The sequence below is a fragment of the Delphinapterus leucas genome, chromosome 1, assembly GCF_059928025.1.
Source record: "Delphinapterus leucas isolate spDelLeu-1000000601 "Yukka" chromosome 1, BTC_Dleu_Yukka2, whole genome shotgun sequence".
In the NCBI taxonomy this organism is placed as follows: domain Eukaryota; kingdom Metazoa; phylum Chordata; class Mammalia; order Artiodactyla; family Monodontidae; genus Delphinapterus; species Delphinapterus leucas.
This window is the reverse complement of record NC_143129.1, coordinates 95667811-96244526: the sequence shown is the minus strand read 5'-3', so window position 1 is coordinate 96244526 and position 576716 is coordinate 95667811. Positions and strand designations below refer to the sequence as shown.

The window sequence follows — 576716 nt, the reverse complement described above, 5'->3', positions numbered from 1 at the left end:
TATCATTCACTTAACAAATAGTACAATACTAGTTATGTGTCAAGGATTGTGCTAAATTTGAGCACCAAGAGACAAATAAAATGTGATCCCTGCCCTCTAATAAGGGCTGACAGTACAAGAGAGGTGTCAAATCTGACAGTGCCTCACTCTTGTTGAAATCTGAGAAGACTGACTTCCAGTACCACTTTTCTAGCTCACTTTTCTGATCTTCGGTACCTCTGCTTTGACCTATAACCTTAGAATCTTATATCTGAGTTGGCGTCTCAGAGATATCCTAGTTTAGCACTGAGGTCATAGGTTAGCTCTCCTAATTGCAATGAGGACAATGGTCACTGTTTATTAAGTGCGTGCCATGTGCCAGGAACTGTGCCAAGCCATTTATACTGCCTTGTTTAATCTGCATAAACCCCATTAGCAGTTATCCCCATTTTACAGATAAATGAACTGAGGCTCAGAGAGGCTAGGTAACCTGCATACAGTCATCTAGCTTCTTACAACTTAAATGTGTGATCCTTCAACCAGTAGCATCAGCACCACTTAGGAATTTGTTAGAAATGCAGAATCCCAGGTTGCACCCTAGACTTACTGATCTGCATTTTAACAAGATATCAGGTGATTCATATGCACATTAAAGTTTGAGAATCAAAGGATGAGGTAATACTTATGGACTTAACCTAGGAGGCTGACTTCAAAGTCCAAGTTTTTTTGTTTGTTTTTGTCACTTATTGTTCATAGAATAATGGTGGCTGGGAAATCAAGGGCATACATATGCCTTGGAAAAATTTTATAAGGGGCAGGAACTCATACAATATCTCATGTCATCAGTTTTTACCCGCATGTATTCTACAAATCCAAATCATATTAAAATAAGGAGAACCATGAAAACTTAAACAAGTAGCCTATCTGTTTTCTTTCATCCATATAATTTAAAAGTGGTTAATATTTGATAGGTTAATAATAAATATTTTAATACAGTATATTGCATTTGGTTATGAATATATCAAAAGGAAATACAAAGTGAGTTCCAAAAGATAAACTTTTATTGGGCACATGAAATAATAGAACATAAAATTTGATAGCAATTACCATCTAATCTATTCATGTTTGGAAACGTATTGAAAGAGAAAGTCATAACTCAGTTAATTGTTATGAATTATTAATTGCTCATTTGAAAAGCGATGAGCAGAACTGCACTTGTTGAAAAACTTTCTCAGTGGCTTTAACCTTTGTGTCATTGGTTTTATGAGAACAAAAGGGAAAGAATGACAGCAAGATTCTAATCATCCAAAACTAGAAAGTGAACATCTCAGTGACTATATAAAGGTTAATTGAGATTGAAATGAAAGAGTTATCACTGGCCCCACTCCAGCATACTTAAGTGTGATTCTCTGGGGGGTGGACCCTGGCATCGGTATTTTACAAAACCCTCTAGGCAATAACAATATGTAGCCAGGATTGAGGACCACACTTTCATTAATTATACATTATCAAAGAGATTTAAACCACACATGAATTTGACTCAGGATATTCTGAACCCCAAGTGAGATGCAAGCTGGGCTCCAGTCTGCCATCCCTAGTTAGACTTTGAGGCAGGAGGGCACACAAATAATGCTGATGCCAAAGTGCACCAGTGCCAAATCGAATCTCAGAGAGAGAGTTTGGGGTGAAGTAGAAAAGAATAGCTTTGCCAGGCACACAGCAGAGCTCCTAACCTCATAAACTGTGTGTCCCAACCCGGGAGGATTTGGTGAGGGGTTTTATAGCAATAGTTCAAGGGTGGGGTTGCTGACAAGATTAGGGTGTGTGCAGAGCCTTTAATCTGGTCTTGGGTAATCTCTTGATGAGCTTCTCTGGTTCCTTTAATCTGGCCTCAGGTGGTCTTCTCTGGAATTAAGAATGATGACATCTTCCATTTGTTGTGTTTTAGTTCTGAAAAGAGCTCAAAGATATTGTTATGTGTATCCCTGGAGGTGGAACTAGGACCCTGCCCCAAGGCTGCACTATTGTTTCTTGGCTGTTCCTCCTTTGTCTCTGTCTCCTCCTCCTTCCCTGATTAGCAACTGTTGTCATAGTGTCAGGACGGCAGTGGTCTAAGGTGCCAGACTCAAGCTTCTGTCTTCCCTGATTAGCAACTGTTCGGATCTTTGGAACTCAGGGGAGGTCATGGAGGCTGGAGTCTGTTCCCTACAAACAAGAAACAGGGGATATGGGATGGCTTTCATACCCAGGAACCCCACAGGGTCCTACTTGGTTTCAATGCCAGGAGTGTTGTAAACCTTGGGTGGCTTTATAAAGATGTATTTCCTAGGTGGCAAGTGATTTCTGACTCAAGCAGGCAGACAGATCAAGAATACATCTGGATTTAAAGATACCTGATGTAAATAGCCCCTTCTTTCTCAAAAAGAATCAATGTGATGAGTTTCTTTTGTTGAATGAAAAAAACAAACCTTCAAAAAGTGGAAGCTTTTTTTTATTAACTAAATCCAGGGATTTATTGTTTACTGTCAGCAGCGTAACTGCTTTATAATTGATTTTTCTGAAGAGAACTGAAAACTTAAGCCACCTTAATTTCCTTTATCTTGACACACGTGATTAGCATTACTCTGAAATATATTTTGCCAGGTTACCAATTACCATTTTTTTTAATGGTTTTACTGTTCTCTCCAATTATGTTGAATTTCTTGAACTCAATGCAAGCCTTTTAAGCCCAAGGGATTTATTTTTAATTTTAATTTTTTATTTTATTTATTTTTGGCTACATCAGGTCTTCATTGCTGCATGTGGGCTTCCTCTAGTTGCAGCGAGTAGGGGCTACTCTTCATTGCAGTGCAAGGGCTTCTCATTGCAGTGGCTTCTCTTGTTGTGGAGCATGGGCTCTAGGTGCACAGGCTTCAGTAGTTGTGGCACAAGGCTCAGTAGTTGTGGCACACAGGCTCAGTAGTTGTGGCTCGTGGGCTCTAGAGCACAGGCTCAGTAGTTGTGGCACACAGGCTGAGTTGCTCTGCAGCATGTGGGATCTTCCCGGGCCAGGGCTCGAACCCATGTCCCCTGCATTGGCAGGTGGATTCTTAACCACTGCGCCACCAGGGAAGCCCCCAATTACCATTTTTTAAAATCTACTTCCTTGGGCTTCCCTGGTGGCACAGTGGTTAAGAATCCGCCTGCCAATGCAGGGGACACGGGTTCAAGCCCTGGTCTGGGAAGATCCCACATGCTGCAGAGCGGCTAAGCCCATGAGCCACAACTACTGAGCCTGAGCGTCTGGAGCCTGTGCTCCGCAACGGGAGAGGCCGTGACAGTGAGAGGCCCGCGCACCGCGATGAAGAGTGGTCCCCGCTCACCGCAACTGGAGAAAGCCCTCGCACAGAAACGAAGACCCAACACAGCCAAAAATAAATAAATAAATTTATTAAAAAAAAAAAAAATCTACTTCCTCACTGCATACTTGTCTTGATAAAATATTTCTAAGACAGAGAGAAAGCTAGTGTATAAAGATAAAAATATGGCTGCTTTATTCCTGTTGATAGCTTTATCCTCTTCAAAAATATTTTTGTATTCAGTTATGTTTTTAAAAATGAATGGGATTATTAAATGTATTAACATCTGTTAATTTTTAAATCTTGGGATAAAGAAGTAAGAACATTATGGGCAATGACAGAAATTTAAAGATAATGAAACAAAAGTAATATGTGCAACTTAGACTAATGTGCCTAAATCCTTATAGATGCAATCAAATATTTTGTGTGCCAAAACGTCAGTCCTGTACCAATAGTTACTCTTATTTAGCCTCAACTTGCTCATGTAAAATGAAAATAAGAATTGTATGTACCTCACTATCTGTGAGAATTAAATAATATAACAATATTTAACCCAAGTTCTGTCACACAGTAAGGGCACATAGTGAGATAATAAAATTATAAATGATGGTACCTGCCCTCAAAGTTTCATTGAAAATGCTGGGGATTGGGTCAGTGAATTTAAAAAAGCAATCAAATTACAAACAAATGACATGATAAAGTGAAAACTATGATCACCATGGCTGCTTCCTTTAAAAAAAACAAAAAGTCTAAAAATGAATGGCATTTAACACTTGTTGTGTCATTTTTTGTGGTTATTTTAAGTTGTAGTTGCCATGTGCAAATGCAAAATTTCAGTTAAGAGTTTGTCTAAAATCAGTAACTTTTATTTTGCAGCTTCCAAAAAGGGAAATAAAGCCCTTACAGTAAACTTTTATCCATTAAATTCACCCTAACCTTGGCAGCACTTCATCAATTTTAGGATCATCCTAAATCTTGGAAATTACCCTGTAATATTAAAATGCCTGCCTGCTAGCTGGGTCTTGAATTATGGTGACCCCTAAACAAACTGAAAGCTAGAGCAGGTTCTGTACTTGGACATAAACCAGTATCTCAGGAGTGGTGAGTGGACAGTTATAATACACTGAGTCACCATCAGACCTACTGGATACTTGACTATTTTCAGCTTGGTGACTGTTGACACCCTTATGGATTTGTATGTCAGAAATGTATTAAGCTCCTTCTTTTTTTTTTTATCTTTTTATACTAAAAAGATACTCAAATTGAGGTTCTTACTTTGAAGGAAATAAGGTCGTTAATTTCTGCAGAAGATTAAAAAATAATAAGATGAGTAACAATTTAACCACACGTCACCCTGCCCTTGAAGAAGGAAGGCTAAATTCTATAGTGAACCAAAAGACACTGAGGAACAGAGGATATGTTAATATTTCTGCAGCCCTAATAATGTCACTACAACATGTGAAAATGAGAAGGAAACATAACCTCCAAAGAGTAAGGAGAGTATGAGGGAAGTGTGACTGTCACTAGCTTACAAAGGGCTCATTGTCAGGGTCAGCCAGTCTTGGTTTAGTCTGTTCATTTGAAATGTTCTGTCTCTCTACACACTGTATTGTCATATTACTTTATGTTTTAATATGAATGTACTAGTCATTGCAACTACATACTGAATGGGGAATCACCAAGGGAGAGAGAAATGGTGTAAGAAGTACCACTCTGATGGAACATGGCAGGAGAGACCCTGGGTCGAGGGATTCATTAATAAATAACCAAATATTTATTGACCATTTTTTATGGACTTCACACCATGATAGTAAAAAAAAAAGAAGAAAGAAAAAAGGAAAGTTTAATACAGCCTGCACCCTCAAGGAGTTTACGAAACTTAAGGAGATTGGAATAAAGCAGATAAAATCACAGAGTAAAGCAGAGGTTTCCTGTCCAAAGTATGTAAGGTCCTCCTAATGGCTCTGGCTGTGAAAAGAAACTGGAAACTATTCTAGGTCTACTCTAGCTGAGTAACTCTCACTTGTATAGTGGTTGGAATCCTGGCTCTGCTTCTTCCTGTGTACCTTGTTAAGCAAATTATATAATCTCTAAAACCTAAGATTTTACTTCTCTAAAAGAGATGATTTCACCTCACAGAGTTGTCAGGGAATTAGATGAAATGCTTATAATCTACTGAGCACTGTTCCTGGGACGTGGTAAGCTCTATACGTGATCGCTGTTTATTGGTACTGCTCTACTGTAAGCAAACCCCAGTAGGTAACAGGGAACCTTTATGAAGAGCTGGGAAGGATTTGCAACTGGCAATGAGCCATTAAACGTGTAAATGGAGATCCCAATCATAAATGTTGTTTTTTAAGCAATATTTGACATTAACTTTTGTCTGTCCAGTAGCCATCAGGGGAATGTGGGAAGTCTCTAATTATGGACAGACCTTAATATGGATTCTCTGATGCTCTAAGATTCAATAGGGAATGGAAGTGTAGGAAAGATAAAAAGCTGAAAGTTCTTCCCATATTCAGAGATACCTGACGTTGCAGGTCTGCTGGTCCTAGGGAAACGACTAAGATCTAGAGAGTACCTGAGTCCCCAGCCTTGCTCAGGGTTTGTGAACACTTCCCTCTGGGTCCTCGGAGTGAGAAGATGATGGAGCTTCCATTAACTGTGTCTCACTTCTCTGATACTAGTTTCTGTTGCAAAACAATGGTCAGCATTAGCCATTTGTATAGTAGAAGACAAGTTCTCGCTTGTGTCCGCTTTCAAATTAGAACTGTATTGTTTTGTAAGACATACAGTGAACTTCAAATTTGGTAATGAATCTGAAGGTAAAGTTAGTATTTTCATTTCTCTTTAATCAAGAAGACAAGGCACTGCCTGTTCCTAGCCCCAAATTTAACATTAACACAGGAAATAACAATGATTTAGACATGGATTTCTGTCTAAAACTTCATCCCAAAACTGACAGTACAAAAGGATACTGCAAACACATTTCTTTTCAAGAGAATACAGGAGTTCACTGGGGATCTTTTCTTTCCTTTAGCAGGTTCCTAGTTTCCAGCTACAAAAGTATGCATTACTCACCAAAGAATACATTTGAAAACACAGCTAGAGATCATGACTGAAACCCCCCAGGTGATCTCTTCAGTTCAGCATAAATCTATTTCTGTTCCTCCGGTGTATTGAAACTTTTCCCGCTGACCATGTCTTTCTTTTCAAGCTGCCATGCCTTTAATAAACAGGAAAGATGAATGCCATATATGCAAGAGTCTTACAAATAAACACAGCCATAATATAAACACTTCATAAATTAAATTGCATTCAAAAATATTTCAATAATAAATATACCATATGCCATAAGCGTGCCTGGACATTTCACACATATTATTTCATTTATTCTCCCCAATAACTCTGCAAGGGAGTGCTAGTATACCCATTTTATAGATGAGGAAACAAACTCAGAGAGTTTGATTTGTTCATAGCAAACAGCTAGTAGGTGATAGAGCTGTTATAAAACCAAGATATAGATCTGACTCCTTGCCCCAAATACCACGCAAACTCAATGAAGTGCGTTCAAAATAAACCCACTTTAAGCTCAATCCTCCTTTAGAGCTGGGAGGGTAATTGGAGCTTGCAATGTTCTAGTCTTGGACCACAGCCCAGCTACAGGATCCGTTTGCTTTCATGAGATGGAAACAAGCCTCAATACTTATTAATAGGAGTGTTCAACAACACAAACACCACCACACAACAGAGAAGGAGACTTCTGGATAAAAACAAGCATCACTTGAGAAAGGTTACCAACTCTCTCTCATCATCCCTTTATCGTCTGCCAACAGGAGCAAATTTATTCAGTGCCCTCTATGTGCAGTGAATTTATTTCTCAGAATCAACAACTGGTCTAACCATGCACACTTGGAACAAGCAAGCTATACTCTCAGGTTCCCAGCTCACAAGGTCAATGCTTAGATGCATACAGAGGAGAGTTCCTGCTGTAATGTACAAACACTGCTGAGACTTAGCATCTTATATAGGCCTAGGATGTTAGAAAGAATGTGCCATCTTTTGAGGATGCAAGTCATGTGATTCAAGACAAAAACCCTGTGCCTTTTCACACAAAAATATCACCCAAAATAGCCATTAAAATATTTTCTAGGGGCTTCCCTGGTGGCGCAGTGGTTGAGAGTCCGCCTGCCGATGCAGGAGACACGGGTTCGTGCCCCGGTCCGGGAAGATCCTACATGCCGCGGAGCGGCTGGGCCCGTGAGCCATGGCCGCTGAGCCTGCGCGTCTGGAGCCTGTGCTCCGCAACGGGAGAGGCCACAACAGTGAGAGGCCCGCGTACCGCAAAAAAAAAAAAAAAGATTTTCTAACCAATTCTTCAAGCCTGTCAAAACTTTAAATCAATAGACATCAAACTGTGGCCTGATTAGCGGACCCTATGTCACCTCACAAGTTAATACCCCAAAGAAGGAAATGGCGTACATAAACAACTATCAGATATTTAGTCACTGGATCATATATGACATCTTAATAATCTTCACAATGTCCCTATAATAGAAGGTGTCACTTTCTGCATTTTCATATGAGGAAACTAAGAATTGGAGAGGTGACACAAATGGTCTAAGGTTACAAAATTAGAGGAGAAAAGAACGGGACTCAAACCCAGCTCTCTTCCTCTCCAGGTCTCTCCAACATGTATTCATCATTCAGGTGCTGTGCACAGAGCACTGAGCTACAGCTACTCAGTACTGAGCCCCGTAGGGAAGCCCAGGTGAAAAGTGAGGTGTGATGAGGAAGACTGCTGAACATCAGACACTTGCATAATGATTCTTAGAAGCAATAAAAAGTCATTATTCCCGATGTTGTCCATTAGCCTAGCCCCTCAGGATCAAACAAAACAGACTGTCGGATGCTAGAAACAGGAAGGTGTCCATCTTCTCTCAAGCAGCAGGCTTGTTCTTCACCAGCTGTGTTAGTGCTTGTGAAAAGTAATAAATGCCTGACTCACTCTTAGGGTCCAATATTCTCAGCCAGGCAAGGCGACTACAAAGTGACTCTGCTGGGCAGGAATCTGGTGAAATGGGAAGTGACTGCCATTGCATTGCAGCCATTCTTATGAAATGAGGTGACAGCATGGCAAGAGCAATACGTTGCCATATCAACTTTCTTGATGTCATGTCAGTACTATATGGTCAGGCTCCCTCTGTTGCCCTGGAGACAAGAAATGGCAAGAATTCTCTTCATTTATCAGATCATTAGCTGCTGGTGGCAGACACACTGTCTCAGCTCTCGTGTCCTGTGCCTGTCATCCCTTTGGAAGAGTGTATAAGGAGGTGTGGAGATGGCTCCATAGAGTGGCTACAAATACTATTAACAGGATCTTTGAAAACTTGGCTAGGTGTCACAGAATAGTCCCCAGTGAGGTTTGGAAAGATGCATCTATTTCTAGAAAGGATAAGAATATTCCCCAGGCCATAACACAGTGACCCATCCTGATGGGAGACAGGTCATTTTATCTTAGAAAGTGAAAACCATCTCATGGAAAAGGGAGATGAGCAATGAAGGACAAGGAGATGAAATAGGGCAGTGGAAGTCACCCTGGAATCACTTTGGGCTTTAAGTGGGATGAATGGGTCTGCCTACAGTAAGTAGAAGAACAATAATGTGACCCACAGGAAGCCTTGATGCCCTCCATGGGCTGGTCTGATAAGCTATAGGCTAACCTGACTGTAAGCTACTTGAGTTTAACAAAAATGAAACTCCTTGGACATCAAGCAGATGTCCACATCCCTGCTTTCAAACTTTAGGAGAGAGAGCAGGATTTGGGCACAGTGGGCACAAGCAAGTGTCCTCTCAGCCAGACTAACTTTGGAGTCTGTTTTAAGTCTTGATCTTGACTTGATCACTCTCGGTCAAGTAAATCAGACAGACCTCTCTGAGAGCTCCCACCAGAAGCAAGTGGACCCACCAAGGGGCCCAGCCTACTTGCTTACTGGGACTTCTGTCTGGATCTGAGAAAGCCTTTGATGTGGCTGCTGATAACACACTGCTCTTCATCCAGCTCTTCACTCCCGAAGTAGATTCAGTTACCTGGTACTAACCAGGGGACCCTATAACCCAGGGTTAGAGGTTGCATTTTGTTTTTATGTTGGCCAGCAAATACCTCTGTCTGGCTACACTTTGCAATACTGTTGCTTACATAACATGATGTAAGACTTTAATCCCCAGTTGGATGACATGTGTGTTTTGATATGCCATTAGCTATCAGACCACCGTGAAACCAATCTCCATAAGACCATACTGGAATGCTAGGTCTTAGGCCCATGGAATCATACATTTGCAGTATGATGTGTCATGTAACTCAACATATAAATGAATTAGTGATTATTCTGCACAAGTTCTACATACAACACCATCCACACATTTAGGAAATGGCTTCCTTTTTGTTTCATTATGAATCTAATTACAGGCACATCTAAGTTGTATTATTTGAAGAAAATATAAACCTCAAGCCTCAGATTTGTGTGGCTAACACCATCCTTTTTGTATTGCTTTTTTTTTTTTAATTTTTTCCCACAGTTTTATTGAGATATAATTGACACACAACGTATTTGTCCAATGTGTACTACACAATGATTTTATATATGTATATACTACAAAATGATTACCACAGTAAGTCTAGTTAACATCCGTAACCTCACACAGTTACACATTTTTTCTTGTGATGAGAAATCCCAAGATCCACTACTCTCCCAGCCACTTTCAAATATATAACACAGTATTGTTAACCATAGTCACATGCTATACATTAATCCCCATAACCTATCTGTCCTGTAACTGGAAGCCCACACTCCCTGACAACCTTCATTCTCCCCACCACACACACACACACACACACACACACACACACACACACACACACACACATTATTTATTATTTGGGTCATCTGATTTAGTCCTGACAACAATTCTTTGAAGTAAGTATTATCATGCCCATTTTACAGATGAAGAAAGAGAGTCTCAGAGAGGATAAGTACTTTCTCGAATGTCTTGCCTCTAAGTTGTTTCGGTAGGAATTCACATGTAAATTAGATGTGTACACATAGAATTGTTCCAGTCTGTTTTCCTTCATTAGAAAAACATTTGTGTAAAAAAAAAAGAAAAAGAAAAACATTTGTTAGGAGAAATAAAGGCCAGCTGGCAACATACCCATGTTGGAAGGAAACACCATACATGCACCTATCGTTTGGCTTATTTTCCAGCATGAATTTCTGGGCATTTTGGTACCAAATTCCCAATCCAATGCTTTAACTACAAAGAGCAATATATATTTGGAAAAGTCTGGAAGCAATGGGTTTGAATTCCATTTGCACCTTCCACGTGTACCCATGTGCATGGCACTCTGCTCAGTGCTGAAGATATACATGGATACAAGCACTCATCCAGCATAGTTACAATGAATGTGTTACACTCAACTAACAGAGAATTTGAGAGTATTATTTAATATTGTGCTTAAGTATAACACACACGTGTCTATCAGATAGTCATGTAATGTTCTAAGAGGCAAATAGATATTTTGTTTAAGGGTTTATCTAATGATAATTTATTTTTTATTAAGATTTTTTGTAACAAGAAAATTGCAACATTCTTTTATAAATATTACAGTTTGAATCCTACATAAGCTGCCAGAATAAATTATTAATATCAGTAGACTTACGGGTTCATAGTTTGAGGATGTGTTTGCCTCCTAAAGTAATAGAAAATTATGAATCTAATACTTTGCCATAATATCTAAGAAGAAGAACATTAATTTCTTGGCTTTTTGTGTAATGAGTAGCGTGAGGAAGTTTTGCTGAAGACTTTTTTTTCATTTATATATCCCAGACTCCTTAGTTAGTGATATTAGAAAATGGACCCATCCTCCAGATTATATGTTTTTATTCATTATATTAAAGGGAAAGGCTTGGTTTCCCGTTAAAAGTTGATCTAAAATTTGCTCTAATAGCCCAAGTGCAGATAAATTCAATTCTGACATGTTCTCATCTGAAAGTTTGGGAATGTTATTCACCATATGTCTAATGTCAAATATTAAAACACACAGTACAATAAAAAGCTAGTTCAAAATCCCCTTACTTTCAATCTGTTAGTCAGATTAATGCAGATGACACATTAGTTCCACTGTGATACCACTCCGTTGGCAATCTTCTAAAATTAGGAACTGCCAATCTGGGGAAGCAAAAGAACTCTATATCATTTTAAATTTAACTTCAGCCTACTCTGAAGTCGTTAGAGACAATTAAAGGAGATATCTAGCCATTATATTCAGCCCAGAGTTCAAAAGGTGAAAAGCACTTTTCACGATAAATAAACTGAGAGACAAAATCGTTTTCAATGAAGTTTCAATTTTAGTGAAAATAAAGTATGTAATTACATTGTCCATTACTGAGGTCACTGCCTTCATTGACCATCTGGCTTAAAACTAAAAAATAGGTATCATTTGTGACATGGGCAGAAGTGAGCAGTGTCCACAGCTTCCTTTTTAAAGACCTGCAAATTCAGTTAATTCACACATTAATGGTCCTCATGAAACAGTTACCAGAAAATAGCCTGATGGCCCTTTGAAGCTGAACAACTCAGGGAAAAGAAAAAAATATGTAACGTCTTAACATTACCATACCTATTGTTGCCGTTTTCCATATGATGGATCTTTGCATAATATTTTTGCATGCCAAAACCTGGTAGGCCAAATTTATCATTCCAATTACTGTAGTTCACCTATAAATGGAATCCCATTTGTTGAATATAAACTTTGTTTTTAAGTTGGAAGTGTTATTCCCCCAGTAAGAAGCATAATCTAATTTTTGCCTAATTTTGTCCTACTTCCCACAATCTCAGAAAGCATCAAAATAGTTTGGAAAGCTGGATGGATGCTGTTTTAAAATCATTTTCAATGCATATTTTCTATTTTATTTCTTTTTATTAAACTCTTTACCTCTGAAAAAACGTTATTATTGGATTATTATATAGCATCAGTTCACACTATTATTACCTAAAGCGTATCAAAGAGAAACAAGTTAGAGCAGTTCATTGCTTTTTGCTTTGGCAACTTTGAAAGGACTTCTAAACATATCGTTCAAGAAGACAGAGAAAGAAATTGCATTAATTTAGTTTGAGTCTTAAACCTAGGATAACTTTATTCCTATATTCTTTGTAAAACCCAGGTTCTGTGGTGTTATGTCTTGTTTTCCTAACACAGAGGCCACTAGCTTCAGGTTATGCTATTCATTCAGCCTCAAAATAGAATACATTCTTTCTGAAGATCCCATTCTCTGCATTCATTGCTGTTAGGGAGTCTTCGAAAATACCCTTGCCAGTATATATAGATGTCAGCCTACATTAAGGAAAGGAAAGGAAGAGGCGGGAGCGAGGCAGGAGTCGCCAAGAGAAAAAAACTGTATTTTCAATTTGAGGTTATTTCTATTCAGTCAAGTCTTTTGAAATTATTCACAGTAAAGATTAATGATTCCTTACAGGTAGGGGTAGGCCTTAGCATCCCCACTAGTTTCTCCTGACAAAACCCATTATGCAGTGATGCTAGCAGGAAACCAGCAGGGGAGAGTTTGTTAAAACACCTTCCAAAGGAAGTTCTTTAACCTAGAATCTGGCACAAAGGAGCTGTTCCAACACAGGGTTTTGGAATGTTGAAGAGACGTGCCCACAGCAGTGTTTTCAGACGTAGCACACCAGGTACTCCCAGAGCAAATGATTTGCTTGTGGATTTACCAGTGGGGGATTTTAAATTACAAATCAGTATCCCTCCTTCCCCAATAGCCAGATGAGCACTGAGGGAGTGCAAATGAATTGATGAGTTAAAGTACAACCGTGGATCCTCTTGTCTGATTTCTGTCTTTGTTCTTTTCCGTTTCTTTCGAACATTAAGAGTAGAAAACAGTTTGCTCTGCTCAAAACACTTCTCAGCACAATGAGTGTGCAGGCTGAGACCCACCCCAGAGTTGCAGATGGCTAGTCCTGGCTCTCATCACAGCACTCACATCATGCCTAGTGCTACACGACTAAGTGGTGTCCCTGCACAGTTCCGTGATGACAGTTCACCAGAAGCACGCTCTCAGGCCATTATTGGCCTCTTTTACCATGACATCATTCCTCTGCTCTTTCACTCAGAAAGAGGTGAGCTGATAATATTTTATCAGGCAGGACAGATATTTCGAATCTGGAAAAACTCTGCCAATTAAATCTCACAGAGAAATCCAATAGTTCCTGTTTGTGATATGAAATTATTTCTTCTATGGCCCATGGTTTAACACTGACTTCTTATGAATATTTATATTCCTAGCATCTTAGCTGCACTGCCAGGGAAAAAGGCAGTTCTGTTGAACTAATAGTTGTAATTATTTGATAGGTTCCTTTTTTTGACAGCAGTACATCCTTCAGCTTTCACTTTTATACCAAACTAAAAATTAGGAGGTAACCTAGCTGTGGAAACCGATGCTGGAAACTGTCCATCCATCATGAGGAACGATTCTTTCTCTGAGGGGAATTTTCTGCTGGATTGCCAAGTGCATAATATTCCCCTGGAGCAAGTCTGCATGAAACAACACTGCTGTGACACGTCCCGTGATATTTAACTCTAAGGGTCTGGCAGCCAATGCATTGGGGTGCTAATTGTATTCTCTAGTTATCATCACGGCTTAAAGACCAGAAGGTCAGAAGAGTTTATCTAATCCTGGGGTAGAAAAGCAATTAAAATCCATCCCAGCTAGGAAAGCTTCCACACAATCCATTATCCCTGCCCTATTTTTAGGCCCATAAAGGAAGGATGCTGGGTGAAACAAGCCATAGAAGGCTTCAGTTTATTTAATAAATGTGCATTGAGCATGAACTCTGTGGCAGGCGCTGTTCTGGGTGGCACATTCTCTGGGTGAGAATATGGTGGTAAGAAGACAAACATAGACCCTGCTCTCAAGAGCCCATGGGCTGGTGGGAGGCAGGTGGGAGACAAGGAAAGGAATAAACAGTGGGCAGGCGGACACCGCTTGAGACTGGCAGTCAGCCAACGCTTTTCTGAGAAGTTAACACTTTGGCTGAGACCTGAGTATCAAGCAAGAGCCCACCATGGAAAGTTGTGGAGGAAGGGTATTCCAGGCAGAGGAAACACCTCCTGAAAAACCCAGAAGGCAGAAAGGAGCTTGGCCAGTTCAGAAAATGGAAAGAAGCGAGTGTGACTGGAACACATTGAGTGACAGGGAGGTGGCATGAGATGAGGTAAAAGAAGGAGATGGATATGCACCAGATCACAGGTCCCTGATGGCTAGGACGAGAGGTGTGCATTTATTCTAAGTGCAGTGGAAGTCAAGCAGGAGAGTGGCGTGATATGGGGGTTTAAGTTTAAAAATAATAATTCTGGCTACTGTGTGGACAATGGGTTGTAGAAGGGGCAAGGGAGGGAGGATAAGAATGGGACTAACAAGACTACAGTAGTCCAGGTGAGAGGTGTTAGTGGCTTGGACTAGGTTGGGAGCAAAGTAGGTAAGAAAAATGGATGGATTAAGGACCTATTATATAGTCTGTGTCTGCCTTTGCTGAGACACTCAGTATTAAATCTAAATTTTGAGGCATCTGCAACAGAGATGTGCTTTTTCTGTTTTCTATTGCCCTTACCACATGGATGCCTTATAATTGATTAGTATTTGATTCTCTTTGGTAGAGAAGGAAGCAGACAAAAAGTAGTAGTCTTCACAGCATTTCAATAGGTGAGAAGGGCTTCCCTGGTGGCGCAGTGGTTGAGAGTCTGCCTGCCGATGCAGGGGACACGGGTTCGTGCCCCGGTCTGGGAGGATCCCACATGCCGCGGAGCGGCTGGGCCCGTGAACCATGGCCGCTGAGCCTGCGCGTCCAGAGCCTGTGCTCCTCCAGAACGGGAGAGGCCACGACAGTGAGAGGCCCTTGTACCGCAAAAAAAAAAAAAAAAAAAAAAAGAATAGGCGAGAGACCAACTATACCAGGCTAATTCCAGTTCTCTTAGCTTCATCATCAAACAAGCCAGGAAATGAGGTTCTCCCTTGCTTTCCCACTGCCAGCTCAAGTCTTCATTTGTGCCTTGACTGGTTTCTATTCAAGAATGTTCCCAGCTAGATTCCTGGTCTAGTTAGCATGTATTGATAATACATTTTGATGTCACTAGGAAAGTACCCATCATCAACATGAATTCACTATGTGCTTCTTAGGAAATAAACTGATGAAGGTTGGAAATCACTGCAAATCCTTTACTTTTTTCATTTGGTCATTCGATTTTTTCCCATTATTCTCACAAGATTGCTCTTGGCAGTATAGTTAAGAATCTATTGATATTAGCATTCGAAAACAAATCTATCTCTTGTCATTTATAACTTGGTCATACCAATTCATTTACCTCAAAATTTTGGCATTATTCTTCTTCCCTGACTGAATTTTTGCCATAAACTTTCATCACATTAGTTATGTAATGCTAGGAAAAATAATTCACAATCTCAGTTCATGGTACCTTTGTTTCTTTTTTTTTACACTTGTTCTCAGAAAATAAAATGGATGAATTTAAAACAGTAAATGAATAATCTGTAATATTAATTAAAACATTTTTAGGTAGTTAAGCATTCTATCAAAAGAAAGTCTAAGAGTTCTCATCAGAAAATTTTCAAGAACCAAAATCTACTTGTGTTTTGAGAGAATTTTTTCAGGCAGTTTGCTACCTCGTCTATACAAGAGCCTGGTTATGTCCTTAGGAGTCACTTCCAAATCATAGGACTTATTTATTCTTCACGTCATCAGTAACCCTAAAAATTGCCAAATGCCCACAATACAGTAAAAATGCAATGTATTCATTTTTAGATACATTTCCATTTTGATGGATTTGGGAGATTTAGGGTTATTTTGAAATTATATACTTCCTTCTTAAACTATGAAAAAGAGGCTTCTCATCATTATTTTGGAAATATGAAAGCAATGAGTGGCAGCAAGTTAATGGCTTCAGTATTCAAGTTTAAAGCAACTTAACTTACCTTCAACTTAACATCCTGTGAATTGCATTTCTTCTCTTCTCCTTAACGTAAGCAGAGACATCATCCTTCCACACTCTAAAAACCTCATTGCCCACCCGTACCTCTGTGAGTCTTTCCTTTCTTTGCAGTCTGTGAATAAACTGGCCTGCTTTGTCTTGACAAAGCTAGGCCAGACACAGGCTAGCCTTTTGACTAGAGCATTTAAACATTGTAGGTTGATTTAAGAGGCATAAAAATGTATAACCAGCAACATCGTTGGCACAAAGGAATTGCCTGGTTGAACAGGTTGGAGATGTATCTGAAACAGACCTCAATAGGCTAGAGTGATATTCAAAAGATCTGACTAGTTAGGGACACCTGGTGTAAAAAGCAAGCACTGCATAGAAATGAGTGACTGGACACAGATAAAAGGTCTAATGCATTAGTGATAGGTAGCAGGAATCCAGGGAAAGAGGGGTGAATGAGAGCATAGAACTTTAGATTAACCAGAGGCCTACATGGAACAAAACAATTAGAACGCTAGAACATAAAACCAGATAAGACGGTCCATGTGGGATCACACGGCATACCAAGCAGCACAGCCAGTGACAAGAAACGTTTTCGTTTGAATCAAGGTCTTAGCTTTGGCCTCAGGACAAGTCTGAATGTGAATTTGTGGGGTGGCCTGTTCACCCTTCTGTGCTCTTTTATGGGGAGCACATGGGAGTCATTCATCCTTCTGATCCTTGGAGTGAAATAGCCTGGATAGGAGCTAAATCCAAGAAACAGTTCAGCTTAAGATCTTGAAGGTTTTAAACTTCAAATGTGATCCATAGCTCCAAAACAGAGCTGGAGACAGCCCCACTTGGCGCCGCATCTCCAGGTAGGTTTCTGTGGGTATTTCTCTCCCAATCGACCCAATTCCATGATTCCCCTCCTTCCCTGTCCTCCTTGCCCCTCTTTCCCAGCTGCTCTCCTTAGCTCCATGACAAAAGGAACAGAAACAAAAGGTGTTAAAAGCTAAGCTAAGGGACTTGTCTGAAGCCACTACTTGGAGTTAGTAATGAAATTCAGATTTGTTTCAGTTCTATTCTCAGGACCGATTTAACTCTTACATGATCTTAGGAATGCAGAAACCGCTAGAAGAAACATTATGAAGAATTTCCTCTTATGTACCAGAAAATAGTATAGATGCTTAGAATACAAAGACAAAAGATGGCTGAGTGCACAAAGTGATGTCTGCTACCCTCAGGAAGTAATGTTTATAGATTGCCCACCTGCTCTGCACAAAGCACCACGGTGCTCAGTGCAGACAATGAAACGAGGCACAAGAAAAAAATAGCCCTGCCCTCACATTGCTTATGCTTTAGTTGGGGAGATAAGAAATACACATGAAAAAGGAGTGTTTCTTGTAGGTTTTGGAGAGTCAAATAAAACTTAACATTTACTGAGGGACTTTGTGTCATGCATTATTGCAATTGCCTTATGTGTCTTAATTAATTTATTTAATCAACGTAACAGTCCTATGAGGTTATCTCCATTTTATAAATGAAGCAAAGGTAGGTCGAGTGATTTGCATGGGCTCACCCAGCTAGTGTTTGGTGGAACCAAGATTTAAATCCAGGCCATCCAAATTATATTTACCTTTATATCTATGCCCAGATCTAGATCCAGATCATCTGCCATAAGGTTTGAAAGGCAGAACTGGTGTCTGAAGGCTGGAAGAGTCAGAGAAGCCATGGGTGTTGTCCATGAGTTAGACATTCAAAAATACGTGGGGAGTTTAGGGAAGGACAGGCCAGAGCAGAGGCACCAACTCAGGGGCCAGGATACAGCATTCGAGGGACAGGAAGGCACCAGGGACTGACAGTGCTTTGGTGTCAGAGTATTTTAAGTTCTAGTCCTACTGCTTTGCTCAGTCACTGGTGGGGCTTGGATCAGATCCACAGGTTTCCTATAAAGTGGGAATGGTAATAATAATAATAAGTACCTATCCTGCCAGGTTAGTGGAAATAGTCTCCAAGATGACATGTAAAAGTGTCTAGCCTCTTATTTATAATTTATTTTAATTTTGTGTGTGTATGTGTGTGTGTGTTTAAAATAGTGAATAGATTAGCCAGGAGTAGCAAGTTCATACTGGGGAGTGAAAGCAGACAGTGGGGAGATTCTGATCTCCCCACATTGTGGAGGATTCTGACTTCAGAATTATCCATTTAGCAACCATTGAAGGCTATGAGTGAGCACTCAATCTGGCTATACCACTTCTGTGCAATAGAAGTGCTATAAATAAATAAATCCCTTTGATTTAGGGGATAGAGAGTAAACACCATGGGAAAGCATTCTAGGAGAAGAAACGAAGCAATGGATACGGAATATGTGAATTTTTTCTATAAAATTCACTTGCTCATTCACTCAAAAATACTCATACTCATTGGATATTGGATACTAGGCACTCTTCAGGGCTTGCACATACAACTGGGAACAACACAGTCAAAATCCTTATCTTCACAAAGCTTATATTCTATAATAACTCTTTATTAATATAAAGATTATATATATTCAAAGGTAAGAATTAGAGATGTCGAAGAAAGTGAAGCGTGTTAGAACAAGATATTTTCAAAGCACGTCATATGATTTCTCTTTAACCAGCCACCCAAATCTTATTCATCCCTGCTTCATCTAACCTTGCTATGCCTTAGTCTGCTTCAAACAGAAGCACTAACATCTTTTTACTGTTTTAAATAATGTTCACAGCCTCCCAGTTGTATCCAAACCAATTTATAATGTTTTTTTTTTTTTTTTTCTGCCGCTGGATCTGAAAGCTCCCACACATTGCTTGCTAGCCTCTTGACGCCCATCTAACTAGCTCTCCTCTCTCCTGAGATACAACAGCCTTGCTCTTCTTAGGAAAAGCCTTAAAACACCCTTCTACATACTTGCAGTGACTTCATTCCCTCCTTTTTATGTCATCTACTGTATAGGTTTATTCTCATCCCTATACCATTTTCTTAATCAATTATGAAAGGATTCCTTTGAATGTTGAGAAAGGACTCTGAGTACCTCTTTCTAATGCCTCATGTTTGAAGTTTAGTTTCAGTAAAAGTTATGTTGCATAGAATTACTTAATGTTACTCCTGAGCTAGTCTAGCATCCCTGTCTTTTTTAAACACTTTCTTTAATAAGGACTTTTGTCTGTTTTCCTCTTCATTAAAGAAAACTAAATAAATTGCCGTTGTTTTTTCATGTAAGGGACTATAGTATTGAAAGATGATATTTTTTCAAATCAAAGAGTATTTAAGCACCAAAGAAGCTGAACTTATTAATGATGAAAATGAACTAAAAGACACAAGAGCATCCACTTTGTGAAGTTACATTATCTAATGAGACATAAATACATGAAGTTATAAAAATAAACACTATTTCTGTGGCTCTTCCATTCTGTCTTTTTATTTTAGGACTTTGAGCAATGCCTGGCACTTAAAAAAGCACTTCATAATAATCATTGAGTTGAATGATCTCTCATGCTCACAACAGCCCTGTAAAATGGCCTCTGTTACAGATAAAGAAACAGAGGCGCAGAAATTCAGATTGGAGAGCCACGAGTGGTGATGTCAGTGTTCGAACCCAGACTTCTGGATACCACCACAGTAAATAATTAAGTACTAAACTTTGCAGTTCAAATTTTGAGTGTCTCAGGAATTTAACAATGGGGAAAGACAATGTGAGTGTCAGTGGTGCGATGTGACTTTATTGAAAAGGTATGCTTATGACTTGTCTGTAATTGTAACCCCTTTGTCCTTTCCTAACCTCACTAATGTATTTTAGATTACTTAAATGTCTGGTCCCCAGTGCAGTGACAAATGCATTTTTGAAAATTAGCAGCCATTTTATTTGGATCCTGGCATCCCTAAATGACTCATCATCATTTTGCACATTCTCTTCATTCCATAATGTTGTTTTCCTCACCTTGAATTTATTGACACCAATTCATTTTGCCTTGACATTGGCATTAACAGGGAAATGGCTTTGTTTCATCCTGACATTATAAAATCACCTCCCAAGACTTGGTTTGACATTGTCAGGAGGTGGTTATGGTGACAGCAAGGCCACAGAAGACAAGAGTGAGTTACAGTGATTCCCGGGGAAAAAAAATCATTAAGAAATTTACTGCTGTGTGATTTCAGTAGCTATTTTTCATACTTAAATATCCCTGCTGTTTAAAAATCCTAAGGGGGCTTAGACCGTAGTTAGAACACTCCTGCCAAGTATATATAGGAAAAATTAAGTCTCTAAGGAGACATTTGGCTATAGCTCGACAAACAGGAACCCCAAATTATATTTTAGCTTTACAAAGTGCTCAAAGGCATTGAAATTGTCTCCAAAAAAAAAAAAAGAAAAGAAAAAAAACCCGCGCATGTGAATTAATGACACAATTATCTCCTTTCAGCCACAGATACTTGAATATCTTAATGCCGAATATCAAAGGCCTGTAGTATGGCTCTTCCTCCTCCTCAGAATGTGAACTGTTTTACAGATCTGTCTTCAGCATTGAATGGGGCTGTATGGATTGTCTTTTACAATTCTTAAAGAACACCAAGTCCTTTTTCTTGCATTCTTCTAAGTGCCATGATGATCTCTCACCTCCACCCCAGTGCCACATAGAACAGCTCCATCTGCACTTTCCTTTAGCCTGTTTTCCAAATTTAACTAGTCACGTTCCAATTAAAGAAAACATGTCACTAAGTTCCTTCAGGGCCATGTTTCTTTACCTTCATATTACCCACAATGCCAAGATTGTGAGAGGTAATACGTTGTGACTAATGAAACATGAAGGGAATGCTTCTGATCTTTTAACTCATCTGCCTACCCTTGCTTCTTCCCCTCCCTCCATCCCTTCCCAAAGCATATATTGTATCATTAAAGGAAAGAAACCCAAACTAATCACCATTCTCTTCTAGCTAATATTCTTCATTTTGGAATCACTTATGAGAAGCCCTGACAAATCATGACATACAAGCTGAGCTGCAATGTCAAAGCTGACCAGCGATTTTTCGGTGTGTCCCTAGATAGCTTCCTCCCATTCCCCACCAAATATCTATCCCTTCCCTTAACTCCAGAGCATGAGTTAACCCCAGCTTAACTCTGCCTCTCATGCTCAGCAGAAGCCTTACCTCCCACTCCACGGAAACTGAAAGGAAGCCACCAAGGAAAAGTTCCTTCTACTTCCTGCTCTCCAACCTATGAGCTGTATATCCACTTGTATTGATAGCAGTCTACTAATAATAGATTTGTATCCACCACTCAGAAGGAGGCAGAGAACAAAGGATGAATTTTATTTACTTGCTTAATAAATATTTATCAGGCATCTATTTGTGCCAGGGACAGGGCTGAATATTCATGATACAGCCACAATGAACAGGTCACAGATATAGTGCAGACATGTACAAGTGTAGCAGGTATGAGTCTCCCACAAACTCAAGTAGTATGAAATATGCTTTCTTTAGGTTAAATCTGACTATGACCCCCTCTACTAGAAAGGTGGTGGGAAATTCAGTTACAGTCCTCACTATGGCTTGATCTTCAAATGTAAAAATGTCCCCTCATTTTGCATCGGTCTGCAGTAGTTCACAATGAGATGGCCCTTGGGCTACAGATCACTTTAGCTCAGGAGACCCTGCTGGTTCCATTCACACCTGAGGCTGTACAGTGTTCTGCAAGGCAATGAATCCTTGTGTCTAAGTCTCTCTTATGAGTATAGGATTGTGTATGAGTGTAGGATTGTGTATGAGTGTAGGATTGTGTATGAGTATAGATTGTGTATGAGTATAAGATTGTGTATGATTATAGGATTATGCCTTTCCTGAGGTAGTTTTTGTAGATATTTAAGATAATTGGTAGTTTGACTAGAAATACATATTAATAACAAGTACTGAAATGTGGCAAAATGTGGTCACATGATTCATTTATTGAAATTACCTTTATCATCTCAGTAAAAGATACTTTTATTTTCTCAAGTAAAATTCTTTTTATTAACACTTTTAATATTTTCAAAGGATTATACATTTATTCCAGGCAATTTGGAAAGAGTAAAATGTATAAAGATGAAAATTAAAGTTACTGAAATCACTTGCACGCCTACCAGACAGAGATGAACACTGGTCACATTTCGTTAGACTCTGTCCCAGTACTTTCTCTAAAGTTTATTTTACAAAAGGCACATGGAGAGGTATATATCTGTACTTTTGGGGATCACACTAGATAAATATTTGTACTGCTTTCTCTTCTGACATAATGACATGTACTTTGAAATGGTGGTTTATACCCTGATGTATGTTGCCATCGTGTGTGACTACGCCTCCCAATGAATGCCATCTTTCGCCTTGAGCAAAAGAGTAGAGGTTGCACCTTTTTATTAAACTAGACAAGTGCATTTTCTGATACCAGATGAGAAACTCTGTGATTTCTCAGCACCGTTTTCATGAGCACCTTGCCTGCATCTGTGTCTGAAGGTGTTGACCTAAATAGGATTTCAATACATCATTAAAGATCGCTTTAGGAAAGGTGCCCAGCCTTTGGCTTGTGGGATTCTCAACGAATTAATTATTTCTCAACACCAGCAAAGGTTTTTTTTCAGTTTGCAACAGCTAAAAACTCGGGGGGTGTTTGGGCAGTGCCTCTAGCTCCTGCATTCGAGTCACCTGTTATCGCATTCACGCTAGCTGGGTTACTGCATACTGCAGGCATAGGCTCCTTCAAATGAATATGGCTTTCTTATGATGTTTTGAGTAGAATTTCCTTTGATTGGACAAAAGCAAGTGTCACTCCCATAATCAGTGCTTTGTTATTAGATGAATAAGAATAGAATAGCTGCTCTCTAATGTCAGAACCTGCTGTACTAGATTACCCAGACATGCCTGACCACCTGCTGACAGCTCCACATTGTTCCCTTCAGCCCCTTTAGTTCTGCTCCTTGGCCTCATTACACTGAAACAAAGTAGGCTGGATGCTGTCACACGGGGATCATGCCACCGGCATCACTGTCCCATGATGGATACAGGCACAGACAGGAGTATAGGTTGAGAGCAGGAAAGCAAGGATGTTTTCACTGAATGGCTCCCAGGTTTCAGTCTAGATAGGTACTGTATCCCCTGCTTTACCATCGCAGAAGCTAAAGGTTGGCCAAGGGGCAGTACCCGCCTGGTATTCTGAAAACACACCTTATGTACTCTGATTCATACAGGAGAATGCTCATTGAATGCAAGTATACAAGTCACCTTTGAGAAAACAGGCACTGCTGGTCCAATCTGACCTTGCAAGTACACAGCAGTTGAATTCAAATATTCAATAACTGCATGTTTGACCCCATGCTGTCTCAAGATTCATATCTACAGAGGACATATAGAGATGATGTCTTTGAGTGAGGAAATTTGCTTCCTTTTCACTTCAAGTACCTTGCATTAGATACGTAGTGATTAATTCATTATTCTGGCAGATGTAAAACTAAGCACCCTGCTCTTCCACTCTGAGCTTCTAGCATTAGGAGAGATTGCGAAGGTATTGAACATTAACAAAGTATACTTAGGTTGTGTTTTATATTTTTTAAAGCACCACCACATAATTCTTCTTGAAGCTCCCAACAACTGTGAGGTCGGTGAATAGGACAAGTGTTATTATCCTTGCTTTAGAAGTGAGGAAAGAGAGGCAAAAGAGGTTAAACGATTTCCCCAAGTTCACCCAGCCCATTAACCACAGAGACCAGACTTGAATCACAAGTTCTTCACCTAATTCTCTTCATACCACCTCATGCTTTTAGTGAGGAGAAAAACTATCTCTGTTCAGTGGGGCACCAGCAGGCAAAACCGATCAAGCCAAGCAACCACCTAAGTCATCACCAAGACTATAATACTGGAGAAGTCCACCCGTTATCATGTATTTAATGAAAAAGAGAAAGAATTCCTCACTCTTTGCCTTTTAAGATGATAGGCTTTCCATGAGAAATATTCATGCAAATCACAGAGCTCAAGAGAACTTTAGAAACACCTACTTCAAACTCTTTCTCTAACTTTATAGCTGTCACTAGAATGTGAGCTCCACAGAAGCATCTGCATGGCCCATCTGGCTCACACTGTGGGCCCAGCATCTAGAACAGTACCTGATTGGATGATGGATGGATGGATGGATGGATGGATGAATGGATGGATGTCACTAAGTGGTTTCGTGTTATGTCCAAGGCCTTACAGCAAAGTGATGACTAGAACTCAGGTTTTATAACTCTTAATCAGTGTTTTTTACCACTAAGCCATATCCCCAATCATGGCCAGACATAAGTAAGAAAAGATAGGAAAAATGTACCTAGAATTCCCCAAAAGGCCATTAGACAACAGTCTATAAAGTTTCTTCTATATACTAGGAGCTAACCTGTAGGTTCAGTTTTACCTCTCACATCTCACAACTTAGCAAAACAGCCGCCAAGGCTGAATAAATGGGCCATAATCACAGCTCTTCATCTCCCTGCCACAGACTCTCAAATGCCTAAATCAGAACTGAATGTTGCACACATGCCTTTGTTATTAGCCTGTTTCGTGGAGGTTATTTGCTCTTTGACGTTTCTTTGAAAAGGACGGGAACATTTGGAACATCTTTCCCTCAGCAATCCTAGGCTTGTTTCAGGTGGTGAAGGTAGAGGTCACTTTATTAATACAGCCATCAAGGAAGGCTGTCATGGTAACACATTGCCTCAATTCCTTGAAGTGCAGGAGACAAAGCCAAAAAGAGAAACTTTCAAGTCTATAAATACAGACCCAGCATTGCTCAAGCCTAGCAGCTCACTGACAGGGCAAACCTAAATGTATAGCTTTGAACAAGACCGAAAGAGAAGAAAGAAACCTTCCCTGTGGTAATGTAATGGGTTATCGTGACTATAACAGGAATAAGTGACCCTTCAGGTCATAAAAGAAAAGAAGAATAGAACAAGTAGCTATACTAAGTCCTGGCTTGTGCCCTCTTTGCACATTTTGGTTCCCTCTCTAAGTCTGCTTTTCCATACCTTCCAGAAAGGACTAATAGAGGGAAAAGGAATCAAGGTCTTATAATTCACATTTTAACAATAGTTTGCAGTTTAGGAAGAAGCAAAAATGAATGGCAATCAAGAAACTTACCAAAAAAAGTTGAAGGAGCAAATGATTTAGCCACATCCCTGTGACTCTCATTATCCAACCTAGAAGAAAAATAAAAAGAAGTGAAAGAAGGAGGAAGAAATGCTGCTTGTCCCTATTCTTTCACTGTGAAAATTCCTAGTGTTTTTATAAACTTGTAGCAACTGTGGGAGTTTATTTGTCTACTATAGTGGCTTGCTTACTGAAGCTATGATCAGAGCTATTAGAACACCTTGCTGACTTCAGCCTTTCCATCAGGGTTCCACACTTCATCTTTTTGCAACATAACTCTGTTTGGGTCTAACATTAATACTATAACCTTATCTATCAAGGGCCACAGATTATCTTGGTTTGAAAGCATTCCTAATATTGAAACATCATGGGATTATAGGATATATGGTGTGATATTGGACACACCATAATGAATTTATTTCTATCAATAGTAAAATGATCCTTTAGAATATAGTCAAGCTATTACCAAAGTAGTATTAGCTTTTTCTGTATCTAAGGATTATATTTTATTATAATAAAAAGAATTGTGTCTAGCAAATAACAATTTGTATCCAATACTAGATCAAGTTTTGTGTAAGAGATTTAAAAATGAACCTTCACTATTTATTGAGATAGCACATTGTTAATTTGTCAAAAGCAACGTAGAAAGAATCGGGACATGCTTAATGTAAATACTTAACAAAATAAGGTCAGCGTTTTCAGTTTGAGGCAAATCCACACTGAAGGGCACCAAATAAAGAAGTGATAACTGCAAAGTGCTTATTGGGTAGAAATTCCTAGTTGGATTTTTAATCTGTAATGCTATGCAAGATGAAATGGAGATAATGCCAGGATTTTGTAAATGGGTGTTTATCCTCATGCCAGTTCTATCAACTGGTGGTAAATGCCTGAAACTGTTACCAAGTCCAAGCTCATACTGCTTGCTACACAACAGGCCAATAAATCGAGAGAGGAGCTGTTGGGGCAAGGAATAGCAACTTTATTCAGAAAGCTAGCAAACTGAAAAGATGGTGGACTCATGCCCCAAAGAACCATCCTGCCTGTGTTAGAATTCCGGCTTCTTTTATTCTAAAAGGGGAGGGAGTAAAGTCAATTATTTCCTGGTTCTGGTCAGCCTCTGGAACGGATGTGTTAGTTTCTTCCTCCCTGCGGTCATTCACAGGTGGGCCTGGTCAGGATGTTTCCTGCGAGCTAAAAAAGGTATTTTAGCTTAACGCTCATTACCTGGGAGGCAGGGTTCCCAGAGATGGGCCATTATGTATAACTTCAGCTTATAGGCGACATCCCTTTAGTGATTAGCTTGTAATAGAATACAAAATGTTCTTATTACAAAACCTTGTGTTGAAAGGAATTCTGAAGTTTAGTGCAAGAGAATGCCATGATTAAGTAGCTATGTTTTCTACATAGAGGAAGGGGAAATCAAAGCATATGCAACATATTTGCCTTTCCCAAGCTAGACCTTGATATTTTTGGTATTTTATGTATGAGCTGATTTGTATTTGGAGCTCTGCCAGAATGTGTTGGAACTCTAGAAGATGTGAAATTTAATGCTATCAACAAAGCCCTCTGCCCAGTGTGGTATGAAAACAGATCAGTTGGTCAATACAAATGAAAGTCTACTGAGGAGCTACAGAGGAGTTACTTATGTTGTCTTGGGGAGCATAGAATGCATTTCACAGTGTGCAGCACATTCACTGCATTTCTCCTGACTGTTCTCTTCTATGTGAAGAGCAGTAATCTGTAAATTGGGAGACCTGGATGCTAGATCTAGAGCTACCCTTGTTTTCGGTTTCCTCGTCTAGAGCTTGTCTAGATAGTTTTTGAAGTTTCCTCAAGCTTTGATTTTACTATTTCTATCAGAGCAAGGTAGGATTAATTACATGACAAGGGTGATTTTGGTTCCTCTTTAATTGTGAGCAATATTAAATGGTCTGTCTTAGACCATTTAGATCTCAGTCTTCTGATTTAACTCCCCCAGGAAGATAATCTGCTCTTATATTTCAGCTTTGAGTACTACGTTCGTCTTAATTCCTATGGTTCTACACCTGAAAACTCACTCTCTCTGATCTAAAGTCACCAAGGCCTCTTCATTCTCCTTTCCCCAATATACATAAGGACAACTGCCTATCTTCTTTGCTGTGGCTGATACCCTGATCCAGACCTTCAACCTTTTATCACCAACATTAATTGAGGAGTAATTCTTTGTTTGGCAGGGGAGGAGGCTGCCCTGTTTATTGCAGGATATTTAGTAGCATCTCTACCCACTAGATGCCAGTAGCATGCCCTCCCCCGAGGTGTGACAACCAAACACATCTCCAGACATTGTCAAATGTCCCCTGGAAGACAAAATTCATCCACTGTTGAAAACTACTACTTTAGACTGACAACCAAAGACCTCTATTAAATGTTAATTCCTCAAATTCTTCCAATCCTTTCTCTATTCTAAAATCCCTTCTGCCAGATTCTATCAAGAGCATGCAATGCTTATTTTGCGTATTTCCTTTATCCAGCTCAAAGTGCCCTTCCTCTCATACTCTTCCCGTCTATTTATTCCTAGATACAGCCAACCACAGCAGGAAGACTTCTATGATTAATTTTATAACCTCATTTCATCACTGCATTTTGTTGAGATCTTTTTTTCTCAGCATCATTCCTGGTCTTTCTTTCTCTGCCTATGGCTTAAATGCTGATATTCTTCAGGGTTCTGGCTGCAGTCTTCATTTTGACTTAGTCTATATTCTAGCAGGATAAGGTCTTCTATTCCTTTCTCTTCACTTTTTGTAACAATGACCACCATCACCCCTGCTCCAAATCTGTATCTCCAAGATGAACTACCTCCTGAACTGTTAACTAGTTTTTCCAGCTAATAACAAGACCCCTGCAGAAGAGCCTACAGATCCTTCCAAGTCAATAGGTCCAAAAAAAAGTTTATTTTCTTTTCTGACCAAACATTTCCTCCAATCTTCTTTTCTTAATAAATTGCATTATGATGCATCCAAATGCCAATAACAGGAACCTCAGACTCTCTCTTACCTATTTCAAATAACCTGTCTCCAAATCTGTTCCTTCTTCCTTCTCCCCATTGCTCTAACCCAGACCAAGCCTATTCTATTGAAGTATCTGGTCACCTTGCCTCCAGCCTGTCCTTTCTCAGGTCTAGCCTCACCTTTTCTCCCCCTTTAAATCACCACCCTGCCCATAGGTCTTTGACAGCTTCCCACTGCCTATTATCTAAACTCTGTAGAATGTTACGTAGAACCTTCAGATCCAGGCCATGCCATTCCTTCCTCATTCATCATTCACCAATATTTTCCATGTGTCTCTCAGGCTCCAGTGAGAAAACTGAACCCACACTATGTGTTTCAACGGAGAGAGAGAATTTACTAAGGGGAATGGTTAAACAGGTGCTTTAGAATTTAAACATGAGAAGAGGACACTGAAATAACACAGAGATAGTAACTGTGTAAGTAGGGAGCAGTTATCTCTCTTGGGCTGAGGAATTACAGGAAAGAGGATGGGGTTATTAGAAACTAACAGTTTGCGTATGGACACCAAGGGGGGAAAGCAGTGGGGGGGGTGCCGCGGGGGGGGTGGTGGGATGAATTCGGAGATTGGGATTGACATATATACACTAATATGTACAAAATAGATAACTAATAAGAACCTGCTGTATAATAAATAAATAACATTTAAAAAGAAAAACAAAACAACAACCACAAAAGACCTCATGGATAATCCTCTCACTTCTATCTATAAGTGATTTATCAATAAATAACCACTGATTAATGATTAAAAAGAGAAAGAAACTAACAGTTTGGAGGAGAGACCCCACAGGTGTGGGACCTGTACCTCTTAGGAGGGGTAATGCCTGGCTGCTGCTATTACCTCTGAAATGCTAGGCAGGGGCCCCTTGGAGCTGGGGCTCTAACCTCTAGAGAAGGAATGCTGCCAGGTTGGTGTAGAAACCTCTAAGGGTGAGATTGAAACTGGTTCTGAAAAGGCTGAGCCCCAGAACCAACTGCTGCTTTGGGGATGTAGGGCCATTGGTGGGGCAATACTCTTAGGAAGAGCCATGAATCAGGAAAAGGGAAATCTCTGCTTCCTTCCTCCTACCATCTCTGTTCCCTCTAGTGCACCCTGTTGGCAGAAACCAGGAGACAGCTTGCAGGGTTTCAGCCTCAACAACAGAAGGAAAGGTGGATTTAGAGTTGAGAGACAAGTGGTTAATAACCAGCACAATGTATTTTCACGTCTTCTTGCCTTTACTGATACAGTTTCCCCACCCATAATGTTCTTTCTACCAGTATCTGCCTGATGCATGTCATCGTTCAAATACAATCTCCTTTCTATAGTCTTCTCTAGTCTTCCCCCAAATAATTATTTATACCAGCATCTGAGTTCCCCTAGCAGTTGGCAAATACTTCCTTTATAGTTTTTTTTTAATAGTATATCATAACTACTTCCGTGTATGTTCATTTGTTTGTTTTCTGCAAAACTGTGAGCTCCTTTAGGGCAGGCAGTTACAGCCATACAGTCTAGCAGGGCACCTGGCACACAGCAGATGTTGATTGAGCTGGATGGAAATGATGAAAAGCATTTTAATGAAATTAATATTAGATTATTTCTTGTATATATTTTATCTTCCCAACCAGATGTGAACCTTATAAGAGCAGAGATCATGCTTTCTATTTCTTTTATTTTTTTCATGGTGGTCAGTACAAGGTTTCATATGCTGAAGAAGAGCTCGGTGATATCTGTTAACCACCTAGTTTATTCATTAAGCACCACAAATTTGATTCAAAATGACATGAAGGTGGAGCATAAGTTTATGAATAGCAGGTAAGATTTGTAGTTAGGTTTAGACGTACTTCTAGGACATGATTCCAACAGAGAGATCGGTGCATATGGTAAAGTTCTGTATTTGTTGAATAGCACAATCAAGAGACCAAATGTAGTGTGTCTTAAAGTGAACTCTAAAGTAATTAAATATATTCCAGGTTTCATTTTTTCTGCTTATCTCTTACAGAAAACATATTACCCCAACTGATGTGATTATTAATCCTGGGTTACATCTGGTCCTTGAATATTTATTAAATTTCTCACAGTCATCAACATCAAGTAGTAGATTATTTAAATGTAGGAAAGGTATTGAATTTTAACTTAATCACAAGCTTCTTGAAAAAAACAAACCTCTGTTCAACAACTGATTTACATTCAGGTCCAAGAAGAAGAAAAATAGCTTTTTTTTTTTTCTTAAGGGGAGTGATATTTAATTAACTATCGATTCCTTCTCAATTATTCAAGACAAGCAATTATCGATATTGATGGAAACAATACTTCCCTATGTGTAGTGCCCAAATGAAAGGAAATATCCCATTCAGCTGTCTGCTGCCTGGAACAAGAAACGCTGAGAATCTTTAACTTTAAATGGAAACAGTTATTTGGATCTGTTTATTCCATGTTGCCCCAATTAAACAGATATTTCCTAAAGTGTAAGCAAAACAAAATCCTGAAAACCTATGTATGCTTTCCAAATTAACAGCCACCAAAAAAAGAGGCTTTTTGTCAGTTTTGACCATGAATTTAACCACTCTACCCTCGTACACTTTGCCTCAAACCTACAGATCTTGACATTTTAAACCATGACTCATAAAATACTATAATTTGGGTCTAATATTCATGGTTTCTAAGCCACCCAATGAGAAGTAGCTTACATAATCATTAGAACCCCTGGAACACTACCTTGTATATCAATATTTTGAGCCTGAAGGATTTATAGGCCTTAATAGTCACTTCTAACATTTACAGATAGCAAATGTGGGTACGTTTGTTAATTATACCAATCCATTATGCAACTATATTAGAGGTCGCCAAGGAATTGTTGTGGAAGGTGGGAAAACAGGGCCCTGTTTAGGGCACTTTGTTATTAACCCTGTGAGCATCCACCACCATCTTTTTTCAGCTCATTTGCACACAGAGCATTAGTACGTTTGCATTTAAGAAGCTTCTTTTGAAGGTGACATACCATTGAACATAATTAATGGACAAGGCAATATTCTCTATTGAATTATTACTTGGGAGATGAGGGTTTTTTAAGTACTTTACACTTGATAGTAATAGTAAGTGTGTGTGTGTGTGTGTGTGTGTGTGTTTGATTCATGTGGTATCCCTGGGGAAATTTGACTATGACATTTTTAAAAAATGAAGAATGTTATAATTTATAAGAAGCTACTTTTTCTGCTCTGTGCCCTGCCCCCCCCACCCCTTCCGGAGTGGTTCTACATATTAAGTGCTTAAGCAGCATATGTTGCTGGCAAGTGTTCTTGGCTTTTTTGCTCTTTGGTGTTGTTTTAATTTCTCTGTGTTCTATTTATCATTCTGCTAAATCAGTGAAACCTTGATTATCTAAAATAATAGGAGACATTGAATTAATGAGGGTAACTAGTTTTTTGAATGAATAAGAAATTATTAGAGATGGAAGTTACATGACAGGGACTGTGAATGAATTTTAGTATCTGAAATTGCTTGCTTGATTTATTCCAACTGATTCTGTAAGTTGATGGACACAGTGAAATTTTGATAATCAGGGTTTCACCATTGCATTTATTATTATTCCTGGAAATCAAGGTAACCTTGGACTCTACTTGCTATATTTACAAGGCAATAAATATCCTAATAGGCTGTTAGGGGCAGATGGGACTGCTCTTCCTCACATTCCTCCCATGAAAAGCTTTTTCTCTTCGGATCTGCCTGCTGCCTCACCGGGAGCATGCTGCCTGCCCCCTGCCCCGTGCTTGTCCGTGGGCTCCTCCTGCCTTCCTGCATGCAGCCCTGGAATCACCTGCAGGGAGAATGGCCCGCCCCTTAGAGGTTCTCGGTCATTTTAGCAATACTGCTTTGCATTTTAATTCCATTCATCTGGCCTCAAAGTTCTGCATTCTTGTATCAGGCACTATCCTTGAAACACCCTGGAGGTCACAACAGGTCCCGGTTCCATGAAGAGAAGATACTGCCAAACCAGGAGTATCACGTTGCTTTGTATTTGATAGCCTGAAATGGACAATGATAATATCCAAGATTGCAGCAAAAATCTATATGAAAAGAATTAATATGATCAAAACAAAGGCAGCAGACTACATTTGTTTGGAAATTGGAGTCATGCTTAGTTTGCGGAGGGGAGGGGGGAGCACAAGATCGATAGAGATTTTTTTTAAGCTGAAAACATGATGTAGCAGATGAACTTAAATTGATTCTGCTTCTCCTCCCCGCGCCCCCCTCCCTCGTTCTGCAGCGAATGTCTGCGACAACGAGCTCCTGCACTGCCAGAACGGAGGGACGTGCCACAACAACGTGCGCTGCCTGTGCCCCGCCGCGTACACGGGCATCCTGTGCGAGAAGCTGCGGTGTGAGGAATCGGGCAGCTGCGGCTCCGACTCGGGCCAGGGCGCGCCCTCGCGCGGCTCCCCCGCGCTGCTGCTGCCGCTGGCCGCTCTGCTGGGGACAGCCGGCCCCCTGGCGATCTAGGCGGCGCATCCAGCCACCAGACGGGTCCGGCAGCGGGGAAGCAAACACAGCCCCAGCATTTGCTACTAACATAGGAAACCCACCCTCAGACCCCCCCACTCAAACACAGTGTACAAACTAAGAAGGCCCAACTGAACTAAGCCATATATAACAGCCGTGGACAGCACACCGGAGTCAAGACTGATAATTTCTGACTCCAGAGGCGTTGGCAGCTGTTGATATTATCCCTGCAAATCACATTGCCCGCTGCAGAGCTTATCGCCGATTGGAAAGGCTGTGACAGCCCCCCAAAAGGAACGACAAAAAAACAACAAATCAACCAACCTAAAAACATTTGCTACTCGCACGTGGTGTGCCCCCCGCACCACCCGGCCCCGTGTGTGAACCAACCAGACTGAAGCATCCTTTGCCGGCAGTGCATTGTGGGTCTAAGGAAGTGTGTTACAAGCTGCCATATTGGCCTGCTTCAGTCCCTGAACCCCTTCCAACCTGTGCTTTGGTGAACGTTGCTCTGTAACCCTCGTTGGTTGAAAGATTTCTTTGTCTGGTGTTAGTAATGCACATGTGTAACAGCCCCCCCTTCAAAAGCTCAAGCCAGTCGTACCCCGTATATCTTAGCAGCATTGGGTCCACCCAGTGCTAGCACACATCCGCTGTCCAAGAGTGGCTGTAGGAAAAAAGAGAAAGTGTATCTATCCTTTTGTATTCAAATGAAGTTATTTTTCTTGAAATACTGTAATATGTAGATTTTTTGTATTCTTGCCAATTTGTGTTACCAGACAACCTGTTAATGTATCTAATTCAAATCAGCAAAGACTGACATTTTTTTTTGTCCTCTTTCCTTCTGTTTTGTTTCATTGTGCAGAGATTTCTCTGTAAGGGCAACGAACTTGCTGGCATCAAAGAATATCAGTTTACATATATAACAAGTGTAATAAGATTCCACCAAAGGACATTCTAAGTGTTTTCTTGTTGCTTTAACACTGGAAGATTTAAAGAATAAAAATTCCCGCATAAATGATTTCAGGAATTTGTATTGCGATTTCTTAAGATGAAAGGAGCAGCCACCAAGCAGATTCACACTCGCTTTACTGATTTCTATGTGGACTGAATACATTCAGCTGATGAATTTAGTAACCAGAAAGGTGGATTGGTGTTCACTAGCTTGGACAACTTCTGCAAAATATGAGACTATTTCTACTTGGGAAAAATTATAACAGAAAAAAACAAATCTAAGTGATTGCCAAGATTATGCCAAAGCCTGTTGGCAGAGTACTAAGAGACTTTTATTTTTAAGTCATGCTATTTTCACAGATTGATGTGATCATGTGACTCTAGGGATGCTGATCTATGTATCTTTCCAATTACAGTGTTTACATGGAGTATCATAAGAGGCAACCTGGGGAACCAGGAAAGTCGCAGGGAAATTGAGTGATTAGCAATTTGACTTTGAATGTATTCAGACTAAGTATTTACAGAAATATCAAAATATACAGCAGCAAGTAGACATAACTGCTGTTCCTGAGAATAAAGTTTGTTTTAAGTACTGCCCAAGGTGTAATCAATCCTTGTTTCTGCCTTTTATTAGGCCAATTACTGTGCAAAACAGCAAGGCAGGGAGAGGAGGGGAGAAGCACTGCAAAGTTTCACAGTGACTAAAACATTGTGCATTCCATTCCCAGCACACTGTGGTCCTACAGGTTACAAATGTGTTAGCAGCAGCATCTTCTGGCATCAAAAACAATTAACAGCCCAAGCCAGAGTCTGAAGGACAGTGAAGTCTTACATGACTTGGTAGAGCAATAGCCTATGATGGTGTTAGGTCAGAAGCCCACTTCCAGTCTGAATTCTTCACCCTCCTGCCACCCTTTGCTGAAATTGGGGTAGGGGGAGTCTTCTGATAAATATCCTCGGTGAAAACTAGACTAAGGAACGGTGTGTCTTATTGGTTTTGTTCCCAGAAAAACCAATTCAAAGAAGGCAATAAAAGGTAAACAGGTAACGCCTGTGCTGCCTGCCATCCCACGTCTAAGTCGATTGAATGTTTGTTATTCAAACCCACAGTCTCTTTTGATGTAAGAAATAAGAAAAGATAGAAATAAATTAGAGCTCTGGCTTAGTGCCGGCGTGGCCAACCAGAAACTGGAGATTTACAGTAGAAGCATAAACAGCAAATTATATTTCAGGCTCACCAAAGACTACACATGAAAATGCCGATAACATACAGTTTGAGATTACTTATAATGAGGTGGATTTCTAATATTAAAATTGGAGTTGTCTTACAGTTTATTAGCACAAACCAAAGGTAGACTGTGTTATTTCCAGCAATGATGCACTTTATCATTACCCACTCATGGCTTTGTCACTATGCTCAGGAATCAGACTGCACATTTCAATACATGGTATTTGAAAGCTAATTCTAACATTTAATGAAGGCCTGATCTAAATCAATTCATCTGCCTTTTATCTTTATGAAGCTATAAGAATCTAAATTGATGAGGCCTATCTTGCATTCAGTGTATTTAGATATAGTTTTCTGAATTTCCTAAAGTGATGTGATCTGCTTTTAATAAATTCACTTTTAGGTATATAACAAATGGAAATGAAATGTTCTTTTTAATCTGGATTCTCAAATTCTTCTAAAGGGTGTATTACTTTGGTGAAACCCCAAATCAGTAGATTTTATTCGTCTGCTGTTTTCTAGCATTCTTGCAAAGCTGGTTCCATCTACAATATTATGTCTAAGGACAGGATTGGGGTGAAAACTGGATACTAAGTTGTTCACATATTTAAGGTCCTAATTCTTGCTTTGTCTCTACTTGGATTAGCCCTTAGGATTGGTTAATCTATCAACTTTACCACAAATACAATTTCTTCCATCAACACCTCTGATGAACATAAAACTTCAAAGAAATCTTTGTCCCAAGGTTCAGCTATATAGAAAGTGTTGGTATTTATAGGAACGTAATTAGACTGCCCTGTGATGATGTGGGATTGACTCATTTCTGAGCCTGTGCACAGGGTAGAGGGGGAACTTTAGTCCCAGAAAAGAGCAGCCCTTGCTTAGTGGGGCCCATTCTGACCCTCCTCCCATTTTGTCTCAGTAGCCAGGAACCTAGAATTCTGTCCTCCACCTACTTTTAGGGTGTATACGCCTCTTCTGGGGGTCCAAACTCCTGAAGGCAGCCAGCATAATGAGTGCACATCCTTGAGTGCAAGAGGTGGCAAAGGGTGAATATGTATGGATAGATGAGTGACTTGGGCCTGGGAGTATATGCTGGGGAATTCACACGCGAGTGAGAAGAGGCTCCTTGCAGTGAAACCCAGAGCTCAGGGCTAGAAAAGAAGGAGCTAAGGGGTGGGAGAGAGAGTAGGGCTGCCTCAGGGCCAGGGTCCAGTACAGAACTCTGAGCAGCCTAAAAGATTCTAAACCTATACCTGGGTTTCCGATTGTTATGAAGGTATTTGTGTTAAAACAGCAGAATGGAATGTAGTGTTATTTAACACTATGTTAGCTTGATGTATAACTTTTAAATATTTAGACATGTGGCCTATGGGCTTCCATTGGTACTTTTGTCCTGGCCCCTGCCTGGTGGGTCTGCCTGGAGATGAACACTGCATGAGGTGCCCTTGAGTCAAATGACTAAATGGGTCAAATCACTTACCCAGGTACAGGTTGGGAGAAGGCATACCGGTCACAGTTCAACAATTCCTATAGTTAATGCTCCACTTCACTTTTTCTCCAACCTGTGGCCTTACTGAATATAAGAACGTTTGGAGGGACTGGGGGCAGCTGTGAGGAAACCCTGAAATCAGATCTTTTGTCCCATCAGCTTCACTCCCCGCCATCAATAATCCAGTATTATTGGGATGTAAGGACCCCATATTCTGAGATGGGATGCTCTGTGTTATATGGGAAATGGGTTGTTGCACTTCACCTGTTGTTAAATACTAAATAAAATACCTATTTAACAGTTTATCTGCTCAGAGAGTTACACAGAATATGTGAGAACTTTGAACTACATGTTCTATATATTTGTTATGCATTGAATTCTGTCTGTTTAATGATCTGATGCAATTTAGAACTTCAGCTTCTGAACTAGAATTTCTTACCCACCATTTTGATTCCCAGTCTTTACCAAGAAAGATGACGATGGTGACAGCAACTAAGCTGCATCTTAGAACAATCTGAATAACTAGGTAAAACTCTAGGATTTTTTTTTTTTTTAGAAAATCTAATTGGGCACCCTTAATGGCATATAGGAATGAAAAACACAGATAAGGAACACCCCTAGAGTGTGGATCCAAATATGTGGTTGTGAAAATTTCTTTCTTTGCCTCAGGAAATCAGGACTAGATTCTACTCAATTTTCTTTCCAAGAAATATCAAATGTCCACTTGGCATAAATATTCTGACAGTTCTGACCATTTCCATATGGAAGAATTTTTTACTTTTAACTATGTTTTCCCTTTTTTTACACTAAAAGTAGTTTTTTCCTTTAGTTTCCTAAAACAGTTGCCAATAAATTCTCAGCATAAACTTCACATAAACATAATGTCAGAAAGAGTTAAGAATGCCAGTTATCATATTTTGAAGTTTCACCAACAATCTTGGGAACATGGAGAATTTTTATTCTTTACAACACCTGGTAAGGTGTGACTCACATATTATCATCTTCATTTTGCATCTGAAGAATCAAATAACTAAGAAACAGACATATCCCTTGTATAAATCATGTTATTGCGTTTAACTAGAAAAGAGAAAATAACATCTGGGAAAACTTTATATTAATATTGAAAAATGCAGTTATTTGAGATCTATTATGGCAGAAAAATTCTACCCCTAATACATTTTTAGAGTAGGTCCTGGAATATGTCTACCAAGAAGACTTAAATGATTTTAGGGGGTGTTGTTTAGATTAATACAGTTGAGCATTTAACTATTGCTGGAATCCCCTCTCTGCCTTTTCCCATCACCCAAGAGCTCTTTTTAATTGATGATTGAATTAAAATGGAGTAGTAACATTTAAAATTATGTGATGTTTTTATTAACCTGAAATGATAGCTGGTAAAATGGGCCATTATTCTGCAAGACCTAATTATGTTAACACTAAAGATTTAGCTAGGCTGGCTGGAGCAAACTGCCGCGAATTGGAAGTAAAAAATAGTATCATTTTCTTAACCTAGTCTCATTTTTTCAGAGGTGTCGCTTTTAACTATTATTTAATTAGTAAACTATGAAATCTATGGGAAAAAGAACCTGACTGGAAGAGAGAAAAATAATAATTACTACCCCTCCTACATCTGTCTGAATAGACGCCAAAATTCCTGTGTGGCGAGAATGTGTCATTATGTTAAAGACACAGTGTACCATGGTGTGTATCCTCTAGCCACCCTGCCCTGAGAGTACCACATCACAGCTTTGCTCTTACCGGGAGAAGTCATTCAAATCTAATAAAAGAAAGAAAATGGCAGGAAATCACACACCGGAAGTCCTGTTAAGAATAGGTGATTTTTTTTGCCCCAGACAGGAAAGAACACAATGTCATCTTTGTTTATTTGTATTTTGCTCTGAAGGAGGGGTCACTCCTGTAGGGGTATGATTTTCCCTCTACGCATGTGAAACGTGGCAAGAAAACATTCTCCAAGGAAATAGCATTTTGCTATTTACCAGTCGTGCCTACCCCATGAAGCCCTTAGTAATCGTTTTGGCTTTCATGGCGTGATAAACACCTAAAGGCAGGAGATTAGTGGCATCACTCTTCGTCTCTTTTTCTCTCCCTTTGGAAAAAAAAAAAAAAAAGGGTCCAAATATAGAATGATGCCATTTGCAAGAATCCTTCAGTTAGTTGATGCCTAATTATGAAGACTCCAGCTAAATATTTAGTTTATTAAATTAATAGTGTGGCAAGTATTGGAGCAGCTTTACAACCACTTAAACTTGTGTTTACATCCTGTGTGATTACAATTCATAATTGGGAAAGCAGTCAAAACTAAATGTATTCTGATCAATGGTTCCCATTCTGCAAATAGACCCAGCACAACACGTTGCAGTGAGTGACTTAAAAGCGGGACTTCTGCATCTAGAGTTCCAACTAGACTTGGGAAAGACAATGGAGGGATTCCAGCACTGAAGTGCTTTCACTTAGGTGTAAGATTTTCTGTATAAGTGATTTTTTTTTTTCTGGGCAGAGGGTCTATTATACTCTCTCTCTCTTTTTTAATTTATAAAAGGCCTGAAAATATAAGGATAACTGCACTAAAACCTCAGGTTAAGATTTACCCTAACTATGGAAGTTTTTTTTTTTTTAATAATAAACTGTTGAAAGGGGATGGGTGAAAATAACACGTTGGTACTTGAAAGCACGTATCTTCCAGCAATTGGCTCTTTTTTCATCTCTTACTGACCTTATCTCTCCTGAGCTGCTAAGGGCATCTATATTCTCCTTTGTAGATATATATTTTAACATGTTCACGTTTGTTCTGGAAGCCACATGAAGTAAAAGTGAAAATAACCTAGGTCAGGAGTGTAGTGTGAGTGGCAAATGATGAAAATGTCTCGGCAACTCTGCTATATTTCTCACGGCAGCATGTAGTATCAATGGACACTCACTTCCTCTGGGGCCCTGGGTCAACCTTCCTTTAAACTTTGAAGAATATTGGTTCCAATAGAGAGTCCCAAATAAAGCTCTTGGGAGAATCTGAATGATATAAATACCTGCATTAATATGTTGATAATAAAAGCCTCAAACCTCATAACCAGTTCCAATTAAGTGGTAACTAAATTCTGGCAATTGGATATATATCATTTTTCATTCAATCTGAATACGTACATATTTCTATGTAAATTCTCGCTTTAATGCACACAACATATTTTCATTTACAATCACATACCTGTATTATTAAGTGTGGGCTACCTCTAATCAAAGGCAGATATCACTAGGTTGATTTGAGACTTGTCTATTCGAAGATGTTGCCACTGAGACTTAAATCCCTCCGCATTAGTCCGTTTCTGTCACCTGAAATATGAGCACACTCTGAAAAAGTCAGAAATAATGTGGGTTCTGATGCTGTTCTCAGGGTTGTGAGAAACACAACCACTCTGACTTCTCTGTTGCAGACATTTTACTAGAAAGGGCTCAAACTTGTACACACTTGTACATTTTTAAAAAATAAAATATGTGTGACACTGGAACACACTCAGGTTGAATGGCACAAACTTATTTTCCTTTTGGCTGGTTTGTTTCATTTTTATGGTGACTCTCGCTACAAGCATCAGATCAGGAGCAAATGTCTTTCTAATTGTCTGTATGGTTCCCTGAGTTGTGAGCACTATTCTCTCTGTTCTGTTTGGGGGCCCTGATTTACATTCCCACCCTGTGCCCTAGACCTGTGCTATCCAAATCGGGAGCTACTAGCCACCTATGGCTTTTGAGCACTTGAATGTGGTTAGTCCAAGCTAACATGTCCTGTGAATATGAGATACTCACCGGATTTCAAAGAGTACAAAACAAATGAGAAAAGAATGTGAATTATCTCTTTAATCATTTTCATATTGATTACATGTTGGAATGATAATATTTTGGACACACTGTGTTAAATAAAATATATTATTAGAATTGATTTTAACTGTTTCTTTTTCCTTTCTAACGTGGCTACCAGAGACACTTTAATCACATAAATGGCTCACATTATATTTTTATTGGACAGCTCTGCTCCAACCACCTAATTTTCCCATCTCTAAAATAGGGCTAATAGTATTCACTCTCCAGATTTAATGTGAAAATCTAAGTGAACTAATGAACGTGAAATTATTGGCCAATTGTAAAGTGTAGGAAGTGTCTAAGACTGTTGATGACCATGATGGTGATATTTTCAAGCTGTAGTTCCACCTTTCTAGATTTCTTTGGAAATTTTCAGACAGAGGTCTCACCAAAACTTTCTCTAAAAGTGCTCCAGGGCAATGAATGCAAGGTTTTAAAAGTTTTGAATGTGACATATGACCTGAACAAGAAGCTTACATTTGTAACAATATCAACAAAGAGAATACTAATGGTAGTAAAAAAATCATAGTAAGAGCAACCACACAGCTAATCTTTGATGAAAGCCTTGAGCCAGGAACCGTGTTAAGTATTTTTACCGCCTTTATTCTAAATAATGCACTGCGTTTCTATTAGTGCCGTTTATGAGCATATTGCTGACTCACTTTCTTTCTGCACACTTAATTGTTTCTAGGTTCTGTATGTAGACGATGAATGAAAGATGGCAAAATGTGACTTAGCAACAGCAACTCAGGGGACAAAGGCAAAATGTGAGTCGACAATACGTGCATAAACTTGCATAACAGGTCTAGCATCATACCGTGCACGGTGTTAGGATTTCTATACAGGCGTTCTTCATTTTACTGCACTTCACTCTATTGCTCTTTGCAGATGGTGAATTTTTTTACAAACTGGAGGTGTATGGCAACCCTGAGTCAAGCAAGTCCATCAATGCTGTTTTTCCAACAGCGTTTGCTCACTTCGTGTCTCTGTATCCAATGTCGGTAATTCTTGAAATATTTCACATTTTTTCATTATGATTATATGTGTTATGGTGACCTGTGACCAGTGATCTTTGATGTTACTATTTCAGAAAAATTACAACTCACAGAAGGCTCAGATGATCGTTAGTGTATTTTAGCAATAAAATATTTTTAATTAAGGTATGTACATTGTGTTTTTAGACATAATGCTATTGCACACTTAATAGACTACAGTGTAGTGTAAACATAACTTTTATATGGACTGGGAAACCAAAAAATTTGTGTGACACTTTATTGTGATATTCGCTTTATTGTGATGGTCTGGAACCAAACCCGCAAGATCCCCAAGGTATGCCTTATAGTTGGATTCAAGTGTTGACCCTCTCGTTAATTTAAATTCTGTCTGCTTAAAGGATGGTTTTCATGAGAGAACACTTTTGTTATCTCACCGCTCCATTCATAGCCTCTTGAGATAAACTGCTCACTCCGTAGCCTTGAACTCAAACCCCACCTTCATATTGTCCTCAGTACACCTCTCTAATCCATGAAGTCTGAAAATGCCCTGCGCGTTATCATCTTCTTGACATGTTTAGGTCTTTTTTTTTTTTTTTTAAGATGTTGGGGGTAGGAGTTTATTAATTAACTTATTTATTTTTGGCTGTGTTGGGTCTTCGTTTCTGTGCGAGGGCTATCTCTAGTTGTGGCGAGCAGGGGCCACTCTTGATCGCGGTGCGCGGGCCTCTCACTATCGCGGCCTCTCTTGTTGTGGAGCACAGGCTCCAGACACGCAGGCTCAGCAGTTGTGGCTCACGGGCCTAGTTGCTCCGCAGCATGTGGGATCCTCCCAGACCAGGGCTCGAACCTGTGTCCCCTGCGTTAGCAGGCAGATTCTCAACCACTGCACCACGAGGGAAGCCCCATGTTTAGGTCTTTTTAAAAACCTGGAATGCCTTTCAACATTCTTCACCCATAAAAATCCTACCCCAAGTCAAGTTCCACCTCTCCAAGAAGCCTTGTCAATCATCCTCACTACTTCTACTCATGCTTAACGATCTGACTCACCACTTAGCTCTTGTTACATGTGATTTACACTGATTTACTTGTTATCTCTCCTAATAGATTATCATTGTTAATACTAACATTACACATATAGACACACACACACACACACACAGAATCTTGCTTATAACAGGGCTCCGTACATTCATTCACAAATATTTATTGAGCACCTATTCTGTGCCTGGCACTGATCTAGATGACTGAAGCAACAGAGTCTAATACAAATTTGAGTGTGTCCCTCTCATTATATTTAAATAGTGCAATTTAAGTAAATTACTATATTAAATAATATAAAATAAACTGAATTTCTGAAGAGAAAATGTGTATACATTAGATTTACAGATTGAATATCATTTTAAATACTTTAGGGGAGTATTCCTAATTAAAACCTGTGATGTATGCTTCTTAAAAAGCAAGCAGTCCTTTATAACATCATCAGTGTATCCCAGTTTACCTTTTCTAATTTCGGATTTTGATATACATTGCTTTTTCTTAAAATAGAAACATCTGTATTCCTCATTCTTTGTTGTACTTTGCCCTTGAGCAAATCGTTCTCGACTTGAGCGTGCACCAGAATCGTCTGGAGGGCTTTAGTAAAACCGTGTGCTAGAGCTAACTCCTGAGTTCTGACTCAGGGATTCTGAGGTGAAGCCCAAAGGTTTGATTTGTAACAAGTTCCCAGGCAAGGCTGTTGCTGCTGGTCAAGACATCAACCTTTGAGAAACATTGCTTTAAGCTAATTAAAAACCTGATGGCAATTTCCTGAGAAACTCACAGGGCTTAACCTAACTCCCCTTCCTTGAGACTCAGTGACCTAACATTAAAATGGGTATCATGATTTTCACCCCACAGGCTTGCGATGAGGATTAAATGAAATAATGTACATGAAACTGTCTTATCTGAGGTTCACATTCAGGAAGTGTGATTTGAAACCACATACTTTCAATTTAGCCATAAAATAAGGCAAAGGCATTTATTTCACTAGATTCTCTCACTCCAGCAATTCAAGCTATCTATTAGGAATTCTGGCCTCTAAATTCAACTGATTTCACCTACAAAATGATAAAATAATAGGATCTTACAGTCGACAAAGACCTTAGAGATTTTCTGGAGATGAATGAGGCCTTTCTGGTTTGAAGTTAGTAGGGAGGCCTTTAGTTGAATGGAGGCTCTGGTTTTTGGTAGAATAGTTTCTGTCCAGGTTAGGTCTAGTAGAGAAGTTGCGAGTTTGTTGCGAAGTTGCGAATGTTATAGCATTCATAATGGAGCAGTTAAATGTTTTGGACCAGGTAAATCGTCAAAACTTTTTTGTTTACTTTCTTGATTCAATAAAGCAATCAAAACAATTGAACTGGTTGCTTGCATCATTCCTCAACTTGAATATTTGGTTCTTCCTAAATTGAATTATTTGACCGAAACAAGCTCCATCCAGACTAAAAGAAAAAAAATAAATAAGATTCTCGTTTTTCTTGTCAGCTCACGGTTGTAGCTTCCACACGGAAGCTCTGCGGCCCTTAATTAAAGCCCAGTTCCTTCTGACTCCGGCTTGCCCTCTAACTCACTCTGTGGCCTCGCTCTGTGATGCTTCTCTACCCACTGGAAGGGCTCAGAGGGCTATTAATGCAAGGAATCAATGATCAAAAATTAATTTTGAAGCCTATGTTAAGAGCCCATTAACAGTGCAGCTTGCCTAACCAAGAGCCTGAGCAGTGCAGCCGAGATCTTCCAAAGGATTTGAGAGCAAAATTTTGCAGGTACAATGTATCTTGAGAATAATGATGCATGTCCCTAACAGCCTAGTGCTAAGTTATAAGCCTAAATTGGAGACTTTAAAGAGGAATACGCAGCCTCTGTAATTTCCAGTTTGGTGTAATAATATGGAAATGGCTTTTGATGCCGGGATTGGATCAGCCTAAATGAGCTGGAATTGATAGATGCCTGTAATACCAGGGGCAGGAGAGAGGGATCACGTCTGTGTCCTTGCTGACTTATCTAGGGCTCTCCAGACGTGACGGTTTTAAGGAGTGAGACTTTAAATGTGTTACGGGAACGCACTACAGTATCCTTCAGTACAGAGCAAGGTACTTCTAAAATTGCCTCAACGAGAATACAGAATGGGGAGGCTCCTTTCCAGGAAGGGAAAAGGGCTTTTGTTCCCTGTAAAAAGTAAAAGGAGATGGTAAATTCAGAAAAAATGTGATGGAGGTGTTCTGAGGGCACAGAGAATTAGCTCTTCCTCTAGGAGACCCACAAGCCCAGTCCACCCACCCTGTCCCCTTGAAGTGATAGCATTCCAAAAGGCAGACGCCTGCACCCTTTGCGGGGGGGCAACGTAAGGGACACTCAAGGGCAAGACAGTTACACTCGTGATTAACATGTTAAAACAGCAAAATTCAAAGCCTGTGGTGACATAGGAAATAAGGAGCTTCTTTAGTTTCTGTATAATCGATAACATCTAAAGTATTACCTAACAGTTTCACTAAGAAGTTGTCACGGCATGGATAAATCATCAGGATTTGTGGAACAGTGGCAATTTTAGACTAGCCCAAATGGAATCAAGGCACATAAGACTTCCTATTATTTGTTTGCTTCAGCCTCATCTTCTTGCCAACCTGTGCTCCAGCTGAGTGCGGTGATGGCAATTCCCTGAAGGCACCAGACTCGGGTGTCCCATGCACCTTTGCACTTGTTGCCCCTTCCATCTGATGGGCGCCTCTCCATTGTGTCCATCTAGTGAGCTCATCCCTTAAGACCCAGTGGAGCTGCCTCCTGTTTCATGTACCGTTCCAGTTATTTGCTGTGTACCAACCACCAAAAAACTTATTGGGATAAAACAAGACCAGAAAGGATGGTTTGTCCCTCCTCCACAATGTCTGGTATCTCAGTTGGGAGTGACTCAAATGTTGGAAGACTGTCAGCTGGGACTGGGGGATCCACTGAAATATCTGGCATGTTTTCAGGGAGCTTGAATGCCAAGCTCAGCTGGGCCCATCAACCAGACTACCTACACATGGCCCCACCGGCATACCAGCCATAGGGTTGTCAGGTGTCTTATATAGAGGCTCAGTATTCCAGCAAACAATATGGAAGCCAGAGGCCTTTTAAGACCCAGCTTCAGAACAGATATAGTATTACTTTTTTCACATTCTATCACTCAACACAGTCACAAGATTCAAGAGGAGGGGACAGGCTCTGTTTCTCATTGGGAGAAGTGTCAAAGAATTGGGGACCTTTTTTCTTCTCTGATCCTCCCAAATAGGGTGGTACTTTCTCCTTTACCCACCCCTGTACCGTGGGCTCTCTATCAACACCTGCTTCTGGCTGTACTGTGTGGCTGTACTGTGTGCTGTACACTGGCTTCCACACTAGACCCTGATATGCTAGCAGCATCGTATTTGCAAGGCCCGGCAAAACTCACATAAGACATTGGACAAAAAGTGCTTAATGAGTACTTCTCAAATGGAGGGTCTGTTTTACATTTAGATTCCAAACAAAAACTCTTCCACCAAGGGGTGTGTAACCCCTGCCCCAAGCGCAGCCCCACTGTGCTGTGTGGAAGAGCAGTGTTTGTGAGCAGAGGGCATGGTGGCCAGGAGAATGTAGACTCAGACTTCTCAGTGAGAGGGACCACCAGAGGCCACAGCCCACAACCTTTTTAGGGCGAGTTATCAAAGGCAAATGCCAGTAATGATCAAACACCCACCAGGGCTGTCAGAGGCACAGTCTTGCTGTTATTCTCCTCTGCTATTGCCATCTCAACCTTCCCCTGGAATCCAGCCTCATGTGTCCAATGGCCTATGGGACATCTACCTGGATGTCTAATAGATGTGCTCTACCAGCATGTCTCAAATACCAAACTCTCATGTGCCCACCTCCTGCAACCCCCATCTGCTCCTCCTAAGCTTTCCCATCTCAGGTCGTGGTACCTCCTTCCCCACCCCAGTTTCTCAGACCCCAAGCTTCTGATCTTCTCATTCTATCATACCTGCAGTCAGCAAGCCCTTCCAGCTCCACCTTCAAGTTCCATTCCAAACTCAGCACCTATCCCGCCTGGGCTACTGCAACAGTGTCCTTACTGGTTTCCTTTCTTCCAGGCTCACCTCTCTTCAGATCTCCCCTCAGCAGGCAGAGTGACCCTTTTTACGAGGAAATATGGCCGTGTTTCTCCTCAGCTCAAACCCACCAACAGCGTCTCCTCACATGGAAAGTCCAAAGGGATTACTAAGACTCAAAAGGCCTACATGGATAGCCCTCAGCTACATCTCTGCCCTAACTTCCCACCACACCACGCCTCACTCTTCCCACTTCACACGCACTCTGCCTTTCCCTCCAGCATACTGCGAATCAAACCTCTCCACTTGTTGCTCCCTCTTCCTGGAATCTTCTTCCCTAGATATTCTTCATAATTCATTCAGGACTTGGCTCAAATGTCTCCTTGTTGGAGAGGCCCCTCTTCCTCACCAGTCACCTTTTTTATTGTTGTTGTTGTGGACCAATTTTAAAGTCTCCATTGAACTTGTTACAAAGTTGCTTCTGCTCTATGTTTTGGTTCCTTGGCCGCAAGTCATGTGGGATCCCAGCTCCCCAACCAGGGAGCGAACCTGTACCCCCTGCATTGGAAACCGAAGTCTTAACCACTGGACCACCAGGGAGGTACCACCAGTCACCTTCTATTCCTTCATCCAGCTTTATTTGCCTTCTTACCGCTTATCACTACTGACGTTATATTTACTATCTGTTTGTTTATTGTCTATCTCCTTCCACGAGAATGTATGCTGTGTTTACTGCTGCATTCCAAGCATTCAGAACAGTGCCTGGCATTATAGAAGGCACTAAATAAATATCTGTGGAATTAATGAAGAAATTAATGAATGCTCCTGGAAGACATGGATCACAGTGCTCTTGCCTGCTGAGCCCAGATAAGGCCTTAGGACTCCTCTGATCTGTGCTCCAAGTGACCACTAACAATCTAAAAGTATTTTGGTTCAAGAAATGAAAAGGATATGCCATCCCTGAATGAAACTGTGGGATGCTTTTGTTTTTGTTTTGTTTTCTTTCTTTACAACAAAAACAGTTTTGTCTCTATATTCCCAGTACCTAAGAGTGTCTGGAACTAACAGTACTTGATAAGTGTTCGCTGAACTCATGCTCGGTAGACTAGAAGTACACAGGATGCCTTGATGACTTACCATGTGTAAAAATTAACCGGTGAAATGGTAGCCCCAATTTAACTCTGCACATACTTCATTGACACCAAGTATGTATCAAGCATAGTGCCTCCGGCACCGTGTTACTCCCCTCTCTGCTCCGTGGCTCATTTGAGGGTTTGGAAGAAAGGAGGCGGTCCTCGCTGCTAACCAGCTAGTTCCAGAGAAAAGTGTACCTGGATCCTCTTACCTTCGTTAGCACAGCCTCTCTCCCAGCACAGGCTAGAGTGATGTGGCTGGTCACTCCATGCTGGCATCTCTCCCTGAATTTCAGGGAGATAAGAAATAGTGCTGTCTTTATTCTGTGCTTACATATATAGGATAACTTTTAAGGAAATTAATGCTTGAGTTTGGACAAAAGCCCTTAATTTACATTTGACATTTCCCGTCTTCGGATGTTAACATTCAGTCACTCAGGTGGCGTGATCTTTCAATAGGTCCCAAGACACTGTGCTTTCTGCATTGCTTTTTGCCAGAATGGCCCTCTTGCGATAGGTGCTAAATAAGGACAAAGTGAGACGGGGATGCTGCTTTGTGTTTGTAAAACTTCTTTCAACCCAGGCTTTCCAAGCATGGTACAAACATTAAGAGAAATTATTATCCCCACTTGACAGAAAGAGGAGAAATGTTTGATTTCTTTAGTAATAGCCTCTTATAACAGTTTCCAAATGTAATTACATTGGTTGGAAACGCCAACTTGTGCAATGAAATTATCAGCACATTATGTGAAACAAGTAAAGGGAAACAATACTTCCTAGGACATATCACGTACAAGAGGAGTCTCCTCTAGATCCTGACTCCCACTCTAACTGGGGGTAAAACACCAGCATCGCCATAATGAAGAAATCTGATTCATCTTTTTAGGTCATGGTCGAATGTTCTAGCATTATCATTTGAACATTATTATTTGGGCCCTGACTAAACCTTGCTGTGCCTCAGTTTCTTCACTGCTAAATGGGTTTAATAATTCTACTTCACACTGTTATCACAGGAATTGAATGTATCACTACAGATTCCATTATGGAGGTGCTATTCAATCAGGAGAAACAGAACCAAAGGAATGACCATGGAAAGGTTTCCAATACTACCTTAATTTCCCAATTATAGGCAGAGTTCAACATTCTAAGTAAAATACAGTCATAATCAATGACACCTGGGTCCCTTTGCTTTCCAAGCCTTCCCCTCCTTTTCTCAAGACCTCTTTCTCCTTGGTATAGCTGCCTACAGATAAGACCAACTCACAGTCTCTAGATGATATTCCATCCCTGACCTACTCTTGTCGCTATGAGATGGGAAATTGTTCTCTGAAGACAGAAATGTGCTTACAGTACATATACACATTCTCATCCCCTTTGGCAATAAAGCCTTAAGGAAAAAAAAAATGTGTTTTTGAAGATGTGGCCATAAAACTATCTGGTAGGACCTTATCATCTCAGGGCCAAGAGAAAAAAAAATAGCACAAAAAGGGAAATTTCAATCAATGTTACAGAACCACAGCAGTAAAGAAGCTGTTTCCGGAACAACATAATTGCTGAGCCATGTGACCTTCGCTGCCACGTGACCTTTGCTGCCACGTGAAGAGCAAGGAAATTCTCTAAATTAAATCGGTCAGAATGGTGAACCCGAGAGGTGCCTCCTGATTGAGACCTCCGGCGGCAGGGCAGAGGGCCAGGCTCGGAAATCAAGCAGAATTGAAGTTTCCCTGAGAGAGCAGTAAAGAGCCAAATGGTAGGTGTTTATAAGCTTTGCCAAGTCGTCTCTTGCTGACAGACTGTTGCTTCTCAATTGAGTATTCCACTTCTGTTCTATGCTTCTGCTTCTGTGCCATGGCCTTGCAAATACCATAATGTAATCGCAGCTTGTTTCCATCCTCTGAACCTGTACCAGAAGGTAACTCCCAGCTATGTGTGTGTGTTGGGATTAAAGACAAAACAGGCTCATAGCCTCGCGATACTCAGATACACTTCTTTTGAAACAAGGCATTTGGGCTGAGCAGATCTGGGCTTCATATGTACCTGGGAGGAAGAATAGGTGACGTCTCCCTGACCTTATTTACATATGGCCGAGCTGGAGCTCAGGTGCTGCTCATTAATAGTGTTAAGAGGAACCTTCCCCCACTCAGCCAAGAATGTTTAGGGCTCAGATACTACCAAGGAGTGGGGTAAGGCAATGTCCTCCATTCTTGTCCCTCCCCACCCCCATGTACCAATTTGAGTCTCCAATTTATTAGAATGCTAACTTGGAATGGATCACACCCAAAATCATATTCCAAAAAAGGACATAAGGGTCCATGGGAGGAAAATGACTTTGGAGTCAGTATCACAGCCTAAGATGCAGGGGAGAGGTTTGGAGTCCAGTCCAGTCAACCTCCTGCCATGGGGGGTGCCTTGGAGAAATGGCTCTGGGTATAGTCAGAGTTCCAACAGGAAACAGACGTCATGCTCTAGGAGGGGGCAGTTGAGGAGAATTTAATGAGGTGACTATGTTCACAGACTTGAGCTAAGAGAAAAGGAGTGGTGAAGTATCTGGGTTTGGGGAAGAAGCTACCACCCCTGGGCCAGAAGGGCAAAGGTAGTGAGCCATCCCCAGAACCTGGAGAGACTGGTGGCTTCGGGAGAGGTGTGGGCTTCCATAGAGGAACCAGCCTCTGCCAACCTGCATCCTGTGAGAGGGGATCCTGGGGAAAAACTCCAATTCTTCTCTGCCCTTGAGTTTCTGTCAGTGAGAAGCTCTGTCAGTGGCCAAACTCAATAGGGATCAAGAGGGCAAAGGAGCCTATATGATCCATGAAGCATTACCCAAGGCAGAAAGAAAGCAGAGAAGAGTGGTGGGTAGGTCTGTAGGTGCACATGGAGAACATGCAGCATCATTCTTCTCGCCCCCCCAAGGTCCTGGCCAATTGGGGAAATCTGAGACTCTTCATGGAAGTCAAGCCAAGTGACTTGATTAGGCTTATCTCTGAGACGCTGTCAAGGCCTGTTCTGTCTTGGTTGGCAGCACCCCAGAATGTTGACAAGTTTATGGTTCTAACAATAGCAACTAGGACATTTTGCAACACGGTAACCAGTGCAGAGGTGGGTGGTGAAAACTATGGCCAGCAGGAGTGGATGATCCTGCTACAGTGGCCCCTCTGCAGGATGACTGGAGGCCAGCAGTTTCTGAGCCTGGCCTCAAAGGACACATGCAAACTCCCAGTTCCCCAAAATGGACATCTGTAGAGCAATGACCAGAGCCGACATGTAAGCACCCTAGGGGAACCTCAAAGATTCTGGAGGCGTGGGAATAGGGCTCAGCAAACTTTTCCGTAAAGAGTCATATGGTAATATTTTAGGCTTTGTGAGCTATATGTTTTCTGTTGTAACTATTCAATTCTCTCATTGTAGCACAAAAACAGCTACAGTACAGCTACTTTACAGACAAGTAAACAAATGAACGTGGCTGTGTTCCAATAAAACTTTACAAAAATAGGTGGCAGGCTAGATCTGACCTTCAAGTAGTAGTTTGCAGACTACTGGCTTAGAACATTGAGATTTAGGGGGTTCATGTAATCCTGACCTCATTTGTACCTGCAAGATGGCAAGGCTGGGGTCATATCTGTTTTATGTATTTACATATCTGATTTCTATTAGGTCGTAAGCCTCATGAAAACAGGAGCCATGTCTTATCGTTCTGGGCATCCTTAATACCCAGAATGACACAAATGAATGAATGAATGAATGAATGGATATCCACAAAAGGGTTACTATAATTTGTAGTTCCATTGCAGTTCTTGTTAAGTTAAACCTCCTGCCTCGTTCATATATTAAAATATTGAATGGTCAGAAGATAGGTAGAGAAAAAAAACTTTGTGTGGGTCCTAAATCTCTCATAAAATTGAGACATAGTTTTATGTGCTGACTGGTGCTGCTTTACGTTAATGAAAGTGGAATAGGTTAGCTCAAACAAACAACTGTTGACAGTAGAAAAGTAAACAGGATCCTAATTAATGCCTTTGCTAATGAGACTCCCTGGATGGGTGCTTAACCATGACACATGAATTAGGTGTTTATTCCTAACATATGCTTAACTTACGGGGTTGGGTATTTGGTGCTTTATTTATCACACATGGCCTTCAAAAACTCCAGAAAAAAAATCCTTGCAACTGTGTTTTTTTTAATTTTTATTGGAATATAGTTGATTTACAATGTTGTTTTAGTTTCAGGTATACGGCAAAGTGAATCAGCAACTCTCTTTTTATGATCTTGCATAAGTTCCCTTTCTATTTTCCCTTCCTCCCACCCCAGGGTACTTATGGTGCACCTGCTATCATTAGTGCTCTCATAAAAGATAACTTTGGAACTGCCTGTGAGACACTAGTCTTAGCATCCCAACCACTAGTGCAGATCCAGGACTATATAAACCCATTTGCAGTGAGGTGGAAAGAGCTGGAGAGGAGAATAGCAAATAGTTTATGCAGTATAAGGCCTCACCACCACCCTCCTTCCCAAGTGAAAAGCAAAAGCACATATGCCTTCCATGTAGTCTGATTCTTCTTTGTGATGAATGGAATACAGCCAACAAAGAAATGGAAGAGTGCTTTTGCTTTTTACTTAAACAGTAGTTTGAATCATTTGACCATAAAATCTTGAAATAAGGGAGTTCTTATCTTTCCCACAGCAGAAACAAACTTTTGGGGATGGTGGAGTTTAGGGAGCCCAAAGACTCTAGTAAATGTGTTTTGACATGAGTGGTTGGAAATGTCTATGATCAAGCATCAAGAAAGAGATATAACCTTCTAGGTCACTGAATTCATTCAATAATATTTATTGTGCATTCACCAAGCACCCAGCAGAGATGAATCCATATCTGGATGCTGGTACTTCATCCAGTCCTTTGTTGAGCCTACCTACAAACTGTTTTGCAAACTTCTTAGAAGGTATGTATTTGATACTTGTTTGATAGTCATCACAGAATCAGAAACAAGTTCCCTGGACACTGACACTCTTGTGTCTGTGTTTATGCCATGTTTTGCCATGCCTTGCCTTGACATAGCTAGCCAAGGGAATGCAAAAAAGAAAAATTGTAGTTTATTGACAGGCAATTGATAAAGTATTATTCTCATTTGTTGGTGAAAACAAAAAAAACTTTTGTAGTTTATTTCAATCTAAGTAAAATGTGAATTTCATCTGTTTATTTTTTAAAAGGGCAACATTTAATTCTTCATAAAACCTGTGGTCCAAGTATTCCTATTTTGATAAATTATAAAATGACTTTCTCTTCTCCCACCTTTTCCTGCTGAGACCTGGCACTACCTAGATCTTCCCTTCTGCCCTTGCAACCCCTGGTGTATGTCTATTACTCAGAGCGCCAAGTGGAGGTCAACAAGTTACTGAAAAAGGCCAGAACTAATGAAAGAAATCCTACTGCTTCTCAGTGAGTGTTGGCCTGAAAGCACAGTGATTTGTTTTACACTGGGGGGGACAAGTTATTGTATGTCAGCCTATGTATGGCAATACATACAGTAAATGAGCCAGACTAATAGGAATATTAAATTGTTTAGGTGCAAATATATTTAAAACTCTATGAAATAAAAAAGGTACCATCCTCACTCTTCTGCTAAAATTAATTCTTATGAATAGTATGCATGAACACAGACCATGAAAAACACTGGAATTTTAGATCAAATAACTAATGTAACTAGAGCTGACTGGTGGTAGATAGTTACATATTGAAAGGCAAACTTAAATCAACTACTTTCACGCTGTTTCTGGATTTCTCATTTACTTTGAAAAATAGTTGTTTGGTTCTAAAGGAGCTATAGGTGTAAATAGTAGAAGACATACTCAGCTGTGGGTGCTGAACCATCAATGAACAGCATTATTGATACCATCAATGAACAGGATTATTGAGCCATCAATGAACACCATTACTGATACCATCAGCTGTGAATGAAAAGCTCTTTTTGTAAGAAAACAGGCATATTTTCAATTCAGATCGACACTATTCAAGATACAGGCACAACTGACATCTCTTAAGTAATACTGTACTAAGATATATCACAGGATCTGAGAAAGTGTCTGATACTTAGAGGAAGCATTAAGTCAAACACTGGGAAAAATACATTCCAACTGCCACAGATGTTCTCAGCAAAAGTGTGTAGGATGTTCAGCTGATGGAAAATTCAACATAAAAGGACTATTTGATGAATTATATTATGTTCTTCAAAAAAATTATCCAGGTTTCTGTGTGGTGTGATTCTTTGTTTTGAAATTGCTAATTGGAGATAAGATATAAATGCTAGTCCTCGTTCAGCTGTTATATCCCTCTGGGTCATCTTTAAGAGAATTATGTGGGAGAGAAGGGGTTTTTAGATGCCATTTTAAACTCTCTTTGGGGAAATGAGGCAGTGGACTAAAGATATGGATTTGACAAAAGTGTTTGAGAATTAGAGAGCTCAAAATCTGATCCTGTGATTGCATGAGAGCATTCTAGTTTGAGTGTGATAGTAATAGAAATATTGAATAATGTAGTCACACAGCACAAAAATTGTTTGATTTGGGTAGCAGGTTAAGACACTAAAATAGAGACCAGAACTCAGATGATCAGTCAAGGGGCAAAGATTGCACAACCAAACTCAGCACATGGAATGTGATTCCTACTTGCCAAAGAAAATGCCAAACCCTAAATTGGAAGCATCAGCAACTGAAAGAATGTTGGTTATATATCACCTCCAGCCCTCTTACCCTAGATCCATTATTTTGCAGATAGAGAGACCAAGGTCCAAAGAAGAAAAGTGATTCCTCTGGTCATATTTTTGTATTCATTCATTCACTCAATAAGTATTTAATGAACATCTATGATGAGCCAGGAACCATGCTAAATAGTAGGCAGGAGTAGATCTGTTACTGAACAAAACTTGGGTCCACCTGCCTACACACAGTAAAGCCAATCTACTGACACCAGGTTGTGGTGAAGGAAAGTGCAGCGTTTATAGCAGGGCACCAAGCAAGGAGTACAGACAGCTAGTGCTCAAAAGGCTCAAACTCCTTGATGGCTTTCAAGGAAAGGTTTTTAAAGACAGGGTGAAGAAGAGGGTTGTGGGGTGTGTGATCAGCTCATCTTCTGATGGTTTGGTGGTGATGTAATCAGGAGTCAACATCATGAGACTTCTGAGGTCTATGTGCTTGTGGGTAGCATGTAGTTAACTTCTTCTACCTAGTGGGGGTTTCAGTATCTGCAGAACAGCTCAAAGGACATGGCTCAAGATATTATCTATAGCCCTTGAGGAGGAACTAAATGTCCTTGACTTTGTTTAATTGCTAATCTATTATTATTTTGTCTTGCTTGACTATTTTCCTCTCTTTCTGCATTTTTTCACTTCTCTGATTAAATTTATTCTTTGGAACTCAGGGAAAGCCTTGGAGGCTAAAGTTTTCTTCATGCAAAAGGCAGGTGGAGGACATGGGGGGATCTGTCCCAGGAAGGCCCCATGGGGTCCTGCTTGGTTACAGATCCAGCTTTGTGAATCCTGAAGCTTATATAGTTTTAAGAAAATAATGTAACTAATACAAATTGTAAATCAACTATACTCCAATAAAAATTTTTTAAAAAGGAAAAGAATGTAAAATTATGTCAGAAAGTAGGTACTCATGTAGAATAATAGAAAAATACAAATGAAAAAAAGTTAAAGCCAACAATCAATCATCACAAAATCCAGAAAAACAGAAAAATATTTTTATTAATTGCCTAGCACACTTTTTTCTTTTTTTTAATTTTTATTTTATATTGGAGTATAGTTGATTAACAATGTTGTGTTAGCTATCACACTTTTATAATATCTTTTCCTGATAATTTTGGCTGCATATTCATTGATCACCTTTTCAATGAAAATAATTTTATAATATTTTCTATAGACAGAAAGGAAAAATATTTTAGTCTTTCCTTCGACATCATTGACCAAAATTTGTTTCTGATAATTGGCAATTTGAAATGATTTTTTTCAGCTTTACAACTCATTATTGGTTATATAATATAAAATTTCAAAATTGCCATCAAATTGGGGAAAACATTCATCAAGGAGAGAACTTCTCATTTGATTTGGTTCCAGCAATGAGAACAAAACCCTCTATGACTTTATACAGCTAGTGATTGGAAGAATTTTTCATAGACTAACTTCTGGCGCCATATAGTTCAAACCTTGTTTCTCTTCTACTACCCCCTTACTCCTCTGCTTGAAGCTATAAGAACACAATCATTTCAAACCACAACCTCTGGTCCTTCATCGTTATATCCCAACCCCAGATGAGTGAGCTCAGAAGGCAGTAGGATCCTGTCTGGAAGCCGTTCTTAGACTGGATCAGCAAGCAATAACTTAATGATACAAAAAAGTGAATATGAACCACATAAATATCTCTCATTAAACCAAAATTAAATATATATGCAACTCAGCTCTTTCTTAGCTGAATTCAAAAATCACTGCTGGACCTACTAGAGAATGGGCTTGAGGACATGGGGAGGGGAAAGGGTAAGCTGGGACAAAGTGAGAGAGTGGCATGGACATATATACACTAACAAACGTAAAATAGATAGCTAGTGGGAAGCAACCGCATAGCACAGGGAGATCAGCTCGGTGCTTTGTGACCACCTAGAGGGGTGGGATAGGGAGGGTGGGAAGGAGGGAGACGCAAGAGGGAAGAGATATGGGGATATATGTATATGTATAGCTGATTCACTTTGTTATAAAGCAGAAACTAACACACCATTGTAGAACAATTATACTCCAATGAAGATGTTAAAAAAAAAAGGTCACTGCTCGTCACATAAACACTTCTCAACATGAGGAAGGTGTGACAGAGGGGAAGTCAGTGGGGAAAGACCTGTAAGTTTAACTGATTGTGTTTGAAATATTTTACTTATGCAAAGTTTACCAAAAATAAATGGCCATGTGAACTTTTGTTAAAGACCCCACAAGTAAAGAGACAATGCAAGTTGGGAATCTGAAGCCTAAACCACACTAGCTTTATGGTAAACGCACTTCAGGTGGTAGTGATTCAATAATGAACATCAGGAAGCCATTTGAAAACCATCCAGTGGCTCTCAGTCTAAACCAGTAAATCGGCAATTACCACACAATGTGTTATTTGCTGACATGGAGAATAAGCATGTGGTCTACTTATAAAAACACTAGAAAACATATCTGTTCCTCAGACCTGTCAGGGAACAAGGGAAACTGGTTATAATTGAAAGTAGAACCCAGTCCCATTTCACTTTAACCAGTGCCTAGAGCCAGATAAAAGATATTTTCCAAAGGCTGTATGCTATTCTTTTTTTTAATATAAATTTATTTATTTATTTATTTATTTTTGGCTGCATTGAGTCTTTGTTGCTACGAGCGGGCTTTCTCTAGTTGCAGCGAGCAGGGTCTACACTTCGTTGGGATGTGCGGGATTCTCATTGCGGTGGCTTCTCTTGTTGTGGAGCACGGGCTCTAGGTTCGTGGGCTTCAGTAGTTGTGGCACACGGGCTCTAGAGTGCAGACTCAGTAGTTGTGGCGCATGGTCTTAGTTACTCCGAGACATGTGGGATCTTCCTGGACCAGGGCTCAAACCTGTGTCCCCTGCATTGGCAGGCGGATTCTTAACCACTGCACCACAAGGGAAATCCCCCAAAGGCCGTTTGAGCTTATGATGAGCAGAGTTTTAGTTTATGATCCACATGATGGCCACTAACGAAGGACACAGTGAAGCTAATTGATAAAGGAGTCTTGTTAGATTTTCAAGAAGTGATAAACTAGATAGAGCAGCCGCCAAATTATGTATCATCTGCCAAGCAAATTTTCCAAGAATTACAAGTTAGAGATCAGCATCTTGTCCCTTAGACAACTTCTATAGCCCCTGGAACCCTGGCACCCATCTATAACGCACCTATAACTGCTTTGTATTGACCACTCACCATCAACAGGCTCTGGGCTAAGGGCTATATACGTGGTGTGCTACATTTCATCCATTTGAAAACCTTCATGTTTGGGATTCTTAGTCTCTTTCCAAATATGGAAACTGATGCTTCAGGAAGTTTAAATGCTTTGCCCAGGATATACAGATAGTAAGTTGTGAAATGGGATTTGCGATAAAGACTTTCTGACTCCAAAGCCTGTTTTGGGCTTACTATGTGTCAGGCACAGTTACCACCACAGGAGATAAACAGGTGAAAATAACAGTCTCTGTCCTCACAGAGGACAGACTAACAAGGAACAACAGCAAAACCCCAGGCATGTCGTATCTCATGGGTGATAAGGGCTGTGAGAAACTCTGTTCATCCCCAGCTATCACTGCCCCCCCTCACTCATTCTGCTCTATCACTCTAGACTCCTTACTTGTTCCTTAAATACACAAATATTCACATCTCAGGGCTTTTGTGTTCGATGTTTTCTTTGTCTTAGAACAATTTCCTCCTAGTTTCCATATAGTTTATTCCTTACCTTGCTGAGGTCTCTGCTCAGGTGTCATTTCCTTAGAGAGAAGTTTGACCAAACTGCCTGCCTTTCACTATCTTCTTCCTCTGTTTTATTTTTCTTCATATCACTTAGCATTACCTGTATGCATGAGTTTACGTACATTTACTCATTTATCTGCATTGACTTTCCCACTAGCATTTGAACTTCATGAGATCAGGGCTTTTTTTTTTTTTTTTGATAAATTTATTTTTATTTATTTATTTTTGGCTGTGTTGGGTCTGCCTTGCTGTGCACGGGCTTTCTCTTGTTGCGGCGAGCGGGGGCTACTCTTTGTTGCGGTGCACAGACTTCTCATTGCGGTGGCTTATCTTGTTGCAGAGCACAGGCTCTAGAGCACAGGCTCAGTAGTTGTGGCACATGGGCTTAGTTGCTCCACAGCATGTGGGATCTTCCCGGACCAGGGCTCGAACTCGTGTCCCCTGCATTAGCAGGCGGATTCTTAACCACTGCTCCACCAGGGAAGCCCCAAGGCTTTGTTTTATTGTCTCTCTGTCTCCAGTGCTCAGAACAGCATCCAGTCTATTGTAGGTGACTGGTGAATATTGGTGAATAAATGGATGTGCCTCCTGTGTGGCCTGATATCATGAATGGTCAATGAGATAGTCTGTCCCTGAAAAGCAAAAGCAAAAGAAAGATACAAGTGCCTATAGACCTGTCTTTCCACTAAAGGTCTGGATCTATAGTCTGAGTTGTTAAGAGTCCCAGAGAAGCCTCCTGCTTCTACAAGACAACATTCTTTTTCTTGGTCAGGTAAACTCTTTTCCTGTGAGAGGGCCAGATTTAAGACCAAAATTGAGATTCTTGGCAACACATTTGCTCCTCACACGGACTTTAGTTCCTTGCCATGAGTCACACGTACCTCTACTTGACAACAAGTCTGACTCTTAAGATATACTTATTGTGTTTCTCTGGGAAGCTGTTTGTGATATTTAGAACAACTTTGTCTGCCATGTTATAAAGTAGACACGTGCTATGGAAAAATGGCTAAAGTTAGTCATATATGCCTAGTGGAAGTGGGACTAAGGATTTACTTGGCAAAAAAGCTGGCTTTGAAACTATTGTTCCTTGGGCCCTATAATGATAGCCTCCTAGTAATAACGCATTTAATGACGAGGATGCATTCCAATGAAACCCTTAAATGCAACAATTCATCAGAGGAGTAATGACCTAGAAAGTGGCAGGGTGTGCTCCAGCTTTGGTGACTAGTAAGTTGCTTCCATTTTCCTAAATTGCCTAAGAACAGAGTGGGTTCAGACAGGCCAGTGTGTACAGAAGCATCACTGCAGCTCCATTCCCCAGTTGAGGCCTCAGCCTCATCCCCTATAGCCATGGCTACCAAGAATTTGTGTTATTAAAAAAATACCATTACCTTTTAGAACAATGATGTACTTTATAGATACCGGATGCTCCTGAAATCTTTGCTGGTGAAACCTCATCTCTTGCCATTTGACCCAACCCTGGACACATAGTATGGTGGGAAAATGCATTTATACTCCATAGGCATAGATATTGATTTAAAGCCTTAATTTTGGGGAAGGATTGCCATCATGCCACAGCAGTACAGGAACACCTCCATGCCCTGCAGTCGTCAGGTATGATTTACGAGGTCAGAGGTAGGGCTGGGGAGATAAGGTCCCCTCTGCTCCTGGGGCTGTACCACATTCAGTCATAAGGATGGAAACAGCAAGTTGTGCCTTGCCTGCGCTCACCTATTCTCATGACTGGGCAAGGACCTATCTTCTTCTCGAGATAAATTCCCTGCATCTTCAGATGCTGCCTTGTCCACCATCACCTCAAAACATAGACATTAACTGGAATTGAATATTCAGTAAATTCTTTGAAGTCTGAGACCAGAAATTCTCTAAGCCCACTCCAAACTCTGGTCAAAGGATCTTTGCATCTAAAGGTCTATAGGCAACTCTTATTAATTGAGCCCTTTACTATTTGCCAGTGACGTTGATGCGTAGTAGGCAAAGGACAGAAACATACCAGGTGAGGGCAAACAGGTAGTTAAGGGCCAGATCAAGAAGAAACTGTTCATGAGGATTTGGGACACCTCCTTTTGCACTAGGTCACAAAACTTGTTATTGACAAAGCTGGGACAAATATCCAGGCCAGTCTGATCCCACGGCCCAAACTTTTAACAATGATGATGTATCCCTAACTGTAGTTATTACCGTTATAAGTCAATTGCCTATAGCAATTTCAGTCTTATTTGTATTTTATCTTATTTCTGTTTCCAGTCTAATTTCTCTTTTTTTTTTACATCCTTTCATTGATGAATTTCTTAAAATAGCTATCTCTACCCATTGCCTCTCAATTCTCACCACCTCTTGCTCTCTGTCTCTTAAAATCTGTTCTCTGCTCTCAATAATCTTTCATGAAACCCCTTCCTCAAAAAGTTTTAGTGTGGTTATTGAACTTCAGCTCTAATGGGATTATTTTTGTCCTCATTTTTCTCAGTGTCTCCACAGTGTTTCATACCCTTTCCTTCCAGAAAGCCCCTTCTCCTTTCGCTTCTGTGACACAGCAACACCCCCTCCTTTGCTCCTTTACTGTCTACTCTTCCTTTCCTGCCCCTAAATGTGTGATTGAGCTTCTGTTCCCAGTCCTCTTCTCTAGGTCATCATTTTCTTCACTTCAGTTACCACCTAGACATAGGTGATGCCTATGCTCTGAACTCTATCCTGAATTCTTCAATTTTAATTGGCCCCAGGACCAAATTCTTCTTTCCTCTCCAACTCATTGTTCCTACTGCATTTCTTATTTCTGCTAAAGGCAATTTAATTCTTCTAGTACCCCAGGCTGGAAAACCTAGTCATCCTAGACACTCTGCTCACCTCTCACAGGTAACCATTCAACGAGTCCTGTAGATTCAGCCATGACAATATTTCTCCTATCATCTCTCTTCTATTCCACTGTCAGCATCCTAATTCTTGCTCTCACTATCTCTGGCCTGGATTATTGAACATATTTTCCTGCTTTCCAATAAACTGACGTGAGAGTAGTCTTTCAAAAATGTAAGTTCTGAGCCCATATGCCACTCCCCTACTATTTAAAAAATAACACTCCAATTAGTCCTCATTGCCCTCATAACAATATTGAGACTCCTAACCACGACTTGTGTATCAATCAGGACAGGATACAGTCTGCTGAAGTAACAAACAATCCCCAGTGTCAGAGCCCTTTAAAATAATGCATTTATTTCTCATTCACACAAAGTCTGATATGGGTTCAAATGGCCCTCCAGGGACACCATCCTACATGTGATGGCCCAGTGTTGAATTTTCATGTCAACACATGTTTTTGTAATCTCATAACAACCGAACCAGATATAGAGTTAGGCACCAGTAATTAAATGTTTCTTCCCACACGCCTCCCATTAGCCAAAGGCGATCATGTGGCCATGCCTATCTTCCAGGAATGCTGATGGACAGTCCTCCCATATTCCCAGAAAAAGAGGGCAACAAGACTTCAGTGAACACTAATGAGGCTGTCCACACCTCACAAACATTTGCATGGTCTGTTCCCTGCTTATCGAGCTAAGCTCATCTTTGGCTACTCCATCTCCCTTTGACAATCTAAGTTCCAGCATTCCTGAGATAATTTCAGTTTTCCCAAATATGAGATGGCTTCCATATATTTTTTTAAATTCTCAGGCCTCAGAGTTAAGGTCATCTATCCAATAACCCTTTTCTGACCCCTAAAGAATATGTTAGGTACCCTAGTAACATGTCTGCATAGACCCTGCATTTATTGTATTTCCATGAAGTTTTCCTTTTGTACTATAACTGCTTTTTGCATTGTGATATTATCCTCAGAAAACTGAAATTTCCTTGAAAGTAAGTAGCATATCTTATTCATAGGGCCACCCATTTAATAGATGCTCAGTAAAAATTGGCTCAATAACAGCATCGTCTATCACATAAAGTCCAAGATTTTTGGCTTAACCAGAATCTGACTCGTACCACCTTTCCAGAGTTATCTGCATTACATGCCTTCATGAACCTTATTTTATCACACAGTTATGTTACTCAATATGTCCACTACATGCCCCACATTTTCCCATCCTTGTATCTTTGTTCACACTGCTTCATTATCCTGGAAGCTTTCCTAACCACATTTTTTTTTTTCAAGTCCTACAGATATTTCAAAGACCAGCTCTAAAGACAATTCTCTTTCCATCCTGAAATAATGTCTCCCTCCTCTGAACGCCCATCAAATTTTACTCATAGCCTGTAATACCACTTTATCATACAAAGTGCTCAATAATGGTTTGTGGGATGAATGTTGAATGCTTTAAGTAGTATAAAATCCTTTCCATTTTCTCCCCACCTCAGAAACAAGACATGGACATCAAAAATCTATGAAATATTCAACACCCTATTCAGTCCCTATTAACAAGCTGCTGGAACAATGACCCTAGAGTGCAGAATTATCTGTGAAACTTTAAATGAATTATCAACAATCAACATTTTGCCAAGGAAGACCAATAGGTATATCGTATTTGTCATTTTGCCTATTCTTTCTTCCTGTTGGACTTATTAATGCCCATATCATCAGAGATATAATAAGCCTTAAAATTAATGTCTGATGTCTTTTATAGCTTAAGACTTAATTTATAGCCCAAGCCTTAGACTCTGGCACAATTAGGTTTTGATACATGGGCATTTCTGCTTACGCGGGACTTAGTAGTAAAGGACTCCACATTTTGAACAGCCTCATAAATATATATTGAATCTAACTTTCTAACATGCAAAACCCATTTTTCTGTTGTTTGGAGGTTTTTCTGGCTTGGGGTAGAGCAAGTTTCTATAAGTATTTTTGTTGTGTGCCATTAATTAGTTCATAAATCAAGGTGTCTTAGAATCGCACAGATTACCCTAAAGCCAATATGGTTAGCATCGCAACGTACACCTGCACTCTTCGATCTCACCTAGGTCTTGCAAAGGTTTTGTCCCAAGCAATTAAGATTGCTAGGGTCACTTGGACATTAATAAGAAGTTAGTGATACTTCAACAGTTTCTACTGAATTCCTTTTTCTTAAAAAAGATTATTTTTTGTTATAAAATTTTATCTATGAAATTATGAGCCACTAATTTTCCAAAGACTAATGAGCAAATGTTACTATCTTAAATTACACAATTACATAAGTTTTCCCAAAAATCGGTGGAGAAAAATAGAGAAAATACTGATGAACTAAAAGATAAAAAGTTGAGTTAATGTCTCCTAAGCTTCTCCTACCCAGAAACAGCCACAATCAATATACATATATTTTATTACATCCCTTAGGCCTTTATTTGTGGGTTTTTTTCTTTCTCATTTATGGTCAAAATGCCTTATCTGCTTTGTTGCCCACACTCATCTGTTGGTTGTCATGCATATTTTTGATGAGGCTGTGAAACTGAATTCTCTCACTCCGCGATAGAGGCAAATAGGAGCAAGACACTCAGAGGATAAGAACTCTCTTACACTGGATATTCTCCAACACTTCTGGTTTCACCAAAGCAGCAAATGGGTCTGGCTCCATTACATCCTTCCTTGGTGTAGCCACTCTACCCTCACCTGGCACATGCAAGGAGTATGCCCAGAGGCCATGCACTACCATTCCTGGCCTGATTTTCACTTCTGACTTTGGAATTGATAACTTCAATGAGGAAGCAAAGCCACATGACGGAGAAAAATAACAAAAGATTGAAAAGTGACTTTGGCTGAAAGCAGGTTAGCCTAGAGATAGATTCATTTATTTTTCTTCACCTCCAGCTCCCAAGCTCTTAAAGAGTTAAATAAAATCAAAGTGATCATCACTGATCATGCTTCAGGGTAGTGGTCATTAAAAAACAAGTATGCACGTTATCCAGATACTGTGTCTGGTTAACTACCCCAGCTCCCCCCAACCCTCCTAGAGTGTGATTGCACAGAGGATCTTTAGATGGGCCTGAAAAGCTCAATAATACACCCTGTGTAATATATTCCTGTATAGACTATTCCTATATTCTATACAGGAATATAGAAGAGTAGGCCCATTCTCATTTCAGGTCATCCCCAAAATACAGCCCCAAGCTTTCTTGACATCTAGACCCACATAAACCTTACTTTCTAATTTATGAGGTAAATTCAAAAACTTATAATACTTATTCTTTTCTCAGAGATGGTAAGACTGATATTTTCTCTTCAATCATCCACTAAAATAGATTAGTCACGTTAAGGATTAAAAACAAAAGGAAGCAGAAAACAGAAACATTTGAAATAAAGATTTACCAAATATGGGCAACAGAAACTTCTTTATGAGAGATACTGGCAAGTATGGCTGCAGTACAGGGTTTGGTAAAAGAGATTAGCGTGCAAAACTGTACAGGAGAATAAAGAATGGAGAAGAATTGCAGGGGAGCAGAGCAAGAGACATTTAGAGGTATTCAAACAGGTCAAACAGATACACACAGGGGAGTCTTCAGGAAAAACAAAATAAGCTGATCTACCTTGGGGGGAAAATATTATAGCAGAGCATGCCATATGTCAATAATTAAAAGAAGAGGAGAGAGAAGGTGAAGAGGCAGAGTGAAGGAAGAGGCTGAAGAGGAAGAAGTGAAAGTGAGAAGGAAGTAGATGGGGGGAAACTCCCAAGCATTCTGCATGCTTCCGCATGTGAGAAATGGACTCGAAGCTGCCTTTCACATTCTTACCAAGGCCTTGAAAAAGGAACTTCATTGAGGGAGAAAAGCAGTGGCCATGTCTTCAGTTCAACTTGAAGTATAATTTTCTATGTGGCCTACTATGAAATCTGTAGTGCAGATGCTGTAATGTCTCCTCTTATGTTTTTCCATATATTCAGCATCTATTTTTTTAAAATCATTCTCACTCTTTAAGTAAAAAACAATTTTCTAGGCCAGAGAGGCCTCCTTAAGTGACGACACTATGACCATGGAGAATCATGAATCCATCCATCCATTTATGCAGCCATTCTTTATTCATTTATCACCTGTTCAATTATTCTTTATCAACTCTTATTTATCCATTCTTTATTCCCTAAAGGCCCTGATATTAGGCATGAATAGATCAATAAGACGAAGACCTTAAGGAGTTTACTCTCTAGGATACCATTACATTTCTATTCTGGTAAAAACACACAAGTGCCTTGTTTTTGTCTTAATCCTGAGGTTCCTAAGATTATATTGCACACGCACGTGTGCACACACACGCACATACACACACAGCCCTCTTCAGAGCAATAACCTAATAATTTTCATCAACTTAAGGGAAAAAATTATATTTGTACATTTTTCAGAGTTCAACAGGTTTTCTTTTACTAGAAGAAATAAATCATGCCAAGCTCCCAGCCTTACATTGCCTGGCATGCAGTGAGTAGCTGACTTTTACTTCCCTTTCCTCTTCCCCCTGTAAGAGCTGTCTTATGGGATGTTCACATCCACCCACCCTGTGAGTTAAGCTGAACAGGGTTTGATCACTCTCATTAACATATGCAGAAAAGAAAAATCTAAGAATAACCAAAGTGACAGAATTGGGAAATCCGTGACTGCTGACCCCTAATCCAGTATTCTTTACACTCAACATGAAACAGCTATTGCTAGGACAATTATAGGGGGGAAATTGCAGTGCAAAAGAAAATCCGGTTTGGAGTTGAATAGTTAGAGCTGTTACATCACAGTGATTTTTCTGAGCCTGCTTCTACATAACCGACCACTATCAGCTCATTCTCACGTTGACCTCTCCAGCATATGAAGTCCTCTACTGCGACAGCAGCAAGAACTTTGGTTTGCTGTCATCTCAGAAATCCCATGTCAGGTAGAAAAAGAGCACTTTCTCAGTGACAACCACTGCCATTCCCTTCTTATGCCATCAGCATAAAAACCAAAGTTTTCATGATGAGCTTAAGGTGAGATGCCGTGAGGCCCTCAATCTTCTGCAACACCCCCCTTCTCTCTGCTCCAGCCACACAGGCCCCCTTGCTGTTCCTCAGAACAAGCTAGGCCTACTCCTGCATTCGAGCTTTTGCTCTCCTCTTTTCTCTGCCTGGAACACTCTTTTCCGAAATATCCTCATGGAATCCTTCCATACTGCCTTCAAGTCTTTGCTTAAAGTCACCTTTTCCATAAGCCTCACCCTGTCCATTATACTGCAAATGTCAATTACCCCACCCCTGCCATTCCCCTTCCTCTACTTTTTTTCCATAGCGCTTATCATCTTCTGAAGTATATATTTACTTACTTAATATATTTATTATTTATCATCTGTCCCCACGTCCTTTGCCAATCTTATTCAAAGATACATCTAAAGTGGCACAGAGGAAGTGCTTATTAAGTTTTTGTTGAACGGATGAATGAACACATCCCTAAACACATCCCTGAAGAAATCAAGGATTTGATTAAGATGGATGCATGGGAGATATTGTTCATATACTGAGATTCATAGGAGGACTCAAGCCTTTCAAACCTTACTTTTTATAACTATTACAGTTACTTAAATATCTTTGGTTCTGTTTTTTTCCCCTCATGAAAATAATTCCCAAGGGGATCCGGAGTTCCCTTAATCCTGCGTTGTCTCCCTGTAGGAGCCATTTCCCCCAGGGCTGCCAGCGCTGTCGAAGCAGCATGGGCGTTGCACTAATTGGCGCTCGTTCCTGCCCCCACCTGAGACAGCAAACGCCTTTAATCTGCACGCAGTCTACTTGCAGACACACTTCAGCGCCCAGTCAAAGCTGGTACACCTGGGCTTGCCTTGCCAGCAGCATGTTTTCCCATTCAATCCGTGTTAACATTCAGTGCAATCTGTCCTAACTGGCACGTATTCTGTCTGATAAACCTCATCCTCCCCCTTCTGGCTTCTGGCTTCTTTTCTCTTATAGAAACATTATTTACTTATAACATTTGTAACAGACATCTCTACAGCCAAGAGGGAAGTGTACTTCTCCCTAACAATCCCCACATAAGATACTAAGGGTGATATTTCCACTTGCAAGATATAGGCTAGGAAAGTAGCATAGGTTTGACAGGAACTGGAGCTGGAAGGAGAAGAGATGGAGATCCGAGGAAGCCCCTGCATCAGGGTAGGTTTGCTAAGCCATCTCCTCACAGAGACAGCTCCGCGTGCCTCAGCCTCCCAAAGCACTCAGAGTGCTTCTTCCTTCACGTGACTCTGATGAACATTTGGAAGTGGACAACGCTGACCTCTGATCTGTTTCAGCCATACCCTACAGAATATATCTTGCCGGGAAAGGAGCAAAAAAAGCGTTTAATTTTCTTTAATTTTCCATGGTTTTCATTTCCATTTGAATGGTAGGTGTCAGAAGACCTCTGTGTCTTCCCCTTGTCATCACATCCTCTCCACAGTCAGCCTCATGCCCATGAACTACACCCTGGAGTCACTTCTGGCAGGAACCCATCCTGCCTGAACTGCCTGGAGATCACTTACTAATTCACATTTGTTAGTGTTATAACAAAGCTCCTGTGTGAACATTTTTAAGGGAGGGGGACATGTGCTTTCAGAATGGTGCTTTGCTTGGCACACAATAAATAATTATTGACCAAATGCTTAACCACATAAGACGTTTGTAATCTTGCCATTATGTTGCACATCTGGAAGGCCACACGATCCATTATTGGAGAGAATCCAGTCTTACACTTAGCCAATCACAAACATGATTGGGAGCCAGAGAAGGGTGCAAACAGTATCTTTATTGCTCTCCTTGGAAACAGAGGGAAGCCTTCCATTCCTCCTCCCTCCTTTTTCCTTTAGGTCTCTCTGCTCCCCAAGGTCCTGGCTTCATCTAGTTGTGGCTCCCACAGCACAAATCTATGGGATGCATTTCTGGCTTCATTTATAGAAGTGAAAACTAGGTAGATAATCACACTCTTCAGCATAAAACATCCAAAAGGTGGACTTTCATTTGCTAATATCTATCATCTCTCAAGCATAATATTAAAAGCTACAAATCAATGGAGTTCAGACTATATGCCAGGCATTGTGCTAAGCCCCTGACATGTACTATCTCCTTTAAAGTTCATGAAACCTATGGGTTGAATACTATCATTTTTCTGATGATTTCCTAAACTAAAAATGTGAGATGTGGAGATCATACAGCTAAGTATTAGTAAAGAATTCAGAATCCAAACCCAAGCCGTCTAATTCTAGAGCTGGCATGCAGTAGGGTCTAGAGCAGTGCAGAGGAGATTAAAGGAGCTGAGACATGCAAAGAACTTAAAACATTGCCTGGAAATCGTGAGACTCAATGCAAAGACGTGCTTCCCATCAGGGACAAACGTGGAATGGAAGCGAATGTTGCCACACACTCATTATTTGGAGAGTGTATGTAAAGAATGAAGGTGAAAAAAAAGTTGCATTGGGAAGATTTCTTTCCCTTACCAAATATATATAGAGTAGCTCTCATACTAAGGGCAAGGCCCTGTGCTAAGTGGAAAGATTCAGCCTAATTTTCGCCCCAAAAGAGACAGAGGAAGAGACTGATAAATGGATAAGCCCATGAAGTGACATAGGCCTTATTAGAACAAGATTTATAGAGAAGGAGGGGTTGATTCCTCCAGGGGCAGGACTCAGGTAAGGAAGGACTTCATAGGAGTGCCACTGGCCAGAATAAAGACCTCCAATTTGTAATACAACTGCCATAACAATAGGGGTATGGAAATCAACATTTTCCTCAATTCCATCTGCCAAGACTGGAAGCACCCAGAAGCCACTCACAGAAGTCTGAAGGGTATTCCTGGTCACATTCCCCCTCATCAGTACAGTGGGAAGCAGACATTTGCTACCATATGCTTAATGAAGGGTAGAGATTAAACAGGCAGTCACATAAACCTGCTTCAGCTTCGATGACTAAATCATCTCTTTCTTTTGTTCTAGAAAGGTCATGTTCACTGTAGATATAAAGAGGGTGTTAGGCAATGAACTTGGTTTTACATTTCAGTGTTGTTTTGTGTACATAGCCCCCAAATTCTAATAATTTTCTATTATACCCATATTATCACGTTTTCCTGTTGTTGATATACTAAGTTAAACTGACTTATTTCCCTGTCTAAATTTTATACTTACACAGTTGGAATAAACTCAACAAAATGTGACACAGTGGAAAGGATACTGGACCTGGAGTTGGATGGTTTGGCATCCAATCTCTGCTTTTCCATTTACCAGCATCACTTTAACTTGGATTGCTCATCTATAAAATGGGTTTTATAGATTCTCTCTTTTGAGAGCACCAGATCACAACTAACTGCTGAACAGTCATCGACAGGAAGACACTGGAACTCACCAAAAAAGATACCCCACATCCAAAGACAAAGCAGAAGCCACACTGAGATGGTAGGAGGGGCGCAATCACAATAAAATCAAATCCCATAACTGCTGGGTGGGTGACTCACAAACTGGAGAACACTTATACCACATAAGTCCACCCACTGAAGTGAAGGTTCTGAGCCCCACATCAGGCTTCCCAACCTGGGGGTCCAGCAATGGGAGGAGGAATTCCTAGAGAATCAGACTTTGAAGGGTAGCAAGATTTGATTGCAGGACTTTGACAGGACTGCGAGAAGCAGAGACTCCATGCTTGCAGGGCACACACAAAGTAGTGTGCAAATCTGGACCCAGGGGAAGGATCAGTGACCCCATAGGAGACTGAACCAGACCTACCTACTACTGTTGGAGGGTCTTCTGCAGAGATGGGGGTGGCTGTGGCTCACTGTGGGGACAAGGACACTGGCAGCAGAAGATCTGGGAAGTACTCCTTGTTGTGAGCCCTCCCAGAGTCCACCATTAGCTCCACAAAAGAGCCAGTTAGGTGCCAGGGTTGAGTCACCTCAGGCCAAACAACCAACAGGGAGGGAACCCAGCCCCACCAATCATCGGACAAGTGGATTAAAGTTTTACTGAGCTCTGCCCACCATAGCAACAGCCAGGTCTACCCACCACCAGTCCCTCCCATCAGGAAATTTGCACAAGCCTCTTAGATAGCCTCATCCACCAGAGGGCAGACAGCAGAAGCAAGGAGAACTACAGTCCTGCACCTGGTGGAACAAAAACCACATTCACAGAAAGATAGACAAGATGAAAAGGCAAAGGGCTATGGACCAGATGAAGGAACAAGATAAAACCACAGAAAAACAACTAACTGAAGTGGAGATAGGAAACCTTCCAGAAAAAGAATTCAGAATAATGAAATTGAAGATGATACAGGACCTCGGAAAAAGAATGGAGGCAAAGATCAAGAAGATGCAGGAAATGTTTTACAAAGACCTAGAAGAATTAAAGAACAAACACCTAGAAGAACTGAAGAACAAACACCTAGAAGAATTAAAGAACAAACGCCTAGAAGAATTAAAGAACAAACAAACAGAGATGAACAACACAATAACTAAAATGGAAACTACACTAGAAGGAATCAATAGCAGAATAACTGAGGCAGAAAAACGGATAAGTGACCTGGAAGACAGAATGGTGGAATTCTCTGCCATGGAACAGAATAAAGAAAAAAGAATGAAAAGAAATGAAGACAGACTAAGACACTTCTGGGACAACATTAAACACAACAACATTCGCATTAGAGGGGTCCCAGAAGGAGAAGAGAGAGAGAAAGGACCCGAGAAAATATTTGAAGAGATTATGGTCGAAAACTTCCCTAACGGGGAAAGGAAATAGCCACCCAAGTCCAGGAATCACAGAGAGTCCCAGGCAGGATAAATCAAAGGAGAAACATGCCAAGACACATGCTAATCAAACTGACAAAAATTAAAGACAAAGAAAAATTATTGAAAGCAACAAGGGAAAAACGACAAATAACATACAAGGGAACTCCCATAAGGTTAACAGCTGATTTCTCAGCAGAAACTCTACAGGCCAGAAGGGAGTGGCATGATATATTTAAAGTCATGAAAGGGAAGAACCTACAACCAAGATTACTGTACCCAGCAAGGATCTCATTCAGATTTCACAGAGAAATCAAAATCTTTACAGACAAGCAAAAGCTAAGAGAATTCAGCTCCACAAAACCAGCTCTACAACAAATGCTAAAGGAACTTCTCTAAGTGGGAACAGCAAGAGAAGAAAAGGACCTACAAAAACAAATCCATTACAATAAAGAAAATGGTAATAGGAACATACATACTGATAATTACCATAAACATGAATGGATTAAATGCTCTAACCAAAAGACACAGACTCACTAAATGGATACAAAAAAAAGACATATATATGTTGTCTACAAGAGACCCACTACAGACCTAGGGACACATACAGACTGAAAGTCAGGGGTTGGAAAAAGATATTCCATGCAAATGGAGATCAAAAGAAAGCTGCAGTAGAAATACTCATATCAGATAAAATAGACTTTAAAATAAAGAATGTTACAAGAGACAAGGAAGGACACTACATAATGATCAAAGGATCAATCCAAGAAGAAGATATAACAATTATAAATATATATGCACCCAACATAGGAGCACATCAATACATAAGGTAACTGCTAACAGCTATAATAGAGGAAATCGACAGCAACACAATAATAGTGGTGGACGTTAACACCTCACTTACATCAATGGACAGACATCCAACCAGAAAATTAATAAGGAAACAGAAGCTTTAAATGACAAAATCGACCAGATAGATTTAATGGATATTTTTAGGACATTCCATCCAAAAACAGCAGATTACACTTTCTTCTCAAGTGCGCACGGAACATTCTCCAGGATAGATCACATCTTGGGTCACAAATCAAGCCTCAGTAAATTTAAGAAAATTGAAATCATATCAAGCATCTTTTCTGACCACAACGCTATGAGATTAGAAATCAATTACAGGGAAAAAAACATAAGAAAAACAAACACACAGAGACTAAACAATACATTACTAAATAACCAAGATATCACTGAAGAAATCAAAGAGTAAATCAAAAAATACCTAGAGACAAATGATGATGAAAACGTGATGATCCAACACCTATGGGATGCAGCAAAAGCAGTTCTAAGAGAGAAGTTTGTAACAATACAAGCCTACCTCAAGAAACAACAAACATCTCAAATAAACAATCTAACCTTACACCTAAAGGAACTAGAGGAAGAACATATAAAACCCAAAGTTAGCAGAAGGAAATAAATCATAAATATCAGAGCAGAAATAAATGAAATAGAAACAAAGAAAACAACAGCAAAGATCAATAAAAATGAAAGCTGGTTCTTTGACAAGATAAACAAAATTGATGATATATTAGCCAGACTCATCAAGAAAAAGAGGGAGAGGACTCAAATCAATAAAATTAAAAATGAAAAAGGAGAAGTTACAACAGACACTGCAGAAATACAAAGCATCTTAAGAGACTACTGCAAGCAACTCTATGCCAATAAAATGGACAACCTGGAAGAAATGGACAAGTTCTTAGAAAGGTATAACCTTCCAAACTGAACCAGGAAGAAATAGAAAATATGAACAGATCAATCACAAATAATGAAGTTGAAACTGTGATTAAAAGTCTTCCAACAGGGCTTCCCTGGTGGCGCAGTGGTTGAGAGTCCACCTGCCGATTCAGGGGACAGAGGTTCGTGCCCCGGTCCGGGAAGATCCCACATGCCGCGGAGTGGCTGGGCCCATGAGCCATGGCCGCTGAGCCTGCTTTTCCGGAGCCTGTGCTCTGCAATGGGAGAGGCCACAGCCGTGAGAGGCCCGCGTACCGAAAAAAAAAAAAGTCTTCCAACAAACAAAAGTCCGGGACCAGATGGCCTCACAGGTGAATTCTGTCAAACATTTAGAGAAGAGCTAACACCAATCCTTCTCAAACTCTTCCAAAAAATTGCAGAGGAATGAACACTCCCAAACTCATTCTTTGAGTCCACCATCACCCTGATACCAAAACCAGACAAAGATACTACAAAAAAAGAAAATTACAGACCAATATCACTGAAGAATAAAATCCTCAACAAAATACTAGCAAACAGAATCCAACAACACATTAAAAGGATCATACACCATGATCAAGTGGGGTTTATCCCAGGAATGCAAGGATTCTTCAATATATGCAAATCAATCAAGGTAATACACCATATTAACAAATTGAAGAATAAAAACCATATGATCATCTCAATAGATGCAGAAAAAGCTTTTGAAAAAATTCAACACACATTTATGATAAAAACTCTCCAGAAAGTGGGCATAGAGGGAGCCTACCTCAACATAATAAAGGCCATATATGACAAACCCACAGCCAACATCATTCTCAATTGTGATAAACTGAAAACATTTCCTCTAAGATCAGGAACAAGACAAGGATGTCCACTCTTGCCACTATTATTCAACATAGTTTTGGAAGTCCTAGCCACGGCAATCAGAGAACAAAAAGAAACAAAAGGAATACAAATTGGAAAAGAAGAAGTAAAACTTTCATTGTTTGCAGTTGACATAGAGGATCCTAAAGATGCCACCAGAAAACTACTAGAGTTAACCAATGAATTTGGTAAAGTTGCAGGATACAACTTTAATACACAGAAATCTCTTGCATTCCTATACACTAATGATGAAAAATCTGAAAGAGAAATTAAGGAAACACTCCCATTTACCATTACAGCAAAAAGAATAAAATACCTAGGAATAAACCTACCTAGGGAGACAAAAGACTTGTATGCCGAAAACTATAAGACACTGATGAAAGAAATTAAAGATGATACCAACAGATGGAGAGATATACCATGTTCTTGGATCGGAAGAATCAATATTGTGAAAATGACTATACTACCCAAAGCAATCTACAGATTCAATGCAATCCCTATCAAATTACCAATGACATTTTTTAGAGAACTAGAACAAAAAATCTTAAAATTTGTATGGAGACACAAAAGACCCTGAATAGCCAAAGCTGTCTTGAGGGGAAAAAAACAGAGCTGGAGGAATCATCCCTGACTTCAGACTATACTGCCAAGCTACAGTAATCAAAACAATATGGTACTGTCACAAGAACAGAAATATAGATCAATGAAACAGGATAGAAAGCCCAGAGATAAACCCACACACCTATGGTCAACTGATCTACAACAAAGGAGCCAAGGATATACAATGGAGAAAAGACAGCCTCTTCAATAAGTGGTGCTGGGAAAACTGGACAGCTACATGTAAAAGAATGAAATTAGAACACTCCCTAACACCGTACACAAAAATAAACTCAAAATGGATTAGAGACCTAAATGTAAGACCAGACACTATAAAACTCTTCGAGGAAAACATAGGAAGAACACTCTTTGACATAAATCACAGCAAGATCTCTTTTGATCCAACTCCTAGAGTAATGGAAATAAAACCAAAAATAAACAAATGGGACCTAATGAAACTTAAAAGCTTTTGCAAAGCAAAGGAAACTACAAACAAGACGAAACAACAACCCTCAGAATGGGAGAAAATATTCACAAGAGAATCAACGTACAAAGGATTAATCTCTAAAATATATAAACAGCTCATGCAGCTCAATATTAAAGAAACAAACAACCCAATCTTATTAAAAATACATTTCCCTGCCTCCCCATCATCACTTGGTAGGCTCCAGTTCACCATTTTTGTGAAGAACCACGATGCCCTCAGGACGAAGCAGAATTAATCCTTCCTTGCCTATGCACTCCACAGCTCATTTACTTGATTATATCACCAACACCAGCCTGCTGTAATTTGATTTTTGACAGTTCAGATATACATATATATTTTTTATGGCTGCGCCGTGCAACTTGCAGGATCTTAGTTCCCTGCCAAGGGATCGAACCCAGGCCCTGGCAGTGAGAGCACCGAGAACCAACCACTGGACCCAGGGAATTCCCTGTAATTTGATTTTTGGCTTGTCTGCTCCATAACCATACTCTCCCATCAGCAAGGTGAGAACCATTTTTAGTTCATCTTTGAATCTTTAAGCCAAAGTTTAGCATGTGGTAGGAAGTCAATATGTTTTAAAAAGTAAATGAATAAAAGCTCATCTCCTCATCTTCTAGCTCAGCAGGAAGGAGCATTTGAAGGGCCAAGAAGCAGAAGACAGCAACTAGAGAAAGAGGGTAAATTAGAAGGAAGGAGTGAAGGGTGAGGCATAGACCCTTCCCTCCAGGTCTTCTGCATCCTCACCAGCACCCGGCCCTCCGTAGGACACAATAACCACTTATTGATTGGACCCAATCTTTGCTTGTCATTATTGCTTCCTTCTGTCGGATACCAAGGAAGCTGTTATAGGAAGTCACTCAGGAGACTAAAAGAATAGTGGGGGCAGGGTGTCAGATTGGCTGTTAATTAACAACACCCATCACTCAAATCATTGAGTAAGCACATCTACCTTAGATGTACGCATGTGTTTGGACATATGGCTTTATTTAATTCAATATATTTCAGTTTATAACATGTTTCACAATTACATGAAAGTTATTAAAACCCGTTTCTTTATACAATATCATCGGATTTTCAGACAGAAACTTTCAAAGGAGATTTCTTCTCTAACTGATCCTATTTCTTTCCTATAGTCATGTCCACTCATGATACTCTGTAAATACAGCACATGTTGGTTGTATTAACACATGCTAGTGAAAGAGCTGGGAAACTCAGTGGCCTTTAATTATTCAGGATTTAATCATGCAAGCATGTACAATCAATATTTGTTCACCTTAATCTGATTACCAGCTAGTGGTGTTCAGTACCTCCATCAACAGGATAACAGTATGACACATCTCATAGACTTTCCCTGGACTCTTCTAACAAGCTTATTGGGAGGATTTTAATCAGCTAATGAACTCATCAACGGCATTTTCAGGAACCAGTGCACCTTCCTGCACTTCCATCCCATGACCATATCTTCCTGACATCTTGTGGCCACAAGGAACATGACAGTCTATAAACCCAACATCTGTACCCAGTGCGAGCAGCATCTTTGAATGCTAATGTCAGAATTACAGTTAGAGCAAATACGAAACTGCTTAGAAGATGTGTGACATGTAATTGTTTCATCTAATTAAAATGGAAACTAGCCTCTTTGTTTTATATTTATGAGTCAAGTTGGAACACGTGGTTCAATTCTTCTATAGGAAGGAATGGGGCCTCTACCCAGGCTATACATCTGGCTTGATGTCAGCTGCCTTGGCCACAGAACATTTCTCCTGTGAAAGATCCACCAAAACAGAATGTGGCTCACTGGGCTGAGGAAAGAAAAAATGCCTGCAGTCAGCTCCTCTGGGAAAGAGGATTTCAAGCGGGGATTGTTGGAACAAAGACTGAAGAATCCTCTGAAAGAGGAGACTGATAAAAGGATTTATTTTCAACATATATGGTATAATTTCGTGGCTCACAAACTTTTCTTTTTAGCACTAGAAGCACTTTGTTTAAAACCAAGTTTAGTGTGGAGTCCTATAATATAAAGCCGGGGGGAAAAAAAGGTGCTTTGATTGAATCAGGGGTTCTGAGCTCCACTGGCTTAGCTTTCCTCACCCCCCTGAAAGACCTCCCCAAATCCATACCTTTAAGGGAACAGCTTGATAACCAATGGAAAGATGGAAAGAGTTTAGATTTGAAATTGGGACTCCTAGCTTTGTATCCCAAATCTATTCCTTAGTAGCTGGAGCATCATTTAATAAGTCATTAACCTTTCTGAACCTCAGGTTCTTCATCTATAAAACAGGGGAAATAATATTTATTCCACAGGGTTATTGGGAACATGAAAAAGAGGCAGTAAAATGAAAGCGCTTTGTAATTACTAGACAAATGATCATGTTGTCATCATTAGGCAACCATAATAGGCAGTCACACAACCAAGAGGAGCAGGCGCCAGACAGTGCCTGGCCTTGTCCTCTTGCCAAGCTCCATGGAAATCCGGAGGAATCTATTGGAAGTCTTGATTGATGAATATGTGTCTGAATAGCTTAAAATAGCTAAGACACAGCAGAATGCTCTGAACACTAGTATATAGGGTCTCCAAACACATGTTGGTTCATTGTCATCACGTTGTTTGTGAAGGATAGCTTTCCCTGAATCTGTTACCCACTCCCACCTTATGTGATAATCAAATCAGAAGATCTATACTTATATGTCTTAGAAGAAGGTACAGATACAGAGTCACAGAGAGGATGTAACTTGTCTCTGAGCATTCAGCAAGCTTTTGACTGAATTGGGACTAGGTTGCATTTCTCTTGTCACTCCAGTGATCATTCACCTGCCTAGGACAGCCTGTTTTATAAAGAATACGTGTCTATGTCAGTGAAGGAAGGGAGGCGAACTAGTCCTGCCCTGGAAAAACCCAGTGATGATAACCACTAAGTCAATTCCAGAATCACCTCTAGGAGCTGGGAGCTGGCTGAGGATAGCAGATAAAACAGCATTGAAACATAGCATTTGCTTCCCTTGTGAATTTAATGAATGGGGGATGGAATCTGTTCTCTCTGCTGGGAAAAGGACCAGGAGATATTTCTAAGTGTTTCCAAGGGAGGAACACTCTTCACTGATCAGCAGTAGGATGTCAGCCCTTGGAGCCCATGACTCTGGGCACACAGCACCATGAGTGTGTGATACCAGGTGAAGAGATGAAAGGAGGCGTCACTATCATGACAGCCAGCTGGGTGTTACCGGTGAGCTAGGATGTGGTCAAACACATAGGACCTGGCTTATCCCCCAGCACACCTTGAACACTTTAGAATAAATTCCCAAGGAAAGGTATATAATTTCCAGTGGAGAACTTTACAAATAAGCTGTCTGATGTGTGATCCTGACCCCAAAAAGAAGACATAGGCAGAATCAGCTTAACACCTTCCTTTTAAGCTGAAAATTATATGGTTGTATTGTGCCATTAAAGATAATTTTAAAGAAAATGGATATTTAATTTAAAGATCATTTCTGGCAAGGCTGACCCCTATCTTCACCAGCATTTGAAGCTATTATATAAACCAGCAAAATCAGAACCACGGCAATCCTGTCTATTAATGGTCCACGCACTAGTGCCTTTTCTCTCATGCTCTTTAATATTTGCTATTTCCTTTATTTGAAGCAAAAGGAGAAAAATCTCAGTCGCAGAAATAGAACATGTCACACCTGAATTCAGTAGAGTCTTTTTTTTTTAAAGACTCTTCCGAGGCAAAATGATAAATGGCTAATAAGAAACAGGGGTGCCTGCGGGCTGGCGAGGAGGGGCTAAGTGCACATTAGAGAATTCAGGATTCAGTGATAGGGAGATGCTGTTTGTACCCTTGAAGAAGGAGCTATTGATTCACTTTTAAGGAGAACAATTTGGATCCTGGGCACTGCTGAAGGTGGAGCAGCCGCTTCTCTGAGGCTGCCACACTGAGTGACCTTTGCACAGGGCCGCAGCAAGAACAATGGAGAGGCGCCACTCCGAAATTAGTCACTGGGGCTGTTTGATTTGTTTCTGTGCCAGATGTTTTCTCGTTGATCCCTGCCTGGCCCATATGTCCTCTGTGAACAAGAGAGCAAGCAGAGCCAGCGGCCACCACTTCAGAAGCAGCCACCAGAGCGGGCTAATGGAGTCCTTGGCAGGAGGTTACCGTCTGATTGGTTCTTCAAGCGTTTCTCTTAGAGATCAAGGGTGTTATGTAGACAGCACACCTGCCCACTCCCGGGGCCAGGCTCAGGGCAGCTAGGCAGCCTTGATTCCCACTGAGCTCTAGTGAGCGTCACAGAGCCCCTCAGCTGTGTCCCTGGACCGGAGGCTCCCTCTTTTCATCTCCTTCACAAGAAGCCCCTGTGGAATTTAATAAACAGTAACTGCCATGTTCAAAGTGGGACCTAATCTGGCCAGCAGGTTTTCTGTTCCCACTAACAATATCCATCTGCTGTTCACTGAGCTGAAGATGGGGGGTGCTCTGCCATCCTCCGAGTGAAGGGGGGAGGGGGCATTACCATTTTAAACTGGCAGGTAGAGACAAGAGACTTGAGGGCTTGTTCATTTGGGGAGTAGGCTGGGTTTGTCCTTTGTATCAAGAACGGCATTGTGGTGTAAAAGGCAAATGCACCTTTCCCAGCTTCTCACAAGGCCTGTAAGGGACATCGCTTTTGTCTGCTCACCTCATCCCCTTCTGGAATATCTGCCTCCCCCTGTTCTTGGGCACCTATCTCATGCTGGAAATCGAAGAATTTCTCGGCAGTTTTCAAAACTAAACTGGGCCGAGAGTCAGTCCTGCTCCAGGAATGGGAACTGTAGGATGTGAGTCTCATGGCAGAAGCCAGAGTGCCATGAACAAGCCTGGGTAGACACCAGCAGTGGGCCGGCCCATTCCCAGCCAGCGACTCCTGAGGCCCCGCTGCAGCTCTGTCCTTCCCGTTTAGCTGTCCGATCCTTCTTTCAATTACACAGGATAGTCCCATATCCTTCTAGTAAATTACTATCTTTGCCAAAGCCATTTTGAGTCTCTGCCCTTGAATCTGAAAGAGTCCTAACCAGTAAATTGATCACATCAAATGGAAAAACAGGACAGTACCCTGAAACACCACATTTTTGAAAGCCAACTCTCTGATTAACCAATTTGCCAAAAATCAGTTCCTCAAATAATCTATCAGTATTTACTGGGAGACCTAGTCACAAAGCTGAGGACTTCCCCAGACTTTGGCTTAGCAGTGGCTTCTTTGAGGCTGTCACTAACTTTTAGCTATGATGTCATTCAGACTCTTCTAAGTCTGAATGTCAGTTTCCTATGGATTTCATATCTTGAATGCCCAGGATGTTTTGAAGAGTAGAAGTTTTATATGCAAGTGAAATGTTTCCCTTAAATACAGTTTGCCAACTTTCTAAGTTAAGACCTTATACCCCTATTTCTGCCTGTTTCTTTTCTTCATCTTCTACTGCTGCTGCCTTGTACCTCATCCGCATCCATGCCCACAAAACAGTTGTGACGAACTGTTTGAGATCCAGCTAAAGATGGCATCTGACCAATTTTAGTAATTTGATCATTCACAAGTTAGTCTTCAGGTGAAGTGTGAATAATTTATTTCCAATGACTTGACCATGATCCCAAACAACTTACCATTAGGATAGGCTGGAAATCCAAGAGGAACCTACATAACCCAGCTTTTATTTACTCATTTACCCTTCCTGTTCAGTAGTCTAGTTCATTTACCTCGGTAGTATGTCTCCCCATCCTCCAAGATAAATTCTAAGCCTGTCCTGTAGGATCTGTCCTGTTGCTTTGAGAGGGCCATGGCTCCCTCTTGGACTGGGCAGGGTGATTGCATTACCTATACCCTCATTATAGCTGCTACTTCTTCACAGCACATCAGTCAGCTGCATTCATTAATTTTTAGTTATAGCTATTTGCTTACTATATCCTTCCCCACTAAACTGCAAGTCCTTGGGTGCAAGAACAAATTCAGTCCGGCGTCATCAATGTATCCCAGGTGCCTGGCCAGTCGATGGCACCATTTGGAAACTATCCTATCTTCAGCTTCCTATACCGACTCTGCCGTTGCTCACTTAAACCTTCTGTCTTCAGCAGACTGAGGATCAGACCCCAGTCATCCATGCCTTCTCTAGCAATCCTGGCTCTTCTGATGGCCATGTGACTGGAAGAGCCTGGTCTCACCTGCTGGACAAGCCCAGCCTAGCCTTCTGCTTCCAATTATTTGACCTGAGCAACTGTTTCCTTCACCTGTCAGGTAAATCTTTGCCACTTCTGGGTCTACCCAAGAGAGGAGAAAGAGACACCTGACAGCCATTATCTGCCATGACAAGAGAAGGGGACTCAGGGAGATGCTTCAGAAAGAGCAGGGACTGCTCCTGTTGAATGAATTGAGGTTAATATCAGGTTCTATCATTTTGCGTGATGTGACGTGTTGTGAAGAAGAGTTAATAATAACAACTGTTTCACAGTGGCTGTTGTGAAAATAAATACAGGAGCAAATAGAGAATGCCTGGCCCAGAGTAGATGCTCATTAGTATCCTCTCCCCCTCTGCCCCCTGTTGGGTCACACTTACCAGCTAGCTAAAGAGATTTCACACTTAAGAGTCTCTGCCTGAGCTCACACCTTTGGCCCCTAGGACTTCCTACCCTTCTCTTGCTTTAAGGGAAAATTTAAAAGCCCTGGAAAAAGTGTGACTGGTTTTAAAATTACCATCCAGTCTATACTCACATCAGGCCAAAGTCGGGCTGGACACAGAGGTGCTGCCTACAGCTTCCCCCCGGACCCTGGTGAAAGCCAGTTTCCTGATTTCCCCACTGACTGAGGGGTCTCTGCAGCTCTGCACAGCAAGCCTACTTCCTGAGCAGAGCCTATGTGTCCTGTGCAGCCCACCTCCTCTAGGCTGCTGCCCACCTGCTTTATCTGACCTTGACCTCTTAATTTAGGGTGGACAAATTTAGCAAAGAAAAATATAGAAATACAGAGTATCTATTTAAATTTCAGATAAACAACAAATACTTATTTCATGTATGTCCCAAATATTCATTGTTTACCTGAAATTTGCATTTAACTGGGTGCCCTGTATTTTTTCTGGCAGCATGTGACTTTGCTGGTTTCATTCTCTTATGTGGCTTCCTAAATACTTCCTACCCCGCCTCTCCACCCCACCACCCCGGGTCTCTCTCTGTCTCTCTCTCTGTCTCTGTCTCACACACAGACAGACACACACACACACACGCACACACACACACACACACACACACACACACACTCTTAACCCAAGCAGATCCATGGAGAGAGCTCAATAAAGTGAATCCTCTCCCCACCCTTGCCTGTCTGCCTCAGTCAGGAGTCTCTAACAACAGTCCTGTTCTTACTTGTTTATCCAGCTGCTAGCCTCACTTTTACATGTCTGATCATTTACACTGGGCACTAGCCTGGCTCAGGCCCATAACAAACCATGCCCTTGGCCCAATACCAGCTGTTTCTCTAGCCAGAATGGGTACCGTTTTTCCTTATGCGCTAAAATGTAAGAAGAATAACTTAACCCTTTCCATTTCAAGTCTCTGTTTGCATCTCCCTCTAAAAAAGTCATCACCCAGCAAGCAAGGAATCATTCAAGGTCCTGCACTATTTCATTTTCCCCCTCTTTTCTAGGCACCAGTGATATATTCCAGAAAACCTCTCTGGCCCTCACTTTAGTTTCTGCTGAGCTCTTTGTACTGCTTTCTTAAGGTGTTTTTGTTGTTGTTTTGGCTTGTTTGCATGAAGCTACACTCCAGAGTGCCTCCCTGAGGTAAAATTAAGGAGGGGCAGACTGTATTTGGAATTCTCAAGTTTGAGAGTTGATAAGTCTTGGATCTCGGACCAGAAGAATGCCGAGGTCTGGTAGTATATCCAGAATTCTTTCATTTGACTTTATGATTCCCAGAAGCCACAGATTTTCATCTGAGACTAGAAGAGCTACAGTTTAAATTGTCAGAGATCCCCAAAACACAAAGCAAGCCCCAGGCCCTATGACCTCATGATTCTGAAGGGAAAGAGTGAGAAGAAATCAGAGAATCTGAACCAGTGCAGCCTGCCAGATATCAGAGAGAAAGAAACACCTACTCCAGCCACATTGAAGACAAAACAAAGCAGTGCTCAAACTAGAGAAAGAAGGAAAATCTTTTGTCATCGCACACGAAATGTTTGGCAACTGAACGAACTTACGCATCAAGCTCATTTTGGTAAGGGTTATAAATACAAACATCAAAAGATTTTTTTCAGCGTGCCCAAGAGAGAGCAGGTGTTAATGAGAACGAAATTGTAGCAAGGCAGGCTGAATTTTGTTTTGTCCTGGTGTTGCCTTATTAGTTCATCACATCCACTTAGCACTCCAGCCTGTGCAGAAAAGAATCTATGCAAATAGTCTGGGCTATAGAAGCCATGATCAGAGTGTGGTCCTGGGCCACAGGCATCAGCACAGCAGAGGAACGTGTTAGAAATGCAGTTTCTTGGGTCCCCTGTCAGGCCTGCTGAACTCAGGCAGTGGAGCCCAGCAAACCCTGTTGCGAGCCCTCCAGGTGACCCTGATGTACTAGAACAACCACTCAGACATCACCTCCATGGTTCATGGTGATTGCCTGGAAACTCACACTCTCTAAGGCTTTGGGACAAAAGAAACGGCTAGTGGTTTTTTTGCTGTTTTTTATTTTGTTTTTGTTTTAAATACGGCAGGAGTCTAACTTGGTCCCTACCTTGCTTCGCATCAATATCAAAGTCCATGTGGTGTTAATTCCGGACACAAAGAGTTATTTATTTAGTTACCCACAAATAACAAAAGCATTGTTTTCTTACTCCTTACCCTTGTCTGGAGTTCTGAAGAGGGGGAACCAGAGGTAGAGAGAGAGAGAGAGAGAGAAGGGTCCAAATTCCTGTCTGTCAATATGGAGCAACAGTAAATGAAAACAGGTCTCTTAGGGGTTGCAAAACTGCCTTTACATATTTTCCCTGACCCTGAATACAACTGACGTACCAGTCAGTTTACTTAAGAAAAGCAAAAGGGGGACTTCCCTGGTGGTCCAGCGGGTAAGACTCCGCGCTCCCAATGCAGGGGGCCCAGGTGCCTCCTTGGTCGGGGAACTAGATCCCACGTGCATGCCGCAACTTAAGAGTTTGCATGCCACAACTAAGACCCGGTACAGCCTAGATAAATAAATAATAAATAAATATTTGAAAAAAAGAAAAGCAAAAGGGAGACAGTGAAAGGGCACCTGGCCACTCACAAGTTTTTAAGCCAATTTCCCACTGTGATGGCAAAATAACTCTAGGTTTCTCTTGAGGCTGATTGATATTTAACGTAAATTTGATAAAGTGCTTACAACTTCTACACCATCTACTTTTCCCCTACATACTTCACTATGATATTTCTGAGACACTCTTTACATTAGAAAAAAGATTCGAATTATGATTTTTTCAAAGACATGATATTCATGAAATGACTCGTAATTGTTGCCAGCTGGGCGGCCCCTTTCCCACAAGGTGAGGGCTCCTAAAATGATGAGGAAAGCATCCGAATTTTCTTTTGCAGTCAGTGAAAATCAAACACTTTCGAATGAGAATTAAGCTGGCATTCTAGAATGTCTAAATGTCTCCGTTTTCACAGTGGAAGACTTGTGGCTTTGGTCTCTGTCTCAGAGGTCAAGAGGGGAGAGTGAGGTTGCTGCGCTTGAGATCTGGTAGATGGCTCATTGCCCCTGACTCAAGCCCCATCTCAGCACATACAACCTCCATCTAGATTATTTTTGCCCTGTTATATGGCTCTTAATTAGAAGCCCATACATTTTTAAACCTTGGGTAACTGTGCTGATCTTAAACAACGATTCTTGGTACGGGCCTGACAGTGAATGAGTCATATCATACTCTATGGCCTTCCCAAATATAACGTTGCGTTAAAAGCATGCTCACAAGGTCCTAAACTTCAGTGTGTTTATCAAATATTAAACACACACGCAGTGATTAGTGAGATTTGGGGGTTTTGTCTGTGAGATTGGTGAAACTTAGGCTTTCTGCCTTACATTTACTTTTGTGATCAGGAAAAAAAAGTCGATTTCATTTTAAAATAATAAAACTATTTGGCTTCACAGGAACTCCCCCCAAGTATTTCTTAATTTCTGTGGTGGTTTTAGCGTATGTTCACCTTCCTCCTCCCCCAAGTGTGGGCTGGAGTAAATGTTTCTCTTCAAAGGAATAAAGCAGGGAAAGGGAAGAACAGTAACTTTACAGTGGAAGGTCCTGGAAAGTACCACCTTAACCAATCCAAGGAGAACATCACCAATAATAAGCCATGGTGATGTCATGTTGATATCATGTGATGGGAAGGCCAACTCAGTGGCATTCTACCCTGAAATCCAAAACCCCAGTCTAACCATGATAAAGCATCAGACACACACAAATTGAGGGACATTCCTCAAAATACCTGACCAGTACTCTTCCGAAGTATCAAGGCTGTAGAAAACAAAGAAAGACTGAGAAAATATCACAGATTGGAAAAGACCAGCCAACTGAATGCAGTGCGGCATCCTGAACAGGATCCTGGAACAGGTAAAGGACATTGGTGGAAACAGTAGTAAAATGTGAACAAAATCTGTCTCAGTGTGAATTTCTGTGTTTTGAAAAATGTACTGTGGCTGTGTAAGGTGTTAACATTAGGGGGAAAGTATATGGGAACTCTCTGTACTGTCTTTACTTCTCAAATGATTTCAAAATAAAAAGTTAAAAATATAATAAGGCTGGGGGCATTTATAAAAACACTAAGCCATCCCTCTGCCAACCACAGCTTATGTACCTAGGCAGCTATTATCTGAGGGCATTGCAGTCAGTCCTTACAGACACAAGAGCTCTCATAACTTTGAGCATCCTTTTGACCATCTCCCACAGGAACAGCACATCCTAAGAAGATGTGAAATCACCCTCTGCTTGGGGAAGAGAGGAGTTGGGACAGGAATTCTGCTCACAGCATGCCCTGCACGGCTCCACTGTGGCACGCCCTGCACCTTTCTTGTGGCTGCCCTGGAAAAGAAAGGGTGCATCTGAATATTCAACCATTTCATCTCTTCCAAGCGAAGCCCAACCAGCCAATCTGCTTAATTCTCCATTTGCCATAAACACGAGACTAGGACATTTTAAATGCACTTTTTGCTTGGTTTTGTTTTTTCCTCCCAGCATGAAAAGAGCTCTTTTACCTCTGAGGGTTTATGTTCCGTCATTTCATGGGCATTGATCTCTTTGCCACATAGCCCAGTATTTCAAACGCCTGAAATCTCTCCTCACTATACTTTGCCACTGGATTTCATTTTCTATACTAGTTCCCAGGGGTAGCTTCTCTTTTTTGAAAAACAAAGGATCCTGCCAGTACAGCAACCTTGCTCACAACCTATTTCAGGATGACATCTGACCCAGGAGGTTTGCGTTTTAGCTCAGCTGTTGCTGGTACTGTCATCACACAAGATTCTCCCGTGAGCAAAAACCTTCCTACGTCCCTGTGGATCGCAAAGGGCGTAATTGAATAGACAAGAATGGTAACAACGGGCATCCGGTATCTACAGGGCACTTCACCTTTGGAGACCACTGGCACTTCATCTTTATGATCATTTGCAAATATACACCGAGGAGACTTTGATGAGGAGATAATGAAAACATTGAACCAGACAAAGGAGAACCTGTCTCAAAGGTTCTGGCCATGAATTCTTACTAGGTTCCTGAGGCAAGTCAGGACCAGAGGAAAAGAATGGGAAGAGATTAATCATGTAAATATTTGGTTCCCTAGTCTCCACCTAGTCTCAGTGGAGACTCACATGTGCTCCAAGGAGCTCTGACTTCTTTTTGGGGGGGCGTGGGGCGGGCGGGCGGAAAATATTAGGACATGCTCAGAAATGAGACTCCTGAGTCATTGTGGGTTGATCTGGGAGATGAGATCCTTGCTGACAACGTCCATTGAGCCATGCACAAGTATTGAACTCCAGCTCTGCAACTCAGCAAGATAGTGCCTATGATTATATAAGACGGAAACTCATTTGCTTCAAAAACAAGAACAAAACCATATTTATCTTACTTGTTTGCATGCTTAGTTTACAAGTAACATTTTCACAATATTTTTTTTTTTAAAAAACACCTTAATTCCAACATTTAGCAAGTCAACTCTTTGTTTATTCAAGTGCCCTTCTAGGAGTTGTTCACGTATGGCCATGTTTTACAAAATTGTAATCATAGCATAAACAGATTTTTAAATTTTGTTGTTTAGCTTTAAATGACACAGCACTTTTCTAAGCTCCTATAAAATATACCTAATTACTGTTTTTTAGTAACTGTACAATATTCTATTTTGTTGGTATACTGTAACTTATTTAACTAGCCCTTCTTACTGGGTATGAACTGCTTTCCAGTTTTTTGCTATTATAAATCAGAATTCAATATGTGTGGCTTTTCTCTTTTTCTGGATAATTTATTTGGGATAACTTCCCAGAGGTTGAATTTAGAGGCTAAGGAATACTTTTTAATTTTCATTTTTATAGCTCGTCAGTAATTTTCCAGAGGCATTATCTATAATATGTTTCCTTGTCTAAATGAGTCGAGAAGACTGGAGATAAAAGTGGAATAGACATGCAGCCTTGTTTCTGTTGAGCACCGGAGCCATATATCAAAGTGTCTACTGGACATCTCTATTTGGATGTTTTGTAAGTATTTTAAATTCAACATTTCCACAACTACAGTTGTCGTATCCTTCCCACCTCCTCAAACCTGCCCTCCTCCGGTGCACCCTGGCTCAGAGAAAAGCATCACCATCCACCCCATTGCTCAAGCCAGAAGCCTAGGAGTCATCCCTGATTCCTTCTTTGCCCTCACCTCTCCCTCCATCTAATCAATCATTATGTGCTGTGGGTTCTGTCTCCTGGGAATCCCTTGAACCTGACCATTTCTCTAAATATCCACAGATCCTATTCTAGTCCAAACCCCGTTGTCTCTCACCTGAACTACTGCACCAGCCAAGTAACTGGACCCCATGCCTCTGGTCTTATACCCTTCTAATCATTCTTGTTGCACACAGGCAGATCTTTCTAAAGCATTTCATTCCTGTGCTTAGAATTCTTTGTTTTTCCATTTCCCTTTGCATGATTCTAAACTCCTCAACCAGATTCACAGGGCTATGTGGGATCTGACCCTTTCCAATCTCTCCAGTTTCATTATGAGTCATTCTCCTCCTTGTTTCCTCGGCACTAGCCATTCTTGTCTTATCTTTGTTCCTGAAATGTCCCTTGCTCCATCTTGCCCTGGGGCTTACACATGTGCCTTTCTCTCTTTTACCGCCCCCTGACCCCCACCTCCTAATCCTCCTAAATCCTGCCCACCCTTTGTATCACATCTTAAATGTGTCTTCCTCAGAGAGGGCCCCGGCATCAATCACTCCCACCACCTGGACTGCCGTAGGGGAGTGATAAGCTCTCGTAACACTCTATGCCTCTCCTCCAGTAACGTTTATCTCACTCTGTTATTAAACATCTGTCTCCGCCCCCAGATTGTTAGCTCCATGAAGGGAAGAACTGGTTTTTGCCTTGGTCATCACTGCATCCTCAGTGACCAGCATGCATTTGAGACATAATATGTACTCAATCTATATTTGTTCAATGAATGAACAAATGAATGAAGGGCCTAACCCTATTCTCAGACCCTATTTTTAAGATGTTTCCCATCACATTAAACAGGATATTCCGAGAATCCTACTCCCAAATATATTGCTTATGATTCACACCTCCACATTTTATACTGAATGTGCACTAAACTGCAATAGGAATATTTTAACCGTTGATTTTTCTCCCCCCAAGTGGATAGATTATTAATACAACAGCAGACCAGTGACTAAAGGCAAGGCTAATCCTACGTATTTTCTCCTCTTCCCTGCTTCTCAGACTTGTCCTTTTGGAGAGGAGTGATAAAGTGGATGGATTTAGTTTTTATGTCAGTCGTCATCCGCTGAGTGGAGGTTTTCTGTGTGAAAGGAAAGGCTAGCATTAAATTGATTGATGGTTCATTTTTCCTATTTGCTCCTTGGCCACTGGAGTGACACAGGGAGGGCTGTCTAGTTAGAAGTGTGCGAGACAATGGCTCTGACAAAGGCTGTTACACACACAGAATTCATTGCTTATAACCGATCCCTGGAAATGAGCATATTCACACGTAGTCACCTGCATGTTGAACTGCTTGGGAAAATCCACCCTGCACTTATTCAAGGGCTATAAGAAATTAACATTAGCATGTAATCTCACAAGGAATATTTGTAATTGTATTTCTCTAACAAATGGGAGATGACAAATAATTCATATGTATATTAATAATTTCACCTTTGAGTTTTCTTCATTTCTCGTCACACCAGGTCCCGTAAGATATGCAAATATGTGATTTCCATGCACTGCTCTAGTTTATGCGGCACAGGTGCTGTATGATACCAAACTTCAGCCTTAGAGCCTATTGCTGTTATCACTTCCCTTATTAAAACATCCACGGTTTTTGCCCTAGAAGGTGAAGCTCCAGGCAGAAAGAATTCACCAAGTGGATCCAATATTGTCTACCAGGGTTTATTTTCCCCCTGGGGTTTGCTCACAGAAAATTCCTCTGCCACCAGCCTGCCACCGGAAATGGCTGCACCCTCTTGAATGCTCCAGCACAAGTGGGGACAAAATCTTCTGCCTCTGGCTGTCCTTAGCACAGCTAAGGCTGGCTGGGCCTGTCAAAAAAATTAAAGTACAAAAGGAGCACACAGGAGGGATAAACACAAAGAAAGCAAGAATGATAAAATGCCCTGCTTAGAAAGTGCAGATTTCTGAGCCTGCCTTAGCCACCTTGCTCTGGAGGCTTAAAGGCCCTTCTATTTCTGTAATTTTCTCCTGAGGATGATGTTATGCTTTAACCTGAAAAGGGAGCAGTGCACCTGACTTCCTGGCTTCTCAGCAGTGGTGTCACTAGTTCCAGACGAGCCTCCATCCGAAGTCCAAGTGAGTTCTCCCCTTGTTCCTCCTATGCAGACAGTATAAGAGTATCTCACCCCCTCTCCTTCCAGCAGGGAATGTGAATATATGAATAAGAGCAACCATCTGTTGGATTCTGGTTCTGGGCCCAGCATCGCAATAAGAGAAGTTTCTTAGGGTTAGGGGCAGGGGTAGGGTGAGAGGCAACAGGGGAGAACTTGTTTTGTGATTCACAGGAAAGCGCAAGTTCACAAGAAATGGAACATGAGTCCATGGGGATCATTGGTAACCAGGTCTCTTGTTTCTCTCTCCCTCTCCTTTTCCCTCACCTTCTCTGTCTCTCTTTCTCCCTATCTATCTATCTATTATCTATCTATCTATCTATCATCTATCTATCTATCTATCTATCTATCATCTATCTATCTATCTACCTATCTTTGGAACTGCTAATGGGAATGTATACAGATGCCAAATGTGGCAGTTATCTTATGCCATACCTACTGGCCTGCTGGTGAGAAACACGCTCTAGACCAGTGCTGTTTGCAGTGATGGAAATAGTCTGTACCCAATGGTGCTGCCCAAGATGGTAGCCACTAGGCTCATGTGGCTACTAAGCACTTGAAACGTGTGACTAAGAAAGTAAATTCTAAATTTCATTTAATTTTAATTAAAGTTAAATAGGCACACATGGCTGGTAGCCAATGTTTTAGGCAGTGCAGCTCAAGAGGCTAAATGTGTCAGGGACACAAATGAAAGTAGGTACAGCATCTCTGCCACAGAGGTGAAGTCCCACACCCACCAATCCACTTGTCAAGCCATCTGGCCCAACAAAAGAGACACTTCAGGAACCCCTGTTTATTTCATGAGACCTGCACACATCCTTGATGATGTGCTCCCACAGCACTCTGTGATTTTTCCTTTGGGGCACTTTTCACAGCTGTAATTTAGAAACCATTTGTGAGGTTCATTCATTATTTATTTTGTTTAACAAACAGATATTTATCCAGTGTCCCAGGCACTGTTTCAGGCACTGGAAATGCAAAGTGATCAAAGTAGGTAAAGACCCTCTCAGGAGCCTGCTTTCCAGTTGGCAGAGCCAGACCATAAACAAGTAAAGGAATAAATGTATTTATTTACCACTTCACTCAAGAAATTCCAAGAGTTTTATGCATTTTGTGCCAGGAACCAGGGATGAGAACCATATATACATTACTAATATTACAATGTCACATCATTCTTTTACCACCATTACCATAGAGTAAGTAGTCAATAAATATTTGTGGGCTAAATGATTTGCAGATAGATGATGGCAGGGGCAGAGTTAGGGGAGACTTTGCACCTTCTAGCCCACCCTCTGTATTCACTGTTGCCTTCACACTGACCTAGCCGCGGTCAGGTTTTATGAGTCATGGCCAACCATGCAAGGAGGCAGGTGAGTTGCTATGAGCGAGGTAGAATGGCAGGAGTGCCCCTTGGCCACCCTTCCCATCAATTGACCCCGTGCCTAGTTGACTGAGAAGCTGGAACAGTATGGTGAGGAAGCAGATGGAGGGCGCAGTGGAAGAGGTGGTGTCATGGCTCGCGCTGGCTGCTGAGCTCCATGGGGAAATGGATGCTGACGGCTCAGGTGGGTGGTGGCAGGAGAAGCCGTGTACGTTATGAGCTTGCTCCGCATTTCTGTAACAACAACGATGAGGGCAACTGTATCCCTATCCTCCCCCAAGGAGAAAGGTTGGTTATGCTCCCGCGCCCCACTTTCACCTCTTCCTCCCGGGCAAGACAATGCCCCCAGTGTGCCTGGGTCTAGCAGGTATATGGGGAGACTTCACGTGGGGATGAGACCTGTACATCCTCTGGTTCAGGATGGGTGGAGGGGGGCACCCTTTTCCCAGGAGCCTGAGGTAAGCACAGGACTGAGGAAGCAGAGCTGCAGCTGCTCTCCCTTTCCTGTCCCTCCTCCAGGGAGAACCAGGTGCTGCCCCTTCTGCTGCCGCTGCTCTTACATCCCGGCTCCTCCGCGGCTGTCCACTTACTAAAGGCCCGGCCCGAGCCCCGCATGTGACGCACACTGAACACACAACAACTTCAGCCGTCTGAAGGGCCCATCCTCCACCTGCAAGGGGTACCTGAGTTACCAGTTACGTGGAGATCACAATGACCCCCAGTGATTTGTATGCACCGCCCTCTCGCCACCACCCTACTCCGAACCAGAAGCGACCAGAGAGTGAGACACAACTTCTCACGTGGCAAACGTGGATTTGAGACATGCAAGACCAGACTGAAACCCTGGGGAAGGGCACCGTGACCGCTGCTCAGGGCTGGCCCTTCAGCCTACACCTGGACTCTGGACTGAAAGGTGAGAAGTTCCCAGGCAGCAGCGCAGGGAGGAGGGGGAGGGGCAGCTGAGATGGAGGCAGGGCTGGAAGGAAGAGAGCAGACCAACAACAAAGGCGCCCGCATGCCAGGCGGGGAGGGTCTCCTTCCAACCTCGGGGCTCTCGGTGAAAATCCAGCAGAAGGCAATGTGTGAAACTCCAACTTCTCCTAGGGGTCCGGCCCTCCTGCAGCTCTCACGCACCCCTACCTTTCCCCTGTCACGTGGCCTCACTGCTCCCTGCCACGTGGCCTCCAATCCTCTCCTGTGCTTTGCACCTGCTGCCTAACTGAGTGATCATCCAGGGCTTTAGGGTCCCCAGAGGAAGGCTCCTCTTCTATTTTACCTCCGTTTCTAGAACCTGCTGCATCATCGCGGTGGAGACCAAGAGCTAGACCCTACACCTGGGGAAGTAGGCTGGGTGGAAAGGGTGGAGGATTGACTGTGCCCCACCACCTCAGTTCTTACCACGTTCCCTGTCATGGGCGCTAAAGCAAGGGTGAAGACGGAGTGTGGTGCGAGACACAGCCCTCCTCTGTGGGCTGTGCAGCACGGCCTTGTCTCAAACCAGACCCTGGACCACCCTCTGCCCCTGACTCTTAGACATCCATCATGTCCCTGACTTCAAGCCCCACAGCGTGGAGCTCCTCCCAGGGGAAGGAGAGAAGGTCCAAGGAGGAGCTGGGAGGAGACAGAAACTCAGCTCAACTGGCACATCAAGGTCAGGGGCCTCACCTCTCCTGCTATTAAAGAGGAGGTTCTGTAAGCAGAGAAGGGAAGCCAGCAGAGTGACCTCTGAGTGGAAATCAGGGCAGAAGTCTTTTGCAACAGGATCCCCATGGGAAACATGACAAAATTAGTAATGGGAATGAGGTCTCCCTCAGAGGATGTAAGAATCACTGGCTTGAAAATAACCGCAAGGTCTAGTCCAGCTGCCACCAGTTGCCTGAATTTTTCCAACAAATTTTTGGACAAGCAGTTATCCAGCCTCACACAGCAGCTCAGTGCACCATGTGGCAGCCCCTCCTGTTGGGGGACAAGGTTTTAAAACCCCCTGCGGGCCTAGCACTTCCAGGGGCAGCTCACAGTGGGCAGAGGGCAGCACACAGGGGCCTGGATCCAGCACATTCCTCCATCAGGCTGGTGTGTTTATACTCCCCTGATTTCCAGCAAAGACCCTTGGTGAGATCAAGATTTCTTTACTTTGGCCTGCTTATGTGGCTGCTTTAGTGAACCAGTCTTAAAATGTTCCCCAGGGGAGGCCAATCTTTTGTTGTTATTGGCTTTTATTCTTATGAAAGCTCTGGGAATCATGATTTCAGATCCAGAAGAAACTTAGTCATCTAGTCCAACCTCCTCATTTGACTTATGAAAACAGAAGGGAGCCATGAGCCTTGGGGTGGAATTCGGACAACATCCCCGCTGTTTCCACCCAGTGTGTCCTCTGAGGTTGCAGCTCCTGTAGCTCTGGGACCCTCATAAAGGTGTTCAGTGCCCTCCCTTCAGTTTCCCATTACCTGATCCACTGCAGCACTGGCACTGTTGACTCTTCCCTTGTTGTCAAAATCCTCCTTCCTTGGGCTTTGCATCACCGTTCCTGGTTTCCACTCACCTTCTTTCCAATCTTCTCGGCTGGATGTTTTTCTACCTGCCCCGTAAATGCAGGTATTCCCTACAGCATGCTCTGGCCCCACCTTGCTACTCACTCCAAATATTCTTTCTCTTGGTTACAATCACTGCCTATATATGGATAATTTATCCATATCCGTCTTCAACCCACAGCTCTCTCCCCAGCTAGTGGTTGTACTTCAGAGCCATAGATCCTACTACTTACTGTTTCCTTCTCAGTGTCTCATAAGCATCTTCACTCAATATGTTAAAAAATGGAATTCATTATCCACTCCCCCCAACCTTGTTCCACTCCTGCATCCCCTACCTCCCCGATACCTGCCCCTAACTGTCATAACACTCAAACCCAGAGGTTATTCTAGACTTCTCTATTTCCCTCAACTCCTACTTCCAATTTGTGCCCACCATGAAGAAATGATGGAAGGAGTACAGCAAACGATTGCAACAAGATTGAGGAAAGTGGACTTGCTTCCCAACCTTGAGGGATGTCAAGACTGTGACAAAGAACAGATTCTCAGACTCTTCTGTTAAGGTCAGCAGACAAACCAGGTTTGCATTACCTCCTACCATTGCACAGGGCAAGGTCTGGGGAAAGGGTGTGCAGCTTCCGTGCTCTCTTTGAGGGCATCACCTTCCCCATGTCTCCACGTGTTCACAGACCTAGGAGCTCTCCAAACCCTCTCCTTTTGGGTTTTTTATGGAGGCCTCATTACATAAGACATGCTTGATTAAATCATTAGCCATTGATGATTGGACTCAGTCATCTCCAGCCTCTCTCCCCTGCCAGAAGACTGGGGCTGAAGAGGGGCTCAGGACTGAAAGTTCCAACCCTCTAATCATGTGATTGGTTCCCCTGGTAACAAAGCCCCATCCTTAGATGCTTTCCAAAATTTACCATATTAACCTAAACCCAGCTATGGGGGAAACGGGCTTGTTATGAATGGTAAGACATCCATTTCACCTGTATGGCTCTGAAGAGACTTCAGGAACTGAGGACAAGGAATCAAATATTACAACAAAAGATGCCCCCATTCCTCTTATTGCTCAGGAAATTCCAAAGGTTTTGGGAGCTGTGAGCTAGGAACGATGGAACCAATATCTATGAGAAATATATTTTGGTCATTTGAATGAGCAAATAAATATTCTTATACATCACAATATCTCAGGCTGCCAAAGTCTGCACAGCCCCTCCTTGACCACTGCCTCCTCCAAACATTTCAGCCACTTAACCTACTCACCTTAAAAATAATGTGCTCATTTGGGCAGCTTTGCTCCACTGATTGTGCCTCTCACAGCTACATTTCTTATCTCCTCTCTGCTTCCATTTCCCCACCTTCCCTTCTTCTCTCACTGCCTTATCTGCCTTATGCCCCAATGCTCCCATGAAACTGCTCTCACCAGTGGCCTCCATGTTCCTAACTCCAGTGTTTACTTTTAGCCCCTGCCTTGCTTGATCTCTTCATAATATTTGGCACAGCTGACTGTACCTTCCTCTGTACCCTTGGCTTCCTTGACATCTTTTTCTCCTAACTTCATGGTAGCCTCTTCTGCCTACATGACCCAGGCTTTGAAATGTTGGAGGCAGGTGGCATTCTGCCCCAGCCCTCCTTCCTTATTCATCCTAACCCTTTCCTTGTGGCCCCATCCACCCCAATGACGTGGCTCACCATCTGTCTGTAAACTAATGGCTCTTAATATCTGTTGCACCTGCTCAGGCTTGCTCCTAAGCAGGAATATCACCACAGGGATGTTGCCTATGTATACGTCACACTCAGAACCTTCATGTCATGACTCAGAACCTTCTCCACCTTCTCACACTCACCACCATATCACTCTGCATCCCAAACCCCACTTACTTCAGGAAGCCTCCCAGAAAATGACACACACCTGCTGTTCAAGGCTGACCGTGAGGTTCATCTTTAACCCCTCTCACTTCCAAATCCACCCAAATCCTATTCAAACAGGCTCTAAGTTCATGTCCTTCTCTCTAATGCAGACTGCCCCAGCCTGTGACCATCATCTCTCAACTGCACTACAGCAATCACCTGTCATCACATCTCCCTGTGTCCACTCTTGACCTTTCCCAACCCATTCTCACACTGCATCCAGAGAGGACTTTATAAAATGTACACAGGACTATGTCACTTGACTGCTTAAAAGCCTTCGATGGTCCCCATGGTTAGGGTAACACCCCAAACCAACAACCAAATCAACATGGTTTAATTTCTGTCTCACAATGCCATTTCTCAAACCCAACTCTCCAGCTTAATTCAACATTTTCACTTCTTCAAACGCTTCAATTCTTTCTCATGTCTAATTAATTAATTACTATTCCCACCCATTAGACTTGAAGATCCATGAGGTCATGAATCTTTGTTTTGTTCACCACAGTATATACAGCAATAAGCACAGTGCCTAACACATATTTGGGAAATATATCATTTATTTATTCAGAAAATAGCTTTTGGGCTTCCCTGGTGGCACAGTGGTTGAGAGTCCACCTGCCTATGCAGGGGACACAGGTTCATGCCCTGGTCCGGGAAGATCCCACATGCCGCGGAGAGGCTGGGCCCGTGAGCCACAACTACTGAGCCTGCGCGTCCGGAGCCTGTGCTCTGCAACGGGAGAGGCCACAGCAGTGAGAGGCCCGCGTACCGCAAAAAAAAAAAAACAAAAAAATAGAAAATAGCTTTTAGGTGCCTAATGTGTATCAAGCTCTATTCTTGGTTCTTCATGATATGGAAATAATAATTTTTTAAAAGAGAGACAAAACTCCTTGCCCTTAAAGGAGTGTATATTCTAGTAGAGAGAGACAGAATAAACACAATGAGAAAAACATACAATATATCTGATGGTGATAAATTCCACAGAAAAAAATTAAGTGGGGAAGGAGGAGGAGGATGGAAAGAGAAAGAAAAGGAGGGAGAGGGAAAGAGAGAGAAAAAACTAAGTGGATATTTGGAGGAAGAATGCTCCAGCAAAGGGAGTGGACAACTTCAAATGTCCTAGATGAGCATATGGCTTCAGAGTTCATGGGCCAGAAAGGTCAGTGTGACTCGAGCATAAAGAGCCCGGGGAGAGCCATGAAAGATCAGTGCAGAGGCACAAGGGGCTCCCTGACACAGGAGCTGAGGGAGCTTTCATGCTGTGCAATGTGGAGCCACTGGAGTGCCTTCAGTAGAGGAGTGCCATGGTGTGTCAGGGATTCCAGCAGTCTCACTCAGAATGCTAGGTTGGGAATCGACTGAATGGGAGTAAATATGGGAGCAAGAGTGCCAGGTAGGTGGCTTCTGCCACCATCTGGATGGCAGCTCCAACCAGGGTGGTAGCAGAGAGGTTGAATACCATACATATTTTGAAGGTAGAATTGACAAAGTTTACTGATGAACTGGATATTGCATATGAGAGGAAGAGGAAGCAAGAATGATTCTAATGGTTTTGGGCCTGAGCAAATGGATAGATGGAGTTGCCACTGAGATGGGAAAGACTGTGGAAGGAGTAGGTTTGAACATATTAATTTCAAGCAGCCTATTAGACATTCGAGACATTTCATGCTGATCAGAGTTGCATTTTTTTAATTAAAATATCACTTGTCAAAATGCCTGATATCTTTTTGCATGAGTCTCATTCCTTTCAGGTCCAAGGCTCTGGCCCTATCCCAAACTTTATAGATGTTGTAAAACTTGTCTAAGGGGATACATTAGTTTGCTACCGTCTGTGGTGCCAGATCTTCAGAACTGCTGTTGTCTAGATTTACTCTGAGCATCATTTTAAAAATTTAATAAGCAAAACATTCCTGGTTGTGCAGAAGGATTGGAACTACTCTTCACTCTAAAGCTTCCCAAACTCAGAGGTATTAGATGAGGTTTTCTTGGCCAAACCATGTGCCAGGTCCTCTGATAAACCATCTGCTAGGAATCTGTCCTTCCCTAGCACTGAGCCAAGCTCTCCAGATGGGGCTGGGAAAGGACTCCAGTCTGGATAACGAAGGCAAAGGGATAACCATGGGCATGTTTTCAAATCATTGCGCCCGGGTCAGCAAGGACATCCTCAGCTAATGCCCTTTCAGGCCTTCTTAGACTGGTAAAATCATTGCTGGCCCAAGGATGGGATATTTAAGCTCAGCAAGTCCCTGAAAGAACCTCTGTGGGTAAATTGGGGGCAGATGTTGCCCCCATGAGTAAAGTGAAAAATATCAGAAAACTCCAACCTGCTGAAAGACAAACGTTTTATCTCAAATCTACAATGCTAAACGAGTGAGTGCACTTTCTTTTCTTAAAATAACTTGCTTGCTAAGGAAAAAGATGTGCACAGTTCTCAGGCTCAAAAGTGCATCCAAGGAAAAGAACCAAGTTCTATAGACAGTGCATAATCCACCTGCAGGTTCTTGTGACAGACCTTCGGGTGATTAAAATTTTAGTGTCTCTGTTTGGAATGAGTGGTCCCCTCTTGAAGAACTTATGAAGCAAGGGGTCCAGCTGAATTCCTAGGGTAGTCCTGGACAGTACCTCTCTTGCTATTCTCATATCGAATAGAGGAACAATATTTCCTGGTGCCGGGGACAGGAGTATCCATCAAATACCCAGCCTGGTTTCTCTGAGAATTAGCTCACACGATGATTAGCAACAAGATTTCCAAACCCTTCAGGGAAAAAGGCAACCACAATGAAATGGGGATAAAGCTCTTCAAAGGGAGTCTTTGAATATAATAACATGCAGTTGAATGTAGAATCACTATAGGTTTACTGTTTAAAAATTCATCTAGAATAGATAGGTAAGTAATGCACTGGGTAAATAAGAATAGATGGAGTAATTTTATTAATAAATGTGTTAAATAACATGATACTCATCTATCTAAACTTTAAAAAACAATGTAAATAGTTCAAGTAGATTCCGTTTTCATCAGTATCTAGGGTAGGGGTTCAAATGGGGAGACCCCTAGAGGGATGCATGAGAATCTCAGAGATTCCACACTTGTCTCTCCCAACCTGGAAACTGTGATCTGCTGCAGGTACAAGACCCATAACTCTATCCCCACAAAATACCCGCAGGGGAGCGCGGGTATTCTCCAGCTGCATTGGGGCAGATAAATTTTGGGAATGAATTGATGTGTGTTCATCATAATGTACATTTGTAAATTTGTGATGGTAGGTGGCAGTGATCCTGTCCTGAAAATTACTCTGGAATCATGCCCACAACACTGACACACTAATCACGTGTTTGGAGGTTTAACCAGGGAGGCAGGGGTCCTATGTGGGCCACTTGCTAGCTGTGTGATCTTAAGCAAGTGAAGAAAGCTTTATGTACTTGGTCTCTTCATTTGTAAAGTGGGTAGTAATAGTACAGCTCTCATAGGAAGTTGATGAAATGACTTAGTATGTACAAAGCTTTTCTTCCGGTTCCCGGCCCATAACAAGTGCTGTATAGTTTTTGCTATTTTAATGTCCCCATCATTGTTGGCATAGACATAGATTCTATACCGAATCTGCCCAAGAAATGGATTAAAAGGATGCAAGCAAACAAGTCACCGATGGTGTCCCATATCCTGAAGTGACTGCCACCCGAAAATGCCCAGGAACCAAGGCAGGATGGGAAATCACAGAGCGCAGGTTGAGCACTTTTAGACCCTGCTGTGCAGGGAGAATGAACTGGCAGAGCTTTGTGGCTAGAGGACAAAGAGGAAGTTCAGAGAGCTTTTGGTCTTTTACAGAAATTGAAATATGGTAGTATCGTTCTCTCTTCCACCATCCCCCATCAAAAAAGAAAATAACCCTAAAGATCGTGGCATCAATGTGTAAAGTCAGAGGAAAACATGAAATTCTCAGCTTTTTCCTTATCTGTTGATGTTCCAGACAAACACAACACATTTAAAAATTTTGCATTTTAATGATTTTAGTAGATTGGGCCATATAAAATTGCTGATCTGTGGATCAGATAAGATGGACTATCAACAATTTTCATAGGGGTCAATTTATAATATGCCCTGGATATTGCTATTCTGTGCAGTACACTTTAATTGTTATTTTTTATGCTTTGTACCTGAGGGAAAATTTATTAAAAGGCATGTTTAAAAAGATGTATATGAAATAAAAACATTTCAAGGCTGACCTATGGCTACATAAACATTGAGTTTGCATAAAAACTTCCATTTTGTCTCGCTGATACATGGAACTTCTAAAATTGGAAGGGGCTTCAGGGAACACCTTTTCTAAACCTTTCTTCTGATGAGGAAACTGAGGGGTCCTGGAGAGGTAAGTGTATTTGGTCAAGGTTACAGAAAGTTTCATAACCAAGAACAAATCTCAGGTCCCCCGAGTCCCTATTCAGTTTCTCTTGTGGGAAAATCAAATCTCTATTGTCAGGAAATTTGTCAGGCAGGTGCAGGCTGTGTTCATAAAGAAGCTATATTCATGGTGTGGGTAACACGGGTCTGAGCAGATCTACTCTGACCTGAATGCCAAGACCCACCTTCTTCTTAGCCAGGCTCCTGATTCTGGGCATAATAAAGCTTGAAAAAAGAAAAGCTATCTGTATCCAAGAATTCTCAAACCCCTTCAATCAAGTGATGCTGCTGTTACAACGTCCAGGAAAGAAATATTGAAAAAGAAGGTGTAAGGGCATCTACCGTGCTTTCATGCAAGGTATCTGATGTTACCCCTGCTTTACAGATGAGGAAACAGGTTCAGAGAAGCTTCCAGCACCCATGTCTGTCCATATTAGCATAGAAAGAAGGGGCCACCTTCCTTCCAGCTTCCAAATCTCACAGGAGTGTATTCAGTTGGGAGAGCTTCATGGGAGAAAACTGGTCTCAAAGAGCCTTGAACATGCAGTGGTTAGCCTTCTAACCTCCCAAACTGAAAAAAACATAAAATAGAGATAAAGGCAATCCTAGGAGGAGGCCCTGTACGGAATGCCTGGTACTGATTGGTTTGGGTCTCTTTCCCTGACCCAATAACAGAGGCATAGTCTCATGGCCTTAAAGCAATCACGGTTTATTTCTTAAGCTGAGGGTTTGTTCATTTCTTGAAGTACAGCTGAGCCTTGAACAACACAGGTTTGAATTGCACAAGTCCACTTATATGCGTATTTTTTTTTCAAAAAATATATGGGTAAATTTTTTGGAGGTTTGCGACAATTTGACAAAACTTGCAGACAAGCCCTGTAGCCTGGAAATATACAGAAAATTAAGAAAAAGGTATGTATGTCATTAATGCATACAACATATGTAGATACTAGTCTATCCTAACACAGGCATGAGTGATACTTAACATAAAATTAATAATGTGTTACTTTCCTTACTGTTTTATAACTTTGTTTTCGAAGAATTACATTATCATACAGTATGCCTCTCTTGTCATTGTGAAACTGGGGGTTAAATCCACTTCATCTGCCTTCACTAATCAAGGTAGTTTTAACACTTGCATGTCCTCGTAGCAGCACATCGCCTAAACAATAAGATGTTTGCCCCAGTTGTTTTCTAGGAACTTGAAGTCAGCTGCGTCTAGTTGGAGCTGAGCTGGTTTAAGACCACCGACCCTTCAACTGGGCATGCTCAAGTGACCTTTGCAGCCTGCAGAGGCCTGTAGCCTGGTTACGCCTGCGCAGAACCATGACTACTACACCTTTTTCCAATCACTGTCCGCGCACCCTCCAAGTGCCCCACGCCTCAGCACGCCTTGCGGCTTTGTTCGTTACCCCATAAATACACCGAGCTCCCTTGCCTTTCGAGAAGTTTATTTGTTCTTCTGCCTCCTTGATTGCTGCCTTGCGAATAACCTCCACAGACCCCTCTCTTTGCTGCAAACCTTGGCGTCTCAGCGTTCTGGCTTGCAGTGCATTGGGCAAGGTAAACCTGATTCAGTAACAATTGACGCAACTGCATATCTCCGTTTGTTTGTTTGTTTTAATGTAACATGTTTCCAATATGATATTATGAATATGGCTGTATGCCATAAAAAAATGTTATAATTATGCATTCATTGGTGTATAGGCTAGGCCACCGTGAAGCCAGTTGTATCGATTACACTAAGCTACCGTAAAGCAATCATGTTGCTGTTTCTTCGTTATCAATGCATGAATCGTTATATCTGTAAATACAAGTTTTTCACATTATGTTTTCATTTTTGGTACCTAGTGTTAGTAATATGTGTGATATTGACTGTCTTTTGTATGAGACAATATTGATGTAGGTACCGACTATCCATCTTGTAAAGAGATGACAAAAGCTTACGATATTGATAAATACAGTACAGTTCTTATAAATGTATTTTCTCTTCCTTATGATTTTCTTAAAAACATTTAGTTTCCTTTATTGTAAGAATACAGTATATAGTGCATGTAATATACAAAATATGTGTTAATTGACTTTTATCAGTAAGGCTTCTGGTTAACAGACTACTAGTAGTTCAGTTTTACTGAACTAGGGGTGTCGGCGAAGTAATTCCCACATTGTTCAAAGGAAAACTGTATATGTGCAGGTGCCAGTGTAGGTAGGAAGAATACCCAAATGAAATCTGATATTGTTAGTAAGCGGAAAGGGGAAATGGGTGCTGGGTAATCAGCCGACAGATACCCAGTAGCGTAGCCTGTATTTAGATATGCTATAATTTATTCAACAGATTTACTACTGTTGGACACCTATGTTATTTCTGATTTTTCAGTCTTCTAAGTTGTCTCTGCAAACAGTTTGTTGGTAGCTCTACATTTGTACACATCCGTGATTTTCCTAGAACAAATTCTTAATGTTGAATTGCTTGGTTAAAGTAGATGAATGATTTAATTTTTATTGGAGTATAGTTGATTTACAATGTTAGTTTCAGGTATACAGCAAAGTGAATCTGTTATACCTATATCCACTCTTTTTTTAGATTTTTTTTCCCATATAGCCCATTACAGAGTATTGAGTAGAGTTCCCTGTACTATACAGTAGATCCTTATTAGTTACAAAGTAGATGAATGTTTGATTTGGTCTTGATAAACTTTCTCCCAGAAAGTTTGTTTCCCACCAGTCAATACCTCATAACCCTGGGAGTTGCACGTGTACACACACATGTGTGGGTGTGTTTTAATTTTTGCAAATTTGATAGGTAAAAACCTGTGCTTCTCAGATTATGTTCCACAGTGGTGTGCTGGGGTGTGTGAGGCCACAGAAAAATTGTCACATCTTCATGCAACTGCAATTCTTTCAGACTGACAGAAACTATTTTATATTTCATGATATCATAACACAGAATGAAAAATCCATACAAATTTTATTGACAAAACATGAATCTTCAAATGAATTTCCTGTTTACAATGGGGTGCACCTATCATCTCCTTCCCAAGATTCTCCCTAATTCCAGAAATTCACTTTCCTCTGTATTAAGAGACCTTGGTAGAAATCTTGAAATAATTGCTCTTCACCAGGATTCTCTGATTATAATCATTGATTAAATAAAGCTGTGAAGATGCAAAGAGATAGTGCTGGCCCTGAGCGTAAGAATCATATTCAGAGGCAAGAAGTAGGAGAAAGAGGAAATGGATAGAAGATGCTAAAACCTGACATCAGAGGGCAAGTAGTTTCATCAAGGGTAAAGAAATTACTCCAGAGGTTTAATGATAGAGCCATGGCCTACCGTTTCTAGTGACAGAATCCAAGGCTCTTGCTTTTTGCCTCGGGAAATCCCAGCCTGCAGTCGCCAGCAGATTGGCAGGGGGATGAAGCCTGGCAGCTGTGTGTCCCACCATCATAGGGAAACCCTTGTTAATTCTCAGCACAAGTCAGTCCACAGACTCTTTGTGATCGTATGCCATTTATCTGGTTAAAATGGTTTGAATTGTTTTGCTTATAAGAATCACTTACTATTTGGAATGCAGTGACATTCAATGAAAACTCCAATGGTGAATGAGGAAGAGGTAATATCCAATTCAATTCACTTATGAATAGCAGGTGTCATTGTGAAAGCATCATTGATGGGTTTTGTGCTCCTCAATTTTCCTAATGATAAAATTCCTGTTCTCTGGGCTGTCCCAAATTATAGGGGTCCCAAAACAGTTCAAAAGGGTTTTTTCATGCACTGCAGCTAAATTAAAAATCTATGTCATCATAGCTCTTAAAGACAAAAAAAAAAAGACTTCATAGCACTCAAGCCAAGTGGTTTCCACCTGAATGAATATTTGCACATCAAGGTTAGCAAGATAGTAACAGATAAAGCTTAACTGCACCCTACTGAGTGAAGAGTGCCCTTTCAGGCACATTCATGCAGGATGTCTCTAATAACATGTAATAGCATGGTGATTACATCTGGGATAAGACTAGTTTTCTCCCCTATAAATCTGGATGCAATAGCCTGTGTGGACATCCTATTTGCCCCTAGATCCATGCTCTACCCTGTAGGCTATAGGCAGCTGATCTTTATGGACAGCATCAACAGGAGGCCCTTGACCTCTTGCTTACGATTGTGTTTGGAAGTGGGAGGTCCTGGCAGAGATGGGAGGGCGGAAGACATTGAAGCAAAGGTATTTATTCCCCAGACCTCTCTGTAGGGCTGTGGGTTGGCAGTGACTCGTCTCAGGCCCTCTCCCCAGCTTCCTCCACCAATTCAAGTTCCTGAAACCACTCATTCCTCTTGCTCCTTTGGTCCCTTGCTCTCCACTGTTGCCAGCCCAGGGATGCTTCACCAAGCCTCACTGGTTTCCTTTAACCCTGTCCTGGACTCTGTAAACAGTCACTTCATTAAACTCTCCATTACTCACGTGCCATATGTTTCTTGCTGGGACCATGACAAATGAAGCTCTTGTAGATTCTATCAAACAGCATGAAATGTAATTCCAAGAAGTGCTTGGGGAAAGTACTCGATTTCCCCTAACCCACACTCTGAGTAGAAATGAGCACTTGACCAACCAAGAATTTATTTAGGTTTTTGAAAGTTTTTATTGTCTTTCAGAGTTGACACTAGTCATCCTGTTCATGACTTGGTGTCCTTTCCAGTTGTACCCCCAAGAGATTAAGTAGCACTGATACACAAACTCTCCTCTAAGGCCAAGGGTATTGGTATTATTGGAGGGGGTGGGGGGGAGTGCCTAATACTCAAAAAAATCTGACATTAAAGAATATCTTATAACAATACACATTCCATAAAGAACAGTTAGTGTCATTAATGCGACCTTATTTTTGTTTGTTTTTGTTTTTGCGGTACGTGGGCCTCTCACCGCTGCAGCTTCTCCCGTTGCGGAGCGCAGGCTCAGCGGCCATGGCTCACAGGCCCAGCCGCTCCGCGGCATGTAGGATCTTCCCGGACCGGGGCACGAACCCGTGTCCCCTGCATCGGCAGGCGGACTCTCAACCACTGCGCCACCAGGGAAGCCCACGACCTTATTTTTGACTTGTAGTAATTGTTAAATGGATGAAGGGAGGTCTTTGGCGCTCCTAACTCTGGTCTGCAATAAAACATTAAATGTCTTGTCTATCCTTCCAGTGCCTAGTAACTTAACATGAAAAATCCAAAGTTGCATGAAATTTTGATAACAGAAAATGCATTCCTTGCCCTTCTCCTTGTAACCAGTCTTGAGAAAAAGTAAAATGCTCTCAGATCCTTCTCATATGAGAACTTATAGGGCTACTATGAGAACAGAGATGGTCAGGGCATTAGATGTTGGACATAATGAAAGTTATTTGTGGAGAATTTTAGGTAGTCAATGAATCTGCCAGTGAGGGAAGTGGAGTCACTATGAATATTATGAGATAAGGGCTTTATTATAGGAATTAGACCTCACAACAGCAGAAGTAAAGGTTGGAGGGGAGTTGGAGGAATAGAAAATAAGTCACAAACTATACCTTCTGAAGCATTGGAATGGTAGGCAGGTCAGAGCAGGAATATCTAAGAAGCCACTGGACCACAAAAAGGAAGCTTGTGGAAAGGTCTAGGAACCTGTTGCCTTTGTGGAGCTACCACCTCTGTGGTCCCGCCATCAAGCATCTGGTAAGAGGCCTAGCACTGCTGTTGGTCAACAAGGCCAACCGATAGGAAGAAGAGCAGGACGCAGAGTAGAGGAGAGTTGGGAAAAGCTGTAACCTCCCAGGCTCTCCCATGCTTGTTCATCACCATTTATCCAACATGACTCCTTCTGGGAGTAATGGACACTGTTTCCTTTCTATCTTCCAGATCTCAGACAAGTTCCTTGGTTGGCTTTCACTGGGAACCACACAGAAAAGGGAATTCTGGGAAATATATTTCCCAGATTAACCAAGTCAATACAGCATAATCCAGCACAGTTCATTCCTTTTCAACTATACATTCCTCGTCAAGCATATTTAACTTCTGAATAAAGACAATAACAAAATCATGCTTCTACCTAACACAGAACAACTGTTTGAAAGTGTACAACCTCTCCTTCAGAAAGGACATATGAAAAATCTCCTATGTCGCTTTATCCACCTTTTGGTGATATTCATTCCTCTTCTGAGTCACACTCCCACTCTGATAGCCTAAAACCTAAATATTGAGATGTGAGGTTAATCACTATGAATACATCTTCCATTAGATAGTAGAAAAACTGGTTAAATATGTCTATATCATCTATATATCAGTACATTTATATAAAAGCAAGAACGGATTTATCACTACTACATTCCTCATTTCTGCAGCTGACCGTGTGATTACTGGTACTTCTAACTTCTTTCTTCCACTGTTTATTCCATATCCCTATTTTTTCCTAAGTTGGTCATAGTTCCTTCTTAGATGAGTCGCCAAACTTTGTGCATGAAGGGTTTGAACATTAATAGTTTACTGTTCTGTTGTAGCTTTCCATGAACTTTTATCACAGGTTATGGTAATACTAATACACAGCCCAGAGGAACTCTGATTCTAGACATACTCTTCTCTGACCCATTGTGCAGTAGCAACTTAATTTCCCCTTGATAATCAGGTCTCAGTATAGTAATCTCCTTTTTGCCTATTGGCTCAGTGACTTGAAGCCAAATGGCCAGGTGGCAGCTTCAACTTCCAGCTTAATGGATTTGTTGAATCCCCGGGTGGAAGCATTCTGCCTTAGAAACTAAGGAGTCAATGGGTTTAGCCCAAAACTAACGGGATAGGAAGCAAAATTTCAATAAGGGTCACTAAGGGTAATTGTGAAAGGACCCACTCCCATAACTATCCCTTGATTACCAGACCTGAAAATCTTGGCTATGGGAAAAACAACATATATTGATTCCTATACTATACTGGAGAGTATTACCCCAACTTTATAATATTGCCAGCCAGCTGGACCCATAACTGAATCTTTAGTTCCATCAGGTCAGCTGCTTCAGCAAGATGGGGAAATATGGTAATACCAGTAAATTCTGTGAATACAGACCACTGTTGAACTTACTTTGATACAAAATGAATTCCTTGGTCAGAAGCAATGCTCTATAGAGTAATAAGACACTCTACAAGTCCATAGATGGTGATTTTGGCAGAAACACTCTGGGCAAAGAAGAAATCCATATTCAGAGTAAGCATTTATTCCAAGGAGAACAAAGCACTGCTCTTCTATGATGGAAGTGGTCCAAATCAGGTGGCTGGCTGGTTCCCCTGGGGAATGGTACCATATTTGGCACTCAGGGCTGGTCCCTGTTGTTGGTAGGTTGGGAGCTCAGCATAGGCTATAGTTGGATCAGCCTTGAAGAGTGGAATCCCTTGTCGCCGAGCCCATGAATATCAAGGCCAATAACCAAGGTTTAATCAGGAAACTAGAGCCATTATGACTGTTATTGGATAAGAGATTTATTACAGAATTAGACCTTATACAACTGTGGGAAATACTTGAAGTTTCAGCCAGAAGGGAATGTTGGAGGAACCAAGACAGAGTTGCCAGTCAGTCCTCCTGAAGCACTGGTGCAGGGTGGACGAGTCCAGGCTTGCATGGAAATCTAGGTGACCCTACAGGAGCTGCAAAGGGGAAGTTTTTGATAGTTCTGTGGGAAGCTGTGGACTCTCTACTCCTGACTCTCTGCATCCTCAGCCAGACATCTGGTTTTGAACGTGAGAGTCAGGTCTAGTAGTTGGAAAGAAGAGCTAGATAAACAATGGAGAAGAGAAACGACAATTGGCATCCCCTGGGCACTTCTGAATCTGTTCTCTACGTATTTGACTGAAAGACCTTCTTCGAGTAATGCCTATTGCTTTACTTTTATTTTCCAAATCTTGCACTAGTTCATGTTTTGCCAAATTTACTCCAGGGACACAAAGGGAATGAGATTCTGGGAAATGTAGTTCCATTTTAACCAAGTTGATCTGGCATAATCCAGCACAGCCCCAGAGGAAAAGACTGGTTAATCATTCGTTCATTAATCCAAGCAAGAACTATATTGTGCCAATAAGACTCTAGGTACTTATTTTGCAGACCTTAAAAACAGCCTTAATGAACTTGAATAATAGTGGGACAGATATTATACGTGAATTTCAAACACTGAAATCCGTAATTATAAACATGATAGTGTAGTGATGGAAAATAAGATGAGACCATGAGAGAGCATGACAGAGGAAGAAACCTTAGATTGGTCAGAGAATATTTTGCTGAGGAATGACATCTAACCTGAGACCTAGAAAAAATGCAAGACAATGTTTCAGAGAAAAAAGTAAGACAAAGACGTTGCACAATGTCTTGAAAGGAGTTGAGGACACTTGCTATAGACTCTTCCTCACTTGCCATTTTATTTGGAATCCACTCCAGAGTTTTTTTATCCCTTTGCTAAAACTCATGATGTCAGGGTTACCATCAAGCCCCTAATCGCCAAATCCAGTGGTTAATTCACAGTCCTCATCTCCCTTGATCACTCAGCATTACTTGTGCAGCTGATCACCTCCATTTTGAAACATTGTCTTCACCTGTCTTCCAGAATGCCAGTGTTTGTCTCTACCTACTAGAATGTGCTGTGCCTCATGACAGCAAGGGCTTTGGCTTGTTCGCTGCTCTATCTCCAGCGGCAAGGACAGTGTAGGCCCAGAATAGGTGCTAAGCATCAATACTTAATGAATTAAAGGAGTCTAGGAAGAAACAGCTAGGGATATAGGAAAGGGAACAACAAAAAAAATGGTGTTCTAGAAGCTAAGTGAAACAGTTATTTCAAGAAGGAAAATGTAATCAGCCATTTAAGTGCTGCTGAGAGCTGACTTTTGGATTTGGCACTGTGGAGGTTTTATTTATTTTTAAAATTTTCATTGAAATATAGCTGATTTACAATGTTGTGTTAGTTTCAGGTATACAGCAAAGTGATTGTTTTATATATATATATATTTTTTTGTTTTACATTCTCTTCTATTATAGGTTATAACAAGATATTAGGTTAAAAAAAAAAAAAAGATAGTATAGTTCCCTGTGCTATCTAGTAGATCCTCGTGGGTTCTCTATTTCATATATAGTAGTGCATATATTTTAATCCCAAACTCCTAATTTATCCCTCTCTCCTCCTCCCCTTTGGTAACCATAAGTTTTTTTTCTATGTCTGTGGGTCTCTTTCTGTTGTGTAAATAAGTTCATTTGTATCACTTTTTAGATTCTGCATATAAGCAATATCATATGATATTTGTCTTTCTTTGTCTGGCTTATTTCACTTTGTATGATAACCTCTATGTCCATCCATGTTGCTGCAAATGGCATTATTTCATTCAGTTTTTTATGGCTAATACTCCATTGTATATGTGCACCGCATCTTCTTTATCCATTGGTCTGTTGATGGACACTTAGGTTGCTTCCATGTCTTGGCTATTGTAAATAGTGCTGCTATGAACATTGGGGTGCATGTTTTTTTTTTTTTTTTGAGGTATGTGGGCCTCTCACTGTTGTGGCCTCTCCTGTTGCGGAGCACAGGCTCCGGATGTGCAGGCTCAGCGGCCATGGCTCACGGGCCCAGCCGCTCCGCGGCATGTGGGATCTTCCCAGACCGGGGCATGAACCTGTGTCCCTTGCATCGGCAGGCGTACTCTCAACCATTGTGACACCAGGGGAGCCCCATGTATTTTTGTTTTAAATGATGTCTTAATATATTTTCTTTACTGCCTAGACCATTCATTCAAGACCAAGTAGCACAGTAGTATTCCTATTAGGGACCATAAGTCCTAATGAAGGAAAATGATCACTAATTCTCTTTATTTCCATTGGTAAGTTTGAATTCAGTTTCAAAGGTTTGAAAGGTGTTTTATTATTTTTTTAAATAAATGTATTTATTTATTTATTTATTTATTTATGGCTGTGTTGGGTCTTCGTTGCTGTGCATGGGCTTCTCATTGCGGTGGCTTCTCTTTTTGCAGAGCATGGGCTCTAGGTGCACGGGCTTCGGTAGTTGTGGCTTGCAGGCTTCAGTAGTTGTGGCTTGCAGGCTTCAGCAGTTGTGGCTTGCAGGCTTCAGTAGTGGTGGCTCGTGGGCTTCAGTAGTTGTGGCTTGCAGGCTTCAGTAGTGGTGGCTCGTGGGCTTCAGGAGTTGTGGCTCGCAGGCTCTAGAGTGTAGGCTCAGTAGTTATGGTGCATGGGCTTAGTTGCTCCACAGCATGTGGGACCTTTCTGAACCAGGGTTTGAACCCATGCCCCCTTCATTGGCAGGCAGATTCTTAACCACTGCACCACGAGGGAAGCCCTGAAAGGTGTTTTTTTGTTTGTTTTTTTTTAAGTATAGTTGATTTACAATGTTGTGTTAATTTCTGCTCTACAGCAAAGTGACTCAGTTATATACATATATACATTCTTTTTAATATTCTTTTACTCTATGGTTTATCCCAGGATATTGAACATAGTTCCCTGTGCTATACAGTTGAAAAGTTTGTACATTTATATCCAGAAAAATGATAGAGATGGGAAATTATGATCAGGAAGATGTGTTCCCTCCTGTGCTCACAATGTGTCTTACAATAAATGAATGGAGAGTTACATAAAGTTAAGATCACTGGATGAGATGGACTTGGGATCAGGCAAACAGAATCAGAAAAGAGAGCCCTCTGAAACTGATGATCATAAAAATAATGGCTAGAATCCACTGTAACTCAGGCTACATCACAATTTGGAGAGTGCTTATAAATGAAATGAAGCTGCATCCTTTCATAACATCAGAAAACAGCTACTTTGTTTTTCTCATGCTAGATTCTTCCTTCTTTTTATTGGCGTATAATTGCTTTACAATGTTGTGTTAGTTTCTGCTGTACAATGAAGTGAATCAACTATAGGTATACCTATATCTCCTCCCTCTTGGACCTCCCTCCCTCCCCCTCCATCCCACCCATCTAGGTCATCACAGAGCACCAAGCTGAGTTCCCTGTGCTATATACCACAGGTTCCCACTAGCTATCTATTTTACACATGGTAGCATATTTATGTCAAACCTAATCTCTCAGTTCATCCCATCCCCCCTTCCCACCCTGTGTCCACACATCCGTTCTTACATCTGTGTCTCTGTTCCTGCCCTGCAAATGGGTTCATCTGTACCATTTTTCTAGGTGCCACATATATGTGTTAATATAAGATATTTGTTTTTCTTTTTCTGACTTAATTCACTCTGTATGACAGACTCTAGGTCCATCCACAACTCTACAAATGACCCAATTTCGTTCCTTTTTATGGCTGAGTAATATTCCGTTGTATATATGGACCACACCTTCTTTACAAATTCATCTGTCGATGGGCATTTAGGTTGCTTCATGTCCTGGCTATTGTAAATAGTGCTGCAATGAACACTGGGGTACATGTGTCTTTTTGAATTATGGTTTTCTCAGGGTACATGCCCAGTAGTGGGATTGCTGGGTCATATGGTAGTCCTATTTTTAGTTTTTTAAGGAACCTCCATACCGTTCTCCACAGTGGCTGTATCAATTTACATTCCCACCAACAGTGCAAGAGGGTTCTCTTTTCTCCACACCCTCTCCAGCATTTATTGTTTGTAGACTTTTTGATGATGGCCATGCTGACTGGTGTGAGGTGATACCTCATTGTAGTTTTGATTTGCATTTCTCTAATAATTAGTGACGTTGAGCATCTTTTCATTTGCCTCTTGACCATCTGTATATCGTCTTTGGAGAAATGTCTATTTATGTCTTCCACCCATTTTTTCATTGGTTTGTTTGTTTTTTTGATATTGAGCTGCATGAGCTGTTTTTATACTTTGGAGATTAATCCTTTGTTGGTTGCTTCGTTTGCAAATATGTTCTCCCATTCTGAGGGTTGTCTTCTCATCTTATTCATGGTTTGCATTGCTGTGCAAAAGCTTTTAAGTTTAATTAGGTCCCATTTGTTTATTTTTGCTGTTATTTTCATTACTCTAGGAGGTGAATCCAAAAAGATATTGCTGAGATTTATGTCAGAGTGTTCTGCCTATGTTTTCCTCTAAGAGTTTTATAGTGTCTGGCCTTACATTTAGGTCATTGATCAATTTTGAGTTTATTTTTGTGTATGGTGTTAGAGAATGTCCTGATTTCATTCTTTTACATGTAACTGTCCAGTTTTCCCAGCACCACTTACTGGAGAGACTGTCTTTTCTCCACTGTATATTCTTGCCTCCTTTGTCATAGATTAGGTGGCCATAGGTTCATGGGTTTGTCTCTGGGCTTTCTACCCTGTACCATTGATCTATATTTCTGTTTTTGTGCCAGTACCATACTGTCTTGATTACTGTAGATTTGTAGTATAGTCTGAAGTTGGGGAGTCTGATTCCTCCAGCTCCATTTTTCTTTCTCAGGATTGCTTTGGCTATTCAGGGCCTTTTGTGTTCTCCCACAAATTGTAAAATTTTTTGTTCTAATTCTGTGAAAAATGCCATTGGTAGTTTCATAGGGATTGCATTAAATTTGTAGATTGCCTTGGGTAGCATAGTCATTTTGACAATATGGATTCTTCCAATCCAAGAACACAGTATATCTTTCCATTCATTTGTGTCATTTTCAGTTTCTTTCATCAGCATCTTATGGTTTTTGGAGTACAGGTCTTTTGCCTCCTTAGGTAGGTTTATTCCTATGTATTTTATTTTTTTGTTGCAATGGTAAACAGGAGTGTTTCCTTAATTTCTTTCTGACCTTTCATTGTTAGTGTATAGGAATGCAGCAGGTTTCTGTGTATTAATTTTGTATCCTGCAACTTTACCGAATTCATTGATGAGCTCTAGTAGTTTTCTGTTAGCATCTTTAGGATTTTCTATGTATAGTATCATGTCATCTGCAAACAGTGACAGTTTTACTTCTTTTCCAATTTGGATTCCTTTTATTTTTCTTCTCTGATTGCCAAAACTATGTTGAATAAATTGGCTAAGGTGTACATCCTTGTCTTGTTCCTGATGTTGGAGGAAATGCTTTCAGTTTTTCACGGTTGAGAATGATGTTGGCTGTGGGTTTTTCATATATGACCTTTATTATGTTGAGGTAGGTTCCCTCTATGTCCACTTTCTGGAGAGTTTTTATCATAAATGGATGCTGAATTTTATCAAAAGCTTTTTCTGCATCTAGAAATGCTGAAATGATCAATGATCATCATTGAGATGATCACTTGTTTTTATTCTTCAGTTTGTTAATGTGGTATATCATACTGATTGATTTGTGGATATTGAAAAATCCTTGCATCCCTGGGATAAATCCCCCTTGATCATGGTGTATGACACTTTTAATGTACCGTTGGATTTGGTTTGCTAGTAATGTGGAGGTTTTTAGAGGACATTTTGTTGGAGTCTTTAGGTCAAAGGTCAGATTGGAGTAGTTTCAAGAGAGACTAGAGGAAGAAGTAATGGTTGCTACTTTAGCTCTTTTGAGGAGTGTTGCTTTAGAGGAGATTGTAAAATGGACAGTAGCTGGAGTGAGATATGGCATGTAATGGAGCTTTTCCTTAATTTTTAAAAGAAATTTATATCCTGATGAAAAGGGTCTGTTAAAGAAATGAAGCTTGAATTTTCAGAATGGAGAGGGATAATCACTGGAGTGATGCCCTTGAGGACAGGAGAGGAATGGGATTCCATGTGTAAGTGAACTGGTGGGCTTTGGACAGGAACATGGACAGTTCATGTAACAACAAGAGGGAAGGATGTTGGTGCAGATGCGAATAGTTAAGCAGTTGTGGTAGGGAAAGTCTGTGGATGGACTTCTGTGCCTTATCTCCAATTCTGGCGTCTTCTCCACCTCAACTGTAAATGCTGGAATGCCCCAGGGCTCAGTCCCTGACTTGCTTCTCCTACTTTCGTTTGCTAAGATGATCTCATTTAGTCCCATGACTTCAAATATGCATCTCATTTCCAAATGTTTGTATCCCTCCTCAACCTCTCAAACCACCAACTCATACCCAACTGTCTACCTAGTGTATGTGCTTAGATGGCTAACAGACATTCTAGGCTTAATGAATCTACACCTGAGCAGTTGACGTCTCATCTCCCTTCCCAAATCAGCTGCTCACCCTTCACCATGCACGCACATGCTCAAACATCATTTAAGCCGAGATGTTGACATCAGCCTTAATGATTCTGTTTTTCACATCATTCCACATTCACACTGTAAGCAAGGCCAGCAGTGATTTCAGTATATATCTGAGATGCCAATACTTCTCACAATCCTATGATATCATCCCAGTATGAGCCACCATCATTTCTCACCTGGATTTCACGATCATGATTTTATGGTCTCTGCTTCCACTCTTGTCTCCCTTTAGTAAAACTTCCACCAATAAGCCAAAATGACTCTTTAGAAAGGAAATCGGATCATGCCACTTCCCTGCTCAAAACTCTCCAATGAGTTTTTCAGAATTAAATCTAAATTTCTTTCTGCAAGGCCCTCAGTGATCTGGTTCAAGATTCGGTTTCTAACTCATCATCGGCCCACCTTTCCCTTGTTCACTCTGCTCCAGAAGCACAGGTCCACCTGCTGTTACTTGGAGATACCAAACCAAGTACACCCCACCCCAGGATTCTGCACTGGCTCTTCCCTCTGCCCGCAGTGCATTTTACCCTGATATTCGCAGGGCTCCCTCCCTCACTTCTTCAGGTCTGTGTTCAGATATTCCCCAGAGAGGCCTTCCATGGCTACCATGTCTAAAGTAGCACTTTCCTCTATCTCCTTCCTCTGCTTTGATTTTCTTCATTGTATTTATCACTTCCTAAAATTGTTGTGTGTATTTGTCTGTCTCCCTATTCTTGCCAATAAAAAGTAGGCTCTACCAGAGCTAAGAGTTGTCTGTTTTGTCCACCACATGTCTCCAACCCCATGCCCATAGGTCAGTAGTCAGTACATGCATTGAATGAATGGGAGCTGTTGAAAATTTTGAAAACAGAAATGAAGTGATATAATCAAAAGAATGGATGCCTGTTAGGGGCTCTTGCAATTGTCTAGGTGAGATGAGGTTGACTTGGAGTAAGGTAGAGGGAGTGGAGCTATTAAAAAGAGACTGAGTTAGGTCTTCTGCCTTTCAGAGTTGTACACCCCAATTTTGTTTGAGCCTTTCTCTGACCCATTTACAAATTTGATTCCCTGGACAAATATCTATCAAATGTCTTGGCACAGAATAATAGAATGCTAAAACTGGAAGTAGGCACATAAATTATCAAATTTGATGCCTTCCTCCTACAGATGAGGAAACTGAGCCCCAGAGAGATTAGAGATTCCACTCAGAGTCTCTTGACTTGTTAGTGGAAGGAGCCAAGACTAAACCTGCTTTGCCTTATTCTCACTCCTATGCTTTCACCTCCCTACTTGTTGTATTACAGAATTTTTAAAAAATTACATGTACTTGTAACATCTTAAGGACTTTGAAACTGCTAATTGTTTTAAAAATAACTTGCTATGTGATTATAAGTTCAAGTTTGGCTTTTTGCACAATTTTAATTGTATTTTGGACTGTGCCCAGAAGTCCCAAGAGAGTATATCAGATTTTTGTTGGAATCTTTCTGTTCAATGGCTTCAGACTAGTGGTGCAGCAACCAAGGCATCATTCCAGGGTTGTTTATCCCCCCTTTCCTTTATGATCTTCCTGGATATCTACTCAGTGTCATCTTTGAGGCAGGATCTTAAAAAGTGGGATTATGTCCAATGTTTTAAGGAAAATGAAAAATAATTTGAGTGGTATCAGTAGACCAGACAGTCTGAATAAAGGTAAAGGTAATAAATTTTTTCACACTAATGTAGATTCATTTCATCACGTACCATTAATGTAAATTTTCACCTTCAAAGCACCCAGGCAACAATACTGTCAATGTTAAGTGTAATAAATGCTGAGGGCATTTTCCCACCTCTCTATAAAACCACAGCACACTTTTCCTTCCTCCTTCATATTATGCAGGTCTAATTTGAACAGGATTCAGAAGCATTTCACTAGTTCATTTAAATAGGTTGCTTGTTCCTAATGAGCTCATCACACAAGAGCACTTAAGAGCTTCCCTCTCCTTAGCGAGATGATGTGTGACCCTGACATATAGGGTGAGAAAAAAAGGGGTCATTCAGTTGGGCCTGATGGCCTGAGAAGCTGAAAAATAAATGGGTAGAAGTAATATTGTTTCCATTGGCAACTACTTAATATCTACTGAAGTTTGTCTTTGGTTTACACCCCTCGAACCTGAGCAATACAGACCCTGGATATGTTTGAGAGGTGTGGCTTTGGCTTCCCTTTGGCACATTTTATCTACCCATGCTGCACCCTCTCCCTACTAATCTCTGCTGGAGCTGTTTATTTTTATTAATTAATTAATTAATTAATGCGTCTGGACTTCGTTGTGGCATGCAGGCTCTTCATTGTGTTACGTGGGCTTCTCTCTAGTTGTGGCACGTGGGCTCCAGAACACGTGCGCTCTGTAGTTTGCGGCATGCAGGCTCAGTAGTTTTGGCATGTGGGTTTAGTTGCCCCACAGCATGTGAGACCCTGGTCCCCTGACTAGAGATCGAACCAGCGTCCCCTGCATTGGAAGGTGGATTATTCACCACTGGACCACCAGGGAAGTCCCTGAAACTGTTTATTTTCTAGGAAGCTGTCGTATTTTGAGAATATGAGGAAGAGAGCTGTTACGGGTTGAATTGTCTCCTCCCAGAATTCATATGTTGAAGTTCTAACTCCCCAATACCTCAATGTGACCTTATTTGGAAATAGAGTCCTTGCAGATGTAATTAAGTTGAGGTCATACTGAAGAAGGGTGGGACCCTAACCCAGTATGACTGCTATCTTTACAAAATGGGGAAATTTGGACATACACAGGGAGAGTAGCATGTGAAGATTAGTGTCGTAAACCAAGGAACTACCAGAAACTCAGAGAGAGCCCTGGAACAGATCCTTCTCTAGTGCCTTCTGAGGGAGCATGGCTCTGATCACACCTTGATCTTGGACTTCTGCCTCTAGATCTGTAAGACAGTAAGTTCTTGTGTAATCCACAGGATATGTGGTATTGATACATTGTTACAGCAGCCCTGGTAAACTAATATGGGAGCTGCTAATGGAGGAGTGGCAGAGTGTTAATTTCACAGGTTTAGCTCTGTGTCAGGCCAACCATCCCCTGTAGCTTCTGAAATGTACATGGGATCATGTCACTGCCCAGCTTAAAACCCTCCAATGGCTCTCACCTCCCTCATTACCAGGCCTACAAGACCTACCCAACCTGCCCCAAGAAGCTCTCTGACATAACCACCTGTTACTCTCTTCTTGTTCACTCTCTCCAACCCCACTGCCCCCTGCGGTTCTATACAAACTCTAAGCACTCAGGTATTTACACAGTTTTCCTCTCACTTAAATTTGGTTTTTGTTCAAAAATAATTTCCTCGACCACCCTATGAAAAATAACACTCTTATTTTGCTTTTCCCCCCTTCAATAACACCTATCAGTACCTAACTTGATGTATCTCTTTATTACTTGTCACCATCTGCATGCATGTAAGCTCCTCAAGTGTAGGAGTTGTCAGGTTTGTTGTCGGGTCCTCCAAGCCTTTGAATGGTAGAGTACATCAAAGGATCTCAACGTATCTTTCTTGAATTGATGAATGATTTGCCAGATATTTGGACTTTGTAATTTTAAAATTTCAACAGCTATACTTCCAAGGCATGCCTGGCTGCTGCTTTCACTTTTCTGTTACTGTGAGATTGATTCCACTTCCTATGTGTCTGAAAATTCTCCTTTCTCATTCTCTCCCAACACTTTGAGCCTCAGGAAGGGCATTTTCTAAATGAGAAAAGACAGAAAATTAGCTCCTCTGAGAAGTCATTCCTCTCTTATTCTTTCCTGTATCCTCTGCAAAGCCTTGCACACAGTAAATATTGATTTAAGCAATCAACAGGAATTTTTTTTTTAAACAAAGAACCAAATTTTAATCAACTAAATTTCTCAAAGTAACCCACGCTTTCCAGGTGAACCTCATACTTGGCTTAAATGATCTTTCAATTTACCCATCCGTGGTAAGCAGCTGTTGCCATGGCTCACAGTGATCCCTTGGTCTTGGTAGTCACTCCTTGGGTAATCCCCTCCCCTTGAGTGTAAGCTGGTTTAGTAGCTCACTTCTAAGGAATAGACTAGAGCAGAGTGATGGGCTGTCACTTCTGAGGTTAAGTTATAAGGAGGCTAGCTTTCACCTTGAATCCACTTGTTCTCTCCCTCTTGGATGGCGCGGTTTGGGGAGAGGCCAGCTGCCATGCTGTGAGGCAGCCACACAGGGAGGCCCACATGACCTAGCTTGAAAGCTGATTATTCCCCACTTGAGCCATGAGATGACTGCAGCACTGACTGACTTGATTGAGGGCTCATGGGAGACCCTGAACCAGAAGCCCCCACTAATCTATTCCCCGATTCCTGACCTACAGAAATTGTGGGATAATAGACATTTGTTGTCCTCAGCTGAAAGGGCTGGACTAATTTGTTATATGAGAGTAGATAAGTAATAAACCATGTTTAATTTGTGCTCATCACTTCTAAAGCACTACTGATGTGAAAAGTTATGTTGTTTCTTCCAAAGGCTAATATACATACAAGAGGGATTTTTTCCATATCTGAGTTTAGTTTGTAACATTTATTTTTGTAAAATGGCCAAAATGCAAACATAAAACCTCTGTTTATACATGTTATCCCACTTAATCCTCATGAAAACTGTCTGAAATAAGGTGCTATCATCACCCCGTCTTTTTTTTTTTTACATCTTTATTGGAGTTGAATTTCTTTACAATGCTGTGTTAGTTTCTGCTTTATAACAAAGTGAATCAGTTATACAAATACATATGTTCCCATATCTCTTCCCTCTTGCATCTCCCTCCCTCCCACCCTCCCTATCCCACCCCTCCAGGCAGTCACAAAGCACCGAGCTGATCTCCCTGTGCTCTGCGGCTGCTTCCCACTAGCTATCTACCTTACGTTTGGTAGTGTATATATGTCCATGCCTCTCTCTCGCTTTGTCACAGCTTACCCTTCCCCCTCCCCATATCCTCAAGTCCATTCTCTAGTAGGTCTGTGTCTTTATTCCTGTCTTACCCCTAGGTTCTTCATGACATTTTTTTTCTTAAATTCCATATATATGTGTTAGCATACGGTATTTGTCTTTCTCTTTCTGACTTACTTCACTCTGTATGACAGACTCTAGGTCTATCCACCTCATTACAAAGAGCTCAATTTCGTTTCTTTTTATGGCTGAGTAATATTCCATTGTATATATGTGCCACATCTTCTTTATCCATTCATCCGATGAAGGACACTTAGGTTGTTTCCATCTCCGGGCTGTTGTAAATAGAGCTGCAATGAACATTTTGGTACATGACTCTTTTTGAATTATGGTTTTCTCAGGGTATATGCCCAGTAGTGGGATTGCTGGGTCATATGGTAGTTCTATTTGTAGTTTTTTAAGGAACATCCATACCGTTCTCCATAGTGGCTGTACCAATTCACATTCCCACCAACAGTGCAAGAGTGTTCCCTTCTCTCCACACCCTCTCCAGCATTTATTGTTTCTAGATTTTTTGGTGATGGCCATTCTGACTGGTGTGAGATGATATCTCATTGTAGTTTTGATTTGTATTTCTCTAATGATTAATGATGAGCATTCTTTCATGTGTTTGCTGGAAGTCTGTATATCTTCTTTGGAGAAATGTCTATTTAGGTCTTCTGCCCATTTTTGGATTGGGTTGTTAGGTTTTTGTTATTGAGCTTCATGAGCTGCTTATAAATTTTGGAGATTAATCCTTTGTCAGTTGCTTCCTTTGCAAATATTTTCTCCCATTCTGAGGGTTGTCTTTTGGTCTTGTTTATGGTTTCCTTTGCTGTGCAAAAGCTTTGAAATTTCATTAGGTCCCATTTGTTTATTTTTATTTCCATTTGTCTAGGAGGTGGGTCAAAAAGGATCTTGCTGTGATTTATGTCATAGAGTGTTCTGCCTATGTTTTCCTGTAAGAGTTTGATAGTTTCTGGCCTTACATTTAGGTCTTTAATCCATTTTGAGCTTATTTTTGTGTATGGTGTTAGGGAGATATCTAATTTCATACTTTTACATGTACCTGTCCAGTTTTCCCAGCACCATTTATCGAATAGGCTGTCCTTTCTCCACTGTACATTCCTGCCTCCTTTATCAAAGATAAGGTGACCATATGTGCATGGGTTTATCTCTGGACTTTCTATCCTGTTCCATTGATCTATCTTTCTGTTTTTGTGCCAGTACCATACTGTCTTGATTACTGTAGCTTTGTAGTATAGTCTGAAGTCAGGGAGTCTGATTCCTCCAGCTCCGTTTTTCGTTCTCAAGAGTGCTTTGGCTATTCGGGGTCTTTGGTGTTTCCATACAAATTGTGAAATTTTTTGTTCTAATTCTGTGAAAAATGCCAGTGGTAGTTTGATAGGGATTGCATTGAATCTGTAGATTGCTTTGGGTAGTAGAGTCATTTTCACAATGTTGATTCTTCCAATCCAAGAACATGGTATATCTCTCCATCTATTTGTATCATCTTTAATTTCTTTCATCAGTGTCTTATTATTTTCTGCATACAGGTCTTTTGTCTCCTTAGGTAGGTTTATTCCTAGATATTTTATTCTTTTTGTTGCAATGGTAAATGGGAGTGTTTTCTTGATTTCACTTTCAGAGTTTTCGTCATTAGTGTACAGGAATGCCAGAGATTTCTGTGAATTAATTTTGTATCCTGCTACTTTACCAAATTCATTGATTAGCTCTAGTAGTTTTCTGGTAGCATCTTTAGGATTCTCTATGTATAGTACCATGTCATCTGCAAACAGTGACAGCTTTACTCCTTCTTTTCCGATTTGGATTCCTTTTATTTCGTTTTCTTCTCTGATTGCTGTGGCTAAAACTTCTGAAACTATGTTGAATAAGAGTGGTGAGAGTCGGCAACCTTGTCTTGTTCCTGATCTTAGTGGAAATGCTTTCAGTTTTTCACCATTGAGGACGTTGTTGGCTTTGGGTTTGTCATATATGGCCTTTATTATGTTGAGACAAGTTCCCTGTATGCCTACTTTCTGCAGGGTTTTTGTCATAAATGGGTGTTGAATTTTGTTGAAAGCTTTCTCTGCATCTATTGAGATGATCATATGTTTTTTCTCCTTCAGTTTGTTAATATGGTGTATCACGTCGATTGATTTTCGTATATTGAAGAATCCTTGCATTCCTGGAATAAACTCCACTTGATCATGGTGTATAATCCTTTTAATGTGCTGTTGTATTCTGTTTGCTAGTATTTTGTTGAGGAGTTTTGCATCTATGTTCATCAGTGATATTGGCCTGTAGTTTTCTTTCTTTGTGACATCCATGTCTGGTTTTGGCATCAAGGTGATGGTGGCCTCGTAGAATGAGTTTGGGCGTGTTCCTCCCTCTGCTATCTTTTGGAAGAGTTTGAGAAGGATAGGTGTTAGCTCTTTTCTAAATCTTTGAGAGAATTCACCTGTGAAGCCATCTGGTCCTGGGCTTTTGTTTGCTGGAAGATTTTTAATAACAGTTTCAATATCAGTGCTTGTGACGGGTCTGTTTATATTATCTATTTCTTCCTGATTCACTCTCAGAAGATTGTGTTTTTCTAAGAATTTGTCCATTTCTTCCAGGTTGTCCATTTTATTGGCATATAGTTGCTTGTAGTAATCTTTCATGATCGTTTGTATTTCTGCTGCATCAGTTGTTACTTCTCCTTTTTCATTTCTAATTCTATTGATTTGAGTCTTCTCCTTTTTTTTCTTGATGAGTCTGGCTAATGGTTTATCAATTTTGTTTATCTTCTCAAAGAACCACCTTTTAGTTTTATTGATCTTTGCTATCGTTTCCTTCATTTCTTTTTCATTTATTTCTGATCTGATTTTTATGATTTCTTTCCTTCTGCTAACTCTGGGTTTTTTTTTTTTGTTGTTCTTCTTTCTCTAATTGCTTTAGGTGCAAGGTTAGGTTGTTTATTTGAGGTGTTTCCTATTTCTTAAGGTAGGATTGTATTGCTGTAGACTTCCCTCTTAGAACTGCTTTTGCTGCATCCCATAGGTTTTGGGTCTCATCACCCCATCTTAACTGTAGAGAAACTGAGGAACAAGCAGTGTAAGCAGCTTGCCCAAGGCCATCCAGCAAGTAAGTGGTGGAGCCTAACAGTCCAGTTCTAAGGCTGACAACTTGACCTCTAATCTGTGCTGCTGCTTAGATGAAAAATTCGATTGTAATATTAAAACAGGCCAAACTGCCTTAAAAACTAGCTCTAGCTCTAGTGTAGAAGAGTTACTCTCCAGGACTAGAGTTTTCATGATTCAAAGATGGGACATTACCAACCTTTGAATTCTTAGAAAAATTAAATGAGGTGAGATTTAAAAAAAATATCCAAATGGGAAGAGACAAAACCTAAATTATCATTGGAAAAAAAACAGAAACATTTCCCTCTGAGGCAAAGTCATTCAAATCACTAGAAAATCCAAAAGCATTCACTGATCAGACTTTGAGTCATTATGAGATTTACTGACACACTTCCAAGTCCTCAGTATGTGCTGACAGCAAGAGGCACGAAGATTTTTGACCCAGCTGCACTGCCACCTGACCTAGGACCTCAGCAAATGCACACAGTGTAGACAGCAGCTCCCCAGAACGACTCTCTGAAGAAAGGCCTTAGGATTTCTGAAATCTTGGAAGCTCCTGTGCATTGTCGTATCACAGATGAGGGTTGCCCTACCTGCCTTTCAGGGCTGTGCTGCTCCAAATTCAATGAGATGAAGTATGTGAAAAGGCTCCGCGATCTGTAGGTCTCAGATGAAGGGAGACTTTTTATTTTTTATCATTGGCAGAAGGAAAAGGTGACTAAACGAGATCATTTGTATTGTGCCTTCTATGGGCAGAGAGCAGTACAACTGAAATGTACTGCTGTGGTGGCAGGGCTGGTGTGCTGTCCAGAGCACACGTGCCAAGCAGTTAATTCAGAAAGAGAGAGAGGTGGCCGGTGTCATGACACTGGCCAAGAACTGGCCAGTCTCCAGTGCGACCATGAGTAGCGGTGGTTTCAGGGGTTCGATTGTAACCATCCACACAGAATTCAACTGCTGGAGTCAAAGCCAAAGCACGTTTAGCTGTGCAGCCACAGAATCTAGAGCTAGTGCCCACAGGTCCCCACATAGGAGTGCTGGGGACTCGCTCACTGTACAAACGTCCCCTGACTTCTGGCATGTGGTCGTGGACAGGTGCTAAGGGTACCAGTGTGAGTACAGCAGACCCTCGGGGCTGCCCCTGTGCCACTAACAGCCATGAAATGACTGTGAAGAATTGTGAGTACAACTTTCACAGTTAAGTGCTAGCATATCTTAAAACCTCTGCGTTTCAATGAAGTCTTTGAATTTCTTTGTGTTTCCTCCATGGTTCAGAATAATTTCGCAAAACCACTGGAGTTAGGATGGAATCACAGTTTTCAACCAGTTAACCCCTTCATTCTCCAAAGACACAGGGGCTCTGTGTGCTTTGCCCAGGGTCACTCGGCTGGTGAGGGGCAATGGCTGTGCCTGCAGAGGGCAGGTCGGCCATTCTGGAGTTCACTTTCCCCCTCAGGGCTCAACACGGACGCCAGTGTCCATTAGCGGACAGGGCATGGAGTGACTTTTGTGTTCATTCTGTTTCTGCTCTGAGGTCTCTCGATATCTGGGTCACTGTGATTGTATTGTGCCTAGAAATTTTGGAACCTTCTAACGGCCAGTCTAGAGTGCTTCCGGAGGAATTGTTTGCTCTTCTGTCACTATGTCCCCGAATCCTAATTGATGGCACCTAACTAGAGAAAGGATTCCTCTTGGACCTATTTTTCAGGACTTGTTCATTATTTACAATAAGGTACCTTCCAAAGTCTGCCAGATGCGAGTGCATAACATTTCTAATCAGAGTCCAACCAATCCCAGAAAACTAGTTTCAGTGAAAAATGAAGTGACTAATGAACTAAGTTTACATGATTATGAGCTGGGTGAAAATCTCATTTTTCTAGTCAAAATAGTGTGGCGCTGTTAAATTCAACTTCTGAGATTGTGGGTTTGAATATTAATCTTCCTGAACACACGCCTTTTTATTCCATCTGTAATTTGAATGCTTAAAATGTAATCGTGTGCAAGAAACAAAGCATGAGCTCTAGTATTCAAAATAAAAGCTGCCAGTCCATAATTTGGTTCTGAAGTATTTTACAGTTCTTCAGGGGAAGGGGACCAACATTTCCTGAGGACCTACCATGTGCCAGGCTCTTTACTGGCATCTTTTTTCATATGTTATGGTTTATTCTTCGTAACAGCTCTCTCAGACACTTATGGTTATCCCTTTATTACAGAAGATGAAATTGGTGCTCAGAAAGTCACTGACAGGGCTGGGGTTTGAACCCAGGTGTGACTGCTAAAACTTCCACTTTCTATAATACCAAACGATTTAACTTCCTTCCTGGAGACACTGTCTAATTGAGAATCTATACTTTTGCCCCTTAATCCAGTAAGTGAGTCTGCATTATACTGAAGGAATTCAAAGATTAATATAGCAACCACCCACATTTTGCCAGCAAACCCATCTGACAATGGTAGCCATAATGATGATGATAGAAATGGCTCAACGTAAGCAAGGCACCATTCCACTTCATATCCTACGTATGGTCTCAGTTGAGTCTCACAAGCGTCCTGTGAAGTACCTGCTGTTATCATACTGATTGGCTGAGGCCCTGTGTGGCAAGGGTGGGATGTGAACCCAGATACGCAGTCTGAGGTCTGGGGATATGCCTTCATCACTCTTCTATACAGCTGTCAAATTAAATAGAACAGAGGAAGGCACCTAAAGACTAATTATCAACATATTTTACTTCAATTACTTGATGGAAGACAAAATATTTGAATGTTTTATAAAGGATATATCCCATGTTAACTAATAAATTGAGGGAGTTCTTATCATGATTGGCAGTGGTGGTGAGAGTGGTGATAATAAGATGCAAGGTCTAAAGTCACATAAATGTTAACATGTCGAAGAGAATTCCAAAGGAATCAGCCCTTCAAGTAAAGGGAGTAAGGGTTGGGATAACCCACTGTACTATAATGAAATAGGGGAGATCTTATATTTCTGAGCATAGTGGTACTGGTGACATCAACCAGAAGCTACTACCGTGGAACTGACTTTTCCTTAGAAGGAACGGGCTTCCACCCTCTCCTGAGCTAGCCGGTCTCCACCACTGTGGACAACCCGCAGGCCTGCTCTGCCAAGGGAGACTTGCTTGCCTCTGTGTCTCTCTGGCTTAGCAGTTCATCATTTTCTGTGGAAAAGTTGAATCAAAATAGAAAAAAAGCTCAATCTCCTCTGACACCTCTCTCTCTAGGCAATATCTGTTTGGGGCTTTCTTTAAAGAGGCAGGAATAGGAGAACATTTCTGAATTCTGTGTTCTTCTATCGTTACGATATCTTGTATCATAGCTTCTCAGCTGTGCAGTCTTAGAAACATCCCTAATCTCCCTCTTGACCCTAATCTAAGTGTCTGTCATGGTACAGGCTCTGGAGCCAGACTGTCCAACTTGGAACTCCATCTCCGACGCTTGTCAGCTCTGAGAGCTGAGTCAAGCTACAGCCTTTTGAAATGCCTGTTTCTTCATCTGAAAAGTGGAGATAATATGGGATTATACCTCCTGGGGTTACTGCAAGTTAGAGCACATAAAGCATTTAGAACAGTGCGAGGCACACGGGAAGCATGTCAACAATATATTATTTGCAACTACTGAGTATGTCTTACAGGCCACTGTTCATAACTGTTCAGGCAGCAAGCCTGAGCTAAACCAGATCAAAGTTAGGGCTTCTAGCCCCGTGTTTCTGATGAGGTTGGTACATGTTGAATTATGTATGGCATTGTTCTATGGAAAGACTTCAACTCTCGATATAATGCAAGTAGTAACTATTTATTATATTGACATATTTACAAAATATTACAAAGTGAAATACCACTCTAATTCACCATATTACACAGGGCTGCATACAGGCAAGACAAAGTATGGAAAAACATTTACTTCTGTCTTTGGTATTAGAAATCTACACAAATTCGCAGCATTAAAGTTTCCAATATGAAGTATTAAACATAGACAAAGATGTAATTGGCAACGTCATGAAAAGGGACTCTAATATCCTCTGCTGGGAAACCCCCAGGTCCATGAAATGCAACAAGAAAGAGAGGGAGTCTATCGGCTAAAACAACAATAAAAGAAACAGCACAAGTTACAATAGTGTACACAGGAGTGTTTATGAAGCTGCCCTCTCCATAACATTTGGCAGACAGTAACAGACAAAACATTCCCCAGACACGGTGTTGCAGATAAGACTTTATGGGAAAGAATCCACTCCAAGATACACCTTGAGGGTATAACTTTACTGTACAGAACATCTTATAAAACGCAATTTCATGATCATTTACACATATACAAAAACTTAACTGGTTTTTGCAAATAATAACTTTTCTAAAACACAATCACAGTTTACATAATTCTGAGGTAAAGGTCCTGAATCTATTCTATTTAAGAAGTCCTAGCCCACGAGGGTCTCTAAAGGGAGACGTGTCCAATGAACATCAAGTTCTGGCCCTCAGGTGGGTTGGGGAGAAGGCCAGCCACGCCCACCTCATTTTAGAGATGGTCCAAAATTTCAGAACTAAATGTTCCCACTTTGGCTCTATTAAGTTAATACTTTCAATGTTTTCTGCAAACACTCTCCGAGTCTTGTCAGAACATGACTTCCGCTATGGAGAAAATATTTCATCAGGAAAGGGCCAAGTTAGTGTCTTAACTTGACTGTCTTGACTGGGCACTCTGTACATCCCAGGAAAAATGTACTTAGACTCCTCACATAAAGGGTGAAGACTTGGTCAAATAAGTGCACTGCAGACTGATCTTCCCACTGGTTAATACACACCCAGAAATGGCCTCAGATGGGAAGAGCCTCAGTGAGAGCTGGGATCCCCCAGTGAATAAGACCAGAAAAGTCTAGTGACCCTCCTTCTGTCCCTGAAATGCATAAAGGACCTTGCTGTGCTTTCCTTCAAAAATCCTCGACAAGGTTGTTTGTGCTACTGTAAATCCTCCAGGAAAATGTGGGAATCAGCAATATATCGCAGGTCTTTTTTCTGCGGGGGGGGGGGGGGCTGGGGGGGAGGTGTCAGGGGAGAAAAAGGCATGTTAATAGATGTTGCTTCTCTAAAATGACTTACTATAAATCATAGCCCTTGGTCTGTTTCTGTAAACAATGCCACCTTAATTCAGGTTATTTGTGACTACCTAAAACACACCCAACCAAGATTATCTCATAAGTGAAGTACTACATTTCCAAAATAACCCTATGAAGTCATGAAGGTTGTGAAGATTTAATATGAAGATACTCTTTTATGTACTCTTCTGTATGTCTTCTTTTTATGAAAAAGTTTGCAAATCTCATCAGGGCACCAAATGAATAATGGACCCCCCCCCTCCCATATAATATCACTTATGAAGCAAACCTGAGCATTTGTCTCTTATATTTTAACATGAGTAACATCGGGGGGTAAAAGTGTTTGCCAGGCAATGAGTCACCCTGTGAAGCAATTTAAGACAAGCAATGCTGGATCTTTCCAATAAGCTGCCCCAGTGGTAGAACTCCCATTTTTCTTCATGCTGGGAAGAGCAAAATTAAACTTCTGCTTCTCTGTACCATCAAAAATTCTGGTGAATGGCACGTGAGAAGAAAGTAACTATGTGTTAAGCATTTACTAATGGCTGGCTGGCATCCATGGCGTCTGACTGGACGAAGGAAAAAGAAACATGAACCAATGTGTTTGCAGGAGGAAGAAAAGCTTTTGGCTTTGCCCTGGTCCCTGACAATGACAGGCAGGCAGGCTGTTTCTTGCACAGCTCTAGGCGAGCCATTAATCTGGCAGTACCAGCATCTTTAGAAACCCCAGCATTAAGACTTAGGAGGGGAAAAAGAGGGAGGATGTTGAATAGCCAGAAAGGCAGCTTTTTAAACACTTCAGTGAATTCATAATGCTGTGCAGGCTTCTATTTATCCCTTCTCTGAAATTCCTGGTGCGGGGCGCAACGCTGGATTGGAATTTATTCATCTTCTTCCACATACGTGGATGGAAACCAGCCCACCTAAAAAGGAAAAGCAACCAACACAGCAATGTGACTCTGCATCTGGCACTTCAAAGGACTCTACAGAGCATTTCATTTTCATAACACCCCGAATTAATCTGGCCTTTTATGTCCACTGCAGGTGAAGAGGATCGGTTTAAACTGCTCCTAAAAGCCCAATAGAGTGAGTGACAGAAAGGGTGGAATACAATACCCTTAAACAGCGTTCTAATCTGCTAGCACACAAGTATGTAAATTAAGGGGCTCTACTAGTTAATGCTTCCTATTTCTGCTGTAGAACAAGATATAAAGACAGAGGTCCTATGCCCCACTCTTTCCAATTTAGATCATCAGCTCTTATAGATATTTTGTATTCCACATAAAGTTTATGCTCTAGACTTAAAAAGAGGCTTAGAGACTCAAAAGAACTGATGTGCTCAACCCTTTTCCCAACAGGAAGCCATCAAACTTGCCCAAGTAAACTTTATTGATGCCGCTATCGTATTCACTCAACACGTTTTTCTTGAGTGCCTATTTTCAGGAAGGAGCACCACCGTGCGGAGCCAGGGCTCTGGGGGGTGAAGCCGGCCACACGGTGTAGGGTTCCCCCCACCACAATGGGCGCCAGCGGCTGCCCAGCCCCCTTCATTCATGTGATGAGCACATTGAGAGGGACAGCTCACCCTGCCATTTACTTCTCCTCTCCACCAGCCATTCGCACTCATCTTCGTGTAAATCTTCACCACGTCTCCTTTCAACAAGGACAATTCTCGCATATCTCTTGCACAGAAGTCATACCGAGCGATGGCGATGCCCAGCACCTTTGGACTTAACACTGTAAAGAAACGATGGGGCGTCAGAATTGATGTGCAGTTTACCAACCATAAGCACCTAATCAGATGGATGTTATAGATGCTGTCAAAATGCACGGCCGTGATTTTGTCACAGACTAGTGATGATGGCAGAGGGGCTTGAAAGCAGCAGAACTGCTGTTTCAATTCAATCGGGTGTAGTCAAGTTCATTTCACAAAGTTTAAAAAACTTGTTCTGTTTTCACATTCTTCGTAGGAACTTCAAAACAGGGACTAGTTTTTGTAGTTTAAAAAAAACAAAGGCTAATATCTAAGTTACTACCTAAGGAGATAGAATCTCAAATAACCAGCATAAATTTCCTATTGATGGCATAGTAATCCATTTTTAACTTGAACCTCTATTACCATAGAGGTAAAGCTTCACATTTTTATCCTGTAAACTTTTCAACTTAAGACTCAAAGCAACCAACTTTTTTTGCTCTGAAAGTCTCTTGTTGAATCCATGTCATCACTTCTATCCTCCCCCCTCCCCACGAACAGCCTTTGTTTTCAGTTAAAACTATTTAGGGACAGTTACTCTTTTATATATAATTGTACTCGTGAAGAAGCTTAAATCATGTTTCACAGAATAAACAGATAAACACCATCCATTTATCTTGTTTCAAACAAATACTGCCTTATAGAAAACCTTTACTGAAATACTTAATCAAAAAGAAGATTCAGGGCATCTGCCTCCTATATTCAGTTTTTTGTTTTTTTTTTTAAATGGTAGGAGCAGAGCTAACTACCTCCCTGCCCTCACCTGCCTGTCCTGAAAGGAAAATTCTGTTCAAGCTGTACATTTGTTTGCCTCTAGAGTTTCATGACACATTTTATATTAACATCTCTACCTGTTGCTCCTTGGGGTTATAAAGTGTTTTCAATTATATGTTCAGTGATTCTGAGAATCACTCACTTGAGATTGGTGGGACTTTATAAACCTTAAACGGTAGAGAAACTGAAGTATAAGAAAAAAAACACGGGAAATGCCACACATCCATATTTTTAACAGTTCCCAGTGCCTAGGCAGCTGCAGTTATGACCTGTTACCCTGGAAGAGCCTGCCCACTTGGAGACCGGGATCTCTGGCCTATTTTTCAGGGCTCTGCAATGACAGAAATTTTTTTTAGTCTCCAGGTGTCCGTCATAAGATAAACGAATAGCAATGCTGTAGATTTCAGAACTGTAAAGGAGCAAAAATAGGTCATTTTATTTTACTGTTCAGACACAAACCACTTTAATAGTTTTCTTACTGAAAACCATCCCATTACTGGGGCACTACTCTTAGAGCCGTGTACATAAAAACATCCCAGTGATGGAAAAACCCATCCTCAACTTAACTGTGTGACCTTGTACAGGTCTCTAAACCCTTCTGGGCCACATTCTCTTCACCTATAAAATGAAAGGTCTATACTAGATGACTTGTAAGGGCCTTCTGGTACTAAATTATTCCATTGGGACTTAGAGGTTAATTTTTAAAAATCTGTAAGAAAACATACTTTATCCAGCCAACATGTACTCCCCTATGTGTCACATAAACAGCCCTTACATTCTCTGGCTAATGACAGAAATCAAGACCAGAATGCCCTGCACAAACCGATGGGCACAGTCATCCTTTAAAGCAATTTGGACCGAATTGTACTCTTATATTTGGAGATAAAGTTGGGATTTTGGGCCTATTTATTTTCTTAATGGAAATACATGAACACTGGCTTTTCTCAACTAAAATTTCTGATCCTCAGGAAAACTAGTTTTATGGAGTGCTTCATTCCCCCTTTATACTTTCAGCTCTCAACTCTTTCCAGCTGATGAAAGAGAAAATGTCTTGCTGAAATACATAACATGAGCACACACACAAAACCAGAGGAGTGGTATGTCAAGACAAACGATGACTTGATGACAGAAAAGGAAAGTGCATGGTGGGAATGTGACTCGAGGGGCTGTTTGTGAGGAGGTGTATCTACATGAGAAGCCATACACAGAAGTCAAAATATTTTATTTGCAAACAAAAGCAAGTTGAAAAGACATATAAAAGCAGTAAAGCAGTACCTGACCAGAAAGGAGTGGAAGAAGGGGGAACAAAGCTGTAGTCTGGAGGAGTTACAAAAGAAAACCCACAGAACAAAGAAGGGGCTTAGAGAAGGAAAGAAAAAGAGAGAAGCAAAGACCATTTAGGTGTTGGCAAAACATATTTCGACACAGCTATTTCGTTGTCTATAACCTTAAGAAAATTGTCATATCAAAGTTGAAATATCAAGCTTTGCTTTCACCCACTTGTCTCCTATCACCATTTCTAAATGAAGAACAAGCCAGATTATTACATTTTGACTGACATTAGTTCTGCAATTCAGAGCGATCTATCCCTTTATAGGTGAACAGAGCATACCCACTCTATCCAAGGACGGCCTTCTCCTCTTGATGTGGTGCACAATTCCCACTTTGTCACATCAGTGGAGAGGGGGATCCTGTAAATTCTTAACGTAAAATATGCTTCACATCAAAACTGATACAAGAAGTAAGAGCCTACAGGGCGGTGTCAATGAAACATGCAGAGCCCATTGAAAATTCAAGAAAATCACTCAGACAATTTGTTAGGAACCACACTCACCCTCCAAACAAGCATGCACATGCTAGGTTACTTCCAAAATTAAAATGTAAACCACTTTGAATTATATCTGGAAAAGAAAGTAAATCTATCCCCAACTTGTAGGAATGTACAGAAAGTTTCTATGCATTTGGATGCTCAAAAACGTCTCACGTTTTAATAATCGGAGCTAAAATGATCAAATGGTTTGGAAGTGTTAGATGCCATGCTCAATGTTTTATATTCATTTAATTATCACAACTCAAAGGGGAAGGTACCCATGCTATTTCTTCTTCAGATTTGAGAACAACCTAGATACAAACCTAGGCAGCGTGACTCCAGAGCCGAGGCTCTTCACTGCTACCCTGCTCTGCATCTACCCCTCTGCTTCAGGTACCACCTTAGGCAGTTTTAAAACTCTCCCTGCTGATACCATGGTGCCATTGCAATGGAGAAGGAAGGTGTGGTTGTAAACTTTCTCCCAATATTTATCCCTCCCTTTATCCATGTAATAGGTTATTTCGTTGGGCTATGTTTGCCCAGAAGGGATACTAAGTTCTTGCTACTGGGATATATACAGAAGTATCATAAGGCAACTTCTGGTACCTTTCCTGGGAAGGCAACTGGCACACACCTTCACCCTTCTCTTTGATTCTTTATTCTATGCTGCTGTCTGGAATGTGAAAGCTACCATTCTGATTCTTGAGAAGGCTGCTCTCACCTTAAGGATGAGCTTCAAGGAACCTGGGTTACTGAAAAGTTTATGGCAGAGATAATCCTGTCAAGAAGGGGCCCTAGAGATACTAAGAACATCAGTAGCTCATCAACGGGATACTTAGATTCCAACCAAATAAACTGGGGAAAGGAATTGGAAGGAAGGGTTCAGATGTTCTTTGGTTCATATATACATTGGTGCATTTAATAACACTTTTCTCATAAATGGCTTCGCATACTTACTTTTAACCTGCCCTGAAGTATATCCTTGTTAATAATCAAGGTTCTTTTCTAATCCATTGCATGTTCCCAGTTACACTTTTTTATTTAAAAATGCAGCAGTACATGCTATTACAGCTAATTTTACAATCTGTGCAATTCACTTATTGCCATGCAGTGTAACTGGTTTGTTTTGTGTTCCTCGAGATCATATTATACCCACTGTTAGAGAGAGGAGAGGATGTCATCTTTAATTTAAGGAGGAAAAGGCACCCTAACGCTACTTTCGGCAGAAAATCTAGTGCCAAGATTCCTACCCCACGTTTGTGAGAACTTAAATGAGAACTCCTCATTCTCTCCATTACTTCTTTGTAATGAGGGGCATTTTCTCCCCAAACTGCTTTCTTAAGTGTCCATCCCCGATTCTATCTCTGGGACTATTTATCCATGGAGTAATAAGAGCAGACAGTATTTCCCCAAAATTTCTAATGAAGGTAATTCAAGAGTCTGAAATATAACAAAAGATAAGTTAACTCTAGAAGGAAGAAATAAGAAATCAGTGAAAACACTATTAAATGCTATTTAAATCTCAAAAACAGGTTATCTAATCTAATGTATCTACCTTTCTCTCATCTTAAAATATCTGACATTCCTGAATATGGATAATGCCTCACCAGAGGACTTGAATCTGTTCCAAATACATAACATCGCTGTGCTACCCCTCTCTCCTAACCCTAAAAGCCCTGCAAACATTTGCATTCATGTCAAGTACCTATAATTGGAACCATCTTAAATCTTATCTAAACATTATCATCCTTACTAAATGGTAGCTCTTCCCACCGTGGTTAGGCCTCCGCTCCTCTGCTGGCTTCACTCTAATTTTTTTCCCCAATGAATGGAACAGATTCTTGGATATGCCTTGGGGCTCCTCCCCTGAATTCCAGTCTGTGATTTCACACATTTTCATCACCCTGCCATGAGGTACAGTCACGATCTCTGATTTAACTTGTCTGAAACCAAACTCATCATCCCCCTCCCTGTAACCTAGCTCAACCTCCCAAAATTGTGTTATTTTTCCAACTACTCCCACGTTCTCTTTGCAAACCATCTTTGCAAGGTCAGTATACCTCTTTAGCTCTTTCTGTCCACTCTCCTCTTCCTCTGAGATATAAAGTTGTTCCTTCACTAAATTCTCAGCTCCACCATCCCAACTCAGGGACTTACGCCATTTCTAAACTAAGACAACTGCCTCCTAATTGGTCTTCTTACTTTCAGCTTTCTTTCCATTCTATTCTAAATGCCTCCTCTCAGCTACTCACCATAAACAGACTCATCATCCCTTTTCCTAAATTATAAAATCCTAACTCTTGACTTCAATTCCATAGCAATTCGTAGTCTGGCTATATCCTGCCTTTCTCACCAAGTCTTCCATCATTTACCCACACAAATTCTTTTCATCCCAGCTTCCTAACTGCCCCCCACCCCCCAAACACCATTCCCACACTCATTCTGGGATGCTGTTCCTTCACCTTGCTTCTGCGAACCTTAACCTCCTTGTCTCTGAAGCTCAGCTCAGGCCCTTCCCTGACCAATCCAGATAACACTCGTCCCCTTTTCTGTCCTCTGCAGCCATCTGTTAGGCACTTACATCATGGCGCTCCCCGGCCCTGCTGTTTAATTACTGCATGTGCTCCTGTGTTCTAGCTCAATGAATCGTTGATTCTGGAGAGTAGGGACTGGCTCTTACGCTGCTTCTGCATCCCCACGGGATCAGGCCCAGGGCTAAGCAACTGAAGCTGCTAAATGGATGAGGATCTCGGCAGGCTATTTAATTCTTCAAGCTCCTTATTTCTCCTCCTCCTGTTTGTTGAGCTCATCTTTTGCTCACTTAACTGCTCAAAGACTTCCAGCAAAAGCCAGCACAACATAAAGGGAAGAACGTGAAATATGTTCAGGTTTTATTCCCCAGGATCCCTGAGAGCCATAATCTATCAATGATATTCCCACAATAACTATAATTTTTCTGAATGTCTCATGGCATTAACCATACTGTACACCTGAGGAACCTTCTCAGGAGAAACTGATTAACCTTTTGCTCCTGTCACCCAGTATGTAGCTCTCAGCCAAACACTTTAAGGCTTGGTAAGATGCCTTCTACTTTTCTACATATCGTAGCGTGACTTATTGTTGTCGCCCTTTCTATACATAAATTTTCAACGTGTTTGGGTCCTTAATTCTCGTAAGCTGGCAAAACAGCATTTGAATGTCTGGCCCCTATGTAGACGAGTATAAAATAATGTGTTTCCCTAGGAAAGTATGGATTTAAATCTAGATGTAAGCAGTGTCAGAATAAGGTATCTGATAAAAATATTTTGCAGAATGGTTTAACCTGCAAAACATATTTCTGTCCATACTGAGAATACATCCACCTATTTCTACACACACGTACAGATACGTGTTTTCTTCATCATACTCCTCCGACTATACCAAGATGACGCTAATATAAGAATTATTGGTACGTGCAGATCCTGGAATGGAATAGAAACAGCTGAGTAACAGTGACGTTCAGATGGGAACGTTGAGGGATTATTATTTCCTATCCCTTTCACTTCCTGGCCTAATATCCACTTCACCACCTAATATTATAGGAAGCCTGCTGCTAGTACATTACATTATTCTGGGAAGCTTCTTGAGAGAAAGAACTTTTATTCATATCTGTATCCACTGAGATAATAGTAAATCTACGTTGAGACCTTTTTCATTGAAGTAATCATTTGCAAACTGCATGCTTTATTTAAGGACCTAACTTTCGTCCTTCCTCAAATACTTTCAATTCCTTATTAGCACAGACGAAGGAGAACCTTGCTCAGAGAGACCATCACACTTAGGTGGGGGTCTCTGGTTATTTTCACATGATACCTGGCACTCAAATGGGCTAATGTTCATGGAACATTAGCAAATAAGTGGCTCATAGTTTAGTGACTTAAAAGGTCTCGTTAGGAGTTATAAAAATATTAACTCAAATATTAAGTCAAATATTAACTTTTCCAAGTTAAATGAAACTTGAAGTACTAAAATTCTCTAATTGAAACAGAAGCTATTAGCATAGCCATAATAAACTGACTGGCACATCATAAGTGAATATTATCCAGTTCTGAGACTTGCCTGAGAGGACAGAGCCACAGAAGCATGTCAATTAAAAGAGGAACACAATGTTCACAGAATAATAAAGTACTAGTGAATTGGTATCTGATACCTATACTTTTGTTAAGGTTAACTAAGCATTGCTTTAAAGTATTATGCTCTGCTTTGATTAGGCTATTCATGTTCACAAGCAAATGAAAATCCACTCAAGTTTCAATAACATTTGAAATTTGTACACAGCAGAGACCAAGCTCAATCAACACTAGTCTTTAAGGTACTGGTGACCAAATCAAAGTATTTTTGAACTACCACTTAATTATCCATTATATGTATAAGTGAACATGATACTAAGCATTTGCTAATTATTCTCTGGGATAGACATTACCTAATGCTCAGCCTTAAGATGTAACAACCACATGTGTTTACACTCATTTATGTTAAAAAAAAAAAAAAGTAAAAATATCAGGCAGTTGTACCAATGATACCATCATCAATACAGCTATCCCTGTGAGTCTGGGGCCCAGCAGTGGCCTAGAGATTTTCCTGAAGGACTATGTTCCTATGTGGGACACTTCGAGGAATCCAGGAGGTTCCTTTTACCAAGGTTGTATACAGATGGCCTAACAGCAGAGAACATGCTGAGAATTTAATGAATGTTTAATTTAAATTTGTGACCCTTAACCTGGTTTTATTTTAGAACGTAGCCATTGTCTTCTTCTTAGACTCCCAGAAACATTCATAGACATAGTATCAAATATGTGCTCCCCATCTCCCTCAAATATATAGTATTTATAGTATATTTTATATATTGTCACTGAAAAAGTAGGAATGATTCAGACTGGTTTCATTTAATTGAATGCTGACATCCGGTAAATGGACAAATCTCTTTTAACCTAAAATTCAAAGATATGACAAGGAAAACTTAGAATTATTGTGAAAAGAAACAGCTACTTTATATTCAGTACTGCACAGTCTAAATACATAAAGCCATTAACAAGCAAAAATATGAGTATAAGACCTTATTGTTATGGAAAATTAGGTCATTTGACATTTCAAGGGATTTTGGATTATTTATAGGCATCTAGTTTATCAAAATGTGAACCTGATCCTAAATCCTTACTCTTTAATGATAATTGGCAGACATCTATTAAATAACTACTGATGTGCCAAGGACTGTGCTAAGGTGCTATTGGAGATTAAACAGATAAGACAGAGCATCGACTCTAAAGGAGCTTACAAATTAGTAAAGAGACAGACACAGAGATGATACAGAGATACGGAAATTACTCATCTTGGATAGAGGGTGCTATGACTAGACTTTAGGCTCCATTTGAGCCTTTCCCTACAAAAATCTCCAGTCTTCCGGTTGCTCAGGCCAAAAGCCTTACAGTCACAGCCTTGGGTCTTCTCTTGCTATTCTGTCTTACGTCCGAACATGTCCTGTTCGGTTACATAGTATAAAGGTGACCCATCTGGCTACATGTTGTTCCAGGCTGCTACCATCTCTCACCTGGATTGCTGCATGAGCCTCCTAACTGGTCTTCCTGTTTTTACACAGACTCTAGAACAATCCTATTAAAGTCAGACCATGTCTCTCCTTTGTTTAAATCCTTCCAATGGCTTCCCATGTATTCCGGAACAAAAGCTAAAGTCCTATAAAGCCTCACAGAGACTGGCCTCCCTTGCCCCTCTGATTCCATCTCTGCTGCTCTGGCCACATTGCACATGTCATACATGCTCCTTACTTTGCACTGGCTGTTCTGCTCGCACTTCCTTGAATCTTTACTCAAGTGTTACCTTCACAACGAGGCCTACCCTGATGCCCCATAAAAGAGTCACGGACGCATACCACTTGTGCCATGTGGTGCAGAGAGAAAGAAGGGTTTATGGGGGGAGGGAGTGATATACAAGCAAAGAAGTAGGTAGAGGGTACTCAATCCCCTAAATTCCCACTGTCCTACTGCTTAGGTTGGGCATGGATGGTCTGTACACGCCATGGTCAAAGTTCCAGTAGCCTGCTCTTCAGATGGACGGGGTATTTATGTGAGTTTATGATAGCAGAAACTCCCTGTTTGCTATGGACCGGATATTTGTGTCCCCCTCCAGACCCCAAAATTCATATGTTGAAACCTAATGCCTCATGCCATGGTATTAGGAAGTTCGGCTTTTGGGATGTGCTTAGGTCATGAGAATGAAGCCTGCATGAATGGGATTAGTGCTCCTAAAAAGGCAATCCCGCAGAGCCTCCTCGCCCCTTTCCACCATGTGAGGACACGGGTGCCTTCTATAAACCAGAAAGCAGGCTCTTGCCAGATACCAAATCTGCCAGCACCTTGACCTTGGACTTCCCAGCCTCCAGAACTGTGAGCCATAAATTTCTGTGGTTTGGAAGACGCTTGGTCTATGGTGTTTTGTTATAGCAGCCCAAACAGACTAAGACACTGGTCATACAAATGACCTTGTTAGAAAGGGGAGCTTCGGAAGCCAGTGGCTAGTATTAGCCTGTTCTACTGTTGAGAACTGAAAACTGCTGAACCGGCTCTCTATTAAGCTACCAAAAGGAGGAAAAATGAATCTCTACTTTTGTTCCTCATCATCTGACCACCCCAGTTAAAATCATAAACCATCCCCAGCGCTCCTGAGTAGCATTACATCGTTAGAGTATCTTTTCCAGAGCACTCACCAACTTCTAATATACTATATAATTTATTTTTTATCTATTATTTGCCTTCCCCATTATCATGTGAGTTCCACAAAGGCGGAGACTTTTTTTTTCCACTGCTGCGTATCCCCAGCAATTTGAACAGTGCCGGCCCTGCAGTAGGTTCTCAATAAAGGTCTGTTGAATGAATGAATGAATGTGGGGACCTGTGGGGTTATCGGTGGGAATGTAATAACTAAAGATGAGATGAGGAGAGAAGTTCTTGGAGAACTGCCCTATGAGGAAGAAGAATAAAGAAAAAGAGGGAAAATTAACAGGGGAAGATGGAGCTTTGAATAGAAAGACTGAGCTTTGAATAGGAAAAGATCTGAACGAGCAAGTCGGATATCTTGAAGTGTTTATGCTCAATTCTGACAAATTTGAGTGTATTCAGAGCAGAGTGGCCAGGATGGTGACAGATTTGGCAACCACGTGTATGACAACGGACGGATAAATCTGAGTAGCTTATTGAAAAAGAAAGAAATACAGTGGGGAAGGGAAAAAAGCACATCAGATGAAAGGTAATCACAGTAGAGTGTGTATGTAGTATATTTAACTTTGAGTAATTCTGAAGAGATGAGCTAATGATAGTAAATAGCTCCAGTAAGTCAAGTTTCAGGATCAACATAAGCATTTAAAAAATTCTGTTCAAAAAATAAATTGGGGGGCTTCCCTGGTGGCACAGTGGTTAAGAATCCGCCTGCCAGGGGCTTCCCTGGTGGCGCAGTGGTTGGGGGTCTGCCTGCCGATGCAGGGGACACGGGTTCGGACCCTGGTCCGGGAGGATCCCACATGCCGTGGAGCCACTAGGCCCGTGCACCACCCCTGCTGGGCCTGAGCTCTGGAGCCCGTGGGCCGCAGGTACTGAGCCCACGTGCCACAACTGCTGGGGCCTGCGTGCCTGGAGCCCGTGCTCTGCAGCAGGAGACGCCACGACAATGAGAGGCCCGCACACAGCAACGAGGATCCAGCATAGCCAAAAATAAATAAATTTATTTTTTGTAAAAAAAAAGAATCTGCCTGCCAGTGCAGGGGACACAGGTTCGAGCCCTGGTCCTGGAAGATCCCACATGCCGCGGAGCAACTAAGCTCGTGCACCACAACTACTGAGCCTGTGCTCTAGAGCCTGTAAGCCACAACTACTGAAGCCCACACGCCTAGAGCCCATGCTCCGCAGCAAGAGAAGCCCTTGCACCGCAATGAAGAGTGGCCCCTGCTCGCTGCAACTGGAGAAAGCCCGTGCGCAGCAGTGAAGACCCAACACAGCCAAAAATAAATAAGTAAATAAATTTATAAAATAAGTTGGGTGATTTGTGTGGCCATAGACATAAAGTCACCTGAGTGTCAAGTAAAGCCTGAGGATGACCTCTCAGGAATGTCACAAAAAAATACTTGCTAAAAAAGCCTCTACCAGGGTTGACATTGCTGTTAAGTCTGAAGTGCCTCAATACCAGAGTCCCCCTGCATTCCTGTCTATTGTTCAGCTGTTAAGCTAAACTGTATGTAACACCCAAGGGATATGTGCAATAGAGTGTTCAGTGCAAGTAGATGCTCAAAAATGTTGAATGCCTAAAGCAGTGAATGAAGGGAAACCCTGGCCAAGTCGGACCGGCTCCCTTATGCAGATCTGGAATTCAGTAGGGGAAGCTGCGTATCAGTGGTATATATGAGGAAAAAAAGAGCTCTCAGCGTTGTTCCTCAAAGCTAGGAGACGGATCCAAATTTTAGCAAGAAAAAAAGGAATTCCTCTCAATTTATGTTTGTTTTACAGGGAAGAGAGACTAGAAGAACCAAAGCCTTGGATCGGGGCTGCCACATGAGGACACTATAGTCAATTAGGGAACATTACACATATTGAGACCAGTTTTTAATTTAGAAAATAAGGTTTATAGAAAGAACAGTATGCAAAATGAGACATATTAAAACATAAGGACTGCTTTTTGAGTTCTGAAACATGAAAAAGGACAGCTTTGACTGAGGTTACTTGAATCTGTAGAATTTCGATCTGCAAGCTATCGATTTCTGAAGGGACCCTGGGTACTGGCTACTAATTCTTAAAGCCATCAGGTTCAGGATAAAAATCCCTCACAGTCGCTACTAAAGCTCCTGAAGCAAGTAAGTAAAAAAGGGAAGCCCAGAATGACCTAATAATGAACATGTTCGCCTGTAGGTGATTAGTTGCCCAAGAACAGTAAGTTCTGTGGACATGATAGACATCCTGAGAAAAAGAGTATAAAAATGACAGCAACATGTTAGAACCACCTTAGCCCATAGAAAAGCATGCACAGAGCACTTCCCACGTGCCAGACATTGTTCTAAGTACATCACATACACTAACTCTCATGGCTCATAATACAAACATTACACATTATGAGACAGTGCTGCAGGATGAAATAAACTAGGGAAACTCATCACTTTCCTATATCATACAAGCAGCACTTCTGGTACATCTGTTTAACAAACGAAACCTTTCATGAGGCTTCTCACAGGACTGGTGATTCATGCAACACTCAGTTGGAGACATTAATATAAGTGAAAGGGGTTTGAAAAATATAGTGTTCTTTTAATCATTAAATTATTGAATATCAGACAGAATTACTAGGTTCTTATTCTATATCAAGTATTTTACATAGTGTTTCAAACAATCGGTCATGTAGACCTTTTTGGGAAACTTTCATTGGCTAGAAGTGCTCTCTCTCAGGAAGACAGTGCGTTTCACTGCAGGAAAGTTACAAGCCATTGAAAACACTTCATTGTATTAAGGTAATGTTTCCCTTGTAACTCCCCATCCGTTGACTACCCATCTGTCCTAATAGTGCAAAGTCCTCTTATAGCTCCAATAAAAAACAAATAAGGATGGAAAAATTTGGAGAAAATTAGTATGATGAGATTATAGTGAGTTGAATGGTGCCTCACCTCCCCAAAGTCATGTCCGCCTAGAACCTGTGAATGTGATCTTATTTGGAAAATGGGTCTTTGCCGATGTAAGTTAAGGACCTCAAGATGAAATCATCCTGTATTATGATGAGCTCTAAATGAAATAAGTGTTTTTATAAAAGAAGAGAAAGGGAGATGACACACAGAGGAGGAGGTTATATGAAGACAAGGCAGAAATTGGAATGGTGTGTCTGTAAGCCAAGGGACAGCAAAATTTGCCAGCAGCCATCCAGAAACTAGAAGAGAGGCATGGTAATGGATTCCCCCTCAAAGCCTCCAGTAGGAGCCAACCCTGCCAACACTTTGATTTCAGACTTCTGGCCTCCAGAACTTAAGAGTAAATTTCTGTTGTTTTAATCCCCTTCACTTATGGTAATTTTTAAGGCAGTTCTAGGAAGCTATTACAGTGAGATTAAAACAGATATTTAAATTACCAGGATAAAATTAGATTAAATCAAACCCAAATGCCAAATGACCAAGGAAAAAGATGACAAAAGACTGAGGATAAAATTAGGAGATCAGAATAAGAGTAGATGAATATAGATATGTTGAATTACAAGGGCAAGAAGGTAAAAAATAAGTGGATGTTTGAGGAATGTGTATGAAGGAGATAATAAATATTATCCACTATTACACTGTGATAAAACTAATAAATAATGGTTAAGGCATTATCAGATGTTTCAAGAATTATCAGGAATAAGCAAGTTATATAATGTGACAGTGAGTTAAATAAATATGAACGATACAAATTCTCCAAGTTTCTAAAACACTGACCAAAATGAAGCTTAAGCACCTTGTCAGAATAATAGAATAACGGGACCCTAATAGAATAACGGGACTACCTGCGTGAAAGGAACGAGACCACAGTAGGGAAAAGCAGCCTGGGCCCTGGCTCTGGCTTTTACTTTTTCCTGCAAGGTCATTCGCACGGTCCCAAAGACCCAGGAAGCCTTTGACAATTTTTGAAGAATTGCTATAATGTTTGTCACCACCTCAAAAGGATCATGCTGTTCTATATTTTGTTTTCAAGCCCACCCATCTCTCCATGCTTTTTCAAATAACAACTACACATAGTGCTTTTAATACCTGCTATGTCTCCCACAGACCTTAGGCTCTGACTTCACTCATTTAGCCCTTTCTGAACACGTGTTTTATGAAAGGCACTGTGCAAAGTGCAATTTGAGAATGGGAAGCTCAGGAGCCTGGTTCCTAAGGCTTCAGGGAGCAATAGACCAGAAGAACACATTAAAACTATATAAAAATAATGCTATATTTTATGTAAGCTGAAACGAAGTGTGAGCAATTCCTAAAACTCTATCTTCAACCCCAACCACTCTTCTTAGTGTCAAATGCCTACTGAACCACTGAGTGTGCACAGGCACTGAAAGTCTGTGCACAACTGAATGTATTACCTTCTCCTCTATACATGTTATGTCTCTTTTGCTTCTTGATCAGTCCAGTGGTTTCACCGTTTGTCAGTTATCCAAGGCAAATAACTGTGTATCATACATGTACCACTTCTACCTCAATTCCTTTATCCAGTCAATTCGACTTCCAGATTATACCAAAATCTGCCCACTGTCCTGCTCCACTGTCTCTATTCAGCTTTTGTCCAAACCTCCATCAACCCTCCCTTGGACATCTGCAGTAGTTTCCTCACTCATCTCTTTGGTCCATGCCTCCCTTCAAGCCACTCTCACGGAGTAGGCAGTGATCTTTCAAAACAGCGTAAATCAGTTCATATCATTTCTGCTTATAAAGCTTCAGTACATTCCCAATGTATATATTAGAATCCACTCACTATGCTTTAAACATTTCGACCCCCTTCTAATTCCTTAAACGTGTGAAGTTATTTCCTGTTAAATGTCCTTCACACAAGCTGCTTCTTCACTGTGATGTTTCCCTACCGCCACTAACCCACACCCTGCCAATCCACATAGATCCTTTAAGTTTCGTCTAGATGCCACTTCTTCAAAATGTCCTTCCCTGACCCTACAGGTTAAATAGGCCCTCTTGTTGTACACTTCCACTTTGCTTCTGCTTCACAAGACTTATCAAAATTTGTGATTATTTATGAAGTTATTTGTTTTATGTTTGTTTCTATCCATCTTATTCACTGTTATATTTAGCATCCAGAACAGGACCCGGCACATAGTAAGTGTTGAATAAAATAACTGTTGAATAAAACAATGAAGGAATGAGTAAGTAAATACAGTGAGGTCATAGGTAAGGAAGAGATGGTTCAAATACGTCCTACTCCATACTCTACACACCCTAAAATCAGTGCACCAAGCTGCCCCTGCTCCTGGAACAGGTGAAAGAGGAGAATGCTGCCATTTTCTCCCAATTCTGTTAGTTCTCAGGTAAACGGATCATCTCGAAATTTTAAAACTTTTACTTCTGAAATAATTCAGACTTAAATGTAGCAAGAATAGTACAAAGAATTCTTATATATTTTTTCACTCAAACTCCTCAAGTGTTAATATTTTACCATGTTTATCATCTCTATATTTTCCTCAACTATTTTAGAATATGTTGCAGACAATGCCCGTTATCTCTAAATATTTCAGTGTGTCTTTCCTAAAAACAAAGGCATTTTCTTCTCTTATATAATCACAGTACAATTATCAAAAACAAAAATTATTTAATCTAGAAACTTATTCAAAATGTGTTAATTGTTCCCTGTGTGTCCTTTATAGCAAAAAGCAAAAAAAAAAAAAAAATTCTGGTCCAGGATTCAACCTAGGATCACATGTTGCATGTAGCTGTCATGTTTCTTTGGTCTCCTTCTCTTCAATTTGAAACAATTCTGCAGTCTTTCATGACATTGACATTTTTGAAGAGCATAGGCCAGTTATTTTGTAGAATGTCATTGAGTTTGGGTTTCTCTGATATTTCCTCATGATTAGATTCAAATTGTGCACCCTGGGGGGCAGGAATACCACAAAAGTGGTGTTACATCCTTCTCAGAGCATCACATTAGGAGGTGCATGATATCTAGTTGTCCCATTACTGGTGATGTTAACTTTGATCACTTTTAGGTGTTTCTATTTTCCCTCTTCAGTAATTAATAAGGTCTTGTGAGAAGACACTTTGAGATCATGTAAATATAGTGAAAACCAACATTTTTTTTAAACATTAGCCACCTCTGTGGTCCAACTAATTCTCCATTTACTTGGGAAAATGCTTAAGGTCTATTAATAGGTAATGAAACAGCTAATTGTGCAACTTTTCCAAGTGTAACGGTCTATTACCATTCTACCTTACCTCCTTCTCTCATGCATACAAAGAAAGAAACCTAGCATGCCGTTTTTAAAAGAACATAATAAAATATCTAATCTCATTCCTTATTCATCAGGTGAGAAAGCTGAGGCCCGGATAGGCTAAGTGACTTGCCTGGGGTCAGACGGCTACTGAGTTGCAGACCTGAAAATAATTAAGCGCTCACTGTACAGCAAGAAAGGCAAAAGTCAGTTCAGTGCCCTTCAAATACACAGGCCCTAGGGGTACACCCGCAGCAGTCTAAGGCACGTTTCCTGCGACCGTTTTTGGAAAGTAATGGGATTCTTACACAGATCCACAGAACCACGGAGCCACTGCAGTTTCTAGGGAAGCACAACGGCTCACTGATGTGCCTGACTGCTCTTTGTTCTCTTCCTTCCTCTCGTTATCTCTCTTGGAAACACTCAAGTCATTGCGGAGGCAAAAACAGTCTCACAGCCCTAGGAAAGAGCCTTGCTTACAACGGGCTCCTCACCTACAAATGCTACACGCTCCTTGCCCAATACTCTGGATGTCTGTTTCATTCTAATTAGTGTCTTTATATATGTTTTTTTTGTTGTTTTGTTTTTTTTGCGGTACGCGGGCCTCTCACTGTTGTGGCCTCTCCCGTTGTGGAGCACAGGCTCCGGACGCGCAGGCTCAGTGGCCATGGCTCGCGGGCCCAGCCGCTCCGCGGCATGTGGGGTCTTCCCGGACCGGGGCACGAACTCGTGTCCCCTCCATCGGCAGGCGGACTCTCAACCACTGCGCCACCAGGGAAGCCCTATATATGTTATTTTGCAATTGCACGAGGTAGGCCTGTCATAATCTTACCATATTTTACAAACTTGAGAAGAGTTTTTAATTCTCCCAAGAACATCCAAACCTAGACTAATACAGAAGCAAGCAGCCTCTTCTACGATGCCCTGGGACTTTCTTTTCCAAGGTGACTATATAGCATGTAGGAGAAAAATAATAATAAATCGCAGGTTTCAGGAGTTAGAACTCCAATCTCAACCTCCACCCAGAACACAGCGTGGTCCTAGGCTTTGGCTCGCCTGCTCTGCTTCCTCCATTACTTAGAAGCAATGAAGATGCCATGCCCTGTCCTGTATCCCAAGGTACTACTTCTTCATAAAAGTTATTCTGAGATGGTATTCAGCAGCACACCCAAAGCTGTGAACCAGAGGTAAGGACTCTAAAGACATCCTACACAGTCTTTCTATACAGAATATGCAGAGTTTCCTCTTTACCACTTCCTGAGAGACACGTGTGTAAAAACTGAAGCAGTGTTTTAATTAAGGGTTAACCTTTAATCAGGACTTGGTATAAAATAAGCAAGGGGTATTTTAAAAAATCATAAAAGCAAAGATGTAAATTGCTATGAGTTAAACCTAGTAATTCAACAATTAGAAATACAGGAAAATGCTTGCTGTGTTAGAGGAGTGACTAGTAGTAGTAGGAAAGCAGCAGCGGTGGTAGAAGTGGTAGAATCAGCAGCAGCTGGCTTTTATGGCGTGTTTACCATGTTACCCGCACTCTGCTAAATGCGTTAATGTATAGCACCTCATTCCATGCTCAAAATCATCACAGTGTTCTCATCTCATACGAAACGTCAGCAACAAGTAAATAAAACACTGGGACAATGTACACCTGATCTAAGCTTATAATCCTGCTGAATAATCTTGGAGTGTAGACCATCAGGAAATTATTGCTGACTGACGTACCAGCGCGTGCCCTCACTTCTTTCTGGTCACTTTAGGAGTGAGATCTTCCCTGATCATCCTATATAAAAATATCAAACTCCTAACCCAGACTTGCCAGAGCTGCCTCATTAAAATATAAGCTCCGTAAGGATAGGGACTCTGCTGAATCCCAATACGTAGAACAGCGCGTTTTCTGCGTTAGGTGATTATTATATGCTGAAGGAACGAGTAACTGAATGTAGCTTGCGTGGACGCTCAAAATCGTGTTATTGGCCATGCTTTGAAAAAGAAAAAGAGCCTGTAATGCCATCCCTAGTGGCTAAACAAGTTTGAGCGCTGAATACTTGGTCAAACACTAGAAAAAAATTTTAGCTAGGCAGCTTCATTCGTAGTTGACCAATATTCTCTGAGCACCCACGTGTGCCAAGCACAGGAGTGCCTGAGAGTGACCACACAGTGAAATAGAGGGTTAAGAACCTTCCACTGACTGGGATACCGGCTCTCCCTGACTGCCAGTCCCTCTCACCCGGACTTTCTAAAACTAAGCAAACAACTCAGACAGGATTTTTAGTGTAACTGACCTCCTGGGCAACTTTATCTCCTGCTACTGGGAAGGCAAAGTAAAATAATTGAAAATTATACTTTTCGTGTAGGGAAAAATGTCATAACCCTGGTAGGCTTTTAAGAAGTTTGTAGAAAAAATTGTTTCTTAAGGGGAAGTTCCATTTTTTTTTTTAGAAGATGTTGGGGGTACGAGTTTATTAGTTAATTAATTTTTGCTGTGTTGCGCCTTCGTTTCTGTGAGAGGGCTTTCTCTAGTTGTGGCAAGAGGGGGCCACTCTTCCTTGCGGTGCGTGGGCCTCTCACTATTATGGCCTCTCTTGTTGCGGAGCACAGGCTCCAGACGCACAGGCTCAGTAGTTGTGGCTCACGGGCCTAGTTGTTCCGCGGCATGTGGAATCCTCCCAGACCAGGGCTCAAACCTGCGTTCCCCCACATTAGCAGGCAGATTCTCAACCGCTGCGCCACCAGGGAAGCCTGGGGAAGTTCCATTTTTGAATGAGCAAAACTTATGGCCTATATGAGCATCTAAGATAACTGGGTAAGAGTGGGCTAAAAACTGAAAGATAAATTTTAATGTGTTTACAGTTTCAACAAAAAGTGTGCTCTGACTACTTTCATTGCACAATCTTGTTCATTTATCACTGATCCTTGTGAAGAGAACAGCTATTAAGTTATTCAAATTGAAAAAAAAAATGTCAGTTGATGTGACAAATTACTTGTATATTTACTTTATGGAAATGTTATGAAATTTTACTGGTGGTGTTAGTGCCCTGAGCGTTGCTTCCCTTTCAGTTTCTGCTTTTAGGGAAAAAAAGTTATATTACATGATGCAAATTCTTTTTATTTCAAATACCTCTAGACATTCCTATTTTGCTTAGGCCAAACCTTCTGAGGGTAATAAAATTGTATTCCTTTCTCTTCTAAAAAAGTTTTATGAAATTAAAATAAGAGGATGAAATCACACTTTATTCATAGCATTTTTTCATCATAGTGTTCTCTACATGCTATATCTATTAACAGGAAGATTATATGACATTAAACGGTGACGAGAAAAACGTTTTTGAGTTGAACTCACACTCAAACTATAACATGCTTTCTGTTTGTGTGCTAATCTTTTGTGATTATTTGTGGCACAGTGCTCATTCTGAAAAGAAGTGGCTAATGTTTACTTTTAAATATTGGCATCAGAGGAAACATGCTTTTAGCTATTTCAAAGTTCCGAAAGTAATCATTGAAATAGAATCTATAAGAAGACTTGCAGTGCAAGGTTAGATGGGAGAACTGTGCACCAGCCTTGCTTAAATACTGTTAATCAAACGGGATTATGACCATAAACATGTATCAGTTAAAAAGCGTTTGGCTAATATAAAAGTCAGTGAAAAGTACAAAACTTACATATTAACATACCCTATATTTCTGATGGATTTAACACACACATGATTTTTAATTTGGCATGAAGAACTAAATCTAGGCATGTTCATAAACCTGTTGGTCCATGTGATTCTGCTTTGCTCCAGAAAAATTCCTTGTTAAATGCATCAGCATATTAATTGGTTCTATTCCAAAATCTGGAATGAAGATGTCTAATGTTATCATGCCTTCGATCCTTAAGTGACAGCAAATTGTATTCTAAATTACAATACTCACAGCTGTTGCCTGCTCTGTTACCCCTCTGTCCAGATGAATGCTCTGGCTCCTTGTATGGAAACTGCAGAGTTGTATCCAAGGTTCTGAATCCTTCTTTAAGAGAGTGATGCTTGTAGTACTCCACAAGTTCCTTTAGGAAAAAAGAATCAAACACATGAATTCCTTGACACGTAATTATATACAATAGAGGGATGATCAATTTAATGCTAAATTTTCCATAAGCCTATCTTAGTGTGGGTACATGATCATCTTCTCCCTGCAGCCTGGGGGTGCATGACACCTAACTAGTAATTGCTCTTGCTACCCAGGCCATTTATAATGTGAGTTACCCGCTCTTGCTGCCCAACATCTTGTAGTCTTCAGTCAGTTGTAGTAAGTAAAGAGAAGCCACACTAAACCTCAGTTTCAGAGTAGTAATTATTGTTCTTATTTATGGAATAACTCCCTTTATTTTTGTTTAGAAAGGCAACAGCTGTTTTATGAATATATAGCAATTTCTAGCTTCCTGCATTTTCTTTCAACATAAGCAGAAAAACAAACTCAACCCTAAATGTACTCTTCCATGGTAAGCCAAAGTTGTTAAGCTACAAATGCTACTTACTTGACATTGTTTCTGGCTTATGAGGAAGTGTTAGTGCCCTTCTCATAGCTGTCATCTGGTACTTAATGTCATCTGGTACAATAATGTAGTTCTTTCCAATTTTCTCTTATACCTAATTTGCCCCAAATGCATCCAAGCCTAATATAATAACTACCCACCATCTTTCATACTAAAATTTCAGGAAATTTCTTTCGAGATGTTGGTTTCATAGGCTCTGCACAAATCTGAATCCCTCTACTTTAAACAGAAATTGAAAAATGATTAATTCATAATGGAAAAATGCATACTATCATTAGATGAGTACTATAGATGTTTCTTAGAAAAACCTGAAATGAAAATAAAAGCATAATCACTTTTAATCTAATTATTCAGTGCTTCTACTACAGCACTATTGTTTAAAACAAACAGTATAAAAGCAACTCATTTCTTTAAAAAGCCACACTGTTGTCAATTCAGTGTCTCCATTCAATGGGTATGTTCAAAGTTCCCAAAACAAATCAGTCGGGCCAAAAATCACCCAAAAGAAGAGAAAGAGGATCATCAATGATTTATTTATTATTTTTGACCAAACTCGGATGAGTTGTGGAATGCATCGTGCGGGGAGTTCCAGGGGTCACAGAGATTTTGAAGATAAGGTTCCTAGGTGTCCTCACCCTTGAAGGAAAGTGAAGGATTATGGGAGTTCAAAGGCAAGAAAGAGAGCTTCCTTTTCTGAGTCCAGTGGGGAGGATGAGGGAAGAGTTCATGATGGAGGTAGCTTGGCTTAAATTGAAGAACAGGTAAAATTTCAAAAGTCAGGAAGGAGGGAAGGATTATTTTTAAGTAGAGCAGTCAGGCTGAGAACAGACACAAACATAACAGACCACGTTCATAAACTAAAAGGAGCCTGGTTTGGCTAAAGTACTGGATGACGCAGATGGAGATTCTTCACCTTTCACATCTGGGGATAATAAACCATTTCACAAGCTATAGCAAAGAATGTATAAAGTGCCTGGTACGTGTGAATAATCATGAGAGTTACCATGATCCCATGTGCCAGGCCTTTTATATAGTTTCTTACAATCTTCAAACAAGAAACAAGAGATGGGCCTTTTCCCCCTGATGCTCAAGGCTCAGTGAGATTAATCAGCTTTGGGCAAGTCTGTATAACTGGTGTCTGGCTCCAAAGTTTGTGCTCTGAACTACATCATATTATTAGCAAATAGTACCTGGCAAATGTAAATATGCAAAAAGTGAAGCAAAGGGAAGGAGCATTTTCTAAGTATCTATGGTACACCAGGAATTTGTTCTCTTAGACCCAAGATGCTGTGGTTTGACACTTAAAAATATTTTTTTCTTCCATCCTTTCTTCCTTGCTTGGGCCCAGATTATGGGTGCCCTTGATGAAGCAAAGGAATGTGGAACCTGGCCAACTTAAAAAAAAAAAAAAGTTAAAATATCAGAAGATTATATCCTCAAAATGACTTCACTGATCAGAATATGGCATTTATATTATGGTGATTTTAGCATGGCTCGCAAAGGCAATGTCTGGAATTAAATTCTACTTAGAGACCAATATTATCATTTAATTTCTTTAAATGCAAAATTTTGTAAGGTCTCTGGAAGAACGGTACACTTTATTATCATTTGCATCAGCAAGACAATATATATATATAAAACAGTTCTCTTAGTCTTCTCATTTAAACTGAATGAAATGTGTTCTTTTCTTTAGCAAAAATGTGAAAATCAACCTGAGAGTAATTATAAGCCAATAACTTTGAACTTCAGTGTAATTTTGTTATAAGTAATATGAATTTTATGCATGATATCATGAATTAGTATGAATTAAGGTTTATGTGAAGTTGGCTAGAGACTACAGAATTATCATTACTGAAAAGGACTTGGTCATCATTTAATACCTACCCACCTCCAAATTTTATGGAAGAAAAAAATGACTTTTCCAAGGCCTAGGGTCATGTGGCTTGGTAAGCTGTAAAACACTTTTTTATCACTTCACTGAGCATGGAAGATATTTTAGTTCCATTTTTACAGTCTTATGAGGGTAAATCTCCCTACATCTTTCTAACTGGACAGAATTAAATAGTGCCATGGTGGATCTCTTCCAACTTATGCCTTTCAGTATTTTAGTCTAATCCACCTCTGCTTTAGCAATCATTGACCTTCAAGTGCTACAAGTAAATAAGAAGACTCTAAACAAAAGAAATTGCTAAGCTTTCCTTATCTCACACTGACACAGTGGTGTCAACAATTCAGGTCTCTCTGAAAAATAATGAGTGAGAGCCAGTTATTCCAATTACCAAGGAAACAGGCAGTGGAGATGATTTATAAACAGCATTTGGATGTGGACTGTCTGGCATACATGAAAATTAGAACAAAATTAATGCCTTGTAATCTGGATACAGAAATTCATTTAGAATTTGGATTTAATGACTAAGAAAAACAAAGATTTTGATTAACCAAGCCATTGAAACCAGAGGGAAAAGGTTAGGTCATAACCACCTGAGGCCAATCTTCTTTTCGAGAAACTGGCTAATTTAAAACAAATTCTGGATTTCGTTTTCATTCTACATCCTTTCCAAATTAAATTTAATTCCAGGCCCTAATGAGTGTCATTAGGTAGATGAATATAACTTTACCAGCCATGATGGGAAGATACTGAACTAAAGAAAATGCATAGACTGTTATGTACTTATAATGGGAACTGTGTTATATGACACCAACACGATAAAATGTAACCTCCTTGAGGTTGCATGATGCAGGTTCAGAGAAGCTCCTACGTTCCCAAGGTGCCTATCAACCTTCTCTCTTCTTCCAGAGGGGCTAGTTACTGAGATAGGAGCCATTCCTTCTGATCAGGTATCCATGTGGCATTTCCCAGTGGAGGGTCAAAGGACAGCAATATTGTGAGGTTCTCAGTACACAGAGATCTACTAATTTGAAAGCTGTTTTGAACAGTTGAGTCCTTTTTGAATTGTGCAAAAACACAGTAACTTCACATAGTGAGGACTCAATATAAATTTGTTCAACAAATGAACAGAAACAAAGAGGAGGAAGTAGGTCCGGACAACTTCAACACTCTCTTCAGCAACGTTTACAGTGATTTTGTAAGAGCTGACAGAAGTATTCATCTAAGGCTGAGATTTTTCAGCTCCTTGTCTGTCATATCCTTTTGCTGAAGTTTTTTTTTTTTTCCATTGTAGTTTTGCAGTTAATTCTTAATCCCCTCCCTTTAACCCTCTGCACTATGTACTTCCTTACAAAAGATCCCCAGATATGGAGGAAAAAACATGCATGTGTCTCTTGCAGTGGCATTTCTGATGTCTTACACATAGCGTATAAGGGGAGCTTATTTTAGCTCTGTGACAACTACTTTTAATTCCCTTTCCAGAACATCATTGCAGAAACTTTTACTGCTCTCTGGTCCAAGTTATTTGAATTCTGGGTCTTTATTGCTTATACTATAATAACAGCTTTACATGCAGATAGGAACTTGAGGATCTGTGTCCACTAATCCAGGTCATGCAGTATTTACTGGCTTTTCACATCTGACCTTAGAGGATGAGGAACTTTCTTGAGCTGAATCCAGGTGACAAAGAGCTGAATTGATTGGCCCTCTCCAGTGACTATTCCTTTCATCCTCTTTGCTTATCTCCTGTGATGGAAGTCCCTTTTGTTGCTTTCAAAGTCATCAAGGCTGGTAGTCAGCTTTGGCCCTACAGCATTTTTTTTTTTTTAAGTCTCATATTAACTATAATACCACGGAGAAGCTTCATTACCAACCACCCTAATTTCTTCAGGTGAGTCAAGCTGGTGTGTCTTGCAGCGATGTGGAGACTCCCCGTTCACGCTTTTATCATGTCTCGGCTGGGGCTGTTACTCATTATTTGTGCATCCACTTGCTACCTCCCTGCTAGGTTTTCCTTTAGGGAAGAACCTCCTCAGGTCCAGTTTTCTCTGTGCACAGCCTGCTTGTTCCAGCAGAACATAACTCACTGCCAGCAGGGAGGATACCTGGATCTTGGTTGCCAACTTGACAGGGTTTACATTTTCCAGGACACAGTCTTGCTACCCATCCTTAGCTTTTGAATTGGGAATGCGATATTTATGTCCAGAGAGGTTTTCTTATTTTTCTTTCAACTCAAGATGCTTCAATTTCTTTAAAACGCTGATTCCTGTCTTGAAGCAGTTCTAAATTTTTAGATAAGGCTTTCAAGCTGGCTTATTTTGTAAGGCTCTCTTACGCTCAGTTTTAACTTTAATGTTAACATCTGCAAAGTGCTTTGAGATGTTTTCTGCAAATCTGCAAAGTGCTTTGAGATGTTTTCTGGAACAATGCAGTGTGTATCATTTGACTGATGGTTCAATCAATGAGTGGTCCTTCCCAATGTTACTCAAGGTACTTAGCAGGGTGCTACAAATGCATCTTATGTCCTATCTCCAAATTCTTCATTATCTCAAGAAACGCTTGCAAACTTGAGAAACAGACTTGAGATCATTTTTCATGAAATAAGAACTTGTCAATGCACAAGCATTGACAGTAAATGCACAAGCATTGACAGTAAATACACATGTGCACAAGCAATGCACATGTAATGACATACTGATACATGTATTGTTGATATGACATATACTATTCTTATATGCTAAGTTACACTTTTAAAAATCATCAGAATTAATAATCTTTATTTATTTGAAACAACTTGGTAACAACATACTGTTCAATTTAAATGTAAAATTCCTATGAAATATCACTGTCATGTGGTAAAAATGCCACCTTGTTAATGTTTAATTGTCCAAGGTAATGAAGGAGAGCTGTAGTACAGGTCAGCTAAAATAGCAGAAAATACAAAAAGGTTTTCCATTTGACAGCATGTTTTGCATGAAATGAACCTAAATGTGAGCGGTATTTTACCAATTACAACTTTTTAATGTTATAATTTAAAATATCTTCCTCTGCCTAAATGAAGAGATAGAGGCAGAGGAAGAAAGAAGCATGTTAAAACTCTGCTGTGTGTCATTCAAATAACGTAAAACACAAGTAACTGAAAGTTGATTGTTTTGAACGTGTCTGTGGCTCTAAGAATCTTCTAGTGTGGACTCTGAAATATTATCTAAAACTTGTAAACTTAGTTTACAATGAAAAATATGTCTAGGGCAATATAAAACTTAACTAGAATTCTTACAATTAAAAATTTCAGGATTCTGCTGCATAATTATGGTATGATTCTCTTTAAACAATGTTTCAGTGAGCAAATACTCCAAGAAACTAGAATTAAACTAATAGGAGAAAAATAAGGACCACAGATTGAAAAGAACTAATCAATGCTTACCATTAAGCTTTTAAACTTTCTATTTTCTGCAATGTGAAAAAAGCCATCTCTTGTTAAAATCTTGATGTGCTTTGCTTCATTATTGTACCTGTGGGCAATGAATAACTTATGAATATAAATGTGTTTTTAATCAGTAGAAATCAATAATTACCAGAGGGCATGCCCCAATAACATTATAGGAATTAATTCTGAAGACAAAATATATACCTATGCCAATACACTGGTGACAGCTAATTAACAAAATATATTCACTAGATTGGTTGAAGATACAACCAATATTTGAAGTGAGATGGCGGGGGGGTTGGGTTAGATTTGATCAATCACTATGCCCAATTTATTTATAAGATCAATGTGGGAATATGGAAAAACAAAATAAAATCTAGTAATTTATAATTCTTAGGATTTACTAGAAACATACACATATCAAGTACAATGTTATGAAAGAAATGTAGTATGCCAATTAGCAGCCTATAACACAATACCATTTTTTCTAACAGATATTTTCAAGTATTAATGAACTGTCTGGAGAGATGATACATTATTTCTGCTGCAATTAGAACCTTGGTTTTCAGCTTCAGTGTTATATATGTCAGATGATCTATGCAATTACGAAAACAGGAAAGCTATTTCTGTAAAAAGTACTTGTCCCACTTACTTAATGCTAATTGCATATTCTCCTGACTCTTTGGTCCTGTGCCTCACAAGGTAAGTACTATTTACCCTGTTAATAAGTTCAGTCTCTGCCTGCAATCTTTCCATTGCTCCAGCATACCTGTAAGAAACAAAGATGCAGAAAATTTGGGTAATGTACCTGGAAAAGAACAGAGGCTAAAAATATGTATCTGTTAGGATTTTAATTTAGTGGCAGATCTGAACTGTTTTTACTTCTGTACTAATTATAGTACTTCAAAAAAATAATGCAGAAAAAAGTCCTTTAGATACGTCCAAACACAAATGCTCTACAAAGATTACAACAGTGAAGTGAATATTGCCTAACATACACTAAATATTTATCAAATAAATAAATGGGACAAAGAAAAGAATTAATAGGTATCGGGTTAGAGAGAGAATTATGGGGAATTTAAGGACAAGAAGGAAAAAGACTTGTAGGGAAGTGTTGCCCTGCCTAAGACACACACAGATGTACATACACGTATACACACATACACGCACTCCTCCAAAATTTCACCTTTTCTAGGTAAAACAGTATGAAACAAAATTTCCTTTGAGTATTGTAAGAAAATTCAAAAACAATTTAAATTATTTTAAAATAATTATTTTTTGGATATAAGATTAATTCTTGTAGTCCACAATTTTGATAACCAATTTTCTTAAGAAACTGGTAGTAATGAATAAAATTTTTAAAAGGTAGATATTTTCAAAACCAGAATTCAATTCTTCCTGAACTATACTGGTCTTAAGCATACCCAGATCCCATAACAATAATAATAAAAGGCCCAAATTCAATGTTAAAATATTCTTTAATGACCCTTCACATCAAATACAGGTTTAGCATTTATTGACAAAATATATCAGATTATGGGTAATAAAAGTTAAAGGAAAAACTTTTATGTTGAGATCAGCTATCTTTCAAATCAATATTCTAGAAAATTTTCTGATTCACATATGGACTCATGTAACCCAGTGTAAATACCCACATCTAATCTATGCTATATATTGGGTTGGCCAAAATGTTTGTTCAGTTAGTGAATACGTTCAATAAAATTCTTTGTGAAAATGAAAAATGTTTTATTTTTATTTAAAACCGAATGAACTTTTTGACCAATCCAATATTTAAAATACACATGGTAGGCATTTGACAAGTTTGTAAAGGGAGGAGGACATGTGAGGTTTCCACCAAGTACAGAAGAAAAGCTAAGGGCATTTTATGTAGATGGTACCTTGGGTTAAAGTTAGGATAACCACTGACTTATTACTACCTAGTATAATCTGACTCACATCTTCCTCTTAAATCTTATCTCTAACAAACCCCTTCTTTACTAGTCTCCAGGCTTCTTTCAGGTTCAAGAATTCTTAGAGTTTTGCATAGACTATATTCCTGTGTTGGAAAACTCTCGCCCTCTGTCAACCCACATTGCTTCTCATCCTTCAGGTTTAGAGAGTCTTTTCTGACCATTCCAGCTAAAGAACACTGTCCTGTATCTGGCACTCTCCACCCCATTATTCTCATTACAGTATCCCTAATTTCCTTCATAGCATTTATGGCAATTAGCATATAGCATAAGCATTTTTATCAGAGTAACACATGAACATAATTTTTAAAAGTCAAGTCATACTATAAAACTATAATGAAAAAGCAGCACTACCCCATCTTATCAGATTCTACCTCAAGTCCCATTTCAAGTATTTCACCTATTTTTCCTTGTTATTTTTTAATATCTACTTGAATATTTTTAAATAACATGATTAAAGTACAATTTATCAATTTTATTTTTAATTTAATTTTTTTTTTTTTGGCGGTACGCGGGCCTCTCACTGTTGTGGCCTCTCCCATTGCGGAGCACAGGCTCTGGACACGCAGGCTCAGCGGCCATGGCTCATGGGCCCAGCTGCTCCACAGCATGTGGGATCTTCCCAGACCGGGGCACGAACCCGTATCCCCTGCATCGGCAGGCGGACTCTCAACCAGATTCAGTTAAACATATACATATATTCATTCTTTTTTGGATTCTTTTCTCTTATAGGTTATCATAGAATATGGAGTAGAGTTCCCTGTCCTATACAGTATGTCCTTGTTGGTTATCTATCTTATATATAGTAGTGTGTGAATGTTCATCCCAAGTTCCTGATTTATCCCTCCCCACAACGTTTCCCCTTTGGTAACTGTAAGTTAGTTTTCAATATCCCAAAGTCCATTTCTGTTTTGTAAATAAATTTATTTGTATCATTGTTTAAAATTAGATTCCAGGGCTACCCTGGTGGTGCAGTGGTTGAGAGCCTGCCTGCCGATATCATGGCAGGCAGTGATATCATGTCTTTATATGACTTACTTCACTTAGTATGACAATCTCTAGGTCCATGCATGTTGCTGCAAAAGGCATTGTTTCATTTTTTTTATGGCTGAGTAATATTTTCCATTGTCTGTATGTACCACATCTTCTTTACCCATTCCTCTGTCCCTAGACATTTAGGTTGCTTCCATGTCTTGGCTATTGTAGATAGTGCTGCAATGAACATTAGGGAAGCATGTATCCTTTCAAACCATGTTTTCTCTGGATATGTGCCCAGGAATGGGATTGCTGGATCATATGGTAGTTCTATTTTTAGTTATTTAAGGAAACTCCATACTGTTTTCCATAGTGGTAGTGCCAATTTGCATTCCATCAATAGTGTAGGAGGGTTCACATTTCTCCACACCCCCTCCAGCTTTTATTGTTTGTGGACTTTTTGACCAGTGTGAGGTGATACCTCATTGGAGCTTTGATTAGCATTTCTCTGATAATTAGTGATGTTGAGCATCTTTTCATATGCCTTTTGGCCAACTGTATGTCTTCTTTGGAGAAATGTTTATTTAGGTCTTCTGCCCATTTTTCGATTGGGATTTTTTGTTTGTTTGTTTGTTTTGACATAGAGCTGCTTGAGCTGTTTACATATTTTGGAGATTAATCCCTTGTCGGTCACTTTGTTTGCAAATATTTTCTCCCATTCTGTGGGTTGTTGTTTTGGTTTTTTTTAATGGTTTCCTTTCCTGTGCAGAAGCTTTTAAGTTTAATTAGGTCCCATTTGTTTATTTTTGCTTTTATTTTCATTACTCTAGGAGGTGAATCCAAAAAGATATTGCTGAGATTTATGTCAGAGTGTTCTGCCTATGTTTTCCTCTAAGAGTTTGATAGTGTCTGGGCTTACATTTAGGTCCTTAATCCATTTTGAGTTTATTTTTGTGTATGGTATTAGAGAATGTTCTAATTTCATTCTTTTACATGTAGCTGTCCAGTTTTCCCAGCATCACTTACTGAAGAGACTGTCTTATCTCCATTGTACGTTCTTCCCTTCTTTGTCATAGATTAAAAAATTTTTTTTTTCTAAATTTTTTGGTTGCACTGTGCAACATGTGGGATCTTAGTTCCCTGACCAGAGATCAAACCTATGCTCCTTGCAGTGAAAGCATGGTGTCTTACCCACTGGACTTCCAGGGAAATTCCTCCTTTGTCGTAGATTAATTGACCATAGGTCTGTGGGTTTATTTCTGGGCTTTCAATCCTGTTCCATTGATCTATATTTCTGTTTATGTGCCAGTACCATACTGTTTTGATGATTGTAGATTTGTAGTATAGTCTGAAGTCGGGGAGTCTGATTCCTCCAGCTCCGTTTTTCTTTCTCAGGATTGCTTTGGCTATTTGGGGCCTTTTGTGTTCCCACACAAATTGTAAAATTTTTTGTTCTAATTCTGTGAAAAATGCCATTGGTAATTTGATAGAGATTGCATTGAATCTGCAGATTGCCTTTGGTAGTACAGTCATTTTGACAACATTGATTCTTCCCATCCAAGAACATGGTATATGTTTCCATCTGTTTGTGTCATCTACGATTTTTTTCATCAGCATCATAGTTTTTGAAGTACAAGTCTTTTACCTCCTTTGGTAGGTTTATTCCTGGGTATTTTATCCTTTTCCATGTGATGGTAAATGGGATTGTTTCTTTAATTTCTCTTTCTTATCTTTCGTTGTTAGTATATAGAAATGCAAGAGATTTCTGTGTATTAACTTTGTATCCTGAAACTTTTTTTCAAACCATGTTTTTCTCCGGATCTACTCCCAGTAGTGGGATTGTTGGATCATATGGTAGCTCTATTTTTAGTTTTTTAAGGAACCTCCATACTGTTCTCTATAGTGGCTGTACCAATTTACATTCCCACCAACAGTGTAGGAGGGTTCCCTTTTCTCCACACCCTCTCCAGCATTTATTGTTTGTAGACTTTTCGATGTTGCCCATAATGACTGGTGTGAGGTGATATATCATTGTAGTTTTGATTTGCATTTCTCTAATAATTAGTGATGTTGAGCATCTTTTCATGTACCTCTTGGCCATCTTTATCTCTTCTTTGAAGAAATGACTATTTAGGTCCCACTTTCTGGAGAGCTTTTATCATAAATGGGTGTTGAATTTTGTCAAAAGCTTTTCCTGTATCTATTGAGATGATCATATGGTTTTTATTCTTCAATTTGTTGATGTGGTGCATCACACTGATTGATTTGCAAATACTGAAAATTCCTTGCATCCCTGGGATAAATCTCACTTGATTACAGTGTATGATTGCATTTAATATATTGTTGGTTTCAGATTGCTAGTATTTTGTTGAGGATTTTTGTGTCTATGTTCATCAGTGATATTGGCCTGTAATTTTTTTTTGTGGTATCTTTGTCTGATTTTGGTATTGGGGTGATGCTGGCCTCATAGAATGCATTTGGGAGTGTTCCATCCTCTGTGACTTTCTGGAAGAGTGTGAGAAGTATAGGTGTTAACTCTTCTCTAAACGTTTGATAGAATTTGCCTGTGCAGCAATCTTGTTCTGGACTTTTGCTGGGAGTCTTTTAATCAGTTTCAATTTCTTTTCATGTTTTCTATTTCTTCCTGGTTCAGTCTTGGGAGATTGTACCTTTCTGAGAATTTGTCCATTTCTTCTAGGTTGTCCATGTTATTGGCATGTAGTTGCTTGTAGTACTCTCTTATGATCCTTTGTATTTCTGTGGTGTCAGTTGTAACTTCTTTTTCATTTCTAATTGTATTGATTTGAGCCCTCTCCCTCTTTTTCTTGATGAGTCTGGCTAAAGTTTTGTCAATTTTGTTTATCTTTTCAAAGAACTAGCTTACAGTTTCCTTTATCTTTTCTATTTTCTTCATCTCTATTTCATTTATTTCTGCTCAGATCTTTATGATTTCTTTCATTCTATTAACTTTGGGTTTTGTTTGTTCTTCTCTCTCTAGTTGCTCTAGGTGTAAGCTTAGGGTGTTTCTTTGAGATTTTTCTTGTTTCCTGAGGTAAGACTGTATATCTATAAACTTCCCTCTTAGAACTGCTTTTGCTGTGTCCCATAGGTTTTGGATCATCGTGCTTTCACTTTTATCTGTCTCTAGGTATCTTTCGATTTCCTCTTTGATTTCTTCAGTGATCCATTGGTTGTTTAGTAGCATATTGTTTAGCTTCTACGTGTTTGTGTTTTTTTTACAGTTTTTTTCCTTGTAGTTGATTTCTAATCTCATAGCGTTGTGGTTGGAAAAGATGCTTGATGTGATTTCAATTTTCTTAAATTTACTGAGGCTTGCTTTGTGGCCCAGCAGGTGATCAGTCCTGGAGAATGTTCCATGTGCACTTGAGAAGAATGTGTATTCTGCTGCTTTTGGGTGAAATGCTCTGTAAATATCAATTAAGTCCACCTGGTCTAATATGTCATTTAATGCCTGTGTTTCCTTATTGATTTTCTGTCTGGATGATCTGTCCATTGATGAAAGCGGGGTGTTAAAGTCCCCCACTATTACTGTGTTATTGTCAGTTTCTCCTTTTATGGCTGTTAGTATTTGCTTCATATATTGAGGTGCTCCTATGTTGGGTGCATGTATATTTACAATTGTTATATCTTCTTCTTGGATTGATCCCTTGATCATTATGTAGTGCCCTTCTCTGTTTCTTGTAATAGTCTTTATTTTAAAGTCTATTTTGTCTGACATGGGTATTGTTACTCCAGCTTTCTTTTCATTTCCATTCGCATGGAATAGAATTTTTTACATACCTTACTTTCAGTCAGTATGTGTCCCTAGATCTGTAGCATTGCTACTGCATCTTTCTTTTTGTTTTCATTTGCATGGATATATCTTTTTCCATTTTCTCACTTCAGTCTGTATGTGTCCCTAGATCAGAAGTGGGTCTCTTGTAGACACCATATATAAGGGTCTTGTTTTTGTATCCATTCAGCTAGTCTGTGTCTTTTGACTGTTGCATTTAATCTGTTTATGTTTAAGATAATTATCAATATGTATGTTCTTATTGCCATTTTGGTAATTGTTTTGGATTTGTTTTTGTTGGTGTTTTTTCTTCCCTTCCTCTTTTGTTCTCTTGTGATTTGATGACCAAATTTAGTGTTGTGTTTGGATTCCTTTTTCTTTTTTTGTGTGTGTATCTATTGTAGATTTTTGGTTTGCAGCTACCATGAGGTTTTGATATAGCAGTCTATATATACACAAGATTGTTTTAAGTTGTTGGTCTTTTAATTTCAAATGCATTTTCAGTATTCTGCATTTGTGCTCTCCTCCACTCACAGTTGCTGGTTTTGATATCATATTTGTGTGGAAATGATTTCCTACCTTTACTGTATGTTTGCCTTTACTGATGAGATTTTACATTTGTAATTTTCTTGATTCTAGTTGTGGCTTCTTCTGCCTAGAGAAGTTCCTTTGGCATTTGTTGCAAAGCTGGTCTGGTAGTGCTGAGTTCTCTTGGCTTTTGCTTGTATGTAAAACTCTTGATTTCTCTGTCAAATCTGAATGAAAGCCTTGCTGGGTAGAATATTCTTGGTTGTAGGTTCTTCCCTTTTATCACTTTAAATATATCATGAAACTCCCTTCTGGCCTGCAGAGTTTCTGCTGAAAAATCAGCTGATAACCATATGGGAGTTCCCTTGTATGTTATTTATTGCTCTTCCTTAGTTGCTGTTAATATTTTTTTCTCTATCTTTAATTTTCATCAATTTGATTACTATGTGGCTTGGTGTGTTCCTCCTTGGGTTTATACTGCCTGGGACTCTTTGTGCTTCCTGGACTTGGGTGACTGTTTCCTTTCCCATGTTAAGGAAGTTTTCAGCTATTATCTCTTCAAATATTTTCTCAGATCCTTTCTCTTCTCTCCTTCTGGGACCCCTATAGTGTGAATGTTGGTGTATTTAATGTTGTCCCTAAGGTCTTGTAGACTGTCCTCATTTATTTTCATACTTTTTTCTTTATTCTGTTCCATGGCAATGATTTCCACCATTCTGTCTTCCAGGTCACTTATCCATTCTTCTGCCTCAGTTATTCTGCTACCGATTCCTTCTAGTTTATTTTTTCATTTCAGTTATTGTATTGTTCATCTGTTTGTTCTTTAGTTCTTCTAGGTCTTTATTAAGAATTTCTTGTATCTTCTCAATCTGTGCCTCCATTCTTTTTCCAAGCTCTTGGATCATCTTTACTATCATTACTCTGAATTCTTTTTCAGGTGGATTGTCTATTTCCACTTTACTTAGTTCTTCTGGGATTTTATCTTGTTCCTTCATCTGGGACATATTCCTCTGCTGTCTCATTTTGTCTAACTTTCTGTGATTGTGGTTTCTGTTCTGCAGTCTGCAGGGTTGTAGTTCTTCTGCTGTCTGCCCTCTGGTGGATGAGGCTGTCTAAGAGGCTTGTGCGGGCTTCCTGGTGGGAGGGACTGGTACGTGCCTTCTGGTGGGGGGAGCTGGGTCTTCTCCCTTTGGTGGGCAGGACGATGTCAGGGCGTGTGTTTACTGGGCAGCTGTTTATTCAGGAAGACTTTAAGCAGCTTGTCTGCTAATGGATGGGGCTGTGTTCCCGCCCTGTTGGTTGTTTGGCCTGAGGTATCCCAGCACTGGAGACTACAGATTGTTGGGTGGGGCCAGGTCTTGGTGAGATAATGGCGGCCTTCAAGAGGGCTCATGCCAATGAGTTTGTCAAACCAGTGTCCTTGTCCCTACAGTGAGCCAGAGCCACCCCTGCCTTCACAGGAGACCCTCTAATACTAGCAGGTAAGTCTGGCTCAGTCTCTTATGAGGTTACTTTTTTCCCGGGGTCCTGGTGCACATGAGATCCTGTGTGCACTCACCAAGAGTGGGGTTTCTGTTTCCCCCAGTCCTGTGGAACTGCTGTGATCAAATCCTGCTGGCCTTCAAAGACAGATTCTCTGGGGGCTCCCTCTCCCGTTGCCACACCTCCAAGCTGGGGAGCCTAATGTGGGGCTCAGAACTTTCACTCTTGTGGGAGAACTTCTGTGGTATAATTGTCTTCCAGTTAGTGAGTTGGCCACCTGGTGTGTATGGATTTGATTTTATTGTGATTGTGCCCTTCCTACTGTCTTGTTGTGGCTTCTTCTTTGTCTTTGGATGTAGAATATCTTTTTTGGTAGGTTCCAGCATTTTTTTGTTGGTGGTTTTTCAGTCGTTAGTTGTGATTCTGGTGTTTCCATAAGAAGGGGTGAGCATGTGTCCTTCTACCCTGCCATCTTGTCTCCTCTCATTATACATCTCCCATGAGGTTTTGATGTAGCAGTCTATATATATACAAGATTGTTTTAAGTTGTTGATCTCTTAATTTTAAATGCATTTCCAATATCCTGCATTTGTACTCTCCTCTTCTCATTATTGCTGGTTCTGATATCATATTTGTGCATGGATGACTTCCTACCTTTACTTTATGTTTGCCTTTACTGGTGAGCTTTCCCATTCATAATTTTCTTGATTTCAGTTGTGGCCTTTTCTGTAGAGAGAAGTTCTTTTGGCATTTTTTGCAAAGTTGGTCTGGTGGTGCTGAATTCTCTTAGCTTTTGCTTATCTGTAAAACTTTTGATTTCTCCATCAAATCTGAATGGGACCCTTGCTGGGTAGAGTACTCTTGGTTTTAGGTTTTTCCCTTGCATCATGTTAAATGTATTGTGCTACTCCCTTCTGGCCTGCAGGGTTTCTGCTTAAAAATCAGCTGATAACCATATCAGGGTTCCCTTGTATGTTATTTGTTGCATTTAATATTTTTTCTTTGTCTTTAATTTTTGTCAGTTTGATTAATTTGTGTCTTGGCATGTACCTCTCCTTGGGTTTATCTTGTATGGGACCCTCTGTGCTTCCTGGATTTGATTATTTCCTTTCTCACGTTAGGGAAAATTTCAGCTATAATCTCTTCAAATATTATTTTCTCAGGCCCTTTCTCCCTCTCTTCTCCTTCTGGGTCTTTATAAATTTTAGATGTCAGGATGGAAAATCACTGTTTCTCCACTTATGCTCATGCCTTCATAGTGCTGCACCTCATTCTTTGTGTAACCTCTCCAAAGCTAAGCCATCATCTTACCCAGTTGTGTCATGTTGTCACATTCGAAGAACATCTGACATCAAAAAACAAGTCCTCAGGCTTCCCTGGTGGCACAGTGGTTGAGAGTCCGCCTGCCGATGCAGGGGACACAGGTTTGTGCCCTGGTCCGGGAGGATCCTGCATGCCGCGAAGCGGCTGGGCCCGTGAGCTGTGGCCGCTGAGCCTGCGTGTCTGGAGCCTGTGCTGTGCAACAGGAGAGGCCGCAGCAGTGAGAGGCCCATGTACCGCAAAAAAAAAAAAGTCCTCAAGTTTTTGTTTTGCTCAAGTTTCTTTGTCTCTACCACAGATTTTTTCCAAATTCTCCAAGAGGATTATAAACCCCTCAGTGATACCTTTTCAACACCATGTACTGGACCTAATAATTTTTTCTATGGGGAGACATTCATCTTTCCCAAGCAAGCTCTCCACCCTCTTGGTCTAATCACCACTGCTTGCTCTCTAAGCCTGCTGAATTGCTGTAGTCCTGGACATCCCTTTGCTCCCATTTCCTAGATTCCCTCTTTTTTGGTTTACTAGCTCATCCTTCAGATTCCTATAAATGAATGCATGGGATGTAATACTCAGAAGGCCTCACATCTATGAACATATTTTTATTTTACTTAATAATCCTTAGTTCACAGTTTGGCTGGATATAGAATTATAGGTGAGAAGTTATTTGCTTCTCAAATTGTAAGGCATCGCTCTACTGTTCTAACATCCAATTCAGTGCCATCCTGATTTCCAAGTCTTTGTATGTAATCTGATTTTTTTTCTCCCTGGAAACTCTCAGATGCTTTGTTTTCTCTATGTAGCAAACTTTCATGTTAATATGCCTTTCAGTTATGTGCTGTACTAAAGGTTCAATATTGTCCTTGGCCCTTGGTAGCATCTTTGATTTGGAGCCATATACCCTTCAGTTCTAAAAAAAATTTTGTTTTTGATAATTGTTGTTCTCAGTTTCCCTTTCTGGAGTTCTAGTAAGTGAAGGCTGGACTTCTCAGGTCACTTGTGTACTCTATCTTTTTTTTTTCTTTTATAAAATTTATTTATTTATTTATTTATTTTTGGCTGTGTTGGGTTTTCGTTTCTGTACAAGGGCTTTCTCTAGTTGCGGCAAGCAGGGGCCACTCTTCAACGCGGTGCGCAGACCTCTCACTATTGCAGCCTTTCTTGTTGCGGAGCACAGGCTCCAGACGTGCAGGCTCAGTAGTTGTGGCTCACGGGCCTAGCTGCTCCGTGGCATGTGGGATCCTCCCAGACCAGGGCTCGAACCCGTGTCCCCTGCATTGGCAGGCAGATTCTCAATCACTGTGCCACCAGGGAAGCCCCCTACTCTATCTTTTCTCTCATATTATCTCTCTTTGATTTTCTGAAGGATTTACTCAACTTATTTTCCAGTTTCTGTACTCAATACTTAACTAGAAGAGCTCTTTCTTATTATCTGATTGTTGCTTTTATAAAACATCCAGCTCACTTCTATGGATACATTGTCATCTCTTAATTCTGAGAATATAACTTTAAGGCTTCTTTCTTCTGCCTGTTCTAATGTCTGTAATTCTTCCAAGTTTCTTTTTCCCATTTATTTGTTCTTCACTTCAAGCCTTTTCTCAAATGCCTGGTTACTCCTTGTTGTCTGCTTATATTTAAGAGGAAGGGCATCCAAGCCAAGAACTGACTGGAAGCTCTGTGTGGAGGAAGCAAGGGAGGCTCATTGGGTGGGAACCTGATCGTTTGGCAAGAACCTTATGATGGGGCTGGATTTTAGATTTTTTATTTTCAGTCTATTCTGTTTCTTTAGAGAAAAATCTTCCAAATTCCTATCTGGATGCAAGAAGAGAGTAGTCCATGTGTGTGAGACACAGCTGTCACAGTGCTGAAATTGAGCTACACAAAGGAACTGGGAATCATCATCAGTCTGTATATTGACTTTCCTTAATCTGACCCATCTGGTTTCAGTATGACAGCTCTCCCAATCTCTGCTGGTCCTGCTCTTTCCAAGTCTAGGCCCCATATGGCTCAATTTTTCCATGTAATATACCTTCTAACTTATGTCTCCTGCTAAGGTAGGGAAAGGTAAGTTGCCTGACTACTTGGAGGATGAGGTAGGTTCCTTGGCCTCTGTATCCTTTTCTTCATAAGGATTTTCAGACAGTTCCCCAGATTTAAGCCCCATGCCTCATCCCTGCCTTCATGACACCCCAAAACATAGATTGTTGAAGATAATCATCTTGAATTCTGTTTTATTTCACGGCCTATGAAAGAGATAAAGTTTACCTTATGGGAACAACTTGTTTTAAAATGTGGAAATAATAAATACACCATACGGTTGGTGTTATTCACTTTCTTAATGACTTGAGAACCACAGTGTAATTTTTCTCTAAACAGTTTAGTATTTCTAAAATTGAAGATTTCATTTTCTGATCATTTTGTTCCTTAGCAGAAGTCATTTCACATGAAACTGCCTGCTTAGTGTGAAGAAATTGTCCAAGTTGCTCAGAAAAGAAGAAAAAGTAATTATGAAATTATACTCTATCTATCTCTTACTGTTTTCAAGGGTCTTCCCTCATGTGAACATCTTGATTTTTTTTTTTTATCAGTAGGAACAATACTTTTCTAACTGGTCATATATTCAATAGAATTTTACATATTGGCAAGGGTACATTTTAAAACAAAGGGTTCAAAAACAAATCTCCTGTGCCCTGACTGGTTCCCAGGTACCTGATTGGTTTATTTCATAAAATCCATCACAGATGTAGAGAACAGACATGTGGACACAGGGGGAAGGGGAGGGTGGGATGAATTGGGCAATTAGGTTTGACATAAATACACTACCATGTGTAAAATACATAGCTAGTGGGAACCTGTGGTACAGCTCAGGGAGCTCAGCTTGGTGCTCTGTGATGACCTAGATGGGTGGGATTGGGGGAGATGGGAGGGAGGTCCAAGAGGGAGGAGATATAGGTATGCATATAGCTGATTCACTTCATTGTACACCAGAAACTAACACAACATTGTAAAGCAGCTATACTCCAATTAAAAAAAAATCCATCTAGTTTGTGGCTTTAGTATTTCTCTAAAATCATTACTCTTGTAACTATTATGCCTACTTACATGAAAAATAGTAAAAGAAAAGAGAAGGAAACTATCATCACACTCTCATGATTTCACCAGTTCTTGATGTTTTTCAGTTTGATTATCCATGCTATCAGCTCTATTCTCCAAACTTAATTTGTCAGGATTACAGTCTTTAATTCCACGAAAAGTAAGACCTCAAATTTATCTTAAACCAGGTAAACATGTAGCAAAGACTTCCAGTTCCATTACAGACCTGCTACAATTTCTCCAGCAAGCTCAGTGCTGAAGCCCAGAGACGGATGTCAGAGAAAGCAGACAATGACCACAGAAGGCAGAAATTGCTGGGGAGGGAGAGCAAGACTGCTGAGGAGAGGATCTCATACCATGGACAATATATTCCTACAGTAACCCGGCATTTTTCATGCTTTGGTTATATAACAGAAAATGATCAGAATTTAAAATATCAAAGAACTCAGCTGTTAGCTACACCTGCAAACTGAACTAGTACTATATACTCTCAGAATATCTCATTTATATACATATCCTGATATCTAGTTTGTATACATATATTTCAATATCAAGAAAGTAAAAATAGATGCAGTCATTTTAAGAGGAGCCAAACTCAAAATTCAGGAAGCAAATATCAATAAGTAAATATGCCCATGTTTTGTACTTTAACAGGTGGTGTGCCAATGTACAGACAGCATAACTTGGAATCCTGGCTGTACCATTTACTAGCTGGTTGGCCTTAACCTTTGTTTCCTCATCTGTAAAAATAATAAAAATAGCCTTCTTTACACAGATGTTGGAAAAACAAAACAAAATGTGTAAAATACTAAGTACATACTAAATACCCAGAATATGTTAGTTATTATCATATAATGATTATAACTATTCTAGATTCTGAATAGTTTTTCCAGTTGAGGGTATCATTTCCCCTTAAACTCATAATGTCTAAAAAATAATAATCATTATCTACTGCTTCCTTGTTTCTGTTAGTGATACTGCTAACCTCCAAGTGTTATGTGAGCTCCACAGAGACCTAAAACTTTAGACTTGGACACATCTTGCTCCTCCAATATTATGTGTTATAAAATGTATTTTTAGGATCTACTGTCCTTTCTGGGTTAAATTTTAGTTTCAGAAAATGGAATCATACCTTTTTTCTCAACTTCATGAAATTTACTCTTCTAAAATACAATATGCATATTTGCCCATGTCCCATTCCTCTCTGTGGATGGTATAAACTTTGAATTTACAGCCAAGTACATGTGCTTGTACACACACATGCACCACTCTCTGATAAAGATATGGAAAGGTCAGCAATATATAAATTCATTATGGTGTTTTGTTGCATCTGAAAACAGCTTTAGCCAGGACAAATGGAAATGGAATGTAGTTTACTACTCGCTCATTTAAGGCGTCCTCGAGCTAAGGGTATAGTATTTCAACTCAGCTACATAAACATTTTTAATACTTACCAGGGTTGGCAAGAATAATCTACTGGTTTGGGCACCTAGGATGTAAAAAGGCAAAAATAGATTAAGTTTACTTAAGGGAAGCTTTTAGAAATCAATCATTAATTCAGTTCAGCTGACTCAGCTCTATAAAACCCTAGGTAGCACAGTCCTAGAATTATCCATTGGCAATATTATACAGAGCGAATCATAGTATATGTCAGATAAGTAGAAAATAATTCATTTCACTTTAATTCTTTCATTCATTTTACTGCCACTGTACCTCTAAAGGAAGAGATAACAGGAAAAATATGAATTGGAATCTTTTGGTATTTATTATCAAGGCAGTTTAATCCTATCATAGAAAATTAAAATGAAAATGTTAGGAAAACCAAATAGCACACTGCTTTCCCAATACACAGGGAAAACAGGCAAAATAAACAATATACACCTGATATAGACTCTTATTGTGTATCACAAATTTTAAACTCTGATTTAGAAGTCTACCAAACTGGAAAACCGTTTATTTATGAAAAAGTCATAGGAAATACTCATTTTTCCCTTTTCTCCTATGGAGCTTTACAAAAGAGAAAAACTTTATTTTCTATGCAAATAAAGAAAGAAAAAGAAAACTTCTAGTTGCTGACTGCAATCAGAAAATGAGCAAAGCCAAAGAAGGCACACCAATATTCATAAAACAACAAATACAATTCATACTGTGTAATTTTCATGAATCACCTGAATCTTTGATGTATACATTCCATGTTATTCCTGGGCCTTTTAATACTGCGTGATTAAAAGTACTGTTACCCTCACTTGTAACTGAGGTCTGGTTAATGTGAATATATCTCTAGCTATGTCCATTTTCATAATGGGCTGTTACTATTTTGACCTTCCAGGTTAAGAATTATTTGTAAAAAACTATCCTTCTGGTCAGAACATCTCTAAAGTTACTAATATTTAAATATTTTATCCTATGGATCACATTTTCAATTTCACCACTGTGTAAAATCCTGATGCACAGATAACATATTGAAAGTAAATTATACCATTCGACTCCTGTGAATATTTTCTTATACCATTTTGTTTTTGCAAATAGAAATCAATATTCAACAGTTTCCCTTTTAGTAAAATATACATGGCCTCAGAAATCTGATGGGGAAAAAAGTGTTTTCCTCCTTCCCTCTACCTCTCTGTATTCTTCAAATGTATGCTTATTCCTAAACCTATCTCTCTCTTCCTGGAGAACGACAACAAAAAGAGAGAAAGAGGACAGAGCAGGTAAAGAGCTTCAACATATTTTGACTGGATTTTCTCAGCTGGGAAGGATCCACAAAAGTGAAGAGTGACATAAAATTCTAAAGTAGAACAGAGATTGAGGCTGTTCCATCTGGATGTGTCCTTCTGAAGCTTTTTCTCTCTTTGGTACATTCTGATGCGTGATGAGCCAGGACTGTCTTCTCAGTTGTGACCCCCATCATCAGAGTAGGATCCTGTCCTTTTCCATCTGACATGAGCCCTCCCCATTTCTATCATGTGTACTTTGGGCCCTCGTCTAGAGGAATATCTCATATATAAGGCTATAAACAATTTTGTTCTCATCTTTGACAGTTTTTCCCTAATGCCTTTTTCTGCCTTCATCATAGGCTGTTTACATTGTTAAAACTTCTGCTGTGGATGTAGCGTTTTAAAAAAATTTCATTGGGAATATAGCATACATATAAAATTAAATATAAGATATATGCTTCTTCCCAAGTACATTTTATAAAAGCTAGATGAGACAGAAGTGAACTTTCTGTGTTTGTTAGGCTACAAATGTCATTATTTCGTCCTCATTGAGGAAAGATATATTTCTAATTTTCTTTCAAAACTTTGAGTATATTATTCTTACTGCTTCAAATATTGAAATTTCATTGTATAGAATTCCCAATCAGTTCTTTTTTATAGTTCTTATTTCTCTGCTGAGGTTTCCTGTCCATTCATTATAAACATACAGTTAACCCTTGAACAAAACGGGTTTGAATTGCATGGGTGCATATACATGGATTTTTTTCAATAGTAAATACTACAATACTACACAATCTGCATTTGATTGAATCTATGAATGTGAAACCACAGATACGGAGGAACTGTGAATATAGAGGGGCGACTATAAGTTATAGGTGAATTTTCCACTGCTTGGAGGGTCAGCACTCTAATCCCTGCATGTTTCAAGGGTCAACTGTATTTTCCTTTATTTATGTCCTTGAGCACAGTTATAATAGCTACTTTAAAAATCCTTTCTTGCAAATTCTATCATTTGGGACATCTGAGGGTTGTTATCCTTTAATTGTCTTTTCTTTTGAGTGTGGTTCACGTTTTCCTGTTTCTTTGTATACTGAGTGATTTTAGATGGCCTCTTGGACGATTTGAATGATATGCTGTAGAGGCCCTGGATTCAGTTATGCTCCTACAAAGAGTGTGGTTTTTCTTAGAGCACGCAGTTAACTTGTTTGAACTCCAAGTGCAAACTCTGTCTTCCTTGTGGTAAGGGGCAACTGAATACTTCGTTAAGTTCTTTTAGCCTAAGCTGAGCTACTTGAAGTCTGCACCAGTCAGAGACTGAGGCAATGTTTATACACAGAATTTGAGGTTCTCCCTCACTCTTCTTTCCTTTCTAAGATTTCTTATCTCCCTTTCCAGATTGTGTTTGCTTCAAACTCCATATTCTGCCCTTCAAGCCAGTAATACTGTGAGGTTTCTATCTGAATTTCAGCCACCCTGCATGGTGCAGCCCAGTGTTTGTCCTTAAGCTAGCTTTAAAGCCAGGAAACTCACCTAGTATCATCCTTCTTCTGAATGTCAAGTCCTCTCCTAGCCAGTATGTTCAGATAGTTGTTTTTGTAAAAAATATTTTGTCCAGAGTTTGTAGTTATTTTCTGTGGGAGGCTTGGTCCAATAGGAGCTACTTGACAATGACCAGAAGTGGAAACTCCTATTGTTTCCATTGTTGCTGTTGTTAGCTATATGTCTAATCATCAACCGTTTATAGGTAATCTGTATTTTCTCTCAGGTTGGTTTTAATATTTTCTCTTTGTCTTTGATGTTCTGCAGTTTCACTAAAATGTATCTAGGTATTGATTAAGTTTAATATACTCTTCTTGACTATTAAGATTAGTTTTATCATAAATTCTGGAAAATTCTCAGCCATCATTTGAACATTACTTTCCCACAATTATCTATATTCTCTCTCTCAATAGATGTATTTGAACTTTATCATTCCATTCTCTTACATTCGCTATCTCTTAATCTTTCTGGACTATTCACTGAGAAATTTATTCAGATTTTTCTTCCAATTTTCTGCCCAGCTGGGTCTCATACATCATGTAATGTTTCCATTGTTCCTCACTTCAATTGCTATATCTGATTCTTTTTGAAATATGCCCAAACAAGAGTGACTTGTTTTCCTTTTAGACTTTTATTCCCCCTTTTATTTCTTCAACCATATTAAACATACAATTTTGAACTTAGTATCTGATAATTCCACTACCTGTTGTCTTTGTGGGTCTAATTCTGCATTTTATTGTCTCTGCTGACTTTTGCTTAAGGTGGGTTTGTTTCCTCATAAATATAATTATTCCAAATTGTGAATTTATAATCCCTGGGACTTTATCAGTAGAAATCCTTTGAGGTGCCAATCTAGAGAGAATCTGTACTTGCACTGGGAACACAATCAATGTGGCATCATTTTATACTATGTTTCTTCTTAAAAATTTTATTTTATATTGGAGTATTGCTGACTAGCAATGTTGCATTAGTTTCAGGTATACAGCAGAGTGATTCAGTTATACATATACATCATATACATATACAAGTTCTTTCCCCATTTAGGTTATTACAGAATGTTGAGCAGAGTTCCCTATGTTATACAGTAGGTCAATGTTGGTTTTCTGTTTTAAATATAGCAGTGTGTAAATGTCAATTCCAAACTCCCAATCTATGCCTCCCCCGCACCGCTCCCCCCGGTAACCATAAATTCATCCTCTACCTCTGTGAGACTGTTTCTGTTTTGTAAATAAGTTCATTTGTATCATTTTTTTAGATTCCGCATATAAACGATATCATATAATATTTGTCTTTCTCTGTCTTACTTCACTTAGTATGATAATCTCCAGGTCCATCCATGTTGCTGCAAATGGCATTATTTCATTGTTTTTAATGGCTGAGTAATATTCCATTGTATATATATACCACATCTTCTTTATCCATTCATCTGTCAGTGGACATTTAGGTTGCCTCCATGTCTTAGCTATTGTAAATATTGCAACAATGAATATTGGGGTGCATGTATCCTTTTGAACCATGGTTTTCTCTGGATATGTGCTCAGGAGTGGGATTGCTGGATCATATGGTAGCTCTATTTCTAGCTTTTTAAGGAACCTCCATACTGTTCTCCATAGTGGCTGTACCAATTTACATTCCCACCAAAAGTGTAGGAGGGTTCCCTTTTCTCCACACCCCTTCCAGCATTTATTGTTTGTAGACTTTTTGATGATGGCCATTCTGACTGGTGTGAGGTGATGTCTCATTGTAGTTTTGATTTGCATTTCTCTAATAATTACTGATGTTGAGCATCTTTGGATGTACCTCTTGGCCATCTGTGTATCTTCTTTGGAGAAATGTCTATTTAGGTCTTCTGCCCATTTTTTGATTGGGTGATTTGGTTTTTTTTTTTTTTTATTGAGCTGCATAAAGTGTTTATTTTGGAGACTAATCCCTTATCGGTTGCATCATTTGCAAATATTTTCTCCCATTCTGTGGGTTGTCTTTTTGTTTTGCTTATGGTTTCCTTTGCTGTGCAGAAGATTTTGAGTTTAACTAGGTCACATTTGTTTATTTTTATTTCTATTACTCTAAAAGATGGATTGAAAAAGATATTGCTGCAATTTATGTCAAAGAGTGTTCTGCCTGTATTTTCCTCTAAGAGTTTCATACTATCCAGTATTACATTTAGGTCTTTGATCCATTTTGAGTTTATTTTTGTAAATGGTGTTAAAGAATGTTCTAATTTCATTTTTTACATGTAGCTGTCCAGTTATCCCAGCGCCATTTATTGAAGAGACTGTCTTTTCTCCACTCTGTGGTCTTACCTCCTTTGTCATAGACTAATTGACCACAGGAATGTGGGTTTACTTCTGGGCTTTCTATACTATTCCATTGATCTATATTTCTGTTTTTGTGCTAGTACCATACTCTTTTGATGACTGTAGCTTTATAGTATAGCCTGAAGTTAGGGAGCCTGATTCTTCCAGCTCCGTTTTTCTTCTCAAGATTGCTTTGGCTATTTGGGGTCTTTTGTATCTCCATACAAATTTTAAAAAATTTTGTTCTAGTTCTGTGAAAAATGCCATTGGTAATTTGATAGGGATTGCACTGAATCTGTAGATTGCCTTGGGTAGTATAGTCATTTTGACAATATTGATTCTTCCAATCCAAGAACATGGTATGTCTCTCCATCTGTTTGTGTCATCTTTGATTTCTTTCATCAGTGTCTTATAGTTTTCAGAGTACACGTCTTTGGCCTCCTTAGGTAGGTTTATTCCTAGGTATTTTATTATTTTTGATGCGATGGTAAATGGCATTGTTTCTTTAATTTATTTTTCTGATTTTTGGTGTTAGTGTATAGAAATGCAACAGATTTCTGTGTATTAATTTTGTATCCTGCAACTTTACTGAATTCATTGATGAGTTCTAGTAATTCTCTGGTAGCACCTTTAGGATTTTCCACATATAGTATGATGCCATCTGCAAACGGTGACAGTTTTACTTCTTCCTTTCCAATTTGGATTCATTTTATTTTATTTTTCCTCTCTCATTGCTGTGGCTAGGATTTCCAAAACTATGTTGAATAAAAGTGGCAAGAGTGGATATCCTTGTCTTGTTCCTTATCTTAGAGGGAATGCTTTCAGCTTTTCTTCATTGAGTAATGATGCTAGCTGTCACATATGGCCTTTATAACATAGAAGGCATCCACACTGGTCCTTTCATATTTTCTATTTCCTTGTGGTTCAGTCTTGGGAGATTGTAGCTTTCTAAGGATTTGTCTATTTCTTCTAGATTATCCATTTTATTGGCATATAGTTGCTTATAGTAGTCTCTCATGATGCTTTGTATTTCTGTGGTGTCAGTTGTAACTTCTTTTTCATTTGTAATTTTATTGATCTGAGCCCCTTCCCTTTTTTTCTTGATGAGTCTTGCTAAAGGTTTATCTATTTTGTTTAACTTTTCACAGAATCAGCTTATAGCTTCATTGATCTTTACTATTGTTTTTTATCTCTATTGCATTTATTTCTGCTCTGATCTTTAGGATTTCTTTCCTTCTATGAACTTTGGGTTTTGTTTGTTCTTCTCTCTCTAGTTGCTCTAGGTGTAAGCTTAGGGTGTTTCTTTGAGATTTTTCTTGTTTCCTGAGGTAAGACTGTATTGCTATAAACTTTCCTCTTAGAACTGCTTTTGCTGTGTCCCATAGGTTTTGGATCATCGTGCTTTCATTTTTATCTGTCTCTTGGTATTTTTTGATTTCCTCTCTGATTTCTTCAGTGATCCATTGGTTGTTTAGTAGCATATTGTTTAGCTTCTACGTGTTTGTGTTTTTTTTACAGTTTTTTTCCTTGTAGTTGATTTCTAATCTCATAGCGTTGTGGTTGGAAAAGATGCTTGATGTGATTTCAATTTTCTTAAATTTACTGAGGCTCGCTTTGTGGCCCAGCAGGTGATCAGTCCTGGAGAATGTTCCATGTGCACTTGAGAAGAATGTGTATTCTGCTGCTTTTGGATGGAATGCTCTATAAATATCAATTAAGTCCATCTGGTCTAATGTGTCATTTAAGACATGTGTTTCCTTATTGATTTTCTGTCTGAATGATCTGTCCACTGTCGAAAGAGGGGTGTTAAAGTCCTCCCCTATTATTGTGTTACTGTTGATTTCTCCTTTTATAGCTATTAATATTTGCCTCATATATTTGGGTATATATATATATATTTATAATTGTTATATCTTCTGCTTGGATTGATCCTTTCTCATTACGTAGTGTCCTTCTTTGTCTCTTGTAATAGTCTTTATTTTAAAGTCTATTTTGTTTTATATGAGTATTGCTACTCCAGCTTTCTTTTGATTTCCATTTTCATGAAATACCTTTTTCAGTCCCCTTACTTTCGGTCTGTATGTGTCCCCTAGATCTGAAGTGGTTCTATTGTAGACAGCATATATATGAATCTTGTTTCTGTATCCATTCAGCCAGTCTGTGTCTTTTGTTTGCAACATTTAATTCATTTATGTTTAAGGTAATTATTGATATGTATGTTCTACTATGTTTCTAGCTTAGTATTATTTAGGTCACAAAGCTAGTATGAATTCCAACCCCCCATGTGGGTGGGTTTTGGATCTAAAGTTAAGAATTCTTAGGGGAGAGAGACCTTTTTTTCTGTTCCCCACCAAGATCCAAGACAAAGATAGGCATATCTTCTCCTGTGGGATAGTTTTCTTCTTGTTCACTCACTGAGGGCTCTGCGATTCACAGAGAGACACCCAAGTTTGCACTGTGCTTTAGCTCTAGGCTTTCTCTCCAGTAATCATTTTGCCAGAAATGAAATCGTCTCCTGTGTTTTTCCTCCTTCTGCTTAGCTTCATTCACCTAACTTAACCTACAACCAACAAATGAATCTATAATTTCATTAAATAAAGCAGTAAAAATTTAATAGCTATTTATTAACTTTAAGCTATAAAAACAATCATATCTAGTTGGTAGTCCTACCCATAATTATGTGTTCCTCTACAACTCTTTATTAGCTAAAATTGTAAGCACATTTCTTTTTCTAGTAACTAACCAGATCACAAAATATCATTCAGTATTATCCTATAAGCTGATTTAATTAATATCTGCCATTGTTAATTACCTACATTTAGTTAGGAACTTTTGTTTGCTTTTTCACTTCTTTGTTCATTCATACAACAAAAATTTATTAAATACCTACTATGTGCCATACTATTCCTAAAATAAAACTTCAAATGCTCGTTCTATGCTATATTCAAGGAGCTGTGAAAAGAAAACAGTACATGGTACATGAAATGCGTAATAGTTTTTTTTTATTGGAGTATAATTGCTTTACAGTGTTGTTAATTTTTGCTGTACAATGAAGTGAATCAGCTATATGTATACATATATCCCCTCACTTTTGGGCCTCCCTCCCCTACCCCCCCATCCCACCCATCTAGGTCATCACAGAGCACCAAGCTGAGCTCCCTGTGCTAGGCTCCCAAAATCTTAATTTTCTGCTATGTGCCTACATATAAATATCAGTTCTTTAAGCATAGGAAGCCTTAATCTTATTCATATAAATGACAGAAAACTAGCTAAAGAATCATTTTTGCTTATCTAATTAAATGAGAGTGGTATGAAATTTCAATAATTGTTTTCAAGATTACAACATAACCTGAATAATATGTGCCATTAGATCACAGAACCAACAGAAATAGCAAGAGCTTTTTTTTTTTTGATTCCCTTTGCTTCTGAAATTAATTAAGCTTGAATGAGTGGAGTAAATTATTCTTCAGACTACATCTGAGGTTAAGGATGGCAGACATTCCCATTTATAATATTAAAAAGAATGTTCAGTTTAGAAAACTGGGAAGGACTGAAATAAGGCAAGCAAAATAGTTCAAGAAGGTTTTTCCCCCCACAAACCAATAACTCCATTGTATTAGTAAAATAATTTCCTTTAATTAGAGTTAAGAACTTGAAAAGTGTCACAGAATCTACCCCAAACACCAAATTATGATGATAAAATAACATCACCCTAAACAAAAATTTATAAATTTCATAAAGCACCAGAGAGTATATTTTATGTTATATTCATCCATAATAATATTTGAATATTCATTCTTGTATCTGCCTAATGTGTTTGATGTTTTCAGAAAATGTCATTACGACACTAAATAAACAGTTATGACAAACTAAAGCACAGAAAAATATATTAAGAGATTTGACTGAAGAATCTGTGGACGTTCATGCTTTCTAGCAGGCTTTCAAACACACTAGTTGAAGTGCAATCTCTCTGTAACCCAAAGTGACTGGAAATATGTTAGACCATACCATTCTTACCTCAGAGGGAAAAGGGAAGTTTGTACAATACATCTGATCAGTAGCTTTAGTTTATTCCTTCTAAAACCTTATAAAAATGTTAATTTTGTAAATCATGCTAAGTAAAATTTTCCTGTTGCATGTATTCCCTTAACATTGTTTTTTTTTTTTGCGGTAGCAGGCCTCTCACTGTTGTGGCCTCTCCTGTTGCGGAGCACAGGCTCCGGACGCGCAGGCTCAGCAGCCATGGCTCACGGACCCAGCTGCTCCGTGGCATGTGGGATCTTCCCGGACCGGGGCACGAACCCGTGTCCCCTGCATCGGCAGGCGGACTCCCAACCACTGCGCCACCAGGGAAGCCCCTTCCCTTAACATTTAAAAATATTTCCTGACAATGGAATCATCATAATCTTGGAATATGTTATTAATAAGAAAATATTAATAGAATTAATGAGGGGCCAGACCAGTATCCTTTGTACTTTCTTGACAATTCATTATAGCATCAAAAAACAAAGTAGAAAGAAATAAAATACTCACACATGGGCAAGGCTTGACAGCATCACTTGGAAAAAATCCAACCTCTCCAGATGTTAAATTTCTACCCTAAATTAGAAAAAAAGATGCCAGTTTTGAGAACAAATTTACTATAATGATGATCCCATAGCAGTAGATGCATAATGTTGTCAGTTGGGATCCTCAGAATTACTTCCACATTGTATCCAGTCCTAAGCATTAACTGACTATGGCTCAGGAAGGGAAGCATAAGCAGAAAGGTTTTAAAATTGTTAAACTTTACATATGGCTTAATATCACGATTATAAAATAAGAATGCAAGTTTGACTTTCCAATCTACCATCCAATTTTGTTAACTTCACACCCCTCAATCCTATAATAGAGATAATAGCATACTATATCTTTCAAATTTATATTCATAAATACAAGTAGATCACATTGGTTTTGTATAAGCTCATAATTAATTAGGATATTGGTATCCCTAGCAGAACTCATGAGAATGTTCCTCCAACAGGATGAGACATTTCAAGACATGTGGAAATGGAAAACAGAACATAATATGACATTTTAGATGATTTTCAAATTTAGGAGAAAGAAACAGGATATTGATTAAGGGAAAGGGACAGTTAAGATGTTGGAAGAAAGGTTTAGGACTCAAAACGCCATTGTAAATGAGAAAAGAGGGAAGAAATTAACAATAAGAAATGAATTTATTCTTGGAGACCTTTGGTCAAATTCCTCTTTAAAACAATCTCATGACACAATTGTTTCCCTTTTCTAGAAAGACAAACTGTACTCAAAACATACTGCAACAGGGCTTCCCTGGTGGCGCAGTGGTTGAGAGTCCGCCTGCCGATGCAGGGGACACGGGTTCGTGCCTCGGTCCGGGAAGATCCCACATGCCGCGGAGCGGCTGGGCCCGTGAGCCATGGCCGCTGAGCCTGTGCGTCCGGAGCCTGTGCTCCGCGACGGGAGAGGCCACAATGGTGAAAGGCCCGCATACCGCAAAAACAAAACAAAACATACGGCAACAATAAGCACATGTAATTAAAAAGTTCTTGTGAGATTATTTCTCCTTGTCCAGATATTGGGCTTGTTTTTATTTGCCATTTAACCATTGCTTGCTTCTCAGTAGCTCAGATGAATAAGTTGCATTATAATTGAATGCTACATGCTCTATTATTTTTGACAAAGAGAGTAGCAAAAAACGATCAGAAAACATCTCCCTCTTGAAGTAGTATCGCTTTGTTCCCACAGATCTTAGCTATGAGTTTGTGGAGGAAATTTTAAAAAGTGGGAATCTAGAATTCAAGACAATGATGAGAGGAAGAAGACGAGGAGAAAAGGGAAGACGGGGGAGGGGAGAGTGGGAGAGAGAGAAGGTAAGTGGAGCAGAAAAGGGGGAAGAGTCAGAGGTATGGGGAAAAGGGGGGAAAAAAGAGAAGAGGAAAGGGTGGGGTTAGGATAGAAGGAGATCAATTACATAACCAAGCAAGGAGAAGATAATAATTTTGGCCAGGTTCTCAAACCACACTGCACTTGCCTATTAGGGAAAAGGTAAGTGAACAAGTGGGGTATTCATTCATTTAGTCAACAAATACAGTATCTCATGTTTGGTTAGACATGGAGAAAAATGCAAAAATTCATAAAACAGTTCTTGTTTTCCCCTGTATTTTCAGAAGATATGTATACACCTAATTATAATACAAAATAGAAAGGGCTAAATACTGAAAGAGGTACAGGAGATGCTATGGAAATTCAAAAGCTAAACTGAGTATTGGGGGTTTGCCTGAAAGCTACATGGAAGAGGGGGCACATGAATGTAAAATGTGCAGGGTTTAAACAAATAGAGATGGAGATGGAGAACATTCTGAAAACAAAATACATCATGAGAAAGGCATGGGGCTAGGAAATTACAGGATGTGCATGGGAAATGCAAATCGTTCCCTTTAAATGGAGTCTAATAATGAGTAACACTTATTGTGCCCCTAACTGTATGCTAGACACTGCCCTGAGTGTTTCATTTAATCCTTATAATAATCCTTTGTCGTAGGTCCAACTACTATCCCTATTTTAAAGGTGAGAAAAATGAGACATAGAGGAGTTAAGTGATTTGCCCATGATCCCAGAGCCAGTAAGTGACAGAACCAGAATTCAAATTCAATTGTTCTAACTTCAGAGTTTTGCACTGCTTCTCGCTACAGTGTAAGACTCATAAAAGGGCACAGTAGAAAGAAAGCTAAAAGGTACTAAGGAACCAGTTTGACAGTGATATCTGAATTTATCATTGGCCATGGGGTTTCAATAAAGGGGTTATATTATATTTTAGAAGAACTAACCTGGCATCAGTATGCAAGCTGGCTTATAGATGGGCATGACTTTGTAGGTGAGAATAACATTAAAGAAATGGTGTCATAGAAAGGGAAGGAGGTCTGGAAGAGGGGAAACAGGTGCTAGAGACATCATTTAACTACAGTGTTTGGGACCTGCCTATGGATTAGATACGGGAAGAGAAGACTATGGGAGTTAAAGATTGGGGAAAAGTCAAGGATGGAGGTGATCCATCCAGATAACACAGATTTAGATGGCAGTCATATAGAGGGGAACCTTGAAATCATAGGAGCAAGAACGTTGTGGAAGGAAATGTAGACAGAAGAAAACAATACTTAGAGAAATTAGTCTAATTAGAAGGCAGGAAGGAACCACCAGGAGGGAGGAGAATCAGACACTAGAGTGTGATGGCAGCACGGTAACTATAAGGTTTGAAGGAAATGTTCCTTTCATTCAACTGTATTTACTGAGTGCTTTTTGGTGCTTTATTTTAAGCATGACACTGAGATACAAGTAAGTAAGTATAATATTTGGGGACTATATGACTAGCTAGACCCTTATATAAATATAAATGCACTGCAATGCTACCTGAGTAGAAAATATAAGGGTGTGCAGGTGGGAACCATGTACTGACCGAGGCTCATAAGTGAAAAGGATAAGGGTGATTGTTTTAAAGTAAAATAAGACCTCTGAGAGTACACCAAAGGAGGTAAGTCTGTTTTTCAGGGGAAAGGCCTAAGCAAGAGCTTTATAATGGTTTTTTAAAACCTATATTTGAAGATGTATCAACAAATTGGAAAACTTTGGCAATTATAAGAACAGTGAACTGTCAATTCCTATCCTTCATCAGAAAAATAACAAAAGGTCTTACTCTATTGAATGCAGAGTTCGGGAAAAGCAGTGATATTCTGTGACAGTGCATTTAACGCTACTGGAGAACTCCCAGGAGAAGGAATTTTTCTCACTAAGCAGACTACTAACATCATTCTGAATTTTTTCCTTAATGAAATGTCCTAGCAGTGCAGGCTACATTTCCTTAATGGTCACAGGCATCCTTTAGATGACAGAGAGGTGAGAAAGAATTTAACATAACAGACAGATGAATAAAGTTACATTTCCTCACTAATTTCTATGAGATGTCAGTTTCAGCTATGGGAAATAATATGTGCTATACTTAATGATTTTCCACTTATAAGGCAGTAGCCATCCTACAACATTTGGAAGATTAAAAAACAAAGTAGTGTGTAGGTGGGGTGTCTTTGGTTCCCTGGTGTTTGTGTGTGTGCTGTGCATTGATCATTCATTAATACTAATGGGCGGAGCAGCTATCAATCTCCTACGCATGGATGGAACTGCAGACTGTAGCTATGAAATCAACCATTTTCAAAGGCAATGCTTTTGTACACTTTATGTGATCTATTTATGAAATTTTTACTAACCTTGATAAGAGACATGTAGCTGAATTTCCTTTTTCTTTACTTTTCCTGTGTGGGCATTTTATTCCAGGTCAGATAATCAACTTGTCATTCCTTTTATGCCTATTACAAATGCCAGAGATAGGGAGTCTTCTTTTCGTTATCCTCCTGTCTGATGTTTGTTTTTGTGAGTCCCTTAACATCTTCAAGGTCAACTTGAAAACATTTACAGTTATGTGTCATCTGATGTACCATACAGTGCTATCTTCATATGCATTTAGTCTACAGGGCATTCTCTACATTATGTGATGGGACTTTTGTAAATCTAACAGTACAGTTTGGGTCATTATGAAAATATTCTCTTTGGAAAGTACCTGAGAGAATAGGCTATGGGCTGTATATGGTAAGAAAAGATGCACCTTTATAGCTTTCATTAAATGTTGCAGACATAAAACAATATTAAATTATAATTCATAAAATAATCCCTTTTTTCCTGAAAAGCAAGTTGCTTCCTGTATAAAAATGAATCAAACAGAAAATTGACAACTATCTCTGAAATTCCTGAATGTCACAAATATAAATGCATATTCAGAAATTTATTCCTAACTGACCTTTGGTTATAACGATTTTTCATTTTTCTTCAATAGGAAACTACAGGGAATCATAATGAATTAAAACTACTTAGAAATGCTGGTAGAAATGATATTTACAATCTACCTATATGGAGAAAAGCATTAATGTATGCTAGAATGGCAGAGCTAAAACTGCATTTTTAAACTCATAAACAAGGATGGCTGAAAATGATAGAAAATATCCTCCAAAAATCTTAATCGTAAATTGCTTGGCTCCTAACTTTGTACAAAGGAGAAAAAATTGCTTTAAGAAAAATACAGAGTGTCTTTTCCCTGTGGCTCATTTATCCCCTTAATACCACCTGGACTGGAGCTTTAATGCACTCCTGGAATAGCACTGAACAATTTGAAACAGATGTGGAAAGCTGAATGTGAAAGGGACAGATTAATGGTTATTTATGAAAGATTGGAAGTTCTCCCAAGTTACAATGCCCTAAACACTTTCAATGTATGCATGATGGTGCTGTGGAGATTACTAAGTGATTTATCACACATGGGTAAGGGCCAGAGCAACTGTCACTCTGGCCAGTCACTCTCTCACTGTCAGAAATACACAGTCTGCCATGGGGGGTGGCGGAGGGGAGATGTACAGGGTGGCCATGAATTATGGGAATACAGGTGAATATACAAATTAATTGACTGAATGGATGGATAGCTTTTAGCAAGCACTACTTTGGGAATTATTCTGACCGGCTTCTTTTTTTTTTATTCTTCACTTTTTGTGAGTACGTGAAATGGAACAAAAGGACCAGAAAAGGAGAGAAGACCATGACAAAGAACCTGTCTGAAATTGGCCTTTGGTAAGGAATGATCTCTGATCATAGTTGCAGCCACACTGTAACCAGTGTCATCAGTTAGATATACATCAGTGTTAGTTGTTGGAAAACAGAAAAAGGCAGTATCAGACAGCAGGGACGTGGCATCAGAAGAGCTCATTCTCTTCCCAGCTCTGCTATAAAAATCTGTGCAACTGCAGGCAAGGCTCAATGATAAGGAAGAGGATAAGATCTGCCACACAGACCTCACCAGGGTGTTACAAGGATCAAAGAATTAACATATGTGAAAGCACTTGGTAAATGCCAAAAAATCCCTATTCTTTGTTTTTTTCTACAATATTGCTTTTTGATTTATCTCAATTTTTTTACTCCTAAATTTTCATTTTTTTGGTTGGCCTATTCACATGTCATTAAAATAGAAATACCTGGTTCTGCGTATAATCCCACCATCTTCCTTATTTATATTTATGTAAGTTTGCTAAGCCACAAGTAACAGACTCTCATATGTTTCACCTGAATAGGAATTAATTGCATTGCAGACAGTCCATTTCTTTATCTCAATGCTTTCTTGCTAGTACACACATTTTTTTCATTGTTAATTGCTTCTTGTATGTTGAGTAAGGTAAGAAACACATTTTTCTACACGTGAACACCTTGAAAATTTGCCAAACATAATTGCATATGGTTATACTGAATGGTCCTAACAGTGAATTCCAAAATATTCATGCACACACACAAAGGAACAAAACCATAAACCATGTGCTTTTACCATTTCTCAGTCAAAAGAGAACAGGGTCTTTAACTTTTGTCCAATGTATAAACAGTAAACACGAGGTTTTTTCAGAAGGCTGTATGAAACTCACATTCCTGGTATAGTTCATCTGTAGGTAAGTGGCTGTCATAAGCTTAGAATTCTGAATAACTCTAAAAAAACTTGCATCTTGATCTAGGATCTTTGAAATTAAATTTATCTTCACTTTGTAAAGGTTTATAATTGCATCGAGTCATCAAAATATGTGACAAAGGCCTCTTTTATATTTGATGGTTTTTCCAATGCACACAAAATTGTTTACGTTTACTATATCTGAAATTTTGGCAGACAAAAGTGTCAAAAACTGAAAAAGAAAAGAATTGTGAAGTGTAGCTAAGAAAAACCCACTAAAAAGCCATAAGCTGTATTTCTACACTTATTAGATGTGAGATGAATATAAAAGCAGAATGAGACTTGAGACTGCAGTATATTTTTCTTGCTATCCAAAAAATGTATTCTGTAAGGTTCTTGGATTTCTCCAGCACGGAAGGGAACTCTACAGTTATGGGCGTCTTGAGGCTTTTTCTCCAGATTCTCACTGGCTAAGACACTATACTATACACAGTGCAATCTTGAATCAAAATCTTATAACTGATGAAAGAAAAATCAGCAAGCAAAAAACCAATCTGCATGTAGGTAAGCCAAATCCTAAGTGGTTACTCAGTACAAAATCTGGAAAGAAAAACACAGTTCTACCACATCTTGGAAGAAATCCTATTTGGGGAGAGGCCACATAGTCCCCAAAATAAATCAGGATTACCAAAGGTCCAAAATATAGATATTTGTTTTTCTACTCCTAACAGACAATTGATGAATGTTTTCCTATCCTTGGTGATTTTAATTTTAAGTAATCACAAAGGAAGTATTCTGAGTAATAGCACCTTACAGATTATATGCTCATGGCAGCATTAGGCATTTTTAAAGAAATTACTCTTCTACTAAGGACAGAATTAGTATTTTAATGAAAAGTGTATTGGCTTCTTTATTTACACTATGCTAGGTACCAGGAGATTAAAAATGAATAACATGGCTACTATCTTCAAGGATCCCATTCAGATCATGTCTTAACTAGCTTTTGATTTGGTTATTTCCATAGAGTTTTATAGAATTTTGGATCAGAAATAAAACTTTTGTGGTAATATTGATAATTTGATAGGTATAGAGAATCAGGAACCCAGTATTCTCTTCCTGGCTTTCAGATCTTCAGTAAGTCATTTAATCATCCTTGGCTTCAATATTCTCACCTGTAAAATGACAGACTTTGAACCATGAATTTCTGAGGTCTCTTTTACTACTAAAGTTCTTTGTTTATATGATCATGTTTCCCAAGTCCCTACAGTTCTCTGGTCAGTTACTGTTACTAAGAAATATCTGATCTACAGACTCTTAATTACGGATACTATGTGTCAGTAATTTAATCTGGTTGTACTTATAGAAGAGAAGAACATTTCAGGTCCTTAATGACTTTCATTCTAACTCAGTGTGAAGTCTTCCGTTTTCCAGGGTACACAGGATTGACTTGTTAGGAATGACATTCCTTCATTCATTCTTTAGGAATTCACATTCCCATGAATAATTAAAATTCAATATATGTTATAATCTGATAAATTACTTGGCCCAAAGCCTTAAGGGTATGCACACGTGCACACTCTATTGAAACCCTTCACAGTATCAAATCAATTGTAGATTGATGGCCCATGGAAGGTATTCTGTGCTTGACACAAACTTGTAGTAATTATGACAGAACATAGCTTATATGGTGGTAAAATAATGGAAGAAAAAGGACCAGAACAGATTTCCTCAGAACTTTTTCCTTAATAATGTTACTCTCTATTTGGAAAAGAAGAGGTAATACTTTACTGTTGGAACTTCTACTTAGACAGCAGAGACTTCATCTAGTCATATTATAACCTACATTTTGCCCTGTCCCAAACGTAGGTTATAATGGGAAACACGGGAAAAGTACCAGTAAGAACTGTTAATCAAAAATGCCTGTCTTGAGAGTTAACAATTAGGACCTCACCCACTTTGTCAGGAGGTTTGCCAATTTCCACAATACAGTCTGTACACTTGGAAACATTCCTGCCAACTCAGTTTATGATCTATTCAATCAAAGCCAGTTGGCAGTTACCCAGGGAAAATGATTCTTATAGGCCTTTACTAATGTCTATTATCTTCCATAATCATCTCTCCCGGGCCTCTCTTGTTCTATTAGAGCCACATTCTGCCTTTATCTACTTTCCTGTAATTAGGGACCCTGATTTAGCTCAATATTTTGAGGTAAACACCTGTCAAAATAAAGATCTCATAATTACAGGACATACTTATACCAAATCAGCCTCTACTCTTTTCACACAGCTTCTAATCTTCTAATCCACAATTTCAATTCTGCCTTGATTTCTCCTAGTTTTACACAAGGGATGAGCAAGTGGTGAGAGGCAGTGTAGAAGCCAAGCCAAGATCACCTGAGGAACACCTTGAAACTGCTCCAGTACTGCCTAAAAAGGTTTCGCTGTCATGATAAAAACCAAGTTTCAGATTTCACAAAGAAACGCCCTGGAGTAGGAATCTGACCTAGGAAAAACAGTTCCCAGAGATGTTCACTCTCTGGTTTATAACGCCAAAGCAGTGAGTCTTTTGGTATCAGGAATCAAGTTTTCTTAACAAAAGAGATGATTCTTTCAGAAATATTGCTTTTGTTTTCTGTTTGCCTCTAATGATGATGCAGTCTGACACTCGAATTTTAGATCAGGAGAAAAAATGCATAGTTTTAGAAAATTCTATTGTAGCTAATATTCTTGTGTGGTCTAGAAGGAATCAGAAAAGTCTCCTCCTTATTTAGGGCAAAGGAAAAGAATGCTTTGAAGTGACTTGACAACTAAAGTAGCAGGCAGAGATGTTGGGAGGAAAGATCCACTAATTCCCCTCCACTTACTTCCCTTCTTTGGACCTCAGAGGGTGTCTGGGTCAGGTCCTGTGTTATAGGACAGATGGCTTAAGCACAAAAGGTCAACAGTTCCCACAAGTAAGCACACCATTCCCTAAGCAAAGTTTCTTTTCTGTAAACCCCTGTCCCTCTGTTTCCTTCCCACTCTCCTTGAGGTATCTAAGGCCTTCCTGGTCCAAACCTGCTGTGAAGAAAGGGCTCATGATTTTATCCTGTTTATGTCAACTGTGTCCTTCAGAATTTATCATTTGTGATTTTATGTCTAATTATGAAGTAAAAAGTTTAATATCTAACTGAAGAAATTTCAAGAATTGGGTATCAGAATTGGGTGAGCAGAGTGGTCTTCTATGAGCCTGTGTATATTAGCAGGACTCTTCGTATTAAATGTGGGGAAGATGAAATTTTAAGTTTTTTAGAAACCAAACTGATACTCATTTTCCCACTTCTGAAAAATGAAGCTCTTTCAAAATCATTAACAATATTTCAAATCAAAATCTTTCAAAATCATTAACAATTACACCGAAATATACTTTTTCCCCATTTCAATTTTCTTTCAAGTTTACTTCCTATTTCCTATGATTTTTACAACGCCAACACGCTTGTGAGTCATTTAAATATTAAAATCCCCATTTTATAGATAAAGAACTTAAGGACACAAGGTTAAATAGCTTTAAGACTATTCTGAGAGAACAAAGATAAATTTAAATCTGACAAGATGAATGAATACTTTTATGGTTTTTCAAATAACAGCATAAAATGTAATTTGAGTTAATAAACAATGAATTTGAAAACTTGTAAATAACATATGTGTTATGGAAATAGGAGCTCTAACCAGTTATTCATTTTAAACCCATGGACTGAATGCCTCTTTTATTCTAGGCATTAGAGATGAAGATGTGAAAGCCATGGTTCTTATCTTTCTGGAGTGCTCTAACTGGACAGGGAGACGGATGAATAAACCATTAGGATACAGTATGATGAGTTACAAGATGGAAGTCCTTTTGTTTCAGATAAGGTGACCCCCCCAAATTGAGTCTTGATGGTAAAGAAGGATTTATCTAAGAGAATGTGGGTAGAGGGGAAATTTCAGGCAGAAGGTAAAATATATGTCAGTGACTGAAGGTTTGAGAAAACATGTCTCCTATGAAAAAGATCCCTTCAATTGAACCCTCCAATTTTTTCCAAGTTAGAATGAGAAAAAATGCACCTGTAAAAAAAAATCACCTGGATTGTTCGTTTGAACACAAATAAATACAGCAGTCATGTGGGAAGCAAAAGTTCTGACAAGGTAAACTAAGACAAGGGTCAGCCTGCTGCAGTCACTACCACTGTGTCTTGAGGGCTCAGACGGTGGTAAAGGGGGATTTAACCCCTTGTTGCCCATGGCCAAGTCCAGGGCCAACCCCACCCCTCCCCCACCCCAGGCTCCTTGCCTCGGGACTCCGTGTGGGTAGGAATGCTTCCCTCCTGTTGAGAATTTCCCTAAGCTCAACTTAATTTCTGACTTTTTATTCTTTCCTTTGAGGCAAAGAGTTAAAAAAATTTAAAAAGCAAATACTTCTACGTAAAGCAATGTTTTGTTTCCTGATTATTCTACCAAAACAGAACTAAACTGCCTTTAAAAAATGTGTTTTCCTTAAAGGTATAAAAAATTACAAGTGACTCTCCTAAAACAAAGAAAGGATGCTCTAACATATAGAACTAAAGTAGGAGACCAGAAGTCTGGAAGAGAGTCTAATTTTAATTCTGCACATGCCGTCCTATAGATGGATGATAAATTTGGCCCTTTAAAAACCACAGTTATAATTTACCTTCTTCATGGAGATTTCTGTGCATTAATCAGAATGCGTGTAAAAACATTTTAACTCCTTAGAATAAAGATCATGTAGATGTATGATTTGTAAGTGTGAAGTATCACAACTATTTTCTAGGTTATTTAACTTTCATTGTGGATAAAAAATATCTTTGGCACACTGATTACAGCTTACTGCTTACAACCGCCTTTTGGTTCCAATTAGCTTACAAAATTCTCCCTGTGGAACATTTGGGTATTCATAAGTGACAATGAAGCAAATAAAGCCCCATGATATAGGACACAGGATCCTCATTGTTTCAGTAAGCTTTATTCTAAGAAGAAAACACATAAAAAGCACTCTATTGTAATGGAAACCATAGATGGCATGGCAGGATGTTATAGTTGCCTGTTTCTCTCTCTTGCCCTCTTTCCCTCTCTGATAAGTAGAAATCTGTATCTTTTCTGGGAAAAGTTTCCAATATGAACAAATCTCTTTAGGCCAGAAGGATATTTTCCTCAGTTACTAAGCCCTTATTATCACATATTGCAACACGTTTATCATCAGTCCAATGACATGATCAGGATTGTTCCTCCATATGTTATACTCAGTAAAAACTGTGCCTTACACCTACACTAGGAAACGTACACTAAATGGCCCATTTCCTATTTTATATTCATTTCACTGGAAGGCAACTTTATAGAACTTTCGAGGAAAGAAAAAGACAACAAAAAAGACTGAGAAAATGAATCCCTTCAATGCAAAGATTAAACAGAGAACATTTTTACAGCTCAAGTGGCAACTCATTGTTTGAAAGAAGTTATAATGAAAATGCAGATAGCCCACTCACTTCAATAGCATTTGAAATTACTGTTATAATAATAATACAGACTAGACGAATAGCTATTCAAAGAAAGAAAGTTCCTGATAGATAGTAGAGGATAATTTGTATTCTCTGGACATAGAGTATGTAGAAAACATGACAGACTACAATAAAGTCCAACCTTCTACACTAATGAGTGAAGTGACTCGCTTGGAAAAAAAAAGAAGAAAACAGTTTAGTTTAGAAATCATAATTTCTTGAAAATTTCCAAATAAGCCAAAGCACTTAACTAGTACAAAAGACATTTTTGGAATGCAAATGCAAAGCCACTGTAACAGCCCAATAACAATTCTAGATTAATATCCTCAGGTTTAACTCTAGATATATTTGTAACAATATGATTTACAAAAACTCTTAATTAAAAACTTAAAATGGAAACCAGCTGCATCACTTTATCCTGAGCTTTGATCATTCCTCAGATCACTAAGGCCGTGAGATTAGAAACCAGTTGTCTTGTTTGTGGTCCTCCCCGGATGAAACACAGTCAGACACATAGTAAGCAATTTATTAGCATTTGCATGGATGAATCGGTGGATCATTCATCCCTGAATTGATGAATGGGTGAATCAATAGAAGCTACTGTTTAGCGAGCACTGTGCTAGAACTCTTCCATATTTTATTCTGTATGCATTTTACAGATGATAAAGCTGAGGTGCACAGAGCAAGTAGTCTATAAAGGTTATGCTGCTAGATGGCAGACTCAGTAACTAATACTCAGCAAAGTGAGCTATAACTTCCTAAATTCTAGCACAGGAAAGAAAAACACTTAACTTGCTTCTCTGGTGCGAAATATGTACAATCTCAAATGAGACCAAACCAATTGAGTAGAGACCAAAGAGAGTTGCTTAAAAACTATCTTCTCAGAAACAAATGAAAAAGAAAAACTCCCCAATGCAGGAGTCACGTCTGTTAGGGTGCAGACCATAAAGCACTTGTCACATGGAACACGAAAACTGGCACATTAACGTACATGATCCACTGTAAACACACCTACAGACTCACATGATTTCAGAGAATCAAACCAGCAACATTCTTTATACGCTTAGACCCAACAAGGAAGAGAGCTTTGTTCAGAAATTTAAAAAACATGTCACTGTAGATCATGCCACTGAGTAAGTACACATTCAGGCCAGTTTCCTACAGTACTTCCCACATGTACAGCCTGTAAAACAAAAGCTGATTTTATCACGACAGCCTTAAAGTATTGCAAGATCTTAATTGCCTTTTGAATCGGACAAAACAATTGTATCAAGTTCAGTATGAAGGGTGCAGCAACTATATTTTCAATGTATACAGATTCTTTGAAAATATACCCTTTACTCGATATCTGTCAGAGCCAAAGTACTGAGTTCATTTTAACACCATATTTTGTAGTTAGTTTGCTATAAATGACCAAATAGTGAGCTGGGGATAATGCCCTAACTCTCATGGAATCTTACCAATTGGATCATCTAGTCAGTGGCTGACATTAAATTTATCTGGGATTGTATACAATCTACTCACGCCTGGGCTCAACACAGACTAACTGTATCCTAATCTCTGGAAGTGGAGTTGTGTGTTGACATTTTACAAGGCACCCCCTCCCAGATGACTCAGTCAGAGTTGTGAGCTCTGCTCTGGTCCAGCCCCGCTCTTGTAACAAATGAAGAAATTAAGCCACATAGCAATTAACTGACTTGACCCAGGCACAGAGCTATTTGGCTACAGATGCATAACTTGAATCCAGGTTTTCTCATTCTGCCACTACTCCTTTCAATAAGGCTAGTATCTGTTAGCTAAAAATCCTTTGACTGGCTTAGAGGTACCCATAAGACAATTCTGACCCACGCTATATCCTTGTCAGAAATACTTAATGAACTTGTAACGTATCTTGGAAATTCAAACAGAGCACTAGCTGCCAGCAGGCATGAAGGGTTCTTCTAAAGACAGGCAACCTAATGTCAAACCAATAATTGGAGCTGATAATTGAAGTGTGAGCTATGTCTGAGCAGTGAGTACAGAGCTGATACTCAATACACACTTGCTGAACTGAACTAAATGTGCTAATTGTTTTCCTCTGTTCTAGACATTAGCCTTTCTTGTTCCTATCATATATCATCCCCTCAACAGATACACACACACGTTTTGTCATCCATTGGTTCTCATTTCTCCGGAGAGTTTCCAAAGCCATTATACCGTCATACGAGAAACACCTCATGTTTCCAGCCTGCTGAAATGAAATGACAATAATTTCTTTCTTACGGTCTAAAGAGAATAGAAGGCAGTACAATTTAGTAAAAGAGTGCTGGGGCTTCCAGTTCATCACTCCGTCCTAAGAAGAAAGAAGCTGAATGGGCTGAAAAATCAACAACTTTGCTTGGACCCATAAAAGAGGGGAAGACACAGGACAAACCTTGGCCCTGAAGACCAGAGAGACAGACAGGCAAACACAGGGAGTCACAGAGGAGGAAACTCACCAGCAGAAACTACTACAAGACCCAGTGCCGACGCAGCGGCGGAAAACCTGCACTGTAACTGACAAGTTGCTGTCAGCTTAGTGTCAACACTCCTCAGAGTTAAAAACTCCAGGAGCCCAGTCACTGGGGGAGCCCCACCATATTGCAAGACTTACCTTAAGGAGCTCAACCAGATTCCCGTGGTAAATATGAGCAAAAAAATTCCCCCTTGGCTACATGCAGAGGGAGGGCAAAAGGCATTCCCCTCTTAACAAGGCCTGCCCTTAGAGGAAACTAGTTAACCAGAGCACAACCTGCGGGGGTATTTTTAGAGCCTACCTGACCTGGGGAAGAAAAACACTCAACTCCAGCCCACTCTAGCCATCCTATACCACCTTAGAGGGGAGAAAGAAAACTGAAAACAAAACAAAACAAAACCTGTGAGGTTTATCATCCAGAGGCACAAGCTCACCAAAAAATGGGACCTAATCATAGGACTAATATGTCCCCTCCTGCCACACTTCACCACACCACTAAAGGCCTATTTACAGCAGTTCCCTTTACCCAGTACCTCACACCTGGCTACCCAAGTAAAAAATTACAAGACATACCAAAAGGCTACTTAACCTCACAGTGTGTTAGTTTGCTCATTTATAAAATGGAGATAATAATAGTATTTTTTATAGAATTTTCATTAGCATTATACGTGTTAATATATGTAAAGCGCACTTAGAACTCTACCTTGTACATAAAAAAGGTATAATGAACACTAGTCATTAGTGCTATTGTTGTCATTATTGTCGCAAGAAAGGAATAAATAAGAGGGAATTCTGTCCAGGTCTGCCGGAAACAGGGCTAGGAGTAAGAAGGTAGATGGGACAGGAAAGGCTTCACAGAGAAGGCTCCAAATGAGCTGGAGTAGCAGCAGGAAGGCGTACACGGGAGGGATGGAGGGCACATAGCATACGGGCCACCCATGAGAGGTGAGGTCAGAGAAGCAGGCAAGGATCGGACACAGATCCTCGGGTTCACAAATGCTTCCATTCAGACTAAGAAATGTGAATTCCGTACGGTCGAAGGAAGACCCTGGAAGACTTTAACAAGGGATTATGTAATTCACTGCAACGTGAACTTTGTAGTGGTGGGAGGGTGGCAGGAAGACAGGTTCTGGAGGTGAGGAGACCAGTTAGAAGGTGGTTTCAGATGCCAAGCAGCAGCTGATTAGAGTAGAAACTAGGCAGTGACAGTAGAGATGGAGAGGAAGAAATGCACTGAGAGCTAGTCAGAGGATAAAAGGAGGCTTATCTGATGACTAAGGAGATGAGGAGGTGGTGAGAGAATGGAAGGAATAGAGAATATACCAAGATGCCAGGCTTGAGTGGAGGGCGGTGGATGGATTGGATGGTTATGTCATCAATCAATAAGGATACAGAACACTTGAACGACACTATCAATTACTTGGACTTCATTGGCATTGGTAGGACATCCCACCCCAAAAAGTAGAATACACGTTCTTTTCAACTGTACACAGAACATTTCTCAAGATAGACCACTTTCTGGGCCATGAAATAATTCTTAATAAAATAAAAATTAAGTCATACAAACTATTTTCCCTTAGGATACGGAATTAAATTAGAAATTAAAAGAGAGCGGGGGAAGATGGCAGAAGATTAAGACGCGGAGATCACCTTCCTCCCCACATATACATCAGAAATACATCTACACGTGGAACAACTCCTACAGAACACCTACTGAATGCTGGCAGAAGACCTCAGACCTCCGAAAAGGCAAGAACTCCCCATGTACCTGGGTAGGGCAAAAGAAAAAAGAATAAACAGAGACAAAAGGATAGGGACGGGACCTGCACCAGTGGGAGGGAGCTGTGAAGGAGGAAAGGTTTCCGCATACTAGGAGCCCCTTTGCGGGCGGAGACTGCGGGTGGCGAAAGGGGATGCTTCAGCGCCGCGGAGGAGAGCGCAGCAACAGGGGTGCGGAGGACAAAGTGGAGAGATACCCGCACAGAGAATCGGCGCCTACCGGCACTCACCAGCCCCAGAGGCTTCTCTGCTCACCCGCCGGGGCGGGCGGGGCTGGGAGCTGAGGCTCGGGTTTTGGGTCGGAGCGCAGGGAGAGGACTGGGGTTGGCGGCGTGAACACAGCCTGAAGGGGTTAGTGCACCATGGCTAGCCGGAAGGGAGTCCGGAAAAAGTCTGGACCTGCCGAAGAGGCAAGAGACTTTTTCTTCCCTCTTTGTTTCCTGGTGCGCGAGGGGAGGGGATTAAGAGCGCTGCTTAAAGGAGCTCCAGAGACTGGCGCAAGCTGCGGCTAAAAGCGCGGACCCCAGAGACAGGCATGAGATGCCAAGGCTGCTGCTGCTGCCACCAAGAAGCCTGTGTGTGAGCACAGGTCACTCTCCACACCTCCCGTCCAGGGAGCCTGTGCAGCCCGCCACTGCCAGGGTCCCGGGATCCAGGGACAACTCCCCTGGGAGAATGCACGGCGCGCCTCAGGCTAGTGCAACGTCACGCCGGCCTCTGCCGCCACAGGCTCACCCCGCATCCGCATCCCTCCTTTCCCCCGGCCTGGGTGAGCCAGAGCCCCCGAAGCAGTGGCTCCTTTAACCCCGTCCTCTCTGAACGAAGAACAGACGCCCTCTGGCAACATACACGCAGAGTTGGGGCCAAATCCAAACCTGAACCCCGGGAGCTGTGCGAACAAAGAAGAGAAAGGGAAATCTCTCCCAGCAGCCTCAGGAGCAGCAGATTAAATCTCCAAAATCAACGTGATGTAGCCTGCATCTGTGGAATACCTGAATAGACAACGAATCATCCCAAATTGAGGAGGTGGACTTTAAGAGCAAGATTTATTATTTTTTCCCCATTTCCTCTTTCTGTGTGTGTGTATGTGTATGCTTCTGTGTGAGATTTTGTCTGTATAGCTTTGCTTTCACCATTTGTCCTAGGGTTCTATAGGTCCATTTTTTTTTTACGCTAAAAAAAAAATCTTTTCTTAATAATAATTTTTTTATTTTACTAGCTTTATTTTACCTTACCTTATTTTATTTCTTTCTTTCTTTCCTTCCTTCCTTCCTTCCTTCCTTCCTTCCTTCCTTCCTTCCTTCCTTCCTTCCTTCCTTCCTTCCTTCCTTCTTTCTTTCTTTCTTTCTTTCTTTCTTTCTTTCTTTCTTTCTTTCTTTCTTTCTTTCTTTCTTTCTTTCTTTCTTTCTTTCTTTCTTTCTACTTTTTCTCCCTTTTATTCTGAGCCGTGTGGATGAAAGGCTCTTGGTGCTGCAGCCAGGAGTCAGTGTTCTGCCTCTGAGGTGGGAGAGCCAATTTCAGGATACTGGTCCACAAGAGATCTCCCAGCTCCATGGAATATCAAACAGCGAAAATCTCCCAGGCATCTCCATCTCAACACCAACACCCAGCTTCACTCAACGACCAGAAAGCTACAGTGCTGGACACCCTATGCCAAACAACTAGCAAGACAGGAACACAACCCCACCCGTTAGCAGAGAGGCTGCCTAAAATAATAAGTCCACAGACACCCCAAAACATACCACCAGACGTGGACCTGCCCACCAGAAAGACAAGATCCAGCCTCATCCACCAGAACACAGGCACTATTCCCCTCCACCAGGAAGCTTACACAACCCACTGAACCAATTTTAGCCGCTGGAGACAGACACCAAAAACAACGGGAACTACGAACCTGCAGCCTGCAAAAAGGAGACCCCAAACACAGTGAGATAAGCAAAATGAGAAGACAGAAAAACACACAGCAGATGAAGGAGCAAGATAAAACCCCACCAGACCTAACAAATGAAGAGGAAATAGGCAGTCTACCTGAAAAATAATTCAGAATAATGATAGTAAAGATGATCCAAAAGCTTGGAAATAGAATAGAGAAAATGCAAGAAACATTTAACAAGGGCCTAGAAGAACTAAAGATGAAACAAGCAATGACGAACAACACAATAAATGAAATTAAAAATACTCTAGATGGGATCAATAGCAGAATAACTGAGGCAGAAGAATGGATAAGTGACCTGGAAGATAAAATACTGGAAATAACTACTGCAGAGCAGAATAAAGAAAAAAGAATGAAAAGAACTGAGGACAGTCTCAGAGACCTCTGGGACAACATTAAATGCACCAACATTCGAATTATAGGGGTCCCAGAAGAAGAAGAGAAAAAGAAAGGGACTGAGAAAATATTTAAAGAGATTATAGTTGAAAACTTCCCTAATATGGGAGAGGAAATAGTTAATCAAGTCCAGGAAGCACAGAGAGTCCCATACAGGAAAAATCCAAAGAGAAACACACCAAGACACATATTAATCAATCTGTCAAAAATTAAATACAAAGAAAACATACTAAAAGCAGCAAGGGAAAAACAACAAATAACACACAAGGGAATCCCCATAAGGTTAACAGCTGATCTTTCAGCAGAAACTCTGCAAGCTAGAGGGACTGGCAGGACATATTTAAAGTGACGAAGGAGAAAAACCTACAACCAAGATTACTCTACCCAGCAAAGATCTCATTCAGATTTGATGGAGAAATTAAAATCTTTACAGACAAGCAAAAGCTGAGAGAGTTCAGCACCACCAAACCAGCCTTACAACAAATGCTAAAGGATCTTCTCTAGGCAAGAAACATAATAGAAGGAACAGACCTATAATAACAAACCCAAAACAATTAACAAAATGGGAATAGGAACATACATATCAATAATTACCTTAAATGTAAATGGATCAAATGCTCCCACCAAAAGAGAGAGACTGGCTGAATGGATACAAAAACAAGGCCCATATATATGTGTCTACAAGAGACCCACTTCAGACCTAGAAACACATACTGACTGAAAGTGAGGGGATGGAAAAAGATATTCCATGCAAATGGAAACCAAAAGAAAGCTGGAGTAGCAATTCTCATATCAGAAAATATAGACTTTAAAATAAAGACTATTACAAGAGACAAAGAAGGACACTACATAATGATCAAGGGATAGATCCAGGAAAAAGATATAACAATTGTAAATATTTATGCACCCAACATAGGAGCACCTCAGTACATAAGGCAAATACTAACAGCCATAAAAGGGGAAATTGACAGTAACACATTCATAGTAGGGGACCTTAACACCCCACTTTCACCAATGGACAGATCATCCAAAATGAAAATAAATAAGAAACACAAGCTTTAAATGATACATTAAACAAGATGGACTTAATTGATATTTATAGGACATTCCATCCAAAAACAACAGAATACACATTTTTCTCAAGTGCTCATGGAACATTCTGCAGGATAGATCATATCTTGGGTCACAAATCAAGCCTTGGTAAATTTAAGAAAATTGAAATTGTATCAAGTATCTTTTCTGACCACAATGCTATGAGACTAGATATCAATTACAGGAAAAGATCTGTAAAAAATACAAACACGTGGAGGCCAAACAATACACTACTTAATAATGAAGTGATCACTGAAGAAATCAAAGAGGAAATAAAAAAATACCTAGAAACAAATGACAATGGAGGCACGACAACCCAAAATCTATGGGATGCAGCAAAAGCAGTTCTAAGAGGGAAGTTTATAGCAATACAATCCTACCTTAAGAAACAGGAAACATCTCGAATAAACAACCTAACCTTGCACCTAAAGTGATTAGAGAAAGAACAAAAAAACCCCAAAATTAGCAGAAGGAAAGAAATCATAAAGACCAGATCAGAAATAAATGAAAAAGAAATGAAGGAAACTACAGCAAAGATCAATAAAACTAAAAGCTGTTTCTTTGAGAAGATAAACAAAATTGATAAACCATTAGCCAAACTCATCAAGAAAAAAAGGGAGAAGACTCAAATCAATAGAATTAGAAATGAAAAAGGAGAAGTAACAGCTGACACTGCAGAAATACAAAAGATCCTGAGAGATTACTACAAGCAACTCTATGCCAATAAAATGGACAACCTGGAAGAAATGGACAAATTCTTAGAAATACACAACCTGCCAAGACTGAATAAGGAAGAAATAGAAAATATGAACAGACCAATCAAAAGCACTGAACTTGAAACTGTGATTAAAATTCTTCCAACAAACAAAAGCCCAGGACCAGATGGCTTCACAGGCCAATTCTATCAAACATTTAGGGAAGAGCTAACACCTATCCTTCTCAAACTCTTCCATAATATAGCAGAGGGAGGAACACTACCATACTCATTCTACGAGGGCACCATCACCCCGATACCAAAACCAGACAAGGATGTCACAAAAAAGAAAACTACAGGCCAATATCACTGATGAATACAGATGCAAAAATCTTCTACAAAATACTAGCAAACAGAATCCAACAGCACATTAAAAGGATCATACACCATGATCAAGTGGGGTTTATTCCAAGAATGCAAAGATTCTTCAATATACGCAAGTTAATCAATGTGATACACCATATTAACAAATTGAAGGAGAAAAACCATATGGTCATCTCAATAGATGCAGAGAAAGCTTTCGACAAAATTCAACACCCATTTATGACAAAAACCCTCCAGAAAGTAGGCATAGTCAGAACTTTCCTCAACATAATAAAGTCCATATATGACAAACCCACAGCTGACATCGTCCTCAATGGTGAAAAACTGAAAGCATTTCCACTAAGATCAGGAACAAGACAAGGTTGCCCACTCTCACCACTCTTATTCAACATAGTTTCGGAAGTTTTAGCCACAGCAATCAGAGAAGAAAAGGAAATAAAAGGAATCCAAATCGGAAAATAAGAAGTAAAGCTGTCACTGTTTGCAGATGACATAATACTATACATAGAGAATCCTAAAGATGCTACCAGAAAACTACTAGAGCTAATCAATGAATCTGATAAAGTAGCAGGATACAAAATTAATGTACAGAAATCTCTGGCATTCCTATAGACTAATGATGAAAAATCTGAAAGTGAAATCAAGAAAACACTCCCATTTACCACTGCAACAAAAAGAATAAAAGATCTAGGAATAAACCTACCTAAGGAGACAAAAGACCTGTATGCAGAAAATTATAAGACACTGATGAAAGAAATTAAAGATGATACAAATAGATGGAGAGATATACCATGTTCTTGGATGGGAAGAATCAACATTGTGAAAATGACTCTACTACCCAAAGCAATCTACAGATTCAATGCAATCCCTATCAAACTACCACTGGCATTTTTCACAGAACTAGAACAAAAAATTTCACAATTTGTATGGAAACACCAAAGACCCTGAATAGCCAAAGCAATCTTGAGAACAAATAATGGAGTTGGAGGAATCAGGTTCCCTGACTTCAGACTATACTACAAAGCTACAGTAATCAAGACAGTATGGTACTGGCACAAAAATAGAAATATAGATCAGTGGAACAGGATAGGAAGCCCAGAAATAAACCAACACACATATGGTCACCTTATCTTTAATAAAGGAGGCAGTGGAGAAAGGACAGCCTCTTCAATAAGTGGTGTTGGGAAAACTGGACAGGTAAATTTAAAAGTATGAGATTAGATCACTCCCTAACACCATACACAAAAATAAGCTCAAAATGGATTAAAGACCTAAATGTACGGCAAGAAACTATCAAACTCTTAGAGGAAAACATAGGCAGAACACTCTATGACATAAATCACAGCAAGATCCTTTTTGACCCACCTCCTAGAGAAATGGAAATAAAAACAAAAATAAACAAATGGGACCTAATGAAACTTCAAAGCTTTTGCACAGCAAAGGAAACCATAAACAAGACCAAAAGACAACCCTCAGAATGGGAGAAAATATTTGCAAATGAAACAACTGACAAAGGATTAATCTCCAAAATTTATAAGCAGCTCATGCAGCTCAATAACAACAAAACAAACAACCCAATCCAAAAATGGGCAGAAGACCTAAATAGACATTTCTCCAAAGAATATATACAGACTGCCAACAAATACATGAAAGAATGCTCAACATCATGAATCATTAGAGAAATGCAAATCAAAACTACAATGAGATATCATCTCACACCAGTCAGAATGGCCATCATCAAAAAATCTACAAACAATAAATGATGGAGAGGGTGCAGAGAAAAGGGAACACTCTTGCACTGCTGGTGGGAATGGAGTTGGTACAGCCACTACGGAGAACTGTATGGAGGTTCCTTAAAAAACTACAAATAGAACTACCATATGACCCAGCATCCCACTACTGGGCATGTACACTGAGAAAACCATAATTCAAAAAGAGTCATGTACCATAATGTTCATTGCAGCTCTATTTACAATAGCCCGGAGATGGAAACAACCTAAGTGTCCATCATCAGATGAATGGATAAAGAAGATGTGGCACATATATACAATGGAATATTACTCAGCCATAAAAAGAAACAAAATTGAGCTATTTGTAACAATGTGGATGGACCTAGAGTCTGTCATACAGAGTGAAGTAAGTGAGAAAGAGAAAGACAAATACCGTATGCTAACACATATATATGGAATTTAAGAAAAAAGAATTGTCATGAAGAAACTAGGGGTAAGACAGGGATAAAGACACAGCCCTACTAGAGAATGGACTTGAGGATATGGGGAGGGGGAAGGGTAAACTGTGACAAAGTGAGAGAGTGGCATGGACATATATACACTAACAAACGTAAAATAGATAACTAGTGGGAAGCAGCCGCATAGCACAGGGAGATCAACTCGGTGCTTTGTGACCACCTAGAGGGGTGGGATAGGAAGGGTGGGAGGGAGGGAGACGCAAGAGGGAAGAGATATGGGAACATATGTATATGTATAACTGATTCACTTTGTTATAAAGCAGAAACTAACACAGCATTGTAAAGCAATTATACTGCAATAAAGATGTAAAAAAAAAAATCAAAATTAGAAATCCCAAATATTTGGAAACTATATAATGCACCTCTAAATAACCCATAAGAAGAAAGTGAAAGGGAAATTAGAAAGTATTCTGAACTGACTTTAAAATACCAAATAAACACACCAAAATTTGGGTGACAGGCAGCAAAAGTAGTACTTAGAAACTTATAGTGCTAAATGTCTATATTAGAAAAAGAAAGTTCTCGAATCAGGAAGTAAATATTCTATCTTAGGAAACTAGAAAAATAAGAGCAAATTTAACCCAAAATAATAAGAAGAAAGGAAGTAATAACTAGACTAGTTCTAGGTACTTTTGCTGTAACCTTTTTTGTTGCACACTTTTTTTTTTTTTTTTTGTGGTACACGGGCCTCTCACTGTTGTGACCTCTAGCGTTGCAGAGCACAGGCTCCGGACGCGCAGGCTCAGCGGCCATGGCTCACAGGCCTAGCCGCTCCGCAGCATGTGGGATCTTCCCGGACCAGGGCAGGAATCCATGTCCCCTGCATCGGCAGGCGGACTGTCAACCACTGCGCCACCAGGGAAGCCCCTTTCCAAACATTTTTGTCACATTAACTAACTGGTCATAAAGCAACTTTGAAGCAAAAGATAAAACAACTGGTTGACAGGTTTTGGTTTGACAGTTTGGTTTCAACTGGTTGAGATGTGTGAGCATTTCTTCCAGTCAGCAGTGTTATTGATGGCTTTATCCAGATGAAGTTGATTTGCCCCAAGAGTTGTTTCTTATTTTAAAACACACTGTGTTGGAGGAGAAAGAGGCTGAGGGCCTCAAAGGTGCAGAGTTGAACCCACATTTCCCCTAGAAATTTGTAACATCTATCAACAGATATGTGACAATATACCAAGAACAAACAACAGTGCAGAGGCTTTCACAACACAATACAAAGCTCAGGTACGAATATGCATCCTGTATTTGGAAACTGATACCCCTCTTAATGAAGGAAGAAATTTTAGTGAAAAAGAGAAAGTGTAATGCCAAACAAAGAGACAAATCAACAAACAAACAATATATATACATATAATACTATGAACAAAAGACTTGGGAGATAAGTGCTTAGGGACAACCCACAAAATAAAATCAGTTATTTGTGCAGTACTGTCATGAATCTACTACACATATTCTATTTTTCATTATTTCATCTTTTATGGCAACATTTTTTATGGCAAGACTGCCTTATGGCCAATTAATTATGAGGCAAAAATGCTTGTGGCAAAGATGTCTACGGCAAAGATGCTTAAGGCGAAAATACTAGACATAAACCAGGCCAGAGCAGAAATCACTGAAATGGGAAACAGAAAAATAATAGAGGGAACCAATGAAACCAAATGCTGGTTCTATGAAAAGAGCAACAAAATTCATAAGTTACAGGCATACCTCATTTTTAGTGTACTTTATTGTGCTTTGCAGATACTGCATTTTTTACAAATTGAAAGTCTGTGGCAACCCTGTGTCAAACAATTCTATCAGTACCATTTTCCAATAGCATTTGCTCACTTCATGCCTCTGTGTCACATTTTGGTAATTCTCTCAATATTTCAAACTTTTTCATTATTATTTTATTTTTTATGGTGATCTGTGATCAGTGATCTTTGATGTTACTACTATGACTCACTGAAGGTTCAGATAATAGCATTTTTTAGCAATAAAGTATCTTAAAACTAAGGTATGAACTTTTTAAAAGACATAATGCGAGGGTGTGGAGAAAAGGGAACCCTCTCGCACTGTTGGTGGGAATGTGAGTTGGTACAGCCACTATGGAGAACAGTATGGAGGTTCCTTAAAAAACTACAAATAGAACTACCATATGACCCAGCAATCCCACTACTGGGCATATACCCTGAGAAAACCATAATTCAAAAAGAGTCATGTACCAAAATGTTCACTGCAGCTCTATTTACAATAGCCCGGAGATGGAAGCAACCTAAGTGTCCATCGACAGATGAATGGATAAAGAAGATGTGGCACATATATACAATGGAATATTACTCAGCCATAAGAAGAAACGAAATTGAGTTATTTGTGGTGAGGTGGATGGACCTAGAGTCTGTCATACAGAGTGAAGTAAGTCAGAAAGAGAAAAACAAATACCGTATGCTAACACATATATATGGAATTTAAGAAAAAAGAAATGTCATGAAGAACCTAGGGGTAAGACAGGAATAAAGACACAGACCTACTAGAGAATGGACTTGAGGATATGGGGAGGGGGAAGGGTAAGCTGTGACAAAGCGAGAGAGAGGCATGGACATATATACACTACCAAACGTAAGGTAGATAGCTAGTGGGAAGCAGCCGCATAGCACAGGGAGATCAGCTTGGTGCTTTGTGACCACCTAGAGGGGTGGGATAGGGAGGGTGGGAGGGAAGGAGACACAAGAGGGAAGAGATATGGGAACATATGTATATGTATAACTGATTCACTTTGTTATAAAGCAGAAACTAACACACCATTGTAAAGCAATTATACTCCAATAAAGATGTAAAAAAAAAAAAAGCCATAACGCTATTTCACACTTAACAGACTACAGTATAATGTAAACATAACTTTTATACTCATTGGGAAATTAAAAAAATTGTGTGACTTGCTTTATTGAGGTGGTCTGGAACCAAACCTGCAATATCTCTGAGGTATGCCTGTAGTTAGATTGACCAGAATAAAAGAGAAGACGCAGATTTCCAACGTCAGAAATGAGAGAGATGACACCACAGATTCTACACACAAACTATCAAACTCACTCCAAAGGAAATGCATAACCTGGATAGCCATATATTTACTAAAGAAATTGAATTTGTAATTGAAAAAAATCTTCTTATAAAGGAAAATCCAGGCCTCAATAGCTTCTTGGTAAATTTTACAAAACAATTCAGGAAGAAATAATAATGCTGATTCTTTCAGAAAATTTATGAGAATAGTTCCCAATTCATTCTTTGAGTATTAACTATTACCAAACCCAGACAAAGACATTACAAAAAAAATAAAATAACAAAAAGGACAATATATCCTTACCAACTGGGGTTTATCTCAGGAAAGCAAGATTAGTTTAACATCTGAAAACCAATGTAATTCACAATATTAACAAATTAAAAAAGAAAAACTAATCATTTCAACTGATGCAGAAAGAACATGACAAAATCCAGCATGCATTACTGATAAAGGTTCCCAGCAAACCAGGACTAGAAGGGAAAGTCCTCAATTTGATAAAGGGTGTTTATGAAAAACTACAGATAACATAATATCTAATGGTAAAGGAGTTAATGTTTTCCCTCTAAGATCAAAAATAAAGCAAGGATGTACTCTCTTACTACCTCCATTCGACATTTTACTGGAGGTCCTGGCCACTGTCACAAGGCAAGAAAAAGACATCAAAGGCATCCAGATTGCAGAGGAAGAAGTAAAACTGTGTTTATACATTGACAACGTAATTGTCTAAAAAAAAATCTGCTTCAATCTATAGAAAAAAGCTACTAGAACTATGCGAGTTCAACAAGGTTTCAGGATAAAAGGTCAATTTACAAAAATCAATTTATTTCTATATGCTAGCAATAAACAGCAGAAATTGAAATTTTACAACTACCATTTACAGTAGCATCAAAATGAAATATGAAATAATTATAGATAAATATAACAAAAGGTGTGCATGTCTTCTACTTTGACAATGACAAAACATTGCTGAGAATTTAAAGACCTAAATGTATCATGGTCAGTAGTCAGAAGACTCAATATTGTTAAAATGTCAATTCTCCCATATTGATCTACAATTCAACACAATCCCAATCACAATCCCAGCAAGCTTTTATTGATGAAATTGTCAAGATATTCTAAAATTCATATGAAATGCAAAGCACCTAAAATAGCCAAAACATCTGTGGACAGAAAAAATGTGGAGAACTAACAATATCTGATTTTAAGACTTACTATTAGCTGCAATAATCAAAACAGCATCATATTGGTACAGATATGGAGAAAAAGATCAGAAAAACAGATGGTCCAGAAACAGACCTACACATATATGAAAAAACTTTTGTACAAGTGTAAAGGCAATCCAGTGGAGAAATTATTTTCAACAAATGGTGCTGGAACACACTGAATCCATATGCAAAACAATAATTATTATTACCATATACAAAAATAGCTCAAAATGGATCATAAACCTAAATGTAAAACCTAAAACTACAAAGCTTCTAGAAGAAAACACAGGGAAATATCTTTGTTGCCTTGGGGAAGGCAAAGATTTCTTTGATACAGTGCTCATAGCGTCTCAAAGGAACAAATTAACAAATTGGACTATATCAAAAGTAAACACTTCTGCTCTATGCATAACATTATTAAGATAATAAAAAGCCAAGCCACAGGCTAGGAGAAAATATATGGAAATAATATAATTTATCAAGGACTTGTATTCAAAATATATAAGGGCCTGTCAAAATTGAATAATTAGAAAACAGACAACCCATTAAAAATTTTGACAAAAATATCTGAACAAGCACTACATCAGTGAAGTTACATGTATGGAAAATAAGCACAGAAAAAGATGCTCAATATCAGTAGTCATTAGGGAAATGTAAATCAAAACCACAATTAGATACCACTATATGCCTGTTAGAACAGAAAAATTTTAGAAGACTGACCATACCCAACACTGGTGAGGATATACTGCACCTAGAAGTGTCATATACAGCTGGTGGAACTGTAACTTGATAAAGTCACTTAGAAAAACAGCTTGGTAGTCTCAAAAAATTAAACATATATCTACTTATGATCCTTCAGTATTTACCTAAGAGAAATGAAAACATGTGTCCATACAAAGACTCACACTTAAATGTTCATAGCGGCTTTTTTTTTCCTTTGAGAAAGGAAATAAACTATTTATTCAATTAATTAGTAAAATCCAAATTTTTTTATTGTATAAGCTCATGTTTTAGCTTTTAATGTTTTATATCTGCAGCTTTATGTGTGGAGAAGTTTATTTAAACTTCAACTCACAATTATTTTCCGTATATTTCCCCATAATAATGTACATTTATGAATTTGACTTGCAGATGTCTATCTGTATAGTTTCTCTTTCAGAACAATAGACATGATATAACAACAACAATCACACATATAGCATTTACTTTGTGCCAGGCATTATCTAAAGTGATTTACATATATTAACCAAATTAATCTTCACAATAAGTTGTGATATATATATTAGCATTGGTGACATTTACATCTGAGGAACTGTTGGACAGAGAAGTTAAATAACTTGCTCAAATATATACAGCAGTTAGTAGTTGGTTAAGATGGATTTCAACCCAGACAATTGCTTCCAAACCCCATACGCTTAAATCCTGTCATATTCTCAATACACATGAAGTAGATTATGTTGATTTTGAACACTTAAAAAGCAGGGATTGCCTTTTCTCACCACTACCCAAATATCCCATCTTGCTATTATTGCCTTTTATCTGTTTTAGCTTGTTTCCCCTACTCAAATGTCCTCTGCATTTTTACATATAAAATCTCTACTAAACTAACAAGACCTAGACTGAATTATATGTTCCTTTTTAAATTTTTTAACATCTTTATTGGAGTATAATTGCTTAACAATGTTGTGTTAGTTTCTGCTGTATAACAAAGTAAATCAGCTATATGTATACATATATCCCCATACCCCCTCCCTCTTGCGTTTCCCTCCCACCCTCCCTATCCCACCCTTCTAGGTGGTCACGAAGCACGGAGATGATCTCCCTGTGCTATGCAGCTGCTTCCCACTAGCTAGCTATTTTACATTTGGTAGTGTATATAAGTCCATGCCACTCTCTCACTTTGTCCCACCTTACCCTTCCCCCTCCCCGTGTCCTCAAATCCATTCTCTACATCTGCATCTTTATTCCTGTTCTGCCCCTACATTCTTCAGAACCTTTATTATTTTTTTAGATTCCACATATATGTCAGCATATGGTATTTGTTTTTCTCTTTCTGACTTACATCACTCTGTATGACAGACTCTAGGTCCATCCACCTCACTACAAATAACTCAATTTCATTTCTTTTTATGGCCGAGTAATATTCCATTGTATATATGTGCCACATCTTCTTTATCCATTCATCTGTCGATGGACACTTAGGTTGCTTCCATGTCCTGGCTATTGTAAATAGAGCTGCAATGAATATTGTGGTACAGGTCTGTTTTTGAATTACGGTTTTCTCAGGGTATATGCCCAGTAGTGGGATTGCTGGGTCATATGGTAGTTCTAGTTTTAGTTTTTTAAAGAACCTCCATACAGTTCTCCATAGTGGCTGTATCACTTTACATTCCCACCAACAGTGCAAGAGGGTTCCCTTTTCTCCACACCCTCTCCAGCATTTACTGTTTGTAGATTTTTTGATGATGGCCATTCTGACTGGTGTGAGGTGATACCGCATTGTAGTTTTGATTTGCATTTCTCTAATGATTAGTGATGTTGAGCATCCTTTCATGTGTTTGTTGGCAATCTGTATATCTTCTTTGGAGAAATGTCTGTTTAGGTCTTCTGCCCATTTTTGGATTGGGTTGTTTGGTTTTTTTTGGCATGGAGCTGCATGAGCTGCTTGTATATTTTGGAGATTAATCCTTTGTCAGTTGCTTCACTTGCAAATCTTTTCTCCCATTCTGAGGGTTGTCTTTTCATCTTGTTTATGGTTTCCTTTGCTGTGCAAAAGCTTTGAAGTTTCATTAGGTCCCATTTGTTTACTTTTGTTTTTATTTACATTTCTCTAGGAGGTGGGTTAAAAAGGATCTTGCTGTGATTTATGTCACAGAGTGTTCTGCCTGTGTTTTCCTCTAAGCGTTTTATAGTGTCTGGCCTTACATTTAGGTCTTTAATCCATTTAGAGTTTATTTTGGTGTATGCTGTTAGGGAGTGTTCTAATTTCATACTTTTAAATGTACCTGTCCAGTATTCTCAGCACCACTTATTGAAGAGGCTGTCTTTTCTCCATTGTATATTCTTGCCTCCTTTATCAAACATAAGGTGACCATATGTGTGTGGGTTTATCTCTGGGCTTTCTGTCCTGTTCCACTGATCTATATTGCTGTTTTTGTGCCAGTACCATACTGTCTTGATTATTGTAGGTTTGTAGTAGAGTCCGAAGTTAGGTAGCCTGATTCCTCCAGCTCCGTTTTTCTTTCTCAAGATTGCTTTGGCTATTTGGGGTCTTCTGTGTTTCCATACAGATTGTGAATTTTTTTGTTTTAGTCCTGTGAAAAATGCCATTGGCAGTTTGATAGGGATTGCACTGAATCTGTAGATTGCTTTGGGTAGTAGAGTCATTTTCACAATGTTGATTCTTCCAATCCAAGAACATGGTTTATCTCTCCATCTGTTTGTATCATCTTTAATTTCTTTCATCAGTGTCTTATAGTTTTCTACATATAGGTCTTTTGTCTCCTTAGGTAGGTTTATTCCTAGGTGTTTTATTCTTTGTGTTGCAATGGTAAATGGGAGTGTTTCCTTAATTTCTCTTTCAGATTTTTCATCATTAGTGTATAGGAATGCAAGATATTTCTGTGCATTAATTTTGTATCCTGCTACTTTACCAGATTCATTGATTAGCTCTAGTAGTTTTCTGGTAGCATCTTTAGGATTCTCTATGTATAGTATCGTGTCATCTGCAAACAATAACAGTTTTACTTCTTCTTTTCTGATTTTTATTCCTTTTATTTCTTTTTCTTCTCTGAATGCTGTGGGTAAAACTTTCAAAACTATGTTTAATAAGAGTGGTGAGAGTGGGCAGTTTCGTCTTGTTCCTGATCCTAGTGGAAACGGTTTCAGTTTTTCACCATTGAGAACGATGTTGGCTGTGGGTTTGTCATATATGGCCTTTACAAAGTTGAGGTCAGTTCCCTCTACGCCTACTTTCTGGAGGGTTTTTGTCATAAATGGGTGTTGAATTTTGTTGAAAGCTTTCTCTGCATCTATTGAGATGATCATATGGTTTTTCTCCTTCAATTTGTTAATATGGTGTATCACATTGATTGATTTGCACATATTGAAGAATCCTTGCATTCCTTGGCTAAACCCCACTTGATCATGGTGTATGATCCTGTTAATGTGCTGTTGGATTCTGTTTGCTAGTATTTTGTTGAGGATTTTTGCATCTATGTTCATCAGTGATATTGGCCTGTAGTTTTCTTTTTTTGTGACATCTTTGTCTGGTTTTGGTATCAGGGTGATTGATGGTGGCCTCATAGAATGAGTGTGGGAGTGTTCCTCCCTCTGGTACATTTTGGAAGAGTTTGAGAAGGATAGGTGTTAGCTCTTTTCTAAATCTTTGAGAGAATTCACCTGTGAAGCCATCTGGTCCTGGGCTTTTGTTTGCTGGAAGATTTTTAATAACAGTTTCAATATCAGTGCTTGTGACTGGTCTGTTTATATTATCTATTTCTTCCTGATTCACTCTCAGAAGACTGTGTTTTTCTAAGAATTTGTCCATTTCTTCCAGGTTGTCCATTTTATTGGCATATAGTCGCTTGTAGTAATCTTTCATGATCGTTTGTATTTCTGCTGCATCAGTTGTTACTTCTCCTTTTTCATTTCTAATTCTGTTGATTTGAGTCTTCTCCCTTTTTTTCTTGATGAGTCTGGCTAATGGTTTATCAATTTTGTTTATCTTCTCAAAGAACCAGCTTTTAGTTTTATTGATCTTTGCTGTAGTTTCCTTCATTTCTTTTTCATTTATTTCTGATCTGATCTTTATGATTTCTTTCCTTCTGCTAACTTTGGCGCCTTTTTTTCTTCTTTCTCTAATTGCCTTAGGTGTAAGTTTAAATTGTTTATTTGAGATTTTTCTTGTTTCTTGAGGTAGGACTCTATTGCTATACATTTCCCTGTTAGAGCTGCTTTTGCTGCATCCCATAGGTTTTGGGTCATCGTGTTTTCATTGTCATTTGTTTCTAGGTATTTTTTGATTTCCTCCTTGATTTCTTCAGTGATTTCTTGGTTATTTAGTAATGTATTGTTTAGCCTCCACGTGCTTGTATTTTTTACAGTTTTTTCCCCCTGTAATTGATATCTAGTCTCATACCATTGTGGTTAGAAAAGATACTTGATACCATTTCAATTTTCTTAAATTTACCAAGGCTTGATTTGTGACCCAAGATATGATCTATCCTGGAGAATGTTCCATGAGCACTTGAGAAGAAAGTGTATTCTGTTGTTTTTGGATGGAATGTCCTATAAATATCAATTAAGTCCATGTTGTTTAATGTATCATTTAAAGCTTGTGTTTCCTTATTTATTTTCATTTTGGATGACCTGTCCATTGGTGCAAGTGGGGTGTTAAACTTCCCTACTATGTTTGTGTTACTGTTGAATTCCCCTTTTATGGCTGTTAGCATTTGCCTTATGTACTGAGGTGCTCCTATGTTGGGGCGTAAAGATTTACAATTGTTATATCTTCTTCTTGGATCGATCCCTTGATCATTATGTAGTGTCCTTCTTGGTCTCTTGTAAGAGTCTTTATTTTAAAGTCTATTTTGTCTGATATGGGAATTGCTACTCCAGCTTTCTTTTGATTTCCATTTGCATGGAATATCTTTTTCCATCCCCTCACTTTCAGTCTGTATGTGTCCCTAGGTCTGAAGTGGGTCTGTTGTAGACAGCATATATATGGGTCTTGTTTTTGTATCCATTCGGCAAGTCTGTGTCTTTTTCTCGGAGTATTTAATCCATTTACATTTAAGGTATTTATCAATATGTATGTTCCTATTACCATTTTCTTAATTGTTCTGGGTTTGTTTTCTTAGGTCGAGAGAAGTTCCTAGAGAAGTTCCTTTAGTATTTGTTGCCTAGAGAAGTTCCTTTAGTATTTGTTGTAAAGCTGGTTTGGTGGTACTGAATTCTCTTAGCTTTTGCTTGTCTGTAAAGTTTTTAATTTCCCTGTTGAATGTGAATGAGATCCTTGCTGGGTAGAGTAATCTTGGTTGTAGGTTTTCCCCTTTCATCATTTTAAATATGTCCTGTCACTCCCTTCTGGCTTGCAGAGTTTCTGCTGAAAAGATGAGCTGTTAACCTTATGGGGACTCCCTTGTATATTATTTTTCCCTTTCTGCTTTTAATATTTTTTCTTTGTATTTAGTTTTTGATAGTTTGATTAATGTGTCTTGGTGTGTTTCTCTTTGGATTTATTGTGTATGGAACCCTCTGTGCTTCCTGGACTTGATTGACTATTTCCTTTCCCATATTAGGGACGTTTTCAACTATAAACTCTTTAAATATTTTCTCAGTCCCTTTCTTTTTCTCTTCTTCTTCTGGGACCCCTATAATTCGAATGTTGGTGCGTTTAATGTTGTCCCAGAGGTCTCTGAGACTGCCCTCAATTCTTTTCATTCTTTTTTCTTTATTCTGCTCTGCAGTAGTTATTTCCACTATTTTATCTTCCAGGTCACTTATCCGTTGTTCTGCCTCAGTTCTTCTGCTATTGATTCCTTCTAGAGAAATTTTAATTTCATTTATTGTGTTGTTCATCACTGTTTGTTTGCTCTATATTTCTTCTAGGTCCTTGTTAAACGTTTCTTATTTTTTCTCCATTCTGTTTCCAAGATTTTGGATCATATTTACTATCAGTATTGTGAATTCTTTTTCAGGTAGATTGCCTGTTTCTTTTTCATTTGTTTGGTCGGGTGGGATTTTACCTTGCTCCTTCATCTGCTGTGTGTTTCTCTGTCTTCTCATTTTGCTTAACTTACTGTTTTTGGGGTCTCCTTTTCACAGGCTGCAGGTTCGTAGTTCCCGTTGTTTTTGGTGTCTGCCCACAGTGGGTAAGGTAGCTTCAGTGGGTTGTGTAGGCTTCCTGGTGGAGGGGACTGGTGCCCATGTTCTAGTGGATGAGGCTTGATCTTGTCTTTCTGGTGGGCAGGACCACGTCCAGTGGTGTGTTTTGTGGTGTCTGTGAACTTATTATGATTTTAGGCAGCCTCTCTGTTAATGGATGGAGTTGTGTTCCTGTCTTGTCAGTTGTTTGGCATGGGGTGTCCAGCACTAGAGCTTGCTAGTCATTGAGTGGAGCTCGGTCTTAGTGTTGAGACGGAGATCTCTGGGACAGCTCTCGCTGATTGATGTTATGTGAGACCAGGAGGTTTCTGGTGGACCAATGTCCTGAACTCGGCTCTCCCACCTCAGGGGCTCAGGCCTGACACCTGGCCGGAGCACCAAGATTCTGTTAGCCACACGGCTCAGAAGAAAACAGAGAGAAAAAAGAAAGAAAGAAAAATAATAATAAAATAAAATAGTTATTAAAATAAAAAATATTATTAAAATGAGAAAATAAAAAAAGTAATAAATAAAAAAAGAAGAGAGCAACCAAACCAATAAACGAATCCTTCATTGATAACAGGAGCTAAAAACTATACTAAGATAAACATAAAAATCAGAAACTAGTCAGTCGCATACAGCAAACCCCAAGTCTACAGTTGCTGCCAAAGTCCACCTCCTCAATTTTGGGATGATTCATTGTCTATTCAGGTATTCCACAGATGCAGGGTACATCAAGTTGATTGTGGAGATTTAATCCGCTGCTCCTGAGGCTGCTGGGAGTAATTTCCCTTTCTCTTCTTTGCTCACACAGCTACTGGGGTTCAGCTTTGGTTTTGGCCCCACCGCTGTGTGTAGGTCGTCCTCTGGTGTCTGTTCTTTGCTCAGACAGGACGGGGTTAAAGTAGCAGCTGATTAGGGGGCTCTGGCTCACTCAGGCTGGGGGGAGGGAGGAGTACAGAATGCGGGGCGAGCCTGCGGTGGCAGAGGCCAGCATGACATTGCAACTGACTGAGATATGGCGTGTGTTCTCCTGGGGAAGTTGTCCCTGGATCACGGGACCCTGGCAGTGGCGGGCTGCACAGGCTCCCGGGAGGGGAGGTATGGATAGTGACCTTTCCTTGCACACAGGCTTCTTGGTGGCGGCAGCAGCAGCCTTAGCATCTCATGCCCGTCTCTGGGGTCCGCGCTGATAGCCGCAGCTCGCGCCTGTCTGTGGAGCTCCTTTAGGCAGTGCTCTGAATCCCCTCTCCTTGCGTACCCCAAAACAATGGTCTCTTGCCTGTTAGGCAGCTCCAGACTTTTTCCCGGACTCCCTCCCAGCTAGCTGTGGCGCACTAGCCCCCGTCAGGCTGTGTTCGTGCAGTCAACCCCAGTCCTCTCCCTGGGATCTGACCTCCAAAGCCCGAGCCTCAGCTCCCAGCCCCCTCCTGTCCCGGCGGGTGAGCAGACAAGCCTCTCGGGCTGGTGAGTGCCGGTCGGCACCAGTCCTCTGTGCAGGAATCTCTCTGCTTTGCCCTCTGCACCCCTGTTGCTGCACTCTCCTCCATGGTTCTGAAGCTTCAACCCCCGCCCCACCACCCGCTGTCTCTGCCAGTGAAGAGGCTTCCTAGTGTGTGGAAACTTTACTCCTTCACAGCTCCCTCCCCAAGGTGCAGGTCCCATCCCTATTCTTTTATCTCTGTTTTTTCTTTTGCCCTACCCAGGTACGTGTGGAGTTTCTTGCCTTTTGGGAAGTCTGAGGTCTTCTGCCAGCGTTCATTAGGTGTTCTGTAGGAGTTGTTCCACATGTAGATGCATTTTTGATGTATTTGCGGGGAGGAAGGTGATCTCCACGTCTTACTCCTCTGCTATCTTGAAGGTCCTCCCCATAGTGGATTCTTTGTTACAGCCCGAAACAGTAATAACCTGAAAGCCTCTCAATAGGCTACTGGATAAACTGTGCTAAACCCATACCTGGAATAATAATCAGCAATAAAAAGAAAGAACTTCTTTCACTTAGCATTATGTCGCCCAAGTTCTTCCATGTTTTAGCAAATGGGAGGATTTCCTTCTTTTCAAAGTCTGCATAGTATTCCATTATATATACCACATTTTGTTAATTTACTCATTCATCCATTGATGGATATTTAGGTTGCTTCCAAGTCTTTCCTGTACTTATATGAGGAATCTAAAATAGTCAAACTCATAGAAGCAGAGAGTAGAACAGGGGTGGCCAAAGAATGGGGGAAGGGGGAAATGGGGATGAAGTAGTCAAGGGTACAAGTTTCAGTTATGCAAGACGGATAACTCCTAGAACTCTACTGTACGGCACAGAGTTTATAGTTAGTAATACTGTACTATATACTTTCCTAATAGGGTAGATATTAATGTTGAATGTTGTTAATCACAAAATATAAAATAAAAAATAAAGAGGACAGGAGGAAACTTTTAGAAGTGATGGGTATGTTTATGGCATAAATTATGGAGATAGTTTCTCCAAACTCATCAAGCTGTATGCATTAAGTATGTACAGCTTTTTGTATGTTAATCATACCTCAATAAAGCAGTTTAAAAAAAAAGATAGAACTATTGTTACACAAAGTAACATGTTTTAATCTCAAGATAGTTACATTAAGTGAAAGAAGCCATATGAAAAAGAATACATACTATATGATATACTATATAAAATTCTGAAAAATGCAAATTCATAGTGTGAAAGCAGAACCACAGTTGGCTGGGGGTTGGGGAAGGGCAAGAAGCAGAGGCAGGAGGGAGATTACAAAGCGGCACACAAAAACTCTGGGGGCTGATTTTATCATCTTGACTAACAGTGCCTTTACTTATATATACATTTGACAAAACTTATCAAATTCAACTGCACTTTAAGTATGTGTACCTGATTATATATCTCAAAGTAGTTGTTATTTTTTTTTAAGTGGCATTAGTAATCCAAGTAGGAGTAGTTTCTGCAGGAGACTGCATTACGAATAGGACATAAGGAGGCAGAGACTGAATACAGACTACTCTCTCAAGAAGTTCAGCTAGGGAATGGGAGAGGGAGAAGATGAGAGGGAGTGAGGGGGCAGGAGGCTGATCTAACTAGACAACACGTTGAGTTATATGTGGTTTTTTTGTTTGTTTGTTTTTACATCTTTATTGGAGTATAATTGCTTTACAATGGTGTGTTAGTTTCTGCTTTATAGCAAAGTGAATCAGTTATACATATACACATGTTCCCATTATCTCTTCCCTCTTGCATCTCCCTCCCACCCTCCCTATCCCAGCCCTCTAGGTGGTCACAAAGCACTGAGCTGATCTCCCTGTGCTATGTGGCTGCTTCCCACTAGCTATCTACCTTACGTTTCGTATATGTATTTTAAGATAGGAGGAACTTGAGCATATTTATAAGCTATAGAAAAGGTGCCAGTGGAGAGAATGAAATTGAAAATGTAGGGGTCAAGAGCCAACTGATGAAATGTGGGATGGAAAACTCCAAGCAAAAGGTAAACCTTGAGTAAGAGGACTCTTATGCATACACAAGGTTTGTCTTGTGGTTGGGCTGGGAGATGCAGGAGTGGATGGAAGGGTTAGTAGAATTGAAGTCTGTTATTCTCTCTCTTCCTTTTTTGGGAAGAATGAGGTATGAGAAGAGTAGGATACTTAAGAAGGATGGTGGAGCTCTGGAAAAGCCACTGGCTACAGAAACTGAAATGTGGTTGGAGCTAAATGTCCAACTTAGGGGCATTCTTCTATAACAAGATGGCAGACAATAAGATAGTTTTGTACAAACAAAATAGCTATCATTTACACATGTGCTCAATGGATTATTATCTAACAGTCCTTTTCTGGTCTCTTCACCCCTAGAAAATGTCACTCATGTGCTAAGCTTTCTGTTGATCCCACCCTTTTCTTCCTCAACACACAACACTTTTAACACTCTTTCTTTAAGATGTTGGGAAGTATTTCTAACATATACATGAAAATACAGAATAATTTAACGAACAGCAATGTTCTACCATCAAGCTGTATCAAATCTTAACACTATACCATATTTATCTCAGTTAACAAAACCCTTGAACCAAACCAGGCTAGCTGGATAAGAGAGATTTCATCACCAGCAAACATCAATATACTCACTTACTTTTCACATTTTATTTATTTCATAAATAATGCCCATGGTACCTCTAATAGCTTCAGGTATTACTGTGGGTAGGCACAAATGAAATATGGCCAGAAATGGCCACTGGCAAGCTAGTAAGGTAGTTCCTCTGAAGTGAAGTGCTAATATGTGAAAGCCATGTGAATTAGATGATACCCAAGGTCCTACTTTTGGAAAAAATGCTCTGTCAAAGTATGAATTCTTAATATAAATGGTAATTCTGATTCATAGCACAGATACTATTTTCTTTAGTGTTCTAAAACTCATTGCCACTTTAGCGTGAGTAAATTTGAGGGTGGTTAATAAAAAATATTTTTCCTCACATCATGTAAAATTTCTGAAGCTTGAAAGCATACAATCAGTTTCTAAAGATAGCTTTATTCTCCAAGTGGTAATAAATCATCCGTTAAATCTAAAAAACTGTAATGTGGATAGTACCTGCCAAAACAGACTGTGTGCATCTCCTCTCAGAAGTTCAACTGTATCTCCTGCCTGGATGTGTAACGGGGGTCCTTCATGAAGAGCGGGGGCTGGCATTCCAGTATAGTTCCTAATGGCCTGCATCTTTGGTAAACCTGAAAATAAGCAACACAACACTTAGAATTGAGAAAATTATAAAGTGTGAAGTCCAAATGCACTTTTAAAAAAACCAAAGCTATTATTAACATTAAAGAGGTTTTTGTTTTTTTTGTTGTTGTTGTTGTTTCTTTTGCGGTACACAGGCCTCTCACTGTTGTGGCCTCTCCCATTGCAGAGCACAGGCTCCGACACAGGCTCCGGACGCGCAGGCTCAGCGGCCATGGCTCATGGGCCCAGCCACTCGGCAGCATGTGGGATCTTCCCAGACCGGGGCACGAACCTGCGTCCCCTGCATCGGCAGGCGGACTCTCAACCACTGCGCCACCAGGGAAGCCCAACATTAAAGAGTTTTAAGAGCACCAAGTCCAAGGAAACATTTGAGGTAATCACAAGTGGAATGCTTTTCAACTTTCTCATTATCGGAGATGGTTATGGAATAAGATACACATTTATCCCCTGATTCCTTACATTCTTTTCCTCTCCCTCACCATCAATCTCTTTTTAGTTGAAAAAATATTTCTTTCAGCTGATGCCTGCTTCATAAAATACACGTCACGTACAGTTTAATGGAAAAGAATCATTTTTTTCATCCTCTCTATCTTTCTGCCTATTAGTTTCCTCTTGGGCATTGGCTGATTTCATCACTAAGGAGGCTCACCCTTTCTGTGTATGTATCGCATTGCCCAGTATAAGGCTCATATCTTAAGGTTATCTTTGTAATTCAAAAGCAAAAAGGTGATGGATGTGCCACTGCAATACTTAAGACATTTATATGGAGAAATTCTTCAGGCTCAAATTTAGGCTTGCAAAAGAGACCCAATAATGGGAACGTGTCTAAGCCAATAGCATCAGCAAGACTTGAAATACAGATCCAGGCCTTTTTGTTGTATTTCTTGGAATGGGCAATGAATGCCTCAGTTCAGTATTTCATTTTCGTGAACGGCAGCTCCAAGTGCACCCAGGCCTGGCTGCGTCGGCGCTGCTCACAAATGGATCACCTCAGTCACCTTTTCATCCGGAGGTGAAAAACTGCTCCTGCCTACGAGACAGATCGCTCATAAACATGGTATCTGTTACACACTGAGGCCCTTAAGTCATCGCTTATTACACTTCAAGACTTTTTATTCTAGTGACTGAACACAATGAAGCTATAATTGGCTGGAAATGTTGCACTAAATAGAGGAGGATGAATGGCAGTCATTCAGTTCTAGGTGTCCAAGTTACCTCGAAAGGACCTCGATATCTAAATGAAATGCTCCAGCAAACAGTTTAATAAAGTCCTCAAAATCTGTTTTCCAATAACCATGCCAGGAGGGGAGAAAACAAGTGTGGCTAGAAACTAAACAGAACTGAAAAGTTTTAGTCAACACTTTCTCATCAACCCAGTCAACCTGAAGGCAGAAGGGCTGAAAAGCAATGTGCCCTTCACCCCAGTTTAATGGCTGTTAACGGCCAAGACATGTTATGAGCTGCCACATCTCCCCTTTCTTCAGTTCTTGTGCCACAGAACCCCAGAGGGATGACTTTGATCCCATATCCCTCATGGAGTATTTCCCCACCAGATGGTATAAGGTGGCGGCGCCCTTACCCAAACAGCAGACTTTATTGTCTTTTCCAAAACAACACTCGAAGAGAACTCTTCTCAGACAAGTGTTTATCAGATTCAATCTTAACACACTGTAAATTCCTGGAGCATAGAAAGAGCTTATTTTACAGTTTTTATTAAGATACTGTTGTTAATATAAAATGGAACCTAAATATCCCATGCACACCAAAATGGATTTAGAAGTTCAATATATGGAAGAGGATGCCGTCTAAAGCAGAATTTTTTCAAAGGAGCATGGTTTGCATGATAGTTATCCCATGTTGAGGAGCCAGAATTGCAGTTAGCCTCAGTTTTCCTGAGCACTGCTAGAGCAAGGAAAGCATTTTGTTCAGAAGGATCCCTTGATAATTTTGTTTTTAACGTCAATTTTTAGATAAAGGCTGAAGGCAAGAAAGAAGAGTTTTTAAACCTGAAAGAGCTGACGTGACCTTAAATACTGGGACGAGGTGAGTAGTGGGAAGGGGCATGGCCTTCGCTGCAATTGTCTCTGTAGACAAGGCCCACAGGGACAAAAAGAAGCAGTGCCACGTGACAAATGGTGGAAACAGTAGTTCTCTTATTGCTGATATGTCCAAGTTATTTTCAAGAAGAAATGATTGAAAATGCATAGAGTATTTAAGAAGAAAAATTAAGTTTGATGACATTTCACCAGCCAAATATAGGTTAGGGATTAAAATACAGAATGCCCAGGCTACATACAAAGGCTATGAAGTGTCAGGTATAGAACAATGCTGCCTCATTTATCTTTTTTACTGGACTAGAATGCCCATAACACATGACCTACTAAAGTCATGATATTTAAAACTGAAAGTAGTACATATATTAATATACTTTGGTCAAGGAATGAGACCCAAGTACTAGTCTTATGATTTACTTTGGACTAAGCAACCTTCAGAATGATGGACTTGGTTTTCATAGTCTTATTTATTCCTGATATTTTTCATTGACTCTATCTTTTCTGCTATTACTTTCTTCTTGGTTATGAGCTTCTTTTGGAAAGTTGATTGAGTAGCACACTAGCATAGTGTGTGTTGCTGATCTCATTCCTAAAACAAAAATTGTGTGACCTCGCCAAGAATTATGGTTGAGCCCAGGTAATAGTCAAAAGGACACTGCTACTGGCCTGAATTCAGCCATACGTGATTTGCAAAATACAATGTTTATTTGACCCATATGCTTTTTTGTGGGATGAGTTATGGACTTATAATATAATGGAATTTATATCTTTTAGTCATTTGTTAGGATCATCTTTGGCTATTTATTTCTGATTGGTCAGCACGTCTCATTTCAGGATGACCTGTCAGGGCTACAGGGCTATCTACGGAGATCGAAAGATAAAAGGAATGAAACAAGGGCACAGGGACAGGATGAATTCTGACACTCTGCCCCTTGCTTCTGACACCTGCATATAGTAGAAGTTCTACAGTACTGGTGGGATGAATGGTTGCTTTCTAAAAGGCCCCTTTATATTCCTTCCTTTTATTAAAAAAAAAAAAAGACACGGTGACATTGCTAAGAATATGAATATAATCACATTAACTGAGAGATAAAAATGCAATTAAAATAAGAAGAGAGGGAGTGGGTTAAACTTCATGTCAGCACTCAGCCATCAGTATAATTGTTGACACAATCTACTGCCACAGCAGGCATTCACACCTCATAAATGAGATCAAGAAGGGAGAAGAAATTAGATTTACAGATGTTCATATTTCAAATAGCCATTTAGTGTTGATTTAATGTAGGTTTTCTTCTCCCCTTATAAAATATCTGACAGGTTTTAACCTCTGTTTAAAAATGTCCAGAACAGAACATTCACTACACGTTCCTATGACAACTCAGTCATTGTTGCATATAGTTTATTAACAAGCTCTATCTGAAACTTATTCAAAACTCTAACTTCTCTCCATTGACCTGCCTCCTTCCATCTGGAATTATGCTGAAGAAGGCAATTCTCCTTTTTATAGATTAGCCTTTCAAAATTTGTTCAGGCTTAAAATTCCTAGTTCCTCATTTAAAAAAAAAATCTTATTTTCCTTTGGTTTTCCATACTTCAAGGGATTCTGAGATGCAAAACAGTATAAAACTACAAAGGCAGAACTGTAGTTTCCCTCATTGATACTGAGCAATCAGAAATAAATAGCTAAAAGTTATTCTAAAAACTGATTAAAATATGTAAATTCCATTATATTATAAACTCATAACTCATCCCAGAAAGCTGCTTTTTTCTTCTTGGTTAAACATGGACCCAGTAGTTGTCTAGTTTCTTTCTGCTCCAGAACTGAATTTATAATGGATATATTGGTATAATTACAAGGCTGCTCTTCAAAATCTGAAAAGTTATACTGTAACTACCTTCAGATATTAAATGCAAAATAATCATATGTAATGCCAACATGTACAGGTAAGCAACTGTGGAAGTTCCCAAAACTGTATATAATCAAGAATCCTTATCTAAGGGAATATAGTTAAAATGGCTGAGACAAAATTAGATCTCCTGCCAAATGTTTAGTCATTTCAGCTTGTTTTATTCCCTTTAACAAATGCTCTGATGTACAGCCAACTATATCCTTAATGCATAACTTGTGGACAATTGTGCCCTTTAACTTTTGTTCACACTAGCAATTATGCTTAGTCTTGGCATTAGACAAGGTCCCCAAGTCATCCTTATGCACGAAGAATTAACAAACAGAAGGATCAACAATATTAAAATGACGGTTATACTCCAGTAATAGTCATGGGGTTCTCGTTAAATAAAACCGAAGCCAATGTAATTATGTGGAACACTAGAGTTTTCTAAAACAATACAGAAGTGTTTTTAAAAAGGCGATCTGAAGCAAGATTTCCTTTCAAATCTGAATTCAATACCACTAAGAGTGATATATGCCAAGAAATGATTTAAAATGTACTTTTTAAAAAGGAGTGAATTCTGGGTAGAGTTCTATTGGAAAGTTGCTAGATATAAACTATTTCACTGATAATTTTCACATAAACCCTCAATGAACTGAGCCTACTGTACCTGTATCAGCCACTGTGGCTTCTGAGAAGAGTGACCGTCACAATAGAGATTAGTATCCATTCACGAGGCTGATATCACTGCCCTAATGCAATGGGTTTCCCTGGGGCAATAACTTAGAGCAGAGTGCTGTGTACTAGATAAATAAGCTGTCAGTAATGGTACTGGCCTTTCACCTCTGAGGCCTAATTTAAAATCTAAACACAGCCGCATTAAAAAAGAATTAGTTTTGCAAGATGTCAGAGGATGTGGTTAGTTTATCCTGAGAAACTGATCATAAGCATAACATATTCATTCATTCCTTAAATGTCTGAAGCACTCCCTAAGCGCTGGGCATGGTGGTCTGAGAACAGAGCAAGGCCAGGCTTCCTGCCCTCAAAGAGCCTGTAGTGCACTGAGTAGACAGGTGAACTAAAGACAGTAATACAATTGGGCATGGGCTCTTGTCCAGGGGGACCTTTTTCCAAATACGCCTATGAAGAAAAGTTTCAGGGGATTGTTTTGGTAAGTCTTCAGTAGGACCCTGAAATAATGTATTTTATCTTTTCTGTAAGTCTCCTAGGTGTGGTTTCCAAATCCTAGACAGGTATGGGAATCACATTCTCATGGGGACAGGAGCAGGTCCCATGACCAACATCCACCACTTCCAAACTTGCATTTGAGAAAACTGTGCTGCCTGGCACATCTCAGCTCTTCCTGACACAAGTTTACAATCTAACCAGCAGGTCTGATGATCAGGCTGAGTCGACTGAACTGCTGGCAAGTGAGGCGGCCCGGGATGCTGGGCCTCCCCTGCCCATCACATCTTCCAGGGCTCTTCCCCGCGAAGCCGTGCACCTTCGTTCACTTACTGATCTTCACGGAGGAGCACGTGGAGCCTTATAATGGAAACCATCTGTTACCACAGAAGCAGACAAGTTGGTGGAAAACAAACTGGTCTAAAGAACTAATTGTTCACAAAGGGAACACTCAATGACTTTGAAGATTTTCACCCAGAGGATCCTACTTTACTTTTATAAACAATGATGAGTCAAGTGAAGGAAACAGCACTGTCACTGCTCACATAAAAACAAGCATCAGACAGAGATACTTTCCTCCAACTTTATAAACACTGCCTAGTCACTCTCTGGCACTATCTGTTGGAGTATTAGTGAACCAAGGGTGAAAGATATAATAATTCCTTTTGGAAATTTTTTCTATTTATTAAAAAGATTTCATAGGCTACCAATTATAAAAGAACTATACAATTTCATATGTTACTTTAAAATCCATGCAAATTTAACATTCTGTTCTGTTGAATAAGTGACAAAAAAATAAGGTTTCCCTAAAATCTTAAATAACATCAAAGCTCTAAAAGCTTGTGCCGTTTGTCAGACCCCTAGAAAACCACCACTCCTAGGGGTGGGAGGAGAGCCGTCTGAGGAGTGCAGCCTGAGCTATCTCAGGATCTTCTTTAAAGACAGAAAGAGAACACAGTACACAATTTCAAGGTAAGAGCTCTGTCACCTAGTCCAACCACCTATGTGTCTACCTTATAAAACTCTTAGGCTTGCCTCCTAGTTCAGTCCTCCCGGGTACAGGCCAGTCATTCTCTGCAACCTGCAGGGTACAAGGTTGTGGCAGAGAGGGGTCTCCTGATATCAACTGATATGTGTTTGGGGATCATCTGAATCCCTGCTGGGTATGCAGTGTTATCCTGAGGAGCAGGAAAAGAGGAGGAAGAACTCTCCTTCCAGTGGGGAAAGATTGAGAGCTCCCAAGATTTACTAAATTCTAGGAGGAGAATAATAACTCCCACTGGTGTATTCTAAAGACAGAGGCTTGAGCGCCTCAACTTCAAAAAAAAAAAATTATTCTTGACACTCTCAGTGACTGACACGTCCCCATGCAGCTCTGTGGATCTGTGAACAAGTGGCCACATGAAGTTCTTTCTACAGTAAATTAGTATCACTTAAACCACATCATTCTGCTATTCTGACCACACCCGAGTGGATCAGGGATGGTGATTAATCCCAAGGTTGCAATGAATAGGCTGACCATCTGAGACACGAGTGGCTGAAAAGGAGCATTGAAGGGAGACTGCCCAAAGGGGCGGCCCTCAGTGGAGAATGAGAAACAAGACAGTCCAATTTGCTCTCACAACATGAAAGCAGCAGGCAGATACAGGTCAACAGGGAACAATGGTTTCTGACCTTAGAGAAGGAGAGATGACTGGGATTACTAGTTTCCAGAACTGTTGGTCCTGAGAGATTCTTATATAGCCTGCTGTACCTTTCCCCTCCATGGAAAGTACTGAGATATGGAGTGACTATTGAGAAGATTTCCTGGGCTGTTTTCTTACCCTCTGAGCAGAAACCCGCATCTCCCAAACAACTCAGCATGTTTCTTTCTTGCAACCAAAATAAACCTTTAATAATCCAGTCTTAAAGGCTATCTAAGGAATAAGATAAAGTAAAAGTAAAAATGATTAAGGGCACTCTGCAATAACCTAGTTTCCATTCTTTGTTCTATGAGTTCATTCATTTATTCAACAAATATTTACAGATTATTCATCACGTGCAGGTACTGGCCTAGCCACTGGGATCGCAGCTGTAAATAAGAATGCGTTCATAAAGCTCACATTTTAGTGGAGAAGACAAACATAAAAACAAATGAACAAATACAATAATACCAGATTGAAGTTATATATAGAAGAGTTTAGAGAAAGGTACTGGATTAGAGAGTGGCGAGGGTGTATGTTTGAGCGGTGAGGACACGTTTCTTTAGAAAGTGACCAGGTGAAGTTTAAGACCCGAGGAGAAAGCAGTGATCATTTGGGGCACAGCTGGGGGGTTGGGAGGTGGAAGATGGTAATTAAACAGGCAAGCGAGACAATAAACATGAAGACGCAGACTGCAATGACCTTGAAGTACTTGAGGGACAGAAACATGGCCAGTGACATCGCATGAAAGCAACTGATAAATTTTAAATTGATATACGCAGTCTTGAGAGTCTGGCCCATTTCATCAGTTCTTTTATACATGCATCCTGTTGAATTATTTGAAATTTATTAAACAGGTCAAGTTCTCATTAACATGCTGCCCCTTCTTCCTGGCATATACTTGCTGTTGTCTGTACACCCAGGTTACAACGCACCCAAGGAGGGGGGGGAATCTAACTCACTCCTCTCATTTTTTTAAAACTCAAATTCGACTTCTGCTAAAAAACCTTCTAACATTCTCTTAAGTATGAGTTTAAGTGTCTGAAACATATGCTCCCTTAGACGCTCATGCTTCCTGCTTCAATACCACTTACCGCACCAAAATTACTTATCTAGCTAGTATCAAACGTAAATACTAGACCATAAGCATCTTCCTATGTACAGTCTTCGTAGAATTTATATATTAGACTGTGACCACCTTGGTGACAAAGATTGTGTTCTTTGTCTTGATGAATTCTTTTGGAATTAAGAAGGAAAAAGGTAGCTATCCTCTCCCAATAGCCACCCTTCCAAATACACACACACACACACACACACACACACTGAATTACACCCAAATCAGCTCTCTAGTCAACCATTTCTTCCCATTTTTACTTCCTCCCATATTCAAAACTTATGTTTCAAATTGGCCTTTCCTCATCCACTCTTATAAATCCTTGACTGTCCTGCACAATGCCACCTGAATGACTTTTTAAAATGTAAATTATGACCTCTCGCCTGAGATAGTCTGCATTCTGCCTATGGAATGTATATCTCTCTAAATAACTTGCTTTCATGTAAATATATATATTTAAATAAATATAAATGTATTAAAATATATAAATATATTAAAAATATATATATTATAAAATAGCATTCTCTTATGTAAAACCCTTCCCACTGCACTCAGAATTAAATCTGACCTTCTGGCCACAGCCCAGATCCCTTTTAGGCCCCTGATAACTCTCCAATCTCATCTTGTTCCAATCTCACACTTGCTCACTGTTTTCCATCCTACTGAGCTTTTTATACTTGCTTAAACACGCTGAGCAAGCGGGTCCAGCCAAGACAGTCTACATTATGAACCCTGACTTGTAATTCTATACTTACTCATTTACTTGTTACCTGCCTCCTCTCTTTTCATTTTCTATATATTTGTACTGCCTGTTTGTATGATAAACATTTATTATTTTCATAATCAAATTTGGTTTTTATTAAACAAACTACAACTTCGTCTTTAGTTTTGACTTGCTTTTGAACTGTATTTATTTGTGCTTTTATCTATAACTATCAGTATGCTACCTGTAACTGAAATTTTGCAGGAAATAAAATTATTTTTAAGGTACAAAATTGCTAATATATTTCATAAAAGCCCTTAATAATGACTCTCTTAATAATTTATAGTCATCCTGAAAATCTTTAAATTAGGTGACTTGCATAATGTATGGAAAAATACTTTTTTATTCCTATACAATCAATTGCTAATCAGCATAAAAATAACACAAGTTCTAACATAAAAAGTGGCATATACTTTCTCGAACAGTCTGCCCTAGCTTCTGCCTTCTACTCCCCAGCTCTTCTCTATTATTCTCTTTTCTCTTGACCTCCCTACTTCCTGCGATCCCTTGCTTGAGTAGCAGAGAGCATATTCAGTTGCATGCCTAAAACATTCAGATGTGCACAGACAGGGTTTATTGATTTGTAAGTTAAAATGAAGAGCATGGGCAGTTGGTATTCCTGACTGCAAGTTTCAGAGAAAGCAAATGACTCTGGACAATCATTTTGATGTGCTGATTATCTTTTTAAGAGGTCAGGGAACCCTTAGGTCAGAGACCAACAATCAACATATCTACATAAAAATGCACAAAAACTGAACAGTCTCTTTACCCTTCTTATGAACATTCTTCTATAATAAACTTCAGAAATAGGAAAAAGGAAAATTAGAAGAGCCATCTCCTCTTTCTAAAATGGCACAACACTGAAATTATTGACTTGGAAGAACTTCCAATCTGCTAAGTCTTTATAAACTGTTATGAGCCCATTTTCAAACTCTGAGAATCCATAGTCATCACATTATCTGACAGGGAGCTCTGAGGTTTAGTTTCTCCCCCGTTGTTTACCTTGATTTTTTAAAATCCTCTTTAATCTTCTCCTGAAATAAAAAGTAATTCAGTTCAGATAAGAACCATTTAGTTACAATCTTATGAATTCAGATGTGAACTGACTGAGTATAAATTTACCTGTTTGAAATCAAGTGAATGTATAACTATTACTCAAAGCCAGCAATGTTTCATAGGAGCAGACTAGATACTATCTTCATTTCAATGTGGTAAAACTGTCTTTGTTCACATTCCCTTTGCCTGGGGCTACAGATCAACAACCACCATGTCTACATAAGAATGTATGTAAAATGAAAACATTGTCCCCTTCTCTGGAACATTCCTTCTTAACACTATCTATAAAAAGGAGAGGGAAAGATAACAGAAACCACACTGTTGTGTATTGAGTATTGTTGTATATTGAGTTGTGTATTCTTTTGAAATAACACTGTTCTAGCAATGGAAACACTGCACACTAGCATGGAATGTGATTTGATCAAAGATGCTTCTTAGGATAATTTAGTCAAACATTTTTATTTACATATAAAACAACTCAAGTCCAGTTGCTTATAGCCAGCAAAAACTGGTGTTCTTTCCAACAACAATCTGTCACCCAGTGAGGGTGACTAGAAAAAACAAGGGAAGATTATGGAAAGGTCATATATGATTGTTTCAGATTTAGGTATTTAATGAATAAATCACTACCTTTCCCCAAGAAAGGGAAAAGAATCAGATTCAAAATGTTCCAATGGGAATGAGTTTTTATATGCAACAGAAGACCCTTCAAACTATTATAGGAAGTTCAGAGATTGCATTTCAAAATCTCTATAGCCCAGAGGTTATCATACTCAGAGTATATATTCCGTCTCCTTCCTATAAACTGACTAGGAATACTAAAAAGTTAAGGTATTAGCCTATAAGCTTTTGTCCTCTATAGTTTTTCAATTGAAAATATTTCAAATATACATAGAATATTGACTTTAGAAATAGTACTGGAGTTTTTTTTCGGCCCTTCAAAATCTTAATTTTTTTTCTCCCTCTCCTATCAATTTGAAACTCTTACTTCTCTTCCTAGTCTTTTTTTTTTTCCTCTGTTCTTATTTTCCTTAAGGTTAGCCATATTCTGTCCCCAAATTTTTAGCTTACTATCTTTTTTTTCCTACATAAAGAGCTTCTTTCATCAACCTTAAATACCAAAATTATGTTACGGTTTCAACTTGTTCAAATTTAGCATAATAGGCTATTTAAATGGTTAGACACCATTGCTTCTAATCATCTAAAAAATGGCAAAAATTAAATGAAACCTATATCCTAAGGGTATAATAAAAATATAAAAGTAATAATTATTAAAATGTAAACTGTGGACTACAAAGAAAAATATAAATGTTAAAAATAATAAGAAATTGTGCCAAAAAGTTATGAATCATCTAGAAGGCAGTTACACAGCTAAAAGCAGGACTGTGCAAAGAAAAGACATACTGAGATAGAGTGTTTCATTCTGCCTCACTTCTCAAAGACCATTGAATACAAAGACATTGTATTGAAGAGACACTGAATACAAAGTTCACATACAGTGTATAAAAACACCTGATTATAATATATACTAATATGGCACATAACTCTAAAGCCAAACCACTGACTTCTCATTAACTTATACATCATGAAAAAAATGTCTGTTCCTAAAGATGACCTTCTCCTGAGTTCTTGGACAGAGTCTGATCATTTCACTTAGGTGTTTCTTGCTTCTCAATTAAGACAAACTCCTGCAGAACAATGAACAAAACTTCTTTTTCCTTGCCAATATCCCAGTGTTCATCCCATCACAGAAGTGTGATATACACTGGGTTGAGCCATAGGAATTGGCTGCTGTTGACCGTTTTTGAAGTACAAAAAAAGGCAGTTTCCTATGGCTTAACCTAAGATTCTTTCAATGCACATGTATTGAGTACCTAATATTAATGAAGTCGCAGCAAAAAGGCCTGCTTGAGCTCAAATATGACAAACGCTGGCAAAATTCTGTGTAGAAAAGAACACTCCATGTAAATCTGTACTTGGGCATTGGCTCTGTGGAGCAGCATTAATTAGTAACTCTGTTCAATAAATTCAATAAACATTTTTTGAGGCCCTTGTTCCCATCTACCTTGGAGCCATAACTCTTTTGAAAAACCTAGTTACAGAATATTTTTTTCCGGTTTCAACAGTAAGGATATCCTATTTTGCCCTTTGAAGCTAGGGAATATAATTGGTGACAGCAGAGTCCCTATTTATTTTATTCCTGTAAAAATTTTTTCCCTCTATAGAGAAAAAAATTTTTTTTTATCTATTACAAAATCACAAAATAATTATTTTTGTCTTTAGAGCAGAGACTGCTTAAATCATTTATCTTTGTTTTATTAACTTCAAGCACAGTGCTTGGCATGAAGTGAAAACTTGGTAATGAGTGATTAAATTTAATTTTAAAACAAACATACATGGCAAAACCAAATTAATATTTCTTCCTGTTATCTTAACAGATTTAATAATTTATGATATTTGTTCTTAAAACACTTTGATTTAACCACTAAGAAACAGAAATTGTGGCAGTAATTTCTGCATTTTAGTTATCAAGTTTAATTAAACATCAAAGAGGGCATGGTAAACACAAAGTTAAAAAAAAATCCGGAGTGTCCACCTGAGTAACTGAGGCAGTATGTTCTTTCTCAAATTCTAAGATTTCTCTAGGGACTATTTCATCAAACAGATAAACTCATAAGCTACTTCTCCAGTATACCAGGTATACCAAGCTTTCCATTGTCTTCCAAATTGTTTCCCCTTTTTCTGCCTCCTAAATTGAAAGATCCTTATAGAATATATCTGTTTTTGTCAAATTTCACCAAGACCAAATAAAATGATTTCGCACAAAACTGAGAAGTTAAGTTTAAAAATGCTTTGGGGGCTTCCCTGGTGGCGCAGTGGTTGGGAGTCTGCCTGCTGATGCAGGGGACACGGGTTCATGCCCTGGTCCAGGAAGACCCCACATGCCGCAAAGCGGCTGGGCCCGTGAGCCATGGCCGCTGAGCCTGCATGTCTGGAGCCTGTGCTCTGCAACGGGAGAGGCCACGGCAGTGAGAGGCCTGCGTACCGCAAAAAAAAAAAAAAAATGCTTTGCAAAGTTACAAGTACTTTCCCACATATATAATACTTTGGAATCTACAGATATTTAAAACATATTCATTGACAAGTTTGGTAGATTCTCTGACTCTTGGTTGTCTAATTCAGTCGTAAATGTGAGAGGCATTAGAGGTGCAATAATGAGTAAGAGATAAAGTCCCTTTTCTTAAGGAGCTTGACATCTTGTCGGGGTAGGGAGGAACACATACACTCCTACACAGAGTGACACTGCTGTGATTGTGACCAACGTGTTGCTATGGAAATGCTCAGCAGAAGCACCTAAATCAGGGAGCTTAGAAGACTTTCAGGGGGAGTAGACTCTAAGCAGAAACTAAAGTATAGATGGGCATCAGCCAGACATAGGAGAGTGTATACATTGCATCCCACTTAAAGAGGCACAAATCTTTGTGCTTGTATGACTTCCTTCAGCAGGACTCTGCAATTCAGCTGCATGAGCAAAGACAGGCTGATTCAGAAAACGGCACAAAAGGGTTCAAACGTTGGACCACAGAAACTAAGCTGATCAGGCAAGGCAGCAAACACAGGAGGGGCTGATGAACAGAAAGGCAGCAGAGGGGCCAAGGATTGAGGTGAGAAAATGAGATATTTGAATTTAAGGTTTTAGGAATGGGACAACTCTGGGTGATGACAAGGCCCCAGGTGAGGCTGACATGGAGAGGGGCAGAGGTGACTCAACATGAAAATGTCAGTGTCAGGTGAAATGAGGCTCAGGTTTTGATGAGTCATCTACAATGTGAAGTCATGCAGGTTGAAGGCAATATACTCTTTTTGTGTGAGTTAAAATCACGGAGAGGATCCCATAGGAGAGGACAGTAAGTGTAATGGTCATAAACACGGGTTTTGTATCAAATAGGTCTAAGGTTGAATGCCATAAACACTTCATTATCATGTCTGGAAAATGGGTATATTGATAGCACTAATGATTATGTGAAATAATTAGCATTTAGCACACTGCCTGCCATGTGGTATGAGTCAAAAGATGTTTGACCCCTAACTAGTTCTATGTAATCATTCCTCTGTAGTAAGTTATTTTCATTAACCTACTTTACCTAAGTAACTCAGATCCAATATTCCTATGCCTCAAAATGTTACAAAAACAAGAAACATTTATATGTGATAATAATATCAAGCAATCTTCATGCAAATACTTTTAATTTCAATGTAATTACTAAAAAGTATAGTAATTAAAATTTTGTGGTATTAGTGTAAGGATAGAGAAACATACCAATGGAACAGAGTAAAGAGCCTAGAAACACATCATCTATGTATCCAGATGACATAAAGATGAAGTGTGAAAAGCAAAACTGTAAAGCTGGGGCTTCCCTGGTGGCGCAGTGGTTGAGAGTCTGCCTGCCAATGCAGGGGACATGGGTTCGAGCCCTGGTCTGGGAGGATCCCACATGCCGCGGAGTGGCTAAGCCCGTGAGCCACAACTACTGAGCCTGCGCGTCTGGAGCCTGTGCTCCACAACGGGAGAGGCCGTGACAGTGAGAGGCCCACGCACCGTGATGAAGAGTGGCCTCCGCTCGCCACAACTGGAGAAAGCCCTCGCACAGAAACGAAGACCCAACACAGCCAAAAATAAATAAATAAATAAATAAATCAGATTGCCCAAGTGTTGTAATTGGTTGAAGCTAGGGCTCACTACATTATCCACTTTGCTATTCTGTATATTTGATATTTCTCATAATAAGCAATATTTTAAACGTAATAACTTATCTGGAATTGGAAATTAGTCAAAAAAAACTGTAAAGCTTTTAGAAGACAAGATATTAAACCATCTTTATGATATTAGGTAGAGAAGGATTTCTTATGCAAGACATGGAAAGAACATAATGAAAGATCACTAAATTTGTTTCCATTAAAATTTAAAACTGAAAAAGAGACCACTAAAACAGCAGATGCATACAATTAAGATAACCAAAGGATTAGTACCCCCAATATATAAAGAACTCCTAAAATCAGAAGAAAAAATATAAACAGCCCAACCAAAAAATGTGAAAAGACTATGAATAGGTAATTCACAGATAGGAGAAACTGAATGAATCTTACACATGTGAAAAGATGCTCATTGTCAGGTTCAGGTATTTATTTCGGAGGGGGGGCAAAATTTAAAACAATGAAATAGCAATCTAGACTATTTGTATTGGTAAAATCTTACAAATCAATAGCACAAAGCATTGTTGAAGATTTAAGGGAACAGGAACATTTTGAACAGGATCTAACAAATAGCAAAATGTTAATATCTATTTACTCTTAGTAGTAAGTATTACCTACATCTATCATATTATTTTTGGTATGTTTGAAACATTTCACAAATGTATTTTTAAATTTTATTTAAAGGTTTTTGATCTAATAAAATATTACCTTTTTAAAAAAATTAATTAATTTATTTTTGGCTGTGTTGGGTCTTTGTTGCTGTGCGCGGGCTTTCTCTAGTTGCGATGAGCAGGGGCTACCCTTCGTTGCGGTGCGCGGGCTTCTCATTGCAGTGGCTTCTCTTGTTGCGGAGCACAGGCTCTAGGTGCGCAGCCTTCAGTCGTTGTGGCATGCAGACTCAGTAGTTGTGGCTGGCGGGCTCTAGAGCACGGGCTCAGTAGTTGTGGCGCACGGGCTTAGTTGCTCTGCGGCATGTGGGATCTTCCCGGACCAGAGCTTGAATCTACGTCCCCTGCATTGGCAGGCGGACTCCCAACCACTGTGCCACCAGGGAAACCCTAAAATACTACTTTGAAGAGTTTTAAATGACCTTAAAAGTAGTTTATCCTGTATTTATCATGAATGCTATAAGAAACACAGAAAAAAACTGTAGTTTCAGTGAACGTAAACTAGCAAACACAACTTGCTACGCACTGCAATAGTGCTGTTGCTACTTTGAACTTTATTTAAATCTTTACCATTTGAGTATATCTGAACTTGTTGAATATGATGCTATGACTGACAGCAGAAAGTACTAAAGTGTTAAAAAATGGGAGGTCCTATTATACAGAAATTATCCAAGCTCCTGGCTCCCGCTGCAGCGCCTTTTCTCCCCTGTATACACTCTGACTACCTGTGACAATCTTTCAGTAACACTCTCAACAAGGGTCCCCACAGAGTGGAAGCTGAGTAAATGTTACTCTGACATACAAGCCTAACCTCCAGCTTCAGCGTAACCTATCACACATATTTCAAGGAAGACAATCATTTCTATTTCTTGAATAATTAATGTAAGACTTCAGTTTATGAAACAAAACAATCTAACAAAGGTCAGGTCAATATGGTAGAAAGGTGACATTTATGAGCAAATTCACATCTATAAAGAAAGCCACAGCCTAAAAATAAGAATTATTTTTTTTAAGCAGAATTTCAAATTTCATAGCCTATGCTCTCTTTATTTTCCCTTTCTGGCTGTCTCAGGTAGTAATGAGTGTCATAGAAGAGGGCGGCTAAGAAAGAATTGTCATACACAGGACTTAATCTCTCTCTACATTTTGTCCTCAGACTGGCCGCTGGGCATATATTGTCTTTGACACCACAGTGGCTCATATAACCTTGAACATATTACTTTTGATCTCACCATGACATGGCTCCAGAGGTCAACTGCAGTTCTACACAGCTACAAGAGGCAGGGCAAAACACACAATTCAATGTAAAGATTGCAACCAAGCGTTTTCTGGGATTCACAGAATACACCTTATGATGAAAGGTCTATTTATTAACTGTAAACATGAAAAGAGGGCTAAGAACTAAGACGGCATTTTCGTACTTGCTCTTCAGTGGTATCTGCAGATGTTTCACAAGAACTACTGAAAATGTATGTCCAGCAACTTAAATACTGAATCACTTTATTAGTACAATCACACAAGAGAAGTTGCCAACTGACTGCTATTAGTACAGCTACACAGGGGAACTATAAGTAGAAAATCTATAATTGGGGTCCTAGTTTTTATTTTGGCATAGAATTTATAGGAGGACACAAGCATTTCATTAAATGTCATTTTCCCTCAATTCTCCTACTGGGCAAAATACTTCAATATGTCTTTTTAGTGGAAAAACACTCCTGTTAAAATAAGTGACCTCAATAAAGTTACTAACATATAAATATAGAACATAGCATTATAAACATACAGCTACAGAATAAAAGGTTTGTTACTTAAAAGCTGTACATAGAAAATACGACTGGGAATTAGATAAGTTCATCAAAGAAATTCACTTGTATAAATAAATAAATGGCTAACAGTTGCTCCTGTCAAAATGAAGAACCACTTGCACTTCTAAGCATCCTATAGACTACAGCACTTTACAATATCCATAAGGAAAATGTTGCGGAAGTTTCTTCTTTAAGTACTCTGGAGTACTGATAACGCGATTGCTCTTTTATAAGGAAGCACTTATATTTTTATGTAAATATAACTACATATAAGTACCAAATACAAAAAATATTTTCTATTTTTACATAACATTCTTGGCATCTATAGAAATGTATCCCAAATTAGTCTTTATTTTTTTTAGGAAATACTTACTAAGCAGCTACTATATATCACCTACTATGTTAGGTCTTAGGGATACCTGATTACCTGTTCTTTGTTTTCTGCTGAACATTTCTTTTCTGCTGAAGGTTTCTTTTCATACATGAGTTTAAATATACAACTAGTTTTCTGTAAAATCTACTGAGTAGGTAATGAAGCCTCTAAAAAAAGTGGTGAGGGCTAAACCAGACCTTTCCTATGGCCCATCTTCACAAGCTTAACTGACAAACAGAACAAATTTAAAAGGGCAAACATTTATACTTTTCTTTCCCCTACCTCTATACAAAGGAAAGCTTCCAAAATGCCATCATGTACAAGGGAAAGCTCTCCTACAACTGAAATTAAAATTCTTTGGCATCTGAAAAGTATTCCCACAGATAACCTGATTCATCTTTAATTTACTCACTTCTTTCCCCACTCCATGTTTTATCTTCCAGAGTTTATTCTCTCTTTAATTTCAGGCTATAGCATGTTGAAAACTCTGCAGTGCTTAGAGAGGGGAGATTCCTTTCCTTGAAGACCTCTTTCATGTAGCTATTATTCTTTGAATAACAGCATTGACAGTGAACCCCACTTTCAAGGTGCTAAACTTGAAGATTTCTTTTTGCTGGGCTGTTGTATAATTGTTATTTTCATGTTAACTATCTCCAGTGAGTGGGAAGGCATGTTGAGGTTTAGTTCCCTTGGCTTTGAAACAAGATAACTAGAAAAGAAACTAATGCATGTGCCAGTTTTTCTAGACATCCGTCTATCTCTTCACAGAAAGACAGAAATACACATCAGGCCACCACAGTGACCAGTGGCTTTACGGCTTCCCTCTCTAACACATGGCGACTCTCACTTACATCCATTTACCCCTTTATAAAACACATCATTCACTATGGCTGCAAAGTGATGGAGACCTTAGGAGGTAATTTATTTGTTGATACTTTGGCTTTCAGTTTCTGTTTGTTTATCTTTTCCTAAGGCATCCATTTATCCTTGTATTCATTAATTTAAAAAAAAACTTCCAAATGCTCTCTTTATGCTTAGAATGGGAGTAATAAATAAGACAGGTGTGCCTTCCCCTATAAAACTTGGAATCTAACAAAGAAAAAGAAAATTATACAATTATTATAAAACATTTTGAGTTTTATGGTGGAAAAATTGCAAATGCTGTGGAAAAGGCAAGAGGGCATAATCTCATCAGGGTTCAGGTCAGGAACCTACGATGGGGAAAAAGCCCCGTTACTATGAGAGCTTGTCAGCATGACTGTAGTTTATGTAATGTGATGCAGATGAAATGTTTTTCTATAAGAAATGGGACTTTAAAAAGTGCTCTTATTAAAATTATAAAAATTTATAGAATCTTAAATAACAATTTAAAGTTCATTTCTAAAACATAATTAGGATTATCTTTCAAACATTCATTCCAGTGCAGTTTATGATATGAAAGAACTGGAAACTATCTAAATGAATAGCAATAGAGAATTGGTTAAATTAAATCTAGGGTACATCCTTATAATTGAATAGCAAGCTTAAATTTTAAAATAATGTTACAGAAGACTGCCTAATGATATCGAATCATGTTCAAATAGGTTGTGGGGAAAAAAAAAGCAGGTTGCAAAACAGCAGTGTCATAGTAGACCTCATTTCTTTGACAAAAAAACACAAAAACAAACAAAAAAAAACAGTATAGAGAAGCACAGGAAGAAGTTAGCGAAGACACTTATCACAATGTCAATAGTATGTATATTAGGATTAGAAAATTTTGAGAACTTGTTGCTTATCTAAATTTTCTACAGTTAACATCTGCTTCTTTTATAAAATTTTTTAAAACTTGTTGTTGTTAACAAAATCCTTCCAGGACACCTTGGTTGCCTGCGAAGTAAAGGCCAAAACTCTTTGTACTGACCATAAACCCAGGCCCGGCCCAGCTCTTTCCCACTCCACCATTCCAATCGCCAGCCTCCAGGGCCGCCTCTAGTCGATACTGCAGCCATATGTGACTCACGGTGAGCACCCTCTCAGGGCGGGCTTGGCGGGCAGATGGCACATTCGTACATAGAAACAGCTCTCCTGAGATGCTTTGGGAAGACACTTCCCCGTGCCAGGACCTGCAAGGCCCTGAGGAATGCAGATTGGAGCTCCGTTCACTAGGCGCCTACGTGAAATGCACCCAGGCTGCACCACCCTTGCCCTTCCCCGTGATGCACCCAAAGTGCACACGACCTTCTTCTGCCAAGTGGTCCAGGCACTGTCACAATGCAGGGCCCTGCTAATAGTTCTGTGATCACTGCGGTCCCCTTGCGCACCGACTCTGGGACACCTTCTGAGCCCTCCCAGGCAGATAGATGCTCCCCTCTGTTCCACTGTGTTTCCACAAACTTTTGCATCACTGTGACAGAAATGACTGCAGTGAGCATAAACTGCATATTAGTATTTCGTTCCTCCCCAGTGGAATATAAACTTCACAAGGTCAGGGACCATGAATTACTCAACTGTCTAACCTTACTTAGTATGGTGGTTGGTAGCCAACAGTCTCTCAACAAACATCCATTGAATAAATAAAAGGCTGTGTGAATGTTCATCATTAAAGAAAAAATTTGTAAGAATAATTTTAATAAAATTTTAAAATGTATTTCTTGACAAATTCTCCTTGTACAAATAAAACAGCAACATAGGACCATTTTGTATGTTCCATATGTGTTGTTGCCAAATTCTCTATTTCAACTGAGTCATGACTTAAGACTCTGAGGACTTACAACAAAGATCATGAACCTGGAGTTCTAGCCTATACCTAACATACTCTGGGACTCAGCATTACCCGGTTTCTCCAACTGGATCTGCCAAGAAAAATAAAACTGGCACCCTAGATTGGTTGGGAGAAGTATTTTTCTCTCCTAAATGAAAAATAATTGCTTAGATTTTCCAGTCATTATGTGTCTGTAAGCAAATAATTAAATAGCTCTGAGAGCAAATGAAATTATAACTCATAATGTGACTAACTGCTTACATGGTATAGACCTGAAATTTTAACACCAGAGCACTGTGTTTAAAGTGACTGTGTCATTTAAAAAAAAAAAATTGTTTTTTTTTCAACATTGAATCCACTTTGCAAAATGACACTGTCAACAAATTTATATGCCCATACCATCATCAATACAGAGGCATCCAGGCCCCTTTCTCCAATTAAAATTATATTTAAAAATATGACAGTGTTTTAAAAAAAGGTTACAATTAAGGCTGAAACATTGGAGAAGCTCAAAAAACATGTACAGAAGAATACCTTCTCAATTTTTACTTGGCTCAATTTGGATTTTTCCTTAAAGAATTTCTATAGGGGGAAAAAAAAGCATCTGCCTGATGTAGGGATGATAAGGTCAGTGGGGTATAAGTTATCTCAGACACACACAGAGCATTTCCAGAGCCCAAACGTTGCTGCTCCTCAGATCAATGCTGTGGATGGAGGGCCACTAGTTATCTCTCCTTCTTTATTTTTTAAAATTTTTTTATTTTTATTTTTTTTGGTATGCGGGCCTCTCACTCTTGTGGCCTCTCCCTTGCGAAGCACAGGCTCTGGACACGCAGGCCCAGCGGCCATGGCCCAAGGGCCCAGCCGCTCCACGGCATGTGGGATCTTCCCGGACCGGGGCACAAACCCGTGTCCCCTGCATCGGCAGGCGGACTCTCAACCACTGCGCCACCAGGGAAGCCCTCTCCTACTTTATTAAAAGCACTGAGAGTTGAATGGATTTTATTCAAGGACACTGGTCTTCAAGTTTCTTACATCCCCAATCCAACCAGACTGACAGATTATATGACAAGGTTTTAGCAAGAACATTTACTAACCAAATGAAAACTCTGCAATACACTATGCTTTAGAGAAAAATGCTAACAGAAGCATATTCCCTGTGTGCCTAATGGGTAGAAAAAGACATACTAGTCATATGAGTAATGGGCAAGGAAATGAAGCTAAAAGTTTCTAACTCTATCCAACCACTGTTTAAAATACTGGCAGTTAAAAAGCACTTGGAGAATGGGACAAATGTCAGTCAGAAAGCAGGAATTCCCAAACATGGAATGAGATGCCCACTATTTACAGCAATGTCCTGCACATCTGCTTCTATCTGCTGAGGCTGGTTTGTCCTCCTGAAGCTTCCCTGGGTTTTTCATTGTTCTTTATAAACCTAATCATATTTTAAATATGCCTAGGAATTTCTGTTTTAATGAGATCTGTGGTAACTGCTGTATAAGCCAGGGAATGCATTTATAATCGGGACGTGTTACTGCAGCTCAGCCAGTTAGGAGTCATTGGAAGCCTCTGGGGAGGTGGTAATTACCTAATGCAAAGTTCATCAGTGACTTTAAAATATACTTTCCATTTGTGAATATTCAAATGGCATTTTAACATATGAACTTTTATACTGTTGAATAGTCTTGTGTGAATCGGAGTTATAAAGAAATTTTATAATTTAAAAAAAGAGTTGAGAAATGCGTTGTCCTAAAATCAAATATTTCTAGGAGAAAAAAAAATTCCTCCTAACAAAATAAATATACATAATATTCCATTAGGGTTTTGAAAATATCTCTGGGTCTTCTGTAACCTCTACAGGTTAAGCTTAAACTCCCTCTAGATTTTTGAACTTTAAGTACATTTGGATTGAAAAATAAACATAGTGAAAAAAACACGACTGTCTAAATTCCTCTTCCACCAAACTTATTAAACTTAGAAGAATGTGAGAGGCAAAATTACATGCAACTTGATTCAAGATAATTGCCAATCAACTGGTCAGAGTTTCCAAAAAATGCCAATTTGCAAAATGAAGAGTTTACTAGTATTTTATCTCTGCTGAAAAACTGGATTGTCTTGCTTTTCTGTACCAGCAAATTCCCTACTATAATTCCAGCAAATAATGTTACAGTGATATTCTATCACAGCTATTATAGATCCTAAATGCAACTCTTATTGTTTCAATTTGGCTCTAGTGGTTGATATTAGAAACATGATTTCACTTGAAGATTCTTGTAAAACTTATCAAAATATCACTTTACACACATGCCTGTGTTCTGTATTGCTATGGGTTTAGAATCTTTTATTCGTTGTTCTTGTGGTTTGAAAAAAAATTAACAAAGCTAGTGCAGACTCACTAATATTCAATATTTTTGTTTATATACACTAATCTGAAAAGTAAGCATTTAATAAAAATAGGGCTGCTGGCCTCAATAACAAACCATTTTCTTCATTTCCAAAGTATATGTTAAAAAAAGAAGCATACAGCAGTTTGCCAAAGAGGTTAGAGAATCTGCACACCAGAAATCAGTGTTCCCTTGCAGGAAGTTGAGCACACAATTCAGTTCAACACAGTTTTACTGAGCATCAACTATGTTCCAGATACTATGGGTATAAGTATGAAAAAGATGAGGTTCTAGCTATTAATTAAGGAGCTTATGAAAATTTTAGAAAACAGACATGTACCCAAATAATTTCCAAAAACTTAAAAAATACTATGGCGGGGTTGTCATGGGAGAGGAACCCATATAGCACACCAGCTGTGAGATACTGCAAGATGAGTTTCTTGGACTGAGTTTAGATGGATAAATGATAGATGAGTAAGATGAATAAAATGTATAGATGAATAATATTTAACCAGATGGAGAAGGGGGGTAAGGTTATTTTGGCCAGAAGCAAGAGTGGGAGCCAAGGTACAGAGGCAAGAAAGAAATCTGTGCATGTAGAAAACGACCACATACATCTCTGCTATTGCTGAAGAGGGCTAGGAATGAGTTTAGTAGGAAGCAGATCTTGGGAGTCTTATACACTTAATATCTTGTAGCCTGGTTCTGAGGATAAGCTGAACAGTTGAAGCCGGGCAGGGGGCATGTTGTCCTCTAGGTTAATCATTTTTCTGATGGCATGGAGGAGGGAATAAGGGAAGTTAGGATTAGAAGAGGAGCAGCTAAGAGACTATTACAACAGTCAATAAATTGAATAATTATTTACTGTATACCTGTGCGGGGTGTGTATGGGAAAGGCTGCAGGAAAGTAAGGGGGGTTGGCATGTTCCACACCAGGCCACATAATAAGGGGGGGGCATTGTCTAAGGAGAATTTTAAAACAATAATAAAACTGACTAGGGCTTCCCTGGTGGCGCAGTGGTTGAGAGTCCGCCTGCCGATGCAGGGGACACAGGTTCACGCCCCGGTCCGGGAAGATCCCACATGCCGTGGAGCGGCTGGGCCCGTGAGCCATGGCCACTGAGCCTGTGCATCCGGAGCCTGTGCTCCGCAGAGGGAGAGGCCACAGCAGTGAGAGGCCCGCGTAACGCAAGAAAAAAAAAAAACTGACTAAAAGTCAGTTTGATTTTTTTTTTTTTTATCACCGTGGGCCAGTAATTCTAAGTGAGGTCAGTGATAAAATATTCCTCCTGCCATGGGGTGGACCATTCCCACAGCACCAGCCTCCTTGGTTCATCACAGGTAAACACTTCTGTGCAGGGGGTCCTGCACTAAGACTCTCTGGGAGCTGGAAAGGTAAAGACCAGGTGGTTGCCCTGAAAGGAGCTATCACCTTAGCAGGGGAGATAAGGCACACACCCCGATAACCATAACTCACAAAGAGACTTCCTACAAATCTGCCCTTCTCCAGTCAGACCGCAGGATCAATGGTGGGAACCAAACCAGTCTTCCATCCCCTGCTTGCACATGGCCATCCCTGCTGAGGGCAGAGCCCGTGTCTTTCAGGTCACCTCTGAGACCCCTGTGTTCTGACCTGATCCAGAAGGAGGGTGTGATCCTTCTACATCCAGTCCTGCTGTGCACCTGCCATGTTCCTCCCTTCCGAAAAGTCACAGAGCCAGAAGGCACAGAAGCTTTCGTTGTTACTGCTTTGTACCCACACTCGCGATGCATAAATAAGGAAACAAAAGGCAATGGATATCATCTCTGAATGCACTGTTCAAGGGAGGTGGTGGTAACTGAGAGGGGAAGACAGCACACTGCAAAATCAAAGAGCAAGAGGGAGGAGTGTCTTTGGACAAAGCTATTGAGGTCTCTGTATTCATAGCAGCAAGTGCCCCAGAGAGGACAGGCTTTTATGCCATTGTTTCTCCCCCAACCTTCCTCTGTAAATATCTTAGGATACTAAGACCAGAACAGGCATTGGAAATTACCAAATTCAACCCAGCAATTTTCAGGCGTAAAATAAAGCCCAGAAAAGTTAACTGACTTGCCAAAGCCACACAGCTGGCTAACGGCCCTCAGGAATAACTAAGACAGTGCTTACTCTCGAGAGGAAAAAAAAAAACACGGGTTAATGTCTGATTTCTTAAAAGCACAGGCCCCTGGAGAATAAAAAGCGACCTGAAGCAAGGCAGTGTCTACAGTTTGGGAAGGGGTGTATGGGTCTCTAGGACTGCAATATCAACCCCCCCCTCCAAGCAAGGGGGTGAAATTCTTGCTGCCTGGACACATGCCACTCTTCCAAGAGCAGCATAGTAGATCACCAGGGCTCCCAACTTGCCACTCAGTCTTTTGTACTCCTGTAGCAAGATCATTTACTGAGATCTGAATTTGTATGGGTTCTCCCAGTATTTTCCCTTTCTCCCTCTTATAATCAGGTAGCTCAGGTCTTTGTTTTCTTGCCTTAGTGAACACTGCAGGGTAGAGAGCAAAGGCTTTCAGAAATCACTGATTCTCCCAGCCCTTTGTAAAACCTGAGTTACTGAAGAGATGATGCTAGGTGTGTCCCAGAGGGGAGAGGAAAGAAGAGTCAGCCTTTGAGAAAACCAACAGAGGAAGGAGGAGGTTCCCTCGAGGGAAAGGGGACAGAGGTGTGGGGATTCCAGGGCACCCAGGAACTGCTTACTGCTCTGGGGCTTCTCCAGGGGGAAAGCAAGACTTTGGAGCTGCATGGACACCTAGCAAGGTTGGCCCTGAGCCTCAGACACCCTCCTGATCAGGAATAGACAGTCTTCAAACATCAAGGAGAGGTTTAAGGCCATGGAATTAAGCTGATTTTAAGAAAAAAAATTTTAAATGGTGTCATCTCTTGCACTCTTAAATTTATGGACTGAAATTTCCACCAGCTGCCTTCTGAAGTGTGTGTCAGTCTGGAGACATAGTAGAGGGTTCAACATCCTCTAAGACAGCCAAGCTGTGCCTCGCTTCTTATCCTGAAAACGTTGCACTACCTGCCTGGCACCGTCAGCTCTCTTTAAATATTAATCTACAGCCTTTTAAATATTATAATTACCTCTACATATGACACACTGCTACCATTATCCCCTGATAACTGAAAATCTTTTACTTTTAAAAATAATACTAGCTAACACTTACATAGGACTTACCATGTGTTAGGCCTTAAGAGCTTAATACATATTAACTCATGTTAAGCCTCATGATAATCCTACGAAGTGAGTCTTATTATGATCCTCATTTTAAAGAAGAGGAAGTTAAGGCACAGAGGGGGGTAAGTAACTTGCACAAGGTCACAGAGCTGGCAAATAGTGGATACTGTGTTGAAATCCAGGCAGCCTAGCTTTGGAATCCATGTACTATTAATTTCCCCCAAAACATTATAAGCCAGACACACGGGAGCTAGCAGCTTGTTCTGCTGCCTCTGCTCTAATGGGACTGGTTTCTTAAAAGCAGAACAAACAAGACCACAGCATCGCCACCGGCCTCAGGAGTCTGAAGCCTTGGCCCTACCTCTACAGGTCTCAGCTCGCCTTCCACACCTGCCCAGATCCGGATCCTGAAGACGGTGGTGATGACAACAGATATGATTTATTCAGTGCACACAAAGAGCCAGACACTGGGCTAATGCTCTACGAATCCCTCCTCTCAGTTAATCCACGTACAGCAATTATGGAAGGCGGATACCAATATTACTCCTACTCGACAGAGGACAGAATAAGGCAAAAGAGGTTGAGCGGCTTCCTAAAGGTGCACCGCTAAGTGGCAGAGCTAAGCCCTGAGCCAGGCAATGCCAATGACAAAGTCTAATTTCTTAACCGCTTATACTGTCTGGCCTCCTACACAATGCACTTAAGAGCATGCCTGTGATGGAGCAACAATGCGGGAAATATAGTCCAACAAGGTCTCCGTATTTGCCTGGGAAATTAGATATAATTTATACTCAAAATAGTGTAAACAGATTTCTTGTAAGGAATATTACCATAATTAAAGAGTGAGACCCTTGACTGCTGACAGTTTATGTTAGGATTACACACGCACAGACATGACCAACAATAAAGCATGGAAAAACATAATCAACCTCTATAAATTATTTAAAATACCCAAATCATGCCCAAATCCTGTTTTCTACACAAAAACTAATGAAGATATTAAGGAAAAAGACAGTATGTATAGAGAATAAACAGAAGCAGCATTTATTACATTTGTTTTGGGTCATTTCCTGATATTTTGCTATGATTTTATTATCTAATCCTATTAAAATCAAAGCAAAGACACAATAATGAAAGCTCTAGAATGCTGTAGGGAATGAGCTTCCTTTCCTGGCTGGAAATGTAGTGACCCTAGGTTGGCAGGGACTTGAGGGGCCATCTACGTTCCTAGTTGCCTTGCCCATCCCTGCCCAACTGGTGGTCCTCTTTCATCTAGGACCCAAACATTCATCCATGCAATAGCAAAACTCCCCGTGCCCAGAAGCCCTGACATCAAGGTCATACTCCTCCTTCCTCTGGAGATCAGCAATTCAGAGTGCATAGCCTTCACTGTGACCAGAACTGTCTCCCTATAGCCTTCCTCAGCCCACTCCCTCCCTCCCCTGAGCACTGGGTGTGATCCATAGCTGAGGCCATCCTGGATACAACATAAATCTCCTTGAGAAGTGCACTGATTTAGTGAATGTGCACTCCCCCACCGACCCCCGCTTCCCACAACAAGAATCCTAATATTTAGTTAAAAACATTTAATGTTTTTACTGGTTATGGAAACACATATATAAAATTTTTATAAAACTGTGATTGAAAGCTCAGCTTCAGTCTTTACTATTTATGAGAACTCTAACACATGCCTTAAACTCTCAGGACAGCTTCCTCATCTGTAAAATGGGCATAAAATCTACCTCGGAGGCCTTCTTGTGAGAATTAAAAATAAAGCATATAGAAATTCCTGCACATGAATAATTATCACTAACATTCACCCCATGGTGAATGTATACATCAGATATGTTAAGAATTAAAGTTGTGATGTACAATGAAACGTGTAGCACACCAGCAACTTCTCCCTCATTGTATTAAGAGGAGGAAAAATTGGAAGCAAGGACCCTGGGATCTACGTTTGTGCAGATTGGAAAAGGGGAAAGTGACAATTCTAGAAAAAATTTACTCTCAAAGGAATGTAGGTGGTTCCATAGGAATTTCTAAGGTTTAATATTAACTTTAGTTTATATTTTTAAGTGAAGCCTACAGTTGGGTATGCTACACAGGAAATGGAATTTTCAGCTTTTAGTTGGCAGTGCCTTATTCTGGAAGCATCCTGTAACAGTTAGTTCCCAAGCTACTTACTGCAACCTGTTTATCTGAATTCTCTTCAACTCTTTTGTAATAAGGGTGTGGCACTTAGGATTTCTGTGGAAGTCAGTGCTGACTATGCAGAGAAAATCTCCCAGGGAGAAAGTCAAGAGCTGATAAGAAGGTCAAGAAGAATGCAGGGAAAAAAGAGACGAGTGAGGCTGGTGTTCTTTAAAACTGAAGACAGAAAAATTCTTGCCTGCACTTTAACTCTACTTCACCTTATGAAAACCTCCTGCTATTCTACTCTGCTCAACCTCTTCTTTCCAAACTATTTCGACTTTAAAAATGAACTAAGCCTTTCTACGTGTCCATATGATTACTTCTTGATCCTTTACTGTTTTATGGGGACAAAAAGAGCTACCCCTGCGCTGGACACTACCCTTGCCTGTCTCCTGGATTTTTTCCAAGGCCTCACGGCTGCATCTTCAACCATAACCTTAGAATGCCTTGTCCTTCCTTTGGCTTTTAACAATGCTTCTAATAGCAGGGGCCATAGAAACGAACAAGAAAGGGCAAGTCTTCTGATAGGGACAAGTAAGAAATCAACTAGTTTTCTGAAGTACCGGAAAACTTCACCATCCATCCATGCCTACCCCCTGACACTTGGTAGACAACGGGCTCTAAACAAAAGTAGGCAGGAGCCACTTTTTCTTGCACATAAGCTTTTTTTATTCTATTTATGATTGATTGAATCAGTGCATTTGTCTTCTCACATGTGGTTTGTATCATTCCTTTCTTTTTTTAAAGACTGTCATCATTTTAATCTACTGGCTCAGTACCCTGTTACTCAATTTTTCTTATTTGTAAATAATTTTTAAAATTAGGAGACAGGAAAAAAAAAGATGTAAAGCCATACTAACAAAGAAAGAACAGTAAAATTTTCAGTAAATGGTAATTTAAAGATTTTATAGAGGATGTAATAACTACATGGCTGACCCTAAAATTCCATCAAAACTACAATCAGCTACAGAATTCTAACACTGAGAGACTGAAATATATGGCCAAATAATGAAGATTTCGCCACTTGGCACTTATTTTTTACTTTATTACACAAGTTTGTATGTCATGACTAGATTCAGTTTTCTATCTTGACTAGGGCATTATCTCATTTGTGCTAATTGATAATCCTGCAATGTAGGTAAGGCAACTATTTCTACCCCCATTTTACAGATGAAAAAACTGAGGCTATTCACTTGCCCACAGATTTACACAGAAGCCTGGAATGAAACCCGTCTTTTCAAACTTCAAGCTCATACTGCTTCCTACCAGCCAGAGTAAGAATTTCTGTCGCTGCCGGTCATTGGCCAGTTACCCTGTGCCAAACACTGTGACTGAAGTGCTCTGCATGTTGTGACCACACAGGCAGGAAGTAACACAGTCAGGAATCTTCATCCAGATGTCTCTGATTCAGAAGCCTAAAGCCAATCAATATACTCTACTGCTATATGCTATGCACGGGCATCCTCAGAGCGTGTTAAATTTACATAACATTATCACAAATTAAATAACAGCCAAATTAAAACCTTTTTAAACGAAGATAAAAAATAGGAAAATAGAGGGATTTTTTGCCTTTTAGAAATGTTACTGAAAAATTGGCAAGAGACATGAAGTATGTTTGTTCTTGTGCTTCGATGATGATTAATGAACTCCGTTTTGGAAAGGCAAGATCTGCACTTGGCATTAATATTATAAACTTTTCTCATTGCAGTAGCTTCCCTTTAGGTGGGAAAACTGGTTACATAAGGCAGTGATTAATGAGATGCCACAAATGTTGATTTAGTCCCAGACACGGGTTTTTTTTCTCTCTCAACTCTAAATGCTTCACCAAAATTAATTTTAAGTCACACAACAAATATGAGTAAAGTACTGATTCAAGTTGAAAATATATCACATGCTCAACCTGAGTCCATATGCTTTTTTCCAATTTCTTCCTGTTTTGCTAGAAAAAAAACATTCTTGAACAGTCTGAGATTCCAAGAAGGTGTTGCCATTTTGTTTTTTCAAAACCATTGGCCAGATTCTGTTCTTGAATACTGTTTGAATTTAAATGGGAGATACATAACTTTTAAAATATGGGATCTCCAAAGCATGGCAATACAGTTTTTAAATGGCAAGTTTCTTCTTCTGGGAGCTAACAGTTGCAATATTAGCAATACGACAGTAGGTGGGTTGGAGAAACACATGAATATTTTCATTTTTCATCTATCTAATCCTTACGATGTACTCTATACCAAGTGAAGGAAGAATTCTTAGTCCCAAGAAGGAAAGTTCTGTCCTGAATTAAAGGTATCACATGATTCCTTTGGGCCATTTGAAACAGTAAGAAGCTACGAGCAAAACTGCTGGTATATGGACATCCAGAGGCATGCTTCCTGAACATATCATTAGTAGCAACACACCAGGTAGGAAATCAAAGTCGTTATTCTAACTGCTTACAACTGGGTCCCCCAAGAAAGACTATTTATTAAACACCTAATGTTTTCATGGCAACATGTAAAACTTCCTAAATAAGAGCTCTAAAACATAGAATTTCTACATTGTTTTGGAAATGAGGATATATCTATGGCATTTTTCAAATAAAGTAGAAGTGAAATTTTCTTACTTTGATGAAAAACTATTAAAACTAAAGATCTCTTTTTTGTTGTTGTTGTTGTTTTTGCGGTACGCGGGCCTCCCATCGCTGCGGCCTCTCCCGCCGTGGAGCACAGGCTCCGGACGCGCAGGCCTAGCGCCACGGACCACGGGCCCAGCCGCTCCGCGGCACGAGGGATCCTCCCAGACCGGGCACGAACCCGCGCCCCCTACATCGGCAGGAGGACTCCCAACCACTGCGCCACCAGGGAAGCCCCAAAACTAAAGATCTTTTAAAATAATAGGTTTAGGCTTAGCCCCAGGAGCTGCTGTGTAAATTTAGTTGAGCAAGGAGTGTAAGATTACGGAGGATGTATATTTACAAGGGGAAAAGAGATTAACGGGAGGTGGGAGATACTCTGAACTCAAATGAATAGCCACAACATATTTTTTCCTCCTACTTCCAAAGAAAGCTTAGGAGAGGTAATCTTAGTCTGTAATAGTTTACCAACAAAAAAGCATGATTATCTCAATATTAAGTACCTGTATTTGTTTAAAATATTATTCCCTTACTATGTATACAGAGCATATATCATGATATATTTTGCACAAGATAACTTATGATCTAAGCAAAATATATGTAAAATAAAGCACCAAATAAAAATTAAACAATGCAATATCCTTGTTTGGCCACATATAAAAAAGGTAAAGTTAAATTTTGTAAAATGTTGTACTATAAATCCTTAAAAATATTTTGATGTACGTCTTGAAACTGCTCACAGAATTTTCATCTATTACTTAAATAAAAATAAGCTAAATGGCATGGGTGAAATGTTACATAAATTAAATAATAAGACTAGAAGTAAATACTTAACAAAATTCAGAATCAGAGAATTTTCTAAGCATAAAAGTAACAAAAACAAAAACAAAACCCATAAATAAAATACCAATAACTATGACCACATGCGAATTTAAAACTTTATATAGAAACAAATAATAAGCTAGAAAACTTTTTTTGATAAATACGACCTTTTCTGGAGCAACCCTCTTGTCTCCATTCATGTTCTCTCGACCCCCTACTCATAATATGGGCTTCAGTTTCGACACCATTTCCTGATGTTCACATCCTTAAAGTATTTGCCCCTTTTAAGCATAGGCCCTGCATTTCCCTGATCTCAAATCTTACACTATTACCTTTGCTCCATGACACTGTGTGTTGTGTGAGGGAAAATATTGAATATATCTTGTTCATCTGTGTAAGCTTCACACCAAGCCTGCATACTTGTCAAATGGTTGAACAAACAAATGAATAAACAAATATTCTCATGAAACAAAGTCAAGTGATAAAAGCAGGACATTAAATTGAAAATAGAGACATTTTATAAACACATGGCTACACACAAAGAAAACCAGTATTAGAAAAAAGTGTATAACAAAACAAAACTGTAAAGGATGATTATCTGAGTGAGGGATTACAGGCAATTTGTCCAGGAAACTTTTCTATACCTCCTTAACGTTTTCTGAATTTTTTAAGAATAAACTTTTCAAGGTGTAAAACTCTATTTTTCAATTGAAGAATAGTTCATTTACAATATCATATTCATTTCAGGTATACAGCACTGTGATTCAGTATTTTTACAGATTATACGCCAATAAAAGTTATTATAAGATAATGGCTATAACTCCTTATGCTATATAGTATATCCTTGTTGCTTATCTAGTTTACACATAGTAGTTTGTATTTCTAAATCCCATACACCTAATTTGCCCGTCTCCCCTTCCCTCTCCCCTTTGGTAACCACTAGTTTGTTTTCTATTTCTGTGAGTCTATTCTGTTTTGCATATACATTCATTTATATATTTTTTTAGATTCCACATATCAGTGATATCATACAGTATTGTCTTTGACTTATTTCACTAAGCATAATATTCTCTAGGTCCATCCATGTTACTGCAAATGGCAGAATTTCATTCTTTTTTATGGCTGAGTAATATTCTACCGTGTATATATACCACTACTTCTTTATCCATTCATCTGCTGACGGGCACTTGGGTTGCCTCCACATCCTGGCTATCATAAATAGTGCTGCTGCGAACAATGGGGTGCATGTATCTTTCCAAATTAGTTTTTTTTTGTTTTTTCCAGATAATGCCCAGAAGTGGGATTGCTGGATCATATGGTAGCTCTATTTTTAATTTTTTAACGTCCCTCCATACTGTTTGCCATAGTGGCTGCACCAATTTACATTCCCACCAACAGTGTACAAGGGTTAAAACTCTAATTTATCTAAGAAGTTCAAATGTCATTAAACAACAACAAAAAAGCATGTGCTACCTCACCTTTAAATTAAAAAAAACATCAAAACAATATGTATATATAAAGAATATGAAATATCGCGACATGCAAAATATGTTGACAACAGATATCTATGGTATTGGTCACTACAGTTATAGAAAAGACAACATTCCAAAATAATGTGAACACAGTTTTCCAGAACTGCATGTTATTAAAAAATTACACATTAAGTTAGTTAACTCCTTAAAACGGCTTTCTTAAAAAAATCAATTGCATTCAAGTTTAATATTCAGACTGCCAGAAATCATTCTTTCCATTTCAAAACTGTTAAGCAGAGTGAGTTCTGCTGGGTGTTATCCACCCAGCATGTTTCAGTGCCAGTGTCTACAGTTGTTTGTTTCAGAACCTCTAATTAGCTGCCTTATCTTTTGCAAGGGATTCTTCTGGTGCTAAGTTTTAATCGTCCAAATTAATTGAAATACTGTAGCAATTTCAGATTAACATTTTCAAAATTAACAATGCATAAAATAAAATCACCCATAAATCTGCTTTGTAACAGCAGCCACTAATGAAGTCTGCACAACATACCAGATCACATTGCTAATTTGCACTGTTCTACATAGCTAAACTTTAGGAAATAAGCTTTCCTCTGTCCAAAGGTTGGCGTAAGTAAGGTACACAGAAGATCTCTAGAAGAATGAGGTCTCTGGAGCCAAACACTGCAATTAAGTCCTGTTAATTGCCAGGTGCTGTGTGACCTTGGGTAAATTACTCACCTCTCAGAGCTTTGGTTCCCTCCACTGAAAACTAACAGTATCTCCCTCTTAGAGTTTGTAGCAGACAGACTCTAAGATGAACCCCAATAATCCCTGCCTCCTGGTACTCACATGCTTGTTTAATCCCCTCCCCTGAATGTGGGCAAGACCTGTGACTTGCCTCTGGCCAATAGAAAGGTGATGGGATGTCATTTCCATGATTTTGTCATATAAGACTTAATTTTCCACCCTTCTAGGAGACTCCATCACCTTCTTGGCTTGTACACTTTGATGAAGCAAGCAGCCATGTCGGGGAGGCCCATGTGAGGACAGCCTCTGGCCAACAGCAAGCTAGGGATTGAACACCTCAGTTTAAGAGACCAAAAGGACCCAAATCCTGCCAAGCTGGGAATGACCTGAGCCTTCAGATGAGACATAGCCCTAGCTAACATCTTGAGTGAGGTCTTATGAGAAACCCTGAAGCAGAGGACCCAGCTAAACCTCGCCCAGACTTCTGACCCACAGAAACTGTGAAATAAAAAACATGCTGTTTTAAGCTGCTAAATGTATGGTAATTTGTTACACAGCAATAGAAAATTAATATAGGAGTGTTTGAGTATTAGTAATCACCACCACCACCATCACTTACAGAGCACTTACTATGTGCCAAACCTTGTTGATAAATGCTTTACCTATTATCTCATTTAATCTTCACAATGACAGCAGGAGATGTCTGCTACTATTACCCCCCATTTTAGAGAGACTAAAACAGGTTTACAGGTCCAAGATTGTACAACTAGTTAAGTGGAGGGGCAGGATACAAACCCAGATCTATGACATTGCACAGTGCTCAGTCTAAACGGCTGTACAGGGCTGCCTCTGATGATCAACAAGTGTCCACGTAAGTGAAAGTGCCTAATACAGTTGGCCCTCCCTGTCTGCAGATGTAGAACCCACAGGTAGGGAGGGCCGAATGTACTATGCAATTTTGTGTAAGAGACTTGAGCACCCACAGATTGTGCTATCTGTGGGGGGTTCTGGAACCCCCGTGGATACCAAGGGGCGACTATACAGACAAAACTAGAAAAGATTCTTCCTTCTCCTTCCTTCCCATGATTCCTTTATTGCCACAGAGGCAGGTTATGGTCTAAAGGTAATGCCTCAAGGGCTGCAGTCTCTGGCTCTCTGGCACTCTCATCCTGACCCTTCCAGTAGGGAGGGAACATTTCTTCCCACCTGCCTCCACAAAACATGCCGTCTTAGGTCTTGTTTCCCCAGTTCTCTAATTTGATGGACCAATCTACACTAACGTGTATGTAGGTAATGGTGGAACAAAGGATTATCTCCTTATAGAAACAGAGTACCTCTATCTGAAGGAGAATATCACATTGGTATTTTAGGTATAAAGACAGGGTTATAAGAAGATACTGTGATTCAAGAACACTTCCTTTTTGGTATCCCTGCAAACTAAAGCTGTGAGTAGGGATGAGCTTTTTGTCAAGACTCTCCAGTTCCCATTTTAGGTGCATTCCTCAGGATTTACCTTGTCTGATACTAGAAAACAATCAAATAGAAGAGCCTACAAATGGAAAAAGGCCAAGGTAGAAGAGGTGGAAAACCCAGCCACAGTATGCCCAAGGAGGACAATGTCTAAAACGCATACACTAAACAGATGTACATTATAATCTGCTCAAACCAAGCTGCTCTTCTTTCCTTCCCCCATTCTTTTGTAAGCAAAGCTGTTCTTTCTTACAGAAAACAAATTTCCTGTGAACAGGCTGGGTCAGGCCCTCTCTGCATGCTAGAGGTGGACACAGAAGCCAGGTGGCTCATCACAGGTACCCTGGCTGCAGTGATGTCCTCAGAGGTGATCAGAGATCTGGGCCAGGCCAGTTAAAGACACCTTGGGATTTTTGTTAGATTTACTGGGGCAAAGGTGTCCAGTTTCCTCTGAGATTGCTAGCTGTGGGGAACTGAGAGTTGCTAGTGGCCAACTTTGCTTCCAAGTGAGATAACCTGCCTGAGGTGCCTGTTGACAAAAAATCAACAGAAAAGAAAGGAAAACTGAGACACAAGGAGAAATGGAACCTGATATCATTTGAGCCCCTGGATCTAACTCTGCCTGAAGCCAAACATGCTCCACTTTAGTTACCTAAGTCAGTAAATCCTCCACTCTTTTTTATTTTTTTCCCTTAAATTATAGATCTTCCTCATATGATGGGGTCACATCCCAGTAAACCCATTTTAAGTCAAAAATATTGTAAGTTGAAAATGCATTTAATACACCTAACCTACCAAACATCAGAGCTTAGCCTAGCCTACCTTAAACGTACTCAGAATACTTACATTAGCCTACAGCTGGGCAAAATCATTGAACACAAAGCTTTTTTACAATAAAGGGTTGAATATCTCATGTAATTTATTAAATACTATACTGAAGTGAAAAACAGAATGACGGTAAGTATCTTGGTTGTTTACCCAGCGATTGTGTGGCTGACTGGGAGCTGCAGCTCGCTGCTTCTGCCCAGCATCTCTGAGAGTGTCATGCCACATATCGCTAGCTGGGAAAGATCAAAATTCATCATTGGAAGTACGGTTTCTACCGAATGCATAACGCTTTCACGCCATTATTAAAGTCGAAAACTCTTAAGTCAAACCATCTTAAGTCTGTAGTTTTTTTTTTCCTTCTGCTTTACAACAAAATGAATCAGTTATATATATACATATGTTCCCATATCTCTTCCCTCTTGCATCTCCCTCCCTCCCACCCTCCCTATCCCACCCCTCCAGGCAGTCACAAAGCACCAAGCTGATCTCCCTGTGCTATGCGGCTGCTTCCCACTAGCTATCTACCTTACGTTTGGTAGTGTATATATGTCCATGCCTCTCTCTCGCTTTGTCACATCTTACCCTTCCCCCTCCCCATAGCCTCAAGTCCATTCTCTAGTAGGTCTGGATCTTTATTCCTGTCTTACCCCTAGGCTCTTCATGACATTTTTGTTTTCTTAAATTCCATATATATGTGTTAGCATACGGTATTTGTCTCTCTCTTTCTGACTTACTTCACTCTGTATGACAGACTCTAGGTCTATCCACCTCATTACAAATAGTTCAATTTCGTTTCGGTTTTATGCCACTTGACAAACAAGAGCACACTGGATGATACAGAATTGAGGTCAGAATATCAAACCTAGCAAGAGACTGATAACTTTATTTAAATATCTGTAGTTGTATATAAATGCACTTTTATTGATGTACTTGTTAGATACCTTGTCTCCCTGTCCTGTGCCCTTCTTTAAACCACAATGAGTCTTCTCCTTCATCCTGCCTACCTAGTCAACAACACCATTCATAAGTGACCACACACACTTTAGTGGTTCCTCATACACCACACGCTATTGCTGTTGGACATGTTTATGTCTGTATGTCCTATCGCTCCAACAAAATTCCAAGGTCCTCAAAGACAGGGAAGCTTCCATATATTTCTAATATCTCTGCAGAAAAAAGTGAGTCTCAAAAGTTATCTGTAAAGAACAATTTAAAAAAACCCAACAAGCTTTTCTTTTATTTCATTCAAATAATTGCCAGTATAAGTCATTTTGATAGAAATTCCAGAAACTCCATTCCAATGTTCTAATTAATTTGATAACCATTCTCACTATTTGTGTATAGAATGACTATAAAATTATAAACAGTTATGATACTAAGGATTACTTTATCAGTGTCTGTCCTCTTTCCTGGTATCAGGGTGATATTACTTGTATCAAATATTGTTATTTGAAGCCAATACTTTTGCCTCAACTGGTTCCTCTCATTTACCTCACTTCAGACTAAAGTTCTGGAACAAGCTTACCTGATTCTCGTAAGTTGTTGGCTCATAAGAAATTTGTGAAGTTTCTTTGCCTACTTAGCATTATATGGCATGTTCTTTTGCTTCTGAAATGGGATAGTATTTGACTACCAGGGCCGTAGATATAACAAAGGAAGTCCAGGCCATACCTGACCTTCCAAGTGAGGAATTTTTCAATGATAAAAATGTTAAAAGCAGCTCACCAGGTTCAAGACTTCCTTTTCAGAATATTTTTCTAAATATGTAATAAATGCATACTTTTTTTTTCTAAGACATAATTACTCTAGTAATAGAAATTATAAGTTAAAAGTACATAAACGATCCAGAAGTGGGTTCAGTATATAGTACTCCAAATGTTTTTTAATTTCAATAATCACATTACTGATGCCATGCTTCCCATCTAAACCCCACCCCCCCACCCCATGTACGTCTTCAAATATTCACCTTCCCCTCTTTTTCCTATGCCGGAGGTAACAGAGCCGTGTAAAAGACTGGGCTTGGCAAGGCATGGGCAAACCTGCTAGATGACAGCAATAGTGACACTTTGTGAGCTCGGAATGAGCCTTCAAAGGGAAAAATAAATCCTCCCCAAATGAAAAAAAGATGTGAAGAAGGGACTGTGATGTACGTTTCAGAAAAATATCATCATGGTAAAGGGAATTAGGAAGGTAGTCCTGAAAATAACTACAAGGGGATCAAATGCCTTAGAGCAAAACCAGTCTTTTTGTCCATAGTTTAATAGAAGCTTGAGAAAATCAGCTATTTTAAAAACCGGAGCAGGCTCTCCAGCACTCGTGCACAGCTTGGATTTCTCATTTCTCTGCAATGAATCTTAATCACTAAGTTCTATTGTCCCAGTTTTTTCACGTTCATTCTTTCAATGTGAAATGTATTTTTACAGTTTTACAATTATGCTCCTAATATTTAGATTAGGATTTATGTTTGATGAGAAATTCATTTTAGAGGTGACAGAAAAGACAGAAGTAGGTTTGACTGATTGATACGGAAATATTGTAATCTACAGATACTTTATTACTTATTTACTATAGACAAAAGCTCACTTACTAAAACTTCACGAATATACATTTGTCTCCCTCAAAAAAAAAAAGGAAAAAAGAAAAATGTAGTTTTAGATAAATAATTTTAAAAATCCTGGGTTGCTATTTTTCTCATCAATGTTTTCTACTTGAGAATTAAAATAAAAGTTCTCTATCGAGCAAATTGGCATTATGTTTAAAAGCAAATCTAAAAGAAATCACCAATTCTGTTTAGATTTGGAATGAGTTTACCAATAATTTGAAATTAAAACATTAAGGAAAACTGTATTAAGTTGTAATTCAATGCAAAAAAACAGCATAACAAAAATTTTATTTATATAAATGAAAACATATATAGACAACTCAGCTTAAAAGCAATCTTAGCCTACATTTGCTTCTCTCTTTTCCAATTCCTTTTGCTTTCTTGCACTAATTACATAATTAGATCTTTTTATGTTTACCAGACTATTCCCTAATTATTTTTATGACACTATGCCATACTGTAATGAATCAGAGTATAAAATAGAATATTAAAATATTTTATATGCACACTCGTCTACATGCATTTATGCAATCAAGACTTTGTGCCTGTATCTACTCCTTCCTTAGGCAGAATATAAACTGTGGAGGGGGGCCATGTTTTATAATTAATGACATTGCTGGTGCTTATTGTTGTATAAGATACGAAGTTGGTAAGGAAAAAAAGATGTCTTGAATTCCTTTCTTCATACAGGAACAGATAGGAATGGCATTATCTACCAATCCTATCCACCTGAAAGAGAAAGTGACCATCTTTGAAGATGCCTCTTCTAAGAAACAGTAAGACATCGCCTCGGTGAACAAGAAAAAACACTGTTTCTAAGCCACATTTTTCTCTTCGTAATCAAGAGTTTAAAAATGAACACATGTGACGCAAGAGCTCTCAGAAAGAACTCTGTTCACTTACTATTCAAGGTTATCACAAATCACATGAGTAACGTAAGATCAGAAGGAAAATGAAGTACCTAAACATTTCCCATCTATTCCATCTAATCTTTAGGTAGTGCAACACAGAACAACGGCCTGGATTTTTTAAAAGCTAGTGACTGTGGACTTAAATACGAGATGCTATGAGTTCCACAAATATGAGATAATTTTGCAATAGTCTAAAAACACAGGGTTGATTAAAAGAACACATATGCTGGTATATAGATTTGCCACATGCAAGCTAAAATAAATCTTGTATCTTCTCTACTCAGACAGAAGAAAACTTTTAAAGCTCAGTATTAAAATTTAATTGGTAACTTTGACCTTGGGTTCCACTTTAGGTGAAATATATTACACCAGTGCTCAGATTTTCTTGAGATTTATGATCTCATGTTCTTGAAAAAGGCCTAGCACCTCAGTGTTCCTGAAATAATTGATCTGTCTCTTATAAGTGTTATTTTCCTGAAACCAACATCTGTCTCAGGAAGAAAAGTACAAACTGATGAAAATATCCTGCTATATTTAAAAAATCCAAAAGAGCTACCAGAATTTGCATCTAACACATTACTATTACTATATTTATAAAAGCAGTCAAGATCATAAATTGATAAATTTCTTAGCACATAATAGAAGACAAGAAAAAGTCAACTAAACTGCAAAGCCATTTATAAATATTATCTATAAAGATTAACTACAATTATTAATAAAAAGTAAAAGTTTTAAATATGCAAATAAGACACAATGTAAACCTCACATCTTTCGTGGTTTGAACTGAACTCTACAATATTTGCTTTTAACCTTGGGAGTTTTTCTTTCTTTATTTCTTTATTGCAATCACAAACACTACTAACTTCACCAAAAAACTCTCAACCACCACTGTTGATTGTGTCTCTTCTTAAAGATAAGCAAAATATCTTGGAAGCCATCAGGTAAGTAGGGAACAACAGCAAATCTGAAAATGACTGTGATAATGTAACTTCTAGTTTCACCTAGAATTCAACATAAAATTCTGAGTTTCTTTGCAAAGAAATAATTGGCAAATACTTTTGATTCTCCTACACATGACAAAACGTCCAGTATTTAACATGCTCTACCACAAAGTAATTATTATAATAATTGCTACCTCTTAGCATTTACTACATACTCGGCACTGTTATAAGTACTTTTCATGTATTAACTCATGTAATGCTCAAAACAACTTTGTAAGGTAGCTACTATTATTAATCTCCTTTTATAAATGAGGAAACTACAGAGAGGAAGCAAATTGCCAAAGGTCAACAGCAAGTAAACAGCTAAGTTGGGTCCTCAGCCTAGGCAATGTGGCTCAGAGCCATGCTTCCCACCATTGGACTATTCCATATTCCTTGAGTATACTGGTCCACTTTATCAGCAGGAGGAATTTAAAAAGCAAGAGAGCCAGTGCATGCAGAAGAAGTATATAGCCATTCATTAATTCATTTAACAAATATTTATTAAGCACCAACTGAAACTGTATGCAAGCCCCTGTGTCCTTGTCCTCTGAAGTAAAAGGCTTTTGCTTTAATTTCCCAGGCCTCCCTTGAGTCTCAAAAGGCTGGCTCAAGAGTTAATGATTGGGAAATGTGAAGATGATGGAGAAACAAAGAATAGCTGTTGGGCTGGGGAACTGGTAACAATTTAGACTATAAACCCACCACATGGCAGAATCACAGAACTCACAGTTCCCTGAAAGATACAGAAAAAGTCCTGACACACATTCCTAAGTTGTTTTTACAGGGAGCAGACCCCCTCCAGATGAAAACTGCTGATCACAAAAATGTACAACCTAGACTGGTTGAAACCAGAAGGCTGATGATACTTGAAATTTCACCCTGATGTCAACCAATCCAAGAATTGTGCAAGAGCTGATCACACACCTTGTAGTTCCCTCCCTCACACTGCCTTTGATACCCCGTCCCTGAAAGTCTTTTGAGCGTGAGCTGCCCATTCTCCTCCCTTGGTGCCCTGCAACAAATGCTGTACTTTCCTTCACCACAACCTGGTGTTAGTAGATTGGCTTTACTGTCCAAGGATGAGTGGACCTAAGTTTAGTTCAGTAACACTACTACCCAAAGAACTATGCATTAAGTTCTTTTCCAGAACAAAAGGTCTATGGAGAAGATATGTAATTTACTTTGGACATGGCTCTGAAATTTGGACCTGGTGAAGTGGTTACATCTGACCTCCCAAATTCTTTGATCACTTTTTTTCTACAAGCCACTCTAAGTGAGGCCCTGGAAAGTAGTCAGTGTGTTAACACTTGGAAAAGACAACTAAAATAGCTAAAAGAGAAAAGATTAAAGGACCTTTCATAGTAAAAACACTGATAGCAAATAATGCTCCTTGGAAGCAGTCTGTCCATGCTTAGGAGGTCTCAGTTTTATTGATCCCTTGTTTAAATATCCTGGAGTGAAACTTCTCCCACACAACTGTGAAAATCTTAACAATAGTTACATCAGGATCAACTCAGAGTAAGACAGTCAGTCATCAAGCTAGGGCTAACTTTGAGCAAAAAAGCTTTGCAACTTGCCAAGAGAAAGTAATAAACAGAAATAAACAGAAATAAGCAAAGATAAAAAAGACAACCAACTCTAAACACATAATTCAAGCCTAACATCAAAAGACACTCTACAGGGAGAAATGATTATTACATTAGGATCTACAACAAGCAAGATCATCACTATTTGCTTTCTTTTCAAAAGTGTGGAAGAATGAGAAAACACATATGTATTTACTATACCTAATGGAAAGCTATGTGTGTGTGTATATATATATATATATATATATATATATATACAGCTATGTATATTATGTACAATGCATATTTTTCCCCCAAACATAACATATGGCACTACTTCTTTCGTATTTGTAAGTTTATTCTTCATGAAGTTCTAAAAACTTTGGACAAATATAAATACCGGAAGAGCTATACCTATAGAAAGCCATCACCTTTAGGATAAAGGAAGATAAACTATTTTATTATTGGTCCACTTTGCCATATTTATAATCTGTGAATTCATTATACCTCCCTTTAAATAATCTAAGGGCTCCTAAAAATTCTGGCTATAATGTACATAGTTAAAAGTCAAATGTGTTCCTACTGACACACTGTATATATAGAAATGCATTTCCTTGGGGGAAAATAGATTAAATGAAAATGCCCATAGAAGAAAGACAAAATAATATTTATAAAGTTTAGGTAATTTTCAGAAACAGAAATACTATAACTCATACAAAATAAAGAAAAAATATTATGTTCACAGTCATACACTCCTACTAAATAGAACAGAAGAAGTCACTTTTAAATATTATTGTAGAGTTTTCTGCAAAGGGTATCATCTTGGGAAAGTCAGAACCAATAAAAAAGCAAACCAGAACCCCTAATTTTTTTAATGGCCTTAATTTTGTTCTGTAGTTAAAAGGTTTAAACTGATCTCAGGACACAAGTGAGGCAATTTCTAGCCAGAGGCAACAAAGCTCCCATAAATCTTTTCAAACAGCTCATAAACTGGCATGGCTACCAGGGGTGTGGTTTCAGTGAAAAGCTATAATGCTTTGAAAGCTAAACTTTACAACTAGGTGAACACTGTTTACGATGAGAAAACAAAACACATAATCCAGATTCTTTTCCAGCAAGACTACTCTATATTTCATGTTCTACTTGATTTATTATTTAGTTCATATATTTGGAATCCTTTAGCCACGAATATCTTTTACTCACAATAATATGACCATATACACAACAAATTTTGGGTAATTAAACTATGGAAGGCATTGCTTAATGGACGAAAAATAGTTATATGAAAATAATGACAGGGTCAACCTCATGATATTAAACAGGAAACAACTGAAACAACTGAACACTCTCTGCAGACAAAGAATTGGTCTCTGGAGAGGAGACTTGTTCACAAAGTCCTTAAACTCATTCTTGTATTATAAAATAATATAGATATAGGATAAAGAAAAGTATTTTCCCAAATGGGGAGGGTACCAAAGTTGTCTGGTTTATGACCTCCCCCCACCCCCTCAGAACATGCTGATTTTTTAAGTGCTGGTTGATTTTTTCCAGGTTTGGGAGGGAGCAGGGAAAGGGTGTTGGATATGTTAGCATTAACCAGGCACCCTGAGGCTGTTCAGTAAGCAAATAACCAGCTCAACTGCTGATTGCGGAAAGACTGTGGTACTGATGGTTACTCATCACATGACCCTGTCCTAGGTAAATGATTTACACAGTAGACGGTCACCTCCTGGTCACACATTATATACCAAACTGCAAGGAACACAGGCCAACAATCTGTCTGACCTTCTACAGCAATTCCCATATACTTTCATAATCACTTAACTGAAAAAATGATTATAGATGTTTAATCACGCACCTGGATCCACCTGTCTGGGGGTTCTTCGGAGTCCATTGGTCCGTTTCTGTACAGAAAGGTAAAACAAAGAACAACAAAGATTTCGTGTTATCAAATTGTATTATTTTGTGACACTCTGGAAGTCCAATGAATGTTGCACTTTTTCCATTTAACACTACGACATTTAAAATAGATAACCAACAAGGACCTACTGTATAGCACAGGGAACTCTGCTTAATACTCTGTAATGACTTGCATGGGAAAAGAATCTAAAAAAGAGTGGATATGTGTATATGTATAACTGATTCACTTTGCTGTACAGCAGAAACTAACACAACATTGCAAATCAACTACACTCCAAAAAAACTTTTTTTTAAAAGTATGACTAAATTTGATCAAAACACTTGGTTCCAAGGTTTCTTTTTATAATTTTTGTTTCTCTAATAAGTCTTCCACTTGAACAACACTGCATTTGATAAATCATTGATATAACACTATGGGAAAGAAATATCTTTTCATTCACCATCTCTGGGGATTATGACTCATTTTTTTAAGTCATAATGACTATAGGAATTATGAAAACAAAGCCCAGGCAGCCATTTTTGCTTAGAAAATGCTCCCAGCAAAGAGTTTTGATCTCCAAAACTCTAACGCAGCTATTTTTGAGGCCTGACAGACCTGGAGAAAGTCAGTTCGAAAGACAGGGACTGGAGAAATTATACAACCTCCAAACAAAGATCTCAAGCTCTGACTTTAGCAAACACTTAAATGAGAATGGTGTTTTAATTATGGATCAGTGATATCTGAATATTTTAAGAAACAAAACAGCCATGCAGCTTGTGAACCATGAAAGTAAATTCTTATTATAGAAAAGGAATCCATAAGAAAAACTGTGCATTACAAAAATTATAGATAAGATGCAAAACAAAAGAGGTTTGAAATCTTTGAAAATGCCTGTTTACACATTCGATTCCACAAGCATTAAATTAATTCCCACCTAATAACTATGGTAATCTGACTAATTAATAAGAACTTGATTTTCACTTTTTGTTATATAACTGGATGAAATGCTCAGTCTGTAACTACCATATAATTCAGATATTCACAAAAGCAATTTTCTTTCTACATGTGTTGGGGTTTGTGCCTGTGTGTGGAGACTTGGTTTCATTCAGAGCAGACTTGGCTTTGCCAAGCACACATTAGCCATGGGTTTTTCTTAGGGTTCTTCCTGTTGTTTTTATTCATAAGTTAAATGGGCCTCAAAGCAGATGTCAGGGTTCTCAGATAAAAGCAAATTGGAGAATTATTAAAAATATAAATTTTGTTTTTAACCCAACTACTTTTAAAATGGATTTGTGAAGGCCTAATATGATCATTAAATCTGAACTGAAGCTATGCTGAACAAGGTGGATGGCTATACTGAAAAAAAAAACCCCTAGTATAAAGAGAGCCCTGTGAGTGAGGAGAAGAAAATATCACACTGGGCTTCTTAACAGCCAAGCACAAAACGGGGAAGCATGATGAGTTATAGGTTCATATCCAATAACTTGGAAGAAATCTGCTCTCAAAAAAGAAATCTTTTCTGTCTAAAACTTTATAAAATTTTTGGAGCTCTCTACATAAATGACAATATTTTCAACAGGAAAATATATAACGATGGATGTCTTGTGGCTATTTACCTCCTGCATTTTCCTCCACCTTCTTAATGTACAACAGAAGCTGTTTTTCTACTACTCTAACTCCTCTTACTATCACAGTGCTTGGAAGGCAAGAAAGAATTCAAACTTTGGGTCTTATTCCTACTAGCCCTAAACTAGTACTATTTAAAAACTACTAACTTAGAAAGTGTAAAAGGGAATTTCAGTTCAAGAGCAACTCTATATGACCCTTAAGTTAGGATTAAAATAGGGAACGTGGCGCAATTATTAAGAGTGTGGATTCTATAATCTGACTGCATAAATTCAAATTCAGACCCTCCCTGTCACTTGACACCTGTTTGATTGGGAGCAAATTAGTTGAAGTCTCTTTGCCTGTTTTTTCATCTATAAAATGGGGATAATAATAGCACCTATTTCATAGCATTTGTGGTGAGAGTTAAATGAGTTAATTTATGTTAAATGCTTGGAACAGTTCCTGACCCATAGTGAGGATTATTAAGTGATAGCTTATTATTATAATTATTATTGATATAATTGTCATTATTATTCATTTCATGATATTTTGAATGTTTAAACTCAGGTAAATGATAAATTTTGCTACTAAAGTATTACCCTACTGTTTATATTTTAGGTTTTTCCTCCTGAAAGTCATTGCAAATCAGTGACCCTGAAAACAAACATTTCTACAGGAAGAGTAGGCAGTGGAACAAACTATGATCTGGTGCATTTTAAAAAAGAGAGAAGCTACTTAGACCAAGTACATTGGAGAGCTTGAGATTTATTATACTTTAAAAGCACTAAAAAGTATTTTATATTGTAAAAAATTTGGAAATGTTTAGCAGAACATATTTAAACAATGCTAAAGTGCAAATTTCAACTGTTATTCTATCATATCTTATCCAACATACTCCTCTCCCCCACCTACATTCTCAAAAGCCTGCGATAGAGCTGGACAAGATGCTGTCCCTGGCAGGGAGAGGAGGGCACATCCAGTTGCCACCCCTGGGAGCTCTCAGTTACAGCCCCATGAGATCGGACAATCAGTCTTCAGCACATTCTCAACTTCTTTGATCTACCGAGAAGTAGGGGACGGGCGGGTGGGGACAACCAACCAACCTGATTTTATTTCTTGCTTCATTACCTATTACCCTGTCTTTCTCTAAAAGAAATGCCTTTATCGTCCAAGAATCTCTCTTCTTGCCTCTTTTAGGAGAAACCTAATTTTCTCTGTTGATTTTACCAACACAATGAGCAAAGTTTCATTTGCTATATGAAACTGGCTTTGGTTCCTCTACCTATTTTAAAAGCAGAAAAACCTACGTTAAGGAATAGCTTTGAAGTAGATATATATTAAATAGATATGTGATGATAACCTTGCTTCCTGGAGCTAGAAGTGGCTTCTGAAGGTCCACTCCAGAATGGGAGGCAAGATGAACATCCCAGGTTAGGGAGGCCCAGGGCGATCCTGTGGCTATTGAGAACTGACCCACCTTGAGAATGAAGTGTGAAATTAAAAATTCACAATCATGGCCATTGAAAGGGGAACAGAAGAGGACTACGAATTGGTACATGGAGAAAAAGAAGACCTCCAAGAGAGGGGGGAAAAAAAATCACAGAGCTTACAAAAGGTCTTCATTGGTACTTCTGGGAAGACTCCTAAACATCATATAAGCATCTGCCTCATTGAGTGAATATACCTTCCACAAAGTCTTGGTAGGGAGGTATGGAGTGAAAGATGTTTCTTAACATTCTTTTGCTATACTTCTCCCTTATGCTAAGCTAAAGTTTCCAAATAGGTTGGCCAGTATAAGATTTTACTATAATTATCCATCCAAAGTAGAGATTATTAGCAGAATCACACATTAAATAAAAATTACACTTTGTATAATCAAAAGTTAAGCAAGTCACTGAAGCAAGTCACTAAAATACTGATGCTGCATTAAAAAAAAATCAATGTGAAAATTAATTCCTTTCAGAATAGGCTTACGTGTAATTTTTAAGAGTATAAAATGCCTGGAGAGAATTATTTTGTATCATTATGTTGTATCAGTGTGAAAATTATTAACCACTTCTTATTAGCACACTTTCTGTCTGTAAATACGCCCACTTCTCATTGCTTAAATAAAATCAAGTGAAATCATCTCGCCCAGGGCAGGGGTGGGGGGATACATGTATACCTTTATCTAAGAGGATAAAGGTAAAGTAATATTGAGTTAAAGTTCAAAGCTTTACGAGGAAATCTGTCTCAATTATCTAATAACAGAGTGAGAGTAAGAGAAAGAAGGCTACTTTCCAAGATCTTCATTGACACTGCTGGAAGAATCCTTACAGTCCTGATGAAAAATCTTACCTATTGACTAAACACTAAAAACAAGTTTATGTTCATTTATTTTAGCCCTAGCAGAACTCGCATGACCTATTTTTTAAATACTATTATCCTGTTATGCATTCCCTGAGCTAGATTCTAAAATCTAAAATCTAGTCAACTGACAACACTTAAAGGGTGCATGTGAATTTCCTCACATCACATTCTTGATACCCTGTATGTCCAAATTATATGCTTACGCAAAAAAGTAAAAACAGTTACCTCTTGTTTGACATCTTGCTGTACTTTTCATTATTTTTACCAACTATATAAATGCCAGCCTATTAAAAACATACTAATACTATACTACTCTTAATGAGATATAATTGTCATGTGCTAAAATAATTTGACATAGAATGTTTTTTGTCATTCTTTTATTCTGAAATTCTCAGATTACTATATTTCTGGTTCATATAACTAATCACAGACATTTTACATTTTAATTTTCTTTGCTATGATTTTTTTTGGTGGTCAGGTAAGAAATGTATTATTTTTGGTTGACGCCCAAGGTACTGGTTGCCTGTAATCTGCAATATTTTTCATTCTTTCATATTTTCTTAAAAGAGCTTTATTCTTTTTTTTTACATCTTTATTAGAGTATAATTGCTTTACAATGGTATGTTAGCTTCTGCTTTATAACAAAGTGAATCAGTTATACATATACATATGTTCCCATATCTCAAGAGCTTTATTCTGAGAGGTGACAGGGATCTCGTACTTCTAAGCCATTAGACCTCAGACTCTGTGTGAAACCAAAAGGATATGTTATCAGATTTTGATTTCATCAGTAAGACATGATATGAATCACATTTGTGCTCAAATGGAAAACTGGCAGAAACACGTAACCACATCCTTAGATGAAGAACCTTAGAACTTTTTAGTACTAGCGAATGTTGGGCAGTGACACTGTTTCATGACAGGGTACAGGTCTACTGACTTCCTGGGGTGAGGGCCACCCTTCCTTCTGTCCTAGCAGGATCAGAGATTCATTCCAAGAGAATGCCTTCAGATGCATTAAGTTTTTATTTTTAATTACTTTTAAATTTTAATTAAAACATTAAAGTAACAAATAGGAAAACACATTTGCTGGAACAACTTTAGATGGTATAATGAGGCGGGAAGTCAGCTTGAGCTTACAGTTGAGAGACTGAAAGCGATGTAGTGCGTCATTTATTTGATTTATAAATTTTATAAAAGTGAATTTATATTGATTTGGTTATGTGCTAAGTTTTATAAGCCTCAGGGTTTGTGGAATTCTGTAGCTGGGAACTAGGGAAAGGTACCCCCATATTAGTGCCACAACATTGCTACAATATCTATTTGAAATTTACCTGAATAAGTGAGTACCTAAGATTCTGAAATGTCCCATCTCACACACATTCTTAGATGAAATATTCACAGTTTTCCTCTACCTAAGATCTTCAGATGGTATCTGAAAATTCCTCTGATTTACCCCGTGCATTTCACTCACAAGCACTTGATTGCTCACTCTAGCTGTTTTCTATCCATTTTAAAAGGCACATTTAACATTCTAGGAGTTCGAGCCTGCTTAAGTTAGCAAACAATTTGAAATGCAAAAGTTATACAAAAAAAATGTAAACGTTAACCTTACCTCGGATGGTTTGAGCGTCCCTTGTTCTGAAACAAATGTAAAAATTGGCATTGTCAGTTATTTTGTTTGGTTAGCAACCTTAACTTGTTCTCTGCAGCGTGGTAAAACACTACTGCTTTGTTTTCCTAACATATCTGTAATATATTTCCAGGGTCCCTCAGGCAGGGCTAGTAATTGTTTTGCAACCGGGTTCTCTTGCCTTATTGGCTTGTCAGGAAAGTGACTCATAGTACTAAATGACTTCTAGGTTATGCTTAACTTTTTCAATTGTTTATTAAGCAATTTCAACCCAACCACATAAAGCTCCTTGAAACAGGGACTTGCACTAAGTTTATGTGCAAAAGAGAAAGCTAGGTGGGAACATTTCTTTCAACACACCCAGTTTTAAGAATTAAACACAAATAATTTACAAACGTAGTACACTGACTATAACAATTACAAACTTAACACATACAATTTGCACATGAATTTTTCTGCATTAAGGGGCTATTGCTTTTGGTTTTAATTTGGGGGGAATAGAGTTTGATTTAAAGATGGAAATTTTCAAAGGACAGGATTCAATTCTAATGCTAATTTTCCTTTCATCTCAGTGTACCTGTCTGTAAATAGAAACAACAATCTCCATTACATTTCAGTTCCTGAAAATGACTAACAGTTAGGAAGGGCCCTGAGATCTTCAAGTAAGTAACATGGCAGAGGGCAAAGGGTATCTCTGAAAGGAAAGGCACACACTGCATGTGGAAAATGCTGGTGGTTAATATTTTGCTTCCTTCCCCCATATCCAGGAGCACCTATGCATGTTATAATTTCTCCAGACTGTGAAGGAAAACAATTCATCATTTGCGCCTATGCCTATACTTTTCTCAACCAGAATGATCCTCTGAAGAAGGATCTGAGAAGAGAAGACACTGACGGAAATATCAGGAGAGAAAGGGCAGCTCTGTCAGCCTAAATGAACCTCTTACAGAGGTTCCAAGAAGCCTCACAACCAGAGTTCCAGGGGAAAAGTACCAGAACACCTTACTAGCTGTCACAGATTGTTTGACACAGGAAGACTGCCTGGGGCATGGAACAGGAGGTTTTGGGGCTTTTTGTTTTTTAAAGGACTATTCCTGATTAATGGAACTGAAGAGGCATGAGCAAAAAGTCACCTTTCTGGAGAAAAGCAAAGCCTGCATTTCTTTGTCAATTTCAACCCTAACATACTAACTTTCATACATAACTGCCTTCTATGAAGTCATTTTTACCAGGTCTGAAGTTGGCCTTTACAAAGGACAGAAAGGTATTTTCCTTTCCCTCTCTGCTAGAAATATGCAAAGTTGCAGAAGAAAGACTGCCTAAGAGAACTGGACTGGGGAGAGAATCTATGAAAGTACCATTCTGCTGGATACTGTGCCCAGACTTAGAACCCAAGCTAGGTGAACTTGGGTTCCTAACGGAACAGTTGTGATACCTGTTTCACTGGTTTGACCATAAAGACCTATATGCCAGAAAAGCCCTACACGACTTTCTTCTTCTACTGCTGAGTTAGAGAAAGAGCCTGAACTGGGAGTCACAATCTACAAGAAGCACCAAACAGGAGGGGAGTTTAAGTTTTCCATCCAAGGAGATTGAGGAAAGCTTTGATATTTCCCGATGACCTCTAAAATGGGAAAACCTCAGATCTTTCATGGTCAGTGTTTAAAAATAAGCGTGCACCTTAATTTTAATTCAGAAGTATTTTTTTTCCTGACTCTGCAGAGAAGTGTTTTTATGTCCTGGTGAAGTAGGTCTGTTGTAATATGCTTTAAATGTATTTTATTTTTGGCAGAAAACCTATGATAGCCCACGTGGCAGTAGTTGGCACACCATGTTCCAGGAGTGCTCTGGGTTTCCTCAGGAAGAGGAAACGATGGTATCTAATGTGATGATCTAGCTATGCAGATACTTGCACCTCTTTACCCAGAAAACAGATCTGGGAACAGAAGCCCCTCATTTACAGGCCCTTCTTATGTTGTTGCTTAGTGCAAGCCGGCCAGCTCCCGGCATGAGTGAGCACTGACCACGGAACACAAGAGGCATGAATGCGACTGGCAAAGTGAGGAATAAACTAGACTCAGCTGACCACCTTACCCAACACTCTCTCCTTCATTTCTCCCACTGGCTGTTGTCTTCTGCTTTCTTTCTTTGCATCTCATCAAGCAACTCAGCTTTCCTCATAATTCTTATTGGATGTACCTGCTCTTCACAAAGCCTCCTCTGTGTAACCCAGATAGGAGAATGGAAAATGGGCTTTGTGCTGGATGCAACTCCAACTCTGAGGACATGAGTACTTGATTGGGGTCTACCCTTTCCTTGCCACTACTCCCTGTCCTCAGGGCCACCACATTCCCCCACCTTCTCCACTGCCACCCAGGAAAGAGGCCTATTTCTTCCACGGACTTGGCATCGAGCAGTTCACACTGTGATCTGCTCATGCTGGGCAGAGCAATAAATAATGGCTCTTGAAAGTCTGAGCTTTTATTTCCTCATATTTCATGGCAAGGTTCTGTAAATATTCTGAGGCAAAAGCCAAAGGACTAGAAATAACTCTTAGAATCTGTTCCGAGTTCAGAAATTTTTAGCCAGGCTCCTTTATTTATACTTTTGTACTTTTGTACTTGTTCCAGGGGCCATACCATCAGATTGATTGTCCCCGTTACAAACACAATCTAAATTCTGATAACCATATTGATGCAACAACTTAAAACTTTCGTGAAACTAACAGTGATGAGAGAGCAGAAAACCCAACTGCAACACTGTTTCATAAATTTTCAAAGTAAAATTCCGTTTTGGCTGGGAAAATAGAATAACAACCTCTTCTGATGAAGTATTCTATGGAAAAGTTGCTCTGATTTTGAAGTCTACAACACCATCCTTCATTTCCTCTTGATATATGCCCAAAACTACACTGGTGGGCACTTGGATCTCTAAAAAACTCTTTGGGCGTCACAGTGCTGCATCAGGACTAGAATAATAAGGGCTGATGATTGTCAAATTTAGTTTGGCTGAATTCTGACCAAATGGAAAGCTTGCTGGTTGAGATCTGATGAAAAGTTCTCTCTCTCTTTTCTGTCTCTTTTTTCTCCTGGGAACTTCCTTAGGATAGTAATTCAATTCTTCAAGTTTCCAAAAGTTTTTAATCCTCAACTTGTCTTTACCCTGCAGCCGATTTTTCAGGCTCCTATTGATCAAACTATAAAATGTTCTTACCCTTTCAAGAACCTTTCTAGGTGGTGACTCACAGGCCCTCAAGGTATTTACACCTTGCGTTCTTTCATCATGTCCCAACTGGTTCAATGTACTTCAGAGAAGTGCTGTTACTGAGGTGCTTGGAGCCTGAGCAGAACTCTATCTTCAATGCCGGCATAGGGTCAGTAGGCATATTTGTGTAAGACAAATGATTTTCACTGAGACTTTAGACTCATATCATATCATTAATTAATTAATTTATTTTTTTTTGCGGTACGCGGGCCTCTCACTGCTGTGGCCTCTCCCGCTGCGCAGCACAGGCTCCGGACGCGCAGGCTCAGCGGCCATGGCTCACGGGCCCAGCTGCTCCGCAGCATGTGGGATCTTCCCGGACCGGGGCACGAACCTGTGTCCCCTGCATCGGCAGGCTGACTCTCAACCACTGTGCCACCAGAGAAGCCCTCATTAATTTTTTATACATAAACTTCAGTCCTATTATATTTGTTTTCCAATACAAGCGACTCTCGATGCATACATTATTATACAATCTGCTTTGTCTCTTGTCTGAAGTTCTATTTCTTAAGACTAAACAAATCGATGCCCATTCAGATCATTTGTCTTAAAAGGGGCCACAGAAAAGTAATTACCAGGAAAGCTTTTGAAGGATTTTTGTCATCATGGCTAATATGCTATTTTTATGAAACATTAAAACTAAAAGACAGTTGGGCTGATCAAGTTTTGGAGGAAGTTGCACAATGCTGTGTTCACCACTCAGATCTACAGCAATATTTTGGAGAAAAAATAAACAAAAAACTAATACTTGGAAAGAGGCTTTGATTTCAAATCTTTTCAGGAGCTCTAACAGGAATTCAACCATATAATAGTTTTCAGTTCACTTTAATAATTATTAATATATCATTAAACTGACCCAAATAATTAAATGGAAGGAATAATAACTACCCTTAAGTAAAAAATTGTCTTGATGAGTTAAAAAAGATAACTAATTTATATAAGAGGCTTTAAATAATGTTAAATAGAACCAAAGTTATTTTTTGGTTATGAAATCAACGATCAAGCTTCAATTTATGTAAAGGTCATGTGATAAAATGCCTAATGGTAGAAGGATGAAATAAAATTATATTCTAAAAGTTCATCTCTTATGATAAAATACTGCAATACTATTTATTAAAGAGCCATTTCAGATGCCAATTTGGGGTGCAGGTCCTAGATAACAATCTTGCAGGTTTAAACCATTAGGATACCAAGGCAACTTCCTTCCAATTAGGAGTGGCTGCAGCACCTAGGAGCAGCAGCTGGCCTAGATAAAAGAGCGATTAAACAGATAAGTAAATGGGGATCTGCTTCTATTAAATATTAGAGCAGCTGAGCCTTGCACTCCCACTAAAGGAAAAGATGCAATAAACCGAAGTCATCTGCTCCAGCAATATTTGCCTTCCAATGTTACTTTCTTTGTTTAAAATGAGAGGATGCAAAGCAAGCTATAATATTGATCGTCAAGGTAAGAAGGGGCCAAGAGGAGTTTAGCCATATATTACAGCAGGGAAAAACCACAAACGCCCCCAAAGGTTATAGTCTAGGACTAGACCTTCATGGTGATGTACTGGGAGAAAGAAATGCCACTCTAGAATTATATTATCTTTGCAGTGACTGGCTGAGAAAGTGTCACATAATGGAGTTCATAACTATGCATTATTAAGGTTGGAAAGTTTTGGCAGCACACTTCAGAGTCCGTGTACATGTTGATCGCTGAGGTTGCCATGGGGAATGTGAAGAAGTCAACTCAAGTTCAGCAAAAAAGAGAGTGGAATTGCCTGCTCTTTATATCCATGCAAATCCTCAAATGTTAAGACATAAACTAATCACCAAACCTTCAAGTTTGTGTCCAAGTTGCATAGTTTGTCTTATAAATATATATATAAAAAAACCTTAAAGGACCTTTTATAACACTTGAAATGTACTTGAGTTAATAATCTGTCAGAGTCAAATATTAATAAGAATGAATTTCTTCATTCAGAAATGAACTGCATTTTTACCAAGTAATTATTATTTTGAGGATGAATGAAGACTAGACAAATTTCAGGGATATAGATCATGAAATATAAAAGGTTTCTGAACCCAGGGGAGACAACATCCAAAGAAGATGTAACTTCCACAAAAAAGAAGAGCTATTTCAAATGCTTAATGGTTAGTATTTTTACCACATTCAACACTATCAAGGATTGTATTGGGGTTGAAATATTCCTATTTAGGAAAAAGGAGTAACAACTTGAGATTAAGCACCTTGACTTTGGACTTGGTACTAAGGGATAGATACAAAAGATGAGAAACACATTCCCTATGGTGAAGGAGCATATACTCTACAAGAGGAAATAAAAAGTGGCAGATGGAATTCCTTGGTGGTCCAGTGGTTAGGACACCTCACTTCCACTGCTGAGGGTCCGGGTTTGATCACTGGTCAGGGAACTAAGATCCCACAAGCCATGCAGCATGGCCAAAAAAATAAAATAAAATAAAATGTTACAAACTTCCATTAAAACAAAAAAAAAGGTGATTAGAGGATGGTTATTCACAGTGCAAAACTCTTAAAAAAGTAAAATAAAATAAAAAAGTGGCAGAGACAGTAGTGTTCCCCAAAGAGTCCATGGGTCCCATTACTTGTCCAGCTCCCCTTATATAATTAAGTTGAGGCCATGTGACCAGTTTTAACCAATGAACTTCTGATGTTAGAAAATGGATTTGCTCACTTCCAGTCCATAGGTCTTAAGAGCAGCAAGCCCAGGAGCCATGTGTTGAATTCACAGTCACAAGATGGAACTAGCTTGGATCCCCAAGCCATTACTTAGAAGGGAAGAACCCAAAGCAAACAGGGCATGTGTGAAAATTAAACTTGTATGTGTTAAAGCCACTGGGGTTTTGGGTTTTTTAGTTACCACAACACAGCCTAACCTTGGCAAAGACATAAAACCTACACACAAACTAATCAGAGAACAATTTAATTCAGATGACTACTGGGTGGACAGGATAAGGTTAAATGATTGACAAAGAGCTTGGAGAGGAGGTAAAAGAAGGGTAGATATTGGAACTGTAGGGAGAAAAGGGAGCATATTTCAGGGAGGAGAAACACTAAGAGCCATGCAAGAATTCTAAAAATGGGACTGAATGGAAAGGGAGTAGATTTCTCCAGAAATAGAGGCATTTTTGTCATTAGGTGTTCCATGAGCCAGTTCATTTTCTTGCTACTTATTAACCTAACCCAAGTGTCCCTTGTCAAAGGCCTGATGATCAATGCTCAGGGCATGAACCTTAACTTGAATAAATACTAGAAAGGAATGCAAAGGTCTACTCAGTTTTCTATCTTTCGTTCTTAAAGTATCAGCCAGGGATTCAGATCAGGTTTTTATTCCACTTATCCCACAACCACTCGAGCTCTAGTCTCTACAAGGGGAGAACCAGAAACTGTCCAATCCCCCACAGCCTCCTGCTTCTGCTTCTAAGACTACAGTGATTTTCAGGACCCAGAAATCCTGGTACACCACAGTTCTACTCATTACTCTATTTGTCGGTCTGTCCACTCACTCATCTATCCTTCATGGCTTCCCAGAGGTCAGAACATCAGTTCAGCATGATTCTTATCAGTGAGAGGCTCACCATCTAATTGAAGTTTGAACATTATTCTGTGAGGAATGGAAGGTATAGTGAACAAATAAGTGACACATCAGACTTGATTTTAATAAAGATCGTGTTGCAAATTGCATAGTGGAAGTAAAATTAACAGCAGGGAGTTTGTAGCTGTCCAAACAAGAGACAGTGAGCTTTTGTTTAATCTATAGCAATACCATATCAGTGGATATGGTATCTCTCTCCTAGGGAGACTTAGGAGGAGAACTAAGAAGAATAGGTAAGTGAATGAAGATGAAGGAGGCCGGTAAGTCAAGGCTGACACCCAGGTTTGGGTGAGTGTATGAATGGTAGACCTTTAACTAAGACAAGGAATAGGAGGAAGTTGGTGGTGATGACTAATGAGGTTGGTTTTACATATGTGAAATTTGAGGTCACTGCAGGACACCTGCGAATGGATACATGAGAAGAAAATGGAAATTTGGAATCCAAAGTTCAGGAGAAAAGCCTTAAGTGGAAATGGAGTCTTATCTATCTGGGTTGTAGGTTATAGCTAATGCCCGAAAAATTAATCAGACATACAAAGGATGACCTGGGGGATGTGGTGGATGGTTAATTGTGCCAGATGATCAAGAAAGGTCAAGTAGGGTAAGGCCTGCAATGTGATAACCAGTGGAAATGACAATTACAAGGTGGAGTGGAAGATTCTTTAGCCTTCATTTAGCTCCTGGGTTACTGTGTCATTTTGTACAACTAGTACCTCTTTGCCAACTGACTGCTCCCTTATCTATAAACCTGTCCAATGTTGAATGAAAATGCTCCACTTTTTGGAACTGTCTTCCACCCCAACTATCCAACGTTTATAACTACTTAGCCATTCCTGGTAGCCATGGCTTTCTGGACCACAAGTGGACTTTTGACTCACACTGAGCCAACTGGAATCTCTTTTTGTCTGTTGAGAATATAGACTGTGTTAACCAACGAAGCCATAAAGCTCTGTAAAGGTGGGGTCAGTCGTCTCAAATCACCGAAGATTTAATTTTGTGGGGGAACCTGGATTCTATACGAATTTAAGTTTGCCTTAAACCAGTATTATTCACTTGCTTTAAATTTGGCTGTTGGGATGATTTTCCCCAAAGTCAAGTTCTCTCCTGCATACAAAAGTCCCATTCAAGTAAACTATATCTCTAGCCTCTGATATATCATGTCCTTCCTCCTGCCCTCCTTCCTTACACCCGTTTTTCTCCAGTCATATCACTCACGGAAAGTTACCTTGCTGAACTCCTGCAAGCAATTACTCTTGGATGTTGAAATAAAGAACTGTGCAAAACTTAAACCAATATTGGGAATTGGGATTCTCTATAGGATAGGTAACAGCCCATAAAGTCTAGCTTGTCCATGTCCTCAAAATACTACCTATTTTACCACATTCATAACATTTATAATGAAGTAAGTAACAGAGTTTAGAGAACAATCCTACCTTTTGATGAATGAGTATAGGTAAGCATTATCTATAATCTGCAAAGCACTAACTGTTATTCTTATTTTCATACTCTTTCTGACTCAGTTTCCTCATCTTAAAATAAGAGGCCCTGGAGCTTAAGGTGTCTAAATTACTTCCAGCTATTAGACATTCCATGGGGAAAGGACAGGCATGGTCCCCAGAGATACCTGAATTTCTTGCAGCACATCCGAACATTTAAACCTAAAGACGTTTGGTAGTTACTAACTTAATTAAATTTAAAGTGTTTTTTGCTTTAAAACAAACAAACAAACACAGATTAGAATTTCTCTCTCTTTCACAGAGAAAACCAAGCACTTGATTATGTACTTGGGTTAGGTACTATGCATTTGACGCATCTGGCATGTATCATCACAGCTAGCTCACAGGACTGGTCGCCAACCCAGGGGTTAAGAACAAACTCAGGAGCTGGCTTGTCTGGATTTGAATTTTAGGTCTACTGATAAGGCAACCCAGACATGTTACTTATTTCTCTGTGCCTCAATTTCTCATCATTGCTAAGATAAAAATAGCAATAATACCAACTTTACAAAATTGTTCTAGGACTAAATGAGCTAACGGTGGTAAAGTACTTAGAGCAGTACCTGGTACTACAGATTTATTCAAAAAAACAAAACACTTTTGAAAGCTAGGTACTATTATTATCCCCAATTTATAAGGGAAGAACCTAAGCCTTTAAAAAGTTAAGTAACTGGGGGACTTCCCTGGTGGTCCAGTGGTTAAGACTCTGTACTGCCAATGCAGGGGACACAGGTTCAATCTCTGGTCGGGCAACTAAGATCCCACATGCCATGCATCACAGCCAAAAGATTGAAAGAAAAAAAAAAGTTAAGTAACTGTGGGCCAAAGTCACCCAGCTAGAAAATTGTGGAGCCTCATTCCAACCCGACCAAGACTCCAGAGCTGATAGGCTTTAATGCCTTCTCATGCTGTCTCCTTCCATAGAGCAACTCATGCACCAGAAGAAGACACTGAACCAATGACTCAGGAACAGACACTGGGAATATACCACTCTCGTATCTGGCTAGACCAGGAATTCCCAACTGTTTCCTACTGACTTGTGTGTAACGTAAAAATTTTAAGTCCTTTTAATGTCATTCTTTTTTTTTTTTTTTTTTGCTGTACGCGGGCCTCTCACTGCTGTGGCCTCTCCCATTGTGGAGCACAGGCTCCGGACGCGCAGGCTTAGCGGCCATGGCTCACGGGCCCAGCCGCTCCGCGGCATGTGGGATCTTCCCGGACCGGGGCACGAACCCGTGTCCCCTGCATTGGCAGGCGGACTCTCAACCACTGCGCCACCAGGGAAGCCCTTAATGTCATTCTTGTCTATCACTTCAAAGTTTGGTGCTCACTAGTTTCTCTATACACATTTGCTCCACATCACAAAAACAACCAAAATGCAGATTAAAACCCATTCCTTTCAAAAACTGGCTTCTCATCGTAACACCTTGGATGAAAATATTGAATTTTTATTGTGTCCAGGCACTTTGCTAGGCATAAACATTAATTCATATATCCTCACAATAATCTTCTAAGTTCCATTTTTCAGATGAATAAATGAAATATTTACATATTTTCCCCAAGCTCATGCAGCTAGCTAAGAGCAGAGCCAGATTTTCAGTCATCTCCGCTTGACTTACAACCACTCTCCTACACTATTCCCTGTAGACTGAAAGAACCCTGCCAACTATGGGGTCACTTCATGCTCCTCAGAGACTGAAACTCACAGGACAGGGCTATGGGGGTTTATAAAAATCCATTCACCTCCTGTGAGCAAGTAACATGTTAATTGTCCTCAAAGAGATTAAAGGAAAGAACACATAAAGATGGAACCACAGAAATTTAAGTGATAAATTGTTTCAGGTAGGCGATTAAATAATAATAATAAATATATGTAATATTTCTTTTATATTTTATACCTTTGTAGATTGTTTCAGGCCTTGAGAAACATTAGTAGGTGCTAATCTTGTCTCCTTTACCTAACAGCCCTTGAGCAAGTTGCATAAGCACCGTGACCTCCATCAGAAACTGGGAAGGGCTCTTTTGAGGACTGAATGAGTCCCTGTAGGAAAGGCCCGGCAGAGGCCCAGGCAGGGCAGGCACAGTGCAGGTGCTCAACTAATGTCGGGCTCTCTCTCCTTGCACTGCCCATGCCTGGCATCGACAATGGCTCATGGGGCCCTGAAAATACATCTACAGAAGGAGCCAAGTGAGAGGAATGTGCTGTGATCTCAGTCCTCTAACAGGATTCACACCTTTTGTACGATTGCCTATTTTCTGAACTCAGCTCTGAAATGAGCTATTATCCTCTGTTTCACTCTTCTTCGTATTATCCAAAATAATTCAATGTCCACCTTTCCCTTTGGGAAAATCAAAGGTTGACGTGGCTACCTTCTGAACTCAAGCTGTTAAAGATCCCTTTCTTCTGTTCAAAAAGTTTTACTGATTTTGAAAGGTCTTATTGATAAAACACAGAGCAACTCAGGGGAAAAGGACAAAGAGAAAGAAGAAGAAAGAGAAAGAATAAAGAGGCCAGAAAAGAAAGAGAAGGAAGAGAGCCCAAGAGGAGCAGACAGAGGCAAAAGGCTACTGAATGCATAATTGCCAACAGTTTTAGAAACTGGCTCAGGTCACAATCACGGAGCATTATTTTTAAAAACCAAGGGGAAAATATTTACACAAACTCCAAAGGATACGTGCTCTTTGTTAAATGCTGTAAAATGACAATGTATTCAATTCATTAATTCATGAATTAGTCTGTGTAATGTTTACCCCTGGCAGCATTAGCATTTCGGAGATGAATATTTAAGAGAAAAAAAGGAGAAATTCAAAAACCAAAGACAGAATTAAAGAACCGTTTTGTTTTGTTTGTACACCTCCATTTGTGTGTTTTGGCTGTATTTGTACAGTGTTGTTAAAATTTAGAGGTTAGGGGGCGAATGAAATGGGTGATATGGAACCTTCCAAGTCCCTCTTGAAGCCCTCAGCCTCCCAGGTATGTATAAAAGTCACAAGAATTTCCAACAATTTCCTAATTGTGCTCATAAACGGTAGTTTCAAAAGGCGATGTGTTATAATAAACATATATTATGAGTAAATTAAGCCTTAATTGTGTTTAGCAAGTTTTACGTTCTCATTAAAAGCAGAATCACAACAATAAACATGACTTACCAGCAGAATTAACTCTGCCGCAATTGTCTACTCTTCCCAAACATTCTTTGTGTGCTCTTGCACCACACTTAACACATAAATAGCCTTGATAAAATGTTCCCCTGCAAGGTAAAATTAGAGGGTGATAGGTTAAAAGGTGCGGAAATTCTGCCTATAGGAAATCATTACTGCCAGAAAGCAAAACAAGAGAACACAGTGCTATGCAGTTCCCTTCAGCGGAGGGAGAGGACCTTCCTGGGTTCTGAAGGAACTGTCCAGGCACAAGGCCAAGGAAGGACCTGATGGATCCAAACTCGTAAGGCAATATCTCCACTTGAGAACATTTTGCTGGGACCTTAGCAAACTCTGAAACATTTGGCAATTATACCAGTTCCTTTAAACTGAAAACCAGGATCACACAAACTTACCTCAGGAGCATCTGGCAGACTTTGCAGGATGTAACCCGGTTGAAGGTGTGCATCTTGAACTCATGGAAATTGGAGTCTGCATAGTCTGGCCTTATGTTGGACCTATACGGAGGGAAAAAAGTAACATCCTCAAGAAAGTTTCACAACAAAACCGCAGTCTAATTCATCAACATTACATTGGGTAGAGAGGTGATTCACTCAAATAGGCTATTAAATATGCAGTGTTTTCTAAGCCAAAGTATGCTTTGCTTTAAAATATGCACCAAAATCTGGTTGTGTGAGAACCGGCAACTTGTAAAGATTGAAGCAACCTAATCCTCCTCAGAATTGAGTGTTCCCAGGGAACTTTACAGAATGGCCATGTAGGTCAACCTGTCAGGAAAAACATAAAACCTGCTGGATATTCACACTGTGTGATCATTTCTTTTCTCTAGCCACATCACTGAAACAGAAATGAGCTGCAGGGGGCGGGAGGGAGGGGAAGAGGGTGTGCTGCATTTCCACAGGGTCCCTGTCCAAACAGGTATGTGGATTATGTAATGATCTGTAAAAGTGAATACAATTTTATAAAAAGTGTTGGAACAAAGCCTCAGTCTGATCATTAAAAACTTCCTCCTTAACAAACAGTCCACTTTCCTTGCAATCCAAAAACTAAGCAAAATTATTTTATCATTTATATTATACACATATGCAAAAGAATACTAAGTATACTGCACAATGACATTCACCGTGTATTTACTCTGTCCCGATACTGTGATAAAAATATGATTTGTTCATTATATCTCACTTAACCTTCACACCAATCCTAACTGGTAGGCACTAATAATATCACTAGTTTACAAACAGGGAAACGGAGGCTTACATTAAAGTAAAGGAAATGGCAGAGCTGGGAACTCCAACCCAGGTCTGTGCTCTTAGCCACCAAAGCTATACTGCAAGGAGGAATTCAACAATATTCACCTTCATATAATTAGATTTTCGTGTCTAATAGGCATGTTGGAAACTGTTTAGTCATTTCCAGAGGATTTTTTTATATTATTCTTAATTTTTCCATGTCACCAAAGAAAGCAGAAAAATTAGGAAAGGATTACTTAAAAACGAATACAGATCAGAGGTACACCTAGAAAGCGAAGATGATGTTCTCTGAGATGTTACAAGCAATTTGTGAGACTGTAGGAAAAGTTTGAGATACTGATGAGCTAGGATTTCCCCTTTTATAGAACACAGCAACTCTCAACCACATTGGCGTAATGAAGCATAACACAGGCGGGCGACCAGGCATCAATCTCTGAGGTACCAGGAGAAGCCTTATGAAAAAACATTCACAAAGGCAATTGGAGTAGCAGGCAGTGTTGCAGAAGTGTCAGCAAGGTCAGCCTTCCAATCCATCTGCTGAATATGAGCGAGCTCAAAATGAAATCAAGTATTAGTGCCATCTGGGATTTCTCTGCTCTGTGCTTCTGGTGACCTCACGTTTTAGGAAAATGTTCCACTGCATGCTGAAAAGCATGGCCATTTCCATAGAGGCATTTTTTTTTTGTCACTGATGAAGAAGTAGAGTTCTGCTGCAGGAAGGGAAAAGGTGGGAAAAGATAATGATCTAGAAACAAAACTCTCTTCACATTGTTTAGAAAACATTTGATTCTTGAGTCCATACAGCCAGACGGGAAGGGCCATTGTCCATTTCTCTCTGAGTGTCAAGGTGATAGTCATAGAAGAATTGTCAAATAGCAGCTTCGGTCCCGGGAACTTGAAGAATTAATCACCCTGGAGTTTTAGAATAAAAGTGGGTCTCCTTCAGGCAGGAACTCAAGTAAATAGATACCAAATAGGTAAGAATTTAATTAATCTTAGAAGTCTGCCTGGGACATAGGTAGAACACCTTTCTCCTAGGGTCAACCCAAGTTGTGTGTGTGTGTGTGTGTGTGTGTGTGTGTGTGTATCATCATTTGTATTTAACACTTTCACCAACTAACTAGGAATAAGCTGACTTTTCAGAAGACAAAAGCTGAGAGGAAGATTACACTAAGAGGTTAAAAAGAAAAATCTTACATAAAGACAAAAACTCAGAAAATATTGTTAACAGTAGTTGCCGTAAGTTAAGTGAGACCTGAAGTAGTAGGGTAGAATGATAGAAAGGAACTGTTGGAAGTTTTGTTTTTTTTTTAACTAAAACTGCATATTATTTTAAAAATTTTAAATCAAACATTAAAGAATAAAAGTTAACTCTATGACCCTGCAACTGCTATTGAGACATTATAGAATATAAAAGCATAGTTGAGGGCAGGAATCTGAAATTAGACCACCTGGGCTTAAATCCTAACTTGCAAATCACTAGCAGGGTGACCTTGGGCAGGTTAGTAAGTATAAAACAGGAATACTAATAAAATCAAACTTGTAAAGGAAGGTAATTTATATAAAGTGCTTAGGACTTTGCCTAGCCCAGAGTTGGTATTCAGTAAGTCTTGGCTCTAATTTATAAATTGCTGATTCCAAATCCACATTAATAATGATGTGATCAGGATAATGCTTTATGAGTGGTGAAGAATCCCTTGATAGTCTTGGGAATTTCTAGAGGGTCCCCATTCTCCTGGGAATTTCATCGCAGGAAGGTTGTTGTATGTTCAGTGTCCTTGGGATCAGGAATCCATATATAATGATTTAAGCACAATAAGAAATGGGGTTACTCAGGAGAGGACACATATGCAAAAAGCCCAGGGAATTAGATGAAGTCATATGAAGCACCAACTAAAGAGAAGAGAGACATCAATACACATGGAGATGCAAAAGTCAAACACAGTAAGTTGGCTAGATGGGAAGAGCTAGAAAGGCAGGTTGAAGGAGAAGAGGATAAAGAAACATCAGGTTTATAGATTTGGTAACACAAGGACAAAAATGATCAAAAGTAGAGTTTATTGCACACCTCTAATGTACCAGGCACATTAATTGACTCTTCATATATTTTTTCACATTTACTTCTCATAATAAACCTATAAGGTAGAGTCATTCATTCACTTCGTATTTATTGAGCGCCTACCATATACATAGGCCGTGAAGCAGGAACAGAAAGAAGAGCCCTTTAGCTGGAGCCTGGTGGGTGAAGAGGGGCAATGTAGGAGATGTGTAAGAGAGGTTGGCAGGGCCAAGGAAAGAGCTGATCTTACATAGGGATTGACCTCACATTTAGTTGACAAAAAAAAAAAAATCTCTGGGGCTACTATGTAGAGAATTCCTTGCAGTGCAGCAAGAGTGGACATAGCAAGACCAATTATGGGGTTGAGTTGCCTGCAGATGAGAACTGAAGATCCAGTATAAGTCAGCTCACTTGCTTGGTCAAGCAGCTATACAGAAAGGATTCCATTTTCATAACCTGCTTTGATATACTACAGTTTACTTATGAGAACGTGAGTGGAATCTCATAGATTCCATTTCTTTTGCTTCATATAGGGCCCATTATTAATACAATTAATCAGTCAATCAAATATTTATAGAGCGAGGCATGTTGATCCTCTTAAGTCTCCTTATAACTACATGTTCTCCTCCAATTGCCCCCTCTTGTCACCTGGTTCCATGTGGGAGCCAAGATAAGGACTACACAGCTCGGCTCAGCCTAGGCATCCTCTTCATCCTGCAGATCTGCATTCCAACCGTTCCTCAGGCATCTCAAACGCAGCACATGCAAAACTCAACTCCATACCTTTCCTAACATACTTGATTCTTTTTTAAAAAAATAGAAACCCTTGTGTCGAGGGCTGATTTTCAATAGATGACAGCAATGGAGCTGCTATGTATGAAACCCTGAAGCAACATATCTGATTCTAATCAAATTCTGATTTCAATCCATCACCATTCACCCCATCTTCCAGCCGAGAAACTCAAGAGTCATGATGAATTTTTCCCTCTCCCTGAAACCTTCCTACATATTCATTCTCTCTTAACCTCTCATCTGTTCCAATTTCTCCTTCCCTGACACTGTGACCAATTTCTATTGATTCAACCTTAAAAATACCTCCTCTAAAATGCAAGTTCCGTTCTCTCTTCTCACTACCTAATTCAAGCCCTCAGTATTTCCTAACTAAATTGTGACAATGAACTTCTTAATTATTCCATCTCCTACTTTCTCTGCCTATTTAAGGCCATCTTCCATACTATTCCCAGAATCACCTTTAAAAATGAAAATATGATATGTCACTCACTCCTTTGAATATGTCCACTGGTTCCTATTGCCTACAGGGATAAAGTTAAAACTTCTAGCAATGGCATGCAAAGTGTATTAAGCTATAGCTTTATCTACCTCTCACCTGCCTCTTCTTTCCCAAAAACTCACAAGCCATACACTATAGACACACAGACCTTCTCACATTTCTCAAGCATATTCTTCTCATCCACAACCCTCGGTTTTGTAGTCCATTCATTCTAAATGTTTCCCCTAACTTACAACTGTTAATTTACCTAGTTACTCATTTAGGACCAGATTAAAAAATGTGACTCCTTTGATAATATCTTATTTGAGTCTGCATGATAAAGATAGTGATTATCATATCACCTAGATTTCCAAAGTACTTTTTCAGCCTTCTAGTATGATACTACATTGTATTATAACCACTTACCATCTGCTTCCAACAACCAGAAAGCTGTTCTATGCTGGTTATGTTTATATTACCATGACCTAGCTCAGTGTTTCATATCTAATATATATTAAGTTGATATTATTGAATAAATAAATTAATTAACAAATATCCCTATCTATATACCAAGTATTCTTCTACTTAGAGGGAAAAGGACTGAAAAAAGAAAAAGCATAGTCATCACACCCACAGAAAGTTGTCCACTGAATCAGAGGAACAAAAACATCCGTGAAATAACGAAAATTTATAATTGAGGAGCAAAGAAATAAAGAGGGGAGATCAGTTAGTGGTTACATTAGTTAGAGAAAGTCAGTGGTATTTAGTAGATAAAGGAAAGGGGGAAAGTGATATAAGTTTTGGGGGAAAACAAGACTGAAAGTTCACTAGTGAATATCAAGTGTTCATAGAACAATGGACAGATCAGGGCATCATCTGTGACAGTGTGATGGTTAATTTTATGTGTCAACTTGACTGGTCCATGGATTACCCAAATTTTTGGTCAAACATCATCCTGGGTGTTTCTATGAAGGTATTTTTGGATGAAATTACACTTAAATCTGAGACTGAGTAAAGCAGATTGCCCTCCCTAATGTGAGTGGGACTCATCCAATCAGTTGAAGGCCCAAATAAAATTAAAAGGCTGACCCTCCCTCAAGTGAGAGAGAATTCTTTCTGCCTGACCACCTTCGAACTGGGACATAGACTCTTTTCGCCTTCAGGCTCAAACTGAAACAGTGGCTTTGCCTGGGTCTCAAGTCTTCAGGTCGAAGGACAAAACCACACCATCAGCTCTCCTGGTTCTCAGGCCTTTGAACTCATATGGACTATGCCTTTGGCTCTCCTGAGTCTCAGCTTACTGACTCACCCTAGAGATCTTGGGACTTACCAGCCTCCCTAAGTGCATGACAATTCCTTATGACATATAATAACACACACACATATACATACACAAACATATATATACACACACACATATATATATATATATACACACACACCTTATTTGATCTGTTTCTCTGAAGAAACCTGACTATTACAGAGATACTAGGAAATAATGTTAGGCAGGATTAGTGGGGCCAATTACCAAAGGAGGGTGTGGGAGCAACACCTAAGTTCAAATTTGTCAGCCTCCATAACATTTTCCTTGACACCCCAATGCCAACTTAATACGAATGACCTAGGCTTTCATTAACTTTGTACAACCCCTAAAAGAAATCACCACATAGCATTAAAAGTGCTTGTTTGCATGTCCATCTCACTGCTGGCCTATGTGGTGATTGAGGGCAGGGGGCATGACTTCTCCTTTTTAACTTGGCTCACCTTTACAGCTATCAAACATTCGACTAGGAAAATAAGCTGCTAGACATTTATGGTTGATGGAAATCAGAAAAACATGCTTTTACTATAGCATTTACTTTACTTATTTTCAGAAGGCTGCTTTTGCCACATTATCAGATGGAAATTTGGATGGAGTACAAGAGAGATAAAGATATTTTTACTATGCCAAAAAATTTTATCTCCCATATAAAAGCTGAAGAAAAACAATGATTAACTGAATTTCAATTAAATGTTGTAATTTATGTTTATTTACCTACATCTTCTCTTCCTTGTGAGAATATTTAATCTTTTTACAAGAACTAGAATGCAACTCATAGATACTAATATATTTCAGTAGTAAGTATGACAGGAGTTATAGTTATAGTCAGCTATTATTTTAAAAATTTATATATTTAAAATTAACATTCTTCTCAATTTTAACTATAAACTGATATCTTTTAGTAATATAGTTTTAGAACACAGGAAGCAAATATTAGCAAAATAAAATAATGTATAATGATCATGACTAATTGGAGTGGAAGATGAGAATCAATTTATGACATCATACTATCTCATGCCCTGTCAATATTACCAACATTCAAATATCCAGTTCACATCTGGGTGCCCACTCCAACAGGAAAAAAAAAAAAATCACCATTATGGGCACTGTGACAATTATGCAAAACACAAAATAGTTTATTTCATCATACTGCATTAAAAGTTAGGTGAGAGAGCTGGCAGCATAAGTCGGTGCTTTGAAAAATACTTGTCTGAATGCAGCAGGCTTTTTTTTGCACCAAAAATACACAGAAAAGTAAAAATATATACACACATAGCTGTATGTGTAAATATTGCTGAAATTCAGAAAATATACATTTTGACAAACACATGCTGCGCATAAAATTACAGTTAACTGTCCCATAAGAAAATGCTGAGCAATCTTAATTTTTCTATGTATTATTCTATTAAATTATTTTATATTCTATGACATCACAAGATGATGCATCTCACCTTGCATCCTTCTACTAACCTCTATTACTTAAAAGGCAGTAATTTACTATAAGCAATAATACTTAACCTTGTTTTCCAGAGCAAGAATTAAAACTCATTTAAAATAATATGGATACTCTATTAACTTAGGGATACTTAGTTATATCACGTCTCATTTAAAATAAATTTTTTTAGGGATTTCCCTCATGGTCCAGTGGTACAGAATCTGCCTTCCAATGCAGGGGATGTGGGTTCAATCCCTGTTCAGGGAACTAAGATCCCACACGCCGCAGGGCCACTAAACCCGCGTGCCACAGCTACTGAGCTCGCGCGCCTCAACAAGAGAGCCCGCATGCCGCAAACTACAGAGCCCACACACCCTGGAGCCTACATGCCATGACTAGCGAGAGAAAGCCTGCACACCACAACTAGAGAGAAGCCTGTGTGCTACAACTAGATAGAAGCCCGTGTGCCGCAATGAAGAGCCCACACACCGCAATGAAAGATCCTACGTGCCTCAGCGACGATCCCACATGCCTCTACTAAGACCTGACACAGCCCCACCCGCCAAAAATATAAAACAAAATAAATTTAAAAGTTTTCTGTATTTTAAAAAATTTTCTATGTATTATATGTATGTGTATATATATGTGTGTATATATATATTTATATAACAATTTCTCAGATTAATAAAGAACCAAAGAAAATGGATCATCTCAAAGGATGTCAAAAAAAGACATTTAATAAAATGTACCATGTGCTTCTGATGAAACTCTAAGTGAACTAGATGTTAGACTAGATGTTAAGGGATGTTTTCATAACACGATAAAGAATATTAAGCTAAAGACAATTGAAAACATATTTTAAACACTATCACAATCATATTAAAGTTTCCTGAAGTCAACTATACTACTCGACATTTTTCTGGAAGAGCTGATCAATATAATATGACAAGAAAAATAAATGTGAGAGATAAATATTGTTAAAAAGTACACAGAATTATCGTTTGGAGGTGACATTATGAAGACTACTAGGAAAAGCCAAGAGAAGAAACTTAAAACTAATGAAACTAATAAGAGAAAAAGACATATCCGGTGGTGTCTGGAGAAATCCATCTGTAAGCTTCCAATGTTCTCCATCAGTAAAATGCAGTAACACGTGTGTAGTGTTTTTACCCAGCAAGATTCCTTGAGACTCATGGCTCAAGGATTTTTGGGGGGTTGGTTACACAAGCAAGATCAGCCACAATCATTAAAAACTCTCAGAAGGAAAGTAGGTGCCCATCATAAACCACTGTATTATTATTATTATTTTTAATTTAAGCAGGCTAGCACAATGAAATTCAGTACCCCTGGCACACCAAATAACCTTACCACTTAGTACCATAGGGAAAGGGAACATTTCAAAACCCAAGTTCCCAGATGCCAGTCAAGGTCTAAGCCTGAAAGCAGACTTTGCTAAAGATAGCAAACTCAAGCCTGCCATGTTAACTCTTTCCTGAACAAAAATGTGTAAGAAAAATCATAGCATGAAATGTTCAGGTTCTGGATGAAAAAAATTTTTTAATTAACTGAGGGAAATAAAAAACATTCAAGTAAATAAAAGCTACATACCAAATTCCTGAATAAGAAGCTTGCATATTTTATTATAAATACACTGTCTTTCCTCAAGTTAATTTATAAATTTAAAACGATTCCTTCCTCCCAAACCAACACATAGACACACACACAAACACAAATATACAATGAGAATTTTTTGAACTTGGCAAATGATTATAAAATTCAAGTGGAAGAATAAATATGTGAGAATAGTTGGAAAAGTTTTAAAACTATGATGAATTATTATAGGGGGTACGTGGTAAGCCATCATAACCTAAGAGGTACTAAAATGTCTTCTAAAGCTAGCATTATTAAATCTGTATGGGACCAATAACAAAACAAACAGAAAGATCAATAATAAAGCCCTCGAGGGGATCACACATGTGCAAAAACTCAGTATGCAATTTTTGTGGCAGTTTGTTCATTTATTTTTCCATTCAAAGAAAAAAAAATGAAAACTTAGTATCTAATACCAGGCAGTGGGATATAATGATAAGCAAAAACAAGTAAAGTCCCTGCCTATTTGGTGCTGGTAGGGAAAAGAAATATCTAAATAACTCTACAAACAATTGTGAAACTGCAGGAGTGACAACTGTCACCAAGAAAGATTGTATTATGAAAACTTACAGTTTGGAATGTGACCTTATCTAACGATTATCACAGAAGGCTTTCCTACAGAAACAATGCTTGAGCTGACATCTAAAGATGATCAAGAATTCAGGCGATGAAAACAAAGAATGTTCCAGACAGAGGAAAGATAACAGATTCTAAATACATTTTAGAAAGTACACTTCCAGCTTTTTGAAAATGTTAGGAAAGGACATTTCTATCACCCATTTTATAACAAATTAAAATTTAGGTAATTAAAGATTTATATTATTTATTTGATAAATATGTATTACATACCTGTGATGGGCCATGAATACTGCCAGCAATAAGGAATAATAAGACGGACAAAACCACTGCCCTAATGGAGCTTATTTAAATTTCAAATTTATCTATAAATCTATATTTAAATGTAAAATTTAGAGAGAAACCTGAAATTCGTTTTAAGCAAAAAACAAAAACATAAAAGTACTTGAAGAAAATACTGATGACTACTTACATAATCTTTAAAGGTAAAAAATAAAGATAGCTAGATTTATTTATTTGTAAAACCCCAAATTTTTCCTTGAATCAAAACCAGTAAAAATGAAAAGGAAAAGTAGGAAAATATCTGTAATTTTCATGATAAAAGATTAACATCCTTGCAATATATAAATGCTCTTAAAATCTATAAGGAAAAAAAATGAACACTCCAAATGAAAAATTAGCAAAGAAATTAACAGGGCAATTTATTAAAAAAAAGAAATAAAAACAATAAATACACAAAACATATTTAAGTGACTAGTAACCAAAAGAAATGCAAATTTAAATAAGATATCATTTCACATTAACAAACTGGCAAAAAAGGAAAAGAAAAAAAGATAATACCTAGTGTAGATGAAGCTACAGAAATATCCCAAACCTTAAAGATGTATTAATCGTATGACATAAAATTCTGCTTATTAGAAGTAATCATGAAGGGCTCATTACAACATATTTAATAATTAACATTGGAATTGATTTAATTAAAAATAAGGAAGAAGGTAAATTATAGCATATCTATAGATGGAATATTACACAACAATTAGCAATGATAAAGTGAACATACATATTAACCAAGAAAGATATCTGCAATGTATTAAAGGAGAACAACTTTATTCCAAACTATATCCAGAACTGTGATTAATATACGACATAACTACTTGCTAACATACATAGTGAATAGGTAGAGGCATTATGAATTATGAATGATTTTTTAAAATTTAGAGTTATCTGTGTTTTCTAAAGATTTTACAGTGAATATACATTATTAAATTTATTCCTTACACCTACTGTTTCCAGAGACAAAAAAAAAAAAGCAAATACAATCATAACAATCCATAAAAGCTTTAAAGAGGTTAAGCAACTTGACTAAAATGCACAGGTAATAAGTCATTGAACAGGGTTTGAGTCAAAGATTTGTCTCAAAGCCTGTGTGTTTAATCACTATGCTAAAAATATCGCAAGGCAATTAAAAAGCAAAGACAAACTGAATGAAATGTTTGCAGCATATGTGAAAATATTCTTGATATAAAAGAAGCCATTACAAATCAATGATAATACAATGATGAACTGACCCATAGAAAACTTGGCAAAGGATATGAACAAGGAATTCATAAAGAAAAACAACTCATTGACAAGCCTGTAATAAACTATTCAGCCTCATTAGTAAATGTAGAGACATGGGAAGGCTACAGGAGACACATTGTTTGGAAACTGTCATTCCTGGACCTGATTGCTTTGCTCTTCCCTTCTCACCCCCCTCAGGGATGTGATCTTTGTGATGCTGCATTTAGTCTAAGAGCTCATTATTTGTAAATATTTCCATGAATGGAAGCACACAGACTGTTAGTGCTTCAACATGGAAGGCTAGCCCCAAGTATAGAAGGATAGTACTGCAGCATGAATTGAATGTTCTGGAACAGGCAAGATGCTGCCCCACGCAGACAAACTGACTGATGGTTATGGGCCCAAGAAAAGCTAGTTAAACTATGGTGCATTTGTTCCTGCTCTATCTGCTGTTAATAAGACCCTCTATCCTTGACTAATTAAAAAGGATTCTATTCAGACTTCTTGAGTGTGAGGGGTGGGATGGTTTTTGTTTGTTTGTTGTTGTTGTTGTTGTTTTTCCCCTGCTAAAACAGAACTCTTTAGAAAACCTTGGTTTTCAAAAAAATAAAACAATATATATTTTTTACAATGGTGAATAATTTTTAACAAGCTGTGTCCAATGATAAGGTACTGGACAAATATATTGTGATGCTTCTACATAATGGAAAAACAATCAGCCATTTAATCATATCGAAGAAGAGTTTTCACAAGAAAACATAAGTATATATGTATTCTAGAGACAGTGTTCATGTACATACGTATATATGTATGTGTCTAACTGTATGTAAATATGTATCTCTGTTACCATAGAAAGGGATATAACACTTATAGGAAAAGAGGAATTAGAACCAAAACAGAGTCTCATAGCATCATGTAATGTTCCCATTGTACTTGTAACAATTTCCTTTTTTACATGTCTTTGTATGATTATTTGATTAATGCGTATTTTCCCCCCAAAGAATTTAAGCTCCATGAGGCTGGGGCTGTGTCAGATGTGCCCATCACTGTATCTCTGGCATCATGCAGGGTGCCTAATATACACAGGCATTCAACAAATGTGTTGATGTTTAATGGAGTATCAAAAGAAGATTAAATACATAAGAGTAAAATAAAGTTAGTATATAAAGTGTATCCCAAAATATAATTGATTAATTGTTAAACATGTTACAAATTTACTGCTATACTTCCTAGCAACCAAAGCAAAGAGGAAAACAGGATCACTTGAAAGATAATTGTATAAATTTTCCTGGTACCAAAGTGTAAGAAAAATTGCTCTGATAGATTTTTATAAAAGGGACACTGTGTGAGATATATAGACAATGTCTTCAACAACATCCCTATAAATACAGTTGTACCCCTTCCCCTTCTAGCCCTTCTTGATATGAGTCAAGGGCATAATGCTGAAGTACTGCTCAGCAAAAGCAATTCTATGGGGGGCCTTTCAGGACCTATTCCATCTATGCATCATCACTTAACAGCCATCAGCTCCTCTAAAATTAGATACCAAGTTTGGCTAGTCAAATATTTTTCAAATTTAATAATTCCAAACATGAAAATTATCTATAGATAAAACAAACATTTGTGCCAAATCTTCAAATACTAGACCTAGAGGTAGTAGTCCTTATAATTTAGAAGAAATTTCTGAAACAGGTAAAAGGCTGTTATCTTAATTGACATTAGCTTATATAAATCAATTCTCTATGAGGACTGAAGACAGGTCAGATAAATACAGAAATCCCAGAGCTTAAAAAAGACCTAAAGTTCTTTGAAACAGAGACCCCATTCCCCACACAGTCCCTGAGCTACCTGGGCAAAGGATCTCACTCAGTAGTGTCTTGTACACCATTAGAATCACCAAGTAAACATTCAAGAGTGTCCAAATAGTGCATCCAGGTTGTTTTTTGTCAAGTTACAAGCACTTCTGAGGTCTCCAGCTCTGAATAAGCATACTTCAACCAAGTAAAGTCTTAGCCAAAAATCAAAATAAGATCAATCATTTTTTACCTCAAATTTAGGTTTTCCTGTAAGATCCAACTTTAACAGTCTCATTAAACAGTGTTTTCTTTCCCCCTTCCTTTGTTAACATGAAAAATCCAGAATAAAATCCAAATATTTATTTTTAGAATATCCTACATTGTGAAATTAAAGCTACCAAACAGGTAATGGATAAATACAAAAGGCTTTATTCATAAAAAAAATCTTTCAGTAAAGTATCCTAAATCCTTACCTGTTTTTTCACAATTTGTTCTCACAATACAGTAGCATACTAATGACACTGCTGGCTATTTGAAAGGGCACAAAAATGAAAAAGAAACAGGTCCTTCAAAAACCAAGTTAAAAAAACAGAGTTCAGAAGGGACATCTTCACCTATTTCTAAGGATTCAGAAAAGGAATGAAAACAAAAAAGAGATTTATAAATCACATCCAAATCTTATTCTTTGTATTCCAAATCATGTACCATTTTTTATCTAGGGAAATTAATAAATACTTTCAAAATACCAATAAAAATAAGATAATGCTTGGCTCTGAAAAATAGTATTTTCTTATCTTCTATATATAGCACTTCTTTATCTCATTCAATGTTGACTTTATAGTCAATTTTAAATATACATCCATCACTGAATTTCTGTGACATCTCAAAGAAACTGTTGAATGAAATGTAAAGTGAGTTAAATCCATAATAAATTTAAAGTGGAAAAAATGTCAGACTACATATAATTTGGGTCTTTGTTATAAGCTTGATGTGTGGCTTCTGGCACATAACATATTGATATCTTTCTATTTCTAGTCTTCTCACCAATCAAAGAACTCTATCTGTCATCCCTGCTATAGAAGGAAGGCTATGGTCCAGGACTGGGAGAAGGAAGAAGGGTCACCATTTTTGGATCCTTTTCTATTCATCATTCAGATTTGTTCTGAGGATAAAGTGAAAGCACATATATGTACAGCTTATTAAATTTTATTTATCAAATGTGAAAAGCATTATACAAATGCTAGATGCTATATCTACTATTATTGTTAGTATTGTCATAAGTGACAAGGATATAGTGGAAAACCCTGAGGCCTCATAAAGGTGGAACAAAATAAATGATGACCTACCCATCACCATATCCTGAATCAATGGGAATAAAGCTCTTATTGTATTAAAGAGTTAATAAGTATATTAAAACATTTTTTTTATTTGTTCATACAGTCAAATTAACTAAGTGCCTATGATGTGCCAGTCACTTTCTAACACTGGGAACACAATAGTGAATTTATCTCTCCCCAACCATCAAGGACCTCCAGTTAATTTGGATTATCTTGCTTTACTTCAGTTCTTCCATTAAAATAGATTGTTTATGCTCTTAGCAGGCAGGGGCGGGGAGAGAGAGAGAGAGAGAAAGAGAGAGAGGGAGAGAGAGAGAGAGAGAGAAAAGCCATGCATCTCCCACTGTGTTAGCTATTCCATGTAAGGGATAGGTTCTAGAGAATTTGGATTTTCTCATTCTCTGGTCCAGTAAACCTGTAGCATAACTCAAACATTCAAGATAACATGGATTAGGAATGCTGAGTGGACACAGTAAATTTAAGTTCTTGTAGCACATTTTAAATTAAGTCCGATAGTATGAAGTTTGCTGTTGAATTAATGTGTTCTAGAAGCATATGGGGATAGAGATGATACTGCTGTGAAGTAGTATTTGGAAACAATAGAAGGAAATCTGAAAGGTAATCTGACAAGCTTCACAAGAACTTCACCTTCAAATTCTATAATGATTATATATGAAAAAAAGAGTTGTTATCAATACTCCCACTTTTGCATATAAAGCCTCTGTTTTACACTAAACTCCACGTGTAGAAGTTCAGTATAAATTGAGCAGGATTTCAGTACAAATTTGTCACGAATTGAGGCTACTACCATTTATCAAAACCAAAAATCACTCTTCAGCAAAAGGAAGGTCGAAGTGTTAAATATACTTATTTTTTAAAAAAAGCATATTTATCATTAACATTACTGTGACATAACAGACAACTAATAAAGATTTTTAAAAGTGGTTTGGTAATATTCTAGGCCTTATGGGGCTTACAGGTTACAAAGACACTTGTCATCTCTAAGCTTGCCATAAAGTTGTAGAGACAAGACTCACACATCGACCACTTGTAAAGAAGGTAAGAACTTGAGCAGTTACAGAACTAAACACAAGAACTAGAGACCAGAGGAGATAGAGTGTGAGAGGATGGGTAGCTACTGAGAGCCCCCATGCCAGAGCTGATGTAACTACAACTTTTATCAAAGTAGGGGAGGAGTAATTGGTGTTCAAAGATGTAAGCTGGGCAAAGCAGAGACTTGTTCAGGTGAACAGCTTGATGCCCAGAGTTCTAAAGTGGACAAGAGAACCATTCATGGGTTCATGCTTCCAGACTAAGTTCAGGCACAAAACACTGAATCAGGGCATTAAAAAAAAAAACAAAAAACAAAAAAACAACCAAGAAAGTAACAGAAGTCAAACAGACCTGGATGGAGGGGTGAGGGGGCAATGTGCCCCTTCAGCAGAATAATTAGAGTCAAATGACTAATCCCAAGGTACAGGCTGCTACTGTATGCCTTTTAAAGAATTTCCCGGAGCAGGTCAGGCGCTGCTAAAGGCTAACAGATGAGAACCACATGGTCAATGACCTTGACCAAGGTCTAGGACCTCTGGGAAGGTTTTAGCATTTGAGCTGGAAAGAATGGAGAAATCGCATTGAGAAGGCAAGGCATTCCAATGTCTAGAACTAAGCCAGGGTTAGACATAAGTGGGGAAAAGTCTGGATAGGTAAGGAAAACAGAGCCTTCAGAGGGTAGCAAACACCCCTGACCTTCAAGGAGAGAAACATAATGAAAGCTGTGCTTTCCCCCGACAGCAGCCAGGTAGAAACAAACACAGATGCACCTCTCTCTCTCCAAAGGAAAACACAACTCCCCTAACGGCATAAGGCTACCTGAGAGGAAGGGAAAACCTAAGGCTTCTAAAGCCTCTTCCTGAGCCTGAAAAAAAAATCTGATGATGCCTTGACATCAAACTACACAAATAAAGCAGGAACCTCAAGGTAACTTTCAGCTTTGTCCAGCCACAGAGCAGCTGAGGGCCACCGTTCACACAACTGCTGCTTTACGTCTCCAAGTAGTTAGGTGGCGCTATTTCCCAAGTGTTTCTGAAAAATAATGAATCCAGCCTGAGGTTACTATCTGGGTGTCTAAAAGAAACGACAGCAAGAGGGCTCTGAGACAGGCGGTTTCTGTTTTCAGTTGTGCTTGGAACATGCAGAGAAGCCTGAACCCAGCCTCATTCTGCACTGTGAAGTATTAGGCTGACCCTCTATTCCGGCCTTTCTGATGAATGTTTTGTTTTGTTTTTTCCTTTTTCCTTCAGAACGAATGACAGTAGAGAAACTCAGAGCAAAATATTCTGCAAAGCAACTTTTCTCACTATCCTTGTCAATGAACTTCAAATTGTCCTGTGATTTGCGATTCTTTATCCTACAGTCCCTATCCACTATAAAATAATCTAAATTCCCGAATGAGGCCCGAAGCACACAGAACATTAAAACTCAAGTGGCTACAGCCCAAACAAAAATCAGAACAGTCTCACTGGCTGGAAATAGATGCATGTGCCAGTCTACCTCGAAAAAAAGAACAACACAACCACCCTCCAAAAAGTATCAAGACACTCCAGCAAATGGACTCAATTTCAAAAAACATTTGGGGCTATTATGCTCTGGACGATATATAATAAAAATACAGTTAAACCCTTGAACTTACAGGGTTGTTTTGTGGGTAAAAGAGGACCTGCCTGAGCCAACAGAGCTCTCCAAGCCCCAACTCTGGGTGAGGATCAAGGGTACACAGCAGCATCAGGACACAGTTTCTTCCCTTAAGAGTTCCCCCACTGGGCTTCGCCTCGGCTCCCAGCCACAAGCATCACAGGCCCAAATTACTGCCACAAGCTCCGCTCAGCCCCAGACTTGTGCCACTGCCCTTCAGGGCTCTATCCCCACACAGACCGGCAGAGGTGAGCACCCTATAAAAACGCTGAAGCCCCCAGCTCAGCCCTCAAGTCAGTTCTCCATTGTGTGCCACCATCCTCCATCTGGACCCCTCTTGCTTGTGTTGGTTTACACCGAGATTCTCTCTTTGGGCCTGGGCCCTTCACAGATTGCCAGCTCAATGAGAGAGTTAGCTTGGTTTTGATTTCTTTATATCCCCAGAGATTGCCTTTTGGCCTCACACATGAAAGCCTGTAGGAAATGACCAATCAGGCTCCCGGCCACTGTATGCCATCCTCTGGCCAGAACTCGGGCCTGTGTTCATCTGGAAGGAAAAACCCAAACTATCAGCATCAGCAACCTCTAAATGCTCAGGATCTGGATGGAGCATCACGGTAGCTGCTTTCAATATATTTTCTCATTTAACGTCACAACTCTGTGAAGTAAGTATCATTAACTCCATTTGTAGATTATAAAACTGAGGCTCAGAGAGCTTAAATAACTTTCTGAGGCTCACCTAACTAGAAAATCTAAGCGTCATGATTCAAATGTTGTCCAGTGATTTCCAAAATTAATGCTTCCAACCTCTTTTTTACATGACTTCGAGTTCAACATAAGAGAGAAATTTTAGGGGTCTTGGTTTCTGGGACTTTCCTCTGGCCCATCCCTGGGATCACAATCAGAAGAGCAGTGCCAGCCCATGAGAGAGTCCCCAGCAGGGCATGGCCCTCAGCTTAGGCTTGGGGTCACACCAAACCCACTGAGCTCAGCGCTCCAACCACGGGTGTCTGCATTCTTACCACCCCTCCCCAAACCCCAGGCCAATTCCCAGAAGGAGGCCTTCAGTATCACAAGGGGTTTCAGGGTGATGGTTCCAGCTTGCAAGCTGAAGCTATGCTAGCCACAGGGCACCGAGCAGCTTAGTGGGTCAGCCCACAATTTAGCAGACCCAACCCTACCTTGAACCTGAGGGTGCACTGGTACAATTCAACACTGCTGTCATCCACCCTATACAGAGGGGCTTATTCCTTTCTTACCCCAAAAAGAATTTGGGAGTGTGTCTCTCATTTTTCCCTCTTTCTGTTTGTGGCACCACCATGTTTCCAACGTTGTAAAGTACGAACAAAAATATATCTAATCAACACAGAGCTGATGTAAAGGGTAAAAGAGTTAACACACATAAAGGGCCCTGCACTGAATAGAGAGCCCAGAAACAAACCCACATACCTATGGTCAATTAATCTTTGACAAAGGAGGCAAGAATATACAATGGGAAAAAGACAGTCTCTTCAGCAAGTGGTGCTGGGAAAGTTGGACAGCCACATGTAAATCAATGAAGTGAGAACACACCCTCTCACCACAAAATGGCTTAAAGACAAACATAAGACATGACACCATAAAACTTCTAGAAGAGATCATAGACAAAACATTCTCTGACATAAATCATACCAATGTTTTCTTAGGTCAATCTCCCAAGGCAATAGAAACAAAAATAAATAAATGGGACCTAATCAAACTTACAAGATTCTTCACAGCAAAGGAAACCATAAACAAAATGAAAAGACAACCTACAGAATGGGAGAAAATATTTGCAAATGATGCAACTGACAAGGGTTTAATTTCCAAAATATACAAACAGCTCATACAACTCAACAACAACAAAAAAACAAACAACCCAATCCAACAATGGGCAGAAAACCTAAATAGACATTTCTCCAAAGAAGAAATATAAATGGCCAATAGGCACATGAAAAGATGCTCAACATCACTAATTATTAGAGAAATGCAAACCAAAACTACAATGAGGTACCACCTCACACCAGTCAGAATGGCCATCATTAAAAACTCTACAAAGAACAAATGCTAGAGAGGATGTGGAGGAAAGGGAACCCTCCTACACTGCTGGTGGGAATGTAAGTTGGCACAATGGAGAACAGCATGGAGGTTCCTCAGAAAATTAAAAATAGAGCTGCCATATGATCCATCAATCCTACCCCTAGACATATATCCAGACAAAACTCTAATTCAAAAAGATACATGGACCCCTATGTTCATAGAAGCACTATTTACAATAGCCAGGACATGGAAACAACCTAAATATCCACTGACAGATGAATGGATAAAGAAGATGTGGTACATATATATAATGGAATATTACTCAGCCATAAAAAAGAATGAAATAATGCCATTCGCAGCAACATGGATGCAACTAGAGATTATCATACTAAGTGAAGTAAGTCAGAAAGAAAGTCAGAAAGAAAGACAAATACCTTATCACTTTTATGTAGAATTTAAAATATGACACAAATGAACCTATCTATGAAACAGAAACAGACTCACGGAGATAGAGAACAGACTTGTGGTTGCCAAGGGTAAGTGAGGTTGGGGAAGGGATGGAGTGGGAGGTTAGGGTTAGCAGATGTAAGCTATTACATATAGAATAGATAAACAACAAGGTCCTACTTGTTGTTTAGCACAGAGAACTATATTCAATATCCTATGATAAACCACAGTGGAAGAGAATATTAAAAAAAGAGGGTATATATGTATAACTGAATCACTTTGCTATACAACAGAAATTAACACAACACTGTAAATCAATTATACTCCAATAAAAAAAGAGGGGGTGTCCCTGCACTGTGCCTGACACATGATAAATACAGAAGAAGTGGTAAATACTGTTATTTTATTTAAATGTTACAACAAACACTGTGAGGTAGATATGATTTCTCCATTTTGTGATTTCCTAATTGAGGCTCGGAAAAGTTCATGGCCAAGCTCATGAAGCTATTAATGGGCTGAGTTCTGATTTGACTCTTAAAGACTACCCAACCCTAAGGGATTTAGAAATTACTATGTAGGTTAGGAAGAGCAACTGAAATACCTTAAGTCAGAAAATTACATCTCCAGCAGTAGTATCCTATCATAAGCTCAAAGGAGTCATTTATCTCACTTCAGCCCCAGCTCTAAATTATAATTCCTGGTCATGAATATCCTTCTTTCTTCCCCCGACTCCAAATCCTGTCTATCTCTGTAGTTTGGTCCTCACCTTTTCTTTAAGGCTTTCCCAGATCACTGTAGCCCATATTATCTGTGCTTTATCTCAAATCATGTGAAACTTACACTTTATTGTTACTCAGACGCTCTAGTCATTCTTTTATTCAACAACTATTTATTAAATGCCTAATATATATCAAGCCCTGTGCTGGGGAAAGAAAGTGCATGGCCCCTGGCCTAAATGTCCTTTCAAACTAGGATGAAGATAAAGACATAAAAAAGAAGTACATCTAATAAAAGTATTCCCCAAAGGTATAAGATATGGTGGCAAATAAAGAAGAGATTGGTTGATCCTATAGTACAGGTGCGGGTGGAAGAAGGCATGAGAGCATGAAAAGAGAGCAACTGCCTGAGATCTGAGTCTTGAAAGATGAAAAGGTGTTCCCTGGCAGACCTCAGGAGGGAATAGGTCCCAGGCCAGTAAAGAACACTGTGATCAAAGGCCTAGAGGAATAAAGGAGCCAAGCATGTTCTGGCAGCTCCCAGGAATTCAGTCTGCTTGCAGCACTGGATATGGTCAAAAACGAGGCTGGACCTGGGCACGAGCCAGACTGTAGATGCCATCTGTGCCTTCTCTGGGAATCTGATCTTTTTCTGTGGGCAGTGAGGGACCACTAAAGGACTGTACACAGATAACCAGATTATGTTTGCATGTTAGAAAGAAAACTGGCAGCCATGTTGTGGGGAGGTGGGAAGACAGGTGGGAAGACAGGTTTGGAGACCACTGCAACAGGCTAGGTAGAAGAGTCCGAAGATCTAAGCTAAGACAGTGACATCAGGAGTGAAAATAGGAGTCAAAATGAAAGATAAATCCAACAAGAGAGAGGAATGCCATATTGGAAATGGGCAATTTAGAAAGGTCACCCTTGCAAAGCCCATTGGGAACTTGTAGGTGGCTATGCTGGCAGCCAGGAGACCAGTTAAGAGGCTAACAGTAGCTTAAAAGACATGATAGGGCTTCCCTGGTGGCGCAGTGGTTGAGAGTCCGCCTGCCGATGCGGGGGACACGGGTTCGTGCCCCGGTCCGGGAAGATCCCACATGCCACGGAGCGGCTGGGCCCGTGAGCCATGGCCGCTGAGCCTGCGCGTCCGGAGCCTGTGCTCTGCAACGGGAGAGGCCACAACAGTGAGAGGCCCGCGTACCGCCAAAAAAAAAAAGACATGATAAAGACTTCTCCATGTTTCCCCTCCTCTTGGTTCCACATGACTGGTGTCATCACTGGGCAGGGTCTTAGCCTCGCAAATGGTTTTCTGAATCAAAGATGTCTGATACCTAAACTGAGCTTTTCTTATAGATGGTGAAAAGTAAATAGAAGTAAAGGACATAAAGTGGAGAAAAGCAGGGGAGGCAGAATGGAGTAAGCTGACAAGATCCTCAGGGTTTACTGACTTCAGACCAAATGCTGGTCATACTGGGCAGATTTCAATAGCTAATCAGAGCCTGTTTCAACTATTTGGTTATCCCACAGGAATGTTTTCAGTCAACGACAATTTTTTATTGACACATTATTCCTTTTCCTTATAGTAACAAGATAACTATATTGTCCTGGGAAGGATGTACTTTTAAATAGCAATTCTGATAGACAAAGGCAAACACAAAACTCCTTTGAATTTAGGTTATTGCTGGACAAAAAAAAAAAAATCTTTAATGAAAGATTTTAATATTATGCTATCAATATCCCTCTCTCAGAAATAAATGATGATGTGTGACAGCCTACCTTCAGGACAGTTGAAAAAAATCAATGATCTTTTTAAAATCTGAGCTCTGATATTTGCAAAGTGCTTTTGGTTCAGATGAGAAAAAGCAGTAGAGGAGTACACATTTAAATAGATAAATAAATGCATTAAAAAAAAAAGAAAAAGAAGCTGCTCACAGAAGATAAACAAATCACTCCAAAGCAGATTTTATTAAACTCGACTCGGATCTGATCCTCACACGACGAGCCACAACTCTCCAGAAAGTCTCTCTGAGCTCTGATTGCAAAGGCGCACAACACACATCCTTCCCACGGAGCAGTACTGACCGCTAACGGCCAGTTGGCTCACTTCAGTTTCCCCAGTTATGTCTCAGAACTGCCTTTGAAGAAGTCATTGATTAAAGTAATCAATCAATTCTCTATGTACTAATTCTCTGGATTCTTGTGCTTTTAATATCAAAAAGCCTTCCTCAATAAAACCGAAGAGTAATCAAGTTTCCTGGATCATACAGTATCTGTGCTTTTTGATCAAGGGTTCACAGTTAATTTCTTTGGCTTTGCAAGTTGATGTGTTCTACTGAATCAGCACAGACTATCAACCTGATTTCTTCATTGAGGTTTTGAGTGTAGGCAATGCCTTCATTTATAATTATACTAATTACACTACTTTTGAGTATTACATTATCATCATTATAATTCCACAGATGGAACAAAGCCCACTTAGTGAATTTTCCTGATGGTTTACAGGATAAGTACGCAGAATTTAAAGTACATTATCATCGTTAGGGCATGAAAGCACCAATCTTCTCAGAGGGGCCACATTATCATTGTCCAGTATGCGCATTCATGCACGTTCTTGTAAACACACACATATACACATACACACACACGGAGTAATAACTGTTTAATGTAATTTGGAGAAGCAGAAGAGAACAAGCACAAGAGGAAAATGTCATAACTGTTGTGCAGAAATAAAAGGGGATGAGATTCCGCTATTATTTTTGTATCACAATTAGCTTCCACACTTCCCACACCTTCTTTTGCCTTTCACAAGCCTTCAACATATTCAACAAAGAGACTGTACAGAGTCATACATAAGAGCGAATTTTCTAGTGGTGAAGGAAAAAAATAGATCACAAATACTCCTGTCTCCCTTTTAACTAGTGAACGAATTAAGTCCCAGAGAAGGAAAGAGTCTTGCCTGGGTCCCTTGGCAAAGTCAGTGGTTGGACTTGGATCCTGCCTTATCTATTTTCTCTTTGTCCAGCACTCTGAATTCCACCAAAATGTCCTCCCCATTTGGTTCCTATTCTGTTTTTAGGATGATGAATATGATCTCCAAATTAATTCTCAGAATCTTTAAACCCTCATTACTATTCATCATCGACATTATCCTCAGATGCCTTACCTTTCCTCCAAATTATTAAAAATACTACTAAAGCATACTACTAAATTAATCGTTAGGCATTTAACCTCTAAACACCTTTATGAAATCAGGTTTATTGGCAACTTTACCTAAATGTGAATTCTCACTTTCCAAATGAATTTAAAAACCAATTGCAAATAGTCTACTAATAAACAATTAAAATTAATATTTGACTATTTCCCCCAATCAGTCAGATATTCAGATTGTCAACCTACCTAGTATATTCAAAATGGCCAGCTAGCCATATTTTAAATTAAACATAAGCCCATGGGATTTAGCCTTTGTGGGCTTTGCACGTTTAGACTTGTGTCAATATCAAGAGTCAATACAAACCTAATACTAAAACACTCAATCTCTTATGTTGAAATTTTATAAAACCAAGACATCTCTTAAAGCATCAATACCCTTTTAGAATCATTTTTAAAACCCCAAATAAACTCAGTCTAAGGGGAGTTTCATTATAATTGAATATGGAATTGCAAGTTGGACTGTGCAACACATTAAACAATTAAACAAGCAAGAAGTTTAATTAAATTTCCAATTCACTTTGGGCTCACTCTGTCCTGCAATTATAATGTTTCATACTGGTGTCAAGTGTTCAGGAGTCAGAAGTGCCCTGATGAAAATAAATCTGCAGTGTCAGTGGTGAGCAATGTATTAATGCCAAATAAACAGTGCGATCATGGGTCCCATTGCTGATATCCACTGGAGGATGGTTGAGTTTTCCTCTCTACCCCAAGTCCACAGGTCCCTAGATAGGGGATTCGCAGCTTTTCATGGTAAGGATATTGGGGAAAGAGGTAGACTCGCCCATTTTATGAAAAAGGAACCCGCTGATAGAAGGTTTGCCGTGGAAGAAGAAGAATCGCCAGGAATTAAAGGACTTGGGATCTAGCCTAGTTCCTCTGTTTGCTACTCCTGTGGTTTGGGGCAAGTACCTCTGTAGGCAACGTTACCCCGGGTCCAAATGCATACAAATTCTGAAGCCATCCAGTACATAGACATTTAAAGAAAAAAAAAAACAAACATAATCTGTTAATTGCTCTATCTATAAAATTGCTGAGGTTACAGGGTGATGGGTATTGCTCCTGACTTCTGTGGTTCCAAATATATGGCTCTTTATTACACTGCCCTGAAGAAAAACCTTCACAAGGAGAGTCTCATACATATACATATATATACATACATAAATATGTATATGTAGAATACATATACATACATATACATACATAAATATGTATATGTAGAAATGTGCATAGGAGAAAAACACAAAATGTCCCTAAATCAGCTGTACTGAGGAAAAGGCTTAGCACAGAACTACTTATCAACTTGCACAAGTCTAATGCCACAAGCCAAAAGAATGCTGAGCTATATAACTAGATAAAAAAGTGTTTGCAAAACAAGAGACACTAATGCAAGCCTAGGGCTCAAAGTACAGAGTCATCATTGTCACCAAGCATCATTTTAATCTTGATACTTCCTATCTTGAAGGAGTTAGAACAGTTTCTAATTCATCATTCCTGGTCTCCGTGGTATGTGGAAAATCCATTAGGTTGCTCTACAGTGTTTCTTCTAGTAAATCAAAGCCCTGCAAAACAGTTTAGTTTTTTCTCAGTCTGAAAGATGTTTAGGTCATGATAATTAGAAAATGCAATTCAAACCCCGACCACAATTAAACAGGCGAGGAATAGTTTCACCTTAGTAAACTACATATGACATCAGGTCTACTTTGTTATGTATGAAACACTATTTCCAAGCCATCTAGTTTTAAAATGCATGGACAGCAACAGCTTTAATTTAAGATGCCGGTGTTCGATATGTCAAAGCTCAAATATTCTCTGAGAAGGAGCCTTAATGCATATATATTATTAATGTGCTATCAGAGAACAGATCCCTGAGTAGATTCTGACCAACGAGTCATTAGTCAAAGACTACATACAGCAAATTTGGTGTACGATAATAGATGAGAGAATTTTATTTCTGGCTGCTCTTGCTATCCAGGGAGAAAAGAAACAAGGAAAAATACAGGAATTCTGCAGTTTAAGGTTGGAAGATAGAAAAACTGGGTTTGATAAAACATCAGGTTTATTCCTTACTAGCCATTGGGCAAGAAACTCTTTGGAGTAAAGAATGGGGAAAGCACATCCTGGGACATGGACCTGGTAGGCTGAAAGGAGCATGGCTGGGATCTCAACTCCATCATGAGCTGTGTGGCTCAGGCAGGTTACTTATATCTCTGTTCCTTAGTTTTCTTATTTGTACAAACAGAGATGACTGCCCCCCTCATGAGTTTTGGGAAGATTTACGAGACAAATATCAAAACCATATAGCACTGTGCTTGGAATAGAATGTTAATGTCAGAAAATGTTAATTCTCTTATGGGATTGATGCAAGGAAGGACTAAAAGAATAATAAATACAGAAGGTTTTTTTGTTTGTTTACTCTAACAAACTTTGTTAAATAAGACAGCATTATTTTTTATGACTTTTTAAATTTATGGAGCCCATTAATTTAGGGCATTTGTGACTTTTGAAATTACCATCTTTTATTTTTTCAAAGGGCTGGCTGCTTTGTGTAGACAGTCATGTTACAAATATAAAGATGTGGATTGGACTAAACAATTAAACTAAACCCATTGACCACTGGAATATTCTAATCACTTCTGAGGCGGATAATCTGAGCTCCCAAATCTCAGTGTTTCCTTGGAGAAAGATGTTTAGAAGAAAGCCCGCTATTCTAATAAGCGACAGACAGGTCAAACACATCGTCCAGATAACTTCAAATCTGGCTCTCCCCAGGAAGAAGAAGCTATTCAATGGTAGTCCAGTTTATCCTGAAGGAGAAAAACGACAATGTTTTCACACTGCGTTCATACCTCCAGTGACTTATGTAATACATAGCCACTGCTACCTAAGTACTGGACGAAAACACACACACATATTGATTTAGAACTCAACTTAATCCACCTTGAGAACTGGCCAGGGCTTAGTCTCAGACCCTGAGCCTTCTCCTCCCCAATTCTTTTACCTCTAAAAAGGGAATTTAAACTTTGAGACTAAAATCACATAATGCAAATGCCATCAAATCAAACAAAATCAAGTCTTTGCATAAATCATACTAGGCTCAATCCTATGATAAGGTGACCAAAAAACTTGCTATTAATTAACTTGTAAATTAAGACAATTTATTTTACTCTAAGGAACTTCTTTGAAGCCCAAATCATCCTTACTGTTAATAATATTCAATGCTGTTTATTATTTGATTCCATCAAGATAACCAACTCTTACGGCATCACTAAAAAATAAGTAGAAAGTAATAAGTTCTAAATTATATTTTTCATCAAGTGTGTGAATATACTACATATGAATACTTTTTGCTTATAAAACAAACTGATGGAAACTTTCATCTCTGGAGAACAACAGTAGGTATTCTTGCTATAAATGAGACAGCGTGGTGCAGGGGAAAAGCTCTGGACTGAGATTCAAGACCAGTCTCTTTTTCACTTACTAAGTGAAACACACACACAAAATACTTAATCTCTTCTCTCTTTTCTGACTCTATGTTAAAGATAATATCTCCCTGGCTATCTCACAAAACTCCTTAAGAATCAAATAAGGTATTATCCAAAAACACTTTGGAAACTATAAAGCACCATATAAGAGTAAAGAAGTATCCCTATATGCTACCAGACTCTAAATGCTCTAACATGAAGGAATTAAAACCTGAAATCTTCCTTATAATACTCAGAATCAAAAAAAAAAAATTGTCATGCACAATTCAGTCAGAAGTCCCCAAACTGATTTCTGAACACCTTGAAAATTAAAATTGTCTCATTTACCTTTTTGTGGGAATGATAGCAGCTAGCATCATACCTTGCCTATAATATTAGACTGACATTAAACATTCAATTTACCCATACCTTTATCTGATCAGATTAGCATTCTACTCAACTAGTTAACGAAAGAATTCTCCCAAAGTTTCTCTTCATTTATTCAAAGGGAAAGTATGTTTAAAACATGGACTTGGAGAAGAGCTATTCTCAAATATCTGAAGGGTTACCATATAGGGGAAAGAGTTAAGATGTCCTATTTGGGCCCAAGAAGGGACGTTAGGAAGTTATACTTGAATAGACATGTTTCAATTCATTATAAGGAAGAATTCTCTACAGTCAAAGCTAAACAAAGATGGAGCAAATAATTCCAGAGGTAGTAAGTTCCTCATCAAAAGAGGCACTCAAGCACAGGCTACAATTAGAAAGAAGTTGTAGGAAAGGCTCAGGTGTTGGAATAAAGGAAAATTAAACACCTCTTCAGAGTGTTTATGAGTTCATAAAACAATACAGTTTTTTAAGATCTTGATTATCACAAACTGGCATTCAGAATAACGGGAGAAAAACCACCTTGAACAAATTAATTTTTCTGAATTACGTATCAGTGGTAAATGATATTTTTCCTAATTATTTTAAGCAAAAAATGCACATACTTAACCTACAACAGCTTACTTTTCCTAAATTAAAAGGAAAAGGCTTCAGTGAAAATGCCTTCCTTAGATCCTCAGAGGGCCAATAACTCTACAAATTTGCCCGAGAGCATCGCATGCATTGGATTTTTCTGTGTTCAAATGTCCAATTCCATTCTCCTTACATCAAAATAATGAGTGGTATAAACTATTTCATGTACCTTGCAATTTGTCACTGTTTTGCATTGACATTATAATGCTGACTTGAAAATATAAGCCCTTGTTAGAATGTAAACTCAGTGAGAGAAAAGAACTTGTCTTATTCATCATTATATTCTTAGTGCCTAGAATAGTTCCTGGGCATGTATGGGATGCTCAATACACAAAAAACTAAACGAATACAGATATACAATATTCAGTCTCATTCAGTAATTGTTTCAAGTATGACTTTCTCATCTCTTCAACCAGACTGCTACTGCTTACTATCCCATGAAGAAGAAAACTGAAGTTTCTCTCATTGTTCCCATTGTAAGGATGGCCAACCTTCAACTGCAGCTTATTTTGTATTGTGTAGCCCAAAGTAACAATGCCTGTGACCTAACAGTTTCTTATCAAGAAATACCTTAAAAGTAGTACATGTGACATTAACTGTAATATTAGGTTTAGACTTATAAATTAAAGCTTGCTTACTATTATAGAATTCACTGATTATGTCATTTTCTTAGAGAAACCATATACATAGTTGACTCACTACAACAAACGGTTCCAAAACAAACTATTCTTTGTGTTAACTTCTATATAACCCAGACAAGCTGGAGACAGCAGTGACCACAACTGCCCAGTTAAACTCTCCTGCTTGCACTGTTACTGTTCTCATGTACGAAGAAGAAACACACACACACACAATGGATCAAAGGCTCTGTTATAAAAGCTCAGGGACTCCAACACTAATTCAGCTGAATCTTATCTGCATTTATTTTTAACCAGAGTAATGCTTGTTTGCTGATGGAAGTTTTGATATCTATCCTTCATTCTTCCTTCTGCCTATGGCTTCTCCTTCCTTATAAGCATGCTCAGGAATGCCAGAAAAATGTCAAATAAGTATTAAATATAAGCTGAAAAAAAGGAGGGAGGTTGATCTCCACTAGGCAATAACAGAACAAGAATAGTATCTAATATTTACTAATGCTTTGTCATGCGTGAAATGCTTTTGCATGTTTCTGGATCAAACAGGCTACTGAAAAGCTCCATTTTATGACAGCTGTGATTTTTCTGAGCACTGTCCCGTGTCCTACTTCCTTTTATTGCTGCCAGGAAACTGTGGTTTAGTTCCCTATACTGACTTAACTGCCAATTTTGAAAGGTTATAGACAATACATGAGATTCAGGGAGAGTTGTGCTGGCTTCAACTTGGGAGATTAACGTGAATAGGTCAGTAGCATGAGGCTCAGCGCAGCCTGGGGGGCGATGGATCGTGTCGGCATGGATTTCATATCCATAAACAAATTCTTCATATTAAAAACTGGTAGTGAAATCCTTTAAAGGAGAATGAATAAAAGGTTGTTTTTAGAGTGAATGATTTCTCCCAAAAAACAAAAAAGCATGTGGGCAGACAAATTCAGAGATGCTTTATGGATTGATACTTTGGTAATTGTGCCTGTAAGGTTACCAGTTTCCAAGTAGACACTGATGGACTTTGGACACTGAAAAAATGCCAAAGCAGATGTCACTATAGTCAAATGTCACCCCCCACACACAGCTCATCCAGGAAGGCTCACCCTTGGACCAACTCTTGACACCACCATAGCCTTCCTTCACCCCTTCTAATGTTCCTCAGTGTGCTCTCCAAAGAGGGAATTTCAGAATAAATAACAGGCACAAGTGTCATTACTGGTAGGAAGAAAATGCTTCAAGAGCACAAAGAGCCATCACTGACTAGAAAACTATCCTTGCTGATGTGGTCGACTGTCGAGTAGAGACAAATTTACCATGTTGTTGCTACTGGCCTGGATTCTTGGGGTCTCATAGTGCTTTCCAATAAACCACAGAATAAAACTTAATGAAACCAGATACCTGGATGGCATTTTTGATATTCAATTGGTCAGTACAAAATAATGCCAAATACATATAATTCATCCAGGTATTTTTGTTCTGGTTTTGGTGGAGTAGAGAACATTTTGAGGCTAAATCATCATGATGACCTAAACAGGAATTAGCGCTAGTGAGAAAATCACACTTCTACAAAAAGCCACAGCATGGCACCAAGTAGAGCTGAGATCCTTTTGTGGCAACACATACTCACTACATTCCCTAGGCCTGAATCATCATCTCTCTGCTGTAAGACAAGGGTCGCTAGCCACAGCCCACAGCCTATCTTACTGGAATATACCACACTCACTCATTTATGTATTATCTATGGCAGTATTCTTACTATGATAGACCTGAGTAGTTGTGACAGAGACCATAGGGTCCACAAAGCTGAAAATGTTTACTTTCTGGACCCTGTTCTAAGAGATGAAATTCACAGTCTCAACAGGTACTTATTTATATATTTGAGAAGATCCCAATGGATCTCCTAATGAAGAAAGCAAACAAGAGGAGGGAGAGGAAGGGAAAGGAGGAGGAGGGAGAAGCAGTAGTACCATTATCCTAGTAGTAGTGGCAGTAGTAGCCAGAGCAGCAGTAGTTTGGGCTTGCTATAGAATTCTCTGATTTAGCTTCATGTAGATATTGGGGGAATCTCCATCTAGGCAAAAATATAAATAAAGTCAGTCTATTTTTTTTATTTATTTATGTACTTACTTACTTATTTATTTAGCTGTGCCAGGTCTTAGCTGCGGCACACAGGTCTTCATTGCCGTGTACAGGATCTTTAGTTGCAGCATGCGGGATCTTTAGTTGCAGCATGTGAACCCTTAGTTGAGGCATGCATGTGGGATCTAGTTCCCTGACCAGGGATTGAACCTGGGCCCCCTGCATTGGGAGCATAGAGTCTTAGCCACTGGACCACCAGGAAAGTCTCATAAAGTCAGTCTTTTAAATTTGCACAATAGAATGTCAAATCTGTTGCCAAACCTTGGATATCATAAACATGGGTCTCTCATCAAACAACAACAAGGACCACTTCTCTTGAGACACTCACCAGATTTTTTAACCCTGAATTGATGGGTAACACAACACAGCTTTATCCCTCCAAATCCCGGGATGGCTAGGGGAGGCACCCTCTCTCTGGCCTGACTAGCCCCCCCCAGAGGAGAAACAGTGAGGTCAGGTCCTGGTCCACTGCGGGGAGCAACATACGGTGGGGAGGGTCACACTCCAGGTGCCACTGAGGGTGTTAAGGAGACCAGGGAAATGGGAGAGGGAACAGGCACGTGAAATGAGTCTCCCTTGTGACGCCCATCAGTATCACAACATGTAGACAGTGATTGGACTTCAGGGGCAAAACAGAGAAGAAGCAGAGCCGCTCTTCTGAGTCTGACAGGCGGAAAAAAATTGAGCAGGTCAGGAATCGGGAGTGTGGACAGAGAGAAATATGAGGAAGTAGGTGGCTTTGAGCATCTCAGACCTTAGAACCAGTCTAAGTTCTATATCCCCTACATCTTCTAGAGGCAAGGAGGTCCATGATTTGCATATTGTTCTGTAGTTTTTAGCAGAAGTATAGATTAGATCAATATTACTTGAAAGAATCTAGGTGATGTGAAAATTAGCCATCCTGCTTGGTTTTCTAAGTTCATCTAAGCATCGAGTAAGACTGCCCAAAAGAAACATACCTAGATGGACAAAAAGAAACATAACCTGGGAGCATCAGGTAGGTGTCTACAAAAATGCCTTTAAAAAATTGCAACCTCATTTTTGAGGGATAATTTAAGAAAAATAATAATATATGACATCAACTTCTAGAACTTCAAAAACATCTAATGCTGCTCGTGGAGAACATGTTTTTCTGTATCTCTTACTTAAGGATCCACATTATAAAGCCTTCTTATCATACTAGTGAAAGTTTCTTTCCCTCAAGGACTGTTGTATTATTTTGTGAGACAGTAAGAATTTCTTAATTCATCTTTTTTTTAATTGACCTTATTGTCAGAAAACTTAGAGTAGAATTTCAGATTTATAATAAAAATATGATTATCTACTATGTGCCAGGCACTGTGCTAGGATTGATCATGCATGTGAATAGCATTGACAAGATCCCTGTCCTCCTGGTGTTTTTAGCCTACTGGGAGAATAGCCATGAAATAGACAGCTAGATCTAATGGTAATGCCCTCCATCCAAGGGCCCAGGCAGCTCGGTCTTGGGGCATTAAAGGTACATATAGGTCAGCCAAATAACCAAACAGCAATTTCATTCTTTACTTAACATTTCAAAGGACATCAAAAGGAATATAATTCAGACTCTACAGAAATGCATTTCAAAAGTCCCTTTTCCCCTTTCCAAACCCCTCAGACCCCATAGCTATTCCAGAGCCTCACTCATACCAAAACCCAAAACTTTCTTTGCATTCCCAGACCCATGAAGCTTTCTTTTTCCCTTCTCCCAACATTATCTATGTATTCAATAGTTCAATTTAGCTTCTCTCCTAATAAGCAATAAAGAATCCTTACTCTTTTGGAGGAGAAAAGACAGGTAAAATAGAGTAGGCAAGTAATAGATTATCTTTAATAAGGAGGGGATTGTCGGGTCTCGGGAAGGCTATAAACACTAAACTTGGATAATTTTTGTCTGGCCATATAATTACAATTGTGAGAGAATACTAGGGAAGTGAGGTTACTCATTTAGCATAGTGGTCAGGAGAGATCTCTCTCACAAAGTGATATCTAAAGTCAAGATCAGTAGGATAAAGAACCAGCTACCCAAGGAGCAAGAGGAAAGACCATCCTGGTAAGGAGAGCTCACGGTTGAATGCCTGAGGCCTGTGCATATTCTCCAAAAACTGAAATGCACTCAATCTAACTACGGCAAACAGGTGTGTGATGTGGCTGAAGAGATGGGTGGGATAAAACCATGCAGGGCCTTCTGAGGTCCTGGTAAGAATTTTGATATTATACGGAGTGCAGTAAATAGCCAACAAAGGTCTTAAGTAGGGCAGGACACAGCAGATCACCCTGGATGCTTCTTGAAGAATGGAGGGGGCAGGGAATGCAGAAGCTAATCAGAGATGTGGAAGGCTTAAACCAGGGAGGTGAGGGTGAAGATTACAAGCAAGTGGTCAGATTTAATCTGCAGAGATTGGTGAGAAACTGATTCCATGTGGAGGGAAAAGGCAAATCTTGGCCCTCCATCTAATTACACTTGAATAGATGGGATTGGGAGGAAGAGGCTATTTTCATAGAAATATCAAGAGTTCAGTCTTGAAATACAATCCGCTACATATTAACTGAACGCTATTATATTTAGAAGCTACAGTAATTAAATTCAATTGCAATAGCTCCCTCAGTGCTATATAGCCAGGGCTTCCAACAGTGTCTGGCAACAAAGCAAATGCTTAGTAAATATTGGGAGAATAAATGCAATTTCCTCTGATAATTACCCTTCTGGTATTCAGAATCTCTGAGAAATACCTTTAAATTAAAACAAATTATATTGGATAAAATATAATTTTATATTTAAAATGTGAAAAACATACTCTTTGCTTTCATATTCAAACTCCAGGAGGCGAATTTCAAGAAAACGTTCTTATCTAGTGGAGCCTGAGTCTGCGGAGAATGCTTTGAAACATTGTTCTGTTTGACCTCTGATTATTTAAATTTTTCTTTTTAATTCTGTGGCATGTGTGCTTTCTATGGTGAGTGACCTCAAATTCCTTCTGGAAGTAAATGGGGAATAAATTAGAAAGATACACTGTGGCTCAGATTAAACGTGATTTGTGAAGTTTCATGGCTGCATTCCCGCCCCTGCCTCACCCCACTTGGAGAGCGCTTCTTTTCAGGGGTTCATCCTAGGGAACGAAGCTCAGGGGCTGCCCCTCCAGATGACAAGGCAGCCTGGTCCCAGAGCCCCTCCCCAGCTCTAGAATTTCCATACCCCCTTTTCCTTGTCTTCTCCCCACTCCCACTAGTCTTAGCAGCTAACAATATATGCTGGGCTCGTATTTTAGCAGACGTTAATGGTCTCTATGCTATTTTTCCTTAGGTAAGCCATGTGGCACTGTTCCTGGCATGTGGCACACAGTGAAGAAATCTTGGTGTGGTAATAACGGTATATGCATCTTCAAGGGGGCTTTCTTTATTCAAGGGAGTAAATATAAAATGTTAGAATTTCAAGAATTGGGTGAAGTCAGTCAGAAGAAATTCCAGGCAAAAGGGCCTTTCAGTTCCCTTCAATAAATACTACAGAGGCTGGTTCAAAACCTGCCACTTGCTACCATACGCAATGCTTTTCTGCCCCTGTTCTACTTTTTCTTTCTCTAACTTTTCCTTTTAAAAATCGTATTATTCTATTACTCAATTTCTTTATTTTACCCAACTCTGACTTATTTCTAGAAAACTTAAGGACACTGTCTGATCCTCCAGGTCCTAGTCCCAGTGAAAAGAAGAAACCTGATTTCAGTTTTAGATAACAGGATTTGAGTCCAGGTGCTTATTTTAGCACCCTCCTGGTTAAAAAAATTGCTGGGAACTAAGATCCTGAACTCTATTGTAAATGTTATAGCACTGAACTTGTACAAATGTGCTGAAATACTCCTGCCACTGCTAGTTTCCTGAGCTATAAAATGGGTGTGACATGTTTATCAATTTAAATCTAACAGGAGAAAACATTAAAAACACTTGATTTAAGGGATTTGGGGGACACACATCCATAGCTTCCTAACAATATTTTGAACATTGCTACAGGCAATGTTCATATCCACACTTTCCAACGTCATTATGCAAACTAGCCTAAGCTAATAAAATAACATTTCCCATCCTATTTCACAGATAACTAAATGGAATTGTGGGAAACAGGAACAAAAAGCCCTTTTGAAAATAAATAAGAATAAATAATGTGTATCAATTAGGCTTTTAAAGATATAAATATATTATTTAGAGTGGGATCCCCCAGAACTACAGCTCTTGAACATTATTTGGCTCAAAAACTGTTCTAACAACCTCAGAGCAATCAGTCCTGCTACCACTTCTTCTCACAGGGAAAAAAGAAAAGAAGACATCCTTCTTCCTCCCCTATCCAAGTGGGGCACTGCTGCTTTTCTCTCTGTGAAGCCTTTCTTCCGGAGGTTTGCCAAGTTTATGTGATCCAATGCAGATAATGCTGGAAGTGGCTATGGCCAAAGAAGGTCAGAGAATAGGGCTCCTGAGTGGGGATGGGGGTGTGCTTGGGAAGGACAGAGGCTGAGATTTAGGTCACCTCTGGGGAGATTTGAGTTTACCGGCTACTTACTGTTTATTGGTATTCATGCTTTTCTATGGTCCATTATAATAGTCTAAATTAAGAGCAGTATTCTAAACTCCTTAAAGGTGATTTGCAAATGTTTTAAAATAAAAATGATCCAACCATCCTATAAACAGCAGAATTGCCATCTTCTGTAAATAGAACTGGCAAGCATTTCGTCAGTCTTAAAATATCACCTCCCTTGATTTCCTGCCCCCCTCCCACCAATGCCTCCCTTTCCTTTTCAAAGGTCCTTAAAGTGACACTCCAGAATGCTCTAGGGGGACCTACAGGGCCCCTGTTAATGCCAAAGAGACTGGAAGAAGCTGGTCTGTGGCGAGACACAAGGCTTACTGTTTATCATGTATTGTCATGAATGCTGCAGGATTTCTCAGTTTTCTTTTTCTCTATGGCTTATAGACTAAGAGTACTTGAACTTTAAATAGTGGATAAAATAGCAAAATTTGAGCCACAGGCAAAGTCTTAAGCTTCAGGACTTAGATTATTCTACTTTCCTGAGCACAAGACAAGCAAGACCTGTCTTACAAAGCTGGAAGCAGGACTTTCCTGCATAACAAGCTTCAAAAGAGAAAGGAGGAAATAAAATAATGGGATATTCTGATGCTCGAATAAAATCCTACTTTTATTTTGCCTAATTTTAATTTACATGCCATACATGGCATAATCCCTGCTTAAAGAAACCCTCAACTTTGACTTTGAGCAATTCTCAAAAAAGGGTACTTCCACCCTCTTGCCATCTGCATGGGCAAGTCAGTGGAACTCTAAGATACAAACAGAGTTTAATGGATGTTTAATTACATTGTTGAGGTGCTTGGATAAGGCTCAAAGATGAAGAACCCCAGCCAGTTTCCCTGTGTGTGGTGCAGCCATCTTTCCTGTGATGGAACAATTTAAAGCTACCCACACTCTTCCCTTATGTATATACCTATAAGGCAGCGACTGATAGCTGCATACAGCTACCCATTTCTCCTTTCTTCCGTAATAGGAGAACCTTGATTCGTAGCCAAGCATAATCCTGCCCAGAATGAAGATGGCATTTCTTGGCTCCCTTGTCAGATGTGGCCACGTGACTAAGTTCTGGTCAGTATTATGTAACAGAAGTTGTAGCATTTCTGCAAAGAATCCTTAAAAATGAGGATCACCTTCTGCTGCCTAGAATGTAGATTATATAGCTAGAGCTCCAGCAGCTATCTCGGACAACATGTGACCAACCTTGAGGACAGAAGCCATGCTGACACTGGCAGAGCAGGAAGATCTGAGCCTGGGTCCCTGGCAATACCCCAGAGAGCCCAACCCACCCCTTGTCTACCTACCCCAGATTCTCTTCCATGAAAACGAGAGATAAGCATCCATTTTGTTGAGTCTCTTGCATCCAGAGTTTAGCTGTTTGATTTATGGCAAGTGAACAGAATATTAAGTGATGCACCTATCGATACAGTCCAAGGAGCCCACCTACTCTGGACAACAAATTTAACTTCCCTCCTCTGCAGAAATTCCTTCACTCATGTAAGGATCATATGAACAGAACCCGTAAGAAAATACCAGCCCAGCATCCTTCCCACAAGAGCAAAGGTGTGAGATCAGCTCTGCCTTTGCATATTATCAGCAACCCCAGCATCCTGTCACTCCAATCCCAACTGCTCAAGTCCAAATATTGCCTATCGCTTGAAACCTCACGACAACAGCACACTAGGTTTATGATGTAGCCCACAATTCATCAGAGACTGGGTGGGCGGAGGTCACCAACTTCCTCACTTGTGACCCAAACCAAAAAGGTCCCTGTAGAATAGCCATTTTATTGATGCATACAACTACTAAGGCCTTTTAATTATTATAATCAATAACAATAAATTTTAAAAACTACAATAGTATACTGGAAGATGTCCTCTGAATTTATAAGTCCCTATAGGTACATTAGGATCCTAAATACAAAACAATATTAATAATAGTGATAACAACAGATACCTCTTACAATTCAATACCATATCATTGCTGTTGTACTATCTGGCCACCATTCTGCTTGACACATATATCTGGAATTCAAAATATCATTATCCCTATTTTAGAGGAGGAAACTGAGGCTCTGAGAGGTTAAACAAATTGGCTAAGACTATGCAGCCAGTCCATGGCAGGGGTTATTGCTGAACCCAGAATTGTCTATAAGCTTAAAACTATTTTAGCTGCGCAATCGGATGCCTCAAAGTGTTAGAGAAAATAATCTAAGGAAAATCTCTATTTTTCTCCCCTCAGAACTACAATAAAATATTCTAATCCTATTTCCATTTTATATTAACATGAGCATTTCCAAAAACAAAGCAAAGGAGAAAGCAAACAAAAGATCTGATAGAGTTTGTCTGCAAAAGGCAAATAATGCTAGAATACATATGAAGCAAATCACAGAAGTGTTTTTTCTTAATTTCACCTTTTGCTAACAGTTTCAATTTCAGGGTGACCTATATGTTTCCATAACAAGGGTCATTATACACTTTTTAATCCATGAACCTCAAAACTGAAAAGAAACTCCTATAATGACACGTCCTTGTGTAATCACGTCTCTGTATGCATTCCTTTTTGAACATGTCTGATTTATTTCCCACCTCTTTGTTGAGTTTCCACTTTAATAAAAGGAAAAAACACTGAGAGAAGTCAAGCCCTGAAAGCATTCACTGAATACGTCAAGGAATTTACCCAGAATTCAAACAATAAATGAGTTAAAAACAAACAGGAGGAACAAATCAATCTTTCTATTAAAAATAAGATATTTGCATGTATGTATGTACGTGTGTGTATGTGTTTGGGAGTATTTCTACTTAATTTAAAGATATATATAAAACATGGCAATTACATTAAAAGTTTATCATTAGAATAATTAATATTTTCGGGGGCTGCTAAAAGCTAAAGAATTAAAATATGCCCATGAGAAGAAAGTCAAACAGAAGGTTAGAGCTCCCTCTTTCTTTTTCTTGAAGAAATTCACCAAAACATCTCTCCCAGGAGACCAATGTCATCAAGCTGACAGCCTCGTAGCATAGCACTCATGCTCAGAGCAAAGTGTTTTCACAGCCTCTGTACACATGCTACAAATATTAGAGTATGTTTATTGGTAGTTCATTGTTCATAAGAAACTTATGCAGTAGAAAAAAGCACTTTTAAAAGTAGAAATACTCACAAAGCCATTTCAAACTGTTCCAGCCACTTTTTCTTTAAATCTTTTGTTTTGCAATAAAATTCTAACCCATTTTGTCCTTGGATATGGATGAGGTAGAAGCCATAAGACCACTGTTAAAATCAATATTCCTCAGGTTAATAGGTATCATTGATTAATAACATCATGTTTGCAAATTCACTAACACACCACCATAATCATCCACAAACCACCCATAACATTATCATCAGACAAACTGTGAACAATCAACACTACGGTGGTCAACTTCATATCTAGAACAATTGCTATGCCAAGTGCATTTTGCTGCCTTGATCATTAGGGCATTAGAGGTGATCATTATCACCTGTGGCACTGTCCCAATTATTTCTCACAGAGGCTTGCTTCTAATTAATCTCTAGAAACAAAAACACCTGGATGGATAAGCGGCCTCTCACATTAATGTATTAGCATACTTTCCTTGAATAGTCAAAGTTATGAGTAAATTACAGTTATTCATTTCCAAGAATTTACCTTTTTATTTTCTTTATCAGTTGTAGGATTGTTGGCTATTTTGTACTGCTGAAGATCTATTATTTCCTTCATTTCATAGTTATCACCTTTCCTTTTACATACAATCACTGCCAAATCAAATAAGAAGATATGCCTGAGAGAGAGAGAGAGAGAGAGAGAGAGAGAGAGAGAGAGAGGGATTTATTTAAACGGTTTGGAAGCATGTGTATTAATTCTTCTCAGATAAAATTTAATTTATCCCGGGAGTTAAAGACAAAGGTAGTGTGCACATTGAAAGAATGAACTGTGTGTCCCGGCACTGCCCTTTACTAAATGAATCACCCTGCTGTGCCTCAGTTTTCACAGTTAAAAACTAGGCAAAATTATAATGAGAACAATATGCACACTGCAGTTACTGTCAGGAACAATGAAGCCCTGAAGTGTTGTTCATGAGCTAGTACTTTCTTTCTTCCTGTTTAAAAGCTAAACGTTTATGGAATAATATTAATGACAACAATAGCAGTTAACTCCTACTGATGTTACTAGGAGACAGACTGTCTTGAGAAGCGTTCACCCCTTCCACAAAGATGACTCAATTTAAATCCCCAGGGCCATCTCCTGAGGTACATATTATTATCATATTCATTTTACTTGGGAGGAAGCTGAGGCTCAGAGAAGTTAGCTCGTTTTCTCAGGGTTACACTGCCAGTGGATGCACAGCAGGATTCACTCTTGGGTCTACTTGTGGAACCTGCGCTTTTACCCTGTATGTTGCTCCTTGGGACTTAATGGACAACCTAAAACACAAATTGAGTGGTACATGACCCAAGTGTAAGCTAGAGAAGTTATGGTTAAATTTACATATTGATATTTCTCTTCTATCTTACTAAAAGCAATGTAATTGGGGGGAAAAAACAGACCTTATAATCCTATCATCCAATACCAATATTTGTATCTTTTCGAAAACTCTCAGTGATTAACACGCATACGTTTTTTTAAAACAATAATAATGAGACATTCACGTAGCTCTATTACTTGCATCACTTTCAAAGCCTATTTTCCCGGAGAGGCTAAAAGGATGTGTGTCTCCTGGGAGCTAACTTTAGAGCCTGGGTATCAAGGTGGAAGCAAGAGCTGATGCTGCCCCCTACTGGTTGACTTTCTAGTTTCCAAAGTTTCCAGAAAATGGCCATTTCAACTAAATAAATCAGTTTACCACATAATTAGCTCAACTAATCTTTAAGGACTGCACCTACAAATTTCCCTCGAGAAAATCTCACTAAATGGCCTTCACTTGGACTTCCTGCTTAGGACATGTTGTACTGTTTTTAGTTCTTCTAAAATGCATACCAAAAAATAAAATTAAATTAAACAATTGTGTTTTTATAGTAGTTGTCTATTGTTGCTTTATTGCTACTCTCATCTTAATGTGTACTTTTTTTACTCTAGCTGACATTCTATATTTGTCTATTCCTTCTTAAGAACTCAAACTTAGGCAAATCAACAGATACCAGAACAAAGAGGGGAATACCTAACATATCTACATGAGAAACTAAAAAACCACAGATCGATCTGACCCCTTGTTTTTATTCCTTTATTTCACTCCTTTGTCCTGGAGGAACTGTTTTTAAGATTTTCACAATCTCCTGATCCTAATAACTTATTTTGAAAATAAGTACTGATCCTTCTCACCTTTCTTGTTTTGTATGCTTGTCTAGAGTGGTTATTCGAATTTCACCATCTCCCTGAGGTCGTCCAAAAAGCAAAACTGGTTGGTTCTAAAATATAAAATGTGCATGTCTCAGCTTTTCATAATCACATAAAAACAGAAATGAACATTACTGAGGATATTTGCTAGGCACAACTATCTTATAAGAACTTTTATCATTTTACCTCTTAACACACTTATTCTAAAAAGATCAGGTCTGTACGATACGCTTTCAAAAACAGCCTGTCCTTGGTCATCCCAGGAGGCATACTGAAGACATTAATTGATTTTGCTTACACCTCTAACGGAGAAGTTAGCTACCAAAAGAGAGAATTAATTGGAAAAATGCAAATCACAAGGAAGTTACAACAACTAATATTTACTGAGCATCCACTGTGTGCTAGCCACTAGGTACAGGACAAAATGACATAGACTCTGCCCTCATGAAACATACTGCTCAGTGGGGGAACAAATATTCACAGAAGAATATAATTACAAACATGTGGTTGCCGTGATGGAAGAGCAGGGGAAGCATGCATATCTGGGGGACCTAATTTGGTCTAGGGAGTCAAGGATGGCTTCCCTGAGCTAAGATCTTAAGAATGAAAATTTCTGACTGGATGATTAAAAATAATGAGTCATTTCCCCAGAGACAGAAAATAAAAAAGTTTTAAGTATTTATGAACACCTACTCTACAAGGTGCTAAAGGAAAAAGAACTGACTGAAAATATCACTAACATCTATGAGATTACGTTCTAATAAAAAAAGATATGTAATTAATTTACTGTACTACAAGAAAGTATAAAAATAAATGTTTCTTATCTGTATTTTTTGCAGAAGCAGAAAACTCCATCCTAAAACCCAAATGGAATCGCAAGGGACCCTTAATAGGTAAAACGATCATAAAAAAGAACAAAGCTGGGATCTCACACATCCTGATTTCAAAACTTATTACAAAACTGTGGTAATCCAAACAGTGTAGAACTGGCATAAACACAGACTTCTAAACCAATGTAATACAACAGAACATCCAGAAATAAGCCTTCACATATATGGTCAAATGATTTTTGACAAGAGTGCCAAGACCAATTCAGTGGGGGATAGGAGAGGCTTTTTAACAAAGGGTGCTGGGGAAACTGGATATGCACAGGCAGAAGAATGAAGTTGGACCCTTACCTTATACTGTTTCCAAAAATTAACTCAAAATGGATCAAAGAGTTAAAACTACAAAACTTTTAGAAGAAAACATAGGGGAAAAGGTTTATGACATTGGATTCAGTAATGATTTTTTAGATAGGACACCAAAAGCACAGGCAACAAAAGAAAAGATCGATAAGGTGGACTTCATCAAAATTTAAAATTTTGCACAAATAACACTATTAACAGAGTGAAAAGGCAACTCACAGAACGGTAGAAAATATTTGCAAACAAAAATGTGATAAGTATTGATATCCAATAATTCATAAAGACAGAAAGTAGAACGGTGGTTGCCAGGGGCTGGGAGGAAGGGGGAATGAAGAGTTAGTGTTTAATAGGTGGAGAGCTTCAGTCTTGCAAGATGAAAAGAGTTCTGGAGATGGATGGTGGTGACAGCTGCACAATATGAATGTATCTAACATCACAAAACTGTACAGTTAAAAATGGCAAATTTAATGTTTTATATGTATTTTACCACAATATAAAAAAAATACAGCTGTCCAGGCAATGTGCTATGGAATTACAAAGAGAAGGAATTAGGGATTCTTTCAGATTAGGGAAAGAATTTTTTTAAAATTGGACCTTGAAGAAATTTGATAGGAAATAATGAAAAAAGATATTCTAGGCTTTGACAAGATTATAATCAAAGGCAGAACTATAAACGCAACTATGTGAAGAGGTAACCAGAGGCTACTGTGATTGGAAAGGTGGCAGATGAGGTCCTGAAAAGGGGAAGTAGCTGTATGTGTGGAAAGAAAGACAGACCAAAGACGTTTCAGAGAAAGAAGCAATAAAATTGCTCTACCAAGAAAAGCATCTTAAATCTATTCATTTATCTGTTTTCTCTCCCCACAGCTTTATCCAAGCCTCCATCACCTCTCTTGAAATGACCTCAATGATTTGCTGACTGGTCTGCCTGATGAAAGGGTTTTCACGACACTTAAATCAGACTGTGAAACCCTCTGGTAAGAACCGTTCACTAGCTTCCTACTGCAATCACTACAAAATCCCAACTCAGCGCCTTGCCCTCCAAGGCTGTGGCGTGTAGTTCTCCTGCCCCCACTCCCCCACTTCAGAGCCCACCCTTCTTCCTTTCACTCTCAATTTCCAGCCTCTCTTGTCTTGCTGCTCCTTGAACAGCCCTGGCTCTTGCCCATTTCAGGGCATCTCACTTGCTATGGCTTCTGCCGGGAATCTTCTCCCTGCAGACCTTTGTGCCACTTGGCTTCTTCTCATCCTTCAGGTTCAGGCGACAAATGTCTCAGAAGGACTTTTTCTGAGCACCTTATCTAAACCAGGACTCCCCTCACTAGCCTCTGTTACAGCAACCTGTCCACGGCGTTCATCTCAATAGAGAGAGCATTTTTAGACTCTCTTTTTACTGTCTCCTCAACCATGAGAACACGTTGTTCACAGTTACAGCCCCGGCCCCAAGCAAAACGTCTGGCACACAGCAGTCACCCAGTAAACATACATAAAACGAATAAATTAACGGGACTCCACCATGGTTACGTATGGGGGTGAGGGAAGGAAAAGAAAAAAAGAATGGACTCCAATGTTTAGAATTGGGACTGCTGCAGGGAGAGGCATCACAGTGCGATTAAAGTGACAGGGACAAGCAGTGGCAGAAAGTCCCTGGACGATGATGTATCACAGGTGCCACTGAACGTTCATCCCCGTGGATGCTGCCAAACAGAAGTCGGAAAAAACCTAGAACAACAGAAACTTGAAGGTAAACTATTTTTTTTTCAAAAACAACTGCTAGAACATCCCCCAATTTGTGGGTTAGGGGAGCTGGATGGAATGATAATTACATACCAAATTTTCTATAGATAGCTGAAACTGTTTAATTTCACGAAGGGTCTCATTATCTCTTTTCACTTCATTCACATATTGTGCCAAGTCCTAAAGAATAAAGAGAAGGGGAGAAAAAGAAGGCAAGATAAGATTAGACAAGAGATGAGCACTGTTTGAAAGAAAACACGTCATTAATTTCATTAATGGTAGAAAGTTACCACTATAACTTTTCAATGACAATAAAATGAATACCTAATCGAAGCTGCATCTCAAAAGCAATTTAAAACTGTCTGGAGTACAGCTGGGAAGACTGAAGCCTTGTCATTTACCACACCCCTGAGAAGAGTAAGGATCAAACACAGAAACAAACAAAATATCCTGCCATGCAGAGCAACAAAAAGGAAACCAGGTCGGGAGCGTGTAAATTCTAAACACTGACCTTGAGAGAATCACACTTGAACTTGGGTTAGAATAAGGGCAATCATGAAGGATTAGCCGGGAGAAAAAAGTAACTAAAAGTTAGACAATGAATCTAGCAGGTCTGTTGTCTGCATCCAGTTAAGCATCTTAGCTCCTGAGAGGGTTCAGTCAGGGAAGCCAGGTCAATTTCAAAGAGTTAATAAAGGGAAGTGAAGGAGAGGAGAGAAACCAGGGAGCGTGAAAATGAGCTAAAGGGCACAAATAATGCTGGCCCTGTTTCTCCATGTGCCTTCACCTATTTTAAAATGTCTTTTCTCAAATTTGAGGAAACATTAGCTAATCTTTCCATACTGTAACTAGCTATTTTTATGATATGTGCTCCAGATTTTTCCTGTTTTCTGGGTTTTCTTTTTTCCCTACCCTCTTATATTTATCTGCAACAGCAGGAACAGAACTCAGGCAAAAGCAGTTCCTAACTTTGTTCTAAATGAAAGCCCGACTTTTCATAGGATATATCTATAAACGATTTCTTAAAAAAAATTGGAAACTTGATATGATTTTTTTTTATAATAATAAATAATGATGGGCTGTTTCCTGACAGGGTACTAAAGTCAGCTAAACACAGAGCTAACACTGAAACTGGCACAAGGACACAGAGAAGTAATTATGCACTGCTCTGGGCAGAGTCACACCGGCATTTTGTTTTGACAACAAATATTTGTGTATGTTCTAAGCTAGGGACAAATATTATTTCTTTCAAAAAGTCCAGCATAGCGTGGAAATCGGGGTTTTACAGATTCCCCAATATGTTCAAAAAGCCTGCCTTCACCTACTTCTAGTGCTTGATTTTCAGATTTACCTGAAATAGAAACCCAGACTGATCACTTGTACTGGTACACAGCATCCAAAAAGGTAAACCTGGCTGACATCCTCACTTGAGAAAAATAAGTCACACCAGTGTTCTGAGGTCATCAGCTAAACTGCTGCTTGCACAAGCCAATAGGTTTCTACTAGCAACCATAAAAAGAATGTGAAACAAAACCATTCTATTAAATCATTCCTGGTAGTTATGGAAATTGTCATACTTTCATAAATACTGAAAGTTATTTTAATATACCTCTTGGTTTTATGTTTTTGTCCAACAATTAAATCCATGCAAGGATACTGATTTCAGTTAAAAATATCCAGCTCTCCCCTCCAAAAACAAACCTATGCAAATACTTATAATAACATCTATTAGCATATCATGCATATGTATTAACAGTTTATACTCTATTGTTTTTAGGCAAGAATTAGAAATACAAACAAGTTAATGCTGCATTCGTCTAACCTTCATCGCATCAAGAGCCAGTTTCAAATTTGCCTTCTCCATCGGATCAGTGGTATGTTTGACCAGCTCCTATTTGGAAGATACATTTTAGTACTACTTTCATCAAATTAAAACCAACACATAAGAAAACATTTTACAAATAAACCATTTTTATCATTATTCTCACCATAATGTGATAAATCTGATTTAACTAGGCTCTGTTTTCATCAAAAATTTCAAACTGTAAGAAGACCAAATAGATATCAAAAGGACATGAGACAATGGTCAGAAAGGTTTTCCTTTCAAAGTTGAATGTGAATTCTATCCCCCACCATCACACTGACACTCTTGCCAGATGTTAAGAAAGATTCCCCTCCTTGACAACTGAACTGATACTTTTTTCTTTTTTTGGCTGCGCCACATGGCATGTGGAATCTTAGTTCCCCGACCAGGGATCGAACCCGCGCCCCCTGCATTGGAAGCGTGGAGTCTTATCCACTGGACCACCAGGGAAGTCCCTGAACTGATACTTTTCACTTGTTATCAAACTTGGCTTCTCTATGGCTTTGGATTCTGACAACTCCATCTCTCCTTTGGCCTCAGGGACATCAGGCTCTTCTGTTTGTTGCTGTTATTTTTGTTAGTTCATCTTAAATGTTGCCTATTCATTTGTCTTTCATACTTTCTTCTTTCTTTGCACCTTAGAAATGTGTTATTATTCCCTAGATGTTCACCTTAGTCTTCTGTTATCCTTACGTTACATACTCTGTGAATTCTATCACAACCATTGCCATAACATCGCCTATCACCTAATGTGACAGTCACCCTCAAATGAATGTGCTCAACCCAGAATTCACGCCTGAGTCCCAGACTCATATGTCCTATTAAATCGTTCTACCTGGGTTTCTCGCAAGCCCCTGAAATACAGCATGTCCACACTTCATGCACCTTCACCTGCACCCCTACTCTTGTTCCTGTTTATGTTTTACTGAATGAGGGCACCTCCATCACTTAAGCCAAAACCTCAAAGGTGCCCCTGACTCCTCCCTCTCTCTCACTATGTTCTGTTTGTGTTAACTTTGACCCTTCCCCTTGAAACCTCCTCCACTGGCACTACCTCGGTTTGAGTCCCTGCTCTCTTTCAAATGGGTGACTGTAATAGGCTTCTGATTCATCTTCTGACTTGCAGTCTTTCCTTGCTACAATCTAGTCCCTCGATTGACATCAGAGTTAAATCTCTAAATGTAAATCAGATCCTGTTACTTAGACTTCTGGGAGGTTCACAAAAGCTTCAGGTTGTCACGCATACCTCGTAGATGCTTCATGATCTGAATTCTGCAAACCTCTCCCAACTTCTCTCTCCACTTCCTCTCAGACAACCTATGCCCTACTTCTACTAAGTTAATTGCAATTCTCAAAATAACGTTCTAATATCTGATCCCATTAGGCATGATGCTTTCTCTCCTAGAAAGCCCTTGCTCTCTGATCCACCTGTCAAACCGTCATTCTTCCTTCAAAGCCCAACTCAAGAAACACTCCTCTGTGAAGCTTGCTATGACAGAGGCCTCTTCTCAAGCCATAATTAACTACGTCTTTATTTGTACCACCTCTGTACCTTCTGCATACTTATCACGTCGTATTGTACTTGGCAGATTACATTTCATTTTCCCCAATAAAACAGTGAACTTTATCAGTGTGAGGGCGGCTGTTTTACATTGTTGAGAGACTCACACTGTATGCAGCTCATAGGATCCATTCAAAAATCTTTGCTGAGGGGCTTCCCAGTGGTTAAGAATCCACCTGCCAATGCAGGGGACACAGGTTTGAGCCTTGGTCCGGGAAGATCCCACGTGCCGCGGAGCAACTAAGCCCGTGCGCCACAACTACTGAGCCTGCGCTCTAGAGCCCGAGTGCCACAATTACTGAAGCCCGAGTGCCTAGAGCCCATGCTCCACAACAAGAGAAGCCACTGCAATGAGAAGCCTGCGCACTGCAATGAAGAGTAGCCGCAACTAGAGAAAGCCCGCGTGCAACAAGGAAGACCCAATGCAGCCTAAAATAAATAAATTTTTAAAAAAATCTTTGCTGAATTCAATACCAGTAGTGTTTCTAGTTGTAAACAGAACCTACAGGTATCAAATCTGTTAAGTATAATAAACTTGTCAGAGTGATACTCTTTTGTTTCTATTTTTACTTTTCCTCTATTAAATAATAACAGTATTCTCAAAGTTTCAAACCCCCCACTATAAAATATTTTAATTTTATAAATCCGTGATTTCAAATCATAAGGCATTTCAAAAATGATTTACCCACTGAAGTACAGTAGTAAGTAGAAAATATTCAAATTCATACCACATTTATTTAACACATTTCTAAACAGTAGACAAATTAATTCTACTCTACACTATTTTGAAATGGAAAAACATTTCTAGAATTTTTATCTAAGTGTGGTATCCCAGATAAAACTTTTCCTGTTTTAAAAAATCATCATGGAACTAAATATACTTTTGAAATTTAAAATATCAAACAACCCAAGAGAAATGAGCAGAAAAAGTTCACTGACTTTCCAAAAGGTAAGGTCATATTTTATACTTTTATAAGTCTGCTTAAAATCTTTTTTTTTAAACATCTTTATTGGAGTATAATTGCTTTACAATGTTGTGTTAGTTTCTGCTGTAAAACAAAGTGAATCAGCTATATGCATACATATATCCCCATATCCCCTCCCTCTTGCATCTCCCTCCCACCTTCCCTATCCCACCCCTTTAGGTGGTCACGAAGCAGGGAGCTGCTCCCTGTGCAATGCAGCTGCTTCCTACAGCTGTCTATTTTACATTTGGTAGTGCATATATGTCCATGCCACTCTCTCACTTCGTCCCACCTTACCCTTCCCCCTTGCCATGTGGTCAAGTCCATTCTCTACATCTGCATCTTTATTCCTGTCCTGCCCCTAGGTTCGTCAGAACCATTTTTTTTTTTAGATTCCATATGTATGTGTTAGCATATGGTATTTGTTTTTTCTCTTTCTTACTTCACTCTGTATGACAGACTCTAGGTCCATCCACCTCACTACAAATAACTCAATTTCATTTCTTTTTATGGCTGAGTAATGAAGAAAATAGATATTTCTTGAAAACTGCAACTTTTAAATTCTTCAATCAATATTTGACTATACTAAAGTTACAAGATAAATTATTATCTTCTTTTGGACATGTTTTTAGTTTCATGATGTCTCAGAAATTGACTGCCTAAGTCTTCCTTATTATTTTTTCATAAAATGCAATTTGATTAAGTTGCTTTGAGTTTAGGTCTCATAAATGTTTTAACGCATTTGTAAGGAATCATCAGGGTTTGAATTTTTCTGATTTCTCAGTAGAAAATAGAAATGACTAATAATTTTGCAGTTACAGTTCAAGAAATTTAATATACAAGATGTATAAAGCACAGCAAACTCAGAATTATATTTCACATACAGGTAGTAGATCTTTTTAAAATGGCATTTCACAAGCATCAGCAAAGCTGATAGGCTAATACAGTAAGACATTTCTTTGGAGCAGAACTAATGAGTCTCCTGGTACAGCTATCAAGTTAAATTTATAAGATTCTCCACCCTCATTAGAAGGCTAACCGTGGAAACCATAAGCTTTGGGGTTATAACAAGAATCACTTCAAAATAAATGCAGTCTTATTATAATTTAGTATAGCAGAAAGTAACACGGAGTGTGACACAATTCTCTTTCATTTATGGTTATAAGGCACAAATTCTAACACAATTAACCTGTCAAAATTCAAGTGTATTGCAACACTGAGATTCTAATAAATGATTACTGCTAATGACAGAAGACTTGGTTGAAGGGACATTTGTATTTGTTTTGCCTTGTTTTTAAATTTTTTAATTTTTTTGGAGCCAGTTCTGTTTGAAGAACTCAAAATGTGACTGTGTGAAAGATACAGAATTATCTTTGCTTAAAAGGAAGAAAAAATTTCCAGCTGTTCTGTTACTTCCCACTTAGGTATCCTCATAATTGAAAACTGTAAGGGGATAGGGCTCCAAAAAAAAGTTTCTGCAGCTTAGTTGATGCTTCATTAATATTGTGTTGAATTAATGAATGAACAAATAAACAAACAGTTTTAAATTACATACCTGAAGGAGAAGGTGATACTTTAAAACACGCTGCATAGGAACCACAAGCAAATCTCGAAGAGTAAACTTCCCATTATTTGCTCTTTTAGAACATTCCTAAAGAAATTTTTTTTAAATTGAACTGTTTTAGTTTTAGCAAAAGGAGTCATAATACAAACATTAAAGGATGCAAACGCCATAAGCAAAACTGCTATTATACAATAAATATTTTGCTATTTTCCTTAACAATCCTTCTTTCTTAAAAATAGGAAGTATCGTCAGTTAACAACCAAAAGAAACAAACAAAGCTTGTAGCATTTCAACTCTAAATAAGAATAAATATGTAGAACTATTTTACACACGAAAATTATTTTCTCTAGTGGTCCTCCAGCATCTTCCCCCCACTTACCACTTAACCTTTCACCAGTCTCCCCAAGCAGGCCTGTGGACCAGGCATCAAGAACAAGCCCCATTAATCAAACCCACTATATTCCCTCCCCACCATCATGCCTTGGTTCATTCGGTTCTCTCCAACTGCCATGTGCTTGGACTAGTTCCCAGCAAAATTCATCATCCTCTTGAAGAACTATACTTCAAGGCTGTTAGTAATAGTCCCAATCAAAATTGTGCTGTCTCTCTGTGCCTTGTGGGTCTCTTAATTATTGTTGTATATGTATATGTATAATATCTTCCCCAATATGTCTTTTACATCTCTTAAGAATCTAGTATTTACTGACTAAACATTTGTTGTAATGAATGAAATGGAATGATTGACTCCCAAAATTTGCTAAAGTATAAACCCACTACAGGATTCAAAGTTTTCAAAGCCTCAGATTTTATTTTTTTAATCTCACAATCTCCTTTCTTACAAGTTTATCAAAAAATAGCATTGACGGGTTCACTCTATTGACATTAACTATGACTTTGAGGAAAGTACTTTGAATTTGCAGTGTCAAAGCCTGAATTTAAATCAAGTTTGGCAATTCTTGTCTGTGTGACCTTGAACAAATTGCTTTTCTGATCTTACTGTTTCTCAAATATTCATGGTATCATCCAAAAAAACACAATAAGGTGTCATAAAGATATTTTTATTTGTGAGCAACCTAAGTCCAAAATCCTCAGACAATTACATAACCAAGACCAAGGAATTTTCCAGTTCATGGAAGGGGTTGTATTCAAGAAAATACTCTTTAGTTTCCCTTTTGCCCACACTTAGCTTTTCCAGCACATGGAAGGATATATTATATTATCAGGAGCTATAGAAACAAATACCATTAGCTCCAATGACCATATTGAGTTAATGAGTGCTTGCCTACAGCTTTCAAACAAGAACTGGTGACACATCCTGACATGTTAGCTCACATCTTGTCAGTTGCTGGGGTTCACTGGACAGATAACTATTTCAAATGATTTCTTGCTTCCACAGATTATAGCGAGTTCTGGATCATGGGTCTCAAATAGGAGGTCAAACTGTTAATATTATTGTAATGAATGGGTCTCATCTTCCCAGCTGCATTTTAAGTTCCTTGGAAATTGAGGTTGTATCTTACACTTCTTATGTTATGCCATCTTAACATAGTGTTAAGAACAGAAATGTTATACATTTAAAATTTACTTTGTTATGTTATGGAAGTCAGTGTAAAACTGTTGGGGAAAAAATTATTTCAAGTTCTAAGTTATAAGCTCAGGAAGTAAAGAAACTAACAGCGCTGGCATTAGCTACAATTAGGGGGCCGAGACTGAAGTGTAAAATGCTTATTAGTATTGAAAGCAAATAAAGGGTAGAAATGATTCTTGCAAACATCCAGTCAAGTGCTGAGCCTCAACTCCAATTCTAAGTGAAAAGAAAAGAAAATGTAATAGGGATGAGCCAGCTTAGAGAACAAGTTAAGAGACTCTATTACCCTTCACCCCATGTTACCTTGGTTCTACAGTAGGGGTGAAAAAAAGACAAAAATCATCAAGAATAAAAATAACCACAAAACAGAAGACATGAAGGAGGCAGGCAGAAACCTAGTATAGGGCAGCTTTCCCTCCATCATGCTGGGACTTGCAGAAGACAGTTCCAGCAAAGACTATTTGTTGAGGGCTTATAGTAAGTATCTGGTTAAATACTTCCAAATCAGACCCACGGTTAACACAACCAGCACCACCTCACCCTGAGCCTTTCAAACTCAGTCTGAGGCTCTCTCTTTCCCTAAGACTTACAGTGACTATAGAAACTATAGAGTATGCTCACTGGGCAGGATTTTGACAGTGAGTCTGAAAGAAGGGAGAGTAACATGCAAATAATGCTGAGAATATAATGCAGGTTTGATTGACCACTTTGTGACTCCTCTCTTGAACCAGAATTATATATCTTTATTTAAAAAAAAACTGCCTAAATGGTAGCTCTATTAGGAAGTCGTTGTGTAAGTTGTTAACTTTTATCTTACCATCGTGTTTTAATTTGAGTCAAGGTGGCTTATAGTTCTAGACTTACGAGGCTCTGCTCTCCAAAGAGGAGCAGGGGCCCTTTAGGCTAACGAGGCTGTAAGGATGTCACTTAGTGGTGACTCAAACCATCTCCAGCCATAAGATCCGCATCATCACGGGACTGTGAGGGGTAAGAAAGAAGGATCCATGATATAGAATTAGTACAGTTACTTGGTAGTCTGTTGATGCGCAAATTTTCTCACCAATAGCTCCCCTTTGTGGGAATTATTTTATTAAATCAGACCAGATTTGTTAAACAGTGAAGGGGTTCTGATTTGCAAATCATCTACCTCTTCTTCTCTGTTCATCACCCGACTTCACTGCTAAACCCAACAAAGAGCAGCAAGGAGGATATCAGAGAGCCAACCAAGCCACCCACAGAAGAGTTGACTATACATCTCTACCTGATCCACACATGTGGATAATAGATTTGAGATGACAATTCATATAACATATAAATAATCGTTTTTCAAAAGACTTTTGAAAGTGCAAACTCTTCTTGTGGGGGTGGGGGGAGATGTACCAAAACAATAAATGACCTAACACAGTTTCCAGACTTATTTTCCATTGTTACCATGTGCTCTATTCATACTAACCTACTTGCTATTTCTCAAACTTTCCTGATCCTTCTGGTCAAGACATACCAATTCTTCCAGAATGCCCTACATGGACTCTCATCTATCAAGACTCACCTCATTCTTCAGTGACCTAACTCAAATGCTCCCTCTTCAGATAAATCTTCCACAGTCTAACTATACCGAAGTGATCCCTCAGTCTTACTCATGGGGCCCTGGCTATGAGTGCTTATCACATACTACTTAATCTCACCATATGTGTGCCTGTCTTGCCTTCTTATGGGCAATATCCATGCCCTTTTTTTAGTTTTTATTATTTTATTATTATTATTTTTTTTAACATCTTTATTGGGGTATAATTGCTTTACAATGGTGTGTTAGTTTCTGCTTTATAACAAAGTGAATCAGTTATACATATTCCATGCCCTTTTTATACGTCTTCCCCTAAATATCTTTTGGCCGTGCTACGCAGCATGTGGGATCTTATTTCCCTGACCAGGGATCGAACCCACGCCCCCTACACTGGAAGCAGAGAGTCTTACCACTGGACCTCCAGGGAAGTCCCAATATCTTATATTTTTAGTAAACAGTTTACATCTACATACATATTATCTCACATACATCTTACTCATCCTGTACCTTTTACTACCCTGGGCAAATTACTCATGATCTCTCTGAACACTGGCTTTCTTAACCATAAGATAAAAAAATTAATTGTATGTATCTCACAAAGTCATGAGGATCTAATGAGATAAGGCATGTAAAAAAGCCATAAATCTTCTATCTTACTACTGCTATTATTACTGCCACATTATTATTTTATAGAGCTATATATTAAAATATTTTATGAAATTACACTTAGAATTCATGGAAATTTGCTGTTGCAGAGATCATGAAAAGAATATGTTGTTTTTAGTTTATTTTACTCTGTCATATACACACAAAAAATAAACAGGCACCTCTAATTTCAGTTTGACATCTTCTTTTGTCTTAGAAATGTAGTCTAAACTAGAGATGGCCAACTCCACTCCACTGCAGTACTGCCCATAAATAACCAACCTGAAAGGAAAAGAGAGAGAGGAAAAAATCTGAGGACAAAAAGGCAAGAATAAAGTGGAAGAGGAAATTCACCTATTTAAAACCACAATTAGGCATAACCAAAGCAAATCTCACTCATCCTGCACCTCTTACTTTCTAGGTAACCCTGGGCAGATTACTCATAATTTCTCTGAACCTCAGCTTTCTCATTTCTTTTTAAGACACACCACACATACAGTTATAGAATGAAAGTCACTCATATTTACAGTATTGAAAATGACTATTTTTAACTTCCAAATTTGAATGGGATTGATTCCATGCATGTTTTTATAGCAGGTAGATTTTACAAACTGGCTTAATGACTGTTAATATTGTTTGAGTGCATATAATAATCAAAAACAAAATTAAAAACGTCTCTTCAAGTTTCTATTAGAGATCAACTTTCACACTGTTCACGCTCACTCAGGAACAGTTTTATTTTCTACTACTGTTTCACTGTAATCACTACCTACAACTCTGCTCATTAATAAACCTCCTACTCCCTCCCCCTTTTTAATTAAGAAAAATACATTATCTGAAAAGTGGGAATGAGAGGGCTGAGCCGTGCTGGCTGGGAGATAACTCATATTGCATGGGGTCTGAGCCTGCTTCAGGAAGGGTATCTCTGGGGTAATACGATTTTTGCAAAGAGCCCAGTTAATTTATTGTTTCTTTTAGCCCTCTACTGGAAAACAAAAAAGCTACTACATTAATATTTTTCTAATGTTGATGTAAGCAATTAATTAGCTACTTCTTAGTACTAGGAAATATAGTGCTTGATTTTAAAAGAGAGCGCTATATTTTAAGCAAAATTCCTTGGTACTTCTAATTCACGTGAATTGATCAGAAGATTTTTTTCAAATTCAGAAAGGGAAACTGACTTTGGCTGTGAATGTAATACTCCAAAATACAGAATTATAAGGTATTAGAGTTGGAAAAAGCACTACGTACCAGATAATCTATCCCTAACATTTACAGATGGAAAAAAGGAGGCTCAGAGAGTTAAAATGACTTCCTGAAGTCTACAGTGCTCAAGAGTGACAGAACCTGCACCTTCTGGTTTTCAATGCAAAAGTCTGAACCCTTCTTTTTTTCTTTTTCTTTTTTTTTTTCCCTGATACACATATAGAGGTCAACCACCACCCAGAAATTAACTGTCCCATGTTCTAATTATTGCCCAGACAGTATCTTAGTGAAACATAGTAATAGCTACTTATGAGCAATTTTAATACTAACCCTCACTATAATTACAAACTAATAGCCACAAAATTTAAAATCCAAAAGTTACCTTTCCTTGTAGTTAATGAAAACTTGATACAAGTTCTGGTCGTTTTTATTTACAATGGAATCATGAATCTCTTGCACTAGGTTCCGATGAACTTTTACAAGTTCCTTAGAAAAGAAAACAGTCGCAAAGCAAATTAGGAATCAGAACCAAAAAAATCACCCGGAGCCCAGCATCCCTATTGCTGCCAGACTTGCCATTCAAGGATATGCTGAATACCCTCAATATATAAACCTGCTACCATCAGTAAAGAGCAAAAAAAGGAGGGGAAAGAAGAGAAAAGAGAGAAGGGGAAGGGGAGGGGAAGGGGAGGGAAGGGGAGGGGAAGGGGAGGGGAGGGGAGGGGAGGGGAAGGGGAGGGGAGGGGAGGGGAAGGGGAGGGGAGGGGAAGGGAAGGGGAGGGGAGGGGAGGGGAGGGGAAGGGGAGGGGAGGGGAGGGAGAGAGGGGGAGAAAGACAGGCCATGTTCATGGAAAATAGCAATTTCAGATCTGACTGTGGAAAAAGAAATTCTCTCTCTAGTTATTAAAGGGTAATTTATTCCTTGTATAAAAATATGTACAGTTCAGTTTCATCTTATAATCAATTTAAATTTTTAAATAAAACTATCCAAGTGCTTAATGTTTTACTGACAGGATAAAGTAATGATTCATGTCCTCGAGACATAAAAATGTAGATTTGTACTTTGGTCAATTAGTGGTGTCCTGGAGCTAAGCTAACAATAATCAGACTAAATTACTTGAAACCAGCCAACTAATGTCATAAATAAGCAGCAAATAAACTGTAGTAGGCAGTTTACTAGGGCAACTCAAAAGATAGAATTTCACATTTTTCCTGATAAGCAAGTAATTTTCAGTCAGACAGTAAAATACATGTCACAGCCAGGAAATGAGGAGATCCGAATCAAGGTGCCAATTCTCCCAGGATCTCTTCCCATGTACCTTGGAGCACACATTGATGCAGGGCATGCCCTTCCTTAGGAGGTGTTAAGTGAAACATGAATATGTTGGCCCTGTCACTTTTCTGAGGAGAATGGAAAAGCTATTAGAATAAGGACTGTCAAATGGGTCCTAAGTTACAGTGAGCGTATTCAGGTGGTTCAAGATCCTCATCTTCCTAAAATGTGTGGTTTGTTTTATCCTAAATATTCATTTGATATTGGGATCTTTTTCTTCCTTCTACGTTACAAATCAATAAGAATGTCTTCATTTGGCCAAAATCAGTTACAAGGACAACATGCCATAGCTAAACTGGTGCAAAGCAACACTAAATATAAAGGAATCAAAATATTAGAGACTTTACAGGTGATACAAGCAAGCCGGTACATAAAAGCTTATATACTGTATATAAGAGCTACATATGAAAACTGAGGGACTACCCTGGTGGTCTAGTGGGTAAGACTCTACACTCCAAATGCAGGGGGCCCGGGTCTGACCCCCGTCAAGGAACTAGAGCCCGCGTGCATGCCACTAGAAGTCTGCATGTCGCAACGAAGGTCCCACGTGCCGCAACAAAGGTCCTGTGTGCCGCAATGAAGACCCAGCACAGCCAAAATAAATAAAATAAATAAATAAATAAATAAATATTAATGGAAAAAAAAAAACTGAGGCCAGTTCTAGAGGTCTAAGAACTTGAACCTTGCCTAGCAAGACCTTACATGGTATTGCATTTGGCTTGCCTCTATGCTTTTGGGTAAATATCCTTTTAGAACTGTTAGATAATAAGGTACTCTGAAATTTGAAATGCCATGTAAATGTGAAGAAAAGCTCCTCACATCTTACCATTAAAATAGACTGTTATATCAGGCTTCCCTGGTGGCACAGTGGTTAATAATCCACCTGTCAATGCAGGGGACACAGGTTCAAGCCCTGGTCCAGGAAGATCAGGGGACACAGGTTCGAGCCCTGGTCCAGGAAGATCCCACATGCTGCGGAGCAACTAAGCCCATGTGCCACAACTACTGAGCCTGCGCTCTAGAGCCTGCAAGCCACAACTACCGAGCCCATGTGCCACAAGTACTGAAGCCTGTGCGCCTAAAGCCCATGCTCCGCAACAAGACAAGCCACTACAGTGAGAAGCCTGGACACCGCAACGAAGAGTAGACCCCGCTCGACGCAACTAGAGAAGGCCCACGCAGCAACAAAACCCAACACAACCAAAAATAAATAAATTTATTTATTAAAAAAATAAAAGACTGTTATATCATAAAGAAGCAGTGTATTTCAGAAATGGGAGTTTAAGCTGATGCAACCAGAAGAAGAAAACACCAAAAAGCAGAGGCCAAGGAAGTGTAGGAATGGAGGGAAGTGAAGGAGACAGATGGAGCCAGGACAGTGTCTGTAAGATGGAGTTGGGGGGCTGAAAGAACAATAGAGCAGGGAGTGGGGCAGAAGGGGATTCCCACAAGAGAAAGAGACCGTAACACCAGGGATTAACTGAGACTACCTTGTTGTGACAAGCAGTTAAGTATAATACATCAACCTTATCCTTTTGCGTTCAGCATACATTCTGACTTTTGCTCGACAATATGACTTACTAGTTATTTCCAGAAAATAAGACTATAAGAACTCAGGAGACAGAAAATTGGGTTAAAATTCTTTAAAACTATAATAGAATGTTCAAAGAGGGACCCAATAAGAAAACGAGGATTTTATCAAAGTGTACCACAATTTTAGCTAGCATGTTTTTACTTACAGGAATGTTGATGAATACTGAATCAAATTCAGCTGCTGTCAGAAATCTTTTTAATGGTGCCATGAAATACTACCAGGAGAGAAGAGAGGGGTAATAATTAAGCACAACTTATCCTAATCTATATAATAGTTTTTCATCAATGAGCAATAAATATTACTGAAAGTTAATCAGTATTATGAACACCAAGAAAAAAGCAGAAACTATTTTCTCTACCGTAAAGATTCTATATTTGAACAGAGATATAAAGACATAAATACAAGTTAATACATTTAAAATATAAAATAAAAGATTTGGGCTATAAATCCTTCTGAAAGTAAGAAAAAAAAGAAGAGAGAACACCACTGGCCGAACTGGCAAAAAGTGGCAACCTTCTGGAGATATGTTTGAGGACTAATTCAAAACATCCCTCAAACGCTCTGTGAAGATTCTAGATCCCTGAGATCAATAATTTGCATATACAATTTACGGATCATTCCCCTTCATTCTTTGAGAATTTTAGTCCCTGGCCTACCATATCTCTGTCCAATACTACTCCCATCTTCATTTTTGGTCGTATCAGTATCTGTGCAGATGGTCCTTCCAATAGCCTAGCCTCTCGGTTCCTTGATCTCCAATAATCTGTGCCCCATCCTAGCTCAAGTCCTCTTGTGGTCACAGCCCAAGATCCTGTCATTACCAACAACTGCATATGCTCCATAGAATTAAGTTGAAGCAAGCAAGTCTCTGACCTCTACCCTCCTACCTTTACAGCTCATTTCTCCAAGGACTTCTCCAACCCACTGGGTCTGCCAATCCCCTGACCATCTCACATCCCTCATGTCCTCACTTCCCTTCTTACCCAGTTTACATTCCACGAGCCATCAACAGAATCACTGCCCTACAAGTACCCTTACGCTCTCTTCTTTCATTCTGGAAAAATGAAAACCCTGGTTAAATCTAGCTTGCCATATATTTTGTGCCTATACCTAAGAAGTTAAACAGAAGCTACACTGATAGCTAATCACAAAACCCAAATGAGCCTGTAATGTTACATAATCTTAGTACATTTACCCTCTCGTTCTCCTAAACAACTCTTCCACGCCTTCATCTCTCTTTTTAAACTTCCAAAACTTTCTCCTGGTTCTCATTCTCCTAGCCTCCAAATATGGAAGTCACCAGAGGTGACCTCAAACCTCTTCTCTATCAACATCCATTCCCTTGGTGATTCATCTAGTGCCATGGCTTTAAACACCACTGCATAATGATAATGGCCCAATCTATACATCCATTCAACCTTTCCCCTGAACGTCAGACTCATACATTTAACTTCCTCCTCAATACATCCCCTTGGAAGCTAATAGGTATTGCAAATTTAGTAAGTCCCAACAGACTCGTGATTCCTACACCTGTCCTTTTCCATCTCAGTCACCATCTTCACCACTTACAAAGTTACTCATGCTAAAAACCTAACATTGTTAGGAATTCCCACTGGGCAGTCCAGTGGTTAGGACTCTTGCACTTCCACTGCTGTGGGCCCAGGGTTCAATCCCTGGTCAGCGAACTAAGATCCCACAAACCGAGCCATGTGGCGTGGCCAAAAAAAAAAAAAAAAAAAAAAAAACAAGAACAGAAAACCTAGAATTCTTAATTGCTCTTTTCCACACATCCTTTACCTAATCCATCATCAAATCCACTTGGTTCTACTTTCAAAATTTATTCAGAATCTGACCACTCCCTGCCACCTCAACCAATACCACCATTTTCCATCAACTTAATTATTGCGATATCCTTCTAACATTTTTCTCAATTTCCACCCTTGCCTGACAAGAGTCAGAATGATCTGTTAAAAACTTACATTAGATCCCATCACTTCTTCTACTCAAAACGCTCTAGCTTTTAGCCAGGTGCTCCTATATGCCCCCTGTGACCTGGGGGCTCACCAAGTCTCTGATCTCACTGCTCCCCTGCACTCATTCTGCTTCAGCCTCCTGGGCTGTCGCTGTTCCCTGAAGCACACTGAACACTGTCCCACGTGAGGACCTTTCTCCCAGGGATTGTCCACTCTGGGATATTCGCATGGCTTGCTCCCTCCATTCACAAAGCTCTCTGCTTAAATACGATCTGACCACAGAGGCCTTCCATTACCACTCTATATAAGGTAACACCAGCCTCTCCCATCACTCACTACCCGCTTCCTCTGCCTTATTTTTCTTCAGAGAATTTATCACCACCTGGCATACTCATTTGCTTAAATTATAAACCCTCCCATGAGAGTGTCATGAGAATTAGAGCTTTGTTGTGTTGACTGCTATACCCCCAGTCCCTGGAATAGTGCCATTCACATACAAAGAAATCAATAAATCATTATAGGATGAGTAAATCTGCTTTGAGATCTTTAAACCCAAAGTTCTGCTGAAAATCAGAATATGCAGACACTATAGAAACACTGAGCCTAATGTATTAGCAAGGCAGTATTGGAGCATCAAGAATGATACCGGATGACTTACTTTTTCTATTGACTCCAATGTTTCTGTATATTTTTCTTCTGTCTGCTTGATTTCTGCTAGGCAGCAACTTCGTATGTCATTTTCTGGACATTTCTACAATTAGAATTTTCAAATTAACATTATTTAATCAAATTCATGTATTAATCTTTCCAGTAGAAGATAGAAAGAAAGAAAAATTATTGATTTTTTAAGGGTTCCATTCTAATAAAACACATAACTGAAATATATATTTAACTGCATTTGTGAAGGATCTTTGCTTTTTAAAAGAATTTGAACAATGTAAATGAAAAAGTTTTAGATAATTAAAAATATACTTTTGAGTATACTCTCTTTAAACTGAAACATCTATTTTAGTATAAATGTTACTGAATCTGGAAACATCATGAATGGTCTTATACAGTTTTCTCAATGTACAGCATACTTTACAAGTGCTGTAGAAATAACTGCAAAAATCATAAAAGGATACTTGGTAAGTAAAAAATCTTAAAATATTTTTTCAAGAGTCAACACCTTGGTGTTTGCTCTCTTACTGTTTAAGACTCTAGGCAGTAGAACATAGTAGGAAGATCAAAGTTTTGGGGATCAGATAGAATTTGGTTCAAGAACCAGTTTTGCTGTTATTCGTTTGTTATTGTGAAGAAGTTATCTAATCTCTCTGTGTCTCGGTTTTCTCATCTGTAAAACAGAATTACAGTACCCAGCCCAAGGAGCTGTAAATGAGATAACCTGTGTAGCGTGCTTAACACCCTGAGGAATGCACAAGAAGGGCCCTGTGCGTTCAATCATCATCACTGCTCACCCTGGGCCACATGAACAGCCCAGCACCGTAAGCTCAGTGAAGACGGTCCTTGGGAAAGACAATGAAGAATTTGCTGGAGCCCAAAGCAGTTGATAATTAAAGGGGTATGGACGATACTCCATCACCTAAAACACTCGTAAACTGCTGCCGCAGGCGTCCTGTCAGCTCGTGCAGTGGGTTAAAGCACACATTCATGACGTTTACTGAACACAGGCCAGCCAACTTGTTTCCATCCCATAGAAGCTACTGTCCCCTATGTGGGCACCGGACAACCCGCCGGCCCTTTATTAAATGCAAGAGGTCCAAGAGAGCTGAGCGAATTCATCAAAGCACCGAAGAAACCTAAAGTACCACCCAGCTGATGAAGAGAGTCTTTTGTGTAAAGAAAATGTTAATAAAAGCTTAAGCAACTGACCTTATTTTTCATTTCAAATTATATATGAGAAAATCATTCAAGGTAATTCTGAATGTTTTAGATATTTTAATGCAGATAAAACTTTGTGGGCTGCTATTGACTATGGCAATATCTGAAACTAAGTTTATAAAATAGTAAAAAATGCTAGGAGACCTATAATGAAACAAACAACAACAACAAAATATCTCATATCAACCCCTAACAAACAGGAAGAAATATTCTTTAACCTATACTTTATGCCACATCAAACTTAAAGTAGATTACCTGCTTTGCAAGAGATTTCCTTTCATAACAATATAATTTCATGATCCCCTGAAATTATGTTCTATTGCCACTCTGCAATTATTTAGCTGTGTGGCATGCCATTTACTTGTTAACTTGATTTTCTTACTAGTAAACGGAGAGATTTAGACCAGAGATTTCCTATGGTTGTTCTGAACCGTAAAATGTCATGTTTACATGTCTCCAAATGCAGCAACACGTCATGGTTATACAGTTACAAGCAAGTAAACATAAAAAAGAAAACAAACAAAAAAAAAATCCCAGCAGAAGTTACATAAATAATTATTGTATTAATTATAATTATGCTATTATTTTATAATTATAATTAATATACTTATAACATAAATATTATTTCATTTTATTAATTATAATTATTGTATTCATTCGTCTTTCAAATAATCACTTCCCTAATAAAATACTCAGAATAACGAGTCATGGTTATAGAGCTATAAGGAAGATAAAAAAGAAAAACAATGATCCCAGCAGAAGTTACATAAATAATTATAACTACTGTATTAATTATAATTATGCTATTATTTTATAATTATAATTAGTATAATTAAAACATAAATTTTATTTTATTATTATATTACTTAGTCCTTCCAATAATCACTTTCCTAATAAGATACTCAGAGTAACTTAAAAAACAGGCAAGTCAAAGTCCTACAGGCTGATGCGCCTCCTCTGCCTTCATCAAGTCCTCGTACACTTCGCCACCTTCGTCTTCCCCATAAACACAGTCGTACAGACCCTCTTCATCTTCCACACGGGTTTCACTGAAGCAAAAGGTATAACATAAACGTCATTTTCTAGCATGCGGTAAATACAGTAGTTAGAAATAGCTTACTGGTTATCAGCAGAAAATCCAGAGAGCAAATCAAATACAGTGGAAAGAATCAAAGGTTTACATTACAGCTCTGCCCCTCCTAATAAGAACAATGACAAACAAACGACAACCACAGAATCTGACAACGATGGCAGTGCCCTAACCTTCACTGGGCATTTACTACGCCTCTCTGCATGGGTTATCTCACCTGGTTTGCCCAGGTCCAGCATTAATTGTGTTATCAGGTGGGCACTGTTGTTTGGCCAATTCGAGTGACAAGGACTTTGAGAGAACACAATGTTCTTTGACTTGCCCAGGGTAACACAGCTAATCAGACAGCAGAGCCAGGATTTAAAACCCAGTCTGTCTCACACACTGAGTGTTTTAACTGCTCTATCATACTACCTCCCATTTTTCATATGTCAAGACCTCAGTTTCATTACCTGTATTAAAGGGTATAATATGGAGAAGACACGGGAGTTGGGGAGGACCTAATATGTTATAAATAATCTTTATAAAGCAAAAATTTCTGCTGATTATAATTGTCAATATCTAATGCAATGGTTTTCAAACCATGTTCCTTCAAGGCCACTCAGAGGGTACCCACAGGTTTGATTCTGTCAGATTCTGCTTTTATCTGTTCTATTTGTATTTTGCTTAAAGAAATGGTCCCAAGGCCACAAGACACTTTTAAAAGCCATTGAAATTCTTCTGCTGGTCTCCTGGCAGTGGAAAATAATCCCTATTTTTTTTTTCACATCTTTATTGGAGTGTAATTGCTTTACAATGGTGTGTTAGCTTCCTCTTTATAACAAAGTGCATAGGTTTACAATCTCAAATGAAGGGTTAGGGAAAGATAATCCAGTCACTGTGGAAGCGTTCATGGAGACTTTAAAAATCGGGCCCTATTCAGTCAACACAGAAACAGCTGTTTCCACCTATCACCCATTCTGTTACTACTCCTTAAGTTTTTCCTTTCAGTTCAAGAGTTCTAGAATTAGCTTCTATTAACTAATAATGCCAAAGAACTGAGATTAATAAATTTAGGTATGTTAGAAAGAAGCATTAATATCTCTCTGAAAAGAAATTCAACTCGTTCAGTACTGCCAGCCCTTAGCATTTCTCTTGGGCCTGTGCAGATAGAACATTATAAACTGACGTACAAAAATAAAAGCACTAACTATAAATGTCACTCTGCAACTCGGAGCATTTTTCAAAGTAGGTGCAATCACAAGGTTGTCTATGTTTGTCATGAAGAGTTATCTGGAGGCATTTGACAGAAATGAACTGTCAGACACCCAGAAGAAAGGAAGGTGCCTTAAGGGAGAACGCTCTGGTGGTGAGAGAAGTTTCAGAGAACCTGCTGTGAGAAAAATTCATTCCAGGATTACCTGTCCACCCATCCACCCACCTACCTGATTCTTAAACTAAGAACCTACTGATTGCCAGACTCGCCAGTGCTAAGAATGCATGGATCCAGAAGATCCAAGGGCTCTCCCATAGTCTAGTGTGGAAAACAGCACATAAACACATAATTCTATGAGTGCAGAGGAAAGAGTAAGAATAACTCTGACTAAGGAAGGCAGGGAAAGCTTCATGGAAGATGTTACATCTGAACTGGATCCTGAGTGTATTTATTTATTCAATAGGTATTTGCTGAATAAATACTATGTTCCAGCAGATATAGCTGCAGACAAGGCAGACACAGTTTCCACCCTCCAGGGTGACACAATGAATGAGAAGAGGGGATGAGCATTCAAAGGACCCCAACCTGTGCGATGGCAGAGAGGTGTGCAGAAGCTGGCGACGTGAGGGGTGGAGTCCCGTCCAGTGGGACCAGGTGAGTGAGGGGAGCCCCAGAGGGAAGAGGTGAACCAATCTGAGAAGGGCCCTGCGCTCTGGGAGCTCAAACTTACCTGGGCATCTGAGGACCACAGTGGGTTATAGAGGGGTAGTGTGGAGGGTCAAGAAGCCAAGCAGGGAGATAGAGAAGCCAAGAAATGAAATGCTGTGGGTGAGAGGTAATGAGTACCATAACCAGGGTAAAGGCAGATGAGGAGAGAAACAGAGACTCAGGAGACCGTGTCAGCTACAACCAACCAGACTTGGGGACCAATCCGGATTAGGGAGAGGGGGGAGGACTGAAGGATGCTTTCAGCTCTCTACTCTGAAAAACTGGGGAGATGGTGAGTCTTATTGGCAGTTCCAGAATTTCCATACTGAGGGGCTTAGGCAGGCAGTCTCGCCTTAGGCAGTCTCGCCTGAGAACAGTGGGGCTGTTAAACTGGTTCGAGCACTTTCTATAACTCATCAAAGGGTAGGAAGGTCTGATGAGTTCATGAAGGAACTGAGATTAAAGAAATGATAAAGGAGTAGGTTCTGTATCAAAGGGGATCCTGTTCAGAAGGAAAACAGGCTGTGAAATCCTTTTCCTCCCTCAGACCCTCCAACCCCCACCCCCAAACCAACAAAAAAAAAGCCAAAAAAACAAACAAAAAAATCACATCGTCTTTCTTAAGTCTTGCTATCGACTATTTTGCATGAGGGCAGAGGTACATATGTATAAATTCACACAGATTCTTCTCTAAGAATTGTAGGAGTGACACACACGCACCCACACACATTGCAACTGGGCTAGAACAGTTTGGGTTTTTGTTATTCAATCCCATACTAAAGCTGTTTTCCTTGCTAACAGTTTGGGCAGTAATCTCTGATTTGCACAAAATGAAGAAGGGAGAGAGGAAAAAGCTGTGATTCTTCAAACGGTCAATAAATCAACAGCAATCTATATTAGCTTTCCTGTGTCTGGGCAACCTAGATATGGTCCCGTCTGACACCCTGGTCATAAAGGTTGAAGGAGCAAGGACACTACCGTTTAGCCATCTTACACGCTCTCCATTCCATCCTGTGTCTGTTTCTCTCCACGTGAGGACAGAATGACTCCCCCTGCCTGGGGAGCAGACCAGTGTTTGTTCTGGGGCCCTCCCTTCAAGCGATTCACCCCCAGAGGTTAAAGGGAAGTCTATGAGCCCATAGAGGTCATAACAAAGCCAAGGCTGAAAAGCAAACCCTCATAGCAAACTCAAAAGCAGGAATTTGCAGGAAACACACGACATTTGGACCTCCGACCACCTGGTGAAGAGGTGAAGCAGACTGCACCTCCCAGAGCATGTGAGTTGGCACCTCAGAGCAGCCAGTTCAGGGGCCCAAGTTTTCTCCAAACTTGCATCCTCACAGGATTTATCTTGGCATCAACAGAACAAGACGAGGGAAGACTATAAAAATGAGTAGGTGTAGGTGGGGAGTTAAGATAGAATGTCATCATAGCACTGGAAATAATATTCTTTCTAAGACGACAAGGAATTTGATTATCTGATAAGTAATCTTATAGTCACTTTATGAAGACTGTAGCCAATTCAATGAGACAATCAGCAATTACCTTGCTGAAGATTAGTGAGTTCTTGGAGATTTTAAGAAGAGATGAGAAACCATTCTTGATACACATGTAAAATACAAGACTTCGAGGCCCATCCAAAGGCAGCCTACTCTGGGAAGGGCTACCAGCCTTGCCGGTGGCTCCTGCTGAGAGCTCTCAGAGGAGCAAGGCCTCTGGGAATCAATGCAGTGAGTAAGAGCCTCCACGCTAGAATAAGAACTGCCTGGGTTCCAATCCAAAGACTACTATTTACTTATGATCTTCAGCAAGTTATGATCTTCAATATGATCTTCAGCAAGTTACTTAGCTTTTCAAGCCTCATTTTCTCATTTGTAAACTCTGGTGATACTAGGAACAACCTCATAATGTGGTGTTACATGAGAGATGCGTGTAACATGGTTAGGACAGAAACGCGCACTCAGTAAGCTCCTATGAACTGATAGATGTCTCACGATAGACAGCTCCAGCCTGAAGCATCATGCCTGGAAGACAGTAAGTGCTCAATGCAGCTTTGGCCTATTAATTCAGAAACCAGATACTTACTGAGGACCTACTAGACACTAGACACTGAAGTGCTAGGGAAAGAGCCAGGAACAAGGTCAAGTTCCTGACCACATGAAGCAGGCCTTCTGATGAGGAGACGGATGAAAAATGAAGCAAGCCGAGACTGCCTCAGGTAGAGGCGAGTACCGTAGAAACACAGAGCAAGGTAAGGGTGGCAGCAATTTTAGATAGGAAAGGCCTCACTGGGAGAGCCATCTGGGCAAAGACCTGGATGGCGAGGGGTCAGCCACATGGGCAGAAGGGACAGCCAGTGTAAAAGTCCTAGGGCAAGAACAAGGTCCGTGTGCTGGGGTATTAGGATCGATCAGTGGATGAATTTCCACAGGATCTGAATCTCTCCTGGAGCAGAATCTATGTCTTCTTATAATTCTTTGCAAACACACCTGATCTTTGGCATCAGTTCCTTGAGGGGTGAGGATCAAGTTTTACCTTTATTTGTAATCTGCCCAAGTCACTCAATCAGCAGAAGATAACCAGCTGCAAAGACCTTTAGCCTCTCCCAACTATTAGATGATACAGCCCCAAAGGGTCCTCTCTTCAGAATCAACACCATCTAATGAAACATCCCTGAATAACTCCCGCCCACACTGATCTCGTTCGTCCTTGAACTTACACAGCAAGCACTATTTGTCCTACAGGTCCGGTGGTAGATTCTATTAATACTCCTCTCGTTAATTGTCTGATTCCAGGTTTATCTACTACCTTTACTATGCCTTTGAGAAACTTCCAAATGTTACTTCATTGCTGTCTGTTTCTTTACTCTCCATAGAGACTTGCACAATGCAAGGCACACAAGAGGAATTAAAAGCCAGTTGAAGTACATTTTCTCATGAAGCTTTCCATCAGGAGTCTGAGGTTAATTCTCACATGTCTTAATCACTAAGTCACGGTTCCCCTTCAGAGAGCTATTTTAACACCCACGGTTAAAATCCACAAAGGATGCAAAAATTGGCAGTGGTGTACTTTTGTTGAAAATGCTCAACATACTCTATTAAATCAGGCAGGCCTTTGTAGATGTCGTCATCATTAACGCTTTCTTCTGTCGGGAAGGGCCTAGGAGGGAGGGAAAAAAAAGAGTGAATAGGCAACAACTAGGCTGGACGTTTACCTCTCACGAAACACATACGTTCAGCTGCTACCAAAGTGGTCAGATCAGCCACCATGTTTAACACGACTTCTGGGGCTTCTCCCAAAGTGCCTGCCTGTGGCTGTGTCAGGGTCCCCCAGGGAGGCGTGGCACCTGCTACCTCAAATCACCTGCAGCAATCACGGCTGGTCACCACAGTCATGTGAGCAGTCGTGGACGCGCTGAGGTGCTCATCTGACCTCCCACCAGCCACACACCTGCAGGCTCACGTCAGTGCCCACTGCAGCTCCCCAGCTCAGAGTGGGTCCTTGCCTTTAGCACCATTCAGATTCTTTGCACTTACAGAATCTGATCTGACAAATAACTTGGTAATTAGGTAACAACCATTCTAGCATGACTCAATTCACTAGTATAGATGAGAATTAGAAAACAAAAATGCCATGCCCTTTATATATGATCATTGACTCTGATATACTTTTCTACTCAGACCATAAGTTGTGTGAGTTGTATTTTTTATTTTTCATCTATTGGACAAACAAGTCAAACAGGCCTCAAAAAGAGTACATTTTCTTTGTCCCCTGCTCAAAGAAAATCACTTTAGTTTCTACCCTATTCCTAGCCATTGGCTTCCCTTGTTTGCTTCGTACTATGAACTTTATTCATAACACCAACATAATGCCTTAAATTTATGTCTAACAAAATCACAGTGATTATACTATAGTGCCAAAAGTTTTACCCTTTTTTACATGAAGTCAGCATGTCATATGTTCCATAAAAACAAGAGGATCCATCAAAATAAAAAATAAGCACTAGATAATTACTAAATAACTATATTTAGTATAGTGAAAACATTTTCACATTCGTCTATGCATTAACTTAGTACTTAAGACATCTGAGGAACATATATTTTTCAAATAAATTAAAATGTGTGAGAAATGCCAGTTTCAAAATCCTTTTTTAAATAAATTTTGACACATTTTATTATACTCTTATATACAAGTCTATTGTAGTAAAAAATTTAAATTATAAGTAAGAATAACGAGGAAAAAACTCTTCTATATATAGTTTCAGAATCAACAATATATAAATACAAGAATAGAATCATGCTATTTCAAAATTTGCTGTTTGCATATAACAAAATATATATTGACATGGAAAGATAATCATGTATTGAAGAGAAAATGACAAGGTATGGAACATTTATCCAGCCTACAGACTACTGTAGAAAGCTGCCAAACTCATGGCCCATTTCTGAGGAAGGGTCTGTGGGTGTCTTCCCCAAGGTCACTGTGCTTTGTACCCAGGGACTGGGCTGTCATGCTTGGATCCTCTCTGTTTGAATCTGAATGGGAACAGAAAAATGGAAGCAACAGAAGAAGAGACCCAGGGTCACAGAGCCCCATAACGGCTGGAGACTGAATTATGGAGCCCTGAGGAAATCAGGTAAAAAATGAGATCCATTCCATTTCCATGTGGCCTGGCTGTGTGGCTACTGAAACTGTTTTTCTGTATTTCTAACGTTCCTAATAATACAACTTTCTGACTGACCTAACTTGAATATGCAGTATTTTAAACAGAAAAGGCCCGATACAACATAACACATCTACCTTTCCATACTTAACTGACTGCATAATGCTTCACTGCATGGAGAAGGTATAATTTAACCAATTTACAGTGGACCCTTGAACAACAAGGTTTCAACTGCACACGTCCACTTATAAATGGATTTTTTTCAATAGTAAATACTACAATACTACACGATCCACAGTTGGTTGGAACCACGGGTGCAGAGAAACTGAGGATGCAAAGGGCCGAATATAAGTTATACTTAAATTTTCAACTATGTGGATGGTTGGTGCTCCTAATTCCCACGTTTTTCAAGGATCAACAGTACTTCCAAGTTTTTCACTTAGTTCCAAACTTTCAATACACCTTCTTGAACATATATTATTTTATATTTGTCTGATTATTTCTTAAATGCCTAGAAGTTGTGACTTATTGTTATGGCCTACAGGATATAAATGTACTGCAATATCTTTTTAAAAAATATCTATTTAATTAAGCATTTGTGTTTGTCTTAATGAACCACCTGCATAGGAATGTTAGAGGAAGTTAAAAGAAAGAACTGTATCAGTGACAGTCACCAGTGAGTTGAGAACGATGTTTAGCCAATGTGTCTTATTCAACGCTACGAATAAGTTCTTACTTGCTCGATAAATTTCAAATGTTTATTGAGCACTTATATACCCGGCCACTCTTCATGAATGAGATGTGGTCCCTGTATGCAAAGTGCTTTACACATAGTAGCCATTCAATAAACAATCACTTCATTGAACTGAACAGGACGTACGAACCACAGAGAAGCTAGCTTACCTGATTCCTGTGGCCAGCGCTACAGGTGTGCGAGAGAGTCGCGATAATGTTTCTATAACCTGAGAAAAGAGGAAAGGGCTCACTGGACGTGTATTTCAGAAAAAAATTTTTTTTTTCAAAAACAGTAGTTTTACAATCTAATATTAACAATAGCAGCGGAAACGTTAGTTTGCAGGTGTCACCAAAGTGCAGAAAGGGAAGAGTTGTAACTGAGAAGTATAAACACCTACTTATAATTTTGTCCCTTTCCTTAATATTGACTCTACTTATAATTTTATCCCTTTCCTTAATTTTATGACTCTAAGCAGATTACTAACCATGTGGTTTGCAGTTTCTTGATCAGTAAAAACAAGGAGTTAGACAGGGTAATTCTAAAGTTCTCATGTCTCCCCTACTACATGATCTGAAAGACCCTGTAACGCCGCTCTGTCCAAAACAGTAGACACTAACCACACAGAGGCTATTTAAATTTAAATTAATTAAAATCTTAAAAACAAAAAATCAGGTTCCTTAGTTGGACTAGCCACGTTGCATGTGCTCAGTAGCCCATGCGCATAGTGGCTACTGCATTGGATGACACAGACATCAAACACTTCCGTTATCACAAAAAGTTCTATTGGACAGCACTGCTGTATAGCAAAGTGGTTCAGAGGGTGGGCTCTCCAGCCAGACCACGTCATGTGAGTTCTGATCCCGACTTCACCATTTATTAGCCCTATATCCGTGTGCAAACTACTTAATTTCTCTGGGTCTCAGCTTTCTCTTCTGGCTACTGCCTATAATAATTAAGTTAGGTTATTAACAATCACTATCTTATTATGAGAATTAAAAAGATAATACATGTAAAGCATTTATATGGTAGCTATTCTTTATAATTGCCAACTTCAAGAAAATCACCTTATTCTAATTCTGAATATTTTCAGAAAAGGAATTTCCTAAATTACCCTTAATTATCTGTATCTGTTTCAAAAATTCTTCATAAAGGTCTTCAGTACCTAACCCTCGATGTGCCCTGCTAGAGCTTTAGCGTTAGTACATAGCAACTGTACCCTTCCTTCCCACGTTTACACCTAACAGCATCTCTCTCAAAGACTTACTGAGGAAGCTAATGAGCTAAAATGTGTTTTTCTCATGAAACCTGTTTCTATGATAATAGATATAATTTGTCTTAAGTATCTAAACAAAACGTAAATACGTTCTACTACAAGGCCTATTCACAATGAGAAAACAGAAAGAGAAAAGGTAAAAATCTATCTCTAGGTTGAGGTAGTCTTTGAATTCCCCAGTTCAAAGATGGAAATGTTTCCAGTACTAGGAGTCACATAAGGGTATTAGCCACACATATACTTATTTATCACCTAACTTCAGGAGGCAGTATATTGTTGTGGTTACAAACTCTGAACTGAGAACACCTGGATGAGCTAGGCCCACCTTCACCAGCCTCTATAAAATGGGGATAATAACAACTACCTACCTGCCTCACAGAGTTACTGAAAAATTAAATGACACAATGCCCATCAAATGCTTAACTCAACAAATGTGAACTGTTATTAATACATAAAATAAAATTATCATTATATACAAATGAAATTTAATCTAATCGAAGGCCTTTATGCAATTTCTTTCTGGTTTAACCTTGCTGAAGAGCAAAAAACAACCACCTAGGTAACACTTGATATCGATTAATATCCATAAGAAAGATAAAGCAACTTCAGTGAGTCTGTAAATTCAGAAGATCATGAACGAAATAATAAATTTATCAAAATAAACTGATTCAAGATAAAAATAATCACCTGCTAAGTTTCTAAAAATATGCATTATTGAGTGAAAAGTCTAGCTATTGGAGGATTCCAGGATAATCTGTGGAGTAATATTTAGACTGCTGACTTAACTACATTGTTGAATTTTAGCATGAGCCTTATCCTGATGCAGCACTGTTCTAAAGTTATGGGGTGAAGTCGGCTTCTGATTCGTTTTTTCACAGCAGTGTCACTGCTCAATAACAAGAGAAATAGCAACAGCATTAGTGCCGCTATGTGTTTTACTACTGCTATTATTTAACACAAATGTTAGTCACAACCTGTCCCCGCCACACAAGACTATATGTAGTTTGACTTTTTTAATACAATTGTCCACCAGAGGGAGCGAGACAATAGTCTATCACTTCACTCCTGCATTGAATGTAAGTACAAACATTTCTGAAAATTAACATGCTGAAACCAACTGTTATTTACTTAAAAGGATTATCTAGTCTATTCAATGATAGAAAAATAACATAAAGATAAAAGTTCAGTGGATGGGACTGAAGGATAATAGGTAGCATGTCTTAAAGTGAATCTCCCAGGGGACTATCACTCAGTTTTGTATCTATCTTATTGTACATCAAGTCCATCCATTAACTCAAGTTTAGCCAAAGCAAATAAGGACTGTTTGGTCAATGTAGTGTTTTTAGAACAGTGTGTATTCTATATAAAGGTGGAGTGTATCCGGATTTGGAATAGACAAGTACACAAATTAATGCCAGATTCTGAAGTCCTCTGTGTGGAGAATGACCTGCTGTTAGAAACATCCTTCAAGTATATTTACAAAAGAAAATAGCCCCAAGGGTGGTAAGAAGACTATTTGCCTTGAAATGTCTTAATTTCTAAATTGTTGCCTCAAATAACATGACATATGGACATTTACTCCCAGAAAGGGGGGTAACAAGTTAGAATATTTGCAGGTTAATAGGCTGAAAACCAACTACTAAATCCACATCATGGATTTTCCTTCTCTACCTACATCCATCCCTTGTTTGATAAGAAGAATGGCATTTGCAAAGAAATGAAAAAATTCCAGATAACAAGAATAAGAGTTACCGTGCGAGGAAGGTGGGAGAGGTGAGCAGGGCTTCTGTGTGTCTGCTTTAGAGGGGTGGGCTAGATCCCAGAATCTATGAAGGGTCATTGACAAGTTTAAGGAAGATAGCAGGGTCAAAACTGCATTTTTAGAAGATCACTCAGCAAAGTGAAGGACAGACCAGGGTAGGAGGACATGGGATACAGATAGGGACCAGGAGACCCACTGGGGGTGGGGGGGGTTCTCAATCATCCAGGTGAGAAATGAGAGGTCTACAGGAGAGCTAGAGAAGAGGTGGACGCGAAGTATTTAGGAACAGCGGCTGACACACCGTGGAGGCTGAGGAAGGAGGAAGAACCCGGGACCACCTGGCCTGGCTGTTACAGCGTAGAGGGGCCACAGTGCTCCGGGATGCTCCCGAGCAGGAAACCCTCGTCCTCGGTTCCCTCCAAACGCCTGACTACATTCATCCTTGTCTCGGCCAGGCTGGTCCCCACCCAGAGCCTTCTCTGACCATCTCCCTCCTCCAGTCTGGGTTCTTTCTGTCCCTACAGGACCCTGGACATAACTGCGCTATCACCTATCCCCTTATTCAAAATTTATCTGTTGTTTAAAATATTTCAAAAGGACTCGTGTTTATCTTGTCAATTGAAATAATGCAGAAATACATAAAAGTTGCCCGCCTCCCCCCACACACCCCTCTCTCACCTTCTGCCTAAAGGAGACCAGAGCTAAGAATCTGGTGTGACTCTTGCAGAATTGTTTTTTTCTTTTTCTTTATGATTATTATTTTAGGTAATGTGTTTCTGTTATACAGATTTCTCTACCGACGTGCTTTTGTCATTTACCAACATATCACATATAGTGGTGTCAACACATACAGATCTTTATTCATTTTAATGAATTCATTCATTCATTTATTCATTTGAATGTTGTGTCATATTCCAGTGTCTGTATATAACATAATGATTTAACGCTTCCCCTGCCAGTGAACTTTTTCAACATTTTGCTACAACAATGCTGCAATTACCATCCTTGCCAAATACCTTTTCAATTGTGTGCAGGTATTTCTATAGGAAGGATTCCTAGATGGGCTGACTAGGTATAACCATTGCTCTTCAATAAATATGCACAAACTCGCATTACCCCGGAAGAGTGTGTAAGAATACAACAAGGCATTCTAATGACCTGTTTGTCTGTCTTTCCCATCCAACAATGGAAAATACCTTAAGGGCAGGGAAACTGCTTCTTCACTGTTCTATTCCCATCACTGCACTCACAGCCAGCCTCCAAACAACCACTTAACACAAAAATATTTGTTGCTCAAACAAATGAATGACTACTACTTACCCTGCAAAACTGTTGTGAGGATTAGGGATATGTGTAAAGATATGTAAAGAGCTTAGCCTGCCACAAGTGAGGAATGAATGAGTAACTGAAGAAGCCCATTATGAAAATTAAATATTAAGTATGAGAAAGAGTTGCTTATCTCCTCAAACCTAGAGACAACGTACACAGTGGCACGCCCCTCCCCATCAAAATTTTCCCCCTAATGATAATTTTTATTTAGCTTGGGCTCTTTATTTTTTCCATCCCCATTAGTCAGTTTAAAAGCCATGTAAGAAAAACAGTTTGCCAAAACTGAATGGCAACACGGTACACTAATAAAGCTACCCATTTTAACTCTTCTCTTCATGAGACCTTCTGGCTAATTCTCACCCTCTGCTTATCTGGCACACTAGTGCTGTTGATATCGTAGTTTGTGAGAACAGCAAGTCAACCGTGCAGAAGCAGTTTGCCATAGCTCCTTCCAAGGTCTTGAGTTAAGGAAGCCATGGACATAGAGAAGAACTCAAGGAACCATGGGGGCCAGCACACAGGTCTGCCAAGAAGTACTAATTAATTATGGCTTTACCTCCTTGAGCTCTCTACTCTGAAGTTTTATCTCTTAACTTTCTCCCTGAGCCAATGGGAAGGCTATAAAGATTCCTGAACAGGGCTCTGGATTCAATAGGAGTTCCTGGGGAAGTGCTTCTTCCAGGAAGATAGGTTAAAAAAGGGCAATCAGGTGGCTTCAAGCTTGAGCCCCAAGCACCTGACAAGCTTGGCAGTTCAAGAACGGTCTGCAGCATTGCAGCACCACAGCACGAAGCTACCATCTAGCAGCTGAAGCTATGGGCAGAGATGGCTGCATCATGGTTCCTACAGGCTCAGAGCAAGTGCCCTGTGGGTTCATGGAGGAAAAACCCAAACCCCAGAGGACGTAATTGGAAGTGTGGGCCTGGGGGTGCTGGGCTGAGTAATTCAGGCAGGATAGGCCTGTAGACTAGACTGAGTGCAACCGGAAGCAACCCAGAGACCTGGTATTACGCAGGCATCTGATTCTCTGCCAATGAAGCCTAACTCTAAATCCAACCAGATGGTGAGTTTCAGGCTAACAATATATCTCACTTTCTCCTAGGAAATCAACAGAACTCATTATCTTAATTTCCTTTGCAGTTCTAATCTCACACAGCAAATTACCCCATTAGGATACACTGCAGCTTAGTGCCATTTCTAGCAACATGTTTACATCTTTCCTAAAATAGCTGGTTGTTGCTTTGAATACTGTAGAAGGCTGTTGAAAAACATCCCTAGCACGTCTTCTGTGGGTAAAGCAAAGCAGTACAACTAGATAAGATGAATAAAACATTACTTCTGTATCAAGAAGATTATGAACTATGGGAAACTCATTTGCATTGTTCAGAAGAGTAGAGTATCTATATGGGTTTAAGTGGTCCGAATTACAGTTTGTGCAGACCTTGATACTGATCATAAATGCAAGAATTAGTCTGTATGTATTATTCTGAGGCTTCAAAAGTAAAGCTCTATAGAGAAAAAGAACCTCTCTTTAGGAAAGTCATATACTAGACTGGTTAAGATGCAGGCTTAAGACTCAAATTTTCTGGACTCACATCCCAGCTCCACCTCTCACTAGCTGGGTAACCACAGAAGAATGTCCTGTACTTCTACTGCTATTTCCTAATGCCACTGTTGCCACCATCATCATTGGTAAAGTAGGATTTGGTCTCTGCAAAGCACTTCAGAAAATAACATGTGATGTCTACCTCAAGTTATTATAGGATACAAAGGAAAGCTTTCTAATGGCTGGGAATACATTTAATAAATTATGTTGTACCTTCGAGTACTTGATGGCTAGCGTTTGTTAATAGTTGCCAACAGTTGCTAAGCTTGTCTAGTTGTAACACTATGCTTTTTAAAAATGAGGACTGTTGACAGTAAATGTTTTTCTTTTATTTAGTATTCATTTCCTGCTTCCGTGTAATTAATGTTTAATCAAATAAAAAAATAAACTCCTGTCATACCAAAGTATGTCTAACAGGCTAAAAACAATTGCATTTGACCTTGCTACAGTGAATTTTAGTAAAAAACAAACAAATGTTCCATGCCTAGTCTGCTCGTGAAGATATAACACTAATAACGACCAGAATCACATCCAGCTCATAAAAGAGCTCTAAGAACAGACAGTACAAAGAGACGGGCTCAGAGAAGCTTCAGCACACATCGCCCCACAGTCCCCATCCCCTCCACACCTCACTGCCTCAAATAAATATAAAAATCTATGTAACTAGAGTGTGTCTGTCATTTAACCACAATTTCAGGACAAGTCCTTTAGCTGAATCCCCACCCCCAACCATATGACAATCCCTCCCAACTCCATCCTCTACAGAAATTCTAGAGCCATCCCCACATTTTATTCAAGTGATTCTTTGAGAGGCTGATGAAAGTTCTTGGTCCTTTCCTCAGAGGGAGGGAAAATAAAGGCTGTATATACTAATACACAGATACACATAGACATATAAGTATACACAATTCTGCATTTTATCTCAAGAAATCCAGGGACCTCTTGAAGACCATTCATGGATTTCCTAGATTCTCATTCCATCTCCTTCTTTGCCTATAATAAAACCAAGGCCCAGAAAAATTAACTAGCTTGTCCAAGGCCAAAGAACCGAGAGCAACAGAATTGGTACCAGAACCCAGGTCCCTTCTCCTCTACCCAGGCTACTGCTTTTTCTAACTCACCATCCTGCCCATGAATCTCCTGCATTTACTTAGGGAACATCTGTGGAACACTTACTGTGGGCTAGATACACCTGATAAACTCCATTTTGTGATACTGAGGATAGCAAAATGGAGACTATATAATTCCTGCTCTCAAAAACCCACCATCTGTTGGGAACGACCACAAGGGTGGATAGTGGAAACACAGACCTAGTATTACAAAGTGCATCCACAGCCCAGAGGAGTGAGCAAGGCCAGCTGTCCCCCTCAGCCTGAAGGACAGAGAGGCTCAAAAGGGTCTTTAGAAGAGGTGACCCTGGGCTGCATCTTGAAGGGCAACAGGGAACTTCCCAGACTCTCTGCAGGTTACAAGAGGTCTGATGGGTGAGAACCACCATGCTCTGGCTTCACCTCCTCCCTCATCGCATGCTCCAGTGAGAACACTTGCCCCTTACTCTCTGAGAAGCTCTTTGTAGTTGCCATTTCCTGAATAATATTTTCCTTATTTGGTTGACGGTGAAGAGTTTTCAGGTTCTAAGAGAGAGGTCATTAAGCAAAGCTTTTCTAAACCAAACAGACCAGCACTTGTCTCATGAGGCACTTCAACACCATCGAGGTCTTGCTGTCTCTGCATTCTCGGCCTCCACACTCGGCCCCTGAAGACCCAAAATAGAGCATCTTTCCTTCAAACCTGTTTCTGCTCCCTATTCCCAATGAGCCCACAGTCTCTCTCCTCTCCCTCACCTGCCCAGGAAGCCAGGAAGCTTTCTAGACAGGCACTTCTCCTTCATACCCCATCCTACCAATTCTCCCTTTTAAATGTCTCTCAGATCCAACTCCTTCTCTCTTCCTGTGCTTCTGCCTTTAGTCCAGGTCCTCTCTATCTCTTGCCTCAATCACTGGAAAAGCCTTCCAATTCATCTCCATGCCTTCAATTTCACTTCCTTCATCTTCTATGTGGCTACCATAGAGGCTGTATGACGTTTCAAAACTGTCAATCTGGGCACACCACCATCACCACTCTGCCCACCTTAAAATTCTTAAATGTTAGCCCTCGTGCAGAGATCAGATTATTTAGCAGGACACTCAGAGCCTTCAATTGATTGGATCTGCTCCCCACCCCCTTCCAGCCTTCCCCTGCCACCAACTCTCCCCACATCTCCTGTTCAGCCCCATACAACCACCTTGCCTGCTGTGCCCCAGACAGACTCTAGAATTTACTCCATACATGTAAATTCTAGCAGATCAAAAAAGTCTTTTTACTAAAATTCACAGAGGTGCTTTCAAAATGAACACTTTCAGACTAAAGAGCAGGCAGGGAAAAAGCAAACTGGTACCAGCAATGCTAATTTTCTCACACCAAGTAAAAAGAAGTTACAATTTTTCTTACACACTGTTCTAACCATCCCCTGGGTCCAAATACCAAAGCCGATGAAACCTGAAATTCATCAGCGCAGAGTTAGGTGTCTGGAAGCACAGCTCTCCAGTTAGAAATCAGAACAAACATAAATACTACTTCACCTAAACTTACACTGGTCTGTGAGGATGTGCTGAAGTTAGTACACAATAAAGAATTCAACTTTTTGTAGGCAGCTAAAAAGAAATACTTTAGTTTGAAAACGTAAGCATATTTGCAAATCATTCCCTGCCTTTACACAGAGTAGAGATACAATCTACAAAATTCATGTGGCGCTTTTAATATCTTCACAACTACAAAAGGGAATCTAGTTGTGGGCCCTGTAGGTAAACACTGATTACTCACTGTACAATTATAGTAATGACTCTAGCTCAGCACTTGAGGTGGTAGCAGTGTTATTACCAGCTCACTAAGAACCCACTGTGGCTTTCACACAACTCACTTTAAACAGATGTGTCCTATGTGTTAGTATCAGGCCAGAGGACAGGTTGTTTATGAGATCAGAAATAGACTGGGAGAGCTCTATGTGACTTAAGGGACTTGGAAAATAGAATGAATTTTCAAAGCTGCCTACAAATCATTCAGCTGGGTCAAAGTTAACATATTTTCCAAACCCAGCTCACTTTCAAAGTCACGCAGAGATCTCTGCTTCCTGCATGCTGCCCCCATGGCTATTCCCACTTTAAAGGCTGAAATCACATGGAGTGCAGGAACAAACAGGCAACGCCAGGATGACAGATCCAATGGTGGAGTAGAACATGTCCCTTTCTGCCAGCCTGGAGATGCTCCATCTTTAGCCCCTACCGCGAGACTGCTCACAGAGCAGAAGGAAATGTCTGCAAAAGTTATTCTCATATTTCAAATCATCTAATAGAAATTGCACCTTGGACTACAGGACTAGGAGAACAAAATGACGGCCCTTAAAATGTGTCTTTGTTCTGGCTGGTCTGGTAACGCTGGTCATTTCATACCGCTTGGAAATGCTCGTTTTCATACGTGCTTGAGCAATTAAAAAGCAGGTAAACTCATTCTTTATTATGTAAGAAACAGTTTCTAGACCAGAGCTGACCATTAGAAATATGTGAGCCACACACATAACTTTAAAATTCTAAGAAGCTACATTAGAAAAAATAAAGACAGGTGAAATTAACTTGTCTTATATCTTTTTTTCTTTTTTTGCGGTACGCGGGCCTCTCACTGTTGTGGCCTCTCCCGTTGCGGAGCACAGGCTCCGGACGCGCAGGCTCAGCGGCCATGGCTCACGGGCCCAGCCGCTCCGCGGCATGTGGGATCTTCCCGGACCGGGGCACGAACCCGCGTGCCCTGCATCGGCAGGCGGACTCTCAACCACTGCGCCACCAGGGAAGCCCTCTTATACCTTATTTAATTCAATATATTTATAATAGCATCATTTCAATATGTAATCAAGATAAAAAACAAGACTTTTATATTGTTTTATTTTTTTATTCTAAATCTTCAAAATCTGGTGTGTATCTTACAGCACATCTAATTCAACCAAGGCATATTCGAGCGCTCAAGAGCCACATGTAGTGAATGGCTATAGAGTAGACAGCCCAAGTCCAGACAAAACCCTTCCGAGCACTCAGAGTATACAGGAAAAGGAGTCAGATCCATAGTGAAGAAAAGGTTGGACCAAACCTTTCATTTTACAGATGCAGGTGGTAGCTACAAGTGGCACGGCCCCCTCGAACTCCACAGCTCCATGTGCTCGAAAGAGAGCCAGAGCCTACACATCTGGACGTCCAGGGCCCGTTTTAGTAGAACCAGCGGAGTGCTAAAGAGACCCTGAAAGGGAGTGGGGAGCCCCCGGGGGAGGAGGAAACTGCCCCTCCCCACAAGCCTTCTCTATTTCACATTTCCCCGCCATCTATAAGTGCCAACTGTTTGATCATTCTCTCCACCTGCCAATCTGACGGTCACCCACCAGGACATTCATCACCTATCCCATGCCAGCCTTGGCCCCGCAGACACTCGCTGAAAGCTGGTCAAGTCCTCTGCGCCCAATGTGCTCGCAGTGGGGTTGGGAGACAGACAAGGAAATAATCACAAAGATCCAGGTAAGCCATTACACAGGTGGTAACAGTTGTGGAGGGATGATGTACAGGGCTTGTAAGGGCAGAAGGACAGACAGTCTTTGTCTAAGACTTCAGGAGACATTTCTCTGAGGAATGGACATGGGAGTTGAGATCTGAATTTCTAATGAGGTTTTTAAAATTTTTATTGGAGTATAGTTGACTTACAATGTTGTGTTAGTTTCAGGTGTACAGTAAGGTGAGTCAGTTATACATATACATGTACCCACTCTTTTTTAGATTCTTTTGAGCAGACACTCCATTCCATCATTTTTCACACAAAAGCATTAATGTTTTTAGTATGTGCTATAGCTTGAATGTTTGCATCCCCCCAAAATTAATATTTTGAAACCTAATCCCCAATGTGACAGTACTGGGCTGTGAGGCCTTTGGGAAGTGACTGGGTCATGAAGGCTAATGGGATTGGTGCCCTTCTAAAAGAGACCCCAGAGAGCTCACACCCCACTTCCACCATGGGAAGACACAGCAAAAAGACATCTATGAACCAGGTAGCAGTCCATACCAGACACTGAATCAGCTGGCACCTTGATCTTGGACTTCCCAGCCTCCAGAACTGTAAGAAATAAATTTCTGTTGTTTAAAGCACCCGGTCTCTGGTATTTTGTCATAACAGCCTAAATGGACTAAGAAAATGTCTAACATCATTCCTTCTTTCCATTTATTTCTAACCCTATTTCTTCTTGTTCTTTCTCCCAAACAGGGAAGGTCACTGAGTTCCAGAGATCAATAAATTCACCGAGTCTGTGAGCCAGTCCGACTGTGATGAGAATGGGCTCCCAAATATCTGCCTCCGACAAGGGCTCCTCCCCTCTGACCTGACCGCATTTATCAGGCTTGACAAGTTACAGTACAATTTCCCAGGCGTCCTGAAGTGGGTTCGATCCAGGCTGCCAATGGCCATATAGAAGTTAGGACTTCATTTGATAGGCCACAGAGTTAAGCAAGGTGTTTAAGGAGGACGGTAACATGTTCAGATTTGTTTTCTAGGATAACTGTAACTGTGCTGGCTGTTCAACAGATTAACTGAAAGAGAAACACACTCGTAGAATGGAGACTAGAGAAGAGAGACAACTCAAAGTTCAGGTGACAAAGCACACAGCATGGCCCGGGGCACTATGATGTGAAGGAGGGAATACATTCAAGGGCATTTCAGAATATATTCAAGTAAGGTAAGACAGCTACACAAATGTGATTCTCAGATGGCTAAGACCCATGTTTCTCAACACTGGCTGAAAGTCAGAAACAGCTGAGGAGCTTTTAAAAAACACCTATATCCACACTTTGCTTTCATAAAATATGACTCAGTCTGCAGTAGGGGTCCAGCATCAGGACTTTTAAAAAGCTTCCCAGGTGATTATAACATATAGCCAGGGATGAAAACCACTAGCTTGGGTACTAGAACAGCTTTTTGAATCCCTAAAGTCAAGCAGAAACAGTATGTTTTTTAATCTTTAATTTAGCAAATAAGTATTAAGTGCTTAAGATAGGCACTAAATTACGTGTTTAGGTTTATTTACTCTCATAAAATCTGAGTTATGTGATATTCTTATTTTAATACAATAAGAACCTCTAAGGGTCAGAAGTGGAATGATTTCTAGGAACATGATAAGCCAATAGCAGAACCTAGATTTGAACCCAGATCTGAATACTCAGATCTGCTAAAAGTGGATGACGCTGCCATTACCTTTAGAGTTGGGCCTTTGATTGTGATCTGACTTACAGTGTTCCTTAATTTGCAGATATCTTGATCCCCAAGGAGTGTAACCACCTCAAAAGCTAAGCCATGCTCCATGTTCCACTGAACCCTCAGCAGTGTCTAACACCATGTGAACAACGGTAGCATCTAAACTCACCTGCTACTAAATTCACCATCACACTGCTGAAGCAAGGGTGGGCTATCTTTTCCTTATTTTGCCAAAATAGAAACCTTGACTATATTTTCACAGAAAACCTTTTTCAGGGTTACAATACACAAAGTATTATGGAAATATAAATCCTGTATATTCATAGCATAAAACAATTCCTTTAATAGCGTAGTTCAAATTCATATGAAAATATAAACATGTCATAACAGTAACTTCCTGCATCTTTTCGTCTGAACAATAAACAAACAGGAAACATATACTATTAAAGTAACCACCTATAAAAGCCCATGTAAATTTCAACAAGTAACAAAGACATTAATATTTACTAAACAAGGGCTGCCTCATTATGCAGTCATGCTAACTGCTTATGAAAATTTATTAGTACATTTGCTCTGTAACATTTAGGTACTAATTCATGTATAATAAAATGTCCAAGAAAACGTGTATGATCATAATTAATTCTAACTTATTTCCGTATCTTATTTGTTTGAAACTCAGAGAGCAGAGTTTAGCTGCAGAAATAATTAATTTATATGTAAAATTTTCTCGTACTGTCAAATTGAACACAACAGAAGCAGTTAACACAACAGAACCCACTTAGAAGGGTCTGACTGTTCAAAGCTAGAGCCCATGGGCTCATGTTCCTCCACCTGGTTGGTAATTAAGTAGACTGTAAGGAAACATAGTATTCTATTTTCTCTAAGGGTTATTTCTCTGTTTAGAAGTATAAATATTTATATGGATTTAAAGTTAACCTCATCTAAACAAAAATAACACTGGTAAACAACTGAGTGCTATTATATATTATATATATTTACACGCACACATACACACCCATAGATGCCAATCTTTATGCTGAGCACTTTATTAAATGCTCACAACAACCTTATGAAAAGATAACGTCATCATCTTCATTTGAGAGAAAGCTAAACTGAGGAACAGAGAGGTTAAAGAGGCCATACTCCAGAGGCAGTGAGCAGTAAAGCCAACAGCTGCACACAAGTGATCTGACCCAGAATGCGTGCTCTCTTGATCACTACACATGCTGCCTCCCATATGAAAGTACTGATGATACATGGTTTGGGAGCTACAAAGAGGTGAAAGACACTGTCCTCGTGGTCCAGAAGCAAGAGCTCTGCCTGTTGAAACTAAGCAAGCCCACACACGCTCAGACCCACATGCTGGAAACGAAAACCATGAAAATCAAGACAGCTCGTGATTACTGCTAGATAAATTGTAGAGCCAACTAGGGAAGGTGCCTGTGCTATAACTCACCACCCTTTCCATATTTGTCATAACTTCTCACATTTGAAATATTACATATCTGTTTATTATCTGTCTCCCTGAACTAGAGTATAAGCTCCATGAGAGCAGGGGGTTTGTCAGCCCTGTTCCCAGCAGTATTTACAGCCCCTAGAAACCACAGAGCTCACAGATGCTCAATAACTATATCTGAACAAGGGAAGCACTGAGGAGCACCCACAAATAGAAGCACAATAGAAGGAGATGGATTCACGATGGGGGATTTTGAAATAGGACTGAAGAGGCTAGCTGGAAGCACATGGTACTAAATGTTAGGCTAAGGGCACCCCTGGTGGTGCCGTGGTTGGGAGTCCGCCTGCCAATGCGGGGGACGCGGGTTCGTGCTCCAGTCCAGGAGGATCCCGCATGCCGCGGAGCAGCTGGGCCCGTGGGCCATGGCCGCTGGACCTGCGCATCCGGAGCCTGTGCTCCGCGACGGGAGGGGCCGCAGCAGTGGGGGGCCCGCGTACCGCAAAAAAAAAAAAAAAAAAAAAATGTTATGCTAAGGAGGCTGTTTATTTATGGGGAGCTAATAAAGATTTCTGAGCTGGAGAATGAACTGTCAGAAAGCAGTATGTTGGGCTTCCCCGGTGACACAGTGGTTAAGAATCGCCTGCCGGTGCGGGGGACACGGGTTCGAGCCCAGGTCCGGGAAGATGCCAGGTGCTGCGGAGCAACTGGGCCCATGTGCCACAACTACTGAGCCTGCGCTCTAGAGCCCACGAGCCACAACTACTGAGCCTGCATGCCACAACTACTGAAGCCCACGGGCCTAGAGCCCATGCTCCGCAACAAGAGAAGCCACCGCAATGAGAAGCCCACACAACGCAATGAAGAGTAGCCCCCACTCGCCGCAACTAGAGAAAGCCTGCACGCAGCAACGAAAACCCAATGCAGCCAAAAATAAAAATAAATAAATTTATTTAAAAAAAAAAAAAGCAGTAGTTAAGAATACTAATCTGGTAGCTGTAAAAGAGAGTTCGGAGGAAGGAGCCTGAACCTCGGAAGTTGTTTCAACACTCGCCTAGCTCTGAATTGATTACAGAGTGAGCTTGGGAGGTAGCAGAGGAAATGAATATGGTAAGTGTTATGAAAAAGGGATCAACCCCACTTGTGCACTACTGGATACACAGAACCCCAGAGAAGCAAGTCTAGCTTGAGCAAACTTCAGAAAATCTGATCTGACTCTAGTTCATTACAATGTAGAAGATGCACTAGAGAAAGGATTAAATCCAGGCATTTTTTAGAAATATGATTCTATTCCGGTAGGGGACAAACATAGCTCTGGTTGACAAAAGTTGAAATAGCTGACCCAGAACTGTCTTGAATCTCAGAGACCCATGTGACTGGGACATTTCACATCAGGGCTGCTGACCTGAACCTGTGTTAGGCTGGATTCACAAATCTGGGGCTGGCCCAGAAGTAGCCTGACGGAGGCATTTGCGTGCGTGCGTGCGTGTGTGCGTGTGTGTGTGTGTGTGTGTGTGTGTGTGTGTGTGTGTGTGTGTTCACACATGGACCAGTACTAATAAAGGAAAATTTTTAAGGAAATATATTTGATTCATAGTTTTCCCCCCCCCCCCTTCATCTTGCTTTTCCTTTTCAGCCTTTGCTGAGGATCATTTGCAAACATGGTACATTGTTTTCCTTCCCACCTAAATTACATTGGATTTAATCAGCTTTTTGAAATTCACTTGCACTATGATCTAAGAAAAAAAACTGAAGATTAACTTGTGTTTTTATTATTTAATTTCACTTTGAGATGCCATCTCTATTTCATTCCAGGTGTTTGCTGCTGTCCTCTTTAGGAATAACTTTAGCTGAATTACTTAAATAGCTATTTTTGAAGCAGTACAACGATATCTGCTGCTTTAGAATTCTGTTATCTGTGGCTTTTAAATCCTGAAAGGGATTTTACCTTAGGAGCCCTGGAAGACTTCTCTTTCTGGAACTTGGATACTTTGCAATGAGCAAGGAGTACTTTTTAGTCATTAGCTCCTCTGAGTGTATGTGGTTAATCCAGGATAATCTGAATTTTCCTTAGAATCTGAGTATTTACCAAGAACTGGCACAGAGAAAATAATCCTCTCAAAGGCTGTAGAAATGGAGCTCAGCCCTGATGGGCAAAATGACACCAGTGAGCATGCAGGGCCGCACTCTGGTGGTCCTGGTCCCAATTTTTCCTCCGATGCAGTTTTACATTTGATATTTTGTTTGCACTTAACCTCAGATAAAGTATTTCACCTGGAAGAATGGGTACAGTTTACTTACAGGACAAAAAAGAGGAAGAAAGAAAGTCAATAAAGTTCACAATTCTTTCACCAGAGTTATTTGGGAGTCATCAGCCCTCTCTTCTGAAGCTGTTTCTCAGATACTCTCTCTAGCCAACCTTTGAAAAGAGACTCAGACATGGAATATACCAGAGACACACTGCCTAGCAGCCGGACAGTGCTTGGTTTCACCTGCCAAGCAGGTTTGCCTCCTGGCAGTACCCAGGAATGCAACAGAACTCCCAAGTGAGAAAATAGTCATATACAGAGGACATTATTGAGATAACTCATGTCTAAATAACTTAATAAACTATATCCTTTAAACCCTTGCCATGATGGCATCCTTCACATATCCGTTGTGCTGTATCAAAATCCCTATGCCACATTAGTAAAATTCCTTGAATGGAACCAGGCTGGATCTACCCTGTATTGGCTTCTGTGCAATGATAGATTGTACTCTAATAATAATAGAATGTTTCTGTATTAATACTGTTGTCCTTTTTCTTTTTATAATCTTCTGTCTTAAACGTCCCCCCAAAATGAATATCCAGTCAAAATATGGCATATTTAAGAGGTTTTAAAATCTGGATCATCTTTTACGGTTATTTCTCCCAGAGAATACTTGATAGCACCCTAAATCAAGAGGACAAATCCCTAGAGTGGCAGACCAGACTCAAACATTTATATCCAGTTATAAAAATTTGCTTAAGTCATGGGTTTTTTAATACTATACAGAGAGGAAACCTGAGCTGACACAAAGAGCCTTCAATGAAGTAGAACATTCAGATCCTTACACTTTGTCCGAAGGGACATTTTGAATGGGATGTTTCAAAGCAGCTGCTTTGACGAGGCCAGGTCACAAGAGCTGTGCCTATTAGGAAGTAATGCACAGAAAGATACTCCTGACCCCATCAAACCCCTGATCCCTGCGCTGATCTTTACCTCATTCCTAACTCCCAGCCCATCAGAGCCTAACTCTCAGAACTGAAGATGGGGTAAAAGTCCAAGAATGAGGCAACTGATCACTTGATTTAAAACAAACAAAAAGGGGCTTCCCTGGTGGCGCAATGGTTGGGAGTCCGCCTGCCGATGCCAGGGGACGCGGGTTCGTGCCCCGGTCTGGGAAGATCCCACATGCTGCGGAGTGGCTGGGCCCGTGAGCCATGGCCGCTGAGCCTGCGCGGCCGGAGCCTGTGGTACACAACGGGAGAGGCCACAACAGTGAGAGGCCTGCGTACCGCAAACAAACAAACAAAAACCCAAACAGGACAGCTTCATATTTTTTTCAGGCCACATAAGTCCCTAATATCAAATGGTTTATCAAAGTGTTTCCTAGGATGTGAGGGCGATCTGGCTGCGACATCTGTCACCGCATTGATCGCCAGGGTTGATTCGGCTGATCTGGCTGGCTAGGCGGGTGTCCCCTTCCTCCCTCACCGCTCCATGTGCGTCCCTCCCGAAGCTGCGCGCTCGGTCGAAGAGGACGACCTTCCCCGATAGAGGAGGACCGTTCTTCGGTCAAGGGTATACGAGTAGCTGCGCTCCCCTGCTAGAACCTCCAAACAAGCTCTCGAAGTGGCTCCTACACAATGGCTTTGTTAATATGACTGCCTCAAAACATCATGCCAAGAGAATAGGACTCCACAGAGATTTGGATTCTGGTTCCAGCCATGACTTGATGTGAGACCATGCTCAGACCATGTGGTTTCTCTGGGCCCCAGGCCCTCATCTCTAAAATGACGGGCTATTTGGATCTCTAACCTCAACTCTACCCATATAAGCTGCCACAGCCCCACCTGTTAACAGTGAGCCAACAGTGGCACAATCTTGCCACTTTTTTTTTTTTGAAGTATAATTGATTTACAATATTGTGTTAGTTTCCGGTATACAGCAAAGTGATTCAGTTATATTTTTTTCAGATTATTTTCCATTATAGGTTATTACAAGATATTGAGTATAGTTCCCTGTGCCATATAGTAAATCCTTGTTGCTTATCGATTTTATAAATAGTGGTGTGTATCTGTTAATCCCATATTCCTAATTTATCCCTCCTCACCTTCCTTCCCCCTTTGGTAACCATAAATTTGTTTTCTATGTCTGTTGTCATTTATTCTTTTATGGATCAGTTCTCTTAGAAACAAGACATGTATATTGGTGCTGTGTACTGGACTGTTCATACATGTTAAATATAATTTGAGGCAAACGATTCAGTGGAAAGGCTCTATATTTTTTCTACTAGATATATATAAATACTAGAATCCCTCAATATATGATGGGTACAATTTTTTGAACCCTTAACCCATTTAAAGAGCATATGAATCTGGTTTTGATCTAAATAAGGATCAAAGATTTATAAGAGAGCACATTATAAGTGAATGTAAAAAAATACAAAATAAATTCCTGGGAATCATGGCAGAGTCAATAATTTTTGTAGTAGTCTGATAAGTGGAGTTTGAAAAATAGACATATATTGTTGCTTGTTTTTTAAAAAGTATAGTTATGCAAATTTACCACATAGCAACCTTCTTTACATCATAAGTGTACACTGATTAAAAATTTTTGCCGCCAGTATATTTGATTCATTTTTCTTACCTTCTCCTCCACAAAATATTAAATAGTTTGATTCAATCACATTTATCTGCTTTTTGGTTCTGATGAGTAAAATAACTTTGAAAGGTAAGTGGAAATTTATATATAGTATGACTCTGAGGTAGGATAATAAAAGTCTTAAAAACACTGAAATGCACAAAAAGGTACTAATTATATTATGATTATTATTAGCTACCATTTTTCAGAGCTAACTGTGTGCCAGGAACTCTACAAAAAACTGTGAGGTGGGAATTATGCCAACTTTACATAGTAGGAAACAGTATCAGAGAAATTACATAGCTGTCTAACAACCAGTGGAACTCACACCCAGCCACTTTAGCTTCCTTGTAATACCAGTTTGCCCTACAGTAATTCTCAAGCTTGGAGAAGCTACTATTTTATTGGTTTTCACTTCATCCTTCACCTAACGTATATGTATTGAGCATCTGCACATGCCACGAATTCCAGTAGGTATCAGGGATGGAAAGAAGTCAGTGATGCATCTCTTTCCTCAAGGAATGCCCAATAATGTGGAAAAGAGAGAGACATGTAAACCAACCCTGCAATCAAATGTGAAGTGCTGTGAACAAGGTACTCACAGGGCTCCAAAAAGCACGAGTCAAGACCACCTGGATCTATGGGTCAGGGGAGGCATTCCAGTGAGTTACACTGGAATAGAGTTTTAAAAAATGATTAGAGATTTGCTATGCGAGCAGCAGTGGACAATGACACTCAAGACAGAAAAATAGCAGAGACATAAAAGAGCACAGAACTTTTAAACGATGTTATGTCTCAATAACTGCATTATTTCTAGGTTGGGGTAAAAGTGAATGGAGAATGAGTGGGGAAATACCATGTTAAAAAGAATTTTAAATCTTTGCCTTTATATAGCACAGTAGTTCCCAAACCTTATCCTGCATCAGTATCACCTGGAGGACTTGTTAAAATACAGATGCTGGGCTTCACGTCCAGAGTTTCCAATTCAGCAGACCTAGGTGAGGCCTGAAAATTTGCATTTCCAACAAGTTCTAAGATGCCACAGATTGTCAGACTAAGGATCACACTTTAAGAACCACTGATATAGAGAAATAAGCCATGAAGAGATTACTTCAAGAACACAGTATTTTTTAAAGTTATTCCCTTTAGTCCTCTGGTTTCCCCTAAATGTTAATCTAAAAAAGTTCTTGATTTAAAAACTGAAAAGTAACTACATACAGGTCTACTTGATGTAAACAGTCTTGCAGAAGGAACACAAACCAACAGAGGAATAAGGAATTGCATTTTTTTGGCGTTTACTCCAATCCTACCTTCTAAAGTGAGGTTGTGTGAGAAGGTCTCTCGCCTTCCCACTGCTCTATCAAGAGGAAGAGGCCTGTGTAGAAATAGGAAAGGGTCCTCTCAGACCTGGCTACTGCACCAAGGTGGGCCCCTGCCCCCATGTTTCTCATCCAACCCCCAGCCAAAGGTTGCCTGTGCATCCAATAAACAGGATGTTCAAGGGCATACATTGCACTGTCAACAACAGTGGCTATCTGGGGAGTGGAGCTGCTATGCATTTCACTGTTGCATTTATGTATGTATGTATGTATGTATGTATCTATGTACGTATGTTGCCCCGGGTCTTAGTTGCGGCATGCAGGATCTTTAGTTGCGGTGTGTGGACTGTTGCAACATGCATGCAGGATCTACTTCCCCAACCAGGGATCGAACCCGGGACCCCTGCATTGGGAGCTCGGAGTCTTACCCCTGGACCACCAGGGATGTCCCTACTTTTATTGTTTAACATTTCTATATTGTTTGAAGGTTTATTAATAGGTGTACATAAACTTATTCAAAAAAAATTTTTTAATACAAAGATGTTTTCAGGATTGTACAACAGACAGAAATGGTTTTCAAACTCTCTTACTGCTCTGTGGTGCCAGCCCTTGGTTCAAATAAAATATTGTCAGAAGCCCAAAACTTAAAACTGATAAAAGAAGAGCTGGTCAGGAAAACATGATACTCTAGAGGTGAAAGACCCAAAACTTCTTTGAGGAACAACCACCTTATTGTTTCTCGAGATAATTACAGTACTTTGAAAGAGTACTTTTCATTTAGCTATGTAAGGCCTGGATTTTACTTTAAGTTATGTCATGTTTGTACCTTATACAATCTATTTATTGGCTTGTGTTGAAAAATCAATTAATCATTCAAAATTTCCTGATTCAAAATCAGTTTCCTTATTTGTCTTTTCTGTTTCTGATGTTCACTCACCGAAAAAAGAAAACAAAGATGTCAGGTTCTGTCAGGTTGAAAAAAATCTAAAACTGTAATAACACAAATATAACTTTCATTGTTTTCTATTTAATTTTTTTAGATCCAAATTTGTTAGAACGGTAACTGAACTAAGTATAAAACAAGTTACACACACACACAAATGTGGGGGAAGTTTGTCTGGCATAAATATAGACTAATATGTAAATTAATATAGTAACTTACTTTCCACTAATAATGACTTCTTTCTATTTTCAGTCCTTGAAGGTAGGAACGTAATTTGGAATATTTGGCACAATTTAACTTGCTGTGAAAACACTAGTATTTCTAATTTGAATCCTACATGATAAAGCATGGCAAACAATTCTAACTACTCATTATATTTTTTCTCCAAATGAGGTTTCTCTCACTCTAACACTGTAGAGCAAACCTGATATAACCACAAATGTGATGACGCGCAGTGGATTTTTTTTCTACTGTTCAGCAGCATCATTCAAAAAATAACTACTTTAAAGCCACTGAAACTCTTGGTTTCTAGGTGTCAAAATGATCACTTCGAATCAGAGTACTTTTCCAACACAGATTATTTCAGTGCAAATGCTACTGCTTTCTTCTCCATCCTTTCTCAAATAGACATATGAAAGGGGAGGACTAGAAACTATAGTAACTCTCTTTCCATTACAGTCAAGGCTCCATGTTTATTAGAACTTAACTCTGTTGCTTCTCTCCTTATATAGTGGAGACTGTTACTAATTCCTACACTAAAAGATAATCTGATTTTGTCCTCTGCTCTTACATATTGAAACAGGGTTTTTAAAGAGAATCACATGAGATATGATTATGCAGCACCGATTTGATCCCACATAGCAACCCTGCTCCTCCAAGGGACAAGCCAGAAGGAGGTCAGGGTAATGGTGCTGGAGGGCCACTGCACAGGGCCTTGTACACTGTGCACATAGTAAACCAAGAAGCGCAGCCCCTAGCGATGAACAGTGCATAACTGGCTTGATAGCCTAGACCCACTACTCTTCACACCCACTCCTACTATCTGCCTGCCTAAGCTCTGCAAAAGCCCAAGACCAACGCCGGCCATCCATGTAAAACCTCGGCCTTTTGACTTTGCCTTGAAAAAGCATTAAATGTAATTTAACTTTAAAGAAATGTTTCTTTAAACGCAGTAAAAAATGTTTGTTGGATTTTCTTTTTCCTCTTTTGTAGGGAATGTGGCAACATATTTCAGTGTCCACGTCCTGGATCCAGGGGAACAAAAATTGAGCAATGTTATTGTTCCCCTAAAGAAACTTATGCATTTACAAATAAGGAGCAAGTGTGGGGATTTAATAATTGACAGAAATGTAATGCTCAGATGATCAGGCAAGACATAATTTTGGCCATTTTCACACACTTGAACGATGATGATTGATTTCAGAACCTAAATACTTGTTTGGAAAAATGCTTTCAACATACATATTTAATTAGGTCTCAAAATGGAGATAATTTACACAGTGTCCTGGGAGGCTTAGCTGACACAGGATTTCTGAAAGTTTTGACGCTAAAATGTCCATCTTTAGTATGAATATGGGACACATATGGGTTAAGCAATGCTAATGCTTAGCTTAGATAACGCTCATAAACCAGGGCCAGTACTGAACACAGGAATCACAAACATGAATAAAGAGGCCTGCTAGACCTATGAAGAAAGAAAGTGCTTTTAATGAAAAGTGATTAGGAAGGAAGGAAGGAGGGAGGGAGGGAGGGAGGAAGGGAAGAAGGAAGGAAAGAAAAGTGATTAGAAGAGACAAAAGCAGTGAATGCACACCAAATAGCAAATTCTAAAAAGCCACATCCTTTTTCAAATTGCTTTTAAAACTCTATAAACATTATTTTCCTACACTATAATATTTTTGTTGGCATATTTTTTTTCATGACTATTGGAAAAAGGAAATTATGCTAAGTGTAAAAACTAAGAAATATTCTGTCACTTTAATTAAATGGGAGGTCACTTTTGGGCCTTGCTCTCACACCTCACAGTGAAGACACTTCATGATCCAAATCAGCTGTCCCTACAAGTCATCCTCAATTCCAAAACACTATGACACAGGCCACAGGAAACTCTAGATCTGTTCCGATTTCAGATGTCGCCCCAATGACCCAGAGCACACCTTATATTTTTATACATACATATATATATATATATATAAAATGATTGTCTTAGGGCTACACAGTGTACTATAGAGGAAGAGGTTACAATGCATTTAATCAACATCCTACTGTTGAACACATGAGGTTTTCCCCCCAACTTAACACAATTACAAACAATGAAAAGAAGAAAACTTTTGAATTTAAATATTTGTCCATGTGTCTAATTATTTCCTGATAATTATTCCTAGAAGTGAAGTTTCTGGGCCAAAGGGGATGAACATTTTTAAAGTTCCGGATGTATACTGCTAAACCATAGAGGATTTCTTTTTTTATAACTTCCCTACAAATAAGCTATTCCAAACTGCTCACAAGGCTAAGTGGAACTTGCCCAAAAGGAAGGGGATTGTTGTATTATTCAATTGTGCCTTTGATCCTTGAGAAGCATTCTGAGGTGCTCCTGTGATTTTTCTCCCCCCAAAGCGATTCTAGTGTTATTCTTGGCAACTGAAAAATAAACAAAACCATACAGTTCCTTTCTTAGAACTATTTCCTGAAGGTTTCCTTTGTCCACTGTCAATTCAGCAATGTTTGGTGGTGGAGTCATTACCATAATTAGACACCACCTAAGAGTCTGGGATATTGACACTATCTAACTTCCAATGAAAAGAAGAACATGGAATGAATGAAATATTTAACACATTCAACAAGGAAGATTACATTTCTAGGCAGAAAAGAGCACTGTTGTATCAGCACTAGGTTTTTAGTCCCTGAATGGTAACATGGCATAGGCATCATCTGGATTCTTGGGATCCTTAACACATCTCTAATTTATAGACAAGTCAAATCACAAATATTTTATGAGCATTTACGATATGCAAGATCCTGTTTCTAAGTATTATGAAGGAAACAAAAAAAATCTATAAACCAAGGAGCTTATCAATTAGGGTAGGGGACCAGAAAATTACATTCAAAATGCATTAAAAGAGAGGAGAAGATATTTAAACATTCCAAAACAATACATAAAAGTCACAAAGCAAAGGCACTAATTTGTGCAATTACCATAGATGACAATCTTTTTGTGGACACATTTTGTTTTATCTTATACATTAGAATACCAAATTTGTGATCAGGTTACAATTCTTTCCAAATAACCCCAACATTATGAAATTAAGAATGACAGAAACGATTAACAAAACATCTTTTTATTTCTATACATTAAGGCAAAGAAAACTATTTGTATTCAGTGATTTGAATTTCTCAGAGAAACACTGTTAGAAAGATTTTAAGAACACTCAAGTTACAGCATAATTTACTGTTACTAGAAAATGACATGTCACAGTAAAAACAACACCTTTTCAATTGCAAAACATTTCTAGAAGCTTATATTTTTATAAATACCATATTTTCTGAAATAATTTCTCCCCTTTTAACAAACATTTTGCCACACAAGAAAAAGGTGATAAAATTCTGCTGATAAATTGCTGCTGACAGGACAAATTCTAGAGATTCCAACAGCAGCAGCCTGGACCGGGATTCTCAGCCCCAAACCTAAGCTCCAGCCTTTGGGAGTCTGGTAGCAGACGCTAGAGAGAGATGGGCGGTCCTGCTCTGACAGGGAAGATCATGCCTCCCCATCAGCCGGCTTCCTACACTTTCAGAGCCGCAGAACAGAAGAGAAATACACAGAAAGAGGTGGCAGGGGAGCTGCATGTTTTCTTCTCAGAACCAGAAGAGAAGGACACTCTTGCGTAGAGAACTGCGCTCGTCAGACTTTCCAGTTACACTTTCAATTTCACACACTCTATTTGCATCTCTAACTAAAGAAATTATGACCGTTTTATAAATTGGTATAACCCCAGGAAATTTTACAATTTCATGAAAATTCATAAAATAGTCTCATTTGAATGTTGCTTTAATCATTATATTTACATGACAAGACTAAAATATGTTTTCTTATAATTTGGGTTTTTTCAGTTAGTAAATCTATGGGATAGTTTATTTTCTTTTCCTCCATACTTCAGCTGGACAATTTTATCTTTCTGCCACCAAATAGGTAAGCATGTTATAGTGAAGCTCCCAAACACATTTTTTCCATTCATCCGGATGTCCTGAGATCACCCCGCAATGAACAGTAAGAAGACAGCAGGAAAATGGGTGAAAAACAGGAACATTAGGCAAGAGGACCAGACGTCAGGGAAGGAAGATGGACAATAAGGGAAAGGCAGCATGAGAACCACCAGGACAAAAGAAAAGTAAAATTAAAAAAAAAAAAAAAAAGGAAAACATGTAAAAAGCCCAAAAGTAATTTTAAGAAACAGGAAATAAGAAACTTAAAAAATAGTATTCTCAAAAGGTCTTTTCATTTCAGGAACATGTGTATAATTCAACTGTTAAAAGCCCCTTCCTGACACATGAACGTGTTCTGAATTAACAGACAATTTAACTTTCGTCTAAGACAGACACTGAAGGCCGCATAAAGAACTTGAAAGAAATAAAATTGACAAGGTTTGGGGTTTGACTTTGTTATTGTTTTTCCTTTTTAAATCTCCTTTCATGCTCAGGAAACAAGGTCTTAATTATTCTAAAGCTGTTTAGAAGGTGAACAAATATCTTGAAGTGATGCGCCAAGGCTCATTCTCTGCCTTACACTCACAGATGACCTGGACAAAGAAAGAAGGGGCCTGACAGACCCACACTGGATGTGATACTGAGCATGATTACTCACCTGCACAAATGAAGAAGTAGGCTGACATTTTATTTAAAAATAGGATGACACTTTGGGAAAGCCTCATATAAAAAGAAAAGTAGAGAAAAAGCTGGCCAGGCATCAATACTCAGTAAGAGAGAACTGGCTGAATACAATCTGATTTGTAAAAGAAAAAATCAATTACTTCCTCACCATACACCAGAGAAATTCTAGGTCATTAAAGATTTTTCAAAGATGTTTACCATAAGATTAAAAATATCTCATGATGGGGAGAAATCATATGGAACATTTCAACAGATTAGAATTCATAAAAATGTAAAACTATTACACGGTAATATAATCATAAACAAAAGCAAACATATTAAAGACAAACAGTTAATGCTTTTTTTCTAACCAAACTCTTACAAATCAATATGAAAACTATTAACAACCACAAAGAAAAATGGAAAAGAGCAAATCCAAGGAAAAGAAATATGATGGCTGTTAACATACTATGAATCAGAGCTCCTCTGAGAAATGTCTTTTGACTTCTAAAAGAGATTTCTATGAAAGAAGAATAATTCACAGATTAGATAATTTGGACAGAAATTTTTATTTTGTTTTAAGGTTTTTCAAGTTGCAACAAGAAGGCATGAGCTCACATCATTTTCTACAAGTGGACAAATTCACCACACTACAATTCACACCAAAATGCTTGCCATTATAAGAAGCCATTAGCATTACCTCTTCCTCTGGAAGCAAACACAAAATTTAAAACGGCAAGTACAAAAGTAAACAAAATCACATAGTCTTAGAATATTACATTTAAAAATATTAAAATTGTACCATTTACAAAAGTTTAGAGGGAGGCACAGCTCTACAAGTCTGGCTTGCAGGACGGTATTTAGCACAATAGCTGAATACACTAAATTACAGTTCAGTCAGATGCTGCATAAATAGGATCTGTGCACAGTGATTAACAATCCCAACGTAAAGATGCCCCAAGGAAATATAGAAAGTGGGAAATCCTATAATAGATACAAGGAAAAATCCTAGGAAAAATAACCTGTCAACTCCTTTGTTTGTTACATGTATTTTATTACCTAAAATACCCTGACAACTGCTGTGCTTTTTCTGTATTACTTCTTACACAGATTTCCAAGGAGTAGGAATAGTGGACGTTAATATTATGTACCTAGTCAATATGAGACGTGAGCAGCTGCAGTTCAGCTTATATATACAGCACTATTTATAATGTACTCAGCATAAACTTCCGTATGGAAAATAACATGCACAGAGCTCAGAAGTCCAAGCAATGATTGATCCAGAACTGCTAAATCAGATTCCTTTCCTCCAATATCATTAAAAAAATATAACACTAACTAGAACATACATCCAAGGTTATATATTTCCCATTCAATTCATCATTAGTCAAGAATCTGTTATGAATCTAACACCAAGAATAGAATAAACATAAGTACATGTCATGGTTCTTCCCGTTAAGGACTTGGGGTGGGGTGGGGGGCAGGGAGGGATATAAGAATACGAGAATTAAAAACACTTGATGAAATTAGAAATGCTACTAAATAATAAACTATGAACTACAGATTATAAATATATAAGTAGCAAAGAAAGAAAGATCAATAAGAAAGTCTGGGGCTTCCCTGGTGGCGCAGTGGTTGAGAGTCCGCCTGCCGATGCGGGAGACACGGGTTCGTGCCCCAGTCCGGGAGGATCCCACATGCTGCGGAGCGGCTGGGCCTGTGAGCCATGGCCACTGAGCCTGCGCGTCCGGAGCCTGTGCTCCGCAACGGGAGAGGCCACAACAGTGAGAGCCCCACGTACCGAAAAAAAAAAAAGAAAGTCTGGAATGATATGGGGACTTCACAGAAAAGGAGAAACAAACTATACTCAAGAAAAGGTAGAATTTAGACATTTGAAAGATCAGGGAATCACACTCTAGACAGAAGACAGCATCAGCAAGAGCAGACTTCCTCTCTGATACTCTCTTTCATCAGCCACTAACGGGATGCAAATCAGAAATGATCCACATTAGCAAATCACTTATTAAAGGTCACTGACTCCTGAATCAGCCAATGGTTAACCAAAATAATTCTGAGCGATGAAGAGGGATGATGAAAACAGCACTATGGAATCGTATTCTGGCAGGAATCTGCAGAATGGATCCAAGAGAAGAAACTGGTACTGGAAAGACCAGGGAAAGAGATTATGGGGAAAATCCAAACTCAAGGTCTTGAAGACCCAGACTACAGCGATGCCCCAGTAATAGAGAGGAAGTGGTAGACCTGAACCTGGCTTAAAGCATCAGTAGAATTTGGTGATAACTGGTTCCAGATGATGAATAAGAGAGAATGCCAAAGTTTCTACCCCAAGAGAATGAAAAAAGCCTGTCTCAGTTTTCTTATTATAAAAATGAGAAAACTTACTCTATAAATTACTCATAATCTAAACATGATTAGATGCCACAGTGTCTATCTGTCATTCTCTTTGGCTACTGTGTATCTGAATCATCTTCCTACGTTTGAAGAACACCTGCCTATCTTAGGAGGAAGAGCCCACCTCCTACTCTATGAATAAAAATGCCCCATACTCACACCTCAGCCTCCACTGCAGCTATGGCCTGGGCTTATGACCTACTTTCTGCCAGGGAGATACACTAGCCCCAGACCCTGACTAGGAAGTTTAGAAAAATAAAAAAACAAGACATGTAGACATACTGTCACGTCAACTGGTGGCAGCATCTAACTCAGGGTTCCAGCAGCAGTGGCTGGAGTCCAGGACAACCATCAAGTTGCATGGACGGTGCCCCTGGCCAACTCATCACCAGGCAAGTTCAATGGTGCGATTTTAGGGACAAATCCTGGCTGCCTGCTTCTAAGGCCCTCCCAGAGATTCTGTGAACCACTCAATGCACTTTAACTGACTTCCTTTTTTATTTAAGTCAGCCAGAATCTGCTCCTGTGGCTTATAAGTAGGAATTCTGATTGACAGAGATGCTAATGAAAATAGCCTGTGAAACAGTAGTAAAAGTGCTTTTAAGAAGATGGGATATTTGGAATGAAGTTCAAGCACTGTCTGCCAATAATCAGGGCACTCTTTGTTTAAGATACAGATACTATACCTCCAAAACCTTCCAAAACCCTGGCCTCTTCCACAGGCACACATAGGCACTTATTCCATTGCCCGACAGAGAGGCGATATGATGTACTGACAAAAGAGCATGGGCTTTAGAATCTGATGAACCTATGCTCGAGTAATGACTTAAATATTTGGTGACAGAGTAACTTTGGGCAAGTAACTTCCCTTCTCTGAGCCTGTTTTCTCATATATAAATTTGAAATAACTATGTTAATTCCACAAAGCGGTTGCTGGGATTGGATGAGATAGTTGATGCAAAAGCCCTCATCTGGTGCCAAGTAGATAGCGGTACTCAATTAAATAACTGTCAGTCTCTTAATTGATTTATACTGGCCACACGTAGACTTTCAGTTTCACAATCCTGTCCTGACCCGGGTTATACAATCTCATCTCTGCCCCTGATTCTGCAAACCTCCCAGAACTGTAACATCAGTCACAGAGACTTCACTCCAACGCCAAATGGGCCTACCTGTTGGGACTTAACGCTTAACGCTTAAGGCTTAACGCTTTTTCTTCTGGCTCATTTACTTTGGCCTGCTTTGAGTCATAAGAACATCAACCTGGCAGCTCAAGTGTCTAAAGTAATATATTCTCATTTTAGATCATTTGGAAAGCACAGAGAAGTGTACAAAAGAAGAAATATCACAAAACGTTTAGATTTGGAAGAAACCTAAAAGAATGACCCTTCAAACCCTCTTATTTTTTGAAATGAGCCAACTGGAGCACAGAGAGGCTCAAAGGATGGTTCCAAGTTCACAGGGACCATCATTTCATACAAAGCAAACTTGTACTGAGCATCTCTAGGTGGCAGCATCGGTGACCAAGGCCAGAGCCCACTCTTTAGCTCTCCTGACTCCGTTGCAATATCCACTCCATGTCCAGAGGCTGAGGCTGCCCACCTCCCACCAAACCGCCACAGCAAGAGCCCTTCAACAACAGCTGCTAACTCCTGAAGAGAGAGGAGGATTCCCAGGGCAGAGAAGGGCATTTGGTGCAGAGGCAGGGGCACAACCAGAGGTGTGCGGCGTGCCAGCGCACAGCAGGTCCGCAGACAGTGAACCAGCAGGCACAGAAAGGCCCGTGTGGCAGAAAAGACAGGACATGGAAGTGGCCAAGGCAGTCAGGTCAGGCCAGACTATGGAGACCCTTCAAGGCTGCTTTAGAGACTGTGAGCCTTTTCCTCTGAAGCAGGAGGAGACGTCAAAGGCTCAGGAAGAGCAGAGGACAGGCAGGATCAGAGCTGGGTTTCAAAACTACCCCAGTTGGAGGGGACACAGAGGGAATGAAGGAAGGCCGGGGAAGTGACCACCAGCAGCCCAGGTAGCAGAAGAGGATGCCCCTCCACAGGCCGAGGTTGAGGAGATGGTGGCGGAAGGAGAGCGCTTCTCCAGTAGCTGGCAGAACACAAGAGGGCACTGACAACAGGACAGGGCAATCTCTCTCAGAGACACCAAGACTCTACAGCTGTGCCACGGGCACACACTGAAGAAGAGAAAGGGAAAAAGGAAAAGGCAAAAAATCTCTGAGATTAGCAAATGGCTTTCAGAGAAGAAAAATGCAACTGACTACTCTGAGTTCACTCTCTAGACTCAACTCCACAATTTCATCTGGCAACTGATGACTTAAGTGACCAGATCCCCAAGGGTCAACCCCACAAGCTCTAGACACCACTCACATGGAGGCGATTAATTCAGAAAGGATAACAGGTATACCCTTGTCATTAAATGGCACAGGGGGACTCCTGACCAGGCCAACTGTTCTGATGAGGTTGCCACCTGGGCCAAGTTTTAGGGGATGAGGGGAGCAGAGCAGGGTCGTCTGGACCTTGTGGTAGAAGCAACCCTCTCCCAGAGCTGATGTGAAAGCCACAACGACTCAGCAGCTCATGGCAACACCCAAAGGCAGGTCTCCCAGAGGAAAGACTATCTGCCTTCCTGTTCAATCTCATAGTCTCCATGGGCCCAACACCAGTCAATCAGGATCCACCTGGAACGTGGCTGCATTCTCTCAGATGTATTCTCCTCAATTAAGTTTAGTGGGAATGCACCCAGAGCAATTTTTACCATAAAACGCCAACCGTGCTTTCAGTAATAATGACTCAGGAATCACACGAACACAAGTTTATTTGCTTCCTTTAAAGGAAGGAAGGAAGACTAGATAAACAGTAGGATATGTCCTATATTGGGATTATCTAGAACAGTTAACATAATGTACTAGGACTATATATACCACCAGAGATTCATCTCAAAAACATTTTGTTAAAAAACCTGATTTGTGTCATTTATGTAAATAATATATGTAGGTAAAACGCACAACTAGCATAAAAGTATTTATGAGTATATACGCAAGTAATAAAAGTACAAAATAATATCACACAGGTGAAGGCTGAGGACATTCCCATGAAGCCAGGTCTCCGGGCAGCTGATTATGTAGTCTCCCTCTAGCTCCCTGACTCTTGCCATTTCACTGTCATCATTAGGCGAAAATTAAAAAGGCATTTACTCAAAAAAAAAAAAAAAGGCATTTACTCCATAGGCCTCAACTCAAGTACCCGACTTCCCTGAGAATTTTGATTCTTTTAGTCAAAATACATATGGAGTTTTGTTCAGTTAAATTTTATGACATCAAAATTGTTTTAAATCACTTATTACTGTGTAGATTTTTTCTGTTTGTTGTATTAGTGATTTTTTTATAGAAATGAAACTGACTTACAATATTATATTAGCTTCAGGTATATAGTATAATGACTCAATATTTTTATAGATTATACTCCACTTAAACTTATTACAAAATAATGGCTATATATCCCTGTACTGTACAATATATCCTAGTGATCTCTGTTTTTAACTCAAGTTTGGGAGGGAAAAGAGGCTATAAATTTTTCTGAACCTTTGATATAGGGTTCCAGCTGAAAGAGCAAAACATACTTCATCAAAGAAGCTAAATATTTTGTCTTTAACAATTTAACATTCTTTCTCCTTCAAAATGTATTACTGTCAACTTCCTACAAACAGGGACTACTTTTTCTCTTGGTATCACACAGATTAAATATATATAGATATCCAACTCTCGGGAAAGAGAGAAGAAAAATCATAGGTAGTATGGAAGCTTTAGCTGTATATGTAACATATTTTTATACAAAAAAGAAAGTGACATGAAACAAATAAATGTAGTATTTCTTAAATCTTGGTGGTGAGAATATGGATGTCTCAAATTGTACTTTTCAGAGTAATGGAAATATATCATTTTTAAGTTTTAAGTAGAAAAATATGAGGGTGGGGGAATTTGTTACATATATATACTGCCCAAGTACTTCCTCCAAACTGTTTTATCATCATAGAAGTATGATAAGTGCAGGATTAAACTCTATGACAACACTTTCAACAACTGCCTTGTCCTTTTCTCAAGTCTGGGGTTGCCAGACAAAAATATCTGACCTTCATTTCTCTGATAACCAATTTTTTAAAATCTTTCTAATCCAAAATACTTAGAAGAAAAAACAGTGGTCTAGGCCCTTTTTAATTTACAATGAGGAGCATATGTTACTTAACACCTATGTAACAGAAGGAAAACAACGCAAACTTCCTAATGACTTAGATAACTAAAAGAATAAAAAAGCAGTTAGTATAAATCCACTGTCTTGTGTAAGTCATGCTTTGGGAGGTACCTCTTTGACTGATAAGCTGTCTCTGGAGAAATACAATATAAAGAAACAAATTTCGGGACTTCCCTAGTGGCGCAGTGGCTAAGAATCCGCCTGCCATTGCAAGGTGCACAGGTTCGAGCCCTTGTCTGGGAAGATCCCACATGCCACGGAGCAAATAAGCCCATGCGCCACAACTACTGAGCCCGTGCGCCTAGAACCCGTGCTCCACAACAAGAGAAGCCACCGCAATGAGAAGCCCACGCAACGCAATGAAGAGTAGCCCTCGCTCACCCAACTAGAGAAAGCCTGTGCTCAGCAACAAAGACCCAACATAGCCAAAAATAAATAAAATAAAATAAATAAATTTTTTAAAAAAAGAAACAAATTTCTACTTTAGACTTGCTATGGATGAAGATATAACAGAAGCATTACTAATCACAGCATTCAAGTTTCCTAAAATAATCATTTCTGATGCAAATCAAAACTACAATGAGGTATCACCTCACACCAGTCAGAATAGCCATCATCAAAAAGCCTACAGATAATGAATGCTGGAGAGGGTGTGGAGAAAAGAGAACCCTCCTACACTGTTGGTGGGAATGTAAATTGGTGCAGCCACTATAGAGAACAGTATGGAGGTTGCTTAAAAAACTAAAAACAGAGTTACCACATGATCTAGCAATCCCACTCCTGGGCATATACCTGGAGAAAACTCTAATTCAAAAAGATACATGCACCTCTATGTTCATAGCAGCATTACTTACAATTGCCAAGACATGGAAACAACCTAAATGTCCATCAACAGATGAATAGATAAAGATGTGGTGTGTATATACATACAATGGAATACTACTCAGCCATAAAAAAGAATGAAATAATGTTGTTTGCAGCAACATATATAGACCTGGAGATTATCATACTAAGTGAAGTAAGTCAGACAAAGAAAGGCAAATACCACTTATATGTGGAATCTAAAAAAATGAAATTATTTACAAAACAGAAATAGACTCACAGACATAGAAAACAAACTTATGATTACCAAAGAGGAAAGGGTAAGGGGATAAATTAGTAATTTGGGATTAACAGATATATATTACTATATATAAAATAAACAATGAGGACCTACTGTATAGCACAAGGAACTATATTTAATATCTTGTAATAACCTATAATGGAAAAGAATCTGAAAAAGAATATATATGTGTGTGTGTATATACATATGTGTGTATGCATATATATCTGAATCACTTTGCTATACACCTGAAACTAATACAACATTGTAAATCAACTATACTTCAATAAAAAAAATGATAATCATTGCTGTTATTACACTTTTAGAACACAAAGTTCTGAAGACAAAGTGCTTTCAGACACCTGAAGAGAAATACAAATGTTAGAGCATGTGTATTCACCAATTTGACAAATAAGCATAAATTGCCAGGAAGTGTGAGAAGCACTAAAATATGAAGAAGAATAAGAAAGACAATGTCCCATTCTAATGAAGCCAACATGGGAAGGAAGCTTCATAAACAAAAATATAAAACAATTATAGATTGGTGCTACAAAGAAAACTTTTCTCCGTGCTCGGTCAGTCAAGGATGGAAACCCCATCTCAGCTAGACAGGGCCTCCCTGAAGAGATGACATTTGAAGTCTGACATAAGAGAAGGGGCTAGCCAGGTAAAGATTGGAGAGGAATGTTCCGGGAAGAGGACCAGCAAATGAAAAGACCTAGAGTTGGAGAGTGTAACTGGTGTACTCTAGGAGACAGCAGACAACCTACATGTCCACAGAATGGATGAGAGGGAGTAAGATGAGGTTGAAGGGATATGCAGGGGTCAGTTCACCCACGGAAAAGCCACTGAAGAGCTTCCAGCCAGGGAGAGCACAGCCTGAGATATAGTTTTAGAAGATCATGTTGGCTGCCTTATGGAAATGGATTGGAGGAAGCCATGAGCAGAAGTAGGAAATGCAAAGTTAAGAGGCTACTGCAGTAGTCCAAGCAAAAGATGATAATTAGCTTGGACTAAGGTGGTAGTAAAAGAGACTCATTCCTTCTACAATAAGTATCTTTTGAATACCTACTGTGTAGTAGCACTATTATAGGTGGTAGAGATATAGTGAGGAGTCAGGCTAACAAGGTCCTTGTTCTTGTTAAGATGACATTCTCAAAGAAGAAGATAAAAAAAAAAGTAAACAAATAAACCACAAAATTTTAGATGGTAAGATGCTTTGAAGACAAAAAAGAATACCAAGTGGAAGTGATGGGAAGGACTATGTGAATGGGGAATCCATAGAGACTATTTAGCCTGGGAAGTCAAGAAAGGTAATCTTTTACTGAGATCTGATTGATGAGAAAGTGCCCAGAAGTACAAAGGAGATGGAGAAAGGTGTGTGGACCGGAATACTGCCTGCCATTCCGGTAAACAAAGAAGGCTGCCTGCCATTCCAGGAAATAAGGATCAAAACATCAGCCACTGCAGCCACCCACCTCCCCACTCTGAGGGAAAATCAGGATAGAGAAATCAGGAAGCATTACATGCTTTGGGTACTGGCCCTAGACAGTTAAGATGCATATCTACAGAATAATTTCAATGACCCCAGAGTCTTGCACCTTCCCATACACAGAAAAGCTCTAAAATCATCAACTAAAGATGTCTGTTTTTGTGATTAGCAATAACCTTTCAGTGTTCAACTACATGGTTTTTTCCCCAGAAAAACAACCAACCAACCAACCCTCCTATATATCCTGGCTCCTCTCTTATTACCTCTTTAGAGCAGTTCCCCAGAGCTATCTGGGAGGCTGCCTACCGGCCTTAGAGTCCTCAGTCAGGTCCCCAAATAAAACTTAGCTCACAGCTTTTAGGCAGTGCATTTTTTCTTCAGTCAAGAGGTGGAACAAATTCAAGATGAATCTTGCAGATAGAGTCAGCCACACTGGCTTACATGAGTGGTGAGAGAAATAAAGGAATCAGAATAATGCCCAGGATTATGATTTTAGAAACTGTAGATAATGGTGCCATCTTCTAAGATGAAAGATCGGGGGAAAAGAATCCATAGGAATTTTGGAATTAAGGGTTCAATTTTGGACATACTAACATTGAGATATGAGATACACATTGTATGCGAGTCTGGGAGGTTAGAAAGAAGCCTAAGCTAGAGACGAAAATTGGGGAGAATCTTTATAGAGATGGTAAGTGAAGCCATGGGAATGGATAAAACTGCCCAAATGGGCTGTGTGGCATGAAAAAAGGACAGGGCTTAGAATAAGGCCCGAGGAACTCCAGATTTTAGAGATCAAGCAGTGGAAGAGAAGCCAAGTAGAGAGGCAGAGGAATGGTGGGTGGGGTAGAAGGAAAGCCAAGAGAATGTCTGCTATGGACTAAGTGTTTGTGTCCCCTCAAAATTCTTCTTTTGAAGCCCAACCTCCAGCATGGCTGTGTGGCTGTATTTGGAGATGGGGCCTCAAAGTAAGTAATTAAGGTTAAATGAAATCTAAGGGTGAGGCCCTGATAGAACAGGATTAGTGTCTTTAGAAGAAGAGACACCAGAGAGCTCCCACTCCCCCACCCCTGTTTCCGTAAATAAAGTTTTATTGGAACAAAGCCATGATCATTCAATTATGTACTGTTTATGGCAGCTTTCCTATTACAGTGGAAGATCTGAATAACTGCAACATAGACTATATGGCCCAAAAAGCCTAAAATATTTACTATCTTATCCTTTACAGAAAAAGTCTGCTGACCTGTGATCTAGATAATTTGCAAAAGGGCAGGGCCGCCACATAGAGATCTGTCAGTCTAGAACAGCTGTGTAAGTGAGTAGCATCAATCCTATCACCAGTAATGGGTATTTATTGCATCTTCATGTGACTTTTCTGTAAGCTGTAAAGGTTTCTAAAATAAACTGATGAAAGTGGGGAGGAATAACAATGAAATAACAGATAAAAAGAAAACTGAGAATCCATATCCATATAAAAATGATAATCCAAATATGATGACTAATTCCAAAGACAGTACCCTAGTGGGAATAAATTTCTACAGCCTATTCCTCCTTAGTAGACCAAGGAAGAAGGAAATGTAGGAACACTCATGATAAGAGAAAAATCTAGCACTTTTTCATTCCCATATGAATAAAGATAACTACTCTCCTACAGAAATCTTCCCATTCTATCAAATTGGTCTACTGTCCTACCCACAAACACTTTGACGCTTCCTATCTCAATGTCTTTGCCCAAATAGAATTCTTTTATCTCCCATCAAAATAAAACAGCTTCTCTCAAAATGTCTACCGGTCTAAATCTCGGTCACCTGAAATGTCACCTGCTACCTGAATCTCTCTCCCTGTTCTTGGCCAAGGCTGACTTTCCCTTCTGGGACTTAGGTAATCTCATCTTTCTCAGGACACTTATCAAACATTGCTTTACAATGTTCTCAGTTATGTCCATCCCTTCACAACCAGGTTATAACAGGCAAGCTAGAGGGAAGGAATCATTTCTTATAACGTTTTCTATCCCTTACAGCAACAATAATAGATGAAATGCCTAAAGACATATATCCTCTTGAGGTTAATGGTAACAAGATCTCTAGCTATAAATATTTACCTTGCTATTGTCTTAAGGTTAGTAAGTTTAACTTGATGAATTTTATTGGTGTGAAATGTTAAGTATTTTCAACTGTTACTGTAACACACATGTTTAAGGCTAAATATTTCTCTCTCTTTACACCACTGCTTACTAGCCTTAGAGAGTCATTAACCCTTCTCAGTTTCATTTGTAAATAGAGATAATAAGAATATGAGCCCTTCTGACTAATAGTTCACAGTGGGGCTCAATGCAATAATTTAAGTGTAAGTGTTCAGAAAAACTGAAAACACCATTTAAGATGTAAGGACGTTTTTATAAGTATTGCTCTAGTGTGCTGCAACCCTGCAAACAGCCCACTGATTGATGTTATATGAATGCTTCTCAGGAGAATCTCGTTCCAATCTTGGTGAGAAATCAAGGGCTTTTCTGGGCACTTAAGCTTTATGATACTCAACAGACAGGTCAACTGATCATTATAGCCAAAGAGCTCTCACAAAAGGCCTTGTTACAGAGGCTATAAAGGTGAAGTCTTTTTTTTTTTGTTAGGTGAAGTCTTTGAGATCATGTCTGCCTGCATTAATCAAATTGATTTTCCTGATAAGGTCTGAAACCAATACTAATATAAAAAAGGAAACAAATGGAAAATAAATGGCACAATGCTAACCTGAGTCTATATTTTTTTGAATAAGTAACAGTATCTAAGCACAAAATATTCACATTTTTCTAGTTTTCTGTATTAAAAGTGTTCAAGTTTTCATTGCAACTACCACTTGCTCTATAAATCTTTTAAAATCTTTAGTAAAAATTAATTCATTAATGACCTAAAACTTAATATACTATAATTTATCATATATAACCTCTCATATTTTTTGTCTTCTCTCCAATATTTTAATACAAATATATTTTTAGTTGTATCTAGTCTTTTCCTACTCTGAATCATCCATGATGACATTCAGTCAAGGCTGCTCTAAGCAAAATAAAATTTGCTGTGACTAAGCCAGAGGTAAAAAGAAAGAACTGCTTGCCACACGTAGGAATGGACAAAAAAGCACTATTTGACATTTACTCGTCTTGCCTTCCTTTAAATCCCCCCCTTCTGTTCTCCAGGTGTGAGTTTATAGAACTAACCTATAAATGAAGTTAGCACTTCCTGCACTTCACATTTTTAAACTGTCATCACACTGATCATTTCGATTCCATGAAGGAATGTGAGTGGGATCCAGTACATCCAGTTGGATTTATACCTGGCTGCAAAATCACACTTGAGAAATAATGATTAAAGAATTGATTGATATCTGGAGAGAAATCTCTAGGGAGTAGATGAGCACTGCTTCCAGCTGCCCAAATCAGTCAGGATCAAAGAACTCTTCTTACCTGATCAAGGTCACAGCCACAGAATCCTTTTCAACAATGTTCCATAGAGCTCTTGCCAACAGATCATATTTGGCAGATGAGTTGAAACATATTTGAAGTCCCTGGATTAGATTTTCTGAGGGATATGTCCTTGCCCTCATCCAATCTTAGATTTTTTTTTATCATTGATTTTATTTGAGATACCCTTATTAGTTCCATCAAGACTAATTTTTTTTTAAGGACCTTAGTGGGAAGTCAGAATCAAAAATTTTTAAAAAGTCAAAAGAAAAAAAATTTTTAATATCTTGAATTTATTTTACATTTATTCATGGCCAGTCCTCATTCTAGACTAACTCGGGGCTTTAGACTGATTCGGAAAGGTGCCTATGAACTGTATATACATCCACAGATTATCTGGGATATGGAAGTCAAGACAGGAATAGATTGGACACAACCCAAGACAGGCGGACACAACCCAAGATAGGCAGTCACAAACTTCTGGGTACTCCGGGCAGAGTTTTAGATACTCCTGAATCAAAATGGTTTTGGTGAGTTTGAAGAACTAAACAGTGCAGCAAGATTGATTCTGCTATTTAGTTTCTCTCTGGAGCATCTGGTGCTTACACATTAGTCCTCGAGCACTTTCTGAGGGGCTCCCACTCATCCATTCCTGGGTTACATCTTGGGGAAGAATAGCAAAGTGGTTTCTGCCTTTCAGGAGTACATAATTCGGTGATATAGTGGGCACTTACCGCCTGAGTAAAGACCTAGACTGTAAGGCACAAGGTCTGGGATCTAGACTTGGTTTTATTCTTAACGTGGTGAGTACATTAGTTTTCCATGACTGGTATAACAAATTACCACAAACTTAGTGACTTAACCCAGATTTATTATTACATTTCTGTAGCTCAGAAATTCAACATGGGTCTCACTGGACTGAGTTAAAAGTGTCAGCAGGGCAGTGGCCTTTGCTAGAGGCTCTAGTGGAGAATCCATTTCCTCATCATTTCCAGCTTCTAGTGGCTCAAGGCCCTTTTCCTACATCTTCATAGCCAGCAATGTTGCATCTCTCTCTGACCCAGATGGGAAAGATTCTTTGCTCTTAAGAAGCCACGTGATTATATTGGGTCCACCAAATAGCACAAGATATCTCCCCATCTCAAGGTCCTTAACTTAATCACATCTGCAAAATCCCTTTTGCCGTGTAAGAGAACATATTCACAGTTTCCAGGAATTAGGACACAGACAACTTTAAGAGGCCATTATTCTTCCTACCACCCTAAGCAGCCTTGAAAACAGAAGTTTACCTCTCAGTGATAGACCCGCAGAATGAAAGATGTGGACTATACCAGTTCCAAAGGTCCTTTCAGCCCTGTTTTACACAGGCGTGTCCATTTGAAGAATTCTAACAAGCAGCTTCTCACATCACAAATCACAGATGCTGGAGACCAGCAGGCACACTGCTCCCCCTTCTAGCCATGATCCATCTGCCATGATGAGCCAATTACACAGAGAAATGTTAGTAAAACAGACTGAATGATTTGTGAAAAGAATGACAATAGGACAATTATAAATCTACTGCTAGTCTCCACAGCAAATGAAAGAGGGTGATAGTGCTGCCTACTACAGCACTGTGTTTTAAATCAGGGTTGACTCCTTGTGTGATACTGTCAAAGTCAAACAATTGTCCCTCAGCCATCTGTTCCCATTATTTACATAGCCTTTCTGTGGTCTCCTCTCCTAGCTGCATACTGCTAGCAAGCCACATAAAAAAACAAAGTCACTTCATGCTTTACATTAAAGTGTTTCAGAATTAATTCTGAACATAAAATCTAGGAGCAAGGTTTATCTATACCAACTCATTTTTACCTCAAGTGCAAAGTACACCGTTAAGTACTAAGAGTATTTTAGTTTCTTGGTGGGCATTTCCTTTACAGAAACCACAGTCCTGTACAGCATTTCCTGTAAAATAACCACATCTTTTTTTTTTTTCTCTAAATGAGGACATTTGGCAGTTGAAGTTGCAGTTTCCTACCAAAGTTTTCTCTACTTACTGTAGCTCAATATACCACCCAAAACGTCGACTGCACATATAAGAACAAAATTAGAAACGTTTAAATCTTGATTTTTAAATCTTAAAAAACAAAATCTTCATAATGCCAAAGTATGGCTTAAAATTTTTTCTAATATAATTATGGAATGTGTTTAATGTCAAAATAGATCACGGTCTTTCTCCGTATCATTTAATCAGAACAAACGAGGGGCCTGTCACACAGCCCTTGTGAATGAGATTTAAGGATCTCAGAGTTAAGAGATCTGCTATTTCACACACTCTGTACATGTTTTATTCCATTTAAAGAACTAAAATTTAAGTGAAACTGTATATGGAAGCACTCCTTGTTAATGTAGGAAAACTACTTGTAACTCCTTCACCAAAGATAACAGCCTCCTTTCAAGGGAAGTTCCTCTTGACCGTGGATGCAGCTTCAGGAGGACCGTCCTACAGGACAGGAACATAAAGCCAGGAAAAGCTAGATAGCCCTCACGTTCAAAATGAATACTGGGCACATTAAAACTGCACTTCTCACCACCTTCTATATTTTATTATATAGACTCATCTGTAAGGCTGCTGAAATACCTGCATAGATAAATTTAAAAGTATATGCAAATATACTTAAAAGTTTCAAGTATCAACCAAAAAATAGCTAATCAGATCATCTGTGATAGATTTTAAAAAGCAAAGAGAAAGAAAAAATAAAAGCTGTACCCGAATATCAAGAGAGGGAAGGTACAGGAGTACTAAAAGGATAATGGCAAGATTATATTTAGGAAGAGTTTAAAAAGTGGCTTTCTTCCATAAGCGAGATGGAGAAAACATCTAGAATTTAAGAGAAACAATAACTGATTAGAGGACTGGGGGGATTTCCCAGGTCTTATCTTGAATTTTAAACCTCACAGTTCATTATTTTTGAGTGGGTTAAATTTAGTATTAAAATGTCCTTTCTTCTAATAAGCTAGACTCATGTGGCTTTTGCTCCTTCCAACTTTTAAAACTCAGTGGTATTTCTGCCATGGTCAGAGAAGCCTGACAAATAGAAGCTCCAGAACCCCGCGTTTCACAAGCACACGAGAACATTCACTGTTTTGTAAATAAGATCAAATTAAATAAACACTCCTTTAAGTAGTCTAAGAAAACTGCAAATCCAGGTAAGGAAGGCTTACTTTGAAGTTATATCTTTATTAATTCAAAACTAGTTTATCTCAAAACTAGTGGTAGTAACTTTCACTTAAAATCTTCACTCAATAGAAGTAAAGCTCAAATGTAGGAACTGACCACAATATTTCTAATAAGAACTTGCTAAAATAGTGGGTAGATGGTAGAAAGAATTTAGGGTTTCTTTTTTTTTTTGAAGAATATTAGTACTTCTTTTCAGTATATAGTCTTTTAAAGTATTCTTATGAATAATATTGATACATGGAAAACAATATGTGGAAAATGTTTTAAAAATTATATATGAAATCCATCTCAGTAACACCAATTTGATATTAGCAATGTGAGATGACTGGAAATGAGTGAATTGAGACTGTTTTAGTATTATTTATGAGAAAGGGGTTGGCTACAAAAATTGAAATGCAACAGAGCAAAGATAAGCAGAGCTCATATGCAAATAAACACTAATAATTAGAAATTATCTTTCCATATTTATTACAAAGTTTATTCCCAATATTGTCCTTTCAGACTGGTCTTTCTTTTCCCTATTCCAAATCATATCTGACCTTAGTAGCTCATCTCAAGCTTTACTACATCTATAAATTCTTACATAATTTACTCCCCTCCCCTTTATTTTCAGCCCTTTGGGTCATGCTATTCATTTGGGTACTTGGATATATTTTTCCTTACACATTTATGAGTACGCTTCATCCTCAATGAGAACTTAAACTTGTTCAACTTAAACTTGTTCCGAGCAGAGCTTATACTTTAAATCTCTATTTTTAGGGTATTCTGGCCCCCAACATCATGTTGGTATAGGAGGCCCCAATACACAAGAAATAGATTTAGATTGGTTTTAGAAATATTTTCATGTAGGCACAGCAACAACCAAAATTTTATCCACAACTCAGTGGGCAGTTCTGCTGAGTTTAGGTATGTAAAATCCCCCCGAGCTGGAAAAGCTCCTTGAGGAACCTTGACCAAGCACTGATGTGAAACCTAAACCAGAGCCTTGCCTATAACATCTATTCAGTCCTGAAGAGCTTGCTGAATGGGATCACAGGACTGATTTAAAACAACCAGTATGAGGCTGGAGGCAAAGGCAGTCATCCAGGTGTGAAGTAAAGTAGGTCTGATCTGGCAAGTAGCCGTGAAAGCGGGGTAAAGGGGCAACAAGGGTGCAGACTAAATCTGGGGGTACGTGTGTGACACCGTGATATAATAATAAATATATATGTGGCCTTCATTCCCAGTTCCTGGCACAGAGCTCTTAAAACCCTTGTAATTTTCTGAGTGAAAGGGACGAAAGGAACATCTTTGTTACAATATTTGCTCTTTGACCTCTGGTCCTGACAGAGCTTCTTAATCCCTTGGAATTTCACAAATGACAAGAGCACCTTTTGTGCTGATGAGGTAACTCTTGTTGGGCCCCTAGATAGCTTCGGAATGGGGGCTGGTTGCCAGAAAGACCAAATTTTCATTAGAAGCTTGGAACTTTCAGCTCCACCCTCAAAGGGGAGAGGGCTGGAGATTGAGTTTTTAATCAATCATGCCTATGTGGTGAAACCTCCATAAAACGCCCTAACGGTGGGTTTCAGGGTTCAAAGAGCTTCTGGGTTGGTGAACACATCCACATGTCAGGAGGGTGGCACACCCCACTCCACAGGAACAGAAGCTCCTGTGCTCAGGACCCTGCCAGACCTTGCCCTATGTACTTCTTCATCTGGCAATGCATTTGTAGCCTTTATAATGTCCCTTATAATAAACCAGTAACAGTAAATAAAGTGTTTCCCTGAATTCTGTACCTAGAAAATTATTGAACTTGAGGAGGGAGTTGTGGAAACCCTTGATTCTGTAGCCAAATTGGACAGGAGTGTGGGCATCCAATTCTTGCAATTGGTATCTAAAGTGGGAGCAGTCTTGTGGGACTGAGCCCTTGACCTGTGGGGTCTGCATTAACTCTGGGTAGTTGGTAGTTTAGTGTTGGAAGTGAACTGAATTGTACAACATCCAGTTGGTGTCAACAGTGAGAGAATTTGTTGGTGTGGTGGGGGAATAAAAGTGAAACCTACCTATTTGAGGTCATAAGTGCTAAGAGTAAAAACAACTCAGAAAGAGCAACACAAGAATGGGCAGGGGAAAGTTACTAACCCTCCCTGGACAGCTCCCTCCTCTGGAAAATTACATCAGAATTTAAGATGTCTCAGGTCTCCCTCAGCTTCTAAATCCAATGCCTGAGGAGGCAGAGAGGCTCACTGTGATCATGTAGGTGCCAAGAGTGTCACTAGAGCATCAGCAGAGCTGTGTGAATTAGAACAACAGAAGCTCCTTCAAAGATGACCAGAACCCACAGGTCTGGTCATTAATCTCTGAAAATTAACTAGTAAGCCTAGCGGCAATCTGAGAGGCAATCCCACCAAGGGCCCTCTGTGTTATCATGGCAGCATTTTCAACTTCATAGTTTTTCATTTTTATCTGAATTTTTGTATATAAGAATTTACAAAGCAAACCTTAAAGATTAAAGATTTTTTTTTAAATAAACTCTTTCAACTGACCAATCCACAGGATGTAACACAATGGGTGTCTTTAACACCTTGCTAGAAATAGCTTGCCTTGCCTCTATCTTCCAGCTAATTTATATTTTCTAGAAGGTGTTTTATGGTCCAATGTTCATATTCAAGCCACAGCAATTTCAAAACAAAAAATCATAGAAAATATAAGTCCCTGAAATTATACTCAGAAAATAACATAACTAAGTCGTTATGTGAATGCATTCATGTTCCTTTTCTGGTTTGTAGAAGATATATGAATTATTTTCAGCACCCACAGAAAGTTTTTTTAATTAAATAATTACTGAGAATATCAGTCTTAATAAGAGAGCCTCATATGTGATGTCTAACTAAAAATAAAACAAACACTAAAGGGAACTTTTCCAAATCTAAAATGTTATGGTTCTATGATCAGACCTGAAGCCTGGCTTTAAAAGAATCAGCTCAGTTCCTCATTACATATGCCTGACTACCCAATGGAAAACACAAATAGAGACAAACTGACATACTTTTCATTCTATTAACAGAGCCAGCAGCTTCCAAAAGCTGAGTTTACAATTGTCACTGCTAGATGATTGGTGTCTGCTGTACTCTTCCATTTTGTGAGTTTGCAGTTTTCACTATTAAAAGGTTTTTAAAAGTTTGATATGAAAGCGAAAACCTAATGAGAAAGGCACAGAACTTTTTAGCATCTAGCAAATGATAGGAAAAAAATCATGTAGATAGAATTGCATTAACATTTACATTAGGAGGGCCTACTAAGAATACAAGCGAAGGTTAGACAGAGACCCTTCATGTGAATTAAAATTATTTTAATTATCAAATAGATATGCAAATTGGCTTATAGCAACGACAATTTGCAGAAAACCAAAGAGTTAGGCAAAGAGCTAGAATATCAAAATTAATTTATTGTCATTAATGGAAATAAAATACAATTCCAATTGCAAATCAGGTTTCTGATACCATAAATTCATTTGATTAATTTACACAGAATGAAAAACTCTCAAATAATTATTCAAAACAAAAACATTCCAAAATTCCTAGATGGGGGAAAAAGAAGCAACTTTTGCCCTTGAATAGTCTAAGATCCAATGTGCTTAATAGTTGGAAGAAACCTGACAAAAGACAAAAAAAATCCTTAGCAAAGTTCCAATTTCTTACAATCCTCTCTTTATCCTACAACTAGACATTACAAACTCCTATTCATCTAAAACTAAACTCAGACCCAAATAGCATTTTCTTTTATCAGCTTAGCTCAACACACATTTAGTGCCAGTTATATTCCAGGCACCATATTAAGTACAAAGATGAATTTAAGACCCTGGAGGAACTGGAGTTCATTACTGATGATGTTCATATCTGGGTCCAGGTTTGATTTTGGCTGGACCTTCAGTGACATGATTCAAGGTCTGATCTATTTCTAGGTCTGTTTATATAATGCACAGATAGCACAATGCTTCTATTTGAAATGATACTTTATGAACATTTGTACTGCTATGAAATACTATGATAGGGTTCAAGATAAGGGTTCAACACATCTGTACTATGAACCTATGGCATGTCCAACTCTGTTAATGTTCAGAACACAAAAGGAAAAACGGTGAGGTTCTTCTCCTCCACCAATCCCAGTGTCATTAAAGCTCTCCCAATTTTGCCCATCTGGACCATTCCTACCTCCTTTAGAGCTCATTTCTGGCATTAACTAGCCTAGAAATCCCTTGCTAGTCAGACAAAGTAAGCCCTACTTCCTTTTGGATTCCTTAGCATTCTGTAAACCTCTATTATCACTTTTGCATCTTCTCTTTCACAAACAAGATCTTGAGCTCCTTGAGAACAGAAACTGATCCTTCATTATATTTCGCCAATATCTGGCACTGAACTTAAGACTAGGGAGCCCTCAGTAAATATTGAAAGAATAGATAAATCAATTAATTAGGGTTTTTAATAACTGTGATAGTACTTGGGCACTGTAATCACTATGCAAATATTATCCATTACAAAATATTTAACATTATATAGTATCACCATTTACATAGTGATAATAGTATAAAACACTATCACTTTAATTTTAAATAGCAATAAAGCTGCATGGGAAAGAAATAGAGAACATGTAAAACGTAAGAAAGTTAGATCCCTAGTTATTATATTAGTCAATAGGTATTTTATTAATTAGTAAATTAAAAATACCAATGTAAATATATTATTTAAAGATACAATGGTAAATACCAAAAGGCATAGGTAAAAATAGTTACTTTTGAAGAGTAGGATAAGGTGAGGGAGAGTGGCACAAAGGACTAATGTTTTTTTTAAGTTTTTGAGTTTTTAAAATATAATAGGTACCATTTTGATAATCTAAAAATTTGTTAAATTTTCTAATGAAGATCATAGAAGTCATTCTACAAATATCACTCACATACATAGAAGCCTAGATCAAGTTCCCCTTGATATGTAAAACACAAACTACATTACCTTAAATATAGTTACCATTTCAGATTTATTATTTATTGAGACTGTCTTGTCCTCTTCCCACTGAGAATCATATGCATTAAAAGTTAACCCAGAACCTAATATATTCAACAGTTTGACTTCTGAGTAGATTCCAGAATGCCCGGAATTAATTTCATAGTAACCTCTGTACTTAGCAATTAAGTAGTTCATATGGAAGTCTATTATCAAATATTAAAGAAAAATAATGAAGAGGCTAATGTCTATGAATTCAGCCATTCAACTGAAATTCCCTACTGTTCTTAGTGCTTGACCTAACATGAAATCAGGTAATAAAACCCAGCAATGTATGACAGCATTTCCTGGTTTGTTAAAGAAATACAACGTTTAGACTCCAAGGGTGTTTCTACCAGCACAGGGAATCTATGAAATTTAATATTCAATAAACATCAAACATATTACATGTACATAGTACATGCCAGATATTGGGGGAAAATTCAAAAGCTGGAGTTAGACCAATATTACTATGCAGTTGCGTTGCCTATTATCTCTTTTTCTACACTTTCTCACTTATAACTGAAACCAGGAAATTTTTTTTTAAGTTTTATTTATGTACGGTTAATACTTACCTACCAATATTCTATATTTATTCATTCCAAAAGCTCACACTCTTTTGCAAAGTAAGTTCTGAATATTCAGGAATCAATTATAGAATATGTTTATTACTTGTAGTCAGTGCCCATTTACCACCTGGCCAACATTTTGCAGCCCCATTGAGCCACAGTGAAATTTACATCATTCCACTGTCCTTGTTATTTTGAAACTAGCAAAGGTCTGGTAAGCCACTCAGATGACAATGATGGCTTCAGAAAGGGTGCTGGAATTATCCGTGCATTTTAATTAATTGTCCCACTTCAGCTCTTCTCTGACTACTATGAATAATGAATCATTGGCTATGAAAATACTTATTTACAAGCAGTTTTATTCATCATGTTCACACCTTAGGTTTATTTCACACATGAAACAGTATCAGATTTCAACAAACCATAATGAACTTTTGGTTCTTTTTCAAAAGTAAAACATATTCAGTGTGGAGATTTTTAAAACTATAAGGAAATGTAATGAAGAACAATTTTTAAACACTTGTAATACCATGGCCCGGGGTTATAATTACAGTCAACATTTTGGTATAAACTCTTTTTGTTCTTTCACTATGAATTTGTGTGTGGGCATGTACAGACCCATTTTAAAATGGCATCATTATGTACCTACTCAAAACAAGCAGCTTTTAAAGGGAAATAAATGCATGTCACACCCATCTATGACTCAAACGCCACATTTTCTCATTGTAAATGTCTTTAGTGTGCAGTGCCTCTGATGTTATCAAGTAAAAAATTAGCCCCTTTAGGGAATGGCATTCATACTTTTAAACCACTGGACCCCATGTAATGCTCTGAAGCAGCAGTTTTTAAAGTGTTCCATTGCAGAAAATCAGTAAGGACACAGTACTATCAAATAACTTTTTCTTACTGACATTTACAGAATATCCATCCAATGATAGCAGAATATACATTCTTCCCAAGCTCACATGGAGCTTGACCACATTTTGAGCCATGAAACATACCTTAACAAATTTTAAAGAAAAGAAAGTATACAAAGTATGTTCTCAGATAACATGGTAATTATACTAGATATCAATAACAGAAAGATAGCTGGAAAACTCCCAGATATCTGGAAATCTGACAAAATATTTATAAATAACCCATGGGTCAAAGAAGTCATCTCAAGTAAAATTTAAAATATTTTAACTACGTGAAAATGAAACTACAACTTATCACAATTTGTGGAATGTAGCAAACACAGGCTTAAAGGAAAACTTTATAGCATGGAATGCATATACTAGAAGAAAAGAAAGATCTAAAATCAATAACCTAAGCTTTCACCTAAGGAACTAGAGAAAGAAGCGCAATTTAAGCCTGAGCAAGGAGAAGAACAGAAATAATAAAAATTAGAGCAGAAATCAATGAAATTGAAAACAGAAAATCAATAGAGAAAATCAACAAAAGGCTGGTTCTTTGAAAAGCGCAATAAAATTGATAAACCTCTAGCTAGGCTAACCAAAAAAGAAAAAGAGAGAGAGAAGACACAAATTACCAATATCAGAAATGAAGGAGAGGCCATTACTACTGATCTGATCAACATTAAAAGGATAATAAAGTAATACCATGAACAGCAGTATACCCACAGATTTGACAACTTAAATGAAAGGGACCAAGTCCTTGAAAGACATAAATGATAAAACTCACACAAGGAGAAACAGATAATATTAATAGTTCTCTATCAGCTAAAGAAATTGAACCCCTAATTAATAATCTTCTGAAAGGAAAACACTAGGCCCACATGGTTTCACTAGTGAATTCTATGAATTTAAGGAAGAAATACCAATTTTCCACAACGTCTTCCACATGATAGAAGCAGAGAAATCACTTCCAAAAGTGTCCCATTGAAAGTTGTAAATATTTTGCTGTTAAGGAAGTAGGTGTGACTGTTTTAAATTCAACCCATGAAAAGCTGCTGCTTCAGTACAGTACACTAGAAGGCATTGGGGTTACTTTTTGCTTCCTATGAAACTCAGTATATTTTAAGGATGTTGTACAAGACCTTTTTTGATTGGCAGCACTTAAAGACATAAGGTGCTGAAAGACTAGACCAGCAGTCCCCAACATTTTTGGCACCAGGGACTGGTTTCATGGAAGACAATTTATCCACTGACTGGGGTCGGGGGGGGATGGTTTTGGGATGATTCAAGTGCATTACGTTTATTGTGCACTTTATTTCTATTACTATTACATTGTAGTATATAATGAAATAATTATACAACTCACCATACTGCAGAATCAGTGGGAGCCCTGAGCTTGTTTTCACTTGCCACCCACTGATAGGGTTTTGACATGAGTCTGCAAGCAATTGATTTATTATGGTCTTTGTGCAGTCAGACCTCTCTGCTAATGATAATCTGTATTTGCAGCTGCTCCCCAGCACTAGCATCACCACCTCAGCTCCACCTCAGATCACCAGGCATTAGGTTCTCATAAGGAGCGCGCAACCTAGATCCTCCGCGTGCGCATTTCACGGTAGAGTTTGCGCTCTTCTGAGAATCCAATGCTGTCACTTATCTGACAGGAGGCAGAGCTCAGGCAGTAATGCGAGCGATGGGGAGCGGCCGTAAATACAGATGGAGCTTCACTCACTCACCCGCCGCTCACCTCCTGCTGTGCGGCCCGGTTCCTAACAGGCCATGGACTGGTACCAGCCTGTTGCCCGGGGGTTGGGGACCCCTGAACTAGACTATCAAAGAATGTGAGCACTGGGTCCCTTTTCTCTACAGTTCTCATACTTTGACAGATATTCACTTTTCTCTCAACCATAAATGCTGCTGCATTCCAGGGTACTTGACCATTGGCACATATGCCAAGTGTCTTGCTTTGATGACATTTCATTGTCTATTCATATTTCACAGGGTTTCTATAATCCATCAGCAAAATGCTCCTAAGTTAAAGTTCTTTACAGCAGGTCCCAAGGACAGCTAAAGAAGTAGCAAAAGTTGGGTCAGGGTTCTGGTCAGGGCAGAATGGGAAAAGGGCATCTAAAAATAGAGAATATGTACAAAGAAATAGGAGAAAGCCCTGAATGTATTTTAAAAAATCAAACTGTCCAGTTGGCAAGAGCACAGGATACAAATATAACACATTACAGATATCCCTAAAAGCCACTGTGAAGAAATATAAGCCACTGGAAGGAACTGAAAATTCTGAGCAAGGAACTAACATATTCAGAGATGCTTTTTAACATTCGTGTGGCAGTCATTTGCCAAATGGCTTTAAGAGAAAGGCTGGAGGCAGAGAAATGATGACGAGGCTACCATAATGGTCTTGACTACAGGAACTGAAGGCTAGAGTAACTCTGTGGTAGTGTGATGGGGAAGAGTGTGGGTACCAAAGGAAGACCATATAGGATGATGATAATGATGATGGGAGTATCTGTGTACACGGCAGCAGTGAATTCCACGTCTTAAATCTTTCATTCACACTATCAGGAAATACTAGGCACCTTCTATGTGCCGGGGACTGTTCTAAGATGTAGTGACATAGCAGTGAATACAACCAAGTTCTTGCCCTAAAAGAGCTAACATTCTTGTGTGTGTGTGTGTGTGTGTGCGTGTGCATGTGTGTGCTGGGAACAAGGGGGTGCTAAAGAAAGACAAACAATTTTTAAAGTATATACGGTATGTCAGATGTAACAGGAATTACGGAGAAAACTAAAGCAATGTAAAGGGCATAGGAATTGTCAGAAGGGTGAGGGGAAATGGTAGAGGTTGCTATTTTGTTTCAAATGTTCAGAGAAGCCAGATGTAATGAGGACATTTAAACAGAGGCCTAAAGGAAGTGAGGAAAAAAACCCTTTTCCACTACACCCCTATTGTGGTAAACTTATTTCAGAACTAAAAGAAAAGTACCAGTAATGTTTGGCTACAGACCAAACTACAATTATGCTCCAAATTAAAATGGGTATCATTAACATATAAAATCACAAAATAAAAGCATTACATAGGGCATTTTTTACCTGGGCCAAGAGGTATAAATATATTGCCACATATAGGAATACATTTTAGGTGTCAAGTATTATTTTTATCCATTACACTAAAATGACGAGATGACTATCCCTGTCTCTAAATCAGAACTGAACACTTGAAATGTCCAATACTACTGAACACTTGAAATGAGGCTAGGCTGAACTGAGATATGCTATAAGTACAAATGCAAACAGAACAAGAAAATGAAGAATGTAAAATATCTCATCAATACTTTATGATTGCATGCTGAAATAATACTTTGGATGAACTGGATTAAATACAATATACTATTAAAACTAAATTGACCCATTGCTTTACTTTTTTAATATGGTGACTAGAAAATTTTAAATTACACACACAGCTTGCATTTGTGGCTTGTATTTCTGTCAAATAGCCCTGTTCCGGACAGTTTCATTACTTATTAATCAACTTTTCTATACTTATGTTGCTCATGCAGCAAATCACTTAAAAACAAACATCAACTTAGCAAGAATATGAAAATCAGAGAACGCTGAAAAACAATTTCTAGAAAATATTTCTTTTTCTTAATATGTGTATTGTCTACCCACTACCTCCCTCTTCTTCCAAAAACAGAACCCCTCTTCTTTCAGACATTGTTATAAACATTTAGTCCAGAGGAAGCTATCAGGAAATACTAGGCACCTTCTGTGTTCCGGGGACTGTTCTAGGATGCAGTGATACAGCAACCAAGAGGAGGCTACCAAGCTCTAAATTAGTTCAACACCCTGGACATAGGTGAGTGGCCAAAGAAGGGAGTGGGGGGATGGGACAGCAGAACCAAAGTACCCTACACTGTTGGCCACAGCTGAGTGGTCTGGGTGGATAGCTGACCCAAACTGGGCCAATTACAGCCTTTCCCACTGATTTTTAGTCTTCCTGAATCATTTCGTTTTAGTTGTGTCTCTGGTATACAGCATACAGTTGGGTCTTTCTTTGTGAATCAAATTGTAGGTATTTTCAGTATTTTTACCCAGAGAGTGCACTTTCTCTTTGGCAGTAGTTTCACATTAATCTCAGGCCCAATCTTCTCTCTTGAGGTTTTTCTTTTTTTGTTGTTTTTAATCATTCTTGTTCATGGCAACGGTCTGAGGCAAGAATATGAGAGACAGCTTAATGAGATTTGGGTGGGTTTTTTTATTTTCTTTTGCTTAGAGTTAATTTGAAATTTGGGTATCCTCAATCCTTGTGTTGTTATTTTTTCTTCTTGTTGCTCTGTATTGTTTGGAGGACCTATTGGGAGAGGGCACAGACTCAGGCAGCTGGTATTATCTATGTATCTAGAAGTTTTTCCCACTGATTTTTTTTATAACTGCAGCTGAGAAAAAGTCTTCCAAAGGGAGAAGCTGTGAAATACTAAGGTCAAGATCTTCCAGTGGCCATCTACCATGTTGAAGAATCTAGTCAACAATGAGAGCTAAAGCCAGCATACTGAGAAAAAGTATACATAAAAGACAGTGAGAGAGATAATGGTATTTGAATTCCTGGCTCCAGTTATTCCTGAAGCCCATCTCTCTACTTCCCAGTGGTTTGGTTGTTGCAATTTATAGTGGAATCGATGAGTCAATAAATTCTCCACATTAATGTTCTGAGATCAGCATTACAGCCCCTAACAGCTCTGGAATTAGACAACTTGGATTCAAATCCTGGCTCTAAGACTTGCTATCCTAAGTTGCCTTTAACCTCTTTGTGCCTCGGTTTTCTCATATATAAAATGGGAACAATAAAAGTACCTACCTAATAAAGCTGTTATTAGAATTTGACAGGATAATACACGTGAAGCCCTTAAAATAATACAACTGCATATAGTTAATGTTTAAAAAACATTAGCTCTTAGTACTAACAATAACTCAAATTAGACTTCTTTCATTTACAACTTTAAGATTCCTCACTAATCCAATACAGAGTTAGACTACTGTCCCTCAGAATTATTTTTTGGTACGGGAAAAAGATAAATTTGTGTATACATGTTTTGAAGGAGGTGGTTCCATTAACTAGCAATCTGCTGCAAGAATGAGGAGGCATATCTGCAGCAACGTGGATGGACCTAGAGATTGTCATACTGAGTGAAGTCAGACAGAGAAAGACAAATATCATATGATACTGCTTATATGTGGAATCTACAAAAAGGCTACAAGTGAACTTACCGACAAAACAGAAATAGAGATACAGATGTAGAAAATACTTATGGTTATCAGAAGGGACGGGGAGGTGGAGGGATAAATTGGAAGACTGGGGTTGACATATACACACTACTATATATAAAATAGATAACTAATAAAGACCTGCTGTATAGCACAGGGAACTCTACTCAACTCTCTGTAATGGCCTACATAGGAAAAGAATCTAAAAAATAGTGGATATATGTATAACAGATTCACTTTGCTATACACCTGAAACTAACACAACATTATAAATCAACTATACCCCAATGAAAGTAAAAAAAAACAAAAAAAAGAACGAAGAGGCATATTCAAACCTCCACTCTAGCAAGGAGGAGATGCAGAAAGGGTTAGGTAACAGAAAGCCAAGCCTCATCCCACGTTGTCTGCACCAAATTTCTTCACCCCCCTCTCTTGCCATGGTGTTATCCTGAACTGATAAATTCAAACACTGGCAAACATATTGGTGGAGGAGCCTTGTGTCCTGTGAATTGTGGTAAATAATCCTAGGATGAAACATACCCCTACAGAGGGTGGAGATTTCCACTGTGGAGGTTGAAAGAAGAGGATTCTTCCTGGAAGAGGGAGAAGAGAAAAGAACTTCAACAAAGGAACAGGCTGAGAACTGAGGAGTATTTATGATGGGACTGTCTTTAAAAAGGTTTCAATTTTTATTAAAGTTTTCCTTTTTTGAACTTGGAGAATTATCAGATTGATCAACCATTTTTTTAAGATTTTTCTTCCTAACTACAATTCCTTCCTGTTATCTACAAACATCTAACAAAGTCTATCACAAATATATTTCCTTTTGGATAGCTGTATGGTAGGAGACCAGGTAAAGATGCCCTTGGCATACTTAGCAACAGAACTTGGAGAAGAATTCTCCTAGAATTCTAGGTAGTGACCAGCAGCACAAGCAGAAAGGGACCAAGGTGCAGCTGGGAACAAGGTAGAGCTGGATGAAGTAGAGAAGTAGCTGTCACATGGAAACTGAACAGACCTTCATTCCCAAAGCTATAGGAAGGAGACTGGGGATGGGATGGGCGCTGACTTTGGCTTCCATGCATTTTCAATCATCGGTATCATCTGGCCTTGAATAGGGCCATTTTTCTAAAATGGTCATTCCCATATCTATTCAGTTTTAATTCAATTATAACAACTAGCCCACCTTAACTATAAAAACACACACACACAAAAGCCAATTTTATGTTTCAGTAGTGAATTTTTATTTTGCCTTTAATTTTAAATGTTCTTGCCAATTAACTTGGAAAGCATTTTATTCATTTTAGATTTAGGCTCAGGGTAAGATACTTGTTTGCAAGAGAAAAAAAGTCACAATACACCCTATACTTGTTAAGAGTTCTTTAAATAAACAGGAAGTCAAAGGAAACAGAAGTGCTCCCACAGGATGCTGTCCCCAAAGGGAACAGGCTCTGAAAAATAATTCCTCCCAAATCAGGATGTTGCTGGAACTAAACAGATAATAGATGAGTGTTTTTTAAATGTATCTAATGTCACCATTAGGTAACATCAGCTAAATGACTTTCAACAAATACATGAATCTACCCACTCACAAAATGGGTAATCAAATCAATATAGTATTTTCATATAATATTTTGAGAAATATGGAGAAATTGCTTCCATTTTACTCATTTGCTGGTTTAAAAAACAAACAAACATTTTTTCAATAGTTTCAGGTTTAACTAGATACCATAAAATAGAAATTTGATATTCAATTACACTACAATGAATTTTTTCTTTTTTTTAAAATCTGTAACTCTCAACGAGGAGGAGCTGACTGCTGGAAAGGCTGTGCCTGAGGGGGCACAAATGAATTATTATACCTCCAACCAGGGATTCTGGTGCTAAGCAACTAATGCCAGAGGAATGACTACCAGAGGTGTGAGCTGTTCATTAAAATGAAACTGAGAACTGCACCTATACCTTTAATAAAAATTTCTTATAGGAATATAGGAAATGTTTCTCCCCATAAGAATAATGAAATTTCCTGATTTTTTACCTCTCTTTTTTGTTCCTTTCTAAGACTACACAATCTTCCAAAAAATAATTTGAATTCAGTTATTTTTCTAAAAGACTTTTCAAAATCTTCTTGTGTTTTTGAAAACATTTTTCTTTCTTACTAAAAAAAGTAAGACATATTCATTGTAGGCAATTTGTAAAATATAGGGAAAAAACCACCTGTAATCTAACTACTTAAAAATAAAAACAGTTAACATTTTGGTAAACTTCCTTCCAGGTATATACATATGATCTCAGTAAAACTGGGATCATAGTCTACATGCTGTTTTATAATCTACTTTACTTTAATATATTGTGAGGGAGTTTTAAAAATATTATTCTATTATTCTACCAAAATATTAAATGGCTGCAGAGTACTCCATTGCATATACTTTTGAAAACTCATTTAACAAATTCTCTTATATGGAATGGCTATTGAGTTACTTCCATTTTTTATAACAAATTATTAAATTAATATTGTGTCTATCAACTAGTATCAATATCTAAATATGAGACTTTATGAATATATATTTCCTTAAATTATTAAAAGTATAGCTATTAAGTCAAATACAATTCTAAGGTTTTGTATATAACATGAGAAATCCTGACCAAAAATGATGTACCAGAAACCACTCCGTACATGGTAGAAAAAAAGAACATTTTGACTCCAGGACAAGATGGTGACACAGGAGTCTCCTGAATTTCACTCCTCCCATAGATGCACCAAATATACACCTATACATGGAGTAACTCCCTCTAAGAGAAATTCAGAAAAGAGCTGAGTGATTCCTATAAATTGGGTGACTGAGAAAATACTCAAACAGAAACAGGTAGGAAAGGCTGAGATACACTCTCACTATAAACCCCACCCCAACATAGCATGATACAATCAGAAGGAAACCCCCACTCCATTCTCCCTGAGGAGTAAGTGGCTTGGATCTCACATCTAGCACCCCAATTTTTGAGGGATGCTCCCCAAATCACCTAGCTCTGAAAGCCAACAAGGCTTGCCTTCATGAGTCCCACAGAACCATAGCAAACAAAATAGCTGTTGTTAACAAGTGCACCAGCACTTCCCACATCCATCCTCCCAGGACTCAGAACAGAGAGAGCAAACAAAAGTGCCCATCTCGCAGTCCTTCCCTGAAAGAAGTCTGAGTGTATACTTTACAAGCTGCTGCCTCAGAGTCCAGCTTCTAAACAGCATGCATCTAGGTGCCAGAGCCCAAAAGAGACAGTAGGCACCTCGCCCATGTTCTCCCTCCAGCTCACTCCAACACTAAAACCAAGTCACCAGTGCCTCCCTGGAAGGAACTTGTCCACACATCTACCACCCCAACTTTTACAGCTGCCACCCAAGACACAGGCCCCCAAATCACCTAGCTCTGAAAGCCAACCGGGCTTTTATTCACAAGTCCCACAGGACTAAAGTACTCAATGCAGCCATTTTTTAAAAGACACAAAAATATCACCCCTGGCTATACATGCTGGGTCAGCAAGCAAAAATGCCCAACTCCTAATTTCTCCCTGAAAGGGGTTTGACTGCATACTTTCCAACTGTAGCCTGAGGATCTAGATTCTAATTAGCCTGCACCTAGGTGCTGTGATCCTCCCCTTAGGGACAATGACAGACCTTACAACACCCTCAGCTACTGTGAACCACCTAAGAACAAAGAGAGCGACTTGAACAATCACAAAGGTTTGAGAGGCAACCAGAAGCTTTGGCCAGGCTGATTGATGAGGTTCATCTCCTGTGGAGACCACTCTGTCAAGCCTAGGAAAGGAAGCTGTTTTATCTAATGTGCAGAAACCAACACAGAGAGTCAAGAAAAATAAATAAACAAAGAACCATGTTCCAAACAAAAGAACAAGATAAATATCAAGAAACTGATCTTAATAAAAAAGAGATAAGTGATTTACCTGATAAGATTCAAAATAAGAGTCATGAAGATGCTCACAGAGGTAAGGAGAGCAATGCATGAACAAAGTGAGACTTCAACAAAGAGACAGAAAATATTTAAAAATACCAAGCAGAGTGCTTCCCTGGTGGTGCAGTGGTTGAGAGTCCGCCTGCCGATGCAGGGGACATGGGCTCGTGCCCCGGTCCAGGAAGATCCCACATGCTGCGGAGCGGCTGGGCCCGTGAGCCATGGCCACTGAGCCTGCACGTCCGGAGCCTGTGCTCCACAAAAGGAGAGGCCACAACAGTGAGAGGCCCACGTACTGCAAAAAAAAAAAAAAAAAAAAAGGACCAAGCAGAAATCATAGAGCTGAAGGATACAAAACTGAACTGAAAAGTACAATAGAGAGGTTCAACAGCAGACTAGACAAAGTAGCAGAAAAGATAAGCAAACTTGGAGATAGGGCAGTGGAACTCACAACCAGAGCAGCCAAATGAAAAAAGGGTGAAAAAGAATGAAGACAGCTTAAGGGACCTATGGCACAACATCAAGTGGTCCAACATTCGTGTTATAGGAATCCCAGAAGAAGAAAGAGAGAAAGTGGCAGAAAACTTATTTGAAGAAATAATGGCTGAAAACTTCCCTAACCTGGGGAAGGAAACAAATATCCAGATCCAGGAACCCCAGAGAGTTCCAAACAGGATGAACTCAAAGACAGCCATACCAAGTTACTTTATAATTAAACAAAAAGAGAATTTTAACAACAGCAAGTGAAAAGCAAATTGTTATGAACAAGGGAACACCAATAAGACTATGAGCAGATAATTCAGCAGAAACTTTACAAGCCAGAAGGTAGCAGTAGGATATATTCAAAGTTCTGGGGGAAAAAAACTGCCAACCAAGAATACTCTACCCTGCAAAGCTGTCCTTCAGAATTAAAGGAAAGATAAAAGAGTTCCCAGACAAACAAAAGCTGAAGTAGTTCATCACCATTAGACCAGCCTTAAAAGAAACTTTAAAGAGAGTTCTTCAAGCTGAAACAAAAAGATGCTAATTAGTAACATGAAAATATATGAAAGTATAAAACTCAATAGTAAAGTCTATAGTTACCTTGAGAATACGCTAATATTCTAATAGTGATGGGAAAATCACTTATAACTCTATTATACAGTTAAAAGACTAAGTATTAAAATTAACTACAACTACAATAATATTTTTTAACAGATACACAATATAAAAATATGTAAATTATAACATTAAAAACATAAAATGTGAGGGAGGGAGCTTAAAAATGTAAGGATTTTGTATGTGTTGTATGTGTCCAAAGTTAAGTTCTTGTCAGCTTAATATAGACTGTTAGAACTATAAGATGTTATATGAAAGCCTCTGGTAACCACAAAGAAAAACCTATAATAGATACACAGAGATAAAGGAACCAAATAAAGGAACCAAATAAAGGAAAGACAGGAATCAAAGCATACCACTACAGAAAACCATCAAATCACAAAAAAAAAAAAAAGGAGCAAGGAAGGGAATAAGAAACTACAAAACAACCAGAAAACAATTAACAAAATGGCAAGAGTAACTCCTTACATATAAATAATTATTTTAAATGTAAATGGATTAAGTTCTCCAATCAAAAGACAGAAAGTGGCTAAGTGGATTAAAAAAAAAAAATCCAACTATATGCTGCCTACAAGAGACTCACTTCAGCTTTAAAGACACACATAGACTGAATATGAAGAGATAGAAAAAGATGTTCCATTCAAATGTAAACAAAAAGAAAGCTGAAGTAGATTTACTTGTATCAGACAAAATAGCCAAAAACTGTAACAAGAGACAAACAAAGCCATTAAATAATAAAGGGATTGATTCGTCAAAAGGATATAACAATTGTAAGTATTTATGCACCCGACATTGGAACGCCTAAATATATAAAGTAAGTATTAACAGATCTGAAGGAAGAAATAGACAGCAATACAACAATAGTATAGGGGACTTCAACATATACTTTCAATAATGAATAGATCATCCAAACAGAAGAAAGTGTATTCTCCCACTCTTGGATGGAATGTTCTGTATGTATCCTTTAGTTTCACTGATTTAACATGTAGTTTATGTCCAAGGTTGCTTTGTTAATCAAGATCAGGAACAAGGCAAGAAGGCCCACTGTCACCACTTTTATTCAAAATACTACTGGAAGTCCTAGTCAGATCAATCAGTTAAGAAAAAGAAATAAAAGGCATCCAAATTGGAAAGGAAGAAGTAAATTTGTTTCTGTTTGCAGATGACATGGTATTATATATAGAAAATCCTTAAAACACCAATAAAAAACAGAACTAATAAATGAATTTAGTAAAGTTGCAGGATAAAAAATCAATATGTAAAAAATCAGTTGCATTTTTTCTTTTAATTCATTTATTTATTTACTTTTGGCTGCGTTGGGTCTTTGTTGCTGTGTGCAGGCTTTCTCTAGTTGCGGCGAGCAGGAGCTACTCTTTGTTGCGGTGCATGGGCTCTAGACACATGGGCTTCAGTAGTTGTGGCACGCAGGCTCAGTAGTTGTGGCTCACGGGCTCTAGAGCGCAGGCTCAGTAGTTGTGGTGCACGGGCTTAGGTGCTCCACAGCATGTGGGATCTTCCCGGACCAGGGCTCAAACCCCTGTCCCCTGCATTGGTAGGCAGATTCTTAACCACTGCACCACCAGGGAAGTCCTACATTTTTATATACTAACAATAAACCACAGGAAAGATAAAATTTTTAAAAATCCCATTTACAATTGCTTCAAAAAATAAAATACTTAAGGATAAATTTACCCACAGAAGTAAAAGATCTATACAATTAAAAATATAAAACACTGGTGAAGTAAATTGAAAAAGAAATAAATTGAAAATGTTCATGTTCATGGATTAGAAGAATACTGTTAAAATGTCCATACTATCCAAAGCAATCTACATATTCAATGCAATTCCTATCAAAATACAAATGGCATTCTTACAGAAAAAATAAAAACCTCCTAAAATTCGTATAGAACTACAAAAGACCTGAATAGCTAAATGCAACCTTGAGACAGAAGAACAAAACTGGAGGTATCACTCGTCCTCATTTCAAACTATATTACAAAGCTATAATAATCAAAACAGTATGGTACTGGCATAAAAGCAGACACAAAGACCAGTGGAACAAAATAGAGAGATCAGAAATAAAGCCACGCATATTTGGTCAATTAATTTTCAACAAAGGAGGCAAAAATATGAAATGGAGAAAGGCTAATATCTTTAATAAGTGGTCCTGGGGAAATGGGATAGCCATGTGCAAAAGAATGAAACTGGACCCCTATCTTACACCATTCACAAAAATCAACTCCAAATGGATTAAAGATGTGAACATAAGACCTGATAGCACAAAACTCCTAGGAGAAAACATAGGGACGAAGCTCCTTGACATTGGTCTGGCAACAATTTCTTGGAACGAGGTCAAAAGCAAAGGCAACTAAACTAAAAATAAACAAGTGGGATTACATCAACCTCTCTCTCTCTCTCTCTCTTTCACTCTCTAATATATATAAACAGACGACACTCTCTCTGTACATAAATATTTATAAAATATAAATATAACAAAATTATACATATATTTATATAAATAAAAATATTTATAAATGTATATATAATAAATAAGAAGGACAGAAACAGAGATGGGGTGGGGCTGGGGTTACAAAGGAATATTTTTCAACCTTAAAATAGAAGGAAATGCTTCCATTTGCAACAACATGAATGAATCTGGAGGGAGTATGCTAAGTAAAATGAACCAGACAGAGAAAGACAAATACTACATGGAATCACTTATTTGTGGAATCTGGAGGGGAAAAAAGAAAAAAAAGGAAAATAAAAAGTCAAACTCATGGAATCAGAGAGTACAATAGTGGTTACCAGGGGGTGGAGTTGGTGGGGGACACAGGGAGAAACTGGTAAAGGGGTACAAACTCAGTTCTTAGATGAATTAAATTAGGTTTAAGGATCTAGTGTATAACACAGAGATTATATTTAATAACAGAATATTTTATAATTGAAATTTGCTGAGAGTAGAACTTAAGTGTTCTCAGCAAGAAAAAAAAAGGAAATATGTGTGGCGAAAATGTGTTTGCTTGATGGTGAGAATCCTTTTGTGGTGTACATGTATATAAAATCATGTTGTACACTTGAAATATATTACAATTATATTTGTCAATTACACCTGAATTTTTAAAAAATGAATACATACATAAATGCTATGAAAAGAATATTGGATCACCAATATTTCACTCCACCTTTGTCAATTCTCAGTATTTCCATTTGGTACTAAAGATTTGGTAATCTACCTCATGGACAAAAATTAAGCCTTGTAGTTTGTTCTTTATACTTGTGTTTGTTTTTCCCATGATTTTCAACAACTTTCAGGATTTTTATTGGTCATTTGTGTTAATAAGTATATGCACATGAGTGTGGTTCTATGTGAATGAGAACTGGCTGTGTCCTTGGAGCATTCTTCTTTTGACTTTTTCATTTGTATATTGACGAAAGCAGTGGTTAAGAGCTTGTGTTCTGGAATCTGACCACATGTATCGAAACCCCTGCTCTACCACTTATTAGTTGCATGGCCATGGCAAGTTACCCAACCATCATTTGTAAAACTGAAATAATAAAGCAGCTAGAAGTATTAAATTCAATAACCTATGCTGGAATACAGGAGGAGAAACATGTTTTCTATTGTAATCTATATTTACTCTTCAAGAAAAATAAAACTTTTAACACTGTATTTGCCCTAAGTATCACATTTTGTCAGAGTCTGCTATATATGCCTTTTATTTGGGGGTACTTTAGAGGTTCATAAGTTTTCTTAAATTATACAGGAAAACCTATCAATGTTTTTATTTGAGTTACTGTTATCACACTTAGAAAGGTCTTTACCATCTCATGTGCAGGGAAAAAAAAATTATCTATATTGCAGCCAGTTCTTTTAATATGTCATTAAAAAAAAAAAAAACAGTTATTCTTTATGACAAAGAGGACACCAAAAAACATCCAAGAGAATAGCCAGAGAAACAATAAAAAACTGACTAAAAGATAATCAGGAACAGTGAAGTTATACAACATTCTTATTTCTAAATATAATCCTATATTAGGGCTAACTCTACAATGTGATTAAAGTAAGAGAAGAAACACAATCTTTCAACTCCCTCATTAAAAAATAACTAAAGAGGCGGAGTCAAGATGGCTGTGTGGGAAGATGCAGAGTTAGCACCTCCCCACACCTAGGGTGCCTGCCAGCCACTGGTGGGGAACTCTAATGCCCAAGGAGATGGGAAGAACCCCAAAATGAACTGGTAGGATGTAGAGGGACGGAGGTGGGGAGGAGAAGTGGAGGCCAGACAGGATCAAAGCCCCGAAGCCAGGGAAATCAGGAGACACAGGCGGGAGGGACTCTCTGGGAGGAGCGGGAGAGGAGCGGAGGGCCATCACCTGGCCCACTCGGGCCGGGGAGCCTGCTGAGCTCCCAGGACGATCCCCTGCCCTCCAAAGCCCCCTCCAGGCTGCATGGGTCCTTGGGGGCATAGGAGGGAGGCTGGTGAGATCAGGAGAGGCAGGCAGGAGGGGCCCTCCCAAACCAGAGGAGCAGGAGAGGAGGGCATCTGCCCCGCCCATTGGAGCCCAGGAAGCCTGCTGGGTTCCCAGGTGAGGTCCCCTGACCTCTGAAACCAGGGGTTGGGGGCATGCCTGGGCCCCTTCTGTTCCTTGAGCCTAAGCCCTACCCCCACAGCTCCCAAGGCCTTTTCCAGCCCTGTGGGTCTTAAGCATTGGCCCTGCCCACCACCGAAACCTCACCCTTGCTTAGGTCATGCCCTCCACAACCAAGTCCTTCCCCTCCCATTTAAAAATTTTTTTTCTTTTCCCTCCTCCTCTTCTTTACTATTGTGGTACTGATGTAGCTTCCGGTTGTTGATTCATCTATATTTTTATTGTTATATTCTTTCTAACATATCTGTTAGTTTCCTAGTCTAATTTTATTTTTTACTTTGTTATTGTTCTCTTTTTTTGGCCATGCCACATGGCTTGCGGGATCTTTGTTCATGAGACCAGAGTAGGGGTGAAGCTCCTGCGGTGAGAGCTCTGAGTCTGAACCACTGAACTGACAGAGAACCTCAGACCCCAGGGAATATTCACTGGAGTGAGGTCTCACGGAGTTCCTCATCTCAGCACCAAGACCCAGCTCTACAAAATAACCTACAAACTCCAGTGTTGGAAGTCTCAGGCCAAACAGCCAATAAGACAGGAACACAATCCCACTCATTAAAAAACAAAAAGGAGACAGCAAAAAAATATGTCACAGATGAAGGAGCAAGGTAAAAACCTACAAGACCAAATAAATGAAGAGGAAATAGGCAATCTACCTGAAAAAGAAATCAGAGTAATGATAGTAAAGATGATCCACAATCTCAGAAATAGAATGGAGGCACAGATTGAGAAAACACAAGAAATCCTTAACAAAGATACAGAAGAACTAAAGAACAAACAAACAGAGATAAACAACATAATAAGTGAAATGAAAAATACACTAGAAGGAATCAAAAACAGAATAACTGAGGCAGAAAAACGAATAAGTGAGCTGGAAGACAAAATGGTGGAAATAACTGCCGAGGACCAGAATAAAGAAAAAAGAATGAAAAGAACTGAAGACAATCTCAGAGAACTCTGAGACAACACTAAATGCACCAACATTCAAATTATAGGGGTCCCAGAAGAAGAGAAATAGAAAGGGTCTGAGAAAATATTTGAAGATACTATAGTTGAAAACTTCCCTAACATGGGAAAGGAAATAGTCACCCAAGTCCAGGAAGCATAGACAGTCCCATACAGAATAAAACACACGAAGACACATATTAATCAAACTAGCAAAAATTAAATTCAAAGAAAAATATTAAAAGCAGCAAGGTAAAAACAAAAAATAACATACAAAGGAATCCCCATAAGGTTATCAGCTGAATTTTGAGTGGAAACTCTGCAGGCCAGAAGGGAGTGGCAGGATATACTTAAAGTGATAAAAGAGAAAAACCTACAACCAAGATAACTCTACCCAGCTAGGATCTCACTGAGATTCGATGGAGAAGTCAAAAGCTTTTCACACAAGCAAAAGCCAAGAAAATTCAGCACCACCAAACCAGCTTTGCAACAAATGCTAAAGAAACTTCTCAAAGTGGGAAACACAAGAGAAGGAAAGGACTCACAAAAACAAACTCAAAACAATTCAAAAAATGGTAATAGGAATATACATATCAATAATAACCTTGAATATAAATGGATTAAATGCCCGAACCAAAAGATAGACTGGCTGAATGGATACCAAAAAAAGACCCATATCTATGCTGTCTACAAGAGACCCACTTCAGACCTAGGGACACATACAGACTGAAAGTGAGGGGATGGAAAAAGATATTCCATGCAAATGGAAATCAAAAGAAAGCTGGAGTAGCAATTCTCATATCAGACAAAATAGACTTTAAAACAAAGACTATTATAAGAGACAAAGAAGGACACTACATAATGATCAAGGGATCAATCCAAGAAGAAGATATAACAATTGTAAATATTTATGCACCCAACATAGGAGCACCTCAATACATAACGCAAATGCTAACCATGAAAAAGAGAAATTGACAGTAATGCATTAATAGTAAGGGACTTTAACACCCCACTTACACCAATGGAGAGATCATCCAAACAGAAAATAAATAAGGAAACACAAGCTTTATATGACACAACAGACGAGAAAGATCTAATTAATATTTATAGAACATTCCACCCAAAAGTGGCAGAATACACTTTCTTCTCAAGTGCACATGGAACATTCTCCAGGACAGATCACATCTTGGGTCACAAATCAAGCCTTGGAAAATTTAAGAAAATTGAAATCGTATCAAGCATCTTTTCTGACCACAACTATGAGATTGGAAATCAATTACAGGAAAAAAACGTAAAAAACAAAAACCACGGAGGCTAAACAGTGCTCTACTAAATAACCAAGAGATCACTGAAGAAATCAAAGAAGAAATTTAAAAATACACAGAAAAAAATGACAACAAAAACACGACAACCCAAAACCTATGGAATGCAGCAAAAGCAGTTCTAAGAGGGAAATTTATAGCAATTCAATCTCACCTCAAGAAATAAGAAAAATCTCAAATAAACAATCTAACCATACACTTAAAACAACTAGAGAAAGAAGAACAAAGAAAACCCAAAGTGAGCAGAAGGAAAGAAATCATAAAGATCAGATCAGAAATAAATGAAAAAGAAATGAAGGAAACGATAGCAAAGATCAATAAAACTAAAAGCTGGTTCTTTGAGAAGATAAACAAAATGGATAAACTCTTAGCCAGACTCATCAAAAAAAAAAGGGAGAGGACACAAATCAATAAAATTAGAAATGAAAAAGGAGAAATCACAACTGACACTGCAGAAATACAAAGGACTATGAGAGATTACCACAAGCAATTATATGCAAATAAAATGGAAAACCTGGAAGAACTGCACAAATTCTTGGACAGGTACAAATTTGCAAGACTGAACCAGGAAGAATTAGAAAATATAAACAGTCCTATCACAAGTAATGAAATTGAAACCCTAATTTAAAATCTTCGAACAAACAGAGGTCCAGGATCAGATGGCTTCACAGGTGAATTCTATCAAACAATTGGAGAAGAGGTAACACCGGATCCTTCTCAAACTCTTCCAAAAAATTGCAGAGGGAGAAACACTCCCAAATTCATTCTATGAAGCCACCATCATCCTGATTCCAAAACCAGAAAAAGATATCACAAAAAGAGAAAATTATAGATCAATATAACTGATAAACATAGATGCAAAAATTATGAACAAAACACTAGCAAACAGAATCCAACAGCACATTAAAAGGATCATACACCATGATCAAGTGGGATTTATCCCAGGGATGCAAGGATCCTTCAATATATGTAAATGAATCAATGTGATACACCATATTAACAAATTGAAGGATAAAAACCATATAATAATCTCAATAGACGCAGAAAAAGCTTTTGACCAAATTCAACACCCACTTATGATAAAAACTCTCCAGAAAATGGGCATAGAGGGAACCTACCTCAACAAAATAAATGCCATATATGACAAACTCACAGCAAGCATCATACTCAATGGTGAAAAACTGAAAGCATTTCCACTAAGATCAGGAACAATACAAGGATGTCCACTCTTGCCACTCTTATTCAACATAGTTTTGGAGGTCCCAGCCACAGCAATTAGAGAAGAAAAAGAAATAAAAGGAATACAAATTGGAAAAGAAGAAGTAAAGCTGTCACTGTTTGCCAATGACATGACACTATACATAGAAAATCCTAAATATGTCACCAGAAAACTACTAGAACTAATCAATGAATTTGGTAAGGTTGCAGGATACAAAATTAATGCACAGAAATTTCTTGCATTCCTATACACTAACAATGAAAAATCAGAAAGGGAAATTAAGGAAACACTCCCATTTACCATTGCAGCAAAAAAGAATAAAATACCTAGTGATAAACCCACCTAATGAGGCAAAAAACCTGTACTCAGGAAACTATAAAATACTGCTGAAAGAAGTCAAAGATGACATAAACAGATGGAGAAATATACCATTTTCTTGGATTGGAAGAATCAATATTGTGAAAATGACTATACTACCCAAAGCAATCTACAGATTCAGTGCAATCCCTCTTGAACTACCAATGGCATTCTTCACAGAATTAGAGCAAAAAATTTTACAATTCATATGTAAACACAAAAGACCCCAAATAGCCAAAGCAATCTTGAGAAAGAAAAACGGAGTTGGAGGAATCAGGTTCCCCAACTTCAAACTATACCACAAAGCTACAGTAATCAAGACAGTACGGTACTGGCATGAAAACAGAAATATAGATCAGTGGTACAGGATAGAGTGCCCAGAGATAAACCCATGCACATATGGGCACCTAATTTACAACAAAGGAGGCACGAACATGCAAAGGAGAAAAGACAGCCTCTTCAGTAAGTGGTGCTGGGAGAACTGGACAACTACACATAAAAGAAGAAATTAGAACACTCCCTAACACCATACACAAAAATAAACTCCAAATGGATTAAAGACTTAAATCTAAGCCCAGACAATATAAAACTCTTAGAGGAAAACATAGGAAAAACACATTTTGACATAAACCACAGCAAGATCTTTTTTGACCTACCTCCTAGAGTAACGGAAATAAAATAAAAAATAAACAAATGGGACTTAATTACATTTAAAAGCTTTTGTACATCAAAGGAAAGCATAAACAAGACAAAAAGACAATAACTCAATTTTGTTTCTTTTTATGGCTGAGTAATATTCCATTGTATATATGCGCCACATCTTCTGAGCGCATCTTTCTTCTTCTGGGAGAAAAATATTTGCAAATGAAACGACAAAGGATTAATCTCCAAAATGTACAAACAGCTCATGGAGCTCAATATCAAAAAAAAAACCAAACAATCCAGTTAAAAAATGGGCAGAAGACCTAAATAGACATTTCACCAAGGAAGACATATAGATGGCCAAGAGGCACATTAAAAGATGCTCAACATCACTAATTATTAGAGAAATGAGAATCAAAACTACAATGAGGTATCACCTCACAGCAGTCAGAATGTCCATTATCAAAAAATCTAGAAACAATAAATGCTGGAAAGGGTGTGGTGAAAAGGGAACCCTCTTGCACTGTTGGTGGGAATGTAAATTGATACAACCACTACGAAAACAGTATGGAGGTTCCTTAAAAAACTAAAAATAGAACTACCATATGACCCAGCAATCCCACTACTGGGCATATACCCTGAGAAAACCATAATTCAAAAAGAGACATGCACCACAATGTTCACTGTAGCACTATTTACAATAGCCAGGACATGGAACCAACCTAAATATCCATCAACAAATGAATGGATAAAGAAGATGTGGCGCATATATACAATGGAATATTACTCAGCCATAAAAAGAAACAAAATTGAGTTATTTGTAGTGAGGTGGATGGACCTAGAGTCTGTCACACAGAATGGAGTAAGTCAGAAAGAGAAAAACAAATACCGTATGCTAATGCATATATATGGAATCTAAAAATTGGTACTGATGAACCTAGTTACAGGGCAGGCATAAAGAGGGAGACATAGAGAATGGACTTGATGACATGGGGTGAGAGGGTGAAGTTGGGGTGAAGTGAGTGTAGCATCGACATATATACACTACCGAATGTAAAACAGTTGGCTGGGGGGAAGCAGCCGCATAGCACAGGGAGATCGGCTCGGTGTTCTGAGACAACATAGAGGGGTGGGATAGGGAGGGTGGGAGGGAGGCTCAAGAGGGAGGGGATATGGGGACATGTGTATGCATATGGCTGATTCACTTTGTTGTGCAACAGAAACTAATACAGTCTTGTGAAGCAATTACACTCCAATAAAGATCTATTAAAAAAAAAACCTAAAAATCGTTCCACAGATGCAATGGTCACTTATGAGTTAAATTTCTATGTGTTTAACAGCTACTCTTGTACTCAGATGAGGCTGTAAAGTGTGGGGGTGACTGTATAATATTTTTATCCAAACTAGCCCACCACTAAGAATGAAGGCAGTATTAATGATGCTGGGTTAGAGGCATAAACCAAGCTCACCCTGGGCAAACACAGATGTATGGTTACCTACCATCATGTCAGTGAAGATCCTCGCCTTTGGCTCTTTCCACAAATGGCTTCAACAATAAACAATTCTCTAGTTTTCCATGAATTTTACAATCCTATGGTTATGTTGCTGGAATCTATTCCAGTCAATATATTCACTCATTGTCTCCACGAGCTCATCTACCACTCACTTTTCATCCTCCTGCAACTGGGTCTTCTGCCACCCCCAGTCAACTGCAACTGTCCTAACAGTGGTCTAGTTGCTGCTAAATCTAACGGCATTTCTCTGCAATTTTTCTGCAACATGTAATTATAGTGACTTCTCTGCCCATCTTGAAAACATCTTCTCCCTGCCATAGAGGATCATGAATATTGATGTAAGTGCCTCATCTCTCAGGTGTGTGAGAGTGAAAAAGGTTGAGAACTACTGGAAAATGATGTGAAAGTGTAACACTAACTTCTGTAACAAACAAACCCCCAAATTTCAGTGTTTTAACATGTTGAAAGCTTATTTTTGTTCACATAATAATCCGAGTGTTCCTGGTCAGCAGGCAACCTTCCCCTACATAATGATTCAGGGACCCTGTATCCATACATTCTGTGGGTTCCCCATCCTCTAAGGCCTCCAGGACCTCTATATTCAGTTGGTAGATGGGAAAAAGCAAACACACATGGAAGATGGCAGTTAGAAAGATTTTACGGGCCAGGCCTCGAGATGATAAATATTACTTCTACCCACATACATGCAGTCACATGGCCACACTGAACTGCCACCGAGGCTGGGAAATGCCATACAGCTATGTGCCCAAAAGAAGAAACAGGTTTGGTGAATAGCATGACGGTGTCTGTCACAAAGAAGGCTTTTCATGAAATCCACAGTATTTTAGAACTCCATTTATATGGTAAATTCCTTAAAAGCAGGAGCAGGGATTGTGTTATTGCTAGAACCTACACCAAATCTTTGTGTTTCAACCATGCCTGACTTCCTTGTTATGACTGGTAGGTGACTCACCATAAATCTAACTGCTGAGGAACCTAAAGAAAAATAATTCATCCTAACGACAATATAACCAGAAAGAAAAAAAGAGGACTCAAGAGCAGGTCTCCCACACACAGAGGGAGGAGGTCCCACAATAGCATAACGTGCTCACTTGTTCCTTCATCTCTACTGTAGGGACATCTGCTGAGCCCAGAGAGGGCACAGACTACAAGAGAGGGGAAAAGTGGAGAGCACTGAGAAGGGCAGTATCCTTCCACTTCTGCCCACAATAATACAGTGTGGCTCTGCTGCCCTGAGGGATTCCAATGGCCCAGCTGGGCCTCCAAGGCTTCACTGGTGGTATCCCTCAGCCTTTCCTGACGGGGACCACAGAGGCACCTAGGGAACAATGGAAGAAGAGCCTAGAGCATCTTCTGGAGCATCTGCTGATCCCGAGCACACTCACAGCAAGCTCACAGGTGACACTGATGGTACCAGGTGGAGCAGCTAAGGAGCGAGATGACAGACACAGAAAACCTTGTAATCAACTACAAGAATGGCCACGAATTCTTCCCCATGTTTTGGTAATCAACAAACAGTCTGATAATTATCTTTCTAAAATCACATGCTAAAGCGACAAGACTACTAAACTAAAATATTCAATAATCTGAACAAGATTAGCCTAGACGATTTTTAAATGCTTAATAGGGAAAAACTATCACTTTCAAATTCTCCACTTGATCAAGGGAGATAGAATTAAGTACAGGGAACACCTATAAACTTATGTCATTACCTTCCCCTGCAACCATGGCGTTTATCTTCAAAAAATAATAAATCATCATTAGATTTGCTCTTAATAGATCTGCTCAAAGACTGTGACACAATTACATGGAACAGAAAGCTATCAATTCATTTGCATGTGACTTTGATATATTTGCATAAGATTTCAAAGACCTATAACATATTCTTTATTGATTTTCAGGGTTTCTTTCAATACCACCCTTTGAAGCAGAGTAATATTCTGATACTTGCAAAATACGTGCTGTTAAAAAGAATGCCAGATATGGACTACTTTTGGTGTTACCACTGGTGAACATGGGGAACAGCAAAAAATGTTTTCCACAGTTCTTATCCTAAATTCCTATATTAGAATGTGTTTTCTTTTCCAGAAAAAAAAAAAGCTTAGAAGAAAACTTAACTCCCTATCTTTGACTCTACAAATCATTATTCTTGAGGGAATTAAAATCTGGTAGGGCAGACATAATATTAAGCAGTAATTACAAATGTATATTCATTTATCAAAACAGCAATACAATTTCACAAAGAATCAGGGAGATGAATACAGACCTTATGTTAATTAATACACACAGCTACTTAAAAGCAAGCCCAATTCATGATAATTTGGATTTCCAAATAAAGAATCAACACTAAATTTTTGTTGACTAGCCAAGAAATAATGTAACAAATGAGAAGGCAAGCAATCATAAGAGACAGAACTGGAGAACTCTTTATTACACCAAACCCAGGTCTCCTGACTAATTCCAAGATTTTCTTTTTCTATTACAGAAAGAGAAGCAATACTGTTACTGTTTCCAAGTTCCCCTCTATGTTAAAGGAAAACCACACTTGCTACAACATATACTCATTTGGTTCTAGTTTTACCGCCCCCCCAAAAAAAGGCATGTAGAAAATATGAACTATACAAAGATGATATGAACATCGTCTACACTGACAGCCCTCATTTTAAAACAATCTTTTCTTCATAAGCCATCTAGAGCCAAAATATTATGTTAAACCACACAAACTGCAATTTTTGTCAAATATTAGCAATTTCGTATGGTTCAGGCTATATATAATATAGTTCAAGATGGGTTATGAATTATGGCTACTGGTTACTACTGAGCAATCAGTAGTAAACGTTTTATGCATTTTATGTTTTCACCACTCACGTATTTGGTTCCTCAGAGAAGTTAAATGTATAACTTTGATCTCAAATTGATGCAAATACAATCTGTAGTGGAAAGAGAGGTTTCTCTAAGAGGGAAGTTTATAGCAATACAAGCCTACCTCAAGAAACAAGAAAAATCTCAAATAAACAATCTAACCTTACACCTAAAGGAACTAGAGAAAGAAGAACAAACAAAACCCAAAGTTAGTAGAAGGAAAGAAATCATAAAGATCAGAGCAGAAATAAATGAAATAGAAACAGAGAAAACAATAGCAAAGGTCAATAACACTAAAAGCTGGTTCTTTGAGAAGATAAACAAAATTGATAAACCTTTAGCCAGACTCATCAAGAAAAATAGGGAGAGGACTCAAATCAATAAAATTAGAAATGAAAAAGGAGAAGTTGCAACAGACACTGCAGAAATGTAAAGCATCCTAAGAGACTACTACAAGCAACTCTATGCCAATAAAATGGACAATCTGGAAGAAATGGACAAATTCTTAGAAAGGTATATAACCTTCCAAGACTGGACCAGGAAGAAACAGAAAATATGAACAGACCAATCACAAGTAATGAAATTGAAACTGCGATTAAAAATCTTCCCAAAAAAAAGGTAGCTGTTGCTGCTAATTTTTAAATAAGCATATATATATGTGTGTGTGTAACTGAATCACTTTGCTGTACACTTGAAACTAACACATCTTTAATTAACTATACTTCAATTAAAAAAAAAACTAAAAAAAAAAATCATCTATATTTTGAACCTAATGAGTTGAACCTGCAGAAGGGGTATTGGAAGGCCTCTGCCAGGGATTCGTGTTGGCCATAACATGTTTGTTTTGAAGGTGTAGCTTGGGTTGTAACGGTTTTTAAGAAGGTACCTGGGGACTTCCCTGGTAGCACAGTGGTTAAGAATCCACCTGCCAATGCAGGGGGCATGGGTTCTGAGCCCTGGTCTGGGAAGATCCTACATGCCGCAGAGCAACTAAGCCCATGAGCCACAACTACTGAGCCGGCGTGCCACAACTACTGAGGCCACATGCCTAGAGCCTGTGCTCCGCAACAAGAGAAGCCACCTCAATGAGAAGCCCGTTCACCACTACGAAGAGTAGCCCCTGCTCGCCACAACTAAAGAAAGCCCATGTGCAGCAACGAAGACACAACGCAGCAAAAAATAAATTAATTTTTTTAAAAAAGAAAGAAAAAAATAAGTCATAATAAAATAGAAGAATTACAACAATATACTATAATAAAAATTATGCGAATGTGGGGAAAAAAAAGAAAGGTTTCATTTTAGGATAGAGGAACAATATGTAAATATACAAAAAGAACTGCCTCTGTCCAATTAATTATGTTTAAACATATATTTCAACAATAACATTTTTCTAGCACACATTCACATGTCAGGCATTATAGTAAAGACCTTACATACAACATTATCTGTTTTAATCTTCTCAGAAACTGTACAAAGTAGATAAATTGGTTTTCTTGGTTAATTAGCTGATATCATTGCTGAAATCCTGCTTGCCTTCATATTTTAATCACCCTATATGCCTATATTCACTTAGATCAAATTTGTATTTCACTGATATAAATATATGCACTAAAGAGAAGCTATAATATACGAAGGTAAAGATTGCCTTGTTATTATTAAATTGCTAATGTGTTACTTTTATTCTTTTCTCACACACCCCCAAAAAAGCGTATCTCCTTTGACATGCAATAATAAATTAGCATCATCCCTATTGTTTTACTATTCTTATTAGAAATCCTAAATAATAATCCCTAAACTAGGGATTTTGTTGAATCTTTTAAAAGTTAGTAACATATTTTCCATCATAATGAATAGTGAAGGTTTAGGAACAGGAAGATATCAAGTGTAGAAGAGATTATATTTCAGTACTTTTTCAACTGCTGTTTCATTGCCGTAAAGCTTCTTGAGGGTATTTTGTGGGGTGTTTTTTGGTGTTTTTTTTTGGCACATCTGGGCATTGTGGTATTTTTTTTTTTCTGCAACAAAACTAAAATCTTTTTTCATGAATTATTCAAAATGAATGCAGAAGGAAAGGGGGAAATTACTGACTGACTGTGCCTGACTCTCATCTCAGAAAAAGTGTTTACCAAACACTATGCTGCACTTCCTAAAGGCAGAATGAAGAATGCTTTTCAGGTTCCTTTTAGATCAGCTGGTACTAGAGACAGAAAGAATGTCAAATAAGATTGTATGGATTACACGGGAAATTTTTCACGGAAAAGAAAAGGATATAACTATTACATTATATCATTGACAAGACTCAAAGTAGGAATAGGTTTTATGTATTTAACAAATGATGTGTAATAACACAGGAAGACAAAGGGTTATCCTGAATAAGCTACAAGCACACTGGCCCTATAATGAAGAAGATATGCTTATAAAATTTTATGACTTTTTGTTTGTTTGGTTTTGTTTTTGGTTGGTTGGTTTTGGCTACACCGCACGGCATGTGGAACTTCCCCAACCAGGGATTGAACCCATGCCCCCTGCAGTGGAAGCATGGAGTGTTAACCACCGGATAACCAAGAAAGTCCAAAATTTTATGACTTAAATTTTGGTAATTCTTGTCAATGTAGTAACTCACTCTTAATACAACAACAATAAAATTTAAATTAAAGGGGGGAAATCCACCCAGTTATAAGAAAATCCCCTTGTTTCCATTTCTTTGCTACTAAGGGGATAAGACTAAAACATGACCTTTATTTTGAGATTGACATATGGTACCACTGACATATAAGTTCTTCCCAAGAACTATTCTATTCTCCTCTAATCTAGTCCTCAAAATTACTGCTTTTGAAATTTTAATATATTCCTTAAAACCAAAATCTAAGAAAAATTTAAATATAATACCATGCAAGGAAAAATAAAAACAGTGAAACCTCTCTATCAGAATATCCTGGAATTGTGAGCCATACATAATAATATTTGGGTCAACTCTCCATGGAAATAAAATCCCATGGGTAGGAATATGACATCCAACTCTCTAAATGTTCTTGAAATTATAGGATTCTTTCACGCAGGGCTGTATCAGAACACTGACATTTTTGACAAGGTCAGAATGGCTTAAATCCTTTCTAGATAATATTTTTTGAGCCAGATAAAAATCTTAGAACTCAAGTGCCCATGACTCTCTCAAGGATTCTTGAGTTTCCTGACAAAAGAACATGTTTTACCAATCAATCTATTTGTCTACAACAGTATATTCACTGTACTGAAACTCTATATAAAAATATATTGAATAATGCCGGATGGTTGTTTCAGAGCTTGGTACATAATAGTAGTCCTAAAATACTTGCAAGTTGTTTACCATTATTGGACTTAAGTTATTTGATTCTAACGAAAACATTTACTGAGCCCCTCCTTTAGTGAATGCAGCCAAGGCTTTTAAAAATGCCCTAGATTACAGAAAACTCAAGCCTGACTCTAAATCAAAAAAAGAACAGTAGTTTTAGTCCAATAAAAACCCATCAGAAATGATCATCACCTTTGGTAGGTTATCAGAAAATTAAACACAAAACAAAATATGGATAAAACTGAAGAAAACATTTTTCTTTAAGAGACAACAACCAAATACATTGATTCAATCCTGGTTCAAAGAAACCAGCTATAAAAGATATTTTAGGGATAACTGTTGAAATCTGAGTATAGTCCAGATATAATAAGAGATATGGTCTAGTGGTATCAGGGAAGTATTATTCATATTATGTGCAATAAAGATTATTATGGCTACATAGGAAATAGCCTTATTTGGGGAGCTATAAAGCTTGAAGTACTTAGGAGAGAAATGCATGATGGTTACCTCTAATTTTCTTTGAAATGGTTCAGGAAAAATAGGAAATTATGTTTATATAATAATACTAGAAAAAGCAAATATGGTCAAATGTTAACAACTTTTGAAAAGTGGATATATGAGTGTGGTCACTGTAGTGGTCTTTCTATTGATACATTTCTGTATGTATGATTATCTCCATAATATATATTTTTTTAATTCATGGGCTTATTCTGTTTTTTTTCCAAATTCCACCAGGCACAAAGGTTTAAGGCCAATTCATTTTTTTTTTTCATTTATTGGGTTTTTTCCTTGACTTCAGGACAGCTGAGAGATAAATGCAATCCTCAAACTAGCCGGTATGATGATAGTGTCCCTTCCTCAAAAGAGCTTCTAGTCTCTTTCAATTTTCAATGTTTTAATCTTTAACTGCTCTGTTTTATATGTGTTGTCATGGTAAGGTGTCTCAAATTATTCTTAAACGTGAGCAGGTTATAAACAAAAAGGAAGGAATTGAGGATATTATGCTTATTTCATTTAAAGAAGAAAAGACAGAGGAGCATGAAAACAATCTTAACGTATTTGAAGGGTTTTTCTACAGATTCACGTATTTGAAGGATTTTCCTACAGAATATTTATAAATTAATTCTATGCTGCTCCAGGATCAATGACTAGAAAATTTAGGTAGACTATGATTTATCATTAGTGATGATTTTCTGAATAGTTCATTATCTATAACTGGAATTGTTGCTTCTTAGGGAATTTCTGTGCCTTCACTTGGAACTTTCCAAATACTGTACAAGGGAGTAAAACTATGGGCCCAAAACAGTATAGGAAAAAGGATATATGTGTTTGATTGCTTACTTATCTACCTAAATATCTATTTTCTTATGAAAATCTTAGGGGCAGTCTACTGACCAAAATCCAAGTTACAACAAACATGAAAAACCCTTAGTGATCTTTTGGAAAACAAATGCTAATTAATATCATCTCCCTTTTATCATATTTTGTAGTAGTTTCACTATAATGCTCTGAAATTTTCAGCTACTAGTTCCCTAAGAAGTTGTACGTCATCATCTGGCAGTAATAAATAAACATTCTTCTGCTGTTTCCTTCCCAAAACTGAATAGGCTATTAGAAAAACATCAGCAGGGATTTAGCAAAGGAATGTTAAACTTCACAGACAGAGTTAATTCTAATCTGAATCTGGCCTTCTATGCAACTTTTCTTTTTATTACTTTACCCAATCCAATGCCAATGCTATCAATCCTCATCAAAACTTGACCTAGACAAACCAATAAAAATGGTGCGCTATATCCTCCCATACCATAATACCACCATTCTAAGGTGATCATTGTCTAAGATGAATTATGAGTAGGCAGCTACTTTAAAAAGACAACTTCAAGAGCAGAAATTACCTACAAGGTACCTGCCCACTCAGAAGCAGCAAGCATGATCCTATACCCTTTACATAGAAAGGTAAGAAGAAAGTAGCAAGATAAAGCCTTCCTAGGGTCACGAAGCACATTTAGTATGAAACTGACTGTGCACACATGCACACAGTTCCAGGGGGAATACTCCAGAAGATTTAAACGCCATTCATTCATTCTAACCTGATGATTTCTGACTGCTCTACGCACTGGCTTGTCCCGACACTATGAGTCCTCAAACACTATGTTGATTCAGCAGGACTTTTCACACACAGAGGGCACAAGAACGTGCACTGAGGCAAACCAGAGAAAGGCCCCTAATCCATTAATAGTTCTCCAATGCAGTCCTCCAAAGACACAGGTGCTTTAGGTGGAAAACAAGTGACTCAGATACTAAACTATCCCGAGGAAGCTTGTGTGGCCGGACTCCACACAGCTGCAGTGACTGCCAAGCACTGTTCCCTATTGTTTTCTGGGGCCCGTCATGCTCCTGAGGCGCACTTCCTCCGCTAACCCTGTGCAGACGAGAGCATTCATCCTGCTCCACCCACACGCTCCGCTCCCTGGACAGGGAAAGCAAATGCCAGCACTCCTTTATTCCTACAGATGTGCATAAGCCATTAAAAAAAACAGCGAGAAGTAAAGATGGAAAGTGACATCCCCCTTTTCTAGAGGATCCTGTTGAGAAGAAATACACAGGCTCAATAGTTGAGGACTAAAGGCCAAGGGTTTTGCATCACTGCTACTTGTACAGACAAGTAAATTGGCTATTATGATATCACGCACTGGGGTTAACCAATTCTCCTTGTGGAATTCTCAACTGTCATACTCACAATAACAATTTGTTTGAAAGCAAATTAGACTCAATGAACTCCATATGTAACTTGGAAAAACTGTACCCGACCTTTAAACCAATGTGACAGGGTTAAGGATCCCAGAACACAGCTGAGATGGGATATGGCTCAACAGCTAAGCTAGGAATAAGAATGTGAATACTAATCAGTGTGTATTTGCCACAGCCTTGGAAAGGCAGACGCTTTTCCTAGAAAGCTCGCTATTACGAAAAAAAAAAAAAAATGTTCAATTTTTAAAAGAAATCATGAAACCCAAAAAAAAGGTTTTTAAGTGTTCTACCAGAGACTAAGTCTCCCCTAGATAATCAGCAAGTGCAAAAAAACATCAAAAGTGAAATACAGGGAAAATTTAGAACGGTCTAGTAAAAAAAAAAGACCTTTGAAAAATAAGACAGACAAAATACCTACTGGGTTGCAAAATATATCTACAGAAAGTTAGTTAGAAATGCCATTAGAATTCTTTTGCATTAAACCCACACATATACAGTAAGTTACACCTGCACCTGCTCCATTATTTCCCCCTTGCAGTGAACTCTACTTCCCCTCCAGTCATCCAGGAGCAGCTCAGGAGTCAATGTTCTCTCTTCTCTATCCTTACCCGTTCATGGGTCACATCACTTCCTAAACACCACAAAGCTCTCAAACTCTGGCCCATCTTGCTGTCGCTCTAGTAAAGGTCTGCATACTTTTCAACCACACTGCTTGGGTCTCACATCTGCTCTTCCAACCGCTGCCATTTCAACCATCCAGTACAGCCTCCCCCGTCAACTGACGGAATGCTTGACTCAAGTGCACAGTGGGTCATCTCTTGTCTCTCTGCTAAAACCACTCACTCGCCCTTCATCAGAATCAATGCACACCCTTCAAGACTCAAGAGCCCTCCCACCATGGCCCCAATCTCTGTGGGACCTCGAGATGCAGCTCACCCCAGTTGCATCTTAACTCACGCTAGGATGACTCTCTGCAGAATCCCAAACATTCCAGATGGATTCCCCCTTCTATATCTTCCTACTTAACGGCCCCTCAATCTAGAAGATGCTTCCCCACTTCTGCTTGGAAGCAGTGCAGTAAAATCATTAAGACTGTGGCCTCTGAAGTTAGACATTGACTCAGATACATGCTCCATCACCTACAAGCTATGATTTTTTCTTATATTTCTGAGCCTGTTTCTTTGGCCATAAAATGGAGATAAATACAAACATCATAGGGTTCCTGTGAGGATAGAGTACAATGGTAATAAAAGGACATGGCACTGGTAAGTGCCTAATAAATAAGAGTCAGCAGCAGTGCCCCCTATTTTTTTTGCCTAGATGAAGCATGAGGATAAACTCTAAGGCACCTTCCTTAACCACACTGAGGATGAGCTGATCCCTTTCCGTGACTTCCTCCACACCATCTTTTGTCAATTACTGCATTTAGCATGTCATATTGTAATAATTTATTTAATTACTTATGTAATCTGCAGTGTGGGGGCATTCCTTAAAAAGGATTAAAAGGGCTTCCCTGGTGGTGCAGTGGTTGAGAGTCCGCCTGCCGATGCAGGGGACACAGGTTCGTGCCCCGGTCCGGGAAGATCCCACATGTCGCGGAGCGGCTGGGCCCGTGAGCCATGGCCGCTGAGCCTGCGCATCCGGAGCCTGTGCTCCACAACGGGAGAGGCCACAACAGTGAGAGGCCCGCGTACCGCCAAAAAAAAAAAAAGGATTAAAAGCATGCCAAATACATGCTGGTTCGTACACACAGTCTTATTCCTTTACCTTGTTACTTTGGTTTAAAAGCCTCTTCAAAAAAGCTTAAATTATGAGGATGATTATAATTTTTGTGACTTTCTGTTTGAATTAAAAAAGAAAAAAAAGCTTAAATTACATATAAACAACATTAACTAAAGGTATAATGAGGCTCAGGTATGTCATCATGTGATAGAAATTGCAATGTCTAGCTATACAGTACTTAAGACAATATGTGCAAATTAAAAATCATGAATTATGTTTATGAATACAGTTATAAGCATAAGGTTCATTAAATAAGTTACTACAGACAACATGTTTGTAGATACATATACTTTATCTTGGTATATCTATTAACCCATATCTGTGTGCATATTTACATATATATTAGGAATCTAATAGAGAGAACTTAAAAAAAAAAAAAACCTACCCCAAAGATTCAGTCTTAGTTTCAGGAGGAACCCTGGAGACAGCAAAGACAAGGTGAGTTTCAATTCTCAAACTAGATTTCCATTTCTGGAAATAACATTCTTATAACAATACAAAGAGAGGATGCAAAATCAAAGCAATATTTTTTATCATGCTTTTATCTCTTTATAACGTCTTTATCTCTCCAAATCATATGTACAGTTAAGTCTTCATAACTCTCAAAATTTTAAAGGAATGTCAATATTATTGAAAATAAAGTAGACCTTAGCAAAAAAAAAAAAATCCTAAGCTTAGGTGTTTTCAGAGAGGATTACACAACTAAGAACTATCAAAGCAAAACATTACTTTATGAAATACTATGTGTACATATTCATTTACCAATAAGTGGCATTTTAGAATTAGGAGGGATTTTAGATTTGACAAAACGTCAAGTTAAAGGACCATCCCAAAGGGTTCTGCTGGAAGAGGTGGGACCAGAATCTAGTTAAAATGTGCTTTACAAGTTATGTAAAACTCAGTGTGAATAAATAGGCAGTAGTACTGGTATCCTTCTCCCAGTGGGTCTCCAGTACTTCAAAGAGGTTCTTCGTTCCACCCTAACGTGGCTTTTGTAACCAAGCAGGACTCTATGGGGCCTTCCCAGGACAGACCCCTCCCCCATATCCTCTGCTTTAGCCCCTCTCGTAACTGATGCACACTTCCTGAGTAGCTTTACAGATGCAAAAACCCCACCAAATGGAAGACATTAACTACCTGATGACCATGAGCATGTAGCCCCCAAGCCTACCGGGGCCTAATGAGTGATAATGTCAACCCCTCTCACATGGCCCTGTTACCTTACCATCAACCAGTCAGAGAATTGTGCACAAACCCTGGGACTCCCCTCCCTCACCTTGCCTTTAAAAATGCTTTCCTGAAACCCACCAAGGAGTTCCCGGTGTTTTGAGGACTAGCTGCCTGGACTCCTCCCTTGGTGCCCTGCGATAAACACTGCACTTTCCTTCACCACAACCAGGTGTCAGTAGATTGGGTTTATTGCAGGCAGGTGAGCAGACCGAAGTTTGGTTCGGTAACAACTTCCTCCAGTGGTTCATCATTTTACTGTTTATTTCCTTAATGGCACTTTATCACTGGGTGTAATTATCTTATTTATTTATGTTTTACTTGTTTTGTTTCCTGAACTCAAACAGCATCTTGAGGGAAGGGGACTACCTGTCCACAGTGGTTAAGCAGCACTGCCCATGAAACCATACTCCCTCAGATGGGACTGGAACCCTCAGTCTCTGACTTAGGACAGGACTCAAACCCAGGTGCGCCTCATTTGGGACTCAAACCCACAATCTTCCAACTGAAACTGAAACCACACAACTCAGATGGGACTTGTACCCATATGCCAGGGCTGGAACCCAGCCAGAACCCAGACCGTGGGACTTGAACCCACGGTCTTTTAATTGAGATCACACACCTGGTCTCAGGATTTAATGAAGTTCAGGTTCTTTACATCTCAAAGAATTCAGTGACAGACAAAGTGATAGGTAAGAAGTGGATTTATTTAGAGAGATACACATTCCATAGACAGAATGTGGTCCGTCTCAAAAGGCGAGAACGGCCTTGGGAGAAACACACTCCACAGACAGAGTGTGGGCCATCTCAGAAGGTGAGAGGCCCCAAAATATGGTGTGGTTAGTTTTTATGGGCTGGGTAATTTCATAAGCTAATGAGCGGAAGGATTATTCCAACTATTTGGGGAAGGGGCGGAGATTTCCAGGAATTGGGTCGCCGCCCACTTTTTTGCCTTTTGGTTGGCTTCAGATATGTCATGGCACTGGTGGGTGTGTCATTTAGATGCTAATGTATTACAATGAGCATATAAGGAGGCTCAAGGTCCACTGGAAATCGAATCTTCCGCCATCTTGGACCTAGGTGGTTCCAACCAGTTTTTGTCATGTCCTATGACTATGTCATATCTTTTAAAGGTTGTGCCCTGCCCCCTTCCCTCCTGTTTCAAAACCACACAGCTTGTCTCAGGACTTAATGAAGCTCAGGTTCTTTGTGCCTCGGCACAGGAGGAATCAGGCGAGAGACAAAGTGATAGGCAAGAAGTAGATTTATTAATACCCTTTGTAAAGAGGTTGCAGGAAAACGGGGCATGAGAAGATGATCATGTCCCAGGTCTCAGGTGAACCCCTGGGACAGGCACCAAGTGAGGGTCCTTGGCTTCGCACAGGAAAGAAATCATGAGTGAGCCATAGTAAAGTGAAAGCAGAGATACACATTCCATAGGCAGAATACGGTCTGTCTCAGGAGGCGAGGGCCCTGAGGTGTGGCGATTTTTATGGGCTGGGTAATTTCACAGGCTAATGAGTGGGAGGATTATTCCAACTATTTTGGGGAAGGGGCGGGGATTTCAAGGAATTGGGCTACCACCCAGTTTTTGGCCTTTTATGGGCAGCCTTGGAAATATCTTGGCACCTGCGGGTGTGTCACGTAGCTAATGTATTACAATGAGTGTATAATGAGGCTCCATCCTCCGCCATCTTGGGCTGAGTAGGCTCTAACCAGTTTTTGTTGTGTCCTCAGTGACTGTGGCATTCTTTTAGTGGTTGTGCCCTGCCCCCTTCCCTCCTGTCTTAGGCACATGACCAGCAGAGGAAGCATGCAACCATTTGCAGAATGAAGGAAATGATGGGTGAATTGCTCAGGAGAAGTTACCACTGACTGAGCCTCTGCCAGACACTGTGGCAACTGCTTTGCCACAGAATGTGATTCACACTCTTCACTACAATCCTGTGAGGTAGGGATCATCATTGGGGCCATCGCACAGATCAAAACATGGAGGCTTCGAGAAGCTGAGCAACCTCCCTCCCACATAGGGAGCTGTGGGCGGGGAAGGTGAAACCCAGGTTTACTTGACCTCAAAGTCTCAGGAGCGGAGGAAGAGAGCCTGTTTAATGTGCCAAGGCCACACATCTGTAGGACAGGGAAGGAGGAAGAAGGTCCAGCTAGAACGAAGGGAATGGGCAGGAACAAGTCAGCACAGTCAGCCCAGGAGGGTTCAGTACATCCAAGAACCAACTAAAGCACAAGCTCTGGATAAAGTGGTGTGTGTGTATGTGATCTTTAAGTCACTGGAGATGAGGGGGTGAGGGATATGGAGAGGAAGGGGCAGACAGGCAAAGAAAACAGTATTAATAAATATTAATCTGGAGAATGACGACAACTTAGATAATTTGGTGGGACTGAAACAAGGAGGGTAATGGAGCTAGGAAAGCAAGACAAGGAGCCTGATCATGAATAACCTTGTGTGGCTTGGAAAAGGGTTTGGATTTTATTCTGTTAGAAGCAACAGAGATCCACTATCAAGTTTTAAACATCTGAGCAACATGATCAGCTTTGTGTTTTTGCAACATTACTCCGAAAATGAGTTTGGAGTGATTCAAACCTGAAGCCAGATTTGGGAGACTATTTCAATAACCCTTGTGATGGGGGCCTTAACTGTTTACTTTCCGGTAGAGTGAACAAAGGAATAGCTTTACCCAAATAGAAATGGGTTTGAAGAGGAAAAAAAAAAAGTAGTCCAGTTTTATACACAGTGATTTGATGTGATCATGTGATACCTAAATTGCTACTCACATACACATTTGAGAAATCCTAGAGTAATTAAAAGTTTAACTGTTTTCCTCACTTCAGGACTTTTCAGTGCCTTCACCATGCTATAAACCATATGTAGAGGGAGGATGTAACATGCAGTGTTTACCAAACTTATTTGAACAAGAATATTTTCCCCGGACTATTAACATTTCTCAGGACAATGGGGTTGCTTGGGAAATGCTGTTCTAGAAGTTTTCAACTGTATTAAAATTAGAGAACAGTGACTTTTTTTTGAACTGTCTCAAAAGCAGCTAGAAAGAAGACCAAAAAATGAGCCTGAATAATCACTAAGGTGTAAAGAATGAGCCTGGAATGGCTCAGCTTCTTAACGTGGTAAGAATGGGGAAATCTGCCTAGTATTAAGGACCCCTGTGAAATATACTATCAAAGAGAGTGAAATAGATGTAGAGATTGCTTAAAAAGTCAGCTCTGTCCAAAAGCAAAGGAGAAGAATACTGCTAATGACACAGAAATTGTCTTAACAGCCAACTAGACATACACATTAGGGAAGGCTAGAAGCTGTTTCCTCGGTCTCAGCTTAAATAGACAGACACAAATGAGGCCCTGGAACAAGCTTTCTTTGTTCAGGAAGGAATCCCTGGAGAGCTCTCCCTTAGTTATGTAAATATAGGCAAGCCACCTACTGCTCAGGAGGGGAAAGTAAAGGAGGCCTTTGTGGGTGGACAGAGGTTGACTCTTCACAGTATCGCTTCTAGGCTGTCTGCTGGAGGCTGAAAGTTGGCTGATTTGCAGGGCAAGTCCAGGGCCGCCTTGGAGGAAAGACCAGAGATCCCGAATGCTGCTCTGAGAATGAAAGTTGGTAACCCTGTGGGGCCTAAGGAGGCCCTGACCCTAGATCACTGGCAGGAAAGGATATCAGGAGCTCCTAGACAGAATTCACTGCACAGCTAGAGAAATTTGGCCTGGCCAGGCTCAATGCTGAGGCTAAAATGCTGTGGGGAAGGCGGGAAGCAGGCTTGGGCAGTGTGGGGCTAAACAGGGCACACCAGCATCAGAGCTGTCAAAGGCACCAAGCAGGGCCCGTCTTCACTAGCACCAGGCTAGTGGGCCATCGACTGGAGGTCGAGCTTCTCATGGTGCTTCGAAGCAAGACTGATTAGGGCCCAAATGACCACAAAAGCCCCAGAGACTCCTGAATAATTTAGGATGGGAAATACTTTCAGAGAGAAATGTCAAACTTCTAATAAGAGTAGGAGATCAAAAAAATAATTATAAAAAGAGAGATTATATTTAAATACCAAATGATTCATGCTGGGTACACAGGGATATGAGAAAAAATGTTTCTAATTGTTGATCAACGTGCATACAGTAGCCAATAAGGATCTTTCAAACCATGCCACGGTGAGGTCCCTGAGGCCACCCATGCCCAAGAAAAGCTCAGGAGCCTTTGGTTGGGAGGGTTTTCTTGTAACCAGGAAAGCCAGGTAGATTGCCAAGAGATATACAGGTAGTAGGAAATCACTGCAGGTTTTCAAGTATCTAGTTTCACTGTGTCGGGATGCAATGAAATGCACTTTGGAGGGTGCACTTCCCAACACACACATAGGACTGGAAGCGGTCAATGAGGATATGGAGATTACCCAGTCATCCAGGTATAAGTGCTGAGGAGCTGGCCTGGGGTATTAGTACACACTGGGCAGGAAGAGGTCCTTGTACCCTTCTTTCTACATATACCCTGAGGTGTAAAATTCAGGCTGGGAAGGGTGAAAAAGTGGAAACACACAAACTTATAGGACACATCCTGAGCAAATACTCTCATAAGACATGATAAGGCATGAAGAAGAAGTGAAGCCCTATTCATTTCCAGGTGAAGGATTTAGCAGCTTCTTTAAGTCTTTTTACCCTGAAGTTTTAAGGTAATCTTCAAATCATTCTGTAGGGTCCAAATATATATACTCAGCTGGGGGCCTCAGGAAGAAGTGAGTTCTCATCTGCAGAGGCATGCATGCCCATTTTCTTGACCCTGTAGAGCACGGACAAACATGGGAAGGATGCCTGATGACTCAGAGCCTCTTCCAAATCTGAAGAGTATCTATGATACTCCTTGGGTCAAAGGTAAGGAAGAGAAAGCATTTACCACGAAGCTCGATGGTCCTTCTATGTAATTATTTACATGCCGCAAAACAGAGATGTTCTATGACTCTGCGTATCCCCTCTTCTGTATACGACAGAAAATGAAGACACTGCAGAATGGTCTCCAAGTTGTGTGGCACACTGGTAACAGAAGAAAGGTTAACTATCTACACAACTGAAATCATGTGATGGACAAAACCAGGTGAATCACTTAGATTTCTCTCACTGCTGGTTGGAAAAACTACGGAAAACTGGCCTGAGGAAGAAGAAAAGGAAGACTGTCTTGGCTCATGTCACAGAAAAATCCACAGATACATGTATTTGGCTTTGGGCACAGCATGAATCCAGCCTCACATGATACCACTAGGATCCTCCTCAGCTCTGCTCTCACTGAACTGGGTCTGTTTTGAAACTACATGTGGTTCCCAGATGGCCGTAGCCCCTCCAAACCTCGTATCCACACAGTTCCATGGCAGGTGGAGAGCAAAAACAAAACTGGCCCTGCCAATGTCTTAAACCATCATACAGGTCCTAACTGAGTGACCTGCCCCATCCCCGAACTCATCACTATGGCCAAGGGGATGGGATATTATAATTGATTAAACCACCCAAACTGGGCTTCCCTGGTGGCACAGTGGTTGAGAGTCCGCCTGCCGATGCAGGGGACACAGGTTCGTGCCCCGGTCCGGGAGGCTCCCACATGCCACGAAGTGGCTGGGCCCGTGAGCCATGGCCACTGAGCCTGCGTGTCCGGAGCCTGTGCTCCGCAGTGGAAGAGGCCACAACAGTGAGAGGCCCGCGTACTGCAAAAAAAAAAAGAAAAAAAAAAAAAACACCCAAACTACATGATTGGCAAAGGGAAAAGGGAAAAGGGTGCTTTCTCAAAGGAGATCCAATGTCACAGAAGGAGGGAGAAAGACAGCTATGCAGGATAAAATAGATTAACGCTGTAGCAAAGTAGAAAAAACAAAGTTTATTTCCCAAGCTTGCTTCTCCAATATCATTAGTTCTTGCATTCAATTCAAAATTCAACTCCTATGTTTACCACTGAACCTGAAGCCCATTAACACCAACAATTATAGTTGTAATAATAGTAGCAATAAGAGCGAGAACAGCTAATATTTACCGAGTACTACACACTTTGGACCTGGATACTCTTTTTGAGCACTTTACATACATCATTTCATTTCTCACCTAACCTCAATTTATAGATGAGGAAACTGAAGCTCAAAGAGATTAAGTAGCTTGCGCAAGATCACATGCCATAAGGAGTGCAAACTGCAATCCAACTCAGAAACCATGTTCTTAGCCAAAACACGACACCACCTCTTCTCAATTAATGTTCTTACCTGAATCCTTGAGCCACACCTAAGCCAATGCTCTGAATTCCTTTAGACAGTGCTTGTCCTGAACCTGAACACGTAGAAACTACCCTACCGCTACTAATACCAGCTGGAGCTACCTTCAGCCAGTTGTGATTCTCTTTGATTCAAGAAAACATATCACCTTACACTTGTCAGGTGCTTTACAACACTTGAAACAACAGACGTGACATCTGTGGGTAGCGGGAAGTAGGCCCTTATATCCACCTAGAGCTGCCAGGGGAAGGAACTGACTTCATCACTCATCTGCACAGCAGCAGCAGCCTGGTTTCTGTTACTCACTAGAAATGTTCTCATTAAAGAAAAATCCCATGTGTTTCTGCACTGTAAGTGTGCCAACAGACAGCTCAGCAGGAAATGTTTCCAAACAACACAAGTGTTAATCAGAAAATGACAATCTGAACAGAGGAACGGAAAATCCTTTATATGCAGAATGAAAGTGAGCAAATTTACAGATCCTGGTGCAACGTAAAAAGTAATTAATAATTTCTAACATTCCTGGGGGGAAAGGATTTTTTTTTAATTACATTTCTCAAGCAGAGAGGTCAACTAATAAGATTTTACTTTTTGTTCTTGTTGTTACTAGAAAGCCAGAAAAGGATCCATCTTTTTGAAAAGTAAGAAAGTAATGATTTTTCAGAAACTAATGATTTTTCAGAATCACACAAAAACATAAACCCAAAGGCAGAGAGAGGCGGTAAAGGCTCTTAAAAGGGCACCTAAGCTCCTCCCACCTCAGAGCAGGGAGAAGACTCAGCAGGCTGAGGCCAGGACTCCACCTCCAGCGGGAACCTTATTCAGCATAGTTGACCCTTCAACAACAGAGGGCGGGAAGGTGTTGGGGGCACAGATCCTCCCCACAGTCAAAAATCCATGTATAATTTAGTCGGCCCTCCATATATAAGGTTCCTCAGTATCCACAGTTCTGCATCTGCAGATTCAACCAACCACGGATCGTGTAGTATTTATTGAAAAAATATCTGCTATAAGTGGACCCACACAGCTCAAACCCCCATTGTTCAAGGGCCAACTGTATTTAACAATCCTGAGAGTCAGACTTAACCTCAAGGCCTCTCTCTGCTGACTCCTGAATGAGTTCAAGTTACTAAACTCATTCTCCATCCTTGCGTGATCTTTAACCAAAGTACAGAAAGTGTTCAGAACTCTTCTAATTTTTGTTGCCATATGAGTTTGAATTAAAATCAATACCCTATTTTCAGTGGGTAAAGAGCTCAATACTAGAAATTAAAGTGAACACTGAAAGGCAAAATTATCATAAGCCCTTCTAGAGCACCCAAAATGTGTGCTCTTCATTATCTCATTAGTGAAAAGGAAAATTATCATTCATTCATGTTAACGCACGCAGTATCCTAAATATAACTCATGCAGTATCCTAAATCTTTCCTCTCTTTCTAAAGATAAAGTATAATTAGATTCCAAGTGACAGATCACTTGTGCTTTTTAATTTCATATGTTCCTTTGGTGTTTCTCCTGTGAGTTCATCCTTTTCCCTGAGCAAGCATCCACACAGGAGTGAGGTCCAAAACATAGGCAGCGGACAAGAAAAGCAGAGGGCTGGGAAGTCAGAAGCCCTGAGCGCCAGATCCTGCTCCGTCCCCAAGCAAGGAGAACTTGAAGTCACCATTTAACCTCCCCACCTCCCAGTTTCCTCATCTGAAAACTGGGAACACTTGCTTCCTTCCTTCACAAGACTATTATGAGAATCAAATGAGGTCAGTGATCTGAAACACTCTCCAAGCTTCAAAATGCTAAAAAAAAATTAGATACTGTTATTGCAATTAATATATTCCTAGGTGAAATGGTGCCAAGTATACATGGATCCTAGATTTACTATTTGTATGAATTAAGGCAGACAGGGAGCAGACAGATATTTTTCATTTTAAATTAATTGAAAAGATTTAATTATGCCTCAAGGAACAGAGAGAAACAAACTAACCTGTCTACATCCTGCTAAAATTGATATTCACAATCCCAGAAATTACTTAGTCTCTAAATTAGCAACCTATTCATTTTTTTTTAACTTAAAAATGTTAAACTGGGGCTCCCCTGGTGGCGCAGTGGTTGAGAGTCCGCCTGCCGATGCAGGGGACACGGGTTCGTGCCCCGGTCCGGGAAGATCCCACATGCCGCGGAGCGGCTAGGCCCGTAAGCCATGGCCACTGAGCTCACGCGTCCGGAGCCTGTGCTCTGCAACAGGAGAGGCCACAACAGTGAGAGGCCCGCATACCGCAAAAAAAAAATATTAAACTGCATGAATTGTCCAAGATCCATCACTTACAATCTAGGATTTGTAAATGGGGACAATACTAGAACCTACATGGTGGGACTGATACGAGAATTGAGTCAATACTTGCAAAGCACTTAGGCCCATGCTGGTCCAGGGTACTGGCTGTGGGAATGTTTGCTCTGTTGTGCAGCAGTGGAGAACCAGTCAAATCTGGGGTCAATCCACTGCTCCAATCTCTACCAGATATGTGGATTTCAGACACAGGTTTGCTTATCTGTACAAGGAGGAAAATAATACTGGTACGTACACCTCGTAGGGTTGTTATAAGGATTAAAAAATATATTTGAAGATTGAAAAGATATCTGCTACATCAAAAGGGTTCAGTAAGTGGTGGCATTGGTGGTTTGGCTTAGAGATTATGTTTAGTAGCGATAATACTGGTAAATTATGAAACAGCCCCTTAACTTCTTTAATTTTCAGTTGTTCATTTAGGTCAAATACAGTTCGGAAGAGATAGCTGCACCAATCTTGGCAGTAGCAAAAATGTATGTAATTTTAAAGTGATAAATATAGGATCAAGTTCTATCCGCAACCCCAGGTTTAATTCTGTTTCAGACTTACCACTGCCAAAATATTTTAAGAAGCCAGAACTATGATTACCCATGAGAAGCATACGGTTAATTCCTTTATATTCAACTTTCTATAACCTCAACTCTCCTACAAAGCTTCCACTGTAGGAAGCTAGCATGCAATATTATTCCACTAAAACAAAGCCATGCATTTCTAAACAATTTTTATGACTTCACAGTCTTTGTCAACACCATTTTGTGCAAATTCGAACAAAAAAAAATGAAGAACTTTTTGAAAAGCTTTAAAAAGTAAGGACTTTTCTTTCATTTTTTCACTTCCCCAAAAGAGACGGAGGAAATAAAGGAAAATCAAAGAAGATTTTTTTTAAAAACTAGGAGGAATGGTCAAAGAACAGCAAAAGATATCTTTATAAGCTATTAAGGCATTTTTCTGGGCCAACAGCTTAGAGGACTGTCCACTTCACCTGGGATTCTCTCTGATTGCTCTTTGTCTTCACGGCTTCACTTCATGGCCATAGACAAATGTGCCACCACTTCTTTACAAGGAGGCTTGGCTTTCAGTTCCTTGTAACTATCACCATATGTTATCCTCCATCACTTTTTTGGACCTCAAGACAACTAAATCACAGCTGGCCAGAGAAAGAGGAATCCTAAAAACCATATCCTTATACCCATTTCCTTTTGTACAGACTTCTAAGCGGGCAGGTGGTCTGATGATGGAGAAGACTGCTGAAGTCCAGATCACAAAGTGACCAAGAGCGAACCCACGCCTTCTTTCTCCCTGGGCAGGTTGGCTTCCCCATACTTGCTGCATGTCAGCATCAAATTTTTTACATTTCTGTTTCAAGTTTGTGCTATTTATTCCCATTGCCAAGCAAACTAATCCATTGCTTGCTTTTTATAATAAAAATATTACACTTAGAGGGGTGGGATAGGGTGGGTGGGAGGGAGGCTCAAGAGGGAGGGGATATGGGGATATACGTATGCATATGGCTGATTTACTTTGTTATATAACAGAAACTAACACAGCATTGTGAAGCAATTATACTCCAATAAACATGTATAATAAAAACTATTACATCTTAAAAATCAAATGAAGTGTCACTCTCAAACAGCCTTTTGATGAGATACTAGCACCTGAATTATCAGAGTAAGAGCAAACTTCTCAAGATCTTTTAGGTTTTTCCCAGCTTATTTTCATAATGCAATTATGACATCAGGGGTTACCTAACTGCCTGACTCTTTTATGGCTTCTCAGACACAAGAAGTTTAACTTTATGCCCAATCACTTCAAAATAAATGAATGTAACTTTTAAAAGCTTGATTTCTAACCTTTTACTTTTGATTCTTTTGAAAGGAAGTCACCTATTATACACAAGTGCTTGGTGTACATATAAGTAATAAGAGCAAACATTAAAACCAATTTACATGTGACAAATATCATTGAAATCTAACAATCTAACATATATCTGCTGAAATCCAAGCAATAGGAGTTACTCAACAATCTCAAACATTTCAGCGATTTCCTGTGTTCTGCAAGTCACCTACCCAAATGCCAAAACAGGCAACAGAACATTCTCAACTTCCAAAAATTAGAGGACTTTCAGGCTTGGAGAAGACTGGAGGGAAAGAATACTGGTCCTCAGTCACGACAGCCCAACGAACTACCTAAAAGATGGGAAATAGTAGTCCTGCCCTCCGAGATAACCAACAGGAAAAGTTACCTCTGGATAAAAAAATTCCCCTTATACTGCTTTAATTAAAAAAAATAATAATTCTAATCTCATTTGGACAGTTGTTGCTATTATTTTTTTGGCTAAGCCACCTACATGTAAAATTTAACTACATAATGCAGATACCACTTCAGTCACATGTCCTACTTCAAGATAAGAAACAACAGTTATTTGATAAAATGTTCTTGAGTTTAAAAATACATAAAAAATAAAATGTAATTACCTTTCCAAAGTCACGGACATCAAACAGGTCAAACGCCTCAAAGAGTTCACTCTTTCTCATTCCAAACGTCTCGCAACAGGCCGTGAGGAATGTCCTTATGTTCTTCAAACAGAGAAACTGAGGAATGGGAAACAGCTATTAGTATATAGTGAATCATTCTGAATGCTACCTATCCTCTGTCATGCCCAGAATGCTGGGGAAATGCCAACGAAGAATCCATACACTTTTCAGGTTGTTTTCAATTACTCCTTCATCAGTACTTAAATGATTACCCACTCTCTCCCAGGCACCAGTGACACAGCTGTGAACAAGGCAGACAGAAGTCTGCCCTCAGGATACTTACATCCTAATAAGAGGAGACAGACAAGAACAAACTCAGCAACAAAAACAAAGAAGTAAATATTTTTATTTTCATATGGTGATAAGTGCAATAGAGAAAAATAAAGCCAGGAGGAGGGATCAGGAGTGCTGGGTGAGGTGTGGGGAGCTTCAGCGAGATGGTTAGAGAAGGTGTCAGTGAGAAGGGGACAGATAAGCAGAAGAGATTTGAAAGTGGTAAAGAACCAACCATGCAGAATTACAGGACAGAGTATTCAGACTAAAGTAGCAACCCATGCCAAGGACCTGAGGCAGAAGCTTCTGAGGTTACGTCTGAGGAAGGGGCCAATGTGGGTAGAGCAGAGTGGATGACAAGGAGCAAGGCAGGAAGTGAGCTGGAAAGGCAATGAGGTCAGATGATGAAGGACCCTGTTGGACAGGCTTTTACTCTAAATGAGATGGGAAGTCATCGGAGGCCTGGGGACAGAGTCTGATATTTTTAAAGTTTTGTTTTTCTTTCTTTAAAAAAAATTTTATTGAGGTATAGTTGGTTTAAAACTATACCTCAATAAAGTTTCAGGTGTACAACATAGTGATTCCAAATTTTTATAGATTATACTCCATTTAAAGTTAAAAAATACTGGCTGTATTCTGTGTGCTGTACAAGATATCCTTGCAGCTTATTTTTTTCTAATAATACTTAACTCTATATTAAAAATACTACTATTTCAACAAATGATCAACATAAAACATTTAAATGAAATTAGTTTTAGTGCTAAATCTTTGAAATCTAGTATACATTTTACACTTAACAGCATATCTCAATTCAGACTAGCCCCATTTCAAGTGTTCCATAGCCATACGTGGCTAGTTGCTGTCATACTGGACAGCACAGTCCTAGAGTTTCAAGTGCAGGTTTGTAAACAGGTCCCTCTCACATATACAAAATATGCACAGACATAGCAAGTACAGACTTTTAGCTGAGCTTTTAAGGCCCTCTATAACGTGCCCCACCATTGCAGTCAGGCTGTTCTCCTGGTTGGTGCTCGTTACTCCGTGTTCATTCCTGCCTCTATGCTTGAACTTTGTCATTCCTCTAGCCAATAAGCCTCTCTCTTTTCCCTTTTCTATTCTAACTCCCAGCCCAGCTACAGTTCCATCTCCTTCTGGACTGCAACAGTTCCTACTGCTCTTTCTTCAGAGCTTCTTTTTGTTGTTGTTGTTGTTTTGTTTTATTTTTTGAATATAGATCAAAAGGGGCTGGAGCAAGACTAGAGACGGTAATACCAGACAGGAAGCTATTACAATAATCTGGGTGAGAGACAGCCATGGGAAGTCCAGGTGTTCAATTTTGACTCTTAAATTTGAGATGCCTATTAGTCATCCAATGGGACACAGGGCAGCAGACAGCTGGATATACAAGTCTGGAGTTCAGGACACAGGTGTGTACTCCAGACTTAAATCTGAGAGTCTTTAGAGTATACAAAACATTTTTAACCATGATGTTATCTGAGATGACTTTGGGAGAAAGAAGAGGGGATGAGGGGACCTGGGGCCAGGTCATCTTAGATCAGGAAAAAAGGAGGGGCCCACAAAGGGGCAGAGAAAGAGGAACCAGTAAGGAAGGAGAACAACCAGGTGAACATGTTTTTCCTGAAGCCAAGTAAAGAAGGTGTTTCTAGGAAGAAGGGGTGATAAGCTGTGTCAGCTGCTGCTGCTGCTACTCAAATAAGATTTTGACCAGGTGCTGTCCTGGGAATCTGGCTGTGTGAAGGTTATGGGTGCACCTTGACAAAAGCAGGTTCCATGTGGAGGATGGGGGTGGGGAAAGGCTGAGCAGAGCAGCTTCAAGAGACAATGGGAAGAGAGAAAGTAAAGATAGAATATAGATTCTTAGGAGTTTTGCTGCAAAAGGGAACAGAGGATTGAGGAGGTAGTCAGAGAGAAAGAGGTCAAGGAAGGGCTTTTTAACAATGGAAGCTGTTACAACATGTTTCTATTTTGACAGGAATAACTTGATAGAGGGGAAAGATGGTCACGCAAGGGAGAGGGACAGTCGCCCAAAGGAAGTCCTTGAGTGGGCAAAGGAGAAGGGTCTGATGCTCAAGCAGAGAAACTGACCTTGAAGAACATGCTCAGCTCATCGATACTAACAGGGACAAGGGGGAAGGCAGACGCTATCACAACTTAGACAACCAACAGAATTTACTTTCAGTATCTAAAATGCAGATCCACCTACACATAGTACACACATATCCTGAAAGTGAATTTTGGAAATAGTAGTTGCAATGGCACACGTAAAAATAAAATTATTAACCTCCAATAAGTGAGAGATCTATTAGCTAATTATTGCATCTTTGCCTTTTTTTTTTTTTTTAAAGCACTGTCAATATTTTATTTTGTTGTTCTGTTTTCCATCTTGGTTTGTTTTTTAATTTGCAGAAAGCACATTTTACTTCTACTTTGGAAAAATTCAGATTTTTCATGGCCTTAACCCAGACATAGTTTTACCCTTTACAGGAATCCTTCTTGAGGCTTAAGCATTTCAGGAGGGGTTAAAACCACAGGGGAAGCATCATAAACCCTTTGAAGTACAAAGGCAGCAGCCAAACTGCACATACAGTTACTGCTTTCATTTTAAAAAATTCATAAGAGACCTTTACAACACAGAACCACTCTACATGTAGCTCTTTCACATAGAATTGCTTATTTACAGATTAAAAGCCTTGCATTCTGCCAAGATAGACAATAATTACTCTCTTGGGGATTATGCAACATCTCTCTTGCAATATTTTTTACATAATTAAGTGCCCAACTCATAGCTCACCAAGGAACAAAGCATAATTGCACATGCTACCCTCTGAAGATTTCACACCAAACTCAAATTTTCCCCTGTATAGGAAAAACTACAGTAGACCTCCATTCAAGTGTTTTGATCATTAACTCAAAAAAGTATCATTACTGAAAGTAAAAAAAAAGAAAGAAATGTTGTCATTACTGTATGCATACAAGAGATGATTTAAAAACAGAACTTTCCTTCACTTCTGGAACCAATCTTAACCTTATTCGCCCCTTAACTAATTCAATTCTATTTAATTCCACAAATATTTACTGGATTTGAAGAACATCACTGGTATGCTCTCGCATTTCCAGGCAATCATCAAGTTTGGTCACCCCTTTATTTATGTATTTTTTCAGTCAACAGGTTTTGAATGCCTACAATGTTCCAGACACTGGAAATGCTAAAAATGAGTAAGACAAGCTTCTCTATTAATCACAGTTGGAAATTTTCATAGCTTTCCCAAAATTGGCTAATAACACTAGGATCACACTTCCCTTAATGGCTCTGTGCTAGTACAGGAACAGAGTTGAGGGATGGAGGGAGTGGGCCCTAATGCCATCACAGAAGCCCTGGACAGAGCTGGACCTGTCAACCTGTCTGCCCACCTACCATCAGACTTTTGCTTTGTTTTCCTTACGTTGAACTTTCTCTTTTTCCAGTTTATTTTCTAAAATTTCAAACCAGAAGAAAAGTAGAAAGAATAGTACAATGAACACTCCATTTACACAACAACTGTAACATACTGCCATATGGGTTTCTGTGTGCCAACCATATCTCTATATATTTATAAAAATTCATATGTGAAAGTAAGTTCAGACACCATGGCACTTCACTCCTAAATAACTCAACATGCATCTCCTAGGAATGAGGATATTTTCCTAAATACCTACAACACCATTACCACCCCGAGAAGATAAACAACAATTCCATATTATTTCATATCCATTCCATGTCCAAATTTCATCAGTTACCTACCCCATGTCTTTTTTACACTATCCCACCCATCCACACCGAATCTAGGGATCAATTCAGTTTTACCCATTATATTTGGTTGCTTAATTTTGCAGTATCTTTTAATCTAAAAATCCTGCTGCCTTTTTTTTTTTTTTTTTTTTTTTTAATGACACTGTCTTTTGGAAGAGTCCAGACCTAGGTATCTTATAGAATGTCCCGCATTCGGCATTTGTCAGATTATTTCCTCATGGTATCATTAAACTTATTTCCCCATCACTTATATTTCCTATGAACCAAAGCTAAGTCAAGATACAAGTTAAACAATTTTGGAAAAAATATTTTATACTGTGAACTTCATAGTCCATCATATCAGAAGATAAAAAATTTAGGGTAACCCATTATTATTGATGCTGCGCTTGATTACTTGGTTAAGATGGTTATTGTCACATCTCTATTGTAAAGGTACATGTTCCCCTTTACATTAATAAAGCCTGGGGGTGATAATTTGTTACCATGTGGCTGTCCTATTTCCCAATAATTTTTCACCATAGACTTAGCATCCACTGATAACCCTTGCTTTGATTATTCCATTTGGGACTGCAAAATTCTATCATTCCTTCCACATTTATTAGCTGGTATTCTCACCTAAAGACAAGCTTCCCCTGCCCTCCACCCTCCTTTTTTAATCTTTGTTTGTGTAATAATTAATTGCCATCATTATTCTTTTTGATGTTCATATTGTCCCAAATTTGGCCACTGGGGGTCTCTTCTGTGACCTTTTGATGACTCCATTAGTCTGTTTTCTTACATCAAGCTGTCCCAGGCCTACATCATATTTTCTCTGCCCAAGTTCTGTAATCAGCCATTTCTCCAAACAGTTCCGTTTCAATTTATATGGTAAATGGTAGTATTTAGAAAACAAAGGCTAAGCATCAGACTACTCGCAAATGACATGAGCCAATTATATCAAATGAACCAGTAACTCCACCCTTTGCTTAAGCAATCTATCACTTGCAACAGAAAGAGTTAATGTAAACAAGAATGGCCTAATTGATCTTCAAAATACCTCTCCAAATCCTATCATTTTCTTTATGGAATACCTAATAAGCAAACTCTTATCTCACTTTGTTAAGAAAGAGAAAACTTGAATTCACCGAAGACTGGTGAACTGAGAGTTTCTTTCCGCCTAGGGATGTTGTTGGTGTTTTGACAAGCTGATAGTCCTTTGTAGCATCAGCAGCAGCTTAAAACCTTCGGTATTCAGACCCGATGCACAAAGACAGATACACCTCATTATTTCAGTTCATAACCCTACCTTACGTTTGACCAAAAATTATGTAACTTTGCTAAATCACCTAGTTGATTTATAAGAGAGAACTTTAGGACTTTTTAGAATTTAGGATTAGGATGTTAAAAACCAGAATTAAATAACTCTAGGGTTTTTTAAATATTAAATATATCCACACATGATAGTTACCAAAATCAAGGACACACAACAGGTCTAAATAGCATTTTTTCTCTTAACAGATATTAATGAGTTGCCTTTTATGAAGTTTCATAAAACGTCATAAAACATCGCCCCCCTCAATTGGGTACTTATTTATTTATTTAATGCGGTCAACCAGTGCTTGACAGTAGGTTGTTTTTCCTTTTTTAAATTTTTATTTATTTATTTATTTTTGGCTGCATTAGGTCTTCGTTGCTGCACGCAGGCTTTCTTTAGTTGCGTTAAGCGGGGCCTACTCTTCATTGTGGTGCGCGAGCTTCCCATTGTGGTGGCCTCTCTTGTTATGGAGCACAGGCTCTAGGCACGCGGGCTTCAGTAGTTGCAGCATGTGGGCTCAGTAACTGTGGCTCGTGGGCTCTAGAGCCCAGGCTCAGTAGTTGTGGCGCACGGGCTTAGTTGCTCCAAGGCATGTGGGATCTTCCCGGACCAGGGATAGAACCTGTGTCCCCTGCATTGATGGGCAGATTCTTAACCACTGCACCACCAGGGAAGCCTGGTTAATTGAATGAAACTGCCAAGAACTGGGTATTCTTAAAAAAAAATAATATGACCCAAACTCTGCCCTCAAAAGAGATATTGTAGTCCAGCTAAGTGTACAGACAAGTGGACACGGAGTTACATAACAACATGTCAAATGCTATGAAGACGGCATTCAAAGGTCCCTCGGGAGTCCTGGAGTATCAGAGACAGCCTTCCGGAGTAAGCGATCAAGGATGACTCCCACTCACTGCAGGGTGAGTGGGAGTCAGCCACAAAAAGAGGGGGAGTGGTTGATGTTCAGGGAGCAGAAGGGAAAGTGCCAGACTTGGGGTGTGAGGGTGTCCAGGTAAACGGCACAGGATGGCATGAGGATGAGACAAGACAGAGAATGGACTGGTGGGGGCGGGGGAAGGGGTTCAGAATGGACACAACCCTCTGGGGGGCAGTGAGAGCAGGGCTGGACAGCGGAGCTGGGACTTACTGAGCAAGCCCAAGGGATGTGGGCTTTATCCTAGAAGAAACATTGAGGTTTTTAAATAGGAGAGTTGGAATTCTCAATTTTGCATTGTATGACTACTGTAGTCATTTTTGAGTGTTTGCTATGTACCAAGCTCTATGCTAAATGTTTATGTCTTTTCATCCTCACAACACCTCAATCAGGAAAGTTTTATTTTTTTTCTTTTGTATATACAGAGGCTTAGATATTTACCCAACTTTATATAACTGCATATGCCAAAGTAATGGAGTCATAATTCAAATCCAGACATTCTGGCTACAGAGCCTATATCCTTATCTACTCTGTTATACTAGCTCCATTTTGAAGTGTGTAGAATTAACCGTTTTTCTTTTCTCTTTATTAAGGAGATTATTTGGGGTAGATAAGACAAGAATAGGATGCTGTCATATTCACTTAAGGAAAAAAATCATGGTGATTTGGACTAGGATGGTAGAAGGAGAAAGGGAAAGAACTGTATAAGGTAATATGGAAAGGAAATACCTGGTAACTGATTGAATATGGGTGGGGTGAAGGGAGTGAGGGAGAAAAGAAGAATTAAGAATCATACCCAGAGCTCTGTCCTGAACACTGCAAGGACACTGCGGGTGTTCCCTGAAAATAGTAACTTAGCAAGTTAGGGAACAGGGTATGTGGAAAGGGGCCACAAATTGAGTCAATTAATTCTTGTCTTTATCTGAAAAGGCCTGGTAAGGAGACACTCCACAGCCTCTGTCTCAGGTATATCCAGTGACAAGTAACACATTCTAATAGCCCACAGTCTTCAGCCACCATGCTCACCCTCTCTGCTCCTTCAGAAATTCATCAACAGCTTGCTTATTTATTACGGGTTGAAAAGCACTCAATAAAGACACAGAAAACCTTCAAAGAAGAAAGCTTAACACGTTCAAGGTCTGAGACACCCTGAAAATTATACGTCAGGCCAGAGCTCTCTAGATTAGAAAATGTTTCATAACCAAATAGCTATCACAACAGAAGAAGCTAATTGGCTTTTCACGGCCCCTGCCTCTTAATCTTAGCACTTCAATGCTAGTGATACTGATGTTACAGAAAGGAAACATTTAAAGGTCAGGCTGCTAAAGTTCACTATAAAATGCTTAAAAACTCTCTTTTCCCTCTACTCCTTTTATAAAGTATATGGTTTCCTTTCCCTCTATGTGTGTAGAAGCCATTTTGACTTTTCTCAACAATATGAATGCAAACAGGATCGCTTCCCTTTTTTATTTGAAAGAATAAACATGTACTTCTCTAAAATTGTTGGCAATAATGGTCTAAAGTTAACTGAGGCTACGTAACAGGAAAAACCTCCACAGCTTAGGAAATGAGTTATTTCCATCTCAGCTGAGAAATGGTATCTTGTGGGAAGGTCGACAATTTCTAATACAGCTTCACAACCCTGCAGACATGCTGACTTACTATAATTTTCATAGGAACCACCAACAGCCAGGCTGTCAGATAAGGAAGTCTTCAGGGTCTCGTTTCATGGTGGGCCACTCATCTCATTTGAAGGAAAGTCTCTGAATTTGAGATTTTGGCATAATTCAAATTATGAGTGGCCATTAACAGGCTGATTGACAGTTCTGAAGGCACAGAAGAGACCACGATGAAGCTCATCAACAAATATTAAGGTACAAGGACAGCTTTCCTTCTTAGCTGAGCCTCTGTGTAGACTTACTCAAGCCTCTGCCTAGTACCCCTGTCAGATTCTAACTCCTCCTAACTGATCACCTTTTGTAGAACTAGCAGGCAGGAAGGCATGGAAGGGAAATATTAAGAAATCAAGTTTCTCCCCTTACTGGGGTTTTCTACCTCTATCCCTTTTGCCATATCTTCCCCTCTCCCTCTACATCTGTCTTTTAAAATTAGGTCAGCTAAATCTTACATCTTTTGGAAAATTTTTTTTAAAAAGAAAGAAAAGAAGAATAATTTTTATTTGTATGAGGACCTCATTTGTCCCTTTCGCTTGTGAGTTAGTAGGTCCCCATAGAAGAGGCATCATCACCATTGTTCTATGAAGAAATCATATCTACAGATGCCTTCTGAATAATTATAAAATAATTATGCTGAACTCAGCATCAATTCAGGACTGCACAATATCTTGAGTTTTCCTCTTGATCTTATTATTACAAATAAATGAAGACCTTAAAGGACACTCAGGAAGAAGACCAGAAATGGAGAAGGACCTTTTCTTAGCTCCAATTTTGCACACAAGTCCCTAAACTAAAACTGCCATATTTTCAGTAAACTAAAAGCCAATATTTCTACTTTGATTATTGTCCAGGCTGCAATTCATTTTTAGAGGATAAAATTTTTTAATCAAAAATATAATAATTTAATAACGTAAATTTACAGGGTTTTTTTTTGGATTCTCACAAAAATTCTTTATGATAGAGCAGATACAATTCTTATTTTACACACAAAGAAATCATTACTTAAAGAAGTGAATTGACTATCTCAATATATAAGCAGCAAGTGTCAGCATACAGACTTTTTTTTTGAATGTTTGAATTTTATTTTATTTTTTTATACAGCAGTTTCTTATTAGTTATCCATTTTATACACATCAGTGTATACATGTCAATCCCAATATCCCAATTCATCACACCACCACCTCCACCCCCCCGCCGATTTCCCCCCTTGGTGTCCATACATTTGTCCTCTACATCTGTGTCTCAACTTCTGCCTTTCAAACTGGTTCATCTGTACCATTTTTCTAAGTTCCACATATATGCGATAATATACGATATTTGTTTTTCTCCTTCTGGCTTACTTCACTCTGTATGACAGTCTCTAGATCCATCCACGTCTCAACAAATGACTCAATTTCGTTCCTTCTTATGGCTGAGTAATATTCCATTGTATATATGTACCACATCTTCTTTATCCATTCGTCTGATGATGGGCATTTAGGTTGCTTCCATAACCTGGCTATTGTAAATAGTGCTGCAATGAACATTATGGTACATGACTCTTTTGAATTATGGTTTTCCATAATTCCCAGGGTATATACCCAGTAGTGGGATTGCTGGGTCATATGGTAATTCTATTTTTAGTTTTTTAAGGAACCTCCATACAGTTCTCCATAGTGGCTGTATCAATTTACATTCCCACCAACAGTCCCTTTTCTCCACACCCTCTCCAGCATTTGCTGTTTGTAGATTTTCCGATGATTCCCATTCTAACTGGTGTGATGTGATACTTCATTGTAGTTTTGATTTGCATTTCTCTAATAATTAGTGATGTTGAGCAGCTTTTCATGTGCTTCTTTGCCATCTGTATGTCTTCTTTGGAGAAATGTCTATTTAGGTCTTCTGCCCATTTTTGGATTGGGTTGTTTGCTTTTTTAATATTGAGCTGCATGAGCTGTTTATATATTTTGGAGATTAATCCTTTGTCTGTTGATTCATTTGCAAATATTTTCTCCCATTCTGAGGGCTGTCTTTTTGTCTTGTTTGTGGTTTCCTTTGCTGTGCAAAAGCTTTTAAGTTTCATTAGGTCCCATTTGTTTATTTTTGTTTTTATTTCCATTACTCTAGGAGGTAGATGCAAAAATATCTTGCTGTGATTTATGCCAAAGAGTGTTCTTCCTATGTTTTCCTCTAAGAGTTTTATAGTGTCCAGTCTTACATTTAGGTCTCTAATCCATTTTGAGTTTATTTTTGTGTATGGTGCTAGGGAGTGTTCTAATTTCATTCTTTTACATGTAGCTGTCCAGTTTTCCCAGCACCAGTTATTGAAGAGACTGTCTTTTCTCCATTGTATATCCTTGCCTCCTTTGTCATAGATTAGTTGACCATAGGTGCGTGGGTTTATCTCTGGGCTTTCTATCTTGTTCCATTGATCTATGTTTCTGTTTTTGTGCCAGTACCATATTGTCTTGATTACTGTAGCTTTGTAGTATAGTATGAAGTCAGGGAGTCTGATTCCTCCAGCTCCACTTTTTTCCCTCAAGACTGGTTTGGCTATTCAGGGTCTTTTGTGTCTCCATACAAATTTTAAGATTTTTTGTTCTGGCTCTGTAAAAACTGCCATTGGTAATTTGATAGGGATTGCATTGAATCTGTAGATTGTTTTGGGTAGTATGGTCATTTTCACAGTATCGATTCTTCCAATCCAAGAACATGGTATATCTCTCCATCTGTTGGTATCGTCCTTAATTTCCATCATCAGTGTCTTATAGTTTTCTGCATACAGGTCTTTTGTCTCTCTAGGTAGGTTTATTCCTAGGTATTTTATTCTTTTTGTTGCAATGGTAAATGGGAGTGTTTTCTTAATTTCTCTTTCTGATTTTTCATCATTAGTATATAGGAATGCAAGAGATTTCTGTGCATTAATTTTGTATCCTGCAACTTTACCAAATTCATTGATTAGCTCTAGTAGTTTTCTGGTGGCATCTTTAGGATTCTCTATGTATAGTGTCATGTCATCTGCAAACAGTGACAGTTTTACTTCTTTTCGAATCTGTATTCCTTTTATTTCTTTTTCTTCTCTGATTGCCGTGGCTTGGACTTCCAAAACTATGTTGAATAATAGTGGTGAGAGTGGACATCCTTGTCTCGTTCCTGACCTTAGAGGAAATGCTTTCAGTTTTTCACCATTCAGAAGGATGTTTGCTGTGGGTTTGTCGTATATGGCCTTTATTATGTTGAGGTAGGTTCCCTCTATGCCCACTTTCTGGAGAGTTTTTATCATAAATGGGTGTTGAATTTTGTCAAAAGATTTTTCTGCATCTATTGAGATGATCATATGGTATTTCTTTTTCAATTTGTTAATACGGTGTATCACACTGATTGATTTGCATATATTGAAGAATCCCTGCATCCCTGGGATAAATCCCACTTGATCATGGTGCATGATCCTTTAATGTGTTGTTGGATTCTGTTTGCTAGTATTTTGTTGAGGATTTTTGCATCTATATTCATCAGTGATATTGGTCTGTAATTTTTTTTGGTAGTATCTTTGCCCGGTTTTGGTAGCAGGGTGATGGTGGCCTCATAGAATTAGTTTGGGAGTGTTCCTTCCTCTGCAATTTTCTGGAAGAGTTTGAGAAGGATGGGTGTTAGCTCTTCTCTAAATGTTTGATAGAGTTCACCTGTGAGGCCATCTGGTCCTGGACTTTTGTTTGCTGGAAGATTTTTAATCACAGTTTCAATTTCAGTGCTTGTGATTGGTCTGTTCATATTTTCTATTTATTCCTGGTTCAGTCTTAGAAGGTTATAACTTTCTAAGAATTTGTCCATTTCTTCCAGGTTGTCCATTTTATTGGCATAGAGTTGCTTGTAGTAGTCTCTTAGGATGCTTTGTATTTCTGCGGTGTCTGTTGTAACTTCTCCTTTTTCACTTTTAATTTTACTGATTTGAGTCCTCTCCCTCTTTTCCTTGATGAGTCTGGCTAATGGTTTATCAATTTCATTTATCTTCTCAAAGAACCAGCTTTTAGTTTTATTGATCTTTGCTACTGTTTTGTTTCTATTTCATTTATTTCTGCTCTGATCTTTATGATTTCTTTCCTTCTGCTAACTTTGGGTTTTGTTTCTTCTTCTTTCCCTAGTTCCTTTAGGTGTAAGTTTAGATTGTTTATTTGAAATTTTTCTTATTTCTTGAGGTAGGCTTGTATAGCTATAAACTTCCCTCTTAGAACTGCCTTTGCTGCATCCCATAGGTTTTGGATCATCGTGTTTTCACTGTCATTTGTCTCTAGGTATTTTTTGATTTCCTCTTTGATTTCTTCAGTGATCTCTTGGTTATTTAGTAACGTATTGTTTAGCCTCCATGTGTTTGTGTTTTTTACATTTTTTTCCGTGTAATTCATTTCTAATCTCATAGCATTGTGGTCAGAAAAGATGCTTGATATGATTTCAATTTTCTTAAATTTACTGAGGCTTGATTTCTGACCCAAGATGTGATCTATCCTGAAGAATGTTCTGTGAGCACTTGAGAAGAAAGTGTAATCTGCTGTTTCTGGATGGAATGTCCTATAAATAGCAATTAAATCTATCTGGTCTACTGTGTCGTTTAAAGCTTGTGTTTCCTTATTAATTTTCTGTTTGGATGATCTCTCCATTGGTGTAAGCGAGGTGTTAAAGTCCCCCACTATTACTGTGTTACTGTCAATTTCCTCTTTTATAGCTGTTAGCAGTTGCCTTATGTATTGGGGTGCTCCTATGTTGGGTGCGTATATATTTATAATTGTTATCTCTTCTTTTTGGATTGATCCCCTTGATCATTATGTAGTGTCCTTCCTTGTCTCCTGTAACATTCTTTATTTTAAACTCTATTTTATCTGATATGGGTATTGCTACTCCAGTTTTCTTTTGATTTCTATTTGCATGGAATATCTTTTTCCATCCCCTCACTTTCAGTCTGTATGTGTCCCTAGGTCTGAAGTGGGTCTCTTGTAGACAGCATATATATGGGTCTTGTTTTTGTATCCATTCAGCAAGCCTGTGTCTTTTGGTTGGAGCATTTAATCCATTCACATTTAAGGTAATTATCGATATGTATGTTCCTATGACGATTTTCTTAATTGTTCTGGGTTTGTTTTTGTAGGTCCTTTTCTTCTCTTGCGTTTCCCACTTAGAGAAGTTCCTTTAGCATTTGTTGTAGAGCTGGTTTGGTGGTGAATTCTCTTAGCTGTTGCTTGTCTGTAAAGCTTTTGATTTCTCCTTTGAATCTGAATGAGATCCTTGCTGGGTAATCTTGGTTGTAGATTCTTCCCTTTAAGCACTTTAAGTATATCATGCCACTCCCTTCTGGCTTGTAGAATTTCTGCTGAGAAATCAGCTGTTAACCTTATGGGAGTTCCCTTGTATGTTATTTGTCATCTTTCCCTTGCTGCTTTCAGTAATTTTTCTTTGTCTTTAATTTTTGCCAATTTGATTACTATGTGTCTTGGTGTGTTTCTCCTTGGGTTTATCCTGTATGGGACTCTCTGTGCTTCCTGGACTTGGGTGGCTATTTCCTTTCCCATGTTAGGGAAGTTTTCGACTATAATCTCTTCAAATATTTTCTCAGGTCCTTTCTCTCTCTCTTCTCCTTCTGGGACCCCTATAGTGCGAATGTTGTTGTGTTTAATGTTGTCCCAGAGGTCTCTTAGGCTGTCTTCATTGCTTTTCATTCTTTTTTCTTTATTCTGTTCTGCAGCAGTGAATTCCACCATTCTGTCTTCCAGGTCACTTATCCATTCTTCTGCCTCAGTTATTCTGCTACTGATTCCTTCTAGTGTAGTGTTCATTTCAGTTTTTGTATTGTTCATCTCTGTTTGTTTGTTCTTTAATTCATCTAGGTCTTTGTTAAACATTTCTTGCATCTTCTCCATCTTTGCCTCCATTCTTTTTCCGAGGTCCTGGATCATCTTCACTATCATTATTCTGAATTCTTTTTCTGAAAGGTTGCCTATCTCCACTTCATTTAGTTGTTTTTCTGGGGTTTTATCTTGTTCCTTCATCTGATACATAGCCCTCTGCCTTTTCATCTTGTCTATCTTCCTGTGAATGTCAGGTTTTGTTTTTTTTTTCATTTTCTCCAATGATGAGGCACTTTTATGGATTATATGTAAATACTGAAATGATTAAGCTCATATGTGTAGTGCTAAGTTGTAAAAACACGTGCATCCTCCATACCCTGTAGCACCTGGTTCACACCTGTGATAATAAGTATCTTGACTATATCTGTTTGCCCAACTATTGCTACATGAAATAAACATTTTTGAGATCAGAGACTACATTTATTTCACCTATGTATCCCCACAGCTTTTATAACAGAAACATTTTTTAATAAATTGATGCATGAATGATGATGCAGTTTATCTGCATAAAAGAATAAATAATCATCATTCCTTGGTAGCCAGCGAACTCATATTGAAATTTTACATTAAACTGTCACCGTATCCTCTTACTTACATGTTAATATATCAATATATCTTCATTATTAAATTACCTCAAAAGCCTTTTTAGAAGTTAGTGATGTTCATAATTATAAATAAAATAAACACTTTAAATTATTAAGCAGTTTTGTTCATAAGCATCATCTGGGTGGCCAGCCCAGATGATGGTGTATAATTCAGTGGTGGCCTGCTAACTGATTTTCAAACAGCATCTTTAATCCTCCTTATGTTTTTCTAGTCTTTGCACTAGAAAACTGAATGGCTGGGAAGTACAGAGGTCAAAATTAGCCTATTTTACTGTGTTCATTAACCTGCTAATGAAAGCAATACCTGCTATGGCCTTTAATAAGAAAAAGTAACACTCAACCACATTGTTACCTGGAACACAGCTAGTCTAAAGCACATTAAAAATGGCCCAATCCACATTCCAGAGAAGCCTGGCTTACAAGGTTCCCTCTTGTGGGTACAGAAAAACAGATATTTCTTTCTGCAGAGGCCACTAAGTGACAGTAGAACGCAATAGCTAAACGTCAGAATTTTGATATTGGTAGGGGGAGTCACAGCAATAGTACCAGTGACAGCAATACCAGTAGAATGGAAGTCGTGGTTGTGGTAGGAGTGGCAGTGATGGTGGAATCAGCTGCACAGCCAAGGAAGCCACTCCCTGTGAAGCAGGGAGTGAGAGCCACCATGACTGGGTTACCCCAGAAGGCAGGCAGCTGAGGTGGGTCCTCACTAGAAACAACACTCAAAATGAGGAAAAGTCCTATGGTACACAAATTTGTGCTGCTTTTGGAGATGAGCCTTGGAAATCCATTAATCCAGAGAATGGGAATAAAGTTTAGTGTGAGTCTGATCTAAAAGAAAAAAAGAGCTGTATGCAAACAGAAACAAGGAGGTCTGACTGCAAACACCTCACCTCATGCATCACCCCGTACAGACAGCCACCTGGGGAGGCAGCCACAGAACTCCCCACATTTCACCCAAGCACAACTGAGGAGTCCCCACCTCCCTACTCTCTGTGCCTGGACCCATTGCTGCCTGCACACCACCCCTTGCTCCCCGGCACGGCCAGAGCAGGACTGAGTAGCGGGAGACACCAAAGGGAAGGAAAGAGTGGCGGGGCAAGTGAGCCTGTGTCTCTCCCTCCTCATTCCCTCTACCCTTGATTCCATGGACTAGGTACTATCATAATTGCCACTTACGGATTAGGTGACTGAGGCACAGAGAGTAAAATAATTGGCTCTAGGGCACATGGTCAGTAAGTCAGAGAGGAAGTTTCACAGCCATGTTGCTGGCTCCAAAGACCACACCTCTAACAACTAAGATAGTCTGTCTCCTACGTAGCAGACTCTGCCCCAAGCCAGGGAGCTGGCAGCCACAAATCCTACCCTCCAAGGGAGGACAGTCCTGTGAAAGAGAGAAATGAATGCACAGAAAGTGCATTGCAATCCCAGTGTAGTAAGTCCAGAGGCAAGCACTGGGTTAGTGAGAGCACAAGGGAATTGCTCCATCCAGTGAAGGAGGCAGGTTGAGATTCATTCCTCCAAGGAAGTGGCTGAACTGAGTGTCAGAGGATGAACAAAAGGTCATGAGAAACCATATGGTGAGAAGCAAAGGCCTGGCCTTTTGGAGGAAATGCAGAAACTCACATGGCCTCCACAATGAGTGCAGGCAAGAGAGCACAAGAGATGAATGAGGCTGGAAAAGTCGGCCAACACCAGATCCCAACTGGAACTCAGAACTCATCTCTCCAAAAGCACAAGGCAGTGCCTCATAATAATGCCTATGACTCTACAAACAGTGAGTGTAAACATGTATGCCCCAGGTGTGGCACTAAGCACATCTGTGAAGAATCTCAGTTAATATACAACAACCCTATGAGGAAGACACTATTATTCCATTCTATCCATAAGGCATTGAGAAAAAGTAAATAACCCAAGGTTCTGGTAGCTAAGAAGTAACAGAACCAGATCCAAGCCCTGCCAGGATTCTTTCCTGCCAAGCTGTGTGGTCTCCATGGAGCATGGGTGTGGGGAAGCTCTACAGCAGGATTAGGACCTGACTACAGGTGCCTATGACTTAAACAGACTTGGGGTCTGCCCTAAGGAAAGCCTAGGAAGACATCACTCCACAGGAAAATATTACAGCCACTTCAACTATTGGATGTCCTTTATTCTCCTTTGCCCCAAAAGATTTAAGAAATCTAAGAGGACTGAGCTAAGATGGGTTCTGTACAGTGGATGATTTCCAAAAATGCTTTTGTCTTCCTACGAATCTCATTCACCTAGACTTGTACTTTCTACCTTCAATTCTGCCCATGCTGGAAACTCTGTCACACTGTTCCCCACAGTTCACTCCCCGTAACACACATCCCAGAGATCATACTTTTATATTTGCCACTGCACTGCACCAGGATTCAGTATAAACTAAAATTTTTAAAAAACAAACGCATACTTGGGGAAAATTTTTAAAAAAGAGGATTTTTAAAAAAATACAACAAAACATACACCTGAAAACATTACACTAACAAATGTTCTACCAGTTATACTTTTTCAAAAGCAAGAAAATAAGTTCAATTTGCCTTCCTTAAATACAAGCTATTAAGTTAAACTAGAAACAGACAGCATATCTGTGATTTTTTTTTTTTAAACATCTTGGCCGTGACCAGGGATTGAACTCAAGCCATGGCAGTGAAAGTGCTGAATCCCAACCACTAGACCACCAGGGAACTCCTCTGTTAGTGCTTTTTCATGAGTCTAAGAAAACTCTTCTTGGAGGTGTGCCCACAATGCAAGGCTCTGGACCAAATCCACACCTTGGTCAATGTCAGAGCATGGGCCTGGGGCCCCGCCCTTCACTACGGAGGCTCCTTAAGCCCAGCCAGTGAGCAGCAATCACCGTGACTGCCAAGCAGCATATTTCAGGAAAGCTCTGGGAAGCCAGTTTCTAACTGAATCACTTTGATCATCAACTAAATTTAGTACAGTTGACCCTTGAACAACACGGGTTTGAACCATGCGGGTCCACTTACACAGGGATTTTTTTCAATAGTAAATACTGTAATACTGTACAATCCGTAGTTGGTTGAATCCAAGGATGTGGAGGAACCTCAGATACAGAGGAACCCTGCGATACAGAGATTTCCATATGGGAGGACCCTCGGATAAGGAGAGCCGACTAGAAGTTATACGTGGATTTTGACTGCGGGGAGGGTCAGCGCCCCAACCCCTAAACTGTTCAAGGGCCAACTGAACTTTTTTTTGGCTATAGTGACCTACCAAGTGAATGTTGTTAAAACAGCAATATCAAGTACACTCTTATAAATAAATTTAGTTTGAGAAAACCTAAATTCTACCATTCTGTCCTTCTACCGCCACAATAAATGCCTCCCAAATCCCCATATTGGAATATCCAAATTACATCTCTCATACTGCCTTTCACAAAGAAGATTTTTTTAAATACTTTACCAGCCTCATGTCTTCATTTTCAGTCCAAAACCCTTGCTGTTCACATAAAGCCAGGGCCACAAGATACCCCAACGCACACACCACCCACTTAGATACTTGGGTGTATCAGACACTTGGCTTTCTGATGTCTCCTGACCCCACTTTGTTTGACCTCCTTACCAAAATGACATACATTTAAATTTTTCCAGCACACCTTTAATTTTTTCAGTTCATTTTCTGCTTTGTCATTTCTTTGTGTTACAATGAAGTGGGCAAGTCACATTGTTAAATTTGAAATAATTATTAATTTTATAAAATACCAGATTATCTGGGCTCTAGCCAGTCTGTTAACCTCAAAATTTTGGGAGGCTTTTTTTGTAAAATATCCTTAGGCGTACATTTAACAAGAATCCTGTTAATTCCTGTATATAAAGTATATATAACAAAATGATTAATGGCTGCTTTATAACTTCAGCAACATTATTATACCTACTGGCATAACGAAGTAATACGGAGAACATTGTTATTAACCATATACTGTCATATCAACTTTGTTGAAAGAAGTCATCTGTGGTGCAACTAAAACTGAAGTGTGACACACTTCCCCAAGTAATTTCAACTTCAGAAAACAGAGGCAGTTTAGAGAAAAGACTTTTCTCTAAATGTTTAAACTGCCATTCAGATCTGCAGCATGTTTAGCTCTAGACTAAGCAACCTACTCCCCTTCTTCCCTCACTCCAAAGGAGAACATCACTTTCTTTTTTCTTAGTGCCTTTCAGTAGGCTTCTTCTGCACACTGAACAACTTTGAACAAATCTGAATAACTTTGGAACAAAATTATTCTCATATAGATCACTGGAGTTTGTTTGTATTTTTTTGCCAAATTACATTCTATTTTCTGCCCACATTTCTAACCTCTCTAATTGTTATTCTATCTGCATATTAGAATAACAATTAGAATAGAATAAATTATTCTATCCCACACCCCCTCCCAATTTAGCATCATCCCCAAATTTTATGCAAACTGTATGTATCACTTCTGATTTTATTACTTGACAGAGAGATGTCTTTATGATTTATGCTTCAGGTTTTAGCTCTGCCCACGATTTCACAATATATTTTATTAAAATAAAATTGTAGCTTTTTCTGAGTTAAATAAGGGTACATAGAATTTGCACTAAAACCATGGTATTATCAAGAACTGAACTACAGGTGAGATTTTGATCTGACTTATAAACGTTATCTGTATGCTTACACACACGCATGCACACACATGATTATTTTTTCCAATAAATACCACTACTTCTATATAATACTTCCTTCTGGAAGTATTAACCAAGTAGAATACTTAACCAAGAAGAAATATATCTTAATTAAGTACAGAAAATGCTCCTTGGTCTTTCCTTTTTCCCACCTTTTTTTTAGCTTCCCAGTAAACTTTTCATCTCTAAATCCAGGAGATTTGTACTCTGTTTAGAAAACCTGTTAATCAAACAATCGCTAATACTTCTCACCACACCTTTCCTGAGCTCAATATCAAATTAACAGTGTTTTATTTCCAGGGGCAATAGAAAAATCTAAAAGGAAAAAATAAATGGATGTATTAACCCAAGTTGTTAATTCCCACAGCCGGATACCTTTAGTCTTCCTTTTTTGAGTCAAATCTCCCACTGAACTTCTACAAACTCAAATCTGCCCCCAACTTAGCCTTTTTCCTACCAAAGAATTTAAAAGACTTTCAGGTCATACAATTTAAACAGACTGTACTACATCACTCTAGAACTGTCTTCTCTCTAAATAGATGTTCATTGGTTGTTTCTTCAGCAGTAGTTACCCACTGTCACCCTAATCTTATAAGGCAGTTGTGGACTGGGTTTTTGTTTTTGTTTTAATTTTATTTTTTATCTAACACCAATTGAAATGCTATTGTATGATTTTTGAATAGTCATCTGTAAGTATAGTTCCCTCTGCCTCAAATGGCATTTCCATAGGAGGACCACTGTCCTGATTTACCATGGATGATCTTTAAGCCCTATTGTCCTGCTACAATTACTGATAATGTTCCTATCATTTAAAAAAAGTTGTTTGTACAATAAATTACATCACCATTCCTCTTCTTCCTCTTCCTAAAACATCCCTCACCCTTCACAACACAGCATTCATGTGTTAAGGCTTCCCTGGCAACTCCAGGGAGAGCTGGTCATTCTCTCCTCTTGTTACATCACTTTAATCATATATCTTTCATGAAGTGTACCATATTGTATAGTAACAAGATTTGATTTTTTATTCATTATTATATGTCCCAAACACAGACTAACACAGTGCAAGTGTTGTATATGTATACACACACATATACAGGAATACACACATTCATTCATATACACACACACAATATACACACACAATAGACACTGGATACAAAGGGGAATAAGAACTAGGAACAAAGTACCTGGATGTAAATCCTGGCTCTGCCATCAAGAATTATGTGGTTGTAAGGAAGTCATTTAGTGTAATGATTAAGAAAGGGTTCAGAGGTCAGAAAGTCCTGCACTCAAATGACCCATCCACTGGCCAAGTGAACTTTGGAAACTTACTTGACTTCTCTAAGCTCCTGAGTTTAAATTGTAGACAAATTCTATCTTCCTCATAGGACTGTACTTATTTTAGTGAAATTATGCATGTTAAGCATAATTTTAGTAAGTATTCCTAAATATAGCTTATTGCTTTTTATAATAAAGTGATATGCCAATGAAATATAATACATTCCTAATTTTATATGATTAATATGTCATTATGGAATACCACTGTTAGCAGAATTATCATTATTAGGTAATCACTTAACCCATATGAGTCTTGGTTTCTCCATTTATAAAATGGGGATAATCATACTTCCCTACAGGTCTGTTGTATTAGGTGAGATAATCTATGAGAAATCTAAGTTCATTAATTCATTTCATTCATTAAGCACTGACTGAGTGCCTAAGTGTGAGGCATCATTAAAGACAGGCTGATGCCAAAGACACAAGGCTGATACAAGGATAGATGCCAAAGACAGAAGAGAAGATAGACAAGCCCCTTCTCCCAGGGAGTTCACAGTCCAAGGATTAGCACTTAACCTTAAGGAGTTGTAGAAATGTAAGCATCATTACTATTCTCTTCACTTTCCTATAAACTTCCTTTCTCTGATGTTTCTGGTTCTCTCTCTCTCTTTCTCGCTCTCTCCCTCCCCCCCATTGTCTCTCTCTCTCTCTTTTTTTTTCAATTTCTTCAACCAAATTCTCTTGCTATCTGAATTTAGGCAATATTTAAAATGTTACTTAACTTGTGCAAAAAAAAAGGACAAAAAGTGAGTTATGAAATCAGTAGGGGACAGACTACTATCTATCTATCTATATAAAGACTGCAATAAATGCACTGAATTAATACACATTCATTAAAAATGATAAGGATCCCATGAAATTCTTTTGTGAATGAATATTTTTTCCTTGGATTTCTACAAATCAAGTATTAGGCTTGGTCATTTCATACTCAGGCTCTTGAGCTTAAAGAAGGCAAAGATACTCTTTTCTTGGCCTAGTTTTTCCCCATTCCTATACCTATTTTATTTTTCCAGATTTATTAAGATATAACTGATGTAACTTTGTGTAAGTCTAACATGTACAACATGGCAATTTGATACACTTACATATTGCAAAATGATTACTACCACCATAAAGTTAGCTATCACTTCCATCATGTCACATAATTACCATTTCTTTTTTTGTCCTATACCCATTTTAAGAGTCAGCATTAGTATTCCAAGATTAGCTTTACTTGTCTCTTTCCCAGGTGCCTGCCTGCATGGCATTTAGGACTAGGCTAAGTGCTATGTGGGCTCTAGTCCATGGCTAATAAAAAGGATCTTCCAGATGATTCTGGATGGAAACTAGAATAGTTCAACCAAAACCAGGAAGTGCAAAAAATTTTTAATGTATTTATAGTAAAAAAAAAACTTGGTCAAGTTGCTAAAAGCTCAAGTGTCACCCTACAAATAATACTCATGTGTCAGATGTTCGTACTGTCGGTTATCCTGTCACCGAACATTTTCATTTTTAGCACTGTAATTTTCTTTTAGAACATATTCTGTGTGTAAGACTCTATTAAAAAATTCAAAATAATTTTTCTATTAATATTTTGCTAGACTAAATGTTTGCTTCTTTTTAAAGTTTGATTTTTATATGTCTAGAAAAACACTTTTCCCATGAGTAGTCATCTCCAACTTTATAATAAAAATCACAAGGTAAAAGAGTGTTTGCTTAAATGTAATCTATCTTTGCAGAACCCATGTGCTCTTCTGAGAAAGATTATCTGGAACCTCTTTTTAAAAGATCAAATGCCAAATATGGCATTCTTCTTATTCACCATATCCAACTTTTTTTCCTAAGTAGGTGTCTATATGCATTAATATTCCCCCACAAGATCATAAAACGACAAAGTTCCCACATGACATAAATGTCAAGGCGTGTCATCTGCTATTGTAAAAATAATGCAGGAATCAGGATAATATTAGTAGAACTAACGTTTATACAGGTCTTACACTTCATGCCAGGCACTATTCTAAGCATGAGTGTGTGCACACCCACACATACACACTCCTCCAATCCTCCCATTAATTCTTGAGTTAACTATCCCCATTCTACAGATGAAGAAACAGAGGCAAAGAAACGTTAAACTCTTGTCCGAGGTCACACAGTCAGTAAGTAAAGGGAGCAAGGGTTTAAACTGAGGCAGCATGCCTTCAAAACTACTACTCTAACCACCACATTATTCTAACGGCACAGGAAAGAAAACTTTAGGTGCTTGCCCAGTTTACTGACTTCTGTATACTCTTAAAAGACTTATAATAATAAAAAGAGTAACCTTATTTACATTCTATTGAATAGTAATCTCATTGATTGTGTGTCCTATTTGCTCAAAAATCAGTTATGTATAGACTTTTGCATACTTCTGCACAACTGTTAAATTTTATATCTAGTAAACATGAATCACACAGAAATATAAGAACTATTCTTATTGTGCATATGAGGCTCACAGGAATTTACCCACGAAGCGATTCAGCAGAGGAGTGCTGCTGCATAGAGAGGTGTGTAGTAAAGTGACGCTGGAAGTGTCATGCATTTGCTCCAGCAGGGATCCATTCTCTCCTGGGACTCCATATAGGAAGTGACTCTCCCTGTCAGAGCAGGGGCCTCACACTCCCTCCTCCTCCTTGGCCACAGCACATGCAGGACTCTGATTCCACCAGGACAGCACAGACACATAATGTTCAGGTCAGGAAGCCAGAGAACTGCAGAACCACAGAGCCATTTCTATAAACTATTAGGAGGCAAACTGCATTTGGCACAAGATACCAGATATGAATCAAGTGCTAAAAAGAAATCAATTGAGAAAGCTCTCTCTCCACTTAGAGACTTAGACTTCACTTGAACATGTCCTTAAACTGGCCTTTGGAAAAAGACAAGCATGCAGAGTGCCCCCAACCCCGTCTCCACTCAAGAACTATGTGCCTCATCCAATATCATCAGGATCACCACTGCCTTTACTCATCAAATTAACTGCATAGCAGCCAATATTACCAATTTGATGTCTTAAATGCTGTGTATATTCGCTCTATTTAGTGTACTGCTTTTATTGTTCAATGTTAGTCAATGGAAAAAAAACTTACATAAAACTTTAAGGTATTTACTCACAAATTTGCTCCCATTTAATTTTTATTTACTATAAAGTCCTTTAGTTCCTCAAGTATAAAATCTCCTACCACAAAGAAACTTATGAACCCAAGCCTAATATACCATAATGGGGAGGGGGGGTGGTATTGGGGGCATGTGCTTCTATATGGTGTTTGTAATCTTACCTTTAAAAAAGCTGATATTCAGTTATTAGTCAGGGATACAATCTCTAAAAAATTATGTTTATAAGAATATCAGATTCTATTTATAACCCCTTTCCAGACCTATAACCCACTGTTTTTTATTATGTATTAGAGAGGGAATATGATGCACTTGCAACTTAGTCTACAATTTAGGCTATACATGAGACTAAAGAGTTTGACTCTTTTTAAGAGTTTGACTCTAAATATTGATCAGATCCTCAAAAAGTCCCTCCCGAGAAATGGACAGGAAAAGAAATTTACTCTGTACATGACACTGCTTGGCACTCAACAGATATAAGGGGGAAAAAAAACAGACTGACCCAAAGAAATCTAAAACCTTCTGAAAGGCTTAAACCAGTACACAGAGCGCCATAACACAAGGAACAGGAAGCAGCCATGACAGCTGTCCATAGTGCTAAAGATCCAAAGCCACTGCCACAGCACCAAGAATTCCCACAGCGGAGGCTGGTGGTGTTTTTGCATCTCTGTTGCCTAGAGAGACACAATGATTCATATATGTTTAATGAACTAAATTAATAAATGCTTTTGACTATTTCACCAACAACATAAGGAAAGAGAACTGTGTCTTAAAAGATCAGCTTTTCTTTGCAGGGGAAACCCAAAGAATCGGAAAAGCAGAGAAAGGGGGGGAAAAAAGCAGAGAAAGGACAAGGAGAGGCAGATATGAGGAGCAACAGGGGAGGGAGCAGCAGCAACGTGGACGGCAGGGGCGTGGGGACAGCAGGGGCCACGTGGACGGCAGGGGCGTGTGGACGGCAGGGACAACGTGGACGGCAGGGGCGTGTGGACAGCAGGGGCGCGCGGACGGCAGGGGCAACGTGGACGGCAGGGGCGTGTGGAAAGCCGAGGAAGCCGATACCCGAGGAAAGGGAGGAGGTGAGGCAGGAAGGGGCTACCCGCACAGCGACAAGGATCCCACAGTCCCAACTACGTCCGGAGGCCTTTATCCTACTGGACAGCAAGTCACATCATTCAACCTCGTGTCGCACATCATGGGCACACATCCTGCTTATTGCACAACAGCTCATAAGTGCAAATCGTGGTGGGTCCTCAGACCTGCTTATCTGAGCCCTCCTGGTGGTGCTTCTAGCATTACGAGACTATACCCTTCTCACGTTGATGGTGTTAGAATCACTCCTCTCTTTTATAAAATGAAGGTGACAGAAGACAATAAGACATTTTCTATGATTTTATAACTGCCCTTCCTTGGTACAACTGTCCCGCCCCCCAACGTTTTCCCCACACTGGTCAATAAAATCCAGCTTCTCAGAACCACTTTTGTATGTCACATTTTAGAAATTTTTTTTCATTAAAAGGAAAAAAAAAAGTTTAAAATATGAGTAAGTAAACCCTTACCTAACTTGGAAACTATTAGGTATTATGTTTTATTCCCAAGTGATTTTATAGATAAAAGACACTTTATTATTCTTGTGAATAAAGAATGTCAGTACAATTTGGAAAAAACTGATAAAATCACTGACATTATTAAGTTTAAAAAACAAAAAAGCAGATAAAACTCAACACCTGTAGAATGACCTCATTTTGTAAAATATGTGTAGGTGGGTGTGAGCATGTGAACACATATACATAACACATGCATATATACATGTAAGCTTGTGTGGAAGTACCTACAATAAATTCGATAATGGTTACCTCTGGGTAGTAAGACTTCATCTTACCTCCACTTTCCTCATAAATAGAAATCACTTTTATAAGTAGATGTATTCTTCAACTACAAGTTTGAAAAATAAAGCTGTTTTAACTTTGGAAAAATAATTATATGAGAAAAAAATAACAGGAGAAAATAATATTTATCATCAACTCCCTGAAGAAATAGTGAGTTTCCACCATGGCCAGTGGCCTTCTGAGTGAAGCATGGTTCTTCTCCCCTATATGCCAAGCCTGGTAGACAAGCATCTCTTTATAAGTGCATTTAATACATCAGTTTACACTAATAATGAAAAGATGACTTTCCTAAAATAAAGATTTCAACCTCTAGGGTCCCTGCAGGGCAATAGGAAACAGTCAGCAGATTCCTGGCTTATTACGTTTTATTATACTTAACAACTCAAATACTTCACAGCACTGGGAATTTTGTTGGTATTTAAAATATATCTCCTGTAGGGCTTCCCTGGTGGCGCAGTGGTTGAGAGTCCGCCTGCCGATGCAGGGAACACGAGTTCGTGCCCCGGTCCGGGAAGATCCCACATGCCGCAGAGCAGCTAGGCCCGTGAGCCATGGCCGCTGAGCCTGCGCGTCCAGAGCCTGTGCTCCATAACGGGAGAGGCCACAATAGTGAGAGGCCCGCATACCGCCAAAAAAAAAAAAAAAAAAAAAATATATATATATATATATATATATATATCTCCTGTAAAACACATCTACAGAAAACACATCTTCCATAAATATCTAAATAAAATGTGCATGCACTGGATTATATATTATACATGAATACAAATAACTGAATGTTATATTTGGATGTGTCCTGTAATGAAGAAACAAGCACTAAACACCTTTTAAACTATTCTATACAGTGTAGATCAATTTGAAAATGGTCTTTTGAGTAATGGGAAGATTCTTCATCCTATCACAAAATTAACAAATCAGCATTTCAGTCTGAAAAAGGAAGACACTCAGGCCATCTGTGAACAAATACCCTCTGAGTACTGAGGATGCAGAGATGAACCAGATGCAAGGCCTACCCTCAAGGAGCTTATTATCCATCAGGGAAACAAACACACAAACAAATACAAGTTCAATAAGATGGTTCAAGTAATATGATGAAGATGATGGAAGTATGTACATGGTTCTCTAAGGGCACAGAGAACAGAACGGTTATTCTACCTAGAAGGGAGGGGTCAGAAAAGTTTCCTAGAGAACTTTTTCAATGCAATTATTATTTCTCACAGATGAATTATGATGGCATCTATTTCTTTCACTAAGGGCTCAGAAAGAGTGTCAAGGGCACAGTCACATAGATACAGTAACACAAAGAGCCTAGAGGTGAGCTGACAGAGGTAAGTAGCCATCCAGTCACGTCATTCGCTCCATGTCATTTTCGAGCACTTAAGTTCTGTGAAGGTGCTGAGTAAGGCACAGTTCCCTCCTCAAGAACTGAACAGCCCACTGGAGGAGAGACACGGGGACAAATCATCACAATACAATTTGGTAACGGCTATAATAGGGGTGTGTTCTCAGCTACAGGAATACAGGAGATGACAGTTAATTACACAGTGAGAGTTCAGGGAAGGCTGAAGAAACGAGCAGCCATGCTTGAGCTCTGAGGACAGGAAAGAGTTCACTCAGTGAACTTTCTGAGGCAGTAGGATGTATCGTATGAGGGCTGAACAACGTCCTTTGTACTGTCACTTCATCATCCTTAGCTCACTCTATGAAATAGGTATTGTTCCCATTTTCCAGGTGAGGTACATGCGGTTAGACAGGTGAAGTAACCTGTCCAAAGCCAAACTAATAATAACAGGTGAGGCTGGGTTATGAAAGCAGATCAAAATTCTTACTTGGCTCCTTTGGCTTTTCCCAGACAGGTAAGCAGAAAACGTAAGGCTTACTTATCTTGACTGGTTTCAACCAGGAATCTCCTTTAGGTCTTTCAACAGTTCTCTCTCCATAAAATTTCTATTTCTTCTATAGGTTCATACATTTTCAGCATACTTATTATAAATATCAGCAGGCATTTGTAACTCACTAAAATTATCTCTACTTCCTCCACTTTTCAAGAAACTCAAACCTGCTCTAGACACACTGCAAAGTAAAACTCAACTCTTGATATTTCCAATAACTGAAACAGTTATCTATGGATAGACATCCATTTGTTACATAGCATATAAGCTACAGTACTTAGGCAACCCACTAAAAATTAACAAGGTATGTGAAGCGAAAACATGATACAGTGTAGTCACAAAGTAACACTAGCTACAAGTTATGCACAGGAGGTGAAAGTTATCTGAATGTCCCCACCACTGCATGCAAATTTTATATTTTCCCTACGTTTTTCTGGGAAAAAATGTCTGTGCTACTGGTTGGAAGTCATCAGTGCAGTACCTAAAAGTTGTTTTTAGGTCTTCACCATTAATAGGTAGAGATGAGAAGTTTTCTTTTCCACACAAACAGTGAAATGTCACACCTCATAAAACCTACACATTGAGGGGACCACACTGTATCAGACCCACATCCAATCTGTTGTCAAGACAAGTCTCTGAACTGTGAGAGTGTAAGAGTTAATGCATATAGTCTTGTTACAGAATGACCACTGCCTCTAAACCACAACTAAAGACTGCTAAAATAAGCAGTGTGATTGACACTATTTTTCTAAATGGCCTTATAAAAGATCTTCTGAAATAGCTATCTTCACCATGACATGAAGAAAAGTTGACAGTTAACAGAGGTTACAACATCACAGTAGGGACTTTGAGGCCTCTGTGAACTTACCAGGCTTATATCTTACACACAACTATTTATGTTGTTGTTGTGTGATTAAACTCCCAGGAAAATGGTCCACAAGTTCTCTATTCACTCAGTCTCATGTTGTTAACAAATTTTTTCTGCCTTGTGTGTTCTAAGTAAATAAAAGCCATCTGCTTTATAGCAGAGACTCAGTAATAACTGTGTCACCCACTTACACATAAAATCAAACTGCCAATAAAATTCGTGATGCTGTACTTAATAAAGATTACTAGACTGTAAATACATGTAAGTCAGACCACCAGGGGAAAGTATGACTATAAAAACTGATGATATGACAAGAGAAAGATCATTTATATTGACTGGGCACCCAGGCAATATACCTGACAATTTACCTGGGTTATTACACAGCACTTGGGGGCAAGTAATATCCAGTCTCTCTCCCATGATCTACTAGCTATACAATTATTGATCTATGGGTCCCAGGATATTTTACATTTTCAAAAAAACTCACAGGAATACTCCATATCTTTCATATACTGCATGCACTACTGGCTCAAATTAGTATGCAGTTTCAACACTAGATCACACTGCATTCCTTTCAATGACACATCTTTGTGAAGCTGGATATTCAGCAGTTGCTGTGATTTAAAAAAAATAATACAGTTGACCCTTAAACAAAGCGGGGGTTAGGGACACGGACCCTCAGTGTAGTGGAAAGTCAGATTATTACTTTAGAGTCAGCCTTATGTGACTGTGGTTCCACATCCGTGCATTCAACCAACCACAGATCGTATAGTCCTGTAGCATGTACTTAGAGAAAAATGATCTGCATATAAGTGGTCTCACACAATTCAAACCTGTGTTGTTTGAACGGCAACTGTGCAGCACATCAATGAGTTTGGAACAGGAAACGAGGATATAGTGATGTGTAACCTTATTCCAAGATTTGAGAAGCTGTGTAGTGACCAACAGGCATACACATCCCATAGCAAGTAATTGTTGGGTATATACGAAATAAAATTTATTTTTCCTTTCAATTTATGTGTATTCTTTCTTTTCAAACAACTGTGAAGTTGTCTAGAGCTAACCACTTAAAAACAAAAATGCTAGGGTTTTTTGTTTTGTTGTTGTTTTGACCTAGGGGTGAAATGGAAAACAAAAATCACAGACACTAAATGTGCTGTAAACTGAGAAAGTCTGAGAACCTCTGCTGTAGATGGATTCTAACCTTTCAAGCCAAAGGACAGGAGGCTGAACTGAGGGTCTCTAGAGGGTTACCTAGTTTTCTGAGCTATGTTTCTAAACTGATTGATAGAAAGGCCACCTGTGACTGAATGTACACCATCATTTCACATTATCAGTGTAATGGATGACAACGTAGCTGTTACCATGTTTCCCACCCTTACATTGACTTTGCCCATCATCCATTCTGTGCCACTTGTCTAAATACGACGATTAATATGATGTATAATTTTTCTTTCACATTCAGGAAGAATAAAACACATTTCTTTTTGGTAACAGCCCATCTCCCACCTTTTCAACGACTGCCACGCATAGAAGTACTGCTAGACAATAAGCACACAAGGGGGTTTAGGTGAATTTCCTCTGTAGTATGCATTTAATCTGTAAGTAGACTGTTAAGATTTTCTCTTGTTTTCTACACATTTGAGGTCCTACATGTTCAAACCTTCAAGAAAATATTTATGAAATTTTCCTAAAATTTATGAAATTATGCCAAGTATACATCAACTGCCATGAGATTATAAGTCTTATTATATAGAAGGCAGTAGGATGCCAATGAAATTAAAATTAAGAAAACAACCTTCACTAACATATTTGTAGAATCTCCTGAAATGAGGCAACTTGCTTATATATAGTCATACTCATGTTTGCCAAACCAAATAAAGAACTTATTAATAATTTCCCAGCCAGAGATACTGATATTATCATGCTAAGGGATAAATCCCAATGGCTAACATATCTGCATTATTAAACTAGTCTTAGGTTAAAACTGTAAAGGCAGAACTGAAATGAAATCATCTACTAGTGTAAAACCGTTTCACTGACCAGGCAGAGCTAAAGGTGATCGATCGCCTTCCTTCTCAACAAGGTCAGGTGTTACACAAAAAAGAAAGACAAGTCAAAATTAATGTGTGGAAATGTGCTGTTAAGAAAAAACAAAAGAGAGAGAGAGAGGTAGCAGGATATTTGATTTTTAAAATATCTGAGCAGTTGGTCTAGAAGAAAAAGCACCTTAGGTCTTTCAGAAGAAAACCAGCATCCCCAAAAGGATTCTTCTGACAGCAGGAAATGTCTGCAGCTGTATCAAAGGTTTGAGCAAATGATGTTTGAAGTAATGAATGGAAAACAAAGTCTGTGAACAACAAATACCATCCTTTCCAGAGATGTGTTACTCACTCCAAAAGACTTCCTAATCAGACCCCAATGTGATGCCCAGGGATGAAAGCAGAAAGGAATATGCGTTAATGATGAGGGCTTTGGAGGCAGAAAGGCCCTGGTATGACCTCCAGCTCTGTTACTTATAAGCTGTGGGGTGCCAGGCAAATGGTAAAATCTCTCTAACCTCTAATGGAAATTATAACAACACCAATCTTACAGGGTGGTGTGAAGAGGGCAGTCACCTCACAAACTTACCGCAGAGGCTAGAGCAGAGCCTGCATCTTTAGGACCATCTCACAGCTTCAACTAGAAAGTGAAAAAACTGATTCCTCTCCTTTAAGTTTGTTCAAAGATTCCATCTACCAGAAATTCCTATCTTAACATCCCCCTGCCATCTCAAACTAAGCATAGCTAAAACTGAACTCACATTTCATGAGACCCAACACCTCCATTTATGTTAAAAAAAAGGAAATTGGGGATTTCCCTGATGGCGCAGTGGTTGAGAGTCCGCCTGCCGATGCAGGGGACACGGGTTCGTGCCCCGGTCCGGGAAGATCCCACATGCCGTGGAGCGGCTGGGCCCGTGAGCCATGGCCGCTGAGCCTGCGCGTCCGGAGCCTGTGCTCCGCAACGGGAGAGGCCACAACAGTGAGAGGCCCGCGTAACGGAAAAAAAAAAAAAAAAAAAAAAGGGAAATTGATTTGCCTCACCCTCCCACCCTTATGACCTTAAAATCATTCTCAACCTCCTTGTGCTCTCAGTCACACCCAAGCCATCACCAGATCCTCCTGACCCTTTGTATCTGCCTCACGCTAGTCCTTTGCTTTCCACCCCTGTTCCCCCGTCGCCCTGCAGCGGGATCCTCTACTCCTTTCACTGTCAGCCTCTGCTTTTGGCTTCTTGTCAGCTAACCTATCTCAACTGGAACTGTAGATAACACGTTTCACTTACAACTTTCTGTCACACAATACTTTCCTCTTTCTTCTACAAAATCAGTTCCAATAAGAACTTGTGGTGCCGTCTCCACTCCGGGCCACTGAACGGACACTGCCCACCCACACGGCCCCTTTGTGTGAATCAGAAAAGGCACCCTTCCTTCCTCATGATACTTTATTTCCATCTGCTAGAAAAATTAGCTGAAGTACTTATATCATTTAAGAATGCCAGATTACTGCTGTACACCTAGATGTTGCTCTAAATAAGTGCTAAAGTGTGATGCAATTGAATGACGAGCAGCAGGTGTGACAGCCATCATGCACAATCATACACAATGTGGTGCCCTTGTTTCCTTGGTTCTTTTCTAGTACTGACCCCCGTCCCCGTGTCATCCACACTCTCCAACTGAAACAAAATTCACCAATGACATCCCAATTGCCAAATATGATGGCTGAATTTTTATTTCTTTTCTTACTTGACTGCTGTATAATTCTGCATTGTGATCACTGTAACTTTCCACTTTCTCCTGGATTTCTTCCTACCCCTCTGACAACTGTCTCACAGTTTCACTTACTGTCTTCTGCCCTTTCTGCAATATAAATGTCACACCTTAGGGTTCCATCCTTGCCCTTTTTATCATATATACAACCTCGGTCATGACTTCAATGACTCCCAAAGAAGCCCAGGTGTCCCATCTATATTCCCTACTGATACTGCCTATTACAATTTCCCTCTAATATATACCAGAATAGTGAAGTCACTATTCTCGACATCTCCTAAGCTAGAAAGATCAGAGACACTTCAAGTTCATTCTGTACTTATTCACTCAAGAAATATCTGTGTGTACACTGTATACCAAGATGATGTTCCAGACACTTCGAATATATCAATGAACAAAAAATGGATAAAAGAACAATTTCTCTACCATCACGAAACATTAATTTTACTAGGGGGTAGATAAGAGAAGCAGACAATAATAAACATGCTAATTAAATGTAATATAATTATTCATTATATTCAATATTTATAGATAATGTTACAGCATGGTAATATGGGGGTAAAGGAAATTTTTTTACATTGGGTGCACAGGTAAGCCTCATCATAGAGATGATATTTGAGTGAAGGCTTGAAGTGGGCAAGAGAGTTGACCACATGGATATCTGGGGAACAAGCATTAGAGGCAGAAGGAATAGCCAATACAAAAGCCTTAAGGCAGGAATCTGCCTGGTATACTCAAGGAACATCAAGGAACCAGAGCAGGTGGAGCAGACAGACTACCTACATAAAAACTGTCACAAAACATACACAAATCTGTGATGTCTGTGGTGGGAACGAGCCCCTTGAAATGGAGTGCCTTGTGCACTGCACGACCTGGTATGTCAGCCTTACCCAGAATTCGTCCTCTCCTCACTGTCTCAGGTCAACCCTCACTTTATATACCACTTTCTCAATGAGGCATCCCAACCCCAAATCATGGCCATCATCAAATTCTCTACACTCCTGTTTGCACATGGTTAACCACTGCTTAACACATATAAATACATGCTACCATCTATTTATATGTGTTTTTTCTTTCTAGATATAGCCTTGATTATATCTCTGACTAGACTGAAAACTGCTATAGAGCAATACCTACCAAAGTGCCTTGTATATAGTAGTCTTATAATAACTGTTCGTTGAGATGCTAAAGGTCCCTGACATTTAAAAATAAAATTCCAGAATACTTTTTGATAAATCAAACTTTATATCCACACCCAGATAACAATCTACTGAGCCAAGATACCACAATGATAAAGAAAATACTTTAAAAGGCATATTTACAAAGTACATTGATTTTTTCAGTTGATTCCATTTTATTGATTTTATGAAATAACTTAATCATTCATATTTCACTTCAGATAATAAATGGGTTTGATTTGGATTTCTAAGATACAAAATCTTTAATATTCCTAATAAAATTAAACCTTTAAAAAAAAAGAAACAAAAATAAAGTATTCCCTTCTAATAAGGAAATAGTAAAGATACATGTAAAAATCAAAAGACCAGTAAATATATTCAAAGTCAAGCTTGGCTACCCATGTAAATACTAGATTGTATTGTAGAGTTGATTTAAACACAAGTGAAGAATGTATTGAAGACCAGGGTTCCACCAGAATGTTGAGATTACCAATTCAATTTTGTGATACAATTTTATGATATTGTTCCTAAATATCATAAAAGGAAATCTCCTATAACAGAATCTGACCATTTTCTGATCACCTGAAGTCTTACCACCAATGATGAAGTGCTTATTCCTAGTGGATACATTGATGATCCCCCAGAAAGGCTTAGAGAGAGACCTTCCAGCAACCCCTGCCCATCAGAGCCACTTCCAGAAATGCAGAGGGCTTGTGATTGTAACCAGAAGTCACAACTCAGGCAAGCCTTCTTAATCACAGGATGGCTTCCTGAGGCCTCCTGTCTTGCTGCTGGAAATGGCCAGCAAGGAACACATGTCAAAGTGAGCTCTACAACTGGCAAGTCTCGTCTGAAATGACTGAGGTTAAGTCTAAATACTAAGCACCCAGCTCAGGACCCTTAATGAATGTCTTTTGTTTGTTTGTTTTTAATGACCCCAAAAGAAAGGACAGAGGGAGGGAGGAAGACAAAGGCAGAAAGACCCGAATATGTGACATGGTGTCTACGGTCTATGGGAGCTGCTTAGACAGTTATTCCTTATGGTAGGAATTATTGTAATCATAACTCCAAACTGCTATTTAAATGACAAACATCCTACATATCGCTTACAACAAAACACGTAAGACATGCATTTAGGGTTTCTTAATTTGTGCAAAATCTGGTATCTATCAAAGCAACATGACAAGCCAGAGTCTTCTAAATAATCCTATAAAATAAAAATAAAAATAATTTTTAAGAAAGCTAAAGGAAACTATCAACATTGCCCTCTACCTCTGGGCAGGCCTATGCAGCTATTCAAAACTAAATGGTGCTTATTTTACGGTTAATGTTTGGGTTTTTTTTTAACATCTTTATTGGAGTTTAATTGCTTTACAATGCTATGTTAGTTTCTGCTATATAACAACGTGAATCAGCTATATGTATACATATATCCCCATATCCCCACCCTCTTGCGTCTCCCTCCCCCCCCTCCTATCCCACCCCTCTAGGTGGGCTCAAAGCACCGAGCTGTTATTTAAGCAAAATATTATCTGAACTATTTGAGCTCACTCCTAGCTTATCAACTTTAGCAATTTCCTAATTTAAAGCTTAAATCAATTTTGTTACAGTTAAAAATGATTTCTTTCTCTACTAATGTGACAGAGAAGCACTATTAATTTTTGTATAGGTATCAAACTTTAATAGTCTTAAAAATTATTATGTGATTTCTTTCTTCACCTAAAAGGTCTTCTGCTCTATACCTTAAATAATACTTTTGTCCTTTCTCGGCACGCAAACTAGCAAATAACAGGCCATGTTGGGATCAATACCCTCTCACCACACACACACACACACACACACACACACACACACACACAGAGTCATGCAGTAGAAACATCAATGTAGTTCTTAGGGGGCCAAGAAAATTCACAATTAGAAAATACTAGTATTCACTCTCTATAATTAACATTTGTAAAATACTTTTATGAATTCAGATGTCAAACGTAATTCATAAAATGGAAAGTTGTCATTATCACGCCAACCAAATAGAGAATCCCACACTAGGTGTGCCATCCCAGGAGTCTTCATCCATCCTAATCTCTCCAGGGCAGAAAGAGAGCAAAACTGGACCCACGTCCTCAGTCTAGCACAACGCAAGGCGTAAAATACCCCAATGAATGCTCTGAGCTCCAAGATGAGTCACAAGCTGGCGTTTGTGGAGAGCTCACCAAGTGCTTTATGTCTGATTACCTAAGTAGATATTCATAGTAACTTTATGAGGAAGATAACATTTTCCCCATTTGACAGATAGGGGAACTAAAGCTTAGAAAGTGAAGCAACTGGCCCAAGATCACGTAGCTTTCAGAACAGTGCTGAGTTTTGAAACTTCACAATCTGATTTTATTTGCAGTTTCATTTTTGCTGTTGCTTTAAACAAATTACCAACACTGTAAAATTATAGAACATAATTTTTAACCTCACAGCACTTTTCCATTTAATTTTGCTCTTAACCACCATACATATTCCCTATCTCTGCCCTTGAAATGCTCAGAGGACCATGCTGTTAGGAACCATGAACATAATGCCCAGGGCCAGTGAGCTGTTCATGGGCCTATAGAAAATATCTAAGGCTGAGGGGGGAAAAAATATAGTGTCTCAAAATTATTGAAAGAAAATTTCCTAACTCAACTTAATAAATGTTTGCCTTAAATGTCATAAATGTCACAGGTTCTAATGACAATTGCTCAATTTAGCATTCAAGAAAGTTTAGTTAATTTTGAAAACAGTTTTTAAGTTTAACTCTTCTTACTCTAAAAGAATCCCCAGGGACTTTCCTGGTGGCGCAGTGGTTAAGAATCTGCCTGCCAATGCAGGGGACACGGGTTTGAGCCCTGGTCCGGGAAGATCCCACATGCCGCAAAGCAACTAAGACCATGCGCCACAACTACTGAGCCTGCACTCTAGAGCCCGCAAGCCACAACTACCGAAGCCCGTGCACCTAGAGCCCATGCTCTGCAACAAGAGAAGCCACAATGAGAAGCACGCACACTGCAATGAAGAGTAGCCCCCACTCACTGCAACTAGAGAAAGACCGCGCGTAGCAACGAAGACCCAATGCAGCCAAAAATAAATTAAATAAATTTAAATAAATAAATAAATAAAAGAATCCCCAAATACACATAATGATCGTGGAGAATTACAGCCAACTGTAAATTAAATGTGTTATTTATAGCCAAATTAATAATCAAACCCACAATTATTATTAACATTTACTGAGCAGTTACTAGATACAGGCACTATGCCTGCTTTCTTCATGGAGTTGTGAGGATTACATGAATTCTTTCATTTAATCCTCACAACTCCGTGATGAAAGCATGATTATCATCATTTTGCAGATAAGGAAATGAACTGGCAGAGATTAAGTGGAATGCCCAAGATCACACAGCTAATCACTGGTGTCAGTGGAATTTTTATCCAGGCCTATCTAATTCCAAAGCCTTACCAATACCCAAACTAAATCTTTCTTTGCACCGTTAAGAAACAAGCAAAACTGAACATCCTCCCTGGGTCATCAGCTATTAAAACACTTACAGGAACATAGATCACAAAGCCCCCTCTCTCAGATGCTGAGGAAGGCAACCACATATATTTCACTCCAAGAAGAAAGCTTTCATACTACCCTTCAGAGTTTAGTAACTCAATCCATATAAAATGTTATATGCTATTTGTTTTCTCTAAGCTACATGATTAGAAGCCCCAGATTAGCACTACTGTAGTGGCAGCTGACAGCAAGGGAAAAGTCAGAAGTACAGTAACCGAAGGTCACAGTACAGACCCTGATTCCAGAAAAAAGTCAAACTCAATTTACTATATTGTCTTTAAATCACAATAAATTTAAACATATGCAATACTCAAAAGTTTTCATCTCAAGTTTCAAAATTTTTTAATTTTGGCTTTTGAAGGATAGGCTTTGAGTCACATGAAATTTTCTTAGGCAGAATCTCTGACTACTTAACACCAGCCAAATAACAACATTACTCAATTGCTTATTGCCCTAAAAATAAAGCAGATTCTCTTTTTCTCCCAACTTCTACAACACAGCGGCAGCACACAAAAATATAATACAAGGAATACGAGCCAAGCACACAGAAGCTTGAAAATACAAAGAAATGCAAATTAGAAAATAAAAGTTACCTATAATGCTACTAACATTAACATCTATATCTGTATATTATATTTTTTAGTCTTTCTTGTTCTTGTGAGCTATATATAAAACATAAGCTTAATATAAGTAACTTGCAGACAAAGAAATAAGGAGTTGAACACAGGGGGAAAATTCAAGATTACAGTGGCTCACCCGGGTAGAAATTCCTAATGAAGTAAACATGCTGTGCCTCCCACGAACACCAATGCAGGAAAATAGATTCTGAGGGCTCCGTGCCAAGGGTACTCTCTGAAAACTGCTTACACCATTTTTAAGTCCTCAAAATGGTTATGATAAATAAATACAACTTATATCTAATAATTTAAAGGTACATTTGATTTCTTCATTATAGTTTAAGGAGAAAATGTTCTATTATGCATCTTGGAACAACAGGCCACCACAGAGAGAGCTGCTGTAGCTAGAAAAGTGACACTCTTTATCAGCCTGGTGAGAATTAACTGTTAGCAGCCTGGTCAAGTGAGAATGAAACTGATTCTGTTATAAATAGTCAACCAACGGAGACGTAATACCAAGGAGGGAATAAAGCAAAACCTCCTATCAGCCTGAGTTTAAACACTCTCTAACCCACAAATTTAGCATAGACATTTGGACGGGTCCTATAGATTCCTCTGTTCTTCAATTTTATTATCTAGAAGCAAATGCTACATATTTACTGCAAACAGCACTAGTTTAGACAAAAATGTAGTAAATGTTGATAAGAGGTAACAAGTGCCAGGATATAGTAATAAGATAAAGCAGCCTCACTGGGACTAAACAATTGGGGAGTTTAGAAGAAGTTTTGTTTTGTTTTCCACTATTTTTCTATGAAGAATGAAAGCTCTGTGAAATCTGTGGACTATACTGAAATCATACCTAAAACGACCATGTTCTACAAAGCAAATGTTTCACAAAAACCTTTTTTTTGGACACAGAAATAACAACCTGTACGACAGAACAATATTTTCAAAAGAGAATCAACCCATCAATTTAAATAAATAAAACTATTGATTTTTGTTTGTTAGTTTTCTAATTCTTTGAAAACCTCAGGTTTTAGTGAATTCCTTGGTGGTCTCGTGGTGATGACTCTGAGCTTCCACTGCAGGGGCCACAGGTTTGATCTCTGGTCGAGGAACTAAGATCCGGCATGCCACGAGACACAGCCAAAAAACAAAACAAAATAAACCCACGCACACACATAACACTTTGGGTTTAAAAATGCATAAGGAAATACCACCAAGAGCATATAGTGACTAATATTTAATATTCGTAACACAGGAAAAATTCCGCAAAAATCCATGCCTAAAACTTAAGGGCTTATCCCCTGATTTTCCAATAGATCTTGGAAAATAAAATCCCAAGAACATTAAAAAGCATGTGTTGGGCTTCCCTGGTGGCGCAGTGGTTGAGAGTCCGCCTGCCGATGCAGGGGACATGGGTTCATGCCCTGGTCTGGGAAGATCCCACATGCCGCGGAGCGGCTCGTTCCGTGAGCCATGGCCGCTGAGCCTGCGCGTCCGCAGCCTGTGCTCCGCAACGGGAGAGGCCACAGCAGTGAGAGGCCCGTGTACCGCAAAAAAAAAAGCAGCATGTGTTGAGAGTGAACAGGACCTCGGGATTCTAACCTGCTGGGACAAACTGTAGAGAGAAAAATCAAAAAGTGCTGCCACCTGAGGTCCAGATTCCAAACCAATCTTTCTGGCTGTTCAGGCTCCACTACTCTCTCCCTTGTCTCATCTCTCACATCAGTAATATTAACCACCATAGACCTTAGGTCAAATTTTGCTTCTTATTTTGTTAAAATTGTATCGTCCCCAAATATCCACTAACTCCTCCAGGGCAGGGACTAGATATCTGCATCCACACTGAGAATGATACCAAAGGGTCCCTCCCAAAGTACCAAGTCCATACTGGGCCATTGCACACTTGGTTGACCATCAGGAACCGAGGCTCTCTAGCAGACTCCCTTGTGAAAAGGTCGCCTCAACTACTCAGCTCCAGCTGAACTGAAAAACCGCTACCACACTTTCCATGGCACCAAAACCACTCGGTACAGTGGCATTATGTTTAGAATCAAGTCAGTATGCCTCTGTCTCATTTCTCTCCAGGGTTAAAATGAAGACTTCAATCTCATGTTTATCTACCTCTAAGCTAACCTATTACAATTTCTTCTCCTGTAGGTTTGTTAAAAACTATAAATAGATTATATCCCCTCAAGAACACAGACTTAAGACTGTCTTTTCTTTGCAGAGTCTACACTGTCTACAGAAATCCATGCCTATATTTAATATTTTAAAAAGTTAATCATTTAAAAAATGCTTTTGGCAACTGACCGTACAAACCAAAAGCAAAGGAAATGTTTAAGATTAATTTCACAACCTATATTCCCTCAGACAGACATCAGAAGGCCACAGATCAGCTTCAGTGTGAACTACCCAGTTTGATGGTCCTTTGGCATTTCCTTGTGCCCAGGTGTATAAAAAGCCAAGAGTATAAAAATGAAATTACACTGCTAACCACTCGTAGAAACAGCAACAAAATGTTAAATGCTACAAATTTTAATCAGATAACTAGAAAAACGTTTTCCTATCCTGCAGCAAAAACTCAATTCATGAGACAAAAGAAAGGAACTGCATTTGACCTGAAAAGTACTCGTAAATTTCCAAGGCTAGAACTCCCGCCCCAGATGATCAGGATTGTTTTATTGTTTCTGTTTTGTTTGTTTTGTTTTGTTAATCATTCATGAAATACAAGAGAGCACAAAAGGGTCTCTTTCTCAAAATAATGATATGTGAATTCTCTAGCCCAAAGCTGTCAAGGTGGTTATCCACCAACCTATTCACAGTAACCCTCAACCTAAGTAGAGTTGATAGTTAAGAAAGCACTAACAAAAAGTTTATAACTGTCACAACTAAATTTTTTCTATTATAATTTTTAAGACTTCAGATTGTTTTATACATAATAACTACAGATGTCTATACACATACGTACAGAGAGATGACGATGATGACGATGATGATGAAGATGATACAGGAAGAGAAGACAGATAAATACAAACATTGGTAATTTTTATAATTACCGTAAATATTGGTAATTTTATGATTACCATATAGCTAATCGATAGTGAAACTCTAGCAGTAGAAAACCAACTTGATTGTGCCAGCAGAGCCAGACAGATCAGAAGTACGTGCACGGAAATATTCAAAGGACAGCTGACACAAGAACCTCAATTTTATGTTGCAACAGTGATGTGCAATCAAGGATCCTGGGCCCTGCCCTCTGGGGCTTGCAGCCCAGTTGCTCCAGTCCCTCCTGTGTGCACTGGACTCACATGAGCTGTCTTCGGGTCCCAGCTCCAGCTATCTGCTATACAGGCAAAATATTTGAGCCCTAGTGCTATCACCCCACAATGAGGATAAAATGATTCCTCCCCCATAAAATTATTGTGAGGATTAAGTGAGCTAATAGGCACATGAAAACACTCTGTAACTCTTCATGCGCACAACACAAATGGGATGCGTCTCTGTTTTACTAGAGAAGACTGTCTCCTCTGGCCACCTTTCTCCAGGATGCCAAAATGTTTGGAAAGCACGGAGGCTTTCAGATATAAGTAGGTAGTACAAACTATAATTAAAGTTACTTCAACCAACATTTAAGCGCTTCGTAGGCATGGCCATATGTCTAGCACTGTGCTAGACACTGTGGGAGACAGAAAAAAAACAAAATCAAAAGCAGGATTTAGTCCTTTAACTCCAGAAATTGAAAGTATCACTAGTGAAACAAAACCAGTATATGTGAGATAGCAACAAGGCACAGAGGCCAGCACGGGACTAAGGGGCTAACCTTGCAGGTGGGACTTACTTCAGAACCTAAAAGGAAGGGAAATGTTTTTAATTTTAACTGACAAAAAGTTTACAGAAGGCATTCCAGCAGGGAGCTGGATTCTAAACACAGGTATAAAGGCAGGAATGTATCTGTGGGTCTGATTAGGGATTGTCTTAAGTAGCGAGTGGCAAAGGGGCAGAAATTCTTCAGACTATGGGGGACCCAGACACCAAGAAAAAATTTTAAACTTAATCCAACAGGCCTAAAATGAAGATCAAATAGATCTAAAGGTCACACAAAAATATCGCCATGGAAAATTTTGCCAGTGGTAAGAGTCGCAAAGGCAAAGAGGCTGAGGCTGATTGGGAAAGTTTAATGAGATGCAAAACCTCAATCAGCAATAGGCTCATTTTCAAATCTAAATTCCTTGCCCCATTTTATTTTTATTTATTTATTTAACATCTTTATTGGAGTATAATTGCTTTACAATGTTGTGTTAGTTTCTGCTGTATAACAAAGTAAATCAGCTGTACGCATACGTATATCCCCATATCCCCTCCCTCTTCCTTGCCCCATTTTAAAATGGAAACCCCAAAACGCATGAGTGGAAAGAAACAGATGTGATTTTTGATAGCCCAGGATAGACGTAAGGTGTGACTGTCACTGCACGTGGCTTACCAGGCTGGAGGCAGCACACGTTTCAGGAGAAGCACCTGGAGATCAGACAGAGGCAGGTTCCAATCCTATGTGAACCTAAATAAGTTACTGGACCTCTCTGTTCCTCAGTGCCCTCATCTCTAGAGTGAAACTGTACATCTTCCAGGGCTATTTTGAGGTTTAAGTTAGAAAAAAAACTTCTGGAAACTTTCAGCAGCATATAAATGGTAATTAAAGAATTAAATTGAGCACATTTTGTGAGTTGATGAGGACTCTGAGGACAAGGGCTGTGTTTTATTCTCCAGTGCAAACCCAGAACCTAGCTCAGTCTCTCACATCTACAGGAAAGCAACACATCTTACGTTATTGAAGGAGAGTCAAATTTAATGCAATGCATTTTTGGTGAGCACCCATTATGTTCTGTGCATGGAGTAGGTCCTGGGTCTAGAGTGGTGAAGAAAACAGAAAGAGCTTCTGCCCTCACAGAGCCTGTGGTCTAGTGAGGAAAACAGGCACTATATAAGTAATTACAACCACAGGATGAATCAAAACAAGAAGCACAGGGCTGTGGAAGTCTAGAGCAATGAGGGGAGCATTTAACCTAGTCTACAAGGTCAGAGAGGAGCAAGTAACAGTCATCAATTACTTCTATAATTTCCCAGAGTAACAAAAGCTATTAAAAATTAACTGCCTATTGATTTAAATATAGCTTTTTTTTTCCCCCAAATATTGATTTGGACAACACGTTAAAGGGGGGAGGGGGAGGCTGTCCAAAAAAGTTAGATGGAAGAAAAAGGTTTCCATGTAAGTTCAAGTGACATCAAATGTATCCTACCTACCATACATAGGAGTAACAAAAGCACAGTGTTCACCCACAATCAACTTTTTACCAGAAAAACCACAATTACTATAAGCAATCTGCCTGTGTAGTTATAGATCTTTCTTCAAAGGGAACCCGTCCCTAAAGCATAAAGATGTATGAATCTCCCTTATTTCAAATACATTCCAAGTAATGCTTCTGATTTTGAAGCTGTAGTTTTAAAACTCAAGCCATGAATGTGACCCTCCAAAATTAACCAGTATTTGAGTTCCTCCTCTGTGTAAAACGTCAATAAGACATTAAAGAAAATATTAAAAGCCTTAAAATAATACCCAACTATCAAGAAATTTACAATCCATTAAGAAAAAGAAATACTACAGGAGTTCAATAAATAAATGCAAACTACAAAGATAACACAGGACATGATCCCCTGTCAACTCTGATACAAATCCAAGTTCCAGGGAAGCCTCAGTCTTTATCTTTTTTGTTCACTGGTGCATGCAAGCACCTAGAACAGCATGTCTCAGCAGCCAGTGAGTGAGTGAGTGAGTGAGCGAATGAAATTCATGGATTTAGCAGAGAGAGCAATGTCACAAGAAAGGGTTCAGGAAAAATTTCACGGGAAAGAAGAATCAGTGGCCTTAAATGATAGGGAATCTAGACAGAAAAAAAAAGGTCGGGGTGGGGGTAGAGGGGAGTGTCCAGCACTAAGACAAGTTGAAGAGATGGAAAGTGTGAAACTGTGACTAGAAATTCATGCAGAAGAGTCCAAAATACGGCCAGAAATGTTGGTGAGGATCAGACTGTCCAAAAATTTAAACGTCAAATTGAAGTGTACAGACTTGACCACCGTAGCTCCAGAAAGTCATCACGGTTTCTTGCGAGGAGGACGGTGTGATCACCATCTGCCCATTGGTACAGTCCTGCGCAGGCGGGAGTGGGCGGCACTACTGCAGTCATTCACGCTAGAGCTGAGAACACGGACTAGGTAGGACAGAAGCAGCCTGACTGGAAACAATGGGAAAGATCAAAAATGCTAACAATCCTCCCATGACTCACTGGAAATCACAGCTGTCGGGAGACAACTGACTCAGCATTTACCATGTGTCACATGTACCGCACTGAGCACTTTCACGCATATTTTGACATAATTCTCAAAAACAACTCCAAGGTGATAAGAATTTTATTATAATAAGAAAACTAAGATTCAGGGCTTCCCTGGTGGCGCAGTGGTTGAGAGTCCACCTGCCGATGCAGGGGACGCAGGTTCGTGCCCCGGTCCGGGAGGATCCCACATGCCGCGGAGCGGCTGGGCCCGTGGGCCATGGCTGCTGAGCCTGCGCGTCCGGAGCCTGTGCTCCGCAGCGAGAGAGGCCACAACAGTGAGAGGCCTGCGTACCGCAAAAAAAAAAAAAAAAGAAAGAAAGAAAACTGAGATTCAAGGAAATTAAGTAAGTGTGAGGAGTCTGGCTGTGGCCTGACTCCCAGCTCACTGATCTGAACCAATATGCTCCAAGTTAGGAAGGGGTACCAGAGATTTTTTTTAATATGAGGTATTATTTTTAAATCCAAGTGACTAAGAGAAAGATGATACCATCTCTAAAAACAGAGAACACAAGAATGACACTGAGATTCAGACACATCATGTTTGGGGTTACATTAGACAGCTAAGGAGAATTGTCCTGCAGGCACTTGAGAATGAAGATCAAAGATGGAATAACTTATTAGGGCTGGGATGTATAGATCCAAGAATTAACTTTTAAACAGTAGTAATGGAATAACATTCAATTATTTCGTCAATAAATATTTTGTGAGCACCTTTCCCATGCCAAGCACAAAACTAACTTTGGGAGGTAAGTAAAACCAAAAGTTTCTGCTCTCATGTAGCTTAAGTGGCTAAAAGAAGGGAGTTAATGAGACCTGAATATACAGAGTATAAATTACCTTTGGGGAGCATCTACATGCAGTGATGGGAAAGACGGCACGGGAAGAAGACGACACCAGACTGGAAAGTAAAATAGTACAGAGTGAGAGGAAAAACCCAGTCCCGTGATTTCAACAAAGCAGGTGAAATAGAAGCCACAGTGCAGGTGACAATGATTTTAGTAACAGCAGACCTGGTAAATGGGACTATGGAACTCAGAAGGTCTTGTTGCAAACCTGAGTGGACATATAAAAATCCTTAGCTTTCTGTGAGAATATAATGTCTCAAAAATGTAATCCTATATTGTTAAAAACCAAACCAGGGTACACAAAGAAGAGGAAGCTAAGGATAAAAGACACAGAAGAAACAAAGTATATTTTGGTGCATTCTATTTCAGAAGTATTTTCTCAGTGTATCTGAATTAAAGTAACTGGATATTTTGATAGAAAAAAGAAACTACTCCATGAAAACAAGCCATAAAGTAAAAAGTTCTTTTAAGGCATATTTTTAAATGTATTTCCACTGTTTCATGTACCATACGCAGAAATATTATATCAAAAATATAACTCAAAGTATCCATATCTACTAATAAGCTAGACACAGTTTCACTCAAGTTATTCTCCAGTTTATGCTTTAGTTACAATTTATAGAAATAATAAACCATTAGTTATTGGCTATACATTTATATTTCAGTAAAAACAAATCGCTAACTTGAAATATACTCTATATATGTCCTAGAAAATGAAACATTTACCTTTAGATGACAATATATTAAATTTTTATTGAACAGTCATGTATTTTTGTAGAGAAAATTTAGTATAACTATTGCTTAAATCAAATTCACTACGGAATTATTATACTACTAATCAATTTAAACATAAAATTTCATTCTTAGAGGAATAGAATATAAAACATATTGAATCTAGACTAATGCTATTACGTGGCTCCAATGAACCTATTTTAATGATATTTCCATGTAGCAGATCAATTCTAAGAGTTTATCTTTTAGCCTATTCTTAATATAAGTTGGGAAGTTGTCTATAATCCTGGGTAAATCAGACACCTTGAAGTACAAAATGCCTAAGAAATTATCTTTTCTAACCCCCTTGTGTTAAAGATGAGAAACCAAGACGAGGGAAGGTTAAACGGCTTTCCCAAGTTGACAAACCTGATTTTAGATGGATGGATGGATGGATGGATGGATGGATGGATGGATGGATGGATGGATAGAGAGGGGAAGATATACATTATGCATGTATTTCCTTTACATATTATGACATACTTTATATACATATTTTAACAGTTATACAAAAAATAATAAAATAAAAGTTATACATATAAACATAATTAACATATTTATACAAAAACATATAGAATGCTTATTTCCATAAATACGTAAAACAGTTTAACATTTAAATCAGCTTACCACATTAAACTATATAGTACCTTAATGAGAACAGACATAAAATTGAGAAACAGAATAAATGTTCCAGAAACAGAACTCAGAAAACAGAAATATTTGATATATAATAACGGTAACCTAAAGAGAAAAAAAAAAAATCAGTGAGGGAAGAAACTGACCCTGTTTTCATCAGTTAAGACAGCTTATTTATGAAATAATTCCTTGAAATCACTTGAATAAGGGTGGGGGGTTCACTGATAATCTTTTCTTTAATAATGCCTGGTCTTATCTCATATTGCAGAAGTAGCTGTAAGGTCTTTAACTTGCACTTAAACCAGACAGGAAACCGCCATGCTTTCTTTTCAGAACACTTTGTATGAAAACTTCTTCAAGATCTACAGCTAAGGGAAAGGGGGTGCCCTGCCGAATCTCAGGAATGTGGTAAAATAAGAACAGTGTGGTTACAACGTTAGCGTTGAAGGGATTTATTCAACTGAGGTTCATTTCACAGTTGAAACACTAGATAAAATGCACAGGAGTTCACCGCTACCACCAATGACAAAGGTATAAACGTGGCCACCCACTATGAAAACTTTGGGACAAACAGGCACAAAACTCTTTTCCACTAAGTAATGAGTAAAAAAGTGCTATTAAAAAACAAGCAAATAAGGCATACCTGGGAGAACTGTCAGCTATAAATCAACATTGCCTTGATACCATTTAAGGGTAGTAAACATGTCCACCAACTATTGCCTTGGAAGGAGAGACAGCATTCTGCTCATCTAAAAAGCTATGGTGATCTTTAAAAATTGATATATCTCTGGATAATCTACTTTTAAAACATAAAAAATTCTGCCCAACTAGTTGAACTCTCCAAACTATTTCTCTTTGATTAAGAAGCTCCCCCACCTATGCCTTATGTTTTACTGTAAAATGATTTTATGTGTTTTTAAAGAAATGATTTCTTTTAATTTTTAAAGTGAATGCAAAGAAAATGCAAACATTTCCCTCTCCTCTAGTCAGAAGAAATCCTTTTACTGAATTTCCCCGCAAGTTGTTTGTACCTCTTACAGTGATGATCATATGTTCCTTTTATGATTGTGCGTGTGTGCATGTGTGTGCCTTATTTCCCTTCCAGCTTTTAAATTAGCTGAGAACAGATGAGAGCCTTATCTACATTTTCTGCTCCACACAATATCTTACATCGTATTGTACATACATATAAATAGCATAAAATGCTTATTATATCTTTGAATTAATATTTTATACTGTACAGATACCATCACAAAACTTTTTAGCTGGCTTCCATCTCCACTGCAATTCACCTTCACACTGTTCCTTAAAGGATTATTCTAAAACAAAACTCCAATTATATTATTCCCCTACTTAAAATCCTTCAGTGGCATCTAAAGGATGAAGTTCATAGACACGCCACATACTGCTATTACAATTCCATCTCCTCTCTTAACATTGCCACAGAGGAACCTCAGCCTGGTCTTAGGAAGCATACGTCATTCCTCTATGCCTTTGCTCTCTCGTCCTAGTCTACCAGGCACATTCTTACATATCAACACTTAACTCCAATCTTCAAAGTTCATCATGCACTTTCCTCAAACACACTGCATATTACTATGCTTGTGCCTGTCCTATAGCACTTCTCATATTGCACAGAGCAGGAAACTGGGAAGGTAAATATGGCTTTTTCTCCCCTGAAGTTACAAGAAGGCCATTAGGTGATGAAAAGTTAGAAACATCTGCAAGAATGTTTGCCTAAATCCCAGAATTAAGCATGTGACCTGGCACCAACAAAATTCTAGAAGATAGTAGGAAAGTTTATTCTACTCAAGCATGGAACCTGCCTGACAACTGAACCACCACACTATAACCAGTCATCACTTCGGGATGCATTTCCTAACCTGGACAAAACACCCGGGCTGTGTGGGGGTGGGGGAGGGGGGGAGGCAGATCTTAAATGGAAATTTTGATGGCAAATGCTCTGTAAACACATAAAATAATTTCTTTAACTTTCCAAATATTTAGTTTCTCAAGTAAAATTATCTACTCTAACATGCTAGAAGAATTTGCAAATAGGAAGGCATTGTATTTATGGTTTTGATTTTCTTAATCTACAAAAACCAGTTGTTAAAAGCATAAAAAAATAGAAATATCACTGCTGTTCCTCGTTACAACACCAGTTAACAATGCAAAACCATAAACTATTTATTTAACATCTTAGCTTTTCGTGTGTAAACCAGCCTTCTACCTCGCTCACAAACATGACCCATAGAATAAAGACTAAGTTCTTCTGAGGAGGTTCAGTACTTAAGAAATGCACGGATTAGATTATTTATCTTCTTGATCTGTCAAAATTGCATTTGGGAGGACCATTTCTTCATACATCACATTATCCCCCACTCCAGACAGAGGGCTAACCATTCCCTCCACTGGGCTACCACTCGGCCTCACACAGACCTCGTGTCCCAATATCAGGTTGTATCATAATACATGTTTACACATCTAACTGCCAAAAACAAAAAGGAAAAAACCTCCATGGGGGTAGAAATTATGTCTTTTCTTTGTATCTCAGGATCCAGAAAAAAAAAAAAAAAAGCTTAATTTACCCAGGCAGTAGGACATCAAGGGATATTTTGAGGCAAATTTTACTAAACTAAGTTAAAAACTGAAACTGTATTATCTAACAGAAGTCACCATATGCTGAGCACATTGTGAGATTTTTGTTGTCTTTCATATTTTAAAGATGTATATGGATAGCTATACAAGATATACTGTATATAATTAAATATATTGGCCTCATTTTTTGTTCTGACAATATAGCCTAGAAAATCGTGATTTTCTAAGCATCACTATCAATTTAATTTTTAATACTGAGAAAAAATTTTATATCATGCCTATTTTAAGATTGAATAACCATGCCTAAATAACAAACTTTAAAAATTCTGAGCACATAAAGAATTTTGATTATTACTGAATGATAAATGTCAGCTTGATAACCAGTTTTACCTTCCAGTCAATATTATGACAAAAACTATTAACTTACAAAACATGTTTTCAATGTTTTCTGATTCTCTGGATGGCTGACAGGCCTCTAATGGCATGAAAGTTACCTTATCAGCAAAAAGGAGTTTTGTCTCCTGGCTATCTTTCAGTTTTTGCCAACTTCTCAACATCTTATCGCCAAAAATATCTATGGCATTTGAATTTCTGATCTTGAGTGTACAATATACACTAAGAAAATCTAAGAAGCTGTAAAAGCTCATATATGACCACGTTCATTTTATTGACAGCAGCTATGAATAGCGCCTTCATACCTATTTGGAAAGTCGAGGCTATGGTGAAACTGTTGATCCTGTTCCTTTATAGATTCCATGGGGGAGGGAGGAATAGGACCATATGTTCCTTAAGAATACTTGTTGCATTAAATATTAAATAGTATTTAAGAACAGAAGGAAAATTGAGAAGAATAGTTGGAGAAACCTTGGCAAATGCTGTGTGGGACAGTAATACATCTAGAGTTATATGACAAAGCCACTCCTAATTCTATACCCAACAGAAAGATGTACATATGTCCACTAAATTACATGTACAGAATGTTCAAAGCAGTATTTGTAACACCAAAATTTGGAAACAGTAAAACGGATACATTGTGGTATATTCATAACATGAAAAAAATTGTGCTACAGGAACAATGTGGATAAATCTCAAAACATAATATTGAGCAGAAGATGCCAGACATAAAAGAGTACATTATGTATGATTCTATTAATATAAAGTTTAAAATAAGAAACAAGAAAAACTAGTGTTGAAGATGAAAATACAAGTACCTTTGAGGACTAAGGGGACAAAAGTCCCCTTATTACCAGCACCCCTTAGGATTCTGGGGTGCTGGTAATATTCTATGCTAATCATAGAGGTGAGTTTGTGAAAATTCAGTAAGCTCTATACTTATATACAGAAAAGTGCACAAATCATATTACACTTTAATAAAAAATTGAATTTGTACTCCCATGTTCATAGCATTATTTGTAATGGTCAAAAGGTAAAAGCAACCCGTGCCCATCAGCGAATAGATAAACAAAATGTGGTATATATATATATATACAATTGAATATAATTTAGTCTTAAAAAAGAAGGAAATTCTGACACATGCTACCTGTGGATATAAGGATAAACTTTGAAGGGTAAGCCAATCACAAAAAGACAATTACTGTATTATTCCACTTATATGAGGTACCTAGAGCAGTCAAATTCAAAGGGACAAAAATAGAATGGTAGTTTCCAGGGCCTGAGGGAGGGGGAATGAGGAGTTTTTGTCTCATGAATACAAAGTTTCAGTGCTGCAAGATGAAAAGAGTTACGGAGCTGCACCGTGATAGTAGTTGCATGACAATGTAGATATAGTTAATGCCATAAGACTGTACACTTAAAAATAGTTTAAATGGTAAGTTTTATGCTATATATCTTTTACCACTATTTTTAAAAACTAATGTAAAAAAATAGTTCCCAGAGTCAATAAGGGGTCCCTATTGGCTAAACATAGGACAGTTAGAGTATCAAAAAGAATAATGACTACATTGATGAAAACACATTTAATAGATAAAAACCCACTAATTCAGAATGAGACTAAAAACAAAATAGAAAGAAGCCCCATCCCTACCCCAACCCCAAAAGAATTCATTGGTCATTACTGGAAATAACTAGGGCACCAACTCCATACTCTGAAAATTGGGAATCAAAGGGAAAGAACTATTTTTTCCTGTCTTTCCCATATACATTACACTTCAGAGTTACCAAATACCTAAGATAATGAAAGAAGGCTCTTCTTTCTTTACTGAAATATTCCAGTCAAAAAATGTGGAAGAAATAATGACAATTTTTTAAAAACACAACTTCACAAATCAATAAAATAATTGTTTTAGGCGAAGATTAATAATCCATGACACAGCTGATGAAAAGGTGATAGAAAACTTCACATTGAAGGCATGAGGCTGCCACCACCTGAAACCACTGATCAATCTTAGCATGTCTATAAGTGGGGAAACTAGACCTTATTTGTCCATTGAGACGATTTAAAGTGAAGTGCACTGCACCATCTTTGCAAAAACAGGGGAACATCAATCTATTCAAACCTTTGGAGCTAATATTCAGTTTAAAAGAATTCTAGTGAATAGAGGAACAAGTCAATGACACCATGAAGAGGCAAAACAACAAACCCAGAATGCAGGATGCTGTACAAGTGACCAGGTGTATTTATCATGTCACCTGCTTGGAGAAAAGGACCACTCTAGAGTAAGAGACTTAGGACATGTAAAATCCAAATGCAAAGTGTAGATCTTATTTGAATACTGATTTGGGACAGACTAAATGTTAAAAAAAAAAAAATTGAGACAATCTAAGAAATCTGAATCCAGGCCATATGCTAGATTATACTGAGACACTGTTCATGCTAGATGTGATAATGGCATTCTGGCTAGTTAAGAAAATGCTCCAATGTTTAAAGATGCATATCGAAGCATGAAAGGACTAAAATGACATGACTTAGGCCAAAAAAACAAAAAACAAAAGGCATGTCATTGAAGCACATATGGTAACCCTGGTAATTGTTGAATCCAGGTGATGTGTTGTAGGAGTTCATATTCTTCCCTCTTTGTATATGTTTGAAATTTTTCATTAGAAATAATTTTAGATTTTTCAGTTGATACAGACTACGCTTACATATATACTTCAGATTGCCTATGGATATTAAAACAAAAAATTAAAACATTCTAATAAAGAACTGTAGTCAGATACCCCTTCATGTTATAAATAAGGAAACTTATTTATAAAAGCCCAAAGAGCTTAACTGATCTGCTGGAAATCCTAAAACTATCAGTGATAATCAACACCTGAACAACTAACATTACACCACGGAAGCCTAAATTCCATGTCTCAGATTTGAGGGGTTGGTAAAGGAAAAAAGGGATGAATTCTCAGTAATTTAACTCTCATAGTATTTTAATTACAAATCTGTACTTTTGAACATTAAGCACTGTCCACGTGTAATTCATTTGAGAAATAGCTCTACTTATACATTAATATTTATGTTTTTATATTAATATTATAAATCTATCACATTTTTATATTAATATTATAAATCTATCACATGCTTAAATATTTTTCTCACGTCCAACTAGTATAGCACATGGAGGGCTGTGATGCTCACTCAGGCAACAAGAACCTGCATGGCACACTGTACTGGGCATTCCCGGTGCCTAAACTGTGCCTTCCTCCATTTCAGTGACCTATGCCACAGTGACCTATGGTTCATTTACTCTACCTGCCATTATTTTATGTGCTAATGATGATTTTCACTCTTCATAACAACTAACAAAGACATGCAAATTGTAGTACTAGAAAATGCCCCACAAGTGCCAAAGTATTAAGACATAACTTTTCAGGAGTTCAAAGCAAATGACAATGTAGCTGAAGACACTGTGATTTGGTGAGCTGTGAAGCATCACAGAGGGACTGGCAGAAGGTCTCTGCAAGGGAGGCAGGGAGGGAAGTTCGCATAGACAGAACTTGAAAAATATTCAGAGACATGTCAGACTTGAGGCGATTTGAAAGGAAACAAAACAGTAACCATGAAGTATGCTTTGGGAAACCCAGCTCTACGAGGAGTGTGCTGTGAAGACTTGTAAAGTACTCTGTGGTGGGGCTGAATGACGGCCCCCAAAGACACCCCCATCCTAATCTCTAGAACCTATGAACACAACCTTATTGCAAAAGGGGTTTTGCAGACATGATTAAATTAAGGATCCTGAGTTGGAGAAATTATCCTGGATTATCTGAGTGGGTCTTAAATGCAATCACAAGTGTCCTTATAAAAGAGAGGCAGAGTGATATCTGACCACAGAAGAGAAGGCGAATGTGAGGATGGAAGCAGAGATTGAAGTGATGTACTCTGAAGGTGGAGGAGGGTGTCACAGAGCAAACAATAGAGGTGGCCACTGGAAATGGAAGAAGGCAAGGAAATGGATTCTGCCCTTGGAGCCTCTAGAAGGAACTAGCCCTGTCGTCATCTTGTCATTAGCCCAGTGAAAGTGATTCCAGACTTCTGGCCTCCAGAACTGTAAGATGATAAATCTGGATTGTTTTAAGCCAATAAGTTTGTAGCAATTTGTTACAGCAGCAACAGGAAACTAACATACTCCAATAATGAGGAACATATCCCCACAATAAATAGAATATGACTGTATAAAAGAAATTTATAACAAAGTAATGAAAAGTATATGAATATATTTTAAAACCTCTTAATATTTTGAAGCTTAAATGAAAATAGTATCAACAGTTTTTTTCCAGAGTGTTTATTTGGGGTGGGGTGACTTGTTTTGTTTGTTGTCTTGATTTGTTTATACTACTCACATTTGAGAGAGCCTAAGAGGCTTGTTTTGCTGGTAGTGGTATTTCACTAAAAGACAGTCTTTATCTAGAAACTACTTGGTTCTCCTCTACTTTCATCAGCAAAGAACATCTTGGACCCATGGTTCTTTAAAATCGGCTCGTAAAATTCTTGGACCCATGGTTCTTTAAAATCTGCTCGTAAAATTCTGAATACTAATGTCCTCAGAGTCAGTTCACATTAATTAACTCACTTCCAAATGTAGAGACTATAAAAAGGGGGGAGAAAATGAAGGCTCATCTACCCATTTCCTGCAATCGCATTTGCAACACTTTAAATTTTAACTGATGCATGTAATTTGAATCTCATTCTTTGATAAATGTGGAAAAAAATAAAGCATGCTCTCAGTAAATAAAGAAATGTTCCTGTACACACTGCTATATTTAAAATAGGTAACCAATAAGGACCTACTGTATAGCACAGGGAACTCTGCTCAATACTCTGTAATAACCTAAATGGGAAAAGAATTTGAAAAAGAATAGATACATGTATATGTGTAACTGAATCACTTTGCTGTACACCTGAAACTAACACAACAGTGTTAATCAACTATACTCCAATATTAAATAATTTTTTTAATTAAAAAAAAAATAAAGAAATGTTCCTTCAGTCATAGGTAAGAGGAGTGTATACATTACATTTTCTTCTTTGGCCCTTAGCAGAAACCTGGTTCACAACAGTGACAGGATTAAAATATGACAGCACCACACACTGGTCTCAGGGCTGCCTTGTTTGAATGGCAAATACAAAATGGTTTTTGACGTTATCATTATGACCGTACTCGGAAGGCCCTATTTATTAATTTTAATTCAAGAAACTTGGATTTACTCAAGGAAATTTCGAAAGGGATTTATATGCTTATCTTGGGACAATATCAACTCCATGGTTTATTTCATTTTAAAAATACAGATACCTTTCTAAACTAGTAAGGATAAACTCTTGTTATTCTGTGAAATGGCTACATATAAATGTTGCAAAACTCCAGACTTTCCCAGACATCATCTCTAGGACAGAAACAGATATACCTCTACTGAGCTTAAAATCATAAATTCTTTTAGGTGATAGGAAAGAACCCTGAAAAAATGTTGATCTGGACCAAAACCCTGAGAACAGGAGAGAATATTTTCCCATTCCTTCTTGCCCTACAAAAGCACAAACAGAGCTAAACAGATTCCGTATCTTTCATATGTGGAATTATTTTTCTGAGCCATTACCACTGAGTCATAGAAACAATTACTTAAGGATTTCTGATTATTTCAGGCAAAGACGAGTCCCCAGGAGGAATGGCTCATAAGAAAAGTATAGTTCTAACCAAAAAGTCAAAAAGCTCTGTTAAAAACTATATCCATCTTACACAACAAAAACAACAAAAAAGTCCTGTAAGGCTCAAGATGGAGATTTCGAAGTTCCTGGTCTTAGCATCTGGACAGACCCATTGTTAGCTCTTGGGAGTAGTGTATTATATTGCATTTAGGCAGAGACAAGTTCTCAGCCCAGGCCCCAAATCTCTATGGGCAACATTCTGTTACTGATTACTTGAATATATGGTTTACAAAATTCAAATTCCAGTGGTCTCACCAAAAAAAACAAAAAACTCTGCATCCCAAAAGAAAGAAAACCTGCATCTCCAAAACAAGTTTTGATGAAAACTTAACCACTTAAATTATATGCTGTATTTAGAATTTCCAAGTATTACATTCAGAAAATTTCAGACTACATACAATCTCTTTGGGGAATTTTATAAATCATTGGGTTATTATTAAGACAAAGCCATATGCTAAACAACACATAGCTGTGCACCAAGGCATGTGAGAGAAGAAGTACTGCAAGAAAGAAACTCCTAAAAAAAAACCTAACTACAAGGATATCTATAGCTTTGAATAGATCACAAGAGGGTGAAAACTTCCCAGGGCACTTAGTTTGTCTAAGAACCCATCACACACTAGTAATAACAGCTTTTAAATTTCTTCAATCCCTTTCCTCCACACAATATATTTACCTCTCATAGATTAAGCTAATTGATGGAGCCAGGTTACAGTTGGCAAATATTTCTGTGAGCCAATTCGTCAAGGAGAATGTTGGAAGGATTCTATTTTCAAGATAAATCCCTAAGGTTTTCTCCTTGGGCAACAACAGCTGCACAATTCAAGTTTCCTACAGCTCCCCAAAGCAAAGCAGTTGCTTGTAATTCATTCATTCATTTTAAAGCAATTATGTCAAACGTGATTTGATTCCATCCTAGTCGAACACTGAGCTCCTCCTAAGATAAAAACCCTAGAAAAACAAAGAACTTACACTTCAAGCAACAGCTAAATACAGTGATGAGGTTTAGGAAAGATGTAAACATAATTCTACAGGAGTAAAGAGAAGCAGCAGCGTCTACCGTGCAAAGACCACAGTAGTCTCTTCTACAACGTTTGGGGCAGCAAAATACTCAAGGAATAAAGGAAAAAGAGAAGCAAGGGCCTGACAAATATATAAATCTGGTCCTCAATCACAGAAATTAGGATACACTTCCTCATCCGAATAACGAGGACAAACATTTCATCCATTCATCCACTCACTCGCTGCAGTTACAGAAATGAATAAGAAATCACCTGTGCCCTGAAGAAGTCCACAGCCCAGCTGCGGAGAGACAGTTAGGGTGTGGTAAATGCTATGACAAAGAAGGTATGCTAGGGGAGCAGAGAGAAGAGGTATCTAAAACTGCATGACATCAACCAAGGCCATCATATGAGTTCTGAAGGCATGGTTTGGGAGCTAACCAGCATATCTGAAGGGGAAGATGTTCCTTTCATAAGAGTGGCATATGCAGGGACAAGGAGTGAAGGATAACGTGGCCTATTCAGGCCAAGGTCTGATGGAAGGGTGTAGGGGAGGGAGGTGAGTGATGAAGCTAGTAATGTAGGCAGGGCTTTGTTGAGTTAAAGTATTGGGTTGGCCAAAAGGTTCGTGTGGTATTTTCCGTAAGATAGCTGTAGTAGCACTTAACTGTTTTTAAATTCATTCAAAACAATTTTGTTAGACTGTATGTGACAGCTGTCATAACAGCATGAATTTTTTTAAAAAAAAACTTATCAAAATTGGTGAATTTTTGTGTAGGCGCTTAATACTGAAGATGGAAGAAAAAAAGCAACATTTTCAGGATATTATGCTTTATTATTTGAAGAAAGATAAAAATGCAACTGAAATGCAAAAAAAAAGATTTGTGCAGTATACGGAGAAGGTGCTGTGACTGATAGAACATGTCAAAAGTGGTTTGCAAAGTTTCGTGCTAGAGATTTCTCGCTGAACGATGCTCCATGGTCGGGTAGGCCAGTTGAAGTTGACAGCAACCATATTGAGACATTAATTGAGAACAGTCAACATTATACCATGCAGGAGATAGCCGACATACTCAAAATATCCAAATTAAGTGCTGAAAATCATTTGCACCAGCTTGGTTATGTTAATCGCTTTGATGTTTGGGTTCCACATAAGTTAAGCAAAAAAAAAAAACATTCTTGACCGTATTTCCGCATGCGATTCTCTACTTATGCATAATGAAAATGTTCCGTTCTTCAAACAAATTGTGACGGGCGATGAAAAGTGGATACTGTACAACAATGTGGAACGGAAGAGATCGCGGGGCCAGTGAAATGAACCACCACCAACCACACCAAAGGCCGGTCTTCATCCAAAGAAGGTGATGTTGTGTATATGGTGGGATTGGAAGGGAGTCCTCTATTATGAGCTCCTTCCGGAAAACCAAACGATTAATTCCAACAAGTACTGCTCCCAGTTAGACCAACTGAAAGCAGCACTCGATGAAAAGCGTCCAGAATTAGTCAACAGAAAACACAAAATCTTCCATCAGGATTACGCAAGACCACAGGTTTCTTTGACGACCAGGCAAAAGCTCGGAAGTTCGGATTTATCCGCCATATTCACCGGACATTGCACCTTCAGATTTCCATTTATTTAGGTCTTTACAAAATTCTCTTAATGGAAAAAAATTCAATTCCCTGGAAGACTGTGAAAGGCACCTGGAACAGTTCTTTGCTCAAAAAGATAAAAAGTTTTGGGAAGATGGAATTATGAAGTTGCCTGAAAAATGGCAGAAGGTAGTGGAACAAAAGGGTGAATACGTTGTTCAATACAGTTCTTGGTGAAAATGAAAAATGTATCTTTTATTTTTACTTAAAAACTGAAGACACTTTTTGGCCAACCCAATATTTGGGATATTATCCTGAGGATACTGAAATGTTCCACTCAAGAAATATCAAAACACAGGGACTTCCCTGGTGGTCCAGTGGTTAAGAATCTGCCTTCCAAAGCAGGAGATGCGGATTCGATCCCTGGTCAGGGAACTAAGATCACACATGCCATGGGGCAACTAAGCCCGCACGCCACAATTAGAGAGAAGCCCAGTGCAGACAAAATTTTTTAAAATAAATAAAATTAAAAATTAAAAAAAGAAATATCAAAAAACATGAATGTTTTAAGAAATGTCACTGTACCCAGAGGGTAGAGCACCAAGAAGCAGGAAGACCACGTGAGAAAAGAAATAAGTCTCTGAACTACAGCAACATCAGAGAAGCAGAGACATCAAAAAGGTGAAAATATCTGAACTCTGTTGTTGTTAAATCTGAAGCGAGTTGACTGATAAAGGAGAGTTTTGTTTTTTCAACATGTGAGAGTCGAGGGCACATTTATGTCCATTTTGGAAACAATATAATTCCGTAATTTGGGGGGAAAAATGAGTGAAGGAGATAAAGTTCCTGGATTGGAAGAATATTTTTAATGTGAAATGCTAAATAAAATGTCCTGAAAGTACACAAATATTTTTTAAATACTTGGGAAAGTAAACTGGAAAATAATCAACAAATGCCTTAATGCAACTTACATTTATGAATAGTACTGGAAAACCCCTATGACTTATATTTGAGGAAACTGCGTTTGGCCAACTAAAAATTCTGTATTTAATGTATGAGTTAATTGTGCATAGCATTAGAATTAGAATAGGATTAGATTAGAACCAAAAGGTAAATCAGATTCCAGGTCTGATTTTTAGACTATAAAAAGAGATCTAGGGCTTCCCTGGTGGCGCAGTGGTTGAGAGTCCGCCTGCCAATGCAGGGGACACGGGTTCGTGCCCCGGTCCGGGAGGATCCCACATGCTGCGGAGCAGCTGGGCCCATGAGCCATGGCCGCTGAGCCTGCGCATCTGGAGCCTGTGCTCTGCAACGGGAGAGGCCGCAACAGTGAGAGGCCCGCGTACCGCAAAAACAACAACAACAACAACAACAAAAGAGATCTAGATTCTAACACCAACCAATTTTTCTTAGAGAATTTTAAAAATAGGACAATCTGGAGAAACAGCAGGGACACTATATGCGAATTACTATCCTCCATTTAGCTTTACTTTGCAACTTGTGCTTTCGGTCATTTCATTCACTTGCTTAATTGACGGTAAGGACACCAAAACTGGCCAAGGGAGTCACGAATGAGTCACAGCTCATGTCCTGGAGCAGCCACAAGCCTGACTGTGGCTCACTGCACCAAGCCTGAATTTCAAGTTGAAGAAGAATGTTGGGGGGAAAAATGGCAAGGGCTGCCAAGGATGCCAAAGAAATTGTTGGGAGAACAAGGACATCTTGAGAGCAGGCTTCCCCGCACATCCTTTTCCAGGTCGGAATTTATGGGCTTACACCTCATCCCTAACCAGAGACAAGATATACCTGCATCCAATCTGCTCCTTTCCCAACTGATGTTGTGACTTCACACACGGTCATTTGTTAAAGGGAAAAGACAAGTAAGAGTGCAATCCTGATGCTGCCTTCCTAATGCCGCCAATCAGACTTGCAAACACCGTGTGAAATGGGAGGACCAGAGTGACTACCTAGATTGCCACACCTTACAAACAGGTGGGTGCACATGGGACCCACAAGATCACAGTATTTGGAGATATGAAAAACAGATATCACAAAATATATATGATGATTTATTTAAAAAGGAAAAAAACAAAACAAAACACCACCACCATCGAGGTTACTTCCTATAGAGGCAGGGATGAAACCAGTGCGTGACAAATTGGTTCCTTCCACGCTGACTCAGGAACGCTCCTGCCTTTGTACGTAAGTGTGGCTAGTGACTGCAGCAGCTATAAACATCAGCCCAGAAGTTTTTCTTCACACATCCACCTCTGCTTGCCCAATACTAACATGTCATGTCCTTCCTGCTGGACTCTACCGTTTCTTCTCAAGGACAAGGACCATGTAATTCTTAAACTTACACCGCTGGCATCCTCTACCATTTGAATTAAGCAAAATGCCTCCAACAAATGTATGTCGAATGGGAAAGGAGTGGGAAAAACCTACAACTGTTTCTTGGCTGTTTACCTCCCAACCACCACGCTAACACAATGCTGAAGAAAATATATCATTATCCTACTTTCAAGCATTATAGCCAAAATGCTCTTTAAGTTCACCATAAGGTTTTCAGGGGCCAATCCAACAACTTCGTAAAATGTTAAGAGACTCAGTTTGAGGCTCATAGTCCCAATCGTTAATACAATAGAAGTATGATATTAACACCCGTAGAGGTATATATAAGCCTCAATTTAACAAAAAATTTTAAATATAGTCCATTAAAGTTTCTAGTCTTTCGAATTTCTAAATTCTACATTTTCCCAATAAGGGAATACATTTTTTCAATAAGGTTAAGGTGGTCACGCTCTTAGGCCAGCAGCCAGGAGCCCTCACTTCAAAATGAAGAAACTGAAAAGTGAAATCATTTTGGCTTTACTTCCTTGCTTTTCAACATGATAAAATGCACTCATCACATCAGAGCATGACTGCCGTCTTCTTGGCATGTCTGGTGTGGACCTAAGCCACACCATGGGAAGCCAGGGAGGGGGGATCCTTAGGGCTATAACCATTCCAGACTCCTCAAATATGAACAGACTGGGGAAGGGGGTGAGAAGAATGAAAATAGGGAAACAATGATGCTAAAGAAGAGGGAGAGATCCTGAATCAGAAGACCAGCCAACCAACTTAAAGAGATGCCTCTTCCTTCTATACTTCAGGCACAGGGCCAAGGGAGGCTGAGGAGGGAAAGAGCTGGGTTTGGGACCAGATGGGACCACAAAGGCCAGAGGCAAGAGGCCCTCTAGGATCTACTAAGGGAGCCTACTAAAATGTCAGGAATAGTTGCGGATACATAGGGTGAATTCCCAGAAGACTGAGATATGTTTCCTGCAGAAGCAGGGGTATAGACAGGAAAGGGGGAGGAACAAGAGAAAGGGAAGAGGAAGCAGACATGGAGGGAAGAGTAATTCTTGCATCTGAAGTAGTGAGTTCGAGCCTGGGACACAATTAGGATATTAGAACAATTCAGATATGCCCAGTCCAGGATTAGCTGTCCTCTTCCTCAATGTTTCCTGTTTGGATAAGCCCAGAGCACCTGTGTGCTATAATCTCATACCACTGAACCCATAACATATTCAAATTCCTTCATGCCTCCAAATAGATATGTAGCTTTGATTACCTCAAGGGCTCCCAATGTACTGTGCATTTAATAAGTACTTACAGAAGAACAATGACAAAAAAAGAAAAAAAGAAAGAAAGAAAGAAAGAGGATGATGTATTGTCCCTTGTGTAAAATGATGCTCCTTTAGTATGCTCTCAGTAATTCTGCAAGTGACCTTGCATGTTTTATCACTGAGTAGTCAAATAAGCTGATTACGATGTTAAGCACCTCTGTCTCAAAAGAAAAAAAAACAGCAGGGAGGAGGGAAGGATGGATACCTTTGGTTCCCTTTATTGCTTTTATAGGTCATTTATATCCACTATATTACATCACGTATATATTTTAATTATATATGGGCACAATCATTCTTCCTAAAAGACCTTTCCTCCCCAGATGCCAATCACCTCCACCTTTTATAATTTCAAATTTGGCTTAAATGTCCCTACCACAGTGACACCACAAGAATGCCCCTTAACCTTTCAGCCTCAAATGCTCAAACATGAAGAACTTAGGGCAATCGATAAATAACACTCTTTGTCTTCATCTGAATTTAGAACTGAATAAGCGGTAAATGCCTGAGTCAGAGATAGAGACAAAAAAGTTAGCGTTTTATTCTTTAAAACTTCATTATTATCTCAAGTCTCTGTATGCCCCCACTTTTAAAGAGCCTAAAGCATTACAAGTGACTGGCCCACACCCATCACATTTTAAACGAAGTCAAACCTCAGGCCTGGGCACAGCTATCCCAAGCAAAATGTTCCCAGAACCCAGTACTTGATATAATCCAGACCCATTCAACTGCTTCCAAAGACAATGGCAGAAACTCCAGGGCATCCGAGAGATGGAGGCAAGAGATGGCAGGTCAACAAGAAGAGCACGATCTTTTGCCAAGATGTCTGTAATACTAGGCCAATTTTCCAGAGCTTAACACTCAATTAGGGAACAAGTATCCACTGATGGATAAATGTGGTATACACATGAGAAGCATTATTACTTAGCCTTAAAAAGGAAGGAAATTCTTATAAATGTTACCACAGGGATGAACTTTGATAATATTAAGCTAATTAAAATAAGCCAGTTACAAAAGAACAAATACTGTATGATCCTACTTATATGAGGTACCTAGAGCAGGCAAATTCATAAATGATAGTTGCCAGGGGTTAGGGGGAGGCTGTTGCTTAATGGGAACAAAGGAGCTTCAACTGGGGAAGATGAAAAAGTTCTGGAGATGGATGCTGGAGATGGTTGCACAACGATGTGAATGTACGTTAATACCACAGAACTGTACCATTAAACATGGTTTAAAAAGTAAATCTTTCATGTGTCTTTTACCACAATTCTAAAAAAACCTCAACTCAGAAATCTCCAAAAGCCGGCTAATTTTGGCCCAATGCATTTGCACACAGAGGTAAAAATCCAACTATGCACATTCTTCTAAGAGAGTGGCATTGAGGTGCCTTCTTTAAAAACTTAGAAATGTGCAGTTGTGCCAGCCCCAGGTCCCTCAGGCCTTAATTGTGGAATCTTTCTTTCCCAACTTGCATGTCCAAAGCTTCTTAGCTGCAGTTGCTCTTTGAGCCCCCCTTTTCTGGCACTCACATAGTGAATGAATGCAGGCTCTGCCTAGTACCATCAGCATCTCCACAATCTTTTATAAGCAGGAATGTTTAGCCCTGAGCCACAGCACCTGCTACAACTGCCTTTTCTGTGTAATTGCTTCGGGCTGTGATAAGTCCTTCCTAAGGAAGACTGTCTTTTTCCCTACATTTCTTCCAACTCAACTTCAGCAGATTCCAACACTCTTGGAGGTCTGTAAGGAGCTACATCTTTGCATGGGCATCTCAAGGCACTAGAGTTCCTACATATTTTAATGATCAGGTCCTCAGTACCTTTCTTTTTTTCCTTTTTTTTTTGCCAAAAGTAGGGCCTATTCCTCTTACTTAATTTATCTCTTTCTGATCCCATTTTCTTTTGAGAATGACTCAGAGACCAATCCCTTCCCTTCTCTTCTACTTTAGAGCTGTTGGGTAGAAATGAACAGTTTACTTCCCAAATTAGATAATCCCAGCCAGGGGTTACTCCCATCAGGCCACTCCATCCTAGAACATGCCTCAAGTCTCCCGTGCCTTCCTTTAGAATCGTATAAAGAACCTGAGCTGGAGCCTTCAGGGCACAGGTGATACTTGCTGGCGCGATTAAAGTAGCTCCCTCATCTTGAGACTCACTTAATGAACTCTTCAGTACTTTGTGCTTCCCTCTCAAATGCAAATTTTCTGTAACCACTAGGTTTTACTATCCCAGGGCCACCACCACAAGCCTTTAAACACAACAGAAGAAGGTGCCCCCTCAGGGACATAAGTAAAACCTGGCCTGGATCCACAGTGAAAAGAAAAGTCAGTTGCATTTCATCATCTACTAGCAAAAATCTTTATGCAGTACACAAAATGCAAAACCACACCCAGCTCTGAGCCATGAAAATCTAGTTTCCAGCTGTTCCTACTTCAGATTCTAGCTGAATCTTTAAAGGGGCACCTCGTAATATTTTCTGGATCTTTGTGGAAACCTTTCATAAATTGCCCCATATGGACCTATATTTCTACAGGCCCATTACCCTTTCTAATTGTTGCTGTTAGGGTGAATCTCCTTTCCTTTTTGTACCTGTCTATCCTGGCTTAAGACCTCACCTTTCCCTTCATTTCCCCCATTAAGATGTGAACCTCTCTCCTAGCTTAATTAGTCCTTTCAGTCTACCATTGCTCCTTTTCTGATAAGATCAAGCATACGTTTCAAACCACTCTAGTACCTCCTTGATTTCCTAAGAAAACCTGACCTCTAAAATCTGAGCGTTGCAGGCACAGGACTTTGTAATCATCGTTTTAGCATTTGGCTTTGCAATAATTTCACTGACTCATTGGTCTATCTAAACCCAAGAATGTAGCATATGCTTAAGTAAGGATGTTCCTCCTCCTTTGTATTTGCTTCTTAAGAAAATCTACAACTCTTCTATAGGTGAAGCCACAGTTCTATGATCCAATGGTGGGAACTTAAGTAACAAATCCAGAGCAAATCTAAGTCATGTTTCACAGAGCAAAGGAACTTATTATGAGTGTCAGAGCACTGCTTCTGTCCCGCTAGGCACTGTGTGCCTCGGCTCCCTCCAGGGCTGTCTCTGAGGCCCACCCAGCTGCATAGATAGGGCTTTCCTGATAGGGCTTTCCTGATCTGCTGGAGCTGGGTGGGTAGGTCAGTTAAGGTTGGTCCTATGATAGGTGATCTATTAAGATCTTAGATAAACAACAAAAAATTACCTACGATTAGTCCCTCCAGGGCCTTCCTCTGTTTGGCCTGGAATGAAAGTAACTGAATGTGATGAAGCCGATTTATCACTTCCTACCTTAGCCTCATTCTCACAATTCAAAGGAGGAACCTCACATAACAGCACCCTTGAAATTTTATCATTTTTGCAATTTGAACTCCTGGCCTGCGGCTTTGACTGAAACACAGTAAAAGCAGCAAGTGCTATTCCACCTGAAATAACTAAAAAGATCCAGCCCCTTCCCTGGCCTCACCTGCAACAGAAATCCAAGCTGAACCCGCAAAAAAACCCGAAGTACACACAAGTGCCTCAGCTCACCCAAACAGCCCAGTGAGGTTCAGTGCATCCTGCACTTGCTAAGGCCTAAAGCCCCGTCACAAACAGCTGTCTGGTGAAGTCATCTGCCTGTGGGCTAGGCCATCACAAGCTTCACAGTCCCTCAAAGGCAAAGCAATAAATGTTCCCCTTTCCTGTTGAGTGAGAAACTTAATGAGCAACAGATAAAACAGATACAGAAATAAGATGAATATGTGAACTTTTTATTGATAAAAGCTAATATATATTGGAAAGTGTGGCTTAGGGATGCTGGTTCTCCTCTTGTTCCCCTTCCCCTCCAAAAAATACTGTAAGCCTCCCCCTGGACATAACCTGCTCTGCTTAGCCTCTACCTTATGAATGAGAATAGACCAGAAAACCACCATCCTCTTTGCAAGTAAGTAGGTCTCAACAAGAAGATCCAGAAGAGTTTGAGCTGCATGTGCGCAGGTACTACTACTCTAACACTATAACAGACGTTTTTCCACAGGGAAACAAAGGATGGGGAGAGAGCTTATCCTCCAAAATAGACCTCTCTTATCCCTTGAACTCTGTTACACCTTCAGTGCCTAATCAGAGTCGTGAATATAGTACAAGTTCAATAAATCCAGAGAATGAACTCTACTTCTGAATGAACAAAATGCAGTTTTGCACTTGCGGAAGTGAACGGCATAACATGAAACAGTTTGCACTTCTGGGAAATGCAAGCCAAAATGGTTGGAGGTCTCAAGTGCAAGGAAATGGACCGAGTATAATCTAGTCTCTTAGGAATGCTCATCATCGCCATCAAGTCCTTCTGCTGTCTGTTTGGCTCAGGACGGTTCTGTGCCTGACCTCGATGGCTCAGGTGATGTTATTACAGGTCTTGGATGAACAGTGTTGGCAAAGGTGAAAGACTGCTAGATGCTAAACTATGTTTGATACCAGAATGTGCCCTCTTCTCTTCAGACTTGCCCTCATGAACATGAAATATTATGTAAGAAAAAAGCAAGCAAGATCTTAACTACCAGATATATTCGGGTTTTTAAAAGTTCCTTGGAAAACACCTAGACATTTAATTTCACAGAGCAATTTGAAATCACAAATGCTTTTAACAAATTATACCCAAAATTATTCTCTCCTGTGTTTATTGCTAATAATAAGTTACTACGTATTTAGTTATTTATACATTCCTAAAGATTTACTGAGTTCTCCATGCTGGGCAATGTGCTGGTCCTCAGAATTCAGCAGTGAATAAAATCTCAGTGGGCCCTGCCATCATAAGGCTTAGGTCTAGCAGGAAAATCGGTCCTGAAGCAAATATCTCCGCCAATGATGAGCTGTATAAACGGAGAATTTAAAAACCAAGAAACAAGACAAAATGGCAAGTCTCAAGTCTAGAAGAAAAAAAGCGGGGTGCCAAATTCTGGTAATGGAAAAACACCCAACATGGCTGCAGCAGAACAAGCAAGAGAAAGGGAAACTGAGGCTGGAGAGGATGGCAGGGTCAGATCACAAAGGGCCCTATTCAGGATTTTGGATTTCACCCTCAGAGTATTGGAAGCTTTCTAAGAGTGCTAAAAGGGTTCACATGATCAGATTTATGTTTTGTTTTGTTTTTAAGATTGAAGATGCAGTTGGGAGAACACACTGGCATAAGGTATATACCAGTTCAGAGAAGGCAGAGGTCCAGGTGAGAAATGACTGAGTTGGGGAGGAGCACAAAATGGGCTGAAGACCGACGGTGAAGGCTGAGCACGAAACGCCTTGCACCAACTAAGTACCTGACAGTTATTGTGAGGTAGCTACTTATAACCCAGGTTACAGATGAGCAAACAGACTTAGTAAGGTTAAGTAATTTGCTCATTCAGCAAATAAGTAGCTGAGATATGAATCAAATCTAAACGACACCAGAGTCCTTGTTTTTAACCAAGACTTTGGAAATTTGCCCTTTTTTGTCCATTAAAAATATTTCTCTACAAACTGTCTGCCAGTATGTAACAAGAGCTGCAAAAATGTTTATATCCTTTGACCTGGAAACTTCCCTTTGGAAAATAAAACTGAAGGAAATAATCCAAGCAGGGGAGGGAGAATCATCTGTACAAGGGCATTTATAATCATGCTATCTATAAAAGAGAAGAACTATAAGTAACCCAAGTGACTAATTATATAAACAGGGAGCATATTAAGAAGAAAGACTCGTCATCATGTTCACAGCTACATACTACTCCATCATCACTTCTTATGTGATCCTGAGAAATTACTCAGTCTTTTCTAAAATATTCAGCTGTAATGATTAAGTTCTCTTAATGAAGCTCTCAACCACCTAGGGAAACTTGCATTAATAATACTAACCACAGTTGTATTTAGTGGAAGAATTGTTATTACCGCTCTCTGATTATGAGTTTATAACGCGCAAAGCTCTGAGGCAGGAACCTGTCATACGTTACCTCATCTATTCGTAGCAACTTACAGCATGGACGGTGCTGCTCTCAACAGGCAGCTGAGGGAACAGAGAGGCGAAAGACCTGCCCTGGATCATACAGTTAATCAGTAGCACATCCAAAACCGGAACTCTAAAGCCCGTGTCTTCTTCCCTATACAATGTCACCCCCTGATTATCAGAGAAAGTGGAGGTTCAGATAAATTGAGCAAACTGAGGCTCAGAGATCACAAAGCTAGGTAGTGATAGAACCAGATTTTGAATGTAGGTCTCCCAATTCCAGGTAGAGTGTTGTTTTTCTACTTGCGTTACAGTTGTCACATATGAGATCACCAACAGATAGATAAAATTACGTAAATTACATCACTTTAAAGCTACAATACTCTAAAGCTTAGATTCAACTGGCCTAAATAAAACATCTGCAGGGCTTCCCTGGTGGCGCAGTGGTTGAGAGTCCGCCTGCCGATGCAGGGGACATGGGTTTGTGCCCCGGTCCGGGAAGATCCCACATGCCGCGGAGCGGCTGGGCCCGTGAGCCATGGCTGCTGAGCCTGCACGTCCGGAGCCTGTGCTCCGCAACGGGAGAGGCCACAACAGTGAGAGGCCCGCGTACAGCAAAAAAAAAAAAAAAAAAAATCTGCAGAAAGATAGAATACTACAGAAAAGAAAAATTTGCCAAAGACCAACGAAAGATTATCCATCCAAAAGAACTGTGGGAAAAGCCCTATATCATGAAAAGATTAGATGGGGTGGGAGACAAAGGGCCTCCCATTATAACTAAGTGCCTACTGTGTCCTAGTCCTGTGCTAGATATTTTGCCATCAGAGTTCACTTGCTCTTCCCACCACTCTGTGAAGATTAGGAAGAATTCTATTTCACAGGCAAGAAAACTAAGATGGTGGCAGATGAAGGGATTTGCCCACAATCACTCAGCCAGTGGGGTATGATTTGAACCCAGGCCAGTCCGATGCTAAAGTCCACATTTTTTCAATATACCACACTGCCTTCCACTGCAACACGACTGGCAGAATTATATTTTCTGCATCCTTTGATTAAAATGAAGCACACAATAATATCTGGCATTCTTGTCCAAACAATATTAAGGCTAATGTTAGGGATTCATTAAATAGTCACTCAACAGCCATTCATAGGAGCACTCACTCTGTGCCAGGCATGAGCTAGGAACATAGAGTTGAACAAATGGTCCCAAATTTCATGCAACTCTAGGAGAAATAACATGTCTTGGTGTCGCCATTAATGAACATCCATATTCTTGGGAGTGTGGGACACATTTGTGTCATCTGGTTTGAAATGGCAAAATATCAAGCTCTCTTAGGAACTGAGTGATTCTGGATGGCTAAGTTTCTGGACAGCTGAGAATTTACTCTGTTAAGCAACAGATCTTCGATTTCACAATTTTTATTACTTAATCATTTCTCAATGCTTTGTCAATTCTCCCAGGGCATTCTGAGCTCCAAAGTCTGAGATCTTATATTCCCCATTCTCAGTGATTCCCCTTTACTATTATAGCCAATGGATGGATGGGTAGATAGATGGATGGGAGAGAATAAGGTCTTTATAACAAGTATTTCACATGAGAAATTCTGAACTCAAGCACTTTCCAATCTTTCTTAAAGAGTTCTTTAAATTTGTTTGTTTGTTTGTTTTTAAGGAACAACACGATTTAAACTTCTCTTGAGGACTGGGTCATTATTAGCATTCTGTTATGAGAAAAATAATGTGCTATGATTCAGAAAACCAAGTAACCTTGGGCAAATCATTGCATATATTAGGAACCTTAGACTGCTCATTTTTAAAATGAAGGAGCTGAGCTAGAATTCTCTGAGGACTTTTCCAGCTCCATAATTGTATAACTCTTTGAACAATAAAATTAGTTACTATAATGGTCGATTCAAACAAAACTATCCTTCTCCAGAGCCTTGTGCGGTATGTGAACTAGTTTGGCTGTGCTCTCCGCAGTCCGAGATTAACATGGTTTTTGAGTTCTTGAGTCCAGGATTTATAGTTTTTACTACTGCCAACCTAACTTTCAGCTCTCCCTCTTTCTCATTTTAAACTTGTAACCTGTAACCTCCTTCAACTTAAAAAAACAAAAAACAAACAAACAAAAAACAGGCTTAATGAAAAGGAATGGAACCTACATTTATGAGTACCTTCCAAGTGACAAAATATACATTACTTCAATTAATTTAATCTGTATAACACTGCAAATAGGTATTATCTCATTTAATAAATGTGGAAACCCAAGATCAGAGTTGTCCAAGACTGTCAGTGGCAGAGCTAGGAGTCAAAGCCAGGTTGATGTATCCAAGGCCCACAGTGCTGTGTAGTAGAACAGGGAGTAAATTAAAAGTCCTCAGCCTTGAAGTCAGAATCTAGGAACTCTAATGGTTACATAAATTAAGCTTAGCTTATTGCATTTACATGAAGTTTAAGACATTCATTTTAGCTCTTCTTTGTAGAGAAGGGCTTTATTTTTTTTTTTCTAAATAATAAGTGCTATTTTTCTAAGCACTTTTTTACTTAGCTTATTTTATATAAAACCCAGGAGGGCTTTAGGTAGTTATCAAATGGGCAAGGATGCCAAAAAGCTTAGTGCTAGCCAGGTAAGAAATTAATTTATATGTATTATTAAAACTGGTGAATCATGTATTAAACATTGAAGGGAAAAAATTAAACCCTTTACCAAATTTTACGACTTTTCTCTTAACTAAGGTCATTAAATATAACTATATATTTGAAAAGACTGAAAACTCAGTAAGGTTTAACTATCAGGGCTGCTGCATAAATAACGCTCAAGAATCCAGCTTCATGTTTTAGAATCTACTGGGATGGAACTGATAAACAGCAATTATGTCACATTCTTTCCTTAAACAGTGTCTCTGGAAGCACCCAAATCTTTTCACGTTGGCGCTCATTCTGAGCTCCAGAAATCTCAGTTCTTGCTTCCCCCTCACTGCGGATGAATAGCGGTATTCTACTGAATCTCCAAGTACAGTTTATGGGCAAATGAAAGACTCTATTGCCAAGTACTCTGTCATCATAAATAATCTGAAGTCAAGCATTTCTTGTGTGGCTGCCTATGAACTAAGTTAACTAAATTTCTCTAGCCAACAAATACTTTCTCATATTTGCAGGTCAAATGCCGGGGAATTTAATAATCTTCTGCTGAATCCACACTTTGGAGTATCAATAAGTGATGGATTATTCTAGATCCACGTTCCTCTGCTGTCAGGCCCCACATATACAATTAAGTGAATGTTGCACTAATTGAATGATAACATTACCATAAAAGAAAAGGCTTACTAAAATAAGCAGACACTATGAGCTGGTTGCCAGGGGGCACATGCAGCCTCAGACCTGCTGGGAACTGACAAAAATGGCTTGAGAGCTTCTGGTTTGTTCAGTGGATGTTCACTACGTCACACCCCTGGGCTCTGCAGACCACAAACCAAAAGAAGTACTGCTAGTGCACAGAGTTGAACTTCTCAGAATCACTGTTTTCATAACACCTGGTTGCCTCTGGGATTTTCATTGATTAAATATTCCCTTCAAGACCCCTTGGTAGTCGGAAGGTCAAAAAATGTACAAATGTAACTTGTAAAGTTTGCAACAGTCGCTCCCTCTCATGACAGTAATAATGGTCACCATCATGGGTAGTGGATGAGACAGACTGAGGCCAAGTCCAAACTCAGGAGGGCTGGGTGGTAATAATGAGAGCCAGGTGAACTTGCAGGGACTGGAGGAGAGTCAGGGGCTCAGGGAGTGTGGCTTTAGAGGGTTGGCATCTGAGTGAGGGAATGAGAGGAAGCCAAAAAGACATGAGGCATGGCAAAGAGGTGAGAAAAACAGCATGAGGCTACAGTGAAGCTGGACAGTAAAAACAGGCTGGTGTGCTGACATTGACAGCTCTCTTCAGCTCACACGCGAGAACAGGAAAGACTGTGGAGAAGGGTGCTCCAGGCTGGCCCATCTGAGGTCACAGAAGGTGAAAGGGATTGGGGACGAAAGTGGAATAGCTGACCGCACAGATCCAGACAGGACTTTGGAGTATACAGCCAAGGACAAAAGGACCAGGGAAGGAGGAGATGTCAATCAACAGAAGGGCACAGGGAGGATAAGGAAAGGTTCTGACAGGTGGGAGGCAGAGGTGGCAAGCCAGGCGGTTAGAGGCAGAGTGAGCAGGCCTCCAGCTCTCCGTGCTTTACTTTACGTGCCCACTAAGCAGTCTGACTCTGTAGTCTCTGCTCCCTCAGCTTTTAAGATATTCAAGAGAATAGGCCATCCTCTGATGCTCCAGGCCACACACCAGGCAGATGTAATTGAACATCTTCACGGCCAAATGCCAACGGTACAGCCCTACTCCAGTACTAACGTTATCAGTGCTCAGAATAACTGCCTTCTTTGGGGACATCACCGAAGTCTGAATGTCTTTGTACATCCTCCGTCTCACACACACTCTCCCCACCTAGTTTTCTTTCACAAACCTTCTTCCTCTCTAGTAACCACTCATGTCTGTCCTCTTCCGGGTCTCATCTCTCTCACCCAGCTGCGTGCATTTTTGCACCGGCCTTGCAGCATCCAGTGACTTCCTTTCTCATTCTTGCAAAAGCCTCACTCCAGGGTCAGATCTGCTTTCTCCCAGCCCCTCAAAAGCAGAAACTCCGCGTAATGTATCTTTCTGCTTTCAGTGCCTCGCACGCAAGAGGAGGTACTAGACAAAGGTCTATGGAAAGGAGAGCTATACCATGGGCCAGGCACACACATAATCCATTCTGTGATGTTAACATCATGCCCTGAACATCAGCAAATTAACAATGCATCCAAAAAAGCATCACCCACCTACCAAACGTTTGCCATGCCCATCACTCTAACTCAAGTCTCCCTTCCCATCCCCCCGTTTTATAAGGGCATGTCTGAGGTAAAATCCGTGCTGTGTAGCCTAAAAGCAACACAGGGTCAGGGGTTGAGTTTTATTCACCTTTGAATCCTCAGCATCTACTACAAAGCCCAATATTTAGCAGACAAATGGATAATTTGATTAATCAATCAACCATATGCACAAATTTCCATGAAAACAGAACCAAGCAGAAAGCAGAAGAGCTTTGAAACTACCAAAAATCCAATAATCCACAAACTAGACAATCAGACTCTAAAATAACTGAAATCTGGTTTCATTATTTTAGATGTTTCTATTTTAAATACAGCAAACTTCAGTGCAAAATAATAATGTCATTTTACATTTGCAGAACAGGCCTTGCTTTCTCCAAGCATGTTCCCAGTCATTTGCTCATGCAATTCACCATCTATCAGCTGAGCCTGGTAGCAGGAATGGGAAACTTCACTGAATTTAGAATTAGGACAATTGGACTCAAGTCCTGTCTTTACCACTTCCTATCCGTGACCTTGAGAAAAGTCCTTTAGCCAGTGCACATCTCAGCTTCCTTCTCTGTAGAGCAGAGATAAGACCTTGTTCTTCCTGCCTCTTATGAGGATCAAGGAGGTGGGGGGAGAAGGAAGGAAATAAAATCTTGCCGAACACCTACTATGCCCAGGCATTTTACATATATTATTGAATTCTCACCACATCCTGCAAAGTAGATTTTACTATTTCTTGCCTATTATAGGAGGAAACTGAGACTCAGCAAGGAAACTAACAATTCTATGACCTTGGGAAAGTTAAGTACCAGAGCTGGGATTTAAACATTTCTGCCTTGTCCCAAAGCTCTCCTCATGAAAGGTGATGCCTCCTAGCAGGGGAAGGGTAAGCTGGGACGAAGTGAGAGAGTGGCACGGACATATATACACCACCAAATGTAAAACAGATAGCTAGTGGGAAGAAGCTGCATAGCACGGGGAGATCAGCTCAGGTGCTCTGTGACCACCTCGAGGGGTGGGATAGAGAGGGTGGGAGGGAGACGCAAGACGGAGGGGATATGGGGATATATGTATACATAGAGCTGATTCACTTTGTTATACAGCAGAAACTAACACAACATTGTAAAGTAATTATACTCCAATAAAGATGTTAGAAAAAAAAAGTAATACCTCCTAAGTGAGATCTAAGTATGTGTAAAAAATTTAGCTGCTTTTTAGCACATTGCCGTATATGTATTTTCTATCATTGCTGTAAGTATGGAAGGTGGAGACAAAGAGAAGCAGGTATTTGCTAAGGTCACATGTCAGGGACAGAGCTGGGACTAGAACCTGGGTCTCCTCACTCCTGGCCTGAAGTCTTTTCATTAAACCACACCCCCAGGAAAAGGCTCCTGACTTAGTGGGCACAGAGGCCTGATGCTTGTTTATTCAGGCCAGCTGTTCCAGACCTATTTTAAGACAAGCACTTTGAAAATCAGGGAAGGTGAGTATCAAGTGTTTCATTAAATATTCCATATTAATTGACCCTTTAGGGCACTCCCCTGTGAGCAGCATATGCTGCTGGCTTCCTGTTAAGCAAACCACTCAAAAGCTGACTACACGTCTTGCAATACATATTTTGAAAGCACATTCAGATAGCAGCATAAAATACAATTCTAAAATAGTTTTTCCATGAAATTCAGAAGTAGCTGCTTCCTTCGCTTTTCATGGTTCTGTCCTGTAAATGCTTGAGACGGGGAAAGGCAGAATGTGAATTTGTGACTGTCCTTAACATCATTCAGGGTCTGTGTTAACAGGGGAAAAAAGAGTGGGATATAGCATTCCAATTAACAGCTAACAATAGATGCCTGTGAATTTACAAGAGTGATTATAATACATAAAAGAAAAAAAAGACAATCACTTGAAAACATGCCATTTAAAACAATGGTGTTCCTGTTGCCCAGGGAAATGTAAGCAGTCCTGACCCTGCTCAAGAGTAGGGCATTAAACTATGTGCTCGAGACCAGCTGTCAGGAGGCACAGTGTTAAAAGGCCGAAAGGGACCAGCATACACTCATTTTCTCCTTTCCTTTCGTTAACTTTCCTTAGCTTTTCTATCTGCTTTTTTCCTTTCCCCACTGTATACCTGTCAAAAGCCTATCTCCCATTTCATACTGATTCGTGTGATAAATGCATATAAGACCATCCAGTTGGTACATTCAATACCCTAAACCAAAATTATTATTCAATATCCAGCTCAGTGTGGAGGTGCTATAATCAACAGCCACAAAACCAATAACAGCATTCCTCCACAGGAATGCCACGAGAGCAAAAGAGAGTGAAAAAAAAAGAAAAAGTTCTCACATTCAGATATGCCAACAGCCTTGTGGATGGGAACTCAGTTCACTATAAATGTTTTAATTCTCATCTTGCCTCTACCACTACTTGTTAGTACAAGTTACTAACTCCTCTTAGCCTTGGAGAGTATCGCGGGGATGAATATCAGTGCCCGCCTCATGGTGTTGTGATGACTGGATGACATAATGCAAGGAAGGTATTAACACACTGCCTGGAGTGTTTCTGCAGAAACAGTAGTAATAATTGTAGTAAAAGTAGTGAACATTTATTGAGCATTTGTTATGTGCCAAGCATAGGGATAATTAGTTCATTTAGTCCTCACAACCACTCCAGGAGGTAGGTTCTTTTATCACGCCTGCTTTTGAGATATAAAGAAGTTGAAGAACAGACAGGTTCAGGCACTTTCTGGAAGTCACTCAGGTGGTAAGTAGCAGAGTAATGTTATCTGCTATTAGTAGTAATGCCACTTAAAGAACAGATGTTTTGGGTTTTTAATGACATAGTGCTTAGCACATCTTATTAAATTTTATATAGGTGTGTTTGACAAGGTAGTAAACTAAGAGTTATCATTTTCAGTAAGTATCATTAATGCCTACTTATGTATGCATGTTTCGTATGAGTCCCTGGGTCAGATTCTAGAGATGTATATAAATGAAAAAGCCTATGATAGCCTCAAGCAGGTCACAGCCTGGAAGGGAGAGAGATAAGAAAAAGATTGCAAAACAGTGTAGGGAATGCTGCCCTCCACCCACGTACACTATACAGCGTGGCACAGAGTAGTAAGTGATCAGCCACACCTGCGGAAGGAGTTAGGCGGCCCTCACTGCAAAGGGCCCTTGAACCAAGTCTTCCTTCAGACTAATGAGAAAGGATCCTTCAAGTAGAGAAACAGGCAAACGCAATAGCAGCATAGTTCATTTGAGAAGCCACGAAAAGGTCAGGAGCACACAGTTGAAAGAGCTTTGAGACATGAAGCAGGACCAGCCCACGGGTCCCTGCAATGCTTACCAAGGAGCTTGGATTTTATCCCATGGTCCATGGGAACAGTTATAAGGAGGTTATGCTGACCTGCCCCAGTAGTTCAGGTCAAACTTTAGGAGTCCTTAGTCACTCTCCATCATACCCAACGCTCATCAGCAAGCCTTTGTGGCTCTACCTTGAAAATGTATCCCGTGCATGCAAACAAAAAGATCCAGGAGAGAACGGAAGATGTAGGAAAGCACAGAGATAGAGTGAAGGAGGAACTGGCCTCTGCTAGGAGCATTGATAATTCACCCACAGAAGAGGACAGAAAGCATCGTCTACGGGCAAGATGCAGGAAGGTGGGCGCCTGAGGAAGCTCTCCTCTGACTGTGTCTGTTTTCTCGGTGGAATAGGAAGCAACATCACCAGTTGAGAGGGAGAATGAAGATGCAGGTTCAAGAAGAAAAGGTACCAGACAGGCATCTGGGAGAGTCAGAAATTGAACGGTCTAGGGCAGTTTTCAAATTGGTCTCAGTACCCCTTTACACTCCTAAAAAAATAATGAGTGAGAATCCTCAGCAGCTTTTTCTTATAGGGGTTATATCTATCAACACCAAACATACTAGAATTCTAAAGTGAGAAATCTTTAAAACATACACAAACACACAATCACAGGTCAGCAGCATGTAGCTTTGGGAAAACACTATACACTCATGGGAAAGGAAGAGTGAGAAAAGGCAAACAGTGTCTTAAAAATATTATTAAAAGAATGTGCGACCTTAGGGAACCCCTAAAAGCATTTTAGGGACTATCAGAGGCCCCCAGATCACACTTTGAGAATGTCTGGTCTAGAGACATGTACTCAGATGGCTGGGTTGCCTGAGGCGCCCACCTGAGGTTAGGGATCGTGAATTTAAAGTGAGAGCACTCAGGTGGTATGGGTTTTCCTCCACCCGTCAGGTTCAGCAGCTGAATTGCAGGCAGGGAGCAAGTAGAGAGTTGGATTTAACCAGGGTTATATTTTACCCAAATGAGTATCACCAACCAAGAGAAGCTAAGGAAGTAACTATAATGACCGTGGTATTTAAGCTGAGTAGGAGGGAAATGAAGACACGAAGGCAGTGAAGAGGTGGTGGGACCAACAGTTCAAAAGATTGTTGAATTTTAGGTATTAGTAGAATAATCCAGAAAGGAAGGATTAGTAAGAGAGTAGGATGCTTGAAACAGAATACGGAAGGTAACTAGTAACAACTTCAAACTCAACATCCAAAACTGATTGTGCCCCTTTCCCTTTGACATCTGCACCTCCTCTCTATTCCCCTAGTCACCCAAGCCTGAAACCTGAGGCTCATCCTAGATACTTTCCACTAGTACTGCACCTAAGAGGTCCCAAAGTCTGGTGCATTACAACTCTTCATTCTCTCTCATCTTTCTCATTCGTTCCTATGCTTCCACTCCCACCCCTTCTCTGGCCTCGCATCCACTGGCCTCCTCCTCCCCTAACTGAGCTTCAGCAGGAGTCTTTCTCATGCCCAGCTCCACCCCATCCAATTCATCCTTCACTCTGCTGTCGCTGAACTTTCCACAGTGAACTCTGATCACGTGATTCTCATCCCTCCATCCAAGCAGTAACTGTAACCACAGAGGTGGGGGCATAAAACAGGCAGATATAGGCTGTCACCATGAACATGCGGTCCATCAGGGTATGAAAAGGAGGTAACGCCACAGTGTCATGAGATGATACAGGGAAGAGGATACGAAAAAAGGCAACGAAGGAGAAAACTCTAAAATTCTTAAGGTATGTTTAAAGAGAAGCCAGCAAAGGAAGCTGAGAAGGAATACAAAAGGTACAAGAGGGACTTCCTGGTGGTCCAGTGGTTAAGAATCCGCCTTCCAATGCAGGGGGATGCGGGGTCGATCCCTGGTTGGGGAATTAAGATCCCACAGGCCGCAGGACAACTAAGCCAGCGTGCCGCTACTACTGAGCCCGCATGCCGCAACGAAGATCCCACGTGCTGCAACTAAGACCCCACGCAGCCAAATAAATAAATAAATAAATATTTAAAAGGTACGAGAGAACCAGGAGAGTATAGTGTGATGACAGTTAAGAGTTTCAGGACGGAAGGAAAAGTCAATAATGTAAATTGCCACTGTGAGTTTAAGAAAAATAATCTAAAAAGAGTATGTTGTATTTGAAAGTTAGGAAATCAGTGGTGATCTAGACTGGATCAATCCTATCTGCATTACAAACATGATATAATTTTCCCCATCTTAAAAAAAAAAGGCACTTGCTCATTTTGTTCACTCTGACAACCATGGGATTGCACCTCACCCATAAAGTTTCAGCACTTCAATCATTTACCCCAGGCTCTGGTTCCTGGAGAGCCCAGGTTAAGCCATCAAGTATGCAGACAGAACAAGTGCTTAAGACGCCTGAGGTACTTCACATGAAAAGATCTTGATCGGTGTCAAGTTTAAATTTATGCTGGCCAAGAGAATAATCCAACAAATGGCAAAAAGGTTACTGACTCCTGAGAAGAAAGGTTAAATAATGACATTATTTTCTGAACTGACTGGCTAAAAATATAACTGGCACACCACTCTTTTTGGACAATGACAGCCTTTTTTCTCTCTTCTGTATAACCCAGTAATCTTCACACAGCAGTACCTGGGGCGGGGGTGGGGGGAGGGGGGAGGATGCAGACACGCATTTGGGAAGCACACCTTAATGCTAAAACTCATATAATAATAGTTTTAAAATAATGTACAGTTATGTATAGCAGAAATAAAGCTCTCTTTAACTTTAAGAAGTAGTAACAGCAATAAAAACCCAACTGTGTGTTAGGAGCTTGGAAGGAAATCCTGGGAACAAAAGTGATGAATTCTTTTAGAAATGCTGCATCACCAACACATGGTGCTCCGCGGAAAATACACATTAAATATATTTCATTTACATTTTCTTATATACACACATATTTTTCCCACACATATACATATATACAAGTGTGCCATATGACAAAATTTGTCTGAATCTTAAAAGAGTTCTTGTAATCGGTATTAAATAAAAATTCTGTATGATAAGAAAACCCTCTTGATCTCTTTTCCCCTACTAGCCACTACCCCATTTATCTGCTCTCTCCACAGCAAAATCACCCCCTAACACATGTCTATATTCGTGGTCTAGATCCTCTCCCATTCGCCCCTCTTCTCCAGTGGAGGGTTTGCCCATCACACACCAAATCTGTTTTTGCCAAGGTCACCAAAGAACTTCATATTGCTTAATACAATATTCTATCTTCAATCCTTTTTCCACTTGAAGAGCAGCATTTGACGTGTCTAATCACTCCTTCTAGAAACACTTTATTCACCTGGTTTGCTAGAACCATACTCTGTTGACTTCTCTCCTTCCCCGTGGCCATTCCCTCCCAACTCCTTACCGGTTCCCATCTCTCTACCCTTGACACATGGGCAGGCCCCAAGGCTCTCGCGTCTGATCTTTTCTTCCTACACTACTCCCTAGGTGATATCATCCAGTGCTGAGATTTTAAATACCACCTATACCCTGATGACTGCAAACCTTTCCTCTCCCATCTCCAATTTCTCCAGCTGCCTGCTCAGCATCTAGATGCCTGCTGGGCATTTCAGACATAACTAGCTCCAGACTGTCCTCCCCCTCTCCCTACCCCCAACCCCCAAAGCTCTTCTTCCTCCCATCTTCTCCATCTCAGTAAGTGGCAACTCCATCAGTTCAATTCCTCAGGCCAGAAACCCTGGATTTATTCCTGGCTCCTCTCTTCTTCTCATACTGCTCATGTGATTCCATCAATAAACCCTGGCTGGCTTTATCTTCAAAATATACCTAGGGTTGGATTCCTTCTCACCACCTGCCCTGCTATCACTCTGGTCAGAGCCACCACCACCACTTGCCCGAATGATGGCCTTAGCCTGACTCTTCCATCCTGGCTGCTCTGTGGTCTATTCTCAACATAGCAGCCAGAGTGACCCTGTTGAAAAGGTAAGTCAAGCCACGTGATTCCTATTTCACCCAGGGTGAACGTCCTTACAATGGCCCACAAGTCCTAAAAATCTGGCCCCCATTTTCCCTCTCACCTCATCCCTACGACCCCTTCCCACACTCACTGTCCTCCAGCCCACTGGCCTCTGGCTGTTCCTTCAGTTTACCCACCATTTAATTACCTCAAGACCTTGGTGTTCCCTCTGCCAGGAATTTTCTTCTCCCAAACATCCACATTCCTGCCTTCTCTCACTCCCTTCAGCTCCTGCTCAATTGGCATCTCCTGAGAGAAGCCTTTCTTGACTACCTTCCATAAAATCAAATCACATTTCCCTCTAGTCCCTCACCCAGGTCCATCTCTCTTCACAGCACATCACATTCTACAGCCATTTATTTATTTATTGTCCCCGACTAAAATATAAGTCCTTTTAGGGCAGGAACTCCATTGAGTTTGTTTACTGCTCCATGCCAGTGCCTACAACAGTGCCTGGCACATAGGAGGAACAAACATTTGTTCAAGGAACCCTTGAAACCTGAATAAGTCATTTTAAGAAAATTCGAAGTTTACCTACACGGTACATAGTGGTCAGTAAATTTATCAAATGTGTTATTCCCATCCTATGACATAATATAAAGCAAAATTTAAAATTACAAAATAGTAAGATTCAGATAATTTCATTGATGATACATCCATGGTTAATTATAGGCACTTATGGAGAACTTCTTAACCACCAAAAGTGACATCAAGCCCACAACCCACAGTCTTCCACGTTGCACCCCCAGTACAACTAGCACAGGAAGGCTCTTCTCTTCCAATGTCATGTATGTGCTTGGTATCCTAGCTAGAACACTGTTTTAGATGAAAAATAAATCTGTCTAGTATATACAGAGACCAGATTTCATGGATTGTGTGGATTTTCATGGATCATCTGGGTTTTATTTAATTTTTTCTTTATAATAAAAGGAATATGTTAAATGTGTAACTAAATGTGATTAATGTTTACCACCTTAACTAATAAAAACAAATCTAAATCAGGGTTACAAAAAAAGGACCTATTTTGAACTAAAGAAGATTGTCCTCTTACCAACATAGCAAGACCCAAAAAAAGGCTGATGTCCACAGCCAAAAAGAACAATTACTAAGTAAGAGAATCGGGGTCCCATTTATAATTTTATTTTGGAGGACAATTGATTAACTTAAGACTCCAAGATTCAAACCTAAAATTGTTTAATTATTTGCAGGGTTATTATTTTTTAACACAAACAAGGCAGAAGGCTAACAGAGTAGAATAAATCCCACTCATTGGAGGTACACACTCTTATTAAAAGAGGCTATTCATAGCCTCTTTCTGAAAACTTAAAAACAATAAGACATCTATACGCTAAAATTTTTTGTGTCAACATCTGTTCATAACAGTCTCAAATACCACAAAACTCTGAACTGAGAGCCTCCAGTTTTTTCCTGGCTCAGAAGATCAGGCGCTAAAAGGAAATCGTTTATTTCAAGTTAATATCTTCAACAGAACCTAAGCTGGATGGACAGAATGAGTCTTAGACATGGCAAAAGCCACAAATACTAGTAATGACAGCTCTAAATTCAGAAGAGTAAAGTCTGCTGGGGCGTATGTCAGGGTTTCACTGGGTTATTAGGTTATTCACTATATAGTATGGATAGAGCTCATGGCACAGAAGCCTTATAACCAGAAGCAGCCAGAACCTTCACCAAGAAAGATATGAGTAGTTAGAGGCAGAAATAGAGATGTCAGCCCAAAGGAACTTGAAGACCTTGCAACCGTTTTAAAATTTTGATTATAACCTATTACTCTTAATGTGACAATAGCAGAAAAAAAAAGTTTTAAGTAATTTTGCTAATAGTGAACACCTATTAAGTGCATAGTATCTGCTGGTCACTGTAGGCATGTTAAATACATCAATGAAGTATTTAATGAAAACATGCACTCAATCTCATTTAAGGATTTGAGGACAACCTCTATAATACAAGCTCACCTGTCCAGCACTCAGCTGTTCAGAAACCTTATCTCTCTGCAATGTGGCCAAGAATCAAGAAGGCAACAAAAAGAGACATCACCATATTCAGGTACTAACTTTCGAATGCTTAGGGTTAAGAGCCCAAAAGCACAACAGCCTAAGGAAGGTCATTCAGCTGTTTAGTTCATTATAACCTGGTGGCTTATATGATACAACAGTGTAATAATTCCTTTAGGGCAAGGATCCTGAGGTGTTCATTGTGGTACTCCCAGTAGGGAATAGAGTTCTTAGAGCAGCATATGTGCTCAATTTTCATTAATGATGCTTATAATGACAATCCTTTGTCAACAAAAAGATTAAATTACATCTACTATATTCCACAAGGGGAAGAAAGAGCAAAAAAAATTTGAAAAAAATTTCATCCATTGTTACAATTCAAGTAAAGGTTAGAAGCTTGAAATAGGAAGATCCTCAGCTGTCCAGAATACTTCATTATTGAGAACAACTTACTGAACAGCCCCTAGGGGTTCCGGGCAACTGAAGTTTCAGGACATGAGCACAGTACTGTACTCCCTGCTGGTGGGCCAAGGCATCCTGAGGCCATAGGCCAGGTGGAAAATGGGAATCTGCAGACTGGATAATCACCTGCAGCTTCCTACAGAACTCTGTTGAGAGCAGCAACTCCCAGCTTAATGGAAATGTCTGTTAAACCCTTGGGCAGGATATCCTGAATTGGGACAACACTTAAGTGGTCCGTAGAGTTAGCAGTTACCACCCAGGCTCATGGGAGAGTACGAAATAAATTATCTCACTTCTAAAACCATATGGCTCTCACCACTTACAAGCCTGTTCTTTCTTGGGGACCACTAACCAGCAGGTTGAAGGTAGACAGGCAAGGGATGCAGAATTTGAGGTGCAGAGAGGCCCTGATGAAACGCTGACATCAAGAAGAGAGGAATGTGTGTGCCCTAAGTTTAGAAACATAGTTATTCGTTATATAAAGTCAGTTCCGCTGTAAAAGGCACTGTTCTGGTTGCTAAATAGCTGAGGCTCTGTATCATTCAGGATTAGTGGTAAAGTGTGTCATGGAAGGGACTGTTTCCTCTCCCTTGTAAGTTGAAAGTGTTTTTTTACATTCTGAAAGAGAAAACAGATGTATTGACTTGTGTTTAACAGCTTTCTGCATGCAAACTTTCTGACGGGACCAAGAAACTACCATTCCAGTGAGTTGAGACTTTTGAGTTTACTCTAGGGTGCACACAGCCTTCCAGAGTTGCATTTTTTTAACCCCCCAAAGAGGCACCTCCAGGAAAGGCTCCAGCCACAGGAGCCAAGAGTGCACCACACCACCTGAGCAACCACCAAATGAAGGAAAGAGGAATCTGGAGCGAAACTTCTCGTTTCCTGTCGCTGCTGGGAGAGACTAGACTTGCTCCTTCTCACATGGCTTAAGCCTAGCTATAAACCCAACCATGTAGCTTGCCAGCTGGCCACAAGCTCAGGGGGCTTTCGGGGCAGCCGCCTTGTTGTGATCCCTTTTCCGCCCTTTGGCCAGTGTCATTCCTGTACAGATAACGGTACCGGAACGCCCTCCACTTCCTAGAGTCCTCTTTATGTCATGGTTCCGCTTTCAAGAAAACATGGGGGCGAAACGCAAAGCAAAAGAACAGACTAAAGGCAAAATTACCCCCATCAGCTCCTTTCATGCCTCTCCATCGTTACTATAAAAGAGCTGGATCAAATTCCTTTCGTTGCCTCCCGCCACACACACGCGCGCGCGCACACACACACACACAGGTAGGTGCAGGGCACCCTAAGTCAGCTTGTTCCCGCCTCACAGAAAGCCCTTACGAAATCCTCATACCGTCTCAGGACGCAGGGCCCTAGCCTTCAGCTAAAGAGCTAAACCATCTCAAGCCAAGGTACAAGAAGCCGAAGTGGTCCGCAAAGCAGAAGGCTGCGAGGCAGGGGAAACCGAACGCACCTAGATGTTTGCATTTACACAAAGAAATTACCCGGCTGATTAATGCGATTTGCCGGCTGGAGGCGGAGGCGCCCGCGCCGGCCTCCTTACCTGGGACATCTGCGGCCTCAGGTTGATCTCCTTCAGGTTGATGGAGTGCGCCCGGAGGTTGTTGAGCAGCTGGCAGAGCAGGACTCCATCGCGGAGGGTCTGAGCCAGGTCGAACACCTGCGCCGAGTCCCAGGTCACCCGGTGGTTGGCGGGCAGCACCTTGCAGTGGATGAGCCACAGCGCGCACTGCTTCCACGGCTCCATGCCCGACGGCTCCGGGACGCTGCCGGGCCGGGGCAGGCGGCGAGGATGCAGCGGCGGCCGCCGCGGTTCCTCCGCCTCCCCGACGCCAGCCGCGGTCGGCCCGTTTCCTGCAAGTGTACGACTGTGCGAGAGAGCAGGAGCCGCGGCAGGCGGACGGGGTGCCCCGCGCGGGGCTTGGTTCCGGTCTCGGCCCGGGTCCACCGCCGCCCGACCGCCGCTGCAAGCGAGTCCCCCGCGCTCTTCGTGCGCCCCGGCCGGCTCGGCGGCGGCGACCGAGCACAGGCTTCCTACTCGCGAGCCCGGCGCCGGGCGACTGAGCATGCCCAGCACGCCGGCCAGTCTCGCTGCCGTCTGCGAATCCCCAGAGGCGCGGGTGGGAGAGCGCGCGCCGCCCTGGCCTGGGGTCGGCGGCCCGGGCGGGGAAGGGGAGGGGAGGGGGGAGGAGAGGGGCGGTGGCAGCCAAGCGGATCCCAGGGCCCCCGCCTACCACGAGCCCTCAGGTTGGCGGAGCTCACCCAGCTCCAGGCGCCCGGGGATCTTCTCTCCGGACGCCTCCCCGGTTTGGGGAGAGCGCGTCTGAACAATGTAGTCCGGTGGGGGCTCCTGTTAGGACCTCCTAAACGGCAATGACAGTTTTTAAAGGGTCCGAGAGGTGCCAAGGATTAATTGGGGCATCCGTACTCCCCAGAGAAATGGAAAGAAAAAAAAAAAGGCAAAGGGCATGTTGAGAACGCAACGCTTAAAGTTACAGAGATCTTTACCCCCTCACCCCCTTCCACCCTCTAAATTCTCTTCCCACAGATAGTTCCTGTTCCTCCAAGTTAGTTGCTCGTAAAGATGTTTTGGCACCTTAAAGTGAGTGTGTGGAGACGCCTGCTGAAACCCTTCCCCGCCCGCCCCCCCCCCACAAGCCTATTTCGACGCGAGGTGTTTTTCACTTAGAGATAGTTTCCTTCTGCCCTCTCAGGCTCGGAACTGTTCGGCGTCGCAGTCCGAGCCCTTCAGCTGACAGCCCAAAAACCTGCCGGGGAGAAATAGGCCTGTGAAATGCCCACGGAGCCACGGCGGCCACACTGCGCATGCGTCGGCGACGGGCCCGGGTTTGAGCGCAATTAAATCTCAGTCTTCAGCTGCACCAGTTGGGCTAAGCTTTGGGACCCTTAGTGGAACATGACCCCAGAACTCTAGTGCTGGCTGAGCAGTGCATTCTCATTTCTTAAATTTAGGGGGGGACTCCTAACTGCCCCTTTTACTCCCACTGCCCCTCAAAACCAAAAATAGTGTTTAAATTATTTATCGCTAAATATTGCCACATTGAACTCTTGCTGCTCTCTGTAAATGTGGTCCTGGGTCACCGTTTAGAGATATATTCTTTTAAATTTTGAAAATAAAAATAAAATATGAAATCACTTGGGATTTTAGATCATTTTTTATTGTACTATTACATTACTGTAGCTCAAATTTTCTATTGTGAACCATATTAATCTTATAAGCAGGTCAAAATGTTATTTTTAAAAGTATATCTGATCTGTTAAGCACAGAGCCTGCGTCCTTTCCCACTAGCCTGTGACAAGCGTAGCACACTGTGTACACTGAGCATTAAACAATAAATCAGCCTGAGGATTTCCTTTCCTCACGCTGATCCTGCCCCAGCAACTTCCTCTTGTGTTCAAACCAGATTGCATCAATGGTACAATGTTTCCTAACCTGTAATTTTGGCAAATAAATCATACAAAACTCTTTTGCTGTACACGTGAAACGAACAGCATTGTAAGTCAACTATACTCCAATATAAAATAAAAATTTAATTTAAAAAATAAAATAAACTTTACATATGATCTTTAGAAACAAAATCTAACACAACTGAATCGCTATGTAATACAAGGTCCTGCATAAAGAGAAATCAAATTAGCAAAGAAGTTTCATAAAAAAGGAAGAAATAGTCAACAAAAATATAAATTTTGTTTCGGGTAGCATCAGATCACCTTTGGGGGTTGTAGGACACTTCCAAAGCCCAAATGATATATATCAGGAGGCAGATCTGGGTTTAGAGTCTGAGCATGGCAAGTTTCTAGCAACATGACCTGGGGAAAATGATCTAATTCCTCTAACCTTCAGTTGTCACATACGTAAAATGGGAAAAATAATGTTCACCTCATAGTGTTGGTGTGAGGATCAAATGATACAGTGCCTTGCTATTCAAGATGCAGTTTATGGACTGACAGCATCACCCAGGAGCTTGTTAGAAATGTAGACTCTTGGGTCCTACCTCCACACTGAATGAATCAAAACCTACATTTTAAAAAGATCCCCAGGTGACATATATTTACACTAAAGTCTGAGAAGCACTGATATAATGCCAAGATATGCGATGCCTATCACTTAGTGAGAACTCTATAAACATTAATCAATAGCTTTTAGTTCACAAAAAGGCAGCAATGACCTACTAAATTCTATTTAACTTTTTATAATTTATATATATTACATATGACATATAATATATATATTAAAAATATAACTTCAAAACATAATATCTCTCAAGTACAGTAAGCCAGAGAGTGCAGAGAAGGGCAACAGGAAAATATAAGGAAGGCCTAGAAGAGAAGGAGGCTGGTGGAAGTGCAGGCATCTTCAAGTAAACAAGGAGCTCAGTGGCAAAAGTTGAGTCATGTGGAAGACAGTGTCAGAACTTCATATGAGAACAAAAATGGCAATGGGCTTTTTTGAGCTGTCATCTGTGGTCCTTCCTTTAAAACCTTACAATCTAATGACAATGATAAGTTGAGTGATAGGGTACTAAATTCTGTCAGTGGCACCTCCCTGTCATTCCAGGGCCCCAGTGTTCCAATGAAAGCCATTCTTGCACACATGACATGAGACTCAGGACACAGTGGTCCCACTGCCCTGCAGGCCTATGTGAGCACCTGAAGCACATCCACACTCTACCATTTACTGAATGCCAAGCCCTCTATTGAGCGCTTCACGTACATTATCTGCAAGTTAGAGGAAATCACCACCACCATCACCATAGATGAAGAACCAAGATCAAAGGCATTAATCACCTTGCTCCCGGTTACAAAGCTCAGTAACAGCCTGAGTTTCACTGGCCTCCACAGCTATGCTGTTTCTGTTCGAAACTGCTCCCCATTGTAATAATTACCTTAGCAAGTTTAATTACTGGTTTAAATGTCTTTCTCCCTGCTAGACTGAAACACCTTGAAGGCAGGAGTGATAACTTATTCATCTTCAAATTCCCAGAACCAACCCTGGTGCTTGGTGCACCACAAGCACTCAATAAATATTAGTCGAGGGAGTAAATGAATGAACAAATGAGCTATGTTGCCCGTTTTTACTCCTTCGGTTCTCTCTTCCTGGCAGAGCAAAAAGATCAGGAATTATTCACACCGGTATTTCTTTCACCAGGTATCAGGGCCCCATGAAAGGAAGGTCCGTTGCTTCCTGTGTGTCTCATTAGCATTTCTGGACCCTCCAGCATAGCAGGCAGCCTGCTCCTCTCCAGCATGGCTCTGCGGTTTGGATCATTGCCTCAGCCCTACACTTTATACAAAAGGGAAATGTGATGGGTGGCATCCCGAGCTGCAGGAAAGACAATAAATGATGGATGTCACATTCTAGGTCTCTTTCCATGTTCAAAATTACACGATAATCAGAAAAGTAAGGATTAGAAAATTCACTAGATTATGCCTCAGTCCTAATGTACCAAATGACTGAAGTAAAGCTGGTGAGCGCCATGTAAATCCACTGTTCGCTAGAATCTGTGTTGTCGCTCAATCCGTACCATTTTTTCTTCTTATTCTTTCAACTCCTAAGTTTAGAAAAGCACTAAGATTTATCTACCACCAAGAAATTGAGAAACCCAAATTTCTTATTCCTTATTTATTTCTTAATTTATGACACAAAAGAGGCACATCATTTTGAAGCATATTGAAGATAAATCAGTATAGGAAAGAATTAAAAACACACAAAAATAAATATTGTATACTGCAAACTGAAATCCGCTTCTCCGTCTGTTAGGTTAATTTTCTTCAACTACAATCAAATGTTGGTTGGTTTCACATAAACATTAGGGATGCAGGCTTTAAGTTTCTAGTAATTTGATACTGCTTTAAATGTGAGAGAGTGGCATTGACATATATACACTACCAAATATAAAATAGCTAGTGGGAAGCAGCCGCATAGCACAGGCAGATCATCTAGGTGCTTTGTGACCTAGAGGGGTGGGATAGGGAAGGAGGGAGGGAGACGCAAGAGGGAGGGGATATGCGGATATATGTATACATATAGCTGATTCACTTTGTTATACAGCAGAACTAACACAACATTGTAAAGCAATTATACTCCAATAAAGATGTTTTAAAAAATAAAAACTGATGCAACAAAAATGAATAAATAAATAAATACCACAAAGCCGTTGTGAAAATAGGATGGGGGTAGATTGGGATTTCTATAACAATCATTCTTTTAATAAATGTTCCCAATTCAGTGTGAACTTAAAGATTTTTAGGTACAACTGAGCAGGATCTTTTTAGGATCTCAGGATATTTTTTCTCTTCTGACCTGTTTAAGTCCTGATAGTAATAAGAACAACAACAATGAAAATAATGTCCCTTTTCAAGATGTCACTTAGAATCTAACAAAATAAATTTACGAGAAATAATTTATGACACAAACAGCTTCCAAAGAAGCAGCTTAAAAAGGACCATAAGAACATGACCCTAAGTCTTTTTGTTACAAGGGATGGACTAATTAGGTAACTAATGTGCAAATAAATGAAAATACAACTGTTCCCCCTTTCTCTGCGGGACACACACACACACACACACACACACACACACACACAAAATGAGGCTCCAAAGGTTTAATTCACCAAGTTAATTGCACCTCAGCTGGGTCTTCTCAGAATCTGGTTCAATTAAACATGCTGTACCCCTCAAGCTCTGCTTAGACATTCATCCGTTGTTAAACATTAGCTGTGACTCAAGTACACATTATGTTTTAAAGATGACTGAGAAGGTCGAACTTACAGGGAAAAGCTAAATAGTTATGTATTCCTGTGAGTAACTAAAGGTCTTAATCTAATTTGGGAAACATTTCAATTTCATTTGCATGTTGATATAAACAAACTGTCAAAGAGAGAGCTCTTCACACCGCGATGGTGAATATTAAAATCCAATGTAAGGAAACTTTTGTGGGAAGTCCTTGGTGCTCCTGTTTCCAAATTCTATGCATATCTCAATCATTATACTAAGTTCCTTGCAGAATAATTATCTCTTTGTCTGACACCACAACTACCACCATCTTCCCTGTACCCGCACCATGACCCTCCTGTGAGCTCCTTGGGAACAGGGATTGTATTTAATTCATGTCACATCTCCAATGCCTAGCACCTAGTAGGGGATAGAGGGAGGGAGGGAAGAAAGGAGGGAGAGAGGGAGAGAGGGAGGGACTGATGAATGAGATGAAGAAGATGCAAATCATACAATGATAGTGATGCTGGGAGAGGAGCTCAGCAAGGCTAAAGTTCCCTTTACCATTTCCACATTTCACCCAGATTTACTCCTGCCACCAACAATGTCCTTAGGAAAATAAAGCAATTCTGCAGGACTGATTGGCTTTATCCATGTGAAGAGAGTACAGAAGTATTAAAAAGCCCCCTGATTTTTGTTTAAATTTTCTTTAACAATTGAAATCCATTATCACACAACTGAAAACTCCCTGGAAAAGTTAACGTTTAGTTAAATTCATACCTCATGCCTGAGAGCAGATAACAACAACAGCTATTATTTACTGAGATATTATGAGCACTGACAGCTAGCTATTGAACATTCTGTGCATTATTTTATTTGATTCTCAACGTCTCTGAGGTAAGTACAATTATTTACCTCATTTCAGGGATGAGGAAACTCAGGCTAAGAAAGCTCAACTATCTTTCCTAAATGCAAGCAGCCAGTAAGTGGCAGAACCAGCATTGGAGCCCAAGCATCCTAATGCCAAGATCCACACGTGATCGACACATCCACACATGATGCCATTCTGCCTCCCTAGAGATTTATACAGAGAGATTCCCAAGAGCAGATTGCAATGAGATGGCTTTATACATAATCAACTTTAGATGCTCCGCACCTGTGCAAACTCATGACTAAAGTACAGTTTTAATATTTACATAAATGACATTCCCCCCCTACTGCTATTCAGCTATCAGGAAAAGAATCTAAATCTGTTTGGTAAAGAATGTTATTTTAAATCTTTGTTTTTATTCTTAAATATTCTATTTTTTTATTTTTAAAATGTTAAGCATTCCATTTATTCTTTTCTACTATAACCCTTTTGTTTTATTTTGTTGTGTTTTGTTATGCTTCAGACTAACATCAGGTTTTGAAACACTGTGGTTTAGAAAACCTGTAGGTATCTTTTTTGATCATCAGACTCATTTTGACAAGACGGGAGTGATTTAATAAAAAGGTTCCCAGCTTTTCTGGGAACTGACATGAGAATGCTAAAAAGCACCAAAATAGGGACTTCCCTGGTGGCGCAGTGGTTAAGAATCCGCCTGCCAGTGCAGGGGACACGGGTTCCAGCCCTTGTCCCGGAAGATCCCACATGCCGCGGAGCAACTAAGCCCCTGCGTCACAACTACTGCAGCCTGCGTGCGTGCCTAGAGCCCGTGTTCCACAACAAAGAGAAGCCATCGCAAATGAGAAGCCCGCGCACCATAACAAAGAGTAGCCCCCGCGCGCCGCAACTAGAGAAAGCCGGCACACAGAAACGAAGACCCAACGTAGCCAAAAAATAAATGAATAAATAAATTTATTAAAAAAATAAAAAGCACCAAAATGGAAACCTAATTGCCTTATTAACTTCACACATGTGCACACACAGACATCCTCACATTCATGTATTTGTAGACAGTTTACGTTCCATTCTGTAATCGTGGCATTAGGTTACCTATAAAATCATAATCTGGTTTTTATTGCCCAAACACAAAAGGGAGACACCGGCAGCACTAAAAGAACACCATATCCGATCAGAATGAAAACACAATAATTACTTCTGTTTCAAACTGTTTGGTTTGTTGCTGGCTATAACTTTTAAGTTGTTCTTACAGAAAGTTCCCAGATTTAGGAAATAACTCATGTGTTCTGCTAACTTTGTTTTCACCCCTCGCTGACGTATTTCAGGAATTAAACTTCAGGGCTGTTTAGATCAGAGCATAGTGTTGACAGAAGAGTAATAATTCAGATGACTTTAAAGAGAGAAGAGGATGAAATTGGTAGACCTGAAGAAAATAGGACAAGTGCTTTTTTGTATATTTTAAACGTCATTACAATATAGGAAGAACAATCATTTCCAAAAAAAAGGGTGCAGGGGGGATTACTGTCCATTACCAAAAAACAAAAACAAAAACGCTGCCAATATATCAAATCTGATTTTCCTACCACATTTAATAAATATTTAGCACTTTCTAAGTGCAAAAACACTCTTCTGAATTTTATGTGAGGATACAGAATAAAAGTGACACAGGGTTCCATACTAAATCTCTGTGAAAATTTAGTTAACACTACAAGGCAAGGATGTTATAGTTGGCACAGAGACCCCAGATTTTTCTGTGCAGTGCTGTTTTCATATTTAATATCAACTGCTTATAGTGGTTGAAACTAGAGTAAACTTATGAACACGTACCGAGCTAGGATTGCTAGATAAACCAAACACAGAATACCTTTTTCTTGAGGTCTGCCGTAGGCCTAGAAGAGCAGCCAGCTAAATGAAGTCTATTATCTTCTAGAATCCTGCTATCTCCACCTTTATGTCCCTTTCCCTCTGTCTACTTAATGACTCTAAGTAACAGGAACCAGGAATAACTTCTGGGGTGCCCCCAGGCCCAAAAATGTCGACACATGCAATTCGATGAAGCAAAAAGAGTTGATGGCATTAATTAAAAACTCCAAAGTGTTGAAAATCCTGACTAATCAAGGTAATTCACAACAAACCCCCCTCCTCCTGTATCAGCACTCATCTCCCAAGCTACCCTGCTTCAGCACTAAATGGTTCAGATTTCTCATAATACAATGGGAGAGGGGCGGGTGCTGGCCACTGGGGAAGATGAGTGATCAATACCAGCACAAGGGCTATGGTCTCCCAACCCCTCTCCATCACACTGATGGGGAATTGAGTTACTTGAATCAAAGTGAATGAGATTTTGCTGCTCGCTGCCTATCAGTGCCTTTCATTTTGATCTGTCTTTTATTTGAAAGTGCCTGGGAAGATGTGGTCACTGGCTGAAATTTCTCTTTCTAGCTGCGTGCTGTGATCTGTATGTGGATGCTGGATGACTGTGACCCTACACCTCCACTGAAGATACCAGTTCAATTTTTAGGAAAAGGAAGAGGAGTCATTCTGCTGACCCAAAGCCAGTGGGTCTCCAGCACTGGAATGAGGATGAACAGAAAGGTCTTTCCTCACTACCACATCCGGTTTAGACATTTTATGGCAGATATCTGCCTCATAATTGCTTTTTCATTCTCATTACATCTCTCACATTCAGAGATTAAAAGTTCTTTAGGAACTCCTTTTAGAGTATATATGAAAGTGGCAATAGTTTCTTTATAGATCAAAAAGTGTTTACCTCTGAAGAGCCAGAAACTAGTATCAGTGAAGAAAGACTCTTACATAATAATCTAATTATTTTTGAAATCAGACTTAACTACCCTTTTTCACTTCCCTGCATTTAAAGATAGAGATAATATTTTGCTGCTTGTGAAAACAGATTCAAAGGAGATATAGGTTTAAAGATATTGTCTATGTTTGATCTGTCTTTCCCTCTAGTTTTTCTACCTGGAAGTTCTCCACAGTATTCTCAGGCTCTGCAGATAAACTGGAGAAGCCCCTAGCCCTGAATTCCACTTCTTCAAAGGATCTTTCAGGAATGAGCTAAGCAACGGTCAATTTGCAGCTGGATTTAAATCTAAACTGGCATCTCATTCAAGTTACACACCGTGGCAAACCAGAGCAGTTGTTAAATTAGTGTTGCCTGTGGACTCAGTTCCTACAGCTATGTAAGCCTTGCTATGCTCCGTGGCCACAAAATGTGGCTCTAACCTAAGCCAGATCTGTAGCCTATGCATATGATGAGTGGGTGGGAGGGTTCAGTTAGGCTGAGGCATCTTTCTCTGCCCGCATCAGACTCTGGTAAGCCCAGGTAAAGGCTGACTCCTCAGAGGACCCGCCCTGGTAATCAGTGACAACCTCATCCTTGCCTCACCACAACCACCATTCACCCATCCCCACCAGTGTCATTTCTACCTTGTCTTATGGTTGGTTTTAAGAGGAGTCCTTAAGGAAATACAGTGTCTAGTTCATCTGGGAATTCCCAAGAACCCACTAAATATTTATTGAATGAATGAACAAGTGAATAAGTGGTCTCGGACCTATTATTATAGACAGTTCTACCTCTAGTCTTAAGCTACAAAAAGTTTTCATGTTATTTCCAGCGTTCTTGTGCATATTTAACCTTCTGTTGCCTAGATTTTACATTATTGAAACAGTTTTCTCTAAAAAAATTGGAGAAGAGTGTAAGAAGAAGTCTAGAAGGAGTAAAGTGAAGGTTTAGGGGGTAGTAGTGGCAGAAGATAGAGGACAAATATAGCTCAGAAATGGTATGATTCATCCAATTAAAAAACAAAATTACTCCAAAAGTGCTAAAGAAGATAAAATACCTAGTGCAATTGTGGTGGTAAATGTTATCTATTTAGTTATTAATAAGCAATTACTATAAACAAAAATGTCATTAAAATAAAAATATGCTTATAGAAGTCTCAGAATTCTTTTTCAATAAGCCTAAATCATACTTCACTCTAGAAGGGGTAGTTTGTTTGTTTTTCAAAGAGATTTTCTCCATAATGGCTGAACTATACATGATTTGTGTGAGAGAGATAAGCTCTTCCAGCTGTTGAAAATTAGCTTAGTCGCCAGTCTAGTGAGACCGTCCATGAAATACCCTGATTATTGACAATTTGTTTTATCTGAGCTCTTTAAATTAAATATGGTTGCAGTTCATTCCAAGAAGAGGTCAAATCACTTAGCAGAGCATAAAGAAGAGAGGATGTGTCAGTACTACTCTTAATCAAATTCTTTCACTTTTTAAATTCTTTTTATTCTTGGCGTTGGTCGCCTAAATTCATCTTCAGGGTTATAAATGGTCATTGGCCATTTATCAGAGCAGGAGTCCTTCTTGAAGGGTGCAGGATTCTGGGGTTTTTTTTTTAATAAATTTATTTATTTGTTTTTGACTGTGTTGGGTCTTTGTTGCTGCGCATGGGATTTCTCTAGTTGTGGCGAGCGGGGGCTACTCTCCGTCGTGGTGCACGGGCTTCTCATTGCAGTGGCTTCTCTTGTTGCGGAGCATGGGCTCTAGGCCTGTGGGCTTCAGTAGTTGTGGCATGCAGGGCTCAGTAGTTGTGACACATGGGCTTAGTTGCTCTGCGGCATGTGGGATCTTCCCAGACCAGGGCTCAAACCCGTGTCCCCTGCATTGGCAGACAGATTCTTAACCACTGCGCTACCAGGGAGGTCTCAGGATTCTGTTACTCTAAACATATAGTGGGCTTCTGATTTTGAGCCATGAACTGAACTACATGTTTTACACATCTTATTTCATTTACAGTAGATCTGTGGAGAAGATGTTCTGTCCCAATTTTACAGGTCAGGAAAAAGGTTCAGAGAGATAGAGCAATGTTGACAATAGCCTGACTATAAAAAACAAGATTCCTGAATCTCACCTCAAACCACTAACTCAGAATTTATGGGGCATATCTAGGAATCTATTGAATCCGAATTTCTGCATTTTTTACTAGTGCTCCAGGGTGATGATGATGACCATTTATTATGAAAATTTTCAAACCTATGTAGAAGTAGAAAGAACTTTTACTAAACCCCCATGTACTCATCACCAGTTTCAACAGTTATCAACCAAAGGAGTATCTTTTCAGTTGTTCAGATTTTGCTCTGTGACGCTATAATTTCTACATCTATTGAATGAAATATCCAGGTGATTCTTTAAAATAATAAAATTTGAGAACCTGTGGGGTTTCCTGACTTTCTCATTGTCACTTAGCTGGGGAGCAGCAGAGCTGAGAAGCAAATCCAAAATATGCAGCTCCAAATAGGGTTTGCTTTCCATTAAACCATAGCTGTATCCATCAAGTCCATACATATTTATTGAGCTCCTTTATATTCATATGGCACCAGGTTGAGGACTAAAACATGTATAAAGAAATAAATGTATATTATTGTTTTTTAAACGTGTATAATGGAGAAGATGAAATAGACATATTTAATAGTTAAATATTTCAAAATGTCCTGTGACCAAAAACATGGCATAGATAATAAGCATATTCATGAATCAGAAAGTGGAAGATCAAAGAAGAATGAAACCATTTAAAAGTCTTTATAGAAGAGGTTAAGACTTGACTTAAACCCTCAGCAAGAAAAGACTTTACAACTGAAGAGTAATATGAGCAAAAACATAGCATTCAAAACAAACAAATTATTTTTGGAGGACTAAGGAAAGAGAAAAGGGGCTGGCTGGACCAGAGGGATCATATCAGGAGGTAGTATTGGATTGTCTGAGGGGCCAGATCTTGGAGGTTCTCAAAGGCAAGATAGAATGGGGTAACAAGAAGCCACTGGGAATCTTTGAATAGGAGAGAAATATGGTCAGAGTGGGAATTCAGGAAGAAAACTCTGGCCGCAGTATGTTTGGAAAAGATAAACTGAGGAATCTGGGTGACCAGACAAGAACTTATTGCACTGAATTGGGCATAAGATGAAAAGAATCAAGACTTGGGAGTGGCTGTGGAGCATTTTATAGAGTCAGCTGAACTTGGTGGGGACAACATGAAGGGAAGAGTTAAGAAGGATTCTGAGGTTTCGTAACTGGGTAGTTAGAAGAACTGAGGAATATCAAAATGAGTTTTACTGAAGACATCAGAAGATAGGAGATTAGTGTTTGGGTGAGAATTAGGGTGGGAATGTTAGGGTTGAGAGTCATCAGAGTAGGAAATAGTTGAAACAGAGATAGATAGGAAATCAAGGGAAAGGCTCACTGGAAACTTATAATGGGATTCAGGAGACTGCTCACACTGAGGGAAGGAGAGAAAAAGAAAAGCTAGAGAAGAAATCGTTAGTGGCACTATGGATGACCCAGTGGGGCTGTCACTGAATTACCACAATCCAGGTCAGTGTCCACTGGAGGACTACTTCAACATTAGTTCCTGTGAGGTTGCCCATTATAAAACTGCCCCTGACTGGTGCTGAGTAGAAAGCCCTGCCATATAGCTTCTGCAGTGACTTCCAGATAATCAGTTAGGGCCAACCCTCATTCAATATATCTGACTTACAGAGCATTCAAAATGTCTTTTAAAATTTGGACTGTAGAAGATAAAAGAAATTAGCAAAAAATAATCGAAGCAGCTCAATGGTAAACTATACATGTTTCATAAAATACTCACTTAGGCCTATTCCATAGGTGTCTTATAGGTGTGGTCTTGTTGAGCCGTAATCCCTCCTCCCCCGCAATGAGGAGATCTACAATAGAGGTAGCATCTCAATTCTGCTTTAGGAGTTTATTTTACTTATCTGAGTCCATTTGTTCCCCTTCTATGATTCCAAATTGGTCTGTAACAATTAAGTCATTTATTAAGTAAGTATTTATTGATCACCCATCTTTTCTAATGCTGGAGATTCGTGGTAAATGAGACAGACAAAATCTTTATCTTCATGGAGTTTACAGTCTCCCTCTGACTTTGCTCAGTGACTAATGATTTACGAGTGTACTCATCCAGAATAAAGCAGACTTCCTAACTGTATCAATTGCATGTGCTATTGCTACCATTGCCTTTTTGGCTATGCATATATTTGAACTCTGATTTCACATTTGAACTCAAAGCTGTACTTTCTCCTCTACCTGCTAAGAACAGCATCAGACCTTCTGATTGTGAAGGCGTCCACATTCAGTTAAATTGTCACAGGGCCAGTGACATCATATCCCCAGTCCCCTGAATAGCCTCTCTTTCTGCTAATACCAAAGACACTGACTACTCCTGATCCCCCATTGCTATTACACCTCAGTGTTCAACCCTCATTCCCAAGTCTTCGTGACCCTTGTAGTTCTAATGCTGTCACCTGCTGAAACAAATAGTCTTACCCTGTGAGGCCTCAGTACAGTGCTACTAGGAAGAGTGACACCTGCCACCAAGAAACAGTCTTCCCCCATTTGTACCTCTCTCTAAACCCTTGGCAAATTCTGAGCCTGTAAAAGAAAATTTAAAATCAATGACTCTGACTACAAGCAGCACAAAAAATACTTTACTTCTTTCTTTCCTCCAATATCCAAGTTGCACTGTATCTCAGAGATCAAGATAGAAGAGAATTTCAAGAAGGATGGGGTGATAGACTCAGAGAACTGGGCTCAATTTTGGCAGGGCTCTCTGGTGCCATCTTGCACTTTCCCACCCATATATTAAAAGCAAGAGCAAATCACTTTTAGGCTCTTTTAAAAAACCAAACAAGTTTTGTCACTTTTAATTAAATGGATTGTATTTAACCAGGAAAATTACTTTTTTCAAGAAAAATGCAGTACATAAAAGGATATCTACTTAGCAGATAAAAACTACTGTATATAAAATAAACAACAAGTTCCTACTGTATAGCACGGGGAATTATATTCAATATCTTGTAATAAAATATAACGGAAAAGAATCTGAAAAAGAATATATACATATTCTTATTCACATATACATATGTGAAACATTTGCTGTATACCAGCAACTAACACAACATCGTAAATTAACTATATTTCAATTAAAAACATAATTTTTTTAAAAAAAGGATATCTACCCAGCCTTGCTAATACATTAAAAGAGAATGTTTCACTTTAGTGAGAATACATTTTTAATCATATCCTTTTAGAAACAAGCATTTCTATTTTTTCCTAATCATATACGAGCTAATATTTTCATCTCTCATTTAGGAAGCTTCCCTGCTTAAGTTATCCAGACAACTTTTATATTATTTTCTTCTAAATGACATTGATTATAAAATTATAAAGAATTTTTCTAATTAACACATGGTAAATTAAATCAATCCTGAAAAAAATTTTCTGAAAAAAAGCGTATTACTTTATGCTACAAAAATAACAGGACCAAAATCCAAGTTAAATAATTCTCAAATGAATTGTTTCAAAAGGAACATATTTCCTCTTAAGATGCACCCATGAAAAGTAAATTGTTTGCTTTACTGAGGCTCCCAAGGGAAAAGGACTGTCCACAGACATGAGGTTTACCATTGGAAAGAAATGCTGTTCTACATTTGAAGCTTTGTTCTTTTTCTAAGTTTGGAGGAGGCTCAGAAGCTTAAATCTTTTATTAAAAATTTATATGGCAGTTGTTACTACCTTATTTCAGTTTTCTTTTTCTCTTATCTTTCATGAATTTTGTATGATGAGGAAACAACCCCTCTGCTATTAAAAAATGCTTTTAACAAGAGAGAGATGTTATCAGCTACAAGAGGAAGGGATCAAATGATAGATTTAATTTCAGTGTAGAAAGGAGAGTTTCCCTCAATGGTCAAGAAAAGAAATACATTTAAACACACACAATCAAATTTGTAGCTCTCATGGCTTTACAACAATTAGGCTCCCATCAGGAATATGTTTTTATGTGAGAATTTATAAAGTTCACAGCGTGAGGTAAAAAAGGTTTTTCCTTCTCATAAAGAAAAATCAGTGCCCAAATTCCCATCAACACACGCTAAATGAAAACTTTCATGTTAATATGGACTATCTTATCTTGAGTTATTTTAGCATAGAACTTGTAACTTCAATTAAATATGGAATACATATTAAATTATAAAGTGTTTTAAACCCTGAGGCTTCTATGTAGAATAAATTAATCCTGTAGAGCCACATTACACATTGCTATCCTCTGACTCTATCTCAAAAGAGAAAATGTATCAGAAATTCAACAGAGGGTTATAAAAAATTATCAGGATATAGAGAAAATCATTCATTAGCATACTCTCTAAATAAAAGTGAATTTTTTTACAGTTTCTAGGTGAATAATTATCAATTCTTAATAAAATATATATCAATTCTTAATAAAATTGCATGCATAATATCTGAATCTCTGGAAATGAAAAGAAAAATGCTCTTCCTTCAAAATAAACTGGTTTCAATCAATATCCATCCGAATCTGCTAACTTCTGAGAACAAACTTTAACACAGCTGACATCCTTTTTCTACATTAGGAGAAACTGTGAGCTCAGAATCACCATCTGCACCCTTCTTCTGCCTTTCCCACCAAGAAATGATCTGGTAAGTTTCTCCCAAAGTGACTACTCTTCTCAGCTTCCCATCTCAGACACATAGCTGGTCATGACTTCAGAAAGTACGGTCCTGAATGCCTCATATGCCTCACACACAGACCATCCACATGGCATCCATTTACTAAAGCAATGCTGTAAATTCTAGCAAATGTCAGCCAATCTGTAGAAGATCAATATCATGGCAACACTCTAGACCAATGGTGGACAACAGGGTTCTAGCCCTAACTCCCCCACATCTGCCCACGTGACCTGGGACAATCTCCTGGGTCTTGGTTTTCCTTGTCCTATTGATTAAATGAACTGGACTCAATTATTTCCAAAGTCCCTTCCAACTCAAAATTCTGATTCTAAAGGCACCCACACTCTCTCCCAGTCCATCAGACTCAAAAACATGAGATTTAACTACATTGTTTTCATCTAAACTATCATCAAGCATCTTTTGGTTGGTTGGTTGGTTGGGTTTTCATCTTACTTGGACTTTATCCTCTTAGGCATGCTCCATAACCTTGTTAATTCATTCTTCCCATGTTTCATACCCACTTCTCAACATCTTTCCTAACTCTGAATCTTCAGGGGTTCCCTATAGCCTATCCTATTAAAGATTCTTAATGAGATGATAATATGCTACATTTTGAGAAATAATTCAGCTCCAACTCATCAATACAATCTTATTCTCCAATACAGCAGAGGCCATCGGCTCATCTCACCTCCAGCCTTTCATTTGCCACGGTCTCTCATCTTGCAAATACTCCATTCCCACTCCCAAACCTAGCCTGTTAGAATTCATATAAAATATGTATAAATTCCTACATATTTCTGAAATTCTTCATCCAGGTGCTCAAGACCTGCTGCTTTCAGCTAGGGCGATGTAGCATAGCACCGTGGTTATGAGTGCCTTGGCTGAAGTCAGACTGCTTACATCCAACTCCTGGGTCTGCCACTTGCTAGTTCTGTAACTTCGGATATGTGATATAACCTCTCTGTACTTTGGTCCATACAGTGGGGATACATTAATACCTACTGGATTGAGTTGCGGTGAGGCTAACAAGTTAACATGTGTAAAGCACCTGGAACAGTGCTAGGCACACAGTAGATATTCTAAAAGTGTTTGCAATCACTATTACACCAGACCCCTGTAGCATGCTTGGTCAGGAACATATATTTAGGCGTGTATATTTAAACTGTCATCTGCTACTCACTTCTCTTTCTCTCGACTAATTATAAAGAGAAGAGGAGAGCAAGAGTGATGCTACTGTCTCCACGGGCACAGAGTGCTGTTCAAACTTCCAGTATCCACAACCAGAGAGAGAAGTATGAAACTACAGAGGAAAGCTGTAACGATCATTAAAGGGTTGGAAAGTGATGATTACAAGGAAAGACTAAAGAGCAAGGACTAGTCATCCCCAAAATGGAACGTTAAAGGTTATTTAAATAAAGGTCTTTAGAATACAAAGGGCCCTTGAAACCTCACTGGGAATTGTTTGCTGTCCATTTTCAACTTCCCTATATTTCGTCCTTCCTTTCCCTCCCCATGACTGCATTCCTGCCAGGTCTCATTCTGTCCCTCTACCCTGGCTTACCTCAACCATGTTCCAGATACTCACATGCATTATGCTCACTACTATTCTGGAAGGTGGATTTCATTAAGCTTTTTATTGGAGCTTGATGATTAAAAAGATTGCCCACTGTCACACAACCGTGCCAGTAAGTAGCAGAACCAGAATTTACACACAGCTCTGTCTGATGCTAACACCCAAGGTTGGCCCACAACACACACCATCACTCCTATTTCTTCTTATAATTCCTGCTGCCTTATGCCTACCACTCCTCCCAACTCTTCCAGCTTTGCACAGTAATAGGCACATAAAAAAATATTCACTGAGAACATGCTGCTTCAGAAGAAACTGAGAGTTTTAAATACTGCAATAATTCAAGAAATTGGGAAATCTTTTTTTTTGAATAATTAAGATTAATACATTAACTAATTAGTTAATTGGCTCTCCAATGGGTAAGCTGGATTAAGATTCTAACAGGAAAGCATCTGTCTTGACAACTTTCTGAGTGCTTTTTGGAACCAAAGCTTTTTATGTTCATAGAAAATCCAAGTTGTAGAAAATTCTTTAGCCAATAAAATACAATGGCTGAAAATGACACCAATTTAGAAAACCACATGAACTCTACCAGGGGTTGATAGAGATAATTAATCAAGAAATTTAAAATCTAAGCATTTTAATCCCCTTAACACAAACAAGAGAAAACTGATGAACAAGTTGTTTATGCTAACCACTCATGCAAAGGCTAGTGGGTCTGTGAACTATAGAACTTGCTCAGTAAATCAAATCTTTATAACCTTTGCCCAAGTTTCAGGAAAATCTACGTAACAATTACAGAAGATTACCCATCTGAAAACGTTCCACTATTTCATTTAATGACCACAAAATAAATAAGGTATGATGGAAATCTTGATACTCTTTTACGATATGTGAAATCTGTTGAGTTTACTAATGTCTTTATATTTAAAAGAAGCAAGCAAACATCCCAATACAGGAGGTTGAGATAAAATGAAAAGCTTCCTTTATTCCATCAATATATTTTGATTTGATCCTTTGACCTTCCTTAAAACTGAAATTAAATTAAACATGCACTGTATAAACTCAGGAGAAATGTAGCAGGCACTACAGATCTGACCCTGTTAAAAGATTTTCTTTGAGTGAAACATAAAACAAATTATAACCATTTTATTGTCATAAAATCAATAGTGAAAAGAAACCCAACAATGTCTTTTACTACTGTAGCTCTCAAATATTTTTCTCCTGTATAATTATTTAAATCTAATTTTACAAAAGCAATATATAATCAATCCAGAGAGTTAAAAAATATATATAATATAAATAAACAGGAATTTCATCTCCAAAAGACCTTTAACATTTTGGTGTGCATTCTTTTCATTTTTTCTAATGATATATATATATTTTAAAAAATAAAAGTGCCCACTTGCTGTACATGCTATTTTAGAACATTTTTTTCACTTAGCACTCTGTTAAGGTTTTCTCGTATTTATATAATCTATTATTTGTTTTATAAACTCCCTTTATGCATTTAATACGATATACACCAGTAGTTATATTTTGTATTTTTAATGTATGTGAATAAGTCAATAAGTTGTTTAGAAACACAATTAGCTAACCAGCACCAAGATATTCTGGTTATTTATAACCATGTTATCTTGCTCTTAGATCCAAGGTATCCAGCTTTAAGCAAATCCACATAACATGAGATGGAAAAAAAAAACTGTATAGTCAACTAGAGGGAAAATACTTTTTAGGTAGAGCAGGCCAGCCTGGAGCGAGAGCACACATGGAAGCCACACATCATATATCTAAATATTTAAAAGTTTTAAATCAAACTAACAAACTGTTGAATAAAATATGTTCTACCTTGACAAAAGTACTTTCAAAATCATCTGAGAGTCAGGTGAGAATGAAGAACTCAGACCAAACATGGAGGTACAGGGAGAGGAGCCTGGCCCCTGTCCATCACCCATAGCCTATGGGCCACTTCTCCTTCTCTTCACATCCCTGGCTCTGTCCCACCCCACCAGGGACTCACACACAAGCGTGTGGACAACTCAGTTCTGTCTACAACTCTGTGCACAACTACCGTCCCTTGGCCACACATCAGGCCTGGGAGTGTGCACTCAGCAGGACGTCAGCCCTCAAGAAGAGAGGAGGGGCGAGGGGAAGAGCGCTGTGCAGGCCTTTGGAAGCCAGCTGGAGGGAGAAGTGGCAGGCAATTTGAGGATCTCAGGTACCAAAAGCACAGTGTAAAAGAGGGGGGTGCAGATTCCCAGGGGAGACATCCCCTAGCCCTGTGAATCTTGCTCTTGATGTGTACGTTTGGGGTGTAGGGTATGGAATGCAGACCCAGGGTCAGCCTTCTACAGCACACGGCCCAAGGCAGGGGCCTCTTCTGCCTGTGTCTGAGGGCAGTATCAGGGCAAGCCCACCTTTTTGAGGTTTTTTTTTGACAAGCTCATTTGAAGTAGATATTAGGACCCTGAAGGACAAAGTCTGGGGAGAGAAGATCTATAAGAAGGAGAATAGTTGAAAGTCTGAAGGCAGAGCCCATGTGATTAAATGCTAAATAACAAAACCTTCTGTTACTCATGAAAAATTATTGGTAACGGGAATTTTTGCACCAAGATGGAAAACCATGAGAGTTTGAACCTAGTTAACTTAGGGTTATATTAGGTTGACACACAGAATGGACAAAGAGGAAATAAACTCTCTGGAACTTTCAAACACCCTAAAGAAATCTCTGGACTCTCAAAGACCATGAAAATAGTGGGCCATGGGAGGGAGAATGTTAAATTGATATATTCGGACTTAATGAGGGACAGAGACAGGCCAAGTGAAATCTTGGTAATATCTATATGAAAATTTGAATTTGAATTAAAAAAGTATGAGTGCTTTTTCACTTTGTAAATACAATCATTCTGTGATTATTTTTAATGGAATGGTTTAGTACTTTTAAATGATTACATTTTAAAAATGAGGGTGACAAAATAAACATATTTCTTTTCTTTTTTAACATTTTTATTGAAGTATAGTTGTTTACAATGTTGTGTTAGTTTCTGCTGTATAACAAAGTGAATCAGTTATATGTATACGTATATCCCCATATCCCCTCCCTCTCGCGTGTCCCTCCCACCCTCCCTATCCCACCCCTCTAGGTGGTCACAAAGCACCAAGCTGATCTCCCTGTGCTGTGCGGCTTCTTCCCACTAGCTATCTATTTTACATTTGGTAGTGTATATATGTCCATGCCACTCTCTCACTTTGTCCCAGCGTACCCTTCCCCCACCCCATGTCCTCAAGTCCATTCTCTACGTTGGCATCTTTATAACTGTCCTGCCCCTATGATCATCTAAACTAGTTTTTTTTCTTAGATTCCATATATCTGCGTTAGCATACGGTATTTGTTTTTCCCTTTCTTACTTCACTCTGTATGACAGACTCTAGGTCCATCCACCTGACTACAAATAACTCAATTTCATTTCTTTTTATGGCTGAGTAATATTCCATTGTATGTATGTGCCACATCTTCTTTATCCATTCATCTGTTGATGGACACTTAGGTTGCTTCCATGTCCTGGCTATTGTAAATAGTGCTGCAATGAACATTGTGGTACATGACTCTTTTTGAATTATGGTTTTCTCAGGGTATATGCCCAGTAGTGGGATTGCTGGGTCATGTGGTAGTTCTATTTTTAGTTTTTTAAGGAACCTCCAAACTGTTCTCCATAGTGGCTTTATAACATTACATTCCCATCAACTGTGCAAGAGGGTTCCCTTTTCTCCATACCCTCTCCAGCATTTACTGTTTGTAGATTTTTTGATGATGGCTACTCTGACTGGTGTCAGGTGATACCTCATTGTAGTTTTGATGTGCATTTCTCTAATGATTAGTGATGTTGAGCATCCTTTCATGTGTTTGTTGACAATCTGTATATCTTCTTTGGAGAAATGTCTATTTAGATCTTCTGTCCATTTTTGAATTGGGTTGTTTGTTTTTTTGATATTGAGCTGCATGAGCTGCTTATAAATTTTGGAGATTAATCCTTTGTCAGTTGCTTCATTTGCAAATATTTTCTCCCATTCTGAGGGTTGTCTTTTCATCTTGTTCATGGTTTCCTTTGCTATGCAAAACTTTTAAGTTTCATTAGGTCCCATTTGTTTATTTTTGTTTTAATTTCCATTTCTCTAGGAGGTGGGTCAAAAAGGATCTTGCTGTGATTTATGTCATGGAGGGTTCTGGCTATACTTTCCTCTAAGAGTTTTATGGGATCTGGTCTTACATTTAGGTCTTTAATCCATTTTGAGTTTATTTTTGTGTATGGTATTAGAGAGTGTTCTAATTTTATTCTTTTACATGTAGCTGTCCAGTTTTCCCAGCACCACTTATTGAAGAGGTTGTCTTTTCTCCATTGTATATTCTCGCCTCCCTTATCAAAGATAAGGTGACCATATGTGCATGGGTTTATCTCTGGGCTTTCTATCCTGTTCCATTGATCTATATTTCTGTTTTTGTGCCAGTACCATACTGTCTTGATTACAGTAGCTTTGTAGTATAGTCTGAAGTCCAGGAGCCTGATTCCTCCAGCTCCGTTTTTATTTCTCAAGATTGCTTTGGCTATTGGGGGTATTTTGTGTTTCAAAAAACTTGTGAAATTTTTTGTTCTTTTTCTGTGAAAATTGCCATTGGTAGTTTGATAGGGATTGCACTGAATCTGTAGATTGCTTTGGTAGTATAGTCATTTTCACATGTTGATTCTTCCATTCCAAAAACATGGTATATCTCTCCATCTGTTTGTATCATCTTTAATTTTTTTCATCAGTGTCTTACAGTTTACTGCATACAGGTCTTTTGTCTCCTTAGGTAAGCTTATTCCTAGGTATTTTATTCTTTTTGTTGCAGTGGTAAATGGGAGTGTTTTCTTAATTTCTCTTTCAGATTTTTCATCATTAGTGTATAGGAATGCCAGAGATTTCTGTGCATTAATTTAGTATTCTGCTACTTTACCAAATTCATTGATTAGCTGTAGTAGTTTTCTGGTAGCATCTTTAGGATTCTCTATGTATAGTATCATGTCATTGCAAACAGTGACAGTTTTACTTCTTCTTTTCCGACTTGGATTCCTTCTATTTCTTTCTCTTCTCTGATTGTTGTGTCTAAAATTCCCAAAACTATGTTGAATAATAGCGGTGAGACTGGGCATCCTTGTCTTGTTCCTGATTTTAGAGGAAATGGTTTCAGTTTTTCACCATTGAGAACAATGTTGGCTACAGGTTTGTCATATATGGCATTTATAATGTTGAGCTAAGTTCCCTATATTCCTACTTTCTGGAGAGTTTTTATCACAAATGGTGTTGAATTTTGTCAAAAGCTTTTTCTGCATCTATTGAGATCATCATATGGTTTTATGCTTCAGTTTGTTAATATGGTGTATCACATTGATTGATTTGCATATATTGAAAAATCCTTGCATTCCTGGGATAAACCCCACTTGATCATGGTGTATGATCCTTTTAATGTGCTGTTGGATTCTGTTTGCTAGTATTTTGTTGAGGATTTTTGCATCTATGTTCATCAGTGATATTGGCTTGTAGTTTTCTTTCTTTGTGACATCTTTGTCTGGTTTTGGTATCAGAGGGATGGTGGCCTCGTAGAATGAGTTTGGGAGTGTTCCTCCCTCTGCTATATTTTGTAAGAGTTTGAGAAGGATAGGTGTTAGCTCTTCTCTAAATGATAGAATTCACCTGTGAAACTATCTGGACCTGGGCTTTTGCTTGTTGGAAAATTTTAATCACAGTTTCAATTCCAGTGCTTGAGAATGTCCTCTTTATATTTTCTATTTCTTCCTGGTTCAGTCTCAGAAGGTTGTGCTTTTCTACAAATTTGTCCAGTTCTTCCAGATTGTCCACTTTATTGGCATATAGTTGCTTGTTGTAATCTCTCATGATTCTTTGTCTTTCTGGAGTGTCAGTTTTTACTTCTCCTTTTTCATTTCTAATTCTATTGATTTGAGTCTTCTCCCTTTTTTTCTTGTTGAGTCTGGCTAATGGTTTATCAATTTTGTTTATCTTTTTAAAGAACCAGCTTTTAGTTTTTTTTTTTTTGTGGTACGCAGGCCTCTCACTGTTGTGGCCTCTCCCCTTGTGGAGCACAGGCTCTGGATGCGCAGGCTCAGCGGCCATGGCTCATGGGCCCAGCCACTCCGCAGCATGTGGGATCCTCCCGGACTGGGGCATGAACCCGCGTCCCCTGCATTGGCAGGCGGACTCTCAACCACTGCGCCACCAGGGAAGCCCAGTTTTTTTGATCTTTGCTATTGTTTCCTTCATTTCTTTTTCATTTATTTCTTCTCTGATCATTATGATTCCTTTCCTTCTGCTAACTTTGGTTTTTTTTTTTGTTCTTCTTTCTCTAATTGCTTTAGGTTTAAGGTTAGGTTGTTTATGTGAGAATTTTCTTGTTTCTTGAGGTAGGATTGTATTGCTACAAACTTCCCTCTTAGACCTGCTTTTCTCATAGGTTTTGGGTCCTCGTGTTTTCATTGTCTTTTGTTTCTAGGTATTTTTTGATTTCCTCTTTGATTACTTCTGCGATCTCTTGGTTATTTAGAAGCATATTGTTTAGCCGCAATGTGTTTTTATTGTTTACAGATTTTTTCCTGTAATTGATATCTAGCCTCATAGCATTGTGGTCAGAAAAGATACTTGATATGATTTCAATTTTCTTAAATTTACCAAGGTTTGATTTGTGACCCAAGATATGATCTATCCAGGAGAATATTCCATGAACACTTGAGAAGAAAGTGTATTCTGTTGTTTTTGGATGGAATGTCCTATAAATATAAATTAAGTCCATGTTGTTTAATGTGTCATTTAAAGCTTGTGTTTCCTTATTCATTTTCATTTTGGATGATCTGTCCATTGGTGAAAGTGAGGTGTTAAAGTCCCCTACTATGATTGTGTTACTGTCAATTTCCCCTTTTATGGCTGTTAGCATTTGCCTTATGTATTGAGGTGCTCCTATGTTGGGTGCATAAATATTTACAATTGTTATATCTTCTTCTTGGATTGATCCCTTGATCATTATGTAATATCCTTCTTTGTCTCTTGTAATAGTCATTATTTTAAAGACTATTTTGTCTGATATGAGAATTGCTACTCCAGCTTTCTTTTGATTTCCATTTATATGGAATATCTTTTTCCATCCCCTCACTTTCAGTCTGTATGTGTCCCTAGGTCTGAAGTGGTCTCTTGTATACAGCATATATACAGGTCTTGTCTTTGGATCCATTCAGCCAGTCTATGTCTTTTGGTTGGAGCATTTAATCCATTTACATTTAAGGTAATTATCGATATGTATGTTCCTATTGCCATTTTCTTAATTGCTTTGGGTTTGTTTTTGTAGGTCTTTTCCTTCTCTCGTGTTTCCTGCCTAGAGAAGTTCCTTTAGCATTAGTTGCAAAGCTGGTTTGGTGGTGTTGAATTCTCTTAACTTTTGCTTGTCTGTAAAGGTTTTAATTTCTCTGTTGAATCTGAATGAGATCCTTGCTGGGTAGAGTAATCTTGGTTGTACATTTTTCCCTTTCACCACTTTAAATATGTCCTGCCACTCCCTTCTGGCTTGCAGAGTTTCTGCTGAAAAATCAGCTGTTAACCTTATCGGAATTCCCTTGTATGTTATTTGTTGCTTTTCCCTTGCTGCTTTTAATGGTCTTCCTTTGCATCTAATTTTTGATAGTTTGATTAATATGTGTCTTGGCATACTTCTCCTTGGATTTATCGTGTATGGGAGTCTCTGCACTTCCTGGCCTTGACTATTTCCTTTCCCACGTGAGGGAAGTGTTTAAGTATAATCTCTTCATATATTTTCTCAGACCTCTGTTTTTCTCTTCTTCTTCTGGGACCCCTACAGTTCGAATGTTGGTGCATTTAATGTTGTCCCAGAAGTCTCTGAGACTTTCCTTTATCGTTTTCATTCTTTTTTCTTTTTTCTACTCTGCATTAGTTATTTCCACTATTTTAACTTCCAGGTCACTTATCTGTTCTTCTGTCTCAGTTATTCCGATATTGATTCCTTCTAGAGAATTTTTAATTTTATTTATTGTATTGTTCATCATTGTTTGTTTGTTATTTAGTTTCTCCAAGTCCTTTAAACGTTTTCTGTATTTTATCCGTTCTATTTCCAGATTTTGGATCATCTTTATTATCATTACTATGAATTATTTTTCAGGTAGACTGCCTATTTCCTCTTCATTTGTTTGGTTTGGTGGGGTTTTACCTTTCTCCTTCATCTGCTGTGTGTTTCTCTGTCTTCTCATTTTGCTTAACTTACTGTGTTTGGGGTCTCCTTTTCACAGGCTGCAGGTTCATAGTTCCTGTTGTTTTTGGTGTCTGCCACCAGTGGGTAAGGTTGGTTCAATGGCTTCTGTAGGCTTCCTGGTGGACCGTACTGGTGCCTGTGTTCTGGTGGGTGGGGCTGGATCTTGTCTCTCTGGTGGGTAGGGCTGTGTCCAGTGGTATGTTTTGGGGTGCCTGTGAACTTATTTTGATTTTAGGCAGCCTCTCTGCTAATGGGTGACGTTGTGTTCCTGTCGTGCTAGTTGTTTGGCATGGGGCATCCAGCAGTGGAGCTTTCTGGCCGTTGGGTGGAGCTGGGTCTTAGTGTTGAGATGGAGATCTCTAGGAGAACTCCTGCCGATTGATATTACGTGGGGCAGGGGGTCTTTGGTTGTCCAATGTCCTGAACACAGTTCTCTCACCTCAGAGCCTCAGGCCTGACACCAGGCTGAAGCACCAAGATCCTATCAGCCACACGGCTCAGAAGAAAAGCAATAAAATAAGAAAAATAAAATAATTTTTAAAAAGAAATAAATTTAAAAAAAGAAATAAAATCAAATCAAGTTATTTAAATAAAAATATTATTAAAATAAAAAAATTGAAACATAATAAAGAAAAAGGAAAGCAACCAAAATGATAAACAAATCCACCAATGATAACAACCACTAAAAACTATACTAAGATAAACATAAAAATCAGAAGCAAGTCAGTTTCAGACAGCAAACCCCAAGTCTACAGTTGCTCCCAAAGTTTACCAACTCAATTTTGGGTTGATTCATTGTCTATTTGGTATTCCACAGATGCAGGGTACCTCAAGTTGATTGTGGGGATTAATTCACTGTTCCTGAGGCTGCATGGAGAGATTGCACTTCCCCTTCTTTGTGCACACAGCTCCTGGGGTTCAGCTTTGGTTTTGGCCCCACCTCTGCGAGTAGGTTGCCCTCAGGCATCTGTTCCTGCCCAGACAGGAAGGGGTTAAAGCAGCGGCTGACTAGGGGGCTCTGGCTCACTCAGGCCGGTGGGAGGGAGGGGTACGGAATGCGGGGGGAGCCTGCGGCAGCCAAGGCTACCACGACGCTGCAACAGCCTGCGGTGTCCCATGCGTTCTTCCAGGGAATTTGTCCCTGGGTCATGGGACCCTGGCAGTGGTGGGCTGCACGGGATCCTTGGGGGGAGCATGTGGATACTGATCTGTGCTTGCACACAAGCTTCTTGGTGGCTGCAGCAGCAGCGTTAATGTTTCATGCCTGTCTCTGGGGTCTGAAATGATAGGCGTGGCTCACGCCTGTCTCTGGAGCTTGTTTAGGCTTGCTTCTGTGGGCAGACAGGGAAGGAATCCTCTCTCCTCATGCACCTCGAAACAATGGTCTCTTGCCTCTTAGGCAGGTCCAGACTTTTTCTCGGACTCCCTCCCGGCTAGCTGTGGCACACTAGCCCCCTTCAGGCTGTGTTCACACAGCTAACCCCAGTCCTCTCCCTGGGATCCAACCTCCAAAGCCCGAGCCTCAGCTCCCAGCCCCGCCCACCCTGGCAGGTGAGCAGACAAGCCTCTCTGGCTGGTGAGTGCTGGTCGGCTCCAATCCTCTGTGCAGGAATCTCTCCGCTTTGCCCTCTGCACCCCTGTTGCTGCGCTCTCCTCTATGGCTCCGTAGCTTCCACCCTGCCCACCCCTATCTCTGCCAATGAAGGGGCTTCCTAGTGTGTGGAAACTTATCCTCCTTCACAGCTCCCTCCCAGAGGTGCAGGTCCCGTCCCTATTCTTTTGTCTCTGTTTTTTCTTTTCTCTTTTGCTCTACCCAGGTAGGTGGGGAGTTTCTTGCCTTTTGGAAAGTCTGAGGTCTTCTGCCAGCGTTCAGTAGGTGTTCTGTAGGAGTTGTTCCCCATGTAGATGTATTTTTGATGTATTTGTGGGAAGAAAGGCGATCTCCACGTCTTACTCCTCCACCATCTTGAAAGTCCCTCCAATAAACATATTTCTAAAAGGATATGTAGAAAGTCAGAGTCAGAGATAAACAAGGCTCTGAATTCCCTTGTGCTATACAAACTCTGTAACTCCCTCTCCCTCTCCCCCTTTAGGACACCAAAATTTTGCAGTTGATGCTAAACTTTTCAAATAAATTTCAAGAAGCAGTTTTCAAGATTTAACACCAATGTAAAAACCATCTACATTTTCATGTAATGAGCTATCTGTTTCTAACAAGTTTTAGGGGCACTCTTTCCTTTCACAGGGCAGAGCAGTAAACCACAAAGTGATGGGTTAGCTCCACACAGAGAAGTAGGAAGCACAATGTATTCTTCACTTCCTTTAATGTACCTTGTGTTTTTAGCCATAATAGACCTGACTTCTATAGTAACAATGGCTGGGGCTTGTTCCCATTAGTTTCTGGGCCTACAACCATAGCTCCTATGAGAGAGCTCTTCAGAAATATTAGTTATTACCCAAAGAAAAATGTGGGAGACATCAAACCCTTCCTAGTCAAGACACCTTCTCAATTCAAGTACTGTTGTCAGTAGTTTTCAGTCCTGACAATTACTTTAGATCCTTTATGACCTCTATGAATTTATGTTGACTGTATTTTTGCTAAACCACTTCCCATTATGATCATTCAAATTCACTGAGCATCTGCTGTGTGTCAAGGCTCATTATCTAGTCGGGGAGACAACCCAAATGCATGATTATAAACAACAGAGCACCAGGGTAGAGGTAAAGCCAATTGCTACAGAAGCACAGAGCAAGGGAGGGACCAGCTGCCTGTGATGGGGTAGGTGAACAGGTGGGGAGAGAAGGTTTCACCTGGTGGAAAAGTAGGTGGACAGGCATTACACGAATAAAACAGCACAGGGCTTCGCTGTGGCGCAGTGGTTAAGTATCCACCTGCCAAGGCAGGGGACACAGGTTTGAGCCCTGGTCCAGGAAGATCCCACATGCCATGGAGCAACAAAGCCCGTGTGTCACAACTACTGAGCCTGTGCTCTAGAGCCCGTGAGCCAAAACTACTGAGCTGTGTCCCACAACTACTGAAGCCTGCACGCCTAGAACCTGTGCTTTGCAACAAGAGAAGCCACCGCAATGAGAAGCCCGTGCACCGCAATGAAGAGTAGTCCCCACTCATCTCAACTAGAGAAAGCCCACGCGCAGCAACAAAGACCCAGCACAGCCAAAAATAAATAAAAGATAAAAAAAAGAAGAATAAAACAATACACACAAAAACTCAGAGGGCTAAAGGTACTCAACAAACTCAGAGACCAGTAAGTTTTGTGGAGGGGCCAATATATTGTGTGTATGAAGTGAGGGGAAAGGATTGTGTGAAGCTAATGGTTGGAGGTGAGGACAGAAGACAGACATAGCCAGACTGTAAAAGGTCTGCAGAGGAATCGAGAGCCTCACAAGAAAGCTGTCCTCAAAGCCCACACCTAACAGGTGAAATCACCTTACAGTGAGATTCTTTTCACATCTTGCCAATGAGACCCAATCTGCCAATGAGTAAAATTCAAAGTTTATGCTGAATTTTTTTCTCTAAGGAATTGTGTTAGAACATGATTCCGTAGCCATCTCAGAGGAGCCAATGGACTGCAGACTGTTTCTAAGACCTTGCTGTGCCTGGTTGCACAGAGGAAGAAAGTTGAACACACCAAACTGTTACAAAGACCTTTGTATAACTAACCTGGGAACACAGGGAACCACGTGATAACAGAGATGGAGAGGCCCACGGGAGATCCTGGGAGAGATTTCAGGAAAGGCAGTCGCCTGGTAGGGTTTTTTTTAGCATAAGGCCATATGTGCCCAAGGCACAATTACTAATACAAACAGTGAAAATGTGCGTGGGCACTCCTGAGGGGTGTAGAGGTTCAGCCTTAAGTACATCAGTCTAAACATCTGAAAGCTGCCCAAGCTAACAAAAACCCTCTGCCTGCAGCCTTGGAGCCTGTGGGTTCTTACACGTCCTGCTCTGTTACACACATAGCGGAACACAGATGCCACTGTGCGGTTCCACCAGCAATCCAAATATTCAAATACGAAAGTTTGAGTAAAAACCATAACTCATTGGCAACTTTCATTTTTAGAGAAAATTGTTTACTTTTACTGCCCAAGTTGAATTCTAGGCTATAAAGAAACTAAAACTAAGAAAATCTTTCATAGTAATGTCTAGAGATGCTTTAGAAGGTGACAAAGGAAGCTTCATTTTCCTTTGGTGGATGTTTGCTATTCGTGCCTGAGCAGCATTCGCTTTCCCTTCTAACGACTACTTTAGGGGCATATCCTACTCTCCACGGCACGCAGTCTTGGTGGACGGTCAATAAAGGTGTCTCACCCAGGGTACGTGGGTCCAGCTAGACCAGTCTCCTTCCCAAAAGGGAAATATTTAGTAGAGTGACAGAGAGCAAGGAGTGGTTAGAGTTTTCACCCTTCCTCTCTCTCTCCTCTTCCTCTCCCCAGCTCTTTCTCTAGGGTCCCCCCGCCCACCCCTCTGACTCTCTCCCTCATTTTCATTGTGTTAAGTTAACCAGGTGTGGTCTCTTGCTTGCAACCAAAGAATCCTAAAGAATACATTGCAGTTCACACATCTCAGTAATATTGTGAATCTAATGTAATGATCAGAAGGGCAACCACAAGGGAAAGACAGACAAGGGAAACTTGGACATTGAGTTTATAGCTTTATAGAAAGTTCACTAGAATTTCCAAGTTGCTTCAAAATGGTATGAGGGGAGGAGGTGGTGGAGGTGTGGAATGGAAAGTTCTACAGGCATGAGCCAACAGAGGCTCTCTCGGGTGTTAATCCCGGTTCTGAGAAGCATCTCGGGCAAGGCACGGCAGTCACGTGAGTCAGGACAGTACCATGGACCAGCCAAGTCACCACCAACACTAAGGTAAGGGCAGTAGCAAGAAGGCAGAGTTCACCCACCGTGACGGCATTATGGAATTATTCAGGGCAATACCAGTTGGAGGAGGCAGAGCCCCCTGGAGCAACCAGCCAGAGCCCCCGGGAAAGGCATACAGTACTTGCTGCAGTAAGTGCAGAAGCTGAGGGCTGCTTGCTCAGCCATGGCAGGAGCCTTCCTGTCATCTCTGACCTAGTGTCCCCACTGGTAATTTTTCCAGAAAATGCAAGAGTCCCCAGGGCAGTGCAGGTGCCTCAGAGGCTCTTCTAGACCACTGCTCTTGCCCTCCGGTGGCTGGCGAGAAACCCGGACCTCAGGACTCTTCCATTTCATCTACAGTTTGCATATTCGGACCCACAAAGAGCAGGATGCCCCAGTACCTCACATTCTAGAGTTTTGTCTCTAAGGGAGAGTAATAGGCATGAGGACCAGAACTCAAATCCTGCATCCTCTGCCATAGCTGTACAGTCCAGAGGAGCATGACAGCCATCTCACAGGGTTGTTCTGAGGATAAATGAGATGCTGTATATCACGCATTTAGCACAGAGACCCACACACAGTAAGTGCTCAACAATGCGAGGGAAAGTGGCAGCTAAACACTCACTGACGAAACCAGGAGCAGCTCCAACTCCTTCACTGTTGCTTTCAAAGTCCTATTACACATTGTGCGTAAGAAAAAAAGCCCGCCACTGTGTCCTGCACTCCCCGCGACCATCAAGTGGCCCTAGAAGACTTCACTGCAGGTGGAGGGGTCAGGAGGGGGTTTGGTTCTTGCTTCAAGAGGGGGGAAGGGGAGCATCTGGCAGCAAAGTCCCTTGAGGCCAAGCGGCAGCTGATTCACACAAATGGCATTTGGATTGAGGTGGAAGGAATAAGAGAGGAGACTGCCCCTGCCTCCCGGAAACTGGCCCCTCTCTCATCATCACAGCTGCCATCTTTCATCACCCAGGCCTCCCCCAGATGTGGCAGCCAACTCGCTCACAGAATCCCCTCCCACATCAGGAACATGTTGAGACATTGCTGCCTGCCCAGCGCTCTTCAGAGCTGTGCTCTGGTCCCTTGCATAAGAGACAGAGAGCAACAGCAGAAGACATGGGGGGTTGGAGGAGGATTAATAATTGTGTTTTTAACGCAGCTGGACAAAAAAATACGTTTGACATTTAGGTAGTTTGAATATTAGGATAAGAGAAAGTGCCCTTTGAGAAGACAAGGATCCATGTTCACAGAGAAAAATCAATAGTTGTAACAACTAACAATGCAGAAAGACAAAATCCCTGCACTTGTACAATTGCTTCCAGTGAGTCATGGTTGGGACAGTATTGGCTCCAGAATCAGTGAGACAGTGATATTTATGATGGACACAGTGAGAATTAATTGGTTTCATTCAAAGTCACACTATAACTATAGAGAAAAACCCTAAACTTTATTTGGGTATTTGCACTACATTTCTTTAAATATAGAAACTTCCAAATATTTTTCTATGTTTATGTCCAGTTGTTTTACATCAGTAAAATCCCACTTGGGAATTGTTCTACCATTACACTGTCCCTTTGGAAATGGTCCATGGGAAATTAGTGTTGCTGAATTCCCATTTCACTCTAAAAAGTTCCCTGGAGGAACTTAAAGCTCTCATTTGCAGTGGCTTCATACCTGAACTCCAATAACAATGTTCGCATATGATGCATAGATGTTTTTTAAGTGCTGTTATTTACTAAGAGTCCCATATCCTGTGCTAAGCATTATAAGCATTGTCTAATTTTGTAGATTATAAAAAGGAGGCTCAGAGAGGTTAACATTGCAGAGCGGAAGAGCTGGGACTCAAATCTGCCCTAGTTCTTTACAATTGTTATGTGACCTTGATAGAACTAGAAGAACATGTTTCACAGCCCCAGTTTTTGTATTACTGTCTCTATGTCCACAGTAACTGGCATATATTGTGTGCTCAATAAATCTTTAGTCTTCGTCTTTGGTTTTACTTCTATTAGGATACACCTGAACTTCACCTCCTCTTAGTGTATTCCATCTCAAGCTAACCAAAGAAAGAACTCAACATCTGTAGTTAGTTCTCTCTCTAGAATTCTAGGAGTAAGATTAGAGTATAAAATAGGAGTTAAACAAAAACATAAAATGAACTTTTTGATAGATTACTGAGAGAAGTAATTTGAATTCACATTGGTGTTTTGTTGTTATAGATTTCTTCACAGCTTTTCAGTATTCTCAAAGTCAAGGAGGGTAAAGGATGAAGGGAGATAAACTGAATTACTAAGGATGCAACCTTAATGGGAAGAACCAGACGGTCTAGATGGACCACAAGTGAGTGGAACTCAGGTGCCAGCCATCTAGGTATCCATCCATGTAGTTGCACTTTCTCATCCCAGATGCCAACACGGGCATCAGAGATTCTCTCCACTTCATCCCTGCCCACACCCCATGGCAATCCTGTGAGGATAGAAATCTTGTTAACCCCATTTTACAGATGAGATCACTAACTTAAAGGAGTCAAGCAGTTTACCTAAGACCACAGAGCCACTGAGTGGCAGAGCTGGGTTACAATCAGTTACCTCTGAGATCTTAAGACTTTTAACTAATATTCTGTTTCCAGCAAAACCTTAGCCTGTTACAAAAAGTTACCCTTCAGGAACCTTCCTGGCCGAGATGGGTAATGACCTACGGAGACTGCATTTCTGATACAAATCAAACCTAGGCTGAAGGAGACAAAGCAAGGGCCTAAAACAATGATTCATTGCCTACCTTGTGAAAGATGATGGTAATTCTAGGTCAAAGTCGAATGAACGGATGTCCGCATACCAATTAGCACTGCCAGGCACCTCGGCTGGCAGGCTTGGCAGAGCAGCTGTGGATCGTCATAGAAACGGACTCCTCTCTCTCCTTCAGAGGAATCCACTCAGCTGATCCAGGACAGAGCAGGCTTCTGCCAAGGACTCCCCTTCTCCCCCAAGCTGGAATCTTGCCCCTCCAACATCTCCCCGGAGAGAAGCAACTCACAGAGGGAAGGTCACAAGAAGATGGGAGAGTTGTGCCTGTTAGTAAAAATACACTTCACCCTTCATTTCATTTAGTTGCTTTAAAACTTGAACTGGCAGCTCACAATTGCCCCCAAGGGCAGCGTCTCAAGTCCGCTAATGAAAATTTAAGTAGAATCAACTTAGCTCAGTATATCCCATTCTGTAAGATTCATCATTTGTAGTCAAGAATGACAGTATTAATGGAACTAAAAATATATCCCATTAACATTTCATCTTATCTCTATAAATGTCTAAGAGTCTTCCTGATTCTCTTAAAATTTTTTTCACCAAGCAATGTTAATCTAATTAGCACTCGGGCCATTAGTTATATATGTTATCATATATAACTAAAATTATATCTTTACTATCATTTATAGTATATGGCATTACTTTATAAATCTACCTTCTCTTTTACTGGGAAGATTAAGTGAAGGAAACAAAATATATAGAATGCGTAGCATGAACTGAGCATTTGATTTAATCTGCACAACTCTATGAGAAATCTCTTATTATCTCCATTGTATATGAAAAAAAATGAGATTCAGAGACGTTAAATAACCAGACCTTCATCTTACAGACAGTGTGTAGAGCTGGGATTCAAAGCCAGGCCTGTTTGACTCCAAAACATCTGTTCTTTCTGCTACAAAATTTCACATATATTTATTTATAAATTTATTTTATTTTTTATTTATTTTTGGCCACGTTGGGTCTTTGCTGCTGCACGTGGGCTTTCTCTAGTTGTGGTGAGCGGGGGCTACTCTTCGTTGCAGTGAGCGGGCTTCTCATTGCGGTGGCTTCTCTTGTGATGGAGCACAAGTTCTAGGCACGCAGGCTTCAGTAGTTGTGTTGCGCGGGCTCAGCAGCCATGGCTTGCGGGCTCTAGAGCAAAGGCTCAGTAGTTGTGGCACATGGGCTTAGTTGCTCCGCGGCATGTGGGATCTTCCCAGACCAGGGCTTGAACCTCTGTCCCCTGCATTGGCAGGTGGATTCTTAACCACTGCACCACAAGGGAAGCCCCACATATATTTATTTTACTTTGCATGCGTCTACATCTGGGGTTACTCTGCAATACATAAATTATAGAAAAATTCCAAAATTTAAACTAGTTGGAACCCAATTAATTAGAATTTTGAATTACATGATTACTCCTCTTCCATCCCCCAATCCTTTGCTACCATCTCATACTAGATGTGTAGGAACAATAATTAAATAGTGACAGAACAACTAGGACCTATGATTGTTTTTAATCCTTAAGGTATGTCATGAGGTAATACAATATTTAGCTCAACTTCCTAAACCTATTTTATTACACCGTTATGCAGGGATTGCTGAAATGAGCCCAAGGCATTGTGAAATTCTAATTATTTTTAAAATTTTTAATTGGAGAATAGTTGATTTACAATGTCGTGTTAGCTTCTGCCGTACAGAAAAGTGAATCTGTTATACATAAGCATATATCCAGTCTTTTTAGATTCTTTTCCCATATAGTCCATTACAGAGTATTGAGTAGAGTTCCCTGTGCTATACAGTAGGTCCTTATTAGTTATCTATTTTGTATATAGTAGTATGTATGTCAATCCCAATCTCCCAATTTATCCACCCCCCCTTACCCCCTAGTAACCATAAGTTTGTTTTCTACATCTGTGACACTATTTCTGTTTCGTAAATAAGTTCATTTGTACCATTTTCTTAGATTCCATATATAAGCGATATCATATGATATTTGTCTTTCTCTGTCTGACTTACTTCACTCAGTATGACAATCTCTAAGTCCATCCAGGTTTCTGCAAATGGCATTATTTCATTCTTTTTTGTGGCTGAGTAATATTCCATTGTATATATGTACCACATCTTCTTTATCCATTCCTCTGTCGATGCACATTTAGGTTGCTTCCATGTCTTGGCTATTGTAAATAGTGCTGCAATGACAATTGGGGTGCTGTATCTTTTCAAATTGTAGTTTTCTTACCCAGCAAGATTCTAAATTATTGAAGAAAGATTCAGTTAAGTTCAGAATATACTACTTAGGCAGTGAAACGGACTGATGAATTTCCCAAAGTTTTGGTAGAAAGCTGAAAGGAGTAATTTGGGGGGGGCCAGGGGGCTATCTAGAAAATTCCATGACACAGTTCCTTGATCAAATAGTCTATGTAGTTAGATACATTTTAAAAGAAATCCTCATTTTCTTACAAAGGCCTAAATTTTACCATGTAGATGAGAACAAGCGCCATTGGGCGATGAGGCAAAATGACCAGGTTGAAATCCCAGTTCCATCACTAGTCAGCCTTTGGACAACTGGCAAGGCTTAAATCTTTGGACAACAGATTCCCCATCAATGAAATAATGAGTTAGAATAAGATGATCTCTAAGTATCCATATAGGGGTATGCATTCTTTCATTCAGTAAATATAAGTATTTTTATAAACAGAATGTTCCAGTGTTTGATGACACCATATTGACATTATCACTACCATCAACATTACATAGTTATATTTTAGGCACCTGCCATATTAGGCATAAGGAATACAAAGAAATGACTGAGTCCTTTCCAAGGAGATCATGAGGGGAGCCATGGCGTATACAACTGCAGAGGGTAGCCCAAGGAAATTTCCAGTGGTTGGTATGGGGGGGGGAAGCATTACAGGATTTTCCAAGAATTACTGAAATTTCTTTTTTTTTTAAATACATTTGTTTATTCATTTTTGGCTGCATTGGGTCTTTGTTGCATGCAGTCTTTTCTCTCTAGTTGTGGCGAACGGGGGATACTCCTCGTTGCGGTGCACGGACTTCTCATTGCGGTGGCTTCTCTTGTTGCGGAGCACAGGCTCTAGGCACGCAGGCTTCAGTAGATGCGGCATGCAGGCTCAGCAGATGTGGCTCACGGGCTCTAGAGTGCAGGCTCAGTATTTGTGGTGCACGGGCTTAGTTGCTCTGTGGCATGTTGGATCTTCCCGGACCAGGGCTTGAACCTTAGTCCCTGCATTGGCAGGTGGATTCTTAACCACTGAGCCACCAGGGAAGTCCTAAATTTCTTTCATTATTTTAGGAGTTACCCTAAGACAAAGGTGATGATCTATGGAGGACTCCTTAGCCTCCACATTGGACACGGGATTGTATTTGACATTTCCTCTACATTTTGCCCTCATCATGAAAAGCACATGTACCCAGAAAATAACTAAATGCAATCAAAGACAAATGGTTACGTGCACATAGAGAGTCTTCACAGGAAAATGTGAACAATTACATAGCGAATATTCATACACCATATTTGCCTTCAGTTTGGCGTTCTAGTAAATGCCTGCTCTGTGCTTGGTGCTGAGAGGGCTATAGAGGTAGAAAAGAAAAGACCCTGACCCCTAGGACCTCACTATTTACTCAAGAAGACAAAAATGTAAACAATTCCAATAGGTATGATGACAGCGGCACTAACAATAATGCTTCTGGACGGTCAAAAGGAGAGATCTAATGTTACTTGAAGACTTCTCAGAAAAGATAGGACTTTATCTGAGCTCTCAATAAAGAGGGCTTTGCAGAGTGATGTGTGTAAGTATGTGTACAAAAGTAAGAAGGCCTATTCTTTCAAGTCACAGCAATCTGTGCCAAGATCCATCTGGGCCAGAATAAGTAAATCCATACGACTGCAGCATTAGGGGCTTGAGGGAGTTAGTGGAAGTCTAAATGAAAATCCACAGGGCTCCCCCCCAGTACTGAGTAGCAACTAAGAGCATGAGGTCTAGAGCCAGACTTCCCAAGCGTGAATCCTGGCTCTAGGTGACCCTGGGCAAGTTACTTAGCCTTTCTGTTCTGTTGCAAGCATTAAATGACTTAACATGTGGAAGTGCTTAAGCCTGCCTGGCACTTAGTAAGGGCTGTAGAAATGTTTGTTATTCAATATGCAACGAGGAGTCGCCAGAGGTAATGAAATTAGCATCTGAGCTAAGTGGTCTACTTACATAGTTATCCTTGTTGTGCAGTGGCTGCATTAAGGAGCTGAAAAAGGAGTTTGTGGTTGTAATTGCATTGCAAAGTTCAGAGGAAAATATATTTAATCCATATAACTATTAATGATAGCCCTTCAGCCCTGGAAGCTCTCTGCCTGTTCAGATTCCAAAGACATACCATGGAGGGTGTTTCACATTCTCAGAATCTCCCGGGATTTGGAGGGGACATTTCCTTGCATTAAAACAGTCAGGGTAGGCACTTGCTTTAATATGAAATGACTGTCCTATTTCTTATTCACTCTTTCATTATTTTTATTATGTTTTGCTTAGAAAATACTAGTGTATTGGAAAATAAAGATTATGGCTCATAGTAAAGAATGTAGAATAGCCAGATTGGCACACATGATTCTTTTAAGAGATGCAAGGAACATTTTCCTCCTAGGAGAACCAGGAGCTTAAAGGGGTTCTAGAGACTGTGTGTATTAATTATAAAGACTAATCTTTGTTTCTCTGCTCTGTTGCTCACAGGTGACCAACCTTAAGAAGAAAAGTCATTGTTACAAACAGCAAGAAAAGAGAAGTTAAAGTTAGAATTGTCTTAGAAGACTCCAAAAATGTGATTTTCCCTTTTTTTGAGGGATAGTAAATGCAGGTATTAAAATTCATAAAGGTTATTCCTTTAGAAAATTCTGGATCAAAATCTTATTACTCTCATCATTGCATTTTCAGCAAGAATTGAATTTCTAGATTACATAAGTTTTATGTAATGAAACTCCACTCAAAGACCTGTAGGTTGAAGAAAAATAAGTAGGGCAGCATTTCTATTCCATGTGCTGAAGGAGGGCTGGAAAAGGAAGCAAAGAAGCATCACCCTGCAGGAACTGCAGCAAGGCAGTATGACCTAGTTGTAGACCCAAACACCTGGCATTCTAGTCCAGTTTTGCTACAATCTGGGCCACATCATTTACTAACCTCCCTGGGCCTGGTTTTCTTTCTCGGTTGAATTGTACATTAATGCCAGGGATAATCCCAAGTAAAGTAGTCAGGAATGGTGTTTCTCTCCCTCTCTCTCTCTCTCTCTCTCTCTTTCTGTCTCATTGCTATTTTGCTTCATAAAGGCTCAAACTAGGAAGATGTTAGATTTTATGTATACATTTATGAATATGTATGCATACATTTATGTGATGAAGCTGTATCATACATAATGATCATATATATCATTAGCATATATATATATATATATATCATACATAATCATTTTGTAGATCTTTAAAACTTATGCCCTTGGGACTTCCCTGGTGGAGCAGTGATTAAGAATCCGCCTGCCAATGCAGGGGACACGGGGTCGAGCCCTGGCCCGAGAAGATCCCACATGCCGCGGAGCAACTAAGCCTGTGCGCCACAACTACTGAACCTGTGCTCTAGAGCCCGCAAACCACAACTACTGAGCCTGCGTGCCACAACTACTGAAGCCCACGCGCCTAGAGCCACGCAATGAGAAACCCGCGCACTGCAACGAAGAGTAGCCCCCGCTCACCGCAACTAGAGAAAGCCCACATGCAGCAACAAAGACCAAATGGGGCCATAAATAAATAAACAAATAAATTTAAAACTCATGCTCCCTCTACGCAATGTTATTGTCTAAATGTTGAGGAAAGATCATTTTACTTCCGTGGGATATTGATGGGATGATAGGAACCAGCCCCTTTCACTTCGTGGGTTACTTTCCAAAAAACGCCATTCATGTACATCAAGGGGGCTTTTTCCCAAAGAGTCTGCTTAGGGAGATACAACGTCTCCCTGTTTCCTGGGATCCTCCTACTCCATGAGCTCCTCACCAGCAGTGGTTCTCAAAGCGTACTTTCTGGACCCGCAGTGTCAGCGTCAGCATCGCCTGAGAACTCGTTAGGAATGCAACTTCTCAGACCTCACTCCAGATCTATGGAGTCAGAATCCGTGGGGGTGAGGCCCAGAAACCTGTGTTTTCACAAGCCTCCTGGCTGATTCTTATGGATGCCAAAGTTGAGAATCTCCGCCTTATAGTATAGAAATGCTCAGTCAGCTATTTCAGAAATACAAGAAACAATTACGGTGGAATAGCAATCTGGTGGTACAAGCCATATGCCAAGTAGGTTATTACGGTGAGAGCTCTTCAAATGTTATTGTGGTATCCTCCATTTAAAACCAAAATTTTAATATGATTTTACTCATAGTTTTATTTCATTTCTTAAATCAAGAAACATTTATTGAGCCATACCATGTGCCAAGCACTGGGAAATTCAGATGAAAAAGAACTAGTCCCTGTACTTATCAACTCATACTCCACTAATAATCCAGAATTATACGATCACTATTTATTGAATACTTACTATGTGCTCTTTGCAAATGAGATACTAAGTAAGGCAATCCTTTGAGGTTTTTACCGTCATTACAGGAAAGGAGATAGTCTTAGTGAGGTTAGCAAACTTGCCCAAAGTTGGGAAATTATTTTTTTGTGGAAATTTTCAAACATACAGAAGAGTTGAAAGAATATTGCAAGGATGAAAGCCTTCACTTAGATTCACCCCTAAATACACCATCATGTATGTATCTTCCAAGTCAGCCTTCTACGTAAGCACAGCACTACCATCAGATCCAAAAAACTTATTACTAATACAATAGTATGACTCATAATCTCCACTTGGTCCGGAAATATCCTAGATAGCTGGGGAATTTTCCCCCCAAATTATGTTTCAGTCAAAGATCATGCATTGCTTTGGTTATCATGTTTCTTCAGTTTGTTTCCTTTAATCTAGAATAGTCCTCCTGTTTTTTATTTCTTAATCTTTCATGACGTTGACATTTTTACACAGCCTAGGCCAGTTGTTTAGGAGAATGCCCTACAGTTTTGGACCTGGCTGATTATTTCCTTATTTGAGTGAGAATTTTACATACATAATGTTGTATACTTCGTTTTATATCACATCAGGTGCCCAATATCAGTTTGGACCAACGCTGGACACGCTAATTTAGATCCCTTGGTTAAATTCATGTCCAGCAAATATCTCCATCGCAAAAGTACATTTTTCCCATTGTAATTTTTAAGTGCAGGATGATGTTTTCAAACACTATATTCTGTCCCCCAGAAGCCTTTTATCCAGTAGTTTCACTATCCATTGATGATGCTCGTCTGAATAATTTATTATATTGTTGGTGCAAAACAGAGATTTTTCCTAATTCTATAACTTCTTCTAAAATCTTCAGCTGTCATTCTGGAAGAAAAACACAACTTTCTCTTTCTACTTCTCGCGTATTCTTTGGAGCATTGTTATGGAACAGCTGATTCTTTTTTTAAAATCAATATATTATAATTTAGTACCATAATAATAATAATTTTTATTTTTTTTTTGCGGTACACGGGCATCTCACTGTTGTGGCTTCTCCCATTGTGGAGCACAGGCTCCGGACGCGCAGGCTCAGTGGCCATGGCTCACGGGCCCAGCCGCTCCGCGGCATGTGGGATCTTCCCGGACCAGGGCACGAACCCGTGTCCCCTGCATCGGCAGGCGGACTCTCAACCACTGCGCCACCAGGGAAGCCCCCCATAATTATTTTTTTACTGTGCAAATGTTTTCCAAATTGGGCTTCCAGTAGGGACCATTTCTCCAAGGAATTCTGGTTCCTTTTTTTTAAGTTCCCCGACCAGGGATTGAACCCAGGTCCTCAGCAGTGAAAGCATTAAGTCCTAACCACTGGACCACCAGAGAATTCCCTCTGGCTCCCTTTAATAGGCAATAGTGTTTAGAAATCAACATGTAAGAGCCACAGCTGGAATTTGAACCCAGACCATGAGACTCTGGAGCTGAGCCCTTAATACTGTACTTTATGACTAGAATTAAGTGTAATATCCTCTAATAACTGAGGTACACAAAAGACGCTTTGGGAATATAGAGGACGACGTGGAGTGAAGGAAAGAGAGGGTTAGGCAGGGCAGGTTTGCCTTGTTCATCCACCTTTACTGTTATTTCCATGCTGATGTCAGAGCTATTTCATTTAACCGCCTGGCCACTATAGAAACAGTCTTTATTATCTGGGCCCTAAGTCTATTCTGAGTTTTGGTTTTTCTGTATTTCACCCTAGTCACACAAATCTCTGGAAAACCGCCTCTTTCTGGGGCATTCAGAAAAGGCCGGAAGCCACTCTTCTCTCCCTCATTCCACTCCTGCCCCTCCCTTTACACTGATTCACTCATTCTTGACTTCCTCGTTTCCTCCAAGCATATAAAGTATGTTTCCTAAGTAATTCTCTTTCTCCAGAGTCATCATTTGGGAGCTTCTAACTCCTGCCCTCCTTGTAATAGATGCCTCCAGACCTCACTGTCTCAGCACAAGGGTTAGTATAGAATTTTAGCATGCTTAAAACCCAATTTTATATCGTATAATATCACTTATATGTGGAATCTAAAACAATGATACAAATGAACGTATTTACAAAACAGAAATAGACTCACAGAAAACAAACTCATGGTTACCAAAGGGAAAGTAGGGGGAGGATAAATTAGGAGTTTGGGATTAATGGATACACACTAATATATATAAAATAAACAACAAGGTCTTACTGTAAAACACAGGGAACTATATTCAATATCTTATAATAACCTATATTGGAAAAGAATCTGAAAAATAATATGTATTATATATATCTGAATCACTTTGCTGTACATCTGAAACTAACACAACATTGTAAATCAACTATACTTTAATTTTTTAAAAAACCAATATTATATACTCTTTACCCTGTCTCATGAGGGGGTAATTTTTATTACCTTGGACACGTTTAAATTTGCAAAACGAGGGAGAGAGGAGAAAATGGGCACCTTAGCGTTAACATCAGGCCAGATTTCCTTAAAAGGGCAGCAAAAGCAAGCCAGCTGAGCGCGCACCTGGACTGCAGCAACTGCATATACATAGCCTGGGTTAGTTTGGACATTTCTAGATGGAGCTTCTCCCCAGATGTCCTTCATTTTATACTGTGTTACATTTCTTTGTTCCTATTACTGCTGCTGCTGCTATCAGTAATGAAATTAATAATAACATTTTGGCCTTTTCAGCCATCTCAAATTTCTGTCCATTTTAACCCACAGGAGAGATGGCCAACCTGCAACACTGCAGTTGAATAGTAATTAAGTGATCTTGCAGTGGCACAAAGGAAAGAATCAAGGGTCTGTTTAAAACCATTCCCTTAGATCTATTCCAGATAGGAATCAATAAAGCATCCCTGCTTAGGGTCGCAAATTGGCCTGGAAGATAGACCCCCAACTGCAAGCCTCATGGCCTCCCCTGGAGCACTACAGACCAGATCTCTCTGTCTGCTGACAAACTCCAATAGCCAGGCTAACCCATTATTCACTCTTAACCTGTTTTTTTGCTGTTGCTTGACCATGAGTCAAGCAAAATGAACATTCCTGTGGTGGGCTTGGGAGCTGCCCCACTCCAGACTGTGCTTTTCCACAGGCCGAGAGAGGCTTTGAAGCTGGCCTCCTCTCTGCTTTGCCCAAAGGTGGGGAATCACACGTGGAGGAGCAGAGATCAGCCAGCACTGAGTCACGCAGCCCTTCGGGTCAGGTGACATTCATGAAGGGCCTCGCCTATTGGCCTCATGACTGAGCAGAATGACTTGGCCAACTCCTTGGGCTTCAAAAGAGGTCAGACATCATGCGAGAGCCTTTTTGCTGTATTTCTAGGGTAAAGAGTTCAGCAATTTACACTCATACTTTAACATAAGAATGTCCACCCTTGGGCTTCCCTGGTGGCACAGTGGTTGAGAGTCTACCTGTTGATGCAGGGGACACGGGTTCGTGCCCCGGTCTGGGAGGATCCCACATGCCGCGGAGCGGCTGGGTCCGTGAGCCATGGCCACTGAGCCTGCGCGTCCGGAGCCTGTGCTCCGCAATGGGAGAGGCCACAACAGCGAAAGGCCCATGAACCGCAAAAAAAAAAAAAAAAAAAAGAATGTCCATCCTTTTGCCTGTATGTGTTGAGTTGAGAGAGTGCCCCAGTGCAAGGCTTTAGAAATGTTTTGCAAACTCACACTCAGTTTACCAATGATTAATTGCAGGACATAAGCTCATATACGGTCAGGATTCAATACAAAGAGCACAAGGGTGAATGGATGGATAAAAGAACAAGTGAAGTTAGAACACCAAACGAGGGAAAGGAATAAATGAACTGAGACTCAACAATTGTCAAGGAATCTGGATTTTAGTCCTGGCTCTGTTTCTTCCTGACCTCTCATTTAACTACTCGGTCATCAACAGCCCCATCTAAAAAATGGCTCAGGGGGATGTTTGCTGGCATCTCATCCAGCTATAAGTGGTTTATTATTTCACTTGTGTACATACACAGGTTAATAATAAAAAAATCAAACCGGTTTATAATTCATAGCTATCAGTAATATTCAACAGCTTCTGAATAAGCAGGAATCCAAGAGCAACCCAAAGTTGAATTATTCCACATGATTAATGAATTATGAATTTGAGTTTTGATTCTGTCACAGGGTTAAGTAGCTCAATCTCTGTGACACATGCCGTCACCTATAAATATTCTAGACACATATACTCCCAAACTAAAGTATTCAGAAAACATAGCAGAAAGAGTATATTACTTACTCCAGGATTATACTACTGTTCCAGGGTGGCCACAGATGCGCTCTTCAAAACTGGCTCCTATTTGAAGACTCTAACACTGGAGGAAATAATGAGTTTGAGTCAGTTTAGTTAACTAAAGGTCTTCTAATTAATCAACAATTAAAAGAGTGCCAAAGTTAGTATGAATGCTTAAGATTACTCAGACGTATGGTCTTTCTACTGCTATCATAATTTAGAAATAAGAATTTCGGTTATTCTTTTTCCTCTACTCTTATTAATATAAATCACTCCGGAAGCTGACATTTCAAAGAAGTTGAGGATAAAAACATCTTCAGGGTACCCAAAATGATCATCAGTCTGTAAAGTGGACCTGGGACTCCCTCACATCTCCCAAGTGATATTTTCTTCTTCCAAGCTGCCCTACATGTAATTAAACTATGAGGGCAAAAGGGCCAGCTGCATCAAATACACAACCTTTCTTGGCACACACAGTTCCAATGGAAATCTACGCAGTTATTGAGAGGGATTAAGAAATGGTCTTCAGGGTCAAATGTCTCCAGCATTTATTGTAATAAGAGTGATATTTTAGCAAATATTAAACTGGCAAATTTTACCTCCTCCAAAATATTTCACTTCATCCACTTTTGACATCAAGTCATAAAAGACCCAGGGAAGAATACAGCAGGCATGCTAAAGGAATTTAGACATCCTCTCTATGTCCAAGCAAGGCCTTGTCAGAAGATGTTTTAAATTCCTCTAAGATATCAAGAACCAAACCTGGAAAACCTAGATCATAGGGTTTCTCCAGTCATGTTTAGGATTCTTCTCCACAAAAGCTTAACCACAAAACTGCAGTTGGACCAAAGGAGGCCATGAAGTAGAGGAAGAAAAAGAGAAGCCCTTCCCTCCTAGTGATTGGAGGATGGTGGTTGGATGAGGGAAGGCAGTTAGGGATGGGAGACCTGGACAATATGGAAAAACAATAAAACATATATTCTTCGATTCAGTCTGTGTTAAAATTAAAAGACTGAAATAAGAGTGATATTTAATGAAAAAACATAGGGAAAAGAATCTTTTGTCATACACACTTTAAGCTCTCAAGGTAGTGTGTCAGCTGTATTCTCAGAAGTTAACGAATAGAATACTAAGCAACACTTGCCTCCCACGCCTATAGGAGCAGAGGGAACAAAGAGCCCTTTTAAGAGACTAGGTAGGGCTTCCCTGGTGGCGCAGTGGTTGAGAGTCTGCCTGCCGATGCAGGGGACACGGGTTCGTGCCCCGGTCCGGGAAGATCCCACATGCCGCGGAGCGGCTGGGCCCGTGAGCCATGGCCGCTGAGTCTGCGTGGCTGGAGCCTGTGCTCCGCAACGGGAGAGGCCACAACAGTGCGAGGCCCGCGTACCGAAAAAAAAAAAAAAAAAAAAAAGAGACTAGGCAGGTGAGGAAAAAATGTGAATTTGAACAAACTCCATCACCTGTTATGTTTGTGGAGAAGCAAGAGGCCTTTTGTTTAATCCTCTAGGAATGAACCCTCTACTGCAAAGCACATGATAACCACAAATTTGTAAAACATATTGTGTATAGGTGCTCGTTATAAGAAACAAAAGTTGTTCATTTAAACTGTAAATGTAATCACCATCTTGTGCCAACTGACATACCATTATGTAAATTGTGTAGATTCTTTTGTAACTGAGAGAGCTCCAGACTCCCTAGTCTAACTTTTCCTTTGCAGACTGAATGAATAAATGTTGCTTCTAGAAGTTTCCAGTCTTAATAAATGTGAAGTTCTGCTCTCTTACCATAGTGCATTTGTAGAATAAACCACCTAGTCCAGGGGGTCAGATGGAGGATATGGAAGAAAGTCAGAAGGTGGACCTCAAGAGCTGGGGTGAGGTCAACCAGCAGGAGCTGAGTACAGACCCTGACAGAGGAGAGCAGGAGTACCTGTGAATCCACTGGCCTCAAACATTTGCACCAGATATCAGAAGAGGGCCAAGTCAGCCTAACCCCAGGGCACCCCAACTACCCTCTCTGCTACCCTAAGTCTACATAAATCACCCCACACCTGCAAATGTACCCAAGTGTCATCTATCTTGCACCTACCCGCCTTCAAAGAGGAGGTAGAAGTGAAAATATGACTAAGTAAGCAATCATTGCATGGAGGAAGACTGAAAATTATCTAAAGGACTGCTTACATCTTTGGTTCAGGCTAAATTTAAAACCATCGAGGACTGTTTTCCCCCTGCTCCACAGTGAGTGGGGATCACCAGGAAGACTAGATCAGTTATAGATAAAAGAAAGAAAATATATTTACTTTGCAGTCGTAGTGTGAGTGAATTTGCAACTTTGCTAAACTGCCTATGAAACTAGACAGACAACAGCGATGACTCTGATTTAAGGAGCACCCGTGAAGCCTCACCTTCCCCCCAAATCACCGTTCTTAGCTTTCTACAGGGTAAGCCAGCTTCTCCTTCTCCTGGCCTGAAACTCCAAACTTTTCAGTAGGTAACAAAGGTAGATGTATTAAGTGCAGATGTTGTTGAAAATGAATCTTGAGGGTGAGAATAAGCTCAATTAGTTAATCTGAAATTAATTCAGAATTGTTATCCTTCTCGTTTCTGTGAACCATGCCCTAGAGGAATAAGATATAAGGAGGGTAATGAGTAAACATCGTTGAACACCTAATACGCACCAAATGCTGTCCAGTAGAACTTCCTGTGATGGTAGGAGTGATCTATATCTGCATTGTTCAATATGGTAGTCACTAGCCACATGTGGCTTTTGATCATTTGAAATGTAGCTAGAGTGACTGAGGAAATAAATTTCAATTCTAATTAATTTAAATAGCCATGTGTGGCTAGTGACTAGTGCTATTGCATTGGACAGGTTTACATAAATGTTATATAAGGTTTGGAATGTTTATATAAATGTTAAAGTATTTGAGGCTCTAAAGCTTTAAGGAGATTCAGGACATGGGAGATATATTAACTTCAATCTCTGGTGTTTGAAAATCAAAGCAAAGATTAAGTGTAAATCAAAACTGGTGCCCACTTCCCAGTGTGCATAAGGCTAGTTCTGAGCTAAAGTACCAACACCCATGTTTTGAGAAACAAATATTTAGGGAAATTGTATGTATTACAATTCTGGTTGAATTCTGGTTATGAATGTAAATGGGCTTTGAATTCTGGTTATGAATGTAAATGGGCTGAAGTTCTGTTTCTGAAATCGCTTATAAAATGCTTGGGGGGCAGTGAAATACTGCAAGTAGCAAAAAGATGCTTTTGCTTCTGAGTTTCAAACATTTCCTCTCTTTTTCTTACCCCCATGGGCTTTTTTTTTTTTTAACATCTTTATTGGGGTATAATTGCTTTACAATGGTGTGTTAGTTTCTGCTTTATAACAAAGTGAATCAGTTATACATATACATATGTTCCCATATGTCTTCCCTCTTGCGTCTCCCTCCCTCCCACCCTCCCTATCCCACCCCTCCAGGCTGTCACAAAGCACCGAGCCAATATCCCTGTGCCATGCGGCTGCTTCCCACTAGCTATCTACCTTACTACGTTTGTTAGTGTGTATATGTCCCTGACTCTCTCTCGCCCTGTCACAGCTCACCCTTCCCCCTCCCCATATCCTCAAGTCTGTTCTCCAGTAGGTCTGCGTCTTTATTCCTGTCTTACCCCTAGGTTCTTCATGACATTTTTTTTTCTTAAATTCCATATATATGTGTTGGGCTTATTTTTTTAATTGTTCCTTTGCTTTTATTTCTCAGAAACTAGATGTTGAGAAATTAAATAAGAAAAGCCAAGCATATAAATTTTTCTATATAGCTTCATGCAGCTCAAACAATGAAGAGGCATTTTGACTATCACCTACTTAGCCACAATGCTCAGCTATCCTCGAGACTGTATTTTACAGTCTTAATGACTCTGAAGCTTTACAGTTTAGATTTGGATTTGATAAGGAAAATAGGCACATGAGAATGTTAGCATCATGCTTGATAGGCTAGAATATGAGGAGGGAAATATGCAACAATAGGGCTGGCATATTTTCTCCCTATATATATATTTTTAACATCTTTATTGGAGTATAATTGCTTTGCAATGGTGTGTTATTTTCTGCTTTATAACAAAGTGAAGCTCCCTATATATTTAAATTGAGAACCAAAAATTAAAGTAAAAAGGTAAAATAGGAATAAGTACACTTGAGAAACAGTAGTGTATATGCTCCCCAGTATATAATATTGACTATTCAATTAAAACAATCAAAAGAGCTTCACTGATCAGCAAGAGGAATTAGCAAAACAAATACATATAAAACAATAACTGCTCTGTCCATCATTTGGGAACACAGTTGGGTGATGGCCTCAATTAGTTAGAAATGCTGTAATTTGGCATTTGATATTTACTCCATCTGTCAGGTTCTTGGAAAATTTCTTTAAGTATAGATGGAGAAATTATTCTAAATGATAGTCAGCACAAAAAGGCATCTGAAATACATTTCTCACTGTCTGGAGAACTTGGCTCAGCACAGATTCCAGGGTTATAAATAGGATCATCAGCATATCCTTGACAAGAGTATATCAGGAATCTTAGCAAAGATGGGGAGTTTTCATTGTCTTATGCAGCACAATTACCAGCTCCATCTACGAGTTGGTCGTACCCTACATTGCAGGCAACTGCATCTCACCCAGGCACACTCGCTCAGCATCCATTCCCGATATTCATAACATACTTCTAGTCAAGACTCTGGTGAAATGATTCAGCAGTAGGTAGGTTGATTTGGTGCCAAACTTAATGGATTTTGAAGGCTGAGATGTGGGGGAAATACACACACACACACAAACGTACTGACACTTTTTACAAAGGAACTCTAGTAGCTAAATATTTATTTATTTAAAATGTTCATAATACCACCTTATTCTGAATGTGTTCATGCTGCCCTAAAGTTCAAGAATAATAAAAGTAAAGGTTTGTTTTAAATTCTTTTCAAAATATGTAGACGTTCAAAGTACTTATTAAAGACTGATCTACTCGATTACTCCTTAGATATTCAATTTAAAGGGTATAAGCATAGACTGGATAAAAGAGGGTGGAAGACATCAAGGGAACCTAACTGCCCCATTTGTGACCTCTAACAGTGGGCATGTTCGATTACATTTACTTTGATAAGTAACACATGCTGTCACCCTAGACACTTAAATGCAACCGATGGCAGAATTGATAAATTTTAAAAGGTAACTCTTTTGGGAAAAAGTGAATAAAATACCTCTGGATAACTTAAGAGAATTTTTAAAATGGACTTAACAAATTTTAAAGGTATTTAAAAAGAAATCACAAGTAAATATTACGCAAAATGGTGTACTAAAACTTTTGGAAAACAATGAAATTGATGATTTCCTGGAAAAATTGAAATCAAAATAGACCCAAATTTATTAATCCGATGAATAGACTCAAGAAAAAGTTCTTGATTCTTAGTTAATCATCAAGAAATAAAGAGAAAGTTTCTAAGATTTATCTCTCAAACAACTTCAGCACTCTAGGACCATACCAGTATGTTAAAAGTTATGATTACATTTAATAGTTACATTTATTAGGCGCTTACAATCTGCTTGAGATTGCACTAAGTGACTTACATGCCTTCTCTCTTCAATCCTCACAGCAACCTTAAGGTAGGAATTGTGTTTTCCGAGTTTTACAAAACAAGAAGAAACTGAGGCCTAGAGAGAGCTTATAAAACTAGTATATGCCTGATCCAGGGTTCAAACACAAGGTACAGAAAATGTCTTAATAGATAAATTATTCCACAACGTGGAAACAAATGAAAAGCTATAAAATCATTGGATGAAGTACAAAAGCCTGAGAAGAACAGCATGAGAAAGAAAACTACAGACAAGTCTCACTCATGATTATAAATGTATGACTCATACAAAATACTAACAAACTGAATTCCAGTGTATTTTTTTCCAACTTTATTGAGGTATAATTGGCAAATAAAAATTGTATATATTTACAGTGTACAATGGAATGTTTTGATATATGTGTACACTGTGAAATGATTACCACAATAAAACTGACATATCCATCATGTCAAATAGTTATCTTGTGTGTGTGTGTGTGTGCGTGTATGTGTGTGTGTGTGAGTATGTGAGTATGTGGGTTGAGAACATTTAAGGCCTACTCACTTAGCAAATTTCAAGTATACAGTATGGAATTATTAACTATAGTCACCATGCTATATATTAGATCTCCAGAACTTATTCAACCTGCGTAACAGAAACTTTCCATTTCCCCCAACCTCTAGCCCCTGGTAACCACCATTCTACTTGCTGCTTCTAAAAGTTTGACTCTTTTAGATTCAAAATATAAGGGAAATCATGCAATATTTGTCTTTCTGTGCCTGGCTTATATCACTTAGCATGTCCTTCAAGTTCATCCATGTTGTCACAAATGACAGGATTTCTTTCTTTTGCATTGCTGAATAATATTCCATTGTACATATACACCACATTTTCTTTATCTGAGCATCAGATCTTGTACACTTAAATTAATTCTATATCTGACTATTGTGAATAATGCTATAATATCTCTCTGAGACACTGATTTCACTTCCTCCAGATATAAACCCAGACATGGGATTGTTGGATTATATGGTAGTTCTATTTTTGATGTTTTGAGGAACTTGATCATGCTTTTCATAACAGCTGTACTAGTTTGCATTCCCACCAACAAGGGTCCCACCAACAAGAGTGACAAGGGTCCCTCTCTTCTACATCTTTGCTGACATTTGTTATTTTGTGTCATTTTGATAACAACCATTCATACATGTATGAGGTGACATCTCACATGGTTTTAATTTGCATTTCCCTGATAATTAGTGATATTGGGCATTTTTTCATATACCTATTGTTCATTTGTATGTCTTCCTTTGAAAAATGTCTATTCAGGTCCTTTGCCCACTTTTAATAAGGTTATTTGTTTTCTTGCTATTGAGTTGTTTGAGTTCCTTATATATTTTGGATATTAGCCCCTTACCAGATGTATGGTTTATAAACAATTTCTTCCATTCTATAGGTTTTCTCTTCACTCTGTTGTTTCCTTTGCTGGGAAGAAGCTTTGATTCAATGTGATTTGCCCATTTTTGCTTTTCTTGCCTGTGCTTTTTGTGTCATATCTAAAAAAAATCATTGCTTGCACCAATGTTTTCTTCCAGTAGTTTTATAGTTTCAGGTGTTATATTTAAGTCTTTAATACACTTAGATTTGATTTGTATAATGGTATGAAATAACAGCTCAATTTCATTCTTATGCATGTGGATATCCACTTTTCCCAAAACTATTTATTAAAGAGGCCGTCCTTTTTCCATTGTGTGTTCTTGGCACCTTTGTTGAAGATCAATTGACCATAAATGTATGGATTTATTTCTGGCTCTCTATTCTGTTCAGTTGGTCTATATGTTTGCTGTTTTGATTACTATAGATTTGTAGTATAATTTGAAATCACATACTGAAATGCCTCCAGTTTTTTCTTTTTGATGATGATTGCTTTGGTTAGAATTGTTTTTCTATTTCTGTGGAAAATGCCATTGAAATTTTAATAGAGATTGTGTTGCATCTGTAGATCACTTTGGGTAGATTACTACAGACATTTTACAATAATTAGTCTTCCAATTCATGAACATGGAATTCCTTTCCATTTATTTGTGTCTTCTTCAATTTCTTTCATCAGTATCTCATAGCTTTCAGTGTACAGATATTTCATCTCCTTGATTATATTTATTCCTTAGTATTTTATTGTTTTTGATGCCATTATGAATGGGATTGTTTTCTTCTTTTTTGGATAGTTTATTTTTAGAGTATAGAAATGCAACTGATTTTTGTATATTGCTTTTGTATCCTGTGAATTTACTGAATTTGTTTGTTGGTTCTAACAGTTTTTTTGGTGGAGTTTTGAGGTTTGTTTGGTTTATTTCATAAATCCTGTCATCTGCAAACAGAGATAATTTTAATTCTTCCTTTCTAATTTGGATGGCTTTTTTTCTTGCCTAGGTGCTTGGGCTAGGACTTCCAGTACTATATTTAATAGAAATGGTGAGAGTGTCTTATTCTTGATCTTAGAGAAAAATCTTTCAGCTTATCACCATTGACCATGACGCTAGCTGTGGCTTGTCACATGTGGCCTTTATTATGCTGAGGTAACTTCCTTCTAATTTGTTGAGAGATTTTATCATAAATAGATAGTGAATTTTGTCAAATGCTTTTTCTTCAACTACTGAGATGATTTAATTTTTAGCCTTCTTTCTGTTAATGTGGTATATCACATTTATTGATTTTTGCATGTTGAACTCTCCTTGCATCCCAGGAATAACTTCCATTTGATCATGGTGTATGATCCTTTTAATGTGCTGTTGAATTTGGTTTGCTACTAAAATATTGAGGATTTTTACATCAGCATCCATCAGGGATATTGGCCTGCAATTTTCTTTTCTTGTACTGTCCTTGTCTGGCTTTGGTGTCAGAGTAATGCTGGTCTCATAAAATAAGTTTGGAAGTATTCTCTTTTCTTCTATTTTTTGGAAGAGTTTGAGGAAAAATGTTATTAATTCTTTACATGTTTGGCAGAATGCACTGGTGGAGCCATCATCTTGGGCTTTTCTTTGTTGGAGAATTTGTTGTTACTGATTCAATCTCTTTACTTGTTATTGTTCTATTCAGATTTTTTATTTCTTCTTGATTCAGTCTTAGAAGGTTTTTATATTTCTAGGAATTTATCCATTTCTTCCAGGTTGTCCAATTTGTTGATGTTTAATTGACCATAGTACTGTCTTATGATTCTTTGTATTTCTGTTGTATCAATTATAACATCTCCTCTTTCATTTATAATTTTATTTATTTAAGTCTTCTCTTTTTTATTCTTAGTTAGTCTGGCAAAACGTTTGTCAATTTTGTTTAACTTTTCAAAATCCAACCTCTAGGTTTGTTGATCTTTTCTACTTCTTTTTAGTCTCTATTTTATTTTTTCCACTCTGATCTTTATTATTTCCTTTTTTTTTGCTAAATTTGTGCTTAGATTATTCTTCTTTTTCTGATTCTTTGAGGTGTAATGTTAGTTTATTTATTTGAAATATTTCTTTTATTCTTTTTTTTTTTTTTTGTGGTACACGGGCCTCTCACTGCTGTGGCCTCTCCGGTTGCGGAGCACAGGCTCCGGACGTGCAGGCCCAGTGGCCATGGCTCACAGGTCCAGCCGCTCCGCGGCATGTGGGATCTTCCTGGACCGGGACACGAACTCGTGTCCCCTGCATTGGCAGGCGGACTCTCAACCACTGCACCACCAGGGAAGGCCCAAGGTATTTTTTTATTCCCATTTTGATTTCTTCTACCAATTGGTTGTTCTGGAGTGAATTGTTTAATTTCCACATTTGAAATTTTCCAATTTTCCTCCTGTTATTGATTTCTAGTTTCATACCATTGTGG

At 39.3% G+C, this 576716-nt stretch overlaps 1 protein-coding gene across 6 annotated transcripts; it reads right to left on the bottom strand.

Annotated features, from left to right (window-relative positions):
* Positions 1–125960: 125960 nt before the first annotated feature.
* On the bottom strand, positions 125961–523796 carry VAV3 (vav guanine nucleotide exchange factor 3). Of its 6 annotated transcripts, XM_089918787.1 has the most exons (28): positions 523255–523776; positions 439827–439943; positions 347783–347841; positions 345310–345375; positions 340164–340272; positions 338001–338093; positions 335515–335583; positions 332825–332928; positions 331419–331518; positions 327431–327526; positions 323308–323376; positions 321579–321665; positions 318547–318632; positions 316876–317008; positions 316369–316478; positions 278394–278495; positions 277987–278087; positions 266445–266470; positions 260831–260876; positions 216942–217078; positions 178685–178750; positions 169053–169087; positions 155090–155206; positions 154435–154522; positions 148504–148633; positions 131076–131159; positions 128859–129010; positions 125961–128196 (listed from the first exon to the last, which is right to left on the bottom strand). In XM_089918787.1, exons 1-28 carry the CDS (start codon positions 523456–523458, stop codon positions 128155–128157), a joined length of 2628 nt encoding a protein of 875 aa, XP_089774913.1. In that variant the 5' UTR covers positions 523459–523776; the 3' UTR covers positions 125961–128154. The 6 variants fall into 6 exon arrangements, 4 of the variants coding, with proteins under 4 accessions (XP_089774913.1, XP_022439896.2, XP_089774903.1 ...); XM_022584188.3 differs by lacking the exon at positions 131076–131159 and having other exon boundaries at positions 523255–523771; XM_089918777.1 differs by lacking the exons at positions 131076–131159; positions 178685–178750.
* Positions 523797–576716: the final 52920 nt, after the last annotated feature.

Bases quoted from the DNA above. Each gene is read 5' to 3' on its own strand.
- VAV3 (XM_089918787.1), bottom strand. From the start codon at position 523,458: ATGGAGCCGTGGAAGCAGTGCGCGCTGTGGCTCATCCACTGCAAGGTG. The intron at 327,527-331,418 runs GTGCCTGTTTAT...AAATTTCTTTAG, and splicing joins ATGTCAAACTGAAATTAGAG to GAATGTTCTAAAAGAGCAAA. The intron at 178,751-216,941 runs GTACTATCCACA...TTTCTAATTTAG, and splicing joins CACACAGTCTGTTTTGGCAG to GGTAGAAATTTAACATCTGG.